The sequence below is a fragment of the Hemitrygon akajei genome, chromosome 7 (assembly GCF_048418815.1).
Source record: "Hemitrygon akajei chromosome 7, sHemAka1.3, whole genome shotgun sequence".
NCBI lineage: Eukaryota > Metazoa > Chordata > Chondrichthyes > Myliobatiformes > Dasyatidae > Hemitrygon > Hemitrygon akajei.
Window position 1 is genome coordinate 35,544,767 of NC_133130.1, and position 483,177 is coordinate 36,027,943.

General features: G+C 41.2%; 2 protein-coding genes and 1 long non-coding RNA gene across 3 annotated transcripts; 1 reads left to right on the forward strand and 2 right to left on the reverse strand.

Annotated features, from left to right (window-relative positions):
* Window positions 1–216: 216 nt before the first annotated feature.
* LOC140729979 (uncharacterized) lies at window positions 217–252,335 on the reverse strand. Its single transcript, XR_012099452.1, has 3 exons — window positions 252,246–252,335; window positions 131,516–131,607; window positions 217–624 (listed from the first exon to the last, which is right to left on the reverse strand). It is a non-coding gene; the product is annotated as an uncharacterized lncRNA (long non-coding RNA).
* Window positions 252,336–273,753: 21,418 nt separating this feature from the next.
* Window positions 273,754–348,833, forward strand: LOC140730346 (potassium channel subfamily K member 12-like). Its single transcript, XM_073050636.1, has 2 exons — window positions 273,754–274,359; window positions 343,301–348,833. Exons 1-2 carry the CDS (start codon window positions 274,020–274,022, stop codon window positions 344,197–344,199), a joined length of 1,239 nt encoding a protein of 412 aa, XP_072906737.1. The 5' UTR covers window positions 273,754–274,019; the 3' UTR covers window positions 344,200–348,833.
* Window positions 348,834–388,290: 39,457 nt separating this feature from the next.
* Window positions 388,291–460,017, reverse strand: msh2 (mutS homolog 2 (E. coli)). Its single transcript, XM_073050635.1, has 16 exons — window positions 459,057–460,017; window positions 457,790–457,944; window positions 456,705–456,983; window positions 453,771–453,917; window positions 452,602–452,751; window positions 451,353–451,486; window positions 436,221–436,420; window positions 427,582–427,691; window positions 423,963–424,086; window positions 421,116–421,266; window positions 418,277–418,374; window positions 408,773–409,018; window positions 407,300–407,504; window positions 399,869–400,116; window positions 393,957–394,129; window positions 388,291–388,804 (listed from the first exon to the last, which is right to left on the reverse strand). The coding sequence occupies exons 1-16, from the start codon at window positions 459,268–459,270 to the stop codon at window positions 388,628–388,630; spliced, it is 2,811 nt and encodes a 936-aa protein (XP_072906736.1). The 5' UTR covers window positions 459,271–460,017; the 3' UTR covers window positions 388,291–388,627.
* Between the last annotated feature and the right edge of the window lie 23,160 nt (window positions 460,018–483,177).

Below are 483,177 nucleotides of genomic sequence, written 5' to 3' on the forward strand. Positions count from 1 at the left end.
ATCTTTGAATTCTAAATAAAGACCAATTTCTTTTTTAATTTGTTCCTTAAAATAGGGATCACTGAGTAAACTTGAATTTAGCTTCCACATACATAGGTCAAAATCAACAGATAAATATATAGGTGCATGGTCACTTACATCTATTGTCCCAATTCCACAGGTGATTATTTTTTCTTTATCTTTTCCAAATGTTATGAAATAGTCTATTCTTGTATATACAGAATGGGGGGCAGAATAATAAGTGTAATCCCTTCTGTTGGGGAAAAGGACCTTCCATATATCAATTAGACCTACATCCTCAAAAAGTGTATTAATTTTCTTATGTAAGGAATTTGTTTCATAAGTTTTTCTATTGGAAGAGTCTAACTTTGGCTGTAATTGTAAATTTAAGTCTCCCCACATATCAAGAGACCTTCTGTTTCCATTACCATAATATTATTAATTTTCTGGAAGAAACTAATATCACTTCCTGGAGGTGCATATATATTTAATAAAGTAACTGGATTTCCATCTATATTCCCCCTTACCAGAATATATCTGCCCTCCTTATCTCCCATTTCGAATACTTTTTCAAAATTTAGCTTGCTTGAGATGAGAATAGCAACTCCTCTTCTATGTCCTGATCTATATGAGGAGAAAAACAAATTAGTGAAGCCCACACGAGGAAATCTGCAGATGCTGGAAATTCAAGCAACACACACAAAAAATGCTGGTGGAACGCAGCAGGCCAGGCAGCAGCTATAGGGAGAACCAGACTGGGAGACCGTTTCACTGAACACCTACGCTCTGTCCGCCAGAGAAAGCAGGATCTCGCTGTGGCCACACATTTTAATTCCACGTCCCATTCCCATTCTGATATATCTATCCATGGCCGCCTCTACTGTCAAGATGAAGCCACACTCAGGTTGGAGGAACAACACCTTATATACCAGCTGGGTAGAATCCAACCTGATGGCATGAACATTGACTTCTCTAAATTCTGTTAATGCCCCTCCTCCACTCCTTACTCCATCCCTGATATATTTAGTTTTTCTCCTCCCTCCCTTTTTTTTCTCTCTTTCTGCCCATCACTCTGCCTGTTCTCCATCTCCCTCTGGTGCTCCCCTCCCCCTTTCTTTCTCCCTAGGCCTCCCATCCCATGATCCTTTGCCTTCTCCAGCTCTGTATCCCTTTTGCCAATCACCTTTCCGGCTCTCAGCTCCACCCCACCCCCTCTGGTCTTCTCCTATCATTTCACATTTTCCCCTCCCCCTCCTACTTTCAAATCTCTTACTATCTTTCCTTTCAGTTAGTCCTGACGAAGGGTCTCGGCCCGAAACGTCGACAGTGCTTCTCCCTATAGATGCTGCCTGGCCAATTAGTGAAGCCCATTCTCTTTAATTTTCCATGCTCATTATCACTTAAATGAGTTTCCTGTAAATATACTACATGGGCTTGTTCTTCTTTCATTTTTATTAGAACTTTACAGCGTTTGATTGGATTCAACAGCCCATTGACATGAAAAGAAATGAATTTTACTTTGTCCTTAGCCATGTGTATTTATCTGTTAGCATATCATTGAAATTTGTAGAATATAACTTAATCGATCTATTCCCTGAACAAATAAGAGCCGAGAAACGAAAATGAAAAAAAAGGTAACAAAGGTGTGATTCCAAGGCTGGGGTCTCTAGATGACCCTGGGTTGAGCTAGAAGAAATGTCTAGCCGTGGGGGATAGCCCCTCCTACCTGTGAGTTGAGGGCCCCTGCTGTAGTACCTATAAAAGTAAGTTAAAAAATTTATGTCCATTACACAGAAATGATTTCCCTGTGTATTCCTCCCATGTATGTATTCTCATTTAGGTGGGGAAAAAAGGAGTGAATGAAGAAATAAGAAAAAATTTAGTAATATAAAATCCACATTATAATACGTATTTCTCGAGATAGGTATATCACCGTCTATCTTTGCTTCTGTTTAGTTTATCAGCACTTTTAAAGTTAGCCAAACCTTATGGTTCTTCTGGAGGAGGTGAGGGCTGTCATCGGAGAACTCACAGTCTCTTCCTAATATCCTTCTCTCGCCCTCCTCCTGTCCCCTGCTTTCTCGATTCTCTTACTATTTCCCAAGCAGATCAGGATAACTTCTCAGCCAGGCTTTCCCTCGGTCTGACCACACTAACGGGCAATCCTCTGTTGTTCATGTCTGCAGAACAGAACCTGACACTGTTTCACAGCCACAAGTCTCACCTGGAAGCAGAGTGGACCCCTTGTCGAGAAAGCCATTAACAGACAAGAGTTAGAAATCCTCTACAGCAATTATATTTTTCTGCCTGAATGGGAAAATTTATAATTTACAATGCTGTGGATGTCTGTCTATAGTAGTTATATTATAAAGTATACTGTGCATATAGTTGAGATGCATTCTATATTGCATTGGAGTTTATTGCTAAGCAGGGAAGATTGTATTTAATATTTCATAGTATTTCAGCAATATTGTAAATACGTTGTTGATTAAGCATTCTTTGTTTAAATAATTCATTATGAGTTATGTGTAAAAAATAAGTGAATTGCATATGTCGAGACACTACCACATGATATGTGTACACTTCGCTTAAAGTAAAACATGAAGTTAGACTCACACCCCCAGCTTTGTCTTTATCTCACACTTACCTTAATATTTAGAAGTTACAAAACATAATGGAGGTTTTCTTACTTTTGTGGGATAATATCTTTCCTGGATCTACTTCGATCCTCCACTTCCGCTTCCTTTTTCTTCTTTATAGGCTGTGCATCTTGATCTTGGGAAAGTGTATTTAGTCCTTGTTAATCCTTTTGATTTCTCCTTTTATGTTCTGATCTCTCCTCTTGGTTTCCTCATCCACAACATCATCTGACAAATCCTGTTTTCATATTTCCACTGACCCCTTTCTCTTCGGTCTTCCAGTTAACCCAGCTGGGCTTTGGTCTTGCATACTTCTACAAGCAGCTTTTAGTCTCCCACTTGAATAACCTTAATGCATTATTCACAGAATTCCAAAACTTGCAACTATTCTGAAACTCTTTGAACTCACTTCCAGCTTAAAACCAAGCCCCATTTTGCAAGTGTAACTAGCTGATTAAAATATCAGAAGCTTTCTCAGGTATGTTACCCTCAAAGGCTGTCATAGTTGGACCATTGCTTTTGTCACTTTCATGATTTCTCTGAGTAGGATGGTCCTTCCTTGGTCAAATATGCTTTCCAACCAGAGGCACCAATTCCTGTTTGCCCTCAGTTGGGCAATATGGAGACAACTGTGGCACTATCCAGTACCTTTCTTAATTTGGTTTCAGTTGACGGTCTTGCAGATGCGGCATGCAAATGATGGCTAGATCTCCAATTAAGTTGTAGTTGTTTTAGCCAATCAAGTCCTTTCAATGCTGGTCCTCCTGCTTTTACCACATACAAGTCCAATGTGGCTTGTTGATTGTTGTATTTCACTGTTATAAATGTCATTCCCAAAGGAATGACCTTTTCTGCGGTATAAATTTTTAGTTGAATATCTGCAGGCTTCAGTTCTGTATTTTTGAAATTCCATTCAAACTCATTTTGTGAAATGACTGAAACAGCTGAGCCAGTGTCCAATTCCATTTTAATTAATTTGCCGTTCATATTTGGTGTAAGTTATATTGCTTGTATATTGTTAGCTTACACATTGCAAATCTCAAGGCTAGACAGTCCTATGTCACTTTCATTATGGACAGGAAAGGAATGGAGGGTTATGGGCTGAGTGCAGGTTGGTGGGACTAGGTGATAGTAAGCGTTCGGCACGGACTAGAAGGGCTGAGATGGCCTGTTTCCGTCTGTAATTGTAATATGGTAATATGGTTATATTATCTGACTTTTCATCAACAGCAATTAGATTACAGCTCTTTTTGTAATTTCAACTTGACTTTTAGCTTTTCTCTTCCCTGCACAGTCCATTTATTTTGTTTGTCTGACATGCTCTTCGGACGTGTGCTACTTTGTCACATTTTCTGCAAGCTTCACCTTTAAATTTGCATTTGTCCAGTGTATGTGAGCCCCTGTCACAACTGTAGTACAATTTGTCCAGCCAAGCAGACCTCTGTCTGGACGCTGTAATTTTATTCACGCTCATTTTCATGCCTGACTATAACTCAATTGTGCCTGTCTGCAGTTTCTATTGAAACAGCTATTTCAACTGCGCTTTTAAATGTAAGTTGTGCTTCAGTTAGAAGCTGTTTTTGAAAGTTTTCTTGTAATATTTCCCAAAATAAAAAACGAATCATTAAGCCCATGACTGAACTGACAAATCTCAGACAACTTCTTCAATTCAACCACATGTGCTGAAATGGATTCCTCTTCCTTTTGATTCCGTTTATGAAACCTAAAGCATTCTGCAGTCAACAATAGCTTTGGTTCTAGATGCTCGTACATTACTTTCACAACATCAGCAAACCTCATTTCTGCTGGTTTGGTTGGAGCAGTCAAACTTTGAAGCAAACTGTATGTCTTTAAACTCGATGCACTCAGCAAAATTGGCATTTGTTTCTTTTTGGCTATTCTATTTGCTTTAAAATAACCATCCATTCAGTATATAAAATCCAGTTATCTGTTGTGTAATCAAATGCGTCAATCTTTCTGATATATCCAGTCATTTCTGTGCTATTTAATGATTATTATCACCCAGTACTTACAGTTCATAAACCCATAAATTCTTCCATTTCCTGCCTTTTTGTTCAACTCGATCATGTCTTCCCTTCCAACAAACAAATGTTGCACTGCTTTTCTTTGGGTTCATTTTAAAAACATATTATTGCCACTGATTACTGAAATATTAAATACACAGCATGAATGAAATAAAAAAAGAAGCGCTAAGTGGAAGGGAAGGGTGAGATTGATCTTGCAGTGGGTTAAAAGTTTGGAGTAGTATCATGGGCTGAAGAGTTGGTACTGGTCTATATACCATGTTTATTTCATTTTTAGCCAGAGATGCAGCAGGGTAACAGACCCTCCTGGCCCAACAAGCTCGCAACACCCAATTACACCCATGTGATTAATTAACTTTATAACCTGTACATATATGGAATGCGGGAGGAAACTGTTGCAACTGGAGGAAACTCACACAGTCACAGGGAGAATGCACAAAGTCCTTACAGACAGCAGCAGCAATTAAACTCTAACCACTTTGCAATCATGCAATCTATGTTCTATGTCAAATATGTGTGTTTTTGTTTAGTATTTTTAATTTCAAAAATTCCTGTTTTGAGTTTTTAACATTATTTTTATTATTTTGACATGTCTAAGTGATTTTGACGACTAGCAATTCTTCATAACTTTGACAGTGATGAACCTGAGAACCTGTGGTGGGGCCTCACCAGCTCTAAATGGGAGACTATGCCTCCGGAAGCAATCTGGAAGCGCTCATGGCCCAGAAGTAAGTGGCCAGCAATCTCACACTAGTGGGAGACCTGCCCCTTCAACTCTATTCTATACTACAGCTTCTAATCCCTCATCACCAATCCCCTCTTCCCAGTAAAATGCTGATGCTGAGCTAGACTACTCATAATGCCAGTGTTTGCATCATCCACATCCCCAGTAAAACTGTTTATTCCCACCTCTGTAATATGAGCCAGTTCTGACCTGGCTCAACTCTTCTGCTCCTGCAATCCTCATCCATGTCTTCATTCCCTCCCTCTGGCATTCCATCTGTCCTGTTCCATCAACTCAAACCCACCAAACCCGTTCAGTGCATCGAGGCAGTGTAAATGCAACTTGTTGATCTTCATTATATAAACATCTAAGGAAATATGCCAAATATAAAGTTTCAAAGCTGTAATTAAATGGGAGTTGTTCCTATGAATTATGCCTACCTTATTATTGCCTCTTTGAAATCCAACATACTTTGAAAATATTTTACTGCAAAGTATTTGAAAAATGCATTATTTATGAATATGTATTCCAATAAGGAAAACTTTCTCCAATGAGGATTAGGAAGCAGTTGGGTGCACGTGAATCTTCTGCTTTACAACCATAGCCACAGATATCCACATCAGAATGAATGTCAATATTAATAAGAATTCACAGTTTAGATGAGCAGGATTCCTTCGGAAATATTCAAGCTACAAATTCCCCACATAATTTGTGTATTGCATTTGAGCCAACCTCATGCAGAATGACAATTCTCCTAGCACCTAATTATCAGAGGTTAGGTTTGAATCATAAATTGATCTACACTCATTCTTTGCTTTGGTGTAATATAAAACATATTCAAAGCACGTATTCAAAATATATTCAAAGTAAGATTGAACGTCATTCCTTGCTTTTGGACAAGTACTAGTTGATTATCTGCACAGCTTCAGGCAGTTAGGCTGCCAAATGATCAAATAATCCTGCACATTATTTACACAGGTATTTACATATTTACCAGACTCATTCTGTCATTCCTTTTCAGGTTTTTAAGTTGGAGACTACCCATAGCTGAAGGTTGGTTTGGACACTGTTGAGTTAGAGTCTAAAATTGTTATTTTTTCTTGTAAATTAACTTTCCTATCCTTGCTTGTATTTTTATATAATCATTTATTTATGTGTGATTAATCGGTGAATTTTCAGCAACTGTAGTGTAGCTAGTTCTGCATTTTCCTAGAAACTTCTCTACAGCCTGTGTCATGCCACTGAATCTGACTATTTCATATGTTGCTTCATATCAGTGGAATGTCCTTTATCTGAGTACGAGCTAGTTTTTAACATAAGGCAACAATGACTTTTTGCACTTTTCTTTGTTCTCATTGCTCCTAATAGAACAGCTGTAATCATGCAGTTTTATACCTTGTTCTTGACTTCTGAACAAACTCTGGATCATAACAGCACCAGACTAAATAAGACCTCGGTGCGAGGCCTTCTACTCATTTTACTCACATCGCTGAGATGGTGCACAGGTTTAGCATTTAATATTTTGGCTCACAAAATTCACACAACATACTTTCATTTATAGAAAATAAAGTTTTTCACTTTAGTCTTTCTGTAGGATAGGTTGGGCATGTGCAGGAGCAATGTAACTACCTTTCCTGGTGTTTGTAAAACAGAGGAGAGCAATCTTACCTCATAATAAAAAAGGTTAACCTCACTTCACTATCAGGCACTGGGGGTGAATTCCTTCAGATCTTTGCCTGCTTGGCTGTAGTAATTGCATGGAATTGCAATGAGAGGGCACCACCAAGCAAATCTAAAAGTCAAAAATTAATTTACAAATAAAGGCAAATTCTTAAGAGTTACAAGAATACTGTGGGCCTTCATAAAGTCACTTTTGGAAGAAGTGGCGCAAACAAAATGCTGGAGAACTAAGCAGGTCAGACAGCATCTATGGAAATGAATAATCAGTCAATGTTTCAGGCCGAGACCCTTCTTGTTTTTTAAGGAAGAAATGCTGAATGAGAAATGATGACCATAGAAAGTAACTCCCATCCAATTCCACTTCAGTGAAAAGACTGGGTGAGGGATATAAACTGTTCCAATGGAAGTGATAGCTCTGTGTTAATAGTTTCAGGCATCTTATGGTTCCATTCCCTACAGAGTATAGTCCCAGAATATATGTGCAAAATCTCCCACTAGGCCACATCCTCTCCAGCAAAGTCTGCTGTTTTTTTCTGCGTATAATGATATTACTAATGGGGTTTTAAAGTATCTCATCCTTATTTTCCAAGCAAATTCCCTCCAATTGGGACTATTCAAACATTTATGCCATGATTCCCAAGACCTCCCCCACTCCTCCTCTTCTATTATGGTATTTGCCTCCAATTCCCAATTATGTTTAACATCTAATGTGTTATCCATTGTATCCAGGTGTATCTTTTTATATATATACAAGATACAATTTCCTGGGTTTGCATCCTACCCATGATGATCTCTATCCAAAATTTTTCCAAGTTATTTGGCCGTATTTTAAGACTGTACCATTTTTTGTGTGATGTAAGGTAATGTCTAATTTGGAGGAATCCATAGAAGTCATTTGATACAAGGTCAAATTCAGTTTGGAGTTGGGAGAAAAATTTAATCACCTCACCATCAAACATTTGGTTCACAAGATCCAGGCCTCTTTGCGCCCACCAAATTAAGGGAGTTTTGGTACAAGGTCACTGAGGAAATAAGAAGAATCTTAGACATAAGCATACCCTTTGAACCTAGTCATTTAATTTTAGGCAACCTCCCACAATCTGCAATAGAGAAGAATAAACTATATATGTTAAGAGTTTTGATTCTGATTGCTCATAAAATGATAACTGTTAACTGGCTTAAATCTCACCCACCCAATTTGGAAAAATGGATTCAGAGAGTGAAAGAAGTGAACTGTATGGAAAATATCACTGCAAGTTTACAACTGAAAATGGACTCCAACTTGGAAAGTTGGAACTCTGTTATACCATACCTGGCACAGTGAAAGGCCCATATAGGGGCCTGGCAAAATGTGGGGCTGAGTTGATTGACTGAGGACTGTGATTTTATTTAAAATGGACGTAAATCTATATTGAGGGTTGATGTAAAGTATGTAGACCATATGTATGTTTGTGTATGTATGCAATTGTAGGTATGTGCCTTTTATTTCTTCTTTCTCTTGCTCCTACTCTCTTCCACCCCTGGTATTGTTAATATAGGTACGGTGAATTGTGGACCGATCGCTGATGCTTGTTTGTAGCTATGTGTTTGTTTAATAATGTAAAAAATAAGTTAAAAAAAAGAAATGAGTAATGTCTAAATGTCTAATGTTTTGTCAGCTCATCTTAAAAATTAAGTACTAGTAAAAGTTCAAAGTACATTATCAAAGTACATCTGTTTCACTATATACAAACCCATTACATTTTGTATCTCCAAAACATGCAAATCTTTACTTTCAGTGAGGCGCGCACATCTGGTGTGATAGCATCATGATGTTAACAATTCATGATATAACTTACAATGAATTATTGAAGTGAACAAGAATGCTTAATCAAACAATATACTTACACGATGATTCCAATATTACTGAAATATTATGTAACACACTGTAATGTTTCACTGCTAATGTAATGGTTTCTCTGTAGCAGCAATGTTTGGGTCATGACTGGAGATAACGGGGGCTTTAGAGTGTGCGCCATCCAATGAGAGCCATGTTGTTTCTTTCTTGTGGGTCTGAGAGAAGGGATTTATGGTCTTTTATCAGTGAGAGATGAAGAGAGAAGACACGAATGGAGAGAGTTGGTAGACTGCCGGGTGGAGTGGACTTGGATCGAGGGTCCGAGGGTCAGCAACGCTCGGAAGAGGTTGACGGGGAACTAATGGACGGAACCGTGAACTCCAACTTTGCGCATTAGACTATTTCATGAGAATGGGCCCTTTTCCTTTTTAGTTTCTTTATGAACAATATCGTCAAATTAAGAATTATCAATCTCAATCGTTCAATTGCATATTGTGTACTGTTTGTTATTTCACGGTACTGATTTGTAACCAGGCAACACATCATGCAGCATCCACCCAAACGAGATTTCTCAAGTTTGGCCGGGCCGGAGGCCATTTTCCCTAGATTAAGCTGCTAGCCAAACCTGAGGGTTACAATTAAATACACAACACTCTTGCCTGCTTAGCTTTAAACTCCACCTCAATATAGAATGCATCTCAACTATGCACACAATATGTGATATAATACATCTACTATGTACAGAAATCCACAGCAAGGTAATTTTTAAAATGTCCTATTCAGGCTGAAAGATTTAATTGTTGTGGGGGCGTTCTTACTGGCTGCTTGGTAGGTGAGATCTATGACTAAAAACAATATCGGGTTCTGGGGCCTCCTCCATGGTGACTGTAGGAGTTGACTCTAAGACTGCAGGAAGTGGTTCTGACAGCTCTGGACACCTTTCATCTCCTTTCTTTTTCTTATTCTAGTTTGTGTACCTTGATCCTTGGAAGGTGCATTTAGTTCTTCTATTGCTCCCTTTACGATCTGATCTGTCTTCTTGGTTTCCTCATCTAAACACCATCTGATGAAACCTCTGTTTTGGTATCTCTGTTGACTCCTTTCTTTTTGGCCTTCCTTTTATCCAGCTGAACCTTGGTCTTTGGTTTTTGCATCTACTTCTACAAGCAGCTTTTAGTCTCCCACTTGAAGTTCATTCAATAACTTTCATGCATACTGAGCAGATTCTGGTTCTTTATATTCACAGAAGCCGAATGCTTGCATCTTTCCTGACGCTCCTTGAAGTCTCTTCTGGCTTCAAACCAAGCCACATTTCACAAGTAACTGCCTGATTAACATATCACAAAAACTCTGAGATATGTTGCGTACAAAAACTGTTATAGTCGGACTACCGCTTTCGTCACTTCCACTTCTGAGCAGAATGGTCCTTCCTTGGCCCAATATGCTTTCCGACCAGAGGCACAGTGGTCAGCACCAATACTTACTTGTCCTCTGTTGGTGTTCAGCATGGAGATAGGTGTGGTATCATCAACAAGTTTCTCAATTTGCTTTCAGTTGAGCCTGTTACAGAGGATATGCCATGCAAACAGTGGATTTTATTCAGGTTGTAGTTGAATCAGCTAGCCAATGCCCTCAGTGCTGGTTCTCCAGTTTTTACCACATACAAATCCAACTGGCTTTTTTGTTGTTGTATTTCACTGTTACAAATGTCATTCCCACAGATGTAATCTTTTCTCCAGTATAAGTTCTTATTTGGATATTTGCAGGCTTCATTTCGGTATTTCTGAAATGCCGTTCAAATTCATTTTGTGGAATGACAAACAGTGGAGCCAGTGTCCAACTCTATTTTAATTAATTTGCTATTCACTTCTGGTGTGAGCTATACTGCCAGTCTATTATTAGTTTTCTCCTTGTAAATCTCAAGGCCAGCCAGTCCTGTGTCAGTCACATCATTATCAGACTTTTCATCAACAGTGCGTAGATTTGTGTTCTTTTTGAAACTGCAGTTTGATTGTTCATCCTTTTCTCTTCCCTGTGCAGTCCATTTATTTTTGTCTGCCCAACATGCTCATTGTATGTGTCCTAGATTGTCGGATTTTCTGCAAGTTTCTCCTTTAATCCTGCATTGGGCTAATGTATATGAGCCCTTGCCACACAGTAACAGAAGATATTCGACCAGACAGGTTTCTCTTTATACACCACGATATTGTTCATGCTCCTTTTCAATCCCGACTGCAACTGTCAGTGATTTCCATTGATACAGCTATTTCAATTGCTCCTTTAAATGCAAATTGTGCTTTAGCTTGGAGCCATTTTTGAATGCCTTCTTGTGAGATTTCACAAAGCAAATGATCTGTCAGTGCATCGATAAGCCCATTATTGAACTGACAATGCTCAGATAACTTCATCAATTCAGCCACATATGTTGAAATGGACTCCCCTACCTTTTGATTTGGCTTATGGAAACTAAAGCATTCTCTGCAGTCAGCAATGGTTTTGGTTCTAAATGTTCCTGCATTACTTTCATGATCTCAGTAAAGCTCACTTTGGCTTGTTTGGTTGTTTGTCAAGCTCCTTAGCAAAATGTAGCCCTTATCCCCAATGCACGCAACAAAACTGGCACTTGTTTCTCATTGGCTATTCCACTTGCTTTTAAATACTCCTGAATTTGTTCAGTATACAGCAGCCAGTTACCTTTGTGTAATAAAATGTATCAATCCTTCCTTCTGATGTAGCAAGTCATTTCTGTTTTTTAAAATTTTTTATTTATGATTATTATCACTTCATACTCACTGTTTATGAAGTAGTTTATTTTCTGCCTTTTATTTGAAAATTCAACAATTTCTCTCTTCCCCTTCTGAAGAGACAGTGCTGCGCTTTAAAAAAAATCAACTGTTTGCTGCTCTGCTTCTTCAAAAGTTGAATGTCTCACTGCACTTCAGCAGGTAGGGAGTGGTCTCAGGTTCGCTTAAAACTTCCTCATTCTCTAGTGTTACGTGTTGTAACTCCAAAATTTTAAACTAATTGAAAGGAAAACAAGAGAACCGAGAGAAGCAAATCTTCATTTGGTTCTACTTTAAGCGAGGCGCGCACTGTGTTGCCTTTATGGCATTTATTTAGTTTATAATATTTTCGCTTTAGTAATTCGTTTGTTAGCATTTTCTAGTTAAAGTTAAGATTGTTTAAAGTAAATTCGTTGTCTGTGATATATCGCGGCATGCGATGACGTCACATCCGGTTTTGCCGCGTCTTGTGGGAAAATACCGGTTTGGAGAAACGGGAAGGAGGGGGCTCACATGTGCAGGATCAGCGCAAGAAAAGTTTTCTTTCTACGCACTAGAAACATAGTGAAGCAATGCCTTTTCACCATAAGTTAATGTGGAAGAGTGAACAGTAAACGGTTAATCTTACTGCGATCCTGTTTTCATTGACTACGGTTTACCTCGGTGTTTAGTTCAGAGTTCTCTTACACCTGAGCGAGAACACTATAGTGAAAAGGCGGCATTATCAGGTGTTTCAAGTGCTGCAATGACAACTCGATCCAGCATCAAGTCGTTGCCATCCAGCGACAGGGGCAGTAGGGCATCAACAAGTAAGGCTGCCCATGCAAGAGCTAAAGCAGAATCCGCCAAGGTGCGAGCATTCTACGCCGAACAAGAAGCAAAATTGAAAATGGAAGCGGCTGCCAGAGAAAAGGAAGCGGCTGCCAGAGAAGCCGAAAGCCAGTTGGAAAAGGTAAGGATAGCGTCAGAGTTAGAAGTGCTGACACTACACCGAGAAGCAGAAGCTGCCAGGGTGGAAGCAGAGTTAATAGAAAATGCTGAAGAAATGCATGATCTGGTTGACGTAAAATCTACTTCAGAAAAGATCAGATTGGAACGCACAAGCGACTATGTCCGATCTCAAATAGACTTGAAGATTCATTCTTCCTCTCCATACTTATACAATAACGCCCCATTTCATGAGGAGCCTCAGAGAGGCCCAATTGCATCACATCCATCCGAGGAAGACAATTTACCCTTGTAACTCCGCGATGAATTCAAGAATGAAAGGGCTGATGACAAATACTTCTCGACACCAAACTTACCAGATTTGGCGAGAAGAGAGGCAAAGGCTGAATTCAGAACAGCAAATTCCATAACAGATGTACGCCCTCAGTCATATACCTGCCGACATATTCCCACAGCCCGCATGCCACTTGCAGTTGAACCCATGGCACAGTATTTAGCACGACGGGATCTCGTCACTTCAGGACTATACCAGTTTGACGATAAACCTGAAAATTACCGTGCATGGTACTTCACATTCACCAACGCTATCGACGGAGTCCAGCTCAGAGCAACCCAAGAGTTGGATCTTATGACGAAATGGTTGGGAAAAGAATCATGCAAACAGGTGAGACGCATACGTTCAGTGTACATCAACAACCCCAAGCTAGCCTTAAGCAAAGCATGGGAGAGACTTCCGGAGGGCTATGCGGCCCCCGAAATTATTGAAGCGGCATTATACCGACGTCTGGAAAATTTTCCTAAGGTGTCAGCCAAGGACCACACTAAGTTAAGAGAGCTCGGAGATTTACTCATGGAGATTCAAGGCGCCAAAGAAGATGGCTACTCAACTGGTCTATTATACCTAGATACTCCATACGGGATTAGACAAATCGTGGACAAACTTCCATTTGGGCTGCAGGAAAGGTGGGTGTCTGTTGCCTCAGAGTACAAGGAAGAGAACAATGGTCGATTTCCTCCCTTCGAGTATTTCACTAGGTTTGTGTGCAAGGAGGCAAAGAAGCGAAACGACCCTAGCCTCATGGGTCCAGGAAGCAGTACAATTTACACCAAGCCAGATAAATCCACTTCGAATAATTTCAACATTAATAAACCTGTCTCAGTGCTTAAGACTGAAGCCTTTACAACTAACAACGACCCTAGCAAGAACTGTCCATTACATAACAAACCCCACCCCCTCAAAAAATGCAGAACGTTTAGGGAAAACGTTCCCCTTGAAGAGAGGATGGCCCTTCTCAAGGAGAAAAAAATATGTTTTAAATGCTGTTCCTCGACATCTCACTGTGCTAGAGAGTGTACGATCGCCGTGAAGTGCCCGGAATGTAATAGCACTAATCACGATGGGGCCATGCATCCCGGCCCATTACCGCAAACCGACAAAACTCCTTCACCCCCACAACAGGACGGCGGGGAGGGAGAGGCTCACTCCAGGACAACTGTTGTCAGCTCGAGCTGCACAGAAGTTTGCAGTCAAGCTCAGTCAAGCTGTTCTTGTTCAAAGATCTGCCTCACTAAGATGTACCCTAAGGGAGCCAAAGACAAGGACATCAAAGCCTATGTAATTCTGGACGATCAGAGCAATCGCTCTCTAGTCAGTCCAGAGTTCTTTAATTTGTTCCACTTTGAGAGTAATCAGTTCCCATACTACCTTAGAACTTGGCAGGCAGCGTGGAAACTTATGGAAGGAAGGCAGAAGGCTTCCAGCTCGAGTCCCTGGATGGTAAAGTCGTCATCTGTCTCCCTCCACTCTTAGAGTGCAATGAAATTTTGAATAACCACACTGAGATCCCGACGCCAAGTGCGGTGCTACACCAGCCGCATCTCCACCACATCGCCAAACACATCCCAGAGCTGGATCCAAAAGCAGAAATACTCCTGCTGTTAGGGAGAGATGTTCTCCAGGTGCACAAGATTAGGCAGCAGGTCAGTGGACCACACGACGCCCCCTTTGCGCAACGCCTGGATTTGGGCTGGGTGGTGATAGGAGAGGTGTGTCTCGGCAATGTACACAAACCGACAGTTAACACACTCAAGACCAATGTGCTAGAGAGTGGCCGCCATTCAATTTTTCAACCCCGCACAAGTGTCATGTGTATTAAGGAAGCACGACAAGGCTTTGACAAATGTAAAGTGACTGACGAGACGCTGGGTCAGTCAGTCTTCGCTCAAACTGAGCATGATAATAAACTTGCTCCATCAGCTCAAGACACCATTTTCTTAAAAATAATGGACACCAAGGTCTTCAGAGATGAAACAAATAATTGGGTTGCCCCACTACCTTTCAGAGAACCACGCCAGTGCTTGCCAAACAACAAAGAGCAGGCAGTCAAGCGGTTCACGTCCTTGCAAAAAACCCTGAAAAGGAAACCTGAGATGCAGCAACGCACCCGATTGACCCACGAGGTACTGTGCACACTAATGGCAGAGGTCACAGCCATTATAAATGCACGATCACTCCTATCCATGTCTTCTGACCCGGAAAACCCCTTCATACTCTCGCCATCAATGCTCCTTATGCAGAGGCAGGAGCCCCCCCTCCACCAGGGGACTTCTCTGATAAGGATTTGTACACAAAGCAATGGAGACGTGTCCAGGCTCTGGCAAATTGGTTCTGGTCTCGTTGGAGACAGGAATATCTACCTTTGTTGCAACAGAGACAAAAGTGGACAGAACCCTGCAGGAATCTTCAAGTTGGAGATTTAGTCCTGCTCAGGGACAAGCAAATCGCCCGCAACAGCTGGCCAATGGCCAGAATCACTGCCACATTCCCTAGTAGGGATGGACATGTCAGGAAGGTTGAGTTGAAAACTACCGACCAAGGTGATGTGAAAATTTACCAAAGGCCAGTTACAGAAGTCATTCTACTTCTACCTAACGACTGATTTAGAGTCTGAAGTTTTGTATTATGTTCATTGTGACCTTACGAAGGTCAAGCGGAGAGTGTGTTGCCTTTATGGCATTTGTTTAGTTTATAATATTTTCGCTTTAGTAATTCATTTGTTAGCATTTTCTAGTTAAAGTTAAGATTGCTTAAAGTAAATTCGTTGTCTGTGATATATCACAGCATGCGATGACGTCACATCCGGTTTCGCCGCGTCTTGTGGGAAAATACCGGTTTGGAGAAATGGGAAGGAGGGGGCTCACATATGCAGGATCAGCGCAAGAAAAGTTTTCTTTCTACGCACTAGAAACATAGTGAAGCAACGCCTTTTCACCATACGTTAATGTGGAAGAGTGAACAGTAAACGGTTAATCTTACTGCAATCCTGTTTTCATTGACTACGGTTTACCTCGGTGTTTAGTTCAGAGTTCTCTTACACCTGAGCGAGAACACTACACGCACATATAACATGGTACCTTCATGATGTATGCAATTCACATACTTTTACAAATAACCCATGATGAATTATTTAAATGACCAGGAATGCTTAATTGAATGATATATTTAGAATATTACTGAAATATTAAATACACAACAAAACCTGAGATTCATTTTTTGCAAGCGTTCACAGTAGATAAAGAAACATCATAGAATCAATGCAAAACAGCAAACAAGACAGATAATCAACCCACGTGGAAAAGACAACAAACTGAACAAATACCAAAATAGAATAACTCAACAGATAATTTCAGTGCAATGTTACAAGGGCATTGGCCAATACCCATCAATGATGTAACAAGAGATCAAGCTCCCAATTTTTACACCACATTGTCTAACTACAGAGAGATTCTGATTGGTTTGTTGTATAAATGAGAATGATAAGCAGTGCAGATTTCTTCCTTTAGTGACAAATATAAAATGTTGTCAATGACCCGTGAAGCAAGATTACACTTGGGTGATTTGTTAGTTGCCAGCTGCACACCAAGATTAAATTGGCACTTTAAACTCACATCCTTTATTCATGATTCTTATTTCCTTATTCCCCCCCCCCCCACTGTCAATTCTTCCTGCTCCTCTAGTGCAATTGCTGACCATTTGCTGTACACAGCTCCACAGCCCTGCAATGCTTTGAGGCTTTGACAATGGCAAGCAGGAACAGTAAACCTGGTCCTGCTCCTTGTCTGTGATTATATGTAGTGATCAGATCCGGGGGCTCTGGCTCTAGCTCATTCTCCAAGACCAAACTCCTTTAGTGCAGTGGGGTTTGAGACCACTGTTAGAGTTCCACATTCATGTTTTCTTTTCATTTCATTTTTAGAATCTTTTTATTGGTACATAATCTTCTACAGCTATAAAATAATACAAAACCAACAAATTAATATGTATACAATTAATAAAGCTGAAGAAAAAAAAGCTGATCATAATATATGATAATGAAAAAAAATTATATATAAGGAAAAGGAAAAAAAACCCAACTAAGAAAAAACCCCCACTAACTACATAAAAAGGGGGGGGGGGGAACCCCATTAGGAATCAACCCCCGGAGAAATACATCTTATCATCATCTATATATATATAAAAAATCATCAACCGCCAATTCATGTTTATATAAAATAAGACTGGAAGGAAACCATATAAAATAATTCAAATTAAATGATAATATTTGGCAAAAGAGCCCCATCTTCTCTCAAACTCGAATCGGGGATCAAAAGTTCTACTTCTAATTTTTTCCAAACTGAGATAACATTACTTGAGAAAACCAGTCAATTAATGTAGGGACAGAGGTATCTTTCCATTTTAATAAAATAGCCCTTCTAAAAAAAAAGAGTTCCACATTCGTGTTGCAGTTACAGCTTATGAGGAGGCCATTTGACCCATCATCTCTGTGCTAGCTCTCTACCACACTGAGCAGAATTAGCAATCAGAGAATCTGACCCAAGACTTTCTTTTTTGATACAGTTCATTATCTATTGAGTACTTATGCTTTATCCGTGTTTGGTACTGAATCGGTTTTAACTGAAATCTAAAATAAAAATGGAAAAAGCTGAAAACACTGAGCCGGCCAGACAGCATCTGTCCATTGATCCTTAAAGTGAAAGATCATCGACCTGAAATTCCGACCCTACCTCCCATCCCCCAACATTCCCTGCTCGAGGATCCCAAATCATTGTTCCAGCACCAGAGCAGGCACTCCTGGCACAAAGCGGAAAGCCCAAGGTTTACAATATTTATTTGTAAATGCTAAATGCTTATTTAAAAAGGTTGGTCAGCTGCAGGTGCAAATAACTATTTGGGATGTCAATGTTGTTGTAATAACAGATACCCAGCTAAAGTAAAGAGGTGGGAATGAGTTTAATTATTCTGGGATACAAAGTTTTCAGGTGATCTGTGTGAGGGAAGTAAGGAGAAGACAGTCAGTAATGATTAAGGACAATATTGCAGTATTGGAGAGAGAATAGAATGACCTGTTTAGACAAGAAACAGTAGGGGTGTGATTACTTAGTTTGAACTACTCCTTAGCTGTCAATTTGTGAGAAGAACATTGAGGAAGTAATTTGCAGGTACGTACAAACACCATTGAATAGTGATAATAGGCAAGTATGCAATAATATTCTAGATCAGCAAAAACATAAAGGCCACAGATGTGCAGAGTTGAATGAATTATGTGCACTGATTCTCCTGTTTTAACAGAGACAGTGTCTTTGCTGGATTTGGTTCTGGGAAATGAGCCAGGCCAATTGGAGCAACATCAGTAGAGAACATCTATGTAACAGCAAATACAATATCATGGGATTTAGAAGAGCTGTGGAAAAGGATAAGATAAGGTCCATCCAAGGTAAAGTGGTCAATTGGAGAAGGGCCAGAGCCAATGGGATGAGAAAGGAATTGACTTGATTAAATTGGAACTAAAACTTGGCAGTTAAATATATTACTAAACCTTAGAAGGTGGAAATGTTTCTGTTTTAGTCTAGGCACATTCCCATGAGGGGAATTAAATCCACAGTTATGTGATACAGATTTAAATGCTAGAGAATGATACAGAGATGCTGTATATGCCTGTATTTATCAAATGTGAATGAGGTCTATTACAGAAAGGTAAGAAGGGAAATAAAAGAGACAAGCAGAAAAGACTGGCAACAAGCATTAAAGGGAATTCAAAAATATTCTATGGGCATGTGAGAGAAATAAAAACAGTCAAAGGAAAAGTGGGGTTGATCAGAGACCTACAAAGATATCTGCTAATAGAGGAAAAGGGTGTATCTGACTACTTTCCATTAGTCTTCAGGAATGAGGATGTCGCCATTGGAGTCTCAGCACAGGAAGGTACAACTGTGACTGTTGATGGACTAAATTCTGATCAAGAGGAGATATTAGAAATGCCAGCTTCACTGAGGAAAATGCGGTTGATGTGTATTATGGACTTACAGAATGCATTTGATAAGTGGCAGATAATATGGTTGTCATCAAGACTGAAAGCCATGGAATTAAAGGATGTAAGATCAGTCTTCTGAAGAGTGTACCTACAGAAAGCACCTGGCCTGGATGCTGTCCTTGGCCATGTGCTTAGATCCTGTGCAGATTAGCTGGCAAGGGTATCAGCACACATTTTTAACTCTCCAAGCTGCTTTCAGCAGACCGCTATCTTCACAGTACATAAATTAATGACTGCTGCCAGTGGCTCTGACATCCACCTTCACAAAGTGCTTTGTGGACATAGCATGCATTAATTCCAGACTCACAGACAATCTTGACCCACTGCATTTGAATACTGCCAAAACAGGTCTATGGTAGACATCATCTCCCTGACTCTACACTCATCTCAGGAGAAGCCTCACAGTCAAAATACCCATATCAGACCATTGTTTACTGACTACAGCTCTAGCTCCAATATTATAATTTCATACAAACTCATCACCAAACTTCAGACTCTGGGAGTTAACGCCTCCCTCTGCGACTAGATGCTTGACTCCCTGACCGACAGACTGCAATGAGGAAGGACAGGCAGTAATATGTCCACCATGATTATTCTCCCCACAAGTCTGTGTCCACTGCCCCTGACCCTACTCCCTGTACATGCATGATGGTGTGGCCAGACTCTGCTCTAACTCCATCCACAAGTTTGTAGAGTAAACCAACATATCTCAAATAACAATGAATTGGAGTAAAGGAAGAAGATCGAGAGCTTAGTGAAATGGTATCATGATAATTATTTTCCCTTCAAAACTAAACAAAAAGGGGACTGTGCATATGCTCCTACTTACATCATTAGCACTGAGGGCAAGAGAGCTTCAAGTTCTGATGTGTGAACATCACCAATAGCCTGTCCATGTCCAACCAGGGTGATGCTACAGTCAGGAAAGCTCACTAGTGTCTCTAATTCCTTATGAAGCTAAAGAAATTTGGCCCTCACTAATTTTTATGGATGCACCATAGAAAACATCCTGTCTGGATGCATCATGGCTTGTAATGGCAACTGCTCTGCCGATGACCATAGACAGAAGAAACTATAGACAGCACCAGCGCATCATGTAAAATGTCCTCCCTTCCCTAGTCTCTGTCTACACTTCTCTCTGCCTCAGTAAAGTAGCCAGCGACATCAAAAACCCCACCCACCCCAGGCATTCTCTCTTCTCCTCCCTCACATGGGGCAGAAGATACAAAAGCCTGAAATCATTACCACCTGGCTCAAGGACAACTTTGACTCTACTTTAAAAACTTTTGAACCTGTACGATAGGATAAACTTGACTTCGCAATCTGCCTTGTTGTGACCTTGCACCTTATTGTCTACCTGCACCTTCCCTGCACTGAAACATTTATTCACTATACTTCCTCTGCAACTGTAACACTTTATTCTGCCCTCTGTTATTGTTTTGCCAGGTACAACCTCAATTGCACTGACGTAATGAACATATCTGTATGGCAGTATGCAAGACAAGTTTTTCAGTGTATCTCAGTACACGTGACAATAATAAATCAATTTACCAGGTCCTTGAATGTTCACTAGAATTGGACAAATAAAAACAGAAAATGCTGGGAACATTCAATGGGTTAAGCAGCCTGTGTGAAAAGACAGAGTTAACACTTTACACTGAAAGAACCTTTTCCACCGATGCTTCCTGACAGGCTGAGTATTTCCAGCATCTGTATTTGAACAGGCCTGCTCTGATACAAACTGGAAAGGCCGATCACCTGAAATTGTTGAACAGTGTTAAATCTGGAGGGGTATAATTAGTCTTTTCAGAAGATGAGATGCTGTACTTCAAGCTGACAGATACAAGAGTCAGTCAGGCAATTGATAGCTCATGATCATCCTCCAAAATGGAGGTGTGTTGCAAAGTAATCATCCAATTTATGTTTTGTTTCACCAGTAACTACACTGTGACTATCAACATACGCACCTTGAAGGGTTAGTTCACCTTGCTCGGAGGAGAGGCCCCTTGAGCTGAATTGTAACACAGTTTCACCCTTGTCCTGATATTCCTATTTGTGACCTCTTGGCTGTTCCTCTGTTGTTCCGTGGAACCTGCCTTCAGCTATTTGCTATCTTTGAAGTAGTAGTGTGGGGAAAAACCCATAAGCTTTAATCAGAGGCAATCCCAGATGGGACAGATAAACCCAAGACTCAGCTGTGGCCTTGCTTGAGGAACAGGATCAGATATCACTTTAAGACCTTTCCTTGGAAATAGAAATCAATAAAACTCACTAAAGTAAACTTCAATTGTTGCGACACAAGAAATCAGGCTTAGATTCAGAACCAGGCTTTGTGACTTACCTTGGAACTGGCTGTGGTATCTATTCAATTATATATGAAGAGAGATCAATGGCGAGGAGCCTGGTTTCTGCTTGCAGGCTGAAATGAAGTCATTAGCTATCTGGTGAAATAAAGCTGTGCCTGCTGCCTCTATCCTCCACATTACAGCTTCTGGCGAATAAGAGTTGTGACTAATAATGGGCTTCAATGCCCATCGATTTTATTCCTTAGATGTGTTGTATCAGACTGCCAAATGTGCAGTGCAAGGAATGTTTATTACTTTAAATCCAAATATTTTAGACCTTAATTAGTCTGTTCAAAAGGCAGTAGGTGGTTTAAAAGGGCAATAGTTCAGATTTGACTGACAACAACGACTTGTGGCCCACATTCTTTCACAGCAGAGAGAAGTGGACTTCGTGCTAGAGGAGCTGATCAATCAATCAATCACCATTTTCAGTTGGCTGACACACAGCTTTGACTTCTTAGGGCATGAGAACATTAGAAATGGAAGCCATGTGCTTGGCTGACCATACAATAAGAATAGGACTGACTCAAACTTCATATTCATACCCATAGTGACCAAAGCATCATTTCAAACTTTGCCTTGGGCAGGGATTCCCAACTTTTTCTATGCCATCAGCTGCTATCATTAACCAAGGGGTCTGTGGACCTTAGGTTGGGAACTTATGGCCAAGACTGCTCTCAATTATTCATGGCCTCTGATATATAGTACACCATGCAAAGATTCACGTTCCTCTTGAGTAAAAATTCCCCTAATTTTAGTCTTAAGTGACTGATTCTTTCTTTAGAATGTGAATTCTCCTGCAGTAAAGATTAACATACCACTTGATTGCCCAGCCTGAGGAAATCATCTCTCAAAAATCATATATGGTATGGAATGTCTCAATGAGATCACTTCTGATTCTCCAGACCTCCTTCCCCAATCTTTTCTGAAAGGAAAAGCTCTCATCCCACCAAAAGTCTTCAGGGGATTAAATCTGCCTTCCATACCAGGCCTGGCCCAAGTGTGACTCCAGACCCACCCCATGTGATTAAATTTTAAATGCCCTCTGAAGGGGTCAAGTAAGCTACTCAATTTTACCAACACTGCCATGCTGGGGCAGAGATGGTGCTAGCATTTTCAGGGCATTGGGTTGGACACGGCAGAACAGCTTCCAGTCCAGTTGACCTTGCAAATTGATTCTTGCAAACAGCCAAAGATTGGTGTCTAAGTTAGGAAAGATACTCTGCAGACTACACAATCTACCTTGTTTTGATCTTGCACTTTATTGTTTACCCTGCCCTGCAATTTATCTATTGCTGTTCACACTTCTTCTCCATTGCTATTGTTCAAGTTTGTTCCTTCTATCTTCTACCTCAATGTGCTGTGTGATGATTTGATCTGTATCGGAGTATGCAAGACAAGCTTTTCACAGTACCTCAGTTCATGTGACGATATTAAACCAATTCCGACATACAGGCCAAAGCAATCCATTTGTCTGACTCCTCGTTAACCAATCTAAACTTTCATTCCCTCCACCACTGCTGAACAGTGGTCTTGGTGTGGGCACTGCAGGTATTCACCTAGGTCATTCTAAAAACATGACCCAAAACATCAATCTCTACCACCAACAGGGGTTCACAAACTTTTTTATGCCGTGGACCAATACTATTAACTGAAGTTTCCGTGGAGTCCAGCCTGGGAACCCCTGATCCACCAAGGGCAAAGGCAGCAAGATAATTAGAACAGCGCCACCTTCAGGCTGTGCATAATCCTGACTTGGAATTACGAGGAGATGAGTTATTAACTTCAAACTTTCTGCATTTTCACTCAAAGAGTTGAACTGCATGTGCATGTAACAAGAGCTGTATAACTCATCTCCTTCTACCTTGGGCCACGAACTTATCAATCACCCCTGTTGTTGATCTCTTCTACAAAGAAGGGATCCATATGCTCCATAACCACTGGACGAAGTGTGTACATGTAGGAGGGGACTATGTTGAAAAATAAATGTGCTAGGTTTTCTAAAATTGACTCCTTCTACCTTAGGCCACAAACTTAACAATCACCCTTCGTATACTGCTGGTCTTTCATCAATACTGAGACTAAACCCTAGGGCTCTCTGCCAAACCTTACAGGGAGTACCTTCACCAAAAGAACTCAACGACTCAAGTTAATAGTTCGCCATCACCGACTCAAGGTGGGCGGGCAACAAATGATGACCTCAAAATGAAATAAATCAAGTCACTGCAGTGAAATTCACACAAAATGCTGGACGAACTCAGCAAGTCAGGCAGCATTTCTGGAGGGGAATTATCAGTCTATGTTTCAGACCAGCCACCTTGAGTGAAAATACATGGAACCAAGTCTTAATGTTGCATAGAACTAAAAAAACAAATCCAGAAGTATTTCATTTATTCACAATACACTGAGAACTCCCAATGCACCAACGTTTACTGTAGACAGATCCTTAATCTACAGAACTGCTACACTAATTCTACTTCTACCCCAAGCTAGTTAATAAGAATATTAATCTGAGAAAGGAAAATCTTCACAGGCTTGACAAACCCATTCATTTTGTAACAACTTGGACCCATCCATGAATTAACTCCTTCAAACCATCCCCCATTAAGAGCTCTGTACATGCCTGAACAATTGAATATAGGAACATAGAAAAGCTACAGCACAATACAGGCCCTTTGGCCCACAAAGCTGTGCCAAACATGTACTTCCTTTGGAAATTACTAGGGTTACCCATAGCCCTCTATTTTTCTAAGCTCCATGCACCTATCCGGGAGTCTCTTAGAAGACCCTATTGTATCCGCCTCCACAACCATCGCCGGCAGCCCATTCCACGCACTCACCACTCTCTGTGTAAAAAACTTACCAAGGACATCTCCTCTGTACCTACTTTCAAGCACTTTAAAGAATGTGCCCTCTCATGATAGCCTTTTCAGCCCTGGGAAAAAACCTTTTGACTATCCACACGATCAATGCTTCTCATCATCTTATACACCTCTATCAGGTCACCTCTCATCCTCCGTCACTCCAAGGAGAAAAGGTCAAATTCACTCAACCTATTCTCATAAGGCATGTTCCCCAATCCAGGCAACATCTCCTCTGCACCTTTTCTATAGTTTCCACATCTTCCTGTAGTGAGGTGACCAGAAGTGAACACAGTACTCCAGTGGTGTCTGACCAGGGTCCTATATGGCTGCAACATTACCTCTCGGCTCTTAAACTCAATCCCATGATTGATGAAGGCCGAAGCACCATTTGCTTTCTTAACCACAGAGTCAACCTGCGTAGCAGCTTTGAGACTCAGGCCCCAAGATATCTCTGATCCTCCATACTGCCAAGAGTCTTACCATTAATACTATATTCTGCCATCATATTTGACCTACCAAAATGAACCACCTCACACTTATCTGGGTTGAACTCCAACTGAATCTTCTCAGCCCAGGTTTTGCATCCTATCAATGTCCCACTGTAACTTCTGACAGCCCTCCACACTATCCACAACACCTCCAACTTTTGTGTCATCAGCAAATTTACTAACCCATCCTTCCACTTCCTCATCCAGGTCATTTATAAAAATCATGAAGAGAAGGGGTCCCAGAACAGATCCCTGAGGCACACTGCTGGTCACCGACCTCCATGCAGAATATGACCCGACTACAACCACTCTTTGCTTTCAGTGGGCAAGCCAGTTCTGGATCCACAAAGCAAGGTCCCCTTGGATCCCATGCCTCCTTAATTTCTCAATAAGCCTTGCATGGGTACCTTATCAAATGCCTTGCTGAAATCCATATACACTAATCTACTGCTCTACCTTAATCAATGTGTTTAGTCACATCCTCAAAAAATTCAATCAGGCTCGTAAGGCACGACCTGCTTTTGACAAAGCCATGCTGACTATTCCTAATCATATTATGCATCCCCAAATGTTCATAAATCCAGCCTCTCAGGATCTTCTCCATCAACATACCAACCACTGAAGTAAGACTCACTGGTCTATGATTTCTTGAGCTATCTCTACTCCTTTTCTTGAATAAAGGAACAGCATCTGCAACCCTCCAATCCTCCAGAACCTCCCTCGTCACCATCGATGATGCAAAGATCATTGCCAGAGGCTCAGCAATCTCCTCCCTCGCTTCCCACAGTAGCCTGGGGTGCATCTCGTCTGGTACCAGAGAATTATCTGACCAATGCTTTCCAAAGCTTCAGCACATCCTCTTTCTTAATGTCTATATGCTCAAGCTTTTCAATCCCTACAGTCGCCAAGATCCTTTTCTGTAGTGAATACTGAAGCAAAGTACTCATTAAATACCTCAGCTATCTCCTCCGGTTCCATACACACTTTTCCACTGTCACACTTGATTGGTCCTATTCTCTCACGTCTTATCCTCTTGCTCTTCACATACTTGTACAATGCCTTGGGGTTTTCTTTAATTCTGCTAGCCAAGGCCTTCTCATGGCTGCCTCTGGCTCTCCTAATTTCCTTCTTAAGCTTCTTCCTGCTAGCCTTATAATCTTCTAGATCTCTATCATTACCCAGTTTTTTGAACCTTTTGTAAGCTTTTCTTTTCTTTTTGACTAGATTTTCAACAGCCTTTGTACACCATGGTTCCTGTACGCTACCATCCTTTCCCTGTCTTATTGGAACGTACCTATGCAGAATTCCACGCAAATATCCCCTGAACTTTTGTTACATTTCTGCCGTATATTTCCCTGAGAACATCTGTTCCCAATTTATGCTTCCAAGTTCCCGCCTGATAGCTTCATATTTCCCCTTACTCCAATTAAACGCTTGGAGTTCCTAACTTGGAGTTTCTAACTTGTCTGTTCCTATCCCTCTCCAATGCTATGGTAAAGGAGATAGAATTGTGATCACTATCTCCAAAATGCTCTTCCACTGAGAGACCTGACACCTGACCAGGTTCATTTCCCAATACCAGATCAAGTACAGCTTCTCCTCTTGTAGGCTTATCTACATATTGTGTCAGAAAACCTTCCTGAACACACTTAACAAACTCCACCCCATTTAAACCCCTTGCTCTAGGGAGATGCCAATCAATATTTTGGAAATTAATATCTCCCGCCATGACAATCCTGTTATAATTACACCTTTCCAGAATCTATCTCCCTATCTTCTCCTCAATGTCCCTGTTACTATTGGGTGGTCTATAAAAACACCCAGTAGAGTTATTGACCTCTTCCTGTTTCTAACTTCCACCCACAGAGACTCAGTAGACAATCGCTCCATGACTTCCTCCTTTTCAGCAGCCGTGACACTATCTCTGATCAGTTGTGTCACGCCCTCACCTCTTATGCCTCCCTCTCTATCCTTTCTGAAACATCTAAAGCCTGGCACTTGAAGTAACCATTCCTGTTCCTGAGCCATCTAAGTCTCCGTAATGGCCACAACATCATTGCTCCAAGTACTGATCCACACTCTAAGCTCATCTGCTTTGTTCATGGTGCTTCTTGCATTAAAATAGACACACCTCAAACCATCGGTCTGAGCGCGTCCCTTCTCTATCACCTGCCTATCCTCCCTCTCACACTGTCTCCAAGCTTTCTCTATATGTGAGCCAACCGCCCCTTCCTCCATCTCTTCAGTTCGGTTTCCACTCCCCAGCAATTCTAGTTTAAGCTCTCCCCAATAGCCTTAGCAAACCTCCCCACCAGGATATTGGTCCCCCTGGGATTCAAGTGCAACCGGTTCTTTTTGTACAGGTCATGTCTGCCCCAAAAGAGGTCCCAATGATCCAGAAATCTGAATCCCTGCCCCCACTCCAATCCCTCAGCCATGTATTTATCCTCCATCTCACTCTATTCCTATACTCACGGTCACTTGGCACAGGCAATAATCTGGAGATTACTACCTTTGAGGTCCTGCTTCTCAACTTCCTTCCTAACTCACGTAGTCTGTTTTCAGGACCTCCTCCCTTTTCCTACCCATGTCATTGGTACCAATTTGTACCATGACCTCTGGCTGTTCTCCTTCCCACTTCAGGATATTGTGGACACGATCAGAAACATCCTGGACCCTGGCACCTGGGAGCAAACTACCATCTGTATTTGTTTCCTGTGTCCACAGAATCACCTGTCTGACCCCCTGACTATAGAGTCCCCTATCACTACTGCCTTCCTCTTCCTTTCCCTACCCTTCTGAGCCACAGGGCCGGACTCTGTGCCGGAGGCACGGCCACTGTTGCTTTCCCCAGGTAGGTTCTCCGCCCCAACAGTACTCAAACAGGAGTAATTATTATTAAGGGGTACAGCCACAGGGGTACTCTCTAGTATCTGACTCTTACCCTTCCCTCTCCTGTTACCCACTTATCTGTCTCCTGAGGCCCCGGTGTGACTACGTGCCTATAGATCCTCTCTATCACCTCCTCACTTTCCCTGACCAGACGAAGGTCATCGAGCTGCATCTCCAGTTCCCTAACCTGGTCCCTAAGGAGCTGCAGCACGACACACCTGGCGTAGATGTGGCTGTCTTGAGGCTGGGAGTCTCCCGGACTTCCCACATCTGACACCGAGCACAGAACACCAGCCTCACAGACATACTTCCTGTTTCTATTCCTCACAGGTAACTTACCTCACCTTGACAAGTATTCGCGGAAGCCCGAATGAGCCAAAGCCCTACCACTCTGCCTCAGATCAGTCCAAGTGATAGACTGAGGCCAACAATTCTTTTGCCAAAAGATTAATTTAGAAAATGAATCAAGTGTCTTTAGACTTTTTTTTTCCAGAGTAAGGAGTTACTCAGCCAAAGCAAATAATAAGGATTCCAAATAATGGCATTGATTCGCACCACATGCTCATTCTATAGATCCCGTCGAAAATTTATGACCTAGAACTATGTTGATGTTGGTTTTCTTCCTGCTTTTCTAAATAAAAGGCCCTGCCTGCTATCAGCTTTTAGCTCTAGTCTGCTGAAGTTTCAACTCTTTCTAATGGTGAACAATATGTCAATCACAATTTAAGTCCCCTTTTTATAAAAGGGACTAAATCCATTTCACACAAGTTATATAAAATTCCTTATACCTCAGAAAATGATTAATGATATAAAGAGAAGTTGAAATGTTCTCTTTTTGATGACAGTTCCTTTTCTTTCCGGTTTCTACTATTTTCTGATTCTGAAGACAAATTGTAATGGATGTTTCTGGGGTGGCATGCCAGGTTCACACCAAATCTCACTGGCTTTGCTTCCTGTTGAAGTAATAGGACATAAGACCATGAGACATAGGAGCAGAATTAGGCCATTTGGCCCAGCGTGTTTGCTGTGCTATTCCATCGTGGCTGATTTATTATCTCTCCCAAATCCATTCTCCTTCTTTCTCCCTGTAACTTTTGATGACCTGACTAATCAAGAGTCTATCAACCTCCACTTTAAATATACTCAATACAGCTGTATGTGGCAATAAGTTCCACAGATTCCCTGCTCTCTGGTTAAAGAAATTCTTTCTCATCTCTGTTCTTGATGGATGTTCCTCTATCCTGAGGCTGTGTCCTCTGGTCCTAGACTACCCAACAATAGGAAACATCCTCTCCACATCTGCTCTATCTCGGGCTTTCAAATAGGTTTCACTGATTTCACCCTACATATCTCTAAACTCCAGTGAGCACAAACACAGAGCCATCAAATGCTCTTGATACATAAACCTTTTCATCCCTGCATAACTCTCATGCAAGATGTAGATACGGTTGCTGTTCTGGGTTTCCAAGAGAAACGGCTATGTTAGCAATGAGAAATCCAACTAAGAAATGCCTTTGGAGTAATTAGTTATAATTAAAAACTTCAAGCTGCAACAGACATGCTATGATATTCCTCACGGTGTTTAGGATGGGAGCCCTAATCACACTATAAACAGTACAGGGATCCATACTCATATTCAAATAATCATGGCCCAAAAGTACTGAGGTGATATTAAAGAGAGATGAAGCTTTACTCTGGCTCAGTTCATTGGGCAGACTGGGACAGTAATGTTGTATCTTCCTTGTCTTGCCTCTTTCCGTAGGTAATGATATCCATCCCGAAAACACAGAAAAAAGGAACATTTCAGAATGCAACTCTTGTGAGGCCATTTAATTATAGCCCCCAGAACATATTATAAACATCGCATTCACATATCCTGGTGATGCTTTATACCAGCCATGTTTTAATCACTGTCTGTAACAATTTAAAATTCTCAAAATCAACTCAGAGATGCAATGTAATTTTGACCTTCCAAAGGCATAGAGGAGTATGTAAATAGTGACCATCTTTACACCAAAACAGGAGCTGCCAGGATTCTGTTTGTTGTAAGATGCATTAACTCTCCACTCTGTGCACAGCTCCTGCGAGATGGCTTCAAATCCTTTTAAGCTCTAAGTACATATCTATACACCCCCTCACCTCCCAGAGGCCTATCATTAGTTTGCACACAGCGAGGTTCAGAGCTAGAGAAATGACCAGATAATCCACTTCAGAAATGCTAATTAAGATATTGAAAGAACCACCTCCCTCCGAACCCTTTGAACTTTGAGCTCTGTCCTTCTATAACCAAAAGCAGAGAAGTCTGAAAGCTGATCCCACCAGGCTTAAGGACAGCTTCTACCCCACTGTCATTAGAATGAACGTCTTGTATGAAAGATAGATTCTTGACCTCACGGTCTACCTTGTTATGATCTTGCACTTGACTATTTACCTGCACTGCACTTACTCTGCAGTTCTTACTCTTCATATTCTGCATTGTCATTATTTTACCTTGTTCTACCTTAATACACTGTGTAATGTTTGATCTGTATGAACAGAATGTTTGGAAAGCTTATCGCTGTACCCTGGTACGTGTTTCAATAACATACCAATACCTTGAGCAGAAACTGACATCACGGGACCAAAGAGCATGGTCAACATTTCGGACCGAGACCCTTCAACAGGAGTGCCAAACGATCTCAGCCTAAAACGTTGATTGTACTTTTTTCCATAGGTGCTGCCTGATCTGCTGAGCTCCTCCAGCGTTTTGCATGTGCTGCTTGGATTTCCAGCATCTGCAGATTTTCTCTTGTTTATCATGGGACCTTTTATGATCTTCTAGAAGTGTAGTCTAGAGTACAGTTCATCATCACAGCCCAGAGGAGCACAGTTTTGGTTATTGGAGTCTCCGCCACAATATACAGAAGTTCCTCAGAGCAGCATATTGGGCAGCTGGTTCAGTATTGAAGTCACATAATCAGGTAATCATTCTGCAAGATCAGATGTGTGTTGTGGGCTCCATTGTGGCATGGAGGTTTCTGGCTAACGATCAATATAATTCTGGTTTATTTATCAGTACAATCTAATTGGGAATGAGCAATAAACCCATCTGAAGATCCCTTGAGACATTACTTTTGGCATCAGCTGGAATTCAAAACTCCTGTGCTTTGAATACACATCACGGATGTGTCTAATTAATAACCACAGCCCATCTCTGGTTACATACAACTCACAGCTATGAAAAAAAGTGAAGGATCAAGAAAAAAATAGACAGAAGTGTGTACTAAAACAATGGATTTTACTAATTATATGGAGGACCTTTCTTATTTATGGAATGCCTGGAAAAGATAACCTGAAGGTCTTTGAAAATAACTATTTAATTAGCAAGTACAATTCGTGATGGTGTTAACGAAATATGAGTTTGCAGCAAAAATTCAAACAAACCAACTAATAGTGATATCTTCATCTATCAAACTAAGCCAAATGATGACAATTTGTGTTGACCCCTCTGTAATAAAATAGCTCTAACAAAAAGCTAACCAGCTGCCTCAACATCGTAAACCTGGATTTTTGCAGCCTGTGTCAAGGAGCAGTCGTAAATTAGATAGATAGATAGATAGATAGATAGATACTTTATTCATCCCCATGGGGAAATTCAACATTTTTTCCAATGTCCCATACACTTGTTGTAGCAAAACTAATTACATACAATACTTAACTCAGTAAAAATATGATATGCCTCTAAATCACTCTCTCAAAAAACATTAATAATAGCTTTTAAAAAGTTCTTAAGTAGTTTACTTAAATACATTGAGTCCTAACCCCGGCACTTTAACATATCTTACTCCTGGTGGTTGAATTGTAAAGCCTAATGGCATTGGGGAGTATTGACCTCTTCATCCTGTCTGAGGAGCATTGCATCGATAGCAACCTGTCGCTGAAACTGCTTCTCTGTCTCTGGATGGTGCTATGTAGAGGATGTTCAGGGTTTTCCATAATTGACCTTAGCCTACTCAGCGCCCTTCGCTCAGCTACCGATGTTATACTCTCCAGTACTTTACCCACGACAGAGTCCGCCTTCCTTACCAGCTTATTAAGACGTGAGGCGTCCCTCTTCTTAATGCTGCCTCCCCAACACGCCACCACAAAGAAGAGGGCGCTCTCCACAACTGACCTATAGAACATCTTCAGCATCTCACTACAGACATTGAATGACGCCAACCTTCTAAGGAAGTACAGTTGACTCTGTGCCTTCCTGCACAAGGCATCTGTGTTGGCAGTCCAGTCTAGCTTCTCGTCTAACTGTACTCCCAGATACTTGTAGGTCTTAACCTGCTCCACACATTCTCCATTAATGATCACTGGCTCCATATGAGGCCTAGATCTCCTAAAGTCCACCACCATCTCCAGGCTCAGGCACTGTTCTGCTGGCCGCATAATTATCACAGCAAACGGAACAATGATCAAAGATAAAATTGTACAATGTTAAAAACTGTTTTCTATTAATGCTCAGTGGGTTGCTAAATCCCATGCTTATCAACCTGTGCAGGAGGGTGGATATCTGAATCTTTAATGCTGAAAACACTGAAGGCAGTGCATTTGATTCAAATATTTGATAAATTTCATATCAAAAATCTATTTTGTTGCTTTGCTTTCCCAGTCAGGTTATTAAGCAATTACAGATACTCAAGTCAAGCAGACATTTGTTCTAAATATGTAATTACTGGCTTGGGTTCTATAATTCCTTCTATTACGTGTATTTCACGAACCTCCCTGAACATTATTAATGTGTAATACTCTGTTTTTTTCACAGAAGAGAGATATTTTGTTGGAAGATAGATGGGTATACATAAACCATACCACATATAAATTATGCCAGAAATGAAATATATGTTTTTGAAGTCTCAACTTTATTAAGCACTGCTTTTGAATGCATTTTATGATGCATTATCCATAAATAAAAAGTATCAGAAAAGTGTCAGCATGAAGAGTTGAGCTGATGTGTAGCTTTTTCTGAGAGGAGGTGATTACACAGCGAAAATATAACCTGCATTTGTTACTGAAGATGGAAGTTAATTACCGAATTCATAATTACATACATTAGTATTTATAAAAACATGCATTTATAATTACTTAAAATATTGACGCCGTTGTATAATTTTATTGCCTGGGCACCAGGTAATCAGAAGTGGCTTTTGATTAGAGTTTAGCTTTACACAAAATTAGCAAATTAATCTGTACATCAGTTTGACTTATGATTTTGGCAATTTTGCCCTCACTAAGAAAACAAGGATATCAATATTCAAGAACAGAACATTTTTCATCTCCTTTACGGACAGCCAAGAGCATATGGACATTTCACAGTAAATTCTGATTTACAAACCTTGGTGCCAAATAAACTCTGTATCCTGTTTAAATAGGGGATGTTCAGATCAGGTCGCCTCATTATTGGAAAAAAATGTGAAAGATTTAGAGAGGATGCAGAGGAACTTTACTCAGATGCTGTCTGGATTAGAGAGCATGTCTTATGAAGAAAAGTTGAACAAACTAGGGCTTGTCTCTTTGGTGTTCACCTGGCGGAGAATCTCACCTGGTCCCTCAACACCAACTCCATAGCAAAGAAAGCCCAGCAGCATCTCTACTTTCTGCGAAGGCTGAGGAAAGTCCATCTCCCACCCCCATCCTCATCACATTCTACAGGGGTTGTATTGAGAGCATCCAGAGCAGCTGCATCACTGCCTGGTTCAGAAATTGCACCATCTTGGATCACAAGACCCTGCAGCGGATAGTGAGGTCAGCTGAGAAGATCGTCGGGGTCTCTCTTCCTGCCATTACGGACATTTATACTACACGCTGCATCCGCAAAGCAAACAGCATTATGAAGGACCCCACGCACCCCTCATACAATCTCTTCTCCCTCCCGCCATCTGGGAAAAGGCACCGAAGCATTCGGACTCTCACGACCAGACTATGTAACAGTTTCTTCCTCTAAGCTAACAGACTCTTCAATACTCAGAACCTGGACTGACACCTTACTGCCCTATTGTCTTGTTTATTATTTATTGTAATGCCTGCACTGTTTTGTTCACTTTATGCAGTCCTGGGTAGGTCTGTAGTCTAGTGTAGTTTTCTCTGTGTTGTTTTTTTACGTAGTTCAGTCTAGTTTTTGTACTGTGTCATGTAACACCATGGTCCTGAAAAAAACATCGTGTCATTTTTACTATGTACTGTAACAGCAGTTATGGCCGAAATGACAATAAAAAGTGACTTAACTTTGGAGTGATGAAGCATGAGAGGCAATTTGACAGTGGTATATATGATTATGAGTATATTGAATACATTTACATGGAATATTGCCACATGAAACCAGCACCCATCATCAAAGACCTCCGCCATCCTGGCCATGCCCTCTTTTCACTACTACCATCAGGTAGGAGGTAGAAAAGCCTTTAGTCCCACACCACCAGGAGCAAGAACAGTTATTACCTGACACCATAAGGCTTCTGAACCGGTGTGGTAGCTTAATCACCAGCACTCTGAACTGATTCTACGATCTACAGACTCACTTCTCAACTCATTTTCTCAATACTATTTTTATTTTCACAGCTTGTCTTGTTTTGAACACTGATTATTTGCCAGTATGTTATGTATAGTTTGTTTTAATAAATTCTATTGTATTTCAATTTCCCTGTAACTGCCTACAAAAGAAAATGAATGCCAAGGCAGTATATGGTAACATAAACATGCTTTGATAATAAATTTACTTTGAAGTTTGAGAGGTGTAGGTAGATAGCACAGCCAGCACCTTTCTCCCAGGGCAGCAATGGCCAACACAGGAGGATTGGATAAAATTTAGGGCAGATGTCAGAGGTAGTTTATTTTCCAAAACAGAGAGTAGTAGCTGCTGGAGGTGGTGGTAGAAGCTGATATAATGGGGACATGTAAGAGACTTTTAGAAAAGCAAGTGGATATAAGAAAGATGAAGGGTTATGGCCCATGTAGGAGGGAAGGGTTAGATCCATCATGGAATAGGTTTATTTGTCAGGACATCACGGGCCTAAGGGCCTGAACTCTGCTGTACTGTTCTATTTCCGTGTCCTATATGTTTCTGCCAATGAAAGGAAAAGCTGAGTGAAAAAATTCTACTATACAGGAATTAGCAAAATGTTGTACAGGTTTGAATTCACCAATGTCACGTTCCAGAAATGCAACTGTTATTGCAGCAATTCTTTCGTAAGACAAAGTTCAAGAATTTATTCATTGTACCTGTAACCTAATCTCACAGCAAGTGTGGCAGAAACTATAATAGTGTATGTCTAAATAAGATTTACTCTGTAATTTTGTCACAATTATAGCTCGAGTATTTTGACCTCATCTATCAATAGTTAAGCTTAAATTTACTACCACAGCATGTTGCTAAGAAAGAAACACCCTTTATCAATTCTCTTGTGGAAAATAAAGAGGATTCAACTGGATAGTTTTACTTAGATGTTAGGATTCTTTTGAGTCTACAGCTCCACGTTGGCAGAAGAGCACATCCCAATGAACTTTTGAGCTGTACACCCTGATATTCAATTACTGAAAAGACTATAAGACCATAAGACATAGGAGCAGACATTAGGATATCTGGCCCATTGAGTCTGCTCCACTATTCAATCATGGCTGATCCTTTTTTCTCCTCCTCAACCCCAGATCCTGGCCTTCTCCCTGTACCTTTGATGCCAGGTCCAATCAAGAACCTACAGGGCTGGAGAAGGAATCTGATAGGAGAGGACAGATGACCATGGAAGAAAGAAAAGGGATGGGGGGAGCACCAGAGGTAGGTGATGGGCAGGTCCTCTCCTATCAGATGCCCCCCTTCTCCAGACCTGTATTTCTTTGATGAATCAACTTCCCAGCTCTTTACTTCACCCCTCCCTGTCCCAGTTTCCCCTATCACTTTGTGATTCTTCCTCCCCTCCCCTCACTTTCTTACTCTCACTCTGATGCGCCATCAATAACTCTCGGAGACATGAGGTGAGATATAGGCCTTTATTGGCTGGAAGAAAGAACAAGCAGCAATTGACCACCACACTGCTTCCTGGAGACTGACCGAGGCTGTGTCTCCAATCGCCTTTATACCAGGGTCCATGGGAGGAGCCACGGTCAGTGGGAGGAGCCACAGGAGCAGTCAGCGGGGTGGGGGGGGGGGTGTCCAGACAGGTATATGTAGTTCACCACATTCACCCCCCCTTTGTTTTAAAAGAGAGTCCCCATGGGGCGGTTTCTTACAAGTATATTTACAGGTTAGCCTATATCTTGCCTCATGTCTCCGAGAGTTATTGATGGTGCATCAATTTTATTGGCTGGAAGTTTTAAAACATGGAAAGTATTTTACATCCGGAAAAATTAGACTTGGACCCCCAAGCTCCAGAAGCAGCTCTTGCCTTTGAACTCTGGCTTGCATGCTTCCAATCATACTTGGAAGCGATTCCAGTGACTGAGCCTGCCACAATGTACAAAATCCTCCTATCCAGAGTAAGTCCGAAAGTATTCTCCCTCATCAGGGACCTGCCGACCTACCAAGGGGCACTGGACGCCCTCAAAAGACAGTACCTGCAGCTGGTGAACACCATCTACGCAAGACATCGCTTAGCGACGCGGCGACAGCGAACCGACGAGTTGAGCGGGCAGTTTCTTCCAGCCAATAAAATTGATGCACCATCAATAACTCTTGGAGATGTGAGGCGAGTTATAGGCTTTTATTGGCTGAAAGAAAGAACAAGCAGCAATTGACCACCACACTACATCCTAGAGACTGACCAGGGCTGTGTCTCCAATTGCCTTTATACCGGGGTCCGTGGGAGGAGCCACAGGAGCAGTCAGCTGGGGGGGGGGGGGGGGGGCGTGTCCAGACAGGTATATGTAGTTCACCACACACTCCTCATCTTTTTTTCTCCAGTCCTGATGAAGGGTCTCAGACCAAAACGTTGACTGTTTACTCTTTTCCATAGATGCTGCCTAGCCTGCTGAAGGGTCCCAGCCTGAAACATCGACTGTTTAATCTTTTCCATAGATGCTGCCTGGCCTGCTGAGTTCCTCCAGCATTTTGAGTGTGTTTGAGATATGCATGTTATTTATTCAGAACATCTTCAGTAAACACAGCAAGGCTACACTGAATTTCAACCAAGCAATCATTATTTAAACATGGTTATTCAGCAGTGAAAATATTCTTTGGGGAATGAAGCCTTTGTTTATGAAAGGAATGGCCTTCTAAAAGATGAGACCAAGGTACTTGAAGTTAACACCGAGCATAACTCACATTTAGATATGTACCAAGTTATCACTTTCTTTCTACACAATAGTGTAGCGGGTTGTGTCACACAATTAAAGCGCCAGTGAACAGAGATTGGAATGCAATTCCTGCTGCTGCCTGTATGTTCTCCCGGTGACCGCATGGTTTTCCTCTGTGTGCTTTGGTTGCCTCCCATATTCCAAAGACATGTGGGTCAGGGTTAGTAAGTTGTGGGCATGCTACATTGGCGCTGGAAAATTTGACGGCACTTTCAGGCTGCCCTCTCAGAACATCCTTGCACCATCATTGACGCAAATGACACATTTCACTGAATGTTTCGATATACATGTGACAAATAAAACTAATCTTTCTTTCTTTCCTAAATAAATTCTATACAATGTCTCTGCAATATCTTGTTTAAATTCCGACTAAACGGAGAAAAAGTGAATCAATGAATTGGGGTATTGTAGCGGTGTGCTACATGCAGTGCTGAAATAACGACATGTAGTTGGTGAGCTGCAGTTGCAAAGAGATTTATTCAAACTTCGCGGCCTCGCTTTAAAGCCTTCCTGATCCCACCCTCCCCGGGCGGGAATGCTGTAGGGGGCGTGTATTCACAGTCCCGTCCCGCACGTGGGCTTTTCCCCTTGCTGGTGAAGAAGGCTTGGCGCCCTCTTTGGGACCGGCCTCAATACCGGCGCGCGCCACTTTGTGAGCCGGTTCGAGTGTGCTGGGAAGTGGGTCGCCACAGTATGACTACATTGGAATAATAAGATCTGTAAACTTTCCTCAAACTGACAATATTATGTCCCTCTCAGTAATTAAAGAGGAAGATCAGGTTTTATTTTTGTGATACATTTGCAATTGGGTGGAATCTTGCCTTCATTGGAGAGTTAACAATTTCAGGGAAATCAGATTCAGATTCAGTTTATTGTCATTTAGAAACCACAAATGCAATGCAGTTAAAAAATGAGACAACGCTCCTCCAGAATATCACAAAAGCATATGACAAAACAGACTACACCAGAAAATCTACATAACGTTTGGCAATCCTCAATCCAGAGTCCGGAGAGGCTGCTGCGTATTAATATCGCGCTACCGTCTTAGCGCGTTCCCTGGAAAGGAGCTCCAAACCACCAGACAAAACAAGACCAAAAACTAAAGCTACAAGACCTGCACGAAACCACATAGTTACAACATATAGTTACAACAGTGCAAACAATAGCATAATTGATAAAAAACAGACCATGGGCACAGTAAAAATAGTCCAAAGATGTTAAAGGACTATAAGTTCAAAAGAAATCACCACACAATTTCCACAAGTCCCCAGGGTCCCGACAGACTTGCCATCCCACGCCGGCGGCAGAAGGGAATACCCCCGCTATGGACTTCCACGGCGCCGCCCGACTCAGCCTCGCAGACACAGCACACAATGAAAGCTCCGTCGAACCCAGCCTCGCAGACGCAGCACACACGGAAAGTGACCTGACCGCAGCAGACTCCGAGTCCGTCGAACCTCTGAGCCTCTGACCATCCCCTCCGGCACAGCTTCTCCGAGCACCATCCTCTGCCGAGCGTATTAAGACGGCCCCGCCAACGGCCATCGGCAACGCGACCCTGAGGACTGGAGGCCTGTTCTTCCCAGCAGAGTCCCGGACCTCACAGCAGCAGCAGCAGCAACGAAGAAGGTCTTCCTGGAGATTTCCCGATGTTCCTCCATGCTCCCACGTCCGTTTTCAATCCATTATGATTGCGCACGGCACCCCACTTCACAAATAACAGATAATCAGCTCTGGAGTGCCCGCTGCAAGCTGCGTCGCGCCGCCATTTTGGATTTAAATAAAATGCTTTGTATTCTAACAGATGAAATACTGATGAGAAGAACTTTGGTTATTGCCTTGACAGAGTGATCAGATGCAGACTGCTACACTCTTCTCGAGTGGCCTGAGTCTGAAGGTGAGTGCCTGCTTCAAGTGACTGGGGGGAGGCAGTAGAGATGCTTTAAGTGGGCAGTGCATTAAGTATAAAAAGAATAGATGAACATGCTTCTAGGTGAGATGTAGTAGGTGGTTTTGTGTGAACATCAGCACAAAACATCCTCAAACTTCCAGTATTGAAGCAAAATGAAAAGGGTGTTGCCACGAGAAATCAGAGTAGAGGTAAAATATACCAGAAAAACACAAAATGTCTGTCAATATTACAGGCCAATGACCATGCTTCAAAAGTTCAAGAAGATAGAGATGCAAAGGGCTTGATGCAAATATAGAGGTAAGGGAAGGGACCAGGCCTGTGAAAGGGAAAAAGTCAGGGAAGATTAAATGACAAAAGTAAATGGTACAGCCTGTTCCCTTAGTGGACTTTATGAAGTATTTATTTAGTAGATGGAGTCCACTTACATTTTCACTTGTTGGTCATATTCATATAGTTAAAATGATGATTTTATCAAAATTTTTATATTTATTTCAGAATATTCCTGTTTTTTTGACTAAGAAGTTTTTTGATCGGATTGATTCTATTATTCTATCTTTTATTTGGAATAATAAAAGACCAAGAATTAGTAAATGTCATTTACAAAAGTTGAAAAAGGATGGAGGTTTTGCTTTGCCAAATCTAAGAATGTATTACTGGGCTGTTAATTTGCGATACATGTTCTTTTGGTTATATTGGGTTGACAGGAATGATCGGCCAATTTGGGTAAACCTGGAACTGAGAGCTGTGAAACAGTTTTATTTAACCTCGTTATTGGGAGTTGCTTTACATATATAATTAGCTAAAGTTGCTAATTTAAACCTATATCCTGTGATTAAGCACTCTTTACAAATTTGGCTCCAGTTCCGCAATTTTTTAGTCTTAAAAAATTTAAACTTCATAGTTTAATTTATCGTAATTACTTTTTTAAACCTTCTTTGAGTGATCCAATTTCTTTACTTCGGAAAAATAAAGGTATTAATTCTTTTTTGGATTTATTTAAAGAAGGCAGATTGATGTCTTTTGAACAATTAGTCGATAAATATTCTCTCTCATATTCACACTTTTTACAATACCTTCAACTTAGACATTTTTTACAAAAATATTTAAGTAATTTTCCTTACATATTGGAGGCTGACCTGTTAGACACTACTATGAGTATGAGTATGAAAGGTTCTATTGGAAGAATTTATAATTTATTATTACAATGGGATAAGTGTCCTTTATTTAAGATTAAACAGGGTTGGGAAAAGGAACTCAATTTGACTTTTATATGGGAGGATTGGGCACGGATTCTGAAGCTGGTTAACTCTTCTTCTATCTCTGCTAGTCATTCACTGATTCAATTTAAAATTGTACATCATTACCATTTGATGAAGGAGAGGCTTTCTAAAATATTTCCCAATGTTGATAGTTATTGTGATAGATGTAAAACTGAGATAGCTACATTGACAAATATGTTCTGGTCATGTTCTATACTGGAACAGTTCTGGAAGTCAGTCTTTTTGACAATTGCTAAAGCATTCAGAACTAACCTACAACCTAATAAATTGACTGCGCTTTTTGGAATAATTCCTCAAAATATCCATGGTATTTCTGTGTCTGACCAACATGTTATTGTGTTTGTTACATTGATAGCTAGGAAGGCCATCTTGTTGAAATGGAAGGATATATCAGCTCCTACTTTGTCACAATGGTTCTCTCAAGTGATGCTGTGTCTTAGTTTGGAGAAAATTAGAAGTCGAACCTTTGAACCTTTATTTGATTTTGAGAAAAGATGGGGCTCATTTGCTCGCTATTATCATTTGAGCTAATTGATAGATCTTCTCCACAATCTAATTGTAAATTTTTTTGATATACTTTTCTTTCTTGCTGGCGGTTTGATGTTTATTTTTAGAAGCTTTTTGTATGATGCATGGCTCCGGGGTTGTACCCCTAATGGGTTTTTTCCCACTTTTTTGCTTAGTAGGGTTTTTTTAATTCACAAAATTCTCAATCCTGAAGATAATTTTTTTCCCTTGAGGTATTGTAAGTGTTGTTACTTCGATGTACTTGTGTTATTTTTGAATAATATAATAAAAAGATTTGAAAAGAAAGAAAAATAAATGGTAGAGCCATGCATAAAGGAAGCTATTAATGGGTCAACTTATAGAAATGAAAGGTGGATCTCAGAGTTCAAAGTAAATTTATTATCAAAGTACATATATGTCACCATATACAACCCTGAGATTCATTTTCTTGTGGGCATTCTCAGTAAATACAAAGTAACACAACAGAATCAATGAAAAACCTCAAATGACAAACAACCAATGTGCAAAAGACAACAAATAGTGCAAATACAAAGATTAAAATAGAACAAAAATAGTAACAAATAAATAAATAAGACAATAAGTATTGAGAACATGAGTTGAAGAGTCCTTGAAAATGAGCCTATAGGTTGTGAGATTAGTGTTGGGCTGAGTGAGGCTGTCCCTTCCCGTTCAGGAGCCTGATGGTTCAGGGGTAATAACTGTTCCTGAACCTGATGGTGTGGGATCTGAGGCTCCTGTACCTCCTTCCTAATAGAAGCAGTGAGATGAGATCATGGCCAGCATGGTGAGAGCCCTCGATTATTGATGCTGCTCAATAGTGGGGAGAACAGAATAGAGTAACTGACATTATTCTTCCATAGTCTTTATGTTAAGAGGTCTGGCAATTGAAAGTCTTGTGTTTCGTAACATAATACACCTAAAATGTATCTCTGCCACCATTGTTATCAGCCCTCATTTAATTATACTTAAATCAAGTGCCTGAGGACTCACCAGGGGAATCATGGGAGGAGCAGTATTGTGTTTCAGAACTCCATGTCATTGGAATCAGAAACAAGGAGATTAACTTTTCTGTTTTGTGGTGGTGAGGAAATGCTCAAAGTTTGTGGCTTCAGAATCACAAAAAAATGCTTTGCTCTGTGAGATGCAAGTACAGAGTACAGTGGCTTCGGAGGAAAGGGGCCAAGCTTGTGAAAGAGAAAAAGGCAGGAACACTTTGTTTTCGTGCTGCACTGGCGTCAACACCACTCATCTTGATCTATGTTTTCTTGACCTGCAGCAGTATCTATTATTTTCACCTTGGCTTTTTCACCTACCCCAATTCAGTCCAATAAATTTGTTGTGAATGCAATAAAGTATAGCCTGTATTCCTGCGGCAGTCAACATAGTTCACATGAATGTAATCAAAACCTCCAGTGGCTCAATGTCATCCACATGTGATGACACCATGAACTCTTAACTGAATTGACTTAATTGAATACAAAAAAAATGCAATATGTATCTAAGTGGCACCTTGAGTGAAGCACATCACAAGGCTGAAGAGTACTCAAACTTAAACCAAGGCAAAGTTAGAAACATGGTCAAAAATATGTTTTTAAAAGTCTTAAAAGAGTACAAAATATGAAGACACTCTGGACTCAGTTCCTTTGCACTATAAAGTATTCCAGGGGATGCTTTTTCAGTTGAAAAGTGTTGTGTAACTGGAAAACCCATGGAACCATGTTATGACCATTCAGTGAGATGCTTGCTCTTTCAATTATTGAGAAGTACTTCACAAGTTTTATTAAAACTTTGAGTTTCACCAAAGATTGATGTATTTGAGCCATGTGTTGTGACAATAGTGATGAGATGGTGACTGAATGAAGATTGAAAGACTGTTCATAAACATAAGAAATAGGAGCAGGAGTGGGCCATCTGGCCCATCAAGCCTGCTCTGCCATTCAATAAAATCATGGCTGAACTGACCATGGACTTATCTCCACCTACCCGCCTTTTTCTCCATGACTTTTAATTCCCCTAGTATGCAAAAATCTATCCAACTTTGTTTTAAATATATTTACTGAGGTAACCTCCACTGCTTCATTGGGCAGAGAATTCCACAGATTCACCATTCTCTGGGAAAAGCAGTTCCTCCTAATCTCCGACCTAAATTTACTCTCACGAATTTTGAGGCTATGCCCCCTAGTTCTATCTTACCTATCAGTGGAAACAACTTTCCTGTCTCTATCTTACCTATCCCTTTCATAATTTTATAGGTTTCTATAAGATCTCATTTTATTCTGCTGAATTCTAGCGAGTACTGTCCCAGGAGACTCAACCTCTCCTCATAGTCTAAACCCATCGTCTCTAGAATCAACCTGGTGAACCTCCTCTGCAGCGCCTCCAAAGGCAGTGCATTTCCCAAATCTGTCAGATCACTGCTCAAATTTAATGTGTACAATGGAGCACGTACATTATGAAAAATGACAACACCATGAAATATCCCCGATCACAATCTAGTTCACAAAGTAAGCAAATAGGAAGCAGCGTGTTAAAGGAGATTAGCAAATAAGATTTTTTTTGTGTTTATACAAAGGCCAACACGTAGTTCAAAACCATTGCAGAAATGTTGAAGCAGGAAGCAATGCAGTTAACCTAGACTTCTGCAGGAGGATTTCAGAAGTTTTGTGCCATGCTTTTTTCATTTAATAGTCACCAAATGAGAGCTGTTCAAAGATACTGCAGAATACATGCAACAACAACATATTTTTATTTATCTTTGGGATCTGCTATCACTGGCGAGGTAATTGGTATACTGCACCTCAGCTTTTGCTGCTCCAAGGAAATGAAGCCAATACTCTCTTATACAGGCAACACCCTGATGTTGTGCTCTGCCAAATGTCTCCTTGATGTCACGCACCCCTGGAGTTCAGTTCTTTTCTTCAGTTTTGTATCAGGTCTGTGATCCAGAGTCAAAATCGTCCCGATGAAACTCCAAATAGGCTTCAGTGAGCAGGTTATTGATTAGCTGGTCCCACTTGATTCTCTATTGATGACTGTTTTCAGCACTTCGCTGATGACTGATTGGGGAGTAATTAACTTTTTGTGAACTGGACATACCTTTGTATTGCTGAGCTGGTAACGGATTGGCTGGAAGGGCAGCCATTTCTAGAATGCAGCTCTCCAATACAATGACTAGTCCTTCCACCCTTGCTCTCGGCTGTTCTGGAGCATAGAGAGAGTCAGTGGAAATTCGTAGTTCAGAGGTAACAAAGGTGTGTGAATAACTGCACCAAAGTGTCACCAGTTCATAAATTCCTTCAGTTCATAAAATAGAAGACCCAACTTTATCACATCCATGAATATTTTTCTTCTCTCTGGTTTGGTTTCCTGTAGAAACCATTGTTTATCCCAGTGCAATATCTGTTGTTAGTACAATTGATGTACAAAGCAGAGAGGGACCCACAAGTATTAAACATAGCCTCATAGAGAACTCTGTATAAACTCATGAAAGGATGAAGTCAAATGGAGTGCCACCTGTCTCTCTGACGAAGCAGCTCGCTGTGGCAGGCAAACTCAAACTGGCTGTCTGACAATGAGATTTTTATTACTGAATGAACGGAATTCAAATTGTTTAATATCAATTGAGCAACATCATAATTCACTTGCTAGTGAATTAATATGACGGCAACAGTTTTTAATACGATGCCACAACTGTTTTTAAAACTGTAGATCTATTTTTCCCCATTAAAACTTTCAACAATCGTAACACCATAAAACATTGAGGCAGAATTAGGTCACTTGGCCCACTGAGTCTGTTCCACCATTCCGTCATGGCTGATTTATCATCTCTCTCAACCTCATTTGCTTACTTTCTTCCCATAACCTTTGACACTCTGACTAACCAAGAGCCCATCAACCCCCATTTTAAATACACCCAATGGTTTCATTTATATTTATCATTATTATTGTTATGAGCAGAGAGACAACATCTGCCGGAAGTAAATTCCTTGTATGTGCATAGGTACTTGGCGATTAAAGTCTGATTCTGATTCTGATTCTGACTTGGCTTCCACAGTCATCTGGCAATGAATTCCACAGATCCACCATCTCTGTTCCAAGAGGACATTCTTGTATTCTGAGACTGTGTCCTCTGGTCTGAAACTTCCCCACTATAGGGAACTTCCTCACCACATCTGCTCTATCTAGGCCTTTCAATATTCGATAGGTTTTAATGAAATCCTCCCTCATTCTTCTAAATTCCAGTGAGTACAGGCGCAGAACCATGAAACACTCTCCCGGGATCATTCTCATGAACATCTTCTGGACCCTCTCCAATGCTACTAAACACTTTCTTGGATAAGGGGACCAAAACTGCACACAATACCCCAAGTGCGATTTAACCAATGCCTTACAATGCCTCAACATTACATCCTTGTTTTCATATTCCTGTCTTCTCAAAATGAACGCTTACGAATCTTGTTTAAGTCCTGCATCCACCTTTTCCATTTACTTTCTTGTTCAACAGAGTTTAGAAGAATGAAGGATGATTTTATTAAAATATACCAGATCCTTAGGGGCATGACAGGGTAAACTTTAAGATATTACCATAGTGGGAGAATTTCAAACAAAAGAACATAGTTTCAAGGTTAGAGAATGGACCTTTTAAAACTGGGCTGTGCAGATTAACTATTTGCAGAGGCTGGTGAATATCTAGAATTCTCTACCTACAAGGGTTGTGGAGGTCGGGTCAGGTCATTGGGGATACTAAAGAGGAAGTTGACTGGATTGTCCAAACATCAGGGAACCTGGATAATAGGAAGCTTGAGCTATGCCATAAGGCAATAAATCCTGGGGCAGGTTGGTCATGGGCATATTAAGTGGCAGTCCAGATTTGAGGGGCCAAATAGCCCTCTCCTATTTTTATTTCCTTATGATTCAGTCCACAGAGGCCCCCACCCCTTCAACCGCTTGCTTATGCCTGGAATGGCTGTAAGCAAGTATCCTCATTGAGGCTTAATGATGCCTCAGTGGTGAGTGGGCCTCAGCCTCCCTACTACAGAGGCCCTTCCTTTACAACACTCCAACAGCAGGCAATGCTGGGCCTACAGCCTCATCTCCTAGCCAAAGCTACCAAAACATTTTAATCAGTTTTAAATGCTTCTTTAAACAATTTAATCAATGCAAACTACCAAAATCTAAAAAAAAGCACAAAGCAATTGATGAAAACATTAGAATGAAATGCCTAAAAACACGTAACATATTTTACCTCCTAATCTCCGGATGGGGTGGCGGGGGGGGGGGGGGGTTAGTTACTATTCAAGCTCATGGTGTCCCTAATTTTCTGCCGGACATGGGAGAGGTTGAGCCCACAGTTGGTGTAATTTCGCACAGTACTCGATTTTCTCTCCATGTGAGATAAGTGTGTTTTTTCTGCCACTCCTCTTCTGATGGCAATTCCATCAAGTCCTTTGAAACCTTACCAAGGGGGGATTGATGGAACTGTTCTGAGAGCAGGCAGGCACTCAACGGGCCAAATGGCCACTTTCTACGTCATAAGAAACTGCAGGAATGTGAGATTAGCATGAGCAGTCAGCAAGGGCAGGCTTCTTGATGGCAGAGATCAACCCCTACTCTGATTCCTTCTTCAAAAAACAGTTTTCACTTGGGAATGTTTACTTCACAAGTCTTGCTCAGGGACACTGGACAATGCACAGCAGATGCTCAACCCTATGGCTTTCTTCACAAACAACCTTTTTACATGTTCAACATCAATACCTTCCAAGTACCTTACTCCCAAACATTATCAACCTCAGAATGAAAGAAAGAAATTTTCCTTTCTTAATGTGTGCCTCGTCACCTGAACTGCTCACTAGAATGACAACTTGGTTAATTTTACAAAAACTTTCAGAATCTTGAAAAGTTTATGTTACCTCAAAGAGAAAGGCTTAATGTCTTAAACTTTCCTGTTAACTTAAATAGCTGACAATTGGAATTATATTTGTTTATCTTTAATCCTCCAAATGCAGCAGTATTGCAAACTTATATTCACAAATCTTTTATCTTCAGTTAATATTATTCAGAAGACTATGTCAAGTTGTTAAGATTCCCACAGCAATTTTATTTTAAAAAGTAACGCTATCAAAACTTACTTAGCGTCATTGCAAGAACCAAACAAAAACGTGAAAATCAAAATAAACAGAAAATGCTAGAAATCTAACTTAAAAACAGAAAATGCTAGAATGCCAACAAATGCTCTTCTCTTCAAACAGTGTAAAGTTTAGATTGGTCCAGTCCATTCCTTGTATTTCTACAAGAATGGGGAGCAGCCAGCAGCTGCAGGCTATTTTCATTGAGGCAGCCCATGTAAAATTCTGCAGTGGATCAATGATACTATTCCATGGTCAATGACGTGTATCAATATTATGTGGTGCTTGAAGAAAACCAGGAAGACAACTCAGTGAGGTACTTCTAATGAAAGAAATAGTACGCCTTTAACTGTGAATTAATGAAACATGTAAAGGGAAAGAGAACTGGGAATTGTAAGCTGTGGGGATACAGAACGTTCTGAGGACTGTTGTTCAAAGGAAGGCACAGAGACTCCTCAACTGAATGTGAGATTAAAGTGAAACGGCATTTCATTCTGCCAAATATAACTCAGGGCACGCTAAAAATACCTGACAGATTTCTTTTTGAGATAAACAACTAAAGCTGATAATGTTAGAAACTAGTGAGGTTAAAATGGATTTGGATCAAAAAGTAGGCCACAATATTAAAAATGTAACTGAATCATATTAATTAATATTAGCTGACTAGCTGATCATCGGATTCATTGACAAAATAAAAGGGGAAATACCTACCCAGGAGTCCCTTTCCAGGGAACCTCTATTGGAGCGATGCACCAAGGATCTTTTAAGGATTTGTTTTGACATTCTAATGCTAAGAAGGACACATTTTATTTCTTAAGCAAAGGTCAATGTAAATCTTATGCAGACACAGAATTTTCTCTCCCAAGTTTGGGTGATGCAAAAATACATCCTTCTGTACTGCAAATCAGTCTATCCCTACCCCCTGCTGTTGCTCTCCCCTTGCTTTTCACCTGATCATTTTTTTTGTTAAAGCCAATCAAGAGTTTATAACAAAAGTTTCCTCATTTTAAAGTAAATGCATCAAATAGGTAAGTGTTCTCTCAAGGATTGAATTAGAATCAATTTCTTACCTTTAGTTTTCAATTATAGGGTACAGTACAGATGAGAAACTGATCCTTTCCAAGGCTTCATTTCACAGGAATGGTTTATACTCCATTATTTAACAATGACTAAAGTGGCCATGGTACAATAAATTAATTTACTTTGATTTAAGTATGACTGGAAAGTAGCTCAAAGGCAGTTGGCATGTTGAGAGCACAGATCACAATGAATTTTATATAGTAAATTGTCTTTTGTTGGAGTAAAATAAATAACTTACAGACTTAGTAATGTGAAGGATCTGAATTTCTTTTCTACTGTGGCTTGGTTGGTAACAAGAAATAAAAACAGAATGTGATAGAAACACTTAGCTTCTGTGGAATGAGAAACAAATTAATGTTTCAGGTCAGAATTGGAGGGAAATGAGAAAACAATTTCATTTTCAGTAGAAGAGAAGGAGTAGGGATGGGTAGAACGAAGGGAATATGTCTGGAATGGTGAGACCATAACGAGTTTATGTGACACTCCGGTTATATTTATTTGTCTTTGTTATTTTTTTGCCAATAGAGGGCCCGTGGAACACACCTAGCAGGCCAAATTCACTAATGGAAGAAAAATAGTTCTAAATTCACTGATGGATGACCGGCAAAAATTGCCTGACCTGTTGAGAATTCCATCAGTTTTCTGTTTTAATTTCATATTTCCAGCATCTGCTGTTTTTGTTTTATTGCCTGTCATAAATGTCGTGAACTCAAGACCCATCTGTGATTTGTCACAAAATCTTTGCCTGAGGCTCCAGCACAGTACTGAGGGTACTGTATAACCATAGTTCTGTTTTCCATAGGTAACTTACATTTATTATATACATTATAAAATACATACATGCATTATGATCAGAATTAGAATTAGGACTATTATCATTGACATATGTCATGAAATTTGTTGTGCGGCAGCAGTACAGTGTGAAAGACATAAAAATTACTACAATAATAAATAAATAGACAAACAAACAAATTAATAATTAGTGCAAACAGGAATAGCAAGGTCGTGTTCATAGACCATTCAGAAATCTGACCACAGAAGTGGAGAAGCTGTTCCCAGAACATTGACTGTGAGTCTTCGGGCTTCTGTATCTTCTCACTGATGGTGGTAACAAGAAGAGGATATGTCCCAGATGGTGTGGGTCCTTAATAATGGATGCAATCTTCCTGAAGCATCTCTCTTTAAGATGTACTCAGTAGCAGGAAGCTTGTGCCTGTGATGGACCTGGCTTAGCCTACAACCCTCTTTTGATCCTGTGCATTGGTAATAACGGTTCCTGAACATGGTGGTGAGAGTCCTGAGGCTCCAGTACCTTCTTGATGGCAGAAGTGAAAAGAGAGCATGACCTGGGTGGTGGGGGTCCTTGATGATGGATGCAGCTTTCCTGTGACAACACTCTGTGTAGATGTGCTCAATGGTGGGGAGGCTTTACCCATGATAGGCAGGGGCATATCCAGTACATTCTGAAGGATTTTCTGTTGAAGGGCATTGGTGTTTCCATACCAGGCTGTTGTACAGCCAGTCAATATACTTACTACCACATATCTATAGAGTTTTGTCGAAGTTTGTCAACTTGTCTATTGAAGAGATGTGTTTAGAAATCAAGTGATAGAATTAACATGTTTTGTTATGGGAACAGTCAGATATTAGCCCAAGATCCATGATGGTCATGTGGGGAAACAGATGTCCAAATAGCTGATAAAAACAATGAGGAACATTCACAAACTCCTGCAGCCTCCAATGGCCCTGTGATTTCAGTCTCTTGAGGCTGACCTGAGAGCATCCATCATGAGGGTGAACTCACGGAAAGCATACAGCCCAAACAGGTAGCCTGGCCAAGTGCTAAAGACCTGTGCTGATCCAAGCCGGCTGGAATGTTCACCAATATCTTCAATGTTTCACTTCGGCAGTCTGGGTACCCACCTGCTTCAAGCAGGCTTCAATTACACCGGTGTCTGAGAAGAAGGTGGTAACTTGCCCCAATGATTATCATCCAATCGTACTTACGTCCATTGTGATGAAACGTATCAACTCCTGCCTGAGGAGTGTCTTGGATCCACTCCAATTTGCCTACTGTCACAACAGGTTAACAGCAGATGCCATTTCATTGGCTCTTCACTCAACCCTGGAACAACTGGGCAGTGAAGGTACACACATCAGGATGCTGGATGCTTTTCATTGCCTACAGTTCTACATTCAATAATATCATCCCCTCAAAACAAATCAATAAGTTCATAAGACCACAAGACCATGAGACCATATGAGATAGGAGCATAGTTAGGCCATTTGGCCCATCGAGTCTGCTCTACCATTTCATCATGGCTAACCCATTTTTCCTCTCAGTCCCACTCTCCTTCCTTCTCCCTGTATCCCTTCATGCCCTGACAAACCAAGAATCTATCAACCTCTGCCTTCAATATACATAATGCGTGGCCTCCACAGCTGCCTGTGGCAATAAATTCCACAGATTCACCACTCTCTGGCTAAATAAATTCCTCTTCACCTCCGTTCTAAAAGGACACTCCTCTACTCTAAACCTGTGTCCTATGGTCTTAGACTTTCCCACCATAGGAAACATATTCTCCACATCCACTCTATCAAGGCCTCTCACCACTTGATGAGGTCACCTCTCATTTTTCTGAATTTCAGTGGATTCAGGCCGAGAGCCATTAAACACCCTTCATATGACTAGCCATTCAAGCCTGGAATCATCTTCGTGAACCTTCTCCAGTTTCAGCACATCCTTCTAAGACAAGGGCCCAAAACTAATCACAATACTCCAAGTGAAGCCTTACCAAAGCTTTATAAAGTCGCAACATTACATTCTTGCCTTTTGCCTTTCTCACCACCGACTCAACCTGCAAATTAACCTTAAGGGAATCCTGCACAAGGACTCTTGAGTCCCTTTGCTACTCAGCTTTTGTATTTTCTTTCCAGTTAGAAATAGTCAATCCTTTCATTTCTTCTACCAAAGTTCATGACCATTAACTTCTTGACACTGTATTCCATCTGCCACTTCTTTGCCCATTCTCCTAATCTGTCTAAGTCCTTCTGTAGCCTCTCTGCTTCCTCAAAACTACCTGCCCCTCCACCCATCTTCATAGTGTCTGCAAACTTTGCAACAAAGCCTTTAATTCCATCATCCAAATCATTAACATGTAATGTAAAATGAATCGATCCCAACACAAACCCCTGAGGAACACCACTAGTCACCGGCAGCCAAAAAGCAAAGGCTCCCTTTACTCCCACTCTTTGCCTCCTGCCAATCAGTCACTGCTTTATCCATGCTAGAATCTTTCTTGTAATATCATGGGCTCATAGCTCGTTAAGCAGCCTCATGTGTAACACCTTATCAAAGGCCTTCTGAAAGTCCAAGTATATAACATCAACTGATTCTCCTTTGTCTATCCAGCTTGTTATTTTTTCAAAGAATTCCAACAAATTAGTCAGGCAAGATTTTCCCTTGAGAAAACCATGCTGACTATGGCCTATTTTATCAGGTGCCTCCAAGTACCCTGAAACCACATCCTTAACAATCGACTCCACCATCTTTCCAACCACTGAGGTCAGACTATCTGGCCAATAGTTTCCTTTCTTCCTTCTTGGCCTTGGCTTCAATACCTCCTTGCTCAATTGGATCTTCAATTTCCTCACTTACAGACCCCAGTCAGTTTGGATTGGCAACAACATCTCCACAATCTGTGCACCACAAGGCTGTGTGCGTAGTACCCTGCTCTACTCACTTTACACTTATGACCATGTGGCCAAGCAGAGTTCCAATATCAGATTCAAATTTGCTGATGACACCAATGTTGTAGGCTGAATCAAAGGTGGTGATGAATCACTATATAGAAGGGAGATTGAAAATCTGGTTGACCCATGCCACAATAATAACCTTTCACTCAATGACAGCAAGACCAAGGAACTGATTATTGGCTTCAGGAAGAGAAAACCAGAGGTCCATGAGCCAGTCTTCATCAAGAGACCAGAGGTAGAGACGGTTAGCAACGTTAAATTGCTCGGTATTAATATTTCAGAGGATCTGTCATGGGCCCAGCACATATGTGCAGTTATGAAGAAAGCACAGTAGCACCTTTACTTCTTTAGAAATTTGTGAAGATTCGGCATGTCATCTAAAACTTTGACAAACTTTTGTAGATGTGTGGTGGAGAGTACATTGGCTGGCTGCATCACAGCCTGGTATGGAAACACCAATATCCTTGAATGAAAAAACCCTGCAAAAAGTAGTGGATATGACCCACTCCATTACTGGTAAAGCCCTTCCAAAGGTGAGCACATTTACACAGAGTGCTGTCGCCAGGAAAGCATCATCCATCATCAAGGAATTCTACCTTCCTGGCCATGCTCTCTTCTTGCTGCTGCCACAAGAAGGTGGTACAGGAGCCTCAGGTCCCACACCATCAGATTCAGGAAAAGCTATTACCCCTCAACCAACAGGCTCTTGAACTGGAGGGGATAACTTCACTTGTCCCCTAATTGAACTGCTCGCACAACCTATGGAATCACTTTCAAGGACTCTTCATCCCATGTTCTTGATATTTATTGCTTATTTATTTTTATTTTTTTTATTTTTGTATTTGCACAGTTTGTTTTCTTTTGCACATCAGTCAATTCTCATCCTGTTAGGGGTGGTCTTTCACTATTCTATTGTTGTTCTTGTATTTGCTGTGAATGCCCGCAGGAAAATTAATCTCAGGGCTGTGTAGGGTGACATACATGTACTTTAAGAATAAATGAACTTTGGTCATTTGTCCCTTGCTTTGGTTTGCTTTCAAGATGAACGTCTCTCTGCTTCCTCTGCACTCATGACTGTGTGGCTACGCACAGATCAAACACCAACTCTAAATTTGCTGATGACACCATTGTTATGTTACGTACCCCGTAACTGGGTCACTTACCAGCAAAGATAGAGAGGTCCGTTGAAGTCTGATGGTACTATTTTTAACAGTATTTATTGATAAAAATACACAAAAATAATATCAATGCAAACACACAGATAAGATACGTCGTCAATACTAAATCTAAAAGTGCGGGTATAATAATAATCAATAAGAAATAGCTCTATCGTTGTCCAGGGGATAATGTATTGTCCGATGGAAATATAAAAGTCACTTTAGTTCATTCCAGCTGCAGCTCTTTGGTTGGAGAGAAAGATGGGTTAAAACTTGCCCATTCCTTTTATGATGTCAATCCTTCGAGAGTCGTTGGGAGTTGATTTCCCTGTTGTTAGCTAAAAACCGTTCTTCTGTGGTAAAGGCCACCGATTCCGGGGCAAATGGAAACGGACCCACGTGACCCTCCCACCGGCTTTCGCTATTACGGGATCGCTAGCGTTTCTTCTGGTGCGTCTGAGGGGCTGTTCCCACAGACCCTCTTTTTATCCTGACTCACAGGGTCTCAGATGTCAATCAGGTTGGGATGATGCAATCCCTCCACCAACCTCCCCCTCGGTTCATTGCCTGGGGCTTCGATGCATCGTCCAGGATGCAATACACAAGTCCGTCTCCAAGAGACAATAGCCGGTATCAATGGGTCCACCTTTCGGAGGCCAGGACACACTCTCCAACTCTTTGTGGATTCTGCATGTCTTTCTCTCATTTTCTGGGTCTCCCGAACTGACTTAATAGTGATCTTGCGATTCTCACAAAGGAGGGGGCTACCCCGCACCCTTCGGCCCCTCAGAGCTGTGGCACATTCGTAACAGTTAGTGGAATCTCGGATGGTGATGAGAAGGTTTATAGGAACATGATAGGTTGCTGGGTTGAGTGACGTCGCAACAACAAGCTCACATTCAGTATCAGCAAACGAAGGAGCTGGCTGTGGGCTTCAGGAAAGGGCAGTTGGTGAAAAGGATGAGCATTTGAAACTGCTTATCCTTTTCGTCGGTGACCCCTCAAATCCTCATGGGGGGGGTCAGTGTGGGAAAGGGAGAGCAGCTTTAACTTCCTGGGCATCAGCATCTTAAGCGGATTTATCCTGGGCCTCACACAGTGTACAATAATGAAGAAGGCACTTCAGTATCTCGACTTTGTTAGGAGTTTGAGGAGGTAGGGTATGCTACCGAAGATTATGTCAACAAAATTTCTACAGATAAACTGTGGCAAGCATTCTGACTAATTGCATTGCAGCTGGGTAAGGAGTCTCCCGTGCACAGGACTGTAAAAGGTTGCAGAGAGCTATAGACTCTGCCACTTCCATCATGGGTGCGGGGAACTACACATACCTGTCTGGACACGCCCCCTGATGACTGCACAGACCCCTGTATAAAGGTGATGGAGGTCTGAGCCCGGCCTCTCTGTCTCCAGGATGTAGTATGGTGGTCAATCACTGCTTGTTCCTTCTTCCAGTCAATAAAAGCCGATACCTCGCCTTTACGTCTCAGAGTGAGTTATTGAAGGGTGCATCAATGGGCATAACCCTCCCTGTCACTGAAGACATCTTAAATACACAGTGCCTCAAGAAGATATTTAAAGATATTTAAAGACCCTCACCATCAGGGCAATATCCTCTTCTCATTACTGACACCAGGGAGGAGGTACAGGAGCTGACATTACAGTGCTGGGGCTTAATACAACTTTGATTGAAAGTGCAGTAACTTTCATTTAGGATCTGCCTTGATAATTGGTTGTTTCTTGTTCCTCTGCCAAATACTAGATGATATACAACAAGTACACAAAAACCCTTATCTACTGGATTGTTTTTATATGTGCTATAGAGCATTTAAACTCATAAGATAAAATGTCATGCAAGTCTCTGAACATACAATTGGTATAATGCATATTATTTGATATATGCATTCCATCTGCCTTTTAATTTGAAAGCAATTCTCCTGGAAAAAACAATTGCTTTTTCATTTGCTGATAGGTATTTTCAAATACAACATCAATTGAATTTGGTTCATTTTATTAAGGGAAATTATGACTTTTAAGTGCGAACATCATATAGATCAAGTCAGGGTGATCTAGCCAACAGAGGTTCCTCTCTGTCAAATTGCTTAATGCAATTATCATAATTCTCCAGTTTTCATTTTTACTCTTACTTTACCTCATTAAATTATGTGGCATTGTATACCAGTCTGTCATATTTCTGCTAATTAGAAATTCCCTCATGTGTCTGCCTTTGTTGCTCCTTGTAGTGATATCCTGCCTTAAATAGTGCAATTTTTCTTAGAATTGCATAGTTCCTACTAAATCTCTCTGGACATCAATTACAAGTGACCTTTAACATATCAATACACACCTTCTCTCCTTGATGAAGCTCACAACTGTAGCGCCAGAGTAATGGGCTTGCTAAATTTCACAGTTGTCATATCTGCAAATTAGTCTAGCTTTTGTTACAAATGTATTAATTATACTCAAGGAAAACTGGACATAATTGCAGAATATAGAATCAAAACATTGATTTAAACTCAGAATTTCATGATAAAGGCAGTAAACTTGTTCCCTTGAAACCAATGGAATGTAACCCTTAAAATTACAATGAGAACCTTGCAATCTGAATAATAGAGAATGAATTTGGTTGACTCACACCTTGTATGTCTCTGCCTGTTTGTGTCAAGTCATCCTAGTGGATTTAAGTTTGGCTCCAATATATGAGCACAAGATCAAAGTCAATGGTTCAGGTCTATACCAGGAGAAAACCATAGAGCAGAAGTTTGAGATATTTCCTCTAGTTCCAGTTTGCTATCTCAGGTGGCCATTAGAGATCATGTGACACTATAGCAAAGAAGAGAAGAGGTGCATCCATGTTAATAACATACACTGGGTTGCATTGTACTCAACACGCCACAGTCTGCACTCACCTTGCACCAGGCCTGCAGTTACAATAACCTCAACAGCTGTGCAGTTCTCTGCTACCTTTAAGCCTTGGTTCATGGCCATTCAAAGGGGAGCAGATGGCAACTAAGCCTCTAGATGACTCATCCTCTTGCCCCACCCCCAACACTGATGGTCTTTGACAGAAATCACGATTGACCCTCAGTAAATTAGCTGAAAACACATTAGGTACCAAATGTGAAATGATAAGTACCTCACTATCAATGTCATTCATTTCCCCATTTCAGTGCTACTGAAAACTAATCATATCTCTCTCTCTCTCTCTCTCTCTCTCTCTCTCTCTCTCTCTCTCTCTCTCTCTCTCTCTCTCTCTCTCTCTCTCTCTCTCTCTCTCTCTCTCTCTCTCTCTCTCTCTCTCTCTCTCTCTCTCTCTCTCTCCCTCCCTCCCTCCCTCCCTCCCTCCCTCTCCCTCTCCCTCTCTCTCTCTCTCTCTCTCTCTCTCTCTCCTTCCCAGTGCTGACAACATGTCCTGGAACTTATTTCAGAAGTCCAGCATCTTCAGATATTGACCTTCAAAATTTACATCTTTACAATTGATTTCAAACTACTCTGTCTTATCGGATTTCTTTTCCAATATCCCGTGTCAGATAAGTAGAAATACAGTTTTCTTTAACCAAACATTGTGGTTCCTCAGGCTCTTAGACTATTGCTCTCTCTCTGTCAACTGATTTACCAATTCCTTGATATCAAAATTTTTAATTCTTGTTTTCAAATCCTTCCTTTTGTCCTGAAGGTGTTATATATATATTTTTTAATGATTAATTTCTTTAGATTTGATATCACTGGTGAGACCAACATTTATAGCTCATCCTCAATTGTCTTTGGGCTGAGAGAGTTGCCAGACCATTTCAGAGGGCACAATAGAATCACATACCAATGGGTGTGGAGTTAAATACAGGGTATGATGGAGGTAAGAGCAGCAGATTTCCTCATCTGAATGATATCAGTGAAACAGATGAGTTTCGGCATTGATCTGGTAGCTATGTGACTGTCATTACTATTGAGAATTTAAAAAATAAAATTCCAGATTATTATTGACTGAATCCAAATTCCACTGCCAACAATACAGGATTTGAACTGAGGTCTCTGGATCTTTTAGTCCAAGCTCCTAGATTACAGCAGGTTAACCATTGTACCATCATCATTTCGAGATGCACATTAGTACTTACTTTAGAATAAAATTGTATTATGCAAAACTTCTCATTTTAAAACCCACAAGTACCTATAACAATGTTTCTCTATCTATGAGAAAGCAATACAAATCCTCTTACAGAATAAAGTGGAAAATAGGGACTAGTGAGAAAAAGCTCAACAAACGGGCTAAGAGGCTGGTGCTCTCATCCTGGAATAATGTACGTCACTCCACATTACCATCTACTCAGTGTTGATGTCTTTAGAACAATCAGTGATGAAGTGACTCAACCATTAACATGCTAATATAAAATCTATGACTTATAGGAACATTATTTAACAAATGTCATTTCCATCACAAAATACTCTGGTTGGGTTACTTAGTTTCCTGGATATTATTGCACAAGCTAATTGTCTAAAGGGCGTTAAGTTATGTGAGAAAGTTCCTCAAGTCAATAGGGATGATGATGGTGATAATAATGTTTAGCCCTTTCTGCTGAATGATGCATTGAATATCCATTTGACTTTTTAATGAGAGGTCTATTTACAAAAATAAGTGGAGTTTTGAATGAGTTATCAACTGGTTTCTTTCATGTTTTGGGATGGTGGGGGTTAAACTGTGCAGTTCCTGAATGAGTGGTTGCAGTGAATAACTAGATGTTATCTATCCCTATTAAAATCTTTTTGCACAGAATCTAATCATTTATTGGAGCGATTGGCTGAGGATTTCTTACATCCAGATAAGTTATTATTGTGGAACTTTTAATAAGTGTTCAAGTTCAAAGTAAATTTATTATCAAAGTATGTTTATATCACTATATACAACCCTGAGTTTAATTTTCTTGCAGGCATACTCAGTAAATCCAAGGACCATAACAGAATGAATGAATGACCGCAAACAACAGGACAGATGAAGAACCAATGTGCAAAAGACAACAAACTGTGCAAATACAAAAATAAATAAACAAACAAACAAGCAGCAAGCAATAAATATCAATAACATGTGATGAAGAATGCTTGAAAGTCGAGCCCATAGATTGTGGGACTAGTTCAGTGACAGGGAAAGTGAAGTTGAGTGAAGTTATCCACACTGGTTCAAGAATCTGATGTTATTTTCTTGCTAGCTTCTACATAATCTTGTTGGCATATTAGTGGAAAACCTCTGACCCAGTCAATGTTTTGGAACATAATTTTGAAGCAAAGTCATGTTGCTTTGCGATATTCCTTGATATACCCAAGAGTTAGAACTATGGAATTTTGTTTAAGTAGTTAAAATTGGATTTTTTCATAAATAAACACACTGTATTCAATGCCAACATATTCTGTGGCCCCACAACAATTTGTTCATTAAATATTGTTTTCTGAGAAAAATCTGTGCTAACCTCGATGGCTTTTCCAGAAAGCAAGCTATGGATTTCCACTTTGCTTTATAATATATTTCCTGAATTATCCCTCATCACCATACTTATGACAAAGGTGGAGACCATTCCCCCATTGTGTTTATGCATCTCTCCACAATATTCTCATCTGCCCTGTTCCTCCACTTATTTCCTCCAAACTATTTTCTCTTACGCCATCAACTCCTCCCCAGTTCTCATCCCGCTCTCCTATACAAAAGTCAATGGACAATAACCACTTAATCTGGGATTTGGGAGAAACTGGATTACCGGGAGATCCATGCGGTCAAAGGAAGAACGTACAAACTACACACAGAAAGCATCTGAGAACAGACTGCACACACAGCACTGAAGGCAGGAAGGAGCATCCTTGCTTGCTGCACCATTTGCTGCCCAATTATGAGGCTTTGCTTCTCTAGAGTAACTAATTCTAATAGGTTAGAAATGAGGCAAGATCTGAGGAATGGACTAAGGAGAGAAATGGGCTATTCTTCCTAGTACTATAATGCCAACTGCTACCAGAGGACACCAAAGCCACAAGAGATCAGGACAAAAGCAACAATCAGGTGATCTAGTGAGAGGAAACAAACTCAACCAGAACCACACTACCGATATTCTGACCAGATGACAGATCAGTTTGCCACTGTTAATTGCCCACTCTCCCGGAATATAGTCAAGTGGTAGGATGGTGGGGATGACATAGTTAATGGGAATGTGGAGAGAAAAGGATGCAGGAAACATTGGGAGGAATGAGATTGTTCTGCAAACTAGCAAATGCTTGATGGACTATAATTACTTCCCTTGATGCAGTGAGGAAATGATCTGTAATATCTACCAGATCAAACTTAGAAATAAAGCACAATATTGTAATCCATATGAACAGAACACTACGTGCCATATTTGTATGAAGGAGTCACCACACATAACTACTCTGCAGTATTCAGCAAGTCTGGCAGCAGTCCTCATAATAGCAGAACCTTTGTGCTGCCTTATGACCTTTGATCCTTGTAGCAGCAAACCGTAGTGAATAAATACCGCTACAGGTGACCCCACGCATGGTTATTCTTGTATGACAGGATCTCTGATCAATCCAATAATAATATTCCACAAGGTCAAAGAAATGCATTTGATCCTTTATTAGCAACTAACAAAACATACAATATTGAACCGCTGAAACTTATGAAACTATAACTAGGGATATTAAATGTACTTAAGTGGAATTAATTGAAGTTAGGTAGAATTAAGCAATTTCAAAAGTAATGAAGCTAAATTAGACAGTCAACAAAAGATACAAAATCCATCGGTTCCCAACTCTAATACTAAACTTCTGAGAACAATGTATGAATACGTAACTAAACCCTTTGCTTTTACCACCCCCCTCACCCATGTGAGTAACTGCCATAATGAACATGCAACACAGAAGACAATGCAGATTGAAAACAGGTATACGGTTCCTACAATCCCTTACTGCCAAAGCTTTAGAATCAGGAGGTATCACTAGATAGAAAGGATAATGTTATTTTAAATGTCTTTGCACCTAGTGCCCCTATTTCTCCCTTTTCCCCATGGCCATATGCATGATTGAGGTGGTTTTGTCATTTTTGGTCTGGTAGGACCATTGTTCATTGGCAAGCTCCTGCTATGCTGCTGTAAACACCAACGCTAATAGAACTGCACCTACGAGATTGAAACTCCTTCATGTAAATCAGTTTCCAAGTAAAATATCAGGTAGCACAGAAGCTTGAAACTCCTACCACAGTTCTGCATGGTGAGATAAGTTGCCCCACCCACCATCAAACCTCTGACTCACTCTGAGGCTGAGAACTTCCCATCATTTAATGGTTAGCTGTGCAGAATTTGGCAAGGTCAGCCTGGCATCATGAACTGAAGCTGTGTACCAGGAACGCACTGTCAGATGCTTCACTGAATCAGAAAATCCAGTTTGCCAGTTCAAGCTTGTAATCCAGTTCCTTCATACTCCAATACCCAATGTTAATGCCATGTGTTGGGTTCTAGTGATGTACTTTGTTTTAAATTGGAAACAGTGGTTTTGATTCAGCAGGTGGAATGTGATCTCAATTTCATAACCACCAGAAAATACAAATATTACATCTGGATTCCTCATTCATAATAAAGCAGGGACTGATTTATGACTAAGGTGAAACATTAATTGGGATGGTGGTCAGGATGCTGATTCAATGGGCTGTTATGAACTGGATAATGTTGAGCATTGTACCATTTATCATTTATCAGCCTATGCCTAAATTTGGTCCTGGTTTTGCTGCACTTGCTGAGAAGCTGCGAACTGGATTGAGCGTTGTGTAATCAGTTGTGAATATTTCCATATAGGTATTAGGAAGATCAGTGATGAAGCACCCGGAGATGCTTACGTTTAGACTCTACAGTATCGTCTTAGAAACTCTGATTGCGACAAGGAACTTCCAACAACTATAGTTCATAGAATCATAGAATAGAATCAGAATCAGGTTTATTATCACTGACATGTGTCGTGAAATTTGTTAACTTAGCAGCAGCAGTTTAGTGCAATACAAGAAAAATCAATCAATCAATCAATCAATCAATCAATCAATTACAGTATATGTATATTGAATAAATTAAAAATCGTGCAAAAACAGAAATAATACTTATTTAAAAAGTGAGGTAGTGTCCATGGGTTCAATGTCCGTTTAGGAATCAGATGGCAGAGGGGAAGAAGCTGTTCCTGAATCGCTGAGTGTGTGCCTTCAGGCTTCTGAATCTCCTACCTGATGGTAACAATGAAAAAAGGGCATGCCCTGGGTGCTGGGGGTCTTTGATAATGGATGCTGCCTTTCTCAGACAATGCTCCTTGGAGCTGTCCTAGGTACTTTGTAGGCTAGTACCCAAGATGGAGCCAACTTGATTTACGACCTTCTGCAGCTTCTTTTGGTCCTGTGCAGTAGCCCCTCCATACCACACAGTAATGCAGCCTGTCAGAATGCTATCCATGGTACAACTATAGAAGTTTTTGAGTGTATTTGTTGGCATACCAAATCTCTTCAAACTCCTAATGAAGTATGGTCGCTGTCTTGCCTTCTTTATAACTGCATCAATTATATTGGGACCAGGTTAGATCCTCAGAGATCTTGACACCCAGATCACTCTCTCCACTCCTGATCTCTCTATGAGGATTAGCATGTGTTCCTTCGTTTTACCCTTCCTGAAGTCCACAAACAGCTCTTTCGTCTTACTGACATTGAGTGCAAGGTTGTTGCTGTGAAACCACTCAACAAGCTGGTATATCTTGCTCCTGTATGCCCTCTCATCTCCATCTCAGATTCTACCAACAATGGTTGTATCGTCAGCAAATACTGTATATAGATGGCATTTGAGCTATGCCTAGCCAGACAGTCATGGGTAAAGAGAGAGTAGGTCAGGGGACAAAGCACACACCACTGAGGTACTCCAGTCTTGATCATCAGTGAGAAGGAAATATTATCACCAATCCAGTCAAATTATGGTCTTCCAGTTAGGAAGTCAAGGATCCAATTGCAGATGGAGGTACAGAGCAAACATGAGGAAATCTGCAGATGCTGGAAATTCAAACAACACACACAAAATGCTGGTGGAACACAGCAGGCCAGGCAGCATCTATAAGGAGAAGCAATGTCGACGTTTTGGGCCGAGACCCTTCGTCAGGACTAACCGAAAGGAAAGATAGTAAGAGATTTGAAAGTAGTGGGGGGGGAGGGGGAAATGCGAAATGATAGGAGAAGACCAGAGGGGGTGGGATGAAGCTAAGAGCTGGAAAGGTGAGTCTATCCATGGCCTCCTCTACTGTCAAAATGAATCCAAACTCAGGCTGGAGGAACAACACCTTATATATCGGCTGGGTAGCCTCCAACCTGATGGCATGAACATTGATTTCTCTAACTTCCGTTAATGCCCCTCCTCCCCGTCTTACTCCATCCCTGACATATTTAGTTGTTTGTTTTTTTTCTTTCTCTCTGCCCATCACTCTGCCTGTTCTCCATCTCCCTGTGGTGCTTCCCCCCCCCCACTTCTTTCTCCTGAGGCCTCCCGTCCCATGATCCTTTCCCTTCTCCAGCTCTGTATCACTTTCGCCAATCACCTTTCCAGCTCTTAGCTTCATCCCACCCCCTCCGGTCTTCTCCTATCATTTCGCATTTCCCCCCTCCCCCCACTACTTTCAAATCTCTTACTATCTTTCCTTTCAGTTAGTCCTGACGAAGGGTCTCGGCCCGAAACGTCAACAGTGCTTCTCCTTGTAGATGCTGCCTGGCCTGCTGTGTTCCACCAGCATTTTGTGTGTGTTGTTTGGAGGTACAGAGGCTCAGGTTCTATAATTTATTAATCAGGGTTGTCGGAATGATAGTGTTAAATGCTAAACGTTTCGATGAACAGCATCCTGACATAAGTGCTTGTATTGTAAGGCCATGTGAAGAGCCATTGAGATTGCATCTGCCGTTGACCTATTGTGGCGATAGGTGTTGTGGTTTCTCGTGCCCCACAAACGACCAGGAGACGCAGAAGATTCTTCAAGAAGTATTAAACTTTAATTTGCAAATCAAAGCTGAGACAGTCATTGAGCTAGTCGCTGATTGCCCACCAATCCTTGTACATAGCATTTTTTATAGCAATCTCCTGGTTTAGTTGTATTAGCATATCCAATCAGTCTACAGTTGCGTATCACAAGTATATCCGCCACTATTGTTTCTACCCATTGACTTAATCAAGTTCTAATCTACATCTCTTAGCTACCTCTCATTAACACACCATTATAATCTACATCTCTTAGCTACCTCTCATTAACTCACCATTATCTTCTACATTCTTAAGATTTCATTCTCCTACTAAATTGGATACATGCATAGCAAATAGCAAGTTCAAAGCTGACTACATAGTTTTGGTTACACAGCAAACAATGCAACTTTTATACTCCAATATAGGCAAATTGCAATGGATCCAGGTCCTTGCTGAGGCAGGAGTTCAGTCTAGCCATGACCAAACTCTCAAAGCATTTCATCACTGTAGATGTGAGTGCTACTGGGTGATAGTCATTAAGGCAGCTCATACTATTTCTCTTAGGCACTGGTATAATTGTTGCCTATTTAAAACAAGTGGGAACTTCTGCCCATAGCAGTGAGAGGTTGAAAATGTTCTGAAATACTCCCGCCAGTTGGTCGGCACAAGTTTTCAGAGCCTTACCGGGTACTCTGTCAGGGTCTTCTGCCTCGTGAGGGTTCACCCTCTGTGGTGAACTACATATACCTGTCTGGACTGCTCCTGTGGCTCCTCCCACAGACCCCTGCTGACTGCTCCTGTGGCTCCTCCCACAGACCCCTGTATAAAGGCGATTGAGGCCTGAGCTCGGCCTCATTCTCCAGGATATAGTGTTGTTCATTCTTCCAGTCAATAAAAGCCGATATCTCGCTTCTTACGTCTCAGAGTGAGTTATTGATGGCGCATCAATTTTATTGACTGGAAGTTAAAACATGGAAGCCGTTTTACGTCCGGAAAGATTGGATTTGGACCCCCAAGACCCTGAAGCAGCTCTTGCCTTTGAACTCTGGCTTGCATGCTTCCAATCATACTTGGAGAAGGTTCATGCAACTGACCCCACTGTTAGGCACAGAATTCTCCTCTCGAGAGTCGCCCCAAAAGTTTATTCATTCATCAGGGACCTCTCGACCTACGAAGGGGCGCTTGACGCCCTCAAAAGACAGTACCTGCGGCCGGTGAACGCCGTCTACGCCAGACATTGCTTGGCCACGCGCAGACAGCGCTCTGCGGAGTCATCCGCCAAATTTCTCCGAGCTCTACAGGCACTTGTGCGGACTTGTGACTGCAAAACGCTCACAGCGGAACAGCATGCGGAACTCTTGGTACGAGACGCCTTTGTGACCGGAATTAGGTCAGTGTATGTGCGCCAGCGGCTGCTGGAAAATGCTGATCTTACCTTACGCTCGGCGATCGAGACGGCCGACACACTGGAGGCTGCTCTGCACAACGCTGAAGCTGTCCAGCCGCGCGATTCCCCGCCGGTTCCGTGGACACCTCCGACCCCCGCCGCCACCGGTTCCCGCGAGCGAATTTGCCAACGCTGCTGCCAGTCGCGGTTCCACGCACTCCCCGAACCCAACCAAGCGAAAGCTGTGTTATTTCTGTGGGCTTGAGAAACATCCTTGAAACCGTTGCCCAGCTCGAGAAGCGACCTGCTCCAGACCATCTGACCATTTCGCCAGAGCCTGTAAGTCTAAACCGAGCGCGGGGTCGAGCAGCGCTGCGTTTGAGACGTGGGGGCCGCCATCTTGCATGCCCGGATGTGGGCGGCCATCTTTGCCGGCGTCACCATGCCCCGCCCCCGACTCGCCGGTGTTTACCGGGCACCAAGACGGCATTTCAACTCTGGCCACCATAACCCTCAACCAAAGCACCCCACACCAGCTCGCAAGGTCAATGATGGACATCCTGGTGGAGGGACACAGGACTAGCTGTCTGTTTGACATGGGCAGCACTGAGAGTTTTATTGACCCGGACACTGTGCAACGCTGTGGACTCGTGACACGGCCGGTAAGTCACAGGATCACCTTGCCTTCTGGGTCACATTCCACAGACATCCGGGTGGGTTGTGTAGCGACATTGGTGGTGCAGGGCACAGAATATCGGAACTTTGCGCTACTGGTCATGCCTCAACTGTGCGCACCTGTGCTATTGGGGCTGGACTTCCAGAGCCATCTCGAAAGTGTGACTATGGCATATGACGGGCCCCTCCCACCGCTCACTGTCAGGAATCCTCAGTTTGGTGGGACTTCGCCATATACCCCGTTACCGCACACACATACATACCGAACCACACGTCCCGCCCAGCATCATGCCGATAGCCGTGCTACTGACACTACTTGCAGCCTCTCCACCCTCAAGATCCCTCCCCCATCGCTGTTCGCCAACCTGACCCCCGATTGTAAACCGGTGGTGACTAAAAGCAGGAGGTACAGCGCAGGGGACAGGGCCTTCATTCAGTCAGAGGTGCAGCGGCTGCTCGGGGAGGGGATCATCGAGCCAAGCACAAGCCCTTGGCGGTCCCAGGTGGTTGTTGTTCGGACTGGGCAGAAAAATAGGATGGTCGTGGACTATAGTCAGACCATCAATAGGTTCACGCAGCTTGACGCGTACCCCCTACCCCGCATCGCGGATATGGTCAACCAGATAGCTCAGTACAAGGTGAACTCGACAATAGATCTGAAATCCACTTATCACCAGCTCCCCATCCGCCCAGAGGACCGCCCCTACACCGCCTTCGAGGCGGGCGGCAGGCTCTATCACTTCCTGCGCATCCCATTTGGTGTCACCAATGGTGTCTCAGTCTTCCAGAGGGAAATGGACCGGATGGTGGACCAGTACAACCTGAAGGCCACATTTCCCTATCTAGATAACATCACCATCTGTGGTCGCGACTGGTCGGATCACGACGCCAACCTCCAACGATTTTTCCAAGTGGCCGAAGCTTTGAACCTTACTTATAACAGGGACAAGTGTGTGTTCAGAACCACCCGACTCGCTATCCTTGGGTATCTCGTGGAAAACGGGGTCATTGGCCCTGACCCCGACCGTATGCGCCCTCTGTTAGAACTGTTAGAACTCCCTCTTCCCACCACTCTCAAAGCCCTCAGACGGTGCCTGGGTTTTTTAAAATATTACGCCCAATGGGTCCCCCATTACGCAGACAAGGCTCGCCCCCTGGTCAAGTCTACCACTTTTCCTCTCTCTGCTGAGGCCTGCGCGGCCTTCAGCTGCATTAAAGGGGACATTATCAAAGCAACGATGCATGCGGTGGACGAGACCATTCCCTTCCAAGTAGAGAGTGACGCCTCTGATTTCGCGCTTGCCGCTACCCTCAATCAGGAAGGCAGGCCAGTAGCATTCTTTTCTCGTACCCTTCAAGGCCCTGAAATTCGGCACTCCGCGGTGGAGAAAGAAGCCCAGGCCATAGTGGAAGCTATCAGGCACTGGAGGCACTATCTCGCCGGCAAAAGATTCACCTTGCTGACCGACCAGCGCTCAGTTGCGTTCATGTTCAGCAACCAACAGCAGGGCAAAATCAAAAATGATAAAATTTTGCGGTGGAGAATAGAACTCTCCACCTACAATTATGATATCCTGTACCGGCCTGGCAGACTCAATGAGCCCCCTGATGCCCTATCCCGGGGAACGTGTGCTAGCGCACAGCTCAACCAGCTGTATGCCCTTCATGCACATCTTTGCCATCCGGGGGTCACCGATTTTACCATTTCGTTAAAGCCCGGAACCTGCCGTACTCCCTGTAGGACATCAGGATGATGACCAGGGACTGCCAAATCTGCGCTGAGTGCAAACCGCACTTCTACCGTCCTGACACGGTGCAACTTGTCAAGGCCACCCGTCCTTTTGAGCAACTGAGTGTTGACTTTAAGGGCCCCCTTCCCTCCACCGACCGCAATGTCTATTTTCTCAATATTATTGACGAGTACTCGCGATTCCCCTTTGCCATTCCCTGCCCCGACACCACTACCACGTCCGTCATAAAAGCCCTGTGCCAGCTCTTCACTCTGTTCGGATATCCCTGCTATATCCACAGTGATAGAGTGTCCTCCTTTATGAGTGACGAGCTGCGCCAGTACCTGCTGGCTAGGGGCATTGCTACTAGTCGAACCACGAGTTACAATCCCCGGGGGAATGGACAGGTGGAGAGGGAGAATGCCACAGTGTGGAAGGCCACACTTTTAGCCCTTAAGTCAAAAGGGTTGCCGGTCTCTCGATGGCAGGAGGTCCTCCCTGAGGCACTCCACTCTATCCGCTCCCTGTTATGTACGTCCACCAATGCCACCCCTCACGAGCGCCTATTCTCTTTTCCCAGGAAGTCTGTCACTGGGACCACCCTACCAGTTTGGCTGACGTCCCCGGGGCCAGTGCTGCTACGAAAACATGTGAGGAGTAATAAATACTCAAGAGGGTTCACCTTTTGCATGCTAACCCCCAGTATGCCTACGTGGTCTTGCCTGATGGGCGGGAGGACACGGTCTCTGTCCGCGACCTGGCGCCCGCAGGAGCAGCAGACCACTACCCCGTACACTCCACGGTAACTATGAACCCTGTACCTGAGGTGACACCGCGCACACCGTGCCCCACACAGACTCCTCACAACGCTCATGTACCAGGCATCTCGTACGCGTCTATTCCGGGGGCCTCGCACACACGTGAGGGATCCCTGACACCTCCAGTTAGGCCAGAACCAACACAACCTCCGGCACCCGTGCAATCACCACCTCCGGCACCTGTGCAATCACAGCCGCTGCTACGTAGATCGCAGCGACAGATTCGACCACCTGATAGACTTAACCTGTAAATATACTTGTAAGAAACTTCGCCACCTGGGGACTCTTTTTAAAACAAAGGGGGGGTGAATGTGGTGAACTACATATACCTGTCTGGACTGCTCCTGTGGCTCCTCCCACAGACCCCTGCTGACTGCTCCTGTGGCTCCTCCCACAGACCCCTGTATAAAGGCGATTGAGGCCTGAGCCCGGCCTCATTCTCCAGGATGTAGTGTTGTTCATTCTTCCAGTCAATAAAAGCCGATATCTCGTTTCTTACGTCTCAGAGTGAGTTATTGATGGTGCATCACCCTCTTTAAAGACATTCTAACATTGGCCTCTGAGACAGAGATCACAGGGTCACCGGGTGCAGTACAGAAACAGTCCCTTTGTCCCATCTAGTCTATGCTGACCAGAAGTCCCTACAAAGGACTGTGAGAACAGCTGAGAGGATCATAGGGAACTCCCTACTGTCCATCGGGCACACTTACTAGGAGAGCCACATACACAGGACCTTTAGTATTATTATGGATCCCACCCATCCATCTAGCATCCTCTTTGACTTTCTACCATCAGGCAGGAGACTCTGATGCATAAGAACAAGAACGGTCAGGATGGGAAACAGTTTTGGCCCGCAGGCCATTGGGCTTCTGAACTCCCGGCTGCATCGTATTTGAAGTGTCACTGGTTAATCTGTTCTGTACTTTACGGGATTTAAATTATGCACGATTCATTTGTAGATTAAATTTTTACCATCATAAATTATTCTGTGTTATGTGTACTACATACTGTGCTTGGCACCCTGGTTCAGAAAACGTCTCATTTCTATATACATTATATGATTATATATGTTATATCCTTGTATATATTTAAATGACAATAAACTTTACTTGACTCTACACCTGGACCATATGCCTCCAAACCCCTCTGGTTCATGTACCTATTCAATCTACTGTTACAGTCAAACCCATATCTGCCCCTTCACTGAGGCTTGAGCCACACTTGGATCACCCTCTGGGTGAAGAAGTTGGAAACTGAATGGAATTAAATTGACTTTATTACTTACATCCTCCATATACATAATACATATACATTACGTCTCTGTGTAACTGTGCAATGTGCAATTTATAATAATTTATAATAAAAAAGTATGTACCGGTACATCAGGACAGTCAATATAACACAGAAATACAGTTGCGTCAGCATGATTTAATCAGTCGGATGTCCTGGTGGAAGGAGCTGTCCCGGAGGAGCTGTTGGTCCTGGCTTTAATGCTGCGGTACCATTTCCCAGATGGCAGCAACTGGAACAGTTTGTGGTTGGGGTGACTCGGGTCTCCGATGATCTTTTGGGCCCTTTTTACGCACTTATCTTTGTAAATATCCTGAATAGTGGGAAGTTCACATCTACAGATGCGCTGGGCTGTCTGCACCACTCTCTGCAGAGTCCTGCGATTAGGGGAGGTACAGTTCCCATACCAGGCAGTGATTCAGCCAGTGAGGATGCTCTCAATTGTGCCCCTGTAGAAAGTCCTTAGGATTTGGGGGTCCATAACCAAACTTCTTCAACCGTCCGAGGTGACTGAGGCACTGTTGTACAGACCACGTGAGATCCTCAGTGATGTTTATGCTGAGGAACTTAAAGCTGTTCACCCTCTCAACCCCAGATCCATTGATGTCAATAGGGGTTAGCCTGTCTCCATTCCTCCTGTAGTCCACAACCAGCTCCTTTGTTTTCGCAACATTGAGGGAGAGGTTGCTTTCTTGACACCACTGTATCAGAGAAATGACTTCTCTGCAGGCTGCCTCATTATTATTTGAGATTAGGCCAATCAGTATAGTGTTGTCAGCAAATTTAATTAGTAGATTGCTGTGGGTGGTGACACAATCATGGGTCTGAACTGTAGTCCAAGAACAGCATTCTCACATAAGCGTCCCTCTTCTCCAGATGTGTAAGGACGGTGTGTAGCGCTGTGGTTATTGTGTCTGTCAATTGGCTGTGTCAGAAGATGAATTGTAGGGGGTCCAGTGTGGGTGGTAGCAAGCTGCAGATGTAGTTCTTGACCAGCCTCTCAAAGCATTTGTTTATTATTGAGGTGAGTGCGACAGGATGCCAGTCATTTGGACATGTTACCGTGGACTTTTTAGGTACAGGAACAATGATGGATATTTTGAAGTAGGAGGGCACTCTACACTGGGAGAGGGAGAGATTAAAAATGTCTGTAAACACACCTGCCTGTTGTGTGCGCACATCCTGAGTTCTCACCCTGGGATGCCGCCCAGTCCCACTTTGGAATCCTATGTGCAAAGTACAACTCCAGCTAGTGTATTCTGCTCAGAGTTCATTGATTTGTTTTACCAGGGCTGTGTGATGCCACATACGGTTAAATGCTACCCTTTGCATTTTACTCTTTGATTTCAGCTCTCTAAGAATGTTTGACCAAGGCTGCAAGGTATTCTGGAGATGCATAGCCCTGGCAAAAAGTCAGTCCGGGTTATCAGTTATCAGCTTATTCCATCCCTTTGCTAAAGATTTAGAGCAGACTTATCAGGTGATACTTGGCAACAACAGATTCATCCTGTTTTTGTGGATAGGACACACCTCAGCAATTTCCCATATTGTTGGACGGATTCCCAGTGCAACCATTGTATTGGAGAGGCTTGGCATCAGTCCTCTGTATTTAGGATGTTTCCAGGATGTTTGTAGGAGTCTTGGTTTCTGCAGTCTCCAACACTCACAGCTGATACATGAATCACTTTCAGCTGACGGAGGGTTGGTGAAGATGGTGCAGAAGGGCTGATAATTTAGGGGGAAATTATTTTGCCAATCTATCACTGGTATGTAACAACAGTTCAATAAAGGAAGTCTCATTTCTCAATGTCGCTGCAAACTGAAATTTAGGAAAGGTCAACCAACCAGAGCTTATTTAAATAATATGATCAATAACCAAAGACACTGATTACAATATAAGTACTTGTTCTATCAGACCTTTGCCAATTCACTCCAAAACTTCCTTAGAACGTTACTTGAATCACTTAGAAAGTTGTCCAGTCATTGGCTTGCGCCATCTGTTTAAACATTTTAATTCTGCAGAAATAACGGCTATGAACCCAAGTCACAGGAAAGGCAATTCCAAGTCTTTTCCCTCTGCTAAAACTGATTATGATAATTTCCTGGAGCAAGGGCAAGTTCAGTTCCAGAGTTAGGTCGTCAGAATTCTGCAGATTCAATTCATTTGGAAATCAATTTTCACACTTCCCCCTCATTCCTCACCATCCTGAACCATCTGATCTAAAGCCAGCCTGTAAAAATTGAGAGGACTGAGGTCCAATTTCAGATGAGCTGCTGACATCTGGCTTAAGTGCCAAGCATTTTTGGTGTGAATGCTGGCCTGAAGCAAATTTCTCTCCCACTCCCACCTCCACTGATGAATCCCAGATCCTAGTCACACATTGACAAGGGAGACATGTTCTAGCTAAGAATTAGGCACACATTAACAAGGGAGACCTGTTCTAGCTGAGAATTAGGCACACATTTACAAGCTAGCTGAGAATATTCTAGCTGCAAACTACGGTAAGTAGGGCAGGGATGAGCAGAAATTTTATTTAGCTTTAAGTAAATATTTCACCTTCATGTATCTTAAAGCAGTCATTTGCCACACTATTGGTGAGTCTAAATGGCTTTCAGAAAATAATACAGTCGTGTGAATGATGGTCTACATCATATGCCTTAATTTTCTGAAACTTTTGCACTGGAAAGGAAACTCATTCCAATGGCCACCACCTCCAGGTATTTAGAATCATAGAGCACTGAAACAGGTCTTTGGCACATGGTGGCCTTATACCCATCAAATACCCATCTATATTAATCATTTTACCAATAATGGTTCCGTAGCTTTCTAAACCTAGGGCATTTACCGTAGATGTCGGATTATAAGCCGCTACTTTTTCCCCACATTTTGAACAGCTTTGAACACTGCGGCCTTTAATACGGAGCGGCTAATACATGATTTTTTTCATGCCGCCAAAAACATTTTGCCTCGCAACAGTAGACCAATAAAATTGATGAGTAGTTCACAGAGGTCCAATGAAATTGTACGATAAATCAAGCGCACCTTCACAATTAAATTATTGTAAATCAGTCATTTGTACTCACCCTCATCAACATGATAGATAGATAGATAGATAGATAGATAGATAGATACTTTATTCATCCCCATGGGGAAATTCAACATTTTTTCCAATGTCCCATACACTTGTTGTAGCAAAAACTCATTACATACAATACTTAACTCAGTAATAATATGATATGCATCTAAATCACTAACTCAAAAAGCATTAATAATAGCTTTAAAAAAAGTTCTTAAGTCCTGGCAGTTGAATTGTAAAGCCTAATGGCATTGGGGAGTATTGACCTCTTCATCCTGTCTGAGGAGCATTGCATCGACAGTAACCTGTCGCTGAAACTGCTTCTCTGTCTCTGGATGGTGCTATGTAGAGGATGTTCAGGGTTTTCCATAATTGACCGTAGCCTACTCAGCGCCCTTCGCTCAGCTACCGATGTTAAACTCTCCAGTACTTTGCCCACGACAGAGCCCGCCTTCCTTATCAGCTTATTAAGACGTGAGGCGTCCTTCTTCTTAATGCTTCCTCCCCAACACGCCACCACAAAGAAGAGGGCGCTCTCAACAACTGACCTATAGAACATCTTCAGCATCTCACTGCAGACATTGAATGACGCCAACCTTCTAAGGAAGTACAGTCGACTCTGTGCCTTCCTGCACAAGGCATCTGTGTTGGCAGTCCAGTCTAGCTTCTCGTCCAACTGTACTCCCAGATACTTGTAGGTCTTAACCTGCTCCACACATTCTCCATTAATGATCACTGGCTCCATATGAGGCCTAGATCTCCTAAAGTCCACCACCATCTCCTTGGTCTTGGTGACATTGAGACGCAGGTAGTTTGAGTTGCACCATGTCACAAAGTCCTGTATCAGTTTCCTATACTCCTCCTCCTGTCCATTCCTGACACAACCCACTATGGCCGTGTCATCAGCGAACTTCTGCACATGGCAGGACTCCGAGTTATATTGGAAGTCAGATGTGTACAGGGTGAACAGGACCGGAGAGAGTACGGTTCCCTGTGGCGCTCCTGTGCTGCTGACCACTGTGTCAGACCTACAGTCTCCCAACCGCACATACTGAGGTCTATCTGTCAAGTAGTCCACTATCCAATCCACCATGTGAGAGTCTACTCCCATCTCCGTTAGTTTGTGCTTTAAAAACACTCGAAGAAAAGCATTGTGCTGCCTTTATGGCAGTTATTTAGTTTATAATATTTTTGCTTAGTAATTCATTTTCTAGTTAAAGTTAGAAGTGTTTTAACTATATTTGTTTTCTGTACTACATCGCGGGGTGCTATGACGTCACACCCGGTTTCGCCGAGTCTTGTGGGAAAAATGCCATTTGCGATAAACGGGACGGCGGGGGGCGAGCGGCGGAGCGGCATTAGATCTGAGCGAACGCTGCTTTTAAGTTAAAGGCGATCAATAACTTTTCCTGGTAGGCTGCAGTATATATATTTTTTACCAGTTGTTAGGAGATATTGGAATGTTGTTCAGTTAAAAAGTATACGCAACGTATATTTAAAAGTAGCCGCGTTACAGGCACGGTTCGAAAAAAAGCATTTGCAATATGTATTTGTTTATGTTACCATATGGATTTAATTAAAAGTTAAAAAATCCTCACGTGTAATATCTTTCTGTGTAAATATCTCATATTACAACGTGGGACACCTGCGGCCGAAAATCCGGTGCGGCCGAAAATCCGGTGCGGCCTGTACAAGTAAAAAATTGATTTTCTTTCTAAAATTAGAGCCAGCGGCTTTTAATCAGGTGCGCTCTGTAGTCCGGAATCTACGGTAAGCGTTAATTCATTTATCACCACGCACTCAGTGAACAGATAAAATCTTAATAAATTATACTTTTGATAGTTAATAGCTAGTGAAATGTTACACATGTTGGCCCTGATTCCAACCGCTCAACCTCACCTTCTTTGAACTACAGGAGTTTGTTTGGTGATCAGTCACTGTACAGCAAGGGTATAAATGACATCAACTCCACATAAATCACTGTCAGCTGGCCAGAGTCAAACAAGATATTAGAATTGATTTCTCTTTACTATGAGCCAAAGGAAGCTTAAAGCCAAAGCTAACCAGTTAATTCACTATTTATAATATATGCAAATTAAGTAACAAGGTCAATATAAAGTAAATAATAATCATAAAATCAAACATGCTGATGACCGACTTGTGATGCACCAGGAATAACTGCAACCTGTTTTTCATAATTCAGATTCATATTAATGAAAATTCTGCCTTATTTAGACCACCAGCTTTTCATGTATTTGTTTACTGAAGCACAAAATAAAATGTGTTGAGTACACAAACAACACATTCAGCGGGGTAGCTTAATAGAGGACACTGCTCTACTTAGAAATTTTACTTCACAAATTTTGCATTGTGGTTCAATTAACACTTTGCTCTTGGTGCTTTAATGAACAGGTGACATTTATTATTCAGTGTTTTAGAAAGGCTCAGATTCATAAAGGATAGTCCACATCATGGATTTCCTTATGCAAGAGTCAGTCTATCTTGACTGATTTTTCTGAGAAGGTAGCAGGAAGGGTTGTGGAGGACAGTTCTTTTGGTATTGTCATTATAGATTGGCCTTTCAGCAAGGACCCACATGGGATACAAGTTCAAAAGTTGATCTAGGGCAAACTGGGTCCAAAATTGCCTTGGCAATAGATGTCAGAGGGAGATGGCAGAGTTCTGTACGTGGATGCATGTGACCAGTGGTGTTTCACAGGGATTAGTGCTGAGAGCCCTGCTGTTGGATTATAAGTGACTAATTTGATTGTGAATGTAGGGAGCATGATAAGTAAATTCACAGATTGTACTAAGACTGGCGGAGGTGTTGATGGTGCAGAAGGTACAGAATGTATCTATATACGAGATAGGAGCAGAATTAGGCCATTTGGCCCATTGCACCTGCTCTGCCATTTCATCATGGCTGACCCATTTTCCCTCCCAACCCCATTCTCCTCCCTGGAACCTTTCACACCCTAACTAATCAAGAACTTATCGATCTCTACTTTAAATACAACCGATGATCTGCCCCCCACAGCTACTTGAGACAACTAATTCCACAGATTCACCACAGTCTAGCTAAAGAAATTCCTCCTCATCTTTGTCTGAAATGGACATCCCTATATTCTGAGACTGCACCCCTTGGTAACAGCCTTCTTCCCCCCCCCCCCATAGGAAACATCCTCTCCACATCCACTCTTTCTATTGTCAACGTTCAATAGGTTTCAATGAGATACCCCCCTCATTTTTCTAAATGCCAGTGAGTACAGGCACAGAGCTATCAAATACTTCTCATACAATAACCCTTTCATTCCCAGAATCATTCTTGTGAATTCCTCTGAAACTTCTCCAATGACAGCACATTATTTCTCTGATAAGGGGTGCAAAACTGCTCCCAGTGCTCCAAGTAAGACCTCACCAATGTCTTATAAAGACTAAGCATTACATCCTTGCTTTTATATTCTAGTCCTTCTTAAAATGAATGCTGACATCGCATTTGCCTTCCTCACCACCGACTCAACCGGCAAGTTGACCTTTAGGGAATCCTGCACTAGGACTCCCAAGTCCCTTTTCAGCCCTGACTTCTGAATTTTCTGCCTGGTTAGAAAATAGTCTACCCTTGAATTTTTTCTATCAAAGTGCATGACAATACACTTCCTGACACTATATTTCATATGCCAATTCTTTGTCCATTCTCCTAATCTGTCTAAGTCCTTCTACAGGCTCCCTGCTTCCTCAACACTACCTGCCCGTCCACCTATCAATGTATCGTCTGAGAACTTGGTCACAAAGCCATCAATTCTGTCATCCAAATCATTGCTGTATAACATGAAAAGAAAAGGTCCCAACACAGATCCCTGTGGAACACCACTGGTCACCACCAGACAACCAGAAAAGGCTCCCTTTACTCCCACTCATAGCCTCCTGCCAATCTACTACTGCTTTATCCATGCTAATAGCTTTCCTGAAATACCATGGGCTCTTAATTTGTTAAGTAGCCTTATGTGTGGTGCATTGTCAAAGGCCTTTTGAAAATCCAATACACAACATCAACCAATTCTCCTTTTGTCTATGCTGCTTGTTATTGCTTCAAAAAAAATTCTAACAGATTTGTCAGGTGAGACTTTCCTTGAGGAAACTATGGTGACTACAGCCTATTTTATCATGTTTTTCCAAGTACCCTGAAACTACATCCTTAACAATTGACTCCAACTTCCTCCCAACCACTGAGGTCAGACTAGCTAACCTATAGTTTCCTTTCTTCTGCCTGCCTCCCTTCTGGATGCATGGAGTGACAAACCTCTAGCAAACCTGCCCACAAAGATATTGCCCTTCCCCCCCTTGGGTTCAGATGTTACCTGTCCCGTTTATACAGGTCACACCTTCCTCAGAAGAGATCCCAATGAAATATCTTTATTGTCATTGCATAGTACAATTTGTCATGCACCAATACAGCGAAAATGAGTTTGTAACTCTCGTACTCAATGCTATAAAACAACAAATAAATTAAATAAACACGAAATAAAATCAAGTAACCAGCCAGTACAAGCAATGTCCAGCAGTACAAAAGTGCAACTCAGATGCATGACAGCCATAAAATCAGTATTAAAAGTAGCAATATAACAAATTTATGGATGATGCTTGATCGATTGGTTCAGAGCAATTATAGCTCTGGGGAAAAAATCTATTGTTCAGTCTGGAAGAGTGGGCATAGAATATCTTATAATGTCTACCAGATGGAAGAAGTTCAAACAGATTGCATGGGTGTGTATTGTCCTTACAGATGCTTGTAGCTTTCCTTAGGCAGCGTAAGCTGCAGGTGTCCTCCAGGGCTGGGAGTTGTGTCCCAATGATCTTCTGTGCACTAGAGACGACCCGCTGAAGTGCTTTCCTATCAGCTGCTGTACAACTGATATACCACACAGAGATGCAGTATGTTAAGATGCTCTCTATGGTGCAGTGCTAAAAGGTCACCAGAAATGATGATCCAGAAATCTGAAATTTTATTTTTTCTCTCTTTCTGCTAGTTTATGTATTGCATTGAACTGCTGCTGCTAAGTTAACAAATTTCATGTCACATGCCAGTGATAATAAACCTGATTCTGATTACCCTCTTTGGCGAGTGGCACAGGCAGCAATCCTTAGAGATCCTGATCTTCAACTTTTAATAAAACACCCTAATTTCCTGTCAGCTTGAACCAATCTGGACTTTCTCCTCTGACCTCTCTCATTACCAAGGTGTTTTTGCCCACAGGACTGACACTCACTGGGTTGCTGTCACATGATTGGCTGATTAGATATTTGCATTAATGAGCAGGTGTACAGGTGTACCTAATGAAGTGGCCACTAAGTGGATACGTATAAATGATTTGCAGTTAACGTAGAAGGCACAATACAAACATTTACAAAGGACACAAGAAATGGTTGTGTGGTTAATAGTGAGGAGGCACCTTTTTTTTTCTTTTTACAATATTTTTATTAATAAAGAAAGAACAAGATTTACAGAGTGCAACACATAGATACATCTCAACATAACTTGTGTACATTCATATATTGTAATAAATTGATCAAAATGTTATAGCATAACACATAAAGGTATACTACTCTGTAATCAAAAATTTAAAGATAAGTCATACATCATAAAATAAATTTTTTATATAAAAAAAGTCAACCCCCTACGAACTACCAAAGAAAAAAGCTGATGGATGACAATGGATAATTAGAAAAAAATTCACTTAAGAAGAGAAGATAAAAATATACATAAAAGTCTGTGCACTGTTAAACTTTATAAATTGGAAAAGTAATTTAGGAAAGGTCGCCAAATATCATAAAAAGATTGTTTCGAATTTAAGACTGAGCAGCGGATCTTTTCTAAATTTAAATAAGACATAATATCACGTAGCCATTGAAGATGTGTAGGAGGAGTAGACTCCTTCCATTTAAGCAAGATTGCTCTTCTTGCTAAAAGAGAGGTAAAAACTAAAACCTGTAGGTTAGGAGTATTTAAAGTTATATCTTCATTTGCAATAATACCAAACAAGGCAGGAAGGGGATTTGGGTCAAATTGGACCCTAAAAAGTTGTGAGAAGGTATGAAATACTTCCCGCCAAAACTTTTCAATTGTAGGGCAAAACCAAAATTCAAGAGGCTGACTAATCATGGAAGTGCTGATGGGGTTGTCCCGTTTACCCTTAAAAAAGGAAATATTTGAAAAATTTCCAAAAGAGAACACTGCTCTTGACATATTCTCCCTAATGCAAATTGGAAGTCTCCCTATTATGGCAGAGATGATCCAAAAGGAAAACCAGAAAAGATCCCACACTGTCTCAGATCTACATGGCCACCCACAATGGCTGGAATGTATAGCAGAAGTCCCAGGTCCCCCTGTGATGGGATGAACTTGTCCTTGCTAGAAGTTGCCTAATGTGAGGATTGAGAGTTGTTGTACAATCCAAACTGAGAGCTCATATTGAAGGGGGAGGGGATACATGGACGTCATCTAGACATGGTCAAAATGAAAGCATTAGCTTGAAGCTTTGTCTGGTGGCCTGGGATAGATCAGCAGATTGAGCAGCTTACTGTACACTGGTTCCATCTATGCTTCTTTGCCTTAGGAAAGCAGCCAGAATATTCAAGGACCCTCCACAGAACCATAGAACCATAGAACACAACAGCACAGTACAGGCCCTTCAGCTCTCCATGTTGTGCCAACCCATATAATCCTTAAAAAAAAGTACTAAACCCACACTACCCCATAACCCTCCATTTTTCTTTCATCCATGTGCCTGTCCAAGAGGTTCTTAAATACCCCTAATGTTTTAGCCTCCACCACCATCCCTTGCAAGTCATTCCAGGCACTCACAACCCTCTGTGTAAAAAAATTACCCTTGATGTCTCCCCTAAACTTCCCTCCTTTAATCTTGTACATATGCCCATCTTGACAGTAGAGGAGGCCATCACCTCCTCTACTGTCAAGATTCGCATTCTGTTATATCTATCCATGGCCTCCTCTACTGTCAAGATGAAGCCACACTCAGGTTGGAGGAACAACACCTGATATTCTGTCTGGGTAGCTCCAACCTGCTGGCATAAACATTGATTTCTCTAACTTCCATTAATGCCCCTCCTCCTCTTCTCACATAGAAGACTATGAATTAAAGAGGCATCAGCAGAGTTGCATTTATTACAAAGTGGAGAAACATTCGGGTAAAAACTGGACAGCTTCTATTTAGAAATGTAAGCTCTATGAACCACTTTAAATTGTAGAAGAGAATGACAAGCACAGAAAGATGAGTTATTAACCCGTTTAAGAATTTTATTCCCTCTATCATCAGAAATCTGACAATTTAGGTCATTATCCCAAGCTTTTTTTATTTTATCTAAAAAGTCTTGTCTAGAATCAATCAACAAGTTATAGATACCGGTAATAGAACCATTAACAAAAGGTTTTAAATTTAAAAGATCGTCCAGTAAATTTTTATTAGGACCTACAGGACAAGTAGCTAATTGGAAATGTAGAAAATCTCTAATTTGAAGGTATCTGTAAAAATGTGTCTTTGGGAGTGCAAATTTATTTGACAATTGGTCAAATGAAGCAAGAGATCCTGAGATAAACAGGTCCCAAAAACACTTAATACCTAGTTCATCCCAATCTTTAAAGACTTTATCAGTCATGGAAGGGATAAAAAAAAATTAAGGAGAATGGGAGATGATAATGAAAAATTCACTTAAACAAAAAATTTTCTAAATTGAGACCAGATCCTTAAAGTTTGCTTAACAATTATGTTATCTGTTGTTTTATTTGCTGAAAAAGAAGAGTATGATAAGAAGAGAGACAATAGAGGAATTTTTTACAGAATTAACTTCTAAGGAGACCCATGATGGGCAATCTTTACGATAAATAAATAGGACCAGAAAGTAAAATTCCTTATATTGGCAGCCCAATAGTAAAACCTAAAATTGGGTAGGGCTAGTCCACCCATCTCTTTATTTCTTTGTAAGTAAACTTTACTTAAACGAGCTTGTTTATTATTCCAAATATAAGAGGTTAAAATTGAATCTAAAGAATCAAAGTACGTCTTAGGAATAAAAATAGGTAAGGCCTGAAAAAGATATAAAAATTTAGGAAGAATCTTCATTTTAATCGAATTAATTCGGCCAATTAGGGATAAAGAAAGAGGGGACCATTTAGAAAGCGTCTTTTTCACATAATTCAATAAGGGGTTTAAGTTTTCTTTAAATAAATTCTTGAAGTTTTTAGTAATTCTTACAACTAGATATGTAAATTGACTTGTAACAACTTTGAACGGAAATTTGGCATTTGATGACATTAGGTCATTTAAAGGAAATAGCTCACTTTTATGTAGGTTCAGCTTATATCCTGAAAAAGAACTAAACTGGGAGATTAAAGAAAGAACCAAAGGTAAAGAAGTTACAGTGTTAAAGATAAAAAGTAAAATATCATCAGCGTATAATGAAATTTTATGAGACATACCTTCCCTTAGTATACCAGAAATGTCCTTAGATTCTCGAAGTGCTATTGCTAAGGGTTCTATAGCTAAAGCAAAAAGTAAAGGACTAAGAGGACAACCTTGTCTAGTTCCCCGCTGTAATTTAAAGGGCTTAGAAATTTGGGAGTTAGTAATAACCTGAGCGGTAGGAGACAAGTAGATTAATTTAACCCAACGAATAAGATTAGGCCCAAAATTAAACTTTTCTAAGGTCTTAAAAAGATAATTCCACTCAATCCTATCAAAGGCTTTTTCTGCATCTAAAGATAATATACACTCTGATTTTTTTTGGATGGTGAATATATCACATTCAATAGCCGATGTATATTAAAATGTGAGTAATGATTTTTAATAAATCCTGTCTGGTCATGTGATATAATAGATGGTAGAATATTTTCAAGTCTTCGAGCTAAGATTTTGGATAAAATTTTTGCATTAACATTTAATAAAGAAATTGGTCTGTATGAAGAACATTCAGCTGGGTTTTTATTTTTTTTAAGAATAAGAGAAATAAAAGCTTCATAAAAAGATTGAGGGAATTTACCTGATTTAAAGGACTCTGATAAAACAGAGGATAAATAAGGTGTAAGTAACGTAGTGAAAGTTTTATAAAACTCTCCAGGAAAGCCAAAAGGTCCTGGGGTCTTACCAGAATGTATAAAACACGTATAGCCTCAGCCACTTCTTCATTGGAAATAGGCTGATCTAACCGTGTTAGACTATCAGCAGACAATGTACTGAAAAAAGCATTCATATAGGTATCATCTGAAGAAGAGTCAGACTGATACAACTTAAGGTAAAAGTCTTTAAATACGTTGTTAATTTCAGAATGGTTGGATGTCTTAGTTCCATTATCTTTAAAAATTTCTGTGATTTGACGATTAACTGTAAAAGATTTTAAGCGGTTGGCTAATAAACTACCAGTTCTATCCCCGTGAATGTAAAATTGAGTTTTATCTCTCAACAGCTGTCATTCAATTGGGTAAGTCAGCAGAAGATTATACTTGGATTGGATTTCAATATGCTTATTATATATACTTGGATCTGGAGATAGAGCATACTTTTGATCAAGATCTTTTAATATCGCTGCTAGGTCAGACCTTTCTTTGTCAGCTTTTTTCTTTATATAGGTAGAGTAAGAGATAATTTATCCACGAATATATGCTTTAAAAGTATCCCAGACTGTATTACCAGCAGTATCTCCTTTAAAATTTTCTTTAAAGAAAAAAGTAATATGGTTTTCCAAAAACTTTAGAAAATTTTTATCAGATAACAATGATAAGTTAAAATGCCAACTTCTATTTGCTACAGAGTAAACAGGCAATCTTAAAGCCAGAAGCACAGGTGCATGATCAGACAAAGCAATCTCCTTATAATCACAGGATCGTACCAGTGGAAGCAAGTTTCTATCTATAAAAATACAATCTATCCGAGAGTACATATGATGAACCTGAGAGAAATATGAATATTCCTTTTCTTGGGGGTGTAAAAAACGCCACACGTCAAGAATACCACATTGAGATTAAAAAGATTTAAAAAGTAGGACTGATTTATTAGTGACAGGGGTTTTACTTGAAGAGCGGTCTAATATAGGGTCAAGCCAAAAATTAAAATCTCCACCCATCACTAAGGAATACCAATCCAAATCAGGCAGAAAAGAGAAAAGACATTCAAAGAACAAGGAGTCATCTGTATTTGGAGCGTATACATTCGCAAATACGATTAGTTTATTCTCAAGACTACCCGAAACAATAACAAAGCGCCCAATTGTATCAGAAATTACATTATGTTGAATAAAGGATACATTCTGATCAAACAGGATAGAGATGCCTCTCGATCTAGATTGAGAGGGTGAATGAAAATGTATACCCTTCCATCCTTTGAAAGAACGTGAAATATCATCTTTACGAATATAGGTTTCTTGGAGAAAGATTATATGAGTTTTAAGTTTCCGGATATAAGAGAAAATCTTATTTTGTTTAACAGGGTTATTTAGACCTTTCACATTAAAACTGAGTATATTAATAAAAGAATCCATCAAGTATCCTTTAGTAATGTATAAAAGGTAATCACAGACATGTAGATAGTGAATAAATAGAACAGTAAAAACATCCAATCAGCTTTATAGAAGAACCCAATTCCCCCCTCCCTCCCCCCAAAGAGAGAAATCAACCAAGGGAAGCTGGAGACTAATTCTAATGTTCCCAACCCAAAACTCCTGTGGCTCCAGAAAATATATATGTATAGCTGTGCTGAATAAACGATTGTAAATATATATATATATATATACACAAAAACAAAATATCAAAGTAATTAAGTTTGCTAATTATGAAAAAAAAAACCATGGGAAAATATAAGTATTAGTCTCGGTAAAAAAGGAAAGACAGATAAGGAAAATCAATAAGTAAAACAGCATATACTCGCAGGTGCAAAAAAAGAGTAAAGAAACAAATAGAAGATAATTAAAAAGGGAAGCGGTTTAAATAGCTTCCTACATGACTAATTTAAGGTATTCAATGGAGAGAAAAAAAAGGATAAAATGGCAAAATAATGAAAAAACCAAAAACCAGCAATAAGAAATATGGAATATTGTATACTATTGAAAAACAGTAAAAGACCGAAAGGTATATAAATAATCAAAAGACAGAAAAAATCTGAGTGAATTTAAGGTAAAGCAAAACACCCTATAGTTTCATTCCTCAGTAATTACTACATGTACACCCTACTTAATTACTTTCAGTCAAATTACTAAAAGGAAGGTAAAAATCAACATAACACTGAGAGAATATAACGTATTGTTTATAAAGAGCTGCGAAAAAGTAACATTAGAGGACCCATATAAAGGCAGAAAACAGCAAAAGAGAAAATGGATGCAGTCTGCCTGCATGTTTTGCATAGTTTGAAAGATAACAAGGCGCCAGTTACTTAATCAAACAAATGATTAAGACTTTGTAAAACCAAGAAACCTTGTTATCAACAAAGCGCCAATTACTTGATTGGAAAAGGAGGCACCTTTTAACATGGAGAAAAATATAAGTTGCCTGGTCAGTTGGGCAGCAATGTGATCAAGACATTTTAATCCAGAAAATTTTCAACAAGACAAGGCAGCATGTAATAAATGGGAGGATACTGAGTGGTATGAAGGAACAAAGGGAACATGGAATATATGTTCACTGATCTGGAAAGGCAGAAGGGAAAGCAGCAGGAAAAGTGTATAGAATATTTTCCATCATTAGGTAATGCATTGAATTTAGGAGCAGAGAGTTAATTTAGAACCACGTATAGCACTAGTTCAACCACAGTTTGAGTACTGCCTGTAGTTGTGCTCACATCAAAGGAAAGAGATGAGGCTTGCATGGCTGATGTTAAGACTGGAGAATTTTAACATTGGGCTGAATAGAGTTATTTTCTTTGCAACGGAGGAAGAGAGGAGAGATTTAATTGAAAGACAGAGTTGGAGTAAACAGGAATGACCTAGTTACCTTTGCAGGAGGATTGAAATCTTGAGGATAGATTTAATGTAATTAGTAGAATGATTTGGTGATGGACGGGGAAGAAAAATTCATCCAGAAGGTGGCATAAGTCTGGAACTCTTATCTGCAAGGGTCATGCAGCAGAAACCCTCTCCACTTTTAAAAGGTTCAATTTAGAAAAACTTAATATAATCAAACATTATTTAAACAAAGGTCAGACAAGGTCAACATGATTTTATGAAACATAAAGCACTACTGACAAATTTGCTGCAGTAATAAGCAGAGTTCAAAGAGGGTAACTTGTCAATGCAGTGTATAAAAATGTTCAGAAAGCATTTGACAAAATATTAGATAATAATTTGGTGCACTAGATATTATAGCATTAGGGGAAACCTGTTAGAATGAACTGAAGACGTTATTGTGCAGGTTGTAGAGGTAGCTGCTTTGCTACCTATGAAACCCTGAGCCAAGATGGAAAAGACAGAGTAAAAATGAAATGGGCCATTTTTCTGGCTGGAAAGATGTAACCAGTGACATGCAGTTTTTATTATTTATATTAGTGACCCAGAAGGGACAGAGTGTAAGGTATCCAAGTTTGCATATGATACGAAAATAACAAGTTGGTACATTACGATCATGCTTTAAGGCTTTACCGCTTGGTGTAGAAAGGCTGAATGGATGAATGAAAGCTTGGAAAATGGAGCTTAATGTGGATAACAAAACAACCCTTCCCTTCCACAAGTCTGCATTGACCATCAAGCACCCACTTCTGCCACATGAATCCCACTTTAACCTCCCCATATTCCCATAGATTCTCCCACTAACTTATATCCAAGAGGTAATTTACTGTGGTGGTGGTGGTAGAGGAAGATACATTAGAGACATTTAAAAAACTCTTAGACAGGCACACGGATGAATAAAAAATGGAGGGCTGTGTGGGAGGACTAACTTGATCTTAGAGTAGGTTAAAAGGTTGGCACAACATTGTGGGCCAAAGAACTTGTACTGTGTTGTAATGTTCTATGTTCGAATTATCATACCAACTCACATTTGCAATCTGGCAGGAAACAGACCCACACAGACACTGGGCGTATTTATGGAAGTCCATCCAGACAGCATTGGAGATAAGGACTGACCCCCGGGTTACTGGAGCTGTGAAATGGTAGCTCTACTACCTGCTCTGCTGAACATACCAGCAGCTTACTTTACAAATCCGATTTCGCACAATATAGACATTGAATCAAGGTCACTTCCTTGAAGGATGTATCAGTTGTTTTGAAGCTTTGTGAGCCTCTGCTAATTTTCTAGCTTGGCATACATCAAGGGTGAAGAATTGAGCTGCTCTCAATGCTTCAACCTGTCGAGCCAATTCATGCCAATATATACAAGGCCAAAAAAATAACAAATTTATACCTTGCACCTTGGCAGAGATTACACGTCTCTTCCACACCTCTGACACTTCAACACGTTTGCCTACCAGCAGATTTCACATGCATCTAACTACATAGTTAATCAAAATTATACCGAGTGCCAAGTTAAAAGACAAGATGTTGTTTATTCTATATTTTGATATAATTTTGTTCCCAGCTTTTACAAGATTCCTAAATCTGAGGTGAACTGTTTTTTTTCCCTCTATATTTTGAGTTTATTTTGTGTTGTCTATTGCAGAAGGCAAATCTGGAAATGGCTTTTTCTTTTCCCAAGAAGCATTTCAATTTGTGTTGGCTTGGCTCAGATGGCTGCATTTACCTATGACTCATAAAACAGAAGCTTCTCAAGCCCAAATTTTGAGTGCAAAGTCTGGGCTGATAGTGAACTGCGGTTTCAATGGAGCGCTGCTTTGAAGTACCTTTAGGATGTGCCAGCAAAAGATTCCATTGTTTGAATTAGAAACTACCAAAACAAATTACGTAATTAACTGTCTTCTTTTCTTTTGTTTGTGTAGTCTCTGCTGTGTATAAATTAGCAGATGTTGTTACCTGCATAACATACAATGACAACAGATGCCTTGTATTAATTATGAGGTGCTTTGGAAAATGCTAAGGTGTGATCAGCTGCTCCTGTCTATTTCTACTGATATGTCATTTAGTGCTAAGCCATTGATTACAATGCTCTTGGTGATTCAGCCTGCTAGTCATACTTATGTATCCCACAGCACTTGATTAAAGACATCTGCTCATACTGCTGGTTTGGAAGCTGAGCATGAACTGTTGTATTCTGCTGTGCTAGGAACCAGGGAGATGGGAGCCTGGCATGAATCCATGCCCACTCCAACTAACAGGCCAGCTGCTCGGTGCGGAGAGGGATAGGGTTGGGTTGTTCAGTGTGGAGAGGGATGGGGTTGGACAAGCACTGTGACCATTCAGAGCTGTTGTTTGAAGCTCACTGAATACAAGCCATTGTTGGGGACTAGCAGTGGCTTCTTTACAAATTGCCAGACCTCCCATTTGTACCAATTACCCATCACTGTCTTTTGGATGTTATGGAGCATAAGAAAACAGTAAAATGGAAACTAAAATAGACTACTAGACCCCCAAAGCCTGAACTACCATTCAATATGATCATGGCTGATCAATAGTGGTCTCATCTCCTCTTCTGTGCCAGTTGCTCATTTTTTCAAATATTTATCCTTTTTCTGCCTTAAATATATCTAATGATCTGGCCTGCAACACCTTCAGGGACAAAGAATTCCACAGATCCACATAATGTTTTAGGGTGGTTTCTGTGTAAGCAGCCAGAAACCTCTGTTGTGCTCGTTACCACAGGTAAATCTCTGAGCTGGGGAGGGCTGGGCAGATAAGGAGTGGGAAAGACTGCAGATTCTATCACAACCAACAGGAGGCGACTGTAGGGTTATGTCAGTATCTCCAGTTGAACTCTGTCTTTTTGTGTGTTTTACCCCTAGCCGTCAGTCTGTGGCTTTGTGTTGCCTTGTGCTCTTGTTTGTTTTCATGCCCCATGTGCTCCTGCTCTACTCCGGCCCCTGTATTACTGAGTACTCTGCCTCTCACCAGTTTCTCACTATTTTACCTGTTTTGTTGCCACTTCTGTCCCATTGTGCTCCACCTATCATCTGCCTCTCTGTTTATTGCTCAGTGTATTCACCTGCTTGCGGCCAGATTGTGCCAGTGAATTTTCCTGACCCTATCCAGCATTCGTGTCTGTACTCTGTCCGTCTGAATATCGACTCTGCCTGTCTCCTGATTCTGGTTTTTGGATTTCTCTGGATGTTTTAATCTCTGCCTGAACTTTGACACCGACCTTGTTTGCACCTCGGGATTTGTTACTCAATTAATATCACTGTGTGCACAGTACTGGGTCTGCGATCGGATCCCTGCTCCAGCGTCCTGACAGGTAATGGATGTCTGTCAACATCTGGAGTGGGTTGTCAGTCCCCACCATGCTGGCCAGGCTGCAGCCATGAACCCCACAATTTACTCACTTTGGCCCTTCAACACCGTCAGCCTTTCCACACTGAGCACTGGGATTACCGATGATATAGTACTGAACTTGGGTTCAGCCCAGGGTCTTTGGTACATCAGTGCACAGTTAAGGTCAGTGCTTGTATACAAGTTCCAGGCACATCAGCCATTATGAACAGGGTTGTCTATAAAAACCCCTTGATCCCACTAGACCTCTTACTTCTGGGAATACACCATATGTGAGGTATCAGAGAATGCATTGTGTTTTTTTTCTCTTCACTTGTTTTTCCAAATTCCTTCTGTCTGTAACAGCAGCAGATATCAGAAGGACTCTGCAAAGAGTCAACTTTCATAAGGCGGCTGGGCCAGACAACATCCCAGGCCGAGTACTCAGCAAGCGTGCACACCAGCTAACTTGTTTCCACGGATATCTTCAACACTTCACTCATCCAGATTGCTGTCCCCATGTAGTTCAACTCAGCCACCATCATCCCTGTACCAAAGAACTGTATACCTTCAGAACCAAATGACAAATACCCAGTGGCACTGGCACTAATCATCATGAAGTGCTTTGAATGGCTGAAAATGCAACAAATCAAGAACTCCATCCCTGCTGTGTTGGACACTCACCAATACTCTTACCAATAGGACCGTTCTACAACAGGTACCGTAACATTTGTCATGCAGCTGGCCTGACACATCAAGAACAGGGCACTTGTCTATGTCAGAATGCTGGTTCTGTATTTCAATTTGTTGTCCCACAGACCTTAGTGAACAAACTCCTACTCCTCGGTCTAAATACATCACTATGCAACTGGATGTTAGACTCCCTAACCAACAGACCACTCCTTCATCCCCATCATGACTGCTCCCCCCAGGGCTCATAAACGCAAGGCCAAACACCCTCGCAAGCACATTGTCAAGTTCACTAATGACATGACAATGGTGGAGCTCATCAACAGCTAGTGAGAAGACCTACTGAGAGGAGATGGAAGAGATTGTGTCCTGGTGCTCGGAAAAATAACCACTTCCTTAATGTCAACAGGACAAAGGTTATCAACTTCAGACAATCTTGTACCACTTACATAGGCATTTAAAAACTCCTAGGAGTGCACATCACACACAACCTCTCAGGGTCCTAGACACAACTACATAGGCTCACCAACGCTTCATCTTTCTGAGGAAGCTGAAGAGGAGTGGAATACTCGCATCATTCTACAGATATGCAACAGAGAGTATCCATCCTGACAAGTGGCATCACTGCTTGGTGCAGAACCTGTCCTGTGGCAGAGACGTGAAGGCTCTACAACAGATAGAGAGAACTGACAACGCATCACCATTACCATGATTTTTGCACAGTACTGTAGTCATTTTATGTACTGTACTGCTGCCACAAAAGAAAAAAAATGCTATGACATATGTGAGTGATGTTAAACCTGATTCTCATGTAAGACCAAAGGAGCAGAACTAAGCCATTTGACCCGTTGATTCTGCTCTGCCATTTCATCATGGCTTTTGCATTTCCCTCACATCCCCATTCTCCTGCCTTCTCCCCATAACCTTTCATGCCCTGACTAAACAAGAACCTATCAACCCCCACCTTAAATACAACCAGTGACCTGCCCTCCACTGCCATCTGTGGCAATGAATCCACAGATTTACCACCCTCTAGCTAAAGAAATTCCTCCTCATCTCCATTCTAAATGGATGTCCATCTATTTTGAGACTGTGCCCTTTGGGCCTAGACTCCCCCACCAGAGGAAACAACATCTTTACATCCACTACATCTAGGTCTTTCAACATTTCAATAGGTTTCAATGCCATCCCCCTCCCCACATTTCTTCTAAATTCCAGTGAGAACAAACATAGAGCCATCAATCGCTACTCATATGATAACCCTTTCATTCCTGGAATCAATCTCGTGAACCACCTCTGAACCTTCTTCAATGACAACACATCCTTTCTTAGATAAGGGGCCCAAACCTGCTCACAACAAGTTCGGTCTGAGCAATGCCTTATAAAGCCTTGTTATTTCTTCAAAGAATTCCAACAAATTTGTCAGGAAAGATTTTCCCTTAAGGAAATCATGCTGACTTTGACCTATTTTGTCATGTGGCTCCAAGTTCTCTGAAAACACATCCTTAATAATTGACTCCAACATCTTCCCGACCACTGAGATCTCTACTGTAGACTGAGAGTCGGAAGGGGACAGGGAGAGGGGAGGGAGCGGGAAGCATCAGAGAGACATTCCCAAGATCCACAAACATGACTGTCCAGGTAAGCCTACTGTAATGAAAAATAAGCCAATTGTCCAATTGTTTTGATTTGAATAACCCTGCCTGGTGTCTCAGGGCTGGGTGTTCTCTACACCCAACCATCTCTGGCACTCCTTCGCTGCCATCTATCTCACACTCCTCCCATGGAGCTTCACTCTCGCCATTCCCAACATTCTTCGCTCCCGCCAGATTTACAGACTCACTCTCTGCTTCACGTTAAGAGATGCGGTACTGTGCACACTAGCTATAGCCATATGCCTGAGAACTTGGCACAGCACTGTAAACAGAAAGCATCAGAGCTCTGAGGTGCTGAGATGTGCAAAAGATTAGCATTCAGGAAAGTTAGCATTAGCATTCATGAGGAGAGCTAGCAAATTGTTCTTGTTTATTACCAGAGGAATCTAATACACAAGGTGATAAGGACAAGATGGGCCAAAGGGCCTGTTTCTGTGCTGTAGTACTTTATGACTCTGATAAGCAGAGTTATTAAAGCACTGGTGAGACCACGTCCGGAGTACTGTGAATAGTATTCACCTCCTTATTTATGGGAGGCTATAAATGCTTTGGAAATAAAGAAAGCTTAATAAACTAATACCTAGAATGGATAAGTTGCCTTCTGGGGAAAGGTTGGCCTTATATCCATATCGGAACACAAAGGAGTATGTGGTGGATGTGGAGAGCACTTATTCTTTTAAGGGAGAATCTAGAGGTAAGGGTCACAGTTTAAGAATAAATAGTCACCCATTTAAGACAGAGATTTTATTGTTGAGTTGGAAAAATGGATAGAGTAGCAGTAGATGAAATTTAATTCTGAAAAAAAAGTGAGGTGATGCACTTTCGGAGGATTAATAAAATTAATATCTACACAAGGGATTATAATGAGAGACTGAGGGATCTTCGTCATAATGTCAAAGCACCATTGAAAGCAACAGCACAGGAAGATAAGATGGTTAAGAAAGCATTCAGAATATTTGTCTTCATTAGTTGGGGTAGAGAACATGAGAGCTGAAAAGTTATGGTACACCATTGTAAATCATTGGTCAGCCCACAGCTGGAATACAGTGTGCAGTTCTGTTTGCCAAACTATAGGAAAGATGTGATTGTGTCCTCTGTAGCTTGTGCTGAGGAATTCACCGGGAATTTGACTGGAATGGAAACAGGTATAAGGAGATGCCGGATAGACTGTAGCTTGTTTTCCTTGGAATGCTGATGGCTAAGGGTTATACAATGTTCTGAGCCACACAGGTAGGGTAAATAGTAAGAAATGCTTCCATTTAGCAGTGTGTGTTTATAACCAGAATGTGTGGTAAAGGTTAGAGGGGAACTGAAGGAGAATTTTTTTCCACCTAGTGGATGGTTCAGATCTGAATTGTACACCCTGAGGAAACTCTGCAGACAGGTTATCTTGAAATACCTTGGCCAAGCAGGCTATGTGCTAGTGCTGGAAAATGGAATTAGTAGCATCATAGAATCATAGAGCAATACAGCAAGGATACAGGCTCTTCAGTCCAACTAACCCATGCTGACCATCTTGTCCCAATTTCCTACATTCAACTCACATCCTTCCAGGCCCCTCCCCTCCACGCACCTGTCCAAGCGCTTCTTAAATGACATTATTGTACCTGCCTCAACCACCTCTTCTGGCAACTTGTTTCATATACTCACCACTTTTTCATGAAAAAGTTACTCCTTAGTTTTGGACACCTCTACCCTGGGAAGAAGACTGTTACAATTCACTTTACCTATTCCTTTATCATAACACTTCTATGAGGTCACCCCTCAATCTACGTTACTAGCAGAGATAAATACTCAAGGCTGGCACAGATATAGTGGGCTGAAGGGCCTCGCTTCCATGCTGTTTAACTCTATAGAGCAGAATTTACCTCCTTACATGGGAGGGGCATCTTTGAATATTTTTCAGGCAGAGTAGATGAAGATTTGATAAGCAAGTGGGTGAAGAGTTACCTCAGGTAGATGGGAAGGCAGAATTGAGGTCACAATCAGATCAACCAAGTCTTATTAAATGGCACCCAATTCACAGGACTGTATATTTCATGACTGACTGATGATATCCCATTTTTTTTCTTATGTCATTGGAAATTATTTTATTCTATCAATGCATTTCTGACATTGCTGTATTATTCTACTTATCCAATGAATGTCTTGCATGTTTTCAATTTGTAATTTCTGCTTGAAATGTACGATACAGTGATTTTGCTGGGAGCAGCAAGCCCACAGCTAAAGATTGCCTTCTCTAGTTAGTGTGCCATGGAGGAATAGAACAGAATTAGATAAACTGACTGCAAAACTCTGCTCTGTAAGGCCCACTGTTCAGATGCTCTGGGTGCTAGTAGGTGCTTTCGGTGCTAGTAGGAACGTACGGTTGTACGTGCCATGCTTTTGCACAATGGACGTACTCAGAGCACACAGATTGTGATATCATTTCATTACATAAGGCAGTGTATGTCACAGACATGATTCTAGTGCCTCCTCAAAGACATAGTGACACATCTCCCACCTGCATAGTGGATCCATCAGTTAGCAAGTGGAACACAGGCCTTCACCTGTAACACCAACCTTGTAGAACATATAACATAGAATATTACAGTACAGTTCGGGCCCTTTGGCCAATCTATACAAACCTACTCCCTTCCCTCCAACACAGTCCATGACCCTCCATTATCCCTACATCCATGTGAATATCTAAGATGCAGGAAAAATGGAGGGTTATGAGACATTTTGAATGTCCCTATTACATCACCTTCTACCACCATCCCCAACAGGGCGTCCCATGCACCCACCATTCTCTGGGTAAAAAAAAAGCCACCCCTGAACATCTCCACTAAACTTTCCTCCACTTACCTGACTTGCACTTGGTGGTGTGTATGTTGGCAGGGTAAGCATGCAGAGGGCGGGTGTACTTTCTCATTAGGGTGTTTGAGAAAGACAGAGTGGACATTGGAAAGTGTCAGTAACCACAGACCAGTTGGTTTATAAGTTTGTCACTGACTGATTTATGGAGTTCAGTAGTTATGAGTTGGGCTTCCTTCAGCCATGGTAGCAGTTTTGATGGGCAATAAAGATTGGCACTGCAGCACAGCAGCTAGCACTAGGCCATCACAGCATGGGCGTTGGAGTTTAGAGTTCAACTCTGGCATCATCTGTAAGGAAAATGAGGTTTTCTCCAGCTGTTCTGGTTTCCTCCCACAGTCCGAAGAGGTGCTGATTAGCAGAGTCATTGCTCATTGTAAATTGTCCCATGATTGCTGGAAAGCATGACCCGAAGGGCGGGAAAGAAGGAAAGGAGGGGGGAAGGGAAGGGAAGGGAGGAAGGAAATAACTGACTGGTTTCTGCAGAAGGAAGTATATCAGAATTGACTTTGAACCTCAGCCGAGATTTCACTGGAGAAGAGAGAGGAATGAGAAAACCTATCTTTACATCAATAAATTTACAGACAGAACATCAGTGCCTTAATTTCACAAACTCATATGCACTGTAAAAGGCTGAGGCCCAGAAATGACCCCTGTGGTACATTACATGTCACATCATGCCAGCTAAAAAACATATTTTGAAGAAACAAGAGACTACAGCTACTGGAAATTGGAACAACAAGCAATCCTCTGGAGGAGCTCAGGTGAGTCGAACAGCATCAGTGGGAGGAAAGAAATTGCCATTGTCTTGGATCAAAGCCCTACACCAATATAAAGTGCTGACAATCTGACAGATGTTACTTGATGCACTGAGATTCTCCAGCAGATTGTAGCAACACTTATTGCTTTTTTATGTTATCCAACTAATCACAGAAAATATTATTGTCTGCACCATCAAATATTGAAGCAAGATGTTATGAAAAGTCATTGTGAAGCATTAATATTATGTATTCTCTGGTTTCTGCTTTCTGATAAACTTAATCCATGTTGAATTTGCCCGATCACATTGAGGCGCCATGATATCAGAGCGGTTAGCACGACACTATCACAACTCAGGGGCGTAAGAGTTGGGTGTTCAATTCTGGTGCTGTCTGTACAGTTTGTATGTTCTCCCTGTGACCATGTAGCATTCCTCCAGGTGCCGCAAATCCCTCCCAAAGTTTAAAGACATACCGGAAGGGCAAAAGTTCTTTGCTGTATCCCTGAACAAATAAATAAAAAAGTAAAAAAAAATAACTAACAGCTTCTAATATTTTCTCCATCATTAAGCTCACTGGTTTCCAGCTTTCTACCTCTCATCTCAATTCATATAAAAGAAAGATTTAGATTTTCAAATCAAATGGAATCTCCACAAATCTAGGGAAGTTTTGAAAATTAAAGCAAACAAATCAAGTATTTTACTAGCTATGTTTTTTAAAAAAAACAACCCTAGGATGAAGTTCATCAGGCCCTGTAGATTGTCACCTCATAGTTTCAACAGTTTTCTCAGTACAACTTCCCTGGTGATTGTAATTACCTGAGTTCCCGCAATTCTTGACATAGATCTAGTTCTAGTATTTTATCGTTTTCATCTATAATTCTGTCGTCCAAATCATTGGCATATAACATGAAAAGGAGCAGTACCAACACAGACCCCTGTGGAACACCACTAGTTACTGACAGCAAAGCAGAAAAGGTCCCCTTTATTCCCATTCTTTGCCTCCTGTCAGTCAGCCAATCTTTTATCCATGCTAGCATCTTTCTTGTAATACCACTGGCTCCTATCTTCTTAAGCAGCTCATGTATGGCACTTTGTCAAAGGCCTTCTGAAGTATTCAACATTCACTGACTCTCCTTTGCCTATCCTGCTTGTTACTTCCTCAAAGAATTCCAGCAGATTTGTCACGCAAGATTTTTCCCGTAAGGACATCATGCTGACTCTGGCCTATTTTATCATGTACCTCCAAGTATCCCAAACCCTCATCCTTCATAATGGACTCCAATATCTTTCCAACCATTGAAGTCAGGCTTACTGACCAATAATTTCCTTTCTTTGGCCTCCCTCCATTCTTGAAGAGTGGAGTGACTTCTGTAATTTTCCAGTCCTCCGGAACCATCTATTGATTTTGAAAGATCATTACTAATGCCTCCACAATGCCTCTTTCAGAAACCTGAGGTGTGGTTTGTCTAGTCCAAAATGACTTTTCCATCTTTAGAACTTTCAGCTTCCCAAGTACCTTGTCCTGATTAATAGCAAGTACACTCACTTCTGCCCCCCAACTCTCTAGACTTTCTGGCATAGTTCTGGTGTCTTGCACAGTGAAGACTGATGCAAAATACCCAAGTTCATCCACCACTTTATGTCTCTGATTGCTATCTCTCCAGTGTCATTTTCCAGTGGTCCAATATCCACTCTTGCCTCTCTTTTACCCTTTATATATCTGAAAAGAAGTTCTTTATCCTCTTTTATTTTATTGGCTAATTTCATCTTTTCTCTCCTTATGATCCTTTCTAAAAAAAAAGAAATTGGAGAAGGAAGTCTGAGAATCAGAATGGGAGTGCTGCGGTTTTGATTTTTTCTTCTCATTGGGGTTAAGAGAGGCGGGACTGCGCAGGGGTGTGATGTTGGGCAGTGAAGCGTGGAAGATTTAAAAGGACCACAGCCTTGTACAGCGGGCAGCGGAGTGAGCCGGGAGCAGAGTGAAGGCTTAAAGGCTCAACGGGCTTAGGCGGAAACGGACGAGGCAAGGTAGGTTTAGTTTTCAATTTTTCCTGTTATTTGAGGAAAGGGGGAATTATGAGTGTGAGGGCAGCTTGTTGTTCTCGGTGTCAGATGTGAGAGGTCCTGGAGTCTCCTAGCCTCCAGATGGTAGTTTGCCTCCCTAGTGCCAGGATCCGGGATGTTTGCATCCAAGATATCCTGAAGTGGGAGAGTGAGGAGCCAGAGGTCGTGGTACATATAGGTACCAATGACATAGGTAGAAAAAGGGAAGAGATCCTGAAAGGAGAATATAGGGAGTTAGGAAGGGAGTTGAGAAGAAGGATCTCAAAGGTAGTAATTACTGCCTGTGCCACGCGACAGTGAGAGTAGGAATGGAATGAGGTGGAGGATAAATGTGTGGCTAAGGGATTGGAGCAAGGAGCAGGGATTCAAGTTTCTGGATCATTGGGACCTCTTTTGGGGCAGGTGTGACCTGTACAAAAAGGACGGGTTGCACTTGAATCCTAGGGGGACCAATATCCTGGCGGGGAAATTTGCTAAGGCCACTGGGGAAAATTTAAACTAGAATTGTTGGGGGGTGGGAATCAAATTGAAGAGACTAGGAGAGAGGAGGTTAGTTCACAAATAGAGAAAGCTTGTAGACAGTGTGTGAGGGAGGATCAGCAGGTGATAGAGAAGAGGAGCGCTCAGACCGAAGATGCAGGGGAGAAGGAAGAAAAAGAAGATAGTAAAGTTGTTTGCACCATTAGGGATAAACAGAGAGTAAGAGGTGGAGAATTCCTTAAATGCATTTATTTTAATGCTAGGAGCATTGTAAGAAAGGTGGATGAGCTTAGAGCATGGATTGATACCTGGAAATATGATGTTGTAGCTATTAGTGAAACATGGTTGCAGGAGGGGTGTGTTTGGCAACTAAATATTCCTGAATTTCATTGCTTCAGGTGTGATAGAACCAGAGGGGCAAGAGGGGGAGGTGTTGCATTGCTTATCAGAGAAAATATTACAGAGGTGCTTTGGCAGGATAGATTAGAGGGCTCGTCTAGGGAGACTATTTGGGTGGAATTGAGGAATGGGAAAGGTGTAGTAACTCTTATAGGGGTGTATTATAGACCACCTAATGGGGAGCGAGAATTGGAGGAGCAAATTTGTAAGTAAGCACAAGGTTGTGATTGTGGGAGATTTTAATTTTCCACTCATAGACTGGGAAGCCCATTCTGTAAAAGGGCTGGATGATTTGGAGTTTGTAAAATGTGTGCAGGATAGTTTTTTTGCAGCAATACATAGAGGTACCAACTAGAGAAGGGGCAGTGTTGGATCTCCTGTTAGGGAATGAGATAGGTCAGGTGGATTCAACAGTGGCTGGATGGGAGATGCCAGAGAGTAGTGGTGGATAACTATTTGTCAGATTGGAGGCCGGTGACTAGTGGTGTGCCTCAGGGATCTGTACTGGGCCCAATGTTGTTTGTCATATACATCAATGATCTGGATGATGGGGTGGTAAATTGGATTAGTAAGTATGCAGATGATACTAAGATAGGTGGTGTTGTGGATAATGAAGTAGGTTTTCAAAGCTTGCAGAGAGATTTAGGCCAGTTAGAAGAGTGGGCTGAAAGATGGCAGATGGAGTTTAATGCTGATAAGTGTGAGGTGCTACATTTTGGTATGACTAATCAAAATAGGACATACATGGTAAATGGGAGGGCATTGAGGAGTGCAGTAGAACAGAGTGATCTAGGAATAATGGTGCATAGTTCCCTGAAGGTGGAATCTCATGTGGATAGGGTGGTGAAGAAAACTTTTGGTATGCTGGCCTTTATAAATCGGAGCATTGAGTATAGGAGTTGGGATGTAATGTTAAAATTGTACAAGGCATTGGTGAGGTCAAATTTGGAGTATTGTGTACAGTTCTGGTCACCGAATTATGGGAAAGATGTCAACAAAATAGTGAGAGTACAGAGGAGATTTACTAGAATGTTAACTGGGTTTCAGCACCTAAGTTACAGAGAAAGGTTGAACAAGTTAGGTCTTTATTCTTTGAAGCGTAGAAGGTTGAGAGGGGACTTGATAGAGGTATTTAAAATTATGAGGGGGATGGATAGAGTTGACGTGGATAGGCTTTTTCCATTGAGAGTAGGGGAGATTCAAACAAGAGGACATGAGTTGAGAGTTAGGGGGCAAAAGTTTAGGGGTAACACTTCTTTACTCAGAGAGTGGTAGCTGTGTGGAACGAGCTTCCAGTAGAATTGGTAGAGGCAGGTTCGATATTGTCATTAAAAAAATTGGATAGGTATATGGACAGGAAAGGAATGGAGGGTTATGGGCTGAGTGCAAGTTGGTGGGACTAGGTGAGAGTAAGTGTTTGGACGGACTAGAAGGGCTGAGATAGCCTGTTTCCGTCCTGTAATTGTTATCTGGTTATATGGTTATGGCTATTTGGTCTCATGTCATACTTCAACTGACTGCAATTTTGCCAAATCATCTGGCTGTCCTTTCTCACAGTCTCACTACAAACTGCACTTACTTGTCTACCAAATGCTGCATCCTCAGCCCTATGTGAACTCAAGTTCACATCCCCCAGCCAAATTAATTTAAACCCTCCCCAAAAACTCTAGCAAATCTACCTGCGAGGATATTGGTCCCACTCGGGTTCAAGTGGAACCTGTCCTTTTTGTACAGGTCATACTGTCCCCAGACGGGATCCCAGTGATCTAGAAATCTGGAACCCTGCCCCCTTCATCAATTCCTCAGCCACACATTCATCTGCCACATCATCCTATTCTTATCTTCATTGGCGTGTGGTGCAGGCATCAATTCAGAGATTACTACCGTGGAGGTCCTGCTTTTCAGCTTTCCACCTAATACCCTATATTTTCTCTTCAGGACTTCATCCCTTTTCCTCCCTATGTCGTTGGTACCAGTATGTACCATAACTTCTGGGCTATTCGCGCTCCACCTTCAGAATGCTGTGGACCAAATCTGGCACCTGGGTGTCTCTTTCACTTCCACTGAATGTCCTGTCTGCTCCTCTAACCATGGCATTCCCTATCACCACTGCACTCCTCTTCTTCCCCACCCCCCAAACCATACAGCCAGACTCAGAGCCAAAGACCTGACCGTTGTGACTTCCCTCTGCTTGGAGCTGAACTTAGCCTCACAGTCATAATTATAAAGTGAGTAGAGCAGAGGGCTATGCACGTGGTCTTGTGGTGCATCTGTATTGGTGACGATTGTGGTGATTCCTGACAGAGGTACATAAAATTATGAGAGGTACAGATAGGGTAAATGTAAGCAGGCTTTTTCCACCAAGGCTGGGTGAGACTACAACTAGGGTTCATGGTTTAAGGGTGAAAGGTGAAATGTTTAAGGGGAGCATGGGGGAGAACTTCTTCACTCAGAGAGTGGTGAGAGTGAAGAATGGACTGCCAGCATAAGTGGTGGATATGAGTTTGACTTCAACATTTAAGGCAAATTTGGTAGATGGATGAGAAATCTATGAAGGGCTATGGTCTTGGTACAGTTCAATGAGACTAGGCCGATTTTTAATTCAGCATGGGCTGAAGGGCCTGCTTCTGTTCTGTAGTGTTCAATAATTCAATGACAATGAGATGTTGTTGCCAATCCAAATTGACTGAGGTCTGCAAGTGAGGAAATTGAAGATCCAGTTGCACAAGGAGGCATTGAGGCCTAGGTCCTGGAGCTTATTGATTAGTTTTGAGGGGATGATAGTGTTTTGTTTCTTCATGATAGCAGCATGCATATCTGTTCCTGTTGATTGTCAGATCTGCAATACATCCCCAGCAGAGTCACAACACACTTTTTGTTCCTGGTCTCTACGCATATGACCATGTTTGAAAAGCCTTCTAGCATATTCTCCCAATGAAGAAATAATGCAGTTCTTGTCCAAAAGTACAAAGTATGTGCACTTACCTCTCTGTCCTGCCTAAGTATTTTATAGCCCTGAATATTCACTCAGTCTCTCACTCAACATCAGCAAAACTAAAGAGCTGATTATTGACTTTAGGTAGAAGTAACCAGAGGTCCATCAGCCAGTCCTCATTAGGGGATCGGAGGTGGAGAGGATCAGTCACTTTAAATTCTTTGGTATTATCATTACCACTTCAGGGGATCTGTTCTGGCACCAGCAGGTAAGTGCCATTATAAAGAAGGCATGGCAGTGCCTCTACTTTCTGAGAAGTTTGCACAGATTTGGAGTGTCATCTGAAACTCTGACAAACTTGTATAGATGCACAATGCACAGTGGAGAGTATCCTGACGGTTTGCATCAAGGCCTGGTATAGCAACACCAATGCTTAAGAATGAGAAAACCCCCAGAAAGTGGTGGACACAACTCAGTTCATCACAGGAAAAGCCCTCCCCACCAATCTCCTTTAGGGAGTGTAACCACAAGAAAGCAGCATCAATCATCAAGGATCTCCACCATCCACGCCAGGCCATTGGGAGGAAGGTACAGCAGCCTTTGGTCTCACACCACCAGCTTCAGGATCAGCTTTTACTTTTCATCCTGCAGGCCCTGAACCAGCGTGGTTAACTTCACTCACCCAACACTGAACTGATTCCACAACTTATAGACTCACTTTCAAGGATTTGACAGCTCATGTTCTCAGTATCCCTTATTTACTTCTTTGCTGTACTGTGAATGCCTACAAGAAAATAAATTTCAAGGCAGAATATGGTGACAGAAGCATACTTTGATAATAAATTTACTTTGAACTTTGAGCTGCCAGCCCTGTCGCTCTTTCAACAAGGTCTCAGTGATAGAAACATTATTGCATTTCCCTATGAAATGCACAGCTTTGAATCCATCTGCCTTACCAATTCGTCTCCTTGCCTTAAAACAGTCTCCTGATGAGCACTATGTTGCACTTAGAATGTTAATTAGTAGAGCCACTCCCTCACTTATTCCCACTTTCTTGTCTTTCCTAAATGTACTGTACTTCTCAGTGTTCACAATCAGAAGTAAATGAAATGCACAATTGTTGCCTTCTTAGCTCATTTTGCTCTAGAAACTGATATTGAATTCCTCCTTTATGGGAAATCTTTTTAGCATGGATGGCTAACTGAAATTAGTTAGCTCCAAGAGATCCAAAGGCAGTCAACTTTGTGGTGTGAACTGCCTTTATTTCCTTCTACAGATGGTTTCTTTTGAATCGATATAATTCCAGTTTAAATCATGAAATTGCATTCTTTGAATCTACAATCTGTTATCCTTAAATTAATGCCACAATATCACAATGTAAACTATAATCAATCTTTATCAAAGGTAGACTCTTAATTTCATATTAGGATCGTATGAATGAGTTGGTTGAGCAAATTGAATCAATAGCTTATCCATCAGAACTGTCTGATGCAACGTTATCAAGTTACAATTTACAATAAATGAAAATTCCCTGATGAAGAAGCTGCCAGATATCTTAAGGCAGTATTTAAATATTTTATAGTTCCTTAAACAAAATTATATTTAGATCTGTTTAAATTCGTGCACATTTAAATTATAATTTGTCCCAGATAGCACGCATTGCAATAAAACCCAACTCATTTTTAATTAAAGCCATCAATTCACTGTTCTGTACTTCATTTTAAAAAATGGGAGATTAAGCAGCAAAATCTAGGCAGAAGCAACACATTAGTCAGGGGTGAGTAAGCCAGCGTTGTCTAGAGTTGGGAATTATCCTTGGAATGATGTTGAGCCAAGGACAGCTGGAAGCCAGGAGCAGCAGATAATGAAAGGGAAAGGTGCAAATGGTTGATGTGTTTTTTTTGGAGAAGTCAGTTTAGGATTGAGATGTTGCCCAAAGCTAGGACTAATTAGGTAAATGTGGGACTGACAATTACATGCTGGAAAGGAGAGAGCAGATTAAAAAAGAAAAGGGTAAGAGTGGTGTATTGGCTTCCAAGTGCTGTGATCTGATTGACTAGCTTTGTACAGGTTTTTACATATTAAAGGAATTGACAAAAACGGGATAAGCGAAGTAAAATTGCACTGAGGTAAAAGACTGTCAAATTAAATAGTGCAGCAGGCACGTGGAGCCAAATGGCCCACTTCTGCTTCCATTTCTTACATTCCGTTCAGTTCATACACCTCACCAGTGGTGAGGACCCACCGAGAAGGTATGGTCAAGGGAGATGGCAGAGCACTTAGAGGACTGCTAGTCGGTGCACTGGACAATATTCAGGGATTCATCTTTGAACCTGAATGAATATGCCACAGTTCTCACAGATTTAATCAAAACTGTGTGGATGAGTATGTGCCATACAATACCAGACATGTATAAATCAAAAGCCGTGGATGAACTAGGAGATTCATAGTCAGCTAAAGCTATATTTGTGGTATTCAAGACCAGCATCCAGATCTACACAAGAAGTTCAGGTACAACCTTTGGAAGGCTATCTTAAGAGCAAAAAAATAATTCTGATTGAGGTTAGAGATGGAATTGGCTGCACATCAGCTCTGGCAGGGTCAGTAGGCCATTACTTCCTACAAAGCGAAACCTGACATCGTGAGTGGCAGTGATGCTTCACTCCCAGACCAGCGCAATGCCTTCTATGCATGCTTTGAAAGGGAGAATAAAACTACATCTGTACAAATCCCTGTAGCATCTGGTGACTGTAATCTCTGTCTTGGAGGCTGAAGTCAGAACTTCTTTCCAGAGGGTGGATCCTTGTAAAGCATCAGTTCCTGATGGTGTCACTGGTAGGGCTCTGAAAACCTGTGTCAACGAACTGGTGGGAGTGTTCAAGGACATCTTTAATCTCTCATTGGTGCAGTCAGAGGCTCCCACCTGCTTCAAAAGGACACAGTGACCGAGAAGAGCAGGGTGAGCTGCCTCAACAACTGTCACCCAGTGGCACTCACATCTACTGTGATGAAATGCTTTGAGAGGTTGGTCAAGGCCAGAACCAACTCCAGCCTAAGCAAGGACCTGGATCCAATGCATTTTGCCTCTTACCACAATAGGTCTACAGTGGATTCAATCTCACTGGCTCTTCACTCAGCCTTGGGTCACTGGACAACAGCAATACCTACAACAGACAGCTGTTTGTTGAACACAGTTTAGCGTTCAACACAATCATACCCTTAGTCCTAATCAAAAAACTCCAAAACTGGGACTCTGTACATCTCTCTACAACGGCATCCTTGACTTCTTCACTGGGATACCACAGTCTGTGCGGATCAGAAATGATATGTTCTCAACACAGGCACACTTCAGGAACGTGTGCTTAGCCCACTGCTCTAACCTCTCTACCCCCATAACTCTGTGGTTAAGCACAGCTCAAAGACCATTTATAAAATTGCTGACAACACAACTATCGTTGGTGGAATTTCATATGGTGATGAGGTGATGTACAGGAGTGAGATGCATAGTTCAGCTGGTTGGGTTTTGTTACAGCAATAACCTTGCACTCGACATCAGTTAGACCAAGGAATTGACGTGGACTTCAGGAGGGGGAGTCGAAGGAACTCACACTAGTCCTCATCGAGGGACAGAAGTGGAAAGAGTGTGCAGTTTCAAGTTCTCCAAGGATCTATCCTGGGCCCAACATATTGATGCAGCTACAAAGAAGCTACAGCAATGGCTATATTTCATTAGGAGTTTGAGATAATTTGGCTTGTCACCAATGACACTCACAAACTTATAGAGATGTACCGTGGAGGACATTCTAACTGGTTGTATCACTGTCTGGTCTGGAGGGGCCACTGCACAGGATCAGAAAAAGCTGCAGAAAGATGTAAGATCAGTCAGCTCCATCATGGACACCTCCCCAGCATCCAGAACCCTTTCAAAAGGTGATGCCTTAAAAAAGAGGGAATTCATCAGAGGACCCCTTCACCCAGGACATGCCCTCTTCTCATTGCTACCATCAAGATGGTGGTACAGGAGCCTGAAGACACACACTCAACATCTCAGGAACAGCTTATTCCCCTTTACTGTCAGATTTCTGAATGTACATTGAATCGATGAACACTACCTCAGTATTTTTTCCTCTCTTCTTGCACTACGCATTAAATTTTTTATATACATCCCTTTTATTGTAATTTATACACAAACAACTATATCAGGATGCTGTTCATTGACTACATCTCAGTGTTTAACACCATTATTCCCACAATCCTGATCGATAAGCTACAGATCCTGGGCCTCTGTAACCTCCTCTGCAGTTGGATCCTCAACTTCCTAACCAGAAGATCACAATCTGTGTGGATTGGTGATAATATATCCTCCTCGCTGACGATCAATACTGGTGCTTAGCCCACTGCTCTACTCCTTCTACACCCATGACTGTGTGGCTAGGCATAGCTCAAATACCATCTATAAATTTTCTGATGATACAACCATTGTCAGTAGAATCTGAGATGGAGATGAGCAAGACATACCAGCTAGTTGAGTGGTGCTGCAGCAACAACCTTGCACTCAAATCAGTAAGATTAACAGACAGACATACTTTATTGATCCCGAGGGAAATTGGGTATTGTGGACTTCAGGAAGGGTAAGACGAGGATACAAGAACCAATCCTCATAGAAGGATCAGAGGTGGTGAGACTGGTCAATTTCAAGTTCCTGGGTGTCAAGATCTCTGACGAACTAACCTGGTCCCAACATATCAATGCAGCTATTAAGAAGGCAAGACATTAGGAGTTTGAAGAGCTTTGGTTTGTCACCAAAAACACTTGAAATCTTCTAAAGATGTACCATGGAGAGCATTCTGACCAGCTGCATCACTGTCTGGTATTTTGGGGGGGGGGGGGGGGAACTACTGCATAGGAATGAAAGAAGCTAGAAGCTGCAGAAAGTTGTAAAATTAGCCAGTTCTATTTTGGGTACTAGCTCTTATAGTGTCTGAGACACCTTCAAGGAGCGGTGCCTCAGAAGGGTGGCATCCATTATTAAGGATCTACCCCCCAACACACAGGACATACCCTCTTCTCACTGTTACCATCAGGAAGGAGGTACAGAAGCCTGAAGGCACACACTCAGTAATTCAGGAACAGCTTCGTCCTCTCTGCCATCCGATTCCTAAATGGAAACTGAACCGATAAATACTACCTCACTTTAAAAAAAATATAATATTTCTGTTTTGCACTTTTTTTATACATACACACACACACATACACTTACTGTAATTGATTTTTTTCCTTCTACATTACCATGTATTGTAAAGTACTGCTGCCGCAAAACAACAAATTTTGCAACTTATGCCGGTGATATTGAACTTGGTTCTGATGATTGACAGTCTGTATAGTTTGGGAAGGAGCTTTATGATAATACTTGTATTTTTCCCCAAAGAAGATTTATAACAATTGAATAGGATCAGAATTTATTTAACTACAGAATGTTCTCCAGGGAAGATTTGCTTCAGCAGTGGTTACAGCAAATGAATAAAAGGAAAGAACATGCTTACAATTCACAAACAATGATCAGAGTAATTACTTGTCCTCCCATGTCTCAATCACGTAATAAAAAGGTAAATGATCTCGGCACCACGAGGAAATTTCTGAGTTTGCTTTTTTGCACAAGGCTGCTTATTCATTTTATTGGATTACAACAGAAACAGAACACTTGCAGGCAGTGATGCGTTTCTCTTATTACATAAAACTTAGGTTTCAACAGTTCGAGGACCATGGCTTTCAGCACACTTTGAGCAATGCTAAAGAAGATTCTTTGTGTGGAATTAATTCTGCAGCGCAACTTGTCAAAATGGAACACATCCTTATTGTAATATTGTATCCCTTTACCAGGCATCCACCTCAGTTTCCTCCACTCTATTGTTAGGGGCTTAGAAAGGGTAAAGAGTACGGAACTTTCCTCCACAGCAGAGATGTCTAAAGCTAGAGGGCTTAGGTTGTAAGGTACCTAACATAAAGGGGAATCTGAGAAAGAATATTTTCACCATGAGTAAGGTTAAATCTGGAAGGCATTGGCTGAGGGGTGATGGAGGCAAGTGCTCACACATCACTTAATAAGTATCTGGGTGAGCACTTTAATTGCCAACACCTACAATCCAATAGCATTAGTGTAGATTATTATTAGATTAGATTATTAGATTATGAGGACACTCAGTCCTCGTTTATTATCATTTAGTAATGCATGCATTAAGAAATGATACAATGTTCCTCCAGTATGATATCACAGAAACACAAGACAGACCAAGACTAACTGACAAAAACCACATAATTATAACATATACCGGTAGTTACAACAGTGCAAAGCAATACCGTAATTTGATAAAGAGCAGACCATGGGCACGGTAAAAAAAAGTCCCGACAGCCCATCATCTCACGCAGATGGTAGAAGGAAGAAAAACTCTTCCTGCCATGAACCTCCAGCGGCGCAAACTTGCCGATGCAGCACCCTGGAAGCACCCGACCACAGCCAATTCTGAGTCCATCCGAAAACTTCGAGCCTCCGACCAGCCCTCCGACACCGAGCACCGAGCAGCATCTCTGCCGAACGTTTCGACCCCGGCCGCCAAGCAACAGGCAAAGCCGAGGATTCGGGGCCTTCCTCCCGGAGATTTTCCGATCGCACTGTAGCAGCTGCAGCGAAACAGGCATTTCAAAAGTTTCACCAGATGTTCCTCCGGGCTTCACACGTCCGTCTCCATCAAATCAGGATTGTACACGGCATCCTACTTGACAGATTACAGATATTCATCCCGGAGTGGCCGCTGCGTGCTGCGTCGCGCCGCCATCTTCTCTACAATTCTCTCAAAGATAGCACTTGATGGTGTCGTGGTTTCTCGTGCCCCACAAACGACCAGGAGATGCAGAAGATTCTTCAAGAAGGGTTAAACTTTAATTTGCAAATCAAAGCTGAGACAGTCATTGAGCTAGTCGCTGATTGCCCACCAATCCTTGTACATAGCATTTTTTATAGCAATCTCCTGGTTTAGTTGTATTAGCATATCCAATCGGTCTACAGTTGCGTATCACAAGTACATCCGCCACTATTGTTTCTACCCATTGACTTAATCCTGTTCTAATCTACATCTCTTAGCTACCTCTCATTAACACACCATTGTCTTCTACATTCTTAAGATTTCATTCTCCTACTAAATTGGATACATGCATAGCAAATAGCAAGTTCAAAGCTGACTACATAGTTTGCAAACAATGCAACTTTTATACTCCAATAATGGTCAGCACAGAGATGATGAGTTGAATGTCCTGTTTTACTGCTTTATGACTTCATATATCAATCTCTTGCAATGAGGAGCCTCTGATTACATTTGAGAATCTCTTGCTTTGGTTCATAATTCAAGCAATACAAATCAATTTTGATTGATTTTGAAGGAAGAGTATAGGAAACTGATACAGGACTTTGTGATATGGTGCAACTCAAACTACCTGCGTCTCAATATCACCAAGACCAAGGAGATGGTGGTGGACTTTAGGAGATCTAGGCCTCATATAGAGCCAGTGATCATTAATGGAGAATGTGTGGAGCAGGTTAAGACCTACAAGTATCTGGGAGTGCAGTTAGACGAGAAGCTAGACTGGACTGCCAACACAGATGCCTTGTGCAGGAAGGCACAGAATCGACTGTACTTCCTTAGAAGGTTGGCGTCATTCAATGTTTGTAGTGAGATGCTGAAGATGTTCTATAGGTCAGTTGTGGAGAGCGCCCTCTTCTTTGTGGTGGCGTGTTGGGGAGGCAGCATTAAGAAGAGGGACACCTCACGTCTTAATAAGCTGGTAAGGAAGGTGGGCTCTGTCGTGGGCACAGAACTGGAGAGTATGACATCGGTAGCAGAGCGAAGGGCGCTGAGTAGGTGTAAGATATTGTAAGATTCAAAATTAAGATGTGCGTTTCTGACAGGTCCGGGTTAAAGTCAAAGGACAAATGTGATTTAATTATGTCTGGGTTAAAGTCTGTAAAGAAGTGTGATCTAATTATGAATGCAGAAGCCTTGACAAAATTAACTGTTTGTGGAATCATTGAAGTCCTGAGATATGGACTATTGTTTTACAGAAACGTGTAAAAAAACAACTCCAAATATGGAATGGGAAAACAATGTGTACCTCCTGAGTCAGGGAGGAGGGGTGGTAAGGAAGAAGGATAAAACCTGCTGCCCTGTAAGGTTCAGGGTTCCCTTCTCTGAGGGGGCCCAGCTCTGCAGAACTGTTAATAAACTTTGTTTCCTTGAATTTGTCTTGAAGCCATTATTCAGGAGCGTGGCTCGTTTCTGACAACTTGGGGCGCTCGTCCGGGATCCACACTCCAGCCGTGAGGGGGGCAAGGAAGGACATCGGAGAAGGTGCACCCTGCCGAGTTCGGCAGTCCCTGATTCCTTGCTCGTCGCCCCGCGCGGCTTGAGCGAGTGATATCCGGCGGACTTAAGGAAACAAAGAGGGGTTGTCGAGGCAGTCGAGACAGTGAGCGATCGAGTAATTTCTGTGCACAGGACCCAGGTAAGAAATTGAATTCCTGTAGAGACGTAGTACACAAGAATCGTGGAACTGCGGGGTTCCTGCAGGTGATTTCTCCTGTAGAGACGTAGTACACGAGAATTGTGGAACTGCGGGGTTCCTGCAGGTGATTTCTCCTGTAGAGACGTAGTACACGAGAATTGTGGAACTGCGGGGTTCCTGCAGGTAATTCTTCCTGTAGAGACGTAGTACACGAGAATTGTGGAACTGCGGGGTGCCTGCAGGTGAATTCCTGGGCGATCGCGGGAATACAGGTTCCGGAATTGGACAGGAGTGACCGAGCTAGGTGGGTCACATTCAAATTAAATTCCTGCAGAGACGTAGTGCACGAGAATTGTGGAATTACGGGGTGCCTGCGGGTGGATTGGAACCGAGCAAGTCCTCGAGATGGGGAATAAGGGGTCTAAGAGAGAAAAGGGTAAAGGAAATCCAGGCGCCAATGATGAAAAATACCCCGGGGTACCCCCTGATAGTCCGTTGGGACGGATGTTAGAAAATTGGGATTATGGGAGGCGAAAAGGGAAGTCAAAGAAAAAATGATACAGTACTGTGAATTCTGGTCCCGCCAGCCGATCCAAGGGTCGGCTGTGTGATGGCCTAAGTTCGGGTCTAGCGAGGATTGGGTACAACAAGCCCTTAATCTGTACGTGAATTCAAAACCTAACGTTAAACCCGAAGAAAGTGATTATGCCCTATGCTGGTTACCAACGACAAATAGTTATAAATTGAAAACGATAAATGAAGGGGGACAGAAAAAGAATACATGGGAGGTGCTCGACCACCTGCTGCCCCATATGTGCCCCCTACCGCTCCGCAAATCGAAGACCCTGAGACGGAGGTTGGCCAACAGCTGATTCGTGTTGAATTTGTATCGAAAGCATGGCCAGAAAAAAAAACTGGAAAAACTAGAAGATTGGAATACTAAACCCTTAAGTGAACTACTTAGGGAGGCACAGACAGTGTTTGTAAGAAGGGATGAAGAGAAGCAGAAGACGGCAAGGATAATGGTCCAGACAGTGCGACAAGTAACCGCAGATAGTAGAGAGAGAGACGGGGACCATGGTTGGATCGAGGTAGTAGCCCGGAGCAAGGAGGAGGGCTAAGGAAGGCTTTAAGATGTTTTCACTGCAACGAAGAAGGACACTTCAGGCGCGAGTGCCCCAGATACCGACGGGAAGTGCGCTCGTACGCTATGATGGAAGATGAAGACTAGGGAGGTCGGGGGTTCCACCCCTTGGGGATGAATTATCGGCAGGAACCCCTGGTAAATTTAAAAGTAGGTCCCCAAGGGTCAGATACAACCTTTATGGTAGATTCGGGTGCCGAAAGATCTAGCGTAATCCAGATACCTCCCGGCGCCCGAACCGGAACAAAGGTAATGGGAGTACGGTATTGGAGGCAAAATAATACAAGTACCTGTTATAGAAAACGTGAAAATTGAACATGAGGATAGGGTAACGGGACAGGACCTACTTTTGTTACCCTCTGCGAGATTCAACCTGCTCGGGCGGGATCTGCAAGTCAGGCTAGGCATCGGGACTGTGCCCAGGAACGGGAAGATAATGGTGCAGCTGTTTGCCCTCAGGGAAGAAGATGATAGGAAAATAAGCCCGGAGGTATGGTACCAGGAAGGGAACCGGGGGGGTTTGAACGTCCCCCCTTGCAAATCTCACTATTACCTAACAGTTCGCCAGTACGGAGAAAACAGTACCCTATTTCAATGGAAGGAAGAAAAGGGCTGCAGCCGGTGATTGAAGGACTGATCGCTGACGGACTACTGGAGGAATGTATGTCACCGTATAATACCACAATACTCCCGGTGCGAAAGCCAGATGGGACTTATCAGATGGTACAAGACCTGCGGGGCCTAAATGCAGTAGTCCAAACCCGATACCCGGTAGTGCCCAACCCTTACACACTGATGAGTAAGATCTCCCCTGACCATGAATGGTTCAGTGTAATAGATCTAAAAGATGCCTTCTGGAGTTGCCCACTAGAAGAGAGCAGTCGTGACATGTTTGCATTCGAATGGGAAAATCCTACGATGGGGCGGAAAAGACAACTCCGGTAGACGGTCCTGCCACAGGGGTTCACCGAATCACCTAACCTGTTTGGGCAGGTCTTGGAGCAAGTACTAGCAGAATTCCAATGTGCTCCAGAGAGCCAACTGCTATAGTATGTGGACGATCTATTACTATCCGGGCCAACACAGGAAGGGGTGCAGGAAGACACCATCAGACTACTGAACTTCCTGGGGAAGCAGGGGCTACGGGTCTCAAAGAAAAAGTTACAATTTGTAGAAAAGGAAGTAAGGTATCTGGGACACCGGGTCAGTAAAGGACAGCGATGCATTACCCCAGAAAGGATAGCTGGAATAACGGGAATGTCACTACCACGTACCAAGAAGGAGATACGCACCAGTTAATTTGCGATGCACTTGATATCGAATGGAAGTACCATACCCCGTGGCAACCCCAGAGTTCGGGAAGAGTAGAACGAATGAACAGCACCCTAAAGGCACAACTGACCAAGTTGATGTTAGAAACCAAACTACCATGGACTAAGTGTCTCCCTATTGCCCTTTTAAGAATACGAACAGCGCCCCGCAAGGACATAGGAATATCCCCATATGAGATGTTGTTCGGACTCCCGTATTGGAATAAGGTGGAAGGGTACCCCACGCTACAAGGGGGTGATATCTTTGTAAGGGACTATTTACTGGCACTATCTCGTTCCTTTGCAGAACTACGGAAAAAGGGTCTCTTGGCCCAGACTCCGCCGCTCGACTTTGCTTTACATCAGATCGTGCCTGGAGATTGGGTTCTGGTAAGGACCTGGAAGCCGGAGAAGTTACAGCCACAGTGGGAAGGCCCTTTCCAGGTCCTGCTAACAACAGAGGCGGCTGTACGGACAAAAGAAAAAGGGTGGACACACGCATCCAGGGTAAAAGGACCGGTGAAGCCCGAAAGCCACACTGAGTGGACCTGTGTTCCCGGTGAAGAACCGTTGGTGGTGAGGCTGAAAAGGCAGCAAAAATGAACTCTATGTGGACTGTAACATTATTGACTGTAATATATTTGATTCTATATGTCGGGGAAATTGAAGGGAAATGTGACAAGTGCAGAACCGTGGTACGAGTGGGGCAGAGGGTGTTCCCAGGATCATTTGTGTCCCACTCGCATGTGAATGATCGATGCTATGATCTAAGCAAGAGAGAAACATGTTGGGAGAATAGTAAACCTTATTACCAAGTCTATAATAAAGGATACATGGGACAGGGGGGGACCATGAGAAGTCTCAGCTGTCCCAGGAAAGACTGGTGGTTGTGTATAAACAAGGGAGGGCAGTGGGACATCCTATCTACACTGGTTAAGGAACATGCAGATAAGGTAAAGGAGATTATAATACAGGATGAGAAGAAAAAGGAGGCGGAAGAGCGCGAGCAAAGGAAGGCGGCAGTGGTCTCCACGGACCCGTCTATATATCAGGAGATAGAGAGAGATATAGTCCTCCCCGATGTTAAAGAGAACCTCTTTATAGACTTAGAGACTCGGATTGCCACGAGCCTAAATGTGAGTGGTTGTTGGGTCTGTGGAGGACCGCACATGAGAGAACAGTGGCCATGGAGGGGTGAGAGCTTGAGTGTGTGGGAATTGCTTGCGCACAATTGGACAAATGTCCCAGACCGGAAGAAGCAAAGGTGGAAATTGACCAATTACCCGGAGGGACAAGTATGTGTTGAAAGGAAAGGGAAAGTAAAGGTGGGAGAAAGTCCCTGTCGAAGCATTAAATTAGCAAAGAGGGAAGGTAATGTTACCTGGTGGCCAGAGGAGCCAGCATGGTACATAACCAGAGAACCGAATGGCAGTTGCGAGGCCGTAGGAAACGGCTCTAAATTCTGGAAGTGCAGCGGAACGAATCCGTACGAAGGGGTCCCCAGGGTCAGGGAAGTATGGAAGGAAGCAAAGAAAGGAGGATTTGCCCCGGAGGGGTTATTCTGGATCTGCAGTAATCAGGCGTATACCAAACTACCGTGGGACTGGGCGGGTGTTTGCTTCCTGGGTCTCATAAGACCGGAGTTCTTCCTCCTGCCTCAGGAGGGTGACCGGAAGCTGGGAATTAAGCTGTTTGATTCATTAAGGAGAGAAGCACGGGAGATAAAGGTGGGCGAGTGGGGTGATGAGTGGCCACCGGCTCGCATCATTGAATACTATGGGCCAGCGACCTGGGCCCAGGATGGGTCGTGGGGGTATCGCACTCCTGTCTACATGTTAAACCGAATTATTAGACTGCAGGCAGTGGTGGAAGTGATAACCAATCAAACGGCACTGGCATTGGAGCTGTTGGCAAAACAACAGAGTCAGATGCGAACAGCAATATACCAGAACAGGCTGGCTGTGGATTACCTATTGGCCTCTGAAGGCGGGGTATGTGGGAAGTTCAATCTTACAAACTGTTGCCTTAAGATAGACGACAGTGGAAAGGCCGTGTTAAAAATATCCGACAAAATTCGGAAACTGGCCCACGTGCCAGTACAAACCTGGAGATCCCTGGGGAACATGAGTTGGCTCGACGGGCTACTGGGAGGTAGTTGGTGGCGCACCGCTCTCCTAGTAGCAGGCGGGGGTCTAATGATTCTCTTACTTTTGCCGTGTTTGATTCCTTGTATACGAACACTGATCAGGCGCAGTATATTCCAGCTCCAGGCAGTAGCGATACCCCATCATGGGACAAACGAGCTAAAACTTATGCTATTAAAGAAGAAAGTGGGCCCCCTGGGACTGAGAGAAATGCTAGCTGAAACGCACATCTTAAAAAGAAAAAGGGTGGTATTGTAAGATATTGTAAGATTCAAAATTAAGATGTGCGTTTCTGACAGGTCCGGGTTAAAGTCAAAGGACAAATGTGATTTAATTATGTCTGGGTTAAAGTCTGTAAACAAGTGTGATCTAATTATGAATGCAGAAGCCTTGACAAAATTAACTGTTTGTGGAATCATTGAAGTCCTGAGATATGGACTATTGTTTTACAGAAACGTGTAAAAAAACAACTCCAAATATGGAATGGGAAAACACTGTGTACCTCCCGAGTCAGGGAGGAGGGGTGGTAAGGAAGAAGGATAAAACCTGCTGCCCTGTAAGGTTCAGGGTTCCCTTCTCTGAAGGGGCCCAGCTCTGCAGAACTGTTAATAAACTTTGTTTCCTTGAATTTGTCTTGAAGCCATTATTCAGGAGCGTGGCTCGTTTCTGACAGTAGGCTACGGTCAATCATGGAAAACCCTGAACATCCTCTGCATAGCACCATCCAGAGACAGAGAAGCAGTTTCAGCGACAGGTTGCTATCGATGCAATGCTCCTCAGACAGGATGAAGAGATCATTACTCCCCAATGCCATTCGGCTTTACAATTCAACCGCCAGGGGTAAGATATGTTAAAGTGCCGGGGTTAGGACTGAGCTTAAGTTACCATTCAATGTATTTTAGAAAACTATTTAAGAACTTTTTAAAAGCTATTTATTAATGTTTTTTTGAGAGGGTGATTTTAGATGTATATCATATTTATACTGAGTTAAGTATTGTATGTAATTAGTTTTGCTACAATAAGTGTATGGGACACTGGAAAAAATGTTGAATTTCCCCATGGGGATGAATAAAGTATCTATCTATCTATCTATCTATCTATCTATCAATTTGGAAGGTGATTTATTTCCAGCCTCTGTAAAGAGATGGAAAATGCTAGAAACAGCTGATCAATAAAGCAGCAGGTTTGTACTGTGTTCTGGTAATCTTGGCTAATTGCTACTATCAAGGCTATAGAAGGGAAGTAAACAGTAAAGAACAGCTACATAAAACGTTTGGCCCCTGGGAAGTTCCGCTTTTGGTGGGTGGAGTGAAGGTGCTCGATGAAGCAGTTCCCCAATTTATAACAGGTATCATCAGTTCAGAGAGAACCAGATCAGGACGCAATAGAGGGCCCCAGAAGATTCGCAAGTGAAGTGTTGCCTCACCTGGAAGGGCTGTTTGGGGCCCCAAATGGAGGTGAGGGAGAAGGTGTATGGACAGGTGTAGCACATAGGACACTTGCAGGGATACGTGCTGGGAGGGAGATTACTGTGGAGGGACGATGGACGAGGGAATCACAAAGGGAGCAATCTCTGCACTAGGAAAAGCTTTCAGAATTGTTTTGCTAGTTTCATTTTTAAGTCCAAGGACAGACCCATTTGAAGACAAATTGCATAATGTGATTGCTTAATGATTTTATGGCTCCATAACTGAATGGCATCAGGCAATTCGGCCTGACAAACTTTTGCCATTCAGTTTCCTCCTAGTAAGAATCTGGCAGTCAGTTATTCATTTTCCACAATTTAATACCTGTCACTTATTGACTTCCTTTTAATTGAAACTGTGGAGTTTTATATGAAATACTTTTCACATTTTAACCAACTATGGCAATTACAAATAAAGATATGAGCTAGGAGCAGGAGTAGGCTACCTGGTCCGCCAGGTCTGTAAAATGTGCTAATATGAGATCATGGGGTATCTGATTGTAAACCCAAGTTCCACATTCTAAACACTGGCGCTCCACAAGGTTGCACCCTCAGCCCCTGACTTTAGTCCCTGTACACTCATGACTCCATGGCCAGATACTGCTCCAACTCCATCTTCAAGATGATACCACTATAGTGGGCACATCTCAAATAACAATGAATTAGAGTACAAGATAGTGAAACAAGGTCATGACAACAACCTTTCCCTCAATGTCAACCAAACAAAACAGTTGGTCACTAAGTTCCGAAAAAGAGAGAGTGCACATAGTGTTGTCCACATCTAAGGTGCTGAGATTGAGAGGGTCATGTTCCCAGGAGTGAACATCACCAATGGCCTGTTCTGGTCCAACCACATTGATACCATGGCCAAGGAAGCTCACCAATTCCTCTGTCTCCTCAGGAGGCGAAAGAAATTCAGCATGTCCCCATTAACTCTTATCAATGCACCACAGAGAACATTCCATCTGGATACATAATGGTGTGGGAATCTAGGATCAGAGGGCACAGCCTCAATAGAGGGATGTCCATTTAGAACAGATGAGGAGGAATTTCTTTAGCCAGACGGTGGTGGATCTGTGGAATTTTTTTCCACAGGCGGCTGTAGAGGCCAGGTCATTGGGAGTATTTCAGGTGAAGATTGATGGGTTCATGATTAGTTAAGGTGTGAAAGGTTACAGGGAAAAGGCAGGAGAATATGCTGAGAGGGACAATAAATCAGCCATGATGAAATGGCAGAGCAAACTCAATAGGCCGAATGGCATAATTCTGCTCATGTCTTATGGTATCATTTTTGTGAACGTCCTCTGGACCCTCTTCAATGCCAGCACATCACAGATAAGGGCCCCAAAACGGCATACAATACTGCAGTCTGACCAATACTTTATAAAGCCTTGCATTTTATCTTTACTTTCATATTATAGTAAATGAATGCCAACATTGTATTTGCCTTTCTTACCAGTGACTCAATCTGAAAGTTAACCTTTAAGGAATCTTGCACAAGAACTTCCAAGTCCCTTTGCACCTCTGATTTTTTGAATTTTCTCCCCTTAGAGAATAGTCTATGCCCTTATTTCTTGTACCAAAGTGCATGACTGTACACTTCCCTACACTACATTCCATCTGGCTTTCTTTGACCATTTTCCAAATCTGCCTAATTCCTTCTCAGACTCTCTGTTTCCTCTGCACTACCTGCACCTCCACCTATGTTTGTGTCATCCGCAAACCTGGCCAAAAGCCATTAATTCTGTCATTAATAATCATTGATATATAACGTGAAAAGAAGTGGTCCCAAAATCGACCCTTGCAGATCACCATTAGTAGCCAACTATAAAAACCCTTTATTCCCACTCTTTGTTCCCTACCAGTCAGCCAGTCTTCTGTCCATCCTCTACTACCATGGGCTCTTATCTTGTTAAGCAACCTCATGTGTGGCACTTTGTCAAAGGCCTTCTGAAAACTCAAGTAAACAACATCCACTCACTCCCCTTTGTCTATTCTGCCCATTATTTCCTCAAATAATTCTAACAGATTTGTCAGGCATGATTTCCCCTTAAGGAAACCAGGCTGACTTTGACCTATTTTATCATGTGCCTCCCAGTACCTGAAACCTCATCTTTAATAATGGACACCAACATCTTCCTAACCACTGAAGTCAGGCTAACTGGTCTATAATTTACACTCTTCCACCTCCCTCCCTTCTTAAAGAGAAAACTGACATTTCTAATTTTCCATTCCTCTGGAACCATTCCAGTATCTATTGATTCTTGAAAAATCATTACTAATGCCTCCACCATCTCCTTCAGAACCATCTGGTCCAGGTGACTCATCTGCCTTCAGACCTATCAGCTTTCTGAGCGCCTTCTCCTTAGTAATAGGGACAACTCTCACTTCTGCCCCCTCAAATTTCTGGCATACTGCTAGTGCCTTCCACATTGAAGCCTGATGCAAAATACTTATTTACCGTAGATTCCGGACTACAGAGCGCACCTGATTAAAAGCCGCAGGCTCTAATTTTAGAAATAAAATCAATTTTTTAATTGTAAAGGCCGCACCGGATTTTAGGCCGCACCGCTACTTTTAAATATACATACGTATCGGTAACACAAATTACGTTGCATATACTTTTTTACTGAACAGCACGAACAACATTCCAATATCTCCTAGCGACTGGTAAAAATATATATACTGCAGCCTACCAGGAAAAGTTATTGATCGACTTTAACTTAAAAGCAGCGTTTTCGCTCGGGTCTAATCGGGTCTGACGCGCTTGCGCAATGCGATCGGGTCTAATCGGGTCTGACGCGCTTGCGCAATGCGATCGGGTCTAATCGGGTCTGACGCGCTCGGGTCTTGCTTTTCTTCGAGTATTTTCCATGTGGATGAGGGTGAGTACAAATGACTGATTTACAATAATTTAATTGTGAAAGTGCGCTTGATTTATCGTACAATTTCATTGGACCTCTGTGAACTACTCATCAATTTTATTGGTCTACTGTTACGAGGCAAAATGTTTACGAGGCGGCATGAAAAAAAACCATGTATTAGCCGCTCTGGATTATAGGCCGCAGAGTTCAAAGCTGTTCAAAATGTGGGGAAAAAGTAGCGGCTTATAATCCGGAATCTACGGTAGTTCCTCCGCCATTTCATTGTTCCCCCATTACTGACTCTCCAGCATTGTTTTCCAGCGGCCCAATATCAACTCTTGCCTCTCTTTTACTCTATATATTTGAAAAAAAACTTATGATATCCTCATTTATAATTTTTGACTAGCTTCCCTTCATATTTCATTTTTTCTCTCCTTATGTCTTTTTTAGTTGCTTCCTGCTAGTTTTTAAAAGCTTCCCAATCCTCTAAACTATTTTTTGTTGCATAATATGCCATCTCTTTTGCTTTTAAGCTGTCTCTGACTTTGCTTGTCAGCCTCATCCTCCCTTTAGAATATTACTTCACCTTTGGGATACAGGCACATCTATCCTGCTCCTTCCAAATTGCTGCCACAAACTTCAGCTAATGCTGTTCTGCCATCATTCCTGTTAGTGTCCCCTTCCAATCAACTTCAGCCAGCTCCTCTCTCATGCCTCTGTCATTCCCTTTACTCTACTGTAATACTGACACATCAGATTTTAGCTTCTCCTTCTCAAATTGCAGGTGAATTCTCCCATACTGTGATCACTGCTTCCTAAGCATTGCTATCTTAAGCTGCCTTATCATTTCACAACACCTAATCCAGAATTACCTTTCCTCTAATGGGCACAGGCACAAGCTGAAATAAAAAGGCATCTCATAGGCATTCTACGAATCCCTCCTCTAGGAATCTAGCACCAACCTGATTTCCCCAATCTACCTACATATTGAAATCCCCCATGACTAGCATAACATTGCCGTTTTGATATGCATTTTTTTTATCTGCCATTATAATTTGGATCCCACACCTGGCTACTATTACTCCCATTAGGGTCTTCCTATCCTCGCAGTTCCTTAACTCTACCCACAAGGATTCTAAGGCTTCCTATGCCGTGTCACCTCTTTCTAAGGGTTTGATTTCATTTTTTACCAATAGAACCACACCACCTCCTCTGCTTACCTGCTTGTCCTATCGATACAAAGTGTATCCTTGGATGTTAAGCTCCCAACTTTGTTCTTTGGGTAGCCATAACTCACAATGTCATACCTGCCAATCTCTAACTGCACTACAAGTTCATCTACCTTTTCCATATACTACATGCATTCAAATATAACACCTTTAAGACTTGTATTCATCACCCTTTTTGATTGGCCCCCATGTTATCCTTCAGCTTATCCCACTGACTGCAATTTTGCTCTTTCATCTGCCTGCCCTTTCTCACTGTCTGAATTACAGACTGCCCCTACTTGTATACCAATTGTCCCATTCTCAGTCCTATCATTCCAGTTCCCATCCTCCCCAACAGCTCTAGCATACCTGCCTGCAAGGATATCGGTCCTCCTTGGGTTCAGGTGTAACAACTCCCTTTTGTATAGTTCATACCTTCCCTGGTGAGATCTCAATGATCCAGAAGTCTGAACCCCTTCTCCTTACACTAGTTCCTCAGCCATGCATTCATCTGCCAATTCATCTCATTCTTACCCTCATCGGCATGTCCAACCCTTCTTCATCAGACAAACAACCCATTTTCAGGTATTATTCTAGTAAGACCCTCTTTAATGACATCCTTTGTTAAATACGACCATAAAGCATTAGAGCAGAAGAAGGCCATTCATCCCTTTGAGCCTGCTCCTCCATTCCATAATGACTGAATTATTTTCCCTCTGAACCCCATTTTCCTGCTTTCTCTCCATCTTTGACTCCCTTACTAATTGAGTACCGCCTATCAACCTCTGCTTTAAGCATTCCCAATGACTTGACATCCACAGCTGGCTGTAGCAAAGAAATCCACAGATTCTCCGTACTCTGGCTAAAAAATTCCTCAGCATCTCTGCTCTAAAGAGATGTCCCGCTATTCTGAGGCTGTGTCCTCTGGCCTAGTCTCCCCCACTACGGGAAATATCCTCTCCACATCCACTTTATCAATACCTTTGAAAATTCAATTGGTTTTGATGAGATTCCCCCCCACCACCATTCTTCTAAACTCCAGTAATTACAAACCCAGAGCATCAAACCCTCTTCTTACAACAATGCTTTCACTCCCAGAACCATTTTCATGAATCTCCAAGGACCAACTCCAAAGCCAGCGTATCCTTTCTCAGATATTGTTCACAAATTTGGCCACAAAGCTATAAGTTTTGTCGTCCAAATCACTGACAGATAACGTAAAAAGAAGCAGTCCCAATTCTGGCCTCACCACACTGACCAACATCGACGCTAGCACTTCGTCAAGGCCTGAGATTGGAAAACATACCCATGCTCAACTCCATTCCTTCACGTGAATTAAAGTGCCAAATAAGATTAAAACAGAGTTCAAAATGAACATGCGTTGTTCTCTATGCCAACCAAGATCCCCCCTCTTGTCTGCTTGCATTCGATCCATCTTCCCCTCTTCTCACTACTACCATTGGCCAGGAAGTGCAGGAGTCTTCGGTCTGATGCTACCAGGTTCAGGAGCAGTTGTTGCCCTACAGCCATCAGGCTACTGGACCAGCTTCAGTCGCCTCAGCGCTGAACTGACACCGCACCCTGTAGGCTCACCTTCAGGACTCTGCAGCTCATGTTGGATCTATTATTTGCTTACTTTGATTTGTACTCCTTCACACATTCGATGTTTGTTGGTCATTGTGGATTCTGTTGTGGGTGCCTGTAAGAAGATGAATCTCAAGACTGTAAATGGTATATGTTTGTTGTTGTTCAGTTGTTAAGTCGAGTCTGACTCTTCGTGACCTCATGGACCATAGTGTTCATCGAGTTTTCGTGGCAAGATACGGAAGTAGATTGCCAGGCCTTTCTTCCATACAGATACTGCTGCTGCCCAGGTTGGAACCCAGCTGGGTTTGAACTCACAACCATCTGCCTTGAAGTCCAGTGCTGATGCCACTACGCCACCAGCCAACCCAAATGGTAAGCATACTTCTATAATAAGTTCAAACTTTGAACTGGGCAGAAGGTGTAGGGTGAATGACTCAGGTTGGCCCTTGCAAATGAGGTATTGTTGATGTTTTAAGAATGTAAATGAAACATGGTCGACCTTCACATCAATCTATCATATGTTTGATTAATCAGCACTTACTAAATAAATTGTGGCTTGTTGGTTTAAGAATTTAATCAGTTCAAGTATCACATTGTATACATTTCTCTGTTTTCATGGATAGTTGTGAAGAAAAAGCATTTCAGGATGCATATTAAATGAACCTTTGAAATCTTTGAAACATTATTTCTTAGTAAACAATCTAATACCAAAAGGGTGACTCAGTATGTGTTTCCTTAAGGTTGTTATTGCCAAAGTTCAAAGCTCCCACTACCCATTAAATGCTCCCAATGGTGTGCACCTCAAATAGCCTCTGACAACCAAGTCCAGCTCCTGGCCTTCATGTGCAGCCTAGCTGCTAAGCCTGGTGGAAACGTTTCCACTGACAGGAGAAGAAGCAAAGGCAGGTTACAAGACCAGTTGCTTCAGTCAGGTGGGGCTCGTCACTCATGGCTGGTTGCTCATCAAGGAGAAGGAAAACTCTGATCTCAATCCTCTGCCGCCTTGTGGCTTCAGGAGTAAACCACGAGGGAAAGTACCGAGCCGGAGTCGATAAAGCAGTCCTATGTTGAGTTCAGCGCTGACTGGAACCGCCGCAATGACCCTGGTGCCAAACTGCATCGGTCTCTGCTGTTCCTACGGAGACACCAGCTGCGTGGAGAGGAGGAGCTTGCTACACGGGCAACTGCATGCTCTCCACATCATCCTGCCCTGGCTTGTGTATCACATAGACAGCTGGAACGCAACATGCATGGTCAACACAGGGCCTCAGGTCCTGAAGGACGCCAAATGAAACTCAAAACATCTATTTGCATCCATTACTTAAGTGCTTCTAATATCCTAGAGCTGTGCTGGAAAATACATCACCCCAGCCAGTATAAGTAAACACACATATCATAGAGTGAGCAACTTATTGTTGTAGTAGAACTGAATTGCAGAAGCACAGTTCAATGTATCATTGCTATGGTATCATACATTCCCTGGCAATGAATTTTAAGACAGTCTTTTAACGCAAGAGTTATTTGTAAGGCAATTTTTTTTTTAAGCAGATCTGTCAATGTGTTTGCCAATGCACGATATGAATCACTACTTTGTTGCAGTATCTTTCTCTTTATCCCACACCTTTACTGAGATTTACAGTTTATTGGCCTTAATTAGATTGAAATGCCCACGCCAAACAGTTCAGCAGTACAGAGATTGCTATCTCTTGCAAAAAACAGTCATTTAAAATAATGATGATAAGTGCACTTTGGTGAAAGAGAGAGTGTTTTGGGGTGGTTTTAATCAAACGGGAGACAAAAGGCTAGTGGTTATCTTACTATTTACACATGTAATTAATGAACCCTGGATTAGGAAAAGAAAAATAGTTAGCTTTACTACTGGTAAATGAGTTGTTAAATTTATCTGGTTCATGGCCTGTGTCTTTCAGAGGAGTCTGGCCTCTATGTGACCCCTGACCCACTCACGCTATTGATTTTTATATACCTCCTCAGTTTAATGGAAATGGTAGACTGCAACTGTTGGCTTAACCATTAAGAAATGCTATTTAACACTGAACCTGGGTTAATACAGAGGAAAGTAATCTTACTTACTGTCACAAAAACTATTAAGCTGCTGGCAAACCAACTAAATATGAAACAGAAATAAGTAGGTAAAGGAAAATGAAATTTTAACAAACCCAGCGATAAATAATATATAAAATCATGATTACTAAATTCAATCAGGCAAATGCAAAACTAAAGATAATTCTCTACTGAAAGCAACAACAAATTATATTTAGAAAGGTGTAAGGAACAGAATCAGAATCAGGTTTATTATCACTGGCATGTGTTGTGAAATTTATTAACTTAGCAGCAGCAGTTCAATGAAATACATAATCTAGCAGAGAGAAAAAATAATAAATAAAATAAAACATAATAATAAATAAACAAGTATTTCAATTACGTATATTGACTAGATTTTTTTAAATGTCCAAAAACAGAAATACTATATATTAAAAAAGTGAGTTAGTGTTCATGGGTTCAATGTCCATTTAGGAATCGGATGGCAGAGGGGAAGAACCTGTTTCTGAATCACTGAGTGTGTGCCTTCAGGCTTCTGTACCTCCTACCTGATGGTAACAGTGAGAAAAGGGCATGCTCTGGGTGCGGAGGTCCTTAATAATGGACACTGCCTTTCTGAGAAAATGCTAGAAAATGAAGATTTTTAGATGAGTTTAAATAAGCAGTTAGACCTTATGTCTCACAGAATGATAATGAGATGCTTCTAACTGAATGCTGCCAGCTGAGACTGCATTTTTAAGAGACAGCCTCTGATTTTAAGACACCACATTCATAATCAGAAGTCATTATTATATTAGCTTTTAATGGTTAACTAATGAGAAGGATTTAAACTAAAAAAGTCAAATTTTGAAAATTGTTGTTGTGTTTACTTGCAAAAGAACCACACCTTTGTAATGAGTGAAGCTGACAGTGTAGCTCTGATTGAGCGTACTATATTGATCATTACTTGGGCTCCACTTTAATCAATAATGTGGTTACCTACTTCAATTGACACTTTGATGTTCATTAGGGACTGTGCTGAAGGCGTAGTGTTATTTGGGAGAGCATTATAGAAAGCAGGAAAATCTGAGGTTTGATTTATCACCAGCATTTCAAAGCAGCAGTCTGGGTTGAAGGCAGCGATAATCAACCTAATTTCTGATCCAATGTGGAAAGTGGAGAGGACCTCATAAAAATAAAAATGTCAGTTTTTGGTAAAGGCCATTTGAGTATTCCTCTTCTACTGCCTGATAATAGCACTTGCCTGCATTTCAAATGTCCCTGACAATTTTGCTGGTAATCATTACATTTGATCTTGCACCGTATTCTGCACCTGCCCTGCACTTTCTCTGTAACTACTGCACTTTATTCTGCATTCTATTATTATTTTAACTTCTACTGCTTTAAAGCACATTGCAATGACTTGATCTGTATGAACAGCATGCAAGACACGCTTTTCACTGTATTTCGGTACAGGTGACAAATAGAAACCAATTCCTAACTAGGAATTTTTAAATTGCATTTTTCAGACATGATCAATAATAGACAATAGACAGTAGGTGCAGAAGTAGGCCATTCGGCCCTTCTAGCCAGCACTGCCATTCACTGTGATCATGGCTGATAATATACAATCAGTACCCCGTTCCTGCCCTCTCCCCATATCCCTTGACCCTGCTATCTATAAGAGCTCTATCTAACTCTCTCTTGAATGCATCTAGAGACTTGGCCTCCACTGCCTTCTGGGGCAGAGCATTCCACATATCCACCACTCTCTGGGTGAAAAAGTTTTTCCGCATCTCTGTTCTAAATGGCCTACCCCTTATTCTTAAACTGTGGCCTCTAGTTCTGGACTCACCCATCAGCAGGAACATGCTTCCTGCCTCCAGCGTGTCCAATCCCTTAATAATCCTATATGTTTCAATCAGATCCCCTCTCATCCTTCTAAATTCCAGTGTATACAAGCCCAGTCGCTCTAATCTTTCAACATGTGACAGTCCCGCCATTCCGAGAATTAACTGTGTGAACCTACGCTGCACTCCCTCAATAGCAAGAATGTCCTTCCTCAAATTTGGAGACCAAAACTGCACACAATACTCCAGGTGGGGTCTCACCAGGGCCCTGTACAGCTGCAGAAGGACCTCTTTACTCCTATACTCAATTCCTCTTGTTATAAAGGCCAGCATGCCATTAGCTTTCTTCACTGCCTGCTGTACCTGCATGCTTGCTTTCATTGACTGATGTACAAGAACACCTAGATCTCGTTGTACTTCCCCTTTTCCTAACTTGACTCCATTTAGATAGTAATCTGCCTTCCTGTTCTTGCCACCAAAGTGGATAACCTCACATTTATCCACATTAAACTGCATCTGCCATACATTTGCCCACTCACCCAACCTGTCCAAGTCACCCTGCATTCTCATAACATCCTCCTGACATTTCACACTGCCACCCAACTTTGTGTCATCAGCAAATTTGCTAATGTTACTTTTAATCCCTTCATCTAAATCATTAATGTATATTGTAAACAGCTGCGGTCCCAGCACCGAACCTTGCGGTACCCCACTGGTCACAGCCTGCCATTCTGAAAGGGACCCGTTAATCACTACTCTTTGTTTCCTGTCAGCCAGCCAATTTTCAATCCATGTCAGTACTCTGCCCCCAATACCATGTGCCCTAATTTTCTTGACTAATCTCCTATGTGGGACTTTATCAAAAGCTTTCTGGAAGTCCAGGTACACTACATCCACTGGCTCTCCCTTGTCCATTTTCATAGTTACATCCCCAAAAAACTCCAGAAGATTAGTTAAGCATGATTTTCCCTTCATAAATCCATGCTGGCTCGGACTGATCCTTCTACTGCTATCCAAATGTGTCGTAATTTCCTCTTTTATAATTGACTCCAGCATCTTTCCCACCACTGACATCAGGCTAACTGGTCTATAATTACATTTTCTCTCTCCCTCCTTTCTTGAAAAGTGGGACAACATTACCCATCCTCCAATCAGCAGGAATTGTTCCTGAATCTATAGAACATTGGAAAATGATTACCAATGCGTCCACGATTTCTAGAGCCACCTCTTTAAGTACCCTGGGATGCAGACCATCAGGTCCTGGGGACTTATCAGCCTTCAGACTCAACAGTCTATCCAACACCATTTCTTGCCTAATATAAATTTCCTTCAGTTCATCCTTTACCCTAGTTCCTTTGGCCACTATTACATCTGGGAGATTGTTTGTGTCTTCCCTAGTGAAGACAGATCCAAAGTACCTGTTCAACTCATCTGCCATTTCCTTGTTTCCCATAATAAATTCAACCGTTTCTGTCTTCAATGGCCCAATTTTGGTCTTAACTATTTTTTTGCTATTCACATACCTAAAGAAGCTTTTACTATCCTCTTATATATTCTTGGCTAGTTTACCTTCGTACCTCATTTTTTCTTGGCGTATTGCCTTTTTTGTTATCTTCTGTTGCTCTTTAAAAGCTTCCCAGTCCTCCAGTTTCCCGCTCATCTTTGCTATGTTATACTTCTCTTTTATTTTTTATACTGCCCTTTACTTCCCTCGTCAGCCATGGCCGCCCCTTACTCCCCTTAGGATCTTTCTTCCTCTTTGGAATGAACCGATCCTGCACCTTCTACATTATTCCCAGAAATACCTGCCATTGTTGTTCCACTGTCTTCCCTGCTAGGGCCATTGAACTTTGGCCAGCTCCTCCCTCATAGCTCCATAGTTCCCTTTGTTGAACTGTAATATTGACACATCTGATTTTCCCTTCTCCTTCTCAAATTGTAGGTTAAAACATATCATATTATGGTCACTACCTCCTAATGGTTCCTTTATCTCGAGGTCCCTGATCAAATCCAGTTCATTGCACAACACTAAATCTAGAATTGCCTTCTCCCTGGTAGGCTCCAGTACAAGCTGTTCTAAGAATCCATCTCAGAGGCACTCCACTAACTCCCTTTCTTGGGATCCAGTACCATTCTGATTCTCCCATTCTACTTGCATGTTGAAATCCCCCATGACAACTGTATCATTACCTTTGCGACATGCCAATTTTAACTCTTCATTCAACTTACACCCTACATCCAGACTGCTGTTTGGGGGCCTGTAGATAACTCCCATTAGGGTCTTTCTACCCTTAGAATTTCTCAGTTCTATCCATACTGACTCTACATCCCCTGATTCTATGTCTCCCCCCTCGCAAGGGACTGAATATCATTCCTCACCAACAGAGCCACCCCACCCCTTCTGCCAGTCAGTCTGCCCTTTCGATAAGATGTATATCCTTGAATATTCATTTCCCAGGCCCTGTCCGCTTGAAGCCATGTCTCAGTTATTCCCACAATATCGTACTTGCCAATTTCCAGCTGAGCCTCAAGCTCATCTACTTTATTCCTTATACTTCGTGCATTCATATATAATACTTTTAATTCGTTACTCCCCTCTCCTTTCATATCTATTCCTATTTCACTTGGCCATACTGTATGATCTCTTCTTGAGCTTTCTACTCCATTGATTCTGTTGTCCTTTTTAACTTTTATTTTCACTTTCCCTTTAACTCCATCCTTATATTTCCAGTTCATCCCCTCCCCCCCCACTACTTAGTTTAAACACATCCGTGTTGCAGTGGCAAACCTGTCTGCCAGAATGCTGGTCCCCCGCCTATTAAGGTGCAACCCGTCCCTTTTGTACAATTCATCCCTACCCCAAAATAGATCCCAGTGGTCCAAGAATGTAAATCCTTGCTTCCTGCACCAGTTCCTCAGCCACACATTCAGATCCATTATCTCTCTGTTCCTGCCCTCTCCAGCACGAGGAACTGGAAGCAAACCAGAGATAACCACCCTGGAAGTCCTGCTTTTCAGCCTTCTTCCGAGTTCTCTGAAGTCCCGCTGCAGAATGTCCTTCCTCTTCTTCCCGATGTCATTTGTGCCGACATGCACTACCAGTTCCGGCTGTTCACCTTCACCCTTGAGGATTCCCTGCAATCGGTCCGTGATGTCCTGGTCCCTAGCACCAGGGAGGCAACACACCACCCTTAAATCTCGCCTGTTGCCGCAGAAACCCCTTTCCATACCTCTTACTATGGAGTACCCTACTACCACGGCTCTTCCTGATGTCTGACTCCTCGGCTCTGCTTCTGCACCAATTTTCAGCTCGCAGACCTGTCCGCCTCTCAGACTGGCAGTATCTTCTGTCCTGACAGCTTCCAAGAGGGTGAACCTGTTTACGAGAGGTACATCCCCTGGGGTCTCCTGTACTTCAAGCATCCTTTCCTTCCTCATCGTCACCCCCTTTCTCTCTTCCGGTATCTGTGGTGAACTACATATACCTGTCTGGACACCCCCCCCCGCTGACTGCTCCTGTGGCTCCTCCCACAGACCGTGACTCCTCCCACAGAGCCCTATATAAAGGCGATTGGAGGCACTGCTCCTCCCTCAGTCTCCAGGATGTTGTGTGGTGGTCTCTTGCTGCTGACGGTGCTTTCTTCCAGCCAATAAAAGCCTACCTTGACTCACATCTCCGAGAGTTATTGATGGTGCATCAGTATCCTCGATGTAACGACCTCACTGTAGGTCATGTCCAGAAAACTCTCGTTTTTGCGGATAAACCTGAGGTCATCCAGTTCTTTCTTCAGTGCTGCAACATGCTCCTTCAGAAGCTGAATCTGGACACACTTTCCACAGCTGTAGCAGCCGGGGGCACCATCAGTGTCCCTGACCTCCCACATCATGCACATAGCACACTGAATCAGCTTAGCAGTCATGTCTTCAGCCTCTCCAATTGTGCCTGGCATAGTCTCCTCCCTCAGCCTCCTTGCTGAAGACTCTCGAGCCAAAGATTAGCACTTTTCACACCAGGCACTTCCCTCAACCAGGCCACTTCCCGACAGTGAAATGACAGAACCTGGAATAGCACGGCACAGGAATAAATGCTTCGGCCCATGATGTATGACATCAGTTTAAAACAATCTCATCTGCCTGAACATAGTCACTCCATTCCCTGTCTTCCTGTCTAAATGGTCTTATTGCTATCATCACGTACAACACACTGGAGGAACTCAGCAGGTCGGGCAGCATCCGTGGAAACGAGCAGTCAACGTTTCGGGCCGAGACCCTTCATCAGGACTAAAGAAGGAGGGGGCAGGGGCCCTATAAAGAAGGTGGGGGGAGGGTGGAAGGTGCCAAGAGAAAAACCAGTAAAGGGAAAGATCAAGGGATGGGGGAGGGGAAGCAAGGCGGGGATAGGCAGGAAAGGTGAAGAAGGAATGTAAGGGGAAAGCACTATGGGTAGTAGAAGAAGGCAGAATCTTGAGAGAGGTGATAGGCAGCTGGAAGAGGAGGCAGAGTGAAAGTGGGATGGGGTAAGGGAGAGGGAGGGAATTACCAGAAGCTGGAGACTTCCTATCATATCTGCTTCAACCTCTTCTATTAATAGTGTGTGCACCAGCCTCTGTGTAAAAAAGTCAGTCTCGTAAATTACCTATAACCTTTCCCCTCACTCATCATAAAAATATTCCCTCATTTCCACTGTGGGAAAAAGGCTCTGATTATTCATCCTATCCACGCCTCTTATAATTTTATATACTTTGATCAGGTCACCCCCTCATCCTTCAACACTCATGAGAAAATAATCCAAGTTCCTTCAGCTTCTCCTTAAGAGTTAATATGCGCTAATCTTGGCAACATCATGGTGAATCTCTTCAGCACCCTCTCCTTCCTGTAACACAGCAACATCTATACACGTGTCCTTCTGCAGGTGGGCAGTGGATAGCAGCCTGACAAGCTGCATCACTACATGGTACAGAAACTGTGCTGTGGCGGACAGGAAGGTTGTACAGCGAGTAGTCAAAATTGCCCAAGGCATCACCAACACCAGCTTACTCACCATCAAGGAGAAGTGCCAGAAAAGGGCTAGTAACATCATAAAGGAGCCCACCCATGCTGCTCATGGACTGTTTGTCCCATTCCTATCAGGGAGCAGGGTATGTAGCATCCACAATTACTTACCCCACGCAGTAAGGCTGATCATGACCTGCACCCACTACCCCAACCCCACCACTACTATGTTATCATTTCCTGTCAATCACCTTATGTAGACACTCCTGTGCCCAGCGTCCTTTTATGGACATGCAATCAATCTCTGTATATAAGCTATCTTATATATTTATATTTATTCCATTTTCATTACAGTATTCTTTACCTTATCTTGTTTATTTTTGGGTGCTGCTCGAATCCTGACTAATAATTATTTCGTTCTCCTGTACACTAATGTAGTGGAAGCGACATTAAACAATATTGAATGTTGAGATATGAACAGTATTGGCAGCAAATGTGAGAACCTGTGTGTGATTGCCATTCCGTTAAATCACTTGAATGAAATGACTGAAAACTGAAGATGAAAAGCATGACTTAACCGAGCCTTCATCCCTCTGTTAATTAGCTGTAACACTGCGAAGATTTTGCTTTTACTACTCCCTTCAAATAAATTATTATTATCTTCAGATTATTCGTAAAGTGCAAGAACCTTCCAATGGGAAGTCGCACAGTTATAGTACCAAACACACCTTGGCCAGGTTGCCTTGCTACCGTGTGCAAATAGGGGAGGGTCAATGTGGGGGTGACACTATCAACAGTAAAATATCAGCTCATTTTACAACTCACCCCAGTTTCTCTGTTCTCAACTCCCCGGCACCTACTTTACACTTTCCATTATTTGTAAAATATCATTTCACTCTCTTTTGCATTCTGAGAGTTCAGCAGAAGAATCTAGAAAGAACTAACTGCATTTAATCAATAATTCCAGTCAGATGCTTCAGTGGATCTTTGAAATATCGATGTTTTGATTAGTCATTTCAGTTGTTACAATGTAGAATTTTTCTAAAAAGTCCAGTGCAAAATATTTTCAGCCATCAACATTGACAAGTGCAAAAGAGTCACCTTATCTCCACAGATGTCCTTGAGATTTATGGCTGCCTGTAAGCAGATGAACCTCAAGGCTGTATAATTTGTACATACTTTGATAATAAATGTACTTCGAACTAAGTGCAGCTTATAATAATTACGTTTAAACATTAGACATGAACATAACACACAAGAGGATAAATAATGCAGCCTGCCACTCTCTCCGCACCAATCCCATAGACAAAGGGGCGGCTGTACCCTGGCCTCTACCTTGCTGAGGCCCGGTGGCAACTCTCAGACACCTCCTCTTGAGGAAAACCTTACTCTGGACCATCAGAAAACTGCCGCTGTCACCACTGTTGTAGGTTGAATCAAAGGCAGTGATGTATCAGCATATAGGAGGGAGATTGAAAATCTGGCTGAGTGGTGCCATAACAGCAATCTCTTACTCAATGTCAGCAAGGCCAGGGAGCAGATTATTGACTTCAGGAGAAGGAAACCAGAAGTCCATGAGCTGGTCCTCATCAGGGGATGAGGGGTGGAGCCAGTTAGCAACTTTAAATTCCTCAAGTGCTATTATTTCAGAGAACCTGTCCTGGGCCCAGAGCCTAAGTGCAATTATGAAGAGAACACAAACCTCTACTTCCTTAGGGGTTTGTTGAGATTCAGCATGACATCTAAAACTCTGACAAATTTCTATAGTGGAGAGAATATTGACTGGCTGCATCAGAGCCTAATATGGAAACACCAATGCCCTTGCACAGAAAATCCTACAAAGAGTAGTAGATACGGCCCAATCAATCACAGGTAAAGCCCTACCCACCACTGAGCACATCTATATGAAACGCTGTCACAGGAAAGCAGCGTCCATTATTAGAAACATCCACCACCTAGGATGTGCTCTCTTTCACTCCTGCTGAGAGGTGGTACAGGAGCCTCAGGACCCACACCACCAGATTCAGGAACAGTTATTACCTCTCAACCATCAGGGTCTTAAACCAGAGGGGGTAACTTTACTCAACTTCTCTTGCCCCATCATTGAAACGTTTCCACAACCTATGGACTCACTTTCAAAGACTCTTCATCTCATGTTCTTGACACATATTGTTTATTGATTGATTGATTTATTATTATTACTATTTCTCTATTTTTGTATTTGTACAGTTTGTTGTCTTCTGCACTCTGGCTGAACGGCCAACTTGGTGTGCTCTTTCATTGATTCTGTTATAGTTATTATCCTATAGATTTATTGCATATGCCCATAGGAAAATGAATCTCAGGGTTGCATAGGGTGACATTTATGTACTTTGATAATAAATTGACTTTGAACTTTGACATCATCAACTCTGGAGAACTCCCATCCACTGCAAATAAACTTGTAGTTCATTTACCATGCACTGCTTGTTTCTACCTCTTACCCAAGGTCCACAACCCTGACTGTGTGGGTAGGTCAATTGTCTCTGCCTGCTCCTGCCTCACTGATCTCACCTTCTCATACCACGATTCCATTCTATCCCCCTTGGCTCAGTCCCTTCCCACCTACATCCATGCTCTCGATCTCCTCACTATCAATTCCCTGACCCTGACTACCTTATTTTCAACATGGATGTCCAGTCCCTATACACTTCCATTCTCCGAAAAGAAAAGCTCTCTGCCTTTAAAAAAAGCCTTAAAGCTCTCTGCTTCTTTCTCAATAAAAGAACCAACCAGTTCCCCACTATCATCAACCTCTTCTGTCTGGATGAACTGGTTGTCACCCTCAACAAATTTTCTTTTGGCTCCTCCCACTTTCTCCAGACCCGAGGAGTAGACATGGGCAGCCACCTGGGCCCCAGCTATGCCTGCCTTTTCATTGGCTAACTACAACATTCCATGCTCCAAGCCTTCCATCTCTTCATCCACTACACTGATGACTGTATTGGTGCTGTTTTTGCACCCATGCTGAGCTCGTCAATTTCATCAACTTTGCCTCCAGCTTCCACCCTGCCCTTAAATTCACTTGGTCCATTTCTGACATCTCCCTCCACTTTCTCGCTCACTCTGTCTCCATCTCTGGAGACAAGCTACAACTGGCATCTTTTATAAACCTAACGATTCCCACGCTATCTCGACTATGCCTCTTCCCACCCTGTCTCCTGTGAAAATGCTATTCCCTTTTCTCAGTATCTTCAACTCAGCCACATCTGTTCCCAGGATGTAGCTTTCCTTACCAGGACATTAGAAATGTCCTCCTTCTTCAAAGAATGGTGTTTCTCTTCCTCCACCATTGATGCTCCTTTCAACTATATCCCCTCCATTTCCCGAATATCCATGCTCACCCCATCTTCCCACTGCCATACAGTGATAGAGTTCCTCTTGTCCTTACCTATCACCCCATGATGCTGCCTGGTCTGCCGAGTTCCTCCAGTATTTTGTGTGTGTTGCAAGGAATGCACGTTTAGGTTCAGAACATTCCACCTGTGAAAATATGACAAATGGAAAATGAATTAGAAAGATATTTAACTATGACATTTTAAAATAAGCTATTAATATTTAATATACTTCACTGAAATTTCAGTTTAAATGACTCCCTTCTGAATATAAATGTTTACAACCTTTGATCATAATGACTTGACCCTTTTATACTTAAGGGTTTTTATTGGTCCCTCTCTAAAATATGGGTGACTGGAAATATTAAGTCATTATACTGTATAAGTTCTGTGGCAAAACTCTGCAGATTTGTATTTCATTGTTCCAATCTTATATCCATGTATTGTCCTAGCTCTGTATTGAGAAGCTCTGATATTGTCTAGGCACTGACAATGGTCCAATGGTTCAAAGGTTCAGGTTCATTTATTATCGAAGGATACAAACTCTGAGATTCTTCTTCTTCAGGTAGCCAAGAAGAAAAAACAAAGAACAGCAACATGATCATCAACCCCCAAATCCCACTACTCCGTACAAGAACATTAGCCCCCCCCCAAAACACAGAATATAAAAAACTATAAGACAGAAAAAAGTCCATAGATCATAGTCAAAATCCATATCTGCATCCAAAATGCAGAAAAACCCTGGTAACATCCTTCGGGCACAGTGACAGGCCACAAAGACTCGCCTCTCCGGTAGCAAAGCAATCCCACTAGTGATCAGAAGGCAGGCAGTGAATCTACAATTATGAATGATTACCTTTCTAAATTTTTCTTGACCATTTATTAGTGTTTGTTTATCTAACCTGCAGGAATGTAGTTAAGGATGAAACATGTTGAGGCCCACAGTTGTCACAATTTAATATCTTTTTGGGATGCTTTTCACAGTTTTTCCTGTTACTAAATCATCCCCTCTGAGAAGCAAAAGGTGTACGTTACATGATCTAGTGGCACAGATGGTGTGCAATTGCAATTACCCCAGTTGCAATCATCTGTGTATCATGCCTTTCATAAACTCTTGCAATGTGGTTAATCAGATCGGGATGCGGAAAACCAAACAAAAACTGAATTTTTCACAAATATTCTCTATTAAAACAATTTCTTTTTACAATCCACAGAAAGTAAGGAGGCATCAAAAATAAATTTATTCATCAATAAATGCAATCATCCTTCTTGATCTGCGGATAAATAATTAATAATAGAAAACAAAAATATAGTGAATGCTGGAGAATTGAAATATAATGCAAAATACTTGAAATACTCAGTTGTTCAGATAGCAAATGTGAGAGAAGAACACAGTTAATGTTCAGGTCTATGACCTTTCACTTGATGAAATGTCACCAACTTAAAGTGTTGTACAATTTTTACATTATCACTAACTTCAAAGGAAGTTCCCCACAAAGATCTCCAGACTCGATGGTAAGGTTTTTTTTCATGACCTTAACTTCATGCTGGCAAGTGACGAGCAGTCAAAGGAAGATTCTTCATTATACACTTCTAACAAATCAAACCAAGGTGTTAAATTTTAATGAGCATGTTTAACATTTTCTATAGGGAGACAAAAGCAATTGGGGCCCAAATAAGAGATTAAGGTTGAAGCTGAAATATCACAGTATATACAAACTTTTACAAGTAAGACACACAAAATGCTGGAGGATCAAGCAGCATCGATGAAAATGAATACAGTCAACATTTCAGGCCGAGACACTTCTTCAGGACTGGAAAGTAAGGAGGAAGATGCCAGAATAAAAAGGTGGGGGAGGTGAAGGAGGATAGCCAGAAGGTTACCAAAAGCCAAGCTGGTGGGTGGGGAGGGGAGAGGTAAAGGGCTGAAGAGGAAGGAATCTGACAGGAGAGGAGAGTGGACCATGGGAGAAAGAGAAGAAGGAGGTGTTAGGCAGATGAGAAGGGGTAAGAGGCCAGGGTGGGGAATAGAATAAGAAAGAATGGGGAGGGAAAGGGAAAGGGCTTCACCGACCACCTTCTAGCTATCCTCCTTATCCTCTCCCAACCTTTTTATTCTAGCATCTTCCCCCTTCCTTTCTAGTCCTGAAGAAGGGTCTTGGCTGGAACCATGGACTGTTTATTCATTTCCACAGATGCTACCTGACTTGCTGAGATCCCTCAGCATTTTGTGTGTGTTGTTTTGGATTTCCAGCATCTGCAGATTTTCTTGTGAAGACTTTTTTAAAAGTAAATAATTTTCTGGTTATTTTCAAAAGATGGTCTTTGAAAAATTACATTTCCACCAAAAGAAATTATTTTTATGTCCAATGAAATGGTCCTGAACATTAATTTTTACTTGAATACATAATAAATTTAGGTAAATTTCATTCAACAAGAAATTTCATTTTCCAAAAACCTTGAAATCCTTGTTAACTCAGAAAGGTTTCTATTTGTCAGGATTTCAGCAGCAGAGCTTACAGAGGAGGAGGGTATCACTGACAGCAACTCAGCTTCACTAGTCGCTGTCAGTTTCACAGTGAATGCTGACGATCTCACCATCAGCCTGTAGGCTGCAACATGACATAGGACACAGAGCAGTACAGCAAAATATGAGCCTTTCAGCCACAAAGTTGTGCCCACCTACTCCACGATCATTCTAGCCCTTCACTCCAACACAGCCCATAACCCTCCATTGTTTCTACATCCACGCGCCAATCTAAGTCTCATAAACGTCCCTATTACCTCCGCACCCCTGCAGTGTTCCAGTCACTCACACTCTCTGTGTAAAAATACCTACATCATCTCCTACACTCAGTGCCACAACTGTCGAGGGCAAATACTTTTCTGTCTGTGATGCTACTTTCAGGGAACTATGTATTTATACCCCAAGGTCTTGTTGTTCAGTAACACTCCCCAACACCATTTAATGTATATATTCTGGTCTGGTTTAACTTCGCTGAAGTGCTTCACTTTACACTTGGACCATACGGCCACAAGACATAGAAGCAGAATTAGGCCATTTGGCTGATCAAGTCTGCTCTGCCTTTCCATCGTGGCTGATTTCTTATCCCTCTCAACCCCATTCTCCTGAGTACTCCCTGTAACCTTTTTTGCTGGAAATACTGTGACATTTCCCAACATAATTATCTCACAGGAGAGTTCTGGACGAGCATATTATTGTCCGTTGGAATCTTGAGGAACAGCTTCGTGTGAATAATTTCTGGGTCTTGTTCTTTTTTGTGTTGTATACCAGGCAGCAAAACAGCATGTGGCCAAAAACAAACCTTTTAAAGCTCAGTCACTTGGAGTGAAACTTTACTGCAAAAATGTCACATATTTTGAGCTCTCTGTCTGATAAATAAACACAGCTCCATATGTTTAAAGGGTGTTCAATCTGGTATGCTCCACTGATCACATTTCTCACTCTGTACACGATCCTGATTTTTTGACAACTTGCCTTGTTAAGGACTGATGAAACAAGTGAATTTTGTACCAATAAACAGGCTGTAAGTTTTCAGTATATCCCAGAGACTATTTCACAGTCCGTCTTGGACAGAACCTCATGCTTTACTGTTCTCTGGGAGCCAGTATCATTGGCAGAAGTTAAACGAGAAGACACTGCCGTCAATCTGTTTAAGTTAAATAATGAAAGTAAAATAGGTGGAACATAAGAACGCAAGAAATAGAAGCAGGAGTAGGCTATCCGGCCCATCGAGCCTGCCCCACCATTCAATAAGATCATGGCTGATCTGTCCGTAAATTCACCTCCATCTACCTGCCCTTTCCCCATGACCCTTAATTCCCCTACTATGTAAAAATATATCTAACTGTATCTTAAATATATCCAGTGAAGAAGCCTTCACTATTTCCCTGGGCAGAGAATTCCACAGATTCGCCACCCTCTGGAAAAACAGTTTCTCCTCATCTCCGTCCTAAATCTTCTCCCCTGAATCTTGAGGTAATGTCTCCTAGTTCTAGTCTTATTTACCAATGGAAACAACTTTCCTACTTCTATCTTATCTATCCCTTTCAAAATTTTGTATATTTCTATAAGATCCCCTCTCATTCTTCTGAATTTCAGAGAGTATAGTCCCAGGTGACGCAATCTCTCATTGGTTAACCCTTTCATCTCTGGAATCAACCTGGTGAACCTCCTCTGCACTGCCTCCAAAGCCAGTATATCCTTCCTCAAATATGGAGACCAGAACTGCACACAGTACTCCAGGTGCGGCCTCACCAGTACCCTGCATAGTTGCAGCATGACCTCCCTGCTCTTGAATTCAATCCCTCTAATAATGAAGGCCAACATTCCATTTGCCTTCTTAATAAGCTGTTGTACCTTCAAGCCAGCTTTTTGCGATTCATGCACAATCACTCTCAAGTCCCTCTGCACAACAGCATACTGCAATCTTTCACCATTTAAATAATAATCTGCTCTTCTATTATTCCTTCCAAAGTGGATGATCTCGCATTTACCAATGTTGTATTCCATCTGCCAGACCTTGGCCCACTCACCTAACCTATCTATATCCCTCTGCAGACTCTCCACATCCTCTGTACAATTTGCTTTTCCACTCAGTTTAGTGTCATCAGCAAATTTTGCTACGCTACACTCAGTCCCCTCTTCCAAATCATCAATGTAAATGGTAAACAGCTGCAGGCCCAGCACCAACCCCTGTGGCACCCCTCTCACCACTGACTGCCAACCGTTGAAACACCCATTTATACCAACTCTCTGTCTTCTGTTGGTTAACCAATCCACTATCCATGCCAATACACTACCTCTGACTCCATGCATCCATATCTTATTTATACGTCTTTTGTGTGGCACATTGAATGCCTTCTGGAAATCCAAGTATACGACATCCACCTGTTCCCCTCTATCCACTGCACTCATTATGTCCTCAAAAAACTCCAGTAAGTTTGTCAAACAGGACCTGCCCTTTCTGAATCCATGCTGCGTCTGTCTAATGGAACCACTCCTTTCTAAATGTTTCACTGTTTCTTCCTTAATGACAGCTTCAAGCATTTGCCTGACTACAGACAAATGTAGACAACTAACTGGCTTATTTAAAAAGTGGTGTGACATTTGTTGTCTTCCAATCCGCTCGGACCTGCCCAGAGTCTAGAGAATTTTGGTAAATTTTACCAACTCATCTACGACAACCTCCACCAATTTCCTCAGCACCCTGGGATGCACCCTATCAGGACCAGGGGACTTATCTACCTTCAGGCCCTCTAGTTTGCTCATCACTATCTCTTTAGTGACAGTGATTTTATCGAGGTCCTCATGAATCAACCATTTGACCCACTGGAGTAGATAATTTTGTACATAGTGAGAGAAAACCATTTGACTACTTCCTGAAATATGGTACTATGATTCAGAGTGGGTGCAAAAAGGACTGCTAATTGCCCTTAATACACCAGGACATAAAATTGAGATGATCCCATTCTTCCACACATATTGTGTACAATACACACTGTTGCAAATCCACTTTGCCTGCTAAAATCAGCCTGTTTCACAAAATATCTATATATATATCAATATCAATATATCAATATATCTAAAGTGCAAAATATTCATCTGCCCTCCTATATTTAATTTGGATAATCCAGCCAATGATCCTCCAAGTATACAACCAATTCCCCAGCAGCACTAAGGTTATCGACTTGCACTGTGCTAGGCTATAGAGTCATAAATCTTAATCCTGGACATTACTGGTTGCAGTAAGCAAAGAACCAATTCTAAAAGCACCACTCACATCTAGTCAGAGGTTCTGAATTGCCACGATAGTTCATCTTAAATTGAGCTTAAGGAGACTGAATGTTCACCATTGAAATATTTTAGCAACTGGACCAAGAAGTGAGAGCAGAGGTTTCAGGCACAGCGATTTTCAGAGCAAAGAGGATCAGAAGTGATGCACTACCTTCCTCTGTTGCTAAGTGACTGCGTTAGTCAATTATTGATGAATTTTCAGTGAAACTGTGCTCTCCAGCAACAGCTGTAACCTTTGTAGTTTTCTTTTCCTACCATTATGTTGCATAGCTAAGTGAGATTGTTATCATAGCCACAGTTTATAACATCCCTACCACTACTAAAGTTAGATATCTGATTTAGAATATTGAACTTTGGAACAGTTTGTTTGGACACAGCATACATAGAGGCACTGAAGATTCAAGGTAATATAGCACTTTATTGTATTAATGTTGGTTGATTCACTTGTAGAAAGCATTGAGGGACATGGTTTAAGAAGGACATAAAAGCAATAGAGCATGTCTATTTAAAATACTGGGGAAGGGAAAAGCAGGTGGACTTTTCTAGAGCCGATAACCCATCTCCATGGTTGAGCTTCATTCGCAACAACATTCGATAATCCTCCCCCACTTTAACAGATTTATTAGTTCACCCAGAGCCACAATTCAAAGAGTGGCTACCCAGCAGGGTTTGATCATGATAAGGCCAACAGACAAAAGCTAAATGGAAAAATTCCACGTTTTGATAGCTGAGTTAGGGAAAAGTCTTGAGCTGAAGTAAGTGGATTCACTTGAGGTTTATGCTCGTGTAATGAGGCTTGCATTGCATGTGCAGAGTTTTAATTTCAAAATCACAAATCACTTCTCCACCTCACTGCCTAAGCATTAGTCAATCCTTGCTCACCGCATTGTGTTATACACAAAAATCGGAGCAACAGTGGGTCATCTGGCTCCTCAAAGCAGGCCCACCATTCAATATAATCATGGCCGATTTACCCCGGCCTCAAATCCTCTACTGTGTCAAGTCCCCATAGTCCTTAATCTCTGATCTTTCAAAAACGTATCTATTTCCATTTTAAATATAGCTAATGAGCTAGCCTACGGAACTCTCTGCGTTTGAGCTTAAGAGCCGCAAAGTAATGTTGCAACTCTATAAAACCCAAGCTAGATTGTCTTCAGTTCTGGTCTCTTTGTTACAGGAATGATGTGGAAGTTTCAGAGAAAGTGCAGAGGAGATTTGTCAGAATCTCCTGGACTAAAGGGCATATCTGATAAGGATAAGCTACGTGAGATAGGGCTTTTCTCTTTGGTGCAGTGAAGGTTGAGACGTGACTTAATCGAAGTGTACAAGATGATAAGAGGCATAGATTGAGTGTAAAGCCAGAGACATTTTCTCAGGGTGGAAATGGCTAATATAAGGGAACATAATTTTAAGGTGATTGGAGCAAAGTACAGGGGTGGATGTCAGAGAATGGTAAGTGCTTGGAATGCCCTTCCAGGGGTGGTGGTAGAGGCAGATTCATAGGGAGCATTTAAGAAACACAGTTACGTAGTGATTAGCACAATGCTTTACAGTGCCAGTAACCCAGGCTGCTGTCTGTAAGGAGTTTATACATTCTCCCTATGACCGCGTGGACTTCCTGCAGATGCTCCTGTTCCCTCCCACAACCCAAAGATGTATTAATTATTGTAAACTGTCCCATGAGGGTTATATCAGGGGTTGCTGAGTGGCACAGCTCGAAGGGCTGGAAGGGCCTTCTCCACGATGTATCTCAATAAATAAATTTTATAGGCACATGGATGATAGACAAATGGAGGAAAATGTAAGGCAGAAGGGTTAGATTGATCTTAGAAAGGCCAGCAGAACATTGTGGGTTGAAGGGTCTGTACTGTGCCATAACGTTGTAAGCTCTACACTCAGTGGCCACTCTATCAAATACCTCCTGTTCCTAATAAAGTGGACACTGAATCTATGTTCACGGTCTTCCGCTGCTCCAGCCCATCCATTTCAAGCTTCGACATGCTGTGTATTCTACATACCACTGTTGTAGCGTGTGGTTATTTCGGTTACTGTTGCCTTCCTGTCAGCTTGAATCAGTCCGGCCGTTCTCCTCTGACACCTTTGATAAACAAGACGTTTTCGCCCACAGAACTGCAGCTCACTGGATGTCTTTTGTTTCTCACACCATTCTCTGTAAACTCTAGACTGTTCTACATGAAAATCCCCAATCAGCAGTTTCTGAAATACTCAAACCACCCCATCTGACACCAACAGTCATACCAAAGTTACTTAGATCACATTTCTTCCCCAGTCTGATGCTTGGCCTGAACAATCACTGAACCTCTCGACCATGTCTGCATGTTTTTATGCACTGAGTTGTTGCCATGTGATTTGTTTTAATGGGCAGGTATACAGGTTTATCTAAAAAGGTGTACAGAGAGTTAGGAAAAAGGCTGAAAAGCAGGACCTCTGGATTACTCCCAATGCCATGAGCTAGTCAGGCCAGGAATAGGATGATGGTACAGATGAATGAGTGGCTGAGGAATTGGTGCAGGGGGCAGGGTTTCAGGTTCTTGGATAATTGGAACCTTTTCTGGGACAGTGGTGACCTTTACAAGAGGGTCGGGTTGCACTGAAACTGGAGGGGAACCAATATCCTGGCCACGAGGTTTGCTAGTGCTGCCTGGGGGGTTTAAACTAGTTTTGCTGGTGGATGGGAAGCAGAGCAACAGGTCAGAAAGTGGAGGGGTGGTGAGGAAGGTAGATGTCAGGGCCGGTAAAATAGGCAGGATCAAAGTAACAGTTACTATAGGAGAGGTAGTTTGAAGTGTGTGTGCTTTAATGCTAGGAGTATTATGGGTATGGGTATTATGAACTTTGAGCATGGATCAGTACAGGGAACTCTGATGTGGCTATTACAGAGACTTGGTTGAGAGAGGGGCAGGAATGGGTGCTTAATGTCCCAGGGTTTTGAAGTTTTAGAAAAGATAGAGAATGAGGTAAGAGAGTTGGAAGGTTGCACTACGAATCAGAGACAATATCATAGCTGCACTCAGAGGGGACATATTAGTGGACTTGTCTACTGAGTTTATATGGGTAGAACTCAAAAATAAAAAAGGTGCAATCAATCTGACCAGATTGTACTACAGATCCCACAATAGCCACCAGGACATTGAGGAAAAGATATCCAGGCTGATTCAGGAAAGATGTAAAAACAATAGGGTTGTTATTACGGGGGATATTCAACTTCCCTATTATAAAATGAGACCTTCTTAGTGTAAGAAGTTTCTATGGGACAGAATTTGTTAGGTGCATCCAGGAGGGTTTCTTAAAACAATATGTAGATAGTCAAACAGGAGGAGGGGCTGTACTGGACCTGGTGTTGAGTAATGAACCTGGCCAGGTGACCAACCTTTCAGTAGGTGAACAGTTAGGGAACAGAGAACACACCTCCTTAAATGTTAAGAGAACCTTGGATGTCGAGAGAGGTGATGAATTCAGTCAAGAAGAAAAAGGAGAAATATGTAAAGTTTAGGAAGCTGGAATCAACCGAGCCCTTGAGGATGAAAAGAAGCCAGAAAAGAGCTCAAGAAGGGAGTTAGGAAAGCCAACAGGGGCCATGAAAAGTCCTTGGCAAGTAGGATTAAAGAGAATCCAAAGCATTCTATTGAGCAAGAGGACAAACAGGGAGAGTGTAGGGCCACTCAAGGATAAAGGGGGAAACATTTGTTTGAATATGGAGGATGTGTTTGAGGTCCTTAATGAGTACTTTACATCAGTGTTTACAAAGAGAAAGATGAAGAGGACAGGGAAATCAGTGCTGAGCCTATTGATATGGTCTTAATGCTCTTTAAGAAACCCAACACTATCTCCTCATTTATTGTGAAATGCCCTAGTCTATCAAGACCATAAGACATAGGAGCAGAATTAGGCCATTCAGCACATTGAGTCTGCTCCAGCATTCAATCATGGCTGATAATTTTTCCTTCTCCTCCTCAACCCTAGTTCCTGGCCTACTCCTCATAACCTTCAATGCCATGTCCAACCTATTAATCTCTGCCTTAAATACACCCAACAACCTGGCCTCCACAGCTGCATGTGGCAACAAATTCCATAAATTCACCACTCTTTGGTGAAAGAAATTTCTCTGCATCTCTGTTTTGAAAGGGTGCCCCTCTATCCTGAGGCTGTGCCCTCTCGTCCTAGACTCTCCCACCATGGAACATCAACATCCTTTCCACATCTACTCTGTCTTGGCCTATCAACATTTGAAAGGTTTCCATGAAATTCCCCGTCATCCTTTTGAAAATGAGCAAGTACAGACCCAGAACCATCAAATATTCCTCGTATGATAACCCTTTCATTCCTGGAATCATCCTTCTGAACCTCTTCTGGACTCTCTCCAATGCCGGCACATCTTTTCTAAGATGAGGAGCCCAAAACTGTTCACAATACTCAAGCTGGATTCCTGGAATTTTCTCCCCATTTAGAAAACAGTCCACACATTTATTTCTACTGTCAAAGTATATGACCATGCATTTTCCAACATTGAATTTCATTTGCCACTTTCTTGCCCATTCTCCTAATATGTCTAAGTCCTTCTGCATGCTACCTGTTTCCTCAACACTACCTGCCCCTCCACCAATCTTTGTATCATCTGCAAACTTGGCAATGAAGCCATCTATTCCATCATTTAAATCATTTATATACTGCATAAAATGAAGTAGTCCCAACACTAACCCTGCCCAACACCACTAGTCGCTGGCAGCCAACTAGGTAAGAAGCCTCATGTGTGGCACCTTGTCAAATGCCTTCTGAAAGTCCAAATATACAAAATCCACTACATCCCCTTTATCTATCCTACTTGTAATCTCCTCAAAGAATTCCAACAGGTTCATCAAGCTGGATTTTCTCTGAAGGAAACCATGCTGACTTTGTACTATCTTGTCCTGTGTCACCAAGTACTCCATCACCTCATCCCTAACAATTGACTCTAACATCTTCCCAACCACTGAGGTCAGGCTAACTGGTCTATAATTTCCTTTCTGCTGCCTTCCTCCTTTCTTAAAGAGTGGAGCAACATTTGCAATTTTCCAGTCCTCTGGTACCATGCTAGAGTCCAATGATTTTTGAAAGATCATTTCTAATGCTACCACAATCTCTAATGCTACCTCTTTCAGAATTTTAAATATTTTTAATTGAATTTTCAAATAGGTTACAGAAAGAAAAAAAAATTATCAACCCTTCCCCCCTCCCCTTAACCCCTCCCCCCTAACATATCCCTATAGAAAAAAAAGAAGAAAAAAGAAAGAAAGAAAGAATGCCTGGATATCGGAAGATCCCCACATGCTCCATGGAGTTCATAATAGCTTTAATATGTATATTTATTTCTTTCCCCAGATAACCAATAATTTTATCTTCGGAGCACCTATATATTTAATCCTATTTTTTGTAAATAAGGGCGCCAAATTTTCAGAAATATTTCATATTTATCTCTTAAATTATAAGTAATTTTTTCAAGTGGAATGCAGCTAAAAATTTCATTCTTCCAGCGATCTATACTTCAGTATGAATCCGATTTCCAAGTAACTGCAATAGCCTTTTTGGCTACTGCCAATGCAATTTTTATGAATTCTTTCTGATGTTTATTCAATTTGGATTTGGATTTTATCCCTTCAATATCACCTAGTAAAAATAATATTGGATTATGTGGAAGTTGTATTCCAATAATTTGTTCCAGTAAAACTCTTAAATTTGTCCAAAAAAGTTGAATTTTAGAACAAGACCAAGTAGAGTGTAAAAAAGTACCAATTTCTTGATTACATCGAAAACATTGATCAGATAAATTTGAGTTTAATCTATTTATTTTTTGTGGTGTAATATATATTTGATGTAAAAAGTTATATTGTACTAATCTTAGTCAAACATTTATTGTATTTGTCATACTGTCAAGACATAATCTTTTCATTTCATCAATTTTAATATTCAAATCAGTTTCCCATTTTTGTCTTGACTTATGAATTCCTTGTTTAATTGCCTGTTTTTGAATCAAATTATACATACCAGAAATAAAGTTTTAATTTTTCCTTTATGAATTAAAGTTTGTATTTCATTAGGTTTCGTCAATAACATTGTTTGACCCAGTTTATCTCTTAAATAAGCCATTAATTGGAAATAACAGAAAAGAGTGATATTTGATATTTTATATTTATTCTCTAATTGGTCAAATTACATTAATATACCTCCTTCAAAACAGTCTCCTATATATCTAATCCCTTTGTGAAACCAGTTATATAAAAGTTGATTATCCATTGTAAAAGGGATAAATTTATTTTGAATTAAAGGTCTCTTTGCTAATGAAGATTTCTTTATCTCATCATCAAAATTTATCTTATTCCATAAATCAATCAAATGTTTTAGTATAGGAGATTCTTTCTTTTCCCGTATCCATTTAGATTCCCATTTATATATAAAATCTTCTGGTATATTTTCTCCTATTTTGTCTAATTCTATTCTAATCCATGCCGGTTTATCTTCATCAAAAAAAGATTCAATAAATCTAAGTTGATTTGCTTTGTAATAATTCTTAAAATTTGGTAATTGTAACCCTCCTAGGTCAAATTTCCATGTCAATTTTTCCAACGATATTCTTGACATTTTACCTTTCCAAAGGAATTTCCTCACACATTTATTTAACTCTTGAAAAAATTTCTGCGGTAATTGTATTGGTAATATTTGGAATAAATATTGTAATCTAGGGAATATATTCATTTTTACAGCATTGACTCTACCTATTAATGTTATTGGTAACATCATCCATTTATCAAGATCCTCTTGAATTTTTTTCAATAATGGCAAATAATTTAATTTATATAAATTCTTTATATCATTATCAACTCTTATACCTAAATACTTTATACCATTTATCGGCCATCCAAATTGAGTTATTAATTGACATTGACTATAATCTCCTTTAGTAAGGGGTAGAATTTCACTTTTATCCCAATTTATTTTGTACCCTGATATTTTCCCATATTCTTCCAATCTAGAAGATAATTTACGCAATGAATGTAATGGGTTAGTTAGATAAATCAGAACATCATCAGCAAATAAGTTAATCTTATATTCCTCCTGATTAACTCTGAAACCCATAATATCTGTCAGTTCTAATTAATTCAGCTAATGGTTCTATCGCCAACACAAATAAAGCAGGTGATAATGGACAACCTTGTCTAGTTGACCTTGTTAACTGAAATGATGTTGAAATTTGGCCATTTGTCACCACTTTAGCTTTGGGGTTAGTATTTAAGGTTTTAATCCATTTTATAAAAGATACTCCTAGTCCATATTTTTCCAATACCTTAAATAAAAAATCCCATTCCAATCTATCAAATGCTTTTTCTGCATCCAAAGCAACTGCCACACTCATTTCTTCCCTCTTTTGTGCCAAATGAATTATGCTAAGTAACCGAGTTACATTATCTGCCGATTGTCTACTTTTAATAAATCCTGTTTGGTCCATGTGTATTAATTTTGATAAGTATTTAGATAATCTGTTAGATAAAATCTTTGCTATTATTTTATAGTCCGTGTTCAACAAAGAAATAGGTCTATATGATGTTGGTTTTAAAAGATCTCTATCTTTTTTTGGCAATGCTATTAAAATAGCTGTCAAAAAAGATTCTGGAAGTTTATGCGTTCTTTCCACTTGGTGTATTAGCTCCATAAAAGGAAGAATTAATAAATCTTTAAACTTTTTGTAAAATTCAGGTGGAAAACCATCTTCTCCTGGAGATTTATTACTCTGAAGTGATCCTACAGCTTCTTCGACCTCTTTTAATGTAAAAGGCACATCTAATCCCTTTTGTTCTTCCGAATTAAATTTTGGGAGAGTTATTTGTGATAAAAACCTTTCTATCTCAACAATATCATTTTGTGATTCTGATTGATACAATTCAGAATAAAAAAAATTAAAAGTTTCATTGATTTCTAAAGGTTTATAAGTAATTTTATTTACACTTGTTCTAATTGCATTTATTGTTTTGGAAGCCTGGTCTGTTTTTAACTGCCAAGCAAGAATCTTGTGTGATCTTTCACCTAGTTCATAATATCTCTGTTTAGTTCTCATAATTGCTTTTTCTGTTCGGTATGTCTGAAGTGTATTATATTGTAGCTTCTTATTAACAAGTTGTCTTTGTTTTTCTTCTGTCATATATCTTTGAGATTCTTTTTCTAATTTTGTAATCTCTTTTTCCAATTGATCTATTTCTACCATATATTCCTTCTTAATTTTAGAAGTATAACTTATTATCTGGCCTCTCAAATATGCCTTTATCGCTTCCCATAATATAAATTTATCATCAACTGAATGTGAGTTTGTATCTAAAAAAAACTGAATCTGTTTTTTCATAAAATCATAAAAATCTTGATGTTTTAATAATATTGAGTTAAATCATCTGTAAATCAATTCCTCCTTATCCATCATTATCATTGTCATTATCAAGGGGGAATGATCTGACAATATTCTTGCTTTATATTCCATATTTTTCACTCTGTCTTGAATATTCGCTGATAGTAAGAAAAAATCTATCCTTGAATAAGTTTTATGTCTATTTGAATAAAATGAATAATCTCTTTCTCTTGGGTTAATTCTTCTCCATATATCAATCAAATTTAAATCTTTCATCAATGATAAAGTTAATTTTGCTACTTTTGGTTTTGTAACAACCTTTGTTGACCTATCTAAAACTGGGTCTAGACAAAAGTTAAAGTCTCCACCTATTAATATTTTATCGTGTGCATCAGCCAAATTCAAAAAAGCCTCTTGTAAAAATTTTACATCATTTTCATTTGGTGCATAAATATTCATAAGAGTCCATAGTTCTGAAAAGATTTGACAATGTATAATTACGTATCTTCCCGCAGAGTCAATTAATACATTTTGTATTTTAATTGGTAAAGTTTTGTTGACCAAAATTGCAACTCCCCTCACTTTTGAATTAAATGAAGCTGCTATAACATTTCCGACCCAATCTCTCTTTAATTTCTGATGTTCTATCTCTGTTAAATGTGTTTCTTGTATAAAAGCTATATCTATTTTCATTTTCTTAATGTATGTTAAAATTCTTTTTCTTTTCACCGGTCCATTAAGCCCATTAACATTAAAACTTTAAAAATTCAGTAAATTAGTCACTATTTTTAACGGGGTTACTCCAGTCTATAATAATACGTAATATTTCAACTCTCATAGTACCTTGGGGAATTATTTTAAAATTCTCCATGTTGCTATGTGTCTCCCCTCCGATCATCCAGGCAAAGAAAGAAAGATAAAAGAAAAATAGATTATAAAGAAAAAAAAACAAAAAACCCCCCTGCTAATGTTGTGAATGAAAAAAAAGCACAACATTACCCCCCTCCGTTGTGCAGGTCATGGCAAACGCCATGATTACACACGTGAATCCCGTAGCGATCGATCTGAAGTTCCCCCAGCTCCCCCGTAACATAAAAAAGTATATATAAGATAAGAAAAAATAATGTCACTACTCACGATTAATATTTCTCAAAATTTTACCTTTCTCCCCCTGTATCATATAATTAAAAGTATATTTAAATATTCTTCTATCCTTAATGTCCATCAACTCACTTCAGTGTCCCCGTCTTCATCTTTAATCTGTTTCACTTTTAAATCTTACTGTGTCTAGTGAATATTTGGGAGTTCTTGTGCAAACTCCTCTGCATCCCGATGATCAGTAAAAAATCTTTTTCCGTCCTCCAAAAAAATTATCATTGCTGCCGGGTGGCGCAATATAAATTTATAACCCTTTTCCCATAAAACTTTTTTCGCTAGGTTAAATTCTTTCTTTCTCTTCAAAAGGTCATAACTTATATCAGGATAGAAAAGAACTGCTTTTCCTTCTATCATCAATGGCTCATTTTTCTTTCTGGCCATTGGGCAGCTGCCTTCAGGATCTTTTCTTTATCTTGATATCTTAAGCATTTTATCAAGATTGGTCGTGGGTTTTGATTAGGTTGGGGTTTTAATCTTAAGGCTCTGTGGACCCTTTCGATTTCAATCAACTGGGTTCCCTCTTCCATTTCCAAATTTTCCGGGATCCATTAAAAAAATTTTTTTATTGGATCCTCTCCCTCTATCCCTTCTTTAAGACCAACAATTTTAATATTATTTCGTCTACTAAAATTTTCAAACACGTCTATTTTTTCCAACAGTCGTTTTCTTTCTGATGTCCAGGCAAGAATATTATCTTCCATTTTATTCACTCTCTCAATAGTGTCTCCCGTTATTTCTTCCAGCTTTTTAACTTTCTTGTCCATTTTCTCCTGTTTTTTCACCATTTTATCAAATATAGCCTTCATATTTTTAATATCTTCTTTTATTATTTTTAATGTTTTTAATTCTTTTAATTCATGCATTATTTGCGCCAAAGCTTCTCTTATGTCTCCAGAATATCTTCCACCTCCAACCTCTTCCTGTTGTTCTTCTTTTACCTCCTCATCTTCATCTGTATGTTCCAGAGAATCCGAATCTACCTCGGGTTCATTTTCACTTCCACTTCCAATCGTAGCTGGGAATTGTAGTTCAAATTGCTCATGTTTGCACATGCCCTTTCCTGCGCGCACACGCAGTTCCTGTTGTTTCTTCTTGGAGACTGTTGATGTTGCCGCCGATTTCTGTTCTGTATCGCCGGAAGTAAGATGCACTTGAGTCTGAGGCTTCTTCATGGTGGCCGGCTCAGCCTGTAATATCTTCAAAGTAGAAGTTTTCTTCTTTGTCTGTTTAGGAGGCATATCTAAGGAAAATCCTGAGTAGTTTAGACGTAGTTTTTAGAAAATATTTACTAACTTTTCTTCACTTAAACATTAATTTATTAGTATTTTTACGGGAGAGCTGGATTTCCACGTCTCGATCCTACGTCATCACGTGACGTCCCCCCTCTTTCAGAACTTTCAGTGCAGTTCCTTTAGTCCAGGTGACTTATGTACCTTCAGGTCTTTCAGCTTTTTGAGCACCTTCTTTCTTGTAACAGTACTGCGCCCACTTCTCTTCCTTCACACACATCAGGCATACTGCTAGTGTCTTCCACAGTGAAGACTAACACAAAATACTCATTTAGTTCATCAGCCATCTCCTTGTCCCCTGTTATTATTTCTCCTGCCTTATTTTCTCGTGGTCCTATATCCACTCTCATTTCTCTTTTATGTTTAACATACTTGAAAATACTTTTACTATCCACTTTGATATTATTTGCTAGTTTTCTTTCATAGTTCATCTTTTCCCTTATCATTTTTTTTAGATGCTCTCCGTAGGTTTTTAAAAACTTCCCAATCCTCTATCTTCCCTCTAAATTTTGTTTGCCCTTTCTTTTGCTTTTACAATAGCTTTGACTTCCCTTGTCAGCCACAGTTGTACTGTTTTACATTTGAGTATTTCTTCATTTTTGGAATACACATGTCCTGCACCTTCCTCATTTTCCCCAGAAACGCGCACCATTACTGTTCTGCTGACATCCCTGCCAGCAGCTCCTTCCAATTTACTTTGGCCAACTCCTCTCTCATGCCACTGTAATTTCCCTTACTCCACTGAAATACTGCTACATCAGACTTTACTTTCGCCCTATCAAATTTCAAGGTGAACACAATCATATTGTGATCACTGGTTCCTAAGGGTTCTTTTACCTTAAGCTCCCTAATCGCCTCCAGTTCATTACATAACACCCAATCCAGTATAGCTGATCCCCTAGTAGGCTCAATGACAAACTGCTCTAAAAAGCCATCTCTTAGGCATTCAACAAACTTACTCTCTTGAGATCCATTACCAACCTGATTTTTCCAATCGACCTGCATGTTAACATCTCCCATGACTACCATAACATTGCATAACATACCATAACATAACTTTTGACTCACATTTTCTATTTTCTGTTGTAATCTGTGGTCCATCTCCCAGCCACTGTTGGGAGGTCTGTATATAATTGCCATCAATGTCCTTTTACCCGTGCAGTTTCTTAACTCAACCCACAAGGACTCAACATCTTCCGATCCTATGTCACATCTTTCTGCTGATTTGACGCCATTCTTTACCAGTAGAGCCACACCACCCCCTCTGCCTACCTTCCTATCCCTCTGATACAATGCGAAGCCTTGGACATTCAGCTCCCAACTACAACCATCCTTCAGCCATGATTCAGTGATGGCCATCCACCTTATTTCTTGTTCTTTGTGCATTTAGATACAACACCTTGAGTACCGTATTTGCTATCTTTTCTGATTCTGCATCCCTAATGACTTGATACTCAGCCTGTTGGCTGCAACTAAGTCCCACCACCTGCCTGCTCTTCCTAACAATCTGACTACACGCTATCTTTACTTTTTTACCATCCATCCTATCCTGAGTCCCTTCACTTTGGTTCCCTCCCCCCTGCCAAGTTAGTTTAAACCCTCCCCAACAGCTCTAACAAACCTGCCCATGAGAATATTGGTCCCCTCAGGTTCACGTCCAACCCGTTGCTTTTGAACAGGTCATACCTCTTTCAGACGAGATCCCAATTATCCAGGAACCTGAAGACCTGCCCCCTGCACCAGCTTCTCAGCCACGCATTCATCTGCCAAATCCTCCTGTTTCTACCCTCACTGGTGCGTGGCACAGGCAGCAACACACAAATTACTACCCGGGAGGTCCTGCTTCTCAGCTTTCTTCCTAGCTCTCTCAATTCCCTTTTGAAGGTGGATAAGTCCCCAGGGTCTAAAAGGATATACCTCAGATTAGTGAGAGAGGCAAGAGAAGAGATTGATGGAGCCTTGATCAGTATCTTCATGGCCTCTGCAGTCACAGCCAAGGTGAACGAGGACTGGTGAGGAGCTCATCTTGTTCCATTATTGAAGAAGGGAACAAGGGTAATCCTGGAAACTACAGACAAGAGAGTCTTTTGTCAGTGATAGGGGAGCTGCTGGAGAGAATCCTTAGGGGATATGAGCATTTGGAAAAGCATGGGAGTGCTGGCATGGCATTGTGCAGGGTAAGTCATGTCTTACTAACTTGATTGAGTTTATTAGTCGAGGCACTTGAGTTTAAAAGTCAGGAAGTTGTGTTTGCAGCTTTATAAAACTCAAGTTAGGTTGCGTGTGGAGTATTGGATACAGTTCTGGTCACTCCATTATAGAAGGATTTCAAGGCTTTAGAAAGGGTGCAGAAGAGGTTCACCAGGATGTTGTCTGGATTAGAAGCCATGTGCTATGACAAGAGGTTGAATACATTTGTGTTGTTTTCTCTGAAGTTCCAGAGGCTGAGGACAGATCTGATAGAGGTTTAAAAGATTTTGAGAGGCAAAGATAGAGTAGACAGACAATTTCTTCTTCCAAGTGTTGAAATGATTAGTACCAGAGGGCATGCACTTAAAGTGAGCAGAAAGGAGTAATTTCAAAGTAGATGAAAGGGACAAGTTTTTTTTTACAGAGAGAGTGGTGGGTGACTGGAAAGCGCTGCTTGGGATATGGTAAAGGCAGAAACGTTAGAGACTTGAGAGATGTTTAGATAGGCACATGAAGGCGAGGAAAATGGATGGATATGTTGAAGAAATTAGTTTAGTTAGCCAGTTGATTTTCTAATTTAATTGGTTTGGCACAATATTGTGGGCCAAAGGGCCTGTTTCTGTGCTGTACTGTTCTATGCTGTATATTCTGCCAGGTAGAAACTTAGTGTGTATCAATATCATTACATTTTGCAGAGAGATCTGAATGGTTATGTTATTCATACTAGTTTAATTACATAAACACGAGGAAATCTGCAGATGCTGAAAATTCAAGCAACGCACACAAAATGCTGGTGGAACGCAGCAGGCCAGGCAGCATCTATAACCATATAACAATTACAGCACAGAAACAGGCCATCTTGGCCCTTCTAGTCTGTGCCGACGCTTACACTCACCTAGTCCCACTGACCCACACTCAGCCCATAACCCTCCATTCCATTCCTGTCCATATACCTATCCAATTTTACTTTAAATGACAATACTGAACCTGCCTCTACCACTTCTACTGGAAGCTCGTTCCACACAGCTACCACTCTCTGAGTAAAGAAATACCCCCTCGTGTTACCCTTAAACTTTTGCCCCCTAACTCTCAAATCATGTCCTCTTGTTTGAATCTCCCCTACTCGCAATGGAAAAAGCCTATCCACGTCAACTCGATCTATCCCCCTCATTATTTTAAATACCTCTATCAAGCCCCCCCTCAACCTTCTATGCTCCAAAGAATAAAGACCTAACTTGTTCAGCCCTTCCCTGTAACTTAGGTACTGAAACCCAGGTAACATTCTAGTAAATCTTCTCTGTACTCTCTCTATTTTGTTGATATCTTACCTATAATTCAGTGACCAGAACTGTACACAATACTGTCGACATTTCGGGCCGAGACCCTTCATCAGGTCTAACTGGACTTCTTTCAGTTAGTCCTGACGAAGGGCCTCGGCCCGAAACGTCGATTGCACTTCTTGCTATAGATGCTGCCTGGCCTGCTGCGTTCCACCAGCATTTTATGTGTGTAGTTTAATTACATGCTGCCATGTGTTTTTATTTAATCAGGTTACCAACTCTGAGAATCAAAACTCTCCACAACCTGGGACGAACTTAAGTTTCCTTTCTTGGCAATGGGGCCAATACTTTGTGCAATCACTTTCATCTGCTCCTGCTCACAAGGCAGTCAGTAATAGACAACACATTGTACAGCTTAGCTGTGAAATGGAATGTGTACCTAAGCTTTCTTGGAGCAGGAAGGAACAACAACCTAAGCTTCCTTGTTTTTGTTCAGTTCTGAGAGTGTAAAAGCAGAGTATATAGCTAGAAAGATAATAGGTACTCTTCATTCTGTATCATATACAGTTAGTTGACATTCATATGGCTTTTGGCTTGGTGAATCATACAGATTATTAAAACAGAAGCTTGCATTTATAGAATCAATAGTCAATAAATTACTTATGGCATGTGGTCTACTGTTGTTTTGTTGGCAAATGTAATACCAAGTTGATCAGAGTGTGAAGAAGCTGATAACCACGGCAGTGCAGAAGTAAGAGCTGAATTTCATCCAGGATTGTGCTCCAGCTTTCAGATCATTGTGCAAATGGAAGACAGATTCACTAAACCTATTTCTCTCAAAAGAGCAGTGATGAATTCTATTAGATGTCTTCATTAGTTCTTGGATGGCACTGCCAAAAAAATCATTTGCATTTATACAATGTCTTTCAGCCTCAAAATACTTTACAGCCAATGAATTATTTTTGAAGAGTAGTCATTGATGTTTCATAGTACATTTTAGTGGCCATTATGACCACATTAAGATCCCATAGACAGTAGTGATTTAAAAGCTAATTTGTTTCTGTAAAAGCTGACACAGGTTTAGCTACTATCATTCCCAGGCAAGTCATGCGATCTTTTACAGCAGTCAATCTCATGGCTTAAGATCTTACTTGAAAGGAAGAACGTTGGCAAATTTAGCACTTCGACAGTACTGTCAACAGTTGCATGTACATACCCAAAAACAATACTTGCACCTATAACCAGAGCAACACACACAAAATGCTGGAGGAACTCAGCAAGTCAGTCAGCAGCTATTGAAAGGAGTAACGAGTTGATGTTTCAGGTCAAGACCATTCATTAGGTCCTATACCCTTTGGGTTCAAGGACAGGAGTACTAACCCAATGACACACAAACTTCCCAAAACAGTTTGGCAACAACACACAGGAGAAGCCAGAGATTGAAATGCATTCCTGGGCCAGTGCTACTCACTGAAAATAAGTCAGACAAGAACCCTTAATTTGGGTAGATCATTTAGACAACGCTGAGTCAAAGTACAGACTTTTATATTTAGCAGTCCAGAATGTCCCTCAGATGGACTCCAGCAAATGAACCAGCTTACCCCATTTAAACCCCACATACTCATCTATCACCATGTTGTGTGTGGAGAAACTCAGCCTCTCCCACTTTCTTTGGTCCTTCTCTTCAATGCATGGTAGTTTGATGCTTGCAAGGATGCAATCCTGTACATCTGGTCAGTTGCCCAGCTTGTAACACTCCCATCTTAGCCGGGATGTGGTTGAAGGTGGCTGAGCTTTTGGCTGCGTTTGTTCCAGGAAAGCACTGAACAGTTTTTCCAGACAGTATAATACTGCCATCAGCCCCTCATAAAAGCTAGTGTGCTGTATCTGTCCCCCTGGTGGAAGAATGGATCTAAATAGCCACCTCAATAATCAACCAAGATCCAAACTACGGGGATGATTGAAGGTGGGCAGAAAACTCAGCCATCAATATGAAGCCTTTAAGATTAGTTCCCCCTTTTGACCTCTATATTCCAATAATGCACCTTACGATAGAGACTCAATTGTGAACATTACAAAGTAACCATCATCCCTCAATCATCTGGGAAAGAGAGTTCCAGATATTTACTAATCTTTGCGTGAAAACTGCTCCCCAATTCCCCTGTTAAGAAGCTGGGAGGCATTTACTGATTGATTCCACATACTTCCTCAGGAGCTTTGCAAGGAACAGTCATTTTCTTTTTTTAGTAGAAACCAACCCAGTGCAGGCTGCATGCTAAACTGAAGATATGCACTGAATCATCTGTACCTTCTCAGTAATTTAGACTGTGAGTTCCTTACATGAGCATGAGAAACTGAATCATAGAATCACGGAATCGTGCAGCACAGAAATAGGACCTTTCAGCTCACCTCGTTCACGCTGGCCCTTAAGTCTATCAACTTTGCACCTCAAAGAGATAATGTGACAGGAAGCATAATTAGTCATTACTGCCAGTATGCATTTGTGTGCAGAGTGATCAAACAAAAAAAAGTTTGCAGATACTGGAATAACTAAAACAAAAAATAGAAAATGCTGGAAATACTTAGGAGACCAGGCTGCATGTGTGGAAAGAGAAATAGACTTAACATTTCAGGTTAATGATCCTTATTCAATTCAATTCAAGTTTAATTGTCATTCAACCATACATGTTTAACCAGGAATGCAGCCAAATGAGACAGGGGTCAAGATGCAAAACACAGTACCAACAGTCACACACAGCACAAAGCACACACAGGATAGCAAGCACAAATGATATCACAATCACACAATAAAAGAATCCCAAAACTCACACCAACAATCCACGGTCATCCACAACACAGCCCGTCTCCCACTGAGCAAACACTGGGGGGGAGGGGGACAGTGTGCCACACCGCCCCCAGCAGAGTGCACTGGGGCCACCCCCACCCCCCAGCAACACTGCAGCTTGAGGCCCAGTGTTCACACATGCAAGTCAACAACCCCGTACAGATTATTAGTAAAACATGACTATGCAAAATAAATATGTATATAGTCCAGCCCCTTCAGTCCATTGAAACCTGAACCATGACTGATGCAAAGTGCAAGGTAAGTTTATTATCAAAGCATTTTACATCATTAAATACTACCCTGAGATTTATTTTCTTGCAGGTATTCACAGTAGAACAAGAATCAATGAAAAACTACAAAGACTGACAAATTGTCTGTATACAAAGAGAAACAATAATAAACAAGTACATAAGTAAATAAAACCGAGAACTTGAGTTATAGAATCCTTGAAATTGAGTCCAAAGGTTGTCTTGAATGATCAGTTCAGTGCTGTGGTAAGTGAAGATGTCCACACTGTTTGAAGAGCCTGATTGTTGAGGGTAATATCTTGGTGTTATGGGACCCAAGGTTCCTGTAGCTTTTTCCTGATGGCAGCAGCAAGAAGAGAGCATGGCCTGGATGGTGGGGGCCTTTGCTGATCAATGTGGCTTTCTTGTGGCAGTGCTCTTCCTAGGTGTGCTCAATAATGAGGAGGGTTTCCCCTGTGATGAATAAGGCATATCTACTACTTCTCCATTCTTGGGCACTAGTGCAAGAAGTTAGAATACTCTCACTGTGCACCTAAAGGAGTTTGTCAGAATGTTAGATGACACATTGAATCTGCACAAAGTCTAAGAAAATAGAGACACTACGGTGCTTTCTTTGAAATGGCATTTATGTGCTAGTCTCAGAACAAAAACGCTGATATGATAACACCCAGGAATTTAAAGTTACTGCCGCTCTCCACCTTGATTTGAATTTAATTGACTTTATTTCTTACATCCTTCACACATGAGGAGTAAAAAATCTTGACGTTACATCGCCATCTAAATGTGCAATGTGCAATCATAGTCATTTATAATAATTTATAATAAATAGAAGAGTCAATGTAACATAGAAATACATTCAAATCAGCATGAGTTAATCAGTTTGATGGCCTGGTGGAAGAAGCTGTCCTGGAGCCTGTTGGTCCTGGCTATAATGCTGTGGTACTGTTTCCCGGACGGTAGCAGCTGGAATAAACCATGGTTGGGGTGACTCAGGTCCCCAATGATCTTCCTCCAGTAATCAATAATCAGCATTTTGGTTTTGCTAACATCGAGTGAGAGGTTGTTGTTGATGCACAACTCAACCACATTTTCAATCTCCCTCCTGCAGGCTGATTTGTCACCACCTTTGACTCAGCCATTAACAGTGGTATCATCAAGAAACTTGAATCTGACCTTGGAGCTGTACTTAACCTCACAATCAGAAGTATAAAGCAAGTAGAGCAGGGGGCTAAAGCACACAGCCCTGTGGTGCACCCGTGCTGATGGAGATTGTGGGGGAGATGTTGTTGCTTATCCATACTGACTGAGATTTGCAAGTGAGGAAATTGAGGATCCAGTCACACAAGGAGGTATTGAGGCCTAGAACCTGGAGTTACTGATTAGTTTTGCGGCAATGATACTGTTAAATAATGAAGTGCAGTCAATGAAGAACATCCTGATATCTGCACATCTTCATTGTGCAGATGTTCCAGAGTTCAGTGGAGAGCCAATGGAACCTGCTGAGAATTTCCAGCATTTTTGATTTATTACAACGCATCCATTCACTATCTCAGGTGCCAAAGGCAGAATAGACTATCAAAAATACAGAGAATATGCAATATTAACAGAAAATGATGCAATATGGATAATGGCCAATGATAATAAATATTTCCAGCAACGGTTTTTGGTAAGATAGCAGCACACGCTGACACAGCGGCTTCTACGGGGCTGATAAAAGATGTTATTGTCTTTTTTAAACATTTTTTTATGATGGAAAAACCTTGCTGGACATTAAGAACTTTAAGTGCTGCAGGTCTACCCCCATCAGTGAGTTGCTCGTTGGCAGAGAAACTGAAGGAGCAGGACTTGGTGCTGGTCATGGCCCTGCTTGCGCAGAGTGGGTGCGCGAAGGAGGTGTGCAGTCGAACAGCAAGCGATTGTCTTAGTCGGTTTTCTTCTGTTTGCAAGGCCCTGTTGGACATCGCTAATGTGAAATGCCACAAATCTGATTCACTGGTTTATTGGTGAATGGCAGGCTGGATGGCTGGTGGGGGAGCTCCATGGCCTCACTCACAATGAGGACTAGGCCTTAAGCCGTGATGTTTCCTGTCTGCGGCCCCTAGGAGAGAGGTGGCGGGATCGGTGTGCTCCACTGGAGTGCCGGAGGCGGTGTGGCGTGATGTACATGCTGGAGTTGGTGCTGACCTCTAGTGTTCACTCAGTAGAAAACAGGATATATTGACTGCCGACTGTGGCAACATTCATGCACTTCAGAAACTTGGACTGTATTTGTTTTGTGTGACTGTATTTTACTGCAGACTTGTATGCACTATGAGTGCCTTGTGCTGTGTGTGACTGTTGGTATTGTGGTTTGCACTTTGGCCCTGGAGTAACATCGTTTCCTTTGGCTGTATTCATGGGTATTCATATATGGTTGAATGACAAGTAAGCTTTGACTGGAATTGAACTGAAACATGAACTTGAAATATGTACTGTTTGTTTTATGAACTTTACAGGCCTTAAGTTCAAATAAAAGTGTAAAACAAGTAGGGTGCCCGTTTGTATGGTGAGTTGATGGATTCACTCTCTCCTGTGAGCCACAGCCTCACTCCAGTAAGGAATACTAACGATGTCTGGTTCTATTTGTGTTGCCCATTTTTAGATGAGACATTAAATTACACAGAAAAATACACGGTCGACTGTTCATATGAGTATGTAGAGCACCAGTTTCTTTCTTAAAAACAACAGAGTAATTTGCTTTGTGTGATGGTCAATGTTTTCCCTTAGCCAATAATATTAAAACATCAGAACACAAAATGCTGGTAGAACTCAGCAGGCCAGACAGCATCTTGACGGTAGAGGAGGCCATGGACAGACATATCGGAGTGGGAGTGGTCTGTGGAATTGAAGTATGTGGCCACAGGGAGATCCCGCCACAGCTGGAGGTCTGAGCGCCAGTGTTCGGCGAAACAATTCCACAGACCACTCCCACTCCGATATGTCTGTCCATGGCCTCCCTTCAGGATGAGGCCACACGCAGGTCAATGGAGCAAAATTCCGGAAATATTAAGGGACCGAGGGTCTAGTGAGATGGAGGAACTGAGGGAAATACATGTTAGTAGGGAAGTGGTGTTAGGTAAATTGAAGGGATTAAAGGCAGATAAGTCCCCAGGGCCAGATGGTCTGCATCCCAGAGTGCTTAAGGAAGTAGCCCAAGAAATAGTGGATGCATTAGTGATAATTTTTCAAAACTCCTTAGATTCTGGATTAGTTCCTGAGGATTGGAGGGTACCTAATGTAACCCCACTTTTAAAAAAAGGAGGCAGAGGGAAACCGGGGAATTATAGACCGGTTAGTCTGACATCGGTGGTGGGGAAAATGCTAGAGTCGGTTATCAAAGATGTGATAACAGCACATTTGGAAAGAGGTGAAATCATCGGACAAAGTCAGCATGGATTTGTGAAAGGAAAATCATGTCTGATGAATCTTACAGAATTTTTTGAAGATGTAACTAGTAGAGTGGATAGGGGAGAGCCAGTGGATGTGGTATATTTAGATTTTCAAAAGGCTTTTGACAAGGTCCCACACAGGAGATTAGTGTGCAAACTTAAAGCACACGGTATTGGGGGTATGGTATTGATGTGGATAGAGAATTGGTTGGCAGACAGGAAGCAAAGAGTGGGAGTAAACAGAACTTTTTCAGAATGGCAGGCAGTGATTAGTGGGGTACCGCAAGGCTCAGTGCTGGGACCCCAGTTGTTTACAATATATATTAATGATTTAGACAAGGGAATTAAATACAGCATCTCCAAGTTTGCGGATGACACGAAGCTGGGCGGTGGTGTTAGCTGTGAGGAGAATACTAAGAGGATGGAGGGTGACTTGGATAGGTTAGGTGAGTGGGCAAATTCATGGCAGATGCAATTTAATGTGGATAAATGTGAGGTTATCCACTTTGGTTGGAATAACAGGAAAGCAGATTATCTGAATGGTGGCCGATTAGGAAAAGGGGAGATGCAACGAGACCTGGGTGTCATTGTACACCAGTCATTGAAGGTGGGCATGCAGGTACAGCAGGCGGTGAAAAAGGCAAATGGTATGTTGGCATTCATAGCAAAAGGATTTGAGTACAGGAGCAGGGAGGTTCTACTGCAGTTGTACAAGGCCTTGGTGAGACCGCACCTAGAATATTGTGTGCAGTTTTGGTCCTCTAATCTGAGGAAAGACATTCTTGCCATAGAGAGAGTACAGAGAAGGTTCACCAGATTGATTCCTGGGATGGCAGGACTTTCATATGAAGAAAGACTGGATCGACTAGGCTTATACTCATTGGAATTTAGAAGATGGAGGGCGGATCTTATTGAAACGTATAAAATTCTAAAGGGATTGGACAGGCTAGATGCAGGAAGATATTGGGGAAGTCCAGAAAGAGTGGTCACAGTTTAAGGATAAAGGGGAAGCCTTTTAGGACCGAGATGAGGAAAAACTTCTTCACACAGAGAGTGGTGAACCTGTGGAATTCTCTGCCACAGGAAACAGTTGAAGCCAGTTCATTGGCTATATTTAAGAGGAAGTTAGATATGGCCCTTGTGGCTAAAGGGATCAGGGGGTATGGAGAGAAAACAGGTACAGGGTTCTGAGTTGGATGATCAGCCATGATCATACTCGATGGCGGTGCAGGCTTGAAGGGCCGAATGGCCTACTCCTGCACCTATTTTCTATGTTTCTATACCTTATCTCCTGCCTAGGTAGCCTCCTACCTGCCGGCATGAACATTCAACTCACAGACCTCTGTTGATACCCCTGCCCCTCCCCTTACCCCATCCCTATCTATAATTTTAGTCTGGTTCTCTTTCTCTTTTCCCCCCTCACTATAATCTCCCCCCAGCCCTACCTTTCTTCCTCTTTTATTTCCCATAATTCTCCACCTTCCCCCTAGCCCATTTCCCTTCAACCTATCACTTCCCAGCTCTCTACTTCATCCCTCTCCCCATTTCTTATCCCCCCTCGACCATCCCATGTTACTTCACTCCTGATGAAGGGTTTTGGCCCGAAACGTCGTCACTACCTCCTCCCATACATGCTGTCTGGCCTGCTGAGTTCTGCCAGCATTTTGTGTTTTTATTTATTTCTAGCATCTGCAGATTCACTCTTGTTGCCTTTTAATATTAAAACATCAACTGGTGGTTAGCATATTATTATTTTACCTGCAATATTTACTATATTTGCAAACATATTTTAACTCTTAAAAATGCACTTTAAAATTTCTGGAAAAAAATTAAGATGCATTTAATTGAACAATGTAAATTCTGTTGGTTCCAGACCATAGGCAAACTAAGTTCTGTCAGAATATAAGTGTTAGTGTTAATCATCAGCCCAGAGGTTAAGGATATGTACAGTTCTGGACCATTCCACTACATAAAGAACAATGTTATAGAAAGGGTTTTTTATGTAGGCTAGGCTTTGGCGAATCAACATATCCTGTGGGTAACACACACCAACGAAACATGGGAAAAAAAAGATAAATACCATTTATAATAATAATCATAGAATATGCTGAAAACATTCAGCAGGTCAGACATCAGCTGTGGAAAGAGAAGCACTTAACATTTTAGACTGAAGACTCTCCATCAAACTGAAAAAGAGAGTTGTTTTTTGTTTCAGATTTCTGGCATCTGCAGATTTTGATTTGCAATTACTTTTATTCATGCTGATTCCTGCCTTCACTTATGAAGATAAAATCACAAGGACTTATTAAATTCTAAACTATCATGTATGTATATATGCGCTCACCTTTCTTTTTAGTTATTTTAGTCACATCATATGGGCACATTTGTTTTCAAAATAGTTAATCCAAAAATACATGACATATCCAATTAACAGAAACCAGTTACATCTCAACACATTCATAGTATTCATTATTGAAAGAACATAAGGCATTCTCTTATCCACCATGGCTGGAGGAGTTGTTGTAGTGATATAAAAAATGGCTCTCAGTTTTCAATTTCTTCCCTGGAACATGACTAGAGGTATATATTATTTCATTATCTCTAACTAGTCATTTCATCAAAATTGTCTTGCGAACTGGAGTTGGCAGGGAATTGAAGATTCATGCAATGATCAGGATCCATTTGGAGAACTGGGACCACCCTATACTGCAGATCATTCCTTTTCACATCAAATTATATCTGTGTTTTGCTTAAGTCTGTCAAATGACTGTGGTAAATTACATCACATTCCCATTGTAAACTACTGGATCTGAGTAGAGATTCCTCATCCCTCTTCCCCTCCACTTCTGCAAAGAGTAGCCATATCTAAGGCTACTCAGACTGAAAATCTACTTCCCACCTTTCTTTTTTGCTTATTAGTTTAACTTTGGACCCCTTAAATGCACATATTTGTTTCTTCTTATCTTTGACATATTTTGAAGTGAGATATACAAAGTACTTCAATTCTGCAAATTTTTTGAGTTTAGTCTACCATAAACATAGAGTTTCTCTAAAATAGGGCTCACCAACATTTTTTGCACTGCGAACTGGTTTAATATTGACAATATTTTTGTGGACCAGCCGACGGTTGGGGGGGGGGGTGGGTGGGGGGGGGGAGGTGGTGTTAACCACGACCGGAATATAGGTGATAAGTCAACTATAAGTCCATTATAAGTGGCTAATATGCTCGATTTTGTTTCTAAAACGGTTTATCTAACGAATTTAATATTAAACACAGAACTCATATTTTCCTCGCATGAATATAGTGATAAGTCAATTATAAGTCAATAGCATCATAACATTTTAAGTAACAATTGGATAGTAAACACACAGTGCATATTTTCCTCGTATGAACATATAATAGCCTTGGCCAGGTGCGGCTGGTTGTGGGTGGGGTGAGAGGACAAGGTAAGGGCCGGAGGTCCCCATGGAGCAGTCCGGAGAGAGCGACCGACCGAGCGAGGAGTGCGACAAGGCGCGTCCTCGCCCACCTTGTTGGTAGGTAGGATCTATTGGCCGACAAAAGTTTGGCTCGAGGGATGACTTTTAGTAGATCGCAGCGAGGTAGCTGTTCTGCTACTTTCAAAACCCTGAGCCCAAATTAGGTCATCTGCAAATATTTTAGCACCGGGTTTCCCACAAACTTTCGGTGTGCTAAACAGGTTTAGAGGCAGCGCCCATCTGTCCGCACTCCAGGCTAGTAGCAACAGCACTTCTCGCCGACCGCGCAAGGTGGCCAGTTACCCGAGGCCAACCAGTGATCCCTGGCACGAGGGTATCACTGCGTTTAGGCGACTGATGACCTTGCGTGCATTCAAGTTCAACAGTGAGCCTGACAAGGAATGAGGAAAAGTGCAGCTGACTCATATTGTTTCACATCGCCAAATCATATTGTTGCCTCGTGGCCTGGTAGCACATGCTTTGTGGCCTGGTACCGGTTCGCGGCCTGGTGGTTGGGGACCACTGCTCTAAAATGGTGGAAAAAGTACAAGCTTTGGAATCATTTAATTTTAAGAAGATTGTTATTACAAACAGCAGTACATAAGAACATAAGAACATAAGAGATAGGAGCAGGAGTAGGCCAATCGGCCCCTCAAGCCTGCTCCGCCATTCAACAAGATCATGGCTGATCCAATCTTAACTCTAGTTTTCACCGAATCCCACAAGGCAACAGTGCCAACCAACAGGGCACCATGCCGCCCATTTTATTTTATTATTCATCCCGCCCAAACCCATGTGATCACCCGGGGAAAAAAACCAAGTTGCCAATTGAGGAGAAAAAATCTGGAAAATTCCTCTCCGACCCATCCAGGCTATCGAAAACTGGTCCAGGAGATCACATGGCTGATCTAAACCTAGCCTCATGTCCACTTACCTGCTCGCTCACCGTATCCCCTAATGCCATTTTTATCCAGGAAAATGTCTATCTCCGTTTTGAATTTATTGAGTGTAGTAGCTTCCACAGCTCTCTGGGGCAGTAAATTCCACACCCCACTACCCTCTGAGTGAAGAAATTTCTCCGCATCTCAGTCCTGGAACGGCATCCCCTTATTTTAAGATTATGCCCCCCAGTCCTAGTTTCACCCATCACTGGGAACATTCTCCCCGCATCCACCCGATCAAGCCCCTTCACAATCTTATATGTTTCAATAAGATCGCCTCTCATTCTTCGGAACTCCAGTGAGTAGAGTCCCAATCTACTCAACCTCTCATCATACATCAACCCACCCATCCCCGGAATTAACCTAGTGAACCTTCTCTGCACTGCCTCGAGAGCTAGTATGTCCTTTCTTAAATATGGACACCAGAACTGCACGCAGTACTCCAGGTGTGGTCTCACCAATACCCGGTACAACTGCAGTAAGACCTCCCTGTTCTTATACTCCATCCCCCTAGCAATAAAAGCCAGCATTCCATTGGCATTCTTGACCACCTGCTGCACTTGCATACTAACTTTTTGTGTTTCCTGCACCAGGACCCCCAGATCCCTTTGCACAGAAGCACTTTCCAGTTTCTCTCCATTTAGATAATAACTTGCTCTATTATTTTTCCTGCCAAAGTGCAAGACTTCACACTTGTCAGTATTATATTTCATCTGCCAAATGTCTGCCCAATCACTCAGCCTATCTATGTCCCCCTGCAGGGTTTCAATGTCCTCCGCACTCATTACACTCCCTCCCATCTTTGTGTCATCAGCAAACTTCGATACGTTGCACTTAGTTCCTTTCTCCAAATCATTAATATAGATTGTAAAGAGTTGGGGTCCCAACACCGACCCCTGCGGAACACCACTAGTCACCAACTGCCAGTCTGAGAATAAACCATTTATCCCAACTCTCTGTTTTCTGTTAGAAAGCCAATCCTCCACCCATGCCAGTAGACGAGAACAACAGGAACATTGTGACTTCCATTTCCATTACTGCCTACACAAACTACCGGTACCTTATTTGATTTGCTGTCCACGAGAGCTAAAATGAAGTTCTGCACTTGGAAAAGGGTAAGGGTGTACGTAAGTATATTTTGAAAAATGATTATTTCTTAAAAGACTTTATATGGAAAATAAAGCTAATAGAATCTTGAGCCAGGGAGAATAGAAATATGTCACCTGGCCCAACAGATGACCATTTATATATTAAAAAAGCACCTTTATTTCCTCAGATTCCCATCAATTCTAACTCCACCCCCCCCCACCCCCCATCCAGGATTCCATCAATCACATGCACACTCAGGACAATTTACAGTGGCTGACCAACAAGAGTTTCAGTTGCAAAAGGAAAGTGGAGCACCTTAAAGTGGAAAAGCTACATATGTCATCATATGGTGTAAGCATAAGCTCCATATAGAGAGCATCCATTGTCAGTATTGAATCCTGGTCATCGTGGTTTCACTCACTATAAGTCTTGCCACTTATATTTAAAGAAAATCCCAAATTATGTTTACTTTTATATTGAATAGCATGATTCCTAACCGTAGCCAAATCTGCAGCAAAATCACAATTACTTCCAAATAAACTGACTTTAAAAGCAACGCTACAAAGGCAGCTATGAGGCATTCATTCTGAAATTGACGAAGCTTCATTGTGGAATCATGGACCACCTCAATGAACCTTCTAAAACAGCCTGTGACATGAAGGAAATGCTGGAGGAACTGCTCCCTTTTCTGAATATCCGTGGATGCCCACAAGATGTAAAAATCTACACACAAATAGCAATAAAGTCCAAATTCATCCAGAAATACATGGTAATGTCAATGCTTAGATCTTTGCTTGGGTGAAACCCCTTCTTCAACTTTTCAAAATGCTGATAAACTCAGAACTTTTCCATCAAAACAGTACTTAAAAATAGTCAAAACTTTGAATAGGAAAATTTACCTTTGATAGGATATGAAGTGTGAGAAGCATCTATTTCACTGATTTATAACAAAAGAAAAAATGAAGCTAAAGGTACTATTATCAAAGGCAAGAGTGAGAGTTAAGAGTTGTGTCAATCAAACTGCCATTAATGTGTATTTTGTATTATAGAGGAGGGTTATAATGAGGAGGATTCAAGACAAATGAAAAAAAGCATTGCAAAGAAACTGCAGATGAGATTATTGTTTTTGTGTAGATAGGAAGAGACTCCATCAAGAGATCTTTGGTTTGAGACAATCTGGCCCATGCTGGCTTTAGATTAAATGTCCACATTAAATTACCTGAGTGTAAATGGGGGAGGGGGGGTAGCGGAAATGGATGGAGTTGATGAGGAGAATAGATTACAAGCACATTAGTAGGTTGCTCTAAGTGATAGAATAAAATTGATGGGCCAAGTGACAAGAGTGAGAACATCGGGGCTCATGGAGTAAGGGGAGGAAACAGTGAGTGAATGGAGTGAGGTTATGAAGAGAATCAGAATCAGAATCAGGTTTATTATCACCGGCATGTAACGTGAAATTTGTTAACTTAGCAGCAGCAGTTCAATGCAATTCATAAGCTAATAGAGAATAAATAAATAAATAAACAAGTAGATCAATTATATATATTGAATAAATTTTTAAAAGCATGCAAAAACAGAAATAATGTATATTAAAAAAAAGTGAGGTAGTGTCCAAAGATTCAATGTCCATTTAGGAATCGGATGGCAGAGGGGAAGAAGCTGGTCCTGAATCACTGAGTGTGTGCCTTTAGGCTTCTGTACCTCCTACCTAATGGTAACAATGAGAAAAGGGCATGCCTTGGGTGCTGGAGGTCCTTAATAATGGACGCTGCCTTTCTGAGACACCACTCCCTAAAGATGTCCTGGGTACTTTGCAGGCTACTATCCACAATGGAGCTGACTAGATTTACAACCTTCTGCAGCTTCTTTTGGTCCTGTGCAGTAGCCCCTTCATACCAGAGAGTGATGCAGCCTGTCAGAATGCTCTCCATGGTACAACTAAAGAAATTTTTGAGTGTATTTATTGACATGCCAAATCTCTTCAAACTCCTAATAAAGTATAGCCGCTGTCTTGCCTTCTTTATAACTATATTGATATGTTGGGACCGGGCTAGATCCTCAGAGATTTTTGCACCCAGGAACTTGAAGCTGCTCACTCTCTCCACTTCTGATCTCTCTATGAGGACTGGTATGTGTTCCTTCATCTTGTCCTTCCTGAAGTCCATAATCAGCTCTTTCATCTTACTGATGTTGAGTGCCGAGTTGCTGCTGCGACACCATTCCACTATATCTCACTCCTGTACACCTTCTCGTCACCACCTGAGATTCTACCAACAATGATTGTATCGTCAGCAAATTTACAGATGGTATTTCAGCTATGCCTAGCCACAGTGGGCTAAGCACACACCCCTGAGGTGTGCCAGTGTTGATCGTCAGCGAGGAGGATATGTTATCACCAATCCACACAGATTGTGGTCTTCCAGTTAGGAAGTCGAGGATCCAATTGCAGAGGGAGGTACAAAGGCCCAGGTTCTGCAACTTCTCAATCAGGATGACAGCTGTTTATATTAACACAGTTTGTTTTCTCAATGGAACTAAGGCCTCATACCTCAGGAATATAGGTGTGGGGAAGGGATTTGGGAAAATATAATGCTATTTGGAAAGATTTATGATCTTTGGAGGGACAACTTTTACTTTCCTTGAGCATCTGCCTTCATCTTCAAAAGGGATATTTTGGCATTCTGGGTACTAAATTTATACCTTGCACTGAGGCAGCATATTGAGAATAGAGAAAGGGTCCATTAAAATCTCACATTTAAATTGTAAGAACAAAGGCACAGGATTAACATAATCAGTCAAATGTCATATCTCTGAACAAAGCATCATGTATACTTTTGCATACAGAGATATTGGTCTAGAAATTATATATGTTATAACGCTATGGTTTTGATCATTTTTTAAATTGATCTGTATAACTGAGATCAGTTACTGTCATCATCACATGTACAATCATAATAGAAAAAATTATTAGAAACTATTAAAGATATTATCACAGGGTAATTATGAAAACAACACACTTTTGTGAAAAAAATCATGTTTGATCCATTTATTGAGGTTCTTTGCTAAATTTACTGAGGACACAAAGATAGATGGGGAAGTAGATTGTGAAGAAGAGTAAGGAGTTACAACAGGAAAGAGATAGAAACATAGAAAACCTACAGTACAATATAGGCCTCTCGGCCCACAAAGCTCTGCTGAACATGTCCTTACCTTAGAAATTATCTAGGGTTACCCATAGCCCTCTATTTTTCTGAGCTCCATGTACCTGTCCAGGAGTTTCGTAAAAGACCCTATCATATCTGCCTCGACCATTGTCGCTGGCAGCCCATTCCATGCACTCACCACTCTCTGCGTAAAAAACTTACTCTTGACATCTCCTCTGTACCTATTTCCAAGCACCTTAAAACTGTGCCCTCTCGTGCTAGCCATTTCAGCCCTGGGAAAAAGCCTCTGACTATCCACCCGATCAATGCCTCTCATCATCTTATACACCTCTATCAGGTCAATTCTCATCCCCTGTCACTCTAAGGAAAAGGATAGCCTAACTGAGTGGGCAAAGATCTGCCTCATGGGGGTGTTATATGAGCAAATGTGAAATTGGGGAGTGGTTATGAACAGCAATCGAGGTCTTGCCAGAGACATTCGATCAGGTTAAGATCAGGGCCACTCAAGAACATTAACTTTCTTCATTTCAAGTCACTCCATGGTAGCTCTAACAGTGTGCTTTGGGTCATTGTTCTGCCGAAAGACGAACTTCCTGCACAGTTTAAGCTTTCTGGTAGAGGCTAGCAGGATTTTATTCAGGATCTCTCTGTATTTAGCAGCATTCATCTTCCCATCAACCCAGACAGATTTCCAGTTGCTGCTGCTGAAAAGAATTCCCATAGCACAATGCTATCTCCACCATACCTTATAGTAGAGATGGTGTTACTTGGCTGATGTGCAGTACTAGGTTTACACCGCACGTACCACTTAGTGTTGAGGACAAAAAGTTGCATTTTAGCCTCATCTAACCACAAGACTTTCCCACATCTTTACAATATCTTCTAAGTGAAGCTTTGCAAAGTCTTTACAGACAAGGATATACTCTTTTTTTTTCAGCCAGGGCTTCTTCCTTGCCACTCTTCTATTAATACCTCTCTTGTGCAAGGCCTTAGATTGTGAAGTCATGATCTTCATCTCCATTTGGAGCCACCGACTTCTGCAGCTCACTCAGAGTGACCGATGGCAGCACAGTAGCCTCTCTTACAAGTGCCATTCTTCTCCGATGACTAAGTTTAGAGCGGCAGCCTGACCTGGGCAGTGTGGCTGTGGTTTCCACTTTTTCACAATGGAGTACACTCCAAGGTAAGATCAGTGCCTTTGAGACAATCTTGTACCCTTCCCCAGATCTGTGCTTCTCTATTATCATTTCCCTGACTTGTCTTGAATGCTGTTGCCTTCATTTTGGTTTGGTCTGTTGAAGCTCTACCAAACTATTGGACCTTACAGAGAGAGGGGGGTATTTATTCTTATGAATTCATTGAAAACAGGTGATCCTCCAGTTTTCTACATCCACAATTGGGTCAGTTAGTAAGGCAATACAATATACTGCACCTGAGGAAAGTTAGCTTAGTAACTTCAAAGGGGATAAATACTTTTTCAGCCTCACAATTTTGGTTCTGAATTTTTAGTAAATCGTTGACAAGCTTTGGAAATTTTCTTATGATTTGACATGACGCACAAAGTTGTGTAGATTAGGTAAAATAAATCTACTTCAATATATTTTAAGTTTAAAAAATGAGACAGTAAAATGTGAAAATAGTTGTGGGGGCCAAATACTTTTTCAAGGTACTGTAATTGTGATAGAAGCAGTTTTCTAAGAAATACAACTATCCCCAACTCCCACAACGCAGGGTCCTCTGTATTAACTAAATAAGGAGCAAATGCAAAGCTCTGAGATGCAGAGGAACCTGGCTGCTCTGGTGCACGATTCACCAAATGCTGGACAGCAAGTAATTGGGAAACTGAACAGAATGTTACAGTACAATTTATTGTTAAGGGAACTGAATATAAAAGTAAGACTTCAGTGAAACTACATCAAGAGTACTGTGTCCAGTAATGGTCTCCTTATTTAATGTATTGGTAACAGTTCGGTGAAGGCTTAATCTGGAACCTTAAGATGAATCATGGACTATACTCATATTTTCTAGAAGTTTAGAAGCAGAAATAGAGACTTTACTGAAAAATATAAAATCTGAAGGGATCTTGTCATGGTAAATATGGAGAGAGTGATTCTTTGGCGGGAGAATCAGTGTGCCGTGTGGCCAAGTAGATAAGGTGTTGGTCTAGTGATCTGAAGGTCACTAGTTTGAGCCTTAGCTGAGGCAGCGTGTTGTGTTCTTGAGCAAGGCACTTAACCACACATTGCTCTGTGACAATAACGGTGCTAAGTTGTATGGGTCCTAATGGCCTTCCCTTGAACAACATCGGTGGCGTGGAGAGGGGAGACTTTCAGTGTGGGCAACTGCAGGTCTTCTATACAACCTTGCCCAGGCCTCAGTCTTCGAAAATCGATGGACAGCCGAAGAAGAGAAGGCGGGAGAATCTAGAATTTGGGATTACTCTTTAAAACTAAAGAGTCACATAAAAATGAAACTTTTCTCTCAAAGGGTCAAGAGTCAAGAGTCATTGGGTCACTTTTCCCCAAAAGGTGGTCAAAGCAGATTCTTTGTGTATTTTTAAGGTAGAATTAGGTTCTTGAGGGTGAAAAATTAGAGATTGTAGTTTGGGGTTACAATAAAATCTACCACAATCTGACAATGCGGGAACAGGAAGAAGGGACCAACTGGTCCAAACTCTTATGTTCTGAAGTGGGATCAAAGAACTGAAATGCTACCTCTATTTCTCCATCAATAGTTTCTGCTTGACCTCCTGAATACTTAGTGGAATTTTCAGTTTTTATTTCAGCTGCATTTTTTTTTGCTTTTCATATGTTAAAGCATTGTTTACTTCATTGGTCAGAAAAGCTTACACACGGGGAAATGCTTTGGAGCAGGATACATAAGAAATATCTTGGTGTTAAAGGAATCCAAGCCACAATGTTAAAGAACACAGGCTGGACAGTTCACCATGGATAATGACAGTGCAAAAAGGCATACGGTGTCTACAAAGTGACGATATTTTGTCTGAACTTCACTTCTCGCACAACTCAGGCAGGAAACCAAGTGGCATACAAGCAACTGGGGAGGCCATTGAAGCCATTCTCTAAGAGTTCCTCTGTTATCTCAAAGGAGATGTGACAGTGAACTGGGAACATCCTGTGGGATTTCAGGGGCATGACTTACCAGGAAATTTCTTGCTTCAAGAAGCATTGTGGATGCACTACTGGAAGTACTCTTCTTCCAATTTTAAATGCTCTGATCAGACATTCTCTGCACGTGTTCATTGTTGCTTTTGGTTCTGAAACACAGCAGTGATACTTAATGCTAGGTTTCAGCTTCAAGTGCAGGCTTTGAGGATTCAAGAGACACTTCATGGCATAACATTACTATGCTCCTGGCTGCTATTCATCAAAATCCCCAAGGGTCTGATAGCTTCCTCTCAGGCCAACATTACACATCTTGGGGCATCTATAAGAAGTAGCTATCACATGAAAGATCTGCAAGAATTGTACTCAATTTTAAAAGGTTTTATTCCTTCCAAAGCAAAAGCAATGCTTGTATTTGCTGTCTAATCCTTCAGTCTCTGTTTAAGATAACACGGTGATAATTTGAGGGCATGTACTTCATCCTCCCAGATTACATTGTAAGACCATCAACACAATCAGCTGTTTAAAATTAGAGCATGAGTCGACTCGGAATACTTCTCACCAAATAGAAGCAGTGACCTTGAACACAAACACGTTAGTCAAATAGCTGTCACTGGATCTGATATATTCGATGCGTAATTCATTCTATTAAAAAGTGCTTTTCACTGAGGTTGTTAAAGAAACAACAAGTGACTGCTGCTGTCACACAACGATAATATATTAAAGGATAATGGGTGCTAAATCAGTTATGGTGCATTGTGTGCTTTTTGAAAGTGGTTAAAGACTTTTCATCAAAATGACATTATCCAATGTTGTTTGCTGTTTTTCACTAGTTTTCCATCTAACTGTGTGTAATGTCTTTAATGTAAAGCACGTACTTCATAGAGATGAACTAAAGGGGATAGTGGTGAGGTGCTGGGAGAGATGTACAGAGGGTGTGACCTTACATTTGCTTTTAAACTAGGCTGTAAAGAAATAAAGTTATGAAAGGTGGACAAGAATTTAGAGAGATACAAACAACAGAAAATCTGCAGATGCTGCAATTCCAAGGCAAAACACAAAAAAATATTGGGGAAACTCAGCAGGTCAGACAGCATCGATGGAAATGAATAAACCGTCGATGTTTCAGGCCCTTCATCAGGACTGGGAAAAGAAGATGAGAAGTCAGAGCAAGAAGGTGGGAGAATTTAGAGAGGACTGAGACACAGCCTCCAAAGCTAGGTCTATGAGAACCCAGATAATGGAGCAGAGATCCCGGAGGAAGTTATATTAAGCAAGAATAGATGATAAACAGCTTAAACATATGGCTGACATTTTAAAATTGAAATACTGGGTAACCATGGAGTGTTAGTGAAGCCTGTTAATTTTATGAGCTGAACTGCCTGAGTTTTAGCTGGTGCACAACAGAGCTGTGGGCACGTAGATGGTTACACAGATAAAGGATGGGAAAGCTATCAGAAGAGTAACATGTGTCCATTCTGTTGATGAAAAAGTAATGGCTCAAGATTTTAATGGATTTATCAAATGAAGTACCATTGTACAACAGTGCATACTTGCATTCTAGACTGGGCAATTTTATTAAAGTAGCTCTTTAGATCTGCTGACAGGTGTCTAAAAGAAGTTCCAGTAGTTGAGAAGTTCTCAGAGAGGATCACTGACTTGAAGTGTTGATTTTGTTTCTCCATTCATAAATACCATCTTACCTGCTGAGTATTTCTGGTATTTTTCTTTTGTTTGTAGTTCAGGAACTTTCCAAATTTATCTTGGGATCAGAGTCAAAGATTTCAAAGTAATGGTGTCAGTGCCAATAATCTTCTTCTGGCCCTTGGCCAATGGCCTTCTACACTATGCTGATCTAAATAATTAGCTGTGAATGTACCTGCTTCCACCAACCCCACAGGCAGTGTATTCTAGATTTCAACTGCCCTAAGGAAAAATCTTCCTCAATTCTCCTCTACCTTAACTCTATGTTCATTGGTCACAGATATATCTGCAAAGTTTCTCACTAACTGGAACATTCATGTCCCTTTTGTCAGGTCCCCAGTCAGACTTCTCATATATCTCTCCTCATGCCCAAACTCCATCCCAGGCAACATACAGTCATAAACTAATTGGCCACTGCAGCACAGAAACAGGCTATTTGGCCCATCTAGTCCATGCTGAACTATTATTCTCCCTAGTCCCATTGACCTGCACCTGGGCCATAGCTCTCCATGTCCCTCCCACTCATGTACTTACCAAAGAGTTGAAATTGGACCTGCATCCACCACTTTTGCTGGCCAACCTCTCATCACCTTCTGAGAGAAGTGCCCCTTCATGTTCCCCTTAAACATTTCACCTTTCACCCTTAACCCATAACCTCGAGTTCTGGTCTCACCCAAACTCAATGGGTGCATTTAAACCTATCTATACCTTTCTTAATTTTGTATACTCTTTCAATGTTATTGACTTCTTTCCTGTAGGGATGTGACCAGAAGTGCACACCATACTCCAAAATGTCATGTGCAACGTGCTGGTGAATCTCACTTGTGTCATCTCCAGTGCAATCACGTGTAGTGACCAGAATTACAGCTGCTGTACCTCATCTTGCTGCTCCAACTCCCTTCATCCAGCGAAGGTAATTACCACATTTTCAATCAATCACCTTTTCTACTTGTGCTGCTGCCTTCAGGGATCTTTGAACAGTTGCACCATCAGTCAGGTGACAGTTCAGTAGCTTTTACACAATACACTAGCAGAAGAAACTGTGCAGATTCCAACATTACAGAGCTCACAATCAATGGTCGGCCCAGCTTACTGCTTCTCCCTTAACCAGTTTCAGCCCCCAACTTTCCTTCCATACGTCTCATTGCTCTAGCTACTGGACTCTTATATCGGGTGCCATCAACTAGATCGATGGATTTCCAGTATCAATGACCAGCTTGTTATTTTAGTGCCACCACCGCAAACTGTGCATTAAAGTCACCATTATTAGTGAAACTCATGTGGTTACTGGCATTCCAGGTAAATGCTAAAATATTTCCATGTCTTTCCCTATAGAGGGAGTCCAACATAGAGGCTTAATTTGGGGCACCTTTACTGAGTAACCCTTTGCCAGCACACACACCAAAGGATAACATCATCAATATCTTTACCATCTCTGATACCTTGCTCCATCTTGGGTATGTTACACTCTGACTGTAGTGAGAGTAAACACAGACAAATGGATCACTTCCACTGAGACATGACATCCGGTTCTCCAGAGACGGGGAGGAAATAAATCCTAGGGCCACCTATGTGCGTGGCTGAATTGAGTTATGCATACAGCCTGGAGCTGCAAACACCAAGTGTCGATAGGTGCAGAAATGTAATTTTAACAATGTCATAGACACTGTGCAACATTCGGTCAGTGAGAGCAGATTAAAATCTCATCACGTACAGAGCTTGGATTCTTCCTATCAAATAAGCCACCAGCTCTATATTCACAGTATATGCTTTCACTAAGAAAAAAGGCAATAACCTATACGGAATTCTCCCTGCATTTTGCTGGTCTGAAGGTACCTTTATACAAATGTAACTTTAAAGTTAAATTGAGCAATGCCTATTAGCCTTAAACACAAGAAATTCTGCAGATGCTGGAAATCCAAAGCAACACACACAAAAGGCTGGAGAAACTCAGCAGGCCAGGCAACATCAATAGAAATGAATAAACAGTTGACATTTTGAACTGAGACCCTTCTTCAGGACTGGAAAGGAAGGGGGAAGACACCAGAATAAAAAGGTGGGGAGGACTCTCCTGGAAGGACTGTTTGGTGCCCTGAATGGAGGTGAGGGAGGAGGTGAATGGGCAGGCATAGCACTTTAGCTGCTTGCAGGATAAGTGCCAAGAGGGAGATTAATGTGGAGGAGGGAATCACAGAGGGAGCAATTGATCCCCGCAGAGAGCTGGGGGGAAGGAGGGGAGAAGTATAGTTAAGATAGCCATGGGAACTCATAAGTTTATAAAAGATGATGGTCAACAGTTTGTCTCCAGAGATGGAGACAGATTGAGAAAGGGGAGGAAGGTGTCAGAAATAGACTAAGTGAATTTAAGGGCAGGGTGGATGTTGGAGGTGAAGTTAATGAAATTGATGAGTTCAGCATGGGTGCATGAAGCAGCACCAATGCAGTTGTCAATATAGCAGAGGAAGAGTTGGGGAGTATCACTGGAGAAGGCTTGGAACATGGACTTCTCTATGTAGCCAATGAAAAAGGCAGGCACAGTGGGGCCCATGCGAGTACCCATGGCTACCCCTCAAGTCTGGATAAACTGGGAGGAGTAGAAGGAAAACTTGTTGAGGGTGACAACCAGTTCTGCCAGAATGGAGCACAGTGGTGGTGGAGGGGAGCTGGTTGGTTCTTTTATTGAGAAAGAAGCAGGGAGCTTTAAGGCTTCCTGATGCTGATACAAATGTATAGGAATAGGACATCCATGGTGAAACTGAGACAGTCTGGGCCAGGGAATTAAAACTTAGTGAGGAGATTGAGAAAATGAGAAATGTCATGGATGTAGGCAGGAAGCAACTGAATTAAAGGGAATTGAATGGAGATGAGGTACGAGGACCTGAGGTCAGTGGGGCAGGAGCAGGCAGAAACAATGGGCCTACCAGGGCAGTCATGTTTGTGGATCTTGGGAATGTCCCTCAGGTGTTCCCACTGCCTCCCTTCCCCTTTTCCCAACCATGATTTCCCCTTTCACTGCCCTGTTCCCACTCTCAGTCCACAATAGAGACCAACATCATTGTCAGGTTATTCATCACTCACATATGTCACATATTCCAATGCACCACATTCCTAAACAAAATTACCAATTGAGCCATGTGAGAAGATTATTAGAAAAAGTGACCACACATTTGGCTGAAGAAGTTTTGAAGGATGTCTAGTAAATAAAAGAAAATCAGAAATGTAGAGTGATTCAGAGAGAAAACTATATAGCTTCGGGCATTTTGCAACTGAAGGCTGTAAGTGTTGGAGTGTTTTAGTTCCTGAATGAGTAGGAGACCAGAAGAGGAGGAGTACAGATGGGATGAGATTACAGAGGCCGTGGAAGGATTTGAAAACAAGGCTGAGAATCTGAAGATGTTATTTTGGCTGGCTAAAAGCCAGTGTGGGGCTGCAAGTGACTGGGTGTATGGGGCAATAAGAAAGAGGACAGGCAGCACAATTCTGAATGACCTCATGTTTACAAAGCATAGAACAAAGCAGGGCAATCAAAGGCCTTTTGGAATTGACATTTTAGCAATGTGGGAGGTGGAATGCAATTAATTAGTGGATAAATTAACAAGTCCTACTAGAGATTCTGTAGATGCTAGAAATCTCAAGCAACGCACACAAGATGCTGGAGGAACTCTGCGGGCCAGGCAGCATCTATGGAGGGAAATAAATAGTCAACATCTCGGGCCAAGATCCATGTCAGGACTTCTTGGTAGGAAGGATATGTGGAGAGGGGCAGGATTCACAATCCATCTTTTATCCAAAGTTCCATGCTTGTCTTAAACTATTAGCTTTTCCAAGGCCCAATGTTAATCTGAGACACATAGCTTCATTAAATAATCAAAGGAGTGAAGTACACAGAGTCCTCCCTCCCAGAAGTAGGTTGTTTCAGATTTGCAAATTTTCACATTTTGTAACCAATTGAACCAAATCTGTCTGTTTAAAATTCTTCCCATTGTTTCCCAAGTCCCAAAAGGCAATCAAGTGAAGCACTGCAGTATTGACCCAACCGAGTTCACTTGCACCTTGCTCTCTTTCATAAATGGCATTCTTCAGCTCAGGAACGACTGGAATACATGATCAAGCTGAGGCTCTCACCATCAGTCTCTTTCATAATCATGCATTCATTGAACTTAATTGCAAAAAAAGTAAATCAATGTAGTATTAATTTAACATCTATGTCAACCAGCTCCACGTATTTACATAGCGGTTCTCTGCCTTGCTCAGACTCAAGCCTCCTACCGTCAGCTGTTTAAAAAAATCTTCAAGTTTAGTTCAATGTTTTCCATGCAGTGAAAACGAATGGTCCCTTCCTCATAAACCAGAATATTCCACGTCCTTCTGTGCCCATCCATGAAGTTTTCCTCTAAATCCTCTTATTAAAATAACAGTATTTAAAAAAAAAATTCCTATTTGTTCTTTCACATATTTAAGGGAGTCACAATATTTCTGAGGAACGGAGATACTTTAGGCATCTAAAATCAGCACAAAGTCCTCCAAAAGATGTTCAAATCTATGGCGAATCGCTAGGCTCAACAGGATGATTTTGATTAACATGGGTCATGAAACCAAACCAAAATTAACTTTTCAAAACATGTAGCTAGAATATAACTGAGAATATTTATTCATGCACAGCCTCTTTCGTTGTGCCCAACTTCTTCCATAGAAAACACAAAGGGCCATTTTCAGTAATTATGTACAATTTCACTTTTGAATATCAAACCATTAGTAAAGTATAGGATTTTAAATGGTTAATTCTGCCACCATTTCCTGTGTTGCAATCTGCCGTGAAGCACTGTCAGATGGAATTCAACCACTATCAGAACATTGGAAGTAGGGAAGTAAACAAAGATATATCTTTAAAAAATACATTGTTATCTGCATGAAAATGAATTGGAACTGGCTAAAGATTCAAACTAATCATTAACTTCCAGCTTCCGAATGAACCCTTCCCAGGGTGAAGCATAGTGGTACTGATAATCCGTACACAGTCAATGGTTAGATATTTTCCATTAATGTTTCAGGGTCAGCTCATCAATTTAGGGCTTGTTCCTATAGTGATAGAGATTTACATATCCAACTGTAATTTTCTACTCTTCCAGTCCAATGAAAATTATCTGGACAAGTACTTTGACAGATCTGCATCAACATTGATAGATACAGCTGCAGTATCAAAAAAAAATCTTATCCGTTTACAGTGCTCGCCCCTCTCTCCAAAACTGTTAACTTTTTCTTGGTTTCATCAGTACACCCTAGCATTTAACATCTAACAATAACCTTTGATGATGTAATGGGAATAACTGGAATATTCAAACAAACAGTGGAAATACAACCTGCATGAATCCAACATGCAACATCTGATAGGCAATGCTAAGTAGTGATGAATATTAAGAACTCTGGACAGTGTCCTGATGAACCAGAGGAAATAAGACCAAACAAAATATTCCTCCATCTGCCTGAACTAAGAACTATTACATTAAAACATAGTCACTGCATATTACATTAACAATTGACCTGGAAAGTATGATCAGGCCAAGCCTGTATTTCTGGTACACACGTCAATTATCTCATAGAGTCAAAGTCACACTATGCCCACTCTCTGTTAAACAACCTAGGAAGTCCCATTCTTCCCACTCTAATCCCATAAGTTTGGTTTTCTTATTCCCCATTTTTTATTACATTTGGATTCCAAGAAAGTCACCCACATATCCTCCTCATTTCTAACTTCCTCAATTTAAACTCATACTCCCTTGATTCTCAGCACTGTATGTGAATAATCAGCCTTGGCCAGTTTTATCAATTTCTTGCATAAATCCATATTACAGGCTGCTCTGCTAATAACTCCAAACTACAGCACAATTTGTCAAGTGAAATGTGAACCTATTAATACAAAAATCTATCTTCAAACAAGGTTCCAGTCCAACTAATACTTAGAGATTATATGCCACGTATAAATCTGTGCACTTTTTATAAACATTAACTTTCATTCTCTTAAATTAAACTTATAGATAGAAAACAATTCTGAAACTAATCTAAGCATAAATGTTAGCACAATAACTTATAAAGTGCAAATTAAATGATGCACAGAACGATGATTTGATTACTATCATGTACTAGCAAAGCTAATTAATTAAAACATATTAAGTAATTAGTGAAAGAAGCATTCAGCATGAAGCCAAACTGGAGTTTACAACAGCAGAATTTGGGAAGTTGTGTGCCTATTGAGCAGAACAATGACTGATTCATGGTTTCAGTCGTGCATTAATGGCAGCAACCCATTTCCGAAGGTTGTGAAGCCAACTCATTTCAGAGACCCGAGCCTCCAAGGCTAAAAGGGACTATATTCCACACCAGGCAAAATGGCAAGGAAAGTAAGTAGCAAAAATGTCCTTAAAAAACATAGGCACAATAGGCACTACAGATGCTGGAAATCTAGAGCAATACACACAATGTGCTGGAGGAGCTCAGCAGGTCAGGCAGCATTGATGGATGAGAATAAACAGGACCTGATAACAGGTCTTGGCTAATAACATCAAATGTTTTTTTTCTGATCCATAAATGCTACCTGACCTTCTGAACTCCTCCAGCACAGTGTTTAAAAAAAAAACATGCATTAATTTTAACTTTATTTTTTATTTTATCTTCCTTGTAGAATAATGGAAGTGCTGATCTGAGTCCAAATGGAAAACTTTTGCCTGTCCTACCACCATCTCATTCCCTTTCCCTTCTGATGACCTCCCAACCCAACCCAACCCAACACACACACACACCCCTTCATGTTTCTGGTTCAGTCAAGAAACTGATCCCACCACTTGCTTGGTCTCAACAGGTTGTTTCAGCCCACACAAATTTCTGCTACGTACTTCTCAGGGACATATGCTTCAAATGCTAGATTGCAGTGGCCACTGAGTGTATGTTGATCTGTCCACGTTAAATATGTGGCATGGGCAGTTACCAAGGTCCTGACTGGTAGTGGCACTTGGCACCCAATGTGAACAGGCTAACTGGATGCGAAGTTGCGTTGGTGAGAAGAGATAGAGGTTAGTGAAAGAAGGATGCTTTACTGACTGGGTGCCTGTGATCAGTGCTGTGATGTTTTTGCTGTGAACACACTCTCTCAGCTCAAAGTAAATTTGTAGTTGACACAATAATTGCTTAACATGCCAAAATTAATGAAAACTAAAATCAAGAACAAGATTTCTTGTCTTTAAAGAAACAGGGAACAAATCAAAAACTAAAAACTAATTTAGAAAATCCTGAACTCTCAAATGTAGTGAAACTGACTGTGATCAGCATGGTCCAGTTGGGCCAAAAGGCCTGCTTCTGTGGTATATTACTCTACGAGATACGCACTGCTGGTGTGTGCTGAACCTACCTAATCTAATGATTCTTTCCCAACAAACACAACAGCAACTTAAAAAGCCATATGTCCAAGGTCATTTATGGATGGCTTGAAAACACAAGAAACCTCTTTAAATCTAGGTATTGCTTTGTCATTTTATAGAAACATAGAAAACCTGCAGCACAATACAGGCCCTTCGGCCCACAAAGCTGTGTCGAACATGTCCTTACCTTAGAAATTACCTACGGTTACCCATAGCCCTCTATTTTTCTAAGCTCCATGTACTTATCAAGGAGTCTCTTAAAAGACCCTATCATATCTGACTCCACCACCGTTGCTGGTAGCCCATTCCACACACTCACCGCTCTCTGCGTAAAAAACTTGTCCCCAACATCTTCTCTGTACCTACTTTCAAGCACCTTAAAACTGTGCCCTCTCGTGCCAGCCCTGGGGGGAAAAGCCTCTGACTATCCACACAATCAATGCCTCTCATCATCTTGTACAGCTCTATCAGGTCACCTCTCATCCACCGTCGCTCCAAGGAGTAAAGGCCGAGTTCAATCAACCCATCCAGGATTCACTCCCCAATCCAGGCAACATCCTTGTAAATCTCCTCTGAACCCTTTCTATAGTTTCCACATTCTTCCTGTATTAAGACGACCAGAAACGAGCACAGTACTCCGAGTGGGGTCTGACCAGGGTCCTATATAGCTGTACCATTACCTCTTGGCTCTTAAACCCAATCCTACGATTGATGAAGGCCAATGCACCGTATGCTTTCTTAACCACAGAGTCAAACTGCTCAGCTGCTTTGAGCGTCCTATGGACTCGGACCCCAAGATCCCTCTGATCCTCCACACTGCCATCATATTTGACTACCAAAATGAACCACCTCACACTTATTTGGGTTGAACTCCATCTGCCACTTCTCAGCCCAGTCTTGCATCCTATTGATGTCCTGCTGTAACCTCTGACAGCCCTCCACACTATCCACAACACCCCCAACCTTTGTGTCATCAGCAAATTTACTAACCCATCCCTCCACTTCCTCATCCAGGTCCTTTATAAAAATCATGAAGAGTAGCGGTCCCAGAACAGATCCCTGAGGCACACCACTGGTCACCAACCTCCATGCAGAATATGACCCGTCTACAACCACTCTTTGCCTTTTGTGGGCAAGCCAGTTCTGGATCCACAAAGCAATGTCCCTTTGGATCCCATGCCTCCTTACTTTCTCAATAAGCCTTGCATGGGGTACCTTATCAAATGCCTTGCTGAAATCCATGTACACTACATCCACTACTCTACCTTCATCAATGTGTTTAGTCACATCCTCAAAAAATTCAATCAGGCTCATAAGGCATTTTGCCTTTTGTCATTTTGATATGGTTAAAATTTAATTGGAATCAATTACTGACAAACACCCTCATGATCTCAGGGTTAGGGTGTGCAACTAACAATTCTTTTCTCTTAATTTCCTATTTTCTTTTAGCAGTAGAGATTTTATGCACCTGCTGAGATTTGAGTGTTGCCAGGCAGTATCACAGTGACACTGAAATACCAGGATAGAAAATACCAATTTAACAAATACTTGTAGAGGCTACTGAGGGTTTGGGAGACAGGCCGGAATTACACTGTGTAGAGGTGTGCCAGGGGAAAAGATGTTGTATGTCTAGGGTCAGTAGAAGTCAGTCCATTATGAGAAGTCAAACAGGTCACATTAGAGTGATAAGAGTTATATAGCTATACAACAAGGAAACAGGCTTTTTGACCAACTTGTCCATGCTCACCAATTTGTCTACTTGAGGTGGTCCATTTCCCCACATTTGACCAATATCCCTCTAAAACCTTCACAACCTATATACCTGCCAAACTGTCTTTTAAACATGGCAGTTGAATTAGTACCTGCATCTACAACTTCCTCTGGCAGCTCGCTCCATATACCCATTATCTTACTGACATTGAGTGCAAGGTTCTTGCTGTGGTACCACAACCAGCTGATCTATCTCACTCCCATATGCCTCCTCGTCACCATCTGAAATTCTGCCAACAATAGTTATGTCGTCGGCAAATTTATTGATGCCATTTGAACTGTGCCTAGCTACACTGTCATTGGTATAGCGCAGGGGTTCCTAACCTTATTTATGTTATGGACACCTATCATTAACTGAGGGGTCTGTGGATCCCAGGTTGGGTACACCTGGTAGATCAGTGGGCTAAGCATGCATCCTTGAAGTGCACCAGTGTTAATTGTCAATGAAAGAGGGCATGTTATTTCCGATCCACACAGACTGAAGGTCTCCAGTGAGGAAATCAAGGATCCAGTTGCAGAAGGAGGTTCAGAGGCTCAGGTTTTGGAGGTTGTTGATTAGAACTAAGGGTCTGATTGTGTTGAACACTGAGCTGTAGTCAATAAACAGCAGCCTGACGTAAGTATTACTATTGTCCAGGTGATCTAAGGCCGAGTGGAGAGCCAGTGAGATTGCATCCTTTGTAGACCTATTGTAGCAACAGGGAAATTGCAGTGGGTCATCGTCCTTGCTTAGGCAGGAGTTGATTCTAGCCTTGTCCAACCTCTCAAAGCATTTCATCACAGTAGATGTGAGTACCACTGGGTGATAGTTATTGAGGCAGCTCACCCTGCTCTTCTCGGGCACTGGTAAGACTGTTGCTCTTTTGAAGCAGATAGGAACCTCCGACTACAGCAGTGAGAGATTGAACATGTCCTTGAACACTCCCACCAGTTGGTTGGCACAGATTTTCAGAGCCCTACCAGGTACATCAGAGCCTGACACCTTGGGAGAGTTTACCTTCTTAAAAGAAGTTCTGACATCAGCCTGCAAGACAGAGATTATAGGGTCATCAGATGCTGCGGGGATTCGCACAGGTATAGTCTTAAATGGTGTTCAGCTCATCTGGGAGTGAAACATCACAGCCATTCATGATGTTGGGGTTCACTTTGTAGGAAGTACTGGCCTGTAAAATCTGCCAGAGCTGTCGTGCATCCGATTCTATCTCTACCCTGAATCAGAATTGTTTATCACCCTTAAAATAGCCTAAAATAGGTTGTTCCTGGACTTCTTGTATAGCTCTGGATCCCTGGTCTTGAATGCCTCAGATCTAGCCCTCAGTAGATCACAAATTTCCTGTTTCATCCATAGTTTTTGGCTTGGATATAACTGGTATATTCTTGAAGGCACACACTCATCCACATAGGTCTTGTGAAGGTGGTGACATTGTGGCATATTTATTCACACTCAAAGGTGAGTCCCAGAATCTTGCTCTCTCCACCAAAGAAATTCTATAAGCACTCTCCTACCTTCTTTGACCATACCTTCTTGGTCCTCACTACTGGTGCTGCGGCCTTCAATCTCTGTTTATTTGCTGGAGAAGAAGTATAGCCAGGTGATCGGACTTTCCAAAGCGTGGGCATGGGTTGGCACAGTAAGCAGTCTTAATGGTGGTATATCAATGGTCAAGTGTGTTGGCTCCCCTGGTTCTGAAAGTGCTGTGTTGGTTGTAGTTATTCAGAGACTTCTTCAAGCTGGCCTAGTTGAAATCCCCTGCAGTGATAGGGAAGGCATCAGGGTGCACTGATTAGATTGCTCAGCTCCTCCAGTGCCTGGCTGACCTTGGCCTGAGGGGGAATGCTGACCACTATCAGGATTATGGTGGAAAATACCCATGGCAGAAAAATTGAATGACATTTGGCTGCTAGATGTTTCTGGTTGGGTAAACAGGACAGAGACCTATCCTCTTAGCCCGTCCTTCCTGCTATTCATTGACCTTAAGAGGCCTTCCAGATGAAACAGCCAGTTACTGAAACCTCTTCCAATTAATTGCATTGCATTCAGTACTTTAACTGCAGCCTGATTCATCTTTCTCCATTTACACTCATCAGAACAAATTAGTGTGATTAACAAGCATTCACCACCATCTGTTAGGCGGTATCAACAGCATTTCCATTACCTGGACAATCTTGGTTTCCATTTATAGAACATAGACAATCGCATAGGTCCTTTGGCCCACATAAATATGTTGGCCATGATACTCATCCAAACTAATTCCACCTGCCTGCATGTAATCTGTGCCCATCCATTTTCTGCCTGTTCATGTGCTTGCTTATATGCCTTAAACACTGCTATTGTATCTGTTTCTGCCACTTCTCCTGACAGTGCATCCTTCCCACTGCATAAACAACTTGCCTCTGATATCTCCTTTAAACTTATCCACTCTTACCTTAAAGCTAATTCCTCAGGTTCTTGACTTTCCACTCTTTTTGAAACACTGAGTTCGTTAAGCAAGTTGTTTGCTGCTTGAGCTTCCAGAACCTGTGGTCTCCCATGTCTCCAAAAACACTACCTTATCACCGCCTTTCATAACTTTATATGCTTCTATCATGTTGCCCCTCAGCCTTCACAGAAAGCATAATCCAAGTTTCAGTAACTTTGCCCTATAGTTAATAATTTCTAATTCAGGCAAAATCATGGTGAACACCTTCTGCTAAGCTTACAGATCCTTCATGTAACATGGTGACCAGAACTGCAACAAAAGTTTCCTACTTTTGTATTCAGGAACTACAGCTGATGAAAGCCACCATCGATGACACCTTCAAAAGATAATGCCTCAGGACCAAAAGGCCATAAGACACAGCAGCAGAATTAGGCCATCTGGCCCATCGAGTCTGGTCCACCATTCAATCATGGCTGATCCTTTTTTAAAATCTTCTCCTCAACCCCAGTTCCCGGCCTTCTTCCCGTAACCTTTGATACCATGTCCAATCAAGAACCTATCAATGTCTTCCTTAAATACACCAAATGACCTGGCCTCCACAGTTGCATGAGGCAACAAATTCCACAAATTCACCACCCTTCAGCTAAAGAAATTTTTCCGCATCTCTGTTTTAAAAGGGTGCCCCTCTATCCTGAGGATGTGACCTCTGTGACACCACAGGAAACATCCTTTCCACATCTACTCTGTCTAGGCCTTTCAACATTCAAAACATTTCAATAAGATCCCCCCCCACCACCTCATCCTTCTGAGTTCCAGCGGGTACAGACCCAGAGCCATCAAACGTTCCTCGTATGATAACCCTTTCATTCCTGGAATCATCCTTGTGAATCTCCTCTGGACCCTCTCCAATGCCAGCACATCTTTTCTAAGATGAGAGGCCCAAAACTCAATACTCAAGGTGAGGCATCACCAGTGCCTTACAAAGCTTCAGCATCACATCCTTGCTTTTATATTCTAGACCTTTTGAAATGGATGCTAACATAGCATTGCCTTCCTCACCACTGACTCAACTTGCAGGTTAACCTTCAGGATGTTCTGCACAAAGACTCCCAAGTCCCTTTGCATTTCAGATTCCTGGATTTTCTCTCCATTTAGAAAATAGTACACAAATTTATTTCTACTACTAAAGTGTATGACCATGCATTTTCCAACATTGTATTTCATTTGCCACTTCCTTGCCCATTCTCCTAATCTGTCTAAGTCCACCTGCATTCTACCTGTTTCCTCAACATTACCTGCCCCTCCACCAATCTTTGTATCATCTACAAACTTGGCAACAAAGCCATCTAAATCATTGACATACAGCATAAAAAGAAGTGGTCCCAACACTGACCCCTGCGGAACACCACTAGTGAATCATAGCTAACCAGAAACAGATCCTTTTATTCCCACTTGCTGCCTCCTATCAATCAACTAATGCTCTAACCATGTTAGTAACTTTCCTGTAATACCATGGGCTCAATAGCAGCCTCATGTGTGGCACCTTGTCAAAGGCCTTCTGAAAGTCCAAATATACAACATCCACTGCATCCCTTTTATCTATCCTACTTGTAATCTCCTCAAAGAGTTTCAATAGGTTCTTCAGGCAGGATTTTCCCCGAAGGAAACCATGCTGACTTTGTCCAATATTATCCTGTGTCAACAAGTACTCCATAACCTCATCTTTAACAATTGACTTCAACATCTTCCCAGCCACTGAGGTCAGGCTATCTAGTTTATAATTTCCTCTCTGCTGCCTTCCTCCTTTCTTAAGGAGTGGAGTGACATTTGCAATTTTCCAGTCCTCTCGCACCATGCCAGAGACCAATGATTTTTGAAAGATCATTTCTAATGCCACCACAATCTCTAACGCTACCTCTTCCAGAACCCTAGGGTGCGGTTCCTCTGGTCCAGGTGACTTATGTACTTTTAGGTCTTTCAGCTTTTTGAGCATCTTCACTCTTGTAACAGTAACTGCACCCACTTCTCTTCCTTCACACACTACAACATCAGGCATACTGCTAGGGTCTTCCACAGTGAAGGCTAATGCTAAATACTCATTTAGTTCATCAGCCATCTCCTTGTCCCCCGTTATTATTTCTCTTGTCTCATTTTCTAGTGGTCCTATATCCACTCTCATTTCTCTTTTATTTTTAACATACTTGAAAAAACTTTTACTATCCACTTTGATATTATTTGCTAGCTTGCTTTCATAATTCATCTTTTTGCTTCTAATGATTTTTTATTTGCTCTCTGTATGTTTATAAAAACTTACCAATCCTCTATCTTTCCACTAATTTTTGCTTTGTTGTATGTCCTTTCTTTTGCTGTTACAATAGCTTTGACTTCCCTTGTCAGCCACGGTTGTACTGTTTTACTACTTGAGTATTCAAGAAAGCGACATCCATTACTAAAGACCCTCACCTGCCAGGACATGCCCTCTTCTCATTAGTATCATCAGGCAAGAGGTAGAGGAGCCTGATAATGCACACTCTACATTTTAGGAACAGCTTTTTCCCTCTGAACGGTTTATGACTACCTAGCTATTACTTAGCACTACTTACTTTAGTCTTTGTTGTAACTTATCATTTTTTTAATGTCTGGCACTGTATTACTAATATCAAACAACTAATTTCATGACATACTGTATGAAGGTAGCAATGTAGTGTAGTAGTTAACATAACGTTACTACAGCACCACTAATGACATCGGTTAGACTAGGAAGGATGTCCTGCTGAGGAATTATGAGCAGTTTCAGGCAAAATTGAAAGCAGAACCACAAGGGTGATCATTTTTGGGTTACCTGTGCCCAGTGCAAGTTAACAAAGCGAAAATAAGATAAAGATATGAAATGTGGCTCAAAGTTTGGTGTGGGAGGAATGAGTTCTGGTTCTTGGACACTGACATCAGTACCGGGAGGAGGAGAGATCTGTTTTGCCAGGATGAGCTTCATCTAAAGCAGATTGCATAAACAGAATTATGGACAGGTCTTAAAAATAGTTAGAGGAGGGGAAATCTCTAGTAATAGGGAGATTAACAAACCAAAATGAAAGAGAGTGCATCAGGTAGTGAAGGGGAGAATAAATATCATAGCATGGCAGATAAAGGGGGAAAAAGTGCAAAAGTGTGAGGCAGAAAGTGAATCGAGAGTAAGTAAAGATTGTAAAAAATCAAAGGCTAAATGCTTGAAATATTTTCAATCTAATAGCCTATTTGCAAGGTAACCAGGTGATTTAATATTCCAAAGGAATTGGCAAAAGAGGAAAGGATTTGGGGTAGCATTGTTAATCAAGGAAGGTATCAACAAAATGAGGAGCAGGAATATAATAGTGATATAAATACACTCTATAGTGATGTAAAATACGTTTTGGGTGAGACTAATGAACAACAGCAAAAGAAGAGGGGAGGGGAGTATTTGGCAGCCCCCAAAGTGTTCCTTCTTTACAGAACAAAGCACAGATAGGTTTGTATGATGGCTTGTAAGAAGGGAATTATAATAATCATGAATGGTTTTAATCTGAATACTGATTGAAATCATTAAGCTAGCAAGAAATTTATGGGATGTGCCAGGGATGGTTTCTAGTTGCTGAACTTAACTTACTTCAGACCATTTTAGATTTGGTCATCGAGAGGGACATCTAAGTATTATTGTCATTAAGGACCACCTAGGACAGAGGTTCCCAACCTTTTTTATGCCATAGACCTTTACCATTAACTATGATGTCTATAGACCCCAGGTTGGGAATCCCTGCCCTAGGAAATGGTGGCTACAAAATGATAGAAATTCAGACGCAGTTTCAAGGTGAACACACCAAGTCCAAAACCAATGTCCTCAACATAAATAAGGCAAATTATATACTTAGGCTGTTTTTTTCCTCCTGGAATGAAGCAGGATGAGGGGCAACCTGACAATGTTACCGATAGCTAGGAGGAAAATGAAAACTGACAGCCTGGAACTTGTCATGGACCTAAAACAGACACTAGGGTGGTATTGAGGTGGGGAGTCGAGGGTAGCTTCCTGCCAGCATTATGCAAGGTCTGCAGTGACATCCCATACCTTGCGCACTCATTATGTAGTGCTCATTGGTACTGGGTAAAGTTAGCATAAAGCCCATTCGTATGTGATCTCCTATCAACGTGGAAGGTGGAGCTGAGGACAGTATTGTGAACAGCGGATAAACAGATGGAACAATCATAACGGGTGGAAAACCACGGTGGGGTTAAGTGGATCATGGAGACAGTGACAGCAGGGAGTGGATGGGAAGGAATTCCGAGATGGGGGTAATTGGATGCAACGGCAGACAATCAGGAAGTTCCAAAGACACTGGCAGTTAGGAAGACTGGGAATTAGAAACAAAGGGAGTTTTTTTAAAAGTATCTATCTGCAAGAGAATGAATACTCAGCAGTCTCTAAGAATAACCCAAATAAAAATATGCTCATCAGAGAATGCCAAAGCAGGCCTCAACCCTTCGGTGTGCAAGGCTCCTGTGTGTGGTTCTACTTTGGGTCTATAGCAACAATATTACATACGAACATGAGAGAATCTGCAGCTGCTAAAAATCCAATGCAACATGCACAAAATGCTGGAAGAAGTTCTGATGAAGAGTCTTGGCCCAAAATGTCGACTCTTTACTCTTTTCCATAAATGCTGCCTGGCCTGCTGATTTCCTCCAGCATTTTGTGTAATATTACATACAGCTTGATATCACTTCTCATTCCTGCAGGCCTTTGTACAGATGCACGCGGAGGACCCAGACCCATTCGACATTTGGACCCTTATAAAATTTCTACTCAATGAGTAGAAACAATGTGGTACTCAATAGAATTTCCACCCATCCATTTTACACAGCCTGAATTAATGTAAATTCAATTCTGAACAAATTAGTGATAAATTATCAACTATTAGTTCAAATGAATATCAAATAAGCAGGAGAGTCTACTCACACCTGTTGAACTGAATTCTATTGAATGACTAATTGCTTCTCAAGCTTTTACTCATTTATTTAGATCACACTCATTAGCAGCAAGTGCTTGCTGATGTCTAATGTCATTGATCAAGATTCCCAAAAGAGTGCAAGATGAATGCAAAAGCGTTGAACAGAACATAAGGCAACATTAGGGCAATTGATCAAATGCATGATTAAAGATGCAAGAGAAAAGAGGTATAGAGAAGCAGAGGGGTGTAGAGAAGCAGAGGGGTGTAGAGAAAGAATTCCAGATGTTAGGCACAGGCAACTGAAGGTGGTAAAATCAGAAAGAGTCAGGAGTGGGAGATGCACAGAGACCTCAGAGGACTGAAAGACAGATGGTTGCTGACAAGTGAGGGATTTGGTTAAAAAAAAAGTTGATTGCAAGGGGACACTAGCAAAGGTGATGGCAGAACAACAACAGCTGGAGTTTCTAGGGGAAACTCAGAAGGCGCATGATAGATATATCCCTAAGATGAAGAAGTATTCTAAAGGGAGGATGAGACAACCATGGCTGACAAGGGAAGTCAAAAATAGCATAAAAGGAAAAGCGAGGGTATACAATATAGCAAAAATTAGTAGGAAGTTAGAGGATTGAGAAGCTTTTAAAAACCCTCACAGGGCGACTTTAAAAAAACATAAGGAGAGCGAAGATGAAACATGAAGATGAGCTAGCCAATAATATCAAAGGGGATAATAAAGATTTTTCAGATATATAAAGAGTAAAAAAAAAAGAGATGTGAGTGGATACTGGAAAATTATGCTGGAGAGGTAGTAATGGGTGAACTGAATAAGTATTTTGCATCAGTCCTCACTGTGGGAGGCACTATCAGGTTGCCAGAAATTCAAGAGTGTCAGCGGTCAGAAGTGAGTGTAGTTGCTATTACTCAGGAGATGGTACTTAGGAAGCTGAAAGGTCTGAAGATAGATAAGTCACCTGGACCAGATGGACTACTACACCCCATGGTTCTGAAAGAGGTAGCTAAAGAGATTGTGGAGGCATTAGTAATGATCTTTTAAGAATCACTGGATTCTGGAATGGTTCCAGAGGACTAGAAAATTCCAAATGCCACTCCACACTTTAGGAACAGAGGGAGGCGAAGAAAAGAAATTATAGGCCAGTTAGCCTGACTTCAGTGGTTGGGAAGATGTTGGAGACCATTATTACGGATGAGGTTTTGGGGTAATTGGAAACAAATATATTAAAAGTGGAGGTGAATAAGTTCTTGATTAGTCAGGGTCTCAAGGATTATGGGGAGAAGGCAGGAGTATGGGATTGAGAGGAATAACAGTTCAGCCATGATGGAATGGTGCAGCAAACTGGGTGGCTGAATGGCCTGATTCTATTCCTATGTCTTATGGCCTTATGAAAATGAAAATGGGAACTTTCAAATTGAACTAAATCAGGAGCCAATATAAGTCAGATAACAGAATAATAAATTTAGATGTACTTGGATGGACTCACAATTATGAATACTAAGCAAAGTTAGTGATGGATCTCAGAATCAGAAAGGGTTTTGTTCTTCATGAAACTAAATGGCAGATCAGTGGCTTCTTGCAATTTACATTTGGACATCTGAAATTTGAACCTGCACCATGTCAAAAGTGGTGCCAGTTCAGCATCTCTAGTCATTTATCCAGAGAGAAATAGCAATGAGGGAAATTTATTTCTACTGACAGAGTGACTGGTTACCAAAGACATAAATTCATTATCATCAATAGAAGAAGACAGTAATGTTTCTTGGTGCATAACCTGTGCCTGCTGTCATCTGTGACTGAAAGGTTATAGGTATCCTTTTTGTTATCTTATCTGTTTCCACCACTTCCACTGACAATGTATTCAGGCACATACCATCCTCTGTGTAAAAAATGTTGCTTCATACTGTTATGCCTGCAGCCCCCTCCTTTGTGAGAATCGCAAGATCACTGTTGGGTTGGGTCAGGGGGCCCAGGAAATGAGAGAGAGATGTGCGGAATGTCTCGTTCCCCGGCGATGTAAAGCTACGGGACATGGCCATTGTCTCTTGGAGACAAATTTGTGGATTGAGATACTATGCTACGTGAACGCCCTCAGGCAAAGTGGGCTGGTTGAGGGAGAAATTGCATCACCCCAACCTGATTGACATCTACGACCCTGCGAGTCAGGATAAAAGAGGGTCTGTAGGAACAGCCCCTCAGACGCACCAGAAGAAACGCTAGCGATCCCGTAATAGCGGGAAGCCATTTGAAGGAGGCCACGTGCGTTCAGTTCCGTTGCCTGGGACTGGTGGCTGGTACCACGGAAAACGGCTTTTAGCTATCAACGGGGAAATCAACTCCCCCGACTCAAAGGACTGGCATCATAAAAGACCTGGGCAAGTTTAAAACCGTCTCTCTCTTAAACCCAAAACGCTGCAGCTTGAACGAACTAACAGTGACTGTTATATTTCCATCGGACAATACATTATCCCCTAGACAACGGTAGAGCTATTTCTTATTGATTATTATTATACCCGCGCTTTTAGATTTAGTATTGACGACGTATATTATCTGTATGTTTGCATTAATCTTATTTTTGTGCCCCTTTATCAATAAATACTTTTAAAAATAGTACCATCAGACTTCAACGGACCTCTCTATCTTTGCTGGTAAGTGACCCAGTTACGGGGTACGTAACAATAGAAATCCTTTAAATTTGCCACCCCCTTACGTCTTAAAATGGTTTCTTATAGCATTTGACATTTCCAACTTGGGAAGGAAGGACTATCTACCCTAAATCTGTAAGTTCTGCAATAACCTACCAATAAATTATTCAATAACCTACAGATTTGTGGCTGATCCCTTGATTCGGTCAGTGAGGTAGAGGAGTTAGAGAATTGGAGAGTAAGAATATTATGAGATCTGTTTTATATTTCCCCTGCGGCTAGCAGTGCTTACCATCTACAGCAGTATACATTATCTATGTAAAGAACAGCACATCAGTCCAGGTTCAAGCTACCAGCCAGATTTCACATAACGAGACATAGAAATCCCTAAGGTGTAAACCTGAATCCTAAGACCACAAGAGATCAGAGTAAAATTTGGACATGTGGCCCATTGAGTCTAATCCACCATTCAGTTATGGTTGATTTGCTATTCCTCTCAAACTCATTCTCTTGCCTACACCCTGTAACCTTTGATACCCATACTAATTAAGAAACTATCAACCTCTGTTTTAAAAATACCGAATAACTCCACAGGTACACCACCCTCAGGCTAAAGAACTTCCTTCTCATATCTGTTATAAAGGAATGTCTTTCCATTCTGAGGCTATGCCTTCTATATCTTCTCCGTGGATTGTCACCTTGTCGTGGTGGAGAAGCTTGTGTGGTCCTGTGATCCCAAGAGCAATGCTGTCTGAAGCTATGCTCCTGGTAGGGTCACCCATGGCAATAAGGTAGAAGGTGAGGTCCCTGACAAAGAACAATCCAACCAAGACCTCAACGGTGGAACAGGCAGACAAAATTACTTCAAACTCAATGGCTGTGAAGGTGGACGAAGGCTGCAACAAATCCATCAGCTCCAATCATCGTGGTATCCATGCCATTAGAATCAGTTGGTTGATTTGTGAAGTATCGTGTGCTTCTTGGAGTGCAACATCAAGTACACGTTAAACAAATACACGCACAGGCGTCTTCGCTCTGTGGGCCACTTCTTCAGAATGAAGACCATCATCCTCAACCTCGAGGGATAGCCACAATGACGATACCTTTTGGACCTAGGCTCTCCCACTATTGGAAGCATCCTCTTCACATCTACGCTATCTAGGCCTTTCCAAATTCGATAGGATTCACTGAATATTGATAGGGATATTCATTCTCATTCTTTTAAACTACAGCAAGTTATGGGCCACAGCCATCAAAAGCTCCTTGTGCATTAATCTTGTTCTTGTTGTGGTCATTCTCATAAACGTCATCTGGACCTCTTCAAAATCAGTACATCCAGCATAGGGCCCAAAACCGCTCACAATGCTCCAAATATGGTCTGATCAATGCCTTATAAAGTATTGGCATCATATCCTTGCTTTGTATTCTAGTCCTCTCCAAGTGAATGCTAACATTGCATATGTTTTCCTTACCACTGACTCAACCTACAAGTTAACCTTTAGGGAATCCTGCGCTGGGACTCCCAAGTCCCTTTGCACCTCCAATTTCTGAACTTGCTCCCCATTTAGAAAATAGTCTACACCTTTATTCCTTCGATCAAAGTCCTTGACCATACACTTTTCTACTATTTCTTTTCCCATTCTCCTAATCTGTCCTTCTGCAGACTACCTGCTTCCTCAACACTATCTGTCCTTCCACCTACACTCTGCAAACTTGGCCACAAATCCATCAATTCCATCATCCACGTTATTAACATAAAGTGAAAAGTAGTGGACCCAACATCATTTCCAATGGAACACTACTAGTCACAGGTAGCCAAGCAGAAAAGGCCCCATTTATTCTCACTCTTGGTCTTCTGTCCATGCTAGTATCTTTCCTGTAATGTCATGTTAAGCAGCCTTATGTGCAGCACTTTGTCAAAGGCCTTTTGAAAATCCAAGTAAACAACCTCTACTGACTCTACTTTGTCCATCCTGCCTGTCATTTTCTCAAAGAATTCCAACAGATCTGTCAGGCAAAATTTCCCCTTAAGGAAACCATATTGACTTCACTTGTTATGTCATGTGCCTTCAAGCACCCCACAATTTCATCCTTAATAATGGACGTTAAAAAATTGCCAACCACCGAAGCCAGACGAACTGATCTATAATTTCTTGCAGAGAAATGCTCTAGCTAACTCCAGCAGTAAAGAGAAATTCCTCTGGTAGAACTTAGAAGTAAATTATACGCAAGCTCATGTTTTTTATGTGCATTAGTCTGATGTGATGCCCAGTTTATGATGATGAGGTGAAAATATTATTTGTCTACACAAGCCAGTCATGAATAAGCTTTGAGTGATCTGACTGAATCCACTTTTGCCATAAATGGAACAATTTATTAAAATATGTTGCCATTGCTCTCACGTATTTATTACAATGGCGGCAACGAACAATGATCAATTACTCTTAGGATATTAAAAATGCTCAAGCAAACTTCAAATATGTTTGTCCCTTGTATGGCATGTACAGAAATTCATCTTAGAAGGGTTTGAAAACCAGGACATCAGCAAATGCAGACACAGCTTGGGATGATGTGAAGTGGCTGTTTGGTGCTACCCCTAAGCTTTGCCCTATACAGATTGGTTTGGGAATTGAAGCTCCAAAGTTATTTTACAGGTCAATGAACAGTTGTACCTCCTACTATGAAATGGTGTGTTTTACAACACAGATAGGGACTCTGGGTTGTCTTTATCAACCAGATGGCTCCAGTGCAATTGACAGCCACAGCAGAGGAAAGTAAGGCCCAGCAGAGTTTGATGTGCTCCAACTGGACTTGCCAATGGAGGTTCGATCGGCTGTGTATCAGATGCACTAATGCTTATATTCCTCATATTTTGGGAAGTAAAGATGCGAGATAAACACATACACGTAGAACCGTACAGCACAGGAACAGGGCATTCAGCGCATGACGTTGTGCCAAACCAGCTAAAAAGCAAATCAAAAACACACAAAGACTAATCTCTCTTACCTACACAATTCCATATCCCTTACATTCATGTGCCTATCCAAAAGACTCTTAAAAGTTTCTAACGTATTTGCTTTTATCACTATACCAGACAGCACATTCCAAGCATCCACCACTCTCTAAGTAAATAACTTACATCCCCTTTGAACCTACCCCCTCTCACCTTCAATACATCCCCTCAGATATTAGACATTTCAACCCTGGGAAACAGATACTCCCTCTCCATTCTATCTATGCTTCTCATCATCTTATAAACCTCTAACAGATCTCCTCTCAGCTTCCAATGTAAGTGAGAAAACAACTCAAGTTCACCCAGCCTCTCATGACAGCACATGTCCTCAAAACCAGGCAGCATCCTGGTAAAGCCCTTCTGCACCCTCTCCAAAGCCTCAAAATCCTTCCTTATAGTAGGGTGACCAGATTTGTACACAATACTCCAGATGTGGCCAAACCAGAGTTTTATAAAGTTGACACGTAACCTCTTGACTTTTGAACTCAATGCCTTGATAAATAAAAGCAAGCATCCATAAGGCTTCTTAACCACCCTATCAACCTGTGAAGCTATGAACTTTGATCCCAAGGTCTTTCCATTGAGCAACATTGTGAAGGATCTTGGGCTTAACAGTGTACTGTTTTCTTGCATTTGCCCTACCGAGGTGCAACACCTCATGTTTACCTGGATGAAACTCCATCTGCCATTTCTCTTCCCATATCTGCAACTGATCTATATTGCGCTACATTCTTTGCTAGTCTTCTACACTCTCCACAATTCCACCAATCATGGTATCATCCACAAACTTACTAAACCACACATCTACATTTTCATCCAGGTCATTTATATACATCACAAAGTGCAGAGGTCCCAGCACATATCCTTGCAGAACACCACTTATTACAGACCTCCAGCTTAGAAAAAACAGCATGGAAAGGGATGACTGAAAGTTTTGGTGCAAAGGAACATCAAAACTAGAAGTGAGAGAATGGACGATAAATCAAGGACAATCTAGCTGGGTGGTGTTCAAGTTCAAGTTTAATTGTCATTCAACCATATATGAATACAGCCAAATGAAACAGTGTTATATCAGAGCGAAGGTGCAAAACACAGGACCAATAGTCATACAATAGACAACAGACAATGGGCACAGGAGTAGACCATTTGGCCCTTTGAGCCAGCACCACCATTCACTGTGATCATGGCTGATCATCCACAATCAGTACCCCATTCCTGCCTTCTCCCTGTATCCCTTGACTCCACTATCTTTAAGAGCTCTATCTAACTCTTTCTTGAAAGCATCCAGAGAATTGGCCTCCACTGCCCTCTGAGGCAGAGTATTCCACAGATCCACAACTCTCTGGGTGAAAAAGTTTTTCCTCAACTCTGTTCTAAATGGCCTACCCCTTATTCTTAAACTGTGGCCTCTGGTTCTGGACTCCCCCAACATCAGGAACATGTTTCCTGCCTCTAGTATGTCCAATCCCTTAATAATCTTATATGTTTCAATCAGATCACCTCTAGTCCTTCTAAATTCCAGTGTATACAAGCCCAGTCGCTCCAATCTTTCAACATATGACAGTCCTGCCATCCCGGAAGTTAACCTTGTAAACCTACGCTGCACTCCCTCAATAGCAAGAATGTCCTTCCTCAAATTTGGAGACCAAAACTGCACACAGCACTCCAGGTGTGGTCTCACCAGGGCCTTGTACAACTGCAGAGGGACCTCTTTGCTCCTATACTCAACTCCCCTTGTTATGAAGGCCAACATGCCATTAGCTTTCTTCACTGTCTGCTGTACCTACATGCTTACTTTCAGTGACTGATGAACAAGGACACCTAGATCTCGTTGTACTTCCCCTTTTCCTAACTTGACACCATTCAGATAGTAACCTGCCTTCCTGTTCTTGCCACCAAAGTAGATAACCTCACATTTATCCACATTAAACTTCATCTGCCATGCATCTGCCCACTCACCCAACCTGTCCAAGTCACCCTGCATTCTCCTAACATCCTCCTCACATTTCACACTGCCACCCAGCTTTGTGTCATCTGCAAATTTGCTACTGTTACTTTTAATCCCTTCACCTAAATCATTAATGTATATTGTAAACAGCTGCGGTCCCAGCACCGAGCCTTGCGGTATCCCGCTTGTCACTGCCTGCCATTCTGAAAGGGACCCATTAATCCCTACTCTGTTTCCTGTCTGCCAACCAATTTTCTATCCATGTCAATACCCCACCCCCAATACCATGTGCTCTAATCTAATTTTGCCTACTAATCTCCTATGTGGGACCTTATCAAAGTGTTACGTGTCCGGCAACAATGAATATAGAATAGAGTTAGGTTTTATAAACAAATAAACATTTATTAAACTCCGCTCAACAAAAATGAAAAGTAAACAAATGACTAACCTAACCGGAAGTTAACTGCTATACGGTAACTCTGGAAGAGTTCTTAAAGTTCTTAAACACAGTCTTAAAGTGGTAAATGCAAACACAGTCCTAGAAGTGGTTTATACAGTCAATTAGGACTTTCCTGAAGTAACGAATTCCTGGACGATGTGACGTTACTGCTGATCCCAGCCAAAATATGCCTTGTCCGAAGGATTCACGACGAAGGAAACAAAAACGGCTTAAAGGAACTGACCTTTTTCTTGGCGAATGAACACTGCACAAACCTTTCTACTCTTACAGGCAGGGGTTATCTCAGATGCAGGTCACAATTTTCTGAACGAAGATTCAATAAGGTCAATCCTGTATGAAACCGCCAAACGACACCAACTTTACTCGATCCTTCGGGTTCCCGTACCTCAGTAAAGTCTTCACTCTCCAATACTTAGACTTTAAAATTAAATCAAAGATACATCAACCAAAACTGGCAGTGACTGGCGAAACTGCCGGCACCACGATTCTGTACCTTACAGTAGAAAGTAAAACTCCACTTTAAAACGAAACTGCATCATGAGACAAATATGCAGCACAATGGTGTAACTGACAAATTAAATGACAACTCAACACAAAACTCCTGCGTCACAGCATAACTTCCCGTTTTACAGGTGGGAAAATTACATCACCTCACCATCACAAGACCATTGCATCATGCTCACCAGATAGTCAATTACACCATGGTCATAAGACAGTCACAAGATACCCACGGGGTATGTAACAAAAGGCTTTCTTAAAGTCCAGGTACACTACATCCACTGGCTCTCCCTTGTCCATTTTCAAGTTACATCCTCAAAAAATTCCAGAAGATTAGTCAAGCATGATTTCCCCTTTGTAAATCCATGCTGACTCGGACCGATCCTGTTACTGCTATCCAAATGTGCCGCTATTTCATCTTTTATAATTGACTCCAGCATCTTCCCCACCACTGATGTCAGGCTAACCGGTCTATAATTCCCTGTTTTCTCTCTCCCTCCTTTCTTAAAAAGTGGGATTAGCTACCCTCCAATCCTCAGGAACTGATCCTGAATCTATAGAACATTGGAAAATGATTACCAATACGTCCATGATTTCTAGAGCCACCTCCTGAAGCGCCCTGGGATGTAGACCATCAGGCCCTGGGGATTTATCAGCCTTCTGTCCCATCAGTCTACCCAACACCATTTTCTGCCTAATGTGAATTTCCTCCAGTTCCTCCATTACCCTAGGTCCTCTGGCAACTATTACATCTGGGAAATTGTTTGTGTCTTCCCTAGTGAAGACAGATCCAAAGTACCTGTTCAACTTGTCTGCCATTTCCTTGTTCCCCATAATAAATTCACCTGTTTCTGTCTTCAAGGGCCCAACTTTGGTCTTAACTAATTTTTTCCTCTTCACATACCTAAAGAAGCTTTTACTATCCTCCTTTATATTCTTGGCTAGCTTACCTTCGTACCTCATCTTTTTCTCCCCGTATTGCCTTTTTAGTTATCTTCTATTGCTCTTTAAAAGTTTCCTAATCCTCTGGCTTCCCGCTCATCTTTGCTATGTTATACTTCTCTTTTATTTTTATACTGTCCTTGACTTCCCTTGTCAGCCACGGTCGCCCCCTACTCCCCTTAGAATCTTTCTTCCTCTTGGAATGAACTGATCCTGCATTTCCTGTATTATTCCCAGAAATACCTGCCATTGTTGTTCCACTGTCATCCCTGTTAGGGTATCCTTCCAGTCAACTTTGGCCAGCTCCTCCCTCATGGCTCCATAGTCCCTTTTGTTCAACTGTAATACTGACACTTCCAATTTTCCCTTCTCCCTCTCAAACTGTAGATTAAAGCTTATCATATTATGGTCACTACATCCTAATGGCTCCTTTACCTCGAGTTCCCTTATCAAATCCGATTCATTACGCAACACTAAATCCAGAATTGCCTTCTCCCTGGTAGGCTCCAGTACAAGCTGCTCTAAGAATCCATCTCAGATGCACTCCACAAACTCCCTTTCTTGGGGTCCAGTGCCAACCTAATTTTCCCAGTCTACCTGCATGTTGAAATCCCCCATAACAACCGTAGCATTACCTTTGCAACATGTCAATTTTAACTCTTGATTCAACTTGCACCCTGTATCCAGGCTACTATTTGGGAGCCTGTAGATAACTCCCACTAGGGCACTTTTTGCCCTTACAATTTCTCAGTTCTATCCATACTGACTCTGCATCTCCTGATTCTATGTCACCCCTCGCAAGGGACTGAATTTCATTCCTCACCAAGAGCCACCCCAACCCCTCTGCCCACCTGTCTTTCCTTTCAATAGGACGTATACCCTTGAATATTCATTTCCCAGCCCTGGTCCTTTTGCAGCCATGTCTCTGTTATTCCTACATCATACTTGCCAATACAGAGCACAAGGCACACATAGCACGGATAAGACAGCAAGCACATATGAGATCTCAGTAAAATGCAGTCACACAAGAAAAAATTGTCCAAGACCATGAGTCCCATAATGTTGCAGAAATCTGCAGATGAACACAAAACAGCTTGTCTTTTGCTGAGTAAATACTGGGGCGTAGCACTGACTTCAGCTTGGATGCCGTGCCACACCGCCTCCAGTTTTACTGTATCTTAGTACATGTGAAGATAATAAACCAGTACATATTGGTACCAATGACATAGGAAGGAAAAGCAATGAGGTTTTGAACAGAGAAATCAGAGAGCTAGGTAAAAAGCTGAGAAGCAGGACCTCCCGGGTAGTAATTTGTGTGTTGCTGCCTGTGCCACGCACCAGTGAGGGTAGAAACAGGAGGATTTGGCAGATGAATGCGTGGCTGAGAAGCTGGTGCAGGGGGCAGGGTTTCAGGTTCCTGGATAATTGGGATCTCCTCTGGGGGAGGTATGACCTATTCAAAAGTGATGGGTTGCACCTGAACCCAAGGGGAACCGATATTATCATGGGCAGGTTTGTTAGAGCTGTTGGGGAGTGTTTAAACTAACTTGGCAGGGGGGGTGGGAACCAAAGTGAAGGGACTCAGGAAAGGACGCATGCAGTCAGATTGTTATGAACGGCAGGCACGTGATGGGACTTAGTTGCAGCCAACAGGCTGAATATCAAATTGTTAGGGATGCAAAATCAGAAAGGATAGCAAATGCGGTATTCAAGGTGTTGTATCTAAATGTGTGTAGTATAAGAAATAAAGTGGATGATCTTGTTGCAATATTACAGATTGTCAGGTATGATGTTGTGGCCATCACTGAATTGTGTCTGAAGGATGGTTGTAGATGGGAGCTGAATGTCTAAGGTTACACATTATATTGGTGGGATAGGAAGGTAGGCAGAGGGGGTGGCGTGGCTCTACTGGTAAAGAATGGCATCAAATCAGTAGAAAGATAGGATCAGAAGATGTTGAATCCTTGTGGGTTGAGTTAAGAAATTGCAAGGGTAAAAGGAAATTGATAGCAGTTAACTACAGGCCTCCCAACAGTGGCTGGGAGGTGGACCACAGATTCCAACAGAATATAGAAAAGGCGAGTCAAAAGGGTGATGTTATTGTAGTCATGAGAGATTTTAACGTGCAGGTCAATTGGGAAAATAAGGTTGGTAATAGATCTCAAGAGAGTGAGTTTGTTGAATGTCTAAGAGATAGCTTTTTAGAGCAGCTTGTCACTGAGCCTACTAGGGTATCAGCTATAATGGATTGGGTGTTACATAATGAACCTAAGGTGATTAGGGAGCTTAAGGTAAAAGAACCTTTAGGAACCAGTGATCACAATATGATTGTGTTCAACTTGAAATTTGATGGGGAGAAAATAAAGTCTGATGTATCAATATTTCAGTGGAGAAAGGGAAATTACAGTGGTATGAAAGGAGTTGGCCAAAATAAACTGGAAGGAGCTGCTGGCAGGGATGTCAGCAGAGCAGCAATGGTGTGTGTTTCTGGGAAAGATGAGGAAGGTACAGGACATGTGTATTCCAAAAATGAAGAAATACTCAAATGGTAAAATAGTACAACTGTGGCTGACAAGGGAAGTCAAAGCTATTACAAAAGGGCATACAACAAAGCAGAAATTAGTTGGAAGATAAAGGATTGGGCAGTTTTTAAGAACCTACAGAGAGCAACTAAAAAATCATTAGAAGGGAAGAGATGAAATATGAAAGCAAGCTAACAAATAATATCAAAGTGGATAGTAAAATTTTTTTCAAGTTAAAAATAAAAGAGAAGTGAGAGTGGATATAAGACTGCTAGAAAATGAGGCAGGAGAAATAATAACGGGAGACAAGGAGATGGTTACCACCCTCTAAGTGAAGAAATTCTCCCACATATTCCCCTTGAGTATTTCAGCTTTCACCCTTAACCTATGACCTCTTGCACTGGTTTCAACCAACCTCAGTAGAGAAAGCTTGCTTGCATTTACCCTATCTATACCCCTCATAATTTTGTATACCTCTGTCAAAGCTTCTCTCATTCTCTTAAGCTCTCAGGAATAAAGTCCTAACCTTTTCAACTTTTCACTATAACTCTGCACTCTTACAACCTTATGTACATCTTTCTGGTAGGTAGGTGACCAAAACTGCACACAATACTCCAAATCAGGCCTCACTAATGTCTTATAAAATTTCAATTGAACATCCTAATTCCTGTACTCAATAAATGATTTCTGAAGGCCACTGGGCCAAAAGCATTCTTTACAACCCCATCTGTTTTCCCAGATCCCTCTGTTCTACTGCACTTCTCAGTGCCCTACTGCTCACCGTGTAAGGCCTACATTGGTAGATCCTCCCAAAATGAAGCATTCACACTCGTTTGCATTAAATTCCATCTGCCATTTTTCCAACTGGTCCACTACAAGCTTTGATAAGTCTTCCTCACTGTCCACTACACCCCTAATCTTGGTGTGATCCACAATTTTGCTGATTCAGGTAACCACATTATAATCCAGATCGTTGATATAGGTGACAATCAACAATGGACCTAGCACCAATCCCTGCGGCACTCCACGAGTCACAGGTCTCCAGTTAAGAATTCAAAGTTCAAAGTAAATTGTGTAATCAAAGTAGAAATATGTCATCATATATAATCCTGAGATTCATTTTCTTGTGGGCATACTCAACTATACAGAATTATAACAATAATAACAGAATCAATGAAAAAGCACCCAACTAGTGTATTCAATCAGAGTGTAGAAGACCACAAACCACGTAAATACAAAAAGAAGAAACATTAATATAAATAAATAAGCAATAAATATTGAGAACATGAGTTGAAGAGTCCTTGAAAGTGAGTCAATTGGTTGTGAGAACATTTCAATGATGGGACAAGTGAAGCTGAGTGAAGTTATCCACTTTTGTTCAAGGCTGAGGGGTATGAGGGGTAGCAACTGAGGCAACCATCTACAACCTCTCTCTGGCTTCTTCCATAAAGCCAAATGTTCAATCCTATTTAATAGCTCATCTTGAATACCAAGTTCTACATGAGTTCTACCTCAGTGGAAGAGCCCGACAATATATCTTCTCTTAACGCAGAAGTGATGTACTCCCTTATCAGTAATTCAACTCCCCCGCCCCACTTACATCTTCCTCTGTCACATCTGAAACATCTGTATCTTCTAATATTGAGCTGCTCCTCTTGTCCTTCTATCAACTTGGTTTCTGTAGCAGTTGCAATATCGTTCTAATACAGGCTCTACACACATCTGCCTTGCCCATTATATTCCCTGTATGAAAGTCAATGCATTTCAGACCATCATTGAATTGAATTGAAGTGACTTTATTTCTTACATCCTTCACATACATCTCTGTCTAAATGTGCAATCATACTAATTTATAATAAATAGAACAGTCAATGTAATACAGTATAGAGTACATTCAATTCAGTGTGAGTTCATCAGTCTGATAGCCTGGTGGAAGAAGCTGTCCTGGAGCCTGTTAGTCCTGGCTTTCCTGCTGCAGTACCATTTCTCGGATGGTAGCAACTGAAATTGATTGTGGTTGGGATGACTTGGATCCCCAAGGAGCCTACAGGCCCTTTTTACACACCTGTCCTTGTAAGTGTCCTAAATCATGGGAAGTTCACAACTACAGATGCACTGGGCTGTCTGCAGAGTCCTGCGATTAAGGGAGGTACATTTCCCATACCAGGCAGTGATGCAGCCAATCAGGATGCTCTCAATTGAGCCCCTGGAGAAATTTCTTAGGATTTGGGGGCCCATACCAAACTTCCTCAACCGTCTGAAGTGAAAGAGGTGCTGTTGTGCTTTTTTCACCACACAGCTGGTGTGTACAGACCGCGTGAGGTCCTTAGTGATGTGGATGCCAAGGAACTTGAAGCTGTTTACCCTTTCAACCCCAGATCCATTGATGTCAATAGGGGTTAGCCTGTCACCATTCTTCCTGTAATTCACAACCAGATCTTTTGTTCTTGTGACATTGAGGGATAGGTTGCTTTCTTGACACCACTGTGTCAGAGAGATGACATCTTCCTTGTAGGCCATCTCGTTATTGTTTGAGATAAGGCCAATCAATGTAGTGTTGTCGGCAAATTTAATTAGTTGATTAGAGCTGTGGGTGATGACACAGTCATGGGTATATGGGGAGTAAAGGAGAATGATATAGCACACCAAAGTGGCTCGCTGTGTTTCATTATTATGGTCCTACCTGCTTCTTCCTGTCAGACGTACTTGACTTAACCTCCAACTCCTCCTCAATCTTTCTTTTTCAATCTTTTTATTATTGTTATTAATATCAACAAAATAAAATTGATACATAGATAATGGGATTACAAACATACACATTTCAACTGAACATGAAAGAATACATAAGCAATGATTACAGTATAAATGAGTATTCCCAAATCATGGACGATACAATATACAAATAAACAAGGCAAACCTAGGTATATCATAGTATATATTAAAAAAAACAGAAAAAAGAAAAAGAAAAAAAAATATGCAAAAAAAACCTAATCTAATAATCTAATAACTAATAAAGAAAAAAAAAAGAAAAAAGAGAAAAAGAAAAAATGGAAAAAAAGGGCTGTTTATAATATCTCACAAAAATACAAAATCAACATTGTCATCAACTCCGATCCTCTCAACATATATAAAATCGAAACTGGAAAAACAAATAGGCTTGGAACAGGGTCATATTACATCATATGAAAATATTGAATAAATGGTCTCCATATCTTTTCAAATTTAATAGATGTATCAAATACAACACTTCTAATTTTTTCTAAATTTAGACATAACATAGTTTGAGAAAACCAATGAAATACGGTAGGAGGATTAATTTCTTTCCAATTCAACAAAATAGATCTTCTAGCCATTAATGTAAAAAATGCAATCATTCGACAAGCGGAAGAGGATAAATAGAGTGAGTCCATCATTGGTAAGCCAAAAATTGCAGTAATAGGATGTGGTTGTAAATCAATATTCAATACCGCAGAAATAATATCAAAAATATCTTCCCAATATTTTTTCAAAAGCGGACATGACCAGAACATATGAGTTAAAGACGCTATCTCAGAATGACATCTGTCACAAATAGGATTTATATAGGAATAAAAATAAGCCAATTTATCCTTGGACATATGAGCCCTGTGCACAACTTTAAACTGTATTAATGAATGTTTAGCACATGTAGATGATGTATTAACTAATTGAAGAATTTTATCCCAATTCTCAATAGGGATAGTAAGGTTAAGTTCTCTTTCCCAATCATTTTTAGTCTTATAAAAGGGCTGTGAACGTATCTTCATAATTATATTGTGAAGTTTTGATATTAGCCCTTTCTGAAAAGGATTTAGTTAAAACAAATTCTCCAAAATACCTGAAGACACAAAATTTGGAAAAGTAGGAAGTACAGTATTTAAGAAATTCCTAATCTGTAAATATCTAAAAAAATGAAATCTAGGCAAATTATATTTATTAGATAATTGTTCAAAAGACAAAACAATTATCCAAAAATAAATCGGAAAATCGTAGTAATCCTTTAGTCTTCCAAGCTGAATAAGCTTGGTCTATAATAGAAGGATAAAAAAAGCAAATGGATACAATAGGAATATTTAAAACAAACTGAGTCAACCCAAAAAATTTCCGAAATTGAAACCATATACGTAAAGTATGTTTAACTATCGGGTTGTCAATTCGTTTCGGCAATTTAGAAAGAGCAAAGGGAAGAGAAGTCCCTAAAATAGAACCCAATGCAAATCCTTGTACAGATTTAATTTCCAGGTTCACCCAATGAGGGCTAAAAGATATATTCTAATCCTTTAACCAACATATCAAATATCGGATATTAACTGCCCAATAATAAAATCTAAAATTAGGTAATGCCAATCTACCTTCCTTCCTTGCCTTCTGTAAATAAATTTTACCTAACCTAGGATTTTTATTCTGCCATATATATGAGGAAATTTTTGAATCAACATTAGCAAAAAAAGATTTCAGAATAAAAATAGGTACCGCTTGAACTATATATAAAAACTTGGGTAAAATAACCATCTTAATAGCACTAATCCGACCTATCAGAGATAAAGATAGTGGTGACCACTTAGTAAACAAACATTTGATCTGATCGATTAAGGGTAAAAAATTAACCTTAGATAAGTCTTTATAGCTTTTTGTGATTTTAATCCCTAAATAAATAAGAGTCATTAACTAATTTAAAAGGTAAATTTCCATAAATTGGAACCTGTCTATTTAAAGGAAACAATTCATTCTTATTAAGATTTAATTTATACCCGGAAAAATCACTAAATTGAGCCAACAATGATAAAACTGCTGGAATGGATTTCTCAGGATCAGAAATAAATAATAATAAATCATCTACGTATAATGATAACTTATGTATATCTGTCCCACGATTAATGCCAAAAATGTTCTGTGATTCTCTGATAGCAATTGCCAAGGGTTCTAAAGCAATATCAAATAATAATGGACTAAGAGGACAACCTTGTCTAGTACCCCGAAATAAATGAAAAAAGGGAGATCTTTGATTGTTAGTAAGCACCGAGGCGACTGGAGTATGATATATCAGTTTAATCCAAGAAATGAATGTCGGACTAAAATTAAACTTCTCAAGCACATTAAATAAGTATGGCCATTCAACTCTATCAAATGCTTTCTCCGCATCTAATGAAATGACACATTCTGAAGTGCTATGTGAAGGAGTATAAACAATATTCAATAATCTCCTAACATTGAAAAAAAAATAGCGATTTTTAATAAAACCGGTTTGATCTTCCGAAATAATTTGGGGTAATACCTTCTCCAGCCTGGATGCCAGAAACTTGAAAAAGATCTTGGAATCTACATTCAATAAAGATATTGGTCTATAGGATGCACAGTCAGTAGGGTCTTTATCTTTCTTCAATATTAAAGAAATGGAAGCTCTATAAAAAGATTGTGGCAAATTGCCCAATCTAATTGCTTCTTCAAAAACCCTGCATAACCAAGGAGAAAGAGTAGCAGAAAAACATTTTAAAAATTCTACTGTATACCCATCTGGACCTGGTGCTTTCCCAGAATTCATAGAGGAAATAACCCCTTTAATTTCTGCATCCGTAATAGGAGTTTCTAATATTGAAAGATCATCTGATGATAATTTTGGAAAATTCAATTTCCCAAGAAAATCACGCATTGTATTACGATCATTAGAGAATTCGGAATGATACAGGGAGGTATAAAAATCTTGAAATGATTTATTTATCTCATCATGGTTAACTGTCAGATCCCCATTCTGCTGACGGATCTTAGTAATTTGACGTTTAACCAAAGCATTCTTCAATTGACTAGCTAACAGTTTACCCAATTTATCACTATGTATATAAAAATCAGATCTGGTTTTCATTAATTGATTTTCAATCGAAGATGTAAGTAATAAACTATGTTCCGTTTGAAGTTCAATCCTTTGTTTGTAAAGCTCCTTACTAGGAGTAATCGAATATTTCTTGTCAATCTCTTTAATTTTATCAACCAATAAAAGAGTTTCCTTCTTGATGCGTTTTCTCAGACCAACAGAGTAGGAGATAATCTGTCCACGTATATATGCTTTAAAAGTGTCCCAAAGTGTTCCGCAAGAAATATCATCCATGGAATTAGTTGAAAAGAAGAAATCGATCTGTTCCTTCATAAATTTAATAAAATCCGGATCTTGCAGTAAGGTAGAATCAAATCGCCATTGTCTAGCACTAGAAGCTGTATCCGTAAATTTAATAGAAAGTTTTAATGGAGCATGGTCAGAGATGGCTATAATATCATAATTACAACCAATTACCGATGGAATAAAACAAGAGTCAATAAAAAAATAATCAATTCTCGAGTAGGAATGATAAACATGTGAGAAAAATGAAAACTCTTTGTCCTTAGAATGCCGAAATCTCCAAATATCAAAAATTCCATTATCAGTCAAAAAAGAGTTAATTCAAGTGGCCGACTTATTAGGTAAAGTCTGAGTAGATATAGATTTGTCCATCAAAGGATTTAAGCAACAATTAAAGTCACCACCCATTATTAACTTATATTCATTTAGATTAGGTAGAGAAGTAAATAAGGACTTAAAAAAATCGGGACAATCCACATTTGGAGCATAAACATTAACCATAGCAACCTTTTTGTTAGAAAGTAAGCCAGTAATTAACAAAAATCTACCATTCGAATCTGAAAAGATATCATGTTGGACAAATGCAATAAAGGAGTCAATAAAAATTGAAACTCCCTTTACTTTGGCATTCAAATTCGAATGATACTGTTGATCCCTCCAAAACCTAAGAAAGCGATAATTGTCCTCTTTCCTCACGAGTTTCTTGTACAAAAATAATATGAGCATTAAGTCTTTGGAATACTTTGAAAATCTTTTCCGTTTAATCGGATGGTTTAAGCCATTAGTATTCCAAGAGACAAAATTAATGGTCTGAGCCATATTTCTGAAATCAACCCTTTGGTATATAAAGGGTTAACCAAATTATGAACTCATGCACCCGGAAGAGGAACAAAAATAAGGGGCGGACCCGGAAGTGACGACATCGCAGACATTTTTGTAGTTTAAAATCAGCCCAAATGAAAAAACTAAAAAAAAACTGATAAAAGAAACATAAGATTTAGAAAAAGACCTCCCACCCCCCACCCAAGAGGAAAAAAAAAGACCACCCCAGCCAGGGATAGACTGGGAAAGAGAAAAGATGAAACTAACTCTACCCGCATATCAGCAGAAGACAACTCTGTATATAAAGGATAAAAAAAAGATCCACCCAAACTCTAAAGAAATAATAATCATTATACAAAACCAAACTTCTTAATATAATTGGTAGTAAAAAAAAAGAGTATATTCACTAGTAACTTATAAATCGGGTTAAAACCCAAACAAACCAAAAAAAAATTTAAACTGTGATAAAAGATGCATTATAGGAAGAAGATGAGAGAAAATAAAATGGCGAAATTAAAAAAAGCCAAAAATATTTTAGAGAAGAAACCGCCATCTTAGTAAAAAAAATTCACCTTCGAAGGATTAATAATAATGACCAAAGATAAAGTACAGTGGTTGAAGTAAGTAAAATAAAAAGATTAGCATGTCGAGAAAAAAAAACTTTAACTAGAGTATAAAATATAGAGTAAACCTACACCAATAGCCAGAAACAAAATCTGGTTTTGGAAATAAAAACCATCTTGCACGATCAAAATCACTCATTTATTAGAAATGAATGTCCATAGCAGTAGGGAAGTTCTCATTCAGAAAGCTTCTCGCTTCAGATGTAGAAAAAAAACACGCCGTGGTGCATTCGGAGGCGATATTCTGAGCTTCGCAGGGTATAAGAGCGCAGGTTTTAGATTTTTCTCATAACATTCAGACATCAGAGGTTTAAAAAGAAGCCTTGCCTTCATTACTTCTGGACTAAAATCTTCTACTAAACGAAAATTGTGATCTTGAAATTTGACCATCCCTACACGCCGAGCCACACGAATAAGTTGCTCTTTAACATGCACATAGTGAAATCGGACAATTACAACCGGTGGTTTAGCTGAAGCACTTGGTGATCGACGCATAATTCTGTGAGCGCGATCGAGTAACGGAGGACTGTCTGGGAATACAGAAGGGAACGCATCCTTTAAAAGTTGAGCAAAGTACTTTGAGGGGTCCCCTTGTTCAATACCTTCCGGGAGACCAAGTATGCGTAGGATCTGTCTTCTGGACCGATTCTCAAAGTTGACACTCTTGGCTTTAAGTGTTTCCACCTGTTAATCGTTGAAAGTAAGTTCTGCTCCAGTTTTTCAATTATCAAATCTCGCTTCCGAGCGTCTTCTTGCAGAGTTGTGATTAGAACTTGCTGCTGGTTAACTACTGAATCTGTCTTATCCATATAATCTTGAAAAGCCTTTATATCTTGTTTAAAAATTTGTCGTTGTTCTTCAAATTTTTGATTTAAAACCTCCAATAACATTTCATATGTCAATTCAGTGCCCTTAGGATCAGTCGTCTTTTTCTTCCCATTCCCGTTAGGATCCTTCCTGAGTTCTCGCCCTTTAGATCTAAGAGCCATTTCTGTATTCCTTTCTTCAAAAATTCACAATAAACTCTTAAAGATAAGTCCAAAAAAGTAACAAGAATCTTTTGGTGTAGGTAAAAATAAGTTAAATAAGGGTGATCATAGGTTTAAAAAAAGTAAAGGTTATGGAGCGAATCTGAAACAGTGCTCACTCCATGAGCGTCTCCTGCTGACCTCAACTCCTCCTCAATCTTTCCATTTATTGGCCTACTGCTCCAGTTCTTGCCCTTGCTACATTAACTTAGACCTTCCCAAGTAGTTCTAGCAAACTTCCCCATAAGGATATGAGTGTCCCGCCAGATCAGGTGTAGCTCACCCTTCTTGTGTCACATTCCCTGGAAGAGATCCCAATAATCCATATATATGAGGCTTTCCCTCCTACACAAGCTCTTTAGCCAAGCTTTAAGCTGTACTACCTTCCTAATTCTGGCCTCACTGATGCATGAACACTCCTTGATATAATAGTCCATTCAGCCCATTGAGTCTGGGTTGACCCCATTATTCCACGTCCTCCCTCTCTCACATACTCATTAACATGCCCAATTTCTCCTAACAGCCATGTACACCGGGATAATTTTCTGCAGCTAATTAACCTACTAGCCAGCACATTTCTGAAATACGGGAGATAACGTGGCCTGCCCTGGGGGAAAATACATCAGCGCCGTAAGACTATGAGACATAGGAGCAGACTTAGTCTACTCACGCTATTGAGTCTGCTCTGCCATTTCATCATGGCTGATTTGTTATCCTTCTCAACCACATTCTCATGCCTTCTCTCCATAACCTTTTACGCTCTGTTGAACCAGACAAACTCCACTTTAAATATACTCAATGACTTGGCCTCCACAGCTGTCCGTGGCAGTGAATTCCAAGGATTCACAACCCTCTGGCTAAAATATTCCTTCTCATCTCTTCTAAATGGACGTCCCTCTATTCTGAGGCTGCTCCCCCCCTAGACTCACCCACGATATGAAACATCTTCTCTGCATCCACACTATCTAGGCCTTTTATTATGCCATAGGTTTCAAAGAGATCTCTGTCATTCCCCTAAACTCCAGCAAGTACAGGTCCAGAGCCATCAAACGCTCCTCATCTGTTAATATAAAGAATGCGGCGGAGCTACAATGCCACTCAACAGCGACTCCTGCAAGCTCAGCTGTGCAACCAGCTTAGTTTCTACCTTTGATGTCTCTCTTTTCCCTTTTCAGGGTGGATGGGGTTCTGTTGAAGATGCTGACCTGGAGTTACACTCAGACTTCAGTTCTTTGCAGTGGCGGGACTAGCTCTTGGGAGATCAAAACAGGCTACTTTTCAAAATCCCAAGGAAGCAGCCTAAGAGTCAAGCGCACCTTCGGGGATCTGAGGCTTCACGGCCCTGTGGACGGGCTGATTCCATGCCACTGCTGACTGAAGCATCATGGCAGAAAACAGAAAACTGATCAGCTATCAGGGGCTCTGTTCTGTGTTTCCTTTCTTTTTTCCCCTCTCCCTCTCTCTAGTCTGTTGCCAATTCTCAGGTCAGAGAGCTAGAAAAAAAGCGGCATAACAGACTTGATTATCACAAATCAGCAAATTGTTTTGTTACATCTCCTCTCTCACTGTGAAAGGAAAACCTCTTTTACCTTTTACCAGGGAGAGAGAGAGAGCCTGTCGAATTGCTGGGTGAATGATTAGTTTTTGTTGTACTGCAGATCACGGCCTTTCTCGGGAGTTTTGCTATTGCTTGCTTGGTGGGCAGAGGGTGCCGATGCTTTTTGGCTGAAGTGGGTGGGGGCGGGGAGGGTAATTGCTTTGCTTCTGCTTGTGGTTGGTGGTGCTTTGGGGTTTTAGTGTTTTAACTGTCACTCAGTGTTTGGGGCAATCTTCTGTTTTCCTGGATGTCTGCGAAGAATAAAAATTTCTGGATGTATATTGCATGTATTTCTCTGATATTAACTGAAACAATAGAACTATTGAACCCTTTCATTCTTGGAAACATTATTGTGAATCTCCTCTGGACACTTTCCAATGGCAGCACATATTTTCTCAGATAAGGAGTTCAAAAGTGTTCACAATACTTCAAGTGCAGTCTGAGTAGTGCCTTATAAAGCCTCAGCATCACATTCTTGTTCTTATATTTTAGTCCTCTTGAAATGAATGCTAACATTACATTTGCTTTCCTTACCACTCAACTTTAAGTTAACTTTTTAGATAATCCTACACAAGGACTTCCAAGTCCCTTTGCACCTCTGATTTTTAGATTATCTCCGTTTAGAAAATAGTCAACACCTTTATTTCTTTTATCAAAATGCATACCATACACTTCTCTACACTATATTCCACCTGCCACTTATTTGCCTATTCTCCCTATCTATCCAAGTCCTTCTGCAGACCCCCTGCTTCCTCCACACTACCTGCCTCTCCACCTATCTCTGTATCATCAGCAAACTTGGTCACAAAGCCATCAATTCCATCACCTAAGTCATTGAGATATAACATGAAAAGAAGCTAGCCATGCCAATATCAACCCCTATGGCACACTACTAGTCACCGGCAGCCAACCAGAATAGATTGTCTTCATTCCTACTCTTTGCCTCTTGTCTGTCAGCCAATCTTCTATCCATGCCAGAATCTTTCCCATAATATCATGGTCTCTTATCTTGTTAAGCAGCCTTGTCAAAGGCCTTCTGAAAATCCAAGTAAACAACATCCACTGGCACACAACGCTGGAGGAACTCAGCAGCCCAGACAGCATCTATGGTTAGGCATACAGTCGATGTTTCTGGACTGAGACCTTTCATCAGGAAAGGACTCAGCCTGAAATGTCGACTGTACTCTTTTTCATTGATGCTGCCTGACTTGCTGAGTTCCTCCAGCACTTTGTATGAGTCGCTTGGATTTCCAACATCTGCAGATTTTTCTCTTGTTTCTGTATATCTACTGGCTTTCCTTTGTCTACCTGTCTGTCATTTCCTCAAAGAATTCCAACAGATTTGTCAGGCATCATTTCCCCTTAAGGAAATTATGCCAACTTTGGCCTACTTTATAGGGTGCCTCCAAGTACCCTAAAACCTCATCCTTAATAATGGACTCCAACATCTTTTCATCCACTGCAGTCAGGCTAACAGGCCTATAATTTCTTTTCTTCTGATTTCCTCCTTCCTTAAAGAGTGCAGTGCATTTGCAGTTTTCCAGTCCTCCAGGACCATTCCAGAATCTAATGATTTTTGAAGATCATTACTAATATAACTCGGAGTCCTGCCATGTGCAGAAGTTCGCTGATGACACGGCCATAGTGGGGTGTGTCAGGAATGGACAGGAGGAAGATTATAGGAAACTGATACAGGACTTTGTGATATGATGCAACTCAAACTACCTGCGTCTCAATATCACCAAGACCAAGGAGATGGTGGTGGACTTTAGGAGATCTAGGCCTCATATGGAGCCAGTGATCATTAATGGAGAATGTGTGGAGCAGGTTAAGACCTACGAGTATCTGGGAGTGCAGTTAGATGAGAAGCTAGACTGGACTGCCAACACAGATACCTTGTGCAGGAAGGCACAGAGTCGACTGTACTTCCTTAGAAGGTTGGCGTCATTCAATGTTTGTAGTGAGATGCTGAAGATGTTCTATAGGTCAGTTGTGGAGAGCGCCCTCTTCTTTGTGGTGGCGTGCTGGGGAGGCAGCATTAAGAAGAGGGTCGCCTCACGTATTAATAAGCTGGTAGGGAAGGCGGGCTCTGTCGTGGGCACAGAACTGGAGAGTATGACATCGGTAGCAGAGCGAAGGGCGCTGTGTAGGCTACAGTCAATCATGGAAAACCCTGAACATCCTCTGCATAGCACCATCCAGAGACAGAGAAGCAGCTTCAGCGGCAGGTTGCTATCGATGCAATGCTCCTCAGACAGGATGAAGAGATCATTACTCCCCAATGCCATTCAGCTTTACAATTCAACCGCCAGGGGCAAGATATGTTAAAGTGCCGGGGTTAGGACTGAGCTTAAGTTACCATTCAATGTATTTTAGTAAACTATTTAAGAACTTTTTAAAAGCTATTTATTAATGTTTTTTGAGAGGGTGATTTTAGATGCATATCATATTTATACTGAGTTAAGTATTGTACGTAATTAGTTTTGCTACAATAAGTGTATGGGACACTGGAAAAAATGTTGAATTTCCCCATGGGGATGAATAAAGTATCTATCTATCTATCTAATGCCTCCAAAATCCTATTTCAGAACCTTGGCGTGTAGTCTCTTTGGTCTAGGTGACTAATTTACCTACAGATGTTTCAGCTTTCAAAGCACTTTCTTCTTAGTAATAGCAACTACACTTACTTCTACCACCAGACACTCAACACAACTTCTGGCAAATTGAAGTCCACAGTGAAGACTTACACAAAATACTTACGTTTGTCCCAGATCGCATGGATGAACTACAACAATTGTTCATCCCAGTTTGGCAAAAGAATAAACCAGGGAAGGTAGCGCACCCGTGGCTGACAAGGGAAATTAGGGATAGTATCAAGTCCAAAGAAGAAACATATAAATTAGCAAAACAAAGCAGCACACCTGAGGACTGGGAGAAATTCAGAGACCAGCAGAGGAGGACAAAGGGCTTAATTAGGAAAGGGAAAAAAGATTATGAGAGAAAGCTGGCAGGGAACATAAAAACTGACTGTAAAAGCTTTTATAGATACGTGAAAAGAAAAAGATTGGTCAAGACAAATGTAGGTCCCTTACAGTCAGAAACAGGTGAATTGATCATAGGGAACAAAAACATGGCAGACCAATTGAATAACTACTTTGGTTCTGTCTTCACTAAGGAGGACATAAATAATCTTCCAGAAATAGTAAGGGACCGAGGGTCTAGTGAGATGGAGGAAATGAGGCAAATACATGCTCATAGAGAAGTGGTGTTAAGTAAATTGAAGGGATTAAAGACAGATAAATCCCCAGGGCCAGATGGTCTGCATCCCAGAGTGCTTAAGGAAGTAGCCCAAGAAATAGTGGATGCATTAGTGATAATTTTTCAAAACTCCTTAGATTCTGGATTAGTTCCTGAGGATTGGAGGGTGGCTAATGTAACCCCACTTTTTAAAAAAGGAGGGAGAGAGAAACCGGGGAATTATAGACTGGTTAGTCTGACATCGGTGGTGGGGAAAATGCTAGAGTCAGTTATCAAAGATGTGATAACAACACATTTGGAAAGAGGTGAAATCATCGGACAAAGTCAGCATGGATTTGTGAAAGGAAAATCATGTCTGACGAATCTTATAGAATTTTTTGAAGATGTAACTAGTAGAGTGGATAGGGGAGAGCCAGTGGATGTGGTATATTTAGATTTTCAAAAGGCTTTTGACAAGGTCCCACACAGGAGATTAGTGTGCAAACTTAAAGCACACGGTATTGGGGGTATGGTATTGATGTGGATAGAGAATTGGTTGGCAGACAGGAAACAAAGAGTGGGAGTAAACGGGACTTTTTCAGAATGGCAGGCAGTGACTAGTGGGGTACCACAAGGCTCAGTGCTGGGACCCCAGTTGTTTACAATATATATTAATGATTTAGACAAGGGAATTAAATGCAGCATCTCCAACTTTGCGGATGACATGAAGCTGGGCGGCGGTGTTAGCTGTGAGGAGGATGCTAAGAGGATGCAGGGTGACTTGGATAGGTTAGGTGAGTGGGCAAATTCATGGCAGATGCAATTTAATGTGGATAAATGTGAGGTTATCCACTTTGGTTGGAATAACAGGAAAGCAAATTATTATCTGAACGGTGGCCGATTAGGAAAAGGGGAGATGCAACGAGACCTGGGTGTCATTGTACACCAGTCATTGAAGGTGGGCATGCAGGTACAGCAGGTGGTGAAAAAGGCAAATGGTATGTTGGCATTCATAGCAAAAGGATTTGAGTACAGGAGCAGGGAGGTTCTACTGCAGTTGTACAAGGCCTTGGTGAGACCGCACCTAGAATATTGTGTGCAGTTTTGGTCCCCTAATCTGAGGAAAAACATTCTTGCCATAGAGGGAGTACAGAGAAGGTTCACCAGATTGATTCCTAGGATGGCAGGACTTTCATATGAAGAAAGACTGGATCGACTAGGCTTATACTCACTGGAATTTAGAAGATTGAGGGGGGATCTTATTGAAACGTATAAAATTCTAAAGGGATTGGACAGGCTAGATGTAGGAAGATTGTTTCCGATGTTGGGGAAGTCCAGAACGAGGGGTCACAGTTTAAGGATAAAGGGGAAGCCTTTTAGGACCAAGATGAGGAAAAACTTCTTCACACAGAGAGTGGTGAATCTGTGGAATTCGCTGCCACAGGAAACAGTTGAGGTTGGTTCATTGGCTATATTTAAGAGGAAGTTAGATATGGCCCTTGTGGCTAAAGGGATCAGGGGGTATGGAGAGAAAGCAGGCACAGGGTTTTGAGTTGGATGATCAGCCATGATCATACTGAATGGCGGTGCAGGCTCGAAGGGCCAAATGGCCTACTCCTGCACCTATTTTCTATGTTTCTATGTCCCCCAATACTATTTCTCCACTTAAGTTTCCAGCAGTCCAATATCTACTTTCACCTCTCTTTTTCTCATTGTATATCTGAAAAAATCTATCTGCATCTTCTTTTATTCTATTGGCTAACTGTATATATATCCTTCATCTTCTGTCCCTGTGATTTTTAGTTGCCTTCTGTTAGTTTTTAAAAGCTTCCCAACCTTATAACTTTCCACTAATATTTACTCTATTATATGCCTTCTCTTCTGCTTTTATACTGTCTTTGACTTTCTTTTTCAGCCACAGTTGGCTCATCCACCCTTTAGAATACTTCATCTTTGGGATGTATCTATCCCGTGCTTTCTGAATTGCCCCAAGAAACTCCAGCCATTGCTGTTCTGCCGTCATCCCTGCTTGTGCCCTTTTCCAATCAACTTTGTCCAGCTCTTCTCCCATGCCTCTGTAATTCCTTTCACTCCACTGTAATACTGACACATTTGACTTCAAGTTCTCCCTCTCAAATTGCCTCCTATTATGATCACTGCCTCCAAAGTCATTCTTTACCTTAAAGTCACTAATCAAATCTTACACAACATCCAATCCAGAATTGCCTTTCTCCTAGTGGGCTCAACCATAAGTTGCTTCAAAAAGCCATCCCTCTCTTGGGATGCAGCGCCAACCTGATTTTCCCAATCTACCTGCATATTAAAGTTCTCAATGACTATTGTAACATTACCCTTTGATGTACCATTTCTATGTCCCACTGTAATTTGTACCTCATATCCTGGCTACTGTTCAGAGACCCATATACAACACCCATCAGGGTCTATTTACTCTTGCAATTTCTTAACTCTACTGACAAGCATTCTCCATCTTCTGATCCTATGTCACCTCTTTCTAGGGATTTGATTTCAAAGTTTAAATTTCAAAGTGAATTTATTATCAAAGTACATATATGTCACCACATACAACCCTGAGATTCTTGTGAGCATACTCAATAAATCAAGTAACCATAATAGAATCAATGAAAGAGCACACCCAACAGGGTATACAAAAGATGATAAAAACCAATGTACAAATAAACCAATGACAATAAACTGTGCAAATACAAAAGAAAAAAAAAGCAATAATAGTGACAAATAAATAAATAAGCAATAAATATTGAGAACTTAAGATGAAGAGTCTTTGAAAGCGAATCGATGGGTTGTGGGAACAATTCAGAGAAGGAGCAAGTGAAGTTATACCCTCTGTATCAAGAGCCTGATGGTTGAGGGGTAATAGTTGTTCCTGAACATGGTGATATGAGCCCTGAAGCTCCTGTACTTTCTTTCTAATGGCAGCAGTGAGAAGAGAGCATGACCAGTGTGAAGGGGGTCCCCAATGATGAATGCTGCTTTCCTGCGATAAGCCATCCCACCCCCCCCCGCCTAACTGCCTGTCTTTTCAATACAAGATGTGCTCTTTGATCTTGAGCTCCCAACTATGATCTTCTTTTAGCCACAACTCAGTAATGCCCATAATGTCATATCTGCCAATCTCTAACTGCACTACAAGATCATCTACCTTATTCAAATATAACACTTTCAGACCTGTATTCATCACCCGTTACAATTTTGTCCCTATGTTACATTTCAACTTATCCCACTGATTGTAATTTTGCCCTATCATCTGCCTGTTCTTCCTCACAGTCTCACTACATATGTACAGGAGTCCCCCGCCTTACAGATGTTCGCTTTATGCTACTTTGCTTTTACAAAAGACCTACATTAGTAATGTGTTTTTGCATTACAAAGAAGATTTTCGCTTTTACAAAAATTTTTCCCATGTAAATTAATGGTTCTTCGCTTTGCGCCATTTCGGCTTAAGAAAGGTTTCATAGGAACGCTCTACTTTTGTAAAGGGGGGTGGGGGGGAAGACACCTGTACAACACTCCTTCGATCAACATCTTCTGGATAGATCATGAAATCATGTATTTCAATTCTTTTATGTCTATTTTTCATCTTCGATGTGAATCTGGAACTGTTGCAGCCTGTAATTTGCAGTTTGGAGATTGTTTGGGTGTTCCAGCACTCTGCAGTCTCTGAGACGGTTCCGGAAGACAGAGGCAGCCTGCATGAACTACAGGATGCCTCTGGAGAGGACTACAGGATGGGGTGCAAGCTATTGTTCTACTCTATTTTACCGATTAAAGCTTCCATTGCTCACTGATTAAAGAGACGAGGGAGATCGAAGCATCGAGGTGAGTGCAAAGGGTGAGTGCCAGCTGCCTGTCTTTTGATCAGTCTGCAACAGAGGGAGAAGTCTGCTGCTGGGCCAAGAGAGTGGTGCCCAGGTTTTCTGCATCTTGGATGTGGACTTGGACTATAGACATTTTTTCAGTCTTATAGTTTTTATATCCTGTGCTTTTCACCTAATCTTCCATTCTTTTGTGGGGGGTGGGGGATTTGGGGGATGATGTGTCTGTTCCATTTTGTTCATGTTTTGTGTGGGAGGAGGAATTTGGGGGTCGATGTTCCTGTTCCATTTTTGGTTTTTTTTGTGCAGGGCGGAAGTATTTGGGAGTTGATGATTGCGCTGCCTTTTTTGTCTTTCTTGGTTTCATAGCTACCCTGAGAAGAATAACTTCAAGTTGTATACTTTGATAATAAATGAACCTTTGAACATACTGCATCTACTTGTATACCAACTGTCCCATCCTCAGACCTATCACTCCAGTTCATATTCCCCTGCCAACTTAGTTTTAAATGTATCCAACAGCTTTACCAAATGTGTCTGAAGGATTTACACAGGAAAAATATCCAGACTCTGCGTAGATAGCCCCAGAAGTCCAGGCTGAAAAAGATTGTCGGAATTGTGAGACAGCAACACCACCTACTGTGCTTGTGTGCTGCTCTCTAATGTGGTTACCCAATTGTGTGAGATGAAATTTAACAAATTTCCTTAGGAAATGTGTCACAATCATTATGAACAATGGGCTCACGTAGTGCTTAAACAAGTATGAGATTGGTTTCATTAATAAATTGCTGGTGGACAATGGGAGATAGACGTAAGACTATACTGCTTCAGCACATTTCACACCAGGAAATATCCATCATAGATCAGATGACAGATGAAGTTGTTGCAGACCCTGTGTGGAACAGATTAAAGGCAGAAAATTGATATTATGCCCAAGGTAAATGAAATATTGGTTGAAAGTTCAATGCACCATGAACAATAAAAATTGAGATCATTGTATTGTAAAAATAACTTCTGTATCCTCATCAACAGAACTGTACCATTTCCTAGCTCTGAACATGTATACATACAATTTCAATCTTGTTTAATGTCATACAGTTAAAGCTGGTTAAATTCATTTTGAAAAATTGAAGTGTTTAAAGTTGTTCTCAGGGTCCCTCAGTACTTGATTAGTTGTGATACAAGTTATTTGATTCTGTGGTTAGCAAATGTGCTGAAATGACAGGACTTAAGATTTGTCTCTTTAGATTCTTTTTCATGGTCACATTAGTAAACAGTTGACCAGACAACTTTGAGATAAATAGGGATTCCTTTACTTATGAAGGCAACTGCTTTGAATTAATGAAGTACTTTCAGAGGCTCTCAACCTTGGACAGGGAAGGAAGACATTGCAATCATCAAGAGTCTAAAAAACATGGACAATCATCCACAAATATCCTTAGCCTAGTAAAGTACACTGATGTTCCATCTGTCTAGGATGTATCTGAAAGGGAAAAGGTGAAAATTTAGGCCTTTTCTAATGCTTGAGTGCTTAGTCCAGTAATACCACATGCATAATTATTTACTAATGATAGAGTTTGTGATAGTAGCCCACTAAATTTTTAAGCTTTTTGTAATGAGTTGTAAGGAGAATCAATATTGGAAAGAATCAGGAGAGGGAAAGAGCACCACTGGTTTTGCTTACTTCTCTGAAACAAAACAGAAGAGGGAAGGACGCTTCCCTGCACATCTGTTGCCAAACTTGGTTCTACACAAATAAACAGAGAACATCATCGAGCATATTTGATTTCAGGAATCATACTGTTGGACATCAGAGGGAGAGATTGGAAGAGTCATGGGTCCAACAAACATGGACAACCTACCAAAAACGACATTAGCATAGTTAAAGTACTGACGGACTGGCCAGGCTCCAGTTGTTGAGTTTATGTCTGAAAGAGCAAAGGTGGAAACTTGGGCCTTTTCTTATGCCTTGCCTCTACTGTAGAAAAATGTACCAAAAACTGTGGTAAACTATGTATACCTGTCTGGACATGCCCCTCTGATGACTGCTCCTGTGACTCCTCCCACAGAGCCCTGTATAAAGGCGACTGGGGCACTGCTCCTCCCTCAGTCTTTGAGATGTAGTGCTCCCTTTTTGCTGTTAATAAAAGCCTATCGTTCTCTTCCAGTCTCCGAGAGTTATTGATGGTGCATCAAAAACACAGGTGTTACAAATTTGGTGCTCTCTCTCAGTTACTGTCGTTCCACATCCTCTCTCTCAGTTCAGACATAATAGCTGCAGCTTTCGCGATGAATTTGTCAATTTCATGGTCAAAGCACAGATTACTAGGAAGCACTAATCTCAGATAAGCAAAATGTGACATCAACATTGAGTTATATATCAAAATTCTCATGAATGGCAATAAAGTCTGTCCTTTATCCTCCAAAGGTGTTCCTTGATGTGAGATGCCTCTAAAATGCCATTAGCATGGACAACTCACTGAGGAGAATTTCCTATCAGGGAATGAGTCAGGGCAGGTGACAGAAGTTTGTGGAGGGGAGCACTTTGCATCTAGTGATCATAATGCCATTAGTTTCAAGATAGTTATGGAGAAGTATAAATCTGGTCCCTGTGTGGAGATTCTAAATTGGAGGAAGGCCAATTTTGAAGGCATCAGAAAGAATACGTCAAGTGTGTATTGGGACAGGTTTGCTGGCAAAGATATGCTTGGTAAGTTGAAGGCTTTCAAAAGTAAACTTTTGAGGGTACACAATTTGTAAGTTCCTGTCAGAATGAAAGGCAAGGTTTAGGGAACCTTGGTTTTTGAGAGATATTGAGGCTCTGGTTCAGAAAAAGAGGTGTGTAACAAGTATAGGCAGGAAGAAGCAAATGAGGTACTTGAGGAGTGTATAATAAATGCAAGTGAACAAATAAGAAAATCAGGAAGGGTAAAAGAAGGCATGAGGTTGTTTTAGCAGACAAGGTGAAGGAGAAACCCAACAGCTTCTACAGATATATTAAGAGCAAAAGGATAGCAAGGGACAAAATTTGCCTCTGAATAATCAAAGTGCTCGTCTATTTATGGAGCTGAAAGAAATGGGGAAGATCTTAAATGAATTTCTTGCATCTGTATTTACTCAGGAGACAGGCACAGAGTCTATCGATGTGAGGCAAACCACAGTGAGTTCATGGATGATGTCTTGAGGCTAATTAGGCTGGATAAATCCCTAGAGCCTGACAAGAACCCTGTGGGAGGCTAGTGCTGAAATTGCAAGAGCCCTAGCAAAGATATTTAAAACATCCTCAGCACCAGTGAGATAGAGCCCATTTTCAGGACTCTGTCAAGGAGAACAGTAGGTTCCTCACAGCAAAGCTGACTCCTTTCTTACACAACTCAGGTTGGAGGAACAACACCTTATATACCGGCTGGGTAGCCTCCGACCTGATGGCATGAACATTGACTTCTCTAACCCGTTAATGCCCCTCCTCCCCTTCTTACCCCATCCCTGACATATTTAGTTGTTTGCCTGTTCTCCATCTCCCTCTACTGCTCCCCCACCTTTCTTTCTCCTGAGGCCTCCCGTCCCATGATCCTTTCCCTTCTCCAGCTCTGTGTCACTTTCGCCAATCACCTTTCCAGCTCTTAGCTTCATCCCACCCCCTCTGGTCTACTTCTATCATTTCGCATTTCCCCCTCCCCCCTCTACTTTCAAATCTCTTACTATCTTTCCTTTCGGTTAGTCCTGACGAAGGGTCTCGGCCCGAAACGTCGACATCACTTCTCCCTATAGATGCTGCCTAGCCTGCTGTGTTCTACCAGCATTTTGTGTGTGTTGTTCCTTTCTCACACATTTACTTTCAATTTGTCTGTGTTCAAAGAAATCAGGTTTCTGAATCTTTTATACTTTTACAAACTGATTTTCTGTTTTGATAGAATGTTCTGTTTTTCCCCAAAAGTCTTCCTAAATTTTTAAAAGAGCTTCCTTCTAGGTAATTTGAGAGCATTTAAATGTGGTAGAAATTCTAATTTTAATGTGTAGAATGTTAACTTTCATCACAAGATTGAACCAGAGTTAACACCCATTACTTCAATTTAGCTTGAGGAGTATGATAGGTTGTTCAAGCCTCACAATAATTGTGTCACCAAAATTCTGAGTATGCTCTAGTGATTATCTCCACCTCCATGGTAATGTGTCATAGAGGGAGTACCCCAACAATCCAATGGTGTGAATGTAGCTCACTACATCAGGAAGGGCAGCTAGCAACCCACTTGTGTTGAGTCCTTGCATTGCTGGAATGGACATGCTGCTGGTGCACTCCATCGTTAAAATATTGGGTAAAAAAGCTAATGAGGTAGATAGGAATCATTAAGGCACAGAAACTGGTCATTCAGGCAATCAAGTCTCTTCTGGTCCCCAGAAGAGCAATCCAATCAGCCCCATTCTACTGGTCTTTTCTCAAACCTGGGCGAAATATGTCTCAAATAGTTCCTTTTTTTTAAGACACTAACTGTTTCTGGATTACTGACCTCAGGGGTAATGAATTTCAGAGCCTAAGTATTCTGTGCTTTAAATTGTATATTTAACTCAAAATTTAAGTCCATGTGTTTTGGTCTGTGTACCATCTGTTTTAGGGAACCTCTTACCTCTACTTGTTCAATCAGTCTTTATACTGTAAACCCCTTATCAAATCTCTGAACAATCATTGTTCTAAGGAGGATAAACACAGTTTTTCCATTCTAGTTTTTAGCTGATGCCCTTCATCCCTGGAAGTACTTAAGTAAATCTTTCCTGTCCTATCTTTAGACAAGACTACAGCGAAGTGTTTGTAATATTAAATACAGAACATGCTCTTATAGTATTACTCCAGCCACAAATCGAAATATATTAATACCTTAATTGAAGAATGAAATTTGATTGTCTACAATTGTGTTAATTTACTATTAATTAGTGGAAATGACATGCTGTTACCACAGAAAAGAGGATTATTGCAGATAGCTTTGGGTATGATTTTGATGTTAGATTAAAGTACATTTTTTTAAAGGAGATTTTATGGAACAGAAAGGCATAAAAGGTCAGTGCATTGTATCAATAATTTCCTCCCTCTGCTGAAGTGCAAAGCTCCTCAGTTATGAATTGCTCACAGCAGCTTAGCCAAAATGCCTTCCCTTTAATGGAATTACTGTCATGAAGCTTATGTAACTGTAGTAAAAAAATGAGATGGCACCTGCAGTGATGACAAAATTATTCCTTCCAAACAGATGAAGTACTGACAAGCTTCAGACAGGTATTGCTGCACCCTTCATATTTATACCTTCAAATTTAGACACAGAAATTTTGTAGTCATATTTCTGGATGTGGAATGGGGAAAGGTGTGAGTGAGGAGTGAGTAGTCATTATGAGATGTGTCACTGAGGGGGTATAGAGCTGGGCAGGAAAATCCCAGGACACAGGATGGCAAGGAAACATGAAACAACCAGCCAACCATACATGTGAGAAAGTAAAATTATTTGGCTAGTATTAGTTCGGACAGGAGAGTTTGTAAATACCCTCCTGTACTTGACCATTGTGGCTGCAAATGGGCCACTGTTGCATCAATTCTCCTCCATTTTGATCTTCGGACTGATTCTGTTACAGAGCCTTGCTTTTACATTGGGTCTCTCCTGCGTGTGTGCAGAAATTTGAGCTGATCCACTGTTCAAGCCTCATTAATTACCAACCATTAGTAGCACCCATCTGTGTGGCTCCAGTGTGCTGTAACTACTCTGGGCAGTTCTCAAAATGGGGAAATTTCCTGTTTATGGACATGCAGGGTTAGGCAGACTGAGAAGTCAAACGTGTGGTGCCAGTGTTAGTGTCAACCACCTGTGCCTTTATTTTGCACCAAAAAGAAGCTTTCTATTTTAAGATTTATTCCTCTCTTATTTCTATTCTTTCCATCTCTCCCTCTTTCTGTCAAATTAATTTTTCTCTTTCTCTTTTCCTCTTGTCAGTATATTTTCAGCATACTGTACTTGTCTCTTTGGATGTTATTTTGGCAGCTCCCTGAAAAACTAATAACCCAAAGCCTGGGCAGAAACCTTCAGAGACCCACACTCTGACATTGAAACAACTGGTATTAAGCCGTGCAGTAGAAGAATTCCTTTACTGAAATACATGTTCAGACTAATAAAGGAGCATATTCATCATACTGGTTTAAAAACACTGAGCATGGCAATTAATCAATAATCTGTCTGGCCATCATTTGGATGTATGTATAAGGTGTTAAAACAAGTGACAAAGATGCTTCATATCAGATTCCTACCTTATAAAAGGGCTAAATTTCATATCCAGAGTAATCCGGCTTTTTAGTGATTATACTCGCAAAGTTCTTGACAAATATAACTCACCTAAGTAAAAACATAATCTATTCATTTTGATTTGAGAACATACACTAGAAGATCTTTGGGCATAATCTGAGAAACATGCTAAGATGTGCCAATTGGGTTGCTTGCTAATAACCTTGAATAGATTTCTGGTATTGGAGGGCATTTAGTCACTTCCATATTAGTAATAGGTACACTGAACACAAGAACATAAGAAACAGGACCAGGAGGAGGTGATCTGGCCCGTTAAGCCATTCAATAAGATCATGGCTGATCTAATGGCTACTCTGGTCATCAAGGGAGTTTAAACAGTGTGTGGAAGTGAACTGCTACCTATTTCTGTCCAGTTGTTAATTTCTTCATTTTCAAATATGATATGGGGATCATTAACAAAGCCAGTGTTTAAACTACCCATACCTAACTTTCCATGAAAAGGTAATGGAGAGCTGTCTGCCATCTCCTGTGCTGAAGATCCCTGTTGTATTGTGTTGGATATTGAGTTCCAGCATTTAGACACAGCCTCTGTGAAGGGAGGGAGATATATGTACTTCTAAGTCAGCAACGTTGTCGACTTAGAAGGGAACATGCAGGCGATTATTTTTTCACACATCTGCCATCGTTGTCCTTCTAGGCAATACAAGTCAGAGGTCAGGGAAAAGCTTTCATTGAAACCCTGGCAAGTGGCTAGAGTGCATCTGAAGTTGTCCCATTCTGCAGCCAGAATGCCCAAGTGATGAAGAATGTGAACACTCAGGACATTAAGCTCTTGAGTTATTGGATCAACTGTTATCCAGGCAAGTGCAGTACATTCCATTTCACTATAATTTCACAACTTATAGATGACTGAATAGCTTAGGAGAAACAAGGAGTGCATGTAATCCACTGCCCAATTTGCAGATCAACTATTACAGACATACACTTCGTATCTTTACAGGCATTTCTGAGGATCACCATAATACCAACATTGTGATCAGTGTTTCCTATATGTTTAATTCTTTGAAGCAAAGACACCAATAAATGGTTTTTCCTACAGTGTCTCCCCAAGCCAGGATACATATTCATCATGTCTTTCCAATAATGTTTACAATAGACACTGCATACTCTTAATGGAGCTTCAACATACTAATAAGTGGTGTTTGTTGAGCTGTAAAAAATATATAACCCACTAAAATTAATTGTTTCTGATAAAACCACTGTCCATGCAGACTCGGTGTGCTGCAACTCATTTTAAGCTATCCATCACAAAGCAATGCATAATCAATCTTATTCTTATCTGGGGTCCAGCTGCTCTGCTTCTGGAAAATCTAAGTCAGTGTGAAATCAAGGACAATTTAAATGTAATTTAACCTTTCCACTTGAAAAGTCTGCTTTTAGTTTTAACAAATCACCTTATATACAGATCTGATGAAGGATTGAAAAGATTAATTATGTTTCTCTTCCTCGTGTGTATTTCTAATTTAATTTATGCTTCCAACAGGAATGGTTTTGCAGTTCTTTTTATTCCTGTCAAATCTGAACTCCATATCCTAGAAAGCGGATCACCTGGCAGCTGTTTTCTGGATATCCTGCAGTCCATTTTTAACTTTACGTAAAATATATTCAGGTGAAAGTACAGCAGATACAGAATAGGACTCAGCACATCAATTCAGGTTTCTCTATAGTTAACCTTAGCCAGATCAGTAATTACTTGTGCAGCACACACAGTGTAGGACAACATCAGTAGAACAAGGATCAGATTATTCTTGTTGGTTATTTTGCCATTTAAACAAACATTATGTTTACAGCAGATGAACAGACTGAAAATGACTGAAGCATGGTCCCTCACCTTCCAAAGTCCACACAACATCATGGTCAGCACAACACCATGGCAAAGAAGCCCGTACTGTGCTTTACTGTTCTATGTTCTAATACACAACAACAGGCAGCATTCTCTCTGGCACTTAGCTTTGTGATATTCATTCAGCTTAGTAGTGATACCACTAGCAGCTCTCAGTTGCTGGAGGCTTTGTTATAACTACTGTTAACCACGTGGAGTTAACTGGCAGAAAGGGTGAGGGGGGGGGTGAGGGTCACAGTCACCTTGAAATGAGAAACAAAGAAATGCCTCAGTAAAGAACTTGTGCGACAGAAACTTCTTGCCTGGACCTCTCTGATAAACAATGTACACGCAAAAGGAAAAAGACGACCAGCCTCTAACTCTTTCTCCATCATGAGCAGTAGCATTGCTGCTGAACTCATCAATGTCATCATCTTCATTGCTATCTTCCACCCTGCCCTCAAACACACTTCTTGGACCATTCTGACACCTCTCTCCTTATTCTTGATTTCTCACAGCACATACTTCCCGCCTGGTCTCTTGTAAGGAGTCATCTCTTTCTCTCAGTTTCTCTGTTTCTGGAAGAGGCTTTCCACCTCATGACATCTGAAATGTCCTTCCTTTTCAGGAAAAGTGCTCCCCCTGTTGCGGTTGATGGAGCTATAGAAGCCTCATAACCATTCCCTCCATTTTCAGGACTTGCATTCACACCCTCCCCAATCCAGAGACAGAGCAGAGATAAAGCTCTCCTTCTGCATCAATAGTGTGACCACAGAAAGTGATGTTGGTTTATAAAATTCACACTTGTCATAAAGTTCTTTGAGCACATAACCTTCTGATCTTTTTAACACTGTCTTGAGATCTTGGAGATGCTCATTGCCATCCTTACACTGAGTGCCTGGACAGTCTTGCAGAACCTGGCCCACAGCTTTCTGCCAGAGTGCAGGTGCAGACGCTACTCCAAAAGATAAACCTATTATAGTGAGAAAACCCTTTGTGCATGTTTGTGGTAAGACACAGCTCCGACTCTTCTTCCATCTCCATCTGTAAGCAGGCATCAGCTAAGTCCACTTTGCTGAAGTGCTTTCTTCCAGAAAGGTTTGCAAAGATATCCTCTATCCTGGGCAGAGGGTATTGATCTATTTACAGTACTGAGTTGATGGTGACCTTAAAATCACCGCAGATCCTGACAGACCCATTCTTCTTGGGTACTGCAACCATTGGTATTTCCCACAGGCTCCACTCAACCATGGAAATAATTCCTTCAGCTTCCATGTGATCAACCTCACTGGCCTACTTTATCACAGATGGTATAAGGAACTGGATGGGCTTTGTAAAATTTGGGTGTGACATTTAACATTATTTTTATCCCTAACATGTTTTGGGTTTTCCAATGCCATCCTGGAACACTGCTGTGGTATCATCCAAAACCTTTCTTAATTTGCTTTCAGTTGACTCTATTGCAGGGGACGTGTCATGCAAATTGGGGATGAATTTCCAATCAAGTTATAGTTGTCCCAGCTGATTACAGCCCCACAATGCCAGCCTTTCTGCTTTTACTACATACAAGCCCAATGTGACTTGTAGGTTGTTGTATTTTACTGTTATGAATGTCTTTTCCACAGGAGTTATCTTTTCTCCAGTATAAGTTCTTCGTTGAATATCTGCAGGCTTCAGTTCAGTATCTTTGAAATACCAGTCAAAATTCATTTTGTAGAATGACTGCAACATGTGTAGACCAGCTAGCAGATGTTCTCACTGACATCTTCAACATCTCCCTGAGCAGCGCCACCGTTCCAATGTGCTTCAAGGCCGCCACCATTGTCCCCGTGCCGAAGAAGTCTTCAGTGTCCTGCCTAAATGACTACCATCCTGTTGCACTTACATCCATCATCATGAAGTGTTGAAGTGTTTCGAGAGGCTCGTCATGAGGCCTATCAAGACCCTGCTGCCCCCCTCACTGGACCCCCTGCAGTTTGCGTACCGTCCCAACCGCTCAACAGATGACGCCATTGCCACCACCTTCCACCTGGACAAAAAAGACACATACATTCGGATGCTGTTCATAGACTTCAGTTCAGCATTCAACACAATCATCCCTCAGAATCTGAATGGAAAGCTGAGCCTACTGGGCCTGAACACCTCCCTCTGCAACTGGATCCTAGACTTCCTGACTGGGAGACCTTAGTCAGTCCGGATTGGGAGCAGCATCTCCAACACCATCACACTGAGCACGGGGGCTCTCCAGGGCTGCGTGCTCAGTGTACTGCTGTTCACTCTGCTGACCCATGACTGTGCTGCAACACACAGCTCGAACCATATCATCAAGTTCGCCGATGACACGACCGTGGTGGGTCTCATCAGCAAGAACGACAAGTCAGCTTACAGAGAGGAGGTGCAGCGGCTAACAGACTGGTGCAGAGCCAACAACCTGTCTCTTAATGTGAACAAAACAAAAGAGATGGTTGTTGACTTCAGGAGGGCACAGAGCAACCACTCCCTGCTGAACATCGATGGCTCCTTGGTAGAGATCGTAAAGAGCACCAAATTTCTTGGTGTTCACCTGACAGAGAATCTCACCTGGTCCCTCACCAGCTCCATAGCAAAGAAAGCCCAGCAGTGTCTCTACTTTCTGCGAAGGTTGAGGAAAGTCCATCTCCCACCCCCCCATCCTCATCACATTCTACAGGGGTTGTATTGAGAGCATCCTGAGCAGCTGCATCACTGCCTGTTTCGGAAATTGCACCATCTTGGATCGCAAGACCCTACAGCGGATAGTGAGGGCAGCTGAGAAGATCATCGGGGTCTCTCTTCTCGCCATCACGGACATTTACACTACATGCTGCATCCGCAAAGGAAACAGCATTATGAAGGAACCCATGCACCCCTCATACAATCTCTTCTCCCTCCTGCCGTCTGGGAAAAGGCTCTGAAGCATTCGGGCTCTCATTGCCAGACTATGTAACAGTTTCTTCCCCCAAGCTATCAGACTCCTCAATACCCGAAGCCTGGACTGACACCTTGCCCTAGTGTCCTGTTTATTATTTATTGTAATGCCTGCACTGTTTTTGTGCACTTTATGTAGTCCTGTGTAGGTCTGTAGTCTAGTGTAGCTTTCTCTGTGTTGTTTTTTTTACGTAGTTCAGTAGAGTTTTGGTACTGTGTCATGTAACACCATGGTCCTGAAAAACATTGTCTCATTTTTACTATGTACTGTACCAGCAGTTATGGTCGAAATGACAATAAAAGTGATTTGACTTGACTTGAACAGCTAAACCAAAGTCCAATTCCATTTCAATTAATTTGCCGTTCACTTCTGATGTAAGCTAAATTGTTTATGTATTGTTAATTTTCACAATGTAAATATCAAGCCTGTGTCACTCTCATCACTATCAGATTTTTCATCAACGGCATGCAGAATAGCACTCTATTTGAAACTGCAACTTGACTGTTTAGCTGTTTGGCTTCCTTGCATAATACATTTATTTTTGTCTGTCCAACATGCTCTTTGTATGTGTCTAACTTTGATGCATTTTCTGCAAGTTTTGCCTTTAAACCTGCATTGGTCTAGTGTATGTGAGCCCCTGCCACAACAGTAACACAGTTTGTTTGGCCAGGTAGGTTTCTGTTCAGATGCTGTATTTTGTTCATTCTCACTTTCATTCCTGACTGCAACTCAATTGCGTCTTTGTCTGTGGTTTCCGTTGATACGGTGATAACAACTGCTCTTTTAACTGTAAGTTGTGCTTCAGTTTGGTGCTTTTTTTGAATGTTTTCTCATAAGAGTCTGCAAATGTAACAACCTCTCAGGGCAACATTAAGCCCATCATTGAACGGACAATGTTCAGACAACTTCTTCAATTCAGCCACATACTTTTGAAATGGACTCCCCTTATTTTTGATTCCACTTATGAAACCGAAAGTATTCTGCAACCAAAAAACGGTTTTGGTTCTAAATGTTTATGCATTACTTTCGCAATATCAAAAAAGCTAATTTCAGCTGGTTTGGTTGGAGCAGTCAAACCTCTAAGCAAGCTGTATGCCTTTAAACACTTTGCACTCAGCAAAACTGGTACTTGTTTCTCATTAATTTCATTTGCTTTAAAATACTGCTCAATTCATTCAGTATACTGCAGCCAGTAAACTTTTGTGGAATTGAATACAACTACCTTTCCAATGTAGCCAGCCATTTCTGCTCTTTTTTTAAAAAAATTTATGATTATTATTACCCAGTACTCACTGTTTATGAACCAGTGAATTTGTCCATTTTCTGGCTTTTTAAAAAACTTGACAATGTCTGTCTGTCTGTTCAGAAGAACACACGTTGTACTTTTTTTCTACTCAACCGTTTCTCACTGCGTTTTTTAAACTTGAATGTCTTTTGTACTTCAACTGGTAGGTAGTCATCTCAGATTTAATTAAAATTTCCTCATCACAATTGTTACGTTTTGTAATTCCAAAACATAAAACCAATTGAAAGGAAAACATGGAGAATCTATAATGTGAGTCAAACTTCGTTTTTACCTTAAGCAAGTTGTGCACGTATCATGTGGTAGGATGATGACGTAGGCCATTTACCTGCTTTTACGTATAACCCATAATGTATTATGCAAACACCAAAGAATGCATAATCAAACAATACATTTAGAAAATTACTCATATTACTGATAAACACAACAAACTGGACTACCAACTGACTTTGGCCTCAACAGTAACTGTATGTTATTTTTATTCAGTAGAAATGATAAAAGTTCTGTTTTCCCACCTCAAAGTAGCAATAATTAACCATGAACTTCTCAAGAATCACCCTACCAACACAGTCAATTGGTCACTCAATATCTTCAAGCACCTCATAATTTTTCTTGTGTTTTCCTTGGGTAGATTTTCAAATTCAGAACAAAGTTCATTGCTGACTGTGCATATTGAGGCATGTGATGTTCTAGGTGTGACTAGTTTATTCAGGGATTCTTTACAGAATTTCCTAGGTATAATATTCCAAGATCCAAAGGAATTATCCAGGGGACCCACGATGCTTTGCCGTTCATCCATATCTTCATTCCCTCTCCAATTTCAACCTACCCTCCTCTCTCTCACGTGATCTTTAGTGATCTTTCCACAGTATTAGGTTAAATTCTACAAAACCAGTGAAGGGATCAGGCAAGCAGTCAGAAAAAGTAAAAGATGATATAATACACAGAGAGGCATCTAAATCTTCTCGTTAGAAAATGGATGGAAGTTGCCCAAAGGCTTTTCACAGAGGATGCAGCCAGCAGATAGAGAAAACATCTTTTTTTTTAATCTCTCTGGACCTGAATGTAAATGGTGGAGATGAAAGATGAGAGTCTATGCCGCAGTGTCTGCCCATTTCCTGCACTTGAAAGTGTAACTTTTTTAGAAAATAAAATAATGAAAGAATCAAATTAACAAGATGATGCTAGAACTTAATGGTGGTTCTCCATAATTGCTTTTAATTAAGTCAGCCTGTTTTTAAAGTAATTGCTATTAATAAGTTAAATTGCCAAAACTTTAGAAGTTCTAACATCAGTGACTGCATTACAAACATTAAAAGTGCAATGAAAATAAAAGGCAATTGACTGCAGTCTAAATTATAAAGATTTGCTGAGCTGATAAAGCCTTTTGAAACTGGTTGTTTCATTTGGCCAAATATGTAATGTATTAATATTTTTACTTACATTACAAACCAGCCACCATGAAGGAAGCAATACTGTTGTTTTGCTTATCATTCCTGTTCTTGTCACGCTGCATCTTGGACCCAAATGCAGGATCACACAAAAGGTTTAAACAAAACTAGGAATTTTATTAACAAGAGAGAAAAGACGCACGGTAGAATTTACAAGGTCCTGGATTACTCAGAAAAACTCAGCCAGAATTTCACTAGGGAAGGATCGGGACCACCAAGCCCTGGGGGATAACACTGTCCCTTTAAATACACTCCAGGGCACAAAGTAATCCCTGGTCACACCAGCTAATTAAAACCCCAGACTTCTACAAGTAACCAGAGAAGACCCAACTATAACACATAAAAAATCTGAACGGCAACATTACATTATAATTATAGTTAATAAAATGCAGAGAATACAAAAAAAACAGCAAAAAAACTTAGAGCCCTCAGAATACCCTGCCAACAAGCTGAGATTGTGACAATTCTAATACAAATACGGCTCTTCAAATAAGCATGGAGGGGGGTGTGTTAACAGCTGGCACAAGTGATATGAAAGCTTGTGTGGCCATTCACTCAGCATTCCACCTTCATGGTATATACATCTTTCCTAATAAGTTCAGTGATGATTACCGTAACGATGTATAAAATAGAAAGGGTGTGTGTATCAAAGTTTTTCTGTGTTTTTATTACTACTCTGGCATATTCTTACATTGGACCAAATCTCTCTGATAAAACTGGAACATTTACCATACATGCCACTAGACATATCTGCAGACACCAGTTGTGGGGGTTAAGAGGCAGAGCTTGACTTGTGAACATTCAAATGTTAAAAGTTGGTTAGCACTGTTCCTTCATTTGATTTGCATAAACATATTTTGCTCTTGAATTTTCATTTATCTTTAAGAACTTGAAAGAATAGGACCTATCAAGTGTGACAGTAGGAAAGTATGTATGGAACCAGAGGAAATAGCAGAGGTACTTAATGAATACTTTACTTCAGTATTCACTATGGAATAGGATCTTGGTGATTTTAGTGATGACTTGCAGCAGACTGAAAAGGTTGAGCATGTAGATATTAAGAAAGAGGATATGCTGGAGCTTTTGGAAAGCATCAAGTTGGATAAGTCGCCGGGACTGGATGAGATGCACCCCAGGGTACTGTGGGATGCTAGGGGAAGATTGCTGAGCCTCTGGTGATGATCTTTGCATCATCAATGGGGACAGGAGAGGTTCCAGAGGATTGGAGGGTTGCAGATGTTGTTCCTTTATTCAAGAAAGGGAGTAGAGATAGCGCAGGAAATTATAGACTAGTGACTTTTAACTCTGTGGTTCGTAAGTTGATGGAGAAGATCCTGAGAGGCAGGACTTATGAACATTTCGACATTTGGAGAGAATAGTCAGCATGGCTTTGTCAAGGGCAGGTCATGCCTTACGAACTTGATTGAATTTTTTGAGGATGTGACTAAACACATTGATGAAGGAAGGGCAGTAGATGTAGCGTATATGGATTTCAGCAAGGCATTTGATAAGGTACCCCATGCAAGGCTTACTGAGAAAGTAAGGAGGCATGGGATCCAATGGGACCTTGCTTTGTGGATCTAGAACTGGCTTGCCCACAGAAGGCAAAGATGGTTGTAGTTGGTTCATATTCTTCATGGAGGTCAGTCACCAGTGCAGTGCCTCAGGGATCTGTTCTGGGACCCTTACTCTTCATGATTTTTATAAATGACCTGGATGAGGAAGTGGAGGGATGGTTTAGTAAGTTTGCTGATGACACAAAGGTTGGAAGTGTTGTGGATAGTGTGAAGGGCTGTCAGAGTTTACAGCGGGACATCAATAGGATGCAAAACTGGGCTGAGAAGTGGCAGATGGAGTTCAACCCAGATAAGTGTGAGGTGGTTCATTTTGGTAGGTCAAGTGTGATGGTAGAATATAGTATTAATGGTAAGACTCTTGGCAGTGTGGAGGATCAGAGGGATCTTGGGGTCTGAGTCCATAGGACGCTCAAGGCAGCTGCGCAGGTTGACTCTGTGGTTAAGAAAGCATACGATGTATTGGCCTTCATCAATCGTGGAATTGAATTTAGGAGCCGAGAGATAATGTTGCAGCTATATAGGACCCTGGTCAGACCCTACTTGGAGTACTGTGCTCAGATCTGGTCGCCTCACTACAGGAAGGATGTGGAAGCCATAGAAAGGGTGCAGAGGAGATTTACAAGGATTTTACCTGGATTGGGGGTCCTGCCTTATGAGAATAGGTTGAGTGAACTCGGCCTTTTTCTCCTTGGAGCAGTGGAGGATAAGAGGTGACCTGATAGAGGTGTATAAGATGATGAGAGGCATTGATCGTGTGGATAATCAAGGCTTTTTCCCAGGGCTGAAATGGTTGCCACAAGAGGACACAAGTTTAAGGTGCTGGGGAGTAGTTACAGAGGAGATGACGAGGGTAATTATTTTACTCAGAGAGTGGTAAGTGCATAGAATGGGCTGCCGGCAATGGTGGTGGAGGCAGATACGATAGGGTCTATTAAGAGACTTTTGGATAGGTACATGGAACTTAGAAAAATAGAGGGCTATGGGTAAGCCTAGTAATTTCTAAGGTAGGGACATGTTTGGCACAACTTTGTGGGCCGAAGGGCCTGTATTGTGCTGTAGTTTTCTATGTTTCTATGTAACTAGCTGGCTTGCATATTACATATTAATCAATTGTGTGAGAAGGTAGAGCAGTATCTCACACAAATAGACCCCATGGCCCACAATGTCCAGCTGCACATTGCATATTACATGCTGTTAATGTGCCTTTCTAAATGTTTTTTCTATCTGCCTCCATCACCTCCATCGGCAGTATTTTCCAGGCACCTGCCATATTCTGTGTGATAAAAACAACATTGCTTTAGACTTTTCCTATGTCATTGTAAAGCTATACTCTTTGGTATTTGAGATTTCCACCACTGGTGGAGGATGGGGGAGGGAAAGCTCTATCAATCCTATCTATGCCTGTCATTACTTCACATATTTCCAGTGGGTCACTGTACATACTCCAAAGGAAACAATCCAATCCGTCTAAGCTCACATTGCGAACAGTCTCTAATCCAGGCAGAATCCTGGTGAACCTCTTCTGCACTCTCTTCAAAGCCTCCACATCCTTCTGGTAATGCACAACACTCCAAATGTGGCCCAACCAAAATTTTATATAGCCGTAACATGACTTCTTGACTTTTATACTCAACAGCCCAACCTATGCAAGCAAGTACACAGTTGGTATCCTTAGCCATCCTATCTACTTCTGTTGCATCTTTCAGGGCACTATGGCTTTCCACTGCAATCTCTGTATGCACATTAATACTGCCAAGGGTCCTGACATTTACTGTATTACTTTTCTCTTACATGTGGCTTTCAGAATCGCAACCTCTCCCATTTGCCTGCATTGACCTCCCAGTTGCATACCATTTCAATTCTCCTTCTCATTCCTGCAGAGACCTGTCCAGCACCAGGGTGAGGCCCAACATAAACGGGAAGAACAACACCTCATATTCCATCAACCCAATAATACAAACACTGAATTTGACAGCTTCAGATAACCCTTACTTCCCATAACCTCTCTTTCCCCTACAGCACCACTATTCATTCCCCTCCTGTTTCCTAGTTTATCCCCCTACTACATTTCACCCTCAAGCTCCCACTGCCCCATCTGATTCCAGTTCCACCTGCTCTTCACCTCCATCCTAATGGCTCCTATTATCCCCTTTCTTACCTATCAGATCTCAGTACTGGTAATCTAACTGTCTCTTCTACTGGGCTCCACCCACCTGCCCTTCCTTTTGTTTGTCTCTACTTATCCACCTAATTCTGTCGCCCAACTTGATCCTTCTATTCATCTGGTTCAATCTATCTGTCATCCTTTAGCACTCCTTGATCTACCAATCACTCACAAGCCCCTTTCTAACCATTCCCCTCTCCAATTTATATTAGCCATCTTCCCTCTCCCATCTCAGTCTTAATGCAAGCCTTCGATCTTAAACATCCACAGTTCTTTTCATCCACACAAATGCCCACTGAGTTTCTGCAGCAGATTGTTTATTGCTGAAGATTCTAACATCTGTATTACCTTGTGTTTCTGGATTAAACTCCAGCTCTGCCACTTCTCTGGCCAAGTTTCCACCCAAATCCTTTATGACCTTTCTCTCTATCCACTCTGCTATTTCTTGTGTTAACTGCAAACTTACTGATCAGCCCACCTATATTTCTATCCAAATCATATATATCAGAAGCAAAAGAGATCCCAGCATTGAACTGCGTGGAACATCACCAATCAAAGAACACCATTCAGAAATACACCCATCACCGCCACATTCCATCTCCTATGGCCAAGCCAATGTTGAATCAAAATTACTCCGTGCATCTTTCAATGAAGTCCGTAAATGTTATAGAAAGTTAATAACGCTTGTTTGTACATTTGTAATAAATCAAACATCGTTAGCTACATCCACACACGTGAGCATTTGCATTCAGTTTACCCAGAGATCCAGCAAGGTGCCTGCAGCTACAATATCGTTAACATCTTTCACTTGTGTAGCAATTTCAGTCTTGTTAAGTATCCCTGGGTACCTTAGACAACAATATAAAAAATGATGTTGATAGGATGGATGACAAAATGGTATAAATAGAGACTTAAAGGAGCATATTAAAATTAGAAAAAGATAGTGAGGGTGGAATTACCAACAGCATATAACCAGTAAATCCAGAGGCCCCAACACACTAGACCATTACTATACTATCATAAGGAATGCCAGCCATTCCATACCCAGGAAATCTGATCACAGCTGTCCTTCTACCTACATACAGGCAGAGGCTAAAGAGCAAGGCTTCAGAGATAAGGACAGCAAAGAGATGCTCTCAGGAGTGGCTACTCCTTGCTTCGAGTTAGTGGACTGGACCACATTCAAGGAGTCATCACTGGATCTGAATGAATACACCACGATTGTCACGGTTTTATAAGAAACAGTCTCAGATGAGTGTGTAACCACAAAATTATTCAATCTTCCCCAACCATAAGCCCTGGATGAACCATAAGATCCACTATATGCTAAGTCCAGATCAGAGGCATTCAGGTCTGGCGCCCAGGAAAAATACAAGAGGTCCAGGTACGATCTTTGGAAAGCCATATCACAAGCGAAGTGGTAATTGTGGACAATAATGCCTTTGAATGGAAAATTGTACAAAAGTATGACCCAGTCCATCATGAGTAAAGCCCTCCCCGCCAATGAGCACAGCTATTTGGAGTGCTATCGCAGAAAGCACTATCCATCAGCAAGGACCCCCACCACCCAGGTCAGGTCACGCTCTTTTCTTGTTATTGCCATCAGGAAAAAGGTACAGGAGCCTTAGGACTCACACCACTGGGTTCAGGACCAGTTATTATCCTTCAACCATCAGGCTCTTGAATCATTGGGGATAACTTCACATAACTTTACTCAACTTCACTAGCCTCATCATGGAACTGTTCCCACAACCTATGGACTCACATTCAGAGATTCTCCATCTCATATTTTCAGTATTTATTGCTTATTTATTATTATTTGTTTTTTTCTTTTGTATTTGCACACTTTGTTGTCTTTTGCAAATTAGTTGTTCATCTGCCCTGTTGAGTGCGGCCTTTTATTGATTCTATTATGATTCATGAATTTACTGAGTATGCCCGCAAGAAAATGAATCTCAGGGTTGTGAGGGCCTCTACTTCCTGAGGAGACTGAGGTTATTTGGAGTATGTAGGCCTCTCCCTCACATGTTCTACCAATCTGTTGTCACTGGTACAATCTTCTATGCGGTGGTGTGCTGGGGCAATGGCATCAACACGGGTGATGCCAACAGCTCAATAAACTGATTAGAAAGGCTGGCTCTGTTATAGGAGCCAAAGTGGACACACTGGAGGCTGTGGTAGAACAACGGACCTTGCAGAAAATCCTGGCAATTCTGGGCCATGTTTCTCACCCTCTTCATGCTATCTTGGCTGAACAGAGGAGCACTTTCAGTAACAGACTAAGACAACTGTGCTGCTCCAAAGAGCACTATATGAGGTCATTCTTACCCTTGGCCATTAAGCTCTATAATGAGTCAACCTATAGCCAAGGAAGTGATGACCCCCTCCTGTTAGACCATTTTGAAACTTTTTTTTATTCTTTCTGCTTCTCTTATAATATTTATGTGCACTTGTAATGCTACTGTGACACTGAAATTTCCTTTGGGATCAATAAAGTATCTTTCTATATGATGACTTATATGTACTTGATAATAATTTACTTTGAACTTTGAAGCAATTTGCAGAGTTTAGAGCAGCAACAGTCACAGGTAATAATGGAGTAATCACATTCAGGAACATGCAGCAGTCTAGAATTGGAGGAACACAGCTATCCTGGAGGACTCAAGTCTGGAGGAGATTACAGGGAGAGGCAAGCAGGAGACTTATAAGATCTCAGAAAAAAAGTGAAATATTTAAAACTGATGCACCGATTAACCAGGGAACCCAAGTAGCTCGACGAGGAAGCCTGGTATAATGTGGCACAAGTGAGAAGCTCAAGTTTATAGATGAGCAGTTTCCGGCCCCTTATCTAAGAAGGGAGGTGCTAACATTGGAGAGGGTTCAAAGGAGGTTCCCAAAAATGACTCTGGATCGAAAGGCTCAACATATGAAGAGCATTTGATGGCTCTGGCCCTGTTCACACTGGAATTCAGAAGAATGAGGGGTGACTTCATTGAAACCTATCGAATGCTGAAAGGCCTCCATAGAGTCAATGTGGGGAGGTGTGGGAGTCTAAAACCGGAGAATACAGCCTCAGAATAGAGGGGCATCCTTTTAGAATGGAGATGAGGAAGAATTTCTTTAGCCTGAGAGTGGTGAATCTGTGGAATTCATTGCCACAGCCGGCTGTGGAAGCCAAATCATTGGGTATATTTAAGAGAGAGTATGATAGATTCTTGATTAGTTAAGGCATGAAGAAGGCAGGAGATTGGGGCTGAGAGGGAAAATGGATCAGCCATGATGAAATGGTGGAGCAGACTCGATGGGCCACATGGCCTAATTCTGCTCCTACTACATATCTTGTGGCCTTATGATCAACAGGACCATTGGGAGCAGTCTCCAGGGCCAGCGGGTGAGTTAATGTTCTGCTCACAAGCAACTTCCATATGTACAAGAGGCCCAAATATCCAATGCCAACAACTGTTTGCTGCCTCAACCCTATCAATGAATGTCAGCAACAAATTTGTGATTGTTGAAATGCAGTGATTTTTCCACAACCTAATGCAACGAGACAGCATAGATCCATTGCTGGTCTCTTGCAATACTCTGTGAAAACACTGGCAGCTTCCAAGACTGTACAAAAGATGTTACGTACCAATCTGATACCATGTGAACAGGAATAATTCCAGCAGGTGAAGTTTACCCAAACTCTGAGCATAACCTTGATGGTCACATTAACCTATTCAGCTGTGTTATAGGGATGAACCTTTGAATTTAACACCATTGTCCTTAACCCGCATTTGCAAATAAATGCATAGCTTAAATGCATTGTTCCCATATTATTCAAATATTTGCATGCAGCAAATGGGGAAAGTGCTCCCTTCCAGCATCCCAACTGCTTGGGAGTCTCAGTGGCTGGAGTGATGCCTGGTTAAATGTCGCGGGTAAAATGTCCTGTGGGGGTCTTTCAGCTACAGTGAGATAGAAGAGCGGTGAGAAAAGCCAAAGATGTCTTTGGATGCTAGATCAATCTAGGGAGCTCTCTGGGACCAAAGGTCTGGTCCAAAGTTTCACAAGGGGTAAATCCATGAATCCAGGTAAAAATGAAAGATGATGATGGCTGAAGGCAAGTTTAAAGCCAGTGGTCAGGTGGAGTAATGCTTCAGGAGAACACATTTCAAGGAAACTCAACTGGTAGAAGCTTACCTAAGTGACTTAGTTGGGCACTTCACAATGCCAGAGGGGGGCAAAAAATAAGGTGATCCCGAAGTGTGATAGATATGGAGCAGCAGCCCTAAGGCGACTTGACCACTTCAACGGAGGGAAGGATTCTGAACAAGCTGTCTTGGCCACCCCTCATTAAACACAGTGAAAACATACAAGTAGTGGAATTCAATTAACCTGCACTGTGGTATCCAGCCTCTGGCACTATCCCACGCCTCAGTGCTGTTCTAACTGGGCAATCACAGGCTCGGACCTGAGAAACAACATATGAAAAATTAAAACTTCCCTTGCCCTTCTCTAGTATGTTTCTGATCAGCACCGCCACTCAGTCCCTCCACCACTGATTGACAAGACCCTCCCTGCCTGGGTCCTTTCAGATTCCAAGGTTCAACAGTTACAATTGCAGATGATAGGGATGCCACTCAAATGCAACAGGAAGAGCTTGGCTGCCATTTCAAGCCCTTCCAGAATCAATAGGAAGCATAGTTAAAATTCCCACCTGACACTATTATCCACAGGACCTTTGAATTAGGAAATGTAATACTTTTGATGAAGAAGAAGAAAAATATCCCTTAACTCGGTAGTGGAGTTATTGGGGCACCGGCACGACATTGTTTCCGTAGCAAGCTATTCTTGTTGTTACGAGGCCGAGTTGCTAGCTCGACGCTCAACCCGACTTGGATTCGAACTCGGGAACCTTCATTCCAGAGCCTGGCGCTGATATTATTGCGCCACCAAGCAGGACACTTTTGAAGATGGACTCACTTAAATATGAGGACATCAACATCAACTTGGACTTACTGTACATTTTGCTTTGAAAATAGTAAAATATATAAAACAACATCAATCTGCTTAAGAACCAGCAACTTTTTGCTGCAACTTGGCTCCTAAAATCCTTAAGGCTTGATTTCTATTACTAAGAGTCAGAAACATTCAAAAGCAGGTAATGAGGTTCAATATATTTGAAAATAAGGACAACTTAATTAAAATGTAAATATGTAATAAAATAAGGAAAACTAAAATATTTAGTTCCGCTAACCATGTTAATGAAGGTCAGCAACTGAACTTAAACGATTGGTCGATGCCAAATATTTCATGCTATGGCTAGCATAAGGCTAACCATGGGCAGCACACAAGCATGGTGGCTAGCACAACACTTTACAGTACCAGCTACCCGGGTTCAACTCCCGCCACTGCCTGTAAGGAGCCTGTACATTCTCACCGTGACCCCGTGGGTTTCCTCCCACAGTCTAAAGATGAACCAGTGAGTAGATTAATCAGTGATTGTAAATTGTCCCATGATTAGGCTTCAGTAAAATTTGGGGGTTGCTGGGCGGTGCAATTAAAAGGGCCAGACATTGGAAAAAATGTTGAATTTCCCCATGGGGATGAATAAAGTATCTATCTATCTATCTCTATCTCCACACTGTATCACAATAAATAAATAAATAAATAAATAAATAAATAGAATAGAATAGAGTAGAATGAATCCAACCCCTCGTCATTAAGTTGTAGAATGTTGTATGTTGAATAGCAAGTCTAAGGACAGAATGAGTGATCAGAAACACCTCGGCAGATGGGAATTTAATAGGCATTGATACAGGTACTGAGCATTCAATGGAGCCCACAGCTAGTCATCAGTAAGATTTACCAGTTAAGCACAGTGAGACCTAAAACTTAGTTAATTAAATGAGAAAAGGAAGGGGACAACATTGGGGATGGTAGGTGGTGGACATGGTGGAGGGAATGGCCACTGTTTGGCCATTGCTGGAGCAGACTTGGAGCCGATTCAGGGTGAGTAGGAGGCAAGACAGCAAGGCCCGGGTCCGAGAGTGAGGAATGACCCGCTGTTTGGCGGATTTAAGCACAGGGCCAAATTGAAAAGGTCAGGGTGTCAGGGCCGGAGGTGAGGGACTGGCCAGTGCTCAGCTTGATGCTCCATGAGGTTTATCATCTATGCGCTGAACTGAGGCTGCGGCCTACAACTAACAGGCTCCTGGATGAGCTGTGACTGGCTTAGTGGCTTTGAACTCACTTTTGTGAACGTCAGTTCTGAATGCTATTTGTTTACTTTTATTGTTTGAACAACTCATTTTTTTCTGTACATAGGGTGGTGAGTCATTTTTAATGACCTCTTTTGGGTTTTGTTTTGTTTTGTGGCTGCCTGTAAGGAGCTGAATCTCAAGGTTGTATATAAAATACATACTTTGATAATAAATGTACTTTGAATGAATCAGAGTGTATAAGAGGTTAGACATGTAAGAGGTTGGATCTCAGAGGTTGAGGGCCTGGTGAAGTGTCAGAAATAGAGGTGAACAAGTCAGCCTCTCCACATTGTAATATTTCTTTCTTCAACGTGCAATTCAGCTTGAAGTGTAACATGCTTTCTTCATTCCACTCTGATGAATTTCATGCCATTTTTGAAATACAATGTTCCTTTTGCATCGGTGATTGATGAAACATCAATCAATCTATATGGAAAAAATAACATCACTCAGAGAGCTGGTGCCATCTTCATTTAATTCTCTTGCCACCTTGTTAAATGTAATGAGGTAAGTGATGTTTCATTGGCAGAACATACTGAGTTTTTCTCGCTCCATTTAAGTATCACTTTCCTGATTGACTCCTCAAACTGCCATCTGTCATCAGGACCCAAGAAGATTAAACTTCTGAAAATGAATATTTTATATTCTCATGATGCCAAACAACCCTTCCAGCTGGATCGTTGTTTCTTGAAATCAAAATGCCACTATTGATAAACTTCTAACATGTTTTATCTCCCTCAGTGGATCAATTTATTTCCTGGATGTATCCGAATTAAGCCTATTTTGATATGCATTTGGCAGCTTACTGTGCCAGAAGGATTGATGATCCTGTTTTGATTCTTAATGCTTTTTTATATCATAGCAATTGTAAGTTGAAATACTGTTATGGCATATATTGCAAAAGATATGTAGAAAACCTTACAAAAATGAAAGGTAGAAATTATTATAAGGGGATGTTTCAATAAAGGTAAACTATCTACAAAAAAGAATATAAACTGAACCTTTCTCTGGAACTCAATAGGCAACTGAGTCAGAGTGAATTTTAGCAATCACCTCATTGTTGTTAAGTGTGCCGGACTTTCACAGATCTCTCCACTGACCTTAGTCTTGTATTCTCACTCAGATTACCAAGGCGATTTTCAGAATCATTATCATACTGCTGAGCATTCACCAGCTACACTATTGAACAATGTCTTTTTAAAGATCTTACGGTACTGAGGCTAATAGATTAAAATGGAGTGAAGATTTGCTAGCTGGTTGAAGAACAGAAAGTAGGGATGAGTGGGCATTTCCAGACTAACAACCTGTCACTAGTGTAATGCCACAGGGATGTGAACTGGGGACTTGGTTATTTACACTCTACGTACTAATGGGTGGCAGGATCGAGATATGTCTCTGCTATTGACCAGAAAGAACTACAGGCTACAAATCAGTCAATTTGAGTGAATCAAGGACATTGCAAACAGACAGATCAGTTGTCTTTGTTCTTGCCATGTGCTTGGGAATGGAGGCTACCATTTTTTTGGATCTGTTTTATGTCCTCCACTTTGTGAGCTCATTGCTTGGCTTGATCAGTGTTTTAAAGTAGACACGATGATGCCTCAGGTAATCTGCTGGACCAGGGATCATTTCCAAATAATAAGTTATTTGTGAGGTGTTCTTTGGTTGGATATAACATGCAGGTTTGTGACTGTTGGGGTTTGTACCTACCCTGAATGATATGAGTTGGTTACTGAAGAGAACAGAGGGTCATAAATTTCTAGTTGTCACTCTGGATCAGAGCCAATAAAGTGCTAAAGGTCAGTCAAATGACCCATAGCCAATTATACTGAAAGGAAACATTTCAACTGGTAAGGAACGGATATAAAGGCAGAGGTTTAGAGATATACGATAGCAACAATGCTCCAGAAACCAACTATCGTGGATGTGAGATGCCCCGAAGATGTGGCCAGTGGCAGAAATTCTTTTTTAACTGGTATTACATTTCCTATTCTTTGTCTGTTCATGGAAGGTCAGGAAAACTTAGTAGGTATTTGGTTGTCTAAGTTCATGTGTTTTTCCATTGAGACAATAAAGGAACTTTTTGGTAAATACAAATTCTCTCTGTGCCTCCTTGTTCATTACTACAAGAGGTAATTCTTGTAACACTACCAAAGGAGGTGTAAAGCACTCCTTCCTTCCACTAGCCTTGGGCAAGGTGCAGCATCTGCTTAAGGTTACATCACAAGTCCTGGCTGTGTGACCACTGATGCCAGGCAGACAATCTCTGAAGAGTATTGATAATGGCTGGGGTAACTTGTCTTGTAAAGACACTGCCCAGAAGAAGGCAATGGCAAACTACATCTGTAGAAAAATTTGCCAAGAACAAACATTTTCATGGGACCCCTACGTCATACAGACAAACAAATGTTTCAGATGAAGTGACAAAGTGTATTGTATCCAATACACAAATAGGTAGCTGGGTAAGCAATTTATGAAGGGGATGTAAACAAACATGTTATGAAGTGATATAGATGGATTAAGTGGGAACAAAGGAGTCAGCTGGGGCATGTTAGGTAAAATCATTCTGTAGGTAAAGAGAAAAATAGAATTTGAAGTGGAGAGAGACAAGGATGCTGCTGGTTAGAGGGATCTGGGTTGTCTTCTGCATGACTAAATTAAATCTATCTTCTTTGAAGCTTAGCATGAGGGATGATCGTGTTGAAATATACGTGACCCTGAGGGTGCCAAAAAGGAGGTTTATCAATACATTTTCCATAAAAGGCAAATCTCGAATGAGAGGACATAGTTACTAAGTTAGCAGTTATTTATAAATGAAAGTAAAAGGAAGTTCTTATCAAAGAGGGCTGAGATAGAGAATTCCAGAGAGTTGTGGAAGTTAGACCATTGGGGATATTTAAAGTGAAAGTAGATAAGCTTTTGAAAGTTTAGGGAAATGAAAGCTTTGCAGAACAGGCACAAAGGAGGAGTCAAGGCCTGAAACAGAGCAACCATAATTATATTAATGGTGGGGGAGGCTGAGGGTCCAGTGGCTACTCCTGATCATATTTTCTTTTATTTCTATGAAAGACAAAGTCAACATGTAGGATCAACAAGTAACTACAGATGCAAATGGAAAGTTAGCCTCTGTGGAAAAAAATAGACAGAGAATTAAAATAAAGATATCTAGCTTCAATGCTAAAGGGTTTTGGTGAGAGTAGACTTGGAATACTGTCCTTACTTTTTGTCTCCTTGTTTTAAAAAGGGTGTACTTGGAGGCTTGATAGTGCAGAGGAAGTTCACCAGATTGATTCATAGGTTGAGTAGATTAGGCCTATATGCTCTAGAGCATTGGTCCCTGACTTGTGGACCACAGACCACTCAGTTAATGGTAGGGGTCCGACATAAAGCAGATTGGGAACTCCTGCTCTACAGTTCAGAAACCAGGTATGGATACATCAATGCCCTTGAATGAAAAATACTACAAAAAGTTGTGGATACGGCCCAGTCCATCATGGATAAAGCACTCCCCAGGACTGTGCACATCTGCACAAATTGTTGACACAAGAAAGCAACATCTATCATCAGGGACCCCCACAATCCAGTCAAGCTCTCGCTGCTGCCATCAGGAAGGTTGTAAAGGAGCCTCAGGACTCAAACCACCAGGTTTAGGGGCATCTCATTGAAACCTACTGAATATTGAAAGAACTAGATAGGGTGGATGAGGAGAGTATGTTTCCTACTGTGGGGGTATCCAGAACTAGAGGGCACAGCCTCACATTTGAGGGGCAACCTTTAAGAACAGAAGGAGGAATTTTTTTTAGCCAGAGAATAGTGAATCTGCAGAATGCCCTGCCACAGACTGCATTGGACACCAAGTCCATGTATATATTTAAGGTGGAAGTTGATTGTTTCCTGTTGGTCAGGGCATCAAAAGATATGGCAAGATGGCAGGTGTATGGGGTTGAGTGGGATCCAGGATCAACCGGGATGGAATGGTGGAGCAGACTTGAGGGGCTGAATGGCCAAATTCTGCTCCTATATCTTATGGAACAGTTATCACCCCTCAAACATCAGGGTTTTGAACCAGAGGGGATTATTTCACTCAACTTCACTTGGCCCATCAATGAACTGTTCCCACCACCTGTGGACTCATTTTCAAGGGCTTCCATCTCATTTTCTAGATAAATTTGTTGCTTATTTATCTATTATTATTCTTCCTTTTTCCTTTCTTTTTGTAGTTGCAGTTTGTCTTTTGCACACTGGTTGTACGCCCTGTTGATGTGGTCTTTCACTGATTCTATTCTGGTCATTGAACTTGTTGTGTATGCCTCACAAGAAAATAAATCTTCAGGTTGTATATAGTGACATTAATGTAATAAATCTACTTTGAACATTGACCTGACATTATGAAAATGTGTCATATTCTGAGAGGTATCTAGAGCTTAAAGGCAATCTCAGGATATGAGGTTACTCATTGAAGACTACTGAGGAAGAATTTCTTCTCTCAGACGGTTGTGAATCCTTGAAATTCTTACACCAGAGAATTGTGGAGAATGGATCATTACCAACACTAAAGGCTGACATAGATAGATTTTAGGAATGAGAATATATATGGCAACCAGGCAGGTAAGTGGAGTTGACTCCAATGACCAAACCAACCACGATTTTATTGTCATGCTATACTGATTCATGAGGCTAAATGACTTCTCCCTGCTTCCTTTTCTCATGTATTTTGTTCTTATGTTATTTATTGATATATTTTATTCTTTCAAGGGATGTGATCTTCATGGCTGAGCCAGCATTCAATTGTCCACCCATGGTTTCTCTGGTAATGGTGAGCTGCCTTCTTGAACTGCCACTGTCCTTGAGGTGTGGGTATACCCACAAAGCTGTTAGGAGGAGAGTTCCAGGATTTTGACCCAGCAACTGTGAAGGATGCTGTGTGGCTTGGAGGGCTAGTTCCAGATGAAGGTGCTTTTAGAAAAATAGAAACATAGAAAACCTACAGCACAATACAGGCCCTTCAGCCCACAATGCTGTGCCAAACATGTCCTTACCTTAGAAATTACCTAGGGTTACCCATAGCACTCTATTTTTCTAAGTTCCATGTACCTATCCAGGAGTCTCTTAAAAAACCCTATCATATCCACCTCCACCACCATTACCGGCAGCCCATTCCATGTACTCACCACTCTCTGAGTAAAAAACTTACCCCCTGACATCTCCTCTATACCTACTTCCAATCACCTTAAAACTGTGCCCTCTTGTGCTAGGCATTTCAACACTGGGAAAAAGTTTCTGACTATCTACACGATCAATACATCTCATTATCTTGTACACCTCTGTCAGTTCACCTTTCATCCTCTGTTGCTCCAAGGAGAAAAGGCCGAGTTCACTCAACCTATTCTCATAAGGCATGTTCCCCAATCAAGGCAACATCCTTGTAAATCTCCTCTGCACCCTTTCTATGATTTCCACATCGTTCCTATAGTGAGGCAACCAGAACTGAGCACTGTACCCCAAGTGGGGTCCAACAAAGGTCCTATAATCGCTGCAACATTACCTCTTGGCTCTTAAACTCAATCCCTCGATTGATGAAGACCAATACACCGTATGCCTTCTTAACCACAGAGTGGTTAAGCAGCTTTGAGTATCCTGTGGACTCGGACCCTAAGATCCCTCTGATCCTCCACACTGCCAAGAGTCTTACCATTAACACTATATTCTGCCATCATATTTGACCTACCAAAAAGAACCACTTCACACTTAAAAACACAAAATGCTGGCAGAACTCAGCAGGCCAGACAGCATCTATGGAGGAGGTAGTGACGACGATTCGGAACGTTGTCACTACCTCCTCCCATAGATGCTGTCTGGCCTGCTGAGTTCTGCCAGCATTTTGTGTTTTTATTTATTTCCAGCATCTGCAGATTCACTCGTGTTGCACTTCACACTTATCTGGGTTGAACTCCATCTGCCACTTCTCAGCCCAGTTTCGCATCCTATCAATGTCCCACTCTGACAGCCCTCCACACTATCCACAACACCCCCAACCTTTGTGTCATCAGCAAATTTACTAACCCATCCCTCCACTTCCTCATCCAGGTCGTTTATAAAAATCATGAAGAGTAGGGGTCCCAGAACAGATCCCTGAGGCATACCATTGGACACTGACCTCCATGCTGAATCAGACCCGTCTACAACCACTCTTTGCCTTCTGTGGGCAAGCCAGTTCTGGATCCACAAAGCAATATCCCCTTAGATCCCATGCCTCCTTACTTTCTCAATAAACCTTGCATGGGTTACTTTATCAAATGCCTTGCTGAAATCCATAGACACTACATCTACTGCTCTACCTTTATCAATGTGTTTAGTCACATCCTCAAAAATTCTATCAGGCTCGTAAAGGAACAACAAAGCCATGCTGACTATTTCTAATCATATTATGCCTCTCCAAATGTTCATAAATCCTGCCTCTCAGGATCTTCTCCATCAACTTACCAACCACTGAAGTAAGACTCACTGATCTATGATTTCCTGAGCTATCTCTATTCCCTTTCTTGAATAAGGGAACAACATCCACAACCCTCCAATCCTCCAGAACCTCTCCAGTCCCCATTGATGATGCAACGATCATCACCAGAGTCTCAGCAATCTCCCACTCGCATCCCACAGTAGCCTGGGGTACACCTCGTCCGGTCCCGGTGACTTATCCAACTTGATGCTTTCCAAAAGCTCCAGCACAACCTCTTCCTTAATATCTACATGCTCAAGCTTTTCGGTCCAGTCAGTTGTTCTTCTAGCTGGTAGAGGCTGTGGGTTTGGAAGCTGATGTCTGAGCTGTTGCATCACATCCTGAAGACAGAACAAACTGCTGCTACTGTGCACCTATGGTGGAATGAGTGAATGGCTGCTAGATCCCACATAGTGTTGATCGAAGCTGCACTCATCCCTGCAAGTGCAAAGTAGTGACAGAGGGTTTTGCGAACCTGGACGACTTCTTCGAGTTCATCCGTGAAACAATTTAAATTTTCAGGTCTTGTTTTTCCTTTTCAAGATTGCTGGGGTCCTGTCATAGTCCATGATATACACCTGCACTGAAACTATATTTGTCACGGACTGTGGGTCCAAGCTCTTTGGAACTTGCCAACTGGCCTGTGCTTAGGTATGTTCAGGAGCAACTTGGAAGATGTGCATCTTCCGAGTGTGACTTCATGGATGATCTATGTTGCCAACTGGGGCATCATGGGAAATCGAAGTATTGAGACAGCGGGCGCGGCTGTCAAAGACCCCTGCACCGAGTGTTCTCGTTTTCTCTCTCCCTTGATGGTGAAAGAGAGTTTGCTGATACTCGAGTTGGGGAAGCTTGAAGTAAGCGACGCTACAGACTGTAACTCCAAAACAGTGAGCTGTTGGCCTACCCTCTCACTGCGGCAGAAGTGATATCTCTCTGCCCCTCGTTTGTGAGAGACGTCAAGGTGCTGGGATGGACAGTGGTTTTTAGAGCATGGTCTCTGGAGCCTGGTATTGTTTGTGGGTGGTGGGGGGCTGATGGCTTCTTTTGGAGCAAGTGGGGGGAAGGGGAGTGGAGCTCTGAGGTTGTAATGTTTTTCTGTGACTCATTCGTTTGGGTTCTTTTTTTCTCTCTGTTTCATCGATGTCTGCGAAGAGTAAGAATTTCAGGTTATATAGTGTATACATTATCTGATATTAAATTGAATCATTGAACTGCACTTGGGCTTCAGGCTTGTAGATAGTAGACAGGCTTTGAAGAGTTAGGTGAATTCCAGTCCTCTGACCTGCCCTTGTAGTCACACTACGTGTATGGCTACTCTATTTCAGTTTCTGAGCTACGTTTCCTTAGTTCAGATAAAATTGGAAATAGCATTTTCTTCATTGGTATTGGTTTACTACTGTCACATTAACCAAGATACAGTGAAACACTTCTCTTGCACACTGTTCATACGGACTGAATCAGTACATAGTGCATTGAGCTAAAATAATGCAAAATAAAGTGCCAAAACTACACAAAAAAGGCGAGACGAATTTTGCATGTCTAGAAAATACTACAAAGGTAGAAGTTGATAGGGATAGACATTGTGATATTATGAAAAAGGAAGAAGATAATCCTGGTGATGGAGATAGAGGCTCACGAGAAGCTCTGGTACCAGGGGATGGGACTACAACTGATCCGGTTCATTGAGGAAGTGGCTTGGATGGGGAACCAAATCAGTGAATGAAGTATCAATGAAAGATGGGCAAAGTAGTTTGAGGGAACTTGAGGTCCAAGTCTCTAGATGCCTCAAAGTTGCCGCACAAATCTATAGGGTTGTGAAGATGGCCTACGATGTGTTAACTTTCATTAATCAGGGAATTGAGTTCAAGAGCTGTGAGGTTATGTTGCTGATGTATAAAATTCTGGTTAGTTCACACCTGGAGTATTGTCTTCATTTCTGGTTGGCTCATTATAGGAAGGATGTAGAAGCTATAAAGAGGGTGCAGAGGAGATTTACCAGGATGCTACCTGATTACAGGACATGTCTTATGAGGAAAGTTTGAGCAAGCTAGGACTCTTCTCTTTTGATAAAGAAGAATGAAAAGTGACCTGATAGAGGTTTATAAGATTCTGAGAGGCAAAGATAGAGTGGACAGCAGTGCCTTTCCCCCAGAGTAGCAACGGCCAATACCAGAGAATGCATGTTTAACATGAGTTAAGGAAGTTTAAGGAAGATGTCAGAGGTAGCTTTTTTTACACAGCGATTGATAGGTGTGAAATGCACTATCAGGGTTGATACAATTGGGACATTTAAAAGACTCGTGGATAGACACATGACATAGGAAAAGTGAATGGTTATGGATAGAGTAGGGGGAAAGGAAAATTGATCATGCATAGGTTTATAGAGGTCAGTACCACATTTGTGGGCTGAAGGGCCTAAACTATTTTATGTTCTATGTTAATTGGATTTTTCACATTTAACACTGCCAATAAGAACACCACATGCCTATTTTGCACAGGTGATTTTATGACTTTGCTTTTCTAAATGCAATCTCCAAGATATAGGACTATAAATAACAACATTAAGGCTCATAAATACAGGAAATAGGGAACGCATAGTGCTATCTGAACATTGAAATGGGAAGTTAAAAGAGAGGAACAAAAAACAGAAGCAACACAGAAAAATGGTGCAAGGATAATCAGGTTTTGTCAAGAAGGGGAAATTATACAAAAGTGCGCATTAACAAATAGGAAATAAAAATTGGCAAAAAGACAAATAGATCCTTGCAGATGACGCCTGGTGCAAAATGAAAATATTAAGATACTTTTTGCCTTTATATTTTTTTTCTCTTTTGCTGCTCAATATTTAATTTGATTTTGCTATGGTTGTGGTTTTTGTGGTTGTGCTGTACATTTTTTCGTTAGTTTTTTTGTTATATTTTTCCAAGTCTGTTCACATAAAACAATAAAACATATTAAAAAAAGATATCTAAGACACAGGAGATTCTGCAGTTGCTGGAAATCTTGAGTAACACATAAAGTGTCAGAGGAACTGAGGAGATCAGGCGGAATCTATGGAGGGAAATGTAAAGACAGCATTTTGGGCTGAAACCCTTCATCAGGATTGGAAAGGAAGAGGGCAGAGGCAGAATAAAGAGGATGGGGGATGGAAGAGTACAAGCTGATACGTGATAGGTGAATCCAGGTGGAAGGAAAGGTGGGAGGCTGGTGGAAGGCTGATGAAAGGGAATGATGTGAGAAGCTGACAGGTGAAAGGTGGAAGAGTTGCTTTTCTAAATTCAATTACCAAGAAGCAAGACTAGAAATAGTGATCACTTAAATAGTGGAAATAGAGACCTCATCTCTTCCAACCATAGCCTCCAAATTTCTCCACTGCAGATGTTAGAAATCCAAAATAGAAACAGAAAATGATTTTTAAAAACTCAGCAGGTCATGCCATACCTGTGGAAAGAGAAACAGTAAAGTTTTAGGCCTGGGATTCTTTATCAGAACCAAGGAAAGAATCAAGATAGTCTTGGTAACAGAAAGACTTAGTGACGGGTTTGGGAGGAGAGGATGCAATAGGTGGAATAAAAGGAATTTCTCCGATTGAGTGAAATAATAGGGCAGTTAAGGTAACAATAACATTCACCCCTTGCCTCTCCCCTCCTCACCTTCTCATTTGAAGAAAGAGAGGGCATCTAATTGAAACTTACAACATCCAGAAAAGCTGCTAGACAGATTGTTGTAAGGAAGAAACTTCTCCCAGCTGGGGTGTCTAAATAATGGGATTAGTCCCAATCTACAGAGCAAGAGATATTGAACCGAGCAGAGAAATTTCTACACACAAGGGTGGTGAGCCGATGGAATTCTCTACTACAAAAGGCTGTAGAGGATAAGCCATGGAATATACTTAAGAAAACAGGAAGATTTGTAGATGATCCATCATGATCGTACTGAATAAAGCAAACTCACAAAGTTAAATGACTGGCTGTGGTTCCAATTTTTTTGATATTTCTAAAGTGGTTAGGGTTGTCAAAACTCTTCTTGTTCTTTACATTTGTGGCCAAGAAAATGGCTTGGCCATATTGGAGAGGGAGTAAACTGGGTGCATACCTTTGAAATATACTCCCAACCCTCAATCTCTAATCCTTCACCCAGTCAGCGGATCAGTCCTACTAGCAGCCATTCAATCTTCAGTCATCTTAGATTCCCCCACCCCACCCCTACCAAGTGCCCAAAACTAAACAGGCAAACCAAACTTTCAAGTTCCTGCTTACCAGGCAAAACTGTTAAACAGTCATGTTCTCTGACTGATATCTGCAATCCTTTCTCCCTCTTTTATCTTAAATCCTGATCTTACCAAGCTCTGCTCATAGTTTACATTATTATGAAAAAAAAATTACCTTCATCCTTATAATCATGGTTTGACAGGGATGTCTTCAGGAGAGTAAGGTTCATAAATCCAGTAGATAGGTCCAAGGTCCATTTATATCTGAATGTTACAAATGTAGACAGCAATCAATTTCTCATCATTCTCAAATCAGGTTAGTTGAAATATCGTTTTCTATAGTTAAAATTAAAGGCAGAAATTTTCCATGAAACCTTCTTCAAAGCTGTACTCAGATATTAAAAAGTGAAAGAAGAATTATGGATAACTATATTAATTGTATAAATTTAAATAATAACGGTAGCTTGAATACCTGAATCCACCCTCCATCTTAGGGGTTCCCAACCTAGGTTCCACAGGCTTCTTGCTTAATGGTATTGGTCCATGTTATTGAAAAGATTAGAAACCTCTAGACAACTTGTCAGAATTTTTTTGTTCTCTCAAATGTTTATGCAGAGCCTTACTTGCACTAAATACACAGAGGAGGAATTTAGTCTGGGCCTGCTTTCAAAATACTCTGTACCATATTAAGAATCTGATTCACGCACTTCTGCAAGTTATTGAGCTGGTTGTGATCTGAAGTGGAAAGGAGCCAAATCAAACTGTGAGACTCAGCACTAAAGCTAAGATTTTAAAAAATGCCACAGAAAATGCTGCCAAACATACCAGCAATACTCAGCAGATCAGATAGTCTCTGTGGAGAGAGAAACAGAGTTAATGTTTCAAGTCAATGACCTTTCATCAGGTCAACTGAAGCCAAAACCGTTGAAGCATTGAAACAAATGGGTAATTCAGCCTGGGCTGTGCTTCCAGTTTTTTCTCTTGTTAATCTCAAACCCTCACTTGGGATCTCTGACGATAACTGCTCAAAACTAGAGCATGAGCTTCAGTTTTGTGGTCTTCCCTAATTCTTCTACAGTCATTGTTCGGTGCCCATTCACTTTATATGAAATTATTCACGGTTCTTTTTCTTTAAGGATGTTATACATATTCAAATTAGGATTTAAGGGTAAAAGTACCAACCCCAGGCAATTAACAGTCACTTAACCACGACAGAACTTAAAGTGGGAACTGCGTTGCGTGATTGCATCCCTTTAATTTTTCACTAAGAGAGAAGACATGGGGGTGGGGGGGGAGAGTTGTGTATGTGTGCGTGCGCGCGCCCTTAACTCCTGGTGGAGTCGTTGGGGCACCGTCATGACAAGCTTTTTGCACCGATTTTTTTGGTGATTGCTCATCGTACTTGGGCATCTGAAACCTGGCGGATCCCGTCCCTCTCCAGGTTTTTTTTATGAGTCGCTAGTTCGACACTCAACCCAGGCACGGATGGAGAGCGTTCAAGGGAGCCGGCCGGATTCGAACTCAGGACCTCTCGCCCCGAAGCCCAGCTGCAATGCCACTACGCCACCTGCCGGTTTACATGGGGGGGGGGGGGGGGGGAGGTAAGGTTTCGTTTTAAAAGTACTAACATAATAAGAGGTAAATTCAAAATGAACACATTAAATATATTTATGCACTACTCTTCCATGGAATAATTCTGATGTTCATGCTTCTGAAAAATTGTAGGAGTCAAAAATCTAATTCTCTCCGTGAAGAACTGTATTCATTCAGGCATTGAATCATTATAATAATGGATCTGGCTTCCACAGAGGCCATACAATTTGATGAATGCAGATGGTAACCTTCAGCAAAAATATACATTTTGATGATGAATGGAGGTTATTGATATCAAAGAGATAATATCAAAGAAGGCTGTATCCTTTTAGTCATAGTCATAGTCATAGAAAAATACAGCACAGAAACAATCACTTCAGCCCATCTAGTCCATGCCAAACCATTAAGCTGCCAAGTTCCATCTACCTGCAACTGTACCATGGCCCCTACTATCCATGTACCTATCCAAACTTCTCTTAAACATTGTAATCAAGCTTGTATGCAACACTTACACTGGCAGCTCATTCTACACTCTCATGATCCTCTGAGCAAAGAGTTTCCCCTCATGTTCTGCTTGAACTTTTCAGCTTTCACCTTTAAACCACAACCTCTAGTTGTTGTCCCACCCAACTTCAGTGGAAAATGTGTGCTTGCATTTACCCTAGCTATATCTATCATCACTATGTATACCTCTATCAAATCTCCCTTCAATCTTCTAATGCTCCAAGACTTACCAACTACTGAGCGCATTTGCATGCAACACTGTCATAGGAAAGCAGTATCCATTATCAAAGATCCCCACAACCCAGGTCATGCTCTCTTCTCACTGCTGCCAGAAGGTAGAAGTGACAAGGGCCTCAGGACTCGTACCACCAGGTTCAAGAACAGTAACTACCCCTCAACCATCAGGCTCTTGAACAAAAGGGGATAACAACACTCAGCTTCACTTGCCCCATCATTGAAATGTTCTCACGTCTATTTATTTATTTATTCATTCATCCATTCGTTTATTTATTTATATTTGCATCTGCACAGTTTGGTGTCTTCTGCACGCTGATCTTACATGGATCCTGTTATAGTTACTATGCTATAGATTTGTTACATATGCCCACAGAAAAATTAATTTCAGGGTTGCATACAGTGACATATACAGTATGTACTTTGATAATAAAATTCACTCTTAACTTTGAATAAGGTCTTAACCTATTCAATCTTTCCATATAACTCAGGTCCTCCAATCAAGGCAACATCCTTGTAAATTTTCTCTGCACTCTTTTCAATCTCATTTGCATCTTTCTTGTATGTAGGTGACCAAAATTGCACACAATACTCCAAATTAGGCCTCACCAACTTCTTATACAACTTTAACATTCTATCTCCTGTACTCAGTATTTTGACTTATGAAGGCCAATGTGCCAAAAGCTTTCTTTATGACCTATCTACCTGTGCCACCTCTTTCAATTAATTATAAACCTATATTCTCAGATCCTTTTGCCCTACTGTTCACTACGCAAGACCTACCCTCGTTGGTCCTACTGAAGTGCAATGCCTCGCGCTTGTCTGTGTTAAATTCCATCTGATAATTTTGCATCCCATTTTTCCAGCTCATCCAGATCCCGCTGCAAGTTCTGTTAGCCTTCCTTGCTGTCCACTACACCCCCAATCATGATGTCATTCACAAATTTGCTGATCTAGTTAACCAATTATCCAGAGCATTGATATCGATGACAAACAACAACAGACCCAGCAGTGATACCTGCAGCACACCACTAGTCACGGGCTTCCAGTCAGAGAGGCAACCATCTACTACCACTCTCTGGCTTTTTCCACAAAGCCAATGTCTAATCCAATTTACTACCTCATCTTGAATGCCAGGCAACTAAATTTACCTGACCAACCTCCCATGCGGAACCTTGCCAAATGCCTTGCTAAAGTCCATGTAGACAATATCCACTGCCTTGCCTTCTTTAACTTTCTGGTAATTTCCTCAAAAAACTCTAAGATGGGTTAGACATGACCTACACGCACAAAGTCATGCAGACTATCCCTAATCAGTCCCTGTCTATCCAAATACTCATATATCCAACCCCTTAGGATACCTTCCAATAACTTTCCCGCTACTGATGTCAGGCTCACTAGCCTATAATTTCCTGGTTTATTTTTAAATCCTTTCTTAAACAGCAGAACAACATTAGCTGTCCTCCAATCCTCTGGTGCCTCACCTGTCACTAAGAATGATTTAAATATCACTGCCAGGGCTCCTGAAATTTCTGCATTTGCCTCCTGCAGAGTCTGATGGAACACCTTGTCAGGCCCTGGGGATTTGTCCACCATAACTTACTTCAAGGCAGCAAACACCTTCTCCTCTGTAATCTGCATCGGGTCCGTGACCTCGCTGCTGCTTTGCCTCACTTCTATGGACTCTGTGTCTCTTTCCTGAGTAAAAACTGATGCAAAAAATCCATTTAGGACCTCCCCCATCTCTTTTGGCTCCACGCATATAGATTACCATTCTGATATTCCAGAGGACCAAATTTGTCTCTAGCAATCCTTTTGCTTTTAATGTATCTGTAGAATTCCTTGGGATTCTTCTTCACCTTGCCTGCTAGGGCAACCTCATGTCTTCTTTTAGCCCTCCTGATTTCTTTCTTAAGTGTTCTCTTGCATTTCTTATACCCCATAAGCACCTCATTTGTCCCTGCCTGCCTAAACCTAAAGAACAGCTCCTTTTTTTTTCTACCTATCCAGGGCCTCAAGTTACTTTGAAAACCAAGGTTCCTTAAACCTGTTATCTTTACCTTTTATTCTGATAGGCACATACAAGTATTGTACTCTCAAAGTTTCACATTTGAAGGCCTCCCATTTCCCAAATACACCTTTGCCAGATAAACTGCCTCTCCCAATCTACACTTACCAGATCCTTTCTGATACCATCAAGATTGGCCTATCTCCAATTTAGAATCTCAACCCGCAGACCAGACCTATTCTTTTTCATATTTACTTTAAAATTAATGGTGTTATAATCACTAAGTGTTCTGCTACATAAACTTCTGTCACCTGCCCTGACTCATTCCCTAATAGCAGATTAAGTATTACACATTCACTCGTTGGGACTTCTGTGTGCTGATAAAGAAACTTCCCTGAATACATTTGACAAACTCTATCCCACCTGGTCTTTTTACAGTATTGGAGCCCCTTCCAAGATGTGGAAAGTTATAATCACCCACTATTACAATTTTATTTTTCTTCAACAGTCTGCAATCTCTCTACAAATTTGTTTCTCTAAATCCATGGACTGTTGGGCAGTCTACTATATATCCCCATTAGTGTGGTCATACCTTTCTGATTCCTCAGTTCCAACTAGAAAGCCTCAATATATGAGCTCTCCAGTCTGTCCTGACTGAGCAATGCCTTGATATTTTCCCTGACTAGTATCGCCACTCCTCCTCCTTCAGTCCCTTCTGCTCTGTCGCATCTAAAATAACAGAACCCCAGAATATTGATGCCAATCCAGCCCCTCCAGCCCAAGTCTCACTAATGGCTACAATATCATAACTCCATGTGTTGATCCATGCCCTGAGTTCATCCACCATTGCTACAATACGTCTTTAAATAATGGAAAAAGAGGCTAACAATAAGACAGGAAGTAGGTAATTTTGTATTGGTTAAAAACCAGATGACTTCAATTTGCATAAGAGTCTACATTCTTTGACAGTTTCTATAGTTTTAAAACATTCAACACTAAAGCAAATGATTCAGTAATGATTCAAGAGAAAGTTTACAGAAATGCTTGACAATGTAACCAGGTCATGTGGCATCCACATAATCAAACGTAGACATGGAATCATTTTATAAATTGGATCTTGCATCACACCCTACATCATTATCATAAATAATTTACTGTAAGTCACAAAATAACAGTATTTTCTTTCTTCTATAGGGATGATCAAGGGACATTTACATCGGTGACATTTCCACTGGAAATGCAACCCTCATTTGTGAGCATTCTCAGTCCATAAAGTTAGCCATTAGTGTTTTAATACAAACCATACAAAGTAATTTTACAGCAAGGATCATTAGACAATGTTCAGGAGGAGAAATGGATGAATTTGTGCAAAAGTTCTGTTCGTGCTGCACATTGAATCTAATGAGAGTCATCTGCGGAGGCCATGCACCTGCGTGACAGAGAATCTGTGATCTATGAGCTGTTTGCAGGGAGGCACACTGAGACAGACATCAACTGCTGGAAGATCATTAACTGGGTGAAAAATGCCCGCCAGTTTGTCTGAAACTTTTTTAGTATTACAGTGTGTGGCAACATTCACAAGTGAATGCTGCTGACTGGCGCATTTCAAGGTGCAGGAGTGTGTGTTCAGTGGTGCTAAAGCTCAGTACAACTCCACAAAAGCTCTGTGGGGAGGGATCACAGTCTACGGTCCTATTGTATCTGGACATCAGGGCTAAGCCCTATGCAACAGTATCTCAAATGCACTGTTTAAGGAGCAAACATGAGTGGCAATGGCACATTGTAAGAGGATATATTGAACTAATGGTGCCATTAATATAGAGAGAGACTCATATCAATTGGATTTTTTTGCCGATATTATCAATTAACAATATTTTTTAAATACATAATTTTATTTTGAAGGTTCTCCTCTCCCTGCGCATTGCAAAACCGAAGGGTGGTACTCCAAGTATGTTGAATAAGGGCAGTGTCATGGGCCCTATGTAGATAGGGACAGTGCCCTGGCTTGGGAAGTTGACAAAGATAAAAAAAACATTTTGGATCAACTATTGATGTGGGTCATTGGTGGGGAACTGGTGAGCAATGGGGGGTGGGGGGGATACTGGGAAGATTTCCTCCTGCTTGGATATTTTGCAACTTATGGTGAAATGGGATAGGCTGTTATCGTTTTTAGGATAGTCTTTGAGATGTCTGTCTGAAAAAGTCTATAAAAGCTGGAGAGTGTGAATGGATGTGATCCCACCATGATGTTTCGATCAGAGTCATAGATTTGTACAACACCACAACAGGCCCCTCACCCCATCACGTCATGCTCTCTGATGTGCCTTTCCACATGAATCCCATTTGGCCAAATTAGAATTATATCCTTTTATACTTTCCCTCTTTAAGTGCTTGTCTAAATGCCTCTTAAATATTCTGATTGTGTTTGCCTCCCCACCTCCTCCAGTGGCACATTCCAGATTCAATCACTCACTGTGTGATAGGCATAACCCTCAAACCCCTTCAAATCTCCTCTCCTTCCCCTTTAAACTGATGTCCTCTTGTTTTTGCCAACCCTACTATGGGTAAAAGAATCTATCTATCCTATCTAAACATTGTATAGTGCCCTACCATTTCCTGGAGATGATTATAATAGTAATTATACTGTATATAACCACTATTTGATTTCTCAAATTCTCACCTCACACATATCAGGATTATTCTACCCAACTTTCTAGCTCCTTACCCTCTCCAATCTGAACAAAATTTATTTCTTTTATTTTCCTAAAGTTTAATACTCCCTATTGTTGTTAGTTCCCAATCTCACCTCTGTGCCGTGCTGAAAAATTTGGATTTAATTGGAAAGTATTGATAAACTATAAACATTCTCAATTACTCCCATGGCTTGCAGATGTAATATTGAGACTTCATACAGAAATAACAATTAAGACACATTATTTGACATGAATGGCCTGTTTGTGAAATGGTAGTTCAGAAATGCAATGTGTGTAAAATGAAGGTCAAAATCAAGGGAAGAACTTTAAAGAAAAGAAAATTCTGCAATACCAGTTGCTTGATAAGAGTTCAGTAACCCAATCAAAATTCACCTTTAGCCAGCACAATCAAATCACACAGTGACTAGGCAAATAAGAAAAAAACTAGCTCATATATTTCAGACAATTTCTGAAATGAACTTATGACAATAAATCAGAATTCATAATGAATAAATTTAATTTTCAGCACTCTACCTACTCCAAACAATTCTGCAACCAAAGTTGTTTCTTCATTCGGTGTGCATGTGTTTATTGCTGCTGAGATCTAATGCCAAAGTTTATTATGATCTCTTAACAGTTACATATAATCAGGCTACTTCGCAATGCCAGCAGACTGAACTGTTCCAGATAGGCTGCAATGCGCAGGATCTAAAATGGGGCTGCAGAGGGTTGTAGACTCGTCCAGCTCCAACGTGGGAACAAGCCTCCCAACCATCGAGGAGGTGCTACCTCAAGAAGATGGCATCGTCATTAAGGACTGTCACCATCCAGGTCAGTCCTCTTCTCATTAGGGACCAGGTACAGGAGCCTAAAGACCCACACTTAATGTTTTAGGAACAGCTTCGTCCACTCCACCATCAGATTTCGTCCACTCCACCATCATGGACCTATGGACACTACCTCACTATTTTGCTCTCTTTTTGCTTAATTTATTTATTTTTATATTATTATTAACTATAGCAGCACAGTACTGCTGCTGGAAAACAACAAATTTCATGACATATGTCAGAGATAATAAGCCTAATTCTGACTCCCATAAGTGGTGAATTATCCATGCTCAATCTCACTGACCCACCGTTTCCAGAGATCACCAGTAAAAGCTTCCTGAATGACTTCAGTGCCTTTTTTCATTCTAAGCATGGTGAATAACTGATACCAAAGAAAAAAGTACTTTTTCTTCAAATAAAATTAAGTAGCTATTCTTAGTCAAGGCATCTAACAAACTGTCTGGAACAATGTAAATAAACAAGCACATTTATGTGACATCACTGAGCACTGAGCATTTGTTAATGAGGTCATATATCTTTTAAAATCATTCTCCACCACCCCCCCCAAAAAAAAGTGAATCTTTACTTGAAGCAAACACAGGATTGCATGAGGTGCAATAGAAGCACATAGTTCTTCAATTACTCTGGCAGCTTCATTACTTTCTCAATCTCCAGTCCGAGAGCGCTTTTATCTGTTGGCATCTGTAACCACTGTTTTAGTTATAATGTCTTCTTTTGGAGATTGTGAACAGGGTATAAAATCACTGGGGACTTGCAGTTCAGAAAATTCCTCAATTTCAGATGACTATTTCTTGCCAATCAGTGTGAAGGCATTTTCACCAGTAAATGGCGGTGTGTGGATAGTGCGACACAATTACAGCTTGGGGCATCGGAGTTCGGAATTCAATTCCGCTGCCATCTGTAAGGAGCTTGTACACTCCCCCCATGAATGTGTGGCTTTCTTCCAGATGCTCCATGGCCAGGTCTAAATGTCAGGTAAACTAAAGCCTTACTTGGCAGACATTGATATGCCAAATAAGTATCAAGTTTTGGAATGTATTGTTTGAGCGTAAGCCCATAGTGACTCAAGGCATGCTCAGATGCTATGAATGCAACCTTCTCTGTTGATGTGTATCAACTGAATAACTTGCATTAGTTCTTCACACATACAGCTGGTACCACAAGATGTTGTCATTTAACTATTAAATTTTCTCATGTAATTGGTTCATCTCAAAATTCAGAGGAAAGATACAAGCACCTGAATTTGACCCTGGGCTACCTTTTTTATATAATAATTATAATTGCTTCTAAATTGGATCTGCAGCCTCTAGATCAGGGTTCCCAACCTGGGGCCCAAAGGCCTCTTGGTTAATGGTAGGAGTCCATGGCATTTAAAAGGTTGGGAACCCCTGCTCTAGACGAATACATCAATTATGAGATCCATCTTCTCCCTCAATGCAACTGCACAGACTTTAGCTTGTTAAGAAAAAGGCTCAAGATCAAATTTTAATACTGTTACACGTGGTCAACTTGGGTAGCAGTAATTCGTGTCTCCTATATATACTTGAAACCTAATCTAACCTAAAGCATGCACCTCCAGGCAATGGAAAGATAGCACCAATTTCCACAATATCCCCTAAAAGTTTAGACGGATACATGAACCTCCATCAGTGTGCTTGAGAAGCCCAAAGTCATCTAAAATAATTTCTATTCCTTAAGCCCTCCCCTAATTCCTGCATTTCTCTTTGGAAAATTTCTGGCACACAACAGATCCCAAAGGGCATCCACATTCTGCAAAACCTTTCAAAAGTAGCCAAATAAAACTCTTTGTAAGCTCATGCAAGACTCATTTCAAACACCTGGGGTTGTAGAATTTTAGTATCAAATAGGCAAGTAGCCGTAACTTTGGAGAGAAAATGTTCTTTTACAATAGCATTATTCAAATTGTTTGGATCTCGGCTTCTCAGATAATTTCCAGACCCTCACTGTAATATGTAGTTCATCACCCAAATCATAAACACTGAACTCACTGACAATGAAAGCTTTTATTCCTTGATTCCCATGAACTATTCTGACTGTCCATTTTATGAATAGATAACATTTGTCCTTGGCACTTGTGCAAAATAAATTGCACTTTCTGCACTTATCTATTTTACCAAAAGCAAAAAACAGTTCTCATTTACTTTCCATGGTTCCAAACCCGTGTCCTCAGATTGCAGCTATTTTCTTCTTGCTCGAGATTGCTGACTTCACATGCTGTACTCATATTCTGTCCTGTTGATACACTGAGCTGAGCCTCAATTCTCTCTGCTGCATGACAAATTTCATTAGTTCTTTGAAGAAATCTTCCATGCACCCTCTAATCTATTCCCACACAGACTCTGAGAATTTATTTCATAAAACTTGCACTCATGAGCTTTCATAATGTATTGCTCATGTGACCCGCCAGCTTTTACCTTCTGAGGGTTAAGTTATTTCCTTGAGGAAAAGCTTCACGCTGCTGGTAATGCTGAGAAATTTTTCACAACACTGATACCATCTTGATTCATCCCTCTCTGCAGCCAGTCTGTCCAGCTGGAATAAACATTACAAGCTTCTGCCCAACCACGGTTGTGCACTGCTACATGGACTTGTTCCATCTTCTGATCTGAGCAGCCAAGATGCCTTGAAAATCCTCCAATTTTCTGTAACATTGGCTCAAGAGATGTTTGTAGATGAAAATGACATCATGCTCAGGCTGATAAAATGGAATAATGTACTGTATCTAGTGCTAAAAATGTTAGGTTGAATGTTCTGTATTCTATACTTTTGGGGGAAAAAACCTCCACGTTTTGTTAGAGCTTGTGGAGGTGGTAGGGAATCCAGCAAAGCCAGTGGGGACATAGTTATGTTTTCAATGTAAGAATTTCATCAAAATAAAATTATAGTTCCTTTAAACATCTCTTTAGTTAAAGCTGACTCTGGCCTGTTGATGAAGCCATGCTGACCAGAACTGATATCATACTGCAAGACTTCAGCTAACCCCACCTGCACATCTAGCCAGTGGTAAATGAGTTATTACTATCACAGTGAAAAAGTTTGCTGTGCATGCCATCCACACAGATCATTTCATTACAACAGCACATTGAAGCAGTACAAGGGAAGAAGAATGACAGAATGCAGAATAAACACCACAGTTACTGAGAAAGTGCAGCCTAGGCAGCCAATAAGCTGCAAGATCCTAATGAGGTAGATTGTGAGGTCAACAGTACATCTCATTGTACTTGGAGACAGTTAAATAGTCTTACAGCAATGAATAGAAGCTGTCCTTGAGTCTGGTGAAACATACTTTCAGGACTTTATACCTACTGTCTGATGGAAGGTTGACAAAGGGTTAAGGTCTTTACTTAGGTTGGCTGCTTTATCAAGATAGTAAGAAATATAGAAACAGTCCAGATTAGCATTCTAAACATTCAAAACTTTGCAACACAGTATCCAAAAAATGAAAATAACTTTTAAAGAAATGGAACACATAGCACTATAAAACACTGAGAAAATTATATACACATTGATTCAAAAAAATGAACATGAAGACTCAGTTCCAAACACACCAACCCTTTCCACCATTTACAAATCACGATGTGATAGAATATTCTCCTTTTGCCTGGATGAGTACAACTCCAGCATTTCTCAAGAAGCTGGGCATCACACAAAGAGCCAAAGAATCATCAGTCCTTTTCTGTAAGTTATCATTAATAAGATTTAAAGTCTATATTAGACTATATGACACATCATGATTCCTTAATAATACAAGTCTTTTTGTAATATTTTTGTTAATTCCCAATTTATTGCATCTAACTCAATGGCTGAGACATTGTCACATTGATGCTTTGATATCAGGGCCACATTTTAAAATTACTCTTTAAAGTTCTTCCCTTTTGCCATATATCTCTTCCTCACCTACAGAACAGGTAGGTCATGAAACCTTACCGAGCTTTCTAACTAATGCTCTTTTAATGGTTAAATTTCCTCTATATTCAAATTCCTGCCATCCAACTTCCCATGTTGGTTCTTTGTGCAGCAAACCATGCCAAAGTTCTGCCTCCCTTTGGCTGGGAGCATTGTCCTGACTCACTGCATCACCAGGAAGCCTTGACATGTTTTAAGTAAGAAATGTGCGAATGTAATTATCAGGTTAGTACCAAACTGCAGAAACAATTTTGTTCTACAAGAAATGGATTGGAGAAATCCATTTTACTGAGGAACTAGATACACAGCAAGGAGAATTTTATCTCACTTCCCTGAGCTGGGCTGTTATCCCAAGTCTTACAGGATGAAGAACATTGCAGATTCTCTGTGCCATTCAGATTACACTGCAGAAAACAAAACAAAATGGAAACTTGTGTATTTTCTCTTTGCTTTTGATTTCCATCTATCACATTTTCTGACAGTGTAGCTTGTCACAGAAGTTCAATGACCAGTTCCTGCTGCAGGGTTTCAACCTGAAACATTGACAATTCTTTTCCTCCACAGTCCTACTGAGTTCTTCCAGCAGATCGACGATTGTTTGATGACCAAGGTCTTTTGATAACTCCCTCAGCTGAACATTATGGTAGCCACACACATCTCACCTGAATTTCACTTCCTTTCCACCTTGCCAAACTTCTACCCTAAATGTTTAATTATGTTAAATTACTTTCCCTCTACACTAGTTATCAATTAAGTATATGTCTGTCAATTATCTCTTCTTTACCTGATATAAATGAGTAATCTCAGTAACTGAAGCCCTCATCATAGATATGCATTCTGGGTAGTTTGGAACATGAGCATAGAATGAAAGTTGTCATGAACCATGAGATTTCTCAAAATTAATTCATATTCATGGATATTCTGAAATGTTGCTCAGAGCCAGAACAGTAGCAGGAATGTTTACTTTCTCATGATTGCTTTGTTTCCAGACTCTACATATGGAGTAATTGCACGATTAGAGCAATGTAGCAAATATTGCTACATATCTATCACATGAATAACAAAGCCAAATGAATGGTAACACACTGATGCTGATATGGACATAGAAATCCAATCACATATTATTTGTGTTGAATTGTGGTATAAAGTCGATTGTATATATCAATGTGGACCTTATGGTGTGTATTGCTCTAATTTGACATTTGAGTACTTTCAATACATGTTGTACTTAAATTTCAGATTTCCTGCATCTGCGTGAATTTTTTTGGCCTTTTAGTAAGCAAAATTGTTGAAAGGCTGGAGCATCATTTAACTTTTTTTAGGGCTGCAGAGATGTAGCCTATGGCTTCATTGGCTTACAGTTCTGCTAGGATTAGGAGAGGGGGAAAAAGACCAGGCAAACCTCGGACAGGGAGAGTAGCACTGACCAGGTGGATTCCTCAAGAGTGTCTGGCCAGCAGTGTGGCTACCTCCACCTTTTTAAGCAACAACAGAGGCCAACTTTTCAAACCCAATGTGTTAAGAGGGATTCTGGTTTTCCTTCCCACCATCACTTCCACAATGACCTATTAGCCGGAGCAGGAGTAAATCTAGTTGTAGTGTTTGAGGTATCAAAGCAACTGGTAAATACTTCCCTCTAGATGCAACGTATTAATGTCTTTACTGAGTGTTCACATTCTGAAAAACAAGAAATAAAGCTTGCTCAGATTGCGCAGCTAAAAAGAGTGTAGTTTGCAATTTTTGACCTTTCTGGTATCCATTGCATAATTGTTACTTGTAAGTTTTCCATTTACTTTATACTTTGAACACTGCTGTAACAAAGAATGAGTGTAAGAACAATTAAGTTACTCTTTCTCAGAATAAAATTGAATGTGTGACAGAAGTTGAAAGCAGGCCAGTTCATTTTCCCACTCAGACTCTAGGAGACTGGCACAGAAGCAAAAGCCCGGTGAAGCCACTGGCTTACAAAGTACTGTTAATTTTAATCAGTGTTCAGAATAATATTTTATCATGTCTTACTACAAGTGTAAATTTGGTGTTCTGAAGAGAAAGGCTATAATTGAAAATAATAAATAATTAGTTAATTGATTTCACTATTCAGCTTCCAGTATGTTTGGTAGCATTTTAAAAAATGAGAATTTAATTACTTGATGTTCCTCTTAATACTGATGGACTGGGAAAAAAAACTTTCCTCCCTCATTAGTGCCTTTTGTGATATTGGAATCATTCATTTGAGTCAACTGTAGTTTCAGTTTATAATTTTACAGGCAAATCAGTATTTAAACCATTTGCAAACTTTGGCCCAAATAAATGTGGCACTTTGAGATGCTTCCAATTGAGCTCCATTTAATTTTATATAGTTCTAAACAACTTCAGTAAGAGCTTTTAGTTATTGTTTTCTGAACCCCAAAATATTTCAACTAAATAAGTTTTCCATTCATAATTCAGCACACGGGTGTTGTGTGCTGTGGCATACAACAGTTCCCACCGAGTTTGCTACGAGAACTGCCCTTGGCGCTTAAGCCCATTCAGATGATGCCAAAAAATATATATACCTTTAAAAATCTGCCAGGGTGTGTTTTCTTTTCCATTCTGAAGGCTGCAATGGAAGAGGGAAGCAGCACCCAGGAGAGTCCGCCGGTGGTGCGTCGTTGCTGTTAGGGGTCACAAGCCGGACGCTCCCTGGGTGGCGGCCACAGTAGGTGGCTGGGGTGAGGGTGGGGGTGGGGGAGGGGGCCGCGCCAATCTGCCGTGCGGGCAACAGGTCCACCACGCTCGACACACTTCTCAAAGTGGGAGAGACTCTCAACCGGGACAACTTGCAAGTGGTCTGAAGCGAATGCGAAACAGGTGTTCGTCACAGCAGGGATCGCGGCGACGGACTCCGCTCTCCGCGGCTATAGTAAGTAGAGTGAAACCCAGCAACCAGGTGTGAGACACGCAGAGCATTAAAGCAGGCAAATGCAGACGATAGATCGATATTTCAGTCGGAGCTAGTTTGCGTTTTGTCGTCCATCTACTGGGGTTTGTGCCTTGTTTCATCTGGAATAGGGAACGAGGTGAGGTTACACAGCAGTGAGAGAGAGGTGGGATCCCTCACATTATTTTATCATAGCCACCAGTAAATTACTGAAAACTTAGTCGTGCGAGCGTGACATCGAGCCCGTTGGACACAACTCCAGTTGGAAGCAATTGCTGATGGGTAAACATACGACCAAGTGAACTAGGGTTCTGTGCAGCTGGGGGGAGGGAAATGGGTGGATCGATTTTTAAGACCAGAAGACATAAGAGCAGAATTAGTCCATTCAGCCTGTTCTGCCTCATGACTGATCCCGGATCTCTCAATGCCATTCACATGCCTTCTCGCTATATCCTTTGATGCCCTGACCAATCAGGAAACGATCATCTTCCACCTTAAATACGCCCACGGACTTGGCCTCTACCACAGTCGGTACAGAGCATTCCACAAATTCACTACTCTCTGGTTAAAAAAAAAATTCCTCCTTATCTCTGTTCTAAAGGTTTGCCCCTCAATTTTGAGACTGTGCCCTCTAGTTCTGGTTACCCCCACCACAGGAAACATCTTCTCCACATCCACCCTATCTAGTCTTCTCAACATTTGGTAGGTTTCAATGAGATCTCCACACATTCTTCTAAATTCCAGTGATTACAGGCCCAAAGCTGCCAAACATTCCTCATATGTTAACCTCTTTATTCCTGGAATCATCTTCCTGAACCTCCTCTGGACTGTCTCCAATGACAACACATCCTTTCTAAGATATGGGGCCCAAAACTGTTGACAATACTCCAAGTGCAGCCTGACTAGTCTTATAAAGGCTCATCATTATCTCCTTGCTTTTATATTCTATTGCCCTTGAATTAAATGCCAACATTGCATTTGCCTTCTCCACCACATACTCAATCTGTAAATTAACCATTTGAGAGTCTTGCACAAGGACTCCTCTAAGTTCCTTTGCACCTCTAATGTTTGAATTTTCTGCCCATTTAGATAATAGTCTGCACTATTGTTCCTTTTACCAAAATGCATTATCGTACATTTCCCAACACTATTCCATCTGCTACTTTTTTGCCCAGTCCTCCAATTTTCCTAAGTTCTGCTGCAATTGCATTGCTTCCTCAGCACAACCTAACCCTCTACTTATCTTTGTATCAGCCGCAAACTTTGCCACAAAGCCATCAATTCCATTATCCAAATAACTGATGAACAATGTGAAATGTAGTGGTCTCAATACTGACCCCTGAGGAACACCACTAGTCACTAGCAGTCAACTAGAAAATGCCCCTTATATTCCCACTTGCTGCCTCCTACCTGTCAGCCATTCCACTATCCATGCCAGTATCGTTCCTGTAACACCATAGGATTTTAACTTCTTAAGCAGCCTCATGTGTGGCACCTTATCAAATGCTTTCTGAAAATCCAAGTAAATGGCATCCATGGCCTCTCCTTTGTGCACCCTGCTTGTTACTTTCTCAAAGAACTCTTAACAGATTTGTGAGGCAAGATTTCCCTTGACAGAAATCATGCTGACTTTGACTTACTTTATCATTGGTCTCCAAGTACCCCAAAACCTCATCCTTAGTAATAGACTCCAACACTTTCCCTACCACTGAGATTAGGCTAACTGGCCTCTAATTTCCTTTCCTTATAATTTCCTCATAGGTGATATAAGCACTTACATTTTGAGAAAGCCTTGTAAGGTTTCGGAGCATAGCTTACGTAGGAATAAGTGTGTCCTATCCCTCCTGAGTGGTTGTAAATCTGGTAAGTCCCTGATGGGGATAAACAGTCAAGTACCAGTCGAATAAGAGGGGAATAAACTTTGAGTCTCAGTCCCAAACATCAGCTGTTTATTCCCCTCCATAGATGCTGCTTGACTTGCTGAGTTCCTCCAGCATTTTGTGTGTGTGCTGTTCAGAGTAGCTCACGGACTCCTACAAATGAAAAGTCATCAACACGTTAGTGATTTTTCATTTGTAGAGTCAGTGAGTGTGTTTGGCTGTCTTTGAAAACCTGATTTGATTTTGACTCCATGTAACAGATCAGTAGATTACAGACAAGTGGCTTTATGCAAGGCCACTCGAGGAAGCACTGATACACAAAGAGTAATAGGGAAGGATGGACTCACAGGAGAGGGTAATAGGAAACAGTGGACTTGCAAGCTGAGAAACTAACTGATACATGTTTGAGTTTGAAGTGCAGCAGGGAGAGCAATAACCTTGCAGTATTAATGAATACTGCAGATGCTGAAATTAAAATGGAAAAAAAAACTGAATATTGTGGAAGCGCTCAATGGGTTAGGTAATATCTGTGACAAGAGAAACGTAGAGTTAAAGTTTCAGGTTCATGATCATTGAAGAGTTTTGATTTTCAGACTTTCTCTTTTCACAGACTCTGTCACACTTTTCATTATTAACCCCAATTCACATTTGGGTGCAACCTTGTGACGCCTGAGCAAATTACTGAAAGATGAAATGGCATCCCAGTGGAATGTAGATTCCTGGACCTAAAACTTAATGCAGATTGCTCACACTTCTACATTTCCTTGCCTCCTAAATTAAAACATTTGAAATTGCTGTCTATAAAACTGTTAAAGCCCACTGTTAAAATCTCTGCTTTCAGCATGAAACCATAGTGTGCGATAGAATTCAGATGGTTTAACACCTAAAGCAAATCTTACAAGTAGTGAGTAATTAAGGCAAAAGAAAACAAAAAGTCACAAGTAAACTGGGTTCCAGTGAGAAATTTGGAAATTAAAACGTAGAGGGTAGAAATGTTATGCCAGGAGCACTGGATTTTCATTATACAAAAGCTGTAATTCACAACACTAACACGATGCAAGAGACTGTATTTCTGGAATAGGATTTAAGTTCAAGATTTAATCATCCCCCTTTGATTCGTTTATGCCAGAATGAGCTGGGCTGTTGGAACCCAGATCTGCAATGGTGCCATGTCACGGCTTCACTGGAGTATACTGAGTGTTGAGAATGTCATTCTAGATTGGTGTGAGGCCAGGCTCAGCATGTTCAGTCCAGCACTTTTCCAACTTCTGACTGAATATATTTAATTTTGGTCCCAAGATCATATTACACTCAACAGCAAAGATTTTGCTTCCTGAATACTTGTGGATGTATCTTATGGATTTTGGGGTGTTGCTGATTTGAAAATCACCATGAAATTTCCCTATCACACACCATAGCTTTGAAATCACCTATATTTGTTATTTCAATTCATAATTCAAGTTAATTAAAATGTTGCCTATAATGTACATTGAAATGTTTTCTTTCTTGTCCATGCATGTTTGGGCATGCTTAGGCAGGGCAGGACAGGTTTTAGAAAGGCTATACATTTCCATGAAGTATTTCGATATTTGAGACAGATGTTTCCCAGAACAATTGACACCGATATTAAGGAAGGCATATTTGATGGTCCAGAAATTAAATAGGTCATCAAAGACAGGCAATTCAAAGAGCTTCTACTGGGACTGGAGAAAATCACATGGAAGGCATTCAGGGATGTTGTTGACAATATTCTTGGCTACTTAAGAGCACCAAACTACGTGCAGATGGTTGACAACCTGCTTCAAGCATACAAAACCAAGAAGTGCAACATGCCACTAAAGATTTATTTTCTGCATTCCCTTTTAGACTTATTCCCTGCAAATCTTGGCACTGTCCATGATGAGCATGATGAAAAGTTTCACCGTGACATTGCGGTCATATGATAAGTGGTATCAGGCCAACTAGAATCCATCAATGCTGGCTGATTATTATTGGACACTTAAGTGAGAAGCCTCAGACACTGAGTACAATCAAAAATCATCAACAGAACATTTTTAGCTTTGTTAAACTATTACAAAGTGTCAACACCATCATGCAATTAAACACATAATATTCAATAAAAGTTAATGTGTTGTTTCTCCAAACTCCTATGTGATACAAGTAGTCTGAAATTATATGTGTTATTTGTTGTTCAGTGTTATCAGTCAGTTGTGGATCTCTATATCAGTCCTGTGTGTCACTGGTCAATCCCATACCATATCTATTTTGAAGTTACAGGTCTTTATGATTGACAGGATAACATATTCATGGATGGCCAAGCCTTCTACATCTACATTCTACGCCAGAATGGCTAGAGCACCCTGTGTTAATTCATTTGAACAAAAGCCCACCCAGTCCCTCTCCACCACCATTCTCCTTTGTCTGACTATATTCATTCTCCACATCTCCTTTGAAGTGTAGTTGAAATCAAACAAATTAGAAATAAGTGAGACTTTTTTTAGGGTTGCTACTAGCGACTTGCAATGTTCAATGCTTATGTTAATTTCACTTGGACATATTACCTGATTTTAAAAGCCTGTAAGATTTCAAAGACTTCCAAAGAGATCTTGACACTTATACCAAGTCCATTCAAATTCTGAGCAGCCAATATACAGATTTGTGTACACAGAAAAGCCACAGGGAGATTTCTTCCACTTTACATTTTAAAATCTTTTTATTCATTATTATTGAAGATTAACAAAAAAAGATACATTGTCAATACGTCATTATGTACAATAAGGAATTAAATTAGAAAATAACTGATTAACAAAGCTAAGCGATATATCAATAATAATATGAAAAAATAAAGTGTTAAGAATTTTTTTAAAGAAAAAGAAGGGAAAAACCCCTACTAACTAAAAAAATTTTTTTTTAAAACTCATTGGGAGCACAACCCCGGAGCTATACAGCACACAAGCTTCCATAGAAAAAAAAACATTAATCCGCCAACTCAAATCCACTTAAAGAAAAATCGGAAGGAAACCATATTAATTAACTCAAATCAGATGATAGTAGCGGGCGAATGAACCCCACCTTTTCTCAAAATCAAATCGAGGATCAAAAGTTCTTCCACTTTACATTAGTTGCGGGGTGATGACACAACCAGCATTTAGAAAGAAATGTCTGGACTGAAGCTCAACTGAAAGTTTGTCAGAGATCTGATTATTTTATGTTAAGGTGTGCATTCGTTTTAAGTTTTTTGACTTGAGTTTCCGTCAGTATCATTATGGCTTGATCTGCCTGAAACCCTTCACGAAGTTGCGAAGGCAGAGCTGAGGAACGTAATATGAAATCGTTCACAAGAATTCGAATAACTTTTCCTAAAGCCAACAGACTATTCCTCCCATCCAGATCATTGAGCTAACCTCCGTTCGATTGGCTAGAAGCCGGTAATAGTCCAGCCAGCGATGTCAATACGCCCTCTGTTACCTTTTCGGCCTTAGCTACTGTACGGAACGTCAACATTGGGTAAGACCTGAACCCCCCCCCCCCTCCCCCCAGATAAATAAAGTCTGAACGCGGTTACACGATGAAGATTGTGATATTTGAGATCTGATTCGAAGCTGCCTCTGATATTCCATACATAGCGAATACCTGAGCATTAATTAACTCAACTCTTCCCCGAAAACTCGCTTGATCAGCCTTTCATAGAGTTGGGGCATGTGAAAATGTCCTTCCTGCTCTATTGATCTTTCAACGGTAAAATGGGAGGCTGTGAATATTCAACTGAGGAAGTAATGCGTGGCTGGTGTTGGATGTTAATGTAGCTCTCTTAGTCGGAGTTTTTATTTTGATAAATAAAACGTGGTCGTCTGTTCTTCAAATCCCGCCAGGTGTTTCTCCCCGCTGTTAGGGGCTGACAACCCTTGGTATGAAAAAGGGCGAGAATCTCCCAGCAACGCCATTCAGTGAAGACGCAACACCATGTTCCTCTCCGAGTTAATATTTAATGGAGCTTTTCAACGTTGAAGCACAAATAACTCAATCGGGGGTTTAACTTTATTCAATGAAATAGTGGGGGGGGGGGGAGCGAAACAAGGGATTTTTGCTCCCTGGTCTTGTTCTACTGTAAAAGGAAGCGAGAGCTTGGCAGAAAATTCAAAACAAATTAACATTGACGCGAATGCGAAAAGTAATTCACAGCGAATTTGCTGATGCACACTCACCCTGAAGGAACTGTAGACCAGAGCCCCAGGGTACAAGTTATCAACCTCGGCAATCGCACCTCAGAGGAATCGAAATTTTACTGCTTGGTTAAACGTTCATTTTAGAAAACGCCCTTTAAAAAAGAATGGCACTTTGTGGCGTGCGCGGTGCTGAGTGAATTTGTACACACACATGCCCATTGCGCGAGGAGAGCGCCCAGGACTCCCTGAAATACGCAGTGCTGTCTGGGATGGGCGTGCGACCGCTCGGGACAAGGCAAGTCGGGAGATCGGCTGGTGGGTGGGGGTGGGGGGGGGCGGTGGAGATGGATGGTACGAGCGGCACTTCTGCAAAATTAGAGGGAGTATTTGTTTGGGAGAGGTCGAGGTGCTGCTGAAAGGCCAAAAGCTAAATCGCTGCTCCAAATAGGAGCTGAGCTCCGTCCATGGTGCTTAAGTGAAGGTTGATGTTGGAGAGGGAGTTCCCTTCACTTTTCTCTCTCTATCCCTCCCTTTCCGTCTCTATCTCTCTCTCTCTATCCCTCCCTCTCCGTCTCTATCTCTCTCTCTCTATCCCTCCCTCTCCGTCTCTCTCTCTCTCTCTCTCTTTCTCTCTATCCCTCCCTCTCCGTCTCTCTCTCTCTCTCCTCTCTCTATCAGGGTAACCGCATTCCCGAAGGAAGTCGCGCCGTGTTCCATATGGGAATGGCTTCACATGGTTTCAGAGAGAGTCCGCGACCTGCACCCATACAGTGCGTGCCAACCCCCTGCCTTCGGAGCACCCATACTTTGATACTGAGAATATGACACCTCGCTAACTCAAAAACAAGACGGTTTCCGGACTTACGAAAGCTGTCTCCTGCCGAGGGAAACAGACCGCGAGATTAATAAACCAGTCTTAGGAAACCAATCGCTGGCGTGGGAACGCGGATACTGCAGCGCGAAATTTCACACGCAGGCAAACCCCGAACAGCTGAGCAGAGGAAATGTTGGAAAAGTACTGTGAGAAATCCGCTGAAACCCCTCCATCCTTCCAGGTAGCCTGATAGCGGGGTGGTGCAGGGTGGGAGCAACTCGCCCCCCCTCCCCCGGGGAAGTTTGGTTGATGAGTGCTGGGGCCCCTGGCAGAGGGAGTGCGCTGGAGCTGCGGATCGCCGGATGATGGGCAGCAGCCGCGTCCGGGGCTGCGCTCTCCTGCACCTTAACGAAGACAACGGGCGCTTCGTGCTGCTCGCCTTGCTCATCGTGGCTTACCTGCTGTGCGGCGCCGCCGTCTTCTCGGCCATCGAGCGGCCGACCGAGCTGGAGGCTCGGTCCAGGTGGAACCGAACCCTGCGCAACTTCGCCGACAAGTTCGATATCGCCGGCGGCGAGCTGAGCGCCTTCCTGAGGGACTACGAAGCGGCCATCGCCGCAGGGATCCACGCCGACACCCTGAGACCCAGGTGGGACTTCACCGGAGCCTTTTACTTCGTGGGCACCGTGGTGTCCACCATCGGTAAGGAACTCCCTCCCGGGCCCGAGCGACGAGTGGCCAGTGAATGGGAGAGGGAGGCTGCGGGAGAACTGCAGGTTCTACACCTGAGCTGGGCGGTGGGGTGAGAGGAGGTGTGAATCCAGTGGGGAAAGTGTCCGGGTGTTAACTCCCGAGTGCAAATTGCATAATGTGAGGACGAATATTCGCGGCATTTAAGCGTGTAAGTGGACAAACTGTGTCTTTTGTGAAAGGAAAAGGACTGGGGAAGAACTAGTTAAAATTGTAAAGAGGCTGGTTGAGTAGATGTAGGTTTTTTCCCCATTTGTGGGAATGGACAAAATAGGGGTCACCCAGAGATCCAAAAGAGAATTAAGAAGCTCATTTTCTCTTAAAGCTGTAAGAATATGCACCTTATACTACAAAGCCAAAGGTAGATGTGCACTTCAAGAGAAGCTTTTTAAACATTTTGGAGTGGAGGGGTAAAGGGGTATTCCAAATGATTGAAATGAATAGCTACAATTCAGCATACTAGCGGGGAGGGGGGGGTAGACTGGTTGGGCTGAATGGCCTGTTTCTGTGCCAGATGCATGAAGATATTTAGTGGATCCTGTGTCTTGTGTATGCCAACTATTTAGTTGCTTGTATTTGGAATATATGATGCAGAGTGCAAAATAATCCTTATGCATATGTATATTGACATGATATGCATGGTATAGATAGATGTGAGTAGCTACTTGGGCGATAACAAACTCACTAACTGCTCATTTCCTCTGTCCATGAAAACTAGCAAAGTGTATGGAATGTCACCAAGTGTTCGATTCAGATTCGTTGATTAGATATTATTATGTAGAAATGGGCTCCAGTTTGTGGAGATCTGGCACTGGTGCCAGGGAAGATGGGAGCTGGACACGATAACTGAACCATGCAGGGATCAGCTTTCTATCAGGCAGTATAATGAGGAAATTTCAGACTAAATCATGAGCTATATTGGAGCATAGAGACCAGGCTCAGGAGAAAGGTATGAATATAAGAATGGATGAAGACTCTGATAGGAAGGGACAGAGGAAGTGATTCAATAGAAAAAGCTAGATGTTACAATAAAAAAGGACAAAACTAAAGGTTTTGCAGTTGAGTGCCCATAACGTGAAATAAAACTAATGAATGGATTGTAAATAGATACAGTCAGGGCCACCGAGCTCAGACATATTGAAGCTATGAGCCACTTATGAAGGGCAGGAAACTGGGAAAAGGTGGAGAGTGGCTCTGTTATATTGCACTGGACCACAATATTGTTCAAAAGTGTTGTTTCCTCAGAATTTTTTTGTGGTTATGATAGGCCACTTGAAGCTGAACACAAATATAATTTCAGACTATTTGTATTACATAGGAAATTTGGAGAAACAAGAAATTAGCTTTTATTGAATTATAATGTGTTTAATTGCATAATGGTGCTGACGCTTTGCAATAGTTCAGCGAAGCTAAAGATGTTTTGTTGATGATTTTCATTTGTACTCTGTGTCTGAGGCTTCTCGCTTAAGTGTCCAACAATAATCAGTCAGCATTGGTAGATTATGGTTGCCCTGTTACCCTTTCTCCATGACCACAATGTCCTGGTGAAACCTTTCAACATACTCATCACTGACAGCACCAGGATTTGCAGGGAAGTTGTCTAAATGAGAATGCAGAAAATGAATTTTTAGTGACATGTTGCACTTTATGGTTTTGAATGTTTGAAGCATGTTGTCAACCTGTTGGGCATAGTTTGATGCTCTGTAGTTGCCAAGAAAATTTTCAACAATGTTCTTGAATGCCTTCCATGTGATTTTCTCCAGTCCCACTAGAAGTTCCTCAAATTAATTGTTATTGATGACCTATTTGATTTGTGGACCAACAAAAATGCATTCCTTAATCTTTGCATCAATTATTCTGACTTGGGTTATGAATGGAAATAGCAAATACAGGCAATTTCAAAAATATGGTGTGGGATGAGAAAATTACATCGTGATTTTCATGACATGCAGCCAAATGTCCATAAGAGACACCCAAAAGTATTCAGGAAGCAAAATCTTTGTTGTCCTGTGTTATTAATGGTCTGGATGCAATTCAGACTGATGATGTAAGTTCAGGAAGCCAGTGGTTTGGGTGGAAATGAGAAAGAACAAGTGTACAAATGAGAACAGAATAGGAGCAAAAGTTTGCCAACTGGCCTCTCAGACCTGCCCTGCCATCCAATGGCTGATCTACTCTAAACCTCAATGTCTCTTCTGTGTCAATTTCACTTAGCCTCAGTTCTCTAGACAAGAATTTACTTATGGGAGTGGTGTACAGGTTCCTGTCTTGAACAGTAACTACATGGTAGGACAGAATATAAATTAAGATATAGTGAGAGTCTGTCAGAAAGTTACAGCAAGTTAGCCCAAGTGAGGTTACTGGAGTGTTTGTGTGATAATTGCTTTGAGCCAAACAGAAAACTATTATGTAATGAGACTGGATTAATTTTGAGCTGATCATGAAGTCGTCTGTATGTACTAGTGATCATAATCTGACTGAATTTTACATTCATTTTGAACGAGAAAAAGATGGGTCCAGCACTAATATCTAAACATAAGATAAAGATTAGCTTTATTTGTTATATGTACATCGAAACATTGATACACACAGTGAGCAACATACACAAAATGCTGGAGGAACTCAGCAGGCCAGGCAGCATCGAATGAAAGGAATAAACAGCTGACGTTTGGGGCTGAGACCCTCCCTGATGAAGTAAGTGTTGACTGTTTACTTTTTTTCATAGATGCTGCCTGGCCTGCTGAGTTCCTCCAGCATTTTGTGTGTGTTGATTTGGATTTTCTCATGTTTGTGTCATTTGTGTCAAAGTGCACCATAATCACAGTATAAGGATGTGCTGGGGGCAGCCCACAAGTGCAAGAAAACAGAGATGTCTAAAATGAACTAACAAATTAGGTAAAGGGAATAATTAGTTGAGATGCAATGGCAAACATTGAAGGGGATGTTTCAGAATATGCAAAGTAGGCACGTGCCTAAAAAAAGAGAAAAATTCCAGATCAGAAATTAACTTAATCTGTTAAACATAGTATTAAACTAAAATAAAAAGACAGGGGCAAGTCAGAGATTGGATGGGATTTCAAAAATACAGCAAGAACTTAATCAAATGTAAAGCCAGCCAGGAATATCAACACAAATTGAAAGAGTTTCTGTAGCAACACACAAAATGTTGGAGGAGCTCAGCAAGCCAGATAGCATCTATCAAGGAGAATACAGTCAACATTTTGGGCTGGGTTTCTGTAGATATTTTGAACAAGTGTTAACATAGTGCCTACTGGTCCTGTAGAGAGCAAATGTGAGGAACTTGTAGTGGAAAACAGGGAGCTAATAGATGAATTATAATGAATTTACACAATTCATTACTATAGAGAATAACATTCCAGAAATTGTTTAAAATTAGGAATCAAGAAAGCGGGAGGAATTAGCCACTGGGTGATACTGAGTAGATATATGGTTTGACAAGTCTCTGGGCCCTAATGATGTAGTGAGATATTTGATGTGTTGGATTTAATTTTTTTTTAAATCACTTGATTCCAAGAAGGCTCCATTAAATTGGAAAATAATATTTAGAGTATTGTGTACAGTGTCAGTCTCCTTATTTAAAGAAAGAAGTTAAATGCACTGAAAGCAGTCCCGAGTTTACTGTTCAATACCTGATAGAATAGGTGGGTTGTCCTCTTAATGGACTGACTAGACTAGACATGTACCTGTTGGAGTTCAGAATATTGAGGTGGGAATTAATTGAAACATGTAATACTCTGAGGAGATGTGGAGAGGGTCTCTTGTGGGAGAACCTCGAACCTAGGATCATTGTTTCAAAATAACTAGGATAGAGATGAGGCAAAATGCTCAAATAAATCTTTTTAAAATTTGATCTCTGGATTTGGGCAATGGTGTTAGATTATCCTGAGAAGGCTTGTAGGTGGTTTACAGGGAAGAAGTCATCTCTCTAACACAATGGTGTTGAGTAAATAACCTCTCCCTCAATGTCACAAAAACAAAGGAGCTGGTTGTGGATTACAGGAGGAATGGAGATGGGCTAACCCCTATTGACATCAATGGATCTGGGGTTGAGAGAGTAAACAGCTTCAAGTTCCCTGGCATCCACATCACCGAGGACCTCACGTGGTCTGTACACACCAGTTGTGTGGTGAAAAAGGCACAACAGCTCCTCTTCCACCTCAGACGGTTGAGGAAGTTTGGTATGGGCCCCCACATCCTAAGTACTTTCTACATGGGCACAATTGAGAGCATCCTGACTGGCTGCATCGCTGCCTGGTATGGGAACTGTACCTCCCTTAATTGGAGGACTCTGCAGAGAGTGGTGCGGACAGCCCAGCATATCTGTAGTTGTGAACTTCCCATGATTCAGGATATTTACAAGGACAGATGTGTAAAAAGAGCTTGTAGGATCATTAGGGACCCAAGTCTCCCCAACCACAATCTATTTTAGCTGTTACCATCCTGGAAGCTGTACTGCAGCATAAAAGCCAGGACCAACAGGCTCCAGGACAGCTTCTTCTACCAGGCCATCAGACTGATGAACTCGTGGTGATCTGAGTGTACTCTATATTACATTGACTGTTCTATTTATTGTAAATTATTATAAATTACTCTGATTGCACATTTAGATGGAGATGTAACGTAAAGATTTTTACTCCTCGTGAATATGAAGGATGTAAGAAATAAAGTCAATTCAATTCAATGAACCATGCACTGATGATGCATTCATAACAGCGTTAGGTAGAGGATTTGAAAATATCGATGTGTATATACATGATATCAAGAGTGGATTCCATTAAGTCCCACTTGGACTGATCGGAAGGTGACAAACGTGACCCATTTTATTTTGAGAGGAGGCAGAGAAAAAAGCAGGAACTGTAGACCAATTAGAAGTACAGAAAATTCCAGAATCTATTACTAATATGTGATAACATAGAAATTGGAACATAATAAAGTCAACATGGATTTACGAATGTTAAATTGCTAAACTGAATTGATAACCTGTTTTATTATTGTCACATGTAATGAGGTGCAGCAAAAACCCTATCTTCCATTCTGTTCATACAGATTAATTCAACACAGCAACAGTGCATTGAGGTAGCGCAAGGTAAGACAGTACAGAGTGTAGAGTATTGTGTTACAGTTACAGAGAAAGTGAAGTGCAGGGAGACAGGAGACAAGGTCAAAAGAGGTAAATTGTGATGTCAAGAATCTACCTTATTATACTGTAGCTAGACAATCTTTCCATAGTCTTGTAACAACTGGATGGAAGCTGTCCTTGAGCCTGGTGATACTTGCTTGCAGGCTTTTGTATTTTCTGCCCAATGGAAGGGAGGAGAAGAGAAAATGCCCATGGATGGTGATGTCTTGATTCTGCTGCAGCTTTTCCAAGACACCAAGAAGTGTAGGCAAAGTCCATTGAGGGAGGTGTTGTGGTTATGGACTGAGAGCTGGCTTATCAAACTGTGATGCATCTGGATAGGATGCTTTCTATGATGCATCAATAAAAATTAGTGAGGGTCAAAGCAGACATGCCAACTTTATTCTGCCTCCTGAGAGCGTAAAGGCACTGGTGAGCTTTTTCGGCTGTTGCATCCATGTGGTTAGACCAGGACAGGCTATTGTTGATGTTCACTCCTGGGAACTTTAAAATCTCAATCATTTTGGCCTCAGTACTGCTGATGAAACGAGCATGTGCACAGCATCCCCTTCCTAAGACTCTTTTGTTTTGCTGACGTTGAGACAAAGGTTGTTGTCATGACACCATGTCACTAGGCACTCTATCTCCTTCATGTACTCCAACTCATTGTTATTTGGGATACAATCCACTACACTGGTTTTGTTAAGTATTTAATATTTTAATAATATTTGAGTTACCTTGTGTATATCCTTAATCTTGTTTGATTAAGGATTCTTGTTCATTTAAATGTTTAATTTCAGATTATAAGTAAAAATATGTAAATTACATACGTCATCATGCTACCACATGATACATGTACGCCTCCCTTAAAGCAAACTTGAATTTAGACCCACATTCCCGAACTCCCGTGTATTCCTTTGAATTAGTTTAATGTTTTGAAGTTACAAAATACAACATTGACAATGAGGTGTTTTTAAGACGAATCCGAGATGGCTGCCAGCATCTGTTAAAGTGCAGCAAGATATTCAAGATTTTTAAAACGCAGCAAAGAATGGTCAATTTTTTTAAAAGAAGCAGCCCAGCACTTGCAGAGACTGTCAAGTTAAAAGAAATGTAGTGGAGCACATGTTCTTCAGAAGGAAAGACATGATTGAGTTTTTTAAAGAAGTAAGGAAACGGGTGAATTCATGGGTTCATAAACAGTGAGTGCCAGGTGATGATGATAATAATAATAATAATAAAGCAAAAATGGCTGGCCACATTGGAAATATAGACATGTTTGATTGCACAAAAGATAACTGTAATATTGAGTTAATTCAACAATATTTTGAAGCAAATGGAATAACCAATGAGAAACAAGTACCGACTTTCCTAAGTGCATTGGGTTCAAAGGCATAGAGTTTGCTTTGAAGTTTAACTAATCCAACCAAACCAGCAGAAATGAGTTTTGCTGCTATTGTCAAAGTAATGCAGGAACATTTGGAACCAAAGCTATTGTTGATTGCAGAGTGCTTCAGATTTCATGAGTGGAATCAAAAGGAAGGCGAGTCCATTTCAGCAGACATGGCTGAATTGAAGAAGTTGTATGAGCATTGTGAGTTTGGTAATTGTCTTCATGATGCACTGAGAGATTGTTTAGTCTTTGATTTCTTAAGAAAGCATTCACAAATGGCTCCTAACTGAAGCACAACTTACTTTTAAAAGAGCAGTTGAAATCGCTGCTTCAATGGAAACAGAAACACAATTGAGTTGCAGTCAGGATTGAAAGTGAGCATGAACAAAATTGCAGTGTCTAAACAGAAACCAGTCTGGCTGAACAAATTGTGTTACTGTTGTGGCAGTGGCTCACATACACCAAACAAATGCAGATTTAAAGGCAAAATTTGCAGAAAATGCAACAAAGTAGGACAGATGGAAAGACCATGTCAGGCAGACAAAAATAGACAGTTTAGAGAAGAGAAAAATCTAAAATGGCAAGTTGCAGTTTCAAAAAGAGCACTGATCTATAAGCTGTTGATGAAAAATCTGATAATGATGAGAGTGACACAGAACTGTGTAGCCTTGAGATTTACAGTGTAAAAATTAGCAAGAGACAAACAATATGGGTTATGGCAAAAGTGAACAACAAATTAATAAAAATGAAATTCAACACTGGTTAATCATTCCACAAAATGAGTTTGAATGACATTTCAAAGATACTAAACTGAAATCTGTAGATATCCAACTAAGAACTTTTACTGGAGAAAAGATAATGCCTGTGGGAATGACATTTATAACAGTGAAACACGAACAACCTACAAACCATATTGAGCTTGTGTGTTGTAAAAACAGGAGGGCCAGCATTATGTGGACATGAGACAACTACAACTTGATTGGAGATCCATCCACTATTTGCATGCCATATCCTCTGCAATAGAATCAACTGAAAGTAAATTGAGAAAGGTACTGAATGCTGTACTCCAGGAATTGTTGCCCAACAGAGGACAACAAGGTGTTGTTGCCAACCTCTGTGCCTCTGGTTGGAAATTGACAAAAGCACTGGTCCAACTGCAGCAGTTTTTGTGGCAATAAAGCTTCTGGTATGTTTATCAGGCAGTTATTTACAAAATGTGGCTTGGTTTTAAACTGAAAGAGAGTTCAAAGAGTTCAGGAAAGTTGCAAACATTCAGTGTTTGTGAATATAAACCAGAATCTATTCTGTGTGCATTGAGGTTATTCCATGATGAAATTCAAGTGGGACACAAAAAACTGCATGTAAAGGTAGAATCAAAGACCAAAGCCCAGCTGGATGAGTGCAAGGCCAAAATGAAAGGAGCCAATGGAGATATGAAAACAGAGGATTGGTCAGGTGATGTTTTCGATGTGCAAACCAAGAGGAGAGATCAGATTATGAAGAGGACAATGGAAGGATTAATAAGATAGTACTGCAGTGAACTAAATGCACCTTTCCAAGATCAAGATGTGCAAACTAGAAGAAGGAAAAAGAGAAGATGAACGTTGTCCAGAGCTTTCAGAACCACTTCCCGTAGTCTCAGAGTCAGCATGGAGGAGGCCCCAGAATCTGGTATTGTTTCACAGCCACAAGACTACACTGCCAAGCAGAGTGGGCCCCTCTCGTTAGGAAAAATGTTATCCCAGAAGAGTAAGAAAGCTTCCACAGCAATGAAACCTTTAGGCCTGAATGGGACAATTTAAAATGTACTTTGCTGTGGATGTCTATATTGTATAATATAGTATACTGTGTATATAGTTGAGATACATCCTATATTGAGTTGAAGTTTATAGCTAATCAGGGAGGAGTGTTGTGTATTTAATATCACAGTAATATTTGAGTAATCTTGTATATATATTGTTTGATCAAGCATTCATGTTCATTATATGTAAAAATACATGAATTGCATATGTCATCACGCTACTATGTGCACCTCCCTAACAGTAAACTTGAAGTTAGACCCGCATTCCCGGACTCCCATGTCTTCCTTTGAATTAGTTTAATGTTTAGAAGTTAAAAAACATGACCATAAGACACAGGAGCAGATTTAGATAATTTGGCCCATCGTTTGTTCTGCCATTCAATCATGGCTGATCCTTTTTCCCTCTCCTCAGCCCCGTTCCCCAGCCTTCTCCCCATAACCTATGATGCCATGTACAATCAAGAACCTATCAATTTCTGCCTTCACAGCTGCCTGTGGTAATAAATTCCACAAATTCACCTCCCTCTGGCTAAAGAAATTTCTCTGCATCTCTGTTTTAAATGAATACCCTTCTATCCTGAGGCTGTGCCCTCTTATCCTAGTCTCCCCCACCATGGGAGACATCCTTTCCACATCTACTCTGTCTAGACCTTTCAGCTTTAGAAAGGTTTCAGTGAGATCCCCCTTCATCCTTTTAATTTCCAGCGAGTATAGACTCAGAGTCATTAAACGGTCCTCCTATGATAATCCTTTCATTCCTGGAATCATCCTTGTGAATCTCCTCTGGACCCTCTCCAATGCCAGCACATCTTTTCTAAGATGAGGAGCGCAAAACTATTCACAATACTCAATGTGAAGCCTCACTAGTGTCTTATAAAGCCTCAGCATCGCATCTCTGTTCTTGTATTCTAGATCTTTTGAAATGAATGCTAACATTGCATTTGCCTTCCTCACCATCTGCAAAGTTAACCTTTAGGTTGTTCTGCACAAGGACTTCCAAGTCCCTTTGCATCTCAGATTTTTGGATTTTCTTCCTGTTTAGAAAGTAGTCTGCATGTTTATTTCTACTACCAAAGTGCATGGCCATGCATTTTCCAACATTGTATTTCATTTGCCCTTCCCTTTCCCATTCTCCTAATCTTTCTAAGTCCATCTGCAGCCTACCTGCTTCCTCAACACTACCTGGCCCTCCACCAATCTTCATATCATTGGCAAAGTTGGCAACAAAGCCCTCTATTCCATCATCTAAATCATTGACATACAGCATAAAAAGAAGTGGTCCCAACACTGACCCTTGCGGAACACCACTAGTCATTGGCAGCCAACCAGCAAAGGATCCTTTTATTCCCACTCAATGGCCACTACCAATCAGCCAATGCTCTAACCATGCCAGTAACTTTCCCGTAATACCATGGGCTCTTAACTAGGTAAGCAGCCTCACGTGTGGCACCTTGTCAAAGGCCTTCTGAAAGTCCAAATATACAGCATCAACTACATCCCCTTTATCTATCCTACTTGTAATCTCCTCAAAGAATTCCAACAGGTTTGTCAGGCAAGATTTTCTCTTAAGGAAACCATGCTGACTTTATCCTATCTTGTCCTGTGTCACCAAGACTCCATAACCTCATCCTTAACAATTGACTCTAACATCTTCCCAACCACTGAGGTCAGGCTAACTGGTCTATAATTTCCTTTCTGCTGCCTTCCCCCTTTCTTAAAGAGTGGAGTGACATTTGCAATTTTCCAGTCCTCTGACACCATGCCAGAGTCGAATGACTTTTGAAAGATCATTATCAATGCTTCCACAATCTCTACCACTACCTCTTTCAGAACCCTAGGGTGCAATTCATCTGTTCCGTGTGACCTATGTGCCCGTAGGTTTTTCAGCTTTTTGATCACATTCTCCCTTGTAATAGTAACTGCACTCACTTCCCTACCCTCACACCCTTCGACATCTGGCACACTGCTAGTGTCTTCCACAGTGAGGACTGATGCAAAATACTCATTTGGTTCATCAGCCATCTCCTTGGCCTCTGTTATTATTTCTCCGACCTCATTTTCTAGTGGTCCTATACCCACTCTCATCTCTCTTTTATGTTTTACATACTTGAAGAAGCTTTTATTATCTATTTGCACATTGCTTGCTAGCTTGCTTTCATATTTCTTCTGTTCCCTCCTAATGATTCTTTTAGTTGCTCTCTGTAGGATTTTAAAAGCTTCCCAATCCTCTGTCTTCCCACTAATTCTTGCTTTATTGTATGCCCTCTCCTTTGCTTTTACATTAGCTTGCCAGCCATGGCTGTTCAAATTTGTCATTTGAGTATTCCTTTGTTTTTGGAATACATCTATCCTTCACCTTCCTCATTTTTCCCAGAAATGCATGCCATTGCTTCTCTGCTGTCATCCCTGCCAACATTGCCTTCCAATTTACTTTGGCCAACTCCTCTCTCGTACCACTGTAATTTCCTTTACACCACTGAAATACTGCTACATCAGACTTTACTTTCTCCCTATCAAATTTTAAGTTGAACTCAATCATATTGTGATCACTGCCTCCTAAGGGTTCTTTTAGCTCAAGTCCCTAAGCACCCCCAGTTCATTGCATAACACCCAGTCCAGTATATCTGATCTCCTATTAGACTCAACAACAAACTGCTCTAAAAAGCTGCTACAACATTGCCCTTTTGACATGTGTTTTCTATTTCCTGTTGTAATCTGTGGTCCACATCCCAGTTACTGTTGGAAGATTACAACAGGAAATAGAAAACGCATGTCAAAAGGACAATGTTGTAACAGCTTTTTAGAGCAGTTTGTTGTTGAGTCTAATAGGGGATCAGATATACTGGACTGGGTGTTATGTAATGAACCGGGAGTGCTAAGGGACTTGAGCTAAAGGAACCCTTAGGAGGCAGTGATCACAATATGATTGAGTTCAACTTGAAATTTGATAGGGAGAAAGTAAAGTCTGATGTAGCAGTATACAACTGCCATCAGGATCCTTTTACCCTTACAGCTTTTAACTCAACCCACAAGGATTCAACATCATCTGTAGACTTATAACTGGAGTTAGAGCAGAATCTGGTCACACAGTCCATGGTTTGGCCAATCGGATGGAATCCTTTAGCAAAATAGGTATATTACCATACCTTCATCAGTCTACATCCTGGCATTACTATCAAACAATTGTGTGGAAATGCCTTCCTCAGCAAGGTTGCCAAGGTTTGGGGTAATAGATTCATCATGAGTGCGCTTTGTTAAAGAGTGAAAGGTTAAAAGGATTTGAATTAACCTCTAGTGACTCCTATTGGAAAGTGACCAACACTGGGGATTGATTAGTAAGAGCAAATTAAAGGAAAGCAGGGGCAAGTGCAGCGGCTGTTGTCTGATTGGACGTAGTCAGAGTGGTGATCTTACGGCTCAGAGAAAGGAAAGAAAGGCTAATTTTTTTCCTTCTCTTCTTTATGTCTGCTCAGCTAGGAAAGTAGGGATGACAGACAGGATAGTGAAATGCTCCCCTTGCGGGATGTGGGAAGGCAGGGAGACCTCCAGTGTCCCTGGCAACTACGAATATGAGAAGTGCACCCAGCTGCAGCTTCTAACAATTCATGTTAAGGAATTCGAGCTAGAACTGGGTTAACTCCAGATCATTCAGGAGGCTGAAGGGTTGATAGATAGATGTATAAAGAGGTAGTTACACCCAAGGTGTAGGACACAGGAAACTGGGTGACAGTCAGGAAGGGGAAAGGGGTTAAGGAGCCAGTGCAGAGTAACCCTGTGGTCAACCCCCCTCAACATCAGAAATATCACTTTGGATACTGTCAGGGGTGGGGGAGGGAGGGAGAGGATGGTATGACCGAACAGAGGAAAGTCACAGTGGTTGGGTCTCCGGCACTGAGTCTGTCCCTGTGACTCAGAAGGAAAGGGGGGAGAAGAGGCACACTGCGGTGATAGAGAATTCATTAGTTAGAGGAAGGACTGGAGATTCTGTGGGCAAGAATGAGATTCCAGATTGATATGTTGCCTCCCGGGTCCCAGGGTCCAGGATATCTCAGATTGAGTCTTCAGCATTGTTAAGTGGGAGGGTGAACAGCCGGAAGTCGTGATCTATATAGGTAACAATTACATGGGTAGGATGAGAGGTGAAGTTATGCAAAGGGAGTTCAGGGAGTTTGGTGCTAAGTTAAAGGAAAGGACCTCCAGGGTTGTGATCTCAGGATTGTTACCTGTGCAATGTGCTAGTGAGGTCAGAACTAGGAAGATTGTACCATTTAATATGTGGTTAAGGAGTTGGTGTATGAGGGAGGGCATAAGATTTTTTGATCATTGGGCTCTCTTCCAGGGAAAGTGGGCCTGCACAGAAGAGACAGTTTGCATGTGAACTGGAAGGGGGCTAATAGTGGGAAGGTTTTCAAGCACTGTACGGTGAGGTTTAAACTGGAGTTGCAGGGGGATGGGAACCAGAGTGCCAGGACAGTTAGTGGAGAGGTTGCCGAGGCAGATATTGCTAAGACTTCAGACAAAGTTAGAAATCAAAAGGTTGAGAATGGTGCGACTAGTGTTCTGAGCTGCCTGTATTTTAATACAAGAAGTATCGTCGGGAAATCGGATTATAGGACTGAAGATAAGGCAGCTGATTTACAAACAGAGGCAATGTGTAGTAAGGAGAGGCTTTTGATCGGGGAAAATCGCAGTCAACAGGATAAATTGCAATGTAAAAGGCAGACAAAATCGAAAAGGATGAATACAGGACTGAGGGTATTGTATTTGAATGCGTGCAGTATATGGAATAAGGCAGCACATTTTCACATTGGAAGGTATGATGTTGTTAGCATCACTGAATCATGGCTGAAAGATTATAGCTGGGAGCTTAACATCCAAGGATGCACACTGTATCGAAAGAAAAGGCAGGAAAGCAGAGGGGGTTGCGTTGCTCTGTAGGTAAAAATATGAAATCAAATCATTAGAAAAAGGTGACATAGGGTCGGAAGATGTTGAATCATTGTGGATAGAACTAAGGAACTGCAAGGGTAAAAAGACCCTGATGGGAGTTGTATACAGACCCCAAATGACTGTAAGGATGTGGTCTATAAATTTCAACGGGAGATAGAAAATGCATACCAAAAGGGCAATGTTACAATAGCCATGAGGGATTTCAATGTGCAGGTAGATTGGGAAAATCAGATTGGTGCTGGATTCCAAGCAGAGTAATTTCTAGAATGCCTGTGTGATAGCTTTTTAGAACAGCTGGTAGTTGAGCCCACTAGAGTTAAAGTTAAAGTCTGCCCCGAGCCTTATCAGGCCGGTGCTTATGGCGGTTTCCGTGGCGCAAAGCGACTGAGAGTACGAGACTCTGGATAGGACGCCAGTCTATCGCAAGGTTAACCCCCCAGGCATTTTGCCGGTACCCATTTTCAGCTGGGTGGACTGGTGCAATGGTGCAACTGTTAAATGCCTTGCTCAAGGACACAACACACTGCCTTGGCTGGGGCTGGAACTCATGACCTTCAGATCGCTAGTCCAACACCTTAACCACTTGGCCACGTGCCACACTGAGCCCACTAGGGAATCAGCTATTCTGCATTGGGTGTTGTGCAATAAACCAGAATTGATTAGAGAGCTTTAGGGGAGTGAGCATAATATGATTGAATTCACCCTTAAATTTAAGAAGGAGAAGCTAAAGTCAGGTGTATCAGCATTACAATGGAATAAAGGCAGTTACAGAGCCATGAGAGAGGAGTTGGCCAGAATTGATTGGAAAAGAACACCGGCAGGGATGATGGCAGAGCAGCAATGGCTGGAATTTCTGAAAGCAATTTGGAAAGCACAGGATATACACATCCCACAGAGGAAGAAGTATTCTAAAGGAAAGATGGCATAATCATGGCTAATAAGAGATTAAAGCCAACATAAAAAAATGCCAGAAAAAGGGCATATAATACAGCAAAAATTAGTGGCTGTTAGTGGATTGGGAAACTTTTAAAAACCAACAGAAGGCAACTAAAAAGTCATTAAGAAGGTAAAGATGGAATACAAAAGTAAGCTAGCCAGTATTATTAAAGAGGATACATAAAGTGTAAAAGAGAAGTGAGAGAGGATATTCAAACACTGAAAATTATGCTGGAGAGGTATTAATGGGGGACAAGGAAATAGCAGATGAACTGAATAAGTATTTGGTATCAGTGTACACTGTAGAAGACAATAGAAGTATGGTGGAAGTTCCAGGTGTCAGGAGGCATGAAGTGTGAGAAGTTACCATAGCTAGAGAGAAGGTTCCTTGGAAACTGAAAGATCTGAAGGTAGATAAGTCACCTGGACAGATGGTGTACACCCAGAGTTCTAAAGAGGTGGCTGAAGAGTTCGTGGAGGCATTAGTAATTATATTTCCAGAATCACTAGGTTCTGGACTGGTTCAAGAAGACTGGAAAATCGCAAATGTCACTCCACTCTTCATGATGGGAGAGAGGCAGAAGAAAGGAAACTATGGGCCAGTTAGTTTGGTTTCAGGGGTTGGGAAGATATTGGAGTCGATTATTAAGGATGTGGTCTCAGGGTACTTGGAGGCATGGGATAAAATAGGTCGTAGTCAGCAGGATTTCCTCAAGGGAAATCTTGCCTGATAAATCTGTTGGAATTCTTTGAAGAAGTAACAAGCAGGAAAGACAAAGGAGAATCAGTTGATGTTGTGTACTTGAGTTTTCAGAAGGCCCTTAACATGGTATCACTCATGAGGCTGCTTAACAAGCTAAGAGCCTATGGTATTACTGGAAAGATTCTAGGATGGTTAAAACTGTGGCTGATTGGCAGGAGGCGAAGAGTGGGAATAAAGGCAGCCTTTTCTGACTGGCTGCCAGTGACTAGTGGTGCTCCACAGGGCTTTGTGTTGGGACTGATTCTTTTTACGTTATATGTAAATGATTTGGATAATGGAATTGATAGCTTTGTTGCAAAGTTTGCAGACAATATGAAGCTAGGTTAATGGGCAAGTAGTTTTGAGGAAGTAGAGAGGCTACAGAAGGATCTAGACAGATTTGAATTTTGAATTTGAATTGAATTTCGGTTTATTGTCATTTAGAAACCACAACTGCAATGCAGTTAAAAAAATGAAACAACGTTCCTCCAGAATGATATCACAAAAGCACACAACAAAACAGACTACACCAGAAATCCACATAACGTTTGGCAATCCCCAAATCCAGAGTCTGGAGAGGCTGCTATGTATTAATATCACACTACCATCTTAGCGCATTCCCCAGAAAGGAGCTCCAAACCCACCAGACAAAACAAGACTACCCAGACACACCAAGTCAGGAGACCAACTCTACCACCCAACAAACCAAAAACTAAAACTACAAGACCTACACAAAACCACATAGTTACAACAGTGCAAACAATACCATAATTGATAAAAAACAGACCATGGGCACAGTAAAAATAGTCCAAAGATGTTAAAAGACTATAAGTTTGAAAGAAACCACCACACAGTTTCCACAAGTCCTCAGAGTCCCGATAGACTCGTCATCCCACGCAGGCGGCAGAAGGGAATACCCCCGCTATGGATTTCCATGGTGCCACTGGACTCAGCCTCGCAGATGCAGCACACAGTGAAAGTGCCCCGACTGCAGTGGACTCCGAGTCCATCGAACCTCCGAGCCTCTGACCATCCCCTCTGGCACAGCCTCTCTGAGCCCCATCCTCTGCCATTTGGAGGGTGGGCAAAGAAGTGGCAGATGGAATACAGTGTTGGGAAGAGTATGGTCATGCACTTTGGAAGAAGAAATGAAAGGGTTCTAAATAGAGAGAAAATGCAAAAAACCGAGGTGCAAAATGACTTGGGAGTCCTTGTGCAGAATTCTCTAAAGGTTAATCTGTAGACTGAGTCTGTGGTGAGGAAGGCAAATGCAATATTAGCATTCATTTCAAGAGTACTAGAATATAAAAGCAAGGATGTAATGTTGAAATTTTATAAAGCGCTGGTGAGGCCTCACTTGGAATATTGCAAGCTGGCTTGGGCCCCTTACAAAGGATGTGCTGAAACTGGAGAAGGTTCAAAGGAGATTCACAAAAATGATTCTGGAATTGGGTGGCTTGTCATATGAAGAGCGTCTGGCCTGTATTCACTGGAATTTAGAAGAATGAAGGGTGACCCATCGAATCGATAGAGTGGATATGGAGAGGATGTTTTCTATGGTGGGAAAGTCTAAGGCCAGAGGACACAGTCTTAGTATAGAGGGGAGTGTCCTTTTAAAACGGGAATGGGGAGGAATTTCTTTAGCCAGAGAGTGGTGAATCTGTGGAATTATCTGCCACAGGCAGCTGTGGAGGCCAAGTCTTTATGTATATTTAAGGCAGAGGTATATAGATTATTGACTGATCAAGGCATGAAGGGATATGGGGAGAAAGCAGGAGACTGGGGCTCAGAGGAAAATTCGATCAACCATAATGAAATGATGGAGCAGACTCAATCGGCCAAATGTCCTAATTCTGCTCTTATATCTTATGGTCTTATGATCTTAATGCCATTGCCATTCTCCAAACCATGCAAGTCCCTTAGCTGTTGGCTTTAATGTCTGTTCTATTTAAATATTTTGAAAATATTCAGGATTTTAGTGCAACAAATGATGAATTTGGTGAAGCCAGAGAAGATAGTATGTCCTCTCTCCAATGCTACCCCCAATCAATTAGAGGCTTTAGGTAAGTGGAGATGAACACTTAAGAGGAGGTATGGATAGGAGAGTTCAGGCCCACAACATTTAGTGCATCCCTGGGGTTCCTGTCACACACCCACCCTGTACCAGTTGTTGCATGGATGACTGTCAAATGAAAGTGTATGAATTACTGTCTCTGGATTCCCCTTTTCTCTTGCAGTCTCTTTTTTCCCCTTCTAATCTCAGGTCTGGTGATGAGCATCTCACTGAGGATATCACATTTACTGTTGAGAATTCAACCCAGATACATTTTCTGATGTTGTTTAAATGATCTATCCCATAGAGTACAACAATTCGAATACTAATGCCTGGTGCCATGGAGATAGGGAATGAAGTTTAGATTTCTTGTTGTTTATTAACTATACTGCTGCTGGAAGTTGCCATGGAAATATTTCCTTAAATCTCTCTCTTACTGGTGTTAAATAATATGAAGTGTTCACAAAGCTGAAAATGACCATTCGAATCTGCACTTGGATATACTTAGTGAGAGCGCTGTAGGCAGAAGTTAATTGTTAGATTTCTGTGAAGGGCAGCCAACACGGCATCTGGATCACAATGTGGGTAAACATCTAGCAGCAATGTATCAATGGTATAACAGCAGAAATCAAACCTCCTTCTTGTCACTTAGTATTCATGGAAATTCTGAAATTATGATAGACAGTTTATTCTAAAAGAAACACACTCCTTAAAGGTGACCCACTGGAATAGATTTGAAATGCTGTCCTGATTCCTGGTCCATTAACAGCAGCAGAAGATCATATTAAAAATATCTGGAGCATGCCTCACCCCAATGGAATAGGGTAACTTTAGCAGCTCTGCTAAAATGATAATTCCTTTCTCGTTCATGGTTGCTGGTTCTAAATTGTGGAACTGCAATACCTTACACTGCACTGATTCAAGAAGTTGGTGCACCACTACCTTCTTCTTCAGCGCAGTTAGAGCTAGACAACAAATGCTGACAAATCTTGTGAATAAAATTCCATGGCCTAGCACTGTAGGCAAACATAGCTGACACTTAGGAAAACTCATTCTGCTGAGTGTACTAAATATCCTATCCTACACCTAGTGTGTTCTGTCTTCTGAAATCAAGATATATATTTGGATTTCCTTCGGGCTTGCAGGCAGTAACTAGCAAAGGCAGTTTCTCTCATGTTACCTGGTCTCCTCTCAGAAAATAATTTAGAGGAACCCCACTTGTGGCCAAGTTAGAAAAAGTTCAATCTGTCCCCTTGACACCGAGTTATCAGGATGGCAACAATAACTAAATTTCCCTTTGCTTTGAGTTTATTTATTTAACTCTAGCCTAATCATCGTATAATTTAGAATAACCAATTAACTACCAACCAGTACATCTTTGGACTGTAAGAGGAAAACCAGGACCACACGAAGAAAAACCTACACGATCACGGGGAGAGCATACATACTCCTTACAGACAGCAGCGGGAAGGAGGGTTCATCTCTCCACCCTGCAGTACTGTACTGAGCACAGCAGATACCCTAGTCCAGCTCAGTATGGCATTGTGAATGGTACCAAATGGGTTCTGGCCAGAGATCTGAGTTTACTGCGAAAGGACTTCAGATTAATCTTCCTCTAAAGAGGCCCAATTGCAACATCTGGCAAGTTCCCCTATCTCCAATTAATGAAAAATCCGCCATAATATTTTGTATTTCTTGAACAGCATGCAAGCCAACATTGTGTCACAGCAAGGTGAGGTTAATAAGCTTGTTGACCTTTTTATTGTATAAATGATTGGTATGAATGCACATAGTTTTCTAATCACAGTGTAGTTTTGAGCACCAAATTCTTAACTGTGAAATTATAATTCTAGATGAAGAATGTGTTTCATTTTCAGTAAAAACAAAGCACTTTTTAATCTGTTTATTTTCTTACAATAAGAAATACAAATTTTCTCATCAAAGAAGTTTATTCTGGCTATATAATATTCACTTGGGAATTATATTTCACATATTCTGATGGGTTATGTGCTCACAGAGATCCTGCACCACATACAATATCATAACTCTGTGTATACAATGGCAATAATTATATTAGTTGCAAAACAGTTGTGGAAAACAATAGGACAAATCTACAAGCTTAAATTCAAAATTGGGGGAAGGCTGATTTTGATGGCATTAGATAGCAGCTTGCAAATGTTGATAAGGGAGAGACTGAGCAGGTAAAGGGATGTCTGGCAAGTAAGAAGCTTTTAAAAATAAAATAAGGTGAGTTTGGGGCCAACGTATTCCTGCTAGAGTGAAGGGTAAAGCAGGCAGGATTAGAGAACCTGCCACTCTGTGCTTGCCTTTGTGCTTGTGAAATCATATCTCATGAACTTGATGGAACTTTTTGAAGAGGCCACCATGAGAATAGATGGAGGAAGTGTGGTAGATTTTCCCTTCACGGTCTTTAACAAGGTGCTGGTCCAGAAGGAGAGATCGCTTTGGATTCAGGATAAGCTTGCCAAATGGATACACAGCTTGCTTGGTGGAAGGGATCAAACAGTGGTAGTGAAGGCTCATTTTTCAGATTGGAGGCTTGTGATGTGTGGTGTGCTATAGGGATTGGTGCTGGGTCCCTGTTCTTTGTCATCTTTATTAAAAACTTGGGTGATAATGGAGGTGGCATGGTAAGCAGGTCTACAGGTAACACTTTAATTGATGTTTAGTGGAGAGTGAAGAAGATAGTCTAAGCTTTTTACAGGTTCTAGATCAACTGGGAAAGTGGGCAAAGGAGTGGCAAATAGAATTTAACCCAGATTGGTGCAACACGATGTCTGAGAGGGCTCAGTAGAGATTCAAGAGAATATTGCCGGGACTTGAGTTATAAAGAGCGACGGCATAGGTTGGGACTGTTTTCCCTGGTGTGAAGGAGCAGGAGGTGGGGGGGGGGGGGGGGGTTGATCTTAAAGAAGTGGTTGGATAGGGGAATCTAAAACAATATGATCTGTATAACTATGAGTTTATGAGAACAGAAATAAAATTGGAAAAACTAAATCAATAAATAATAATTACCTTGTTACCTTGAAATAAATAAAGCCCAATGCCTCTGGAAGCTAAACTTTGTTATACAAAAAATGAAAATATCATGTTAAAATTATTAAGTTGGGAGCAAGACTCAAAAGCAGAATAAAGTGTTCCAAAACTATAATGCCTTTACCAGGGATGACTGCTCAAGCTAATTAAGAGTCTAAATTTTGCGGTAGGGAGTTGGGATTAGAGACAGGCTGGGCCATCTTATATTCTTTGGATTTTCATACACTGTTAGCTCAAAATATCTTTGTTTGCAAATTGCTGAAAATTAGACAATGGGTTATTTGAGACCTTAGTTAATGGAAAATTACCAGTGAAATTTAAGAATTTGGTGGGGGGGGGGGGCGGAAACAGAAGTGATAGAGAACAGGCAGTAAAGAGAGTAAAATGCATAAATAGGAGAAGAAGAAAGGTAAAAAGAGAAAACAAGAAATAAAAGCAACACGCACAAAATGATAGAGGAACTTGGCAGACCAGGCAGCATCTATGGAAAAGAGTATAGTCAACATTTTGGACCAAGGCCCTTCATCAGGACTGAAGGAAAAAAGAGATGAGGAGTCAGAGTTAGAAGGTGGGGGTAGGGGAGGAAGAAACACAAGGTGATAGGTAAAACGGGGAAAGAGATAAAGGGCTGGAGAAGGGGGAATCTGATAGGAGAAGACAGAAGGCCATGGAAGAAAGAAAAGGGAGTGGAGCACCAAAGGGAGGTGATGGGCGGGTAAGGAGATAAGGTGAGAGGGAAGGGGGGGGGGGGGGATTACCGGAAGTTAGAGGAGTCAATGTTCATACCAAGAGGTTGGAGGCTGTTACACAGTCAGAATATAAAGTGTTACTCCTCCAACCTGAGTCTGGCCTCATCGTGACGGTAGAGGAGGCCATGGATTGACATGTCAGAATGGGAATGGTTAATGGAATTAAAACAAGAAATAAAATTAACTTCCATATCCTCAAAAAAACTGTATAGGAGGGAGCTATTAGCTAAATAAATTCATTTTTGAAGTGCTTGCCATTACATGAATAATTAATCAACTGCATGTTATTTCACACAGTGACTTTTATTAATGTGTAGAATTTTCAAAATTCTGGGAATTAAGGAGTAATCTGGAAGTTGAGAGTGAGTTGCATTGGTTACATCAATCACCTTAAATTGTGATCTGTGCATTAATGGAATGTTGCATTCTTCCCCATTTTCATCAAGTAAGATTTGGGTCAATATAAAATGGGCACAAGAAACAATTAGGGATCTTTGACAGAATCCCATCAAAATGATTGCAGCTCCCTATTGTTGTTATGGCCAAAACATTTACTGATCCATGCAGTAAGTTCATCACACTCAACTATAATACTCCTAGCATTAAAATAGACACACTTCAATTCCCTGTCCCATTGTGTCTATTACTCTGTTCATGTCTGTTCTTACTGCCCATGACATTCACCTTCCTCTTAATCTTTCCATATTCTGACTTGGAGCTCTAGTTTCCATTCCCCTGCCAGTTTAAACTTTCCCAACCATGATATTGGTTCCCCTTCATTTAAGGCCTACAGGTCACCCATGCCTCAGAATGACCCTAGAATCAAGGTGGCATGGTAGCATGATGATTAGCACAATGGAGTACAGTACAGGAGACCCGTTCAATTCCTGGCACTGCCTGTAAGGAGGTTGTACGCTCTCCGCCGTGATGTACCAGTTGGTAGGTTAATTGGTTGCTATAAATTGTCCCGTGATTAGGTTAGGATTAAATTAGGGGGCGCAACTCAAAAGGCTGGAAGGGCCTATTCCCTGCTGTATCTCATTAAAATACAAAATAAATAATGTTACTGTAAAGTAGTGGTTAGCAAAATGCTTCACAGTACAGCAACCGGGTTCAATTCCCACCAGTTGGGTTCAATTTCCACCACTACCTGTAACAGGTTTGTACGTTCTCCTTGTGACTGCATGGGTTTCCTCTGGGTTTCACAGTCTTTCACAGACTGCTGCTTGATCTGTCCATGAAAATGTTCTCCCAATTTTTTGCACAAGGCCCCTTTTGTTGGTAAGGAAGACTTTATAGTGTAGAGAGGACATTCATTTTTTTTTAGTGAGTCTGTCTTCAATGGTGGGCAACTTGTTGAAGAAGATCTTGAGAGGCAGGATTTATGAGCATTTGGAGAGACATAATCAAATTAGGAATAGTCAGTATGGCTTTGTCAAAGGCAGGTCATTACTTACGAGCCTGATTGAATTCTTTGAGGATGTAACAAAACACATTGATAAAGGTAGAGCACTGGATGTAGTGTATATGGATTTCAGTAAGGCATTTGATAAGGTTCCCCATGCAAGTCTCCTTCAGAAAGTAAGGAGGCATGGGATCCAAGGAGACCTTATTTTGTGGATTCAGAATTGGCTTGCCCACAGAAGGCAAAGGGTGGTTGTAGATGGTTCGTATTCTGCATGGAAGTCATTCACCAGTGGTATTCTGCAGGGATCTGTTCTAGGACCCCTCCTCTTTGTGATTTTTATAAATGACCTGCATGTAGAAGTAGAAGGGTGGGTTAGTTTGTTTGATGATAACACAAAGGTTGGGGGTGTTGTGGATAGTCTGGAGGGTTGTCAGAGGTTACAGCACAACATCAATAAGATGCAGAACTGTGCTGAGAAGTGGCAGATGGAGTTCAACCCAGATAAGTGTGAAGTGGTTGATTTTGGTAGGTCAAATTTGAAGACAGAATATAATATAAATGGTAAGACTCTTGGCAGTGTGGAAGATCTGAGAGCTCTTGGGGTCCATATCAATAGGACACTCAAAGCTGCTGCATGGGTTGACAATGTTACCAAGAAGGCATATGGTGTATTAGCATTAAGAGTGTGGGCTTGAGTTCAGAAGCCGTGAGGTAATTTTGCAGCTATTTAGAACCCTGGTCAGACCCCAGTTGGAGTACTGTGTTCAGTTCTGGTCACCTCACTGCAGGAAGGACGTGGAAACCATAAAAAGGGTGCAGAGGAGATTTACAAGGATGTTGCCTGGATTGGGGAGCCTGCCTTATGAGAATAGGTTGAGTGAACTTGGCCTTTTCTCTTTGGAGTGATGGAGGATGAAAGGTGACCTGATAGAGGTGTATAAGATGATGAGGGGCATTGATCATGTGGATAGCCAGAGGCTTTTTCCCAGGGCTGAAATGACTAACATAAGGGGGAATAGTTTTGAGGTACTTGGAAATAGATACTGAAGTGATGTCAGAGGTAAGTTTTTCACACAGAGAGTGGTGAGTGCATGGAATGCACTGCCTGCAGCGATGGTAAAAGTGGATACAATAGGATTTTTTTAAGAGCCTCTTGGAAGGTACATGGAGCTTAGAAAAATGGAGGGCTATGCGCTAGGGAAATTCTAGGCAGTTTCTCGAGTAGGTTAAATGGTTGGCACAACATTATTTTATGTTCTGTGTTTTACGTAACCAAATTCCTGAACACTGATCAGTCTCGCAGTTACTCATTCATCTGTTCTATTAAGTGGCCCTGGGAGTAATCCAGAAATTATTACCTTTGAATTCCTCCTTTTTGTCCTCTTTCCTAACTCTCCATACTCGCTGCACAGGACATCTTCTCACTTTCTAACTAAGCAATTGGTTCAAATGTGCACCATGACCTCTGGCTGCTTACTCTACCCCTTGATAATGTTCTAGTCAATGTTCCCTCTAATTTGTAATGATCAGTGTACACAAAAATCTTGTGCTGAGCAATTTATTGCCCAGTGACAACAATGTGTGTACACTGATTTTTTTTAAGTGGAAGTAAACCTGAAGCTATTCTAAGGTTAGTAAACTACCAAGTCCAGTTTGTTGTTCACTGTTTGAAAGAAATAAAATAGTACACATCAATGAGTTTTGTTTCTCATATGCAAAACAACAGCATGTAATAATATCAATCTTTTCAAATGTTATTAAAGTTGTTTGAAATGATCTAACAAGATCTAGGAATAATGGTGCATAGTTCCCTGAAAGTGGAATCTCATGTGGATAGGGTGATGAAGAAAGCTTTTGGTATGCTGGCCTTTATAAAGCAGAGCATTGAGTATAGGAGTTGGGATGTAATGTTAAAATTGTACAAGGCATTGGTGAGGCCAAATTTGGAGTATTGTGTACAGTTCTGGTCACCAAATTATAGGAAAGATGTCAACAAATTAGAGAGAGTACAGAGGAGATTTACTAGAATGTTACCTGGGTTTCAGCACCTAAGTTACAGAGAAAGGTTGAACAAGTTAGGTCTTTATTCTTTGGAGCATAGAAGGTTGAGGGGGGATGATAGAGGTATTTAAAATTAGAGATGACGTGGATAGGCTTTTTCCATTGAGAGTAGGGGAGATTCAAGCAAGAGGACATGAGTTGAGAGTTAAGGGGCAAAAGTTTAGGGGTAACACAAGGGGGAACTTCTTTACTCAGAGAGTGGTAGCTGTGTGGAACGAGCTTCCAGTAGAAGTGATAGAGGAAGGTTCGATTTTGTCATTTAAAAAAAATTGGATAGGTATATGGACAGGAAAGGAATGGAGGGTTATGGGCTGAGTGCAGGTTGGTGGGACTAGGTGAGAGTAAGCGTTCAGCACGGACTAGAAGGCCCGAGATGGCCTGTTTCCATGTTGTAATTTTTATATGTTATATGGTTATAAGACTTATAAAATGACATACTTATAAAATTCCTGGCCTCATGAGTTTTCGGTGTAGCAGTTTCTATTGTTTCATTAAGCCATTCCATTTTAAATGAACTAGCAATTCTTTTGCACTTCACGCCTTTCGCTTCTTTGAAGTTTGACATAGTGAAGCAATAATTTCTTTGATAAGAGCATTATCAATAAGCCAGTTCTAAAATTTGCAGCCAGATCATTGCAAACTTCACATTGCCAACACCGTCTGCATCAGAAACTGGAAAAGAAAATGTGATTGTATATGATCATGAAATATACTTAATATGCCCATGAGGTAGAGGATGACAACCTTTTGTGTGCAGTTTAAATTCCTTTGTGCACCAGCAGCAAAAGATTGAGCACATGCACACCTTAGAGGGGACGTTGTCTGCAGTCACTCTGAGACATTTTCACCTCTAGCACCCTGGAGACAACACACTAATGTGGCATCTCTTTTGAGTCTCTCCCCATAACTATTGAGTCTCCTATCACTATTGCTCTGCCTGACTTTACCCATCCCTGCTGAGCCTCAAAGCTGGCTACAGTGCCATTGACCTAGCTGCTATCTTCAAAATTTCCCTTTAATTTGGAATCCTTATTTGTTACGCAGATTTAGTTGTTTGTGATACTTTGCTGCTTAGCTTCTTGTAGGGAAAAAAACAATAGCAACAGCATCAACATCAAATGAAGCAGTGTTAATGGTTCAAGTCTGAGGCCTTTCAGTGGAATAGTGGGCTCTTTTAAATTGGTTATTATTGCTGCCTCACAAAACATAGACTCACTGATCTCACATCTCCAATTTAAGGCGAAGATTCAAATAATTTATTGTCTTCCATTTTAGGACATTTAGCTTTTTCTTCCCCTTTCAAAACAATTTTGATCCATTGAGGTGATTTCCAGACAGGAGTGACAGAGTTGATTATGGATGTTGCAACATTCAGCTATGAGAAATGATACTAAACTTGACCTGCTGAGACAAAACTGCAAGAGAGCTTTAAAGTACAGAGGTGGATAGATGGTGTGAATACTTGACTTCAGCACTAATTTTCTATGTCTGTAGAAAATTGCGAGTATCTTTGGTGACATACCAATTATCCTCAAACTCCTAATGAAATATAACCGCTATCATACCTTCTTTGAAATTGCATCAATATGTTGGGCCAGGATAGATCCTCAAAGATGTTGACAGCCAGGAACTTGAAACTGCTCACCCTGTCCTCTTCTGATTCCTTGATGAAGACAGGTGTGTGTTCCCTTGTCATACTCTTCCTGAAGCCCACAATCAATTCTTTGGTCTAACTGATGTTGAGTGCAAGCTTATAAGACCAGTTGATCTTCCTCATCACCATCTAAAGGTCTTCCAACAATAATTGCATTGTTGGCAAATTTATAGAAGGCATTTGCACTGTGCCTAGCCACACAGTCACGGGTGTAGAGAGGGTAGAGCACACATCTTTGAGGTGCGAAGGTCATTATAGAATATTCTTCAATATCTTTTCTTTTTACCTGTAGATTCATGTAATATTCTGATTCTTGACAAGATTATTAAAAAGTCGGGGTCAAATGAATTTTGACGAGGAGAGCTTGGCCTCATCACTAACACTCCCAGCCCCTTGTCTTGTTAGCCAACCTCTTTGCTCTCTCTTCATTATCCAATATATTCTGTTTAATCAGACTGATGAGAACTTCAGCATTACTGCCCCACAGTTTCTTTCCAATTTGACTAACGCATCATTATCATCATCTTCACCAATAAACGGTAATGATTTTAATTTATGTGGCAACTTTTACAGCATAAAACATCCCTTTTTTACATTAATTCATGTGATAAGGTCCTTAAGGGCCATACAAGTGTTTAATTGCACTTCAGTAGTTGCCCTTGAGAAGGTGGTGGTGTGCTGCCTTCTTGTACCATTGCAGTCCTTGAGGGGTGCTGTTAAGGAGATAGTTCCATGATTTTAACCCAGTGACACTGAAGGAATTATAATGCACTGTACTTCCACGTCAGGATGGTATGTGACTCAGAGAGCAACACGAAGGAAAATCATGATGAAGCAGCTGAAGATAGTTGAGCCTATGATACTACAGTGAGGATCACATGCAAAGATGTCCCCCTGATTCAGATGCTGCCTTAATGTCAAGGGCAGTTACTCTCACCACCTCTGGAATTCAGCTCCTTTATCTATGTTTGAACAAAGGCTGTAATGAGGTCAGAAGCAGAGTGACATTGGCAGAGCCCAATCTGAGCATCTGTGAGCACGTTATTGCTGTTGATTATTGATACTTTTGCTTATCCCTTCCATCACAACTGATCACTGAAATGGACTAATGGGCTGCTAATTGGCCACGTTGTGGACAATATATGACTGGACAATTTTCCATATTGCTGGGTAGTGTTACGAACCCCGTAACTAGGTGTCTTACCAGCAAAGATAGGAGTATCCGTTGAAGTCTGATGATACTATTTTTAACAGTATTTATTAGTAAAAATACACAAAAATAATATCAATGCAAATATACAGATAATATACGTCATCAATACTAAACCTAAAAGTGCGGGCATAATAATAATCAATAAGAAATAAGCTCTATCGTTGTCTAGGGGATAATGAATTGTCCGATGGAAGTATAAAGTTCTGTTCAGTTCATACCGGCTGCAGTAGTTGTTGTTTACTGTGTTGCAATTGTTGGAGAGAGAGAGAGAGAGAGAGAGAGAGTATAACTTGCCTACTTTCCTTTTACGTTCTTGATCCGTCTCCGTCCTTTAGCTAGACTGTTCCGTGGAGGACTCATCACCCAGGCAAGGGTGGACACACACACAAGCCCCCACCGGTCTCGTAACGTCTCTCCTGGTGTGTCTGAGGGGTGTTCCCCAGACCCTACTTTTATCCCCACTCACGGGGTCTCAGATGTCAATCAGGTTGGGATGATGCAATCCCTCAACCAGACCACTCTGGTTGCCCCCTGAGGGGTTTCAATGAATAGAACAGTACTCAATACACGATTCCTTCTCCAAGAGACAATAGCAGTAATCTCTCTCTTTGTCAATAGGAGACATTCCAACCTGTGCTGTGCCCCTCTCTCATAAATTTGTATGAGCTGTTTATCTCTCTCATTTCCTTTGATAACAGCATCGGAATAGTAGCGATTTGCGATTCTCCAAAAAGGGGGAGGGGGGCATTGGCGATTCTGTACCCTTCTGCCCATCAGAGTTGCTCCTCATTCTTAACAGTAGATATCAGTGCATTAGCTGCAGTAGAATAGTTGCTTCACATGTACACTGTCATAGAGCACAGAAAGAGGCCCTTCACCTGACCAGTTCTTACCGACCACAGCATGCTGCCTTCTCTTAATTGCCCATTTTCAGTCCATAACCCTTCAAACCTTGTAATCCTTATTAGTTCTCTTCTGCACCCTCTTCAACTTGACAATGCCTTTCCTACAACAGGATGACCAAACTTGTGCACAATTTTCCAAGAGCATTTTCACAGGAATTGCATACATCATCTCCTACCACATGATATGTGCACGCTTCACTTAAAGCAAACAAAAAGTTAGACTTACATTTCAGACTCCCGTGTCTTCCTTTGAAATAGTTTAATGTTTTGAAGTTACAAAACATAACAGTAGTGTTGAGTTAATTTTAAGACAAATTCCCTTGGTGGCTATTGACCTGTTGAAGTGCTTTGAGACGTTCAGACTAAAAAAAATGCAACGAGGAACAGCAGGTAAAAAATGTAGCCCAGCTTGTGCAGAAACTGTCAAGTCTTTTAAAAAAGCAGTAAATGGAGGAATTCACGGGTTCATAAAGAGTGAGTTCCAAGAGATAATAATCACAAAAAAAGCAGAAATGGCTGGCTATATTGGAAATATTGGGGCATTTGATTCAACAAGAGATAACTGGTTCATGTATACTGAACTAATTGAACAGTATTTTGAAGTAAATTAGTCAATGAGAAACAAGCAGCAATTTTGCTGAGTGCATTGAGTTTAAAGGCATACAGTTTGTTTCGAGTATTAACTGCTCCAACCAGAACATCCGAAATGAGCTTTACTGATATTATGAAAGTGATGCAGGAACATTTAGCACTGAAACCGTTGATAGCGAAATGTTTTAGGTTTCATTAGCGGAATCAAAAAGAAGGGGGTGTCTGCTTCAGCTTATGTGGCTGAATTGAAGAGGTTGTCTAAGCATTTGACAATGATGGACTTAATGATGCACTGATGTTCAGTTTGTAGAATCTTGCAATAAAGCATTAAAAACAGCTCCTAACTGAAGCATAACTTACGTTTAAAAGAGCTGTTGAAATTGCTGTATCAATGGAAACCGCATTCAGAAACGCAATTGAGTTGCAGTCAGGAATGAAAAATAAGTGTGAACAAAATTGCAATATCTAAACAGAAACTGACCTGGCTGAACAAATTGTGTTACCATTGTGGCAGGGGCTCATATACATCAGATCAATTCAGATTTAAGGTTGAAACTTGCAGAAAATGCAACAAAGTAGGACACGTTCAAAGAGCACGTCAGACAGATAAAATAAAATGGACTTCACAGAGAAGAGAAAAAGATAAAAAGTCATGTTGCTGTTTCAAGAAGAGCAGTATCTGCATGCTGTTGATGAAAATTCTGATAATGATGAGAGTGACACAGGACTGAGTAGCTTTGAGATTTACAATGTGAAAACTAACAATAGATGAGCAATATGGCTTACACAGTGAACAGCAAATTAATTAAAATAAAGTTGGACACTGACTCAGCTGTTTCAGTCATTCCAGAAAATGAGTTTGAATGACATTTAAAAGATAGCAAACTGAAGCCCGCAGATATCCAACTCAGAACTTAGACTGGAGGAAAGGTAACTTCTGTTGGAATGATATTTGTGATAGTGAAATACAACAACCAAGCTAGTTTAAGCTTGTATGTGGTAAAATCAGGAGGACCAGCATGCGGGGATGTGATTGGCTGAGACAGCTACAACTTGATTGAAGATCCATCTACCATGTGGATAGGTAGATAGATAGATACTTTATTCATCCCCATGGGGAAATTCAACTTTTTTTCCAATGTCCCATACACTTGTTGTAGCAAAACTAATTACATACAATACTTAACTCAGTAAAGAATATGATATGCATCTAAATCACTATCTCAAAAAGCATTAATAATAGCTTTTAAAAAGTTCTTAAGTCCTGGCGGTAGAATTGTAAAGCCTAATGGCATTGGGGAGTATTGACCTCTTCATCCTGTCTGAGGAGCATTGCATCGATAGTAACCTGTCGCTGAAACTGCTCCTCTGTCTCTGGATGGTGCTATGTAGAGGATGTTCAGAGTTATCCATAATTGACCGTAGCCTACTCAGCGCCCTTCGCTCAGCTACCGATGTTAAACTCTCCAGTACTTTGCCCACGACAGAGCCCGCCTTCCTTACCAGCTTATTAAGACGTGAGGCGTCCCTCTTCTTAATGCTTCCTCCCCAACACGCCACCACAAAGAAGAGGGCGCTCTCCACAACTGACCTATAGAACATCTTCAGCATCTCACTACAGACATTGAATTTCGCCAACCTTCTTAGGAAGTACAGTCGACTCTGTACCTTCCTGCACAAGGCATCTGTGTTGGCAGTCCAGTCTAGCTTCTCGTCTAACTGTACTCCCAGATACTTGTAGGTCTTAACCTGCTCCACACATTCTCCATTAATGATCACTGGCTCCATATGAGGCCTAGATCTCCTAAAGTCCACCACCATCTCCTTGGTCTTGGTGATATTGAGACGCAGGTAGTTTGAGTTGCACCATATCACAAAGTCCTGTATCAGTTTCCTATACTCCTCCTCCTGTCCATTCCTGACACACCCCACTATGGCCGTGTCATCAGCGAACTTCTGCACATGGCAGGACTCCGAGTTATATTGGAAGTCTGATGTGTACAGGGTGAACAGGACCGGAGAGAGTACGGTTCCCTGCGGCGCCCCTGTGCTGCTGACCACCGTGTCAGACCTACAGTCTCCCAACCGCACATACTGAGGTCTATCTGTCAAGTAGTCCACTATCCAATCCACCATGTGAGAGTCTACTCCCATCTCCGTTAGTTTGTGCCTTAAGATCTTGGGCTGGCATGGGGATGCCAGGTCCCCTACAATAAAGTCAACTGAAAGTGAATTTAAAAAGGTGCTAGATGATGCTGCAACTCTCTCCATGGTGAACACCATGAACTATGGCCCAACAGAAGACAAACAGGTGCCAACCCCAATGCCTCTGGTTGAAAGAAAAGACTATGCCGCTCAGTGGAAGTGTGAAAGTTATGAAAGCTAGTGATCCAACTACAACAGCTTTTGTAAGCAACATATCTGAGAAACCTTCTGAAGTGTGAAACTTGAGAAATGTGGCTTAGTTTCAAGCCGGGAGAGAGGTCAAGGAAAAGAATTCAGGAAAGTTGCAAACATTTAGCTTTTGTGAATATGAAGAACCAGAATCTGCATGTATTAAGGTTATTGCATGAAATTCAAGTGGGAGACAGAAGCTGCTTGTAAAGGTAGATGCAAAGACCAAAGCCCAGGTGGATGAATGGAAGGACAAAGGAAAAGAGCCAACTGAGATATGAAAACAGAGGATGTTGTGGATGAGGAAATCAAGAGAGGAGATCAGATTGTAAAGGGAGCAATAGAAGGATTAACAAGAGAATACTCCAGTGAACTAAATGCACCTTCCTAAGATGAAGATGCACAAACTAAAAGAAGAAGAATGGTGGCTACCGCTGTGAAAACCACTTCCTGCAGGCTCAGAATCAACTCCTACAATCACCACAGAGGGAGCCCCAGAACCTGAGATTGTTTCCCAGCCACTAGTCTCACCTGCCAAGCAAAGTGATCCCTCTTGTCAAGAAAGCCGTTATCCCACAAGAGTATCCCACAACAGTGATTAAATCTTTAGGTCTGAATGGAGCAGTTTAAAAATTTAGTATGCTGTGGATGTCTGTATATAGTAGTTGTATTGTATAGTATACGGTGTATACAGTTGAGATGCATTCTATATTGCATTGGAGTTCATTGCTAAGCAGGGAGGAGTGTTGTGTAATTGATATTTCAGTAATATTTGAGTAATATTGTATATATATTGTTTGATTAAGCATTCTTGTTTGTTTAAATAATTAATTACAGGTTATATGTAAAAATACATGAACTGCATACATCATCACGCTACCATGTGATATCTGCACGCCTCACTTAAAGCAAACACGAAGTCAGAATCGCATTTTGGACTCCCATATCTTCCTTTGAATTAGTTTAATTTTTTGAAGTTACAAAACATAACACACTCTGATGAAGATCAACATGCTAAATGCCATCTCAACCATGGCATTTAGCCTGTGCGGCTGCTTTCAAAGAACTCTGCACTTGTACTCCCACATCTCTCTGTTCCACAACATTTATCAGTGCACTGTCCCTCACTGTATAGATCTTGCCATAGTTTGAATGTACAAAATTAATCACCTCATACTTACCTAAGTTGAAAATTATTTCCATTCCTCAGCCCAAGTCCCTAACGGATCATGATCTCATGGTAATTCATTGTTGGGTGCCATGGTAATGACACTATTACAGCTCGTTCATTCCAGAGTTTGGAGTTCAACTCTGTCACCCTTCTGTGTATGTCTTCCGAATGGAATGCATGGGTTTTCCCCAGTTACTCTGGTTCCCTCTCACAGTCCAAAGACATAACTGGTAGGTTAAATTGTAAGTTGTCCTGTGATTAGGATAGGGTTAACCAGGTTTGTTGGGGGTTGCAGTGGTGGCATGGCTCGGAAGGCCAGACAGGCCTATTCCACACTGTATCGCTGAATAAATCAATAAATAAAGACAACCTGCTTCACTATCAACAGAGCCCTTTAATTTAGTATCATTAGCAAACTCACTAATTGTGCCAGGCACGTACATTTATATCCAGATCATTTACATAAATAATGAATAACAGAGGCCCCAACAGTCACCACTGGGGCATCCCACTAGTCACAGGCCTCCAGAGAGAGAGTCCACCTTGATCATCACCCGCTGCTATCTATCATTGAGCCAGTTCTGAAGCCACCTCACTAGCTCCCCCTGAATCCCATGCATCCATAATAAAGCAAAAGTTGCCATCTCTGTAATATTTCCCTCTATCATCAGCACAATGCTCGTGGGATCTTCATTTGCCAAATTTCACTTCCAGTAATTCAGTTGCTCTCCCATCACCTATACACAAGAGATAATCTATAACTATAATAGAAAGAGGAAATGCTGTAACACTCTGCAGGTCAGCCAGCATCTCGGGAAAAAGAAAAAAACCTGAATTAACATTTCAGGATAAAGGCCAATCATCAGAACTAGAAAAAAGACAAAGCACATTAGTTTTAAATTATGGACAGATTTGCATTCACCTATCATCTCAGTGTTGGCACCTAGTCCAGGAATGCCTTACTATTAAAACCATACAGTGAAATTCAAATCATCCCACAGCCTGATTTCTCCCTGTCACCATAACCTCATCTGCCTTACAAGCCTATGGGAACTTTGTTTTCCAGTAGCCTCTTATCCATTCTTTTCTTCCCTCTTCAGACTATGTCAACACTGTCTTCTGCTATTTCTGCCCTAAATACTGAAATATTAGTAATTAAAAAAGAATAACCAGAAACCAGAAACACATGTAACATGAACTTCTGAGTCCTCTAAAAATCTGTCCAAATCTCAAACCACATCAATCAAACCTTGCCCAGGACCCAAGATTCCTGCACCTTCCTCTGGCAGCAGCGAGTAAGAGGTAGAGGGAAATCAGTCAAACGCAGGGAGACGGTACTGAACACTCCTTGGGCTCTGTTTTTTTTAACCTGATTACCTACAATATTAAAATGCTAAATAAATAGATGCTGTTGACGTTGATGATGATGCTGCTGCAAAAGGAAGGCCAAATGGAAATGAATCTGTCATGACAAAATTATGCATGTTAAATGTTTGATATCCTTTAGTATTCAGTGGGTAAGTTATCATGAAGAAATTATGCATATTAAATGTTTAGTATTCTGGAGTTTCCAGCAGGTGATTTTGGAGGGAAAGTAGCTGCTTATGACTGAACACTGTCTCTCTTCCACAAGTGATGATAGTGGATAGAAATAAGAATGTCAAATACAATGAATATTGGGACACGTCGGGACGAGTACATTTTGGCACAATTAAGTGGCTGCCCCAATTAGCTGAAATTTCAGGGAAATAGTTAAAAGGTATAGAAAGACAAATGTCCATTTAACCGAGTTAAATATATGTGTTTAAATGAAATACAGAACAAAATAAAACACTGCCAACACCTATATAGTACTATAATACTGTGTATTAGTTCTTAATAGTTATTGACAGATGAATTCATCTGCCATATTCTTTTGATTGACTGTAAATGAACAAAATTAACATAAACATCTAATGTAAATAATAGACTTCTTTGAGGCTTTTGACAGAATGATTATGTTAGGCCTCAGGGATGATAATGCTATGAAGTTAGGGAACTTTAATTGCTTGCCCAGATCAACTTTCAGTTGCCTTTCAGAGGCTAAGGTGAACAAGTCTGCTGGTGGCTTGTTCTTTAAGAGTTGTCCCAATTAACTGATGGCCCAATTAACCAGAGTGTGCAGTATTTTTAAATTACATGGTCCAGGCAACTTCCTTTCATGGCAATTGGAAAAGGGAAATGAATGCAACTTAAAGCAATTTGCTTGCAAGTTTATTAAGTTTAAAAATTCTGCAGTGATTCTGTGGCACTGAAGAGAAATTATGGAAGATAGAATGCTGAAAAGATAAAGGTACTTGAGAACAAAATTAAGAAGACAAATGGAACCCATTAAAAAAAATACCACTAGGTAAAAATCAATGAAAACCATTAAGGGAAAATTCATAAAGGGAAAGAGATTACAAAGGAAAAAATAGAATCTATTAAATTTTTAAAAAATCTGTATGAATCTGAAGGCATGAGTCTGGTTGTACAGGAATATATTATGTTTGTCTTCACAGAGAGTGGAACAGGTTTTGTGGTCAGAAAGACTGAAACATTTTAGAGATATCTGAGAGAGAGAATTTTAAAGATCTAGTCTTGTTTTTTTAAGTGCATGGGTCACTTATGTTTTGTAACTACAAAACAAAACTAATTGGATGAAAAGCACAGAGAGTCTAACTTCATTTTTACTTTTAAGCAGGACATGCACATACACACCTCCCTGCTTAGCTATAAACTCCAACTCAATATAGAATGCATCACAACATGTATAATGTATATAGTGTATTGTATAATACAACTACTACATAGACATCCACAGTGTAGTAAATTTTAAATTGTCCCATTCCCTAAAGATTTACTTGCTGTGAAGGCTTTCTTACTCTTGTTGGATGACGTCCTTCCTGACAAGGGGTATCACTCTGCTTGGCAGGTGAGACTTGTGGCTGTGACAACCATGTCAGGTTCTGGGGCCTTCTCTGTGGTAATTGTAGGAGTTGACTCTGAGACTGCAGGAAGTGGTTCTGATAGCTCTGGACATCTTTCTTCTCCTCTTGGCTTTTCTCTCTATCTCCTCTGCTCTTCAACTTCCTGCCTTTTTTTTTCTCGCCAGCTTATTTCTTCTCCTGGTTTCTTTTGAGTATTTTTGAATATGCTAATTTCTCATTTATCCTCTTTCATTTCCATGGCATTTATGTCATCCTCCCTTCCCTTTTCCTTTTTCTTCTGTCTAGGATGTGCATCTTGATCTTGGGAAGGTACATTTAGTTCATTGGTGGATTCTATTAATAATTCCTGTTATTGCTCCTTTTACAGGCTGATTTCTCCTTTTGGTTTCCTCATCCACAACATCATCTGATGAATCCTCTGTTTTCAGATCTCCACTGTCCCCCTTTCTTTTTAGCTTTCCGTTCATCCAGCTGGGCTTTGGTCTTTGAATCTACTTTTACAAACAGCTTTTTGACTCCCACTTGAATTCCTGCAATGACCTTAATGCATGCAGATTATATTCTTCTTCTTTATACTCAGAAAAACCAAATGCTTGCAACTTTCCTAAAGCTCCTTGAACTCTCTCACTGTTTAAATCGAAGCTGTGTTTCGCAAGTAAATGCCTGATTAACATATCAGAAGCTTTCTCAGATATGTTGCCTACAATAACTGTTGCAATTGGACCACTGCTGTCATGACTTTCCCAATTCCTTGGTCTAATATGCTTTTCATCCAGAGACAGAGAGGTTGGCAACAACACCTGGTTGTCCTCTGTTGGGCAATGGTTCATGGTGTGCAGCATGGAAACGATTGTGATATCATCAAGTAGCTTTCTCAATTCACTTTCAGTTGTCTCCATTGCAGGGTATGTAGCATGCAGATGGTGGATGGATCTTCAGTCAAGTTGTAATTGTCTCAGCCACTCATGCCCCGTAATCCTGGCTCTCCTGTTTTTATCATATACACGTCCAATGTGGCTTGTTGATTGCTGTATTTCATTATTATGAATGTCCATATAACCATATCACAATTACAGCACGGAAACAGGCCATCTCGGCCCTTCTAGTCCGTGCCAAACATTTACTCTCACCTAATCCCACTGACACATACTCAGCCTATAACCCTCCATTCCTTTCCTGTCCATATACCTATTCAATTTTTTTTAAATGACAAAATCGAACCTTCCTCTATCACTTCTACTGGAAGCTCGTTCCACACAGCTACCACTCTCTGAGTAAAGAAGTTCCCCCTTGTGTTACCCCTAAACTTTTGCCCCCTAAGTCTCAACTCATGTCCTCTTGTTTGAGTCTCCCCTACTCTCAATGGAAAAAGCCTATCCACGTCAACTATGCCGCTCATAATATTAAATACCTCTATCAAGTCCCCCCTCAACCTTCTATGCTCCAAAGAATAAAGACCTAACTTGTTCAATCTTTCCCTGTAACTTAGGTGCTGAAACCCAGATAACATTCTAGTAAATCTTCTCTGTACTCTCTCTATTTTGTTGACATCTTTCCTATAATTCGGTGACCAGAACTGTACACAATACTCCAAATTCGGCCTTACCAATGCCTTGTACAATTTTAACATTAGATCCCAACTCCTATACTCAATGCTCTGATTTGTAAAAGCCAACATACCAAAAGCTTTCTTCACCACCCTATCCACATGAGATTCCACCTTCAGGGAACTATGCACCATTATTCCTAGATCATTCTGTTCTACTGCATTCTTCAATGCCCTACCATTTACCGTGCATGTCCTATTTGGATTATTCCTACCAAAATGTAGCACCTCACACTTATCAGCATTAAACTCCATCTGCCATCGCTCAGCCCACTCTTCTAACTGGCCTAAATCTCTCTGCAAACTTTGAAAACCTACTTCATTATCCACAACGCCTCCTACCTTAGTGTCATCTGCATACTTAGTAATCCAATTTACCACCCCATCATCCAGATCATTAATGTATATGACAAACAACATTGGACCCAGTATAGATCCCTGAGGCACACCACTGGTCACAGGCCTCCAACCTGACAAACAGTTATCCGCCACTACTCTCTGGCATCTCCCATCCAGCCACTGTTGAATCCATTTTACTACTTCAATATTAATACCTAACGATTGAACCTTCCTAACTAACCTTCCATGCAGAACCTTGTCAAAGGCCTTACTGAAGTCCATGTAGACAACATCCACTGCTTTACCCTCATCAACTTTCCTCGTAACCTCTTCAAAAAATTCAATAAGATTTGTCAAACATAACCTTCCACGCACAATCCATGTTGACTGTTCCTAATCAGACCCTGTCTATCCAGATAATTATATATACCATCTCTAAGAATACTTTCCATTAATTTACCCACCACTGACGTCAAATTGACAGGCCTATAATTGCTAGGTTTACTCTTAGAACCCTTGTTAAACAGTGGAACCACATGAGCAATACGCCAATCCTCCGGCACCATCCCCATTTCTAATGACATTTGAAATATTTCTGTTAGAGCCCCTGCTATTTCTACACTAACCTCCCTCAAGGTCCTAGGGAATATCCTGTCAGGACATGGAGATTTATCCTCTTTTATATTCCTTAAAAGCGCCAGTACTTCCTCCTCTTTAATCGTCATAGTTTCCATAACTTCCCTACTTGTTTCCCTTACCTTACCCAATTCAATATCCTTCTCCTTAGTGAATACCGAAGAAAAGAAATTGTTCAAAATCTCCCCCATCTCCACAAGAGTTATCTTTTCTCCGTTATAAGCTCTTAGTTGGGTAACTGCAGGCTTCAGTTCAGTATCTTTAAAATGCATTTCAAACTCATTTTGTGGAATGACTGAAGCAGCTGAACCAGTGTCCAATTCCATTTTAATTAATTTGCCATTCACTTCTGGTGTAGGCTGTATTGCTTGTCTGTTGTTAGTTTTCATATTCCTTGGGGTGCAGATCTCGGTCAATCTCACCTGGTCCAGGAACACTACTGGGGTTGTGAAACGAGCCCAGCAGAGATTGCACTTTTTGAGGAAGCTTAAACAAGCATCACTCCCCACTAACATCTTAACTACATTCTACAGAGGAGTGGTTGAGAGTGTGCTGACCTTTTGCATCACAACCTGGTACTCCAGCTGCAGTGCTGCCGACAAAAAAGCCTGGCAGAGGGTGGTTAGGGGAGCAGAGAAGGTTATTGGGGTCTCCCTACCTTCTGTCCAAGACCTCTTTCAGAGTCGATGCCTCCAGAAGATGCGGTACATCATTAAAGACCCCTCACACCCTCTCCATGAACTGTTTGTTCTTCTGCCATCAGGTAAACGTTACAGGAGCATCAAAACTAAAACCACAAGGCTACTAAACAGCTTCCTCCCACAGGCAGTCAGACTGCTAAATAGCTGCTCTACCTGACTCTGCTTTGGACACTTTTAACTTGCACTGGACACTTATAACTTGTGTTTAACTGACATGTGGCTGTTGTGTTTTACTATTTATTGTTATGTTTATTATTTAGTGTTGCGTTTGTTATGTTATGATTGCACTGCTCCTGGGAAACGCTGTCTCATTCTGCCCTGCAGAGCTGATGTACGGTTAGAATGACAATAAAGTTTTTGAATCTTGAATCTTGAATATTGTAAATTTAAAGGCTACTTACTGTCTCACTCATCATTATCAGATCTTTTATCAACAGCATGCAGATTAGTGCTCTTTCTGAAACTGCAAATTTACTTTCTATAATTTTCTCTTCCATTTTTGTCTGCAAGCATGCCCTTTGTATGTGTCCTACTTTGTTGCCTTTTGCAAGTTTTGCCTTTAAATCTGCATTGGTCTGGTGTATGTGAGCCCTGCTAAAATGAGGTTGCAGTTTTGTCTATGCTCACTTTCAATCCTGACTGCGACTCAGATGTGTGTCTGTCTGCTGTTTCCATTGATACAGCTACTTCAACTGCTCTTTTAAATGTAGGTTGTGCTTCAGTTAGATGTCATTTTTGAATGCTTTCTTGTAAGATTCCACAAGCTAAATGATCTCTTGGTACATTATTAAGCCCATCATTGACTTGTCAATGCTCATTGAACTTCTTCAATTCAAACTTGTACGCTGAGATAGACTCCCCTTCCTTTTGATTTTGCTTATGAAACCTAAAATGTTCTGCAATCAACAGTGGTTTTGGTTCCAAATGTTCCTGCATTAATTTCATGATAGCAGCAAAGCTCATTTCGGCTGGTTTAGTTGGAGCAGTAAAATTTCTAAGCAAAGTATATACATTTAAGCCCAATGCACTCGGCAAAACTGGCATTCTCTTCTCATTGACTCTTTCATTTGCTTCCAAATACTGCCCAATTAGCTCAGTATACATGAGTCAGTTGTCCATTGAGCAATAAGATGCATTTATCCTTCGATGCGGCCAGCCATTCCTGCTCCTTTTTTATTATTATTATCACCGGGTACTCACTGTTTGTGAACCTGTGAATTCATCCAGTTTCGGCCTTTTTTAACTCAACAGTCATTGTTCTTTCCCAATGAGATATGAGCTGTGCTGTTTTTTCACTCATCAATTTGGCTGTGCTTTTAATTTAACTAGAATGTCTTGTTGTGCTTTTAACAGGTAGGTAGTCATCTCAGGTTTGTTTAAAACTTATTCATCAGTACTGTTCCGTCTTGTAACTCCAAAACATAAAACTAATTGAAAGGAAAGCACGGAGAATCCAGAACGTGAGTCTAATTTTATTTTTAATTTTAAGTGAGGCATGCACGCATGACGTGGTAGCGTGATGATGTTTGCCATTTACCTACTTTTACATACAATTGGTAATGAATTATTTAAATAAGAATGTTTAATCAAATGATATATTTACAATATTACACAAATATTACTGATGTATTAAATATATAACAGTCACCAGATCCAGCTAAGGATGTATCCCTGCATTCCTGGCAATAATTCTGACAGTTTTCTGTCATTTTTGGCCATAGAAGTGGTGCTGAAGGACTGGAAGATTGCTGATGTGGTAATAATGAAATAAGAATTGAACAATTTGTTCCAGGCCAGTCAGACTATCATAAGCCTTCTTAGAGCAGAATAACAGGATTAGAGCAGATAGCTATAATGTGGAGATAGTGCAGCCATGATCTGGGCTGATGCTATTTATGTTTTTTCAGAAAACCACCATTTACAGACCAGAATCTGCTTTGCTTTGAAAATAACAAGCAATAATAGAGTAGATGAAAGATTTCATAATTTTTTTCCTGTTAATGTTCTCTTAATTACTTGTCTGGAGGTAATTGTGTTTATTTTCAAAGACTGAACCTGTGGCCTGTTTCTTGAGCGTTGGTGTGATCACTGAGGAGAGACATGCAGACCTCAAATGACATTTTCATTCATTTTAATTCATAATAATAAAAGTCAGTCTGACTAAGATCACCTAGCAATGTTCCTCATAGGATGAATATATTCTATATGAAATAGCAACTATATTGTACTAAGTTATAAAGAAGCTTCCCAAAAAAAATCTTCATCACATTGTAGATGCCATCAGATTTAAGCTGTACTCTTACAGTTCCACATTTCACGTTGGTCATAAGTGTTGAGACTTGTAAATTCTTCAGTCGTAAATTAGCCAATCTATTCAGTCAAAAATCATAGTCATGCAGACAGAAATAGGCCTCTCTGCTTATCATTTCCATGCTGACCAACAAGTACCAATGTATACTAATCCCATTTACTGGTACTTGAACTATCACCTTAAATATCATTGAGATTAAATTTACAGGCTTAAAGTTAACTGGTTTATCCCTGCTGCTCCTCTTGAATAACTATTTACCATCCTCCAAACATTTGGCATCTCACCTATGGCCAGTGAAGATTTAAAAATCTCTTTCAGAGCCCCAACAATCTCCTCCCTTGCCTAGCAGGTCTGCCTGCATCTTATCAGACCCTGGAGATTTAACCACATTTAGCTCATTAGGACATCCAATACCTCCTTTTTAATGAATTTCCCTAAATATTTATTGGATTAAATGCCTACCAGTCAATCACAGTCCGAGTATAATCTTCACAAGAAGCAAAGCTAAGGAATGGGTTGCAGTGTAATATAATTCAGTAGCCATTTAACTGTTACCTCTCTCTATTTGTAGAGAGTACTTCAAAACTAAGTCAGATCACGGCAACCCCATAACTCGCAATCGCCTCTCAAGGCACTATCACCGCAGTCAAATTAACCTTTTGCAGTTCCCTTGCTATTGCTACTGCATTCGCTCGAGAGGCAGAGTGGGCAGTGGGTGGCAAGTGGTCAACAGGCAGTGGAAATTAAAGCTCTGCCCCTTCTCCACCCTGACAGGTCTTTCCCATTGCTTCCAAATGGCTCTACTGATCAAGTGTCACAGATGATCAGAAACCATCAAAAATATTTAAACTTTTTTTAAAAAATCAATTGAAAAATAAAATTTAAACCATATAAATTAAAATTCATCAACGTTAATATAGTAAAACTAAACACAGCGCTCATGGAATTAATGCCTTTCGATGAATGGGCTAAGCTAAACATGCCAGCTATGGCATATTCCTGTTCCTGTACCTACTCCTTGGCACAGCAACTTACAGTGTGTGTGGGACTCCGTGCTGAGTCTGGGGATGAGGAAGAAAGTCAGATGTGCTGAACAACATGTTTCGGGAGTCCATCTGACAGTGGGGAACATGCTGACATGTACATAATCTTCTAGAGAAACGGAGTCAGCTGCTGACGGGGCTCCTTCTTGCCCTCAGTGAAACCCAGGCAATGACACCATTTGTTACAATTCAGCATCAAGGTGTATGGCATTACAGGATTCATAGTAGAATTACTCCCAGTGTTCCCTTCCCCAGTGCTCAATGAACTAGGATTGACCCTGGCTTGTTAGCAATCATAGATTGAGGGATATGCTAGCCCACAAGGTTACAAAGTGAGGAGGCTTACACTTCTGATGCTGTTCGTCATGCATAGCACCTCATAGTTTTCAGTTTTTTGCTCCCAGATCTTTTCTGTATCTATTCTATTTTAAACTATCCTGGTATCACACAATACAACGGATGGTGGCTTGAAGTGAAGTACTGTGCAGTAGTCTCCTCTGGTAGTTCTATTACGGGCAGAAGAATTTACCACAGGGAGACTAGTAAAGTTGAAATCAAGTTCATCCCTCGTGTTGGATCATTCCCCACTTTCGGCAAACTAACTCAATCCAATGATGGTGCTACCAAGCCATTCACATTAACATTAATGTATATTAATGTACAGTGAAATGCCCCAAATCGAGCACGTTCTCTGCTTTGTGACCTATATTGCTTCTTCCAAGTGCTGTTTGCAATGCAAGAGCACTGATTCAACATTTGTGGGAGGATAGTAAGTGGCCATCAGGATGTTGTTTCCTTGTCGGTGTTTGAGATGATGTAAATGAGAGGATGTTGAGGGCAATGCTCTTACCCCTGTACACAATCTGTGCCATGTCCTTTGGTGACATGTTCGGGACATTTTCCAGGGATTATGATGGCAGAACCTGGCACATGATCTGCAAGTCTGACATGTCATTAACCCAGGCTGATGCTTGACTTATATTTGGGACAACTCTACTAGTTAGGCATTAGGCTCCAAGTGTTTATATTTAGGGTGTGGCAGAGTTGGTCAGATTTGGAGAAACTTTGAAGTTTCAAAATTTGGCGACAAGATTGATGCTGAGTGGTTCATTTTATTTTATTCTTTTTTTGCTTTAATGTAAAACTGGTCATTTCAGAATTGATCTTATTGCAGCTGATACGGAGTCATATAGTGTCCAAAATACTTTACAAATAAGCATTTTAAAGGACTCAATGAGCCAGACAGTCATTGTTACTCTGGCTATTTTTAAAATTGAAGATTACTAATACAAATTCGCAACTGCCATGGCCATGCATTTATTTGGATGTTTAGCTCAGACCTCTGGGTCAGTAGATTTTAATTGCTGCGCCCATATACCCATGCCAGAGCAAGTAAGGCTGTAGGGCCAATGCATCACTTTTATACAGGGCAGTCTTCGGAGGGTCACAAACTGAAATTCAATCTTGGAAGTCAAGTGGCATTTACAGATCTTAGTCCTCACTGAACCTTCTTATTGACTTAAGGTTGTTAACAAAGTGTAGGGTATGTTGTCTCTTGAAGAATATTAAGAGTCAAATATTTCAAGAAGGCTTACAGTAGCAATTATATTCAACACCTATCCAAGTGAACAATGTATTTCACCAATTTTATTGAATTTATATCAGCAGCGAAGAAAATAACTTGGATAGCTGCCATCAAGTCTAATCATGCCTGTGGAATGATTGGACGATGGAATTATGTATCCTTCCCATAATACGTCTGTCAATTCTCCACTGGAATATTTAACTATGAGCCAATAATATAGTGGTTTTGAATCTCCTTGGTTTGCACTACTGGTATACTTACAACTAACCTAGGCCAAGAAACACAGGTACAGCTAGTGCCAAGTTCAACTCCGGTCTATGGAAGTTTGCAGTGTTCATTCACTGATGGTATCACTTTGACTTTGTGGATCCAGGGCATAGCCCTGGCTTGCTGGCCTTGGGTTGTGCTCATGTGCTCTACAAGTCTAATAATCATTTTGCATTGACATGCAGCAAACTCATCAGAGAATTTAATTCTTTTATTACTGATAAGTCTGGCACTTATTTCCCATCCTTAATTGCCCTCAAAATCATGTTGAACTGACAATTTGACTCCTGAGGTTTCTATGGTGAAGGCGTTCTCACATCACTGTTGGAGAGGAATTCTGCAGGATTTAGATTCAGCCACATTGCTGAAACAGCACTGTAATTCCAAATCAGGATGGCCTATGGCTTGGAGGGAATCCTGGAGGCAGTGATATTCCCATGCATCTGCTATTCACACCCTCCTCAGTGCTTGAGGTCTCCATTGTAGTGGGCTGGGTGAGTAAACACAGTGCATTTTGTAGCTGGAACATGTTGCAGAGTCTGTGTAACAGGACTGGAGGGAATGAATGGTTTGAGTGGTTATGGGGTGACAGTCAAGTGAGCTCCTTTGTCCTGGATGGTGTTGAGCTTGTTGAGAATGTTTGAAGCTTCACTCACCTGGGGAAATGTAGTCCGAGGAAATGCTCCTGATTTGTGCCTTGTGGGTAGTGAGAAAGTGTTGGGGTGTCAGGTGTTCAGTTACTTACTACTGTAGTGGTCAAAGTATTTGTGTAGGTGGTGTAGCTGAGCTTCTGGTGAGTGGTGACACTTGGGATGTTGATGGTGAGGGACGTGCAGCATTATTCTCCATGTACATTTACATGCATTATGAATTTTCTGTGATGTGTTCTCCAGGGTGTGACATGTATCAATAAATATTCAACAGTTATAAAGAATAAAGAATTTATAAAATTTATAAAATATATAAAGATATGAATTATATATAAATAGAAAAGTTAATAAAATGAGAAGTTAAAGGATGGATATAGAATAAATGTGCATAATTAAGTATCAGCATGTATTTACAATGTAAACATCAATATAAAAAGTGGGTTCAAGTGTCTACGGGGCAGTGATGGGGGTAATAAACAGATAGAGGACAGCCAGTTAGATTCTCCTGTGCTATTGCCCAGCATTTTAGTGGCATTAATGTTGCTTGGCACTTATCAGCCAGTGCCTGAATATTATATAGGTGCAGGTATGGACTACTTCTTTTGCTAAGTAATTGTGATTGAAATTAAATGAGACACAATCACAGGTGAGCATCTCCACTTCTGAACTTTTCAACGATGAAGCTGCTGAAGATGGTTGTGTCCAAGACATCAACCTGGAAAACTCCAGCAATAGTGTCCTGGGACAGAAGAGATTGTCCTCCAACTACCAACCACCATCATCTTCCTTTATGCAAGGTACGACTCCACCATTCAAGTGTTGCCCCTTTGATGCACTGTTCTACTGTTCTATAGACTGGAGACAATTGCAGAAGGGTTCAGCTGCTTACACACATTTCATACAAAGTTTTTTTTTCATCTATCAGCTCAATCATTAACCTAGCTCTGCTGCCACATACAGAAATTTCTAACTCCATAGAACCAGCGAGTTCATCAGCAAGAAGTGACAAGAAGATCTAAAGTGACACACAGGAACCAGAAAAGGTCACAACAACATAGTTATCAAATGACCAAAATATCCAGAGAGTTGGAATAATAATCCACATACACTCAAAAAATCCAGAGGGCTATAATATTAATGTACATACACTCAGTGGCCACTATACACTCAAAGTATCCAGAGGACTGGAATATTAATCCACATGCACTCAAAATATCCAGGGGATTGGACTATTAACCACATACACTTAGTGGCCATTTTATTAAGTACACTATACTCTTTCTCATTAATATAAATATCTAATCAGCCAATCGTGTGGCAGCAATTCTCCACAAAAGCATGCAAGCATGGTCAAGAGGTTCATTTGCTGTTCAGACTAAACATAAGAATGGGGAAGGAATGTGATCTAAGTGATTTTGACCGTAGAATGATTGTTTGTCCCAGATGGGGTGGTCTGAGTATCTCAGAAAATGCTGATCTCCTCGGATTTTACTGCACATCAATTTATAGAGTTTACAGAAAATGGTGTGAAAAATGAAAAAATCATCTAGTGAGCTGCAGTTCTGTGGGCAAAAATACTTTGTTAATGAGAAAGGTCCGAGGAGAATGTCCAGACGAAAGCTGACAGGAAGGTGACAGTAACTCAAACAGCCACGTGTTACAACATTGGTATGCAGAAGAGCATCCCTGAATGCATAACACGTTGAAACATTGAAGTCACGTTGGGCTACAGCAGCAGAAAACCATAAACATAAACATATGAACAAATTCTAAAGGGATTGGACAGGCTAGATGCAGGAAGATTGTTTCCGATGTTGGGGAAGTCCAGAACGAGGGGTCACAGTTTAAGGATAAAGGGGAAGCCTTTTAGGACCGAGATGAGGAAAAACTTCTTCACACAGAGAGTGGTGAATCTGTGGAATTCTCTGCCACAGGAAACAGTTGAGGCCGGTTCATTGGCTATATTTAAGAGGAAGTTAGATATGGCCCTTGTGGCTAAAGGGATCAGGGGGTATGGAGAGAAAGCAGGTACAGGGTTCTGAGTTGGATGATCAGCCATGATCATACTGAATGGCGGTGCGGGCTCGAAGGGCCGAATGGCCTACTCCTGCACCTATTTTCTATGTTTCTATATGCTCAGTGGCCACTTTATTAGGTACAGGAGTTATCTAATAAAGTGGCCACGGAGTGTATATTAGCTCCCATCCTCCAGGGTGTGGTGACCTACACATACCTGTCTGGACACGCCCCCCCCCCCCCCCCCCCGCTGACTGCTCCTGTGGCTCCTCCCACAGACCCCTGTATAAAGGCGATTGGAGGCACTGCTCCCCCCTCAGTCACCAGGATGTTGTGTGATGGTCTCTTGCTGCTGACAGTTCTTTCTTCCAGCTAATGAAAGCCTATCTCGCCTCACGTCTCAGAGATTTATTGATGGTGTCTCAATTTTATTAGCTGGAATTTTAAAACATGGGAAGTATTTTACGTCCGGAAAAATTGGACATTGATCCTCAAGCCCCAGAAGCAGCTCTTGCCTTTGAACTCTGGCTTGCATGCTTCCAATCATACTTGGAAGAGATTCCCGTGACTGAGTCTGCTATCATGCACAAAATCCTCCTCTCCAGAGTCAGTCCGAAGGTATACTCCCTTATCAGGAACCTGCCGACCTACCAAGGGGCACTGGACGCCTTCAAAAGACAGTACCTGCGGCTGGTGAACACCGTCTATGTAAGACATTGCTTAGTGACGCGGCGGCAGCAGGCCGGAGAGTCGAGCGCTGAGTTTGTCCGAGCCCTACAGACACTCGTGCGGGCCTGCGATAGCAGGGGACTGACGGCGGAACAGCATGTGGAGCTCCTGGTACAAGACGCCTTCGTTACGGGGATCAGGTCAGAGTATGTGCGCCAGCGGCTGCTGGAAAACGCCGATCTTACCTTATGCTCGGCGATCGAGCTGGCCGACACGCTGGAGGCTGCTCTGCACAACGCTGACGCTGTGCAGCCACGCGATCTCCCTCCGGCCCCGTGGACGCCACAGACCCCGCCACCCGGCCAATCGACCTCAGCTGCTGCCACTCGCGAGTCTGTGAACTCCCCGCAACCCTCCAGTGAATTGACCACAGTTGCTGCCAATCACAAGTCCGTGCAATGTTACTTCTGCGGACTCAAAAAGCACCCCCGAAAACGCTGCCCGGCCCGAAAAGCTACCTGCTCCAGCTGCGGGAAGAAGGGCCACTTCGCCAAGGCCTGTAAGTCTAAACCACGAGCAGGATCGAGCAGCGCCGCATGCAAGGCATGGGGGTGGCGATCTTGGTCGCCACCATCTAGCCTGCCCACCTCGTGCGAGGCATGAGGTGGCCATCTTGGTCGCCACCATCTTGCCTGCCCACCTCGTGCGAGGCATGGGGGCGGCCATCTTTGTCGGCGCCACCTCGCCCCGCCTCCAACCCACAGGTGCTTACCAGGCACCAAGACGGCAATTCAACTCTGACCTCCGTAACCCTCAACCAAAGCACCCCACACCAGCTTGCAAGGTCAATGATGGACACCCTGGTGGAGGGGCACAGGCCTAGCTGCCTGTTTGACATGGGCAGCACTGAGAGTTTTATTCACCCGGACACTGTGCAACGCTGCGGACTCGTGACACAGCCGATAAGCCAGAGGGTCACCATGGCTTCTGGGTCGCATTCCACAGACATCCGGGGGGGGGTTGTGTAGCAACATTGGTGGTGCAGGGCACAGAATATCGGAACTTTGCGCTACTGGTCATGCCTCAACTGTGTGCACCTTTGCTATTGGGGCTGGACTTCCAGAGCCACCTAAAAAGTGTGACTATGGCATATTACGGGCCCCTCCCACCACTCACTGTCAGGAATCCTCAGTTTTGTGGGACTTCGTCATATACCCCGCGACTGACCACACACACACACACACCCCCACATAGCACCATGCCGATAGCTGTACTACTGACACCACTTGCAGCCTCTCCACCCTCAAGATCCCTCCCCCACCGCTGTTCGCCAACCTGATCCCCGACTGTAAACCTGTGGCAACTAAAAGCAGGAGGTACAGCGCGGGGGACAGGGCCTTCATTCAGTCAGAGGTGCAGCGGCTGCTCAGGGAGGGGATCATTGAGCCAAGCACAAGTCCTTGGAGGGCCCAGGTGGTTGTTGTTCGGACCGGGCAGAAAAATAGGATGGTCGTGGACTATAGCCAGACTATCAATAGGTTCACGCAGCTTGACGCGTACCCCCTACCCCGCATCGCGGATATGGTCAACTAGATAGCTCAGTACAAGGTGTACTCGACCATAGATCTGAAATCCGCTTACCACCAGCTCCCCATCCACCCGGAGGACCGCCCCTACACCGCCTTCGAGGCAGGTGGCAGGCTCTATCACTTCCTGCGCGTCCCCTTCGGTGTCACGAATGATGTCTCTATCTTCCAGAGGGAAATGGACTGGATGGTGGACCAGTGCCAACTGAAGGCCACATTTCCATATTTGGATAACATCACCATCTGTGGTCACGACTGGCCGGATCACAACACCAATCTCCAATGATTTTTCCAAGTGGCCAAAGCTCTGAACCTTACCTATAACAGGGACAAGTGTGTGTTCGGAACCACCCGACTTGCTATCCTTGGGTATGTCGTGGAGAACGGGGAGAGAACCCTCTTCCCACCACCCTCAGAACCCTCAGACGGTACCTGGGCTTCTTTTCCTATTACGCCCAATGGGTCCCTCACTACACAGACAAGGCCCATCCCCCGGTCAAGTCCACCACATTTCCCCTCTCAGCTGAGGCCCGCGCGACCTTCAGCCGCATTAAAGGGGAGGGACATTGCCAAAGCAACGATGCATGCGGTGGACGAGACCATTCCCTTCCAAGTAGAGAGTGACGCCTCCGACTTTGCGCTGGCTGCTACCCTCAATCAGGCAGGCAGGCCAGTAGCATTCTTCTCTCGTACCCTTCAAGGCCCTGAAATTCGGCACTCCGCGGTGGAGAAAGAAGCCCAGGCCATAGCGGAAGCTATTAGGTACTGGAGGCACTATCTCACTGGCAAAAGGTTCACCTTGCTACCGACCAGCGCTCAGTTGCGTTCATGTTTAGCATCAACAGCGGGGCAAAATCAAAAATGATAAAATTTTGCGGTGGAGAATAGAACTCTCCACCTACAACTGAGCCCCCTGATGCCCTATCCCGGGGAACATGTGCCAGCGCGCAGCTCGACCAGCTATACGCCCTCCATGCAGATCTTTGCCACCTGGGGGTCACCCGATTTTACCATTTCGTGAAAGCCCGGAACGATGACCAGGGACTGCCAAGTCTGCACTGAGTGCAAACCGCACTTCTACCATCCTGAAAAGGCGCAACTTATCAAGGCCACCCGCCCCTTTGAGCGACTGAGTATTGACTTTAAGGGCCCCCTTCCCTCCACCGACTGCAATGTCTACTTTCTCAACATCATCGACGAGTACTCGCGGTTCCCCTTTGCCATCCCCTGCCCCGATACCACTACCACGTCCGTCATAAAAGCCCTGCGCCAGCTCTTCACTCTGTTCGGATATCCCTGCTATATCCACAGTGATAGAGGGTCCTCCTTTATGAGTGACGAGCTGCGCCAGTACCTGCTGGCTAGGGGCATTGCTACTAGTAGGACCACAAGCTATAATCCCCGGGGAAATGGACAGGTGGAGAGGGAGAATGCCACAGTGTGGAAGGCCACACTTTTAGTCCTTAAGTCAAAGGGACTGCCGGTCTCTCGCTGGCAGGAGGTCCTCCCCGAGGCACTCCACTCCATCCGCTCCCTGTTATGTACGTCCACCAATGCCACCCCTCATGAGTGCCTCTTTTCTTTTCCCAGGAAGTCTGCCACTGGGACCACCCTACCAGCTTGGCTGACGTCCCCAGGGCCAGTGCTGCTCCGGAAACATGCGAGGAGCAATAAATACTCCCCGCTGGTCGAGAGGGTTCACCTACTACATGCAAACCCCCAGTATACCTACGTGGTCTTACCTGATGGGCGGGAGGACACGGTCTCCGTCCGCGACCTGGCGCCCGCAGGAGCAGCAGACCACTACCCCGAACACTCCACGGTAACTATGAACCCTGTATCCACCGAGGTGTATACCCACCTGACACCGCGCACACCAAGCCCTACACAGACTCCTCACAACACTCCCATACCGGGCGCCTCGCACACGCATGAGGGATCACTGACGCCTAATGGGCTGACACCTCAAGTCAGGCCGGAACCAGCACAACCACCGTCTCCGGTGCAATCACCACCGGCACTGGAGACGGTGGTTGTGCTGGTTTCGGCCTGACTTGAGGTGTCAGCCCATTACCCAGTAGATTGCAGCAACAGATTCGACCACCTGATAGACTTAACCTGTAAAAATACTTGTAAGAAACTTCGCCCCATGGGGACTCTCTTTTAAAACAAAGGGGGGGTGAATGTGGTGAACTACATATACCTGTCTGGACACGCCCCCCTGCTAACTGCTCTTGTGGCTCCTCCCACAGACCCCCGTATAAAGGCGATTGGAGGCACTGCTCCTCCCTCAGTCTCCAGGATGTTGTGTGATGGTCTCTTGCTGCTGACAGTGCTCTCTTCCAGCTAATAAAAGCCTATCTCGCCTCACGTCTCTGAGAGTTATTGATGGTGCATCACAGGGTAGCTATGTAATTTAAATTCAGGTAATTAAATGGATCTCAATAAAAAGATACTTTCAGTAATTGTGACCATGAAGCTATCAGATTGTTACTTTTGTCCTTAAGAAATTTGCCTTCTTTACTGCTTTGGTTTATAAATGACTCTAGCCCCACAGGCTTTCTTTCCCACCGAAATGACACAAGTCAGTTTATTTGGGGTAATTAGGAATATTCAATTATTGCTGCCCAAACAGCAATGCCCATGACTTTAAGAGAGTTTGTTATCAGAGAAATGTTTTGGTCATGCTGGAACATGATGAGGGTGGAAATATGCTGGGTTTAAAGGAATTGCAAGATTAGCTGTGAGTGGAAGTTATGCAGGGAAGTGTGATGTCAACAGACAACTAACCTGGTGATCTGGTGGTGTGGCTGCATAGTAACGTTGCCGCTGTCATGGATGTTAGTCAGAGGAAGTCTTTGTCGTGAGACATGCCCACCGCTGTGTGACAGCTGCTGCAACACTGCGATGGCTTCATTAGGAAAAACGACTGTATTAGTCCACCAATATCTGCATGCAGGGATTCGCAAACAGCATGCAAGGTGGGGGCTGACTCCCAGTTCCTCCCTGCTGTGGCCAAAATCTCCTGACCTCCCGATTTTGCTTTTGTTCAGATGAGCAGATTTTAGCAGGAGGAAAGGTATAGCCAACAATTTTCTGTTTACTTTTAAAGCCTAGAGCAACATCTTAACAAGTGGAAACATGCAAAAATAGAGAAATACTTTCCAGAAAACTGGAAAAAAAATAGCACAGGAGAATCTGCAAGATAAAATTTCACAGCTATGGATGATGAAAGTTGCCACAAGCAGGGCAGGGGTGTACTTATTCACTCACAACCCCAGGGAGAGAGTATAGAGAATTCCTCTTAACGAAACCAGCTCTGCGGACTGTCATTTTGATTTGCTTTGAGTCTTTAGTTGGTTATCATCTGCATACAGTTTGTCAAAATAATTACTTGTTATTCCAGATGGTAACTACACTAAAGCCTCAATTCCTTTGCATCTTTGGAAGATGTAGATTCACTGAATCGAGTATGCCTTCAATACCTCCTCAATAGATTAGGAGTCATAGAAGGAAATTGGAACTTTAATGGAAAATTCATATTCTTTCCAAGAATGGGTTATTCCCGCCCGATAAAAATATATCGCGACAACATTTTCAGATATGTGATTGTCCAAGTTAGTTATCTTTTTGATTGCATATTGATTCAACACTAGTTGACAACAATGGAGATCCTCCTGCTGTTGTTTGATTCAGAAAGTATAAATAGCGTACCATTAACTGGTCTGTAATTGATTTCCTTCCATCCAAGCATGTACACCATTATCTGAACTAAAAGTCCTGTCCCTTTCTCATTTTCCAGTTCACCTCAGTGGCTCAGAATCAGGCTACATGTAGAATGGCAGAAAACTAAAGTATTACTGGAGGATTTCTGATTATACACCCTGCCACTGTGATTAACCAAGTGGCCTTAATCTTCCAGTTTATTACCTCTAGAGTGTTATCGTTAACTGAGCCAAATAAGGGGGAAGTAAATGAAGATCCAGAGGAAATAGTTGAGGCAAGTGGATTTAAAAGTCACGTGGATAAGTATATAGATAGCAGAGGTTTAGAGGAATGCAGACCAGTTTATGTGGGCACCTTGGTTGGCATAGATGGGTTGAGGCAAAGGGCATGTTGTTTCTCTGCTGTCTTGCTCTGTTACTCTATGAATGTTTCATAGACACCTCTGCAAATAATTATGAGCTCAGTAGATGTTGCTGTTATTCTGCTAAAGTTATAAGTGATGTTCAGTGATTTCAGAAACAAGCTGTCTGGCTGAGATTAAGCTCATGGCTGATAAATGATGTGTAATTTGGGACAGTGTAGTGCAATTCATATTGAGAGGATATATGTCCAGCTCAGTGAGAAGGTGGAAAAAGAAAAATCTGAACCTTCTGATGTGATTCTCCAAAGGAACATGAGCAATGAATGGTGTCAAAGTGCGGAGTACATTGCAATGTATTCACAGTGAAATACTACTTTATCCTTTTAACATACTTTGATGAAAGTCCTACTTGGAAAAACCATGTTCTGCTTTAGTGCCCTCACATGGGTGGTGATGTTAAAGGTGATGGTTACCTGACCCATTATAAGGCATCTTAATTTTCAAGACTGACTACAAGAGGCTCAATCTCTTTATTTTAGAGCAGTAAGATTTGAGGACACAGACAGAGTGCTGGAGGAACTCAGCAAGTGAGGCAGCACCTATGCAGGGGAATAAAGAGTTTGACATTTTGGGCCAAAACTCTTAGCGTGAAGCATGGAGGGTTTATCCCGCTCCGTAGATGCTACTTCATTTGCTGAGTCCCCCAGCATCTTGTGTGTGCTGCTCAAGGTTTCCAGTATCTGCAGAATCTCTTGTGTCCTAGATGTGGGGCCAATCTGATTGACCTTTATACAACTTTGAGGGGATATTTTCCAAAAAATGTCTTCCTGTTGATGATGTGTTACAATAAAATTAATTTAAGGAGGAATTAACTTGTATGAGGTCATGGCCAGGTTCAATGGCAGTAGAAGGCCCTCCTCTCTGAAATAATTAAGGCCTCCGTTGAGGATGTTGCATCTTTGTTGAGGAAGCCGGGGCAGTACAATGTGGAGAGCAAGCCTATACATCAGGCTCCTCCTCTCCACGCAGCTGATGAATCCAAAGGAACGGGAGAGGCCAATAAAGTTTGGCACCAGCAGCATTTCTGGAGTTGTAGTCTGTTGAACTCAATGTATGATGCCTTGGGGACTCAGTTGTGGACCTTTCTTTGGGGTTTACTCATGAAGCCTTCCCCATGAGTGAGTATAGCCACAAGGCAGTGGAGATTCGAGACCAGACTTTTCCCTTCTCCCAGGTCAGCTGCCAACCATGGCTGACGAGTCCCATCTGCCCAAAACCACTGGTTTAAGTTGCCAGTAGCATGCCTTTACTTCTGGCAGTAGAAATGGTTCTGCCAGGCTTAGTAGCCAAGCCACGTGTGAAGGCCATGAGCTGAACTTGATTGTCAGAGACTATTTGAGATACACTCCATTGGGAGCATTTAATAGGTAGTGGGAGCTTAGCCCTACTACACCTCCTCCCCCCAGCTATAACAACCTTAAGAGAGTAATATTCCCATGGGAATGCCTCTAACATGAAGTAAATGCTGAAATGATTGTTTTTCAGCTGAGAGCTGGCCATGTTTCAGGCAAAGGTAAATGGAGGGTTTAAATGATCAAATGAGTTTGTTTCAGTTTGCCTTGATTGAGATGAATTTCCCATATACTTTACCCCTAATTGACCAGGGAGCAGGATCTATTTTGATTCTGGGAAATGGCAGAGTTCGGGTGAATGAGATGTCCACATGGCAAAGCCACAACCTGAGAAATCCCTGGCTCACTTCCCCTGGTGAGACAGAAGGAGGTGAAGCAGGGAGAGCCTCAGTGATCCCACTTATGCCCCAGTGTAATGCTTCTATCTTCAGCCACGGTCAGAATGTATCCAGAGGCACATATATTCATTCTTACTTTGTAATCCATGCACAGTGCAGCCTTTGCCTTGCTTGAAGGTTGTGGCAACTGACGGATTATAGACACAGCCTCTTCAGTGAAGAGGACTGGTATCCTCCGAACCTATCAACCAGGCTGTTCTCTGTAGTACATTCAAATTTTAGATAGGAATAAGAAACCTCTGTGATCACATAGGGTTGCACCATAACTAGAAGAAATAATGCAGCAAATATCCTGCATCAGCCTGTGATAATTTCATTAACACAGGCAGACTGGGAATAGGGCCTTTCATGGGTTGAATATGTCTTCATCTGTATGAGGACAGGAGTACTTGATGTCCAAAGCTGCCGGTGTTGAATCAGTACCATTAGTTGATTGGCATCGAGTTTTTTAGCTCCTCACATGTTGTCAAGCACAAAATGCATGCATGCAAATCTCTTTCCAAGATGGCAGTCACTGCATTTCCTGTTAGACATATTCACGGAATCTTCAAATTAAAACAGCTTCTATAAAACAAATTTTCTCTCCCTCTATCTTTTTCCTTCTCCCCCATCTCTTTACTAGCCTTCACAACAATCCTTGCTTTAGCCAAATTTTCAGTATCTCTTAATCTCCCCTTCTTTAACCATTTCTTTCCCTGGTTCTGTTTGTGATGCACCAATAGGTAAAATACAAGAGATACCTTATAAATTTATAATTGTATAAGAATCGTAGAGCATAATCAGTTACTTCTTTAAACATAATACCTTAACAATTATTGCTGGAGAGTTTTAGAGCAGCTGGTTTCAGAAATATTTCACTTAACAAACTGCTCCTGAAAAATATTCACACTATAGACTACCACAAAAGCAAAAACAGTTAAAAATAGCCCCTTTCCTCTCAGTCTTGAAGAAGAGTCTCAGCCTTGCCTGACCTGCTGAGTTCCTCCAGCGTTTTGTGTGTGTTGCTTTGGATTTCCGGCACTTGTAGACTTTCTCGTGTTTTAACAGCATTTTGTTTGGATGTTTTCGTTTAAATTTGACACCTCCATTCTCTGGTATAACTTGTTTCAGATATTATATGTACATTTTCACCTAATTTATGTTGCTTTTCAGTATAGCTTCCCATATAAACAAATGACCATCTTGTAATCAATACTTGAACAGCCATCGCGAATTCACACATTGCTATTTGGTGTTTGTTTATTTATTTATTGCAGCTTTATGCTCTCCTCTCAATCCCTTTTTAGAAAATCTAAGCATCAGATAAATAATGAGGTAGCTGGCTGTGAAAAGTTCCAGTTGTACCTGTTAATGGGTTGAAGTGACCGCAGGACTGTGGACTGAGGTGGTGTATATGAGGTCTGACTGTGCTGAGCTGTTAATTGCTGTGAATCAATTTGTTAATGACATTATTGGCTTCCTCTCAAAGTGCCGTTGCTACTGACCAAACGTTAAAAGCACCAGCATGGGACCAAGCAGGCAAAGCCAGAAGGCAAATCTTTTACTAATCCTTTTCAAAGGAAGACAAGCACAGTCCAGAGCCCACACTGTTATCTATCCCTGCCCAGACTGGACATAGAAAAGCTCGGTAATTTGTTTCCATGATTAACATTTTGGAGTTACAGGATGAAAATCAGCACCACATTTCCCCACTACTGATTTATTCTTCAATACTGAACCCAATCCATTCTTCATTACTTTCCCAGTCCATTCCTAATTAGTTATCCCAGTCCACATAAAAATCCCATCCCACGTCCATCTCTCATTACTGAGCCCAGTTCATCCCCCATAACTGATCCCAGACTTTCCATAATTACTAATCCCAGTCCATCCCTCAAAACTGAACCCATCCCATTTCCATCTCTCATTCCTGATCCCAACCATATTCATTCCTCATTACTGATCCCAGTCCATCCCTCAAAAATGATCCCATCCCACATCCATCTCTCATTATGATCCCAATCATATTCATTCCTCGTTCCTGATCCCAGTCCGTCCCCCGTCCCTGATCCCAGTCCGTCCCCCGTCCCTGAACCCAGTCCGTCCCTCGTCCCTGAACCCAGTCCGTCCCTCGTCACTGATCCCAGTCCGTCCCTCGTCACTGATCCCAGTCCGTCCCTCGTCACTGATCCCAGTCCGTCCGTCGTCCCTGAACCCAGTCCGTCCCTCGTCACCGATCCCAGTCCGTCCCTCGTCACCGATCCCAGTCCGTCCCTCGTCACCGATCCCAGTCCGTCCCCCGTCACCGTTCCCAGTCCGTCCCCCGTCACCGTTCCCAGTCCGTCCCCCGTCACCGTTCCCAGTCCGTCCCCCGTCACCGATCCCAGTCCGTCCCTCGTCACCGATCCCAGTCCGTCCCCCGTCACCGTTCCCAGTCCGTCCCCCGTCACCGTTCCCAGTCCGTCCCCCGTCACCGTTCCCAGTCCGTCCCCCGTCACCGTTCCCAGTCCGTCCCCCGTCACCGATCCCAGTCCGTCCCCCGTCACCGATCCCAGTCCGTCCCCCGTCACCGATCCCAGTCCGTCCCCCGTCACCGTTCCCAGTCCGTCCCTCCTTCCCGTTCCCAGTCCGTCCCTCCTTCCCGTTCCCAGTCAGTCCCTCCTTCCCGTTCCCAGTCAGTCCCTCCTTCCCGTTCCCAGTCAGTCCCTCATTCCCGTTCCCAGTCCGTCCCTCATTCCTGTTCCCAGTCCGTCCCTCATTCCTGTTCCCAGTCCGTCCCTCATTCCTGTTCCCAGTCCATCCCTCGTCACTGATCCCAGTCCATCCCTCATCCCTGATCCCATTCCGCATCCATCCCGCATTACTGAACCCAGTGCTACTGCTCACCTTGATCCTATACTTCACTCAGGTCTGGTCTACTACATGCCTACCCTTGATCCCAACCCACTGTGCCTCAACTCCTCTCAACAGCTGGTGCAGAGGGAGGAGAGGAGTACGGGTGACAGGAGTGGGAGAAGAGTGCGAATGTCAGCGGAAGTAGAAAGTAGTGGATGCTCGAGAGGGCGGAGAGCACACTGTTGAAATGTAACAGCTCAGTAAGCATGGCGAATAGCACTAGCGTGAAGGGTAGGTTATGTAAGGTGAAAGGAGGTGTGAAGCATACTTTGTAGTTTCCATCTTGCTTGCATAAATAACTTAAAACCCCAAGCTGGGAAAATACAGCAATGTTATACCTCTGTAAAGCCTACAGAGCAATGTAGGTGGCCCGTGCTTTTGTACAACAGAGAAATATACCTGCAGGTTAGGTTAAGGTGGCTCCCCCTTGAACCTGAACATTGAAGCCTGTCTTTAGGCTGTAGCTGTCTGCATCACAACTGACTGCAACATGGCTGGTCTGTGAGGTGTTTCTGGATCGCTCCTTGATTTTGCCTCAGCCAAATGCTCCTGAGATACCAATGGGAGAAGGGACTTGCTTCTTTTTTGCTTCACTGACCTTCCACTGACCTCCATATTCACTCAGTATTTCGGGTCTCACAACTGTTGCCTTCATATTGTGTATCTAATGTTAGCCTTTTTGTTTACAAATACATTTGAAATATTAAAGACTATAATGAAACACACATTAATAAGGATGCTAAAAATTCACATCTGTGCAAAATGCTTGAAGCGTTGTTTCACAGGTGTAAATCAGTTATTGCAAAGTGACAAGTCAAAGTGCCTGCCATTGGATAATAATATATAACTTTAATAAAGTTATTTCAGTGCATTGTCATGTTGATGTAACTCTCCATTATAAAATTACACAGAGAATATTTTTTATTGATACGCATCAATAAAACTTAGAGATGGCCTGAAGGAATAATTGAAACTTGATTAGTATCACTGATATATAGCACAGGCTGACACTGAATACAGAAATTACTGATGAAACCAAGGCATTCACAAGTGAATTAGAAGGTCTAATTTTAGTTTCTGGTTTAGTTGAGTGTGAGATGAGAGGGTGAGGGGAGTAAAGGAGTTTTTATTTTAATAATCAAATTGAATCCTGAAACAGGAATTGCGTAATATATCAAATTGACTGATCTGAACCTTTTTTCCACATTCTAATCCTTTTACCCACCCACATCCACCCAGGGGTTCTTTGCCTAATCTTTTGTGATAATCCTCCCGAGGAACACACAATATGAAGTTTAGAATGCTATTTTACCATACAGCTAGGCCAGCTAAAATCAATCATGTTCACACATTAGGTTCTCATATATAGACTTTTCTAATCGTGTCGCCAGTTAGTCATTGGAAGCAAGAACTCCTCCAAGACCAATGAAACCATGCAGTTCTTTTTTGCTTTCACAGTCGTTGAGATTAATTAATTTGGGGTAAAGCTTTTCCTTCAATAATGGAAATAACACCATGTGATAAACTCACACTGCAGGATCAGTGTGCAGCAGCAGGATTGATGTCTATTGTGGGTATCACCAATTGCAACCAGGCTTCTAACTGATTGACTTCCAAAGGGTTGATTGGAATTAGTCACTGTTTATTGAAACTAGACCTCATTACAAGTTCAATTTCAAGTTTAAGTTTATTGACTTTAAGCCACACACATGTATACAGCTAAACAAAACCATCGTTCCTCTGGGGCCAACGTGCAAACGCACTAGTACTACGAGTCACAGAGTACGTATACTTGCAGTCCATTACATATAGTCATAAAATAATTGCACAAGTCCCTGAGTGGCATGGCCTAAAGATTGACAGGTTGGCATAAAGAGAGAGGAGAGAGGTGCATGTTTATATAAGACAGTATCATGCCACTGGCACTATTACTGTGTAATAAAATGGGTAGTATAAATATGTATGTGAAACAGAATCAATAAAAGATGGAAAGTGACCAATGCAGAATGAGATTGTGTGTCTGTGACACAGCTCATTCAGACCGGGTGTACATGTGAACAGCTGGTGAAGCTCACAGAAGCAAACTTTGCCACTTGGGTCAAAGAGCATTGCTCCCAGGCACATATGTTTTTGAAGTTTCATGTGTTTCAAGTTAATAATGTATCAAGCTGGAGTCCAGCTCATCTCGGACTGTTTTGGTTATTCATTTCATTGTATATTTTGATGTTTCAAAATACATGTGACAAATAAAACTAATCTAGCAATTGATGTGACATATGTGACCCAAGACATTCTACACATGCATCAAGACCAAGAGGATAATTTGAGAGATGGTAGGATTACTTAAGGATGAAGAAGGGAACACAGGAGACTGCAGATGCTGGAATCTGGAGCAACAAACATTCTGCATGTAGAACTTGTTAGGTTGGGCAGCATCTGTGGGAGGAAAGGAAATGTTAAAGTTTCGTCTCAAACCTTGCATGAGGACACATGATTAGGTCCTGTTGCAGGATTTTGACCAAAAATGTGGACAATTCTTTTTCTCCTACAGGTGTGCTCAACCCATTGAATTCTTCCCACAGATTATTTGCTGATGAAGGAAGTGTGTATGAAGATGAGGTACAAATAAATACTTTGTGTTGGTATTCACCAAGGAGAAGGAAATGGTCGATAGAAAGATAAGTGTGGAGCATACTAATATGCATTTTGAGATAAAGAAAAAGGTAGTGTTGGGTCTCCTGAAGAACGTTAAATTCAGTAAGTCTCTAGGGCTGGTGGGATTTATCCCAGTTTATTGAGAGGCAAGAGCTGAAATTGTTGGGGCTTTGACCAAGATCCTTCTGCTGTCATTTGCTACAGGTGAGTCCTGGAGGACTAGGGAGTAGCTAAAGTTGTTCATTTGTTCATTTGGAAATAGAGATAATCCTGGGAATTACAGACCAGTAATCTCACATCAGTAGGGAAGCTATGGGAGAGGATTCTTAGGGATAGGATTTATAAGCATTTGGCAAAGTCTAACCTAATTAGGGACAGTTCAACTTGGCTTGATTTTTGATGGGGTGGTGAAAACAATAGATGAGGCTGGAGCAGTAGATGTTTACTTGAATGTTAGTAAAGCGATTGGCACAGTCCTTCATCCAGAAGATTAAGATGCACGGGATCCATGTGAATTGGCTATTTGGATTCTGTGTGACCTGCTGACTCTTCCAGTATTTTCCGTGTGTTGCCTGGAGTGCACTACTAGGTGTGGTAGTGGAGGCAAATACAATAGGGACATCCAAGAATTGGATAGATACACGAACATGCAACAAATGGAGGGATATGTAGACATAAGAGATTAATTTAATTGGATGTAATTATCTTAATTAGTTAGGCACATTATTGCCTGAAGGGCCTATCCCGTGTTCTGTTCTGTATTCAATGTTATGTCATTATTCACATGGTCATAATCTCTTTGCACATTTGTACCAGATTACTGATATACTGGATGAGACTCTCATTGTGGCTAACACTTCCATGACTCCTGAACTTGTACTCTCACAGACGCGACTTGAGTTAAAGAAAGAATTATTCCAGTGACTCGATTCCAGCATGATGTGTGGAATTCTCAAGACAACAAAAGAACCAATCAGGCTAACAGTCTAAAAACCATTCTCTATTTTTCTGCTTCATTGTCAATGCCTGAAACTCACCCTGGCCTCCATCTACACATCAAGGAGGCTGATGCACCATCAGTAACTCACTCTGAGACGTAAGAAGCGAGATATCGGCTTTTATTGACTGGAAGAATGAACAACACTACATCCTGGAGAATGAGGCCGGGCTCAGGTCTCAATCACCTTTATACAGGGGTCTGTGGGAGGAGCCACAGGAGCAGTCCAGACAGGTATATGTAGTTCACCACAGAGGCAAAATAATTGGAGTGACCCTATCACTAATTACTCCCCTGCTCTATGTATTAGGTCTAAAGAACAAAAGAGCCATTGCTCGAGCCTATCATAGAGGGAATTGTCCGTCTACACAGTGCTACTGGCAAACCTGTGAGCAGAATCTACCTCCTATTGAACTGAGTAAGTGGGAATGAAGGAGGTGAAGGGTTAGAATTTTGACAGTTCTGATTCATTCCTGTGCACACTGTTTACCTGTTACATCATCCTTGGTGACAAGAAAGGGTTCTTTCAACTCCTGACACAGGGCACCAATCTTAATGCACAAACACAAGAGATTCTGCAGATGCTGGAAAACCTGAGGAACACACACAAAATCCTGGAGGGACTTAGCAGGTCAGGCAGTATCCATAGAGAGGAATAAACAATTGATGTTTTGGGCTGACACCCTTTATAAGGGCTTAGAGGAAAGAGGAAGATGCAAGAATAAGAAGGTGGGGGGAGAAAAAGGAGTACAAGTGACCTCTCTCTCATTCAAAAGGCGAAGTAAGCCTACCTGAGATACCAAGATGCTGGGTTATGGACTGTAGTTTTTGATGGAAATCAAGTTCTCTTGGGGGTGGAGGGAGGTGTTTGCTTTTGCCTCCATGGTGTGGTGTGGTGGGGAGGTTAGTGCTTCTGCTAGCACGTGGGAGGAGGGTCAAAGCTTCTACCACTGCTTGTGCATGGGGGGATGAGGAGGGGCTTTGGGGCTCTGGTGTTTCTCTCATTCACTCTATGGGGTTTCTTGTTTCATGGATGTCTGTGAAGAGTAAGAATTTCAGGTTGTATACTGTATGCTTTCTCTAATATTAAATTGACCCAAGCTGGTAAGAGGTGGGAGGTGGAAGGGGTAAAGGGCTGAATGCGAAGGACTCTCATAGGAGAGGAGAGTGGTCCATGAGAGAAAGGGAAGGGGGAGGTGGTGGACAAGTGAGGAGAAGGAAAGCGCAAGAGTGGAATCGGAATGGGGAATAAAAAAAGAGAGAAGGGGGAAGGGGAAGAAATTACCAAAAGTTTAAATTAATTTTAATTTAGAGATACAGCACGTTAACAGGCCCTTCTGGCCCACGAGCCTGTGCTGCCCAATTACATCTATGTGACCAATTAACCTACTAACCTGTACATCTGTGGAATGTGGGAAGAAACTGGAGCACCCAGAGGAAACCCACAATGTGACAGGGAGAATGTACAAACACCTTACAGACAACAGTGGGAATTGAACCCCGGTTGCTGGCACTGTGAAGAGATGCTCTATCATTGCAGCACCATTCTTAATTCTCTTCTCTGCTTTATATCATCAACCTGTCCGACAGGACGTCACTCTTGCAAACTGCTACCGTTTTGCAGACAGATCTGTGGGAAAGAGCATGTGCTGATGTTGGAAACCGGAGTAGGCAGAAAAGAGAGATGCCACTTCTTTCATTCCAATGGCAGAAGCACAGAATGCTAGACTAGCCTCGTCACTTTTTAAACAGAATGCTACTTATTGCTATTGATTTTTGACTGGGTTAACAAATGGCATTCTTACCACCCACTTAATCTATTGACTGCACCACAGGAAAAGATCCCTGAATCATCATTAACCCCATTACAATGTAGCTAAGTCAACTTCCAAGCAAACTAAGACTAATGACATGCAAGAAGATTAGTTGATTTATTCCCTTCTGCCTCGGACCAAGTATCTCATCTAAATTGAGTTATGCAATCTGAGTAGCTACAGTGTGTGCCTAATTTACTGTACTGATGGAATATTCCACCTTACATCCCAGCACTTTTTGCAAACTATTTTATGTTCAAGTAGTTTTGAGAAACAAGTGGAAATATTTCAAAAGCTTTCCTAAAGTAGAATTTGTGTCGTATTTGGCGCAGCAGCATATCTACTTCCTGAGGAGTTTGAGGTGAGCAAGGCAGTCCCCCCTCCCTCACCATTCTGAGTGGCCTGACCAGCTGTGTCGCTGTCTGTTATGGGAATCGCAAGGCATCTGACTGCAAGACCTTACGGAGGATTGCAAGGGCTGCTGAGAGAGTCATCGGGTCTTTCTTCCATCCCTCTGGGATATTTATCAGGAACACTGTATATGCAGGGCCGTTATCATTATCAGTGATCCATCCGATCCATTCCACAATCTCTTTGATCCCCTACCATCAGGCTGGAGGTACCGTAGCATTAGGACAAGAACGGTTTGGATGGCAAACAGCTTCTTCCCCCAGGCTGTAAGACTACTGAACTCCCTGTCACTACCCAGGTCTCATCGCTCATGAAGCACCAGTAGCATTATACTGTTTACTTTTTGACTTGTGTCGTAAATGCTGAATGTCAGTCTTTTGGGATATAACTTATTATTTGTTAATTTATTTATGTTAATATTACTTTATATAAGTCATGTGTGAGTTACTGTACTGCGTTGTGCACCTTGGTCTGAAGGAACGTTGTTTCCTTTGTCAGTATACCTGTCTAGTACACAGTTGAATGACAATAGACTTGAACTTGATATTTTCTTTTAACAATAAGAACCAATTTGTCTCTCCTTTTGAGTGCAAAAGAAGTATTCTGAATACACATCTATTGCATATTTTATGTTCAATAATTTTTCAAAATTGTTTTAAAATTAAAAATGGAGGAATGATGAGATGAAGAAAGCCTGTTTTCTTCATTTTATTTTGGTTTTCAACCAGTTTCTAATTTTTTAATCCCTATAAGACAAAGGTGAAGAGAAACTGATAAAGCTCTGAGGGAAAGAGATCAAAATGTAGTTACAGATAATGAAGCCTTCAATATTTAGGTAGATCCCCTCCAGAGGAGGGAAAGAGGGAAGAATAGAGAGAGAAGAGAAAGACAGACCAATGGAGTGACAAGATTAAATAGGGGAATAAGGAGGGTGGGAGGAAGAGGTAGGCATCACCTGAAAGTGAGAGATTGGTAGGAAGAAGAATGGCCAGTGGAACATGAGGAAATCAGCATGACAGAAGGAGGGAGAACAATTTGAACGATAAGGCAAGGATTGGGAAGTGATTTGCTGAAGGCTATTTCTTTTAGCAATTCAAGCCAGCAATTAACAGTGGCCTTATTTTTAAAAGATCTCAGATTGCCAAATTCATCTCGCCTAGAGAGAAGAAACAGAATGGAGAGTAATAAGAGTGCAGAGGCAAGACAAGAAATGGAAAGTCAGAAGAGACAAAGCATAGTATCAGGCATGTAGGAAGATCAGAGGCAAAGGAGATGGTGGTTCTGTACTGCAGTTACTTGGCATAATACACGCTCTGAAATTCAGTTCAGTGCATGGAGCATATTTTTCATTGAAACGTTCATTGTGAGAACAACATTGGAAAAGCTTGGTGCTCTCCAGGGCAGAGCCCGTCACTTTAAAGGCAACTCAATGCATCAATCAACTTAAACATTCACCACCTGCGCCCCATAACTGGTGGGGCCATCAATTACAAAATGTACTGAAGCAGTTGGTAAAGGCTTTTTCATGAGTTTTGTACAGCTTCTTCAACGAATGGACGGTCCATACATTCAAATTAGTCGGAGACCCGAGGGATGGATGGATGGAGATAGGTCTGCTGATTGCCGACAGGCTTTAATCATCATCTGCCAGGTGGGAAAGGGGCATTTCTGTGCACCGTCTCTACACAACCACCCACCACACGCTCATGAGCAGCAGCGACCGGGGCTGGCTCGAGCCGAGCAGAGCTGGGAGTGTTGAGCGGACACACTTGCTAACTCACTGGGGCACGGGCACCAGATGGCGACCCGACTACCCACGCTTACACTCTCACCCTCCGCACCTGCTTCTATGATCTTCTCCCTCACACTGTGTTGCTCATGTCTTGACTTGCAAACAGTCTGGGTCAAGAACAGTTCATAAAATCGGATGATAAACATTCCTAAATATTCAGAATCAGAATCAAGTTTGTTCTCACAGACATGCATCATAAAATGTGTCACTTTGTGGCAGGGGTCCAGTGCAAAACTTGGCCATGGACGGTCCCAAGCCTGGCTACAAAAGGAGAAGGTTGGGCTTGGGACTAGCAAACCCATCCCGTAAAAACCCAGAGCTGCAGAAAGGCCAACAGAAGCTCCAAAGGCCTCATCCCTGAGAGAGGGAAGGATCTTTGCCAGGAAATCGTGTGGTGAAGGTGGAAGCCACAGGGCTGATCAACCTTCCATCAGCCTAGGCCCGAGGGTGCTGGTGAGCTGCTGTTGGCAGCCTGTGGCCCAGCAGGGCTGATGGGTTTAAGAAGAAGAAGAAGTCTGGCGCAAGGACAAAAATGCCACAAAATACAAAATAAATAGTACAAAAAAGAATAATGAGGTAGTTCATGGACCATACAGAAATCTGATGATGAGTGAGCAGAATCTAAATCATTGAGTATGGGTCTTCAGGCTCCTGTACTTCCTTTCTGATATAATGACAAGAAGAGGGAATATCTCAGATGGTGAGTGTCCTTAGTGATAGATTCCGTCTTCCTGAGGCACCGCCTCTTAAAGATGTTTCCAATTAAATAAAGAGAACCCTATTATAACCTGGAGACTGCCTGTACAGACCCATGAGCTCGATGGTCTACAAGGTACAACAAGAACAGGCTCTTGGGAATACCAGTGAGAGGATGCTCCTACCTCACACTTGGAGCTCGTGAATATCATCACCAGTGGTTCGTGAAAGCAGATCTTCTCAAGGACTATTAGAAATAGGCAGTAAATGCTAATATTGGTGATGACTTTCAAATGAATCCTGGAAATAAGCAGCTGCAAGAAAAGCCAGAATGCTGGCAATAGGTCCGTGATTCTATCACATCTCGACCAGGTCCTAGAAACTCTAGTCCATGAGAACACAGGGATTTCTGTCTTCTCTCTCCATAACATCAAAAAAGGATGAGACAGGAACTTCCTGGGGATCTTTGATCTGCCTTCCATTTTCCCCAGTGTCAAAAGGATGCAACAGGAGAGTTCCTAGGTTATCTTTGTGATTTGGTTAATATTACTCCTCACTGATCAGTACAAAATCAGATTTTTTGTCATTAACATGCTGCTGCATATCAGAATTTGCTAAACACAAATTGGGTGCATGCTTCTTGTATATTAATAGTGACTATTCTTAAAAATGCTTCCGTTTGTCTGTTCCTTTTTAACGAGGCAGTTATCTAAAATATGCTGCTGTTTCTAAATCCAATAGGCCGTGATGTTCCAATAGACTCAGTAAGCTCTTTGCATTGAACCAGTTAACACCTTTACTGAAAATTATTCAGCAATTCCACTGATAGAACCTGGTAGATTTACTCCTGTTTATAACTATCCATAACTCGTCAAATTTGTGACATGCTTTTGTGACCTTTTCTGACCTCTATTCTAGCCAGCCACTGATTCCTTCAAAGAAAATAAGATCAATGACTATGTAGATAAATGACACTGAAAAAATGGTCTATCAGGGCTCCCACGGTCATCTTTATCCCAGAGTAATGCTGTATGCTTTCAATAAATGGGACGAGTTCTGGGTGATCAGGAAGTGCGAACTATGCATCAACATGAGAAGGAGCAATGTAATACAAGTGTCAGTATTTGATAGAGGTTTACTCTGGTTTCCTTCTGTCTACACTGGAGTCTAGAAAAATTGATTTGAGCTGCATGCTTTTGCATCTTACTCACTCTCTACTGTTTGTTGTGCGGATTCCTGATGTGGTTATTGAGGGGGCTATGTTTTTGTCTCTGTGAAATGTGAGATATAATGGGTTCTCACTGCGTATCAAGTGGGTTCCATTTTATAGCTGTCAATATATTGAAAGTAAACAAAAATATCTCAATATGATAACTACAGCTCCACAGTATTGTAATAAATGGGATCAAAAGCACATTGGATTGACTAGACAGAGCAATTACTCAAAGTGCAAAGAGAGATGAAACTAGTTCTGCTGTTCAGATGTCCATTAGTCAGCCATTCCGTAAATCAGGGACAGCCTGTAATACAGGAGTTAGTGTTCATCATAGAATTACAACACTCAAGCTGGGTCACTTCTTCCAAATCCAAAGATGGTTTTATTTATTTCTATAAGACATTGGTGAGTCCTAGTTCGGAGTATTATGTGCATTTCTAGTCACCTAACTACAAGAAAGGTATCAATTAGATTGAAAGAATGCAGAGGAAATTTACAAGGATGTTCAAGTTTAGTTATTATTCAACTACACATGACTATTCTGGCCTCTTCCCCCTTCCTTTTCAGTCAATGAAGGGTCCAGGTCTGAAATGTCAACTGGTTATTCCTTTCCACAGGTGCTGCCTGATCTGCTGAGTTCTTCCAGCATTTTGTGTATGATACGTGAATATAGCCAAATGAGACAGCAGACCTTTGTTCCTCCAAGGTGCAAAATGCAAAACACATTACCAACAGCACACAGCACATTGCACATAACACATAACATAAACAGCACATAGGGCGCAATTCAGAAAAGCATACAGTGAGAAAGAAAAAATATTATGTAGCTTAAGTCCCTGAGTGGCATGACCGTAGAATTGGTGGTAAGTTGTCCTGGTCCAGCTTGTTCTCCTACTGAGCAAACACTGGAGGACAGCACTGAATGAACATGGGAAGGCTGCTCCATCAGGCGGGACCAGCCCTCATCCCAATGACGGATTCTAGAGCGCCCCACAGAGGGTCTCTCATACCACCACCACGTCTTCTCTTCTGGTCGGCTGGCACAGGTGAGCCCACGGCTTGGACTTGGTCCTTGCCATAACCAAGGCAATGCAGCACCCCTGCTGTTGGTTTCACCAATGAACCAGACTTACAGTATTCTATGTCTCAATGTCCAGTAGGGCCTTACGGTTACCAAAACATCCAACACAATTACTCCCACCTTTTTTTTTGAACCATGTGCCATCTTGGCACAATGGTACATGACAAGTCCAGGCAACAACATAACAACAGTCAGCAATAAGTCCAGCTCCATCACTATCGAACAACTCACTGATGAGACAGTCCCGCAGTACTTTATGTTCTTTGTATCCAGCATCGACTTTTGATCATAATAAAGACATGCAAGACAAAACAAATACACCTTTGATTGGATCTGGAGTGGCCACTACATCCACTCTCGTCCGGATTCGAGGACCTGATTTATAGGGAAAAGTTAAGAGTTTATTCCCTGAACTGTAGGACAACGAGGGGAAATTTGATAATTTTATACAAAATTATGAACGGTTTCGATAGGCTGCAAGCAGGTTTTCTCAACTGAAGTTGGGAGAGATGAGAACTAGAGGTCATGGTTAAGGGTGGAAGCTGAAATATTTTAGGGGAACATGAGGAGGAACCTCTTCATTCCGAGGGTGGTGAGAATGTGGAACGAGCTGCCAGCGCAAATGGTGGGTGCAGGTCAATCCTAGCATTTCAGAGATCCCCAAGACTGACCAGCTATTCATCATGATCATGGCTCTCACCATTTGTTTAGTAAGTAGAAATATCATTATAAATGCAGAGCATGCCTGTATAGATGTGTTTGGTGAGCTAGAATATCTGGTAAACAATTTGCTCTACTTGTGTAAGGGATTGTAGGTGCGAATGGGAAAACCATAAATTCCACCCTTTTTCTTTGTTGTTTTAGGTTTTGGCATGACAACCCCAGCGACTGTGGCAGGAAAAGTATTCCTGATATTCTATGGCCTTCTCGGATGTGCAGGAACCATTCTGTTTTTCAACCTCTTTCTCGAGCGCATCATCACCCTGCTGGCTTTCATCATGAAGGCATGTTACCAGAGGCAGCTACAGAACAAAGGTCTTCTGCCCCCCATCATTGGCCGGCAATCCACCCTCATGGACGCAGCCAGCCTGACTGGATGGAAGCCATCTGTCTACTACGTCATGCTAATCCTTGGCATTGCTGCCGTCATAATCTCCTGCTGCGCTTCGGCCATGTACACACCAGTAGAAGGATGGAATTACACCGACTCACTGTACTTCTGTTTTGTCACGTTCAGTACTATTGGTTTTGGGGATCTTGTCAGCAGCCAGAATGAGGCCTATACAAATCAGGGATTGTACAGATTTGGTAATTTTGTATTCATACTACTCGGGGTGTGTTGCATCTACTCCCTCTTCAATGTTATCTCTATTGTGATCAAGCAGTTCCTCAACTGGCTACTGAAGAAACTAGAATGTAGTTGCTGCCCGAGGTGCCGGAGAGGAAAGATGCGCACTGGGCGCCGCAACGCGATCACACCAGGACAGTCTCGAATCCGTAGGAGCCTTGTCCTGTCAGAGACAGATGGGCCATGTGAAAGTGATGCGGAGGGCAGGAGGCTTTCTGGGGAAATGATCTCCATGAGAGACTTGACTGCATCCAACAAGGTGTCACTTGCCATCCTGCAGAAGCAGCTGTCAGAAACGGCCAATGGTTACCCCCGAACAGTCTGTGTCAACACAAGGCAGAACGGTTTCTCGGGAGGGGTGGGAGCGTTAGCCATCATGAACAACAGGTTAGCAGAAACCAGTGAAAGCAGGTAATATGTGAAAGGCCTCACCAGCAAACAAGGTGGCTGGACTTAATTCAACAGCTATATCAACAGCTACTCATCCTGGTGTCTACTACAGCACAGCTTTATGAGAATCATTACATCTCAGTCCACATACGCTCCATCGTTGGGAGGCTACATCAGAGTTTCAGTCCCAATTTATGGGGTATATCTTCTTCCTAATTGCCTTTTTTGTTGCTTGCAGTACTTCCTGGAAGGATAAAATGTTTTCCTCTAATAGGTGATTATTATCAATTCAACCAATACTGGATCAGCTTGTTCAAAGTTTCTCCGAATCTTCAACATCTGACTTTTTCACTTTTAAAGAAATGTGCCTGATGGGAAATTCTCCTTCATATTTAAAGTAAGATGTAACACACAGTGCATGCCTGTAGATTCTGGTCTCTGGTTCTCAGATACATGCCACAGAAAGGGCTGGACTTGTTTTATTTGAAACCTGGCAATGCAAAGCCCTGGTTGTATTGGAAATGATATAGCTTTCAAATGTTAATTTTGCCAGTGAATGGGAAATCAAATAGCAGAAAATATTGTTGTTCGTAGTAAGCAGAATAAAAATTATTCTAAGTCTCAATAAACAGGACAAGAAAACAATCAGGGTTCATAGGAAGATAAATGGATCTGATTAAACAATCATTTCAGATTCTGACCACATTTTCCACTGGGCCACAGTTGTGTAATTACCCCTTCATATTCCTCCAACTGGAATAATTCATTTCAAACCATTGATTATTGTCTCTTTCAGTCTTTGGCAAAACTGCCTAAAATTAAGTGCAATCCAAATACAAATTGTGCCAGGGATCCATGAGGAACTGGTCAGTCTGTATATACAGCACAGTACAGGCCCTTCAGGCGACAATGTTGTGCCAACCTTTAACTACCCTAAGGCCAATCTAAAAATTGCCTCTCACATAGGTCTACAAAGAGTATTTTAAATGGCCCTGTTGTATTGGCCTCTACCAGCATCCCCGGCAACGCATTACACACAACCACCATTCTCTACGTAAAAAAAACTTAACTCTCACATTCACTCTATATTTTCCTCCAATCACCTTAAAATTATGTCCCCTTGTGTTCACCATTTCCAACCTGGGAAGAAGTCTACTTGATTTAGGCTCCTTATCATATTGTTCACCTCTATGAAGTCACCTCTTATCCTCCTTCGTTCCAAAGGGGAATATGCACCATGTGGCCAAGCAACTTCTCAGAGTGGGGGCATTTAGGATTAGGCAATAAATGCTGGCATAGCTAATGACACCCGCATCCTGCTAATGAATAAAAAGAGATTTTCATCCTGCACAAAGAGTATTTAAGCCAGCAATTGCTTTTGTCAGACAAGACTTGAAAAACAAATGACAGCTTTGTTCATGTCTGAGTAGACACAACTGTGTGATCTTTAAGTTGATGCTCACTTGCAACTTGTCTGTGGAAAATTTAGGAGGGAAGGAACTTCTGTCCTACTCAGATGTCCAACACAAACTCGATGAAAATTTATAAATGTGCAGGCATCACTTCCACTGATTTGAGCAAGATGTTTTATAAATACGTTCATCAAAATCCTACACCATTTTATGCCTAAAAACTGCAACATTGAAATGCAAATGTGTGGAACATCTTCTGTTATCTGGCCAGTTGAGTAGACACACCATACAACAGAGCATTCTGGAGTAGCGACTGTCCAAAGGCCTTAAAATACGGGAGACTGCAATACACATCTTTTGAGTGTATTCTGATATTGAATAGGATCATTGCTGAGACCATACCTGATGTCCACCAAAGGACTGCATCCACCCACACCTTTCTTCCCCAACTTCAAGATCATAAGAAAGCAGCAGGATCTGGCACATTGAGCCTGCTACACCATTAAATAAGATAATTGTGGATCTGACTGTGGGCTCAGCTCCACCCAAACCACTTTTCCACCATAGCCATGAATTGCCCTGCTATTCAAAAATCTATTCAACAACCTAATGCCCTGTCCTCCCCACATCATGGAGCTGCTAGAGATGGTTGTCCCATTGTACATGTGGACACGCTGCACAACCATTTCACAATCATTTTGTTCACATTGAATATTGTTAGATGGACACGTTTAACGGATTTGTCCTACACAGATGTATAAACAAGAAGCTGAAATTAATTTAATTCAGTTCTTTGTTGCACCACTTTCTGTTAGTAAGATTATTTTTTTAATTCTGCCTACTTGAAGTAAATTCCAAAAGTGTCAGTTAGCAATTGTAGTGTTAAATAGAACTAGCTGGATACCTTGATTGGACAGAAATGAAGATTGCAGAATGCTGCACCAATACAAAACAGAGCATGGAGGTTACTGAGGTTCTGAACAAATAAAAACAGGGTGTGGGATGAGTGATATGCAGTTTTGTGTAGAAGAAGCCTTTCCTTTCAATGTGTTTTAGCTATAATCTTGGATACATTCGCCTGCTGTAGTAAGTCTGAAAAGCAAGTCCAGTACAGAGATTTCCAACGCAGTGCCAAATAGTGTTGAGTTTGAGGCATTTTGACTCTTCTTAGTTCAATGTTTTAATGATAACTAAATGCAACAGTGGGGCAAAAGAAAACACACCATGGATCACGACGACCATTTCCAGCGTTGACACGGTCAGTGAACTGGTGAGTGTTTAGCCATGTTGTTTGAAATGCACAAGGGCAAAATTAAAATGGTCAAGCCATTACTGGACCTCAAGGTGATGTGCTGGAAAAGCAAAGCTGAAGTTTTGGGGTCACATTTCAAAGTGTCCATTGGGCAAAATGGAATAGCCTATTAGGTTATACAACCCAAACAGCAGGCCAGAATCATGATGGAAGTTGGATGAGGCTCTACAATGTAAAGATGATAAAGCAAGGGAATTACCATTGGATAATGTTCATTTGAAGGCACATTTATTTTCTGTGTATTTCATTAACAAGTGAATTGAATACCTCAGATGGAAGAAATGAATGTAATGCTTTAGGTGACAAGTCCTACTAAGGAACTGAGGCTCTTTCAGACAACAGAGTGTAAGAAAAGCACAACCCAGTCAATGAAATTCCTTAAATAATTAGTATATAATCAAAATAATGCAGCTGCTAGAAATCTGAAATATGAATAGAAATGCTTCAATTTAGCAGATGATATGACTTTAGAACAGAGAGAAACAATGTAAATCTTTCAGGTCAATAATCTTGAATGCAAACTCAGATTGCAATTACAGATCATCAATCTGGAACGTTAACTCTTTTGCTTGTCATGGATTCTGTCTGACACACTGAATATTTCAAGCATTTCTGTTTTTAATGCCATAGTTATATTTTATTAGTCTTATGATTGAAGGCTAACATGTCCTGAGTAACAAGACAATGAATGCATCAGGAGTCTTAGGAAGAAGATGGTGTAAGACATAATTAGCAGTGCATAGGATGGGAAGCTCACAGATGTTTGTTAGGCTGGTATGTAATCAATTTTTCTTCACTGTGTACTGTGCAATTACTCTTGTTTGATAAAAGTAGTTCATTGTTGAACCTATGCAACTGAAGTATCTGAATGAAGGAGACCCAGTTACTAATAATACAGTATACCATCTGATTATCTTCACAGAGCAGAGAAAACATATTGGTCATCAGGTTACACTGCATGTGAACCCTCATCGCCTAAATTGGCAACTACAGCATAGGCATTTTGCATCCATTTTTTTGTCAGTGTGGGTATGGCATTGTGAGGTTCACACAGCACAGGTACACTGCCTGTCCTCAGACAAAGGGTCTCAGACGAAGGGTCTCGGCCCGAAACGTCGACAGTGCTTCTCCCTATAGATGCTGCCTGGCCTGCTGTGTTCCACCAGCATTTTGTGTGTGTTGTTTGAATTTCCAGCTTCTGCAGATTTCCTCGTGTTTGTCCTCAGACACATGGGCTGCATAAGGAAATGCTCCTGGTGATCTAGAAAAGCAATTTATCATTCACCTGACTGGCTGGCATTTCTAGGTCGGAGTATATTCCTGTACAATTTGTTTAGCCCTTACTTAACGAAGTATTGTATCGTCAACAACTGAAGAAAAGTATATACTATATAGCACTATTGCACATTTCAGCTTTGGATTAAGAATATCTGACAAATGGATATCCCAGCATACAGTCAAGTTCCTATAATATTTATAAATTCAGTAGTCCAATGTATTCCAACGAATAGCGGAACGAGTTTCCCCTCTCTCCATTTTTAATAATCATTCCTTCTTACCATTCTTATATGGTTTTGAAGCCATCCATTGCAATATAGTGGAAGTATAGCAATGAAATCGAGTGATTTTTGTGAATTTTCTGATGGACTAAAACTTACTTATTTTTAACTATTTTTACTAATAGTTAAAAATGAACCTATTAGTTGCCTGCCTATATATCAGAGTTAGCTTGAAATGCAGCTAAAAAAGACTTCTAAGTTATAAGCAGCAAGCCAGCAGTGAAACAATGTTGCTTTACCTCAGTCAGCGAGCAACTTGAAATAAATAGTAAAAATATACACGAGCTTGAATCACAAGGGACCATTCGAAAAATCTCAGAAAAGCATTTTGTATCTTTCACCCCATGCCTTCGACATCTTATGCACTCAACCTAAATGTGAATCTAGTTATTAATAAAACCTTGCACTATGAATATAGCTTGTGTTCTATGATTCTTTCACTGTGGCAAACAGAAATAAAATATTTTTTTTCACTTTGAGCACGTGTAAAGCGGGTGATTGTGAGTCACCACCTTGCTAGTTTTTAATTCAATTGAGCTGGATCAAAAGAAACAGATATTTTTTCCATTAGACATAGAAGGGTCCATTTCAACTCACCTTGTCGATGCCAAATCATGGGACAACCTCTAAACCCCAATAAATTACTCTTTGCTCCCTCGATTCTCATTGGCTCTCCCCAAGTTCTCTCACTCAATTGCTACTAGACATCTTGTCGTGACCAATTAACTCATCAACCCCAATGACTTTGGGATATGGGAGGAAACTGGAGCACCCAAGAACCCATGAAATCAGAGGTAGAACACGTAACCTTCACACTTACAGCACCTAAGGTCAAGATTGAACCAGGATCACTGGAGAAGTGGGCTGTGCCACTGTGCCATTCACAAAATGTGTCAATTTTGTCAATTTTACATTAATTGACAGGATCATATCTACTCTGATGTTTCTTCAAACTAGACTAAAGTAAACCTTCAAAGCAGTTTGCCACAAGTATCTAGAAGCTAGAGATGTCCTGATTACCAGTACATCTAAAAATAATTCTCAGTCATTAAAATTAATCTCTGGCATCTTAGAAAGATGCGGCTATTCACAGTCAAATGGAGCATGTGGAAATATTTTTATGTGCAATATGATTTTATTCATCTGTTTAATTCCATATGGTCAATGCACTTTGTCTTGAAAATATACAACAGTAACCACAAATATTGTATGTTTTCATTTTAGTGCATGGAATCATCAGAATGCAAAATGTATTAACTATAGTCAGTAGTTACTCTGCTGGTGTTTTGAATTCTGACTCTAATTTATTTAAGGCGTAAGTTGAGAGTTTCATGATCGATTGGGACATCAAAAATTATGGTGAGAAGGCAGGTGTATGGAGTTGAGTGGGATCTGGGATCAGTCATGATGGAATGGCAAAGCAGACTTGATGGGCTGAATAGCATAATTCTGCTCCTACGTCATAAGATCTTATGATTGTTGACCTACAATCAAATGGCACACGTAAGATATTTGTCTGCAGTGGATTCTTAGCTCCCAACAGTGTGCACTGTGGAGAATATAGTCTGAAAGCTGTAAGGCACAAGGCGCCTCACATCAAATGCAGTGTGACCAGTTTTGTCAGAGGTTCTTCTCACAATATACATGATGAAAAATGACATGAATAATGTCACCCAGATTTACACACACTACAGTTCTTCCTTCAAAAGGTGACATTTAAACTGATTTAATATATTTACATATCTGGCAGTTTTAAACAAGTCACCTATCTTTGTTTTGACTGTGAATTTTGTAGTTACACTGGTGTGCTGAGCTTACTGATGTTGATAGCATCCATTTTGTGACTCGAGGCATCAACCTGACGTTTCTTAGTCATGTTCTGGATTCTTCATCATCTGTAGGACTCACTGCAACCAGATATTCAAACTGATTATCTTCAATGTTACTCACCAACAAAATAACTTTTGGAGTTGTATCTCTCCATTGTCACCTTGATATCCTATCTTCTCCCTTCTGACATAACTAGTCAGTACACATAAGTTTCTCATGTAAGTTGAATCTCTTCCCAATACAGCATGTTTGTTAATTCCTTTTTCTCCGATCCTTCACCTCTGCCATATCTGTTCCCCAAATGAGGATTTCCTTTCCAGGACATCAGAGATATCCTCCTTCTTCAAAAAATGGTCCTCCACCGTTGATGCCAACTTCGCCCACATCGCTTTCATTTCCCAGGCATTGCCTTAGTTTCTTCATCTCCCTTGCATCAGTTCCTTTCAAGATCAGAAATGTACTCTTTCTTCACCCTCATCTCCTCCATTTCCCAGACACCTGCACTCATCCCATCTTCCCACCACCTTAGCAGTGATGGAGTCTCCAAGAGTCGCCACATCCAATACCTCATTCTCTGTAACTTCTGCCATCTTCAAACAGACCCTATGACCAAACACATTTATCTTCCCCCCACCCACTTTCTGCCTACACCTGATTGCACCCTCCATCCTTCCCTTGTCTATTTGTCCCTCCCCACTAATCTCCCTCCTGGCACTTATCCCTGCAAGTGGCAGAAGTGTTCCTTTCGCCTTGTCCCTCCCCTCCACTCAGGCCACAAACAGACTTTCCAAGTGAGGCAACACTTCACATGTGAATTTGTTGGGGTCGCCTGCTGTACCTGGTCTGCCGGTGTGACCTCCTGTACACTCTTGCTGTTTTCATTGCTGTAATGCATCAACATGAGGCAGAGCACCCTCCACATCATTTTGCTTATATTCCTTATATCTGAACTCAGAACCATGTTGAGACAGAATGTAGCACCTCGATATTTGTGAGCTCACACTGTGTGATTAGGGATCTGGATCCAAGAATGGGCAACAAAAGGATTATGGTCAGTAATCACTGTCAATGGTCTCGCTGGCAAGAATTATTAAAGCCACAAGATTCCAAATATATTTGTTTCTTTCTTCATTTTAACAAGCATTAATACTCTTGTGGCCACTGCTTGAGGCTGTGCTGATAACATCCATTTCAAACAAGTTCTAGCCTGTTTTTAAAAGGCTGCAATTCACCAAAGAAGATTTGCTGCTCAGATTCTCCTTACAAAGACTGTAGACTTCCTGCTGGCCCTTCCCCCCCCCCATGGATGTGCCATGGTTTATCAGTTGTTAATAAGCAATGTCAGTACTTCTTCCAGGTCGTGCAGAAACCTGGCATAATATCGAACCGTACCTGAGGGTTTTCTGCATTTTACACCAAGTTCAACTGGTTTTTTTAAACTGGCATTAAATAAGTCACTTCCTTCTGCATTCGGTTGTGTTTGCTTTTCGGGGATCGATGTTATTCTAATAGAGCCTTTTGAACATCTTCTCCATTATCTAAAGATTGTCCATTTCTCTATCCATTAGGAAGTCTTCATGATGGCATGAACTCTGTAACATCTTATTCATGATCACTTGAAATGATGATTTCAAATGACTTATTGATGGTGACTTTACATCATAAGTTGTCTTAGTATACGACATGTACAGGTGTTAATTGACAGGTGGCATTGGCTCTTTATAACCAGGGTAAGCTAACAGTGGCATGGGTCAGAACCAGACTAACGAAGATTTTGGCCCTATTCAATCAGCATTCAGATTCAGAAGGGCATTTATTACAACTTGGTTAAGAATCACTCTATAATCTCTATGGAGCTGAGCTCTCTTATCTGCATTGTCCAGTCACTTGGTGCCGTTCACACTAACACATTGTTAAAGTTTGCTGAACTCCTCCCCTCAGCAATTTAAGTGATTAAATTGGCTTGACATTTGGTTTTCAGTGAAAGTGAGCATGGTACCCTCGACAGTTCATATACAAATCCTTAAACATATCTTTATATTGCTTCAGAGTATAAACATGGTTATGATGTCTTCATATTAAATGCTTTTTCAATCCGCCCTCAGTTCTCTCAGCTCCTTTTCTTTCCAGCAGAGTTGATCTGTTTGTATAACCTGATCCAATTATTACTAAGGACAAAGAACAGCACAGCACATAAGCAGCCCCTCAGCCCACGATGTCTGTGCCAAGCACGATGCCTGATGAAACTGTCTGCCCGGGCAGGCTCATATCAGATTCATTACTACTGACTTGAAATTTGGTGTTAGCAACAGCAGTACAATACAAAGACAGAAATACCTATAAATTACAAAAATAAGTAAATAATGCCAAAAAAAGAATATTGATGTTCATGGACAATTTAGAAATCCGATGTGGAAGGGAAGAAGCTGTTCTTAAGTTGCTGAGTATGGGTGTTCAGGCTCCTGTACCTCCTCCCTGTTGGTAGTTCCTGTGTTTGTCTAAATAACTCTTATGTTTGTTTCTTGCTAATGGCTCTTTACCAAAGTTGTTAATATCCACACCCAGCCAATGATGCAGTTGCATCAATATTCATGTTGATGTCTTGATTAAGGGTTGCAGAAAGGATTTAAGGAATGATGGATCGGGCATAATTCTGTTAAATGGCAGAGTCTATTGGCCTATTCCTGTTCCCGTTCTTTAGTTTTGATCTAATGGTGTTTTTAATCTCTGTCAGTGTTGGGTTTAAATAGCCATACAGATTTTCTGTTCTTCTGAGGCAATCCCTCGGGTGCCAAATATAACTTGTTTCTACTCCAGGCTTTTGATCAGAGGAAGATGCCTGTTTGTAGCTATTATTGTGGCTGTTGCGCACCATCTAAATACTCTGTGGCCTAAGTCCAATGGTCGGAAGATCCAAACTGCTGCTTGGACTTAGCACATACATATACATCTAAGCACATACTAACCACACACAGATACACTTATGTGGACAAAACATATGCTGTTTTCCACTTTTTTCCACCCTTCCCCCTCCATGCTCCATACTCATCACCTCCCTTCCCTATGCCCCATTTTGCTAATTCTTCTCCATCTTTGTCCCTCCTTCCAGTTCCACTTCCCTCAGTACTGTCTCCAACCCCCCCAAACCCTTCCCTGAAAGCCACTATCAGTAAGCACATCAACTAGTGAGAGCCATTTAATGGAATTCTGCTGTATAAAAGGAACTGAATGATTCCAGGATAAGAACTGATGGTCAGTGTAGGAACTACATAATTATCACAATAAATGGGTCTGATTTAATGGCTGGTAGTCTGGCCAGAGTGAGTGGTGATGCATATATTGAAGGCTGCACTGCAGAGACATGCTGATTTTGCACTGAATAAATTCACAGTAATTTTCATCCTCACAAAGCAGCACGGAGTGGCCCAGCCATTAGATATCTTCCCCAATATGCACTGTAATTAGTATTTCAAATATGCATGATCATTTTATAAAGGACTGTGAAGAATATAACTCCTTCCTATTTGTTTATGTCATCCTTCTTCCACTTTGGCCCAGATATAACCTCAGCTTTCACAGACTGCAGCGTAAATCTGTAAAACCTGTTTCAGAGCCAGTAATTACTTGCAATATATCCTTTCCTTTCTTTAGATAATGATAATATATCTGTGGGCCTATAACCTCCAGCACCACACATGCAGCTCAAAGGGATTAGAAAATTTTCTAACCCTTTACTATTTCCTTGCACTTCTTTTATAAGCCTGTTTTATCCAGCCTTGCCTTTTCATCCATTTTAAAGTTGCTGGACTCCTTAATATTTCTTGTCTATGTCCACTTATTTTACACCCTCTTTTCACGTCAATGTCTATATTGATACCTCTCCCCTTCTTCTGTGAAGCCAGACAGACACAAACTGCTTATTTAAAATCAATCTTTCTCAGCTTTCTATATACAGATGGGTAAAGTTTGCCTGAATACATTCAAGAATTCTTCACACTCTGTTTCTATCACAACTACTGTCAGAGTTATTGGATTCCTCTGTTATTGACCTTTGAATAACGTACTTGGTAGAAAATTGTCCAGAAATTTTCTGTTCTACCATTTTAGAAACATAGAAAATAGGTGCAGGAGTAGGCCATTCAGCCCTTCGAGCCTGCACCGCCATTCAGTATGATCATGGCTGATCATCCAACTCAGAACCCTGTACCTGCTTTCTCTCCATACCCCCTGATCCCTTTAGCCACAAGGGCCATATCTAACTTCCTCTTAAATATAGAGAATGAACCGGCCTCAACTGTTTCCTGTAGCAGAGAATTCCACAGATGCACCACTCTCTGTGTGAAGTAGTTTTTCCTCATCTCGGTCCTAAAAGGCTTTCCCTTTATCCTTAAACTGTGACCCCTCCTTCTGGACTTCCCCAACATCAGAAACAATCCTCCTGCATCTAGCCTGTCCAATCCCTTTAGAATTTTATACGTTTCAATAAGATCCCTCCTCAATCTTGAAATTCCTGTGAGTATAAGCCTAGTCGATCCAGTCTTTCTTCATATGAAAGTCCTGCCATCCCAGGAATCAATCTGGTGAACCTTCTGTGTACTCCCTCTATGGCAAGAATGTCTTTCCTCAGATTAGGGGACCAAAACTGCACACAATATTCTAGGTGCGGTCTCACCAAGGCCTTGTACAACTGCAGTAGAACCTCCCTGCTCCTGTACTCAAATCCTTTTGCTATGAATGCCAAAGTTTTTCCGAACGAGAAACTTTACATCTTCCCAGCAGTGCTAATTTTACTTTGTTGTCCCTTAATTCAGGATTCTTTTTGTTGATCTAGGTATATCATTAACCCCCCCCACCCCCCAACAGCTAAATATCTGTCCTTAACCATTATTACTTGCCCACCTTTTTTTTTGTTACCATTCCATATGAAAACATTAAAGCAGAATGCTTTAAGTCATTTCAGTAATTGGTGGAAGCCTGTGACCTGGGCATATACACTTCTATTTCCCAGGCTTTTTGCATTCAATTTTGAATCATTAAGCAATTTTTTTCTTACTTGCCATTATTTTCAAAGCCTTCCAAACTCCCTGACCAATCCCCTTACTTCAAGGTACAACTTGGTCTCTTAATCTTCTAAAACTGGGTTCAGGTTCTAAACACAAGAAATCTGCAGATGCTGGAAATTCAAAGCAACACACACACACAATGCTGAAGGAACTCAGCAGGTCAGGCAGTGACTTTGGAAGTAAATAAAACAAGTCAACTTTTCAGGCTGAGGCCCTTGTTCAGGACTGAGAAGGAAGGGGGAAGACGCCAGAATAAAATGCTGGGGGTATGGGAAGGAGGCTAGCTGGAAGATGATAGGTGAAGCCAGGTGGGTGGGAAAGGTCAAGGGCTGGAGAAGAAGGAATCTGATTGGAGAGGAGACTGGGCCATGGGAGAAAGGGAATCAGAGAGAGGAGAGGAGAGTGGTTGTTGTTTGCTTGTGAAGTTTAAACTCTCCTCAGCAGCACATGCAAACCTTCCCAAGGGGAAAATGAGCCTGGTCTATTGAGATAGATCGCATGCAGCTTCTACAGTTCCCACCTGTCCCAGAAATGGTCCCATGCTCCAAAATACCATGCCATTATCTTCCCATTTCTGTACTTAGTGGCACTATGCACTGCAAATAATCTAGAGATTATTACCTTTGAGAAATATTTTAATCTTTGTCCTTCATTGATCATTTGAGGGAAACCAACATTGCATATATCATAGAATCAAAGAGCTCCACAGAACAGAAACAGGCCCTTATGCACAACTGAGTCATGATTAGCAAGGTACATACATGAACTTGTTCTATTTGTGTTCACGTGGTCCATATCCCTCAAAACCTCTCCTAGCAATAAACCTGTCAAAATGTCTTATAACATAATTGGATCTGCCTCTACCATCTCCTCTGGAAGCTCATTCCAATGTGCCCATGACTGTTTGGGTGAAAAATGCACCTTCTGGTGCTCTTTAAATCTTTTCCTCTCTCACCTTGAGCCTATGCCCTTTAGTTTTAGATGTGTCTGCTCTGGGCTTTAGCTGTAAAAGTTTCCAAGACATCTTTTTAATTTGTCAGATTAAAAAGTGTGAATCAAAATCACATTGCCAGCTCTACAAATTTGCATTAACTTACCTTCAAGTTCTGTTTTCTTTTATCACATTTTCTTTGTGCCACTTGGCTTCTAAACCCATTTTTACGTTTCATCAATCACACCCAAGTAAGTTCCGGCCACGGTTTAGTTGGTGAGCCTTTGCATGCCTGAATGCAAGGGCCTAGTTGTTTATCTTACCAGTAAGGAGGATGTTGTGATCTCAAACTAAAAAATGATTATTTCATTGTTCATTTTACCAGTGATTAGTGGTCTGTTAGAGATTTGACAAGGGTGAAAATGATCATCTTCACCAAATAGTCAGCTCCTGTCAAGCAAGATTATATTAAAACATGGTTTTAATCTGAGTGGAGGAAATTCCGGTCAACCTGCCAGCTTGATGGACAGTTATCATTAATGATCAGAAATGGATAAAATTTAATTTATTTTTCTAAATAAGCAAAATATGACATCGCTGGTGTTGTCCCCTTTAATCTCTATTGTTATTTCCATAGGAATGAAACAAATTGCAATGTGTTGTCTCCTGTTTATCTCTGCAGCTTAATTGTCATGTGTCTGCGTCTGCATTAACTAGGTTCATTGGGTGTCGTGTTTGGTTATTGATTACTTACTTAGGTTTCCCATTTTCAGGAAAAAAATGATGCCAAATTAAAAAATGATCTCTTAAATATCCATCCATTCCGTTAAGGCGTTTTCCACCCTGTATCCAGCCAGTTAAGATTAAGAGTTGCAGCATTACCTGTTTAAAGGTTCAAAAATACTCAGTAACCAAGCATTTTATCAGCTGGATTGCATCTTTGGATTCCTGGGCCAACAGATGGAGGGATATTGAAGAGACTATTTTCACTTTGTGCCTACATGCTAGACAAAATAAATACCAATGCCTTTTTGCTGGGAAAAGAAATTGATGATAAAGTATAATGCATGGTACCATGGTACCGTTATTTACCCTGTTATTATTACTTACCTGTGTAATTACCTCTATGCTAATAATTCAGCTTCACAGGTCTAAGCAAAGATAAAAAAAATCTCCAAACACAAGACTGGAATAACATTTGAAGAAGGTAAATATACACCCTGAGCAAATAAGAATTTGTACATTTTTGAGGGGAGTTTGAAATTAACGTCATGACTTGCACAACAGATTTGTGAAATGTGAAATTGGGACACTTCTGCTTTAGGAAATAGGTATTCACAGCTCCTTGCTTTATAAAGCACACTGTTGCTTCCGCACAGGGGAAGTCAGCCTGAGGGGGTGGGAGGAAATAATGTGTGCTGAGTGAAGGGAGGTGGATAACCATATATGGTTCTTGTGGAAAGATGTTCCTGAACATAGAGCAGGCCAATCACATTGCCTGACTACATGTGATCTCAAGACCCCCTGATCAGTGGCAATATTCTATAAATTGCATTGAAGAATTTATGAACTGCAGTACCAATTATTCAACTTGTAGTGAGGACCATCAGCAATAAACTTCTATACGAATAAAATGATATTTAACATATATGAATGATATCCCAGAGGAGTGCTTTAAATTATGCATTACTCACTACTTTCAGACTGATGGACTCCTTATTAAACTGTGAAGTAATTATCAACATTGGAAGTCCAAACCATTTGATCTTATTTCTGTTTGTAAGTAATTAATGGATGATACACATACTAATGACATCATCATACGTAGGAAAACTGTAGGGGAATTGATATGAGCGTTAGGATGAAACACAGCTGTATGTTTCCAATCTTTCAAATAAGTACATGTTCAAATGGAAATGATTACAAATAGTTCAAGACATGCATATCTTCTGCCATTCACACACAAGACATGATCATTCGTTTCTAATCCATATTTTAAACTTGTTTCTATTTGCATGTAGCAGGAATCCTGAGTGAATTCAAAATAGATCATATACTGAAAGAAATGTGTTCATGGGATGGAACACTGAATTATCACTGTAAATTGGAAACAATATGTACAGTAGTTCAATCTTTTGGAAGCCCATCCAATCAAAGATTACAAAGCAATCAGGAACTATCTTGTCTGCATTACTTAGATCCAAAGAACAAATAAAAGGGACATTTCATCTGTATAAAGGTATTAAGAAGCCCAAGTTGAAGAGGGTAAAAGAAATGACAAAGCAATCAAGCAGAGATGGTTATGTACGGCCTGGCTTTGATTTATAACTCTTCATTTCAAGCATTGGGGTCAAGCAGAAAGTAAACAGGTGAGGATTCTGCCAGATTCTCCCAACTCTTGAAGATTTCTGCATCAGTTTACAATAACCAGAGATTTAGTAGTTGTACTCTTACAGAGGTACAAATTTAAAGTGAATAACAAAAGGTAAAGGGGATGCTCAAATGCTATATACACAGAGAGCAGTGTAATCAGAATTCACTATTTGATAGGATGATAGAAACCATATTAACCTGGACATTGAAAAGGGGTTGGGGGAAAGTGATTCAGAAAGCTATGGGGAGAGGGTAGTGGTGTTGGTGGGAGATAGGTGGCGAAATGGGATTGACTGGATTCCTCTACAGCTTGTGGGACAGACCCAGCACAGAGACAGGTCTGTACTGCTCAATAGCAGTCACCATACCTTCAGCCCCATGAAGTCAACTTCTGCCCACTCTAGACATCCACCTGAGATCATCACACCAGCTGCCATGCTACCTTGCCAGGGCTGTGTCTGCCAGATTTGCTGCTGGCTTGAGTTAATTGAGGATTAAATGCTTGTGGTGTCAACTTTCCAATCTTGATTGGTTACTGATTGGATCTTTCTTTGAGTGATCCAATCAGGAGGAGGTAGCACTATCAAGAAACTGCTGCAAAGCACCTGCCCTCCCTTGGGGTACTATTAGTGACTGTCAATCTTTTGCTTGGACCATCAAGTGCAAACCTTTGTTCTCATTATTTCCTTACAATCTAGGAGAGAGCCATTCAACCCGTTAAGTATATGGCTGCTCTTAGAGCATTTTCATCAATCCTATTCCCACACAAATTTCTCTGTAATCTACTCCCTCTCATGTGTCCCTCTCATCAGATCCCCTTCATCTCCTACCACTCACCTACACTGAGGGAGATTTACAGGAGCCAATTAACTTTCTAACATGGCTTGGGGAGGAGAGCAGAATACCCAGAGGAAACAGCTGGTGACAGGGAGAACATAAAAACTCTACACAGACAGCAGTGGAAGTCAGGACCAGACTGGGTCTCTGTGACAGCAGCAGAAGTCCTGCAGGGTTGTGCTGATCTTGCCAATCAGAAGGGAAAGGCTTGACTACATTGAGAAAGCACACATGAGGTATTGACATTGATTTTGTGGAAGAGCTGCATGAATGATGAGATTTGTGACTTTATGTGTGACTTAAATGATCAACCTCTGGTTAAAAAAAAACTGAATGTTTCATGCAAGTCATCCTTGCAAAACAGTCCGATTTGAAAATCTAACCCACTCTATAATAAAGAACTATGTCTCATTGCTCCAGAGAGCACCAATTTGACTGACTGGGTGGCCACTTTCTGTGCAATAATGATTCTGTAATTCTAAATATCTACTAGGCATTGTAAATATTATGTTGGAGTAAATGAAGGCAATTTGTGGGGATGATTTCCTTTGGGTGCAGCTTGTGAATTTATGGCATGTTCCTGCTACCAAGAGAGTCATAGCGTAATGATTAAAAGTTCCCAATCACTGTCTCACAATTTCAGGATTTCTGCCTCCACATTCACTGAAAGGTCTCACTGAAAGTCTCATTCTTTAGCTCCTAATTTGGAAGTGGTTTTAGACTGACAGTCCATTAGCCTTCTGATTTTTTTTCTGTACTTATGTGAATTGTGTACACTTCTGGGTACAGAATTCAATTTTGATTCTTTGAATTTTTGTCTCTCTCAATTACTTGTACAGTTAAAAAAAGACAATTTATTTTAAGTGCTGATGGCTGTCATATTCTGTGACAGCTGCATGGCTAAAGTTTGGACATAAACTGTTATTGCAAGTATTGGGAGTTCTCCCATCAGGGAATGCTTTTTACGGTATCTACTCTGTCACATTGTTCTACACAACTCCAATTATATCACCTTGCAACTTTTGAAACTCAAGGAAATAGCACCTAGTTGTCCCATTCTGCCTTCCTGTTTTAAGACCTGATAAATTCAGTCTATATCCTCAAGATTACTATCCTCATATGTACACTGACGTATAGTTTCTCAAGCTGAATACATTATTCAAGATGGGAGTCTGATCGAATCCCTGTTCAACTCAAATTTAACTTCAGTATATTTCATTCCTGCCCACTTGAGAATAAGGTGGTTTAAGTATATTTTGAACCCATGTTTAGTGTTGGTATCATTTGTAAGCTTAAGTGGCTTTGCTCCTCTAATTTCTAATCACTTGGCATGAAATAAATATTAGAACATGTTTCTCTTGGATCCAAACTGTAAAGATTGTTTTCTTCATACTGCCCCTCATCTCTGGCAGTCCATTTCTGTTGAGACCAACACAGAAATAATTGCAAGAATTCTTGATACATATTCCTCCTTGAGCCACTGCTCTTTAATGATGTTACAGTGAGCTAGAATAGCTTTTAACTCCATCTGAGCCCAACTGAGCTGAAGATACAACTTGGAAGTGTCCAACCAATATGTTCTGTCTGTTAGGTGCCTTTGCAATAAAATAATAATTTTACACATTTAATCAGTATTATATATTGTGTCATCCACAGCATCACAGAGCACCTGGCCCAGGAGATCCTGCTTCAAGTTTATTAGAAAACAATTATGTTTATCTCAGATTTCAGCAAATACTGGTAAATAAGGGTCATAGTATCCCATATGAAATGTTATCACTAATGAAGAAAGATAATGTCAATGAACCTTAATACACTGATGATTAATATTGTGTACAGGAAAATAAATAATATCATCATACAATGCAGATTCACATTACTGAAATGCTATAAGTGAATTCCGTGTGAAATTGGGCACCTGCTCGGAGAAGCTTTTCTGCAAGGGCCACTTCCTCCTCGGAGTGCAGAACGTACCTCTGCAAATACAAAGCAAGGCAGGCGCATTTAAGGATTATCATTTGGAGTATCTATACAAGTGAATGATTAAAAAAGAAGATATTCATTTCTTATCATTAGAGTAACCCCTGTACATTTAAATCCAAACTGTCAACTATATTTTTATGGAGTAGTTGTGTACTACTTATCATTCTCATAGTCCATTTTGTGTATCCAAGCGTCCTATCACTGACTGTTGGACTTCACTTATAGAGTGTATAAATAGGGGTAAATGACATGGATAGTTCTGTTATTTTGCTGTTTCACGCTCCTACTATTTGTTTTCAATAATCCTATCTATGCCTGATGTACATCTCTAAAAATACACAATGCAACTTCGAACTAAATTCCAAAATGTGTGGAGTATTTAAATCAAACATAACTGATCGTACACCATTAGCAGTCTGAAAAAGCAGTTAAGCAGACCAAAATGCCTTTGTCCTATTCATAATTTCTGCTCCAAATTTATAAATAATAACCTAATTAAATCATTGCATCAACATAGTGAACAATACCAGCCTGATCAATTTTAGTTAAGGCATGTTTCGGTGTTGGAACACTGTTGGCTCACTGTGGAGGCACAAATTCAAGTTGATGGTCATGTCCATGAAAGAAGGGATAAAGTATTTCCTGGATACTTTCAAATGGAGGAAAAATAACAATGAGATCCTTGCCACTTTTGAAGTTTGAAGCCTCATTTATTTAGGAGGACTTTGCCACCTGTATAATGATGCATGTTTGGCTTTATAACTTTAAGATGTAAATTATTTAACTTCCTTTTCTCCTTTTAAATTAGAATCTGTTAAATAAGCAGGTTGAGATCCCATGTCTCTCATTTTGCACTGGACAATCGAGTGTATTTGTAAATTATTAAAAATCCAACAAGGAATTGTATATTGTTTAACACATATTTTTTCTTCTGCTTTACTTGACAAGAATATTAGCTGGTGCCAAGCAGGCAAGCTTTGTACACTGATCCAGCTTTTGTGTTGCCAAAAGGTTGCAACTTTTATTGGAAGCAAACTTTCTCAGCTAATGGCCGCATTTCATTGGGTTTTTTTTTGCATTCGCAAAATGTATTTCCATTGATTGCAATGGATTGAAACATGCAATGTGCACATTTTTCTCCAAGAAATTAAGCTACAGGAAGATGCATCAGTTTTACTATTTTCAAATGAATTGAGGTGGACTGAGAGATGTGTGGGATACTTAGATATGTGAATTGGTTATTTTCTAATGGGCAATGTGCTTGCATCGTGCTGCACCGATGTATGCAAAATGAATTCTTGTTGCAAGTTGCACATTTATACCAATGATTGTACTTTTATAATTCAATAAAGTTCAAATTGGAGTTTTGATGGTGAATGTTATTAAGTTTCTCAAACAGATCTCACCAGGCCATACATGTTCAATGGAATTTATGTATACATGATTATCACTGAATTCATTTTGTTCCCACCTTCCAAAGCTCCCCTGAACCAAGCGTTTCAACTCTTTCTAACAGGGGAGAAGGCCATTCAATGCACAAGGTTCAAGGCAGTACCCAGTGCAGTAATCTGACTCTTGCAACTTATTCTTGTGAGGAGAGACCCAGGAGGGGATGGCTAGGACCCAAGTGCTGGAGTAGCCAAGACTAGGATCGAGACCAGATACTAGACTGAAATAAGGCCAGGGTTCTAAACTAGACGCTAGACGAGCCGAGCTGACGATTGAGCGCCAAAGCTCATTTCCGGTGCTCTTTAAGTATTAAAATCCTGGTGCCAAAACAGGGCCACCAGTAAGCGGGGCAGGCTGGAATCTTTAAAGGAACTCTGCCAGCTAGCCATATTCTGGAGAGTTAGAGTGCCTAAACCCTGAAACTGGCATGGTCGGATGCGCAGCATAACAATTTTTGTATATCAACCTCCCTTTGATTCTGTTTCCCATTAACCTCGACTGAGGAATAATTCAGTGGCCCATAAACCTTCCAGCCAATAATCGTCTTTGGGATGTGGGAGGAAACACATAAAGCCACAGGATCGACATAAACATGGTCTATGTGGTCTCAATAAGTCACTTCCACACTCACATACTCACTGCTCAGTTTTGGCAGAGATTTCTAATTCTAATTAATTTAAAATATCATCTTCCTTTCTCTTAGTCTCCAATAACTTGGAGTTTGTTTCTCTCAATTTAATACTCCAAAGTTGCAGCATCTAGCAAGATCTTTAATGGTTACCTCCTAGAAATATTTAGGACTTTCTTTCACTGTATTATATTTCCTACAGTGGGGGAGTCTAGGACCAGAGGGCACAGCCTCAGAATATTAGTACATCCCTTTATAACTTAAATAAAGAGGAATTTCTTTAGTCGGAGTGTGATGAACCTGCGGAATTCTCGCCACAGACAGCAGTGGAGGCTAAAACATTTAAAGCTGAGGTTGATAGGTTCTTAAAGAAGGCAGGAGAATGTGATTGAGAGGCCATGATGGAGCAGACTCAAAAGGCCAAATTTTGCTCCTAGGTCTTATGGTCTTATAATTAGACATCTACAGCCTTTTTATTCATTTCATCTTTAAAGGTGGAGATGACAATTTCTAATGAATTGTGTGCTACTTATTTCTAAAAAATGGAAGATATTAAAAAACTTTTATTGATTGTTTCAGGTTTGAGCCTGTCAGACTCTAGTGGAGAAATGTTAGCAAGCAGTGAGAAATGACCTTTGCTTCAGCCACTGTTGCAGAGGTTCAATGATACATTAGCAATGGTAACTACTACGACTTTTCACTTTGCGGCATTTTGCCAGTAAATAATCTTGCAAACTGATGACTGTACTGATGCGTGTTATTGATAATAAACACTGCCTCCCTACTGTAGTTAATATCTTATTGCTACCATGAACAGATCCAACAATAAAACTGCAAAACCTCTAACAAGAAAGCAACTTAAACTAAAAGCAGTAATGTATTATTAGAATAGCAGAAAGACACATTGCAACAACAAGAAGACAATCTTTTCTAATTGAATCATACTCTTTAATAGTACATGATGTTTTCTTTATAATTTTCTCTGAGATTTTCTGCAATTTTTCTGCAAACAGTAACTCATACTGGTTGTATTTATTGATTTATTTTGCTTTATTGAGGTACCACGAACCACGCTGCCCTGCAAACCCTCGATTTAATCCTATTCTAATCACATGGCGATTTACAATGACCTATTAACCTACTAACCAGTACGTCTTTGGACTGTGGGTGGAAACCGGAGCACCCGGAGGAAACCCACGCAGTCACAGGGAGTACATACAATCTCCTTACAGGCAGCGGCAGGGGTTGAACTGAGGGTGCCTGTGCTGTAAGGCCTAGGTGGAAACCTGCAAGTGACAGTGTTCCCAAGTACTTCCTGCTGGCAAGTGTCATGGGTTTAAAAGATGCTACCAGAACACCAAAGGCAAGGTAAGGCAGTACATTCATCGACGGGACACACCACAGCAACTGTAGATGAGTGGTGAAGTGAACGAATGAAGTGCCAGAGGAGTAGGCTGCCTTGTCATGAATGCGGTCACACTTCTGGAGAGTTGTTGGAACAGCACTATCTGAAGTAATTTGACAGAGTTCCTTTAAGCTTTTGACTTGTGCCTAGTAGATGGTGGAAAGACCTGGGGCATCGGGTGGTGAGTCATTTGCTGCAGTATACCCAACCTCTGACCTGCTAGTGGAGTCATTGTATTTATGTGGCTGGTCCAGCTGAGTTTCTGGTCAATGGAGACCTCTAGAATATAAAGGGTTTTATACTTGATGATGATAATGCGATTGAATGCCAAGTTTAAATGATTAAACTCTATCGAAGGTGTTAGATACATTATTCTGACAAAATATCCGATGGAGAATACTTGAAGTGCTTAATTCAATATTAATTAAAATCAGCATCAAATATGTCAAAGAATCATGAGGTACACTTTACCCCTAACCTCCAGTTCTACAGATCAAGTTGCTCTTTCTTCCTGTCCGAGTTGACAAATCTCTGACGGATTCCTCTTTGGCTGAAGTCCAAATATATAAATGTTTCTGGCAATGCAATATCAGGTTTCATAAAGAGCAGCCTAGGAACATTTAATAAAGATGCTAGGGTAAAACATCATCCTCACTTTATTGTTTAAAAAGAGGATGGAATAGTTCATGGAATTTAAAACCTACTGATAGAGTACAGAGTGTGTACAATTTTGAATTCTGAGATTCCTGATAGTGTTATTTTAATAGAAAAATAAACAGCAAACAATTATCATCTTGCATTTCTACAGTGTTATTAATGAATGACAAAATATGACACATAGCTGAGCCAAAGGATTGCTACCATCTTAAGGTGGGTTGCTAAAAAATTTGTGAACAAGAGGAGAGGAAGTGGAAATGCAGAGAGTTATAAAGAGAGAAATGTGGAGCTCTAAACTGGAGTGTGTGGCACGTGATTAAGGTGTTGGACTAGCGATCTGAAGGTCGTGAGTTTGAGCCCCAGCCGAGGCAGCGAGTTGTGTCCTTGAGCAAGGTACTTACCCACACATTGCTCCAGTCCACCCAGCTGAAAATGGGTACCGGCAAAAATGCTGGGGGTTAACCTCGCGATAGACTGGCGTCCTATCCAGGGAGGGGGGAGTCTCGTACTCTCAGTCGCTTCACGCCACGGAAACCGGCATAAGCACTGGCCTGATGAGCCTATAAGGCTCGGGGCAGACTTTAACTTTATCTAAACTGGAGTGCACCAAAAGGGGTAAATAAGGGACCAGAATTGGAAAAGAAAGCGGGAGGTGCTAAATCACAAGGGTAATAATTCCTGAATTTTATGCAATAGTATGGACTTCACAAAGTTAACAAATGTCATGACATATGCTGGTGATATTAAATCTGATTCTGATTCACATAACTGACAAGGCAGAAGATATTGCCTTTAGAAAGCTTGATGTTCCTTTACCAGCAAGAGAGAGATTTTGCAACTCCCTCAATGTTAGCTGCAGGATTTCTGAATTCTTGCAGCTCCACAGCAGGTGCACTAGCCACTTGCTTGGGCTGCTCCTTTAATTAATTAACCAGCATGCAAGACTCAACCAGCAAATATCACATTTATAATACTCCAGCAATAATTAAAAAAACTGCTTCCTTTGAGAGAAAGGCCCTGTTGATTGACACAGTGTGCATTATGATACACATTCTCTCTTCCCCCCTGCTAACAGCACACCATGACCGAGGTACATGCCTTCTACGTTTACTGCAAGGTTTTCGTAAGCTGGGGGTGTCTCTGAGAGAATAGGCTTATTGTGAGCAGTAGGAGGCTCAGCGGGGATACAAAGGAGGTTTTATATCATAGAGAGGTTGGGATCTGGAATGTTCTGCTTTGGGAGGTGGTGGAATCAGACGCTCTAAGAATTTTAATAAGCATCGGAACAGGCTTTGAATCACCAAAGTACAGAAGATACTGGGCCTAATGTAAGTAAATAGGATCAATATAGATGTAGTAACAGTCAACATGAACTCCCTGGGCTGAAGGGGCTGTTTCTGGAGTGAAAACAAACTGTTGGAGGAACTCGACAGGTCAGGCAGCATTTGTAGAGTGAATGGACAGTTGATACTTCAGGTCAAGGCCCTTCATCTGGATTTGTTTCTGTGCTTTATGACCCCATGACTCCCCGATGTCCTCAACATCAACTCCAAAACCATTGACTTCAACTCACTGAAACAGGAATGCTCAAGCTGTTACCCACCAAAACCCAGAACTGACCCACATCTGATGTTCTACTGCAGTTGAAGCCCAAGGCATTATAGATAATTTCTCCCAGGATCTCCCGGTTGCCACCCACTTCAACTCTGCTTCGCATTCCCATTCGGATATGTCCATACATGGCCTCCTCTATTGCCTTGATGAGGCCAAACTCAGGTTGGAGGAGCAACACCTCATATACCGTCTGGGTAGTCTCCAGCCCCTTGGTATGAACATCGAATTCTCCAACTTCCAGTAATTCCCTCCCTCTCCCTTCCACCATCCCACTTTCATTCTGCCTCCTCTTCTAGCTGCCTATAACCTCTCTCATGATTCTGCCTTCTTCTACTACCCATAGTGCTTTCCCCTTTCATTCCTTCTTCACCTCTCCAGCCTATCCCCTCCCTGCTTCCACTCCCCACCCCTTGATCTTTCCTCTGATTGTTTTTTCACCTGGCACCTTCCACCCTCCCCCCACCTTCTTTATAAGGCCCCTGCCCCCTCCTTCTACAGTCCTGACAAAGGGTCTCGGCCCGAAACGTTGACTGCTCATTTCAACAGATGCTGCCCGACCTGCTGAGTTCATCCAGCTTGTTTGTACGTATAGATAATTTCTCACCATTGAAGAGGACATTCAGGAGAATAGTTCCAGGAATGGAAGGATTAATATATGAGGAGCACTTGATAGCAGATGATAAGTGAAACTGAATGAAAGGGGAGGTGTTGGGTGGGGGAGGGAGGATGAAGTAAAAAGCTGGCAGGTGATAGGCTGAAGAGGTAAAGGGCTGAAGGAGAAATTTGACAGGAGAGGACGGTGGACTATGGCAGAAATGGAAGAAGAAGATGGGCAACTGAGGAGAAGAGAAAAGGTCATAGTGGAGCCGGATTGCAGAATGGAAAAAGAGAGACAGAAGAGGGGGAAGAAATTACCAGATGTGAGAGAAATTGATGTTCATGCTATCAAGGTGGAGGCTACCCAGACTGACCATGAGGTGTTGCTCCTCCAACTTGAATATGGCCCCATTGTGAGAGTAGACGAGGCCATGGGCCAATATTGTCAGAATGGGAAGTGGACGTAATCAGAATCAGAATCCGGTTTATTATCAGCAGCACATGTCATGAAACTTGCTAACTTAGGAGCAGCAGTACAATGCAATACATAACATATAAAGAAAAAAACTAAGTCCTTTACAGTAAGTATATATGCATATTAAATGTTAGATTAAAAATGGTGCAAAACAGAAATAATATATTAAAAAAGTGAAGTAGTGTTCATGGGTTCAATGTCAATTTAGAAATTGGATGACAGAGGGGAAGAATCTGTCCCTGAATTGCTGAGTGTGTGTCTTCGAGCTTTGTACCTCTTTCCTAATGGTAACAGTGAGAAGAGAACATGTCCTGGGTGATGGGGGTTCTTAATAATGGACACCGCCTTTCTGAAACACTGCTCCTTGAAGATGTCTTGGATACTGTAGAGGCTAGTACCCAAGATGGAGCTGACTAATTGTACCTCTTTCTATAGCTTCTTTCGGTCCTGTGCAGTAGCCAGCCCTGCATACCAGACAGTGATGCAGCCTGTCAGAATGCTCTTCACAATAAATCTATAGAAGTTTTTGAATGTTTTCGGTGACAAACCAAATCTCTTCACACTCCTAATGAAATATAGCCACTGTCTTGCCTTCTTTCTAGCTGCATTGATATGTTGGGACCAGGTTAGATCATCAGAGATCTTGACACCCAGAAAATTGAAATTGCTCACTCTCTCCACTTCTGATCCCTTTATGAGGATTGGTTCATGTTCCCTTGTCTTACCCTTCCTGAAGTCCACAATCAGCTCTTTTATCTTACTGACATTGAGGGCAAGGTTGTTGCTGTGACACTACTCAACTAGCTGATATACCTCACTCCTATATCCCTTCTCATCTCCATCTGAGATTCTACCAACAATGGTTATGTCATCAGCAAATTCATAGATGGTATTTGAGCTATGCCTAGCCACACAGTCATGTGTATACAGAGAGTAGAGCAGTGGGCTAAGCACACACCCCTAAGGTGCACCAGTGTTGTTTGTCAGTGAGGAGGAGATATTATCACCAATCCACACAGACTGTGGTATTCTGGTTAGGAAGTCGAGGATCCATTTGCAGAGGAAGGTACAGAGGCCCAGGTTCTGTAGTTTATTGATCAAGACTGTGGGAATGATTGAGTTAAATGCTAAACTAATATCAACAAACAGCTTCTTAACATAGGTGTTTGTATTCCCTTCAGTCCTGCTGAAGGGTTTCGGTCCGAAACATTGACTGTATTTTTTTCCATAGATGCTGCCTGGCCTGCCAAGATCCTGCAGCATTTTATGTGTGTTGCTTGGATTTCCAGCACCTGCAGATTTTCTTTTGTAGGTGTTCGTATTTTCCAGGTGATCTAAGGCTGTGTGAAGAGCCATTGAGTTTGTGTTTCCTGTAGACCTATTGTGGCAATAGGCAAATTGCAGTGGGTCCGGATCCTTGCTGAGGTAGGAGTTGATTCTAGCCTTGACCAGCCTCTCAAAGCATTTCATCACTATAGATGAGAGTGCTACTGGACGACAGGCATTAAGGTAGCTCAAATTACTCTTCTTAGGCACTGGTATAATTGTTGCCTTTTTGAAGCAAGTGGGAACTTCTACCATAGTAATGAGAGGCTAAAAATGTCCTTGAATACTCCCACCAGTGGTTGGCACAAGTCTTACCAGGTACTACCTCGGAGACTACCATCTTCCTCAAAGACAGCCTGGTATCAGCCTCTGAGACAGAGATCACTGGGTCACTGCAAATAACATGTGCGGCCACCAGGAAAAGGAAATCCTCCCATTCGTGGTGTTTGGGTACCTTGACCTATAAGGCCAAAGTCAGCCCCTACATACGAACAGTGCCACCAGCATGTTCCACTCCAAGCTACACAATATTCTACTTTGGCCTGCTGCTACTCATTCTTCATAACAGGGACCAAGTCTCAGAAATCACTTCCCCATAGTATGTGCCTTGATGGATTGTGGTGGCTCCCTACCACTTACGCAGGAGGAGTCAGCGTGGGCAATACATGATGCTATCACTAACGGCATCCACATCTGATATTTGAATTGTATCGCTGCACATTTGGAAAAATAAATCCACTTTTACCTTTGCAACAGTCTGTAAATATTTCATGTGCGATAGATCGAACGATGGACTACTTGTGATTCTCTGGAATGATGCTGCGTTAAGTTGAGGTTGCTGATGACCTTCATTGCCTTTCCTTGGGTGTTGCAAATAGCAGACTGTTCCTGCTGGAGGGTGGACATCTCAGCAGCTGCTCCCTATATACTGCACCTCCTCCACTTTGTAAGCAGACAGCCGAGGTCCTGGTGAGACCGAAACATCTGTCTGACCACTCCTTTTCTGAACTGCCACAGTACAGCTGCCAAGATTGCCAGCACAATGACCAGTTTTGATATCACAATGAGGGTAAATATGGTCCTTTCCTTAAAAACAGAGAAACAAAATACCTAATATTTTCCATCAAATTCATCAAGATTATGAAACAAAATGGTTGAATGATGTTTGTAGCAGATAGACATATTTAATATAAGTCAGAACCTTACAGTTTTATGGGCTGTTTGGATTAGAATTCCTTAATACACTGGATTCTATTTTAAAAAGAATACTCAGTGGATAAAAGAGGTAGTGAATAGGTTGGCAACACTTCGGTCTTTGAACTATACATAGATTAGTAGGGTTTTGATACAACTCTGAAAACTATTTCAAAGCATATTATCCACCCACTGAAATTCTAATCATTACAGTTAATTACTGTACTCCCACTCCAATCTCAGTGCTGTTTCAATAATCTCAATTATTATCCACCCACTGCTTAGCATTGTAAAATAATAATCTGTAACATGCCTTTCATATTGATACAAGGTACTGAAGCAAACAGATACTTTGGTTAATAAAAAAAACATTCAAAATTAAACCTTTAAAGAATCCTTCATGTTTTATGGAATGTTGTGCGTTCTAACCCCGGAAGTCTGAGCTATGCTCTTTGATCTCAGCTTGTGGTGTGCCTAATTACGTACACTAATGGGAGGAGGGAATTCTGCTTCATATATAAGTAAGGTCCACAACAAGGTGCAGAGAATCAGTTCTCTGCAAGCATAAGTGGAGCTTTCATGTCTGAGGAGCATTAATAGTTAAAACCTTCTCCAAAATATGAAAATGACACTAAAGCCAAGTAGCAAACAGATAGAAAATCTGAAACAAACTGAGGAACTGCTTCACAGGCATTGCATACTACCTTATAGTCAAGATGTTAACCTGAAACCATACGTATTCCAAAAGATACAAAAGACTGCAGGTACTGGAATCGAGAGCAACAAGCACTCTGCTGGAGGCACTCAGTGGGTCAAGCAGCATCTATGGGAGGAAAGGAATAGATGCAGGGTTTTGACCTGAAACATCGACATTTGCTTTCTTCCCACAGATGCTGTGCGACCTGCTGAGTTCTTACAGCAGGTTGCTTGTTAGTCCATACAGTAACCCTACGTTTAAAAAATAGTCTTCAATAATTTTATCTCAGCTACATGCAATTAATGAGGCATACACTGTCATCTGTTTAATTATTATTAACCAAACGTTCTGAAGGGAACATATGGCAGGATGATGAGAAGGAACATGGGCAGAAAATTCAGACCCTCCAGGCTGTTGTGACATTTCCTTGGATAATGATTGCTTCAATGCCTCAATTTCATTTAACTCCCTTCTATCCAAAATGAACCCAAGTTAATCAATAAAAACACAAAATGCTGGCAGAACTCAGCAGGTCAGACAGCATCTATGGGAGGAGGTAGTGATGACGTTTTGGGCTTCATCAGGACCCTTCATCAAGTTAATCAATACCATTTTTAAAATTGTCAGTTTTGTCTCTGCCTCCAGTCCTTATTATTTTAGTTGCATATTTCTACAACTATTATGAAATGAAAAAGTGTTTTCTGAAGAAAGATCTTCATAGATTCAAGATTGTTTAATGTCATTCTTCAGTAAACAAGTGTAAAGGAGAATGAAATTATTGTTACTCCTGATCCAACACAGCATAAAGACACAATAAAAATAAATACTTAGGATTGGCATATATACATAGGATGATTCTATGCACATAAAGTGAAAGGAACTAGGTACATCTATACATAAGGCATGGTAAGGTGAGTTAATGAGTGGAGTTGTTGATCAGCCTGATGGCTTTGGGGAAACAACAGTTTTTGAGTCTGGTGGTCTTGGCTGGAATGCTGTGTAACCTTTTCCCCGATGTGAGTGGGACAGACAGTCCGCCAGCATGGTGGATGATGTCTGTGTGGATTGGTAATAATATCTCCTCCTCGCTGACAATCAACACCGGTGCACCTCAGGGATGCGTACTTAACCCACTGCTCTACCCTCTCTATATCCATGACTGCATCGCTTAGGCATAACTCAAATTCCATCAGCAAATACAGCCATTGTTGGTAGAATCTCAGATGGCAACACGAAGGCGTACAGGAGTGAGATATTCCAACTAGTGGAGTGGTGTCACAGAAACAACATTGCATTCATTGTCAATAAGACAAAGAGCTGTTGTGGACTTCAGGAAGGGTAAGACGAGGGAACACAAAATAATCCTCATAGAGGGATCAGAAGTGGAGAGAGTGAGCAATTTCAAGTTACTGGTTGTCAAGATCTCTGAGGATCTAACCTGGTCCCAACATATCAATGCAGTTAGAAAGAAAGAAAGACAGCGGCTATATTTAATTAGGAGTTTGAAGAGATTTTGTCACCTAAAACACTCAAAAACTTCTACAGATGTACCATGGAGAGCATTCTGACAGACTGCGTCACTGTCTGGTATGGGGAGGCTACTGCACAGGACTGAAAGAGGGTACAAAACGTTGAAAAATTAGTCCGCTGCATTGTGGGTACTAGCCTCCATAGTATCCAAGACATCTTCAAGGAGCAGTGCTTCAGGAAGGTGGCTTCCTAAGGACCCCCAGCACCCAGGACATGCTCTCTTCTCATAGTTTCTGTCTGGAAAGAGGTAGAGAAGCCTGAAGGCACACACTCAGTAATTCAGTCCCCTCTGCTATCCAATTCCTAAATGGACGTTGAACCCATGAACACTACCTCACTTTTTTTTACATTATTTCTTGTTTTACACGATTTTAATCTAATTATTCAATATACATACATACACTTACAGTAATTGACTTACTATTTTTTTCTGTATTATCATGTATTGCATTGTACAGCTGCTGCTAAGTTAACAAATTTCATGACATATGTGTGGTGAACTAGATATACCTGTCTGACTGCTCCTGTGGCTCCTCCCACAGGCCCCTGTATAAAGGCGACTGTGGGCTGCTGCTCTCCCTCATTTTCCCCAGGATGTAGTGTTGTTTATTCTTCCAGTCAATAAAAGTCGATATCTCGCTTCCTAAGTCTCAGCGTGAGTTATTGATGGTGCATCAATATGCTAGTGATAATAAACCTGATTTTGATTCTGATTCCTTCAAGATATTGCTGGCACCTGTCCGTATATACTCTTGGTGACCATTTTACTAGGTACATCTTCTACCTAATAGAGTGGCCATTAAGTATATGTTTGTGGTGTCTGCTGCTATAGCCCATCCAGTTCAAGGTTCAACATGTTGTGCATACAGAGATGCTCTTTTGCACACCACTATTGTAATGCGTGATTATTTGTGTTACTGTCACTTTCCTGTCAGCTTGACCCATCTTCCTCTGACCTCTTTCATGACGGTATATTGATCAAACACTCTTATTGCAATTCCATCACTGGAAAATACAGTATATTGCAAGTATCTTTCTTATCAAATCTCTTCTTTATTTTAATAATCTTAATTAAATCATCTCTCAACTTAATTAATGGGAGAGATGGGTCAATCACCTCCACATGCTGTGTAGAATTAGGGTTTATTGTGTCAAAACCTGCAGAAATGACTCAGTGCTGTAGCTCTCTGGCATGACGTAGTGACAGATCAACTCAATCCATCATGGCCTAGTCTTGATGCAGTTGAATGTCTCGATCATTTTTCACATATATATCCAAATATACGGAAATATTGTCATAAAGAACAATGTGAAGAAAGTCTGCCACATACAGCATTATTGATTAATCTGGTAGATACTGTTGATTTTTCTGGAAATATCTGAGTGGGTGCAATTTCAGTAGCCAGCAAGAAAGCTGATTAATAGTTCTATAGTTTCTTCTACCTTTCTGTTACATCTTTAACCATGTAATTGACTGAGACTATTTCAGAACTGAAAGAATTTTGGAAAATTATCACTAATATATCCACAGTTTTTGCTGCCAACTCATCTAAACTCTTGGGATTTAGGTTTAGGCCCAGGGAAGTTGTCAGATTTTAGTCTCCTTAATTTCTCTGGGCCTTTATTTTTATTTACCAGTTCTTTACTTTAAATCCCCTCCATTTTTGCTGTATTTATTTGAACTGCAAATTACACTATGGAGACTTAATTGTGAGAATCAAGGTGAAAATAGAAAGTGGTACTGAGAAATGCTTCATTGGTAGAAGTCATTATGACATTACTGTTTATAGGTCTTGCTGTATGCAAACTCACTGCAGTATTTCTTACATCATATTAGAGCTAAAGAAGAATTCCAGCATGGGAAAAGGCCAGTTAGCCAATTAAATTTACAATTATTCTATGAAAGGGAATTTCAGGCAATCCCTCTTTTCAGCCCCTCCCCTCCTTTTAAGAACTTAACCAGTTCTATTTTCAATGCCTTGGAAACTTCCCTCATTACCCTGGCCTAACCACATATTTTATGGAAATGTTTGTCTTCACATTGTACTTCACTCTCCTGACAGCACCTTCATTCTGTGATCACTAACAAGAGAAAATCGGAAGCAACACACGCAAAATGTTGGAGGAACTCAGCGGGCAAGGCAGCATCAATTAAAAAAAGTACCGTCGGCATTTTGGGCCAAAACCCTTCCGCAGGACTGGAGAGAAAAAGCTGAGGAGTAGATTAGAAAGGTGGGGGAGGGGAGAGAGTAAAACCAGTGGATAGGTGAAACTTGGAAGGAGGGGGATGAAGCAAAGAGTTAGGAAGTTAATTGGTGAATGAGACAGAAGGCCATGGAAGAAAGAAAAAAGGGGGGGAGGAGGAGTACCAGAGGGAGGCGAGGGCAGGCAAGGAGATAACATGAGAGAGGGACAAGGGGATGGGAAATGGTGAAGGGGGGGTAGGTATTATTGGAAGATTGAGAAATCGATATTCATGCCATCAGGTTTGAGGCTACCCAAATGGACTCACAAGTAGTTTTAATGGTATTCAGGGCCCCAAATAGTCTTTCCAAGTGAGGCAACACTTCACCTGTGAATCTGCTGGGGTCGTCGTTTACTGTGTTCAGTGCTCCCGGTGTGGTCTCTTGTATATTGGTGAGACCCAAAGTAGATTGGGAGACCGCTTCAACGAGCATCTGTGCTCTGAGCACCAGAACAAGTGGGATCTCCCAGTGGCCACCTATTTTAATTCTACTTCCCAATCCCCATTCCAATATGTCCATCCATGGTCTCCTCCATTGTCGGGATAAGGCCACACTTAGGTTTGAGGAACAACATCTTATATTCCGTTTGGGTAGCCTCCAAACTGATGGCTTGAACATCGATTTCTCAAACTTCCAGTAATGCCAAACTGTCCCTCTTCATTTCCCATCCCCTTGTCCCTCTCTCACCTCATCTCCTTGCCCACCCATCACCTCCCTCTGGTGCTCCTCCCCCTCCCCCATTTTTCTTTCTTCCATGGCCTTCTGTCTCTTTCATCAATCAACTTCCAAGCTCTTTGCTTCATCCTTCCCCCTCCAAGTTTCACCTATCGCCTGGCATTTCTTTCTCCCCACCCCCCCCCCCCCCCATCTTTCTAATCTACTCCTCAGCTTTTTTTCCTCCAGTCCTGCCAAAGGGTTTCAGCCCGAAACGTCGACTGTACTTTTTTCCATTGACGCTACCTGGCCTGCTGAGATCCTCCAGCATTTTGTGTGATCACTGTTTCCTGATCCTTAAGCAGATGAGAATAATTTCTCTCCACCTAGGTATTTCAAAATGTAAATACCTCCTGTGTGAGACAATTGGGAGTGGTGGCAGAGGTAGGGAAACTGAAGCATAGAAGGAATTAGGGTGTGGGGTCAAAAGGGTTATGGACCAGATAATATATTTGGTCATATATTTGGATGGTACATCATTAAAGACCCCTCACACCCTCTCCATGAACTGTTTGTTCTTCTGCCATCAGGTAAACGTTACAGGAGCATCAAAACTAAAACCACAAGGCTACTAAACAGCTTCCTCCCACAGGCAGTCAGACTGCTAAATAGCTGCTCTACCTGACTCTGCTTTGGACACTTTTAACTTGCACTGGACACTTATAACTTGTGTTTAACTGACATGTGGTTGTTGTGTTTTACTATTTATTGTTATGTTTATTATTTAGTGTTGCGTTTGTTATGTTATGATTGCACTGCTCCTGGGAAACGCTGTCTCATTCTGCCCTGCAGAGCTGATGTACGGTTAGAATGACAATGAAGTTTTTGAATCTTGAATCTTTGAATATGATTAGCATGTGCAATGTATGAGCTGTGTGAATATTGTATTTAGTGTATGAAAATTTAGCTGGAAAAATTAGCCTTTTTAAAAAAATTGTATGCCTTCTTGAGTAATAGGAAAGAGAACTATTATCAAATTACTAACCTTCAAACTCTCCAGGCTAACACAAGAAATCATTTCAATTGCATCTTTATGCTGGAAATTCAAATCTGTGAAGTGTTGTGAGGAGAATGGAAATGCACTCATTTTAGCAGCACTATAAAAGCAAATAAAATAATTAAACCATACTTAAGCACCAGGACACTGAGATAATGGGTTGATGCAATACAAGAAATACTAATTACATTGTAAATGATACAAATAAATTTATATATCAACAGACTAAGCTATCAATGAGACTAATACTTTAGATGGATGAGTTGACACAGGTGGAAAGATTGATTAGTCTATGTTCATATCCAGTGAATCTGGAAGGAAGAGAGTTCCTCATTCATTTTCTGTGTTATCTAGACATGGACTGATTAAGGATAGTCAGCATGGCTTTGTGCCTGCTAGGACATATCTAACCAACCTTATAAAGATTTTCAAGGAAGTTACCAGGAAAGTGGATAAAGGCACGGCGGTGGATGTTGTCTACATGGACTTTAGTAAGGCATTTGATAAGGTCCTGCATGGGAGGCTGGTCAAGAAGGTTCAGTTGCTCGGCATTCAGAAGTAGCAAATTGGAATAGACATTAACTCTGTGCGAGAAGACTGAGAGCGGTAGTAGAGGGTTGCCTCTCTATCTGGAGGCCTGTGGTGTTCCGCCAGAATCAGTGCCGGGTCCTTTGTTGACTGCCATCTATATCAATGTCCTGAATGAAAGTGTGGTTAACTGGATCAGCAAATTTGTGGATGATAAGATTGGGGTTGTAATGGACAATGAGGAAGGCTTGCAGAGGGATTTGCATCAGGTAGAAAAATGGGCTGAAAATGGCAAATGGAATTTAATGCAGACAAGTGCAAGGTTTTGCACCTTGTAGGACCAACCAGGGTAAGTTTTACACAGTGAACGGTAGGGCACTGAGGAATGTGGTAGAACAACAGGATCTGGGAATACAGGTCCTTAAATTGTTGAAAGTGACATCACAGGTTGATAGGGTTGTAAAGAAAGCTTTTGACACATTGGCTTTCATAAGTCAATGTATTTGAAAATGGGATGTTATGTTGAAGTTGTATATGATGTTGGTGAGGCCTAATTTGGAGTATTATGTGTAGTTTTGGTCACCTTACTTACAGGAAAGATGTAAACAAGGTTAAAAGACTGCAGAGAAAATTTACAAGGATCTTGCCGGGTCTGGAGGACCTGAGTTCTAAGGAAAGATTGAATAGGTTAGGAGTGTATTCTTTTGAATGTAGAAGATTGAGAGGAGATTTGATAGAGGTACACAAAATTATGAGGGGTATAGATAGAGTAAATGCAAGTCTGCTTTTCCCACTAAGGTTGGATGTGACTACAACCTGAGGTCATGGGTTAGGGGTGAAAGGTGAGAAGTTGAAGGGGAACATCAGGGGAAACTTCTTCACTCAGAGGATCGTGAGAGTGTGGAATGAGCTGCCAGCACAAGTGGTGCATGTGAGCTCAATTTCAAGATTTAAGAGAAGTTTGGATAGGTACATGGATCATAGGGATATGGTCCTGGTACACGTCAATGGGAGTAGGCTGCTTGAATGGTTTTGGCATGGACTAAATGGGCTGAAGGGCCTATTTCTGTTCTCTACCTCTCTATGAGTCTATGACATGTGCTTGGAATGTTGTACAAAATCAGAGCACACACTGAAAACCCACATAGCCCATACAAACTCCACAAACACAGCATCGGAGATTGGAATCTGACTTGCTGGAACTGTGTAGTAGCAGCACCATTGTGCTGCTTGCCCCAAAGGTCTAGACTGGGTGAATATAGAGAGGGTGAATCAAGTACTAGGTCACTGTTTAAAAATAAGAGGTTGCCCATTTAAAACAGAAACTGGCAAAAAAAATTCTCTCAGATGCTTGTGAGTTTTTAGAACACTCTTCCTCAAACTGTGTTGGAAGCAGAGTCTTTAAACTTTTTTTTAATTGAGGTAGATAGAAACTTACTACACAATAGGGTGAAAGGATACTGTGACTTCTCATGAAATCGGAGTTGATGTTACAATCAGATCAGACATGAGTAAAGATGCAGCAGTTAGCAGCTGTGTGACTTTCTCCTGCTCTAATTTACAGTGCATTGTAAAAATATTCAGCCCCCCAACCCTTTGATAATATAAATGAGTATTACAACTAGAGATTTTGCTCAATTTAACTGAAAATTCTTCATTTTCAATCACATGTTTATTTTTTTTTTCACAGTAGAGCCCAAAAAAGCAGAGAAAATTGTAAAACATGAAAAACTGAAGTGACAGCAGTTCAAAAGTATTCCTCCGCCTTTGCTCAGTATTTAGTTGAACTACCTCTGGCAGCTATTACAGCCAGTAGTCTTCTTGGATAAGTCTCTATTAGCTCTACAGAATACAATGGAGCAAGATTTGCCCATTCCTCCTTGCAAGATTGCTTAAAGTGTGCCCGGTTAGTTGTGGAGCGGCGATGGACAGCAATCCTGGAGCTTTGCCAGAGATGTTCAATTGGGTTAAGGTCAGGACTCTGACTGGATCACTCAAGGACATCAACTTTCTTCATTTGAGGCCACTCCATGCTTGCTCTGGCAGTGTGCTTTGGGACATTGTCCTGCTGAAAGATGAACTTCCTCCCCAGATTAAGCTTTCTGGCAGGGGCTAGCAGGTTTTTATCCAGGATCTCTCTGGATTTCATCTTCCCATCAAATGTGACCAGATTTCCAGTCCCTACAGTCAAAAAGCATCCCCAAAGCATGATGCTATCTCTTCCATGCTTTACAGTAGGAACAGTGTCACCTGATGCACAGTATTAGTTTGTGCCACATGTACCACTTGGTATTGAGGCCAAATGGTTCCACTTTGGTCTCATCCGGCCACAAGACCTTCCACATCTTGACTGTATCTTCTATGTGATGCTTTGCAAAGTCTTTACCTGCAAGGATATGCCCTTCTTTAGCCTGGGCTTGTTCCTTCTCACTCTTCCATAAATACACTTTTTGTGCAAGGCCTTACCGATTGTGGAACCAAGAACTTCATCTCTCATTTGCAACAATTGACTTCTACAGCTCACTCACTCAGAGTGACTGTTGGTGTCACAGCAGCTTCTCTTACAAGTAACGTTCTTCTCTGGTGACTAATGTTAGAGGGGCAGTCTCCCAATTTTGATTTTTAATTTTTAGTAAATTGTTGACAGATTTTGGAATTTTTCTTTTGATTTGACATGATGCGCAATGCTTTGTAGATTAGCTCAAAAAACCCTACTTCAAAATATTTTAAATTTAGAAAATGAGACAGTAAGATATGAAAATAGTTCTGGGGGCTGAATACTTTTTCAAGGCACTGTATATGTTCTTCATTGATTTTGTGCACTTTAATAATAAATTATTTCTAAATACTCAGACCTGAGAATTGCACTATACCCACAGCACAGAATTAGTTTCGAAGTGCAATTATCATCCAGAAAGGACAAATCTTTTTTTTCCCCTGGAGTATAATCTCACATATCAGAGGCAGTAAGCCTTTCATATGTTACAGAGGGAGGTGGCAATGTTATCATTTGAATCAATTGGGACAATACTTTTGTGATTGAAATTGGATTCTACATCACCCTCTGGTGTTCAGTTAAAACAACTGCACTATGAGGCATTGGGACTACACTAGTTTGAGGTAAAGAATGGATGGTGTAATCTTACAGATTTAACTGGGAGATGTTTGCAACTGTTTTAATACCTTAAATATAGTTTTCCTCCACCATCCAAAATATATTTTAAATGATAAAAATTCATGAAAATAACAATAACATACTATTTGAAGTTAAATTAACATTTATTCATATTTGAATAACACAAAATTCATTTTTGGCCATCAGAAATAAAGGCACTGGTAAATACAGCTGTAAAAAAATCTCCAGTACCAATTTATATTTAAATTATTGGCTTTAATAATAGTAATAACCTTTTAATAAGAGCAAAAAATGCTATCTGCATGTTCATCTAATAGTCAGTTCCACTGATATCTGTAACTGCATACTCCTCCTTCCTTTTTGTGCCCATTTAAACTTATAACTATTGTTAGCTGAGACATATTGAAGTAATGGAGTCATAAAAAATAACCTGGTTTTGTCTAATCTAAACTAGTTAATACCCTATTGTACTAAGGTGGTGACGAGGAGATTTGGTATGTCACATAATAAAAAAAATGATACATTACAGATTTTATATATATATAATAACTAATGCAAAAAGGGAGTAAAAGTGAGGTAGTGTTAATGAGTTTGCTATCTATCCAGGAATCTAAAGGTGGAGGGTGATGGGGTCCTTAATGATAGATGCCACCTTCTTGAGGCATAGCCTTTTGAAGGTGTCTGGTTGCTGGGAAGCCAGTATCCTAGGTGGAAATAGCTGAGTTTACAACTTTCTGCAGATTATTTTTGATTGTGTGCAGTCACCCCTTCATACCAGATGGTGATGCAACCAATTTGAATGCTCTCCACGGTACAATTGCAGAAATTTACATGTGTCTTTGGAGAATATCAATTCTCCTCAAACTCCTAACGAAATATAGCCACTGTCATGCTTTCTTTTTAATTGCATCAAGATGTTGGTCCTAGGATGGATCCTCAGAGATTTTAACACAGGTACTTGAAACTGTTTACCCTTTCACTTCTGATCCCAAAATGAGGACTGGTGCGTCTTCCTTCGACTTCCCCTTTCTGATTTAATTCCCTGGTCTTACTGATGTTGAGAGCAAGGTTACTACTGCAACACCACTCAACCAGCTGATCTATCTCACTCCTGTACACCTCCTTGTCACTATCTGAAATTCTTCCAACAATAGTTGCGACGTCGGAAAGTTTATAGATAGTGTTTTAGATGTGCCTAGCCCAACAATCGTGTGTGTAGAGAGTAGAGCAGTGGGCTAATCCCCGTTGAGGTACTATGATCAGAATTTGAGAACTATATTCCAAATGTGCTTCAGCAAGTGAGTTACTCCACTTTCGGCCTAGTTTCTGCAGGCTGAACCTCTAATAATTTGAATATGTATATGCCGACATATGATCAGCTAAATATCCTGAAATTCAAAGGGGTCAGTTTATTTAAGAACACTTATGTTTAAAGTGTAAAGGCATATGTTTAACAACCTTTTACTGCATCAGTCCCTAAATGGTCCCCCATCTGCTTTCACCCTGTTATCTTCAACCAGTTCAGCAGGTTTTCCTTCATTGGTCCCTAGCCCAAACAAACCCTTTGGGAAAGTAATGCATGCTTCAACAACCCTCTATGTGCAAGGAAATGTTTCCTAGCCTTCTTCCACAATTATAGATGATTTTAAATAACTATTCCCTAACCAAAGAAAATATCCTTCAGCTATTCACTCTCATTGGGTACAATTGTTTCAAAAACGTTGCAATCCTCTGATTCAGTATTATTCCGACAATCTCATCCGCTCTTATAACTGGGTTCTCATCCACACCAATAGTTATAATGGGGTGCTAGAAAATAGATCAAAGTTTTCCAACCAATTTATACAAATTCAATAAGATTTTCTCTTCATTAGACTGCACCATTTTATTCATAAAGCTCAATATGTCATTTGCCATTTTATTGTCCTGACTCCTGTTGAAAGTATTTGAAGGTTCAAATACATTATTCCACAAGTCTCAGTTCATCCATCTCCTTGCAGCTTCTGTCTATTGAGTGTCTACTCCTATTTGTTGTTTTCAAAGAAGGTATTACTTTGTACTTGTCCTGAATTAGATCAAACCCGTGTAGCTTTTCCACAAACCTGTCATTTAAAGTCTTCTTGCCAAAGCCCACATTTGTAATTGTGCTTCTTTTCACTGTCCAAATCATCTAAATGGTTAAGTCATTTTCCTAACTGCATGTACTACCTGACCTGCTGAGCAGTCAGCTGTTAATACAAGTGGCAGAAAACTAAGAGCAGTATTTGTCCCAGTAGATTCAGGGTAGCAGTGGTGTATGGCTTAGTACACTTTCTGATATTGTGCCTAAAATCATTGTTCACACAATTGCATGTCACAAGGCTATTTGTCACAGTTACATTGCATTGCTGCTGAATTAATAATGAGGAGTTGAGAATCTGCGGACATTATTTCGGAGATGAAAATGTGGCGAGACAAACTAAAGTGCACAGTAATTGAATTGACCTGGAATTAAAACTGACACCTCAGTCACAACAGCAATTCTGATGATTGATGTGTACCTTAAAGGTCATAAAAACCTTTCTACAGCTGCTGAATGGCTTTAGTTTCCTTTATTGCTATGATGGTTGTATAGGCACCCATTCTCTTAGCCACAACTTCCTCCAGCTCCAGAAAAGTCTGAAGCCATCTTTGAAATGCGGCAAGCCCCCAACCCTTGGCAATCCTGCCATTCCTTCTCAAAATAAATGTTCAGAATAAGTAGCAATAGAAGTAGCATTCAACTTGCTCCTTCAACCACACTCTGCTATTCTGCAAGATCGTAGCTGATTTGGTACCATAGCACCATTTTCCTGTACAGTATCTCTGTTCTGAAATGAACTCAATAACTCACTCTCCTTAGCCAGCCAAGGTAGAGAATTCCAAAAATTCACCACCACCTGTCTTAAATCTCCATCCTTTTTCCGAGAATGTGACTCCTTATTCTAGACCTGATTCTATACTCCAGTAAAGGAAGCATCCTCCCTATTGAGCCCTGAAAGAATTCAATCTGATTCAATGAGAGCCCCTCTCATTCTTCTAAACTTCAGAGAATATTACCTAGTTTATTCAATTTCTCTTCATTCAAATCCACCATCCCTCAAACCAGAGACACAAGAGGCTGTAGATGCTGGAAGAACTGCTGAGTTTCTCCAGCAGCTTATGTGTGATCTCCCAGACTAGTCTATTATATTTTCACTGCACCCCCTTTATGGCAGGTATGTTTTAGGGAAGGAGACCAAGATTGTACACAATTCTACAAGTACGATCGATCCCTCTAATACCCTATTTAACTGAAGACCTCTTTACTCCTGAACTATTCTGTAGTTGTACCTTATTCATTCTACTAGTCAGATCCTCAAAGAACTTAAGTACACTGTTCAATTTTGGTTTTCCTTTCTTAAGTTCATACTGACTTTGCTCAATCCAATTATTCTGTACGAGACTCTTCTGCATCTCTGATGTCAGGGCCACAGAAATCCCCAGTTCTCTTTTTTCCCCTTTCTTTTTATAGAAAGGTTTATATTTGCAACTCTCAAGACCACAGAAACAATACCAGAATCTGTAGAACTTTGCAAGATGATAAGGGTGGAGGAATTTAATCACTGGAGTATCCTGGATAATGGTTCTTTCGTGTAAATTGTTTACAATTGACATTGAAGACCTCGAGGAAAGAAAGAAATAGAAAGTTGCAAAGTTTGCCAATGATACAAAAATGCATGATGTGATGAGGACATTGTGATTCAGCAGAGAGATAGATTGACTGGGTGAAGATGTGCTAAAAGTTTAATGCGGAAAATATAAGATCACGTACTTGTAAATGGAGAGATACTACAACTGAGTGAAGCTCTGAGACCTAGATGTTTTAGTCCATGAATCACAAAACATTAGCAGGCAGGTTCAACAACTGGTTAAGAAGATAAATAACATTTTGGCTTTTATTGCAGAAAGGTTGGAGTTAAAGAATAGGGAGGCTTAGTTACAGTTGTACAGGGTATTGGCAAGACCTAATCTGAAATACTGCAGTTTTGACCCCCTTGCTCAAGAGCCCACAGTAGAACCTGGAACGAGAGGGCTGTCCTATCAAAATAAGCAAGACCGTTTGGGAATGGCAAGGTAGACTTGAGAATTAAATTTGCAACGTGTTCAGTGTTTACCACCTTGATAGTCATCTCTTTCAAATCTCTAGTGCTTAGATGTTAGGTATTTTAAATTTATAAGTTTTTAATTTCACTAATTTTCCTAGTACACTCAGACCCCACTTAATGCCGAGGATGTGTTCCACGGAGATGGAGCGCTATGTAAATTAGCGTTATGCAGGGTCATTATAACATTATGTAAATGGACATGTGTGCCTGTTTTTAAAAAAATCAAACCTGAGATATATGATGTATTATTTTATGCATTCACAGTAATGTGGAGTAAGAAACACGCAAATAGGCCTAACCTAGGAGCAGCAACACATCGTAGCAGTGGAGGGAAATGGGTGGAGGTACATATTAGAGGAGGGACCAGGCTGTGGGTCCTCGAACTTTGGCTTTTTCTTCAAGTAGGCGTCAACATTTGACTGCCTTTTCTTAAGTTTCCTCTCATGAAACAGTCTCAATGGCAGGAAATCATGTCAAGAACACCTCTTTTTGCCTTATTGCTTCGTTCCCAGTCAGGATCATTCTGATTATCGAGGTAGCCAATTTCAAAGAGGCGCTAACATCTACCTGACTCCAGCTTCCAAATGCCGTATCAGTTGCAGTTTCACATCCATGCTAATGCTTTTCCTAGACATCTTAGATGTATTACCCTCACTGGAAGTTGCAGGCCATTTTCCAGACACTATGGGTGAAAAAAATGGCGAGGGAGCAAGAACATTTACACACTTGGGGAGGCAGAATGTGAACTAATAAGTGGTTGGTTGTGAGTGGCACTGAGCGCATGTAAAGTGCTCTCATTGCCTGATAGAATGTTTACTGAAATGGCAGCCGCTCTTAAGCTTTAAGTGTTGTTTAGAATGAATTCTTGTCATTTTTAAAAATTTCAATAAAGATAAGGTTCCCCATGCGATGCTCATTCAGTAAGTAAGGAGGCATGGAATCCATGGAGACCTTGCTTTGTGGATCCAGAATTGGCTTGGCCACAGAAGGCAAAGGGTGGTTGTAGATGGTTTGCATTCTGCATGGAGGACAGTGACCAGTGGTGTGCCTCAGGGATCTGTCCTGGGACCCCTCCTCTTTGAGATTTTTATAAATGACCTGGATGAGGAAGTAGAAGGGCAGGTTAGTAAGTTAGGGATGTTGTGGATAGTTTGAAGGGCTGTCAGAGGTAACAGCATGACATTGATAGGATACAGAACTGGTCTGAGAAGTGGCAGATGGAGTTCAACCCAGTTAAGTGTGAAGTGGTTCATTTTGATAGGTCAAATTTGAAGACAGAATATAGTATTAATAAGAATCTTGGGGTCCAAGGTGTGTTGGCCTTCATCGAGCATGTTCAAGAGCCGTGAGGTAATGTTACAGCTATACAAGACCTTAGTTAGACCCCACTTGGAGTACTGTGTTCAGTTCTGGTTGCCTCACTACAGGAAGGATGTGGATAATATAGAGAGAGTGCAGAGGAGATTTACAAGGACGTTGCCTGAATTGGAGAGTATGCCTTATGAGAATAGGTGGAGTGAACTTGGCCTTTTCTTCTTGGAGTGAAGGAGGATGAGTGGTGACCTGATAGAGCTGTATATGATGATGAGAGGCATTGATCATGTGGATAGTCAGAGTCTAGAACCTTCTGTAGCCTCCTGTGATCCTGTGCATTGGAGACTCCATACCAGTCAGAATGCCCTCACCATAAGTCTCTAGAAATTTGTAGGTCGTTTGTGACAAACCACATCTCCTCAGACTCATAACGAAGTGCTACACCCATGGTCTGTAAGCTTCAGTTCATCTGAAACTTGTATAATTCATTCTATATTCCTTCATATCTGTAACCAGTCTTCACTGATGTTCATTGAGCTGGGATATCCCACAGCTTGCCTGCTACAGTCACAAGCTCACAGCTCTGCTCACTATTTCTGGATATCGAGGGGACAACCATGATGATACTCCAACACCAGTAACTTGACTGATTTCTTTCCACATAGTTAGTAACTCCTTGCAGATGCAAGGACATTGTTCCAGCAGCAATTCTCCATGGTGTAAAGCTGACAGAATGGACTTCCTTCAGATGCACAGTTCAGTGGTGGATCAGTCAGTCAAGTGAGTATCCAAGCCTCAGGACATTTTTGAATTGCACATTTGCGTGTGAGGTTGAAGTAACCCAAGAGTTCCTGAGACATGAACTGATAGGCATAGTACTTGCATGCATGGCTGTGTGATTCTGTCCAATGAACTAAAATCTCAGTTTTATAATTCTAGTTCATTTAGATTCCACTAAACCTTCATTTCCATTAAGGGTCAACTTCTATCCTCCTCAGCTCCTTCCTGCCAAAGGGTTTCAGCCTGAAATGTCAACTGAGCTTTTTTCCATAGATGCTGCCTTGCCTGCTGAGTTCCTCCAGCGTTTTGTGTGTGTTGCTAAGATTTTCTGGATTTGTTCTGGACACTCAAAGCTGTTGCACAGGTTGATTCTGTGGTTAAGAAGGCATACAGTGCATTGGCTTTCATCAGCTGAGGGACTGAGTTTAAGAGCTGAGAGGTAACGTTACAGCTACATAGGACCCTGGTCAGACCCCACTTGGACTACTGTGCTCAGTTCTAGTCACCTCATTACAGAAAGGATGTGGAAACTATAGAAAGGATGCAGAGGAGATTTACAAGGACGTTGACTGGATTGGGGAGCATGCCTTATGGGAATAGGTTGAGTGAACTCGGCCTTTTCTCCTTGGAGCAGCGGAGGATGAGAGGTGACCTGATAGAGGTGTATAAGGTAATGAGAGACATTGATCGTGTGGATCGTCAGAGGCTTTTTCCCAGTGCTGAATTGGCTAACACGAGAGGGCACAGTTTTAAGGTGCTTAGAAATAAATACAGAGATGTCAGGGGTAAAATTGTTTTTTTTTTAAAAAAAAAATGCAGAGTGGCAAGTGCATGGAATGGGCTGCCAGCAATGGTAGTGGAGGCGAATACAATAGGATCTTTTAAGAGACTCCTGGACAGGTACATCGAGCTTAGAAAAGTAGTGAGCTATGGGTAACCATAGGTAATTTCTAAAGTACGTTCGTGTTTGGCACAGAATTGTGGGCCGAAGGGCCTGCATTGAGCTATAGGTTTTTTCTATGTTTCACTACAACTAAGAGTATTCATATTTTATGTTGCTTTTTGTTTACAATTTGAACTTTCCTGATTAAACCATAATATCTCCCCTTAAAAATCTGCCTCTGAACAAGGGCTCAATGATCTCTCCTACAATTATTCAATTGACTTAGTTTCATTTGGATTATATTCCTGGAAATAATCTGGGGCACAGATCCACATTAGAGGCAATATATAAATACAAATTGTTTTTTTCTTTCAGAATTCCAAAATTAAGGATTTTTTAAAAAGTACTTAATGTGCACGACATTTTCCCCACTGCCAAGTGTAATTTGTTGTTACAAAAACCATAAAAAATATGCAGCAATGGATTTTAATAATTTTATTGTAAATGTCATCTTTTTGAAAGAAAATCACAACAAAATTAACTGCAATGTGACTCACATTGCAATATACAGAATAAATGAAATAGAAAAAGCATGAAAAGCCCTCCAAGCAGACTTGTGTCTTCTGTGTAGATGGTGCACCTCTCAAACTCTGTTAAAATGATTAATGCAGCCATTGACAAGAACAATTCTTTTGTCTTCAGGTACAATTTTGTACAGCAGCTTGTGCTCAGTGTGAAGGAATACTTCTGCTTAGTTTCCTTGACTGTCCATATTAGTTGCCAGGGATTCCATCTGTAAATTCATTCACTCTGAAGTTTACTTTAAAGCTGTCACCTTAGATCTTGCAACTATTTCATTGATGAAACTGTTATTCTGTGCCAGCACCTCAGACTTCAGCATCATCAGCTTTTGCTTTACCTGTTTTTCAGACAGGTCACAAATGGGCAATGCTTTGATGCTTGATAGAAAATCAGCAATGATTCTTTCACCATCCTACAGAAATGGAAGGGGAAATATTACTCCATGGCTGCAGTAAACACCGCACCATTTTCATGCTATTTCAGAGATTCAGTAATGACCACAGAGTGCTTCAAGTAAAATTATTTTACATGGAAAATGTTCTGATACCCATCAGAAATGCCAGTTGAGGTTCTTAAACTGTAGACATGGGCACACCTTAATATTATACCTATTATCATAGAGGAATCTTCAGATTTTAAGAAGGGAGAAAGGATGGAGCCCGAATTCCACATTAGCATGATTTTCCAAGATAAAACAAAATTTTATGATATTCAGAAAGTCAGGCAGCATGTACGAAGAGATAATGAACATTTTGAGTTCAAAGCCCTCTATCCGAACTGTTGTATGATCTCGGGCGAAACGTTAGAACGGTTTTCCCTTAATACATGAATGCTGAGTCCATTGTGTGGGGCCTATCAGCAGCGGCAACTGAGGTCGGTGAATTAAATAAAAGTACAGAAGGGATAAGCAGAGCAGCCATTGTCAGGAGTAGGCCAGTGGTGAGAGTAGAAGTGACAGGCTTTGGCTCATTCAGGCTTCAGCAAGCTAAGTGGGAAGGTGGACTTCATTTTCGGTTTTCTTTGCATTCTTTTGAGGAATAGAGAGTATATCAGTAGGGTTATTATTTTGCTCTGGGTGTTAGATGTGGAAACTTGGGAATCTTCTGGTCTCCCAGATGGCCACATCTGCGCCAGGTACACCGAAATGCAGCTCCTGAGAGACTGTATTAGGGATCTGGAGCTGCGGTTTGATGGTCTACAGCTTATTAGGGAGACAGAGAGGAGATACAAGGAGTTAGTCACTCCAAGGCTGCAGGAGTTAGATAAGTGGATGACTGTCAGGGAAGCGAAGGGAAGAGCTTAGATAGTAGAAAGCACCCCTGTGGCCATCTCCCTCAGTAATCGTCATCTTGTTTTGGATGTGGTTGGGGGGGGGGGGGGGGTGACCTGACACAGGACGACCACGACGATTGGGTCTCTGGCACTGAGCCTGGTTCCGTGGTGCAGAAGGGAAAGCGGAAGATGAGGAATGCGGTAGTCATAGGGGATTCCATAGTGAGGGGAATAGACAGGAGGTTCTGTCAGCCTGATAGAGATACTTGCATGGTATGATGTCTTCCAGGTGCCAGGGTACATGCCTAGTATTCTGAAGGGACAGGGTGAACAGCCAGAAGTCTTGGTACACGTTGGTACCAATGACATAGTCAGAAAGAGGAGGTCCTGAAGAGAGAATTCAGGGAGCTGGGTAGGAAGCTGAAAAGCAGGACCTCTAGGGTAGTAATCTCAGGATTGCTGCCTGTGCCATGTACTAGCGAGGGCAAGAATAGCATGATCAAACATATTAATGTGTGGCTGAAAGTGGTGTAGGGGGCAGGGCTTCAGATTCCTGAATCATTGGGGCCAATCTGGGGGAGATATGACCTGTACAAAAAGGACGGGTTACACCTGAACCTAAAGGAGTCCAATATCCTAGTGAGCACATTTAATAGAGCGGTTAGGGAGGGTTTAAACTTATTTGATAGGGGGATGGGAACTGGAGTGATAGGGTTGAGGAAGGGGAAAACAGAAATAAATCAAAGATAGTATGCAACAGAGATTATAAAAGGATTATATATGGGAGATGAGGCTTAATCACAGCCAGTGGCATCAGTTGCAGGGCAATAGAGATGTGGTGTAGTTAAAACGGAAAGCAACAAATACTGGACTGAAAGTGCTATATTTGAATGCACGCAGCATAAGGAATAAAATGGACGATCTTGAAATTCAGCTACAGATTGGCAAATATGACGTTGTGGCCATCTCTGAAACTTGGCTAAAGTATGGCTGCCATTGGGAGCTGGAAGTCCAAGAATATATGGTGTATCTGAAAGTTAGTAGACGGAGGGGGTGGCGTGGCTCTGTGTATAAGAAATAATATTAAATCGTTGGAAAGAGATGACATTGGATTGGAAGGTGTAGAGTCTCTATGAGTTGAGTTATGAAATAGCAAGGGTAAAAGGACCCTAATGGCAGTCGTATACAGCCCTCCAAATAGCAGCCGGGATGTGGATTACAAGTTACAGCAGGAGATAGAAAGGGCATGTCAGAAGGACAATGTCATAATAATCGTTGGGGATTTTAACATGAAAGTGGATTGGGAAAACCAGGCCAGTACTGGACCTCAAGAGAGAGAATTTGTAGAAAAGGGATGGCTTTTTAGAACAGCTTGATGTTGAGCACACTAGGGGATCGGATGTGCTGGATTGGGGGTTGTGCAATGATCCAGAGGTGAAAGAGAGCTTAGGGTTGGGGAACCCTTACGGAACAGTGATCACAATATGATCGAGTTCACATTGAAATTTGAGAGGGAAAAAATAAAATCAAATGTGTCGGTATTTTAGTGGAATAAAGGAAATTACAATGGCATGAGAGCGGAACTGGCCGAAGTTGACTGGAAAGGGACACTAGCAGGAAGGACAGCAGAGCAGCAATGGCTGGAGTTTTTGCGAAAAATGAGGGAAGACATATGTTCCAAATAAGAAGAAATTTTCAAAGGGAAGAAGGACACTAGCATGGCTGACAAGACAGAGCCAAAGTAAAAGCAAAAGAGAGGGCACACAAGGAAGCCAGAGCTAGTGGGAAGATAGAGGATTGGGAAACTTTTAAAAACTTGCAGAAGGAAACTAAGGTCATTAGGAAGGAAAAGGTGAATTATGAAAAGAAGCTGGCGACTAATATCAAAGAAGATACTAAAAGCTTTTTTTTAAAAACTATGTATAAAGGGTAAAAGAGAGTTGAGGGTAGCTATAGGACCAATACAAAATGATGCTGGACATATTGTAATGGTGGTAGAGGAACTGAATGTGTATTTTGCATCAGTCTTCACAGTGGAAGACATCTGCAGTATACCGGACATTCAACAGTGTCAGGAAAGTGAAGTTTGTGCAGTGAAAATTATGACTGAGAAAGTGCTCAGGAAGCTTAATGGTCTAAGGGTGGATAAATCTCCTGGACCTGATGGAATGCACCCTCGGATTCTCAGGGAAATAGCTGGACAGATTGCGGAAATATTAATGGTGATCTTTCAAGAATCGATAGATTCTGGCATTGTATCGAATGACTGGAAAATTGCAAATGTTACTCTGCTATTTAAGAAGGGTGGGAGGCAGCAGAAAGGAAACTATAGACCTGTTAGCCTGACATCAGTGGTTGGGAAGTTGTTGGAATCTACTGTTAGGGATGAGATTACGGAGTACCTGGAGACACATGACAAGATGGGCCAAAGCCAGCATGGTTTCCTGAAAGGAAAATCCTGCCTGACAAACCTACTGCAATTCTTTGAGGAAATTACAAGCAGGATAGACAAAAGAGATGCAGTAGACATAATGTACTTGGATTTTCAGAAGGCCTTTGATAAGGTGCTGCACGAGGCTGCTTAGCAAGATAAGAGCCCATGGAATTACAGGGGAGTTACTAGCATGGGTGGAACATTGGCTGGTCAGCAGAAAACAGAGAGTGGGAATAAAGGAATCCTATTCTGGCTGGCTGCCGATTACCAGTGGAGTTCCACAGGGGTCAGTGGTGGGACCGCTGCTTTTTACGATGCATGTTAATGATTTGGACTATGGGATTAATGGATTTGTGGCTAAATTTGCTGATGATACAAAGATAGATGAAGGAGTGGGTAGTGTTGAGGAAACGGAGAGCCTGCAGAGAGACTTAGATAGTTTAGGGGAAGGGGCAAATGAAATACAATGCTGGAAAGTGTATGGTCATGCACTTGGAAGAAATAAACATGCAGACTATTATTTAGGTGGGAGAGAATTCAAAATGCAGAGACGCAAAGGGACTTGGGAGTCCTTGTACAGGATACCCTAAAGGTTAACCTGCAGGTTGAGTCAGTTGTGAAGACGACGAATGCAATGTTGGCATTCATTTCTAGAGGTATAGAATATAAGAGCCAGGATGTGATGTGAAGGCTCTATAAGGCACTCTTGAGACCACACTTGGAGAACTGTGTGCAGTTTTGGGCTCCTTATTTTAGAAGGGATATACTGACATTGGGGAGGGTTCAGAGAAGATTCACAAGAGTGATTCCAGGAATGAAAGGGTTACCATATGAGGAATGTCTGGCAGCTCTTGGGCTGCATTTCCTAGAGTTCAGGAGATTGGGGGTGGGGGGGAGAGGATCTCATAGAAACATCCCGAATGTTAAAAGGCCTGAACAGATTAGATATGGCAAAGTTATTTCCCATGGTAGGGGAATCTAGAACAAGAGGGCTGAATTCGGGACGGAAGGACGTCCATTTAGAACTGAGATGCAGAGAAATTACTTTAGCCAGAGGGTGGCAAATCTGTGGAATTTGTTGGCACAAGCGGCTATGGAGGCCAAATCATTGGGTGTATTTAAGGCAGAGATAGATAGGTTCTTGATTAGCCAGGGCATCAAAGGGTATGGGGTAAAGGCAGGAGAGTAGGGATGACTGGAAGAATTGGATCAACCCAAGATTGAACAGCGGAGCAGATTCAATGGGCTGAATGGCCTACTTCTGCTTCCCTATCTTATGGTCTCATGGTTTAAAACATCTTGTGTTGACTTTCACATTTGAAGATAAAGTTGTTACAAACTTGTATACAAAACATTTCTCCTACTTTTCCATTTCTAATTGAAAGTATTTTATTTGTTGTCAGTTTGATTATGAGTTGGACAGTTTTTGCTCTCTGCCTATGGACATCCCCCACTCTAATAATCCTATTAAATAACATCAAAAATATTCCGATGCCCTACAGTGTGAAATGGTTGTCCATTTTAAAATCCTAGAGGCAAAAGAAGGATAAGTCCATAAACAAAAATTATTCACTTCTGGTCCGGTGATGCAAGATGAGCATACCATATTCAAAATAATTTACGATCAAGAGGAAATATTTACTGTGAATGAAACAAATAATATAAATCTCTTTCTACTAACTCTGAAGCTCAGTTAAATTAGTACTCTAGAGAACTATGAAAAGAAAAGAATCCAGGCTAATTAGCACACTGAATGAAATTACAATACAGTACTAACTACAACAGAGGTCAGGTTTAATGCAAATTTCTGAGACAGCCTGTTCTGCTAAATCAAAACTAGTTGGACACAATCACAAACCTGTTTTTCCTGACGAGATTTCTTGGCCAACGGTCCTTCCTCAGAATCTTCAGTTTTCCCTGTATTCTGGAACTCCTCAAGCTCCAGGGCTTTGTCCTTGGCATTTTGAATAACATGTCTGGGAAACTGAGCAAGCTCAGCCACATGAATCCCAAAACTCTGATCGCAAACCCCTAAGAGCAAACAAAATTATTTTTTTATCACTAATTTTTATTGCAACACCAACAAATTACATTCAATACAACCAGTTGCCGATTACATTTTGACTGTTTAACCCAGCCACCCCCGCAAGCAAAGAGTACTTCTGAACTGTATTTTCCATGTGAAGCAGTATTAATTACATGTGATTACTGAATTGCTTTTATTTGAAAAACACTCAATTGTAGCAAGAGGTATCACATTCATTGGTGTTATTATTGAGTTTAATCTGGGTGAAAGTTGTAAGAAAATGCTATACAGATAGAGATCTTTTCATTAAGGCAATCCACCACTGAAAACACACCTAAAATTAGACGGATAATGATTCTTTGGTACACCATTCTAAGCAAGAATTCACAAACTTTTTTTATGCCATGGACCCCAGATTGGGAACACGATATTTGCAGAGACCTAGCAACAGTACACTTTGATGTACATAAGCAGCATAATTCTTTCTCATAAACATTTTCTTGCAGGACTGCAAAGGCTCAATTATATATATATTTAAAATCAATTTAATACAGAATGGTATAAATCCTGTTGATGCTTAATTGAGACCAAAAGAAATGGAGATACAGGCTGAAATAAGATTGCAAACATAATGCATTATTGGGATGCTAGCTACTGAGGCAGCAAACAGAAATCTGGGTACCGTAATTTTCTATCCATGAGGCAAACGATTCTCAGATAAACAAATGCTTCATCTCGGTTTTTTTGCTCAACGGGAAATCACTTGGCACTTGTAAATCGTTCAAACCTAGCACCCTCATAATACATATTTTACTGGTATAATTAATATTTAAATAAAATGACAAAACTTGGATCAAATGTTTTAAAACAGTAATCTGTAGAGTAAATCTTGCTGCCTCAGTTCCAAGGGAGACTATTGAGATGTGGAGTTTCCCAAATCCTGCCAAGATGTAAAGCCAACTAATAAGTAATAAAGCCCTCTGTTGAAAGTGGTACACCATGCAAGTTGCTTGCTCTTAGTTGTTAACTCTTTTAAGGGCAAGGGTTAAGTCAAGTTGTAAGCTTTTGTCTTTGCTGTACACCACAAAAGGTTTATGGTTAGCCACATCTGAAATGACGTTTTTATGCAATGCAAATATACAAGTTTCCTTCTGGCTTCTCAGTGATACATAACTGCAATAAGAGGGGGCATTGGTTCTTTCTTGTTCACTAATGGTACAGGCAACTGGAGCTAAAACTGGGAAACAAAGACCCATTAAGATGGTACAGGGCCCACTTTTTCATTTTTACTGTGTCACTTCTGAATAGTGACATCTAGTAATAAAGCTTCTTTATACTTTGGCCAAAGTAAAGCTCTTAAGAACACAATTGTATGTGAACTACTCTGCATGTTGCTTTGAATTCCAGGTAGGCCATAAAAGAAATTCTAGAAAGCAGTTGTGTATTTTATAAATACCTATTACAATTCACTATCTACATGTCTGCCTGTCACAATTCATGTGTCTTTGCTGATAAAAATACAAGATAAATAAGATTAAAATGCAGGTTCAATCATTGCAGAGCAAAAGGAATGCTGATTGATATTACAAGTTAACTACAAATAATAGGAGCCCAGATCTTAAATCATATGATGCTCATTGAGCTATACCACATATTGTAATCAGTACTCTCCATGGCAGCAAAAAATTCAGTCCAAAGTCCAAAATATTATTGACAACGGCAACATGAAAAGGAAAGGAGTCAATTGGAAAATCTCCTAGAGGACCTCAACTTTTCTGTAGTTTGGAGGCTTGCATGCCTCAATGACCTAGAGAGCCATGTTGGCCGGAGCCAGGGCTTTACGCTTTGGCTGTTCGTCAGGTCGCCCATGCCAGAAAGGCCAAAGGGTAAAGGCCAGACTAAGAGTGGTCCACCACTACTCCATGTTCAGAGGTCAGCTCTGAGCTAAAAACACTTACTGGTCAAACAAAACTGTCATGGAAAAAGCAATGAAGAACTCTCCTACACCAGGATGACCAAGGACAGACAGAGATGGAGGACCTTCACTGCTGCCCTAAATACCAGCGGTGTAACAGGCAGTAAGTAGTCATTGGAAAAGGTCCCTGAACTTTTAAGAAAGCAAATGAGAGAATACTTAATAATATTCTAGTGTCTAGTGTAGGTTACATGGTTCGCACAACATTGTGGGCCGAAGGGTCTGTAATGTGCTGTAGATTACTCTTCTCTACATTTGTATTCTACATAGGTTCACAGAAGTGGTGGGAAAAGGTTAACAGTGAGCACAATTTCAAGTTAAAATAAAGCAAGAAAACATAAAAGCAGGTTGTAGCAAGGTCAGGTGCAAGTGCATCAACTACATAATATGCTGTATTGTAGCGGTGTGCTACACGCAGTGCTGCAATAATGACATGGAGTCGGTGAGCTGCAGTTACAAAAGAGGTTTATTCAAACTTCGCGGCCTCGCTTTAAAGCCTTCCTGATCCCGCCCTCCCTGGGCAGGAATGCTGTATTCACAGTCCCGTCCTGCGCGCGGGCTTTCCCCCTTGCTGGTGAAGTAGGCTTGGTGCTCTCTTTGGGACCTGCACGCCGCTTTGTGAGCCGGTTCGAGTGCGCTGGGAAGTGGGTCGCCACAGTATCATTAACTAGATTACACATTCAGGTAGTATCAACAAAAGTTAAGACATTAAAATGACAATTAGAAGTTCTTCTGCTATAACCTGGGAATATATGGTAGATTGCTACAGAAAAAGAAAAATCAGCTACATTAGCCAAATTCATCCATGGTTGATGCACAAGATAAATGGTCACAAAAAGAAACTACAGGACACCTACAGTGGTGCTAGAAAGTTTGTGAACCCTATAGAATTTACTCTACTTCAGCATAAATAAAACCCAAAATGTGATCAAATCTTCACATAAGATCAGATTTTCTCAATAAACAAATAAACAAGTATAATTGTATTGTGTTACTTATTTAATTGGGTTCTCTTTATCTAGTTTTAGAACTTACATAAAGATCTGATCACATTTCAAGTCATATTTATGCAGAAGTAGAGAAAATCTACAGGGTTCACAAACTTTCTAGCACCAATGTAGGCCTTTGAATACATGAGCAAGAGGATAGCAAACTATTGAAAACGTGGAAGAAAGAAGCAAAACTAAGCAAGCTGAAGCTCAAACAACTTTGAAAAGGAGTAGGAAGAAGGTAGAAGCAAAATCTTATGGTACAAATTGTATTAACAAGCATCCTGGGTGTCAACATCTCTGAAGATCTATCCTGGGCCTAATATATTGATGCAATTCCAAAGTAGGCATGACAGCGGCTATATTTCATTGGGAGTTTGAGGAGGTTTGGCAGGTCACCGAGACCCTCACAAATTTCTAAAAATGTACCATGGAGAGCATTCTGACTGGCTGCATCACCATCTGGTATGGAGTGTCCACTGCACAGGATTAGAAAAGGCATACTCAGCAAGCTTCATCATGGGCAATAGCCCTTCCAACATCAAGGACAATTTCAAAAAGCAATGCCTCAAAAAGAAGGCACTTGTCATTAAGGATCCCCATCACTCAGAACGTGCCCTCTTCTCATTGCTGCCATCAAGGTGGTGGTACAGGGGCCTGAAGATACACACTCAGTGTTTTAGGAACAGCTTCCTCCCACCGCCATCTGATTTCTGAATGGACAAAGAATCCATGTACATTACCTCGGTATATTTTGCAGTACATATTTTATGTGTAATGATATGTGTATACAGCCATATGTCAGTGATATTAAACCCGATTCTGACTCTAAAGCAATATAGCTTTAAAGACATTGTGAACTCAATATTTTATTTCCAGTTACAAATGCTACCTTCCCACGTTAATTATAAACTTGAAATGAAGTGCCCACACTAATTTGCAAGACTTCAAATCCACCGGCACTTACTGCTTTCCTGAAAATGGTGACATTTTTCACAGATAGTCAATGTGAGCTGAACCCTTGTTCTCCAGCACAGCAAAAGTGTAGTCACAGCAACTTATAGAAACACAAAATGCTGGCAGAACTCAGCAGGCCAGACTGCATCTATGGGGGGAGGTAGTGACGACGTTTCGGGCCGAAACCCTTCATCAGGAGTGAAGTAACATGGGATGGTCGAGGGGGGGGGTAAGAAGTGGGGGGAGGGGGGATGAAGTAGAGAGCTCAGCCTATCACTTCCCAGCTCTCTACTTCATCCCCCCTCCCCCCACTTCTTACCCCGCCTCAACCATCCCATGTTACTTCACTCCTGATGAAGGGTTTCGGCCCGAAACGTCGTCACTACCTCCCCCCATAGATGCAGTCTGGCCTGCTGAGTTCCGCCAGCATTTTGTGTTTTTATTTATTTCCAGCATCTGCAGATTTCACTCGTGTTGCCTTTGAATTCACAGCAACTTATACTGGTCAATGCCAATTTCAATTTATTTATAAAACTGGAGCTGCTTTGCTATCAGGATCACTTTAAAACTCCTATTTCTTCCTCTGCTTTATTATATTCTAACACTTGACTATTCATATCAGCTAAAGCATTGTGTTGCTATGCTGAAAGCACCTCCCAGATCAATTGCCTCCAACAAAGAGGACAGCAGGGATTAGGGGTACATTCTCAACTACAGAGATCGACCAATTCAAATTATTCTTTCATTGTGAAAATCCTGGCACTTCCTCCCCAAAAGCAACAAAAAGGTGAAAGCATTTCAAAGAGCCAACCCGTCATTACCGAGGGGATAAGGGGATTAAAAAAAACCGCTGGCCTTGCCAGAGACACCACATCCTGAAAAATATATGAAAAACAAAACATCTGCTCTACTTGCATACAGTCAACAAGTAAACTGCAGAATGTGTACCATTATAGGTTGAGTACTCCTCATCCGAAATGCTTGGGGCAGGAATTCTTTCACATTTTTGAATACAGACTATATTGAGATAGCTTAGGATTGCCATCATTTCCAACTCTGAATTTACATGCTACCAGTAAGCAGTCTTTATCTTGAACAGCAACAAGCAGCAGCAAGCTTTCAGTCTCCACCTACAATGCTGCGTTTTGATCAAAGGATTACAGTACACTGTATTTGTATTTTACTTTTCTTTAAGGATTCATGTAAGGTATCAAAACAATCAGCATTGCAGATGTTCTGGTGTTAAGATTTTTATCAACACCAATCCTCACAAACTCAATGAATTTCTCTGCAGTTTCGTGATCAGCAGACGTTTTATCTTTAAAATTTGTTGAAGCCTTTAAAAATTTAATGCCATGCCATTTCTTAAATTCCTCCAACCCGCCTGCTGAATATTGACAATTTCCTTCAATTTTAAGTTCGTCATGATGGATCTTTGCTTGTTTCATGATCAACATACCATTACGATGCATATGTTCACTCTGACATTGACAAATCCACTCATTCAATACACGATCAAGATCGTAAGTTTTTGCTTTATGCAGTGTTTATCTAATTTTCATTAACTTCTGTTCATGACATATTTGAGGTCACTTCTCAGAACTGTATGTAGTGTATCCAAAGCTTGTGCATTATCTGGGAACCTTGGCAGTACCTTGTGGAATTTTCCATTTGTGACATTATGCCAGTAAACAAAAATATTTTGCATTTTGGAGGTTTTCAGATTTTGGAATTTAGATAAGGGGTATTCATCTTGTATTATTAATTCTTTTTATGCACATAACATATCAAATTAAACTGTTGCTACTCATGTCTATTGTTACCTTTCTTGACACGGTACAACATGGTTAGTGTTTCATCAGTGGTGAGGGCAGTCACATGCAAATTGTTCACTGTTGGTACTTGATCAGCCAAGGCAGTCAACTCATGAAAATGAGTGGCAAACATACAAAATGCACATATCTTGGTGGAGATATATTCTGATATGGCCCAGGCCAAGCCAAAGCCATCATAAGTAGAGGTTCCTCTTCCCAATTCATCAATAATGATCAGAGAGTGTTCTGTTGCTGATCTGGGAAAGAAAGAGTATGTCAAAACTATGATCACAGGGGTTAGCAGAAATCTATTTGCAGTTAGTAATTTTCCTCCAACATTAAACAGCTGCATTCTACTTGACTATACAAGTTTGTCCTTGCCTTTTCTAATAGTTGGCCTCCTAGCTCACTCTTACACCAGGCTGAATTTATCTCCCTACATGGTCCATAATTCACACTGCAATCTCTGTAACACACTACAATATATTCAAAATATGATTACATGATCCAATTTTAATTTATTTGTATTCAAGATCAGAACCATAGCTCCACCACCTGTTTCACCACTAAAGCCCTTTAATTTTATTGAAATTTTTTATTGAAATTCAGCATCATACAAACATTACCAAAAGATATATTTCAGATACTGTATGTACATATCATATATTCATGTTTGCCACAAATCTCCACATAGTATTTATCTGAGGTATACACTTATAGAAAAGAAAGGGAAAAAAAGAACAAAAGAAACACTATGTACATGTAGGGAGTGATTTTTTTTTACAATATAATCATTGATTTGTGAGAATAAAATCAGGCCTGTGGGGTAACCATTTTTCTCCAGTATGAATCAAATATGATTGACAGATGCTATCTTTTCCATTTTGTAAATGTCCATTGTAATTTCCATCCATGCATTTAAAATTGGGCTTTCCTGTGATAACCATTTCCTGGTAAGAGTCTTTTCACTAGCCACCAGCAGTATATTCATTAAACATTTATCTCTTTTCAACCATTCTTGAGGTATATACCCAAAATATATGATCTTACTTTCTAAGGGTACTTCACATTTAAAAATGTTTTGTAGGGCATTGTGTATCCCACTCCAATAGTCTTTGATAATGGGGCAATCCCAGAAAATATGGTAATGGTTTGCATTTTGATTTCCACAATTTCTCCAGCAAACAGGGAGGTTACTATCATAATGGGATTTCTGAGAGGGTGTAATAAAATACCTTATCAGGTTTTTCCACCCAAACTCCCTCCATTTCTGGTACACTTCCATTGATACCTCCATATTATTGTCCATTCTTCCTCAGATATAGTTATCCCTCCTTCCTTCTCCCATTTTGTTTTAATATATGGTTTTAATATATGAATTGTTTAATATATTAATTAATATATGAATTGTTTTAATATATGAAGTCGAGTGTGTTTTAAGATTTGACAGAACTTTATACACACTTGAAATGATTCTGCTACCATTATCTGAATTATACGCTTTTCTAAACAGTTCTATCAAACTTGTCCTTGCCTCGGTTACATTTTTCACCCTATTAACATAATGTCGCATCTGCAAATACTGATAGTCTTGTTTTTTCTAATAAGTGTTTCTCTTTAAGCATTTCAAAACTGAACAGTGTTCCTTCTTTCATTATATTGCATAGTACTGTTATTCCTTGAGCTGTCCAATCCTTAAATCTAACATCCGGTTTATTCGGCATAAAATCCGAGTCATATGCACACCATTTAAGAATTACAATATCTCCTTCTAGGTTATATTCTTTTATAATAGTTTTCCACATTTTAAGAGTCCATTTCACCCATGGGTTATCAATAGTATTTATATAGCTTGGTAGGTTATCAGCCAAAATTGCCCCTGTATGGGGATGGAAGAGTTAAAGCCCTTTAATTTGGAGAATTAGAGTAAATGACAAATATTCCCTTTTTCTTTACCATTTCAACACACTAACATGCTGCTTTTTACCCATGTTTTGTTTTAAATTACAGAGCTGCATTTCATATAAGAAAACAAAAAAGTGGGATTTATTGTTTTTAACATTCAGAAGATCGTCTTTTTCAAAAGACAGGGATCACTAACATGAAACCTTCAATTTCAAATGTTCGCAGGATATTAAAGTGTTATCAGTTATATAACGGTAGAGGAAACTGAGAGCTCTTATTAGACTGTTGGAAAATGATGCTGGTGAGGTAGTAATGGGGGACAAAGAAATGGCAGAAGAACTTAATGGGTAGTTTGCATCAGTTTTCATTGTGGGAGACACTAGTAGTGAGTGTGCCAGAGGTTTGTGAGTGTCATTGCTATTACAAGGGAAGAAGCGCTAGGCAAACTGAAAGGTCCTAAGGTGGATAAGACACCTGGACCAGATGAACTACATCCCAGAGTCCTGAGAGAGGTTGCTCAAGAGATAACTGATATATTGGTCATGATCTTTCAAGAATCATTTGATTCTGGCATGTCCTGGAGGACTGGAAGATTGTAAATGTCACTCCACTCTTTAAGAATTCAGGAAGGCAAAAGAGATGAAATCGTAGGCCAGTTAGCCTAACCTCAGTGGTTAGGAAAGTGTTGGGTCCATTATCAAGGGTGAGGTTTCAGAGTACTTAGAGATGATAAGTCAAAATCAGCATGGTTTCGATAAAGGGAAATCTTGCCTAACAAATCTGTTAGAATTCTTCAAGGAAGTAACAAGCAGGGTGGACAAAGGAGAGGCAGTAGATGTCATATGGCATTTGATAAGGTGCCTCACATGAGTCTGCTTAACAAGAAAAAATGTGGTGTTGTAGGAAATATATTGGTATGGATAGAAGAATAGCTGACAGGCAGGAGGCAGCGAGTGGAAATAAAGGGGGCCTTTTCTGGTTGGTTGCCAGTGATTAGTGATGTTCCTCAGGGGTCAGTATCAGGACCGCTACTTTTCACATTGTCAGTGACTTAAATAACGGAATTGATGGCTTTGTGGCAAAGTTTGCAAATGATACAAAGGTAGGTGGGGGGGGGGGGGGGGGAGGTAGGTAGTGCTGAGGAAGCAATATGATTGCAGCAGGACTTATGACAAATTGGAAGAATGGAAAAAAGTGGCAGATGGAATATAGTGTTGGGAAATGTATGATAATGCATTTTGGTAAAAGGGACAATACAGCAGACTATTACCTAAATGGGGAGAAAATTCAAACATCAGAAATGCAAAGAAACTTGGAGAAGTCCCTGTGCAAGACTCCCAAACGGTTAATTCACAGGTTGAGTCTGTGGTAAAGAAGACAAGTGCAATGTTGGCATTTATTTCAAGGGGCATAGAATATAAAAACAAGGAGATAATGATGAGACTTTATTCAACACTAGTCAGGCTGCACTTGGAGCATTGTCAACAGTTTTGAGCCCCTCATCTCAGAAAGGATGTATTGTCATTGGAGAGTCCAGAGGATGATTTCTGGAATGAAGGGGCTAACATATGAGGATCGTTTAGCAAGTCTGGAATTTAGGAGGGCAGGAAACATCATTTCCAGATCTACTCAGTCTAGCCCTTTCAACATTAGAAAGGTTTCAATGAGATTCTCCCCCGCACCCCCATCCTTCTGAATTCTAGCAAGTACAGACCCAGAACCAGCAAATGTTCCTCATACGCTAATCCTTTCATTCCTGGAATCATCCTTGTGAACCTCCTCTGGACCCTCTCCAATGCCAGCACATCTTTTCTATGATGAGGGGCCCTAAACTGTTCACAGTACTCAAGGTGAGGTCTCACCAGTGCCTTTTAAAGCCTCAGCAATACATTCTTGCTCTTGTATTCTGGACTTCTTTAAATGAATGGTAACGTGGCATTTGCCTTCCTCACCATCGACTCAACCTGCAAGTTAACCTTCAGGGTATTCTGCGCAAGGACTCCCAAGTCCCCCTGCATCTCTGATTCCCGGATTTTCTCCCCATTTAGAAAATAGTCCACACATTTACTTCTACTACCAAAGTGCATGACAATGCATTTTCCAACATTATATTTCTTTTGCCACTTTCTTGCCCATTCTCCTAATCTGTGTAAGTCCTTCTGCATCCTACCTGTTTCCTCAACACTACCTGCCCCTCCATCAATCTTCATATTATCTGCAAACCTGGCAACAAAGTCATCCATTCCATTAGCTAAATCATTTATATACAGCATAAAAAGAAGTGGTCCCAACACTGACCCCCGCAGAACACCACTAGTCACTGGCAGCCAACCAGAAGCGGATCTTTTTATTCCCACTTGCTGCCTCCTACCAATCAACCAATGCTCTACCCATGTTAGTAACTTTCCTGTAATACCATGGGCTCTTAACTTGGTAAGCAGCCTCATGCATGACACCTTGTCAAAGGCCTTCTGAAAGTTCAGATATATATAACATCCACTACATCCCCTTTATCTATTCTACTTGTAATTTCCTCAAAGAATTCCAACAGGTTCATCAGGCAGGATTTTCCCTGAAGGAAACCATGCTGACTTTGTACTACCTTGTCCTGTGTCACCAAGTACTCCATAACAACTGACTCCAACATCTTCCAAACCACTGAGGTCAGGCTAACTGGTCTATAATTTCCTTTCTGCTCCTTTCCTCCTTTCTTAAGGAGTGCAGTGACATTTGCAATTTTCCAGTCCTCTACCACCATGCCAGAGTCCAAGGATTTTTGAAAGAACATTTCTAATGCCACCATAATCTCTAACACTACCTCTTTTAGAATTCTAGGGTGCAGTTCATCTGGTCCAGGTGACTTATGTACCTTTAGGTCTTTCAGCTTTTTGAGCACTTTCTCTCTGGAAACAGTAACTGCACCCACTTTTCTTCCTTCACACACTACAACATCAGGCATAATGCTAGTGTCTTCCACAGTGAAGACTGACACAAAATACTCATTTAGTTCATCAGCCATCTCCTTTTCCCTGTTATTATTTCTCCTGCCTCACTTTCTAGCGGTCCTATATCCACTCTCATTTTTCTTTTATTTTTAACATACTTGAAAAAACTTTTACTATCCACTTTGATATTATTTGCTAGCCTGCTTTCATATTTCATATTTTCCCTTCTGATTTTTTTAGTTGCTCTCTGTAGGTTTTTAAAAACTTCCCAATCCTGTATCTTCCCAATAATTTTTGCTTTGTTTTGTTTGCCCTTTCGTTTGCTTTTACAATAGCTTTGACTTCCCTTGTCAGCCACAGTTGTACTATTTTACCATCTGAGTATTTTTTTCCATTTTTGGAATATACATGTCCTGCACCTTCCTCATTTTTCCCAGAAACACACACCACTGCTGCTCTGCTGACATCCCTGCCAGCAGCTCCTTCCAATTTACTTAGGCCAACTTTGAATATATAACTACAACTTTTGCACTGTACTGTATAGTGCCATTCAATTAAATTAAGAAAAAGGTAACTTTCTGCAGTATGGACAGGTGTAACACTTAGGCCGGTTGTAGGGATGTGCCTGGAGGGAGATTATTGGCAATGACGACAATAAAAGGGAATCACTGGGGGGGGGAGCGATCCCTGTGGAAAGCACCTCACCTCCATTCAGGGACCCAAATGGACCTTCCAGGTGAGGCAACATTTCACCTGCAACTCTGCTGGTGTTGTCTATTGAGTACGGTGCTCCGGATGTGGCCTCCTCTACATTGGAGAGACCCATCGTAAATTGGGGGAACCACTTCATCGAGCACCTCTGCACCATCCACCACAAGCAGGATTTCCTGGAGGCCAAACATTTTAATTCTGAATCCCATTCCTATTCGGATGTGTTGATCCATGGCCTTGTACCAAGATGAGGCTACTCTCAGGGGGTAGGAGTAGCGGCACCTTATATTCCATCTGGGTCGCCTCCAACCTAAATATCATTTTCTCCTTCCGGTGAACAAATTGCCCCCACCCCCTCTATTCCCCACTCTGACCTTTCACTTCTTCTCACCTGCCTATTACTTCCCCCGGATCACCTCCTCTTTCCTTTTCTCCTATATTCCAATCTCTCCTTCTATCAGATTCTTTCTCCTCCTGCCCTTGACCTGGCTTCACCCATCACCTTCCAGCTAGCCTCTTTCCCCTATCCCCACCTTTTTATTCTGACATCTTCCCCCTTCTTCCTCAGTCCTGAAGAAAGGTCTTGACCAAAATGTCGACCATTTACTCTTTTCGATAGATGATGCCTGACCTGCTTAGTTCCTCCAGTGTGTGTTGCTTTGGATTTCCAGCATCAGCAGACTTTTTTGTGTTAGTACTTGACTTTCTTAATATCCAGCAGAGTCTTACAATCATAAGACGTGAAGGACGAATAATTACATCATTAGCTGGAGATCAGAATGGTCACTGCAACTGGGTGCGCTGCCATCTGGATCTTTTATCATTCAAGAGCCCTGAGGTAATGTTGCAACCCCATAAAGCTCTGGTAAAACCACACGTGTTCAATTCTGGTCATTTTATTATAGTAAGGTTGTGGAAACTTTAGAGAAGCTTTGAAGAGGAGATATAACTGGAGTGGAGAGCATATCTTATGAGGACGGGTGAGCTACAGCTTTCCTCTTTGGTGTGAAGGAAGATGTGAAGTAAATTGATAGAGGTGTACAAGATGAAAAGAGGCATAGACTGAGTGGACAGCAGAGTCTTTTAGGCTATTGCTAGGGCAGAAATAGCTAATACAAGGCATAATTTTGAAGTGATGGGAGGAAAGCGAGGGAGAAATGTCAGTGGCAAGTTGTTTTTATACAGAGTATGGTAGGTGCGTGGAACACACTGCCAGAGGTGGTGGTAGAGCAGATACATTAGGGACATTGAGGAGCTTCTTAAACAAGCACATGATGAAAGAAAAATGGAGAGATATGTGGGAGGAACAGGTTAAATTGATCTTAGAATAGGTTAAAATGATGGCATAATATTATTGACTGAAAGGCATGTACTGACAGGTACTGTTCTGTGATTCTAAGGCAGGTAAATGGTGCTCTGTTAAACATGTTAAACTTTATTGACCAGTTAAGCAGATTAAAAGAGCTGTATAATTTTACCTGCTCTTATTTTTTCAGAACCTGTCAATCAAATTTCTAGGCCCACCAGTCTGATTGGCATAAATTAAGCCATCAGCAATTGCTTTATAACCATGATACAAAATACATAGGTCTTAACTAGACATGCTGGGAATTTATTAACAGTGAGCTAAAGATCAATGAAAAGCCATAAGTATAGCATCATCTAGATTACCTGTCAGCACAGGGGACTCTCAGTTGCACCAATTAATTAATTCCATTTAATTCTGTTTTGGCTCTTCCATAGAAAAGATCTTCAGAACTCATAACTTAAAAGGCTAAAACAGATTGAATAATTGCTGACAGATTTAAACCTTTTTCTTAAAAACAGTGATTCACTTTTAAGTAGAGCACTAAGATAGTTATGGGAGGTGCGTTCTTACCTCAGGATGGCTGCAGTTTCCAACATTTCTGCCATGAATGTTGAAACACCTTTGAGTTGACTGTCACCAGCACCAACCCGAGCAAGGATGCAGTCAACGATACTTATCTCTGCAGAATCACAGGGTACAAAACAACCAATCTGGGCCATCAGAACTACTACACCAGTTTGCCGGATATATGTTGACTTACCGCCCATATTCGGACCTAAAGGTATAAACAGAAGCAAATCAACAAAAAATATAGTTTACAAATTCGAGATCCCAGAACATATTTATAATCTATCAGTTAATACAGGTTTTAGGATATCCACAGTGTGTGTTGAAAAACCCTCATTGTACTTTGTCACTTTTAACTGAATGGCAAAGTTCTGGATCTCTACTGCTATCAGTGCCCTGACAGTAACGATGCTTTAACTCATATGTACAGATGAAAGATAACAAGCTGAATCACCCACATTTGCAGTCAGCTGCTGTCCTATAGTGAAATTACATTCTGTACGAATGTATAATAAGAGGGAAGAAAAATGAAACGAAGAGGAAGATCATATGATCAACGGACACATCAGCTGCAAGAGCAAAACATAGCCAATAGAAATTGCTGGAAACATTTAACAGCATCAAAACTACTTTTGATGAAATGTCATTAGCCTTTAACATTGGCTGTTCCTCTCATCGTGGCCTAGTGGGCAAGGCAACAGACTAGTAACCTGAAGGTCACCGGTTCGAGCCTCAACTGAGGCAGCGTGTTTGTGTCCTTGAGCAAGGCACTTAACAACACATTGCTCTGCGACGTCACCGGTGCCAAGCTGCATGGGTCCCAGTGCCCTTCCCTTGGACAACATCGGTGGCGTAGAGAGGGGAAGGCCTGCAGCTTGGGCAACTGCCGGTCTCCCATACAACCCTGCCCAGGCCTGTGCCCTGGAAACTCCAGGCGCAGATCCATGGTCTCTCAAGACCGACCGATACCACCACCACCACCTCTCATCACAGATGCTATCTGACCTGTCAGTGTTTCTAGCATTTTCAGTTGTTCTAGTTTCTATTTCAGTTTCCAGTATCTGCAGCATTTTATTTCCTGCTACAAGAAATCTGCAAGGAGTTAAATATTCCACTTAAAGCAAGGGATCACCTCTGTGTATACAACACTGTATTGATTGTTTCCTTACATAGTAATTTAGGTCAGCAAATTCTTCAGATACAATAAACCTAGTTTATAAACCATCACTCCTCAATAAAGATCAGAACAAGATTAAAACATCACGGGCAGCGTCTGTGTAATGAATGTGTTCTGTTTATATGGGTGGCCGCAAGTTGATTTTGTCCATAAGTTAGTAAGCATGTAAAAATCATTTGATACGGTGACCATAGTAATGCAAGAGTGGGATCGAGAGCACATAGACTGATAAGAAAGAACAATTACTAATAAATATGTTATTTCACTCAAGTATTTTATCTAATAAAATCATCAATTACCTGTTATTATATGAAACATCTGTTTATCTTTCTCAAATGTAACATCATTGGGTATAAAGGCCACATCGTCCTGGACCTCAATGCACGGATGCCTGGAAGCCTTTAGGATAATCCGCCCTTGACCCTTTGGAAGGATCACAGGCCGCACATACGGCACAGGTGCTCCATTAGCTACATGTGCAAAGCTGACCACAGCATCCAGTTGTGCAATTACATCATTTAGCGTCTGCTGAGGCTCCACATACCCTGAAAAAAAAATAGGGATACATCAATCTTTTGATATATTGTAAAAAACACAAACTTGGTTTGCAATGATTTTGGATAACTACTGCACAGATGCAGTGGATATTTGGAATAAAACTAAAAAAATGCAGTAAATATTCCGCAGGTCAAATAGTCTATATGCAGAGAAAAAATTCAGTTAAGTTTTACATCAATAAAGTTTCATCATTCATTCTCATGAGATCATAGACTCAAAACATTGTTTCACTTTCACAGGTGCTACCAGACCAACTATGTATTAACAGCATTTTGTTTTTCTTCAGATTTTCAGTTTTACTTCTTTATCAGGGTATGGAAACAAACATTTAATGGGAAATTGGAGAAAGATGCAGAACACGTTAAAACTTTGAGAACATGAAAGCCAAGCAATCTCACCCTGCCCACAGGCGAAGCCAGTGCCTTACCATAATGGGGAGGAGTGCAAAAAAGGCCTGCGAGAGGTATGACAGAGCATTCTGACCCCATAACAAAAATACATTTTGAACCGATTTGAGATATACCAATCTGAATTTTTAATTCTATTTCTGCCTCTGAAAATGTTGCCCAACTTACTGATTTTCCCAACATTTTGTGCCTTTATTTGATACCCAATGATCCATTCTGCTCTATCTGACACTCCTGCCACCTAAAACCCCCTGCCCTGTTGTCTGTTTCCAACCAGGTGGGACAGTTAATACTGAAGTTCCCAAGTTTTCTAATAGTATTCAACAGGCAAATTTACTCATATTTCAGTAAAGCACAAAAAATTCATTTAGAGTACTTATTACCTTACAGCAATTTTTGGGATTATTCTAGAGGAAGCAAGCAAAGTGTCTGCTTCTGCTCAACATATAATAGCCTTTTCAACTTCACTGGCTAGGAGAGCTATTTTGCTACACTGGAAAGAATCTAACCCACCTACTGTTTTTTATTGGCTCTCCTCCATTACGTCATGTCTAAGCTTGGAGAAAATTAGAAGCCGGACATTTGATACATCCTTTAATTTTGAACAAGTCTGGCTACCCTTTATTCAATATTTTCACATGATTTAAGTTTTTATTTATTTATCTTTACTCTTTTCGGAAAACCCTTATCCGTGAAGGTTCGGAGATGACTGGAAGGATTTTTTCCCCCCTCTCTCTCTTTTTTAAAATTTTATCCTCAATTGGACTGCCCCAATCTTTCTTTTTTCTTTCGTCTTAGTTAGTTAGTGGGGTTTTTTTTCCTTTATTAAATAATATTTCCAATTTTTTTTATGATTGCTGTGAGGAGTTGTAGTTTTTTTTTGACCATTGTATATATAACAGCATAACATTTTACCTATCTGATTTTGACATTATATATTTTGTTTTTTTATTGCTGTTTATGTCTTTTATATTATCTGTTTGCTAAACTCCTCCTCTGACTTGTATATTTTTTACCTGAAAATCAATAAAAAGACTGAAAAATTAAATGAGAGTATTACATCCATATGACCTGTGCAAGAACTAGCAGCACAGTTAGAATCTGAATTCTCAACCTTATTACCATTGGAAACACAACTTTGGGATATACTACCAGGATGAAATATTATTGGCTAATCTTGTTTACTGTTGAGCAATCATGGAAATGAGCAAAACTGAGGGATTGCACATTGGAACCTTATGAGATTAATGGACTTGTGTAAATTCACTCCACTCCATCCCCAACAAAAAATCCATGAATAGAAAAGTATTGGATAATTGACGTAGACAAAATGTTAAATGTTAAAAGGCTACCATCGTATAAATCCCATATTCAAAATAGACAAAGATCTGTGTGTTAGGAAATCCATCAGCTACCAATTTTTTTTTAAAATTTAGAACCATCTATAATGCTTTAGAAACTGCATCCAGTTTTTAAACAAATGAGAGACTGACTGACAAACATATTTTACCCCAATGCAAATTCAATCTAAACTGAAACCATATAACCATATAACAATCACAGCACGGAAACAGGCCATTCCGGCCCTCCTAGTCCGTGCCGAACTCTTAATCTCACCTAGTCCCACCTACCCGCACTCAGCCCATAACCCTCCACTCCTTTCCTATCCATATACCTATCCAATTTTACCTTAAATGACACAACTGAACTGGCCTCTACTACTTCTACAGGAAGCTCATTCCACACAGCTATCACTCTCTGAGTAAAGAAATACCCCCTCGTGTTTCCCTTAAACTTTTGCCCCCTAACTCTCAAATCATGTCCTCTCGTTTGAATCTCCCCTACTCTCAATGGAAACAGCCTATTCACGTCAACTCTATCTATCCCTCTCAACATTTTAAATACCTCGATCAAATCCCCCCTCAACCTTCTACGTTCCAATGAATAGAGACCTAACTTGTTCAACCTTTCTCTGTAACTTAAGTGCTGAAACCCAGGTAACATCCTAGTAAATCGTCTCTGCACTCTCTCTAATTTATTGATATCTTTCCTATAATTCGGTGACCAGAACTGTACACAATATTCCAAATTTGGCCTTACCAATGCCTTGTACAATTTTAACATTACATTCCAACTTCTGTACTCAATGCTCTGATTTATAAAGGCCAGCGTTCCAAAAGCCTTCTTCACCACCCTATCTACATGAGACTCCACCTTCAGGGAACTATGCACTGTTATTCCTAGATCTCTCTGTTCCACTGCATTCCTCAATGCCCTACCATTTACCCTGTATGTTCTATTTGGATTATTCCTGCCAAAATGTAGAACCTCACACTTCTCAGCATTAAACTCCATCTGCCAACGTTCAGCCCATTCTTCTAACCGGCATAAATCTCCCTGCAAGCTTTGAAAACCCACCTCATTATCCACAACACCTCCTACCTTAGTATCATCAGCATACTTACTAATCCAATTTACCACCCCATCATCCAGATCATTTATGTATATTACAAACAACATTGGGCCCAAAACAGATCCCTGAGGCACCCCGCTAGTCACCGGCCTCCATCCCGATAAACAATTATCCACCACTACTCTCTGGCATCTCCCATCTAGCCACTGTTGAATCCATTTTATTACTCCAGCATTAATACCTAACGACTGAACCTTCTTAACTAACCTTCCATGTGGAACTTTGTCAAAGGCCTTGCTGAAGTCCATATAGACTACATCCACTGCCTTACCCTCGTCAACATTCCTCGTAACTACTTCAAAAAATTCAATAAGATTTGTCAAACATGACCTTCCACGCACAAATCCATGCTGGCTACTCCTAATCAGATCCTGTCTATCCAGATAATTATAAATACTATCTCTAAGAATACTTTCCATTAATTTACCCACCACTGATGTCAAACTGACAGGTCTATAATTGCCAGGCTTACTTCTAGAACCCTTTTTAAACAATGGAACCACATGAGCAATACGCCAATCCTCCGGCACAATCCCTGTTTCTAATGACATCTGAAAGATCTCCGTCAGAGCTCCTGCTATCTCTACACAAACTTCCCTCAAGGTCCTGGGGAATATCCGGTCAGGACCCGGAGATTTATCCACTTTTAAATTTCTTAAAAGCGCCAGTACTTCCACCTCTTTAATTGTCATAGGTTCCATAACTTCCTTACTTGTATCCCACACCTTACACCATTCAATATCCTTCTCCTTAGTGAATACCGAAGAGAAGAAATCGTTCAAAATCTCTCCCATCTCCCTCGGCTCCACACATAGCTGACCACCCTGATTCTCTAAGGGACCAATTTTATCCCTCACTATCCTCTTGCTTTTAATATAACTGTAGAAGCCTTTCGGATTTACTTCCACCTTATTTGCCAAACCAAACTCGTAACTTCTTTTAGCTTTTCTAATCTCTTTCTTAAGTTTCCTTTTACATTCTTTATATTCCTCGAGCAATTCCTTTACTCCATGCTGCCTATATCTATTGTAGACATCCCTCTTTTTTTGAACCAAGTTTCTAATATCCCTTGAAAACCATGGCGCTTTCAAACCTTTAACCTTTCCTTTCAACCGAACAGGAACATAAAGATTCTGTACCCTCATAATTTCACCCTTAAATGACCTCCATTTCTCTATTACATCCTTCCCATAAAACAACTTGACCCATTCCACTCTCTCTAAATCCCTGCGCATCTCCTCAAAGTTAGCCTTTCTCCAATCAAAAATCTCAACTCTAGGTCCAGTCCTGTCCTTCTCCATAATTATATTGAAGCTAATGCTATTGTGATCACTGGACCCGAAGTGCTCCCCAACACATACATCTGTCAGCTGACCTATCGCATTCCCTAACAGGAGATCCAACACTGCCCCATCTCTAGTCGGTACTTCTATGTATTGTTGCAAAAAGCTATCCTGCACACATTTCACAAACTCTAAACCATCCAGCCCTTTTACAGAATGAGCTTCCCAATCTATGTGTGGAAAATTAAAATCTCCCACAATCACCACCTTGTGTTTACTACAAATATCTGCTATCTCCTTACACATTTGCTCTTCCAACTCACGCTCCCCATTAGGTGGCCTATAATACACTCCTATCAGTGTTACTACACCTTTCCCATTCCTCAATTCCACCCAAATAGCCTCCCTAGAGGAGCTCTGTAATCTATCCTTCCAAAGCACCGCCATAAGATTTTCTCGGACAAGCAATGCAACACCTCCTCCTCTGGCCCCTCCTACTCTATCACACCTGAAGCAACTAAATCCAGGAATATTTAGTTGCCAATCACACCCTTCCTGCAACCATGTTTCACTAATAGCTACAACATCATAATTCCAGGTATCAATCCACACTTTAAGCTCATCCACCTTTCTTACAATGCTCCTAGCATTAAAATAGATACATTTAAGATACTCTCCACCTCCTCCTCTCTTTTCATCCCTAGCAATGCATTCAAATTTATTATCCTTTTCTTTCTTCTCCCCTACAACTTCGGGCTGAGCGCATCCCTCCTCCATCACCTGCCTGTCCTCCCTCACACACGGTCTACTTACTTGCTCTACTGGTGAACTAACCTCCTCTCCCATAGTTTCCTCAAATTGATTTCCGCCCCCCCATCTTACTAGTTTAAAGTCTGCCCCGTAGCCCTAGCAAACCTCCCCGCTAGGATATTGGTCCCCCCAGGATTCAAGTGTAACCCGTCCTTCTTGAACAGGTCACGCCTGCCCCAGAAGAGGTCCCAATGATCCAGAAACTTGAATCCCTGCCCCCTGCTCCAATCCCTCAACCACGCATTCATCCTCCACCTAATTCCATTCCTACTCTCACTGTCGCGTGGAAGTATACTCCAACAGGTATCAAGACTGTCAGTGAAATTAAACTACAGCAGTCTTAAAGCTGTTATGTTACATTATAACCCTTGACTGGTAATCTTTGCTCTGAAACTAATCAATATTACATCAGACTTACAAGCACTGTATGTACACACAGTCAAGCAACTGCTCCTGACCGTGTCCTCAGTACTTTACAAAAAGGGAAACAATTTAATACAGGCCAAGATGAATCATCACCCAAGTTACTCAGCAAGAATTCAGCAGAACATTGTACAGGACAGCACAGGAATTGCTATTTGGCCCATGATGTCTCTGCCAACCAGGATGTCAAAAGAAATTAATCCCATCTGCATGCACAGGACCCATTTCCCTCCATTCCTTTCATGTGTCAGTAATTGTCACTATCATGTCTGCTTCTACCACCATCCCTGCCAGTGTATTCCTGACACTGACCATTCTGTATAACTGAACTTACAAGTACATCTCGCTTAAACATTTCCCTTCACACTTTAAAGACCTGCCCTCCTACATCTTACATTTCTACCATGGGGAAAAAAGGACTATGTCTACCCCATCTATACTTCAATTTCATAAACTTCAATAAGGTCTCCCTTCAGCTCCAAAAAAAAAACCAATTCAAAGCTATACAATCTCTCCCCTGCAAAGCCTCCAAATTCTCCTTGCATTGAGGTGTCTAGAATGAATGAACACAATAACTAAAATGTAGTCTTACAAGTTCTATATAGCTGCAATACGACTTCCTTACTCTTATACTTACTGCCCCAACCAATTAAGGCAAGCATGCCATACGCCTTCTTTACCGCCCTATATACTCACTGCCATTTGCAGGAATTTATGAACTTGGACTCTAAGATCCCTCTGTACATTAGTGCTTTTTGGTGCCCTGCCATTAGTGTGTACAGTCCTCTTACATTTGACCTCCCAAATTGCAATCACATTTGCCTGGATTGAAAATTTTGGTAGGATGATTTTTAAACAATTCTTAGATAAGATGACATCTGAATTGTCTACAGAATGGCAATGATCTTATAATAGAAATTCAACATTTTCTTTTTTAAAAGAGGTTTGAGATTATTGTATGATCAGAATAATTATGGGGGTGGAGGAATGATGGCGCCTAACGGCGACTCCTTTGCTTGCATCTTCGGAAACAGCTCTATTTCTTCCTTTAATATCTTTATTTTTTCCTTTCAGGGTTCTTTTGAAGACCCTGACCTGGAGTTACACGCAGGCTTCAGTTCTTTGCGGGAATGGGACCCATTCTCAGGGTTCCACGACTGGCCACTGTTTAACATGCCAAGGGTTTGGCCTGATAATCTTGATTGTGTTCAGAAGCCTAAGATCTCGGGGCTCTGAAGATGGGCAGATCAAGGGTCGGTGTCTTTTGCTGTGGGCCCAAAGACCCATGGTCTTTACAATCTTCGGACACAGTGCTCAAAAAAAGCGAAGAAATGGACTTTTAAGATCGTAAACGAGTTGGTAGTTATGTCTCCCGCTCACTGTGAAAATGGGGGACACCTCCCTCTCACTTGCCAGGGGGAGAGAGAGAACCTGTGGGTTGTCGAATTCGGATGAAATGCGAACTGCAAGGTCTGCGTCTTTGCTATCATTTAGCACATGTTTGGACTCAGTGATTGCACTGAAGCTCATTTAATTTTGCTTCTGGGGGAGGGGGAATTGTTGCTCGCTGCTACTTACACGCACGAGGGGAGTGCTGGGGGGGGGGACTTTGGGGTTCTCACGTTCAACTGTCCATAGAACCATAGAACATTACAGCACAGAAACAGGCCTTTTGGCCCTTCTTTGCTGTGCTGAACCATTTTTCTGCCTAGTCCCACTGACCTGCACTTGGCCCATATCCCTCCATACACCTCTCATCCATGTACCTATCCAAGTTGTTCTTAAATGTTAAAAGTGAGCCCGCATTTACCACTTCATCTGGCAGCTCATTCCAACACTCCTACCACTCTCTGTGTGAAGAAGCCACCCCCCCACAATGTTCCCTTTAAACTTTTCCCCCTTCACCCTTAACCCATGTCCTCTGGGTTTTTTCCTCCTCTAGCCTCAGTGGAAAAAGCCTGCTTGCATTCACTCTGTCTAGACCCACCATAATTTTATATACCTCTATCAAGTCTCCCCTCATTCTTCTATGCTTCAGGGAACAAAATCCTAAACTATTCAACCTTTCTCGGTAACTCAGTTTCTCAAGCCCCGACAACATCCTTGTAAACCTTCTCTGCACTCTTTCAACCTTATTAATATCCTTCCTGTAATTCGGTGATCAAAACTGCACACAATCCTCCAAATTCAGCCTCACTAATGCCTTATACAACCTCATGATAACATTCCAACTCTTACTACACCTCCAATCTTTGTATCATCAGCAAATTTGCCGATCCAATTTACCACATTGTCATCCAGGTCATTGATATAGATGACAAATAACAATGGACCCAGCACTGATCCCTGCAGCACACCACTAGTCACAGGCCTGCACTCAGAGAAGCAATCCTCCAATCCCTCTCTCTGGCTTCTCCCATTGAGCCAATGTCTAATTCTGTCGTTCATGCTTTGGGGCACTTCTCTGTTTTTGTGGATGTTTTGCGAAGAAAAATTATTTCAGGATGTATATTGTATACATTTCTCTGACATTAAACTTGACCTTTGAACCTCTGAATTTGTTTTGCATAAATTCAGTTGGTTCCTGATCCTGAGGGAGACCAATATTCTCATAGGCAGGTTTGTTAGAACTGCTGGGGAGGGTTTAAACTAAATTTGGCAGGGGGATGGGAACCAGACTGAAGGGACTCAGGGTAGGATGGATGGTTAAAAAAACAAAGATAGTGTGCAATCAGACTGTCAGGAAGGGTAGACAGATGATAGGACATAATTGCAGCCAGCAGGGTGAGTATCAGTGCATTAGGGATGCAGAATCAAAAAGGGTAGCGAATACTCTCTGTACTCAAAGTGTTATATCTCAACGCATAGAGTATAAGAAATTAGGTGGATGATCCTTTGCACTTTTACAGATTGTCAGGTATGATGTTGTGGCCATCACTGAATCGTGGCTGAAGAATGGCTGCAGTTGGGAGCTGAATGTCCAAGGTTGTATATTATATCGGTGGGAAAGGAAGGTAGGCAAAGGGGGTGGCATGGCTCTGCTGTTAAAAAATGGCATCAAGTTAGTAGAAAGATGTGACATAGGATCGGAAGATATTGAATCCCTGTGGGTTGAGTTAAGACACTGCAAGGGTAAAAGGAACTTGATGGAAATTATATACAGGCCTCCAAACAGTAGCTGGTACGTAAACTACAGATTACAACAGGAAATGGAAAAGGCATATCAAAAGGGCAATATTATGGTCATGGAAGATTTTAACATGCAAGTAGATCAGGAAAATCAGGTTCGTAATAGATCTCAAGGGAGTGCTTTTAACTGGAATATACTTTTGTTGAGCACTGTATTTTTAAAAAAATCACTTTCCAAATCTTCCACTGTTCTTCAACTGCCCCATCACATACCCTGTACTCAATCTAAGCTAGCAAGCTCCTCCTCCATCCTGTTGTGGTATCCCTTGTTTATGCAGATACACACTGGTTTTAAATCTAGCTACTGCACCCTTCAGTTTCCAAGAGGATCTCTATCTACAAGATTGGTAACTTTACATGTTTCATTTCATGGGACCAGATCTGAGATAGCATTTTCCTTTGTTGGTTAAACTTCTCACGAAAGGCAGTGTATACCAATGAGGCCACTTGGTTGTTATCTTAAAAAATTATGGCCGCAGAACTAAATGTACAAGATATTTTCTTGATAGATTAATTCTGGCCAAGACAGCTGGAGAAGAGGTTTGTCTTTCAGATTATGAATATCACTTATATGCAAGTGAATAGACCTGCTGGCCTTCCATTCAATGCCTTACCTGAAATTTAAAAACATGCAGTAAAATTTCTTCCAAAATATCCTACCTGCAGAGATATTGATGATTTCTTTAACAATTGCATTCTGGGCTTCTTCATACTCTTCTCTACTCTTCAGGTAGTCCTCATTATAAGAGCTCAGCTTACTAGAGGAGGATTCATAAAACAAGTTTCACAAATTCAGTACTTAAGGGATGAACATTCCTATAATGACGTAAGCAATACATTTTAAGGACACTGCATCTTTGCACTTGGGACAAGCAAAACGTGAAAGCAGATGACCCTTTGGAATGAATTGAACATGGGGAAAGAAGGAAGAGACAACAGTGGGAGCTGGTTACATCAAACTTAAAAAGAGTTGGTATGTAACTTCAGAAGGAATTGGATGAAAATTGAAAGACACAAAGATATGTCCTAGATACTAGGTAGAAGAACAAAACCAAAAAATGCCGGAAATATTCTGGTCTGAGTATCATTTCAGGTCAGTGACCTTTCAAAAGGAAAGTAAATGAATCTCACAACTCAGATACAAGAGAGACAGCAGATACTGAAATCTGGAACCAAAAAAAAAAATCAACTGAAGGAACTCAGTGGGTCAAGCAGCACCTGTCAATGCCCAGGGAGACTTGAATCAGATTTTTATTCAATTTAAACACTACTTGCAATATTGTGCTTTTGTCAAACACAACACATTGTCATTTTGATCTTAGACCTTGTATCAGAGATCCTTGCTCTTTCCATAACTCATCTTAGTGCTGGGTAATTTGTTTCTCAAAATCTATTACCTAAGTAAAACTGTTGTGTAGACCAATGAAGCATTAATAATGAAGAAGCAATACGTGACACACTCCAATGTTCAGCCCCTTGTACCAAATGTAACAATGGCATCCACAGCAGTTAACTTGACTGTATCAAGATGGTGCCAGCAACCAACGGCAACATCTTGCAGACAGTACACGAAACTGCTACTTCTTTTAAATATGCTTCTACTACTACTAAACTGCATGCAATAGGAGCCTGTAATTCACATTTTTATTATGTGTTTTTGGGCCGATTTTGAGCAATCTGGCACTTTTGCTGTCTCTGGAGAATACAATGAAGTTGAGAATGGAGTGTGTGGCCTAACAGTAGAGCAGGAACCCATGATCAGCTCCATTGCTCCTTGCTGATTAAAGTGCTGAGCACTTGAAATTGACAAAGACAAGAGTGGAAGGTGAGCGGGCGTTCAGCACTGCCCACCTGTGTTTGACCAGTATCCCTCTCCCTCTCATTCACTGATGCCAGAGGAAGGTGCAGGATTCTTGGGTCTTGGGCAAGGTTTTATCAGTGTGACTTGCGGCTGTAGACTTTTTTTTAAAAAGAGAACTCTGCAGTTCATGTTATCTGTGTTTCTGGTTACCCTTTTTTTATTGCTATTTTGCGCAATTGGATCGGGGCACTTTGGTGTGGACTGGGTCTGTGCCTGCAGCCAACAAATGTCACAGCAGTAAACCAAACTGAACTAAACTGAACATTCCTAGACAGTAGAGATCTCTGCAGTTTGGTATTTAATATTCTGTGTGTTATTCATTTGCTTTTTAATGTTTACATGATTCCTTCTTTCTTTGCACAAATTGGGTTTTTAATGTTTTCTTTGAACGGGTTCCATTGTGTTTCTTTGTTTCATGGCTGCCTGCGGGAAAACAAATCTCAGGGTTGCATTCTGTATACATACTGATACTATATGTACTCAGAATCTTTGAATTAGGATTTTCAACCTATATTATTCAAATAGAACCAATCATTCACTTTGGGAAAATGGAAAATTGTAATGGTACAGGCAGTACAAAAGCTGAAGGGACAGAATCAGTGAATTCCATTATATGCTCAAAAGCACAGGTCGAACCTGGACTGAAAGAGGCAGTCGAAGTAGAATGATGAGCAAGGGAATAACTTTAAAAGGAATATTTCCTAGGCGAGGAGATAAGGCAAACAGGATTTAAGGCAGGTTAAGTTATAACTGAAATTATGCAAGAAACCAGCCAAATGGGCAAATGTCATAATTGTGTTTGAGGGTTTGGTGGGAGCAATTGGCACATCTGTGATGACTGACATGGCAGCATTTGGACAGTACAGGGTGAACACAAACTGATGAGGCTAGGTGCTATGAAAAAACCATGCATAGGTGTCAGAGAAGAAGAGGAATGCAAAGCAGATTAACCTATGCTATGTGCAGACTCGGAATGTTAGTAAAGCACACAATAGATGGAGATTGGTAGGAAGCAATGAAACCATACTGCCAGATTGGATCAAGGCATAGAAGACAAAGAAATGGAGGGAAATCCATTTGAAATTCACAGCTATATTTCCTTTAAACTAATGAACTCATTCATGCCCCTCCAAAAAGTAATCTGGATGCAATACTAGGTGGCTCTGCTAGCATTCTCCTTAACCCTGTTTTCAAGGTGCCATTAAGCAGAAGTGGCAAGATCAAGTGCAGTATGCAAGCTGCAACATAACCTAGTTCAGCATGTGCAGCACCAACAAAAGAACAGACCAAAAAAAACCTTCCTCATATGGACAGCTCAGCTCTTCAACTAAAATCACACACTTCGGTGACTGTAACAATTTAACTTGCTCAGGCAGCTTCATTCTAAACTGAAAAGTTAGTAGTAAAAAGTCCTTGTTTACTCCAGCTATGTTTAATCACAGCTCCGGAATGTGTACCCATGTTTTTGAAACAAGTTCAAATTCTATCCATATAGCTCAACGTCAACTTACCTACAGTGACGAGCTTGATGCAATATAACTTTCAAAGAAATCACCATACACAAAGATTGTTTTGGGTATTCACCCAAATTTATCAATGATAAAAGCACTAAAGGACCAAACAAAATACAACTCTAACCTATTTGTGAACCGAACTCCATTCTTCTGAATATCTATAGTATTAAATTTCTTATTGTTGCGAAGGACCTTTTCCTCTTTGCAGGTGACGCGGAAGTAATATCCCAATTGAGCATTTGACTCCAGTTTCACAGTCTTTCCAGCTTCAAGACCTACATAAAAATTAATGAGACAATTAAAGAAAACCGTCCCACAGGTATCCAATTACAAAATGCTCATTTTTTAATTAAATTTTCTTCATCACTCGCAACACAATCTTTCTCAATCTTAAACTGTGGTAAACAAATCTCATTTACTAAAATCACATCAATTACAAAGGTCAGTGATTCTGCCAACAGAAAATTCTGGAGTTACTTGCAGTTCAATTGATCTGCTCTCCGCAATAGCTTTGTAGGGTGGAAAGAGATGCAGCACTTGGATTTCAAGCTGCCAGTTATGGGAGGTAAAAGGAAAACAACTAGCTTCCACAAAGCACGTTATACAAGCTTATTACAAAACTTTTGATAAGTGTCTTCCAGCGTGGAAAAAACGTGCAACAGAAAAGAAGCAGTGCAAGTTTATTTTAACTCTTCCCACCATAAAATGCACTGTGCAAGCAGTTCTCTCGGAAAGTTTTCTTGATCTTCCAGACTTCAACTTGACCTCCACCGCTCCTGTTAACTGCCATTTCTTAATTATATTACGAACTGAGGAAACGGCTACCTGAAAACGCTTTGTTATCTTCTTATACCCTTCCCCTGCTTTGTGGGCATCATTTATTTTAATTTTCAGTGGGCTAGGCAGCTGCTTAGAGGAGTCCATGGCTGCTGATTGTTGGGACAAGGTTTGAGGAGTCAGAGTATTTAAAAAGCTTTGAAATTTGCATCATCTGGCCTTTCCTAATGATGACCGTGAACAAGCCATAGCCCTAACAAGCTAATTAAGTTCTGAGACCTTGGTAAAAGTTATCTGAGAGCTCATATCTCTTTGGGTGCCCAAATTTTTGCATGGTGCTCCTTTCCTTTTTTTCATTCTAAAATTGTACAAAACAAAAATTAATACACTAATCTTGCTTAAAATGGTGAAAAGAATGTTTCATCTTTAACTTTATGACTTTTGGAGATCAGTTCATCTTTTACTTGCTTAGCTATTCACAGTAACAGAAATTCTGACCAGGGTGCCCAAACTTTTGCATGCCACTGTAAGTGCATGGGCTACAGCGGCAGAAGACCACAATGATACACTTGGTGATCACTTTATTAGGTACGGTAGAAATCTAATAAAGTGGCCACTGAGTGTATATCATTCTTTGTCATTCGCTTAAGCCACTTTCTTGAAGTGTAAGATCCACTATATTATGCATCTCATCTCAAAAAAGAGGGATGATTTATATTGTCTACTATAGGGTAATAGAAACAATAAGAGTAATTGCAGCCCACTGTCTCTCCCAATTTTCCACACCCATAAGAAGTCCCTTGCCAGTTCACAAATCTCCCCACATGATATTGGGAACAACTAATGTCAGACAAAACCCTAGCTTTTAATATTAACAACTTGTAGATAAAGCAGTAAAACAGTACCCCCCAACTCCATACCTAATGTTTCACAGTAGTACTGTCACTGAGGAAGGATGTAAGATTACAGGCAGGTGAAGCTAGGTAGGGAAGGTGAGCTGGAGCGGAGTTGAAAGGCTTTGGTATGTGAATGATAGATGAGGCAGACAGCGAGAGAGGAAAAGGGGGGGGGGGTGAAGCAAGGTGGCAAAAAACACAAAACATTATTACAGATGGATTCAGGTAAGTACAGAAGATGAGAATGGAAATCATTCCATAACCTACCTGTAAATCCTAGGCAAATTTTGAGTGGCTTTTCACTGAAACATGTTTTTTTCTTGACAGCCATTTAAATCTACCTTACTGTAAAGTGAAGAGAAAGGAGATGTGACAGCTGGAACTAGATGGGGGTGGTGGGGAACCTCTGTGAAGTGAGTGGATGGAGCCAGGAGGAGGAATGAGGGCAAAAATAGGAGGACCAGAGGATGAGAAAGAGAAGGAGGAAGGGTTGCTGGGAAGGGACCCAAATAATCCTTCTAGACGAGGCAAATCTTTGGCTAGATCTCCTCTGGAAAGTGCCAGGGTTCAGGAGATTTGGGCTTGGAGGTATAAGCAGAACTTGGAGTCTTGGAGAGAATTTCCCTGCAGAAGGCAGAAAGCGGTGGAGAGAAGATGTGGCTGATTGTGGGATCTTGTTGTAGCTGGTGGAAACAACAACTCATGGTGTGTTGGATGCAGAAGCTCATGGTCTGAAAAGTAGGAACAATGGGAACTATCTCTGGTCTATCTGAGATGAGGCAGGGTGAGGACATGAATATAAGAAACAGAATAGGAGTCCACCAACCACAGCAAAAGGAAAGCATGATTGCCAAAAAAAAATTTCAGATATCATGTAACACAAAACCTCATCTTGCGAGCAGATGTGGCAGACACAGAGAAAATAGGAGAAAGGAATGGCATCCTTCCAGGAGACAGAATGGGAAGAAGTGCCATCCTGTGGGGAGTCAGTGAGTTTATAACAAGTACTCGTGGATATTTCGTCTCCTGAGTTGGAGCCAGTGAGATCTACAAAATGGAGAGAATTGTTAGAAATGGTCCATAAGAATTTGAGAGCAGGCTGGAAGTTGGTGGCAAAGGTGATGTGCTCCTGGCAATGTCCTCCTTCCCACCCTCCAGATTCTAGCATCTGCAGTCTATTTTATCTTACTATTGATAATACTCCTGTAAAACATCTTAGGAACCTTTAATATATTAAAGCTACAAAACAAAAATTGCCATTGGTGTTGTTGTATGAACAAAAATAATCTATTTTATACCTAACTCTCTGGCTGCTTGGTTGAGAGCTGACTGCATACTTTTCTCCAGGTCATCCATCTTCTCCCTCAGTTCAGTTAGATTTGGATCAAAAGATGGCTTAACCAGAAACTCATGATTTTCCACCTGTTAAAATCAAGTGATTACATTCAATGTTGAGATAATTATCACAAAGATATCCAATTGATTTATCATCACAAAGGACATTTAGCACACAGAAGCTCTTGTACTATTTCTGAGGTTGGGAAGGGAGAAAGGGGGAGAAAATATATTGGAATTACAGTAGATTAAGCAGCTTCTCTGAAGATAAAGTTTCTATTTCAGGTTGGTGATCTTTCTGATGAAAAGGTAATTGATCATATTAACTTTATCTCTCTGCAGATGCCTGATCTGCTTAGCATTTTCTGTTTCTTGAAAAAGCTCGACATGGATTATGAGGCAGAAGTGGAAACATAGAAAACCTACAGCACAATACGGGTCCTTCAGCCCACAAAGTTGTGCCGAACATGTCCTTTTCTTAGAACTACCTAGGCTTACCCATAGCCCTCTAATTTTTTAAGCTCCTAAAAGCAAGAACAAATCTCTGTTTCTTAAATGGGATGATTAATATTTCAGGTGTTATACACTAGAACAGTAATCCATCACAATTCTTTCTTTCAATTAGAAGAGCATTTGGAAAAGATTTGAAAGCAGATTTTCACATTTTCAGGGAAGATATCGAAGATGAAAGGACCCCAGAACCGCAAATAACTCAGTAACTAAGAAAATCAAACAAATCAACAGAATCAAAACTCAATAACCTTAAGATAATAAACAAACAGAACTGGACTATAATACAGACAATAACATTGGAGACATGAGTAACTGCAGATGCTACAATCCAGAGCAAAGAAGAACTGCTGGAAGAGCTAAGCAGGCCAGGCAGCAGCCATAAAAGGAAATGCATAGTGAACCTTCCTGGTCGAGTTATATCATCTGAACTGAAAGATAAAGTGGAGGCACAGTAGTTAAAGTAGTGGAGGCACAGGATGATAAATGAAAATAAAAGGCTCATCTGTAATTTCAGACAGATGGAAAAAAAACAATGGCAACATGCAATGAACTATCCCAGTGGTTCTTTCCTACAAACATGAAAAAGCAAATGCAGTTTACTGGGAACACCAGTAATGAAGCATCATGCTCACCTCTTGCACATTAGTGTGCAATGTCCTATCACACAATAATGAAGGCCGTTTCCCTTCATTCTAAGCACCTCTGCAAATGGGAGTTGGGTTCACTGAACCATGATACAATAAAAAAAACAATAATGCACATCTACACAACCGGTTCAAGCAAGCACTCTCCAGGCAGACTTCCATCCCCAAATCCAATTAGTTCCTTGTCAACAGCACTTTAGGGAAAACAAAACACTCAGGAGCTGGCACCGTCTCATTAAGATAAAACCAGCTCCAAGTCAGGTATTAGCAGTGCAGTTAGAGCAACTTCTGATCATCACAGGCATTTCCATGAATTGCATGCAATATGGATTTGACTGCACACCCAAGGCGCTATTTTGATGTTTATATTAGAGCTCTGCCCTCAAACCATGATACAACTTTACAATACAATGAGAGTAATTCAATAAGCCTTGTCAAATTTAATTTAGACATTTGAGAAATAAATTAATTTACTCACCTTAAAGGCTATTAGAGAATTATTTCCTTGTTTTTACTCTCCACAATGGCTGGATTAATTAATTTCACTCATTGAAAGACACTGCATAATTAGCAAATCTGATTTTATCTAATCCACAGAGGCACTTAGAATGCTACTAGAGTGCCACAAGAAGTGCAAGTATGATCTCTGGAAAGCCATCTCTCAGGTAAATTGAAGATTCTGGACTAGTCTGGAATCAATGAGGGATGCTAAAGCTAAATCTTGAACATAGGGGACAGCAGAGCTTCACTTCCAGATGAGCTCAAAGCCTTCTATGCTCACTTTGATCACCAGAAGAGGGTGGAACCATCGCACACTGATCCTTTGGTCTCAGTATCTGCAGATGACATACGTTCAAGAGAGTGAATCCAAGGAAAACATCCGATCTGGACAGAGTACCTGGCCGAGTACTGAAGACCTGTGCCAACCAACTGGCTGGTGTATTCAAAATATATCTTTAACCTCTCGCTCTGGCAGTGTGTGTTGTCCAGCTGCTTCGAGCAGGCTTCAATCATACTGGTGCCCAAGAGTGTGGTAACCTGTAAAAATGACCATCACCCAGTAGCACTTACATCCACAGTGATGAAGTGTTTTGAGGGGCTGGTTTTGAAGCATATCAGCTCCTGTCTGAGTGGCGACTTGGATCTGCCCCAATTCATCTAATGAAGCATCTGCTGTAGACCTGTTGCTATCTCATTGGCTCTTCACACAACCCTGAAACGTCTGGACAGCAAAGGTACATACAACAGGATGCTCTTTATTGATTACCACTCAGCATTTAACACCATCATCCACTCTAATCAGTAAACCCCAAGACCTGGCCTCAATACCCCCTTGTACAATTAGATCCTGGATTCCCTCACTTGCAGACCCCAGTCAGTTCAGATTGGCAAAAACATCTCCTCCACAATCTGCATCAGCACAGGAACACCACAGGGATGTGTACTTAGCCACCTGCTCTACTCACTTTACACCTATGACTGTGGGGCTAAGTACAGCTCCAACACCATATACAAGAATGCTGATGACAGCATTGTTGTGGGCTGTATCAGCATACAGGAGGGAGACTGAAAATTTGACTAACTGGTGTAATAGCAACACGCTCTCACTCAATATCATTAAGACCATGGAACTAATAGTAGACTTCAAGAGAGAAACCAAAGGTCCATGAGCCAGCAATCATTGGAGGATTGGAGGTGGAGAGGGTCAGTAACTTTAAATTCCTGGGTGGCACTCTCTCAGAGGACCTGTCCTGGACCCATCATACACATAATTGCAAAGAAAGAACAACAGCACCTCTACTTCCTCAGGAGTCTTCAGAGATTCAGCATGTCTTCAAAAACCTTGCCAAACTTCTATAGATGTGTGGTTGAAAGTGTGCTGACTGGATGCATTACAGCCTAGTACGGGAACATCAATGCCTTTGAGTGGAAAATCCTACAAAAGGTAGTGGATTCAGCCCAGTATATCACGAGTAAAACACTCCCAACCATTGAGCACATCTACTTGAAACACTGCTGTAGAAAAGCAGCATCCAAAGATCTTCACCACTCACTGTTTTCTTGCTGCTGTCATCAGATAGAAGGTACGAGTACCTCAGGACTCCCACCACCAGGTTCAAGGACGGTTACTACCCCTCAAGCATCAGGCTTTTGACAAAAGAGAATAACTATATTCATTTAAAGAGTCTTTTATCTTTGTATTTCATGCCTGTTTATTGCTATTTATTTAATATCTGCACTTGCATTTTTTTAAGTTACTGTTCTATAAATTTGCTAAGTATGTCTACAGAAGTATCATCTCAGGGTTGTGTGTGGTGATATGTAGGTACTCTGATAATAAAATTAAACTCTTACTTTCAATTTCCAGAGTTTGGTTACATCTGTAAGATTTTTATACATCAGCTGCCTCAGCTATGTCACATACCTGATTTAGATCCAATGTGGTCTCAATTAACTCCTGAAACTTGGCAAAATCAGAGATAAGGTCAGTCAACGGGGAGATAAATACAGCTTTCAGTAACATCTGGTGTGCTCCTGTGGAAACAATCAGCAGCAATTACGTTAGATAAACTAAGGCCGTAACATAGAGAAAATGTATTTTAATTAACAATATGTTAATGAAAATTCTAATAGTTAAGTCATTTCACTGAATGACTTAATTATGGACTTTTCATTGTACAATTAACAAATGTTATCCATATTATAAAGTTCAAAATAAAAGTTATTATCAGAGTACATACATGTTACCACATACAACCCTGAGTTTCTTTCTGTGGTAACACGCATGTGTTCTTAACAATTAACACAGTTATCTAGGTCTTGTACCTACAGCAAAAACAGGTGAAGGCAAACGTGAAACTAAATGCAGAAATCTATATTTGCTCAACAATTTCCGAAGAGGGAAACCAGAGGACCATGAGCCAGTCCTCACCAAATGATCAGAGGTGAAGAGGATTAGCAACATTAAATTCCTGGGTGTTACTATTTCAGAGGATGTGTCCTGGACCCCGCACTCAAGTGCAATTGCAAAGAAAGCACAACAGCACCTCTACTGCCTTAGGAGTCTGCAAGATTCAGCATGACATCTAAAACATTGACAAACTTCTATAGATGTCTAGTGGAGAGTGTATTGACTGGCTGAATCACAGCCTGGCATGGAAACGCCAATGCCTTTGAGTGGAAAATCCTTCAAAAGTTAGTGGATTTGGCCCAGTACATCATGGGTGAAGCCCTCTCAACCACTGAACACATCTATATGAAACGCTGAAATAGGAAAGCAGCATCCATCATCAGAGACCCTCACCAACCAGGCCATGTTCCTTTCTTATTGCTGTCATCATGTAGAAGGTGCAAGAGCCTCAAAACCACCAGGTTCAAGAACAGTTAGTAACCCTCAAACCATCAGATTCTTGAATAAAAGGAGGTAAGTACACTCATTTGCCCCATCGTTGAGCACTTTCCCTTAACCAATGATCTCTCTTTATTGACTATATCTTATGTTCTTGTTAATTATTACTATTTATTTATATTTCCATTTGCAGTTTGTTGTCTACTGCACTCTGGCTGACCACTGAAATTACTAATTTCCAAAGAAGATCTTCCATTTCATTTTAAGTAGCCTTTTAACAATAGGCCATCAATTCACCATTGAATGAAAATTTACAAGTGTGGAACATCATCCCTTTGGAGCATTATCAGCAGAGTTAAGATGGTGCCAGACAGCAACTTCTTCAAACTCATCCGCAGAAACAGCTTATTTCTACTTTTAATGCCTCTTTTCGCTTTTCAAGGTGGATAGGGTTCTGTCGAAGATCCTGACCTAGAGCTGCACTCAAACGTTGGTTCGTTATGATATTGGTTCCTGCTCTCAGTGCTCCATCAACCTGCCATTTTTCAATATCCCATGGACGCTGCCTAGATGACAATCGTGCCTTTGTGGTACCGAGGTTTTGTGGCATTGCGAATGAGCTGATCACACTCTCTCTTTCGCTGATAGAGAACAGTTTGGTGCCAATTCTTGAGTTATAGGAAGAAAAAGCGATGTGGCAGACTTTAACGCTGTAAATTAGCGACTTGCTTTATTTATGTCTCCCCTCTCACTAAGTGATACATCTCTGTCTCTTTATTAGGGAGAGAGCCTGTGGTATGTCGAATTATCAGGTGAATGATTAATTTTTGTTGTGCAGCAGATAATGGTCTTGCTTGGGGGTTTGCTATTGCTTGCTTGGTGGGTGGAGGGGGCTTTAGGGTTGTAACATTTTTACTGTCATTCATTCTTTGGGACACTCTTGTTTTTGTGGATGTCTGAAGAACAAGAAATTCAGGTTGTATATTGTATGCATTCTCTGATATCTATTGAACTAGTGGTCGCCAACCCATCGATCGCGATCGATTAGTCGATCTTTGAGATTTTCCCAGTAGATCCCGAAAAAAGAATGAAAAATAAATACACAAATACTGTTGAGAGATTGTTTCCGGGTTGCGGGGTTTTAGTTCCGTTCTTTCTGCCCAGTGTGCATGCATGTAGCTCCCCCACACGACACAGTGTACTTCAGTGGTCCCCAACCACCGGGCTGCGAGGAAACGATATAGGTCAGCTGCACCTTTCCTCGGTCCCTATCACACTCACTGTTGCTTGAACCCACGTGAGGTCATCAGTCGCCTAACCTCAGTGACACCCTCGCGCCAGGGATCACTGGTTGGCCTCAGGCAGCCGACGGGAAGTGCCATCGCTACTGGCCTGGAGCGCTGCCTCTAAACCTGTTTAACACACCGAATGTTTGTGGGGAATCCAGTGCTAAAATATTCGCAGACGACCTAATTCGGGCTCAGCGTTTCGTAAGTAACAGAGCAGCTACCTTGCTGCTATCTACTGAAACAAACTTTTGTCGGCCGATAGATCCTACAGTGGGGGGGGGGGGCGGGGTGCGCGGCCTGTTGCACTTCTTGCTCGGTCGCTCGCTCTCTCTGGACTGCGACTGCCGCGGCCCCGGCACGGGGACCTCCAGTCCTGACCTTGTCTTCTCACCCGACCCACAACCAACCGCACCTGGCCGAGGCGTCTGGCAGCAGGTGGGCGGGAAGCTGGAGTTCGGGCCCAGAGGCTGTCTAATGAGACAATGAAGCCCTCAAAACAGCTTCGGTACCGAGTCCAAGCACACTGCAGTTAAACACAAAACTGTTCAGTTTTTTCAGCGGAAAAAATGTGAGCAGTGCGGGACAGAAGCTAAGTGCCAAGAGCCGCGAAAACTAAATTGCGGAATAGACTGGACATAAAGAACCTGCTTTGAGTACCGCTGTATTCCCGTCATGTTTAACACCCCCCCCCACCCCCGTCGGCCAGTCCGCAAGAATATGGTTAATATTAAACCAGTCCACGGTGCAAAAAAAGGGTGGGTATCCCTGCTGTTTATACATTATTTCTACTTCCGGGTTGCGGGGTTTTACTTCCGGTCTTTTCTGCCCCGGTGCGCATGCATGTAACTAATTGATCTGGGGTCAATCTTGCCTTTTACTAAGGCTGAGGTAGGGGATCTTGAGCTTAAACAGGTTGGTGACCACTATATTGAACTATTAACTGTCGAGGACATTAAATATTTAAAAACTTCTCCAATGTCTCTTCTCTCACTTTACTAATCCATTGTAGCACCCCACCCCCATATTTATTTTTCTATCTGAACCAAGTTCGTCCATTGTTTTCTGCGTCCTTCTCAGTCCTTGGGCTGTTAAATCTTTCAATTGAATAGTTAAGAAAATACAGTTCTCCCTGATTAATCATGGTCATGCTACCCCTCACTAAAAGGATTATCAAGAGTTTACATTTTCAGCAGTCTGTCATGCAAAACTAAAGATCTAACCGTAAGCCTGAGCAAATTTTGGCTGAATAGCAAGATTATTGTTATGTCGTTCATATACAGTTCTGTGCAAAAGTCTTAGGCACCTTAGAATTATTATACTAATTTTGTTCTAGATGTTTAATTTTGGTCTTCTGCATTTGTGTATCAGATTTTAGATTTTAGATTTCCAAGCATTCATTTTCCAAAAAATTTAAATGTTAGGGAATTTTTTTGTATTTTGTTAAAGAAAGTAACATATTAAGTATTAGACCACTTTTCCAGGAAAGACTTGATTACTTTGTAGGTATATTGCCCACTGCATAACTAAACGAAGATAACAAGTGCCAATGAATCGGAATCAGGTTTATTATCACCGGCATGTGACGTCAAATTTGTTAACTTAGCAGCAGCAGTTCTATGCAATACATAATCTAGCAGAGAAAAAATAATAAGTAAATCAATTACAGTATACGTATATTGAATAGATTTTAAAATATGCAAAAATCAAAAATACCATATTTTAAAAAAGTGAGGTAGTGTCTAAGGTTTTAATGTCCAGTTAGGAATTGGATGGCAGAGGGGAAGAAGCTGCTCCTGAATCGCTGAGTGTGTACCTTCAGGCTTCTGTACCTCCTACCTGATGGCAACAATGAGAAAAGGGCATGCCCTGGGTGCTGGAGGTCCTTAATAATGGACACTGCCTTTCTGAGACACCACTTCCTGAAGATGTCCTGGGTACTTTGTAGGCTAGTACCCAAGATGGAACTGACTAGATTTACAACCTTCTATCGGTCCTGTGCAGTAGCCCCTCCATACCAGACAGTGATGCAGTCTGTCAGAATGCTCTCCACGGTACAACTATAGAAGTTTTTGAGTGTATTTGTTGACATGCCAAATCTCTTCAAACTCCTAATGAAGTATACCTACTGTCTTGCTTTTGTTATAACTACATCAATATGTTGGGACCAGGGTAGATCCTCAGAGATCTTGACACCCAGGAACTTGAATCAAATGTTTTTTTTTTAACTGTTTACTGCTATTTACACTAAACATTATGATACTTGGAAATTTTTGGGGGGAGGGGAAGAATTGGAAATATGGCTGAGTGGTGCAACAACTTCATCTTACTCAGCAAGATCAAGGAGCTGATTATTGACTTCAGGAGGAGGAAACCACAGGCCCTTGAGCCAGTCCACAGAGGATCAGAGGTGGAGAGGTTCAGTAACATTAAATTCCTAGGTGTTACCTTTTCAGAGGATCTGTTCTGAGCCCAGTACTCAAGTGCAATTATGAAGAAAGCATGGCAGCTCCCCTACATCCTTCGGAGTTTGTGATGATTCAGCACAACGTACAACACTTTGACAAACTTTCTACAGCTGTGTGGTGGAGAGTATATTGGCTGGCTGTAGCACAGCCTGGTATGGAAACACCAATGCCCTTGAATGGAAAAATCTACAAAAAGTAGTGGCCACAGCCCAGTCCATTACAGGTAAAGCCCTCCCCATCATTGAGCACATCTACACAGAGTGTCGCAGGAAAGTAGCATCCATCAACAGGGAGTTCATCACTCAGGTCATGCTCTCTGGATTTGCAGCAAGTGAGGAGTCAACCCACACGAGAATTAATCTGCCAGATGTCATCCTTACTATTACAGATACTCATTTTCTTTATGGTATTGGCAGGGGAAAGTACGGATTGTAATGCAAACTCCCAACTTTACCATGGACTGCCTTCATTATGTTCACTATTCACTAAGGAGAAGGATATTGAATGGTGTAAGGTGTGGGAAACAAGTAAGGAAGTTATGGAACCTATGACAATTAAAGAGGTGGAAGTACTGGCGCTTTTAAGAAATTTAAAACTGGATAAATCTCCGGGTCCTGACCGGATATTCCCCAGGACCTTGAGGGAAGTTTGTGTAGAGATAGCAGGAGCTCTGACGGAGATCTTTCAGATGTCATTAGAAACGGGGATTGTGCCGGAGGATTGGCGTATTGCTCATGTGGTTCCATTGTTTAAAAAGGGTTCTAGAAGTAAGCCTGGCAATTATAGACCTGTCAGTTTGACATCAGTGGTGGGTAAATTAATGGAAAGTATTCTTAGAGATAGTATTTATAATTATCTGGATAGACAGGATCTGATTAGGAGTAGCCAGCATGGATTTGTGCGTGGAAGGTCATGTTTGACAAACCTTATTGAATTTTTTGAAGTAGTTACGAGGAATGTTGACGAGGGTAAGGCAGTGGATGTAGTCTATATGGACTTCAGCAAGGCCTTTGACAAAGTTCCACATGGAAGGTTAGTTAAGAAGGTTCAGTCGTTAGGTATTAATGCTGGAGTAATAAAATGGATTCAACAGTGGCTAGACGGGAGATGCCAGAGAGTAGTGGTGGATAATTGTTTATCGGGATGGAGGCCGGTGTCTAGCGGGGTGCCTCAGGGATCTGTTTTGGGCCCAATGTTGTTTGTAATATACATAAATGATCTGGATGATGGGGTGGTAAATTGGATTAGTAAGTATGCTGATGATACTAAGGTAGGAGGTGTTGTGGATAATGAGGTGGGTTTTCAAAGCTTGCAGGGAGATTTATGCCGGTTAGAAGAATGGGCTGAACGTTGGCAGATGGAGTTTAATGCTGAGAAGTGTGAGGTTCTACATTTTGGCAGGAATAATCCAAATAGAACATACAGGGTAAATGGTAGGGCATTGAGGAATGCAGTGGAACAGAGAGATCTAGGAATAACAGTGCATAGTTCCCTGAAGGTGGAGTCTCATGTAGATAGAGTGGTGAAGAAGGCTTTTGGAACGCTGGCCTTTATAAATCAGAGCATTGAGTACAGAAGTTGGGATGTAATGTTAAAATTGTACAAGGCATTGGTAAGGCCAAATTTGGAATATTGTGTACAGTTCTGGTCACCGAATTATAGGAAAGATATCAATAAATTAGAGAGAGTGCAGAGACGATTTACTAGGATGTTACCTGGGTTTCAGCACTTAAGTTACAGAGAAAGGTTGAACAAGTTAGGTCTCTATTCATTGGAGCGTAGAAGGTTGAGGGGGGATTTGATCGAGGTATTTAAAATGTTGAGAGGGATAGATAGAGTTGACGTGAATAGGCTGTTTCCATTGAGAGTAGGGGAGATTCAAACGAGAGGACATGATTTGAGAGTTAGGGGGCAAAAGTTTAAGGGAAACACGAGGGGGTATTTCTTTACTCAGAGAGTGATAGCTGTGTGGAATGAGCTTCCTGTAGAAGTAGTAGAGGCCAGTTCAGTTGTGTCATTTAAGGTAAAATTGGATAGGTATATGGACAGGAAAGGAGTGGAGGGTTATGGGCTGAGTGCGGGTAGGTGGGACTAGGTGAGATTAAGAGTTAGGCACGGACTAGGAGGGTCAGAATGGCCTGTTTCCGTGCTGTGATTGTTATATGGTTATATGGTTATGTTGTTGCTAGCACCATCATGCTGAATGGAACAGACATAGAACGGATTTGGATGCTCTAAAATGGGCATCAGTATAAAGGTACAACAGAATGGAACCTTGGAGCTACAGCATATCACATTACTATCAAGCCAGAGGACAAAGTCGATGAGTGCAGGAGAACTTTGAAAACAGTGGTCAAGCATACCTAAAAGCAAGCTGTCAACCTGACAATGCTGCACCCAGTACACATGTACAAAACAACAAAAGCAGCATGCAACAGACTATGTAATCCCATAACAAATGAATGAGATCAAAGTTCTGTAGTTACTAATGTATGCAATTTGTTGAAGGATATTTAATGTGGAGACTCCATGGATATTTCCAGTTTCAGTAATGGATCAGGTCAGTAAATGCCAATTACAAAAACTACAGAAAGCATCCCAACTGTTCTCCATGCTCCAGAACTCTGTAATCATTATAATCAATTATGCCAGCCTTAGTACATTAATGCAGGAGTGCCCTGAGGCAATCCCTGAACTCACACAGCTTCAACTGCTTCGTTAATGTATTATCTTCAACTATAAGGTAAAAAATGAAAACGCTTGCTGATGTTGTTCATTTTAACTCTGTATAGAATGAGAGACTACAACAAAATCCAAAATGTGTTTAGGCACCGAATGAGAACTGGTAACATAAATGTCGCTATTTCTAACAAAGAATCTAATCACCTATTCTTGAAATTTAATATCATTACTATCACTTAAACCTAACCATAAACTTCCTGGGGGTCATGCTTAACCAGAAACTTAATGGACCAAAGAAATACTGTGGCTTCTTTATTATGTATTTGTCATTTGTAAGTGCAAGCATCGCTGTTAAGGTCAGCATTTATGGCTCATCCCCAATTGTACATGCTGGTGAACCTTCTTTTAAGCTGCTATAGTTCACCTGGTGGAAATACTCATAAAACACTGTAGGGCAAAAGGCTCTAGAGGTAATGTGCACTTAATCTGCGCTTCTTTCAATCTAGTGTACTGCATTCTGTGTACTCAATGTTGTCTCCTCTGCATTGGGTAACTGCTTTGCAGAGCACCTGCAGTCAGTCTGCAAGGATGACTCTAAGCTTCTTCTTGCCTATCAGTTTAAATCTCTGTTCCACTCTGATCTGTCCGTCTGAGGTCTCCTAGACTGTTTAAGCTCAGCCCAGTGTTGCCACTACCTTTATCTAAATGGAACAAATTACTTGGAATAAAAATGGATACTCTAAACTGGACCACCTTCACTCACTATCAAATTCTATAACTTCCAGTTTGCATCAGAACTGGTTAGTTCTGCTGTAGGTTAAACATTGAATAGAATTAACTCAGTTTTCCTCTCTCCATTAGCATGAGCTAACCTACTGAACATTTCTTAGTCCTACACTTCGCAGCTTTTACCTTTGTCTGTTTGTGTTCTCCCTTTCACTAACTGCTTTAGTTTTGTAGCTTTTGTATTTCTTTACTCACATCCTTTTTTTCTAACTGTTCTCTAACTTATGAAACAGATGACATCATCTAAAGTGCATTTCCGCCAGTGTCACACTATCAGAAATATTCCAAAGATTTTGTATCTCCCCTACCTTCACTGCAACTTAAAACAAATTTATTTTCTTTCCCAGATTTGACAAAGGGTCTTTGACCTGAAACAGTAACTCAGATTCTCTTTTCATAGATGCTGTTATACTTCTCTAGGATTTGAAGATTCTATGCAAAATACTATTTGCTTTATGTTGACCATTCAAATACTGTAAGTGTTACTTCTTACCTTGGTATCTTTCCAACACCTGCACCATATTTGGGAGATGATTGACAGCCTGGTAAATACGATAGCAGTCCTGTAGCACCGCTGCCTGACGCTGGAACTTCTTCGCCAAGCGATTGAGGTCAGGAAAACGCCGAAGAAGATCCTCTTGTAAATTCTGTCGAAGCTCTGTATCTTCCACAAAAGCCTCCACCAGGTTAAGCCTTGTCAAAGCAAATGATAGGAAATCATTAGGTATTTGTTCCAATGGGTCAGTCTGAATTATTCAAAGTTAATTTCAAATCAGAAACCCACAGAGGACACAATACAAAATGAAAATATCCTGTTCACGCAAAAATGGCAAATCCCAGAAGACAGGTCTGACCCAGGTGGGATTTGGAAAGATTTGAAACTCTCGACACATCACCCTTACTATATCAAATTCAGTAGGTACCCGAGAGCTCATTGGTTGTACATCACCTCTGCTTACAGCTTTCATTCCTGGCCAAGAAAGAATAAAAGATGGATGAAGGACAAAATTAATGGAGACTTAAAATGAACAAAATGCCTCATCCCTTGACCTGAAGATGGTCAATTGAAATGAGAAGGCACTACTTTGCTGTTCACAAAATAGAATATTTTTCCAACCTCCAGACAAAGTAGGTATAAACAATGCTCTCAACTTCTGAAATATGGCCATTATTAGACTGCAAAAGTTAACTCTGTAAATAAGATACAATAAACCTCAGCAATATATCCAATTAATGTCAAGGTTCTTCATGTCCAGATTACAGATAAAGCAAGAAACCAGGACAAATAAACTCTTCTCAGGCTTCCAGCTGGGTACGGTATCAATTATAACCAATGTTTCAGTGAGAAACTCTGCCAGCTTCTTCAGGGATGATGCCTAGGCATGTCTAGTCTGGTGGAATTTGCACCCCTGTGGTCCGTCCCTCTTGATCAGATGAGGACTAAGCAATCAGGTTTCTACTCTCTCAACTTGTGTACAATCAAATTCCGGCGAGATCTTCGTCTTTTTATAAATGCTTTGCCTCTCATTTTATTTCAGTGGCTTTCTTTACCAGGCAGTCCCAAAAGCCACTGGTGTGGCACAGTAGTTTCGTGCTGAAGTCAATCCTGTGGACATTGCAAATTCAAGGTTCTGCTACCACACATTTCTCCAGGTAACCCAAACGGACACACCTTCCTGTGCTTCTTGATGTGGGTGTCCATCGTGTGTCCTGTCTGGAAACACCAGACATTCCGAGTCCCAGTTCATCTGTGACATGCATAAGCTGTGACTTGAGCTTCCTTATGGGTTTTTGGATAGTATTAATCCACTATTTCTTCAGAATCCTGGCAATCTTTCTAGAAACTGTGGAAACAGGCAGTAGCGACGACCTCCTCCTCACTGTTAGGTGTCCTGGCTTTTCTGTCAGCCCTTTTAAGAGCCTGATCAATTTCTTTCACCTTGTAGCCATTCTATAGGAATGCTGTGCATAATCGTCTTATTTTCTTGGGGAGTCTCTCTGGGTCCGAAATAGATTTCACATGGTTAATCAAAGAGAGAGAACTGCTCTACATTGGGATTGAAATAAAACTGGAGGAAAAGAATTTAACAAAGACGAAGGTCTCGCTCTAAGAAAGAACTGAATTGTAAACAAAGGGAGAGAGCAGAAAACTGATTGGAATGCTAACCAATCATGAGGGACGGATTACAAGGATATAAATACCACTGGACTAGACATGCCCAGGCATCATCCCTAAAGATGGCATTGAAATGTCAATTATAACTGATACCTAGAAGCCCAAGGAGAGCCAAAGGATAGTAAGGGATAAAATTGGTCCTCTTGAAGATCAGAGTGGTTGGCTATGTACGAAGCCAAAAGAAATGGGGGAGATCTTAATTGGGTTTTTTGCATCTGTATTTACTAAGGAAACCAGCATAGAGTCAATGGAAATAAGGCAAACAAGTAGTGAGTTCATGGAACCTATACAGATTGAAGAGGTGGTGGTGCTTGCTATTTTGAGGCAAATCAGAGTAGATAAATCCCCAGGACCTGACAGGGTATTCCCTCAGACCTTGAAGGAGACTAGTGTTGAAACTGCAGGGGCCCTGACAGATACATTTAAAATGTCAGTATCTACGGGTGAGGTGCCGGAGGATTGGAGGATAGTCATGTTGTTCCATTACTTAAAAAAGGCTCTAAAAGTAATCCGGGAAATTATAGGCCATTAAGTTTGACGTTGGTAGTAGGTAAGTTATTGGAAGGAGTTCTAAGAGATAGGATCTACAAGTTTTTGGATAGACAGGGACTTATTAGGGAGAGTCAACATGGCTTTGTGCATGTTAGGTCATGTTTAACAAATCTATTAGAGTTCTTTGAGGAGGTTACCAGGAAAGTGGATGAAGGGAAGGCAGTGGATGTTGTCTGCATGGACTTCAGTAAGGCCTTTGACAAGGTCCCACATGGGAGGTTAGTTAGGAAGATTCAGTCGCTAGGTATACATGGTGAGGTAGTAAATTGGATTAGACATTAGCTCAATGGGAGAAGCCAGAGGGTGGTAGTGGAGGATTGCTTCTCTGAGTGGAGGCCTGTGACTAGTGGTGTGCCACAGGGATCAGTGCTGGGCCCATTGTTATTTGTCATCTATATCAATGATCTGGATGATAATGTGGTAAATTGGATCAGCAAATTTGCTGATGATACAAAGATTTGAGGTGTAGTGGACAGTGAAGAAGGTTTTCAAAGCTTGCAGAGGGATCTGGAGCAGCTTGAAAAATGGCAGACAAGTGTGAGGTATTGCACTTTGGAAGGACAAACCAAGGTAGAACATACAAGGTAAATGGTAGGGCACTGAGGAGTGCAGTAGAACAAGGGACCTGGGAATACAGATACAAAGTTCCCTAAAAGTGGCATCACAGGTAGATAGGGTTCTAAAGAGAGCTTTTGGTACATTGGCCTTTATAAATCAAAGTATTGAGTATAAGAGTTGGAATGTTATGGTGAGGTTCTATAAGGCATTGGTGAGGCTGAATTTGGAGTATTGTGTGCAGTTTTGGTCACCGAATTACAGGAAGGATATTAATAAGGTTGAAAGAGTGCAGAGAAGGTTTACAAGGATGTTGCCGTGACTTGAGAAACTGAGTTACAGAGGAAGGTTGAATAGATTAGGACTTTATTCCCTGGAGCATAGAAGAACGAGGGGAGATTTGATTGAGTTATATAAAATTTTGATGGGTATAGATAGAGTGAATGCAAGCAGGCTTTTTCCACTGAGGCTAGGGGAGAAAAAAACCAGAGGACATGTTAAGGGTGAAAGGGGAAAAGTTTAAAGGGAACATTGGGGGAGGGTGCTTCTTCACACAGAGAGTGGTGGGAGTGTGGAATGAGCTGCTAGATGAAGTGGTAAATGCAGGCTCACTTTTAACATTTAAGAAAAACTTGGACAGGTACATGGATGAGAGGTGTATGGAGGGATATGGGCCAGGTGCAGGTCAGTGGGACTAGGCAGAAAAATGGTTCAGCACAGCAATGAAGGGCCAAAAGGCCTGTTTCTGTGCTGTAATGTTCTATGGTTCTATGGACAGTTGAACGTGAGAACCCCAAAGTCCCCCCCAGCACTCCCCTCGTGCGTGTAAGTAGCAGCGAGCAACAATTCCCCCTCCCCCCAGAAGCAAAATTAAATGAGCTTCAGTGCAATCACTGAGTCCAAACATGTGCTAAGTGATAGCAAAGACGCAGACCTTGCAGTTCGCATTTCATCCGAATTCGACAACCCACAGGTTCTCTCTCTCTCACAGGGCCAAAAGGCCTGTTTCTGTGCTATAATGTTCTATGGTTCTAAGAGTTTATTTGTCATATATGCCAGGAAAGTACTACATCCTTTTTCAAGAAACCAAGATTCTAACTCCAAATTATTTTCTCATGCTATCCCCAACAGCAAGATTATTTGTGGTGCACCTCATTCACAAAGCGTCTATAGTATTACTGCAGATGTACATTGCAGAGAAGATGCTAGAAAGGACAAATAACACAAAGGGTGAGATTCTGTGAAATGGGTTAATGAGACAGTTAAAGTGTGATTTCAGTTTGCGTTATGTGTTGCTAATAGCAGGGCTGTGGGACATGCACAGCAAGTCAAGTTGTAATAGTGGGGAGAGAAACTGAATCAGTATCACAGATGGACAGTTTCCAACAGGAATTGCCAGCCTTAATACAGACAAGGAAAACAAATGAGTATAGTTGATGAATTTTATATCATATTTGTAGGCTGCACTATGCCTGTATGACTGCAAATTGTCCTTCAAGTTTGTTGTAACTATGCAGGAGACCACTGATGGAAAGGTCAGAGTGGGAAGGGATGTTAAATCCGTGTTTGCATATTATAAAAATTCCTACTCCCAATATTTCAACATACAGCTCCTTCCTAGCTTATGAATACCTGACTTATGTACAACCTTGTATACATGAATTACAGCTAAAAGACCGATGGTATGGATTTGCCAGCTGTTGTGGGGTTGCAGGCATCTTCTGCTGCCTACGATTTTGGATCACGGCTATACATCTGGGTTGAAAACTGTTTGGATTATTTTAAAAAAGCTAATCTAGCAACTTGTGTCAGGTTCCTAGGTATTATTCTATCACTATGTGGCTATAATGGTGAAGGATCAATAAAAAAAGAAAATAATTCAAAGGACCAAATATTTCTTCTCTTTCTGTTCCCCTGCACCTTATTTAAAAGGTACACTATTCTCTGAAACTGGTGTCAGAGACAGAGTGGTAATGGTGGTATTTTGCTTATGTCTTCAATGGGTCATGTCACTGGGTACAAGAATTGAAATGTCAGGTTATAACTGTACAAATCTTTGGCAAAACCACTTTGGAGTAGTGTCTGCTGTTTAGGGCAATAGCTAAAGGAAGGAAATCATTAAGCTGGAAAGTAGACTGCAATCAATGTGGGCGCTCACTTATGGGAGAAAAGTTTAAATGAACTCTGGGCTTTTCAGGACTTTATGGCACGCTGCAATCATAATGATCTACTAGGCACTTGGCAAAAGCCCATAAAAAGCTAGGTATAAGCAGAGGGGTATGAGAGGGCCACTGTTAGAGTGGTCAGGCTTTGGCTCAACAGGGTTAAGCTAAGTTAAGTTTCTAGTAAGAGTTTAACCCCCTCTGGCTGGAGTGATAGGGATAAGGATGAGGGCAATTGGTAGTTAAGTAGATGCAGCGTGACAGGCAGATGATAGGGTAAAATTGCAGTCAGTTTGATGTGCTGAAGTACAATATATAGGCAAAATTGAAAAGGGTGATGAATACAGGACTTCAGGTGTTATATTTGAATGCACAAAGTTTACATAATAAACTAGATCTTGTAACACAGTTAGAGATTGCCAGGCATCACTGAGTAGTGACTGAAAGATCATAGTTGAGAGCTTAACATCCAAGAATACATATCACATTGAAAGAACAGGTAGGTAGGCAAAGGGGATGGGGAGGCTCTGTTGAAAAAAATGAAATCAAATCCTTAGAAAGAGGTGACATAGGATCTTAAGATAGGAGAATCCCTGTGAATAAAGTTAAGAAAGTGCAAGGGTAAAAAGACCCTAATGGAAGTTATATACAGGCCTCTAAGAAATAGCCAAGATGTAGGGTACAAATTGCAATGCGAGATAGAAAAGGGTAATGGTACAATAGTCATGGAGAATATGCAAGTGGATTGGGAACCAGGAATTCTGTAGAATGCCTATGAGATGACTTTTTAGAGCAGCTTGTGGTGGGGCCCAGTAGGAGAAAATGGCAATTCTGAGTTGGGTTTCATGTAATGAACCACATTTGATTAGGAAGCATAAGGTACAGGAACCCTTAGGAGGCAGTGATCATATGATAGAGTTCAGCCTGCAGCTTAAGGGAGAAGCTAAAGTCAGAGGTATCAGTATTAAAGTGGAATAAAGAGAATTACAGAGATGTGAGAGGAATGGCTAAAGTTGATTGGAAGGGGACACTAGCAGAGATGACAGGAAAGCAACAATGGTTGTAGTTTCTGGAAGCAATTTGGAAGGTGCAGGATAGATACATCCCAAAGAAGCAGCAGTATTCTAAAGGGAGGATGAGGCAACCGTGGCTGACATAGAAAGTCAAAGAAAGCAGAAACGCAAAAGAGAGGACATGCAACATAGCAAAAATTAGTTTGTAATTGGAGGATTGGGAAGCTTTTAAAAACCAGAGACAACTGAAAAGTAATAACAGAAAAGACAAAATATGAAGGTAAAATATGAAAGAGGATACAAAAAGTCTTTTTCCAGATATATAAAGAATGAAAGAGAGTCGAGGGTGAATATCAGACCACTGGAAAATGATGCCAGAGAGATAGCAATGCGGGACAATCTTAATAAGAATTTTCCTTCAGTCTTCACTCAGGGGTAGAAGTGGGTGTAGTTGCTATTATTGATGAGAAGGTGCTTGGGAAGCTGAAATAACTGAATGTAGACAAGTCACCTGAACCATATAATGTACACCCCAGAGTTCTGAAAGAGGAGGCTGAAGAGAATGTAGAGGCATTAGTAGTGGTTTTTCAAGAATTACTAAATTATGGAATGGTTCTGGATTGCAAATGTCATTCCACTCTTTAAGAATAGAGAGAGGCAGGAAAAGGAAATTATAGGCGAGTTAGCCTGACTTCAGTGATTGGGAAGATGTTGGAGTCTACTACTAAGGATGAGGTTTTGCAGACATTATAAAACAGGCTTAAGTCAGTATGGTTTTCTTAAGGGGAAATCTCGCCTGACAAATGTGTTGGAATTCTTTGATGAAATAGTAAGCAGGATAGACAAATTAGAGTCAGTGGATGTTGTTTACTTGGATTTTCTAAAGGTTTTTGATAAGGTGCTGCACAATGAGGCTTAACAAGTTGAGAGCCTGTATTATTACAGGAAACATACTAGCATGGATAGAAGATTTGCTAACTGGCAGGAGGCAAAGTGGGAATAAAGGGAGCCTTGTCTGGTTGGCTGCCTAGTGGTGTGGTAGTGACTAGCGGTGTTGCATAGGGGTTGGTGTTCAGATCGCTTCTTTTCACGTTATATGCCAATGATGCAAAGATAGATGGAGAGGCAGGTAATGTTGAGGAAGTAGGGAGCAACAGAATGACTGAGACAGATTATGGGAATGAACAACAAAAAACAGATGGAATATAGTGTAGGGAAGTGTATAGTCATGCCCTTTGGTAGAAGGAATAAGGGGACAGACAATTTTCTAAGCAGGTAGAAAAAACTCAAAAAATTAGATGTGCAAAGGGACTTGGGAGTCCTCATGCAGGATTTCCTAAAGGTTAACTTGCAGATTGAGTTGATGCTAAGGAATTTAAATGCAATGTTACCAATTTTGAGAGGACTTTAATATAAAAGGATGTAATACTGAGACTTTATAAAGCATTGGTCCGACCACACTCGAATATTGAGAGCTCAAGATGTGACGACCTTTTAACCTGCTGTAAGATTAATCTAACCCTTCTCTCCTTCATAGCTATTTTTCTATCATCCATGTGCCTTTTTAAGAGTTTCTTAAATGCCCCTAATGTATCTGCCTCTACAAATAGCTACATTTATAATGTTTGAAAGACATTTACACGGGTACATGTGTAGAAAAGGTTTAGAGGGATATAGGCCCAAAGTAGGCAAAAAAAGACTAGCTTAGACAGACATCTCAGCTCGCATGGATGAATTGGGCTGACGTACCTGTTTCCATGCTGTGCAACTCTACATATTTCAAAATGATACTACTACAGTCAAGATAGCTTATGTATAGTTTTGGTCTTCACATGACAGGAAAAAGTAGTTGTAATGGAGAGGCTGTAGAAGAGATTAACGACATGTCAAGATTGGAAAATTAAAATCACAAGGAAGGAATGGATAGGCTCAAGTTGTTTGGTTTAAAACAGGGGGACATGAGAAGAGAATTAATTAAGGTATATAAAATTTAAGACTAGGAACAAGTAAATAGAAAGTAATTATTTTCCTTTAGCAGATGAGTCAAAAACCCGGTGTATGGATTGACACTATAAGATATAGGAGCAGAATTAGGCCATTTAGGCTATTGAGAATGCTCCGCCATTTCATTATAGTTATTCCATTTTCCCTCAGCCCTAATCTCCTGTCTTCCCCACTGTATGCCCTGATCAATCAAGAACCTATTGACCTCTGCCTTAAGTATGCATATAAACTTGGCTTCCACAGCTGCCTGTGGCAACAAATTCCACAGATTCAACTCTTTCTGGCTAAAGAAATTCCTCCTCATCTCCATTCTAACAGGACACCCCTCTTTTCTGAGGCTGTGTCATCTTCAAGCAGAAGTATTAAAAGGGAACTGGAAAAGTACTTTCCATCCACAGGTTGGTATGAATAAGAACTCACTGCCTGAAAAAGTGCTAAGAGGAAGAAACCCTTGTTTAACATGTGTACTTGAAAAGCCATAACTTGCAAAATACTGAATAATGATGTAAAACAGGATTAGACTGAGGCTACATCCACACTAGACCAGATAATTTTGAAAACGCCGGTTTCGCGTAAAAACGATAGGCGTCCACACTATTGTGTTTTTGAAAATATCTCTATCCACATTGAAACGGAGATTTCGGCGAATCTCCTCCTACTGTGCATGCGCAGGGCACATCTACCAAAAACAAGCGACATGTTTGGTGTCGAATCGCACTGTAAAGGTGCGCATTTGTGTAGTTACAGACTAGAAAAACTTAAAACAACAGACAGTTGTTGGCTTTCATGCAGGAGAACTTCAAAGTAAAAAAAAACAAATACTGGAGTGTACGGAGGCAACCGACAGGGAGTTCATGGACAGATTGACCCGGCTGACGACGAACATTGAAAAACTGACTAACTCTGTTGCATTAAATGTATAAAACATGCCTGCATCAGTGTTATCTTGTATTTCCATACAATGTTACATTAGGCTGTTACACACCTATTGTCAGAGAAGTACTTGCATAAATAGGTAAACCACCTTCATACGAGCAAAGACAGAACAAAGTGAGTACAGTATACTTATTTATTCAGTAAGTTATGGGTCAAAGTATTTGGTGAGTACATTTCTAACTCTTCTGGCTTCAGTCTCATTGCTGTCTGTTTTGAAATTGTTAGGTTGAGTTCAAGAAAACTATGAAATAGCGTGCTGCCGTCTGACAGCGTTTTCAAAAATATCCACCCTGGAAAGCATTTCTGAAAAGCTCTGGCTTCGGGGGATGAAAACGCTGTTTTAGTGTGGACGGAGGGTAAAAACGAAGAGAAAAGCTTTGGTTACGGATTTATCCGGCGTAGTGTAGATGTAGCCTGAGTAGCTCTATTTTCATTCAGCACACACAATAGCCTGATTGCTCTTTTTCCATAATTGGCCTAATGACAATTGAACTTTGTAGGAAACACAATTAAGATCTGCATAACAACATTTCTGACAAAGGTATCTTAAACTCCCAATTCTTTTTAGTATAACATTTTTCTGCCTTTTTGCACATGCCACACTTACATCATTCACTGCCCAGATAAAGCATAGAGTAACTATATAACTGTATATCAAAATTTAATGAGATCAGCAAAAGTTTACTAAGTTTCAGATAGTTTTTTTTTCCTGGCCAAAACAAAAAGCTTTTGAACCTATGGCTGTGCTACCAACACTCCCTAACCCAGAGACATGAGAGATTGCAGATGCCAGGAACTCAGCTGAGGCTGTAATTTACCTTGAAGGCCAGCAGGGGGTAGCCAATCCTACATTACATTCTTGCTACTGTATTCTCCATTTCGAGAGAACTAAGTGAAGAACTAATGATATACAATACATTTACCTTTACAGAAGAAAAAGGAAGTATTTTATGAGACAAGAGGTTAAAATGGCTACCATGCCAAAGAAAGTGTAATGGAAAGACAATGATAAATACATGCTGTTTCTATCAAAATAAAGAAACAACTTCTCCACAGTAAGCCACAACCATTCAGCTGGCCACAAGAAACATAATCTAGATATAACCTAAAGACTGCTATAGTATAAAACATAAAAATGGGTAATTTATAAGTAGAAAGGTCAGGCAAGGGAATTTACTAAGTGTAAATGACAGAAGCAACTATTTGAAACAATGCATGCATTTCTATAGCTTCTGAGTACTTAAGTCAAAACACTGCTGTTCCCACAAAAGGGGTGCAATGGGGAAAAATAAAGAGAAAATAGATGGATCTGCAAGGTGTGATAATACAATATATAGTTTAGAAAAGAACTGACCATTATCTTCACTGGATTGCAGTTAACTATGTATATGAACTCTTCAAAGGCTACATAATTTTCATAACAGCAAGACCTTCACAAACACAAATCACTGTTGGTGGTTTAGTCTCCTGAGGCTTGTAAAACCATCTTAGCTCCTGCGCATTTTTGAAAATTACTTCTGGCGATATCTTGCCATTTCTGGCCAATAATTCTAATGCACATAGATTTTTCACATCTTAAAAAAGAATATGGGAGTCGACAATTCAAACTAGCTTCCAAGATTAAACAGCAGTCACAGCAGATCCGAAGTGCGCTTTAGTTTAAAACAGTTATTGTTTAACCATTAAACTGTCAATACATGAAGGAAATGTTCATGCCTAACTTTTGGCATCTGGAAATGCAGGTGTGATGTCCTAGTTTTTTAAGTTTGCCTAAAGACAGTGTTACCTGTACAAGTCTTAGTTGAATGGGCTCTAGACTCTTGAATTTCCTTTGAATAGCTCTCCTCTTCAAAGATTTCCCTCCTTCTTCAGCAATTCTAGAGTTTCCTTTTCATTGTACAACCTGTTTCAGTTTTAAACCTAAAGGTGTTCATAAGGTGTTGCTTTATGGCAAGCATTTTCCTGATGTATCCTGATATCTCATTCTGAAATGTCAACTACCCAATTCCCACAGATGCTGTCTGACTTGCTGAGTTCCAACAGTATTTTTGTGCATGTTGCTCAAGAATTCTAGTATCTACAGGATCTGTTATGTCCCTGAGCTGCCACAGGAAGTGGTGAGATAGGTACTGTACATTAAAATATTTAGAAGGCACTTGGAGCAGGTACATGGAAAGGAAAGTTTTAAGGGGCCACGGGCCAAATGCAAGCAGGTTCAACTAGCTTAGATGGGCACTTGGTCAGCATGGACCAAAGGGCTTGTTTTGGTGCCCTATGACAGATAGGGCAAAATGTCTGGTTGGCAAAATGTTGGGGCTCAACTTTGTACACTTTTTATAAATGACAGATGAAGGATGATTCTAAATTTGTTGATGACACAAGGGAAGCATGTTGTGAAGATGACCCAAGGAATATAGCAGGAAAAGATTTGGTAAATGCAATATAATGTGGGAAAACATGAAAATTAGAAAACATTATCTAAATAATGAGTGAAGAGTTCTGAAGATGCAAAAGAATCTGGGTGTTATAGTGCGTGGCAACCTAATAGTGTGCAAGTCACTCTGTAGATTAACAGAATGTTAATGTTTATTATTGGGGAACTGAATAGAAAATTAGTGAGATTGTGCTCCAGTTATGTAGGGCATTGGTGAGACATCTAATGCCCTGTGTCCAGTCTCGGTGCTCTTATTTCAGAGATGCAAATACGGTTCAGTGAAAGTTTACTACCATGTTAACTGGCATAAAGTCAGGTAGACTGTGCCTGTATCTACTGTCATTGAGGAGGGAGACAGATTTGCTAAAAACAAGGTCCTGAGGGGTTCAAACAATATGGATACATTAGCATCTAGTTGAAATCCAGCAGCTATCTGGATACAGAATACAAGGAGATAGAAAGCCTATAGCGGAATGGTGTCAAGACAGCAACCTCGCTCTCAATAAGCAAAATGAAGGAACTGAGTGGGGGGGGGGGGGGATGGTTGAGAACTTCAAGTTCCTAAGTGTAAGTTTGTCCTGGTCCAAGAATGCTCAAGATGGTACCAAGCTGTGACTTCTATTGAGTTGCAGCTCAGAGATTTAGTGGTTGTTTTTTTTAAAATTGTTTAATTTTTAATATTTTTTGGGTTCATAAGAACGGCTTTGGTCATAGAGGGGAGCTAGGGATCAGGTTACAGTTTAGGAGCAGGGATGTGGGGAAATTAGAAGTCAAGCTAGAGTCTAAGTCTCCACTTTGCGTTTATAGACCAGTGATGTGGACGTAGATCATCCATTGTTGGAAGTTGGACCTGCAGAGGACCATCCAGATCAGCGAGTTGTTGGTGGATTCCAGACTCAGTGATTCATGCAGGCAGGAGGAGCAAGCTCCAATGACCGCCGGGTCCACGAATCAGTGAGACCAGAGTTTGAGGCCTAGTGTTCAGTGATCGACATGCCTTGTGGTCGATCTGCAGATGGGAGATCTGTTAATTCTTCTGTGCCTAAGAGGGGGAGTTGGGGATTTGGTGCTACTGTCGCTCGTCTTTTCTGTGAATGAGGGGGTCGGGAATTGTTATGCTTGGAGGATCGTTGATTGTGGCTGATTTTTGTTGCAGGCAGGAGGGGAGGGGAATTTTGGAGTCAGCAAGTTTCTTTTTTCTCCCCATCAGGTTTGAGGGGGGGGGGGGCAATTGATGGCTTTTCTTTCATCAACACCCATGGTCTTTCTGTATTTAATGACTACCTGGAGTAGATAAATATCAGAGTTGTATTATACATGCACACTTTGACAAATGAACCTTTGAATCTTTAAAATACTACTACTTCTTTGGGATTTATCTATCGTGCACCTTCTGAAACTCCAGCCATTGCTGCTCTGCCGTCACTCCGGTAGTGTCCCCTGCCAACCAAGTTTGGTCAGCTCCTCTCTCATACCTCTCTAATTCCCTTTACTTCACAATAATATTGACACATTTGACTTTAGCTTCTCCCGCTCAAACTGCAGGGTTATTATATCTTATTATGATCACTGTCTTCTAAGGGTTCCTTCACATGAAGTTCCCTAATCAAATCCAGTTCATAACACAACACCTAATTCAAAATAGCTGATCCTCTAGTGGACTGAACCACGATTTATTTTCTAAAGCCATCTTATAGGCATTCTACAAATATGCCAAAGATAAATTCTTGATTTGCTAATCTACCTTGTCATTGCCCTTGCATTGTATGTAATCTGAACTTTCTCTGTAGCTATAACACTTTTATTCTCTGTTCTCTTTTACTTTATACTACCCTGATGTACCTGCATATGATATAACCTGTCTGCATGGCAAGTAAACAAAGTAAATTCTGTATTTTCAGGCTGATAATAAACCAGTCCAACCCAAGCTGAGTGCTTAAAAACAAAAATGTGCCAGAACTTGGCAGGTTGTCAACTAGTTGCTAACCTACTTGCACAAATTTGAAAGTGCTCTCTATCTTTCCTGCTAAAACCTGCCAGACAGATTAAATTGGGAATGCTTCTATCCTCTCAGATCCAGTGCTCTGAGATCCTTATGGCAATGCTGCTTTTAGCAAAACGATTACAGGAACCTTCTCACTGGTAAATTAACTTAGTGAAATGATTAGGTTTAAACACACAAAATAAAAGACCTCATCTTGTTTGATCACATTAAATCTTCAGCAAGTGAAACAAAACATCTCAAAAGTTTTCCATATTTTGAATGTTCTATTTGTCATTGCACTTACTGCAAGAATATATTTAGCCAATAGATATAGTTGTAATTTTTTAAAAAAAATTAAGAACAGATATTATATGGATGAAACAGTGTCCGAATGAATTGGATAGATACTAAAAATGTCTGAATGAATGTAATAATGGATGCATTAAAATATATGTTCTTTCAGGGATGCAGTTTGTTTTAATGGAAGCTTATTTGGTAAAACAGCAGTTTGTTCAGGAACAATTTTTCAATGTAAACCATTAAATTTCCAAAAACCCTTACAAGTCTCTGCAACAACAGAATATGGGAGCAGCAGTAAAAGACTTTACTTCAAAACAACAAATATACAGTCAACCTCTGAATAATGTAGAACAATAATCTCATGCTTTGTGATATTCATTCTTCCTAATTTTTATTCTAAACTGCAGTATTTACAATATCTACTATTGTGTTTCTGTGGTGTTATGACCGCAGCCCCCTCCTTTGTGAGAATCGCAGGTGTCATGCCCGCAGCCCCCTCCCTTGTGAGAATCGCAAGAGCACTAAAGGGAGGGTGAGTCAGTGGACCCAGGAAATGAGAGAGGGACGTGCAAGGTGCCACGTCCCCGGCGATGTAAAATCCCGGGACATATCCATTGTTTCCTGGAGACACCTTTGTGGATTGCAATCTTATACTACGTGACAGCCTTCAGGGCAAAGTGGGCTGGGTGACGGGGAGAGATTGCATCATCCACCAACCTGATTGACATCTTCAATCCTGCCAGTCAGGATAAAAGAGGGGCTGTAGGAACAGCCCCCTCAGACGCACTAGAAGACACGCTAGCGATCCTGTAATAGCGGGCAGCCATTTGAAGGAAGCCAAGTGCGTTCGGTTCCCTGGGAGCCGGTGGCGGGTACCACAGAAACGATTTTCTTGAACTAACAACGGGGAACCAACTCCCCCGACTCAACGGATTGGCCTCATCAAAAGACCCGGGCAAGTTTCTTTTCTCACAAATCTCTCTCTCTCCAACAAGTGAAAACCCAGTGGTCCCCAAAAGCTGAAGCCTGCAGAAACTGAGTGACTTTTATATTTCCATTGGACAATATTTTATCCCCTAGACAAATGATAGAGCGATTTCTTATTGATGATTATTACTATACCCGCGCTTTAGATTGAGTATTGACGACGTATATTATCTGAATGTTTGTATTAACCTTATTTTTGTGCCCCTTTATAGATAAAGACTTTTAAAAATAGTACCATCAGACTTCAACGGACCTCTCTATCTTTGCTGGTAAGTGACCCAGTTACAGGGTACGTAACAGTGGGTAATAGGTTATGGGTATAATGAGCTAGACTTGCTGGAGTAGAGTTCACTGATGACCATGTTAAATTTCTGCAAGGATAACACACTCAGCAACTGCACTTAGCATTTAAGAAAACCATGAGGTTTCTCCAGGGCCTAGGAACTATGGCTGACCTGACTTACACAGAACAACAGGCACCCACAATTTTAAAAAGTGTGGATCAAATAAAAATCAGCTTACCTCTCTTCAATCCTGTTCTTGTCCATCAGTGGCTGTTTGATCCACTGATTGACAAGGCGCTGTCCCTGAGAGGTCTTGCACTTGTTCAATAAACCAGCTAGTGACTGTGTATTGCTAGAATCTTCTGATGAGCCCTTGGGTTAAAAAATATGGCAGTCATATGAATACAAAATGAACAACAGCAAAAGTATAACGTTTTTAAAAATTTGGATCAGATGCAATATGACAAACAGATGTCAATGGAAGGCAAGGTAAAAGAGAAAAAAAAGAAACAAAATTGCAAGTCCTTGCCCTACTTTCTTTGGAATTTAACTCTATATCTGTCCCTTTTGTTCCAAAAGGTAACATATCTGCATTTCAATGTATAGACTTATTGCTTAAGCAGACACAAGCAATTTGCTCCAATACAAATTTAGTTAAAACTAAATTGATATGGTTTTACTATCTGTTCTTTGACCTTGTATTAAATTTCTCAACAATTGCAACTTTACGACCAAAAGCCTCATATTAGATTTCAGAATTAACTGCAACAAATCTGGGTCAAAGGACATATTTGGTGAATATCAGTCAAAACATAGATAGATAGATAGATAGATAGATACTTTATTCATCCCCATGGGCTCATCAATTGAAATTAAAATTCAGCCTTGTATGCCAGTTCTTAATAATAACTTCTAAGTTATAGCACATCAAGTGGTCATCCAGGAATTTTTTTGAATCACTTTGGGATTTTTTCTTCCCCTTTTCAAATACTTTCTTGCACAAAGCATTATGCATTAATTCTCACATATGCTGCAACATTAGAACTATTTACTAAATCACTAGAGCATGAACTATGAAGAGAATTTTCTCTCATATTTCAAGCTGTTACAGCACTTGGGACATGGTCCACAGCAATTACAGACTGAGATCTTTAAACAAAAATACCGAAGCCTGAAGGCACACACACAGTGATTCAGGAACAGCTTCTTCTCCTCTGCCATCCGATTCCTAAATGGACTGAACACTACCTCACTTATTTTTAAATATATAGTATTTGTTTTTGCACATTTTTTAATAATCTATTCGATATAAGTAATCGATTTACTTGTTTATTTATTGTTTTATTTAATTTTTTTCTCTCTCTCTGCTAGATTATGCATTGCATTGAACTGCTGCTGCTGCTAAAGTTAACAAATTTCATGTCACATTCCAGTGATAATAATCCTGACTCTGATGTCTTCAGACAGGGTCAGGCTGCAAATCTCACCTGGAAAAGATTCAGTGCGCTGACTGCTGCATTGTCCAGCCTCATATATTGGTTCAGATCAAAGGCCGTCAGCTCGTATTGACCAAAATTAGTGCTGTCTGACAGGAGATCCAAATATTTAATGACAGCAGAAACAGAAGACATGGCAACCTTTGGGGAAAAAAAATCAAGAATTCTGAAATAGTGGGATCAATAAAGTATGTCTGTCTGTTCAATTTTTCTCTACAGATGACCAGATTAAAATAATGTACATCTACATACAAGGACAATTCTTGAGTATCTTATTTGCATCTTAACAACAGCGTCCAAGTTGCAGCCTTTTTCCACAATAATAAAGCCCACTGCGGACAATGATTTTCAGATTTTTAATCAATGAATAACAGATTTTTGTGTGAGGGAATTAAGCATTATGCAGTTAGTGCAGGAAAAGTAGCACCAAGGTAAAAGGAGTGACCTTATTGAAATGAGAATCAGATCCCATGGGCTGAATGGCTTACACCTTCTATTAAGCCAACCTGGTATCTGATACACAGATAGCCACAGCCATGCACGTCTCCAAGCTTGCAAATTATATACAGTTAGAATTTATGTTTTTTCTGATGTTGAGAGGATTTTCCCCTTATACATCCCAGAAAACACAACCCATAAAGTTCAAACAGGTCTGTTCAGTCAGGATGGCCTTAAACCTGGGACATTGTCACAGGGATTTTTCAATTGAATTCACAGTGGGTCTGTCTTTAGAAACATCAGAAAAGAAATGTGATGATGATACTTGTGCCCATAAGGTCTAACCCATATTACTATTGGGTGGGAGGAAGGCAGGGGAGAAGAAAGACAGTTATGAATTAAGATCAGAAACTGTCCTTCCAGAAGTCAACTTTCCACTGCCACATTTTTCTTTCTAGCCCTTTTTGGGATGACTATAAGAAAGGCTTAATAATAAAAGATGCCTGCAAACAAACTGACCAAAAACATAACATTAAATGAGATGAGTAGAGAAGTGACGGGCTTAACTTCAGAATAACCAATGTATTCCATTCTCTAGCACTTGAATGATTAGTACAAGAATAATGCAACATAAAATCCAGATGTTTCCCTTAGGTGTATAAGAGGAACCCAGAATATAAGACCTATAATTTATGAGAATCAATGAGAGATTCTTTACTTACCTGCTTTTCCATCTCTGGCAGAGCAGCACTTGATACTTGTTCTCCTTTTTTTCCTTTCAGCAGTCGGTTCAAGTCCTGTACAATGTCTTTATTTGTAAATTCGCTTTTTTTCCTATCTGTAATTAAAATGCCTCCTCGTTGTACTACCTGTATCATACATTAATAGAAAAAGACTAGCTCAGACAAGAACAGGCTATTTCAAACAATCTCTATGTCTATTAGTACATGGCAATGTGGCATTGTGGCAAATGTGGCATTCATTCCTCACAATCACTTTTTTTGCTATTTTATGCAAATATGAAATGACTCAATCTTCCCAACCAAAACAGTAATGATTAGCATATGTATATCACAAATCCAACATATCAAGCCCTTGATAAAGCATTTTTGACACAGATTACAAATTTATCCTCAGCTAAGGGGGTAAGATGTATTTGTGTTAAGAGAATAAGAACAGAAAAAAAGTGTTGTCATCTTGGGTCTATGTGACATACAACTTTCTGGAAAGAGCTTGTGGTTCTTTACAAAAGCACTGCCAGGGAAGAAGCTCTGCTGAGGAGTGCAACTGTGTCTTTGTATTGCAAAAGGGAAGAAGCAACACAGCAAGTCTTGTGAGAACATGCAACACACACAAAATGCTGGAGGAACTGCAGGCAGCATCTAAAGAGAGGAATAAACAGTTGATGGTCTGAGCTTTGACCCTTCATCAGGACAGGAAAGGAAGGGGGCAAAAGCTAGAATGAGAAGGTGGGGGAGGAATACAAGATGGCAGGTGAGAAGAAAGGAGGGTGGGTGGGGGAGGAGATATGTGGAAGAGATAAAGCACTGAAGGAGGAATCTGATAGGAAAGGACAGTGGACCAGTGGAAAAAAGGAGGAGGGGAGCCAGAGGGAGATGATAGGCAGGTGAGAAGGTAACCAGATAAAGTGGGAGGAGGGAAAAATTAATGCAATATGGAGAATGTTCATGCCATCAGGTTGGAGGCTATACAGACTGAATGAAGTGTTGCTCTTCCAACCCAAGTTTGGCCTCATCATAGACAAACATGCCAGAATGGGAATGGGAAGTCAATCTGAAATGGGTAGTCACTAGCAGAATCATATATGAACAGGGTTGCCAACATTCAATAAAGTACATTTTTTAAAAATTGCAATTAACATTAATTATCCTAATTTACGTAATTTTAAGAACCAAATATTAATTATCCACATGTTTCCAACATTTTCTAAATAGAACAATGATTAAAAACATGCAGAAATTCTCAAAAAGGCTTTCTGACAGCACAAGGCATTAAAAGGCCATCAAGCTGATCTTGCCATCTGGGAAAAGGCTCCGAAGCATTCGGGCTCTCACGACCAGACTATATAACAGTTTCTTCCAAGCTATCAGACTCCTCAATACCCGAAGCCTGGACTGACACCTTGCCCTACTGTCCTGTTTATTATTTATTGTAGTGCCTGCACTGTTTTTGTGCACTTTATGTAGTCCAGTGTAGGTCTGTAGTCTAGTATAGCTTTCTCTGTGTTTTTTTTATTACGTAGTTTCAATCTAGTTTTTTGTACTGTGTCATGTAAACCATGGTCCTGAAAAACGTCTCATTTTTACTATGCATTGTACCAGCAGTTATGGTCGAAATGACAAAAAAAGTTGACTTGACTTGACTTCAGTAGACAGCAGCTGTGAGAGACATTTTGCCACATGGAACATTCAGAGCAATGACCTGGATTCCATCTGACACACAGAACAGGGCAACTCTAGATCCTCAATTTCTTCACTTGCAAACTGCAGTCAATAAAAGTTGGCAACATCTCCTCCACAAACACTTACAGCACAAGTGCACCACAAAACTGTGTGTTTAACCCCTGCTCTACTAGCTTTTTATCTATGATTGTGTTGTTAAGTACAACTCCAATGACATTTTTAATTTTGCTGATGACACCACAGTTGTTGGCTGAGTCAAAGGTAGTCACAGATCAACATGTAGAAGGGAGATTGAAATTCTGGTTGAACAGTGTCACAAGCTCTCACTAAATGTTGGCAAAACCAAAGAACTAGGAAGAAACTGAAGCTCCATGGGCCAGTTTTCATTTGAGGATCAGAGGTGGAGGGTCAGTAACTTTAAATTTCTTGGCATTAACATATCGGAGGATCTGTCCTGGGACCAGCACATAAATAGCATCACAAAAGAAGGCACCACTGTTCCTCTACTTTCTTAGAAGTTTACGCAGATTCAGCAAGTCACCTAAAACTTTGAAAAGCTTCTACAGATGCGTAGTGGAGGGTACCCTAACTGGTTGCATCATAGCCTGGTATGAAAACACCAAATGTCCAGGAAAGAAAAAGTCTACAGAAAGTGGTGGATTTGCCACAGTCCATCAGTCAAAAATCTTCACTATTTACAACGACTGCCGCCACAAGAAAGTAGCATCCATCATCAAGATAGCCCGCCATCCAGGCTGTACTTTCTTACTACTACCTTCAGGAAGGAGATACAGAAGCCTTTAGGTCCCATACAACCGGGTTCAGGAACCATTAACCCTACAACCATCAGGCTCCTGAACTGGCATGGATAACTTCACTCATCTCAAATCTGAACTGATTCCACAACCTAATGACTCACTTTTAAGGACAACTCATGATCTCAGTATTATTAATTTTCTCAAATTTGCACAACTTTTCTTTTACACACTGGTTGCTTTGAGTCTTTATATGTAGTTTTTCATAAATTTGGTTATGCTTCTTTATTTTCTTGTAAATGCATGAAAACATCTTAAGATAGCATATGGTAACTTATACATTGATAATAAATTTACTTGAGCTTTTTTGGCAAGGATGACCGACTGATCCAGCACATTTCAGCCCACGTTTACTAAATCTGAATGATGAACAAAGTTAGCATTCAAGATACAAAAAAATCCAAAGCCATAGATTCACCTGTCTGAGTTTAGTGATATCTCCTGCACTCTCACCACCTGAAAGCACACATTCCTTGGGTCCAATTTGCACCAGCAAAGCTTCCAGATTAGAAAACTGATCGTTGTCCGGGAACTCGCATACACCCATTTTCCGGAGTGTGGAATCAACATAGCCAACACCAACTAATCTCTGCCCATCTCCAGTGCCTAATTTAACACCCACTACACCAGCTGCAGTGGACATATCATTGTTGCCAAACAGAATCTCTTCAAATTGTGTGAGGTTACCCGGAGAAGCCTAAAGAGAAGAAAGAGAACTGTATTTTTACTAAGCAAACAACACTTTCAGACATTTCCAAATTAGATACATTACAACTATTCCTTTGTTCAGGGAACAATACTTTAATGGGTATAAATGTTTCATTATAATAGCGTTTCCAGAAGAGAACTGCATACATTTGTGATATGCATCTTAAAGAACACAGTCTCAGAATAGAGGGACATCCTTTTAGAATAGAGATGAGGAGGAATTTCTTTAGCCAGAGTGGTGACTCTGGAATTCTTTACCACAGACAGCTGTGGAGGCCAAGTCTTAAAGTATATTTAAGGCAGAGGTTGGTAGATTTTTGATTGGTCAGAGCATGAAGGAATACAGGGAGAAGGCGGGACATTGGAGCTGAGAGGAAAATTGGATCAGCCATGATGAAATGGCAGAGCAGACTCGATGGGCCAAATGGCCTAATTTTGCTCTTAGACCTTATGGTCTAAAGGACCCTGCTCACATTCACCTTCTTGTTGAAAATCTGCTCTTTACCTCTATTACTAACATGAATATCATGCCCACAACTTTGACACATAACTTTCTCATTATTCTTCCATCGACAATCTCTGAATTTTACATAGGTAAACTCCAACAGCTGTGCCCAACACATTGAGTTTTCCTCCTAACTTAAGGACAAATGCTTACTTACTTTTAAAAATGATGTACAGAAAAGCCTGCCATGCAATCTGCAATATGTTTTTCCTACCCACCGCTCAAGTTAACATTATGTATTAAAAACTCTAGCCCGATATGAAGCATAATCTGATAGTTACAACACTCACCTTACAGGCTAAGTACCAATCATTCTCCTTTGAGGATTTACCTGCAGCTTTGTTTCTATAAACCTCGACACGATATTGTCGGACCAATAGAAGATCCCTGACCACAGATTCAAAATTCATTTTGCTCAGCACAACACTTTCAATCTTATTGTTTCCTGTAAAGAGGAAAGGTAATTATTCAAAGCAACACACACAATATGTTGAAGGAACTAAACAGTTTTGGCAGCATCTATAGAAATGAGTAAACAATCAACGTTTTAGGCCAAAACCTTTCTTTAGGACTAGAAAGGAAGGGGGATGAGTCCATAAGCAAGAGTGACAATAGTGATATATCAAAGCAGATTCCAAATCAGAATCAGGTTTATTATTACAAGCATGTCATGAAATTTGCCAACTTAGCAGCAGTTCAATGCAATATATAATATCGAAGAAAAATAAGTAAATCAATTACAGTATATGTATATTGAATATATTAAAAATTCTGCAATGAGGACTAATATAGGCATATAAAAAAGCGAGATAGTGTTCACAGTTTCATATAACTTATATAAAGTATTTGGCTACATCAGAAACTCTTAATACTGCTGACCACAATATAGGAAGGATGGAATGCTGAGGAGATTCACAAAGATACTATTTGAGATACAGTGTTTTATTCAAGACAGGAAGCTGGATTTGGTTTCTTTACAGCAGAGAATAATCAGCCTTGCTGCCTTTGATCAGAAAGCAGTAGATTCAAGGGAAGAGAGAATATGAGAATTGCAATTTTCACCGATATGGCAGCTGAAATCTGGAAAACACTAACTCTTGGCGTGGTGGAAATATTTAAGAAGTATTTAGATAAGCATTTCAAACGTCACGACGTAGAAGGCGGAGCCAGGGGGGGAAATCAGCGTTGATAAACGCTCATGGCCGACTTGCCTATGTTAGTGCTGTACGTGCATAAAATATACAATCACTATATTGGGAAAAGCAAGGCATTATGAACTGATTTCAGATTAACTTCCATACAAAAGCAGTGATTGCATAAAGATAATTCTCGATTTAACCGCAATGGCCGCAGATTGAAAGTTGTTGCGCTTGGAGAGGGGAAAGCAAATAGTTGAAGCTACCTGTGTGCATGTAAAACAGTGATTGAGATCTGGCCAGAACCCGCCGACCCAGCTCGCAAGGGTTCCTGCCGATCCTGCAGCGAATGAGATAGAGCCCGAGCAACACTGCTCCCGGCCGAGCTGTAAGCTGCAGGAAGCCTCAGCTTCAGGCTCACCTGATCCCAGGGACTTGATGACACCGTTGGTTTTGAAGACCTCCTTGGCGGCGAACAGTGCGTCTTTCCCGTGCACTGTGTAGTAGTCGCTCCGGTCAAAGACGCGGAAGGTGGTGGGAGGCTGCTCGGGCATGGACCTGTAAAAGGCCACGAAGGCGCCGCCATCCTGCCCGCCGTCACCGCCGCTGAGTCGGTCGCGCGGCTGCACAGCCATCTTGCCCGTTACAGCTCGCGAGGCGAGGCGCGAGAGCGCGGGAGATGCGGCGGGAGGCGGGAGGCGCCAATTCAGTCGTCACCCGACAGAGGCGTGGCCGAGGGGGCGGGGGCAGGCAGGAAAGCTAAAGGAGACCCTGGAAGGGATAGATAAACGGAGAAAATGCCGGAAATGTTTGGGGGATTAGGCAGTCTGTGAAGAGGAAACAATTGTAATATATCTAGTTCATGGGAATTGGTGAATATCGACATCAAATGCCTTAAATTGCTGATACTGAAGGGGAACCAGGAGAAAGACAGCCCTCTGCTATTGTATCCGATTGGATATAGTAGCGACAGCCAATCAGAAGGAGAAGGTCCTTGGATCGGTCAACCAGTAGGAGTCAAGGGCCTCCGCACTGCCAAATAGAGGGGCGGGGAGGAAATTCCGACCAACCAATCAGAGTAGAAGGAGCCTCAACGTGCCAACCAATGGGAATGACAGTTTAGGAAGGGAGTGAGGTGGGGTCTGAGTCGGGAGGGAGTGGGTCTCGTACCTGTGTGGCCGCGGCGTTGGCGTAGCAACACCGGCCCCTCCATTCAGTAAGGGGGGGAGGTGGTGGGACACGGCGGAGGTGTTGCAGCGCGGGAATAATCAATGTGGGTGGAGTGTCTGCTTAAAGGTAGAGCGAACGGTGTTCGTGATGCGCCATCAATAACTCTCGGAGGCGAACGATAGGCTTTCATTAGCTGCAAGAGGCCACCACACAACATCCTGGTGACTGAGGGGGGAAGCAGTGCCTCCAATCGCCTTTATACAGGGGCAGTCCACAGGAGCAGTCAGCAGAGGGGCATGTCCAGACAGGTGTATGTAGTTCACCACAGTTCGCTTTGGGAAAGGGGCGCTGTGCAGAAACTAGTTTCTTCAATAAACTCCGCTTTCTTCCCTGCATGTAAGTTATTCAAAACTCCATATTCACAGGAGTCAAAATCATTTATTGCTCATTCCATCTACTCAATGACAGGAACAAGAGTAGAAGTCAAGTGTTAACCAATGTTGTGTTTCCATGTGAGGCTGCGAGTAATTTGAACCACTGATGCTCATTTCATGCAGAGATTATGTAGAATTCTTTTTTTGAAAACCAGCCGGTATAAAGCTAAAGATTTGCTTATTACTTTGCCAGGATCTGAAGAAAGAACGCAAAACTTTAGCATTTCACTGACCTGAAGCATTGCCATCTGAAATACTGTTCTGAATATCCTGAAAATGTTAGTGACAGAATCATTTCCCCCATTTTGGTTTTCACTTTACAATATTTCCCTCTCATGTGTAATTTGCTTTTCTGCTACTTGAAATTGCTAATTTGGAGATCAAAACTTTATACTGGCAAGTTGTTGTGAGGCTTTCATTTAATGTGTTGCAGAACTCTCCCTATATCAGAACACTAAAAATAGAACCATTATAGCCGATGCTGTAGTTTTGATCATTTTTTCAAACTTCACGGTGCATCTTTTCATTTCTGTGGTGTCTGATCATTTGTTGATCTCAGTTTTGCAGGTTCTCTGTAGATTAGGCTGCATGTGGGAAGAGAAGCAGCCCACCATTTAGGGTTGCACCAGGTAGGGGAGGGGCAGGGTTGGAGCTGGGAGGCAGAGACGGCTGCGCAACTGACGGAAGCCAGCAAAAAAAAAGAGAAAGCAGCATCATAAAGGTTACCAGTGTAATAAACAAGAAATTCTGCAAGTGGTGGAAATCCACAGCAACAGGTGCTAGAGAAACTCAGCACGTCAAACAGCATCTGTGGAAGTGAATAAACAATCGATGTTTAAGGCTAATAATATCATTCATCAAGACTGGAAAGGAAGGGGAAGGAAGCCAGAATATAAAATGGGGGGGAGGGGAAAGAGGATAGCTAAAAGGTAGGTAGGAAAGGTGAAGGGCTAGAGAGGAAGGAATCAAAGAACCAGTGTTTAAAGAACAGGGTATCCCATCCTCCATTATTGATGCTACCCTCATCCACGTCTCCTCCATTTTCTGGACTTTTGCCCTAAACTCGTCTTCCCACTGCCCTTAATGGTGATAAGTGTTCCTCTTGTCCTTACCATCCCATGAAACTCCACATCCATGAAGATTGGCAGAGTTGTCGCCAGTGTGAAAGACTACAGTTCAGCATTCAACACAATCACACACTCAGTTTTAATCAACAAGCTCCAAAACCTGAGCCTCTGTACCTACCTCTGCAAGTGGATTCTTACCTTCCTCAGTGGGAGACCACAGTCAATTGCAGGTTGGAAATAACATCTCATCCTCTGACAATCAACACTGGTGCATCCCTAGCACACGTGCTTAGCCCACTGGTCTACTCTTTCTACGGCTATAATTGTGTAGTTAGGCAGAGCTTGAACATCATCTATAAATCTGCCAACAACACAACTATTGTTGGTATAATTTCAGTTGGTGATGAGGATGCATACTGGAGCAAAATAGACAGTAGTTGAGTGGTGTCACAGAAACAGCCTTGAACTTAGTGTCAATAAGACCAAGGAATTATGGACTTTCTTGGGGAAGAAGGGGAAGTTGTGGGAACATACACCCAGTCCTCATCGAGGAATCAGAAGTAGAAGGGTGAGCAGTTTCAAGTTCCTGGATGTCAACATCTGTGGGGATCTATCCTGGCCGCAACATATCGATGCAATTACAATGAAGGCACAACAGCAGCTCTATCTCAGTAGGAATATGAGAATTGGTATGTCACCAAAGACACTCGCAAATTTCTACAGATGTATCATGAAGAGCATTCTAACTGGTTGCATCACCATCTGGTGTGAAGAAGCCACTGCAAAGGATTGGAAAAAGCTGCAGAAAGTTGTAAACTCTACCACCTCCATAATGCACACTATCCTCCCCAGCATCCAGGACAGCTTCAAAAGGCGATGCCTCAAAAAACATGGCATCAGTCAGAATTGGGTGTAATATCACTGGCATAAGTCGTAAAATTTGTTGTCTTTCCAGCAACAATACAGAGAAAAAAACTGAATTACAGTACACACACACACACAATTCCTGATTTTTGAAATACAGAAGGCCTGCTGTATTTCCTTCCTGATGGTAACAATAAGAAAAGGACATTTCCTGGGTGATGGGGATCCTTATTGATAGATGTCACCTTTTAGCGTCATCGCTCCTTGAAGATGTCCTGGATACTATGGAACCTAGTGCCCGTGATGGAGCTGACTGATTTTATAACTTTGCAGCTTACATTGATCCTGTGCAATTGCCCCCCCCCCCCCCCCCGCACCATACCAGACATTGATGTAGCCAGTTAGAATGCTCTCCATAGTGCATCAGTAGAACTTCACAAGTGTTTTTGGTGAGATACTAAATCTCCTCAAACTCCTCATGACAGAAAGCTCTGTCTTGCCTTCTTTATAGCTGCATCAATATGTTGACTCCAGGTTAGGTTCTCAGAGATATTGACACCTAGGAGCTTGAAATTGCTCATTCTCTCCACTTCTGATCCCTCAATGAGGTCTGGGTGTGTTAAGGACGCCATCACCCAGGACATACTCACTTCTCATTGCTATCATCAAGGAGGAGATGAAAAGCCTGAAGGCACACTCAGCATTTCAGGAACAGCTTCTTCCCCTCTGCCATCAGATTTATGAATAGAAAATAAACCCTTGAATACCACCACAGTAATATTTTCTTTCTTATTGCTCTAATTTAATTTTCTTTTTTATATATGCTTACCATGATTTATATTTTTATCATTATACATTGCAATGATGCTATTGCTGCATATCAAGAAATTTCAAGATATACCACTGATACTAATTCTGATTCTGATAAAAGCAGTAGATTGATATTGCACTCCAGGGGACTCGGTGTGCAAATCCGACGATCCTTGAAGGTGGGAACATAAGTAGACAAAGTTGAGAGGAATGCAAATGGGCTACTGGCTACCATTAATTGCTGCATTGATTATAGAAGTAGGGAAGTTATATTTCAGCTTTATAGAACCTTGGCCAGATCACAGCTATCATTCTGCATACAATTCTGTTCACCAAGATATACGAAGGAGGTGATAGCAATGGGAAGGGTGTGGAGGAGATTCACCAGGTATTGCCTTGGATGAAGCATTTCAGTTATGAAGAGAAATTGGAGATGCTTCTCTTTCTGAAATGGAAGAAGTGGAGGGGACATGATTGAGGTATATAAAATTATTAGTGTCACAGGTAGCGTAGAGGGGTATACAGTGTCTATAAAAAGTATTCACCCTCAGCCCCCTGGAAGTTTTCAAGTTTTATTGTTTTACAACATTGAATCACAGTACGACTGGTGAAGCACTTGTATCCATCTCCTGACTTATGCTTTTCAGTAGCCTTTTTGTGGAGTTGCTTGGAGTGTTCTTTTGTCTTCATAGTGTAGTTTTGCCAGGATAATGACTCACCAGCAATTCAACCTTGCAGGTGTATTTTTACTACAATCAATTGAAATACCTTGACTGCATTGATCTCCATTTAACTAAATATGTGACTTCTAAAACCAATTGGCTGCACAGGTGATGATGTTGTGTGTCATACTAAAGGGGTGAGTAATTATGCAATTAATTTTTTTCTGTGTAATAATTGTAATAAATTTAGACCAACTTGTAGAAATCTGTTTTCACTTTGACACAAGTCTTTTCTGTTGATCGGTTTCAAAAAAGCCAGATTAAATCCACTGTATTTCAATGTTGTAAAACAATAAAATATGAAAACCTCCAAGGGGGTGAACACTTTTTATAGGCGCTGTAGACAGATAAATAAAACTTAAGGCTTATAAGTTGTTACGTACCCCGTAACTGGGTGTCAAACCAGCAAAGACAAAGTATCCGTTGGAGTCTGGTGGTACTGTATTCAAAAGTGTTTATTAGTAAAATAAGCAAAACAATACCAATAATGCAAATATACATATAACACAGGTTAGCAATAATAAACCTAAAAGTGTAGGAATACTAATAAGCAATAATAAACAAGCTCTATCCATGTCTGGGGTAAATGAATTATCATAGAAAAGTATAAAGTTCAGTTCAGTTCATGCGTGCTGAGGTAGTTATGTTTGTTGTGTTGATAATTGTTGGAGAGAGAGAGAGAGCGAGCGAGATGTAACAGCAACTGTTGCGGCAGGCAAACCTTTTATTCCTTTCTTTTAATCCGTCGTGTCGTTGTGGCCATTCAGTTATGACCCCTCTGTCATTCAGCTAGACCGTTCTTCTGTGGTGGACTCGTCACTCTGGCATGAGTGGACACACACACGTCCCCACCGGCCCTGCTGTAACACTGTGAGTTTTACTGACCGATATCAGAATCAGACTTTAATCGCCAAGTACCTATGCACATACAAGGAATTTACTTCCAGCAGATGTTGTCTCTCTGCTCATAACAATAATAATGATAAATATAAATGAAAATATAGATTATACATACAGGTAGTGCAATCCAAGTAATAGTTAGCCGACAGTTAACCGGCAGTTAACTGTTCAGCAAAGTGACCGCAGTAGGGAAAAAACTTCTCCAGTGCCTATTAGTCTTAGTCTGGAGGGATCTGAAGCGCCTACCAGACGGAAGCAGATCAAACAGTCCGTGCGCAGGATGGGAGGAGTCCTTTATGATGTTCCCCGCCCTCTTCTTCAACCTGGAAGAGTACAGGTCCACAATAGAGGGCAGGGAGGCTCCAATGATGCGCTCGGCAGTCCTCACTGTGCGCTGTAGTTTGGTTCTATCCTGCTTGGTGGCGGCTCCAAACCACACAATGATGGAGGTGCACAGGACAGACTCAATGACTGCAGTGTAGAACTGCAGCAGCAATTCCTGAGGCAGACCGTATTTCCTCAAGAGCCGCAGGAAATACATCCGCTGCTGGGCCTTCTTCAGGATGGAGCTGATGTTCTGCTCCCACTTCAGATCCTGAGAGATGGTGGTTCCCAGGAACCTGAAGTTCTCCACGGTGGACACAGGGCTGCTGAGGACTGTGAGGGGAGACATAGCGGGGGGATGTCTCCTGAAATCCACTATCATCTCCTTTGTCTTGAGTGTGTTCAGCTCCAGATTGTTCCGACTGTACCAGAGCGCCAGAGAGCCTGGTTCGGTCTCCGATGCCCCCACCTTTCCTGTGGGTTCCAACACTCAATCAGTGTCCACTGGTGTGTCTGAAGGGTGTCTCTCCAGATCTGCCTTTTATCCCTACTCACGGGGTCTCAGCTATCCATCAAATCTGAATGACTGTGTTCATCAAACCAGCCCACTCCTGCAGTCCACTGAGGAATGTCAACAAGCAAAAATACTGTCCTTGCAACGAAAAGGTAAATAATCCAGGAAGAGTCACAACACGGTCAATCAGCAGTCTCCCTCTCTGTCTAATCTGTCGCAGATGTTCTTGCCTGTTTTCGTCTCTCTCTCTCTCATGAACAGCATAGCAACAGTAATAGTTTGTGATTCCCGGGGGCGGGATGGGTAACTCTGCACCCCTTTGTCCATCAGATCTGGTCATCACTCATAGCAAAGTTTAGAGTAAAGGAGAAAAGATTTAGAGTGGATATGAAGGGGGTCGTCTTCATTGAGATTGTGATAAGTATCTGGAATGTACCACCTAAGAGAGTGGTTGAATTGTCTTGATGTGCCAAGGAAGAAGAGCATGTCAATACTCTGCCTTAAAATCACAGGCTACTTCATGACTTGGCTGCCATTTCTGAAAGACCTTCCCATTATCTGAGTCAAATAATTTTATGGAACTTCGTTTTCTATACCACCAAAAACTTTACATCATCAATTAATTGTTCCTGAGCTTGTATATAGTGTCTGAAATGTCTTGGCACCCTATAGAGGAGAGTATCCTGACTGGTTGCTTAATGGCCTGGTATGGAAACACCAATGCCCAGGAACATAAAAATCTACAGAAAGAGGTGGATACAGCCCAATCCATAACAGGCAAAGTCTTCCTCGCCATTGAGCATATCTAAATAAGTGCTGCCACAAGAAAGCAGCATTCTTCATTGAAGATCCTCATCATCCAGGCCATGCTCTCTTCTCACTTCTGCCATCAGGCAGGAGGTACAGGAGCCTTAGGTACAACGCTACCAGATTCAGGAATAGTTATTACCCTACAACCATCAGGCTTCTGAACCAGTTAGGATAACTTCACTCACCGCAAACTCTGAACTTATTCCATAACTTACAGACTCACTTTCAAGGACTCTGCTACTCATATTCTAAGTATTATTTATTAACTTTATTTTTGCATAGTCTGTTTTCTTTTGTACACTGTATGTTTGTCTTTATGTATAGGTTTTAAAATAAATTCTTTTGCATTTCTTTATTTTTCTGTAAATGCCTGCAAGAAAATGAATCTCATTATAGTATATGGTGACATATACATACTCTGATAATAAACTTACTTTTGCTTTAAATTACCAGCCTGTAATGGAGATGCTACACTGAGTCTGCGTCCTAATGTGTCAAGAGGACGATAATGCAAGGATGTAATGCTGAAGCTTTGTAAGGCATTGGTCAGACTGCACTTGGAGTATTGTGAACAGTTTTGGGCCCCTTATCTAAGAAAAGATTTGCTGGCGTTGGAGAGGGTACAGAGGAGGTTCACAAGAATATTCTGGGAATGAAAGGATTAACATATGAGGGCTTTTCATGTCTGTGGGTCTGTACTCAGTCTAGGCCCATGCTTTGATTCTTTTTTCCCTTTCCATAGATGCTGTCCAACCTGCTGAGTTACTCCAACATTTTGTGTATCTTACACTGGATTTCCTGCAACTGCAGATACTTTTGCATTTAATATTAAAAGGCTGTATTTTTAGCAATAGTTTATTTGCCACCAGTCAACAAGTGTGTTAACTTATTATGCCTCTTGACATTGGATAATCATCCCTGAGAACAATATGGGCCAGGTATCACAAACACAGATTATTTTATCACAATCACATTGCTGTGTGTAGAAAGTCTATGCAAGATTTAGCAGTGCATTTCCTACATTACCAATGTAACTTTGTCTCATTGATTGTAAAGAGTCTTGGATGTCCTGAGGTTGGGAAAGCTGCTACATAAGTGGAAGTTCTTTCTTTTCTCCTTAACTAAGGAAATCACTTGCATGGGTTTAAACTGGCATTGCAGCATGGCAATAGGTGGTAGGTTGGAGGACAAGAAAGATTGTGTGACTCATAAGATGGAGAGAAAGGACAATAAGAGACAGGCTAATAATTATTGTCAGACTGACTGTTGTTGCCTTTACAGAAACCTGGTTGCATGAGTGAGAAGACTAGCAGCTCAATGCTCCTGGATTTTGATGCTTTAGATGTGATAAGAGAGGGTGAGAGCTAAAAGAGGTAGAAGGGTTGTACTACTGACAAGGGAGAATGTGACAGCAGAATTCAGTGAGGATAAGAGTTTGTTTACAGGAGGCAATTTGGGTGCACTCCAATATAAAACAGGTGCATTTATGCTGATGTGATTATAGTATAGCCACCAAGAGGTGGAGGAACAGATATATCAACAGATTTTAGAAAGATGCAGAAACAAAAGTTGTTGTAGTGGGTGACTTTAATTTCCCTAATATTGATTGGAACTACCTTAATATAAGAAGCATAGCTGCGGCAAGAATTCTTCAGTGCATCCAAGAGTATTTCTTGAAGCAGTATGTGGAGAGTCCAACTAAAAAACATACTGGACCTGGGTTTTGGAAATGACTTGTTAGTGGGTGAACATTTTAGGAACAGGGACCAGAATTCATTATATTTTAAGATAGTTATGAGTAAGGATAAAATTGGATTTTGTGGGAACATACTGAATTGGGGGAGGGCAAATTACAACAGGATCGAATAGGCACTAGGGGGCATTGATTGGGAGAATTAAAGACCAGCAAGGATGGTAAGGTAAGGGAACCTTGGAAAACCTGAAATATCCTACATTGAGTCAGGAAGAAAAGAAAGTCATATATAAGTTTTAAGAAGCTAAAAGTAGAAGGGGTTGTAGTGGAATGTAATGATTACAGGTAAATGCTCAAGTAGGTGATTAGGAAGGCCAAAAGCGACCATGGAGCAGGATCAACGAGAATCCCAGGACATTTTATACTTGAATTAAGTAAGTAGAAGGTAGTCCCACTCAAGAAACATTAAAAAAAAACTACAGCACAATACAAGCCCTTCGGCCCACAATGCTGTGATGAACATGTACTTACTTTAGAAATTATCTAGGGTCACCCATAACCCATAGAATAAAGGAGAGAATTTGTGCTTAGTGTCAGAGCAAGTGGCTGAGGTTCTAAATTAGTAACTTATGTTGATATTTATTGAGGAAAAGGTTTTGAATGATAGTGAAGGCAGAATGGGGTATGCCAATATGCTGGGAGATTTTGAGATTAAGGAGGAGATAGTGCTTGGCCTTCTGAGAAGGTAAATTTCCAGGGCCTGATGGCATATATTCCAGAATATTGAAAATAGCAAGTGAGTACTTTGACAAACAACTTTCTGTCCTCACCAGCAACAGGCAATATCCCAGTGAACTGGAGATTAGCAAATGTAGTCCCTTTGTTCAAGAAAGGAAGTGGGGATATTCCAGGTGATTAGGCCAGTAAGCCTCACGTCAGCGTAGGGAAGCTATTGGAGAGGATAATGCGGGATAGGACTTATACACATTTGGAAAAATATGGCTTGCTTAGACAGGCAACATGGCCTTGTGTGGGGCAGATAATGCCTTACAAACCTAATCCAGTTTTTTAGGGAGGTGACAAGGAAGCTTGGTCAGAGTAAGGTGATGAACATTACCTACATGGACCTTAAGGCAATTACTCCACCATTCAGCACATTTACAAGTAAACACAAAGTACATTGCAGATGCTGTGGTCCAAGCAACATGTACAACATGCTGGAGGAACTCAGCAGGTCGGGCAGCATCCGTGGAAACAAGCAGTCAACATTTCGGGCTGAGACCCTTCGTCAGGACTGAAGAGGGAGGGGGCAGGGGCCCTATAAAGAAGGTCGGGGGGGGGGTGTTAGGTGCCAAGTGAAAACCAATAAGAGGAAAGATCAAGGGGTGGGGGAGGGGATAGGCAGGAAAGGTGAAGAAGGGGAAAGCACTATGTGTAGTAGAAGAAGACAGAATCATGAGAGAGGTGATAGGCAGCTGGAGGAGAAGGCAGAGTGAAACTAGGATGGGGGAAGAGAGAAGGAGGGAATAACCAGAAGTTGGAGAATTTAATGTTCATGTCAAGGGGCCAGACGGTATATGAGGTGTTGCTCCTCCAACTGAGTTTGGCCTCATCATGGCAGTAGAGGAGGCCATGTATGGACATATCCGAATGGGAATGTGAGGCAGAGTTGAAGTGGGTGGCAAATGGGAGATCCTGTCTGTTGTGGCGGACGGAGTGGAGGTGCTCGACGAAGCGGTCCCCCAATCTGCGTCGGGTCTCGCCAATGTAGAGGAAACCGCACCGGGAGCACCGGATGTGAAGTGAAGTGAAGCACACTTACAAGGATGACTGCCACAAGAAAGCTGCATATATCATCAAGGATGCCATCATCCAGGCCATTCTCGCTTCTTGCTACTACCATTGGGCAAGAGGTGCAGGAACTTTAGGTCCCACACCATCAGTTTTAGGAACAGTTATTACTCCTCAACCATCAGGTTCCAGAACCAGCGTGGATAACTTCACTCATCACAAACTCTGAACAGAGTCCACAACATACAGACTCACTTTCAAGGATTCTACAAGCATTGTTCTCTGTATTATTATTTTTTAATTTGCACAGTTTGTCTTTTGCATGTGGGTTGTTTGTCAGTCTTTGTTTTAAGTAGTTTTTCATAATTCTATTGTATTTCTTTATTTTCCTGTAACTGCTTACAAGACAATGAATCTCAAGGTAGCATTTGGTGACATAGTGGGCCATAGTGGGGTGTGTCAGGAATGGACAGGAGGAAGAGTATAGGAAACTGATACAGGACTTTGTGATATGGTGCAACTCAAACTACCTGCGTCTCAATATCACCAAGACCAAGGAGATGGTGGTGGACTTTAGGAGATCTAGGCCTCATATGGAGCCAGTGATCATTAATGGAGAATGTGTGGAGCAGGTTAAGACCTACAAGTATCTGGGAGTACAGTTAGACGAGAAGCTAGACTGGACTGCCAACACAGATGCCTTGTGCAGGAAGGCACAGAGTCGACTGTACTTCCTTAGAAGGTTGGCGTCATTCAATGTTTGTAGTGAGATGCTGAAGATGTTCTATAGGTCAGTTGTGGAGAGCGCCCTCTTCTTTGTGGTGGCGTGTTGGGGAGGCAGCATTAAGAAGAGGGATGCCTCACGTCTTAATAAGCTGGTAAGGAAGGCAGGCTCTGTCGTGGGCAAAGTACTGGAGAGTATAACATCGGTAGCTGAGCGAAGGGCGCTGAGTAGGCTACGGTCAATTATGGAAAACTCTGAACATCCTCTACATAGCACCATCCAGAGACAGAGAAGCAGTTTCAGCGACAGGTTGCTATCGATGCAATGCTCCTCAGACAGGATGAAGAGATCAATACTCCCCAATGCCATTCGGCTTTACAATTCAACCGCCAGGAGTAAGATATGTTAAAGTGCCGGGGTTAGGACTCAATGTATTTAAGTAAACTACTTAAGAACTTTTAAAAAGCTATTATTAATGCTTTTTGAGAGGGTGATTTTAGATGCATATCATATTTTTACTGTTAAGTATTGTATGTAATTAGTTTTGCTACAATAAGTATATGGGACATTGGAAAAAATGTTGGATTTCCCCATTGGGATGAATAAAGTATCTATCTATCTATCATATATGTACTTTGATTTTGGTTTGTTATGATCTCTCATCTCATGATTCTTATGCAGAAGATGAAGATGTGTAGGATCCAGGGGTGAATTGCAAGTTTGGGTTGAGAACTGCCTTGCCCATAGAAGACACACAGAAGGGATGGAAGGCTGTTATTCTGACTAGAGGTCTGTGACCAGTAGTGTTCCACAAGAATCATGATATATGTCAGTAATAGGAAGAAAGTGTAAATGGGTGAATTAGCAAGTTTGCAGAGAATTTTAAGGTGACATGAGGGGCAAGTTTTTTTTTACAGAGAGAATGAATGGTAGATGCCAGGAATAGGTTACCAGTGGTGGTAGTGGTAGCTAGTAGTCTGGTAGAGTTTAAGAGGCTTTTAAGTAGACACATAGATGCATGGGGAATGGAAGAAAATGATAATAAGGTGGAGGATATTTAGTATAAATTGGCATTAAGATTGGTGCAACAGCCTGGGCCAACTGGCCTATCCAGTGCTGTACTCTATTCTTGGAATTTTGCTGTAAGTAATCCATTCAACATGGATTGAACTGGGATGTTCATGGTTAGTTTGACTCAATTGTAAAACATATTAGTTTCTTTCCAAGACCACTAGACTGCAGACCTCATTACAGCCTTGCTCTGAATATGAGCAAAGAGGCCAAATGTTAAAGGCAAAGCAATAGCGTGAGTAGGGGCAGGGGGGCAGGATGAAAGGCAAATGGGGAAGGGGTTGAGGAGGGATAGTGCCCTGAAATGGGAGGTGATAAGTGGAAGTAACAAAGCTGAAAATGATGATTGAATCTGATAGGAGAGGAAGGTGGAGAATGGAACAAAGAAGTGGGGAGGCCAGATAGGAGTAGTGGGGGAGGGAAACCAGTGGGAGGATGGGCAGATGGAGAGGATGGAGAAAGGGAAAGAGAAGGAGACAGGTAGAAAAGGGACAGTAGGGCAGCAGTTTACTAGCAGTTGGAGAATGCAGTGTTCACAGCACCAGGTTGTAGACTACCCATGCAGAATATGAGGCGCTGTTCCTCTACTTTATGTTTAGCCACACTTGGCAGGACAAATAAACCCTGAGAAAAATGAAGGTAATGGGGAAACATGTTATATTGTGTTTGGAGATTAATGATCCCAGCGCAAGGACATCATTGAACAAGTTGCTCAGGGCAGTGATCAGGGCCTAATCATCTTCTCTTGCTGTATTAATGACCTTTATTTATTTTGTCATACTGTCAAAATCTGAATTACTGTTGACATTCAATTTCATTCACAACTCATCTTCTGAGGCAGGGAAATGGGATTAATGTAGGGGGGCAGAAAATTGGTTGGCTCTGATACAGTGGGGCAGACACCTATTTCTTTGCTGCAACTCTGATTCCACTGAAAAGGAAGCCACCTTGTCTGCATGCAGCAAGATTTAAACAACATAGAGAGATGGACCAATAACAGGTAAGGACCATATCTACCACTGGAGGCTAGAGGAGAACTATTTACAAAATGCACTACAGATTGTTATCAAGGCTTCTTTCACAACACCTCTCTGATCTGTGACTCCTGCCAATGAGGACAAGTGTTGCAAGTGCACAAAAAAGGTAAACTTACAAATTCCTCTTCCAGTCACATGCTTTTCTAACTTGCAATTGCTATTCCTTCATTTGTGGGTCCAAATTCTGAATCTCCCTCATCAATAGTTAAAGAAGATGAAGTATCCATAGCACTGCTGAATAGAGGTGTCCAGGAAGAGCAGATACAGGATTCCAATGGCAACTGTATCTCATAAAATAGTTTCAAAAAGTGATTAGGTATCCATTAAAAAGGAATGTATGTGTGTGTGTGTGTGGATTTCTGTTATGAAAACAGTTTGTGAATAAAAGCAAGTAAGATATTGCTAATGAACCGGGACTGTGACAGGAACAGAACGGAACTGTTCCCCTTAGAGGTGACTAACCCCAAAGTTCCTGATGGGAACCACAAAGTTATTGTATTAACATGAGGAAGTTGATGAGGTGAGGTACACAGCATAACCAGAAATCATTTGCACACAGCACAAAGGTCGTGGTGAGTTTCAGAAAGTTCCTTTATGAACATTTATTTCATTTCATTTCATTTCTACTTAGCCGGAACTCATACTTGGCCTGTTTGAAAAGTGGAATCTCTCCAGATGCAACAATGAACAACAGTTGTAAAATGTTGAAGTGTTTAGAACATAGAACAGTACAGCACAGTGATAAATTATTGCAAGAAATGTAATCATTTTACAAAACCACTCAGTTTTTTAGTGTCTCATAAAGTAAGAGGAATTAACTACTTGCCCCCTCAAGGTGGCTCTACCATTCAATATGACTATGGCTGACTTGCCCCAGGTATTGTCTCCTCATCTCTGCCAGTTCCCCAGAGTTTTCACTTCTCTGATTTTTGAAACATTTATCTACTTCTCCCACCTCCCTCCCCCGGTGATTTAATCTCCACAACTCTCCGAGGTAGAAAATTCTGGAGATTCAATAAGAAGTTCCCACTCTTCTTCATGACCACATGCAACAGTCTTTTATCGCTCCATGTTAGAATATTTGGACTGTTCTCAGCTTCTCATAGCTATTTAACTAAAATCTTTTTTCTGAGATCATAACTCAGGATTAAAGAAGGTGTGCTTTTACCCCAGTCTGAGGATTGGAAAATTCCTCTGTGTATATTATTTTAATGTGTGGTGACAAATGCACACCAGTCCGGGGGGGGTTCTGATCCAGTAGCAAGGGGTCACATAAGATAAATATGTGGTGTCGAGTCTCTCACATAGTGTCAAGCCATAAGTGTCCTTCTCCTACTCCCTGTGGTACCAACAAATTAAATGAATAAGTTTAAAATGTGGAGGGGAAACTAAAATAAGAGCAGCGAATATTAGAAACTCAGGAGAGAAGCTTTTAAAGAGGGCCTTTAAAGATGGTGATCGGTTGGAGCTTAAAAGAGTTCAGAAGGAACTCAGAGTACAGATAAGGGGGGCAAAGGAGCAGTATAGGAGGAAGCTAGAACAAAAGCTGCAGAAAAAAAGCATGAAGGAGGTGTGGGATGGGATGAAGATCATCACCGGATGCGGTGCAAAGCGGGGGGCGAACATAAGTGGAGATGTGGAGAAAGCGAACCAGCTGAACAACTTCTTCAACAGGTTCGACAGCTCAATCTCATCCTCACCGCAGAAATCCACACCAGGCTTACTTCCCTCACAGGAAAATAGCCACTCACAGGAGACCTTGCCCACGCCCAGGATTACGGCTGCACAGGTGGAAGGTCAACTGAGGAAGATCTGTACCAGCAAGGCGGCTGGACCGGATGGAGTTTCCCCACGATTACTGAGGGCCTGTGCGACTGAGCTGGGAGAACCACTACAGCGCATCTTCAACATGAGCCTGGAGCAGAGAAGAGTACCCAGACAGTGGAAAACATCCTGTATTGTCCCGGTACCGAAGAAACCACAACCAAAGGAGTTGAATGACTTCAGACCTGTTGCCTTGACGTCGCACGTGATGAAGACCATGGAGCGGCTGATAATACAGAATCTGAGGCCACAAACCAGGCACGCCCAGGATCCTCTTCAGTTTGTGTATAAGGAGAAGGTGGGAGTGGAGGATACTATCACGTATTTGCTGCACAAATCACTCTCTCACCTAGATGGGGTCAGTTGTGCTGTGAGGATTACATTCCTTGACTTCTCTAGTGCCTTTAACACCATCCAGCCCAAGATCTTAAGGCACAAACTAACGGAGATGGGAGTAGACTCTCACATGGTGGATTGGATAGTGGACTACTTGACAGATAGACCTCAGTATGTGCGGTTGGGAGACTGTAGGTCTGACACGGTGGTAAGCAGCACAGGGGCGCCGCAGGGAACCGTACTCTCTCCGGTCCTGTTCACCCTGTACACATCAGACTTCCAATATAACTCGGAGTCCTGCCATGTGCAAAAGTTCGCTGATGACACGGCCATAGTGGGGTGTGTCAGGAATGGACAGGAGGAGGAGTATAGGAAACTGATACAGGACTTTGTGATATGGTGCAACTCAAACTACCTGCGTCTCAATATCACCAAGACCAAGGAGATGGTGGTGGACTTTAGGAGATCTAGGCCTCATATGGAGCCAGTGATCATTAATGGAGAATGTGTGGAGCAGGTTAAGACCTACAAGTATCTGGGAGTACAGTTAGACGAGAAGCTAGACTGGACTGCCAACACAGATGCCTTGTGCAGGAAGGCACAGAGTCGACTGTACTTCCTAAGAAGGTTGGCGTCATTCAATGTCTGTAGTGAGATGCTGAAGATGTTCTATAGGTCAGTTGTGGAGAGCGCCCTCTTCTTTGTGGTGGCGTGTTGGGGAGGCAGCATTAAGAAGAGGGACGCCTCACGTCTTAATAAGCTGGTAAGGAAGGCGGGCTCTGTCGTGGGCAAAGTACTGGAGAATTTAACATCAGTAGCTGAGCGAAGGGCGCTGAGTAGGCTACGGTCAATTATGGATAACTCTGAACATCCTCTACATAGCACCATCCAGAGACAGAGAAGCAGTTTCAGCGACAGGTTACTATCGATGCAATGCTCCTCAGACAGGATGAAGAGGTCAATACTCCCCAATGCCATTATGCTTTACAATTCTACCGCCAGGACTTAAGAACTTTTTAAAAGCTATTATTAATGCTTTTTGAGATAGTGATTTAGATGCATATCATTTTTTTTACTGAGTTAAGTATTGTATGTAATTAGTTTTGCTACAACAAGTGTATGGGACATTGGAAAAAAAGTTGAATTTCCCCATGGGGATGAATAAAGTATCTATCTATCTATCTATATTATGAAAGGGACACAGCAGATCAAGAGCCCAGATGTTGTATTTCTTGATTTTTTTAATGGTTTTTATAGCTTTTATTCCTCTCATTTTCTTATGGCAAGCATACACTTCCTATACTCAGTGTTGCTTTAATTTACCTTATTTTCATTATTTCAGCCAGTTAAAATTTCAAATTCAGTTTTCATTTCTTTCCAACAAAAAAAAATGACCTGCAGCATATTTAGTTCTCTTGTGTGAGCAATGTCAACATTCTTGACTTCAGACCTTTTGTTCTCTCCCTTTATTCCCCCAACGCCTTTCATCCATCCTCCTTACATATGATTGTACTGCCGTTTTCAAGATCTAATTGGCCTTCCAGTTTCCTGTGGAGGTGAATGTTGCCCACACAATGTCTAAGTCAACTTTTCAGATGCAGTGTCCTGTAAATTCCTTTCTTGAGTTAATGATCAAGAGCATATCTGTTTAAATGCAAACTATCAAGAATTATTCCACACACCAGACTAATTAATCTTCAAACCATTCAGAAAATCTTTATTCAGTAGGGTAAAATGTAAGAATAATTATTAACTTCATTTCAAATTAATTTTCAACTTCAGTCAGGAAGCTGTGTCTTAATGTACAGAACATCAATAAGCAACTTTTTATTAGCTACATTGAGAACAGAAATAAAATATTTAGCACATCAATATAAATCCTACACACCCTCAGTTTAATTTCACTATAACTCTGAGATCTTTCTAGAATCATCTTTTTTTTTAAAAAAAGACAAATTTGTAAATTTATAATTCAATTTACATGCCAATTTGAAGACAACTTTCCCTAAATATTAGCAAGTGTCTGCCACCTTTTTAGGTCCCATGAATGGAAGTGTGATAAATAGTGAGGTCAGTAATTGACTATAAAGGTGTAGATAGGCTGACTGGGTAAACCTTTGGCTAATGAAATTTAATACAGATCTATGTGAAGTAGAAAAAATAAAGAGGCAATATTGACAGTCATATGGCATGGAAAAAGGCCATTGACCCCACCATGTCAATGCCCATCAGTATTAATGCCATCTTTCAGCACTTAAGTCTATAGCCTTCTACACCTAATGTCCAAACTTTAATTCTTAAATGCTGTCAGCAACACTGCTTCTACCACTCTCTTCAGCATTCTCAATACTCACCACTCTTTGGGTGAAAAGGATCTACTCTAAATCTTTTACCTCTTACCCTAAATCTATGTCCTGTTTTATTCAATCCTGATGAATTTCTTACCATCTACCCATCTGTAGCCATCATAATTTTACATACCTCAATTATATCTCCTCTTAACCTTCTCCACTCCAGGGAGACCTAGTTTGTTCAGGCTCTCCTCGTAGTTAAAATGCCATATGTATCCTATGCTTCATCTCGTCTACACTCTCTCCATCAGTACCACATATTTCCTGTAGTGGTGGCCCGAACTGCACTTGGTACTGCAGTTAAAGGTTACTTTGCTTGTGTGTAGGTTTTCATTAGCCAATTACATTTTTTTGTTCTGTGAATGTCTGCAAGGAAATGAATCTCGGAGTAGTACAAATTTACTTGGAACTTTGACTCTAGCTGACTTGGTGTTACAAAAATTCTGCAGATACCTTGGCAAGCCCTTCAACCCAATCAGATGTATGTGTGTGGGCATTTATAGTAGGACCATACATAAAAACACTGGAATTAGGCAGTATTCACATTTTATTACCTCACTGGGACATCTTGAAGCACTTTATGGTCAATAACATTTTGTACTCGCATTGAAATTGCAGCACCTAATTTGAGCTGAACAGGTTCCCCCAAACATCAATGAACAAGTAATTTCTTTTCAAGATGACGATTGAGGGATAGGATGCGAGGGAAAATTATCCTGCTGTTTCAAAATGCTGCTATAGTATTTTTCACCATCTCATAAGAGCTATGAGGGAAAGCAAATATATTCTCATTATTTTACTAGATCTTCAATCTGGATTTGCATGATCAGATCTCTAGATCAGAGTGTGAAAACACAGCACACGTACAGAGTAAAACACAGCACACGTACAGAGTAAAACACAGCACACGTACAGAGTAAAACACAGCACACGTACAGAGTAAAACAGCATACATATAGAGTAAAACACAGCACAGATATTGAGTAAAACAGCATACATAGAGTAAAACACGACACAAGTGCAGAATAAAACTGCACACGTATAGAGTAAAACACTGCACACGTATACACAGCTAACCAAAAGTCATCGCCAGTGTCAACCTCCATCCTTACAGATGGTGCCACGTGTCAGTTTGCTCCAACTCATTCACTGGGTCGCTCTTGTTGGAATGCATCAACATTACATTGGGAAAATCCCGTAGGATTGGACCCAACTGATTTCAATTGGGATTCTTAGCCTGCGGACTTAGGGAAAGGCAAGATTTTTTTCAGTCCTGAAGAAGGGTCTCAGCCCGAAATGTCAATTGTTTACTCTTTTCCATAGACACTGTCTGGCCTCCTGAGTTCCTCCTTCATTTTGTGTGTTACTTGGATTTGCAGCATCTGCAGACTTTCCTGTCATCGTGCAATTTATTTTTTTTTAAATTATGAAAATGCTGTCACAGCTGCAGGTGCAACTTTGCTTTCTCTCAGGACTCTACAGGATTGGGCCTCTACATTACACTGCCTGATGTCTACTCACTATCAGGACTATACCACAACCCTAAACAGTGTGGTAGGCTAGTAAGGGTGACCCTCCATATGTGGCTCACCCAAATATGGGAGTCACAAGCAGATTCTGGACAGTGATTGTGGGCTGACATGATAGAGCAACACACAAAATATTGCAGGAATTCAGTAAGTCAGGCAGCACATATGGCGAGGAATAAACAGTTGATGTTTTGGGCTAAAATCTTTTATCAGAACTCACGAAGGGTCTCGGTCTGAAGCGTTGACTATTTATTCCTCTTCATAGATGCTGCCTGACTTGTTGAGTTCCTCCAGCACTGTGTGTTGCTCAAGATTTCCAGCAACTGCAGAAGAATCTCTTGTGTTTATGACACAATACAGGTTAAGTTTCAGAAGTTGGTTAGAAATGTAATCAAGGTTCTGGGAAGCATTAAAGACCAAGACTAATCAGCACTGGGACACACTCAAAAGGAACAATGCTTAGGAGTATGGGGATAAAACTTATAGGGATGCAGAGATAGGGTATGGTGAAATCATGGAGTGATTTTGAGATGAAAATAGATGAAAATAGATGAAAATAGATGAAAACCTGGATTTAATCTTTCAAGTGACAGGAAGCTGTTGATGGTCAATTACTACAAGCTACTGGCAATCAAATCTTGAATAAATTGGAGCTAAGGAGATGCTGGGTCAGGAGTATACCTGGAACCAATTAAAGAGTTTAGCCCCAGTATTTTCAAACAATTAACACCTTACAAGGAATTAGTTAATAAATTGACTGAGTTGGAAACAGTATGACAAATGGATTATAATCTGGAACTTCAAGAACGGAAAAGAATCATACTTAAATGGTGTATACAAGCAACATGCAGCCACATACAATATTGGCCTTTAATGACAAGGATAGAGTACAAATGTCTTGCAACAACTGCACAGGACTTTGGTGAGGCAGCACCAGGAGTATTGTGATTTATTTTGTCTTACTCTAGGTTAGATACATTTCCCTTGGAGGTAATGTAAAGAAGCTTCAGTGAAATGGCTATTAGAATGTAGGGAATAATCCCACTCAGCAGATGGGAGGATGATAGCAATCCTTGAAGAGAAAGAACTAAATACACTCCCTCTAGTTAACAAGTTAAATGTTGTTACGGCTGTTGATTTTTTTTTTGCATTTGTAAACTGGACTAATTTCTCTCCCTGAAGATGGTCAGATTCTGCTCCCATGTCTTATGGTCTTGTATTTATTCTTTAACTCTAGTTGATACTAGATGGAGCTGGTTGACACTGGTTACTTGGTTTATTCTGCCTCTGACTTCTTGCAAGATGTCCCTTACAAGGATTCATCCTTTAACTACAACTGCTTCTCCAAAGACATTGTAATCAGAGACATGTAATTCCTCATATGATAACCCTTTCATTCCTGGAATACATCCCTTGTGAACCTCCTCTGGACCCTCTACAATGCCAGCACATCTCCAAGATGAGGGGCCCCAAAACTGTTCACAATACTTAGGGTGAGGCCTCACCAGTGCATCCCTGCTCTTACAATATCTTCAAAGGTTAAAGCAGGATAGAACATTAAAGTCCTATTGTAATCTTTTAAAATTATGTTACACAGGATTAGTGAAGTATTTTTGCATCATCTTCATGATTATACTTGAATATTGATTCACATTTTAAGAATTCATTTGGGAGTTAAGTTGTACTGCTCCAAGGACTTTGGATTCTAACCACCATCCCCCCCAAAAACAAGCTCAGCCTAAAGTCAAATTAATAGCAAGAAAAAACATCTAGAGTCAGAACACTACACATCTACCCATCTAGTCTATGCTGAACTGTTATTCTGCCTCATTGCATCAATCTGCAACTGGACCATATCCTTCCCATCCCTGTACCTTTACAACACGTGCCACAGTGGCATAGCAGTTAGTGTGATGCTGCTAAAGCTTGGGGTGTCAGAGTTTGCCGTTCAGTTCTGTCATCATGTGCAAGGAGTCTTTACACCCTCCCAGTGGAATGCATGGGATTTCTACAGGTGCTCCAGTTTCCTCCCATAGTCTGGGAGATATTGGCTAGGTTTATTGGTCATTGTAAATTGTCCCATGATTAGACCAAAGTTAAAATCAGAGACAGCTGGGTGCCACAGCTCGTAGGTCCTATTCCACACTCAATCTCAATAAATGTTAAAACCAAACCTGCATTAACCACTTCTGCTAGCAGTTCATTCCACACACCACCCTAAGTGAAGTTACCCTTTAGGTTTCCCTTAAAATATTTCACCCTTTTCCCCTAACCCAAGACCTCCAGTTCTAGTCTCACCCAACCTCAGTGTGAAAAGCCTGATTGTATATACCCCTCAATTTTGTCCACATTTTAATCAAAGATCCCTCCATTCTATGCTCCAGAGAATGGAGTGCTAACCTAGTTAATCTTTCCCAAAACTCAGGTCCAAGTCCCAGTAACATCCTTGTAAATTTCTTCTAATCTTTCAATCTTACTAATAACCTACCTCTTGTTGGGTAGGTGACCAGTACTGCATACAATACTCCTAATTTGGCCCAAAGTGGTTTCATAATTTCAACATACCAACTCCTATATTCAGTACTCAGAGGTATGAAAGTCAATGATCCAGAAGTTCTTTAATCCTAAGTATTCCTAGGCCCCCACTTTAAAATCTCACCCTAGTTTGTCCTCCTAAACTGCAACACCTCACTTGTCAGCATTAAGATCCACCTGCCATTTTTCAGCTGGTCCCAATCTAGCTGCAAGCTTTGATAAACTTTGCATTCCAGCATGCTCCCATCTTGGTGTCAATTGTCCACTACAACCCAATCTTTTTTTTTTAAATTAGTTTTTTTTATACATTTTCTACATCGCTACAGATAAAAAAAAACCCAGATCGAAATGAAGAACATTAATACAGTGCAAAAATAAACATACTGTGGCGACCCACTTCCTAGTACACTCGAACCGGCTCACAATTAGCCAGCGTGCAGGCACAAAGGCTAGGTCCGCAACAAAGGGAGAAAAGCCTGCTGGGGTTTGTGAGTACGTGTCTCTTGGAGCATCCGCGCCCGGGGAGGGTGGGACGAGGGAGGCTTTAAAGCAAGGCTATGAAGTTCGAAGAAGATTAACCTTGACTGCAGTTTACCGACTCCGTGTCGTTATTTTAGCGCTGCGTGTAGCACACCGCTACAATACAATATAATACAAAAGATAACTGAGAAAGCACCCAAATTGAAGATATGTAAAATTAGTATCCTCTGCAACAAAAAAGAACTCCAGACCAACCACAACACAATCTAGAGAGTATACATCAGGACATTCAAACCCCCAAAACTGTAAATACACTTAGCAACAGAAGATATTAATGCCTACTACCAACAAAAACGGAGCTGAAAGCAAGGGACCGAAAGCAAAAACCTTGGTTAAGAGGAAGGTTATGAAAATACTCAATAAAAGGTCCCCAGACCTTATGGAACTTTGTATCCGAATTAAGAACTGAATAATGAATTTTTTCAAGGTCTAAGCAGGACATAATATCATTAAGCCATTGAGCATGCATGGGCGGGGCAACATCCCTCCATCTAAGGAGGATTAAACGTCTAGCCAGGAGAGAAGCAAAAGATAATATTCGACACTTAGTCGAACTCAGACTTAAATCAGTCTCACCCAAAAAACCAAACAAAGCAATTAAAGGGTTAGGTTCTAGGTGGTGATTCAGAATACAAGATAACGTTATGAAGAAGTCTTTCCAGAATTTCTCCAAGCTAGGACAAAACCAGTACATATGAATGAGAGAGGCCTCGCCCCTTTTGCATTTATCACAGAGGACTAATGTTAGGGTAAAATCGGGATAGTTTAGGTTTAGACATATGGGCTCAATGAACAATCTTAAACTGTAAAAGGCAATGGCAAGCACAAAGAGGTTGAATTAACCGATTTGAGAATTGAATCCCAAGTCTCATCAGATAAGGAGATATTTAAATCATGCTCCCAAGCCATTCTAATTTTATCCACAGGGGCACGCCGTAAGGATGCTAATTTATCACGAATAAATGATATTAAACCTTTACCTAATGGATTAATAGAAATAAATAAATCCATAACATTTTTCTCAGGCATTTCAGGGAAGTTAAGAATTAAAGGATTAATAAAGTGTCTAATTTGGAGATATCTAAAAAAATGAGCATTGGGCAGATTGAACTTAGCAGAGAGCTGTTGAAAAGATGCGAAGCGATTATCAATAAAAAGATCTTCAAAATGTCTAATGCCCTTCCTATACCAATCATGGAATGCTGAATCATACGTAGTAGGTAAAAAAAGGTGATTATGTAAGATAGGAAAAACCATGGAAACCATAAAACTTCCTAAACTGAGCCCATATACGCAAAGTGTGTCTAACAAGAGGATTAACAATTAATCTGGACAAACTATAACCATATAACAATCACAGCACGGAAACAGGCCATTCCGGCCCTCCTAGTCCATGCCGAACTCTTAATCTCACCTAGTCCCACCTACCCGCACTCAGCCCATAACCCTCCACTCCTTTCCTGTCCATATACCTATCCAATTTTACCTTAAATGAC

Coding starts and splice junctions, on each gene's coding strand:
- LOC140730346 (XM_073050636.1), top strand. CDS start 274,020: ATGATGGGCAGCAGCCGCGTCCGGGGCTGCGCTCTCCTGCACCTTAAC. Junction 274,360..343,300: donor CACCGTGGTGTCCACCATCG/GTAAGGAACTCC, acceptor TTGTTGTTTTAG/GTTTTGGCATGACAACCCCA.
- msh2 (XM_073050635.1), bottom strand. CDS start 459,270: ATGGCTGTGCAGCCGCGCGACCGACTCAGCGGCGGTGACGGCGGGCAG. Junction 452,752..453,770: donor TGCCAGAGATGGAAAAGCAG/GTAAGTAAAGAA, acceptor TTTTCCCCAAAG/GTTGCCATGTCTTCTGTTTC. Junction 421,267..423,962: donor CCAAGCAGCCAGAGAGTTAG/GTATAAAATAGA, acceptor ATTTTTATGTAG/GTCTTGAAGCTGGAAAGACT.